This window comes from Perissodus microlepis, chromosome 1 (genome assembly GCF_051167445.1).
Source record: "Perissodus microlepis isolate ML-2025 ecotype Zambia chromosome 1, ASM5116744v1, whole genome shotgun sequence".
In the NCBI taxonomy this organism is placed as follows: Eukaryota; Metazoa; Chordata; class Actinopteri; order Cichliformes; family Cichlidae; genus Perissodus; species Perissodus microlepis.
The window spans coordinates 32087053-32663768 of NC_140461.1; the positions used below are offsets into that span (position 1 = coordinate 32087053).

At 40.5% G+C, this 576716-nt stretch overlaps 3 protein-coding genes, 1 long non-coding RNA gene and 2 other non-coding genes across 8 annotated transcripts; 4 read left to right on the forward strand and 2 right to left on the reverse strand.

Annotated features, from left to right (window-relative positions):
• Nucleotides 1-1815: 1815 nt before the first annotated feature.
• On the forward strand, nt 1816-111046 carry lrp4 (low density lipoprotein receptor-related protein 4). 3 transcript variants are annotated; one of them, XM_084952051.1, is made up of 38 exons: nt 1816-2189; nt 51690-51836; nt 73861-73977; nt 79516-79629; nt 79738-79854; nt 80294-80422; nt 84653-84772; nt 84938-85063; nt 85764-85889; nt 86723-86857; nt 87850-87975; nt 88457-88687; nt 90547-90703; nt 91298-91515; nt 96186-96362; nt 97613-97738; nt 98381-98589; nt 98933-99014; nt 99134-99239; nt 99323-99524; nt 99717-99906; nt 100581-100712; nt 100989-101129; nt 101233-101319; nt 101404-101575; nt 101678-101840; nt 102005-102230; nt 102458-102761; nt 102900-103118; nt 103339-103473; nt 103574-103682; nt 103976-104168; nt 104651-104764; nt 104933-105044; nt 105365-105426; nt 106181-106268; nt 106395-106536; nt 107656-111046. In XM_084952051.1, the coding sequence occupies exons 1-38, from the start codon at nt 2129-2131 to the stop codon at nt 107995-107997; spliced, it is 5757 nt and encodes a 1918-aa protein (XP_084808177.1). In that variant the 5' UTR covers nt 1816-2128; the 3' UTR covers nt 107998-111046. The 3 variants fall into 3 exon arrangements, with proteins under 3 accessions (XP_084808177.1, XP_084808233.1, XP_084808308.1); XM_084952107.1 differs by having other exon boundaries at nt 104024-104168; XM_084952182.1 differs by lacking the exon at nt 1816-2189 and adding an exon at nt 49455-50053.
• Nucleotides 111047-112338: 1292 nt separating this feature from the next.
• LOC146394108 (uncharacterized) lies at nt 112339-116351 on the forward strand. Its single transcript, XR_014802664.1, has 6 exons — nt 112339-112447; nt 112775-112873; nt 113678-113783; nt 114357-114446; nt 115102-115345; nt 115539-116351. It is a non-coding gene; the product is annotated as an uncharacterized LOC146394108 (long non-coding RNA).
• LOC146394109 (small nucleolar RNA SNORD67) lies at nt 112980-113084 on the forward strand. The gene has a single exon (XR_014801131.1). It is a non-coding gene; the product is annotated as a small nucleolar RNA SNORD67 (small nucleolar RNA).
• On the forward strand, nt 114122-114235 carry LOC146394110 (small nucleolar RNA SNORD67). The gene has a single exon (XR_014801132.1). It is a non-coding gene; the product is annotated as a small nucleolar RNA SNORD67 (small nucleolar RNA).
• A 52052-nt stretch (nt 116352-168403) lies between the features above and the next one.
• LOC146394111 (uncharacterized) lies at nt 168404-169985 on the reverse strand. Its single transcript, XM_084924096.1, has 3 exons — nt 169752-169985; nt 168836-169712; nt 168404-168597 (listed from the first exon to the last, which is right to left on the reverse strand). Exons 1-3 carry the CDS (start codon nt 169983-169985, stop codon nt 168404-168406), a joined length of 1305 nt encoding a protein of 434 aa, XP_084780222.1.
• Nucleotides 169986-181127: 11142 nt separating this feature from the next.
• LOC146394112 (protein kinase C-binding protein NELL1-like) lies at nt 181128-473740 on the reverse strand. Its single transcript, XM_084952387.1, has 20 exons — nt 473497-473740; nt 472915-473043; nt 425251-425401; nt 407642-407812; nt 380189-380285; nt 370335-370407; nt 369670-369752; nt 364827-364961; nt 363605-363707; nt 361404-361477; nt 357714-357813; nt 354576-354704; nt 283371-283496; nt 256183-256305; nt 230777-230872; nt 204487-204627; nt 195815-196008; nt 188466-188642; nt 187879-188103; nt 181128-186170 (listed from the first exon to the last, which is right to left on the reverse strand). Exons 1-20 carry the CDS (start codon nt 473543-473545, stop codon nt 186120-186122), a joined length of 2427 nt encoding a protein of 808 aa, XP_084808513.1. The 5' UTR covers nt 473546-473740; the 3' UTR covers nt 181128-186119.
• Between the last annotated feature and the right edge of the window lie 102976 nt (nt 473741-576716).

A 576716-nucleotide genomic window follows, 5' to 3' on the forward strand; every position in this document is an offset into this window, starting at 1 on the left:
AAAGCATTGTTCATTAAAATGCTCTGCATCGAATCAAGAATAAGTGACATTGCAGAGCACTTTTATTGGGATGAAATGTAATACTCTGATGGATACGCCGCAGGAGAGTGGAGGGGATGCGTGTGCTGAATGATGATGTCCTGTTTAGGAAGGCAGGAGCTCACATCCCAACTAAAGCTGCCTCATAATTAGAAAGTGGAGTCTAAAGCCTTGCTTCCAGTCAAAGAGACTGTGGACATGTGAGTGTGCTGGGCGGTATGTTTAAAATTTGATCTTCATATTGTAAATATGCAGTCACACTCTTATAATAAATTCCAACAAAATTCTGAGTATCACAACTCACTGCAGATAACAAGTGCCCAGTGGTTACAGTCATGCTGCAAACCTTGCTTTTTTCATGAGTGTTTTTTAGAGGCTTACTGTAAGCTTTTCACAACTTTTCACTGACACTAAAGCCATGTTCTGCACTGACTCTCTGCACTCTGAGCATCTTCTGTAGAGCTATTTGTCCTTCTTTTCTGCCGCCGCTGGCACCAGCTCTCTCTGCAGTGCAGAAACATAATGAATGTCAGGCTGAAGCAAAATAAAAATAAAAAAAATACACAAAGTTTACAATTAGCCTTGATTTTCAACCACCGCAAATGTAATTTGTATTCAATTTGGGACCCTTTAACAAGGGTGTGATTGGGATATTTACGAAACAGTGATTTTTTTTCTTCTCTTTTTATACATTTCTAACAAAATAGAAGAAAATAGAAGAGAATCACTGCAGAGGGAGGGAAGCTGGTTTTCTTCTACCATCAGCCTTTTTATGAATTTTACATATAAATAAATATTTCCAAAACATGTCACATGTTTCAGATTACAAGCTCATCTGAATGTAATTCAGTGCATGTGCAATTGCTACAATATACTATCTAGTTTTGCAGTCTGAGGTAAAATCGCTTTATTTTGTTTAAAAACTTCTCTGTGCTTGGTGGAATCTCTTTCATGTTACCACAGGGTTGTGCAATGTGTGTCTCCTAATGAGTTTTGTGACCTTTTTTTGGACAGAACTGCATGGTATCAATTTGTGGTGTAACTATGTCATCCCCACTGGAACGTTTTGTAAGCTAATTCAGGGGAAAGAAATAATGCTTCCACAGCGACCTTATTTTGGAATTAATTACCTTTTAATATAGCCATTACTTCCCCCCGGCAACTTTTGCAAATCTGTGGTAGGCCTACTGAATAATGACTGTGTAATGACCTCATCTCATGGTCATTACACCACACTGTAAAAACCACTGCTCTGTCATTTGCCTCCAATGACTGAAGTGACAACAGGGAAGTCCCCCCCTCCCTCCCCCGTGCTGCAATCAAATGTCTAAAGAAAAAAGAGAGAAAAAAGAAAAAAGGAAAGCAAAGTAAGAATGAGGAAACCTAAAGAGAAAAAAGCTGTTCACTCATTGCCCCAAATGCAGGTTGTTGTTCTTTCTTTCTTTCTTTCTTTCGCCTCTGTGGACCACCAGCCTTTTAAAAAGACGCAACTTTACAATGTGACACAGAGAGCAGAGATTTTTCTTTTTTTTTGGTCGATGTGATTTCTTTCGGGATAGGGGAACAGAAAGCGGTATGAAGAAAAATAACACTTAGAAAAGAAAGAACTTGAGGGAGACTATTGCTTTATTCTGTCATAAAACTTATTATACGATAATAATAAATCATTTTCAGCAAATTACCTTTACTTTAATTTAGCGGAACCGAATCATACATACGGAGCACCCCCTTAAACCTTCTCATGGTACAGTCCACAGCTCCTTTTCGTGTCCACAGAGTCGGGAACCACAGCACAACATGTTGGAGACCGTAGCTGAGCCGTTCAGCTCAGAGTTAACTTTTTAATCCCGGTTTTGTCGCGTTATCGCACACAAGAGGAGGAGGCGGAGGAGGTCGCCGAGAGAAAGGGGGATAAAAAGCCAGTCATGCTATGAGGTTAGGGTGAAAGCCGGAGCGTCTTCTTGTAAAAGAAGCCCGTTGATATTTAATTGTACACAGGAGAAGAAGAAGAGGAGAAGAAGAAGAAGAGGAGGAGGAGGGAAGAAGGGGAAGGGAAGCCCAGAGAAGCGACAAAAAAGCGGGGTACACGATGCAGCTGGCAGCGGTGTTGTGGGGCGCCCTCCTAACTTTGCTTCTCAGCCGGAGTCCAGGTAAGAAAATGCACGGACAACAACGGCGCGAACCGGGCTTGAATCTGCATGTCAGTGGGTCCGAGCAAGAGGTGGACGGAGGGTTGTTTTTTTTTTTGCACCGCTGTTATTTGGCACTAGAATTTAGTTTTAGGGTGTTTTTTTTCTGCTTCTCATAAGCGCATTCAAACTACAGCCAAGTTTTCCCTGTAACAGAGAAGGGGCCATGTAGGTGGTTAAAACAGTGGAAAATGTGCTCGAGTGTGTTTTCATTGTTTTCTTAAAGTCTTGTTTGACAAACATGCCTGTGTAGCTCACAGATCTGTAGCAGCAGTCCTTTAGATGGTAATACCTGAAACTTGTGAAAATGTGTATATATATTCATTTTTTAGCACTCATTTCGTTTTGTATATGTGAAGCTTATTATTTTTATTACTTATTTTGGTTTCTTTATTTTTGTTTACCTTCACGTACCCTGTTTATTTTGTGCGCGTGTGTTAAATGTTAGCGTGCCGCTTTGATTTAGGCTTAAATGGGGTTTCATCAGTCTTATTTATTTATTTACTGTTTGGTGTTTTATGGAGGTTGAGGACGTGGGCTGGTACAGTACGGGGTGGGTGAATGGTGGGGATGTTCTGTCAGATCTGACACATTTCTTGGCTGATGTTGGAATAAGCAACCAGATGTTGTTGCTTTTCTAATCTGTCTGTTGTCTTGGATACCTAGAAGCTGAAAGTTGGTCATGTAACTTATGAAAGGGTTTTTATTTTTAAGAGAATATTTGCTTTTTGTCTGGCATATAAGCTGATGCACAGTGGCTTTAAAAAAATCTCCTTTTATTTTGTGCAAATATCCATTTGAGTAATTGCCACGTGACCTTCATGCTCTTATTTGTCTGATAACTTCTGAGAAAGAAGCAAATTTGGATCACACTCCTCTGCGCCCTGATTGCAGGTGAACCATGCTGTTTATATATGATATTTTAGATTCTGTCACACCCCCACTGACACACCATAACCAGCAGTATTTGCTATATTTCCACTACTCTCTTTCTATGTTTCTCTAACACCTTGTATTTACAACATGTTAGAACAGCCGCTGGAATGCAAGGACCCAGCAGAGGCAATGTCTGAACAGACACGTGCACAAGCACACACTGAGCTTAGTGTCATACACACATGGGTGCTGCGCACTCTGACATGCTGTGAAAAGATTTACCTGACAGGAATAGCGAAAATGACATCTGTAATTGGCTGGTCGGACATCAAATGGAGGTTGGTGTAATTGTAACAAGTTCTAAATGTCACCAGAAGACTGTATCTAAAATGTCAACCTGATAAGAGTCAATATCCAATTGAAAACAAAAGTCACCCTGGATGACATCCTATATATAGCGGGTCCTTTCATCCTTCCAGATATGGTTATCAATGCCCCCACCCCCCTCGCACCTTCCCACTTTATCTGCGCTCCTTTGATTATAGTCTTGTTCTGTCATAAAGCAATTAAGCCTGCCGGGCCTGTATCATGTCTTAAACATTTCATTGTGCGCTGGGTATGAATGGAAGCTGCTGCTGTTGGCATTTTCCATTGTGGCGAGTAGCAAACACCACAGCTCCAGTGCTTTGTAATTCTTCTGCTTGATAGTGGTTTTGCATTCCAGTCTTTAATTGAAGATCTTTAAATCTGAGCACTTTCCTTTTGGGAATCCCAAAAATTTAGTATTTATTTCCTCTCTGGTTTATTTTTTTTTCCATTTATTTTTTTGTCAGTGTGGAAAAGGCTCTGAAATAGCTTTCAAACTGTAATTTGACTCGGACAGCTAAGACTTGCACTTAATGAATGATTATTTTAAGACTAGTGGCTCTTTGAGGGCAGGATCTCATACCACAGCCATCCAGTGGTTGGGGAAACTCCAGGATGAATGAAAGCCTGACATCGATAAATGCATCTTTATATGGGGACAGTAAATTCAATTCCAGTGGGTCTAAACCATGAAATGTTCATCATCTTGGCCATAAATATTGTCCAAGTGATGCACCAGTCTATCATTGACATATGAGTTTCTCCCTTTTGACTGTTGTATTTTAAGATATACATTATGGGTTCATGTGGAGATGAATAAAATGGGAAAGGCTATAATTTCTACGCTGTGTACAGTAAATGACATTATGAAGGCCAGCTGCTGGTCCCATTTGACAGAAGATGCCCCAGGGCTATAATTTATCAAACTGAGTGTGTGGGTAACTGAGTCTCAACGTGTTTGAGGTCAAGATGCCTTCTCAGCTAAGTCTAGTGGCTTCACAGTAATAGGCTGTGTTGGACTAATGGTCTGCTGGAGAGAGTGTTACACTCTTTAATTATGTGCTCTGGGACAGTAACCCCCCACACCCCCTCACAAACTCCCACGATCTCCACTGTGCCCTCTCCATTTACTGATCAACTATCAATCAGACTTGCAGTTTGAGTCAGAGGCTGTGGTGTCATTCCACTGAAGATCGGCAAACATTCAATCACTGTTGTGTGGGCAATAAAGCCTCATTAAAATGTAAAATCCATGACCCTTTGGGAATGGGATGAAATGCTCTTCTTACACGATGATCCGTACACTGCAGAAGTGAACAGGACTAAAGTGAGACGGTGCTTCTGTATGAATCTGACAGCTGGGCAGCCATCCAAGAAAAAACCTCCTTCCTTGAGTGTTTTTTTTTGTCTTATTTGCTGCAGCAGCCAAACAAAGAGGATAAAAAAGAAAGGCAACGATGACAGTAAAATACGAGAAAAAGATTTGGTCTGAAAAATTTGATTCCCCTGCCCCTTTTCAAGTCATAAAAATGTACTTTGCAATATCCAGTTAGTCGGGGATTCATCTTCAGTTTGGTTTTGCTGAATGGCTAAAGTTGGTTGGCAGCAGGTTATTATGGCAGGCATGGCACACACAAATTTGGTAATAAAATATGATGTTGTACTGTTCTTTATTCGTGTTTCATCAAACAGCAGATGATTTTGGCACAGATTTTTGAAGCAGGTAGAAGTTTAGAGAAGAAAGTCAAACAATCCTAAGACCAGTGGATGGTGGCAGTTGGAGGAACAGCGGCCTGAAAAGGGAGGTGGGGAGTTTGGCCCCATGCTTGCTTTCGTCTGCCAGCCTCTGTGCCCTTCCCTGCCACCTGTATTGCCTTGTCAGATTGATTAGTCCCTTGACATTGCCGCTCCTCATCCTGGACCAACAAACACACACACATATTTAAATGCAGTCTCACTAGTGGCCTTTTCACACAACCTGCAGGCATGGATTTGCAGCAAAAAATTTATGGCTTTGTCTTGCAAAATGCCTCCAACACCACATTTGATTAAATGTCCTCAGAGTAATTGTGTTGGTATTAATGGTGTTGCAACGTTGATATTTCCAAATAACTCAGCCTAGAGACAGATTGATGGCATGCCATAAGTTGTTTTTGGTACGGATTCCACTCTGTAGACGACTTTTCTCTGACGGGGAATGGTTGATGTGGAGGATGTGGCCGTGGTTTGGGTCAGTAAATTCGACTGCTTTGTCTTTAGCCTTGGCAAGGTTTGATTGTTTTGGCAGAAGCTTTTTGGGGGGCTTCGGGGGAATTGAGAGTTTCATTAATGGATGTGAGACTAGAGCTGCTGTGTTAGATGAGTGCATATGATTTTTGTGGCCTAAGTGAGTGTGTTTGTGTGTGCCCTCCTCTGGTCTAGCTCATTAGGTTGGTGTAGGCCAGCCTTTTGCTTTCACCAGAGGAAGGTAAAGTGGGCCACCTGATACCCCCACTGTGCTTTGTCTATCGCTGCTGAGGGGATGGAATTGCACCTCCAAGGTAGCAGTGGAGGTAACCTGTGATTACTTGATTCCCAGCCCCCCTTCCAACATTCTCGTAAGGATAAATGTCAGACTTCTAACCCCTCTCCTTTTTCTCCTCGTGTCTCTCTGCTTTCCTATAAATCACCGGTTTCTCTCCCTGCAAGACCTGACTCCATTCAGAGAGACCCCTGAGGGTGGCTTTCGTCTTCAGGGCCGTTTCAGATTTCAGAACATGATGCTACTGCCTCTGGGCCCATTTCACTTATGCTCAGCGCACTAATATTCAGTGTTACACATGTCAGGTCTTACAGCACACAAGCAAGCAAACAAACAAAGTCAACTGCTGGCAGCACTCTGGAGATTGGTTCCCAGTCTAACAGCAGAAATTATCCACTGGTGGAACTCTGTGCCAAAGTTGTGACTTGTTCTGCTTTTGCTGCTTCTTTAGCATGCTAAAAAGATCTGTGTGTCTTTGTTTGTGATATTTGTAATGACATTTGGTGGAATTTAAAGTGCAGACTTTGATCTGTCAAAATACATTTTAAGATCTGTCCAGTTTGGACAGATCTTAAAATGTATTTTATTAGCGTTTCATTTGTATCCATGGTGTAATGGTTAACATGTATGCTTAACATGCAAAAGATCCCCAGTTCATCATTGGGAGGAGACACAAATCACTGGAAGGACTGCATCAGGAAGAGCAACTGATATAAAAAGCTGTGTCAGATCAAAATATTCAGCTCCATCCACTGTAGCAAATATGAGATCAGCCGAATTAGGGTTTCTGTGATTTGCATTACATTTCATATAGTTGATTGTCAGCCCTGCGACAGACTGGCACCTGTCCAGGTTGTACCACGCCTCTTGCCCTATGGAATAGGTGTCAATCCTGAACTGGATAAATGGATGGATGATTGACAGCTGTGGGTTGTGCTTTACCCAGTGATTTTAAAGCAGAAAACTCCTTGAATGTTGGTTTGTTGGTTTTCAGTTTTGACATTCAGGCGTTCATTCACCCACCGCGTTCATTTTTGTCAAAGCCAAGTGAATTTCACCAGTTTTGCTATGGAATTAGAATTTTTAACATGTTTTGTTAGCTGTGATTCCACTAGTCTTGAAACACAATGGTTAACCCACCGAGTTTTTTGTTTGTTTGTTTATTTTCTGGTGCTAGGGAACTCTCAGTATAGTTAGTAGATATCTGAGGCACAATTTTCATGTCCTTTCCATTGGAAATGGAAAGATTTCCATTCACTAGCTTATGTTACTCAGCACATTTAGGCAAATATCAGCCCTCCCTTGCTCTCCACCTTCTGTCTGCATCCATGTAACCAAAGCTTGCTCAAACATGATGGCCAGTAGCACTTGGACTACCAGTGAAGTACAAATGGAAACCATAAAGGTTTTAGTACCAAAAGTCTTGCCTCTATCTACATATTAATGTTAGATATGTGTTTGTATAGATTAGGGTTTCACTAAATCAACCATAATACACATTTTCTTTTTTCTGCTTTTTATAAATGAGAATGCATAGCTTTCTGACTGATAAGGTAACACATATGTGAACAGATCAGGCTTACTGTCTGTCCAACAGTCAAGCACATCGCAATCTGTGCTTGACTGTTGAATCCTTGCACTCCAAAACCAAACCCCAAGTGACTCATTTGAGAAATTGGTCATCCATGTGATATAATCGATACATTGACAGCAAAAAAGTTTTAATACAAATGTTAGTTTCATGTTTAAGTGCTAGGAACAAAAAAAGTTCCCATCATTGTTTCTAGGGGTGGGGGGAAAAATCGATACTGTGTAGTATCGTGATATTTTGTTTGCTAATAATGTATCGATACAGGGACAGCAGAAATCGATATTTTGTTACAAAAAAAGTTTTTGTGCTCTGACTTCAGAGCATGTTGATCCTTTTTCTGAGCAAGAATCCTGACATTCCTTCACTGTCCAAATGTGTTTAACTTTTTTTTTTTGGCAGCAATAAACATGACAGTTTACTTATTTTAATTTAAGACATGTTTTATTTTAATTAAGTTTAAAACTTTTTTATTTAATGTAAAATTATATTTTGTTTTAATTTACTTTCAAATTCTTCAGTTGCTGAATGGGCTGCATAGTTCAGAATAGCTATAATTGTACCAGATGGTTGCATTTAGTTAAGTTGGACTAGACTGTAATACAAACCGTTCAGTTTGTCAACAATATAACTGACTGAAATGAGAGAAAGACTGAGTGTGAGACTTTGATATTAGATAAAATGAATATTGATAAAGTTTACCTTTATGTACAGAATCTGAATATCGCAAAATATTTAAAAAAATTGCAATAATATCGTATCGTGCGTTAAGTATTGTGATAATATCGTATCGTGGGATGTATGGTGATTCCCACCTCTAATTGTTTTACAGTGATTCTTTGAATCTGAAAGTAGTGCAAAACTCGTAGCATCTGCTGTCTTTTATAATTCTTCTGGCATAAAATTCATGCCCTGTCACCACACAGGTCTGAAAATGAAAAAATACATTTTTTAGGCCATGTAGTATGAATCTGAGTTCCTTGGGGGTTGCAGATTATTGGGGACTGTAATAAACTCTACTTCTCTGTCTCAGCGGGGGTCTGCTGTAGAGGACAGAAAGATAAGCAGGGCTGGAGACTCACTGTCTGAGCACAACCAGGGGAGGGGGGCAGGGACACAAAGACATTCTGAAGGACACTCACACGTTCGGATCCATAGTAACTTAATTCTCCATCCTTTCTTGCTGTGACATAGGGAAAATGTCCACAGGGACATTAATGACATTCTGTCAAATTTGGTGGAAGACATTAGTGTGAAATGATTGTGGCATCAATGAAAGGCCTCTTGCCATCCCCAAATCTGGTTTTAGCCACGAATTTGAAATAAGCCACTCATTCTTATGCATTATCTGGGTAACCGAGACATCATGGGATGCTCTTTCCAGACAAAAAGAGGACGTTTGTCTGTGGCCAGTGTCTGCATGGTTTCAGTCTTTAGCGGGGGCACGAAGGGAAATTTGTGCAGGCGTATACTCACCGTGTCTAATGGGTTAACTGCAGAGTGCAGGGCCCACACAAACATATGGTTTTGAAATGACTTTTGACTTTTGGGTTGAGAAACGTCTGACAAAGTTTTGAGGACTGGACAATGTCTTTGTTGTGTTGTGTTGTGTTGTGTTGTGTGTGTGTGTGTGTGTGTGTGTGTGTGTGTGTGTTTTTTTTTTTTTTTTTTTTTTTTAAAGATTTACTAGGAATGTACTGTACCTTTTTCCAGTTTCCGTATGATACAGAGACCTCTGCTTGATGTGGCTGCTGATGCCAAGTAAAGATCTGATGATCGATCAATGAGCTGCATTCCACTTTCAGGGAAATGTGTAAGGCAGCGTTGCTTTCCTAACAGATAAATAGACCCACAAATGTATTAGTGCAATAATAACTGTCAACGGGACTGAAGCTAATAATAATAAGAGGTCAACACAGCAGGCTGCCCTGCATATTTTGATGTGGCCGATTTTATGTTGGATGCGTTTCTTGATGCAACCCCCAAGGGATGTTGTTTCTGGTCTAAAATGGGGGATTTAGGTGGTTTATTACTCATTGCTATAGGACATCTTTTACTTAAAAAAAATACATCAGTGAACCACACTGGGGGACATGTTCAGTCAATACTCAGTATGCAGCCACTGTAGTTTATCTTGACTCAATTTCACATACATCGTTATCAATAAATACTATAGTATAGCACTGAATGGATCTGGCCTGGAATATGGTCTCCAACAGGAGCTCAGTGTTTCTCTGTTTGATTAATGTTTGCCAACACTATAGAAGAACCACTTTGTCTTTGTCCTCCTCTCACCATTTAGACAGTAGACAGAAAGCAGACTGGGTGAGAGTTGAAGATATAAATAACTATAAACAGTGAAAGACATGCTTCTTTATTAACTGAATATGACCTCATTCACTACGCTGAGATCATGGACTAAGTTTGTTTGTGTGTGTGCACGTGCACATGTTTTGGCAGCTCACAAACAGCCCGGCATCAATGCGGTTTATGGATTGAGGGAGATTTTTCTCTTAATTGATGTCAAAGCCGTGACTCTGGTTTTTGTTGTACTCCACAAGATTCATCTTTAGCCCACCAAGTTTGTTTGAACACACACCCCCTTAGCTTCCTTTCCATTCGTCTTTGTCATGTCTTCTCCCCTTTTGCAGAGAAGATCTGGATTTGAACATCTCTCTTTGTACGCAGACTCCAAAATACCTTTTTTCTTCTGCTAGAATTTACTTTTAAATGGCTACTACAGCATATCAAGTAACTGTCCTTTTTTAATCCGTAAACTGAAAATTACTGAGGACAGTGTACTGTAAAATTTCCATTGTGCTTTTCTGTTAATACCTATCATATTTTGGACTATTTTATCCTTTGGGTAAGCTGTAAACCTGGTTTGTATTAGACTCTAAAAAGATAGCGTTTTGGCTGAAAAAGCAGCTCAGAGCGTCTTTTGATGTTTTTCAGATCATATCTTCTGTTCCTCTTCTGCTGAGCACCTTATACTCTGAGATTACTCAGTCACCCTCCCTGTTTGCCAGTGGGGCTCCTGCAGATGGGAGACAGCAGCTGTCTCTTAGATTACCTCCAAAAAGGTGCTTTAATGAAGGCTCTTCACCTCACTCAACATGCCTGCATGCACAAACGACCTGTTCAGACATTGCTTTTAGGAACACACACACTCGCAGCTTCCATCTCTAGCTTTAGATAAGATTAGGGTTAGATATGAGTTTACTTAGACCCCACGCACATTCAGTCAATTCTTTAAACATTAAGTCCTACGTTTAAAGCACACGAAAAAAACAAATGACAACAAAAGGCAAATTAAATAAAAGTCACCCAAATTCACTCTATAATTACTTTACAACCATAAGAATAAAGTGAGCTCTATTGATTAGGGATACATGGGAGAGTTTTGAAAGTGAACGCCTTTCCTGTTCTTGTCATCAGGCCAAAAACGGATTTAAAAGACTTCCTGCAAAGATGTACCTGTGGGTGACTCCTTGGTAGTCTTAATTTTGTCACTAGCACAATCCTTGTTACCTCTGTCCTTTGTTTTTACATTTTACCATAACTGAGCAACTGTTATTAATGGCTTATGACTGTAATTACGCTCAGCGATGCCCAGCAGTTTAACCCAAATCGCTGACAGCTGAATGAAGTTGGGTGACTTTTGTGATCACAGTGCGTACAGTATGAGCGCACACACACACACACACACACACACACACACACACACACACATACACATATATATGTCCATCCATTGGCTTGTGCAGCTGCAGTGAAGCACTTGTTACATATCTGATGTCCTCCTAGCTGTTGAAACCAGGAGCAGGCATATGCTGTACCACCTATGGAATTAAATCCAACCACACACACACACACACACACACACACACACACTCCTTTTCATATCTTAGTGAGGACATCTCATTGACTTAAATATGTTTTCCCTAGATGCTTACTCTAACCTTAACCCTAAGCGTCAAAAATGAATGCCTAATCTAACCCTCAGCCTAAACCTAACCATAACCTAACTGTAACACTAAAACCACATTTTGAAACCTACATTAATGGTCTGGAGTTTTCCATAGTTGTTCATGGAAACTGTAAATGTGCGGTCTTGTTTTTTTCTATCAGTGATAGCAGTGTGGATGTAATTGAAGGAGGCTATTATCAGGCTAGAAGACCTATCAGAAAGAGAGCAGAGGCTTTAGGAATGCCCATATCAACTATTTTTTAAATCCTCAAAACAAAGAATGGATTTGAGAGCAAAGCAACACCAACAAGCCTCAAAGGAAATGGCAGGCTACTAAATTGGATGATTGCAGAGTGATCTTTGTGGACTTGGCAAGATGCTGTAAAAAGGAATCCTTTAGAACATCTAGTGAGGTCAAGAACTGTCGAGGAAGTAGACATTTCATTGTCGGAGTCTGCACTCAACACATGCCTTTGAGAGTGTAAATACAGAGGGTCTACACCAAGATGCAAACCAGGAATAAACAGCAAAAAAACATCTAAAAATGCCTGCATTGTTCTGGAAGAAAATTCTTTAGACAGTTGAATGCAAGGTTGACTGAAATAAAGGGGGGAAGAAAAGAGCGTAGAGTAGAAAAGCAAAGCGTACTGTATCATCTGTCAAACATGGCAGAGTCAGTGTTATGGTATGGACATGTAGAGCTCCCAGTGGACCTGGGTCTGTTACGTTTATTACTGATGGTACTTCTGATAGAAGCAGGAGAGTGAACTCTGAGGTTTCTGGAGTGATGGTATTTCACTGTGCAGACATAATTAAATGGTGCAAAGCTGACCGGGCTGTCCCTCATTGTATACATGAATAATGACCAAAAACACAATGCAAAAGAACCCCAAGACCTTCTCAAGATAAAGAAATGTAACATTTTTCAATGTCTGAATCAGTCAACTCAACAGATCCTGTTTTACATTCACTAAAGATAAAACTAAAAGTTTCAGATAGTTTGGAGGTTTTAAAATCATCAAAAATTTTTTATAGTTATGTCAGTTTGTTACTTTCGAGCCACTTAATCTAAATGTTTAAGGAACTATTTTTAGTAAACCCTTTGAATTAAAGCCAAAAGTTTTGTCAAATCACGATTGCTATATTTCTCATTAATTTGCTGATGTACATAAGAACAATTGTATAAGATGTGTGACTGTGCAAACACTGTCTGTCTGTAATAGCTCAGGTATATAGTCACTCCATTTTTACTTCTCCCACAGCAATTATCTCCATGTACACACAGACACACACTCACAGAGAGAAGCTTCCTTGGGGCTCATATGATCTCAGAGTGCTTTTGCCCTTCTAGAGTGACATCTCACACTTTTGTCCCATCGATACTGACGCACAGTGATGTCACCCGAAAGTGCGAAAGCTGAAATCTAATTCTAGACACACACATGCACACACACGCACACACACAAACACACATAACCTGCAAGAGAGTGGTTGCTTTGCCGCTGTGATGAAGGTGAAGCTCGGTATGGGTTCAGGGGAAAAGTGTTTCTCCCTCATTTCCCACCATTGCTATATGTCTTTGCGCTTGTTCTTCACATCCTATCCAACGCTCTTTGTTCTTCGCTATTTTCTGTCAGTGGACCCCTACCCTGCAGGCACCAACTCAGCTAAGCTTGTGATGAGGGAAATGGAGGAGGTAGCTGTGGAGGTGGTAAGGGTCTTTATTAAACAAACAGTGAAGGGCTGTGGAGGCTCCATTGAAACCTGGAGCCGGAATGGGGACGCGACTGAAAGAGCAGCACTTCCTAATGAACTCGAGTGGCCCATAGAAGCAAGGGCCTTTTCACAGAAGCCAAGAAGGACAAAGTGTCAAAACAAGCCCGGCCCCTTTTCGTTCAGAGGGGCTAAACGCCGCCTTTTGACTCTGTGGAGTGTGGGCATCTGAAGCAGAGGCCATGAGGAGAAAGGAGGAGGAGGCAGAATGTACTTGTTAAAACAATGGGCCCTTAAATCAAGCACCCCTCCTTGCCTCTCTTCTTTTCCTCAGCTCCCCTTCTAATATCGCCTCAGCTTCCAATTAGACCTGCTCTTGCACAAGCAATTGAAAGCCCCCATATATCGCAGGGGCCTCAGAGGAGAGGCTTTGCATCTCTGTAGCAGTGTTGCCTCTATGAAAAGTCTTAGTATTCAGAGGAGAGCTCTGTTTGGGCTCCTCAAAGCACTCAATCTGCCACTAGGGACTTGTGTACCATCATGTCCTCTCCGTTCACCGCCTCTACTCTGCTGTCTTCCTTCTTTTCTGTACCTCTCCACCCCCTCTATTCCTCTTCTCTCCCTCTTCTTCCCACTCTCAGCCAAAACTCTTTTCTTCTTCTTGTGACCCCTCCATTCCTCCTCCATGCTTGGCTGCTTGCGGGGCTGGGACAGGAGCCGCGCACTGCCGGGCCCCGAGTTGTTTAGCCATGGATGAAAAGCGGAGACAAATATGTCTGTGGTTCAAAGTCCATCCCGGCAATTACAGTGACTGATTAAAGAGTTGGCCTACACACAGGCAGCTATGTATAATACTACAACTCCCACTCTGTTTCATAACAATGCCATCAGAATAGAGCTGAGCTTAGCAGGGCTTGATAACGGGCCTTGTTTACCGTGGACTGATTGAGAGTCAGTGCCATAAAAGTCTGCTATTGTTTTATGGACACAGTTTATAATAAGTAGCAGACAGTGTTGTATTCATGTTTATTACCTTCACAGACTGGCAAAAAAAATAAACAGGGCTAAAGGACTGTTGAGGCAACGGTGGCTTAACCGTTGCTGAAGCAAACAGTCAAATCACAGCTCAAATGTAAACTCATGCCTGCTTTTTGTGGAAACTGTGAGACATTCGTTGGAATTATATGTGGCACTTGCTATGCTTAAAGTAGCAATACATTATTCAGTAGCAGAGTAATCCTCATTTGACCCACTGTCTGTCGGTAGGCATGCATGATTGTGTTTGCTACACAAAGTGTCAGATGAACATGTTTCTTCTCTCGCCAAACACTGAAAGCTTTCTCACAAATAAAGGCTGTCTACCTCGGTGTTGTCTGCTTGCAAGGTTGCACTTGGATTTCTGATTTAACTTGCACCTCCCTGTCTTAATCACATGCATTGAATGTCTCGAATGAAGCAGTGTGATTACAACAGGGGTCAACAAGAGCTAAAGGAATGTTTGAAAAGTCGAGTCTGTCAAGGCTTTTGAAGCTCAGATCTCTTTATCGAAGTGATATGATACTGATGTATTAAAGTGATTTGGCTCATACTTGTTGGGAATGTTGAATTTCATGTGAATGTCTATCTTGGAGTTCTGGCTTTTTATTTTTATATGTGTTGACTATAATGTTGCTTTCAAAACGAAGGAAAATGTACAGAGATTTTGTGTCGGCTGCCAAACAGTATTGTACTGATGGGTCACATTATTGGAAAATCCTGGAAAAAAAAATCATAAGTAAACAATGGAGTTTTGAAAAACAGAGAATTGCAAATCTTTTTGGTGCCTTGTACTTTTAAATGTATTTTGAAAAGTTCAATAGATGGATCACAGCCCATATATTTTGTCATTTAAAAAGAAAAGAAAAGGCATAGACATACAGGAAGAATAAAAGAGAGCTGAGAGCTACGCTAGCACTCCCAGGGGCCAAAGTTATCCTTTAGGCCATGAGCCAAAATTAATGGAAGAGTATAACAAGAAAAGCAACAACAACAAAACTCCCATCCAGAACCAGGGGAGCCATCTGCCTGAATGGTAGTGAAATGAAGCGGGCCATAACAATATTCTGCTGAGAGTCGACACTAATTGGGTCAGCATGATTTTCCACTTTTGTTGCTAGGTGGTTGATCTATGGGGTTTCTATTCTGAGAATCGCCTACTAAAGTTATTGCATTGGCCATCAAGAGACAAATCAGTCTATGTTGGGCAAAGTCCATCGTCTCACATTGTCCTCATTTTAACTTAGCTCACATTTATTTTAGAGATCTTGTTCCATATCAGTCGTGGCCCAAAAGGGTTCTCTAAAAGACTTGCTTGACTTTGTCTTTCGTAATTTTTGTGTATAAATGGCCTTCAACCCGGGAGGCCTTGGGCTTGTGTGCCTGTGTTCTTTCGACAGAAATGGCAATGACGCTACAAGCCCATATGGGCATAATTGTTGTTTTATATGAGAACTAAGGATTTGATTGCTGGTCCAACTTGATTGTTGCTGGTAACAGTGATGGGTTATGTGGTTTTCTTAAAGCCAATCCTTATCGTATATCTGCATTCAAGACAATGTTTACCAGTAAAGGTTTTTTCATGCCATTTCCTGCATGGACAAAGGAAGACATTATGAGTATCGCTTTGGTGCCAGATTACTAGAGTGTCCATTGTTACTAAGCTATGAAGTCATTGGGAATAGAGCAGATACAATTTTGGGGTCCACATCACAGACTGTTGGTAAAATATGTAGTCATTGTGGCAGCCCTGATTGTTCTGGCCTCCATGTTTTGAAGGCTCGATATTAGCATTTGACTGCCACTATTTTGCTCATTTGGAGCCAGAAGTGACCACATATGGACTAGGAGGTGGAGAGCTAAGTTGTCAGCTAAGGCTAGAATATTGCACCTATAAACTCTGCAACACACAGAAACACGTATCTGCGAATCAGTTCTAAGAAAAAGACTGTCCCTGGGCCTCTTTTTTTGTTCTGTTGTTGCTCCGCCAGCCGAAGAGCCGAAGTGAAACTGAGTGTTAAACAACTGAAAACACTGCAGCCACTGTCTGTACTCTTGATATTGTATTTTTTCTTTTTATCTTTGATGGGTTTTTTTGTTGTTGTTTTGTTCCGTTGTTGTGCCCTTCTGTGTTCTGGCCCACTAGTCAGCAAATCAGTATTCAACTGACGCACATCATCCATGCTGAGCAATGTGAAGTTAGGATTTTGGAGTTTGCGGTGATTGCAAACACCTCTCTGTGGGCAAATGCTTCACAAATGGTCACAATTGCGGTAGCTTCAATTAAGCATAAAGCATAGCCAGGACTGGACTCAGTCCTATTGAATGGAGCAGCATGCAAGACTGTTTTAAGATGATGGTTAGTGTCCAGAGTTGCACATTGATTTTTCAGTCTTTATCCAACTTTGTTAGTCGGATGGCTTCAATCTCACCAAGAGGCACAACTGTTACCATACAGACCACACTGAAATGAATAGCTCACTTTCCAGTGAAAGCCTTACTTTTCATGAATTTTAAATATGCAGAAAACATATAAAAGATTAGATAAGCAAGTAATATATCAAATTTCATCAACAAATCCAAAGAGAAAACGCAAATTGGATTAGAAGCAGGCCTGCTACTGCAGATAGCATTGTTGCCAATCTTGGATTTGTAGTGTCAGAAAATGTAATTTGACATTGATAATGTGAAAGGTTGATTTTGTTGGATTTTGTCGAGTTTGTTGTGCATGCAATATTAAGGTATTTAAATACTGGTTATACATATGACCCAGATCAGCTAAAAGCACACATGTCCATATTACCGTCATATGTAAATTAAGTTACTGCATAATGAGACATATTGTAGCCTTGGTATTAATCTCATCTCTCTTACCTGCTTCTATACTTCAATTGGTAATAAGACTGGAATTGTAGCCCGGGGACTTTAGCCTTCAACCTAAGGACTGTAGTGTACAGTGACTTGTGGAACTTAAATTTCCTGCAGAGTGTGTTCACTTGATATAAACGGCATTTGGACAAAACTTCTGAAGAGCTCCTGACAATATCAGTCAGCGGCCCTTGTGACTGCGTGTCCTCCTGCTGACGACTTTAGATGCTCGACTGATTGCTGTAACCTTGGCAGCTAAACGAAGACAAAAGCACGTTTTAGAGCGGTGTTTAAAAAAAACACACTTGCTTCTGAAAATGCTCATATAATAGGGTTGCTGTATTGGTCCTTTTTCAGTTAGAGCAGTGCAAAAGGCTCAAGGCTTTTTACTCTTTGCAATACTCATAATAACTTTGCATTAACTTTACGCTCAGCTTTAGGTGTATGGGTGGACTCTGAGATGAGCTTAATCCTGTAGCAGAGAAAGAAAGGTCACGACATGTGGCTTTAGAAAATCAGAGGTGTCTCCTTCCTGTACATTTGCATTCATTCATAGCAAATCCTCGACAGGTGCTGCATCTCAAATGTGAGTCTCTCTCATGCCGCTTGCATTTGCCTCTGTTGTGTTCATTTTTATGTTATGGGTGTGTGCGTGTATGTGAGACAGGTGCCAGGGTGCAGTCTTATTGCCCAGCAGTTGCGGGAATAAAAAGGTTCAGCTGGTGCCTGGTGATCGTCGTCCAGCCCTTAGATATGTGCCTCTGGCAGAGTGCCACAAAAACATACTCACACCAGCTAGGAGCCACTCAACTCAGCCTGTTGATTGTAATAAATGCGCATATGTACCCCCAACATCTCCCCCCCTGTTGTTTGCCTTCGTCTCTGGTGCCACAGCTGAAGCTGGCACCCCTCGTACGGCCGTTCCCCTCGGGCGTTAAGGTGGATACTGTCATCAAGCTGAGTGGTGCCAGTTCCTTTTATAATTGGATTTAGTGTTGGCTCTCTTCTGCCACCCCAGCCGGATAGAATTGATTTATGAGTGAGGCCTGCGAGTTTGTATGTGATGGAGTCATACAAGCAGTGCACTGCTCTGACGGCTTTGTTCTCTGCTAGCTTCCCCTCTGACACCAAGCTGTGTGGCGCTGTGACTTCTTCTACTAATTTAGATTAGCAAATGTGATATAATTTTATTACTCACTCTTATCTGATAAGCTGATTAGAAGTCAGTTTTAGTTGTTCTGCTGGCCCTGTTTTTTCAAACTAGCCAAGGAGCAGATGTTTAGATTTTGGGATGAGACTGTTTTTATTTTATTTTTTGAAACAAATGAATCAGAATCTCAAATCCAATTTCAAACCTATTCAAGATTTTCTTTTTAACCACATTTAAAAGGAACTAGCTATTGGAATGAAACCCTTGTGACCATTTTGGTGTCTACTTGAAGGCTTGATGCTACACAGTCTCTCAAATGCCACTTGCATACTGCCCCCACTACCCACTCGGGCTCAGGTGTAGGGTGTCAGCACCCTGCCTCCTCCTCTTCCTGCCTCGGGGATTTTGGGTGAAGGCTATTCTTGACGGAGGAGTGTGCTTGATCATTTCCGCCCCCCCACCCCCACCTTGTGCACAAATGCTCTCTTCCCCCGCATCGAGTGACCTGTCCCCCTTCCAAGGAGGACGCAGAGGTTATGTGCCTCCAGGATGCACAAACACCTGTCTGACCACTTAGGCAGCACAGAAACGGCCCAGGAATGCAAACAAATCCTCCCCCTACCCTTGAACTGCTTCTAACCTCTGCTCGTGTTCAGGAAGGGAGCGGCAGTCAGGATGATGGGTGGATGCTGTACCTGTCATCTACCTTCTGGTGCCTTCTCAGTGGGAGCAACTGGAGTGTGAAATGTCCTTCATGCGGCCCAGTGTAGGTTGGAGTCAATTCTTCCGTATCAATTTGCTTCACAGCTGTTGCTCCAGCACAAAAATACACAGTGGTGTGGTCGGCACCAGCAAGAATTAGGAATGGTGTTTGCAGCATGAAGAGATGAGCCATGGCTTTTGTAGAACTCTCACTTGATATGCGAATAATATCCTGGATGGGCCTCTGCTATTTTGGCCCAGCTACACTTCATCTGATACTCCTTGATCTTTGATCACTAATAAATGGAAAGTTGACCTAAATAACTTCACAGAGAACAAAGGCAGCGAGAACCTGAAATAACCTGTTTTTAATTCAAATAATTAGTTTTTGTGTCTCTTCTCAGCAAAGTTGCCGGTCAGGTCATATGGTATGAGACACAAAAATGGTAGTTTTTCCATTTCCTTAATTCCTTTTTTTACTCGAACGGACTACTGACAGAGCACTGAGATAAAAAGTAAGACTATGTCCAGGGGACATCAAGTGCTGACCTCGTGCTCTTTATCAGTCAGACGGCTCAGGGCTCGCTGCTCTGCAACAGAGCCACCATTCAGTGCAGCGTCAGACTGGCTAACGCCGATGCAACACATGATGCACCACTAATTTGTTCAGATCCACTTGAAACGTGCAACATTGTACCGAGAGTATGAAGGAAGTGCTTCAGACCAAATTAGGACCTAATCCTTTTGTCATTCCATGTTTTCAGCTAGCGGTGATTATTTGTTTTGAAACAAAACTGGTGTATTTATTTAGCAAATGGTAATGTTCAGCAATTGATTTTATGTTCTTTATACCGTTTAGGCTTACAGTTGTCTTAGTTTTCCTCTTGAAGAGAAGGAGCCCAGACATGTTGAATTCAGCAGTGCTTTGTTGTGTTCTTCCTGAGAACAATGCTTGCACTAATTGTGATGAATAGCAGGAGAGAAGTGCTGATGCTTTCTTGTCAAACAACTCTTGATCCAAACACTTTTAGTTAAAATACAACACGTCCTGTTCTGCTGCTGCCCGGTCTATTAAAATGTTCGACAAGTCTATTAAATAGTATTTAAAGTCAAAAAGTAAAAAAAAAAAAAAAAAAAAATCATTCACAACACACATCAGCATCTCTTTACTCGTCTCATTGCTTTAGTGCTTTGAAAGGCTGCTGACCTATCAAGCAGTTTCGTTTTTCTAAAGATCGGCTTAACTTGGATCACTTTGCAGAAAGGCATTATGGGGCAGCGAGACCAAAGAGTAGTGACATGAAAGCAGCTACATCAAATATGCTTCCCATTCTGCACTGAAATTGCTTTATCTTTCCTAAAGACAAGTGTGCCGCTGCTGCTGCTTCTGTTAAAAGCAGCAGCAGCAGCTCAGGATGTCTGTGCCAGCGCTGAGTCACGGACAACTTAATGGTGTTGTGCCCTGTTTACTGTGTTTACAATGTCCTTGCAGATATTTCCATTCCTCTGGGAGAGAAGAAGCGCTTCTTATCTGCAGAGCAATGGCACTAGAAAGGGAGAGAGAGTGCGAAAGCGAGATGCAGGCTGGGGGAGGAGAAGGGGTGAACATCAAAAGGAAGAGATGCTAAATATACTCATCCCTTTTTTTGGCTCTACATGTGCATCTATATCTCAGTGTGTGGGCTTCACGAGAGGAAGCTGAACCATCAACGTGTAACTGATTCACTCCGCTGAGAGGTTCTCGACATAGAAGCGTTTCCGCCGTAAGGTGCCTTTTTGAGTAGGAATTGATTTCTAATTCAGTGTTGGATTCAACCTGCACATAATACAGCTGTGATACTAGCTTCTTACCAGGCTGTGTTGGGCTTTAGTTTACGGTCTTCCATTTACTTTGAAATATAAATAGGTTTATTATTCTTGATAGTTTTTTATAACCACTTCAGATGTGGCTCTGTCAGACAGCAGTGATGATAGATAGTAAACCCCAAAAGAAATCAGAAAAATTGAAGGTGAACGAAGGGTAAGAGTAATAGTGCCTCACCTGTGATTCTTAGCTGTTATTTATTGAGTTTGTTTCTCTTCCCTGTCTCCTATCCAGCCACTTGATTATTTCCTTATCCAACACACACACACACACACACACACACACACACACACACACACACACACACAAACCCATCTCTTCTAACACACAGTTGACTTTGCCAAAGGCTAATCTGAACTATTTCCAAGCACCAGTCTTATATTTGGTAACCCTTGCAGGAACATTGGGACAGCACCACGGGGTGACTTGGGGATGAAGGACAGCAACACTGATAGAGTACCATGAATGCTATCAGCCATACCGGACTTGGGCTTGAACGTAGCTTAGATTTAAGCAGTAGTTGGCACTGAAAAGAAGATTGGAGCTTTGCCAGAGTTTCTCAGTTGAGTCTGACTGTCTGGTCCTTGATGTAACCTTGACTGCTCTGGAGCTTGCTTTACCGGCAGACTTCAAGTTCTAGATCTGTTCCAAGCCAGGACCAACCGCGCCAGACTGTCGTGCCCAGACAAGAGTTTCTGACTCCAGCATGGCCTTACCTCATGGCCCCTGGGGCTGGATGCTGATGTTATGGGACCAAGAAGGCTGATAGCTGAAGTGCAAGAACGAGGAAACATTCCAATGACGGTAGCTGAGGTCGGAGATCTTCTGTTTTTTTTTTTTTTTTGTCTGATACACCAGAATTATCATGCATGATTCTCAAAGCATCAACTCATTCAGTTTGGCTCAGTTTTTAACTCATTGGAAACAAGCGGGTGCCTCTGGCAGTTTTTTCCTTTGTTGTCTGTGAGCAGCCAGCTGTTTATAGACTTTCTTCGCCTCTGTCTGTAGTCTTGTCAGAGGGCTGTTTTTCCCCTTAGTGAAGGCTCAGTGTTGCTTGTGGGACTGTCAGATCTTTAGAGGTTGACCTCTCCAAAACACTGGGTTGGACTCGGACACAGCTACGGTCATTGTGCTGGCAGTTAATGATTTTGCCCCTCCATTTTCACCCCCGGTCTCCTTCAGTTCCGCTTTCTCCTTTATAGACTCAGGAAATGGCTGCCCCAAATGGACGTAACTTCCAGGTCAGTGGACGTGGGGTGAGTGGGTCACGTTTGGGTTGTGGCAGTCATAAAACGAACGACATGGCAACTTTTTTTGTGTTGCTTGAATTTGGGAGCCTTTTGTGGTGAGCGCACACACACACGCAACCACATGGGCAGATGTGCGTGGCACGTGCATAAAAATATAGGAACGTGGGTTTCTTAGGATTCAGAGCTGAGAGAACACGTGCACCCGGCTCCCGACTTATGTTGATCTTTTTTGAGGTTTTCTTTCCACTCAGTCTACTTTTCTGCCCTCTTCTCTTCCTCCTGTTAGTTTTTTGCCCCCGCATACTTCTTTTCTGGATCTATCTCCTTGTCTTCGTCTCATTGCTAAGCAACAATGGCAGCCATGACAGATCTCTGCTTTGGCTCACACAGTGTCACATCTGACTTTAGCCAACCCCCCCTTCTTTCCCTCATAAACACACATATACACCCACATGCTATACAACCTAGTGCCATGCTGGTTTATGATTCTGAAACCCACCCCCACCCACAAAACAGCTCCCTAGTCAGCACCCCCCACACTAAGGTGACAGGAGTGAAGCGTCCAGCTGGATGGAGCTGTTGTGGTGCTCTCCTCAGGGCTTTGATCTTTTGCCCTTCATCCCCCAAAGCATTGCCTGCCCTGCCAGCCTGGAGAGGGGCTGGGTCATTTCTTGATTTAGCACTGCACAGGGGACAGAGGCCTGAGGAGGCAAAAGTGTTGGAGAGATGTGACGCATACTTGTTTTGCGACAGCTGGGACAAGGTGGAGGCCCTTTTTCTAGATCATCCGTCCCCTGTGCCCCACCAGCCAAGGCAGCCAGACCTGCCTTAACGTCCCCCTAGCCAGCACTCACTCTTGGCTCCTCTTAGCTCGACAGCACAGACTCATTGTTTTTAAGCCCCCCTCCGGTCTCTGGGGAGAAGAGGGAGAAGGCTGAGGCTCCCTCTCTCTCCCTTTCCTCAGTACCCCCTGATCCCGGCCCCATTTTTTAAAGCTTTAAGACTGACCTGTCAGCCACTCTCTCTTCCCCAGAGTCAATGTAGGCCGGCCCCCTTAAAGAGCCATCCGCATCGGCCTTCTGTTTGAACAGGCCCCACCAAAAGACCCCTTGTGCTGCCCTTTGTGTGCACATAAATAAGATCAGAGTTAAAGTCCCTGTGCTCTTGTGTGCAGAGACGGATCCTGTGGGCTAGGAGGACTAATGCCGCTTGGCAGGCCCATTGATCCCAAAGCTCCTCCCAGGACGTTGACCAGCTTTGCAAATGCCCTGATGGCTGATATGCTACTTGGAGCTTATGGATGCATACACTTTTAGCTGGTAGCTCTGTGTTAATCTTATGTGGTTTGACAATGTGTATAATGTAACATAAGTGTGTCTTTTTCTCCATTATTTATGTCAGACTGGCTCTGGACAGCGTCAGTGCGAAATGACATTGGTTTTCTAGGATTTCATTGCCTTACAGTTTTTTATAAATAAAATAATGTAAAAAAACCCCTGAATAATACATATAGCCAGGTAGAAGATTTTTTTTTCCCCTGTATCCCACCTAGACACACAAACCGTAACTATATGTGCTTCAACATTGATGCAGTATTTGTATTATTAATGTTATGACTGAAATCCTTACACTAGCTTAAGCTAAATCCCCTGGCAGACCATCAAGCACATCAAATCTCAGTGTATGCCCAAAGCCATGGCCTTCTCCGGGAAGCTGCTGCAGTCTAAATCAGCCCAGATTTATAGCAGGTCTTGGCTGGAACACAGCTCTGCTTAAACAATCGTCTCTCTTGTAACTGAAGAGGCAAATAAAAAAGAGATGGGCTACTCTGCTGGCGTCAGGATGAGATGTCCTAAAGCTGGAGGCCACCGCATGTCTGTTCGATGAGGGGAAAAAAACATAGCCAGTGCTATAAAACTGCGGTCTTTACTCTTTGACGATGCACTAAGGAACAAGTAAGGAATAAATGAGCCAGGGTCAGAGAGGAGGAACTTGAACACTGAAGAGAATAACAAATAAAGCAAGGTTAAAGGTCCAGTTGCTGCAGAAGGCAGAGAAAAACCAACTGAAAAAGAGGAATAGAATAGCCCTTTATTGTCATTGTACATGTACGACGAAATTATGGAAAGGCCAAAGGGCCTGCGAAGAGAGGAAGGGAAAAGGTTATCAAGGCAAACCGTTACGAGGGGATTAGTTGAGGGGAAGTTGAGCTTATACACTATCAGTGGCAGCTTAGTTAACTAAGTTCAAAGATGCTGAGCCGTGAGCTGGTATTTGTAGAGAAGTCTAAAGTACGCACATTGAAGAACAAAAAGAGGCCAAATGATGAAATCCTGGAAGAAGTTGTGTTCTTGTCCAAAGTCGTTCTCGTGTTTTTCGCCCAGTGCTCCTCATTGTAGTGTCTCTACGCTTCCTTGAAAGCACTCAGGGCAGGACTGTGATTGTTTCCTCCGTTGGTGTTGGTGAAGTTTGTATACTGTAGGTAACTGCCAGGCTGTAGGAGTGAAAATGTGACCAAGGAGTTCTTGCAGCATTATTTTTATACTTTCACTTAACAATCACAGGAAATAACGCCAAATATTTGTCATGCATAACACTTCATAATACTGTGTATTGTGAAAATGTGATATAATCAGAGGTTAAAAAATAAAAACAAACTGTTAAAAAACCCTATGTATTTGCAATGCGTGCCCAAGCACAGAAAAACGTGTCATTGTGGAACAGACAATCGTCCAGCATGATGTCAGGGGATATCATGTTTCCTCTGGCGGTCTGCTCCGGGTCCAAATCCCCCTGTCATGATGATTACTTGCGTGTCAATGCGTCTGGAGCCACTGGGCCACCTGTTCTCATTCCTTCATCATCAAAATCGTGGTGGGAGCCTGGCATGGGGACAGGAGGTTGCCACTGTTTGGAGTTTTTTACAGTTTTGAAATTGTTTGAGCTGAAAACAGTAGTAGATTTGGGGTTCACCAAGTGCTCTTGACAAAGACAATGTGGTGTCAGATGTGTCAAATTAGTGTCAGATGTATTAAAAGAGCAGCAATAATAAATGTACTTACAGAAAAAGAGAGAATTATTGCTAAAGTTAGTTTAAATGTGTTTTCATGGTAAGCTCAAAAAGGCAGTGTCCAATCATTTGATGTCTAAGTGGCCAAAAGATCTGAGCCGTGTCGTTTAGCAGTACGCCTTTTATTTTTTTCTAGGTGATAAACTTGGTATCAAAGTTAAGCTTAGTGATTGTCTATAAGAAGAAAGTCTGCCAGATTGAGATTTTGTTTTTTGGAGTCTTTCTAGGAACCCCCCCCCCCCAAAAAAAAAACAAAAAAAACAAAACCCAAACAAACAAAAAAAGCAACTTTCATGCTGACAGAGTGCCTTTAAGAGAAGAAACAATTGTTTTCTATATATCTGTGTGGGAAGGAGGTCTTTGAAAGGTGCTCTTTAATGAGTGTGAATAGAGTCATCTCTGGCTGCTTCTGTGTTTCATGTGCAACTCAACCATTTTTCCTCTCTGCCTCTAATCAATCTTCGAGCCTACCCCCCACCCTCTGTTTTTCTTTCTCCTCTCTCCTCTGTACCTCCTCGTGTGAGAGGAGGTTGGTGGTAGTGATGGTGGGGTGAAGAAAAGAAAGGGGGAGAGTGAGTGAAATACACAGAAATGAGTGCACAAAGAAGAAAAAGAGTTCCTCCACTGTTTCTTTAACATGGTTAACTGTGGTCGAGGCTGCCTGGGGTCCTTTTGTTTGGAACCCCACCAGGCATTGTGGGAACAGCACAGCACTGCAGAGGGAAATTTATATAATCTTTTACAGGCAACATGTATCTGATTGATGTCAGTTTTGGAGATAAAGCAGAATTGTTTTTGTCTGTGGGACACAAGATTTGGTACCACTAGTTGAATGAATTAGCCATAGTTTGTTTTCGTAAAATCTCAGCTAGCTGTTGGGTCTGAGATGTTATCTAGACACAGACAGATGACAGCATCCTTCTCTGTCTGTGTCTCAATGATGGGCAGTTGTAAACAAATACACACGACAGTGGTGCAAACAGCACAGTTCAGCAGTACTTTGATCCAAAGAAGGAATGGTTGCATTTAAGCTGCGTCACAGTAGACCGACCACGAGACCAAAGCAAGCTGAGCAGTTCAGATATCAGTCTGCAAGGAAAGAATGCTGCAGGTGCTACCACTGCTAACTTAGGAGATGATAGCTGAAATTATCTGACACCTGGCTCTTAAAAACACTGTTTTCTGACTATTTTTGTCACTTTCAGGCAGGTCTGTTAGTCTGTGGTGCCATAGTATAGTGGTTAGACAGATTCATCTAACATGGGAAAGATCCCTGGTGACACGAAGAGCCTCTGATGTACAAATCTGCCAAAGCAAATACTTGGATCCATACACTGTGGCGACCCTTTGTGTGGGAGGAGCTGAAATAAGCTTTAGGCTAGTTAATTAGACAATTGTGATGCTGGTTAGGTTGGCGCTCTTTTTAAATCAGTTACCATCTGTGAAGCACAAATATAACCCAACACAGTCCTGCTTCTACAAAAGTAACCTATTGTAGAAAGATGATGTCTGAGTTTTCAGATTTTTTCTTTTGTTATTGTTTATTTATTTATTTACATTCCAGTTTCTGACATATTTTTAAAGATGTGTGATTTATTTAAATTGTGTTTTTTGTTTTTTTTCTTCTTCTGGGATTTACTTACCATTGTGAAAGAAATGTTCTTTACATACTATAGTACTGCATCAGCGTTTAGATCGATTCCTTGTAAGCATTGGGGGAATGGGAGAAATCTCCCATTAAATTTCAGTTATGAAAGAGGAAGAGGATAGCTGTTTTGTTTTCCTGGGGGTTAGCCCAGTTAGCTGCATAGTGGATGGTGGAACAACCACAATAACTGCAGGAACTCTCCATAGAACAATTTCCTATGGAGAGATAAAAAAAAAAATGCAACGAGGGAGAGTTACAGAAAAAGTGAAAGTGAGCAGTTCTAAAGTCTACCACATCCACAGGTTATAAATATTAAGATTTATAATAATATTGTATGTTATTAGCCCTTTAGGAGGTATTCTTGCTGGTTGTTTGGCTGGCACGGATCAATTATGAGGGATGCTGCGCTGAGGAAAAAGTTTAAGCAGCTGCATCTTCCAACCTTTCCAAAACTAAAACTCTCATTAATATGTGAATAAAAAAGTGTCTTTTTGAGACTGTCTTCTTGTTGCTCTTTACACAGGTGTATGAACTGTACAGGTAAAGCAGTGGTGTTGGTGTGATGAGCTGGATGATGTTGGTTTAGTCCCAGCTCGCTGCTCTGTGCCAAGCTGGAATGCTTTGAGGAGGAAAGGAGTATTATGGGGGATGGGAGTTTTGCTGGTGATCTTTCTTACTCCTTTTCTGTCCATATAGCTCTCTCTCTCTCACTCTCTCTCACACACACACACACACACACACACACACACACACACACACACACACACACACACACACACACACACACACACACACCCCGAGAGTGGCTGTGCAGTTAACTGTAGCTCAAGTTCATTGTGGCTGAGTTCCGGGAGGCTGTGGTGTTGGGGAGGGATGGGGGGGTGGTGGCAAGGAGGAGCAGTAATTAAAGAGCTTTGGTCGAGGGGGCCCCTGCGCTCTGTTAGATGCATTTCACCCCCTCTACCCTCCCTCCCCGTAATCCCCACAGGAATAAACAAATTGGGCTTTTCAGCCTGCAAGCTGGGCCTGGGGGCTCATGTAATGGGATAGACCTGAGGTGTATGTGTGCATCGGACAGGGACAGATCGTGAATACAAGATACGGGAGAAAGAACATGTGTTTCTCAGTCAGTCCTGAGTGAATGAGTGAGTGTGTGTGTGTGTGTGTGTGTGTGTGTGTGTGTGTGTTTCACCACAATTGCCGTAAGTGGCTAATTGCTCCCAGCTCAGTGTTGAAGTGTGAAGACGGACAAAGAGGCCTCAGCTTCATTTCCTTAATCTGCGGGTTTGGTTTCTGAACCACATCATTCTGGGACGCCTCTTAAACACCTGAGCATCCTGCTCACGTGTAATAATGAACCGAGTGTGCTGCATGTTAGACCTATAGTCAAACGGACATCCCCAGGCTGTTTTCACAACCTGTGTGTGTGTGTGTGTGTGTTGATTCCTTAGGATTGGGAGATTGTGCAGGCTCAGTGTTTTCACTTTAGTTCTCAGACAGTTCAGAAGAACGTGTGTCTGTTTGCAGCTGTGTAGACTCTGTGGTTTTTCCTGTTCCTTTGGAGTCCATTGCAGGAATGTTTGCTGCACTCCCAAATCTCATTATTTTAGTAGTGCTGAGCTTGTCTTATGTCTTTATCTGATGTGAGATTAGCTGGCACACAACTGCTTCCTCATTTAAAGTGAACTTCTGTTCCCTTCCCCCCCCCCCCCCCAGTCGAGGTCTGATGTATGCTTCCCGACCCGAATCCTCAGCTGCCGCTAATCCAAATCTCATTGCGGCAGCGCTGTACACCTCCAAACATCCTAATCGGATCAGAAGTGCAGGAGCATGATGTCAGGCAGGCAAATGAAACCAAGGAGGGAGAGTGTATCTAAATCCTCGTCTTAAAGCTTAAATGAACATCACACGTCCGTCTGTCTTTCACTTAATGAGAACGACCGATGCAACAGTTTTGTTAAGTTAACGAGAGCTGCGTGCATGCGCGCGTGTCTGTTTTGCCATCAGGACCTAGATGGCCACAGCTGATCGATTGTGAAGCGTTTTTCTTTTTTTTGTGGGTACAGGGAGATTAAATGAATCCAGCGCCTCTCGTCTTAATGAGCCTCAAGCACATATAATTTCACCGGCTGCTGCACTTAAAAAAAGAAAAAGGGAAAAGCTTGCCCTTCTCTTTATCTGTTCCTCCGCCTCCACTTTTACCATTCTTTCAGGAGACTTGAGAGGGTTTTGCAGTGCAAAGCAGGCAATGATTTACTAAAAGGTCCTTTAATCATTACAGGTTTTATTTCTCTGGCCAGTCTGGAGGTCAGTCTCATTGTTGCATTTCTTTTCTATGTTTTTCTCCTTACACAAAAGGAACTCTGTTTGTCATCAGGTTGTTGACAGCTAGGTCAGCTAGACAGAGAGGAGGAGAGTTTAGAACTCTGGGCTCATCTGCCTGCAGGTCCGATGAGGATCAGCAGGTTGTTCATTAAACATCGCTCCCAATCTTAGCTGTTTCGTGTTCCAGCAGAATTTGCCGCTGCAGATGCTGTTCTGTCACTGAAGAAAGGGCAGGAAAGAGATCCACAAAAGAATATTTCATTTATTTATTTATTTGTTTTAGGAAAAAAAACAGCAATGAAGCTGGCATCCTGCTGAAACCTGTCTTCCTCAAAGCCTCATTACTTAAAAAAAGAAAAGAAAAAAAAAAAGTCAGAAAGCAAACGGCATCATCTGTAAAGAGAGAAAGAAAGCAAATTTGTTTACGTCCCCAGCCTCCTCTCCCAGCCGCTTCATCACCATCATCTTCCTTCTGTTTAGCACCCGCAGATGCTGTGAATACAGTGAATACATGATGCTTGCTTTCAGCACACATCTGATCTCCCAGCTCACTGCAGTCATGAAAGGATTGCTTTTTTTTTTTTTTTTTTTTTTGCATCTCTTAACTTGCCTGCTTCCCCACAATCCTCTGCTTCAGTCACTTCTTTGACTTAAAAAAAATCTGGGCTGAGGGATGGCGAGGTCGGAGGCTGGTAGAATAGAAGAAGAAGAACAAAAAGAGAAAGTCTGAGTTTCTCCTTTGATTCCGTCTTTAATCAAAGTCTAGAATATTCCATCAGTAGCGATTGCTGCCAGTGTTCCTCCTCCACATTCCTCTCTTCCAAAGCACAGTGGTTTGTAACTCTCTCTGCACTTATCGTCTTGTTTTTTTCCTCCCTTTCATTTCATCTCTAAAGTGGGCCGCGTTCACGTTGTGTGGAGAATCTTCAAATGCAGCAGAACGAGGAAGAGACACGGCAGTACGAATTGTGACAACGAGGCAGGAGGACGGGGGAAAGTGCAGTAGACAAAATGCAAAAGTGAAAAGAAAATCGCTATTGTCTGTGCTAACACATGCTTTATATGTTAAATTGAATGTGTGTGCGTGTGCGTCTGTGTGTGCGTGTGTGTGTGCATGTGTGTGTGTGCATGTGTGTGTGTGTGTATGAATGGATGGAAGACATTTCAGGCAGCTTCAGAGGGTGCTATTACCAAAATCAAGCCAATGAGTTACCAAAAACTGCTTTAATCATTACGGATTGAATTCTTTAGGCACGTCTGGGGATCACGTTCATTGTCTCTCACTTCCAGACAACAGAAGCTCTGTTTGTCTGCAGCTTTTGCCAGCAGAAGCAGAGGAAGAGCTTTTCAGTTTAGAATTGTTTCTTAAGTAAAAAAACATGACAGCCAGCCAATGAAAATCTGAAGTGGCAAAAAAAAGAGGGAAAAAAAAAGGTTACATTTGAATCTTGAAAGTAACACTGTCAGTTTATAACCCTGATCTGTGTCTTATCTGTGTGTTTTGTAACATACTCTGCAGCGTACTCTATCATTATCACTTTTCCCCAAAACTTTGCTGCTTTGCAACAACAACAGCCAACAATAACAGGCAATTATTACAGTTTCGCTTAACAAATGATTGTTATGCCACATTCAGCTCACTGATGGGAACAGGGGAGGCCGCATGTGTTTCAGAGTGTGTGTTCTCAAGCATGGCGGCCAGCACCCTGCAGGCATCTAAGCTGGCAGGCAGGCCCAAACAGGGCCGGCGCTAAGATCAGACCTCGGGGAGCGTCTCTTTCTTCTGCCGGTCGGGGCCATATCATTCTGCCTGCATGCTGTGTGTGTGAGTCAAAGTGGCCCAGACAGGGCCGCTCTTTTAATCAAGGGTGTCTGAAATCAGTCAGGACCGATAACATACTTGTGGGAAGAGCTTCAGAGGGAGCATAGAGACGGTATAAGAAGGCGGGAGGAAGAATGAAGAGGACTGGAGGGAAGGAGCTGTGGCATGAATAAGGAAATTTAGGACAGTGAGATGGAGGTGTGGCAAGTACAGAGCAGAGCGGATAATTGAGGCATGTATGTGTCGGGAGAACGATCCACTCTGTCCTAAGAATAAAATATTACGCCGTCAGTCCATTTGTCTGAAAGGCAGGCTGTCTCTCAGGTGTTTGTTATGGCTAAGCCCAAAACAAATGGATCTAAAGGGAGACATGTCAAAACCGCAAGACAGACTTGTTGGGCTCACAGTGCAAATACAGTAAAAATAAAATGAGGAAGATTGACCTTTAACTTCTCGTCTTGCAGCTAGGGCTCGTGGGAAAATATTTTGCTTTGCATGAAAATAGCAAAAGATCAGCTGGGACTCAAATCAGTGTTCTGAATTCATTAGCACCTAACAGATTTTTTAGTATTACTTCTATATATATATCCAGTGAAAAATGTGTTAAACCTGTATTTTCTTTCTTATGACCAGTGTGGGGCAGATCCTCTGATTGCTTAATGAAGTTTGGTTAAATAAAAGTGTATGGGACTCGGCTGCCTAAATCTATGACCTTAGTAAACACTTTCCTAATGGCTTTATAGCCTCAGTTTCAGGTGTTTTTGTGTTCAACATGCTCTTCATTTTGTATTTTACGCTTGGCATTAGTGTCCACCAGGATGATAAAGTAGGGTATGATTTAGGGTGGGCCTGTGTTGTCACATTTTAAAACTGTAAAATATTTTTTACCTGGAATTCTATATCCTGGCTTGAGCTGCTGAGAGTGCTCCTTTTCCACCATGTAACCGAACTGGTAACTAGCATCCACTATTTGCTCTTCCTGTCAGATAGAGGGCATCTATCAGGTGCTCCAGATATGTCTGGTCAGGTCATTTGTTTATATTTGGGTCCCACATCACCAGCCGTTGGCATTTCATCCTTCCTCACGTGCCGTCACAGCCTGGTTCTACTCTAGTGTGTTTTTTGTGCCTGGAGGAGTGAAACAAGTTTTGTTGTTTCCATCTTCAGCAGGAACAGCTTTCTTGGATATTTTGGAAAGTATTGTGCTGCGCTGCTGTTGGGGGTTTTTACCTTTTGTTGCCAAATCACTTCCATGTTATTGAAGTATCTCCATCTTTAGGCACTAAATTGTCAGCGGAGGTTTGCACGTGGCTTTTGCTCTCAGGCGTGTTTGGGCTTGTGTCAGTGTTAGGGAATGTAAACACTTTGTGTCACTCTGTCATTGATGTGGTGACATGGCACTTTTTTTCTACATATTAACATGTTTAACATTCGCACTGATGAATACATTGCAGAGCCAATCAGGGTTCAGTATCTTGCTCAAGAATACAGCCAGGGATCAAACCACAAACCCTCTGTAAAGAGCCACAACCACCCAGCTTTAGATCCAGTTACATAAAGTAGGTCTTTATCACTTGGGTTATATCAGGTAAAAAAAGCTTTAGCTATATTTGTCTTATTGTCTTGATTTCCTACTCCAAACAGATTTGCCAAAACCGTTTCTCTGTTTAAAACATTTTGTAAATGTTTCCTTTTTTGCCTCGTTGGATCTGTGTTTAGCGATTTGGCCCGTTCTGACATTTCCGCTTTTCCTGTCATCCTGAAAGATGGATTTAATAAAAGTGTACAGAGGGCCTGGACTTTTAAAACAAGAGTGATGTTGATAAAACTCTCCTCTTGTGTTATTTCCTCTCTCTCGCTTTCATTATACTGCTGCTGTTTTTGGGTCTTTGGGGGTGGTGTGTGTGTGGGGGGGGCTGCTGCATGAAGATTGATGTCTTCATTTTCTGAAATGCCCCGGGCCAAATTAACATTTATTGAGTTACATCCAAATTTTGCTTTTATGAGAGTCTAAAATAGGACCACAGCTTCCAAGGCAGATATTAAATGACGGAGAACGGCTTGGGACACGAAAACCCTTCATTGTTTTAGCTTTTATTGTTGATCAAGGTGGGGAGCCAAAATCGAAAAATAGGATCAGGTTCTAATTTGATGACTGCGGCATCTACAAACCAGGACTCTGATGGGCATTGTTCTTTCGCTTACTGATGGGCGTTGATGCTCTATTGACAGTTGTTATCGTGCAGGTGCGTAATTATTCTCCAACCTCGGGGGATCCATAACTCGCATCTTCACTGCAGTGTGATGTGAAGGCTGTGGCAGGTTAAGTACCGCAGACTGACAAAGCAAATATTTGTGTCGTCTCTTTAAACGGGAGGTTTATTAGGGCAGCGGAGTGGGCTGCTGTCATTTCTCCTTCCAGGCGCGTGAAAAGCTTTCTGTCATGTTCAACTTTCCCTCCCGGAGTTAATCCGAACTGTCGTGCTGTAGAATGCTCTGGTGGCATGAATTAGGACAGACGCTGAATACCTTGTTTCAGAACAACATTATTAAACCTTATTATTAAATAACCTCTGCATCTACTGTTTTTTTTTTTTTCATTACTATTATTTGCATTCAAAGAAAACAAATTCTAGTTTATAGACATCAAGTGCTCTCACATCCCTGCTACGCAGAAAATGGAACATGCACAGCATAGCAACAAAACCAGTTAGAGATGTCTATAATTAGCTTAAGTGAAGCTGTACCTCTCCATCCTACACACACAGTGGAAAATTGGAAAAAAAAAAAAAAAAAAGTATCTTCAGTGGGAGTTTTGCTATCAGTGTTAAATTGAGGGCTGCACATTTACTGAGAAGCTGTGACCAGTGAGGTAAACAAATAACATAACATACAGCTGCCTCAGATGATTTCTTAGATATTAGGGTTCCAATATGTGCATTTGACTATTTGCATTGAAAAGTTGAACAATGTTAAGTGCGTTTGAGTTAAGAAGTTAAAACTCCATAACCATAGTTTTCTCTCTCTGATGATCCCATTTCATGCCCATAGGAGTAATCAGTTTGTTTCGCGCAGGGCAACACCGCCTTTGAATTGGAAGCTGACTGTATCATCGCCACCCTTCGCCTGCAGAGCTGTGTTCTTATGAATTCCGAATGAAGGCTCGAGTAAATGATCGATGCCAACAGTTGCTCTTACTCTCTCTGTCAGACCCTGATATCTTTCTAGTTTAAGATCAGTCAGCTGGACAAGGTTCTGACTCTGCAGATGCCTCTAATTTCCTACAACACAACAACACATTTCTAGCACTGCCCTCTCTTTGCCTTTTTCTATTGTCTCCTTCCTCAAACAGACAATTGGTTTCTATTGATTTCCTGAGCATCATTCCCAAGATGACTCATCCTTTTTTTTTCTCTGAGCGCTGACAGTCTGGCTCCATGAGGAAATGCTTTCTTTAGGTTTCCTGTTCTACTTTAGGTGATGCTTGTCAAGGTGCAAGGTCCCGTCTGGGCCTTGAGGCTCAGAATAGTTGTTCATGATAGTAGGTGGGAAAGATTTATGGTGTATTCTTTCTTTAGGAGAAGTAACAACATCTTTAGTGGGGCTGAGGTTGGCAAGAGGTGCGCTGTAGTGCCCCTGAGGAGAATTTGGCCTTCCTCGACTGTTTTGTAAGCATTTGACAGGTGAAATAGTGTGGGAACTGCGGGGAGTGTTACTTTAAAATGCTTTTTGTTGTGCTTGTCGGGGATGTGGAGGTGCCTGGTGAATGCTCAATAGCTCTGTAGGAGCCGCTGGTGAATGGTTGAGTGCTGGGGAGAAAATGGCTTCCCGCAATAGTTGTGCAGATTGTTTCTGAGGCGCTTTTCTATCGGGAAACTGTCCACATTTCTTTCCCCCAACTGCTGGCTCCCACAGAGGGGTTCAGAAACACTTCTTTTTCTTTTTGATTGATCAGACTGACATGCAGTTTGCCTGTTTCTCAGCCTGGAGCCAGTTGGACAGTCGCCCTATGAAGTGATGAGCCACATGTTCCGCAGAGGCCCAGCTTACTCGCTAACATCCTCGGCCTTGGGGAGAAAGACTTGCTGTGGCGTTTATTGTAATGGCACAAAGCTGCCTCACTGTCCACACTCATTTTCTTTGTTTTCACTATTGGGTTCCATGTGTTGTGGAAATCTCACATGGGGTACAGTAAATCAAAATCAGTTGTAATTTCGTCTCAGGCAAATATGCTTCTGATCAAACCAATAATTGCTTTGTTCACTCGCTCTCTGAGTCAGATCCAAACGCCTTCAGGCTGGAAAGATCCAGCAGGGCTTTATTCAAAGGTGGAAAGATGGTTGGGCTAAGGCACAGCGATGGTGAGCTGCCCACGTTTTGATGATTGGGTTAGTGGGAGGGTCACATGAGGTCCTGAGAACCCCGAAAAATGTGGGGAGCTTCTTGCTCCCTTTCATGTTGATACACAGTGAGATGATAAAGTTTGAGGCAAAGACAAGTGGATGGGATAAATGCAGGCGAGGACTTTCAGGTAACAGGAACCAGCCTCTGATGGACAGTATATTGGATGGATAAAGGAATGTGTGCTCTGAGGGGAATAGCTTGTGGTTGCTTTTAGAGACAGAGAAAGTAAAGCAGAGAGTGAAGCAGAGTGAGGGATTGTTCAGAGCCAGTGCCTGGCGAGGGCCATTGTTCATCCTTCCCTTTTGAGCTGAAGGAGACAGGAGAGTTTCACACGCCACTCGCAGGCATCCTGCTGGGCAGCCCCGGAAGGGGGCTATTGCTGCCGGTAAAGAAGGCCTGGTCATAGGGATAAATTACTGTGAATGGAGGGGTCTGTGTTTGCCGTTTTCTCCTCTTTTCTAAAAGGAGCCAGAGAGGGAAAGAATTCAACCCCAACCACAGGTTGTCCGCTTCGCTTCTGGAAAGCCTCTGCCTTCCAAGTCACCAATTTAACATCCCTCCACCCCCATTGCCCTAAAAAACTCTCCGCTCTCCCACCGCCTCTGGAATGCTTCAGGGGTTTGTTGTCCCGTAGGGTCCAGGGTGGCTGTCCTACAAGGTTTCTTAACATTTAAGATCTGCTTCATTGGAGAAGAGGAGGATAGAAAATGAATCCAAATAGGGCTGTGCGATATGACCAAAATCTCATATCCCGATATAAGACATCTATCGTCCCGATAACGATATAAATCACAAAAATTTAACATTTTCTGTAAATTCTGGGAATCTCGGGCAGCTCGACTTGCGTGAAGTGTTTCCAGCTGGGCGTCATGTACCTGGAGTCGAGTGTTTTAACTGATGCATGAAACTATACATTTTTAGACATAAGTTGTAACGGCCACTGTTTTCTTTGTGAGTATTTATTACACGGCGTGCTGCGGGGAAAAGCCTTTGCCGTCGTTGTTGCTAACAACAACTAGGGCTGCCACGATTAGTCGACTAGTCACGATTACGTCGACTATCAAAATCGTCGACGACTGATTTAATAGTCGACGCGTCGTTTGAAGCTTTGTAAGATCACAAAAGCCGCAGGAATAAGTAGTAGGATTTAAGAGTGTAATAACGGACTGAAACAGAAGATGGCAGCACTGCATGTACAAGGATGTCAGCTGCCGTTAAATCCCGAAGAAGAAGAAGAAGTAGCTCTGTCCCAGAATTCATAGCGCAGCCCAGCTCAGTTTCCAACAATGGCGGCAGCTACTTAGTTTTACTATTACTCTTATTATTCTTTCTGGGTCACAAAATAAACGTTTAACATATTTTCAGGCGAGAATGTAACTGTGTAAATCTCAAATATCTGCTCAGTTTATCAAGACACCACATACTTTCAAAAGCGCTCCGACGTTTTCGGAGACGTCTGTTACCCACTAGCTCGATAGCTAGCCAGGGGCTAGGCTCACTAGAGCCCGTGAGAACACCGGACTCCCGGCAAATCGTTTTCAAACCCACCGCCGTCTTTCGCTACTCAGGTTAAACATATATAAGTCACTTAGATAACTTAAAAATGTTATTGTTTGGCTTTTTTTTTTAGTATTTTATTTGTTCCTGAGTAAATCGGTTTGGCTGAGATTAAAGTTATAGTTTTTACACAGCTGAATAAACGTCAAGCAGACAACTGATTATCAGAAGTGTGAGATGCTCGAGAATATACTCCGATGTCCCGTTATATTTTAGATAGCAAGGAGTTTCTTAAACTTCACCGAAACAATCTGCAAATTTCATTAAAATTTAATAAACTATCATCTTATCTTTATTTTTAGTTAGCACGTACCTTAAACACTTAAAGCTGTAAGCTAATGATAGTTATATAAGAGCAGATGCATGCTGGTGCAATAAGCTGTACGTTTTACGTCCAATGGATGCATGATCTGATTAGTCGACTAATCGCAAAAATAATCGGTGACTAGTCAACTATCAAAATAATCGTTTGTGGCAGCCCTAACGACAACGCATAAAAACAGGCGCTTGTCCGTCCGTAGTGTGGTTATATTAAATATAAGAGAAAGAGAGAGAAATTAATATAGCCACTACAGTGACCATCAAAACGATGAAAAAATATTGCCGTAAACAGTTTATTTTGCGACACCACGAAACAAACGATAGTGTAAAATGAAACGATATATCATCCGATATATATCGTTATATCGAACAGCCCTAAATCCAAATGATATTCAGAGAATCACCGATATTGTCAACAAATGTTTGGCCTACCTAGTGAGAGTATGATTTTTACTTAGTCTGTCTAGTTTACATTAAACTCTTTATTTCACTAATAACTAGAGATTTCATTGGCTGGCACAGACACTGAATGATATCTAGAACCACCACTGGTTAGCCTGCCAGTATGGCAATGTGCAATGGGAAGGGCCTATGTTTACTGAACTAAACTTTCAAAATAAGAGCATTGATTTATTGTGCAATAAAACCATGGATAGTGTTATTTTCTTGGATATGGGGGTCCAGCTGTTTTCAAATCTGTGTTGACTAGTATGACTGGTAATCAGATAGAGATTTAATTGCCAGACTGAGTCTTGCCCAGAAATAAGTGTCTTTTACATGTGTGTCTTTGTTTGAAGCCTCCTAATATGGCAGCTCACTTTAATGGCCGACCACTGGAGTGATGTAGAAAACAAAGAGTTGAATTTACCGAGTCTGGCAAACTCTCACTCAGAGATCTGAAATTTTACAAGCCCAATTTTTAGCCCCAAATCCCAAATGTTAACATCATAGAGGCTCTGGTGCCAGTGTGGGGGAGGTTAGTGGAGCCCTTCATGCTGCGTCAGTTTATAACTGGATATTACAGAGCTGGACCCCAGCGCCTGCTCTCCTCATCCAGTCAAAGCCCATAAAGTGAGTTACAGCTTGCCCACATGGAATAATCTCCTCTTATTACACTTATCCCTTCAGTGTGAGTTCACATTCACAGACATGGACAGAACTGAGCTGCTAATACTGATCTGGCATGAGGCACTGCCTTGAAGTCTGTTCGAGAGAGCGCTGTGCTTGTTTGGTGCGTTACACAGCTCAAATGAATGTTTGTACAGATGACAAAATTAGCTGGCACTGGCTACATGTGTAATTTATTCAGGTGCTCTGATGTGTGCAGCGGCAGAATTAAATGGGGCATGGGTAAAATATGATCTGCGTGTACAGTTTGATGAATTGGGGGTGTTGCAGAGAAGGGTGAAGATCAGGTGTTTTTCTCCAGGCAACTCGTGTAGCGCAAAGAAACTGACTCCACTGGATTGGATGTGATCTCGTTGCATACAAGCAGAAATAAAAATTTGTAAAACTTCTGCTGAGAGTTTTCAGACTTTAGACAGCCATTTTACGTCGTCCGCATATCTGAGTATATTCTGCCTATACTCTGGATTACCTACAACAGTGGGTTCAGCTATTTTGATTTGAGCTAAGTAGGGTCTGCTGCTTCTATCGGCTGGAAACATGGAAAGTGGATCACTTGGTTTAGCTTCAGGGTTTTTTTTTTGTCTTTTTTTTTTTGTTTTGTTTTTTAGATTTGCATACTTTGGTATAGATATATTATTCTGTTAAATTTTGTTTTGAGTAGTAATGTATGCACCATGAACACAGCACTGGCCGGATGTCATTGTGTTCCCCCTCAGGGCCAGACTTTGGCCCTGACGTCCTGTCTTATCTCGTCTTGGCTTCAGTTGTCATTCCGCAAATATTTAGCGAGTTTCACAACTTGGTGTACTGTTTTTCACCTGACAGATGTAATATAGTACTGAAAAATTCCTCACGCTGCCAGAGTCCAATCTTTGAACTTTGTCAGGAGAGCTGTGAAACTGGTACTGAAGAAGGGTTACTATTTTCTTAACCATCAAACCCTAGTTCTTTAGCCAGCCAATGGCTTGAAGGCTACCAGTTTAAAATGCTGTGGGTACTCAGGAGCCATGATCATTAAAATATTTCAGTTGATTAAGTGTTGAATTGACTAATGAACACTGGTAATAATGCCAACTCAGAGGCCTGTAGGGAGGACCTCTACATATAATGATTAGTGGAAAACCACATATATACTGGAATGGCTATTCCAGTTTGAGTAAATCACACAGCACAAGCAAATTAAAAATTGAACCCCGGCTAGAAAATGGAACTCTTCTCAGGAAGGAAAGAGGGGCTCATTTGATGCTGGGACCTGTGAATCACTGGCAGAGGCCCCTGTTGGGGGATTTTGGTGTTTGGAGTGAGTATGGTTTGAATTTTTTTTTTTTGTGTGTGTGTGTGTGTGTGTGTGTGTGTGTGTGTGTGTGTGTGTGTGTAACAATGGGAAGAGGGGGGCATGTCAGTTGGCCAAAGAGTCAATCTGTGGATTAGAGCAGGCTTGGACACCAAGTGCTAGCTCAGCACATTACCCAGCAAGTGCAGCGTTCACAGCCAGAGACAGAGCCCAGAGCTCTGCTGTGTTTACACTGTCGGACTTGACACATGCATGCACACATGCACAGACGCACGCACATTCAAACAGTCCTATCGGTGCTAAAGCCACGACACGATTTTATGCTCTCACTCTAACTGCAGCGATGCTCTTTAATCTGTAGACGCAAGAAACTGCTGAACCTTTTCTTCAAACCTTTCATTTAGTGCCAGAAAATTATTGATTATACTTCCAGGTATATTTAACCTCTCATTAACCCCCCCCCCCTCCATTTTCTGAGAATGAAAACCTGCATGATTGGTCTACTAGTGGATACTGCCTCTTGCTTTTATTTTGAAGGTTCAGTTGCTCCTATGTAGCTAGCCTTGGCCCTTCTCTGTAGTTTCTCTCATCCTCTGACTTGATGTGCTCCACCTGCACCAGCTTGGATTGCAACTGCTGAACGACTTCACGAGGGGTTCCTCAGAGCTGACCCCGGCTGCAGAGGAGAACAAAGACTATTGTCGCTAGCTGCTGGTGGAGATGGCATCCAATGAGAGACAGGCAGCAATTATTGATTGTTATTTCCACAGGAGCATCTTTTTATATGGTTTCAATTATTTGAAAGCACTGCAAGTGCCCTTTCTTTTGTGCAACCTTTTCATCTCAGCGGAATTGTTCACACTGCTGCTTTTAAACAAGCCAACCAGATTTTCACTCTCTCTGTGTCTTTGCCCTCCTCTATGACTCCACACACAACACTGTTGCTTTCTCACCCACTCTTCATAAAAACACCACAGGAGTCCTCCCACACAGGCCTACAACTGTCAGACCTGCAGCTCTTCTTCTGCCTTGCCTGTGTTTCCACCATTCTGTGCAACGGCTTCATTATCACCGTCAACTCCTTTCAGCACACGTGTGTCACCCTTGTGGAGAAACTCTCATCCGGTTTCCCATCAAGCCTCAAAAACATCTTTGTAGTGAAGGAAATGGAGGTTGTCCTGATGGATTTTTCAAGTGTTTTTGCTTTGATTACTGCACTGAATCCTTCTGTCATTCAAATCCTGTATATAACACATACGCATGTACGCATGCACACAGTTATTGGGACCCCGAACCACATAAGTGCAGTGCCGAGCAGCCGGAGTCCTCACAGTAGGGTTTCAGCCTCAGAAAATGAAATGTATAGTACTGCACACACTCCCTGTAAAAGGAAATCTCCTTTTCTCTTGTTCAGTGAAGAAAACAAACTTACATGTATCCTCCCCCACCTCATGTCCACTCACATGCCTGTTCAGCGGCCATCCACTCATCCCTGGCCAAGATAGAGTTATCTTTGAAGTGACTTCAGAGGGAGACTGCCGACTGGCCTTGCATGACATTGTCTGTGTGTGTGTGTGTGTGTGTGTGTGTGTGTGTGTGTGTGTTTGTGGGTGAAAGTACTGTACACAGCTTCCTTCTATAGCCTTTAATTTATAAAACTTCACCGGCAACAGGGTAATGTTCACTGTGTGTGTCATTAAGTTGAATTGGTTCATTTTAAGGGAATGAAGGACCATATCCACCCACATGCTTTTAGGTGACATGTAGTTATTAGGCAATGATTAGCTAAGTGTACACACACACACACACCCTCTTGCTGAGTTATGTTATAAAAAAGTGACTGAGAGCTGCAGTGTGATAAGACTGGTGTTTTTAATGAAAGTCTGAGATGAGCAGGCGCGAAAAGAACCCCGCTGCTGGACCAACTGCCTCGTTTTCAGACAGTCCTGCCTGTCTGTGTGTGTGTGTGTGTGTGCGTGTGTGCGTGTGTGTGTATTCTGTGTGCAAACCAGGAGGATGAGCTGGTGATGACGGAGCTGTCCAGAAAGATTTGACGTCAGCTCTAAGCTTGTTTGTCTGCTACTTTGTTTACATACTCGAGTGCACAAACTGGATGTTGGCAGCATTTTAAGCTTATAAAGCTTTGCATATATACGACTTCTCAAACATGTTGTTCCCCACACTTTTTTTTCTTTTCCCCAGCACGGTTCAACATGTGTTGCTGTGGTTACGGCTTGCCACATCAGGGCGGTCTGACCTACAGTCAGCAAATTAGTAGGTGGAGATGAGCCGATGTTAAGGAGAGGTACTGGCAGGGATGATGAGCTGTTCGGCATCATGAAGCCAGGTCACCATAACCCGGAGCCATGGTGACCACAGAGAATTCAGTGAATGTGTTCCTTGAGTGTTGGTAGCAGCTTTATAGCTTCCATATGCCGTGAAAGAGAGAGATCCAGATCACGAGAAAGGGCTCATAGCCTGAGGTACACAGTTTATATTCATAAATCGATTTCTTTCTATGAGTCTAAAAACTGAAAGGTAATAAATCCTCTGAGAATGATCATCAAGTCTTTATGGACCATTTTGAACTTTTTAAGCGTATTGTTTTGGTTTTACGGGCCATTTAATGTGCGGTTCAGTTTCACCGCTGTCATCGGCCGTGTTTTCAGCAGCGGCCGCAGAAAACAAAAAGTATGAGCCACCTGTCCCAGACCAGACGGCGGAAAGTTACCAGATAGCCAGAAAAGTGGACGAGACCAAAGTGGAGCTGAAAGGGCAGCTGTTATCTGATTTACTATCATCACATGGGCAGGAAGAAGCTGAATTGATTGGTCGAGCTGTTACAGGGTGTCACGCAGACAATCTGTTGTACTGAAGAAGCTTTCCTTTTGCAGAAAGGTGGGAAAAGAAACAATGCTTTCTAGCAGCAAATATTACCGTAATTCCCGGACTACAGAGCGCACCTGATTAAAAGCCGCATGCTCTAATTTTAGAAAGAAAATCAATTTTGTACTTGTACAGGCCGCACCGGATTTTAAGCCGTATACGTTTCACTCGTAATATGAGATATTTACACAGAAATATTACACGTGAGGATTTTTAACATTTAATTTAATCCGTAAGGTAACATAAACATGGTAACATAAACGTTATGGTAACATACAAAAAATGCTTTTTTTCCTCGAACAGCGCCTGTAACACGGCTACCTTTACCGATACATACGTATACTTAACACACAAATTACGTTGCTTATGTTTTTTTTACGGAACAGTGCACAAACAACATTACGTCTCTTAACAACCGGTAAAAATATATACCGTATATATACTACTTATCAATTTTATTGGTCTACTGTTACCAGGCAAAATGTTTTTGGCCGAATGGAAAAAAAAAAAATGCATTAGCCACATGTCAGGATAAGCCGCAGTGTTCACAGTGTGGGGAAAAAGTAGCGGCTTATGACCCGAAAACTACGGTACTTTTCTGCTCTGATCTTGTCTCGTTCACAGATTATCAAATTATAGACATTCAGATTTTTTTTTATTTTTAAAGGTAATAACCATCTGGTTGAATCTGTAGAGCGTGTAAATTTGATTTATGTTCTTTCAGACACTTTTGTATTGGGATATAAAGCCAATTTAGAAGATGGGATTGAAATGGGATGAAATTAAAACTCGGATAAGCTTGTATATGCTGGAAAAAAGATTACGTACTGCAGAAATATTACTGTGTACTAAGGATGGGTCATTTAGGTCTAGGAAAATCCAAATATACTGATAATGAAGTTTGTCTCCCTCAGAAAGCCAAAACAGCATTGCAGCTCTCTTGTTCTCTGTCAGTCATGAATGAGAACCACTGCAGGTGAACAGCTTTTCCGTGTATGCAAGCAGTCAGGCGTCTCATTCTGTCAGCAGTCTCACGCGGCGAGGAGTGACAAATGCTGGACGCTGTTGGCCGACAGCGAGCCAGGACACCAGTTGTGTCCATTCTCAGTATGCAGCGCTGCGCAGTGCTGCATGAATGTGGCCGGTTTTGGATGGTTCGGGCTGAACAGTTGCTGACACGCTGAGTCGCAGCTGTTTCTCTCTTAGGCTGTGCTTTTACAGCTCAGCACCAGCAGCCGAAGGGTGACAGGAAGAACAGAAGACGCACACAAAAGGCCGGACTCCTTCCTTGTGCACTCCCCTCCTATACTCTGCATCAGATGATTCACCCCCACCAACCCCCATCCCTCCGCCCAAACCCAATTTCCTGCTTATCACTTTTTTACAGCCATGCACTCGCGCACTGCAAAAAAGATACCGCGCCGACCCTCCAGGTAGACTCCAGGGAGGTCCACGCCTAATTAACTGGCAGCCTTTTGACATTGTTCAAAGCATGCGGCCACCCGCTCTCCAGGCCAGAGTTACCATTGTGTGTTTTGGCCCAACTGCTCTCTCTTCAACACTTCACACTTGTCATTGAGCTATTTAACAACAGCAAATTGTAAAATGGTGAAACATAGCTTGAATATACCACCTGGTTAGATCTGAGGCTCTCGCGCCACCCCAGCTTCCGGCTCGGTCCTTGCTGTAGGTGGGTCTGGGTTTAAACATGGCATCCACGTTGGTTTGTGGGATTTTGTCTGTGTTTACCTTTTTGGGGACCACCTGTCTTGTTCCATACCAGGCCTGTTTAGACAGTGTAAGGCCATAGTGACCGGCAGTGGAGGATCTTTGGTGGTCTTTGGTTTCTTTTTCTCTGCCTGAGGTTTTTTTTCTTTTCTTTCATGAGTCACAACTCACACACTGGGCTCTACCAGCAGCAGGTGATGGGAGAGATTGATTATCTGCGTCTCTGCTCAAAAATGACTGTCAAACCAATCCACAGAGCGGGATATAGCTTAAAAATATCTACATGTACATTTAGACCAACATCTATCCTTGAGTAACACTAAACAAAGCAAAGCTTCTGCTACACACACACACTCACAATCACCCACACAATCACAGTCACAATCCAGATTCTCTTTGTTGGAAACCTTTTGAAAGTCTACAAGTTTGATAATATCAAGGAATTTCCCTAAAAAAAAAAGTTGATACTGCATTTGGAGCTTTTTGTGTCTGAAACTTGCTGCTATCGGTTTTCCAAACTCACATTTCAGGTGATTATACTGTACGTGCTCCTCAGCCTTTATTCAGATGATGTATTGTTGCTAACCTTGTGCTTACAACTCAAAGTGATCCTCTGTCTTTAGAAAACAGCCCAGCTTATGATCTGCTATCTGTGTGATTCATCAGAGGCTTGTCATGCTGGCGCTCTTGAAAGCACCGGCCTGCTAGGCCTGGCTGCTGAATAGTGTTTGTGTTTGTTTTGTGGCTTTTTTTTGTCTGCAGCCTTACATAACAATCTAGGGGTGATGATTCCCTCTTTATTTTCCTGCTAGGTTCACCCTCTCATTATAGACGGTATAAGTGTCTTTTTGTATGCCCTCTGACCGAGCATTTACCCGTCATCATAAGCCTCATCGAGGAACATCGGCATCTTCTTTGCTTCATACATTTTTGGTTTTAAAGTTGTGATTACTTTCACTGATGGGGTTACACGAAAGTTTGCTGTATTTACTGGCATTTAACCCTTAAGATTTTATTGTTTCTATTTGAACATTAGATGAACATTAGATGACTTGATTTTCTGGTTTGATAACTTTTTGTGTCAAGGGTATTAGTACCATAAAGCACATTTGCTACACCTCAGCAGTGTGATTTTTTTTTTTTTTTTTTTTTTTTGTTCGTGACATACTGTTGGCAACATTGTAATAACAACGGCTCTTATATTACAGGAACATGTGATACAGTCTTTCCTTCACCAGAACTCTTTCAGTCTACAGGCAGCTTTTGTCCAGTTTGACACTGAAATATTGATGATGTTACTGTGTCTGTATCTGTATCTGAACATTTTCTAGACCGCCACACCATCTAAGCCAGGGGTGGGCAATCTCAGTCCACGAGGGCCGGTGTCCCTGCAGGTTTTAGATGTGTCCTCGAACCAACACAGCTGATTTAAATGGCTAAATTAGCTCCTCAACATGTCCTGAAGTTCTCCAGAGGCCTGGTAACGAACTAATCATGTGATTCAGGTGTGTTGACCCAAGGTGAGATCTAAAACCTGCAGGGACACCGGCCTTAGTGGACTGAGATTGCCCACCCCTGATCTAAGCGGTTGGAAATATGTGAGACTGTGTAAGACAGTGTGGTTGATTGCTTCCTGCTATAGTCAATAAGTTTCTTTAGCTGCGGTTGAAGCCAGTGACCTATACTTTTTAAAGTATGTTTGACAAATGTGCTGCCTGTGATGTGGTTTCATGTTGACAAGACTTCTGATCCAGCTCGCACACTTTAATTTAGCTCAGTGCAAGCCCACACTCACATCTGAGTAAAATACGCATAAGCTTAACGCTACAAAGCCAATATAAGCGATCCGTGTCAACCTGAAAAGTTTAACACGGGGAGTTTCAGACCTCAGTCTGTCCAGCAGACAGGTAGTCTGTCTTTGATAGCCCCGGATTTTTTTTTCTGAGAGTAAATGTCCCACTCCCTAGGGTCTGAGGACTGTAGGAATTATAGAGCATTCATGAAAATGAAAACAAATTTAAGGGGATGTAAATGAAGAGTTGTCTAGTAGAGGGTAAGGAAGAGGGGGGGAATAATGGAGGTATCTGAAGGGAAAGTGTGAAGAGGAGATGATGGAAAGACAAGAATGAGGAGAAAGAAAGGGAGAGAGGGAAATGAAAAGAAAGAGGCCATTAATTTAGTGCTGTGGGAGGGATCTGAAGGTTACTGAGCTCTCTCTGCCAGGCCCTCCTGGGTTGACTGATGCCTTTGTGAGGAGGCCAGGAACCACACACACACATACGCACACACATTCGTATGCGTGCTCCAAGAAACTTTGGGTTTGTTGCGGCAGGCCAGCTTCAGCAAAACAGACGTGTACACACACACACACACACACACACACACACACACACACGCACAGATGGCCATTAATGGGCTTCAAAGTGAGAGCAAAACGGGAAACCTTTATTTATTTCCTCCCCTGGTTATGGTTTGCTGTGATGTGTCTGAAGATGTGGTGTCTTTTTTTTCTTCCTTCTTTTCCTTTTTTGTGGTAGTAAATCAGACCCAGTGTTTATTGGTATACAGATGCCCAGTGTATGACATAAAAGGATAGTAACTGATATTTATATTCGATCCATCTAATCAACCGTGTTGCAGCAGAGATAAATTGAAGATGTTTTATGGATCAAAATTTTCTTTGCTTTTTTTTAAGTTCAGTGTAGATTTTATTGGTTATTTTGTAGTTTACTTGTAGATTCTGAGCTTTACAGTATAATACCGTCATCTGCTTACTACTGTATTGTTATTTTAGTATTTCAATGTTATTTGACTCGTAAGCTGGAGAGGAAATGGCGTGTCACAAATTTAGAGGATCATCATTTAGCCTGGAGAAATAGTTTGCTGCTTTATAAGAAAGCCCTCCGCAAAGCCAGAACATCTTACTATTCATCACTGATTGAAGAAAATAAGAACAACCCCAGGTTTCTCTTCAGCACTGTAGCCAGGCTGACAAACAGTCAGAGCTCTGTTGAGCCAACCATCCCTTTAACGTTAACTAGTAATGACTTCATGAACTTCTTCACAAATAAAATTTTTATCATTAGAGAAAAAATTACCAGTAATCATCCCACAGATGTAATATTATCTACAGCTACTCTTAGTACCATTGATGTTAAGTTAGACTCTTTTTCTCCAATTGATCTTTCTGAGTTAACTTCAATAATTACTTCCTCCAAACCATCAACGTGTCTTTTAGACCTCATTCCTACAAAACTGCTCAAAGAAGTCCTGCCATTAATTAATTCTTCAATCTTAAGTATGATCAACCTATCTCTAATAATCGGCTATGTACCACAGGCCTTCAAGCTGGCTGTAGTTAAACCTTTACTCAAAAAGCCATCTCTAGACCCAGCAGTCTTAGCTAATTATAGGCCAATCTCCAACCTTTCTTTCATATCAAAAATCCTTGAAAGAGTAGTTGTCAAACAGCTAACAGATCATCTGCAGAGGAATGGTTTATTTGAAGAGTTTCAGTCAGGTTTCAGAGCTCATCACAGCACAGAAACAGCTTTAGTGAAGGTTACAAATGATCTTCTTATGGCCTCTGACAGTGGACTCATCTCTGTGCTTGTCCTGCTAGACCTCAGTGCAGCGTTCGATACTGTTGACCATAATATCCTATTAGAGCGATTAGAACATGCTGTAGGTATTACAGGTACTGCACTGCAGTGGTTTGTATCATATCTATCTAATAGACTCCAATTTGTGCATGTAAATGGAGAGTCCTCTTCACACACTGAGGTTAATTATGGAGTTCCACAGGGTTCAGTGCTAGGACCAATTCTGTTTACATTATACATGCTTCCCTTAGGCAGCATCATTAGAAGACATAGCATACATTTTCACTGCTATGCAGATGACACCCAGCTCTATCTGTCCATGAAGCCAGATAACACACACCAATTAGTTAAACTGCAGGAATGTCTTAAAGACATAAAGACCTGGATGGCCGCTAACTTTCTGCTTCTTAATTCAGATAAAACTGAGGTTATTGTACTCGGCCCTGAAAATCTTAGAAATATGGTATCTAACCAGATTCATACTCTGGATGGCATTACCTTGGCCTCCAGTAACGCTGTGAGGAACCTTGGAGTCATTTTTGACCAGGACATGTCCTTCAACGCACATATTAAACAAATATGTAAGACTGCTTTCTTCCATTTGCGCAACATCTCTAAAATTAGAAATATCCTGTCTCAGAGTGACGCTGAAAAACTAGTTCATGCATTTATTACTTCCAGGCTGGACTACTGCAATTCATTATTATCAGGATGTCCAAAAAACTCACTGAAAAGCCTTCAGCTAATCCAAAATGCTGCAGCAAGAGTACTGACAGGGACTAGAAAGAGAGAGCATATTTCTCCTGTTTTGGCTTCCCTTCATTGGCTTCCTGTTAAGTCCAGAATTGAATTCAAAATCCTGCTCCTCACATACAAGGTCTTAAATAATCAGGCCCCATCTTATTTTAATGACCTTGTAGTACCATATCACCCTATTAGAGCACTTCGCTCTCGCTCTGCAGGCCTACTTGTTGTTCCTAGAGTATTTAAAAGTAGAATGGGAGGCAGAGCCTTCAGTTTTCAGGCCCCTCTTCTGTGGAACCAGCTTCCAGTTTGGATTCGGGAGACAGACACTATCGCTACTTTTAAGATTAGGCATAAAACTTTCCTTTTTGCTAAAGCATATAGTTAGGGCTGGACCAGGTGACCCTGAATCCTCCCTTAGTTATGCTGCAATAGACGTAGGCTGCCGGGGGATTCCCATGATGCATTGAGTTTTTCCTTTCCAGTCACCTTTCTCACTCACTATGTATTAATAGACCTCTCTGCATTGAATCATATCTGTTATTAACCTCTGTCTCTCTTCCACAGCATGTCTTTTATCCTGTCTTCCTTCTCTCACCCCAACCGGTCGCAGCAGATGGCCGCCCCTCCCTGAGCCTGGTTCTGCCGGAGGTTTCTTCCTGTTAAAAGGGAGTTTTTCCTTCCCACTGTCGCCAAAGTGCTTGCTCATAGGGGGTCATATGATTGTTGGGTTTTTCTCTGTATCTATGAAGCGCCTTGAGGAGACTTTTGTTGTGATTTGGCGCTATATAAATAAAATTGAATTGAATTGAATTATTTTTTCATAAAAATGTTATTACTATTTAATATTTTAATTGCTGTATGCCTATATTAATAAAAACGCCTATTCCCGTGCTTAACAATGTTCTGAATCAGCATGTCTACATTCAGTGTACCGTAAATATAATTCTTTCTCCTTCTTGGACTGCCACAAGATACAAGCTTTGACATTCTCTTTGACTCGTGTGTGGGACCACTGGTGTATTCAACATTGCAGTAACCACTCTAAAAATAAACTGGCTGCTGTGATAAATTGCTGTAGGGGTCACTCTGGCAAATTGCTAACTAAATGTAAGCTAGCTAAATGCCATGTAACTGAAAAAAAATATTGATGAGTAAATTATTTGAAGTATAACTTTTGCACCTTTTTGCAAAAAATATGCAATATTTGCACTCGGCAGTGTGTAAGTTTCCACAATCGAAGCAACCGCCTGCTTGGTTTTCTATAATGTTGTCCCCTGCTCTTTTAAATGTTTTGTGTTTATTTACGCAGGGATATTTGAGGGAATGTATAATTTGAATAATGGGTGCACTGAAGATGGAGACTCAACTCTGACTTGAGAGAAAAGCCACGGTATAATACTGTAATGCTACACATTAGCTTGGTATTACAGTTCAGTGTTCAATTGTGTTCTAAATAGAAATGTAAATTTCACATTTACATTTCTCGTATGTTATTTGTATATTTATTTATTACTCTTTTTACAGCATATGTTTTGTAACAATAAAAGTTTAGCTTGTTACAAGAGATTGGTCATAAACACTGGAAGGCTGTCTCAGTCCACTGAATGGGGATTCAATATTTCAGAACGTGCTCATTTCACTGATAGTCGACCTAAAAACAAAAACCTAAACATAATAAACTTCAGTCTTTAGTCACATCATAGTGATTTCTCTGTCAGATGAGTAAATTGACTAAATTATCAGTTTTTAGCACACAGAACTCATCAATCACTTTGCTAATCATTAGTGTCAGTACAGTCCAACAACAATGCATATTTCACTGTCAGGGGTTTTGTTTTGTTTTTTGAGGAAGAAACTTCAGGGGGAAAATTTACTCAATCAGTCACTTGCTGATGCTTTTAAAAGACACCCATCCTACTTATCACAGAGGATTTCAGTTGGAAACACCACAGGACATGTGTACACATATACATACAGATGTTCTAAACATCATCGCTCTCAGGAGCTAAAATGAGTCAGACTTTCTGTGTATCATAGCTTGTTTTGTTGTTGTTTAACTCACTTTAAACTTAACAGTAGACTTTACTCCCCGAGACTCGCTCCCGCATATTAAGCCCAGTTAAACTGAAAGCAACACGTGGCCTCTGCATCACCACATAGCTTAGATATTTCAGTAAGGCATGTGTGTTGAAAGGAGATGGTCTCAGCTTTTCAAATGCACAATCACACATCCTTGAAAAGTTTAATTACTCTGTCATTTTGGGAGCTGAAAATCTTTGAGATGCTTGGCCTCGCTGACTTGATATAACACGACCCTTTTAGCTTATTTTACTTTACTCTATATCAAAGTGGTTTGTGAGAGGGAGGACTAAAGATTTACACGTGAAACCTTTTCCAAATCAAGGATATTAAAACACTAAAAACAACAAATGCATTCAGTATGTGTTGAATAACTGAGTGACTAACCATTGCAGTGCTGTATGTGTGTACCAAGGCGCTGATGTGCTTCTGTTATTTCTGTAGCTAAGGAGCGTCTTTTTACATGAGCAGCACAGTCTTTCGATCACTCTGTAAAATAGATATGACAGATATCAGAGCAAAAAATTCAGAAGCAAGGTTATACTGAATCTATTCAGAGTCCCAGTTTACTGAGTTTACTGTTAAAGTTTACTGTTGAGAGTTATGAAACAGGAAATTACATTAAAGTGAAAGAAACTGTTTTTGTTTATAACAAAAAACTGCGGCATTCTCAGGCTTTTATCCAACATACTAAGCAGGGAGCAGCTGAGGAGTGTCAAGATTAAAGCGAGAAACAAAGCAGGAGGTCACGGGCAGGGATAAAAGTCCCTGTCTCAATACTTTACAGTTATTATGTATATCTGGCAGAATCATTTTGTGGTAATATGAATTCCAGTGCCTGAGTTAACCTGAGCATGTGCGATAAGCTCTAATCTTCTCTTCCTTGTGTGTGTGTGTGTGTGTGTGTGTGTGTGTGTGTGTGTGTGTGTGTGTGTGTGTGTGTGCAGGAGTTCAGGGCAGCACTGAGTGCTCATGTGGGAGGAACCACTTTACGTGTGCAGTCAGTGCATTCGGGGAGTGTACCTGCATCCCAGCCCAGTGGCAGTGTGACGGAGACAACGATTGCGGGGACCACAGTGACGAGGACGGATGCAGTGAGTCTTTGTTTCTCACTTTACTTTTTTTGCTTTTGGTATCATCCTCGGTTTCTCTTTTCTCTCTCTGCTCATTCATCTACCACGAGGAGGAAAAAGAAACAGATAAATAAAATCGTATAAAGACTCAATGACCGTGTTAAAATCACCTCACTGATGGGCATGTGGATGTTGATGAGGAGGCATTGAAGTCAAAGCATCGCATGTTTAGTAAGTCGCCTGTGACAGTAATCCAAGTGTGTCCCTCTGATTTTTTCATTTGAAAGACACTGTAAAATTTGCCAAAATATATTTTATACAATCCGTCGGTTTTTAATTTAAGCGTTATTTTTTTATACTTACCATAAAATGTTTTTTCCTCAAATGCTTTCCTTAGGTAGCCAAACTTCTGAAATCTTAACAAGCATCTGAAGAAGATTTTTACCTGATTATTAAATTAATTGAAATAAAAAGACATTCTCAATACTTTGAGCACTTGAACATTTTTGATACTTTTCTTAAAACATTTATTTTTTCCATTGTAATGAACTTGTATTTACGTAATTTGTTGTAATGTAATTTCCCTTTTAAAGGTTTAATTTAAATCTAGATCAATTTTCTAAGCTGTTACATCAACCAGCGTGCCAGATGCGGTTCTAAAGAGTAAATCAGCTATTCCCGACTGAATATTATGCATGAGCCCCATGAGCAAGGCATTAAAATCCCATCACTTAACCAAGACTCTGGTTGTTCTTGGCAGGTCTCTGGCACTAATTTCACATAACTGGATGACTTCTGAATTTTGCTATAAATGTAGAAATGTTCTCAGGCAGAGGGTTTTTTTTTCCCTCCATAAAAAGTAAAAAAAAAATCTGTAATTGAACCCATATGGATCCCATCATCACCCGGTGAAACAGTGAATGGGTCACTGGCCAGGTGGGGTAGTACTTGTGAGCCAGACGCTCTGCTTGGTGTATGCCCCGTGCAGAAAAATGCTTGAGTGACTTTTGGCAACAGATGAAGTTTGGCTGGAGGGGAAGTCTTGGCAGCTGAGGCAGACAGGAGTATTCTCTTGTAGAGCATGTCAGTTTGTCAAGTGGAGGAGATCTCCACAGCATTTTTTTTCTTTTTTTTAAACACCGGTGTATCGGTGTGAAATGTCAATGCGAGTCTTCTCTTTTTCTTTCTCCTCGCCTGCTCACAGCGGAAAAAAGCAAGCTGCCCTTTTATTTGACACTTCCCCAACCTCCTTTAGAGCTGCGTGGTTGTGTTTGTGTATGTGCTGATATGCTTTCTCCATCAGTCTTCCTCTGTCATATTAAGCTAGTTGGAGGTTGGGAGAGGGGATGCAAAGCGTTATTGATCTCTGGCCAGTTGAATATTCAGTGTGTCAGATTGCCGTGTATTGATCTGCATCTTGTTACTTATTTAAGGAGACGCATGGAAGCAGCTGACAGATATCAGAGCATCTAGCTGGACCTTTCTAATCCATTAGTACTGTCTGATCGATCCTCTGCTCCACCGCTCTGTAGTTCCACGCTGGTTCTCTTGGATTCTGTCCAGTCAATATCATAATCGCAATTCTCATATCACATAGATTTTGTATTGTTGTAGTAGTCAGCCATTAAAAACCGTAGATACTGTCAAGCAAACGCACCGCTTCTTCTTGCTACTGCATCCACTAGATCAATGATCACATCACATATCAACTTAATGCAGTTCAGTTTTCCAACAGCGAAGACTACAAATCATGAAACAAAGTATCACTTTTTTCCCTTGATATATGCCTGTATTTATAGTTTAGAAATACTGAATACTTTATAATATTTAGAATCTATTTTCTCCTTGGCACTGCAACAAGTCTTAACAATTATTAGACTTTTACTTAAGTCATGTTGTGTTAGCACTGCAACAGATTAGTGACCTGTCCAGGGTGTACCACGCCTACCTATGTCAGCTGGGATAGCCACTAATTTATTTCTATAGCACCAAATGGCAACAACACACTTAACATTGCAAGTTAAAGACCCTACAATAATACTATTTCCTCCTTCTTTGTGTAAGTTCCTCCCTTGTCAGTTTAGGTTTATTTGTAGTTTATTTAGCACCTCTGCTCAGCCTGCTTCAGTTTCTCTAGCAGCTGAAGCCGGTACGACTGGTCCAAACTGCTTGATAACAGGAAGAAACACATACATCCATGGAAAGTTGCCTACTTAAATGAACACTTTGAAATAACACATAGTTGATGAGTTGTGTTAACAAGAATGCGTCCTGATTGGCTGCGTCTCCACTAGCACCGCAAGTCTTACAGCTTTAAGCGATCACAACTCCCAAATTCTGACATTAAATTTATTGTTTCATCTTTATTGAAATCTGATCTGTATTCCAAATATCAGACGAGAGTACATTCATCAAAGACAGGCGCTTACACTCACTCCCTCAGATAAAGAGCATATTTGTCTTAGAGTGTCTTCCAGTTCTTAGATTATTGTTCTGCTAACTAAATTATGCATTTTCTCAAGTAAAGTAAGATTTCAACTACTTTTTGAAATGTAATAACATATTTTTGTGTGGCTGAAAACCCCACAGTGCAGGCCACTTAGAAGCAAGTGTTTGCACGTGTATTTGTGTTCATGTGTCATGTAACGCTGCCTCTATTAGACTGATTGGATTAAGGGAAATGGATCGTAAAACTGAGAAGAGAAATTTTTATGTTATTTAACAACATTTTCCAAGTTGGTTTTCTCGACTGCTCTTTATCTGCAGGTGTGTGTGTGTGTGCGTGTGTGTGTGCGTGTGTGTGTGACCGTGAGAATCCAGAACGACAGTAGCCACACACATAAACACAGAAAGATACATTGTCCTCCCTGCAGAATTGTTGCATTATAGTTTGTGTTGTTTGAACCTTAACTAATTTCTCAGCAATTTCCAGACAAAGCAGAGTTCTCCTGAATCACGCTGGAGGAATCTGTGTGTGTGTGTGTGTGTGTCTGAGAGAAACTCATGAAGATGGGAGTGGAGGCAAAGTGGCCTAGTGGACTGTGCCTATGAAGCTATCTGTGTAAACGTCTGATCTAATTACAATGTGGAGATCATGTGGAAACTGCAGTTCAGCTGTGGCTGTCTGTGTGTGTGTGTGTGTGTGTGTGTGTGTGTGTGTGTGTGTGTGTGTGTGTGTGTGTGTATCTTGCACTTGTGTTCCCCCAGATAAAGTTTCATAGCTGCACAGAGACCAAAGAGAGAGCAGAGGGGAACACAGGGGACTAAGAGGAGCATGTAAAAATCCTTGTTGTGGTTGTATGCGTGCGTGCGTGTGTGTTGGATAAAATATGTGGAGTTGTGAATGTCAGTGCTGTAACTTTAGTCTGAAGGAGCTGCTGTTGCATGAAGGTGAGAAGGAAATTGACTTTACAGCTATGGGTCTTCTCTTCACCTCCCATTACTTTGGCCTGTTTATACTGGACCATACTGGGGAGGGTGTGTTATCATAAATTTCCCCTTTTTTATAAGAACACTTCTCAAGTTGTACCAGTTAGTTTGCAAGATTTGCTGCTTCACTTGCCTTTTATTAGGTTGTAAGTTGGGGCATTACAAGTAAACAAAATGCTTAGTTACAGCCTGGTACAGGAGACGGTTTTGACCTCTATGGATATTTTGCCCCTTTATAACTGCTCTGAGTGGGTGAGTTGTATTACTCATTCACTTGGATACTGGCATTGACTGGCATCTGGATACTTGGAGTCATTAAACAGGATTTGTAACTATTATTAGAAGTACACTAGTCAACCCAGTCAGGTACCAGAAGAATTTAAAAAAAAAAAGCCACTAAAGTAACCTAGACAGCTCCTGCCTCTCATCTTCTCAGCCATGTCCCAGAAGCCTTGTCCCTCATTGTGTTCTCCAAAGACTGTTTCCTGTCTGTTTTTCACAGATGGAAAGGTTGTGTCTATATTTCACATCTGGTCGCATACTGAATTGGTTGCATAATAGCAATAGAGTTCATAGCAGTATCTGAGAATTGGAACATCAGCTGGTAAATCAAGTTGAGGACTTCATCCTCGGTACTTTTTCGCAGTGACAGTCTGGTACAAATGCCCACATTAAAAGAGATACTTTCTCTGAAGTTGTACTGCTTTATTTTACCCACAGTTATTCAGCTGTAAGTTTAACAGGTTTGTAAGTGGCGATCAGTAAATTAAAGTCTGTGCTAGTTTCTCAAACTTCAGATTAAAGACAAAATATCTGCATGGATGATTTTGAGCTATTGTGTAGAAATGATCGTAAAACTAACTAAAGATTTAACTAATAACTGAGCATGATTATGTTACATGTTCAAAGTAGGTGACTATTATGACAGTGTCATCAGAGGTGTTTAGTTGAAGAGCATTTTAGTGGGTCGCACATCTCAATGCCAGGATACTAATTAGCCTTGATGAAGTTTAATGAAGGCATAACTCACAGACGTTTAATCAAATTAATAACACCCCCATTCTTTCATTGACAGAGCTGTCTGAGCTCAGGGGGTGTGCTCGTCTAAATGTGGCAACATAGGCACATTTTACTATGTTTGATTGCAGGGTGTAAGTATGAGCTGTAAGAAGCATGAAGTGCTGCTACATTGGAGGAATGTGTTTGTGTTCTTGGCACTCTTGTTTCACATCCATACAATCACACAAGAGAAGGAAGGGCATACTTTGTGAGTGTGGTTCCTATGGAAATGGCTATAAGGGCTTATTGTGTTGAAGGTTTTCACAGTTAGATGAGGGCAAACTGAAGCAGAAAGTGAATAAAGAGGAAGTACATCATAATATCTGAAAAGAATGACACTTGCCTCGTGTTGAGGTCAGCGCGTTCACCTAACCTTCCTACTGCTCTCTTCATAAATCCACTCACTACCTCACTGAAACTCTTGTGTCAAGAAGTGAGGGGAAGAACCTATTTGATCCTGCTTTAAAAGTTTTCAAACCTTAGTTTAGGAATTCTGAAAAAGATTTAGGAGGAAAAAAATAAAAAAAAAAGATTATGACATTTATGATGAGTTTTAAACTTTGGGCATGCACACAGGCACCATGAGCAATGATTAAGGAGACATTAAAGAGACTGGGTCATATTCTTGAGGGGGACCAGAAAGGTGCAGCCCTGTGGTAGAAAGAAGGATTCAGTGCCCACGGGGGCTACAGAGACGCACGTGTGTGCAGTCCAAAAGCCATCAGCAAATTGCCCATTTAGGATGTCTCCTTGTGTAGCTCAATTGCTGACTGGTTGGAAAGTAGGCTTGAAAACAAAAGGAAATGATGGCAGGAAAAAACAAAACCATCATTGTATATTATCAATTTTTCAGGGGCTAAGCTAAACAGCTAACAACAGCATAAACATAATCAAGGATTGCCCACATTAGTTGTTGTTAATATTTTAGACATTGGCCCTTGGTGACAGTGCACAGCTGTAACATGCAAACATGGGCCTAGAAAGCTCTGCGTAGCACTTTCTGGACTACCAAATCATGTGCCAAGTACCTTGAGTGCACATGACACCAAAAAGCTCCTAAAACTTTCAGAAAAGCTGCCATTCTTTTTATTTTAGTAACCCTGATGTTATCCTTGTAGTTTTGACCTTCTTACAGTTACAGTAGTGTTTTCCCACATTGACTTCTTTGCTGCACTTCATGCTGCAAGCCTGTTAATGTTCAAGTGATCAGGCCTTGCCGGTGGGCCGATGGTAATTTTTTGTTTTTATGGGCCGATGGGTTTTTTTTCGTTTTTTTTTCCCCCCGTAAAGGTTTCACTTCAATCGTGAAACTGATCAATGATCAGCTGATCAGCTTTTCTCTCCTGTTTGTTTATCTCCCACTTTGCGCCAGAAAGAAGAAACCGGCGGATGTCGCGCTAAACAACAGCAGCACGTTTAAGCTTGATCAGCTGTTGTTAGAATTTATTTAATATTAATTTCTAGTATCAGCTGATGTTTGCTGGAGCCAGAGCTGTAAAAAGTGCTGGTCATGATATCGGTTTGGTTATCTGGTGAGAGGGAAACATGAAGATGAAACCAGGAGATGTCCTTACTGAATCATCAGAGCTGAACAGGTGATGGAGAAACAGGTTTACCTTTTAGGTGACATGAATGAGTTGAAGGGAAGTTATGAACTGTTTGTGAGAGACAAATAACACCAGGATCCTTTTCTAAGTAGCTGACAGCTGGTGACTGTGCAGGGGCGGGTCTAGCAAAGTTTTGCCAGGGGGCCAGGTAGGACATTAACAGAGAGAGGAGGGCACAAAGAAATACTTTCTTATTCTCATTTAAAATGTCTCGCTTTTAACAAATAATTATCTGAATCTTACAACAAACATTTTCATCTGATGTAAAATGTATAGAAATCCATTATTGTACATAGTAATTTTTTTAGGGTCCCATCATAATTTCTTCAGAAGTAGCTAAGTACTGTATATGATGCCAGTATTTTCCCACATTTTCTAGATACTGTACCAGTACTGTGTGTAAAATGCCATCAAATAGTCAATTAAGTTTTATTCTTTCTCACCTGTCTTTCTATCTCCTTTCACTTTTTAAAGGTTGCCATGTTAGAAAAAATATTTTGCCCTGCCCTGCCCTTTATTGATGTGGCAAATTAATTGTTTATGAAAATATATCTAAATCTGTCATCAGTAATCTGTAATGATCATGTCTCACCTCTAGTCTTCTCTGTCTTAATTTCAGGTTTTCACCATGTGTTCTAGATAGTTCAGGAGGTTAACTCGACCAAGCAGTCTACTTTCAGGTACTGTTTAGAATACCAGAATAGGAAGGATGGTAGAGGTTTATTAGACTGATACATATATACCAACACGACAGTGTACATCACTGTGACAACAGCGTTTGTTTTCATTCAACGGCTTTATGGTTTTTCCTATAATACTTTGTGGGCCGGTCTCTAGTCAAAATGCCCGGGCCGATTTTTTTTGTCCCAGTCCAGCCCTGGGCCTTGCTGTGACTGTCCTCTCTCACAGTGAATGTGATTGGCATAGAGCCGTGCTCACCTTTTGACTGCGACCGTTCCCTTTGTAAAAACCCCGTCCAACAGCTGCAGTATGACTCATTTTTCTGTCTTCCATCATATCTTATCAGGCTTTCAATTTCTCTGACCTCTTTTCCCAGTTCAAGGCAATACAATTTATTAGCACACAGTAACACTGGATATTCATAACAACAGCAGATAAGACAAGATAACCTGGGACAACTAATACATCATGTGTTATTTCACCATTCATCTCCTCCTACTGCATCATCCTCCCTCACTGTTATAGGTCATCCTTCAAGTTATTTCTCTCTCTGCATTTTACTTACACTGAGCTAGGCGCACCTCTCTCTCACTCACTCACTCACACACACACACACACACACTGATGCGTTGCAACAGTGTTGGAGTCCTGCTGAGTTGAAAGCGGCCGAGGTTGCGCAAGAGTAAATGATTTCAGCTAGTGAGAAGACAGGGGGTGCAAAGGAGATATATATATATATGTGTGTGTGTGTGTGTGTGTGTGTGTGTGTGTGTGTTGACCGTGAATGTAAAATGAAATGGAAGAGGAAAATCTCTGTTGAGTGAGATTGAAAGCGCTGCATGAGACTTGGCTTCCTCTGCTGTCAGCTCACACAAGTGTGTGAGGTTTGGGAAGCGGGTGTGTGTACTAAAAACTCAAACGCACACATTCACAGGTATATGTACACACACACACACACGTTTGGCATTCCAACTTGTGAGGACCCTCCTGTCAGGTATAACTGGGCCTCCAGGTGGTGTAATGTTTACCATATTCATGAGAAGAAATCATTTGAACAACTCACTGACTTGGTATTCACGACTTTGTGAGTGTAAATGTTTTAAAAGACCTCTGGAACTGCCACCAGTAAATGTTTTAATGAAACCTTTTATGCAAGTGTCTTTTAGAGTTTTTAAGTTTAGTTAGAGTTATCAAATATTTGTCATCTAAGTCTTTAAAAATATTAAAATGTCTTAATTTTTGTCTTTTTTTTTTTTGAGCTTCAGTTTGAAGTCTGGTCTTTTTGTATTTTTCAAATGAACTTTTTCCAGTTGAACTTGAAAAAAAGTGCAGACAAGTCTAATCTACACTTTAAAGGGAATTGATAAGGCCTCAGATATGTGCAGGACTTAATGGTCTAATCCTGACCCCAAACTCAAGATCAAATCCTCTCAACAAAAATAAGTGAGGAGTGAACACCGTGTCCTTGCATTAAAGTGATTCTCACAAGGGCATTCATATATAGACGACCCCCCCACCCCCCCGCCACACACACACACACACACACACACACACACACACACACACTCTCACACACACACACACACACACACAAACCACCAAAAACTAAGAAGTACCCCCTTCTGTCCTTTAATCCACCACTCTCTGCAGTCTTAGCCAATCAGAGAGCAGCTGTGACCGCAGGAGCTCAGCTGATCTGAAGGTGGGAGCGAAGAAGATTAGGACCCCATTCCCTCCTTCTCTATGTGTTGATTTTCTCTCTGCGTCCCCCTCATGTTTTTTTCTCTCTGTCTGAACCCCTCTGTCCTTGCAGCCTCCTTAGCCTCCTTGTCTCTGCCCTCTGACCACAGGAATCCTGCACGCCCAACTCCCTTTGCTTTTTTGTTTTTCATCCAAGACTTTCTCATTTATATCTCACTAAGCGGTTGCATTTCTAGCATCGCTCAGTTCATCTCCCTTCCCCTTCCTTTCCCTCGTTGTCTCATCAGTCTCTTTCTTTCTGTCCCGGGATTTGACCGTAGTTGTTTGGACACATTAACATAATCCTCCTCCTCTCTGATTTATCCAACACTCGCTTGGTCCTCTCCTCCACCTCCCTCCTAAATATTTACTCCCTGCTCTGTAAACCAGGCGGGCACACTTGTTCACACAGAAGAGGGCATTATTAGAGGGTGATCGAGGGTAGAGGAAAGTAACAGAAGCAAGAGGGAGAGACAAAGGGGTTATTGGACTGAGGCCAGGCTTTACTTTCTTTTTAAATCTTGTACAAACTTGTCTGAGTAGGTTTTCAATGTTAACTACAGCAGAGGTTGTGGATTTAAGCTTTAAAAGTCTTTAAAAGTGTAATCAGTGCACTATCATATTAGAGGGCTTAACTATGTAAGCCAGCACATTTAAGAATTGATGTTTTGCAGCCCTCGTTAAAAGAAAATACTGCTTATATATTTCTTTTGCATTAACAGTGGTAGTTTTTTTCTTTTTAAAGTATTTATTTGGTTTAGCATATAGTTTATGAATCTTCATTTTGATGCAAAAAAAGTCACAGTACTTGTGATTTGTATGCCTCGAGCTGAAGCTGGGCAGGTGTTACCCCATCACATTTATCTGGATTTCGGTGAGTTTCATATTAACATTGTTTTACATGTCTTAGCCTATGCTGTGTTTTGCCAGCTGATATTGATTTTATTGGCAGAAGAAACTTTTTTTTTTTTTTTTTTGTTCCCTTGCCAACCCTGTGTTGTTTTGTCAGAGATTCTGCCCACGCTTTAGTTTGATGAAAAGAAATAGGAGTGCTGTGTTGATGCAGTCCTAATGTTTAATAAATGCTGCCCAAATCTGCTGGCTTACAACTTAATCTGACACAGTTTCAACTTCTGTACTTTACCCCAGCAAGAGTTTAGCTGGTGTGGTTTACAGTTGGTTTTAAGTCATTTGGAGGAAAACAAAATGTGGGTCTGATTTGTTGATTTTAAAAATCAATAAGAGCTTTTGTGCTGTCCAAAACTGGGGTACACAGGGGTGTTTAAGTGGCGCAATAGTATATTTTTCACATGGCAACTCAAATCAGAGAGATTGAAAAGAGCCGCCTGCTGAAAAGAATATGTTTACTGCAGCGTTTGGGCTTGGTGCCAAACAATAAGGGAATGGCCGCAGATCCCGGCGTTTCGTTTTATGTGAAGAAAATGGCAGCCAGAACTGAAAATAGTTTTACAAACCCAGAGTGCTGTTGCGTCGCTGCACTTAATTAAATTGCATTGATTCATAATGAATTGCACAATTATAGCAGTTCTGCTGAACTTTTTTGACAGCCAGACAAAATAAACATTTTGCAGACATCACCTCAGGCTGTGAGCGCGTGCGGTTTGCACAATTAATAGAATAATTGAAAGTAGGGAATGATAGATTGGTGGGTGCTGGTAAAAAGTAAAGAAACACAAAGGAGGGTTTATAGATCCTATTTAGTTCTTTCCAGGTGGAACGGTATTGTAGTATTTTTTTTTGTTGTTGTTGTTATTTAGCTAACATGTGTGTTTTGGTGCTCACATGTACTTCACCTGGTAGTTGGGCTTCTTGATTTAGGATACATTAGAACTAAAGGTTCTAATGCTCTACATCTTGGAGCGGCTTTTTCATTTTTTTTCTGAATAAATGCCAGAATAATAGTTCATTTTGCTGATGGCTCAAGCACACGTTTGCATTAATCAAATGTGATATAGGTGGAGAGAGAGCAATAAGGGGCTAGCTTACCTAGTATGGGTTCTATGGTGGCATGTGTAAAAAAAAATAAATAAAAATAAAATAAATAAATAAATAAATTTGTTGGCCCATGAACCAGACAGTGGCAGGTTTCCACACTTGTAATATGATGTGAGAATCAGCTGTCACCTCACATGTTATCATTAACAACTTAAACTCTCGAAGTGTCACAGCACTACATTCGTAAAATGATACTGCAAAAGTTTTACCAATCCCACCCCGAAACCCCACCCAAAAAAATAATAATAAAAAAAATGCCTATACCAATTTCTTACAATAGTTTCTGTTATTAGTTTGTTACTTTTCAGTTTGTTTTAAGTCTTAAGTCTCTCCGTTTACCCTCTTCTCTTTTAGTTTCCCCAGGTACGGATGCGTTCCTTCTTTCACTTCTTCTTTGATCCTCCAGGACCTAACACAATTACACTACCCCCCCCACCCCCCACAGTGTGTTTTTGCATCTTTGTAAACCTGTTTCTTTTATTTTAACTTTGTTTATTATCCTTTTATCCTTTTTAGCTCATCCTTCCAGAGAGCTGATAAGCTTATGGCATGATGACGCATCCATCTCTCTATCCACGTTCCTAAGAATTGCTTTAAAGGATCTCTCTAGAATATTTCTCAGATTTTAGTGAAACTTGCACACAGTGATCGCCTAATGGGTCTTCACCCAAATTGTGGTCATGTTTTCACAAGCACTTTCCTGTGTATTGTGAGCTGAATATGATAGTTAAATATAAAATTTCAAGAAAGCTAACATAAGAAAATGGATGCATTCATTCAGCTGGAGACTGACGATCCTAATAGTCATATAATGCTGAATTAGTCTGCACCAGAGTATTTCCTGTCACTCAGTTTCTTAAGAGGAAAATATGTGGGCTGTGAGGATGACAGCGCTTAAGTGTTACTCACTGGTGTCAAGCGCTCCGCAGAGATTTGTCATGGCAACAAGCAAACTGTTCAGCATTAATCTGCCATAATGGACGGTAAAATGTCCTGTCAATGTGCTGTATCGCCACTAATCTTACACACTTGTAGGTCATTCAGGAAAGCCACTCTTGTGATTCATTTGTACTTTGAGTGATTTATTTATTTTAATTTTGTTTAATTTATTTATTTTGTACCTTTAGATACAAAACATGGAAAAATACTTGGAGGATAACGCATCTTTTGTTCAGTATGTTGGCCATTTTCCTATTACATTTGTAACTCATTGTTTTTAGTGGATGCTGCTGATTCTTGACCAAATGAATTGTGACTGTGCTCGATACTCCGAGGAGCTGTACAGGTCGCTTTCATGGACGTCTTGAGTTGAAGTTGGACGATTAAAGTAAGCAACCATTGCATCGTTTGTCTTTGCCTTCATGCAGTCATCATATTGCAGTTTGTGGCGTGTTTTCAGGTGGTTGGATAAGTTGGCTTTGTTTCTTTGCGGCACAGACACGACTCTAAGCACTGTTTGCATGTGTTTATTCTTGGTTAACATCATTTGAAGTAAATCCAAAGTATTTCCATATAACGAACAACGATTTGCTTCAGAGGATGAGCGTCTCCTGCTGGGAATTTTGTTGTATATCTGCCTTTCAACATACTGTATTTTTCATACATAAGGCGCACCAGATTATAAGGCGCATTAAATGAAACAAAACAGTCAGATAAGTCAAACTTTACTCAACTCATTCCTCTTGCTTCCTCCACTTCCGTACCATTGATTCATCATTGATTAATTCTCTAGTAGCTGCTCTATAAACACTGGAACAACAGTATATGTTGTTCCAGTGTTTTTTTTTTTCTAATTTTTGCTATGTAACTTTGCACTGTCCACTTTCTGCTGTAACAAAACAAATTTCCCATGTGTGGGACTAATAAAGGTTATCTTATCTTACATTAATTACTAACCTCATATCGTGGCTGGATTATCTCAGTTGTTCTCCCCTACTGAAGTTTGGTCCGTTTACAGCAATTTTCCATGCGATTGCATTTGTCAAAAAAAAACATCGGGAACTTTTATCAAGAGGAAAAAGGTTAGCTTTCATTCTCCAGGTTCACTGTGTTAGGCTTTGTTATGCTAACATAGCTGTGTTGCTAGCGATCACGAGCACTAGCACACATTATATACCAGTTAGTCCAACTTCAGTAACCCTACAAACGTTACTGCTGTGTAGTTTTCTGTCTTCATTTATGTTGGAAGTGATAGCAGAGCTGTACGTTTTATTTTTGCCCAGAAATCTCTCAGTCAGAACATGTTTAGGTAACTAGCGAAACTAGCGAGCTAACTTTCTGCTAACTTCCTGCTAACTTCTAACTCTGTAAAATTTAATAAATTCTGTTTTCATGGATGCCTGGATGTTAAACTTAATTGTTACACCTGTTAAAGCAGCAACACTGATCATTTTATTAAAGATGAAAGAATTTACACAGTGTTCGTTTGACTTTGGGACCTGACGCAGACGGAGTTTTGGACCCAGATTACTACGAGTCACGAGGCTCCTGACTACGGTAGCCATAATGCTCAGACAGTCCATGAGGCGGTGCAGCTTCGTAGCTTAGCCAAATCCTACTAAAACATTTTTTGACAGATTTTTGAGCGCCGTGTACCACATAAAATTGGTTTGAGGTCAGTAAACACAGCCATAATTCATAGATAAGGCGCATCAGATTATAAGGCACACTGCCAATTTTTGAGAAAATTAAAGGATTTTAAGTGCGCCTTATAGTGCGGAAAATACGGTAGTCTTGCTGGTCCAGACTAGTCCAGGAAAGTTCAGGCAGAATGATGGAGTGAACAGCTGTGGTTGGGAGGGCTGGATTTGCTTCATCCTTTAATTGGTCGAGCATGCGTTTTACTTGATCATGCTCATTCATAATGGAGACTATTATTGTTGGAAGTTTAACATTTTGATCTTGATGTATCAGAGGATATATTTTAGACTCAGCAACATTTAAAATGCCACATAAGCATTAGTCTCTTTGCATTAAGCATAGAAAATCTGAATATGCTGTAGAATGGCTCTTTGAATAGGGGCTTTTTAAATAAGAAATATTTTAGTTTGTTCTGTAACTATATTTGTGATGGATTGCTTTAATACTCCCGGGATGCTGTTTTTGCAGCAAGTATTAGATTCAAATAATTTCTGTGCCACTGCAGTGCATAATTCCCTCGTCTTGCACTTTATTTTGTAGTTTCTACAAAAGAGCCGGTGATAAATAAGGTAATAAAAACAGGAATAAACAGTCGTTGGTGACTGGTTTTGAGGGTTTGCTTTATACAGCAGACTATGATAAACACTGGACAGAGTTGATTATGTTGCCTCAGACAGGTAGTAAACACAATTCTGCTGTGAGTTTTCAGTGGGTTTTATGAATGCAAAGTGGCGTTGTGGACAGGGCGAGGTCTGTTTACTGTATAGGTGGAGGAGGAGGAAAAAGTCCATTACACAAGCAGCCGCCAGACACACTCCTGGAAAAAACTGTGCTGGCAGCACCACTGTGCTCTGACGGGCTCAAATATGCGCTGGATAGCAACCAGAGCTGCCCAGAATCAGATAAGCCACCTCTGTCGGGATCGGCTGTGAGAGGAAAATAAAGAGATGGACAGAGGGGATTAGTCTGGGTTTAAGGAAGGGCGAGGGACGTACTTTTACATTTTGAGACATTTTTGTATTATTTTTCAATGTGTGCTTTCTGCATTTAGATTGGAAATGAATCAGAAGTATGGCAGCTCCAGACTGTCAACGGTTCCTTTTTATGCCACTGATTGTATTAAGGTCTTCATTAAGGAATTTCTACTGAAACAAATGTAAATTGAGTTTGTTCCATTCAGCAGTGAAAGGGCTGAATGTATTTATTTTTTTTATCATAATCATCATCGTCATATAGCCTGCAGAAACACAATTAAAGACAAAAGGTTATGCACAGTTTCACAATTACTTTTGCCGCCATGTCACAAGTCCAGAGTGGGTTAAGCAATGAAAGACGGGACTTTCACACCGTCTGACCATGAATCCGTTTAGAAGAAAAAAGCTGTAGTTCCCAAGTAGACACAGATGCACGCTACATGATTCACAGAGAAAGACAAAGATTTACTGATGTGTGTGCAGCAATTTTAGTTCTCACAAATGCACGTGCCAGTCTACACGCAAAAGCCAAGCAATCTGAACACGTGCAAAACAACTTGGCAAATAAACACGTGTGCAGCTCCACACAGATCTACAAATACATGCTGCCTTTAAGTGCCGGTGGAAACTGGACCATCTCGGCTTTCGGTGGATTCACATGTCATCTGGCGTTGGGAAAGGCATTTTCCAAATGGGACACACGCGCTTTGATTAGAACACAGGTTTACCAGCTAGATGCTGTACAGTAGCCAATAGAAACAAACAAACAGTGTACAGACACGAGTACACCATGGCAGGACATCCCAGTGACTCGTCCTTTGAAGCGACTATATAACACTTTAAAGACTGTCATCAATTTTCACCGTTACACCCTTACATTTGTGACATGCGTGTGCACATCCTTGCACTTTTTAAGCTTGAAAAAAAGCCGTGTCGCTCTCTGGAGTGCACATCTGTTTTTCTGTCTCCCTCTCTCCCTCATGTTTTCATCCTCCCATCCGTCGAGCTGGTGTGATAAGCGGCGCTTAGGCAGATATATTGGTCCCATTAGAGCCACTTGATTCAGCTACTCTACAGTGAGGAGGCAGGCCATTAACTCAAGGCCATTTAAAGACGGCCACATACATCTTCCTAAAGACGCACACACACAAAGACACACATGCATATGCAAGTCAGATGTGCAGTCAGTAAGCGTGCACACTTAACAGAGCTCATTATTATCACTTGTAACATAATGTAACAGCGTACAAGCTCTCTTAGATCATGTGTCTACCAACACAGGCAAAGAAAGAAAGAAAGAGAGGAAAAGGCAAAGCAAAAGGAGGCACAGAAACCCTAAAAGACCAAGAACTGTGTGACAGTTGCATTCTCACACTCTGCTCTGTTGGCTGAAGTCTAATGGAAAAGTTTAGGCCTTCAGAGCTTGTGTGAAAACGGTTCCATTTTCTTGTTATCTCTATGGATATCTAGCCGTGCAAACAGCTTTGGCTGTATTTTAAATGTCTGTTTCTGAGATTTGCGCCTTCACCTTGTTGTAATGAAGGTCACTGAACCCTCGCGGTGCTTACTGCGCTGAAAGTTGCATTGGAAAGCAGAAAAAGAAAAAACTTAACAAGATAATCACTTTTTTTTTTTTTTTAAGAAACTGTTCAGAATTCAGACTTTCCACAAATATTCCATCCTCCCATTCGATTGGGGCTGGAGGCAGAAATCTCACAGCAGGACTGATGTGCCTGCACATCTAACAAGTATAGTTCACCTTTGATTATGTCTGTATTTGTTCCCCTCTCTTTCATCTCAAAACAGGTCATTCCATCTCCATGTTACTATTTTCTCAACAGGAAACATTTACTCACAGTCGAGACCCATGTTTACTTTTTTTAGTCTTTTGGCTCTAGGTTTGACATAAGGAAATGACTGCATGCATTCACACACATTTGTTTGTTAAAAGTTAAAGCAGCGTAATCAAGCAATATCTGTTTGGGTACATGGTTACAGAATACGGAGACTAAAATAATACTGCACATATTCATGGAAAAACAAGGCTTTAAGAATTGACTTAACTTAACTGTAATATTTAATGCAGGTAAACTCTCAGTGTAGCTAAAGAGGTCAACTTTTACACTTACACTCTTGTTTCTTCACTGCGTGTATGTATGTGTGTGTGTGCACCGGAGAATAACTGGGGAAAGGAATGAGGCTGGTGTTGATGATGAGACTTGCAGGTGTGTGTATCTGTGTTTGTGTGGGAATAACACATAGTATGCAAGTGGGAATTCTTTAGCTCGGATGAGAAAAGCTCATTGGTGAAGGTCAGGGTGTGTGTGTGTGTGTGTGTGTGTGTGTGTGTTCTATTACACGTGTGAGGACAGCATCGCACAGAAGAATAAATGGAAAATGTTCAGGAGCAATATTTTTGAAAGGCTTTGAAGCATGACTGAGACAAAAAATTTTGTACTATTGGAACACTTCAAAGTGTAACTATGGGAGGTGAATGAACTGGTCAAACAAGTATATAAATTTCAAAAGGAAAAAAAAGAAGTTTGTGGTTGTGGTGGGGGGTGGGGTGGGGGGGGTAAATGGATATCAGGTGCAACTGTTATCCAACTGCAAATGTGAAGATGCTCATGAGGCCGCTCATGATCACAATGTGTGTGAAGTCAGATGCCATCTTTAACCAGGGTTTCGCTTAACACATCATTCTCTGAGCTGTCTTACTTTATTGTGGGGCTGAGGGAAGCATGTACATCATTGCAGCTATTAATAATATGCGCACAATCCTGGGAAATGTAGGAGTGTAGCAGGTGGAGTTCATATTAGTTGAGTTCATCATAAAGTGATAACTGGAATGCACAAGATGACACAGCGGATGGAGGGTCTTGTGAGTGTTGAAGTGTGTGTGTGTGTGTCTGTGCGCGCACATGCGTGAGTGTCAGCCTCTGAGGAATGCAGCGGTCGAGAGAAGAGCAGCGCCGAGCAGAGCAGAATCCATGTGATAAGAGAGATCAAAGCTCCAGGAGACCTCATCAACTTACCTAGCAAGCTCCCTGTTGATCCACCTGATACCTGGAGCAGGCCACACCTACATACTCTCCCTCTCTCTGTCTCTCTGGTCCTGGACTCTTTATTTGCATGCATTTTGTATATCTCCCAATTCATGTGCTTAAACAATCCTGCACTTTAGCAGAATATGTTTATTTAGCCAGTGCAGTGATGGTTTGCTTATGTCTGCATGTGTGCTTTTTTACGTGCAAGTCTTCAGATAAGCTGAATTATTTATTGAAACATTTCCGACGCAGCATTTTTCCTCCTTTTGTTGTTCGAGGCCATAAATCTGCTGACGCCTGACCAGGAAATGTACGGGAATGCAGCTCGATCACTTTAGTTAACAAAAAAAGAGGTTTTCACAGCTGTCATCAGTCTTCTGATAGGCTCTCAGGATATCACAAGTTTAAATACATTTGTGCCAATGCTGAGTTTCTGCTTGTTTGGGACATTATGAATTAAACTCTTATTTTATCTATGCTGAGATTTTCTTTTAAGAGTGAATCTTGTAAAATTTATTCTAAACGGCACTACTTGACCTGTTTTTTAAATTTTGTACTTGATTTAGCCATCACTCCCTTCAGCCACACCATAGAAGTCTTCACAAAATGTCATTTCCTGTTTACTTTCGCTAGTGGTTTCAACTCCTAACCCTAACTATCAAGAAACACTCAAATACAACAAATAACAGCTTACTAAGCTTTAAAATTGTATACTATTACATTATTATTTAGTTTTACAGTGTTGCTTGCATTCTGAAGGTCTTTCAGTATTTGTTTGGACATTTGCTGCTTTTTCTCTCAATTTCAGTTCAGTTCTTGTAACAGACCATTTCCAGAGGAATCGGTGAGGTTCCTAATTCAAAAAACCAGACTTGTGTCTCACATAACAGATGACTTATTAAAGAACCATATTTAAATTGTATTTTCAGCCACTTTGTTACTAATACCCTGCTGTAAAATCTTTCAATTTAAACCATTTCTTTTAGCTCAATATATGAAAAATACACAATTTGACAGGCATAAAGTAATATTTTTGCACCAACAAAGTAATTCCCAAATTGTTGTTAACCCAAAATTTAACATACTTTGCCATGGTGTGCAGCGAAACTGAACTGGTAGAACATACAAGAATTTGCGGTTTTAAATTTCAGGTGGAGACTGTATCGTGGTTTGGGGCTGCATTTCAGGCAATGGTGTAGGGGATCTTATCAAAAGTGACTTGATTACTAAATCAGATCAGATTTTGAACCGCCCTGCAATACCAACTGGAAAGCATCCAACTGGCAATGGCTTTGGTCCAAAGAATGACACTGAGCTTAGACACACATTCAGGTATGCAGTAAAAGCATACCTGAATTAAAAAAAAAAAAAAAAAACCCACACAATGGTAACTTATCAGTCCACAGAACGTGGATTCAACATTATTAAAGCCGTGTGGGATCATTTTGACAGAGAACAGAACTAAAGGCATCAAACATCCAAAGAAGAGCTTCAGATGTCGTTCAAGAAGCCTGGAGAACTAATAAAGATAATATTGGAATTGTATTAAGTCTAGTGTTGCCTCATAGACTATATTTGCATGTATGTTTGCATGTTTTAGTTGCTAATTATTGCATTTATTTCCCAATTTCCTGGGAAAGTATAAAGAAATTAAGGGTGACTCAATACATTTAAACAAGACTCTTTTGGCTGTACTGTAGTTTTCATAATTCATTGGCTGTATTTCAGTAATGTTGTAAGAGATGTTGCACATGAAACAGATAAACTATTTTACTGTGGTTCATAAAGTGTGGCTCTTAGATCGTGACGGATCATGTCTCCATTTCAGGAATAATTTATTATAATGAAGTAAAAACTGTTGTACTGCCTTTGTAGATTTACAAAGCTTTCTTTGTTAGGAAATGTTTATGGATGCAAGCAACAAGCTAACTTCAGCTCCTGCGAACACTTTGTCAAAATGTAGATTATAGTCATTACTGGTGAACATTATTATTCTGACATGTCACAGACTCTGTCTTCATCACAGTAAAGACTTGTACTTAAAGTCTTTTAAAGACATGTCAGTCTTATAAGACGTGAGATTTTAGATTTCAACATACATGAAAGGAGTTTTGTGGTTTTTGTTGGAAAAGTCAGAAAACATGTGTCTCTGGCCTTTAAAGGCGAGTGTCTTTGGTGTTCTGTGATCTTTATGGACTAGTGTTTTTGTTTTTTTTCCTCCTCAAATTATTCTTGTTTAGAGTATTCTCAAAAACTGTTGTGTGTTTTAGTGTCTAGAGCAACACATTTGGTTTAGATCCATAGGCAGTTGCATTCTCGTGCAAGCGGCATGATTTGACATTCGTACCATGATAAGCGACGGCAAAAAACTGGATCCACCTCAGTAAGATTGCAATCTCAACTTTTACAGAAAAAGTATTCAGTATTGAGCATTCAGACATGAAGCTGATATGTTAAGATGCTGTCAGATTACCTGAAAGGACTGCCTTTATGAAAGGGGCTCACAGATTCTATAAAATATGTTGTTAGCTGACAAAAATGTAAAGTTGCTTAAAATGTCTTCCTGCGATAAAGTGACACATACCAAATTAATGTGATGTCTCTGTAAGGTGATTTTACATCTTATATCGAACTGAATCCAGTGGCTGTCTGAATGGGTGTGTGTGTGTGTGTGTGTGTGTGTGTGTGTGTGTGTGTGACTGTGTGATTTAGACAGAGATCTTCAGAATGTGAAGAGAATGTGAGGTGTAGACCAAGAGGGAGACAGGTTCTCTTTGCTTATGATTCTCTCTCTGAATAATGTAGTATCCATGTTGGGGTATATGGGTCAGTGGGGTTTTACTTCCCCCTGGAGACCAAAGGCACACCCCAACACACACACAGATGCACACTTGCTTAATTCACTCCCCGAGTCCTGGCTTGTCTGCCTGTCTGCCTGGCTGGTTAACTCGCTGCGTGACGTCATACATTTTTCATAAAGTCTGCATTGCTTGGTCAATATTTCATATTTGCTATTGACAGTCGGGTGAGAGTGCATAGTAAGGAGCCGCTGCTCCCTCTTTTCCCTTCGCCTTCTCTCCCTCCTCCTTCCATCCCTCTCTGGCCTGTAATTAAATTAGCTCTGTCTGCAGATGACAAAGGGCCAGTCATTTGGGTGGTGCTTAGATAGCAAGTAGCTGCACTCTGTAGAGCGGATATGAAGTTAAGGAGGAATGCGCTGAGCTGAGCTCAGTACATCTGTTAGGGGAAAAAAGGTGGGGAAGAAGAGGATGCCTGGATCCAGGCCTGCCTCACTCAATGAACTTAGACCAGATACAGAGTGAAGATTTTTTATTTCAGCTGTTTGGCAAACTGACCTTTAGGGCACCTAGTAGCCTCGCAAGAGTGATGACTGCGTTATGTTAGGTTATGATTAATAATTATTTTTAGTTGTGATGAGTACTTGTCCCATCTGTGGCATGGTCAAAATAATGTTGAAAATTGTTTTAAAATGCCTGCTGCAGCATTACACTGTCTAAGTTAGCATATTTGTATGTTTGTTTGTTTTTTTTCATCTGAAGCTGCATACACACTTTGCTATTCGGGGCTGACCCAGATGAAATATGACCAGGGTGGAAGAATGGAGGCTATATCTTTGTGCGTGTCTCCAAAACTGTGGGCCTGTGTCGCACAGTGAGAGCACAAATGTGTTACTACTCGTCAATCATTAGGATTGCAGCATGAAAACATGCTCTTATCAAGCTCCCTCAAACATCTAGATAATTACACAAGCCCAAATGGAACAGACAGAGGTAAAACTTTTTAAATTGCAAATAAAAAATGATCGTTGCTTCTAGACTCTGCATTTTGAAGCCTCAGGATTAGTGTTCAGCCTGCTGCCATATTGGTGTCTTGGAGCCAGAAATTAGCAGCTAACTAGCGAGCATAGTTAGCAAACTGGAATATGGCATACACACGAATCGCATTATAATCAAATACTGGAATTTTACTCACCAAAATCAAAGTATAAACTACTAAAATTGTTTTTACCACATAGCAGACTATGTTATTTGTGAGATATTTCCATTAAAATGCTGCAGTTGATACTAACAGCACAAACATGAAGAGGTCCAGATTAGATGCAGCTAAATGCTGTAGCTGTCCATGCTAGCACACTTGAAGCCTCAACAGTATCTGGCCTACAGTTTAGTAGGTATTTTGAAAGTACTTATAATTAGTTTTCATTTTGACAGATAATTTTTATTTAAATTTAGTCGCAGTCTTTTGAATGAAGTGTCATTTGATTTTCATCATAATCTAAGTTCTTTTAGTTTTATGGAGTAAAAAAAACGTTTTTCGCTGTTGGAGTTGCTCCACACGGTTTACAAAGTGTCATTTGTTGACATCAAATGTGTAATATGTCCATGTGTCTGTTCTTCTCTTCCTCACGAGTGCTGACATTTAGTGTTTTCATGAGAAACGCGGAGCATGGGAGCTAGTTGTACAGTTTCCCAGGGGCAGATCAAATGTCCGTGTCTAACCGTAACGCTCAAGATTACTTCAGAATATTTTCATCTCGTTTTTATTCGTTGACAAAAGTGTGAATACATTTCATCGTAGTTTTTGTCCTCATGCATTAGTTTTTATTTAGTTATTGTCCTGTAGTTGTCAGAAAAAGAGGACGTTGACACAAACTGTCAAAATTTATTGGTCAGCAACACTTCTTATAATATCCTCATAAAGACATTAGCACGTCTCATCCATGTTGTTTGAATTTTTTTCTTTTGTGGTCCTCTTCTCTCAGCTGCTCAGTGTGTTTGTTTGTTTGTTTTCTCTGCTGACAGCCTTGTTGTCTGCTCTCGTTTACTTGCAGTGCTCCCCACCTGCTCACCGCTGGACTTCCACTGTGACAATGGCAAATGTATCCGTCGCTCTTGGGTGTGTGATGGAGACAACGACTGTGAGGATGACTCCGACGAACAAGACTGCCGTAAGTACACTTTGTCTTTCTTGAAAACACAAACAGTAGCAAAGACATACACTCGACCTGCTCCGTTATACACAAGGGGATGACTTATTAAAGTCAACAGATGTTTGAGGCAGCCATGTGCAATGAGGTGTTTGTTTAGAGTCTAAAAGCGTTGCCTGTCTGTTGCACTCACAAACACACGGGCAATCGCACGTGCACACGAAAACATTGTGGCAAAAGGTCAGCTCTCCCACGGTCACAGCACAAAACTTTGTTTGACCTTTGACTTGACTTTATTTTGCTCCTCTTTTGTTTTGAGGAGTTATCTGTGTTCTAAGTCATGTGTTCTTGCTGAAGTATCCTCAGCTTCCTACCAGGCAGAATCGTGACAACACTTAAACTAAAAGGAAAAACCTGAAGCTTTGACCGCTACAGTGAGGGTATCTGTGGTCTCTGTGTTGCTATGTGAGACATTTTGCTGACAAGGTTTGTGTCCAGTCGCCCCCTTAAAGTGAAAGTGTTGATACAAATCAGTAAGTTTTTCTGAGCGATCACCTTTAACCTCTGGTTTCCAGCTTGATTTTGAGGACATTCTTGAGAGAGGAGGGTAATTTCTCTGTTCTCACTTCCGTCTTTTTTTTTTTTTAATGGGTTAATGCAGCCTTCAGAAAATTGTCAGATAAACATGATAAGGAAACCATCCTATTTTACTAACTCAACAATGTGCTTGCCCTTTTAACGAAGGGCAGTTTTAGATTCATTTGAGGTTAAGAATAGGAGTTGTGATCTTTAAAAGAGGTCATCAGAAGTAGAGGAGTACAACTGCTTGTCTGTGTGTTTTTTTTCTTTATTTGAGGTGTGGCCAGTGGTCAGATTCTGAATCCACATTTAGTCTCTATATTTACCCATGACAACTCAGAAGGCTCTGTGTGTGCAATCTGATCGGGGTGGATGCATGCTGCAGGCCGGACATTCTATCACAGCATCAGAAGCAAGTTCGGCGATTCAGTTCGATCAACTTTAACACTCTGTGCGGAGGACTGGAATAGTTACAAGCAGTGACATGTCCTTGATGGAGTCGACACATGGCAGTTAGGCAGTGTCCTTCAAGTAACTCACTTCTAGATCTGTGAAGGATCTTCAACCAACAACATGTTGCTTAAATTATACAGTTTATATCAATTATTGGCGATTGTATTGCATGGCTTTATTTTTTACTTTGGCCCCAATAAAAGTGGTATTAAGGTGACAATACCGAGAACTTGACATAGACCTCTTATGCTTCTTTGCAACCATAAACCTTCTTTCTTGGACTCAGCTACAGTAACTTTGATTGATTCACAGTTCATAATAATCCTGGTTGTTGTATATTTTGTTATTATGCCGCCCCTAAACCAGTTCTGAACAAGCCATTTAAAGAACTCTTCTTTTAAAATTGATCACCTAGGGGTGATCAATTTCAGCTTTTCTTCTGATTGGCTGCCCCTCACAAACAGAACGTTAGGTGGGTGGGGCCCGGACAGATATTTCCTGCCAGAGCTGCAAGTATTTGAACTCACATTTATGCTGGGCTCATTATTTGAAACTTTATGATCATTCACCATTGTGGTAGAACTAGAAAAGTAGAAAAAACAAAATAAGGGCAAAAGTAACTCCACTTGATAATTCTGTACATCAGATCGGGAACAACTCGTCTTTCAGCATATTTTGGCTAATGTGGAATTAAGAGTAGATCACAAAATCTGTATTGTGATTCTGGCTCTGCAGAGGAGTGGTAGCTGGGTTGGGTAGGCTTTTGATGGAAGGTAGCTATTAATCAAAAGAAGGAACGTTTTTGTTTTTGGCTGGCTTAGTAAGCTTCTGACTCAGCAGGTTGGTAACTATAGACCAGAGTGACAGTCCTATTGGTAGCTCCTGGTCTTGGTAGCAGTAGCTTGAAACTGTGCGTCTTTAGTTTATACACATCAAAGGTTTTAACAGTATTTTAGTTCCATATATATTGGATATCAAAGATGACCATGACCTCATGTCTTGATTGGGAACTGCTATTATAAATTCTGTATGGTAGAAATCTGGCCTTCCCATTTTGTTTTTATTGTAATGCAAGCGAGGCATGTTTTAGTAAGAAAAAGTGATATATGACTAATGCTAGTGTTGGCTGGATAGCTTGATAACATGACGCATAGGGTCACGGTGATAGTAAATGAGGTATGAATATTTTTGCTCAGTTTGGTGTGTTTTCTTTTCATGTTGATTAAAAAATAAACTGGAACCATCTTCTTATGCTTTTGAAGCCTATAAAATGAATATGTAACTCCCCACCAAACCACTAGCATTAAATCTGTAGAGCTAATCTGTTGATTATAGCACTGAGTCTTGTGAAGCATTTGGTCACTCTAGCCAATTAAATGTTGGACATGTGCATAGGATTACAGGGAGCATCTTGCTCTAACTGTATTTAAATACAGTAGAATCTGTTTAATGGCCTATGCACAGACGCCACTTTCACTGTTTTCTCAAAATTCAAGTAGTTTATAGGTGCAGCAGGTAGAGGATAGCTTGCGAATGATTTTTCTGTCACCTGGTGATTTCTCCTCCTCCTGTGCTGACCCACATATAGCATGAGCAGCCAGACACTGAATCACTTACTGATGGGGGTGGGGGGTGTCTGTCTGCAATGAGGGTGCTATGAATTTTTCATCTTCATGCCCAGTAAATTTTCCTCCCTCCTCTGTTTCCCATACTTATTATTTCATGCTTCTTTCTTTCTCCATTTCTTTCCCCCTACCTGGTTTGGCTCTCCGTTCCCAATATGTGCTGGCCAGTATAGGTTTCTCCCTAAGATGAGGTGGTTTCATTGCATTATTTAGGCCTGGGGAGACAATCCTCCACGCTTGGCTGGAACCGAAGTAGCTGTCAAGATTTCAGACAAACATGGAGAGTGAGGTGTGGCTCGGTGCAGAGCAGTGTGTGCGTGTGTGCGTGTGTGTGTGTGTGTGTGTGTTAAAAAAGGGGTTGTTTTAAATCTTGACGTTCAAAAGATATTTTAATCTGGCAAATAAATATTTCGACACCTGTCTCAGCTCATACGCACATGTAGAGAGCGTGGTATCGACTCCCAGTGCTCTTTGCCCTTTGACTTTTGGCTGCTGTGTGAATGATGAGTTTCTTGAGGGCTTGTTGACCTCTGACCTTACTCTGTTTACTTCGCTTATGGGAAGGGAGCTAGAGCATGGGAGAGGCAGAGAATAGGGGGCAAATCAATTATTTTCTTGCAACCTGAATAATGGAACGAGTTTGATTGTCAATTGTCCAGGTAAAATTAAATTTTCATTGGAACCCACCACTTTTTTTTTAAAGGGGGAGGGCGAACTGGCTGAGAAGAGACTGGTGGGGGCGAGGTCAGCGGAAATTTAGCAGTTGAATGAATAGCATGCTCATGAATGTTTAGTCTTAGATATTTATTTTAATACACTTGGCTCTGTATGATGTCACTGAGAGTAGATGGTCATTTAAGGCACACAGCCCTAAGCTTTGAGCATAAAAGCTCCACCCACCTGTTATGCGAATCTTCTGTTTGCGAAGGGCAGCCAATCAGAAGAGGATTGGCTTAAAGGGAGGGAGAAGGGAGCTAAAACAACTAATTTTAGAAAGTGGATGATTTTGTAGTCTAAAACAAGTTCCATTATAAAATAAATGAGGATGAATTTGACCTGTAGGTCATTCAGATGTATGCTAGTAGAATCCAGTGAAATTATGAGATGGAAATGAGTGTAATAATTCCCAAATGTAGAGGATCCCTGTCAGAACTTTCTAAATATGTCATGTTTTTATATGGAAAACATTCTAGAAAGATGCTTCCTTTTTGGATCTTTGTTAAACATTAATTTGGACTCAGATCATATATACATGCAGTGGCTCTGGGTTCTTATGTCACTCATCTGAGAAGTGAAGTGTGGTTCTCAGGTGTGTTTGTGTGGTGCTGTAATACTCTTGAGAAAAGATGAAAGCTTTCAGTGGAAAAAAGACGAGCGTTACCCTTTTCCTTTTTGTCGGGTCGTCTCTTCTGTGGGCGTCCTTCTGTTTTTGTCTCTTCTTATCTCTCTTGCTTTGTCGTAGCTGTCTAACACTCACACACAGCAGTGATAAATTATAGATTGCCTACTGCCAGGTGCCAGACATCACTGGTTTTCTTTGACGAACCTGTTTGCTCGGCTCCAGCCGTGCTTTGCCATCGACTGCAGCGGTAACGGTAGAAGGCGGCGCTTTGGAAGTGTGATTAAAGAAGCAAGGCGAACCAGTTGTTGCGATAAATGAAAGGGTATGAAAGTAAAACACTGTCACAGGGCTGAACTCTCACAAGAGGGAGTGACTTTGTCTCTCTGTTGTGTCAACTGTTTGTACGAATGACTAATGTTCCTTTTATCTCCAGTCTAAAGGTTAACTGCATAATGAAACACTTCCTAATGTACAGCCAGCACTATGTGTAATTAAGATATAAAGCACGCTGCTAGAGCTTGGTAAAAGAAATCAATCCAAAATTTGAGCTGGACTAGAAGAATATGCTACGCATTAAAGCAACTTTACAGCAGTGTGCCCACAACCATAATGCCTCAGAATCTGCCTCTAAGTCAGATAAAAGTGGGTTAAATCAGTAAAGTGTTCAGTTCTAACACACAGACAAACATACTTTAAATTATATTAGTAACAGACTATAAAATACCAAAACTTGACTGAAACACAAACTTCTTGGATGCTCTGTAATACAGAACAAGCCAGATTATCAAAACTATTTTTTAGTACCAGGCTGTAAATATGTTGTAGTTCTGTAAAGTTGTACGGGAGTGTTTGGGGGCCGTCTCGTTTTTGGAGCCCGTCCCAAGTAGTTGGTTGAGAAATGGCAGCTTTTGGCACATTCACGCTGGCTTCTTTTTCTGGTTCCTGCTTGACATAACACATCCAGTCCTGGATTTTTAGACAAAAAAAAAAGTTCTTCAGTTGCAGCTTCACAGCCTCTCTGAATGTTTCCTAACAAATAAGAAAGTAGCCTTTTTGTTAGCTTGGTATTTTTAGGTTGAAATGCAACGATCATTTTAAGGCTTTTATGCGGTTTGAGTAATAAATCAAACATTTGACTTTTTTCTTCCATGAAAGCTCGTCTCTATTAACATCCACTTTAACCATCATGTATTCAGCTAGAGCCAATTTTGTTTTTTTTGTTTTTTTTAAGGTTTTATTTTGTGCCTTTTGTGAGGTGTAGCTGTAACACAGACCACTTTATACAACCTTATCGCTTACTGTGTTGCAGTGGCTGTAAATTAGAGATTTTCATATGGAGCAACAAGACATTCAGCCTGAAAGCTTCGCAGTCACAGACCTGCAGTGTTCTGAAAGATCCGCCTGTTTATCGAGGGCATTTTTTTTGTCTGCACAGCTTTTCGCTCTTAGTTTGACTCAAAGAATTAGAGTTGCCCAGATTTCGGGGTAGCTTTAGTGTGTTTTCATTGTGTCTGTGTTATATGGTGTTCTGAAATCTGTCACTTTTTTCTGTCTGCATAGCTCCCAGGGAGTGTGAGGAGGACGAGTTTCACTGTCAAAACGGCTACTGTATTCGCAGCCTCTGGCACTGTGATGGTGACAACGACTGTGGGGACAACAGTGATGAACAGTGTGGTGGGTACACACACGAAGAGGCTCACCTAAGCCCGAGCGTGCAAGGCCTTTATTCCTTCCGACAGTATTTGTAGTAGTATATGAGCCTGTGTGTTCTTTCCATGGCAGACATGCGTAAATGCTCAGACAAGGAGTTCCGCTGCACGGACGGGAGTTGCATTGCTGAGCACTGGTACTGTGATGGAGACACGGACTGTAAAGATGGATCAGATGAGGAAAATTGCCGTAAGTTACTGAGAGAGTATGCACAAGCTTTTTAAAATATAGACAGTAAAGCTTGGCCGTTAGACTTTGAGTACAGTACTTTGTTTTGTAGACACATTGACAGGCCAGCTTATATTTGTAGGGCATCATCCACGATAACTCAACTCAGGTCAGAGTGATGGTACACTGCAGCATGTAAGGTCAAAATTGTGGCCTCAGAAAGGGGCAAATATGCTTACCAGTAAAGCTGTATGTAAACCAAGATCTCACAGTAACAAGTTTACTCCAGACCATGTAAATGTGTTCACTGTCTCAATGTAGAGATGAGCTTCTGCTTCATTTCATGTATAGTTTCTGACAGACTCAGCAAAGTAGCATCAAAACTTCAAAGTGCCTCCGACAGCCAACTGCTGCACCATCTTTTCCAGCATCTGTTTAACATGTCTGCGTGTCTGTGCAGCTTCAGATGTGATGACAGCCACCTGCAGCGTGGAGGAGTTCCAGTGCGCATATGGCCGCTGTATCCTGGACATCTACCACTGCGACGGAGACGATGACTGCGGAGACTGGTCAGATGAATCGGACTGCTGTGAGTTCCCCGTCGCATAGCTAGAAACACACCTGCAACATTGAAGACGTCAGGGTCTAGTCTCAAACCTCCAGGGGGAAAAAAGTGTACTTCTTAGACACCAATCCAAGTTTTGGGCAGAAGTAAAGATTTGACAAGAAACACACTCAGTGTATAGCTAGGTAATCCAGACCCATCGAGCCTCTCCGGCTGGTGTAAAGAATTGCTGTCATCTGATTACACACACAGGCACAGATAAACATTTCTTAGGATCCCTGCCAGTGATCGTGACTCTCACTAGACTGTGTTGTGTGTGGTGGATAAAGACAAAGCTCTTTTGGGAGATTAGCTCTGTTACGTTAGATGAGAGTTACGTTTTCTCTTGCCTCTCCTTCCCTTTATTCTCCGCTTTTCCTCTGAGTGCAACTCAGATTCATATGTTACAGCTTCCTGCACTAGTTCAGCTGGAGTTTAAAAGTACATTAAAGGCTCATCTGAACAGGAAGTTTAACATCCATCATTTTTAGTGGTTACACCGACCGAGTCTGTTCCAAACTGGGCTCAGATACTGAACGCTGACAGTTAAAGCATGGTGCAGTAAAACATCTGTAAAAGAGCTGCAGCATGTAACTGATGTTGCTTCAACTACTGGTTATTTTGATAATTTGACTTGAGTATTATTTGTTTTTGTCCATTAATACTAATAACAGAAAATGATGGCTGTCTAAGAATCAAATGATTTCCCATTTATAAGTGAGAATATGCCAGGATAGGCTATATATAAAAGATAGCAGTATGCTATCTTTTATATATAGCAGAGTGCTAAGTAATAACACACCGCTTTGACTTGGGCTGTTTGTACAATGAACTGCCCAGCAAGCCATCTTATTGCCATCTTGTGTAATTGCACTGAAGTTGTCCCAGAAGGCACTGAAACCACAAACAGCCATAAAGTTTCAGTCCATTTAACTCAAATTGGTCAAGGTGACGCCTTTCACACCGCCAGCAGCTACCACTGCTCTACCTGCACCTGTTGCTCAAAGCAGCCAACTATATGGTGGCCCTGAGAGGTCACATGGGCCGCAACTTAAGAAAACACCAACAAATATAAAAAAAAAAAAAAAGAGGGAAAAAAAATCACAAAACAAAATTTAAGTGTTTGTGGGGACACATGAATGTGACGGACCATCTGCAGAAGTGACAGAAACCAAAGCATGTGAAGGATTGCGCTGAGACGCTTAAAAGAAGCGCAGGGTTATCAAATGTATGTTTTAATCACATGAGTCACATAGTACTGTAGATACACTGTTAGCTTGTCACTTCCATGATGTTATTGTGTCCCCAGAAACACTAAAGAGTTGTTAGGAAGTGGCATTTTTGCTATAGTTGAGGTTGATAAGGTGGGTATTTTACCATTGGATTTGATGCAAAGTGACTCTACAGAAGAAGAAAAAAATGTGAATTGCTGATTCACTGTCTGTAATCTTGAACGCTGATTCATTGATAATAGTGTTTATGTGTTGTAAGAAAGGCCCTCTGGTAGCTGCACGAAAATTGAGCTTCATTGTAAAACACTGAGTGCTGATTTCACGTCCCGACGTTCTGTTGATGGCATGTTGGGCTCAGGAACAGCTGTTGCTCGACAGCGTGTGTCATAACTGGAAAGCACTCTGTTAGATCTGTGCTGTCACTGTATCTCTCTCTCTTTCTCTCTCTCACATGCACCCACACACACACACACACACACACACGCAGAGTGAAGCCACAGTCCTGACATAGACTATCATGTTTCGTTCGCCTCGCTCCAGAGACGCTGCCTGCTGCTGACTAATCTCTCGGCTTCTCCCCTCCCTGTTCCCTTGTCTCCGATTTCTCACGTTCATTTGCTCATCAGCTTTTAACTGCCCACCACATCCATCTCTTTCACAGACACATGCGCTCGAGCCCAGTGGTTTCCCCCCACTTTGATGTGTTTATCTGCAGCGCAATAAGCATGGCTTCAAAGTTTTGCAACATCGTTTGATCATCTGTAAGGTCAAATTATTCAACTGAGCAGCTCTGTTTTTTCCTCTCATCTCCTCCCACATCCAGGTTTTTTAATTGCTGCCTCACTTTTGAAGTGTTGAACTTTTTTCGAAAGTTGAGCTGGCATCAAAGCGTATTTGAAAGTGGGGGGAAAAAGCACAAAAGGGGCAGCAGAAAGACCTTAAGAAATACTTGAGATAACTGTGTGTAGGAAATACAGAGGCACATAACAGATCTAAATGAACAAAGTGTTGTTCAAGGTTTGTTTCAGGTCCTCGCTGATGATTGCGTGTCCCCTGTGGCTGTCCTTCACTCTCACACTGCCTGTTATTCTTCCTGTTATATTTATTTATTTCTGACTCAGAATGGTTCAGGGCGAGAGCGTTCTTTTTTTCTTTTTAGTAATTTAAGTCCTAGTAAATTCTGTTTTATGCTGTAGTTTGTACACAAACACACACACACACACTTAGACAGAGAAGGCATTCCTGAGAGGCATAAGACAGCCCATCCTCAGACAGCATTCCTTGGCACGGACTCTCCAGACACATGAAGGGCGCTTTGTTAGAGAAGTCGACACTCTCTCTCACTCCCTCTCTCCCCCTTATGTGAATACACACACACACACACACACACCCAAAAGAGATCACACTTGCAAGCCTCGTTACCACTGATGCCGCTTTGGGCTGCGTGGCTGAGCAGATGAAAGAGCTCAGTTGCTGTTTTTGTGTGCGTGTGTGCGCGATGGAGAGAATAAGAGATAGACAAGAAAAGGGGGGATGAATCATTTGGGTGTGTGCGCGGGTGTCCCACACTAATTCCCTTGACCAATAAGTCTCTCTCTCTCTGCTTCTCTCTTGTGGGAAAGCCACCTGCTGTTTTGATCGTTTCTTGCCCAGCTGACAGGCCTGCACAGCGTTGCTAGAAACTGTCTTCCCTCACATACCCTCGCTTCCTCCCTCATCTCGTGCCTGCTGTAGCTTCAATGGGAGCCGACTCGTCCTGTCATGAGGAAACGCGTCGAAGAAATACACACACGCTCACACACGGATGAAGGGTTTAAGATGCTTATGTCTGATTCAGCTTTAATCTTCTCATCCACCTCCGTCGTCATCTGCTGCCAGTTTGAGCTTCACTTTGATCTGATCACATGTAGCGATGATGGTGGGTGATTTAAAGGTGGGACATTTATGATCTCCGCTTAGAGATGATCATGCAGCAGCTTAAGTAAGCAGATCTAATTACTATATGTGGGAAAAGTAATATATGTTTAGGTATGTGGAATGCGCTCAGAGAAGATAGAGTAAAAATGTTTATTCTGTGATCTTGTGACAAAACTTTCACTCTTCATAGGTTCATAAGTGGGATCAGACATGGTGCAAACTTGTAGATGACTTACTTTTCCAAAATAAACAAAAGGGTACCAAAAGAGACCTGATCTGAATAGACTAAAAGGTAATGGGATCGAAATTTGGTCAACCTGAACACACCACAATGCTTGTTAGTATGTGTCATTATTTGTCGATGAACCTGTGATTGCTGATATATTTGCAGAGTTGTGGTTGCAGAACGACCTCTCGGAAGTATGGAGAAACAATAAGAGGGCTACTTTAGCCAGAAAAGGGGCTCTGACAGTGAACTAGTGCTTTGTTATGCAGTACTTGACAGCATTTGTACAATGTCAGGTCTGCGTGGCACTGCATTTGTGGCAGAACAAATTTCCATCAGTGTCTTTGTATGACTGTAGCTGAACACAGCAGGAATGAAGAAAGCACCACCTTGAGGCGCTACTGAGCATTTGTGGCGTGCAAGTAAAGTACAAATACGCAAAAAAAGAACTCCGCTGACAGCTAAGGTGACCTATCCGGTGTCGCTAGTCTCACTTTGTGTCGTCACTATGCACAATTTTTAGAACTTTATCCCACATGTTGAGACAGCATCTTACATGTTTCTTGGCCCTCATCAAATTAAAACATGTAAGTCTCACACGAAAGGCATGACTCAAAAAGGTGATTATTTAATAAGAAATTAAACAGGTGGACTTAACAGTGGTTATAATACAGGGGTGTTCAAAGACTGTCATACCATTAAAAATGAGCTTCCTTTTCATACTTGCTATAGCAAGGAAGTTGACCTGTAACCTGCACAGTTTGTGTATATATTTATATATTTTTTAGATTTATATATAACTCCTGGCTAAATCAGTTATATATATGTGTGTCTATTTAGCTTCACATCAGCCATGCAGATCAGTGGAATTCATGTGCAGCAGCGGGATGTGCATCAATGCTGCATGGAGGTGTGATGGCGAGCACGACTGTGACGACCGTTCAGATGAGAAGAACTGCAGTGAGTAGCTGGTGTCCAGAATTAATGAACAAATCAGTTAAAAATTAATCATTTCTTCTTTTTCCGTCATTATTTAAAAAAAGCATTCACCCATAATGACTAAAGTCCTAATGACTGATCTAAGACTGTAAGAGTAAAATGTACGTTTATGTGCGTCTCCTGCAGCCACGTCCATGTGCACAGCCGACCAGTTCCGCTGCGGAACTGGACGCTGTGTCCGGTTGTCATGGAGATGCGATGGCGAGGACGACTGCTCGGATCGCAGCGATGAAGAGGGCTGTGAAAAAACTGGTAAGGCTCTGGTTGTTATCTTGTTTTCAGGCACTAAAAATAGTACAAGCTTCAACAGTAACCATGACAACAGCTCTGAACAGCCCTCTGCTGAGAAACTTCTCTGTTGGGAGACACAGTTGCATTTCAAAAAAAGGAAAAAAGTTCAGATTTTTTTTTCTTTTTTGGTCTGTTCCTTCACTGTGCTGTGGAAAGACGAACCGCAGAGACAGGCCTGTGTATTGTGATTAAAATAACAGTGAACAGGCAGCGAGGGAAAAAAGCTCGATGGAAACTTTTTATTCTGTTTTTGGATACTATCCACCAATAAAAGGAAGCATGGCGATAAAGAAGTTCAGCTTTGCAGGAAACCTGTGAATACCTGAAATGTTTATATTATTGCTCATCACACCATTTTATTCATATTTAATGATCTATTCAAATCCATTGTGTTATTTTTAAACCTGCTTATGTGCATCAAAATCCATGCACAGTCACCTGTTGTTCACGCTTGCATGTTACATAGGGTACACACGCACACACAACATTAAATACGTACATACATGGGACTTAAACCACAACAGGGAATTAAAGACATGCCAGGCAACCGAATGTCACAACCATAGCACATACTATTTAGATATTTAAGGGAGAACTACTTGGATAAATATGGCGTAGAAAAGTGTTTCACTTATCAGATCTGTGTTGTATCTTTTCACAGACAGTCCTCCATGTGCTCCTGATCAGTTCCAGTGTGGGAATGGCCGTTGTATAGGTCTGCGGAAGGTTTGCAATGAGGTCAATGATTGCGGTGACGGGACTGATGAACACCCACACCATGACTGCCGTAAGTGTAAGAATGGTGACATAGGCATCTGGACACCAATATGACGATTACATAATAGTTTGTAGAGCGTTTAAAGGCAGATAGCAATGATGACATTTGGTATCCAGTGCATTAGTCGATATTTTTTTTCTTTAGACACAAGAATGATAAACAGATTTACCTAACATTTGTTATGTGAAGTTATATATGAGTCCTTACTAAGATAATATTAAATTGTAGAAATGATCTTATTTTATTGTCACAATAAATTATTGAACACTGATAACATGTTTGAAGGATGTTTCCGTGTCTTCTCTTTACTTTTTACATTTATTGGTCTGCCATTATAAATACAAATACCGATATATTGACAAATGACTGATATCAGCTGATATGTAGGCCTTAGTTCCTCAATTTTAAAACCTTTTCTCCCTTAAAATACACTGAATATTAAGTACCCACTTACTCTGAAGAGATTATTGCTGTTACATATTCTTATGTTGTCTTAATTGGACCCTTAGAAAAAGGATTTTATAAGCTCCAGGTTTCATCAAGGTAAAATGTAGTCCTAATGCTGACTCGGTGAGATGACGCTGTCAACAGAAACCATTGGAACAGCTGAGGGTGTATAATAAATGCTCACATAAATTTTAACAGCAGTTTATACTGTATATGTTGACATTTTAACCTGGGCCAGCCTGATTGCCATCACCATCCACGAGCCTAGCTGCTTGTGTGTCTAAAATATTTTAAGGCCCAACAGTAGATGACAACTTTTTACAGTGTGTGGCTGTATTTATACTGAGCTAGGATGCTGTGTTTATGTTCCTGTAATGTTTCTGTGTTGTGCGCAGGGCCACGCTCCAACGAGGGCAACTGTAACCAGAATAACGGAGGCTGCTCCCAGAAGTGTCAGATGGTGAGAGGACTGGTCCAGTGCACCTGTCACACTGGATACCGACTGATGGACGACGGCAAAACCTGCCAGGGTAACACTGGCTTGCTTGCGTGTGTGTGTGTGTTGGAGAGAGAGACAGCAGAGTGAAAGTGAGTGAGCAGGCTGTAGCGAGTGTTAATATTCATGACCTCCGCAGAGTTTGACAATTGGCCAGTTGCTACTTTGTGTTAAACATCTGATAGCTTCACTGACTTCCTACATGTGACAGTGCTTTAAGAATTGTTCTCAGTTTGCTACAACGCTACTCCCTCACTCCACTCATTCAACGTGCACTTCTTTTATAGCCTGAAGATGGTCTTTTGGAAATTGGTAATATAATTTACACATTAGGAACTAAACCAGTCATATAATTTGGTTAAGTTAAGCCTTTTCTTTTGCCAAGAATAGATTATTAAATTGTACAGAGAGACTCCCAAGCTATCAACTGAATTAGAGGTGTCTGGGGAAAACGAATCAACAAATAAGCAACCAACCCAAAATTGAAAGTAGAATACAGATCCTGACTGAGTGAATTAAGCAAACCTATAAAAACTACAACTTTGCTCTACTTGTCCTGCCTTTAACTTCCTAAATACGGCCAGGGATTGAAGTTCATTAGTCCAGTCAGTCAGTTTTGCAATTTGTTAGCAGGGTTGTTTTCCAAAAGTATGAAGAAATTTCACTGGAATTTCACAAGAATTTTCTCTTTGGGCTGGAAAGTTATTGATGACTGTTTGGTCTTCTTCTAATCTTGGATTTCTGCCACTAGCTAAACATTTTATTTGCCAGAACTTCCAAAAGATGAAGATACATTCAAATCTACTTGATGTATTTTTTCCAGCTTCCAACAGTTAGTGTGCATGCATGTTGTGAAACTGATTTAGATAAAGGCTTGAAAACTAAAATGATGTACATATGCTCCAAAAGCATCAATGAATTTTCCCTTTCTGCACAATGTGTGTCATTGTTAATACTGTGGGAGATAAGACACCAACATCTATATGTCCCTCCCCTCCCTTCTTCTGTCTCTGTGGTCTGTTCCAGATGTGGATGAGTGTGCTGAAGAAGGCTACTGCAGTCAGGGCTGTACCAACACAGAGGGGGGCTTCCAGTGCTGGTGCGTTCAGGGCTACGAGCTCCGACCTGACAAGCGCAGCTGCAAAGCTCTGGGTACGAATGACTGGACTGTGTTTCATCCCTGACATGTGATCGCAGAGAGCTGTCGTGGTTTGACTTCTAATAAAAGTACAGTTGCATAGTGTTTGTACGTGTTTCAGCAGTAACTATATCCGCTGCTCTGTTGCCGGGTCTTGGACTTGCATTGAGGTCACCTCATTCGGAGGGTCTGGACTCGATTTAGATATGCAGCATAGGTAGAGGGCAGGCCTGGTGCAGCAGCACATCAATCTGCTGCAGTCCAGAGTTAAATGCAGGTCAGACATGTCTGTCACACAGCTGCTGCAACCCAGACCTTTATATCCAGTCAGATTAATGCTTTGTCTCATTTAAAGTGACCTTTTGTCCTAACTGAATTTTCTTTATCTCTCTTGTGTGTAGTTACTTGCGAATTTTAACCTGCTAACCTTTGCTTCTCCTTTTCACTTTAACACACGTCAACTCCATTCACGTCCCTCTTTCTTCCTCTCTTTAGGTCCCGAGCCAGTGCTGCTGTTTGCCAACCGCATCGATATCCGTCAGGTTTTGCCACATCGCTCCGAGTACACCTTGCTGCTCAACAACCTGGAAAACGCCATCGCTCTGGACTTCCATCACAGTCTTGAACTAGTCTTCTGGTCAGATGTGACTCTGGACCGCATCATGAAAGCTAACCTCAACGGCTCCAATGTGGAGGAGGTCGTCTCCACCGGTCTGGAGAGCCCAGGTGGGTACAACAGCTAATGGGATGCAGGTTCAGATGTAGGACAACAGACTCATTTATCATGTTTCCAATTTATTGGACTCTGCTGTTTTCTGTCCAACTATACTCTGCCCCACTCCACTTCATTCATCACCTTATTCATAAATGAGTTAAGCAACATAACATCAATACTGGTGAAACTTGAAAGTCTTTGGTGCTTTCTTCTTGTCTTTTTAATTTATAGTTTCTCTCTGGTTCCTTTTATTTCTAACCCTGACCCTCCTTTTCTATTTCAATCTGTGTTTTTTGTATACATATTTGTCGTCGTTACATTTTGTCTTATTCTGTCATATTTAATCTCTTTCACCACTAAATTTTCTAAAAAATATATTATTTGCTTTCTTTAAAGTTAAAAGGATCATCATCTAGCACACATGTTGTGCATGTAGCTAGAGTCATATTAGATTTAGGTTAGCCTACCATAATCGCTTAAAATAGAGAGAAAAAGCTAGCCTGACAGGCTTACAGCTCACCAGCTAACACACTGTATCTTATGTATTTAACTTGTCCTAGTAGTATCAGTTATGCAGTTTTTATTTCATAATTATGATTTATTCTTTCTACTAATACAGTAGTATCGTGATTCTCGCTGTACCAGAGGTTAGCTGTGATTACAGTCAGGCTACAAAGGCAAATCTGCTGCTACATCCTTTCTTAATTTTTTTGCTACATCATGACATTGATTTAGCTGGTTTTAAAGCTGCACTAGTGACACTACAATGTCTTGCTAGCTAAAGCGTTTGCACCTGAGAGGCAGATGATGTCTGTACAGGTTGTATGAGTCGGTTTTAGAGAAAGAAAAAAAAAAAACATGGAAAGGAGTAATTTGCCTAATAGTTTTGTTTAATTGGCTTAAAAAGTCCCCATCTATATTAGTTTTTAATTGTTATGAATTCAGTTTATTTACACAGCAATTCAATTAAATTCAGTTTTATTTATACTGTGCCAAATCACAGCAACACTTGCCTCAAGGTGCTCAAGGTGTAAGGTAGTAATACATAAAGAGAAAAAAACAACAATCATATGACCCCCTATGAGTAAGCACTTTGGTAACATTGGGAAGGAAAAAATCCCTTTTAACAGGAAGAAACCTCCGGCCGTCCATCTGCCGCGACTGGTATGATATGCAAATTGGCTCAAGAGTTGGCAGTTTGTCTTGTAATCGGAAGGTTGCCGGTTCGAGTCCCGGCTCGGACAGTCTCTGTCGTTGTGTCCTTGGGCAAGACCCTTCACCTACCGCCTACTGGTGATGGCCAGAGGGGCCGATGGCGCGATATGGCAGCCTCGCTTCTGTCTGTCTGCCCCAGGGCAGCTGTGGCTACAACTGTAGCTTGCCTCCACCAGTGTGTGAATGTGAGAGTGAATGAATAGTGGAATTGTAAAGCGCTTTGAGGGTCTCAAAAAGCGCTATATAAATGCAATCCATTATTATTATTATTGTTATTATTATTTTTCACACCATTTGGCTTCAGTCCAACACAGGTCCTTCAACCCACTCATCAAGAAATAGTTCTGCACCTTGATCCCAGTAAATCCACAACTTTGACTTTGTTCACTGGAGTTTTTTTTTTGAGATTTAAAAAAAGAGACATTATAATAGGTGATGAAGGTTTATTAGGTTAACTATTACTAGCAAGATGATAGATGTTCTACCAGCAGAACACTTTCAAAAATAAGAACTAACAGCTACACAAATAATTATCAGACAAAGCAAATTGAAAAAGCTAAAGAGTATGCATTGCTTGTGTCTACTTGTAACATTAGTAACAAAATATTGGTTCATACTTAAACCAAACTCAGAATGTTCTTCTCTCCTTTTAAAGGTGGACTGGCCATAGACTGGATCCATGACAAGTTATACTGGACAGATTCTGGGACGTCCCGTATTGAGGTGGCAAACCTGGATGGGACACACCGCAAAGTACTGATCTGGCAGAACATGGAGAAGCCCAGAGCCATTGCACTGCACCCCATAGAGGGGTACGAGTCCAAACACACGCACGCACATGCAGTCTATAATTCACCACAGATGGCTCCAAATGTACACACACTCATATATACATATCCCCTCTGGATGTGTCCCAGTTGTAGTGTAGCAGCAGAGCAGGGATTAACGTTTGGCGGCACAGCCATACCCACAGGCAAGCATCTGTGTGGAACAAGTCTTTCATGAAAGGGGCAGCAGCTAAGTGTGTTTTCTTCCTAGCTTTCATGAGCTGCAGTGGCAAGAGAGAGTTTTGGATGAACCCCCAGAGAAATTTAAAGCTAGAAAACTCATTCAGCTTATTAGGTTGCTCATTTGCATGGGATAATTGAAAATTATATTTTAAAAAAGAGTGTATCCTCCCTCTGAGGCCGGACAGAACAGATGAATGCTGATGGGGAGGACATGAATGATGAGGACAGAGGAGACTTTTCTTGTTAAATCAGGCATCTGTTGTGTCTAGAATCCTGACAGCCGTCTGCTTGCCTCTTGTCTTTAATGGACACCATGACTATCAACTAATTTACACCCATCTAGTCTGCCGCTGTGAACAAACAAACTGAGCGTGATTGCCCCATTTTTCTTTTCAGTAAGATCTACTGGACCGACTGGGGTAACACACCTCGCATCGAGTACTCCAACATGGACGGCTCAAACCGTCGTGTCATAGCAGACACACACCTGTTCTGGCCCAACGGCCTCACCATAGACTACGCTGGCCGCCGCATGTACTGGGTGGATGCCAAGCACCATGTCATTGAGAGAGCTGACCTGGACGGACGCAACCGCAAGGCCGTCATCAGCCAAGGTACACTCCTAGTCTTGACTGTTACACACGTTTGCTGGAGCTAGCTTAGTTGCCTAAAGAGTGGGGCTGCAAAGTCAAAAGCTTTACCCAAAAATGATGGGCCTCTTGAGCAGCCTTGCTTTCAGCTCCTTACCTGTTTATTCCTGCTGTGGCTGTTTCTTCTTCCTCTGTAAGTGACCAGGTTTAAGGATGGCAACGTTTTACATTTAAGCACTTTCGAGTGACTAATTTCAGAAGTTAAGACAACATAACTGCCAAGTGTAAGTACATGTGAAATGAAAAACACACAAATTATGTTTGGATCAGAAGCTCAACAGTAGATTCAAGCTTCAACAGATTCAAAAAGTTTTCATTTTTGCCACCAGAGTGAATAGGATCGATAATGCACAACTCTTTAAAGGAGTTCTTCAAACTGGAATGACTCACATACTGCTCGTAATTCATGTGACCTCACAAGCTGCTGAAGGATTCTTTTTTCTTTTTTTTATTAAAAGCTCTGAGAGAGGCTGGAGAAACAGAAGAGATGCTGTATGTGGTGCGCAGAGGTCTGGCTGGAGTTCAGGCTCTCATTCTCAATTTTCATTAATTATCACACTCACGCTAAGAAACACGCATGCGGTAAACAAAGGGATGGATGTCGGATGTAGCACGCTGATGCCTCATTACTCCATTATGCCATGTGGCGTTAATCAAAAACATATTTCCATTAAAGAGCACATGTGGTTACCGCTGAAGTGTAGACACACACACACACACACAATCTATAAATGACGACGTAAAGCCAAATGTGTGGCTCTGTTTATGTTCTTGGTTCCAACTGAGAAGTGCATATGCACACTAAAAGTGGAGCTCTTGCAGTGTAAGCAGGCAGGGTACTCTCTCTCTCTCTCTCTCTCTCTCTCTCTCTCTTACTCACACACACACACACTCTCACACACACACAGACACACACACACACACACACACGCACACACACACCAGCTTCTAAGACCTCGTGTTTGTTTTCTCAGGTTCTAGATGATGGTTTCTGTTGCTTTCTTGCTGCATTTGTAATTTTTATGTCAGCAAACAAGTAGCCAGTACCCTGGTACACTGCAGGTTTGTGGTTTGATGTTAAACTCGTGCCAGGAGTGGCAAATGAAAGCACTGGTACCATATCAGGTTTTGGTGGGGGTCGGTAAATAAAGGGTGACAGAAACACTTTAAGGCAGGATGAGAGCTGTCAGTTATTTTGACTCCCATGTTCTTTTTTGTATTTGCAAAATGATCCTTTCATTCAAGCAAATCTGCGCTTGCAGATTTCTGTAAAGCTTGGTGGAAAAAAAAAACCAAGAAATTATTAGATTTATGGGTGGGACTCTAAAGTCCGCAAGCATTTGGACAGTCACAGTTTTATAGGACATGAGATTCAAAATTTGCTGTTTTTTTTAATATAAAGGTTAGGCAATTTGCAGCGATTACACAACACAAGTTGAATCAGGATGAGTGCAGGTCTCAGCTGACAGTCACTTTCAATTTGGGGATTTTTTTTCCGCTAATGAACTAAAAAGTGTGTGGAAGCACATCAGTGATGATGAAGAGGGTTTAAGAGTTTGAAAAGAGAGAGAGAGAGTGGCAGGGGGACTGTTTGATGAGTGTGTGTGTGTATATGTGTATATGTGTGTATGTGCACACCATCAGCCCTTTGAGCTCTCCTTAATGATGTGTGCTCTCAGGATAAAAGGCTGTAATTGGCCCTGTCCTTCCTCCTCAGCCTCTGTTTGCTCAGACAACACACAGGACAAAATAGGACATTTGTGTGTGTCTTTGAGTGTGTGCATGGTTACATTCTGAGCCACTACGTCAAGGAATGTTAACAAGCATTTATCTCTCTGAACCTATAGTTCTGTGTGTGTGTGTGTGTGTGTGTGTGTGTGTGTGTGTGTGTGTGTGTGTGTGTGTGTGTGTGAGCACAGGCGGTTGTCACGGTAATCACCACTATCCTGTCTGCACACCTGTACACCACGAGGTAGGGAACAGGAAGAGATAGGGTATTGCATACTTGTGTGCTGGTGGGGGAGTGTTTATATTTTTTGTCTGGACTCGACAAATGCACAATGCTGTATGGCAGAAGACTGGACATTTAATATACCCAATAGGGTATATGTAGGTAGACTTAAATGAAACTATGAAATAATGGCCCCTGTGGACAGCACTTTAGTTCACAGGTATGAATTAAATTTAATATCTATAGCACTATATCACAACTACAGTAACTTCAGGGTGCTTTAAATTGTAAGGTAAAGACCCATCAGTAATGCAGAGAAAACCCCAACAGTTACCTATGAGCAACCACTTAGGGACAATGGGAAGGAATGGTCAAGAAGAAAACTCGGGCAGAACCAGGCTCGGGAAGTCGAGCACTTCTGATTTGAAGCTTTCTTTTTCAGAGGAGGCACAGTATCCACAGTCATACACAGTTGTGATATAACACAACAAGATAATCGGCCTTCAGGTAGCTGCTCTACAGTGTGTTGACACATGGTATTGAAGACGATAACAGTGGAAGAATTGTATCATTCAATTTAGTTGCAGCACTTTCAGTATCTACTGTAAGGAAATGTATTTCCTACTTTGTGTAATCCATCTGTGTTGATATGCATTAGTGCACATGGCAATATATGTTGCTGTCCAAGTGATGTCTTTTTAACCAATGGCCCTACTTGTTTCAGCAAGACAAACCAGATTCTGCTATAATATGGTTCAGCTTTACAGATAAAATGCATTAAAGTGGTATTCTTAATATCACTATAGATTTTTTTGTTTGTTTGGAAAAACCTAACCCTGAAACTTCCCATCACACTATGGAGCAGCGTTCTGTCCAGCCGGAGGCCTTGCTGTGTTGCTGGTGACCTATAACAGGAAGTGTGACAGATTCAGGCAAGCTGTGAGAGGACTATGAGGTGCCACGTGTAGGTTAAAGAGGACATAGCTGTGAAGGCTTGGTGGGATGTTTGATGCCCTGTCCTCCTGCAGCTGCTCCTGCAGCTGTCCCAGGGAGAACAAAAAAGGAGCAGGAGCAGAGATGACAAGGAATAAGCTGATCATATCAAAACCATCATTGAGATGTTGGTGACTAAGAGGAGGGAACTGGGTGTACTATTGTCTCCCTCATGTTGAGATAAGATCAGAAAACACACGTTGAGCCACTATCATTTCACACACACACACCTGGACCTGTTTGAAAAGAAGAGACGAGGGCAAATGTAGAGGTGCTGTTTTATTTTATTTCATTTCATTTCTTTTGTTCAGTTTTCTTGAATAAACCTCATCGAACAGTCACACAAAACGCACCCAGATACTCTGATCCTTGTGGCTTATTATCGCTGTGATCTCCCTCCAGTTTTTGACGTTTACCACTTGACATTTCTGCTGTGACATACAACACTGTCATTAAACTAGCAGCGCTGTTTTTAAAAGCTGTGCGCCAGCACACTCGCCACACCACTGCGGCTCTGTGTGGCAACAGAAATCACTTTTTCCATCCGTTCGGCGTGCCCATCCGACTGGGCTGTGCGGCTTCTGCGCTGGAGGAAGATTAAGGCTGGTGAAAGAAAAAGAACATTGATTTGGACAAGTGTGGAGGAGTCACCCTGGGGTGATGTTCCCACAGGAGACATATCTGCACAGGTTCCCCTGGTGTGGACTGTGACAGTCCACAACACAAATCAACTATTCGTGTAAGGAACAGAAATAGCCACAGAATTAAAGCCTTGGAGCAAATTTTTCCAATCTTAATAAAAGCAGTTAGCTTTCACGTGTAAACATTAATATCAAGGAGTACTGGAACAACAAATGACACGACTGATTATCCCATTTGCATTTTCTCTTTGTTCTTTTCTCTGCTTTGACGAACTTTGAAGAGGCTTTTCTCAAACAAAGAGATGAAGCCTCGTCAAACAGCTATGCTTGAACTTTGAGTTTTAAATATTCAGCCGCAGATGTTCAAGGAAAATCTTCCATTTAAGCAGTGAATCTGAGTGGTTAGTTAAAAAAAAAGTAAGCTTTTTGTCTTATTGCCAGAGTACTTCTGTTAATACAAAAACAATGTTAAAGATGTTAAACAGCATTTAGACATCGAGCAGGCATCGATCTCTCCTTCAGAAATCTCACACATATCCTGTCCTGGTTCAATTTTCACTTTAAAATCTGTGAGTAAAGTTTTATTGTGGACACATGAGCAAAACTAGTCTGCATCAGTCTGATCCGGTTTAAGCGTGTTCTCTTACATTTAGTTTCCGGATGGAAAAGTCACATTATGTATGGAAAACCTACGAAGCGCCTCTGGTTTTGGACACTCTTGCCACAACTTAACCAACTACAGAGTGGTTTGAGGCGGTGTAATTGAAAACAGTTCTAAAATGGGGATGATATGACATCAGCCAAGCCCACAGCTCTGAATGGAAGGATGTTTGGAGGGTTAGTGGAACAGGCCAAATGTAGCATGTGCTCTTTCCATTCTTCGTGTTAGGACTGAAACTTCATTGAATCATTACTTTGCTTATTATAAATGTGACAAACTCAGCTTCTGTGTTGGGGGGGGGGTGTCTTTTTTCTCTCCTGTTTTTTTGTTTGCATAAATGTCATTTTGGACTGTCGCCTTGCTAAACTCTGTTCTTGTCTCTCTTTAGGCCTTCCCCACCCGTTTGCCATCACAGTGTTTGAGGATAGCCTCTACTGGACTGACTGGCACACCAAAAGCATCAACAGCGCTAACAAATTCACAGGAAAGAACCAAGAGATAATCCGCAACAAGCTGCACTTTCCCATGGACATCCACACACTGCACCCACAGAGGCAGCCTGCAGGTCAGTATCGGGCTGGGTCAACAGCTGGATACTCAGACTGATGTTTGTTACATATGTACAAAACTTGAAAATGATATTTTTGTTCTCAATAAGGTTTTTGTCTGGTTAAATAAAGGCCTTATCTGGGGATGGGTTGCAGATACACAAACTAAATAGACTATTTTTCACATTTTTCTCTCTGAATTATTCATTTTTCAGCAGACAGCTGTTTGCAACTTTCTGCAAGGTCACAAAGCAGCAGCTTGAATCAGAACAATCAATAGCATCACAGTGAAACAGCAGAAAACATTGCATTGATCTTGTCTAAACAAAGAAAAGTAAAGTGTCTGTATTGATTATGTTGCATTTTACCTGTGTAGGTTTTTCTCAGTTGAGACTGTTACTGCAGTTTTGGGTTCATGGATTGGACAGTAACACACAGCAGCAACAGGAAGCTGTGCTAGCTCTATTGTACATAACTTCAGCTTGAGTTAAAAGCAAAAGGAAGGAGTCTAGTCTAATCTCATTATATTTGGATATGATTACTTCCCATTATTTCAGATCTGCCAGTGACTGGCTGGCAGCAATGACTCTCTTTTTAAAGTATCCAAGTTTGCAGCTTGTAGCAGTAGATGATGTGCTAAATGGTGAGCAACAAAACATCAAACACAATATCAGCATTAGAGGAAGGAAGATGAGCTAGTTGAAGGCAGAAATGGGAGACTTATCTGAGGATATCATTGCAGGCAGAAATGAAAAATTTGCCTCACACAGTGGCGAACCCCACCATAGAATGATTTGTTGCACCAGTGTCAAGACCCTGCTGTGAACCGGCCAGTTGATGTGTGTTTTTCATCAGCATGATAGCAAAGACTTGTGTTCTTTGCTAACAAACCGTGTTGAACTTGACTTCCGGCCAAGAGAAAGTTTTTCTTAACGTGCTGATAAAATACTGCAGCAGCCCCGACACTAACATGAACTGTGAGCTGCCTCCGTGTTGGCAGGGGGAGGTCAGGCACTTTTAGACAAGATTTAGTCAAGTCATGTGAGTTCATGTCTGATTAGAACAAAAGAAAAGCCGACTCAGAACCTAAGTGAACAGAGCCCACACGCTGTGACCTTTTAGTGAAAGAGGAGGCAGACATTTTTGGAAGTGTGACTATTTGTTTTGGTGCCCTGGGTTTGAGGAGAAAGTGGATTTGAGGGGTTTTTATTTTTTGAACCACTTTACATGTGATATACTGAGTTGTGTCTGCCTGTCTCTTCTCTAGGTGGCAGGAACCGCTGTGGCACCAACAATGGAGGCTGCAGCCACCTGTGTCTCCCCAGCAACAAGACGTACACCTGTGCTTGTCCCACCGGCTTCAAGAAGGTGGACAGTTACAGCTGTGCCACTGGTGAGTTCCTCCACTGTTTGTTGTGGAAAGTACAGAAATACTGCTAATATTATATTATATTATAATTAATATTATAGTAGTTTTTAGTGGCATCTATTCATACCAAAGTCATTTTTAATAGCCAATAAATTGGAATCTTAAATTTAAAAAAAACCCCAAAAAGCTCTGTCTTCTGTTTTGACTAATGAACCGTGTGTTCACACTAATGAAGAGAAAATAATCCTGTAACACATGGTTAATCTGATCAGCACCACGATTAAGGTGTAGGCTGTCAGAGGAATCAAAATTTCAGATGAAAAATGCCTGTGCAGACAATTATAAGACACCTACTTCATGTAAAGTGAGATCTCATTTAGGGAACATTTAAAGTGAGTTCAAGTGCATGTTACGGTTGAGCAGCTGAAGAAAATTTGAGCTAAAATGCAGCGTTTTCATTTTTTTTCCCCACTGTAAAGTCATGCTGCCTGAAATTGAATAAAAAGTATTCTCATGACTCTGTTTAATTATGTTAATGCAGAGGGTGTGATTTGTGATATTAATCAGTGGTTACATGTCTTTGTGGTAGAGCTGTTTTACTGTGTTTAATGCTGACCCCACTGTTAAACCTAGAAGACTGACAGAAGACCTTTGGTCTTTAATCAGGTCTTGACAAGTTCCTGCTTTTTGCCCGAAGGACGGACATCCGACGAATCAGCTTCGACACCGAGGACATGTCCGATGATGTCATTCCTCTGGCTGACGTGCGCAATGCCGTGGCGCTGGACTGGGACTCCAAAGACGGCTACATCTACTGGACAGACGTCACCACCGACTCCATCAACAGAGCACTGTGGAACGGCACCAAGCAGGAGGTCAGTGATACCTGCAGGTTGCCTGAACTCAGTACTGCAGTCTCGTCATTTCTCATCTGTCCCATACTTAAAAAAGGAGCAGAGGAGGACGGCAGCAGAAGGCTGCAGATTTAGGTTTATACATTACTGCCATCTACTGGGGCTGAGGTGAAAGAGCAACAGCTGGTAGTCCTCTGTATAAGAGAATGTAGCAGCCTTCAGCACATTCATAACTCACTGCTGCAGGTTTACTACAGAATAGCATAAAAATGACATGAAAATATTGCTATCAAAGCAGTAAACAGTAACTGTCAGCATGGATCTGAGCTGATCTTTTTCTTTTTTCCTTTTTTTTTTCAAACAGGTGGTGGTGGAAACCAGTCTGGAAAGTCCAGCAGGTTTAGCAATTGACTGGGTGACCAACAAGCTCTACTGGACTGATGCTGGTAAAAAGTCTCATTTCATGTATTCTGACGTAAAATATCATTTTATATCAATTTTCTTCATTGACCAGCTCAGCAGGGAGTGCTCCTCAATTTAACCTGCTCGTGTTTTTGGGTGTCAGGTACTGATCGTATCGAGGTTTCTAATGCCAATGGGAGCATGCGGACTGTCCTGATATGGGAGAACCTGGACCGACCGCGGGACATTGTAGTTGATCCAATCGGAGGGTAAGATGATGACATTTAAACAGAAACAGCTTGTGAACCTGGACAACACATGCAGTTCTAACTTGTTCCTTCTTTCTCCTCAGCTTCATGTACTGGACTGACTGGGGGGCCAACCCAAAGATCGAGCGTGCGGGAATGGACGCCTCCAACCGAATTGTCATCATTTCATCCAATCTGACATGGCCCAATGGGCTCGCCATTGACTATGAGACCAAACGCCTGTACTGGGCCGATGCTGGCATGAAAACTATTGAATATGGCAACTTTGATGGTTCTGACAGACAGGTAAGGTGTTAGGTTTTTTCTGAGAAAACATTTGAAGTACGAAAATGAAGAAGTGTCAAGTATTTATTTTGTTATCATTCACACTGTCTTGTTTGTTTGTTTGTGTGTGTGTGTGTGTGTGTTTGGGATTATGCCTGTTCAGACATGTTCTAAAAGAGCTCATCAGACCTCTGCTGTTGTTTTTGCACACAGGTTTTGATTGGGACTCAGCTGCCTCACCCCTTTGGCTTAACTGTACATGAGGACAAGCTGTACTGGACAGACTGGCAATCCAAGAGCATTCAAAGCGCTGACAAGCTCACCGGGTTGGGGCGCCACACACTGGCTGAAAACCTAGAGAATCTAATGGACATCCATATGTTCCATCGACACCGTGAGACAGGTGTGTGTCTATCCACTAAAGCATAGAGTTTTGTGTGTGTGAAGGAGAATTGGACTTGCAGCTTTAAACAGATATTTACAACCACAGTGTTGAATACTGTTAAACCTCTAGCTAATTGATGGAATTTGTAGGAAGTGAAATGGGACTGCAGGGTGCCGACTTGTGAGCCAGCCTTGTTCTTTTAGCGTTAGCTAAAGCAGCCAAAGTGCAAAGCAGGGCGAGCCAGTCAGATGTCAAAAGCCACATCACGTTTTTCAAGTGTAAATCATCTTTTCATTATAAAGGCACAAAGGTATAAAGGCTGCAGTGTGTACACAGCAAAAATACAAATAAAAATATGTATCTTACACAAAGGAAGCTCTTCTCTCTGATGTGTGCTGGCTTATCTCTGAGCTCACATCCAATATATCTACTGACACTAGGGAATTACAGGTAAACTGAACCCAGATCATTGGCTGAGAGAACAGAGCCTGTGAAGCCTGTCTGATCTCGGTGATGTATTTGGCTCTGTTGGGTGGCTAGAAGGGTTTTTGCTGTTTGTTTCCCCAATGTTGTTGTGGGTTTCTTTTTTTCCCCCCTCAATTTCTTTCATGCATCTCCCATTCATTGCTTTCAAGCTGACTTAGAAAGTAGGACAGGAAGTGACCCGAGTCTGTTTTCCCCGCCACCTGTAGTGCATAACCCGTGTGCGGTGAATAATGGAGGCTGCAGCCACCTCTGTCTCCTGGCGCCTGCTCCCAAAGCCTCCAGCTGTGCCTGCCCCACTGGCATCAACCTGCAGACGGATGGAAAGACCTGCACACATGGTATAAAACAAACTCTGTTTACATCTCAGTAACATTTAGTAAAAGACAAAACAAAAAAAAGAACGGCACTTCACAGTTTAAAAGTTTAACACGTACAAGCGTGTGTTAAGATCTTACAATGTGTTCTGTCAGAAACAAATGCTTTAAACAACATGTCCATCTCAAAGGGAAATCTGATAAGGAAAATCAATTTTTAAAGGACCGAGAAGATAAAAGTATGTCATGTTCTGTGTTGCGACAGGAAGACGCTGTAATGTGTGATCCTTTTGTGTGCAGGCATGAGCAGCTTCCTGATATTTGCACGTAGGACCGACATCAGGATGGTTTCTCTGGACATCCCCTACTATGCCGATGTGGTTTTGGCCATCAATAGCACCATGAAAAATACTATTGCCATTGGTGTTGACCCCAAAGAAGGTTTGTATGTCTTCCTAATTTTTTTTGTTTCATAAATATAACCGATGTAGGAATAAAGTCCTCAGCTGTGTGTATGTGTTTGCATGTGTGGCACCTCATGCAGGAAAAGTCTACTGGTCTGACAGTACGCTGAAGAAAATCAGCAGAGCCAACATCAATGGGATAGCACACGAAGACATCGTATCTACAGGTGAAGGATGGCTTACATGTATAAAGTCTTGTGACTCCGCCTCGTCAGAGTGTCATGACTTCATCTCTCACTGTCTCACTGTAGGGCTGATGACGACTGATGGTTTAGCAGTGGATGCTGTTGGCAGGAAGATCTACTGGACGGATACAGGAACCAACCGCATCGAGGTAGCCAACCTGGACGGCTCCATGAGGAAGGTTCTGGTCTGGCAAAATCTTGACAGCCCTCGAGCAATCGCCCTCTACCACGAGATGGGGTGAGCCTGATAGTTTGACGGCCTTGTATAGTCAATTAAAGCAAATCTCTGGTTGTTCTATGTTACTTCATCTTCTGTGTGCTTTATCTTCCCGTCCTTCAGATATATGTACTGGACAGACTGGGGAGAGCATGCTAAGCTGGAGCGCTCAGCGATGGATGGGTCAGACCGTGTGGTGCTCATCAGTAACAACTTGGGCTGGCCTAATGGCCTGGCCATTGATATGGCTGGCTCTCAATTACTGTGGGCTGATGCACACACTGAGGTGATTAAATGCTTCCAAGAATAAAATAAAGTGGATACAAGTCACAGTTAAAGATTTAAAAGCTAATAATGCTGTTTTCTAAGATGTAAAAGCTTTGAGCATGAAAGCGTCAGATGTTATGAAGTCATGGTGGTGATCCCACATGTGGTACTGGTCCTCTGCAGCGTATCGAGGCGTCTGACCTCAATGGGCAGAACCGCCGCACCCTTGTGACTCCAGTCCAACACCCGTACGGTTTAACCCTGCTGGGGTCCCACATCTACTGGACCGACTGGCAGAGCCGAAGCATCCAGCGAGCCGACAAGAACTCCGGGGCCAACACCATCACAGTGCGAGCCAACCTGCCAGGCCTGATGGACATCCAGGCTGTAGACAGGGAGAAGCCACTCGGTGAGTCTGGAGGACGGGAAGTGGATTTAATTTTGCCCAATCAAACTAAAACCAAGTGGAGGTCACATTAAAGATCTTTATGATTCCTTGACTTCTGACTTTTTGAATTTTTCTCAACTCACATGGTGATTGAACAATGTCAACATACAAAGTGTGCATGTGTGTCTTCCTGTTTTAAGTGCGCTCCTGTCTCTTTGCATTAATTCTTCACCCTGCGTCCTTTTAAGGCTTTAATAAGTGCGGCAGAAGGAACGGAGGTTGCACACACCTGTGCCTTCCTCGTCCCAACGGCACTTCCTGCGCCTGTCCCACTGGGATTCTGCTCAAGGGAGATGGTAGGTCATGTGACGATTCCCCGGAGACATACCTGCTCTTCTCCAACCGCGTGAGCGTGCGCAGAATCTCTCTGGACACCAATGACCACACTGACGTACACGTCCCGGTGCTCGAGCTGCACAACGTCATCTCGTTAGACTATGACAGCGTTGATGGGAAACTTTACTACACCGATGTCACCCTGGATGTTATAAGGTGCAAATGCTAATTTTTGAGATATTAATTTTGTAAAGCACACATTTTGAATAAAGTTTGCCACTGTGGTAGGGTTGTGCACAATAAAGTTGAAGTAGCCCCTTATCATACAACGTCCAACATTAACTTGTTTTTCAGGCGCGCTAACCTGGATGGCAGTGGCATGGACACGGTGATCAGCCAGGGCCTGAAGACTACAGATGGACTCGCTGTGGACTGGGTTGCCAGAAACATGTACTGGACCGACACCGGGCGCAACACCATTGAGGTGGCCCGCCTGGATGGAACTAGCCGCAAAGTCCTAGTCAACAACAGCTTGGATGAACCCCGAGCTATTGCAGTGTTTCCAAGCAAAGGGTAAGAGAGAGGAGTGCACTGGGCTTCACTGACAAACAAAAGGTTATGTTTGGTCTCCGTAGCTCTTAAAGTCAGAAATAGACTGCACTGAAATAGGCAGACAAACAGGCTGACTGTCAGCACGAGGTTTTCATTGTTGTACACTGAAGAATCACATAGTTGCAGAATTGTTTGTACCATAGAAAGACATGAGCTTATCAGGCTCACCTCGCCTCTGCAGGTTTCTGTTCTGGACTGACTGGGGCCACATCGCGAAGATTGAGCGATCTCACCTGGACGGCTCAGACCGGAAGGTTCTGATCAATACAGACCTGGGTTGGCCCAACGGCCTAACACTAGACTACGACACACGAAGGTTAGCTGAAGCATGACTGAGATACCTGTATGTCCTGTAAATGACTTTAAAGTTTATCATTGTGTAAGAATTCTGCAATAACTTGTAATGAATCCTGCAGGATTTTCTGGGTAGATGCCCACTTGGACAGAATTGAGAGTTCTGACCTGAATGGGAAGCTGCGTCAGGTCCTCGTCAGCCCGGTGTCCCACCCGTTCGCCCTCACACAGGTACCCCCAGCCCCCCCCCTCTCCTCTTCACCCTCAGCTGTTATATGCTAGGCTGACCCTTTTCTTCCCTGGCTGCTTCTTCCAATCACCCGCTCTTTCACTCATCAGCTCACCGTGTGATTCTCTCCATCTTTCAGCTCATACTGAACCCATTCGACGTAACCATTTCTTCTACTTCGCTTTCACTCTGACCCTCATTTTTCTTCTTCCCCCCTTCCCTTTCTTCCTCTCGCCCCCTTCTCCTTGTCCGTGTATTTTTCCTCCCCCTCTCTTCTTCTCCCTCGTTTCCCCAGTCGAAGCCGGTGTCCTCCCCTCTAACTCCTTTCTCCCGACTCTCGCAGCAAGACCGCTGGATCTACTGGACGGACTGGCAGACTAAGTCCATCCAGCGGGTGGACAAACACACCGGCCGTAACAAGGAAACCGTGCTGGCCAATGTGGAGGGCCTCATGGACATTATAGTGGTATCTCCTAACAGACAGACAGGTAAGGAGGATTTTTCTCCTGACAACTCCATCTGACGGGGAAGAGGCCAAAGGTGTCTCTGTTTATTACCTTTTGCTGAAGGAGCCAAAGCTACTGTGGATTTATGAAATATTGTCAGTGCTAGATAATTGGTCTGTCAATATGACGTTCACATGGTTTGCTTGTGCGAGTAAGATAATCCTTTCTCCAGCATGGCAAGAAATCTGATTCTTGTTGATAAGGCTGATGGATTTCTTTCAGCGCGTTTAGTATAATCAGATAAAACAGATAAATTATTTTACTTGACACAGATTCTGGTAATTGGGTTGGATTGCATTTTAATTTCATCACTGTGCTGTTACTTGATGCCATCGTAACTAAAAGCTCTCAGTTCTAACCTGATAAATGGACCAAAGTAACGAAGGAAACGCTCATTATTTTCAATTATGTTCAGTTAGTTTGAGCTGAACATAAATGTGAAAGTCCCCTCTCCTTCCCTTTAGGTACTAACCTCTGTGGGATCAATAACGGCGGTTGCACTCACCTTTGCTTTGCCAAGACCAACAGTTTTGTGTGCGCCTGCCCTGATGAACCAGACGGGCGACCGTGCTCCACAAGTAAGTGTTCTCTGTAATTTATCAGCCTGTACCAGTTAAAAAGTTTTAACTGAACTTTTTAACTGAAAAAGGTAAAAAGTCACAAATAGGTTTTATATAGCAGAAGAACACTAAAATGACAAACCAAGAAATGCCCACTCAGGCCCTTGTTCCTCGTGCTTTGATCAGTTTCAGGTTACATCCCCACCTCTCCTGCCAGAGGGCCCAGCAGCACTCCTGTCCCTAACAAGATCCCTAAAGCTCCCACAGACATCCCACAGAGAGGACCCTCACTGGTCAAGTAAGTCTGTTGTGTTCATTAAATGGTTCACATTCCCAGCTCCAAACTGTGTTTGATCTAAATGAAATTGTCCCATTGTCCCACTAATGAACACAGTTGTAGACTTGTCGATCTGCCATGTTGGCATTTTAACTTTGGAATACAATGGATCTGTTTTGTGTACTTGTTTCTGCCTTACACATTTTTAGAATCCACAGAATCTGAAAGATTTCATGTTAATACACAGTTGTAAATATAGCAAAGTTGTTACAAATCATATGAAGTCCTCTGTGTTGCAGTCTATGGTAAATTAATATTTATTTTCCTCCTTATCGTTACAGCTGCACTGACAAGAACCTAAACATAGAGGGGTGTATGAACACTGTGGTGACAGCTCCTCACGGTCAGTACACCGAGACATTGACAAAGTCTGCCTACAGGGAAAAGAGAAAAGCTAGGCATCCCTCTTTCTGCGAGATACAGTACATCCAGGTTGAGTTTACGCTTGAACTTGGTTCAAAGACTGGCAGCTCACAAAGACTGCTAGCATAGCTGTGCGACTAGTATAAAGTACACCTCTGAACAGGATCTTGACACAGAATATTGTTTAAGGACTCAGAACAGAAATGTAAATGTAATGTGTTTGTAGACAAAGACGATTGTAGCTGTTGGTTACCAGCCAGCTAGCTAATGTTAAAACAGCTCTGAAGCTAGGCTAATAGTTTCTCCCCCTACTCAGAGTTGGACATCAGTAATGTTTGAATGTGGGACTTAAATAATATATCATTCGCATCAACCAAAGACCAGTTATGACTGTGAAGGTGAATAAAAATGTAAGATATAAGATAGTAATATGTCGTATATCAAAACAAAAAACAGCAATAGAAAGCTACTTTTGCTTTAAAGCTATTCAGTGATAAGCGTTGGCTATTTTTACTAAACGAAATTACTTCTCAAGACAAACATCGCAGACATACAGCTATGTCTGAAAGACTTAAAATAATATTCAATAACCATCTCAAGCTCGTTTCTCACTGGGTATTATGGGGTTAGCTGGGTTAATGACTGACCTGCAATGTTTGTGTAAAACTTTCTAGCAAATCAGTTTAAGCAAAGCATGTTAACCACCCCTGTAACATGTGTCCTGTCTGTTGTAGGAGAGGGACTTCATGTCAGCTATGTTATCGGTGGGGTTCTGACCATTCTGGCGATTCTGATCCTCATTGCCGCTTTGATCATTTACAGGTCAGTGTCCTGCACGACATTGCTTTAAAAGAATGTTTAATTACCTACATTTGACACAAAGGATAGGTAAACCTGTAAATTAAATTAAATTGTAATTGCTCTTATTGTCTTATTTTTGATCAACAGACACAAAAAGTCAAAGTTTGCTGACCCAGGAGTGAGCAATCTGACCTACAGTAACCCCTCGTACCGGACGTCCACACAAGAGGTCAAGATCGAGGCATCTCAGAAGCCTCCAATATACAACCAGCTTCGATATAAGAAAGAGGTGACGAACGGTCCGCAATCTGTGAGAAGTTGAAAAGGACACATAATGGATTTAACATGAATCCATGATATTTGCATAGGATGATCACAGACTGTATTGTGTCTAAGCATAGAGACAAATCCCTTTACTGTTTGTCTCTGTGAATAGAATAATTGTAACATGTGACACGAGTAGGTCACAGACACCAGCGCTCATCTTCTCCTCCCCTCCTTTCTCTCCCTCACCGCAGCTCTCTCACCCCTACAACTCCCTCTCTCCCTTTATCTTTTGACCCACTTGTCCTGTGGAGAGGTAGTTACACAGCATGAAGGAGTCGTGTAATTCTAAACCGTCTCTTTGTTTTACTTCTGCCTTTCACAGCATGTCGCCTGAAAAATCTTAATGAATAACCTCCTTCTTTGGATGTAGTTTCAGAGCTCTGTGATCAGCAGCATGATGATTTTTATCCCACTGAGTGACTGTGTTGTGAAATTGACACTGAAACTGGCAACAAAGCCAAATGTGTGGGTGGATTTTGTTAAAGGTGCTACATGTATCAATAGTAACATTAAGTACACAGTGTGTCAAGCTGACGGCAGTTGTTCGGCTCCTATTGTATTTCCCATAGAGCCTGCTGGTAATTTACAAGTAAAAAGGTTATTTCTTAGTAAAAAATAAATCTAAAACTAGCAGCAGCTTCCAGTATTCATCAATCTTTTTGCTTTGGAAAAATATGCACCAACTTCCTGTTTTTATTCTGTAAAACAGTCCAGATTTTTGTTTCTTCTAATTACGTACTTGTAGCACCTTATTCTAAAAATGTATGTAGAAATGTGTAAAAAAACAAAACAAAAAAAAGCTAACTCCAGGAGAAAGCGGAGCTCCTGCAGCATGAGTTTTGTGGGTCTGAACGTGACACTTTGTTCTGGAGTGTTCTCTGACTTATCCCTGAGGTTTGTCCACCTTTTAACAGGCTGAGAGCTTTCTGCCTGATGTTAATACATTTTAATTAAAAAGAAAAAGAGCAAAGCGTTAGCATTAAAGATGAAAGAAAGAAGCATGACTTGACACATCAAAGGTGGATGATCTCTCTGAACTGCCGACGCAGAGTCAATCACTAACAGTGTTGTTGTTGTCCAGGGGGGAGTGGACGGAGGCTACACCAAGGAGAAGATCCGCATCGTGGAGGGCGTGTGCCTCCTGTCCAATGATGAGCTTTACTGGGACGACCTGAAACAGATCAAGCCGTCCCGAGGCGGCCTGCACACCTGCATGCGCACAGACACCGTGTCCCTGCAGGCCAGCAGCGCTTCGCTAGACGACGGCGAGACGGAGCAGCTCCTCCAGGAGGAGGCGTCTGAATGCTCGTCCATAACCACCCTGACCCCTTCTGCCATCACCCCGCAGCGTCATGCCCAGCACAGCCTGCCCGACACCGGCTGGGTCTCCGTACGCAAGCCCTCCACCGAGAGCGAAGTGTGAAGGAGGCCCCCCGCCCTCTGTGCTTTATCTCAACCATCATTACCTAATATACACATGCAGTCACCTGTATTTAGAGCTGGTACAAACACACAAAGATGAATAGGTACAGAACACAGTAACAGCTGCATATGTAAACTAATGGTACATATCAACCTGGTTAGACACAACTAAGCTACAAAACACACATGTCCTGTCTTTAAAATTGGGGCTCCGTCCTACTTGTCCACACGTGCAGTGCAGTATCCTCAGTGCTGCTGCCTCGAGGCAAAAATGGAGCGTGCTGGAATAAGAAAAACAAAGGACTCTGGGGAGGAAGTGAACAGAGAGACACAAGCGTTAACATGGAACCTTTTTTTTTTTTTTTTTTTTTAAGGATAGAGACTCTCAGTGCGACGCTTCTCTGTATACGACTTCACCTTTCTTTTTCTTTGTTTTTCATCCTGGACGGAGCTAAAGCAACATACCCCCCGGACGACGTAACCACAGAGTTTCCTCTAATGCCACTCATGTCTTTATGAACTATATTTATGAACATGTTTGTGGGGTTTTTTTGTTTTTTTTTTAATTTGTAGAGTGGGTTTGCTGACTTTCAGAGAATGATGAGTGCGCTAAGCTAGAAGTTTTATTTTTGTGCAGCAGCACCTGTTTTTTTTTTTTTTTTTAATTAATTTTATTTTTCAAGAGTTGTATTTATGACAGTGCCAAAGGGTGGGGCTTCAGAGTCTCCATGCTTCTTTCTCCATTTCACACTTCAACAGAGATTTATTCTCATTCTGGGATGTTTGTTTCCTCTGACTTGCCCCCCCTCAACCTCACCAGTGTGGGAGACCTCAGTGTTGGCATCTGCTTCTTTACAGCCTCCAAGGGATTAAACTAGAAATGACTGTAGCAGGTTCTCTCAGTTGGCTGCAGGAGGCCCTCCATTTTCTGTTTAAAGTTATACTTCAGTTATCGCTGATCCTCGGGCAGAGCGGAAGTCACCTCGATGAAGTAACAGCCTAAGTGCCAAATGTTGAATTCTTTTTCCCACTTCAGCTGTATATTTATTTCTCCTCAGATGCACATGCACATGGCATTTTCTCACTTATATACTCCACAGATAAAGCTGGTGAGCGATGCAGATACTTGTAAGGTTGTATGAATCCAGGTATTAAACGTATGTCTCAGTTTTTTTCTGTCCAAAAACCCCGGGGGTTTCTCTGAAACCACTTTATTTCGTCGGTCTTTCCAAAAGAAAAGAGTTTACTTTCTAAATAGGTGATTAGTTTTTTGTGTTTTTATTTTTGTTTTTTTCCCCCATTGCTGATGTGCTTGCGAAACACATTTTTGTAACCAGTGTGTGTAATATCCACTCACCTTCTCCACTAATATAAGATTCATTCTTAGTCTGCTTGATAACTGATAGCAGGTAACAATAACAGAAATATTAGATGAACAAGTCATGAGTAACAAACTTTTTAGATATTTAGATCACCACAAATAACAGTGTGAAGCAAGTCCTCTCAGCAGCCATCTTTGAACATTTATTTTGAAGATTCTATGTAAATGTATCTGGAGAAACCCTCGTCCTTAACTTCTATGTTCATATGGCCATAAAAAGCCATGTGAACAGATTTTTGATGAAGATCTGACTGGAAAAACGTTGGTTAACTTTGTTCTGTTATCTGCTTCTGACTGCTGACACGATCAGCGTGTCTGCTGCTGTTGCTGCTCGTTCAGATTATGAATACAGTAAGCCCAATAAAAGATTTTTAACAAGGTATCTTACCCACACCTTATACGCCTGTGGGGGCGTGCGCCTTTACCATGTTCATGGGTCAGTGCTTACAAGATGATTGGCTAAGTTTGGCTCTTTGGGGGCAGACGCAGCACTGCTGCCATCTTTAGCATTTCAAAATTGGCCCATAGATTTGTGGCCAGTGTTATATAACGTTTCTAGTTTGAATTAAGTTTTCTTACTTCCTCAAAGTTCCACTTTTCACTTTCTATTAGCAGCCAAGCTTCAGAGGCAAAGATATATTTAAAAAAAAAAATTATAAAATTTTGGCACATACAACCAAAATCTTGGCACATACAACCAGAAGTATCTGCTCGGCCAGAAACACTTGGAAGTAAATGAGAAAATTTGTGCTTTTGGTCGTTTGAGTTTAACTCCATCATATCGGATTCTGTGAGGTGCGCTCACAGTGTCTGCCACAGCACAGTGCAACAAAAGGGGTAACTCTGTGCACGCTGTGTGTTGAAAAATTTATCAGACAGCTTACTGAGAAGTGAATTTAATGGCTATCTCGCATTGCTTTATTTTTAGCGCCCCATTCTGCCTGTCGATTGTGGCGCAAATGAAAATACTATATTGCTATATGGACAAATATATCTTTGACACATTATAGAATCGTGTATTTTGAAGTATCTGCTACAAGCTCAGCAACATGCTGATCTGCTGCTAGACGAAGCACTGAGGCCAATGAGAGAGGGGCTTGGCAGCTACATGACTACAGTCTCTGATGGTTGGTCGAAGGCAGGCCTACAGAGCATCATAGCGACCCAGGATCCAGTAATCCACACTCACAGTCCCTCCAACTCTGCTGCAGGAATGCTAAAACTGTACAGATTTTATCACGCGGATGTAAGCAAACATTTTTGTTGATACTGGGTTGAGTTGTATAGTCTTTTGTACAAAGGGATTTCATGACTGTTTTTAGACTTGTATTAATTTTACTCACTGGAAAAGAACAATGTTTTTGGGTTTTTTTGTTTTGTTTTGTTTTTGCTGGATTATTTTAACCACTGTGTTCCCAAGCCTTGTAAATGATAGGGAAGATGCCAGTTATTTAATAGTGCTCTTTTATCTTATGAAATACTGGTCACGTATAGCTGTTGTAAAGTTAACAAAAAGAGATATTTATGATTTTCGTTTTCGTTGTCACTTGATGTGTAAATATGAAAAGACTGTATATGTATGGCAGTACTAACAAGCTGTGTTGTGTGATATAGTGAATTATCCCTTTGCTATCTTTTAATATAAAATTGCATTTGCATTTCAATGAAACCTTCGTCTCACTCGTCTGTGCGCTCGTTGCTTTTAGACAAACGTGTTTCCTCGTCTGACATGTAGCAATGAAAGGGGATGCTAAAATCTTCAGGTGCTAATTCAGATATTGTTGTTACAATAGGAGGGGAGATTTAATCATGTGGTTTGGGGGGATCTTGTCAAAACAGATTTGTGAGAAGAAGTTGGGTCAGAATTCGATCTGCCATGAGTCTGATTGGCAGCAGCTTCACATTTCAGTATGACAATGATTCCAAACACACTGCCAATGCAGTAAAAGCATAATTGATAATAATACACACAGTGGACTGGTAAATAGTGTTTTTTCTAATCTAATTGAGCACAAATGCTTTCAAAGCATGCAGGATCATGTTGACAGAGAGCGGAACAAGGTACAGCCAACATATAACGAAAAGGTTTTAAAGTCCTTCAAGAAGCCAGGCAATCCTAAAGAAATGAGAAGTAAGCTTGCCTAAGAGAGTTCAGGCTGTGATGAAGCAAAGGTGGACATACTGGCTTTCAAACTGGTTAGAATTGTTTCACCTCTGGTTTCCATGCATGTTTGCAGACATATCATCCATCCATTCTGTCCCACTTATCCATTTCAGGGTCAGTGGGGCCTGGAGCCTGGACAGGCTGTCAGTCCACTGCAGGGCTAACACAGAGAGACATACAACATTCACACCTATGGGCAATTTAGAATCCCCAGTTAATCTAACCCCACTAACTTCATGTCTTTGGACTGTGGGAAACCCTATGTTCAAACCCAGGACTTTCTTACAGTGAGGCAACAGTGCTAACTGTTATTTATATAATTCATTGGGCATTTTTGTAACAACATATAAATAAATAGCAGTCATCTTATACAACACCATCATGCTTTCAAGCCTATAATTTTATCAGGTATCAGTATGGTGGATGTAGATCTTCTTCACCCATTCTTGAGCTTTCATTACATTAGTATTCAGTATAAAAGATGCAGGATGTATAAATGTTACAAATTACAACCAATGTGCAGTATCACTGAGGATCAATGGCGTTTTTGCACTTGTTTTGCAGAGGAGCATGCAGCAAACTCATATATGTAACCATTCAGTAAACATTTATGTAGAAGACATACGCACAAAACTTTAGAGCCATTTAGTGCTCAAGTTTTTCTTGCGCTTTTTTTCATCGACGTTGTCTGGGCTTCTTCTTCTTCTTTTTAGTTTAACAGCGGTTGGTAAACCAGCTTAGTGGTGCATTACCGCCACCTGCTGCACTGGAGTGTGGCTCCTCCAATAAATGCCCACACCTTTTCCGGCTTTTAGGCCAATCCGCGACGTCCCCTGTGTGAACACGGGGTTTGAAATATGCAGAGACTCGGCTAAGCTAGATGAGAAAGAGAGTTCATCTGATTTTGTAAGTTTTACTCGGGTGCTTTTGTGACATTTTTTGTAGTTTGATGGGAGGCACAGTGATAAATTACTTTTTTTGATTTGAAATGTTTCATTTATGACAGTCACTTAGGTTTTAACCGAATGCTAGACGCTAACGTTGCTAAACAGCTAGTGGTAAAGCTAACTCTGCTTAAAAGAATTAGATTTATTTAACCTTACGTTAACCAGCGTTACTGTTTGTAACATAATCCACCATCCGGGCTTGAATCCAAGTTAACTTGCATTTTGAACCTTTTCCATTCTCTATCATCTAAATGATTGACCATTTTTTGTGCCTGCTAAACTCAAGGTTCTGCACTACTTCCTGTCACACACACAAGACCCATGCCAGCGGCTATGGCGAATGATACCGCGTGGATGACGACGTGGAATATGGACACAAATCCCAGTAAGATGACTGTGCCGATTATCTAGTGGTTGGGTTGCTGGGTCCCCAGTTCGATTGTGTGCTGCACAAAACAAACACTGCATGTTAAAGTGGAAGCGGTGCTGGGTGTGGGAGTGATGAGTTGCACTAATCAGCTGGGGTGTCGAGTTGATTGCTTCAGTCTGATCCAACTTGAGGACACGCAATGTGCACAGGGGCCATCTGACCCAACCCTGCTCCTCTATACACATGTGTTGTATGCTTCTTTCAAGTTAAAACACACACACACACACACACATAGAAACAACTGGCCACATAGCAAAAAGCTTACAGCTCTCTGCAGGTTGTCCCAGGCATCCTGGAGCACTTATTGCCATTGTGTGAATTCTGTCTCTTCATGTAATGACTCATTTCGAGGTCAGACCCCAGTCCTGCTTTAATAATTCCACATTTGACTGTCTGTGTTTATTTTCCCATGTGCTGGATAATGAAATCTATTGGTTTTGTATGGAGCCACAGTCATGTAGCATTTGGCATGCACTGTAAACCCTGACAGAAGACTGTAGGGCTAGGTGATGAGAATTCATGCAGTACTACATTAAATATACTCTTTAATTTACAAATGTCATTGTTTATTAGCAGGTGTGATTACCCTAGAAAGCATTATGTAAACTTGATATCCATTTACATAATGCTGATGATGCCATACTCTAAAAAAGTCGCATTTTCAGAACAAAATCATGGTTTAATAAAGTCCGTATTAATGTCACCTGTCGTATTAACTCAATTATTTTTATTTTATTTTATTTTATTTTTTTTGACAAGGCAACAGATGCTGTGGTGTAGATGTCATGGAAGGTCCTCTTCCCCCTCTCCAAGGCAGAACTTCGAGCTCCATGACCTGATGACATGAGCTCCTTCATTCTTTAAGGTCTGTGTCTGAATGTCATCTGTTTGCTGAGCTATTGGAATGATTTTCTCTTGTTTCCAAAGGGCATGCTGTCATTTTAGTCAACTGCGCAGTTTCTTTAAATCAGTCATGTTTTATGAGAAACATGGCATCTGTTATAACATTTTAAAAAAGTATTAGCCCTGTACTCTGGTTTGTCATAGATTACTTGTTTGTTTTGGCTTTATTTGCTTTTACAAATTTCTTTCATCATACTTGTCCTATGGTCAGCTGAGCTTTTTTAGTGATGACAGTTAATACAGCTGTTCACCATGAGATGAACCAGGTAAACTCACTTTTTATTTTTTCTCACGTGGGGTTGTGACAGTGATGAGTTGCACTATTAGTCAGGCTGGTGATTGCAGTGGCACAGCCAGCCTGTCCTGACAAGCTGTGGTGACACCTCAAGGTGCACAGGGGCCATCTGAGTCATTTCCCCACCTGACAGGAAAAAAATAGTGGCTGGCTCCTTAAGGTATTTTCTCACTTCATTTTTTTCAACTGCAATTCTTTTTCTCCTTGTTTGTTTGTTTGTTTGTTTCCTTATTTTCTCAGTCTTAAAATTGGACAGCTTATGCTTACATGGGATGACCCAAATATATCCTGCCAGCAAAAGTAGGTGGAGGAAGAAGGACCCCAAAACTGGTGAGCACAAACGGCATAAATCATACATCTTTTATAGATGTGAAATTTACAGTGGATTATCATATTTTAAAAACGTGCATGTGTTGTTATTTAACAAATGTAATCAAAAAGACAAATGGTGATTCAGTCTTGCTGCAATAAAAGTGTGTACAGTTGTGGTCACACATTTACAGAATGGGGTTGTTTTTGGCCATTTTTCAGAGAATATGAAACAATTTTCACTCATGGTCAGTGGTTGGATGAAGCCATTTATTAAATGATTGTTTGCCCTTTTAAAATCATAACTACCCAAATAACCCTGATCAGGTTTACATACTGTAGTTCTTAATACCATGTATCGCCTCCTTTCCTTTTATCACTTTTGCCTACAGAAGTGATAACCATGCTCTAGTTTACTTCATTTTAACTTCATTCCAGCTTCAGCACCGTCACCCCTTTAAGTTTTTCTTCATATGAGCACCTATTGGAAAGCTGTCCTGATTCCTGCCATAATGTCATCATGTGTTGTGTTATACGTAGTGCCGACGTAGGACAGTTTTCCAATCTCATTGTACTATTGTACTATGTATGACTGTGCAATGACAATAAAGAGTTATCTTATCATTGGTTCTACTATTAAAGTTTTCTGTCCTTTCTCCTTTCCTCGTCTCTGCAGGCAGCTTAATATCAGAACACTCTGTCAGCCCTACAGCAGCAGACACTGCAGTCACTGGTACAGCTCTTTGTGGACCTTCACTAGTTGTGCACATCAACAGTCACTGAGCTGCTGCAGAATGACCTACATTGACCCGATGTTACCCAATGCTGGAAAACAATTTCCAGTAGTGAATTCTCTAAGGATCCAAACCTCTTCCTTCTTATTTGATGATTGAAACATCAGCTTGCAGCCTCGTGCACAGGTGAAATATTATTATTATTATTATTATAATTTTTTTTTTTTTTTTTTTTTAAATGTATCATGACTGATGAACAGGAAAACTTAAGTAGTTCTCTACTTGTTGTCTTGCTATTGTCTCATCTGTTAGGCTTTGCCAATACGTTGCTCTACAGAGGCCAGTTTTTTACTTACTAAAGTGTTTTCCTTTCTGTTAGCGAGGAATCGGACAAGATTTTGAATCAGAAGAAATATCCAAAGTGGTGGGGAGCATCATGACCAACCTTGGAAGATCTGTGTTATTGGCTTAAATTGAACATTTTCCTTCACTCTTACCACAGCAACAACCATCCAGGCAAATACTGTAATAAAATGGCACAAACTTGTATCATATTTCTCACAGTTCTGATTTTGGGGTCGTAACATCCAGCTCTCAAATAGCTGAATTAAAGCAGCAGAGGGTTCATTAATCACTTTTGCTGAAAGTGTTTTGCAGAGGTGACAGCAACTGGACTCCTAAGAACGATTACAGTTTCAGTGAATGCCTTGCATCATCAGAGGCTTCAGCTCATTTTAAATATCTGCTTGTTCTATTGTTTTGTCATCCAGCAGGGTTAGAAGCTTGTTTGCCTGGCACTATGATGTGTATGTATTATTGTAGGGTCTACCTTACAATATAAAGTGGCTTGAGGTGACTGTTGTTGTGATTTGGTGCTAGATAAATAACTTTGAATTGAATTAATCTGTATTCAGATATTTATGTACCCAGAAAACCGAGAAAGTAACTGTATAGTTGTAACATTGAAGATTCTCTGCAACATCTGTGCAGGAAGAAAACTTGAGATGGTTGGTGTTAAACTTAACAATATCCTGCTGTTCACCCGGTTAGCTGTAACTATACTGATAATGAAATCACTGGTGTATTTTTACACCTTTAGATACTGATTTACACTGGCTCTGCAGGTTTGGTGTATCTGTAGAGTATCAGTGGTTTACACATGGGTTTCTTTTGAATAAACGGTAATTGCTAACCGACATATGTAATGTAGGTATTTGGCACCAGTACAGATCATCTTACTGTGGTATCGGCCAGATATGAATAGACTATAGAGAACTGGCTTCTTTATTTACACGGAATTGAAAAAGGGGGGGGAGTGAAGATGGGACCACATTCAGGTTGGCTCAATCTTCACTTTAAGAAAAAGGGGGAAAAAAAAAAAGAATATAAATATATAAAAAAAGATGTGCTCTTGGTATTAAATTAAAGTACATCCTCTCAGTATCACATTCCTATCTGTTGTTTTTGTTTGGTTTTCAGTCAATACAGAAGAATGAAATGACAACATGACCTAAATAAACTAAATTCAGACATGTGACAAGTTGCTGTTCTCCATGGTTGCCCATCTCTGCTGTATAGTAGAATTTTAACCACCAGGTGGCAGTTGAATATCAGTGATCACCTCCAGTCTGTTGCCTATAATGAGGTAACACATTTTACTGGACTAATTAGTGCCTCAAAACTGCACACACTGATAACTCCGGCAGCATCATTTTTCATCCGTATCCTGATGGCCATGTAGGATTCTGTGGAAATGAACTTCACAATTGCTCTCGCACAAACGTGTTTTAACATTGTTTTAATGTAAATGTGTAAGACTGCCATTACCTCAACTGTATTGCTACACTTTAAACACGTCTAGATTTTAAAGTAAAAAGTTTAACAATTTAAAGTGCAAAACAGATGAATTCAAATGTTTTGGGGGATGCATATGTAATCAAATATATTTTGAACATACTGATCTGGTATTTGCTCAGTTTGAACACAAATGATTTTAAGTGTTTGGATGTTGCACTACATGTCATCCATTCATTTTTAAAACAAAAAAATATTGTAACTTTGAAGCTATTGAAATGATTGGCTCAACCTTCCACTATGCTACAGTCACATTAAGAAAAACAGTGGTCAGGATTACTGAAAAAGAAAATGTATCAATTTGTGATTGAATGGGTTTAAACTGGCAGTTACATGGAATTTAATAAATCTGTTGCTGTCTGCATACACAGAATTTCACATTGGCTACTTACAAATTCCTACCACTCAAATTCCTCTTTGTGACATGGTTGCTGAAGGGCAGTGATTTAACTGCAATATTACACAGGTACTCTGCAACTTGTTTTCAGAATACAACCAGCTGGCATCCTCTATTCTATTCTACTCCTCTATTGCAAAGAGATTGCAGATTGATTGATTGCAAAATCTGTATCCATAAATTAGATGGCAATTATTTGTAAACCTTCACCAATCGGAGAGCGACTGAGTCAGCCCAAGTCAGGCTGTGATTGTTTGGAAGCAGATTGCCTCCGACACGGTGATCTGTGTAATTGTCATGTATTTAAATGTGCAAGCATGGAATTCCTTGTAACTGGTCACTAATTCCAATCATTGGAATCTCCTTGCAGCCACCTCCTTCCTAGTTGCAAGGAAGTTGTCTTATATTTGCTGTAGTGTGACTGAGCCATTAGTTATGATGCCTTGAGGCCGGGGCTGCTGAGAGATCTCCTTTGATGTACTGAGCTCTTCTCCTTCACACCTGTCTTTTTCATTCCTGCTCACTCTTCATCCCTCTCTTCTTCCTCATCTACTAAGTGGATGTGGTAAATGGCTGCTATCCCTGACCCTGGCTCTGCAAGAAGTTTCTTCCTGTTAAAGCGACCATTTTTCTCCCCACTTTCACCTCATATAGGCTAATTGAATGGCTGGGGTCTGTACAGTACAATATATAAAGTACCTTTAGATGACTATTCAGGGGAATCAGCAGTACATAAACTGAATAAGATTAAATTGGATTTTTATCATTTTAAGCAAATCAGACTAATGGGTCAGTTTATAACCCTTCTATGCCACCCACTGAGAAATCTCAAAGGACAGATATTTAGGTTGCTTTAGCCTGACAGTTGCTTTGCAACCAACGTCCACCCCAGCACCTTTCCATGCTATGCATGACTTGATTGATATCATGAATGTTGTCATTGCCAAGGTCTGTTTTGTATGAGGTACGGAATTTTTAATACTCTCACTGCCAATGAGTTTCTGTGCATGAACAGGGAGCTCTCAGAACAGAGCTGGCAAATATAAACCACTGCAGCTGAGGAACAGACAATCTGTGTTCTTACTGACAGATTTATTGTTGAGATTCACATTGCCTGTTTCACTGCATATGTATATTTAAAATCAAAAAAAGAATCAGTGCTTTCACACATTCCCACGGGGGTTTAAAATATTATTTTTTCCTCCTGCTATCTCGCATCACCTTTCCCTGTGACTCAGAGCGGTGATTGACAGCAGCGAGGGGAGCGATCATAGATGGCTGAATGACTAGACTGTGGTACCAGAGGCAGGGCTTGTTTTGCTTTTAACTGTACCCACAGGGGAGTTGAGGAACATCCAGCTTCTCACAGATGTTTCCAGAGTTTTGGTTAGAGGGAGAAGTCCAAGACTTCAGAGGGAGAGGGGTACAACTCATAAGAGATAAACAGGTTTGTGTAGCCTGAGGAGGCCATCCTGTGAGTGCGGAGGTCCGGAGGGAACTAACTCTGTCACAGTCCTCAGAGGACATTTTTACAGGATGCTTTGTAGATGTGAGATAAAAGGAAGGAATTATATTGTAAGTTAAAATCATTTTTTGCTAATGATGCCATAATCTTTTGTTCAGGCACTGATAATCTCAGATCCCAGGCTTCAGTGTGCACATAAATATGTACACATTGTTGTCACATGCTACACCAACACATGTTTATTAGTAGGAGGTAGTTTTTTCTTCCCCCTCAGTGAGTCACGGTGCACTCATACTCCCTGGTAATGAAAAGCCAATTAACATTTCTTGTCTGAAGTGGTTGAATGCACGAAAATGTTTGTTTAGTGCCTTAAAAGATCGTACCAATGCAGGAAGAACATTTTGTGTAATGGCTGCATTGCAGATTTTCTCATTTTTCTCATTTAAACATTTTTGGCTCATGTAGACAGCACCATAGCAACAGCAGGTTGTTAACTACCAGCCAAAAGAGACGTTTAACCCCAATACTAACATGCTAACTGAAAAATCTTGCTTTATGAGACAGAGCTCAGGTTTTGATGTCTGAACAGGAACTACGTACAACAGGCAAACATTTACCTGAATCACAGGAGAAACTACAATAAAGCTAGCATATTCACAATTTTTCACACTGCAGTCAAAAACAAAAGACAAAATGCCACATCATCGTGGGCGTGATTTAAAATGCTCATATTGAAATGTTTCCCTGAAAAAGCCCACCACATGCCAAGAGTTCATTGAAGTGTACGGCACAAAAGGCAGACTGACGAAGACAAAAAACAGTTACTGCAAAGCTCAAAATCTGAAGCTTTCTGATTTAATTAAGTTCATTTGTAGTGTTCCTCAACCGCAGACACTCAAACTGAACGTTGATATTTTTGTACATATACTTAATAGCATAATTATAAGAACACATATTTGTGTGTTAAATTTAAGGGTGAAGCTTTTCACAGTGATTTCAATCAGGGTCACCACAGTGGGTAGCTTTGCATATTCAGTTTGGTAGATTTTTATCCTCACATGCCTTTATGATGGGATTTGTGTCTGCATCTTTGGAAACTACACTATAGAGTCACCTGCAAATATTACTTGATTTGAATTTGAATAATTCTGGTAACATTCAAATAAAAAAAAAAAGAATCCAGTGGTTTAGGGATAAATGACTATTGTGAAATAAAGGAAGTCAGTGTGCATCTTATTGCAGTTCTTCATCTAATGCTAACCTCAAATTTATCAATGTCCTCTCCATGAAGAAGAAATTAAACAATGTATATGTTCTTGTCTCATTTTAACTGAGTGTGTGCATCTTCATTTTCAGTAATGCTACCTTCTCTCCACTGTTTCACCCTGAGTATCAATTATAAAGAGGACCTTAAAGAACACCTCCAAAATGATGCCAGCAGCTTGCAACAGGAGCAACAGTTTCAATATGTGAAACTAAACTAAAGCATATAGCCAAGACAAAGCTGCAGTGGCTTCAGGATAAGTCTGACTGTGTCTTTGAGTGGGACCCATGTAACCTCTGGGGAGAGACCTGAGTATGTCAGATCAGAGATGCCACCCCTCTAATCTGACAACGCTCAGCAGAACCTCACCTGAAGAATGAGGTTGCCAGGTTTGTTTTAGAAGTCACTGCAATGATTGCCAAAAACAAAAACACTTCTACACAGTCTCACATTAATGGTCTGATGTAGTAAATCACATATCAGTGGGGTTTTTTTTTTCTATATATGGGTCATAAAAAATGGTGGATGCTCATATTAATCATGGCTAAGGTTTCAAATGTATGGGCAAGTACAACTGTGCCTGATATGTTTACCCGAGGCACAGCTTTGGCTATGAGCACAGAAGCCCCACCCACCTGCTGTTCGTCCGTTTGTGAGGAGAAGCCAATCAAAGGAAAGTTGGCTGATAGAGAGGGGGAAGGGAGATAAAACAGCTTATTAGGATAAATTTCCACTGACATCAGAAAAGAGCAGCTAATAAGAACATCAAATATCTGTTATTTAAAACAAACAAACAGACATATCAACAACAACATGCTTTCATTATTGCCATTAAGGATTGTATCAACACAATTAAATTGTTCCGATATATTTTACAGTGGTTTTAATGACACCTGCCTGGAAAATTCAGGGGTTTTTTGGTCCAAAATCAAATTTCAACTTGCGCTTCATTGATTCATGTCTACACAGGTTTGAGGAGCTCTTTCTCACTATGGTAAATGGACTGGACTGCTTCTTACATAGCACTTTTCTACTGTACTCGAGCACTCAAGGTACTTAATATGACATGTCTCATTCAGCAAAGCACTTTTTTTTCAATGTCTCAGTGCTTTCTATCTAACACACCCACTCTGATAAAAGCATTGGGAGCAACTCAAGTTTCAGGATTTTGCCCAAGGATACTTTGGGATGCAGACCTGAGGAGTCAGGGATGAAACCACCATGCGTCTGATTAGTAGATGACCTGCTCTACCCCCTGAACCACAGCCACCCTGCTATGGTAAAATGAATAGGGATTTTTCAGCTGGAGCCTTCACAAAGACCCTGTAAGTGACAGTAAAGTAGCCGTTGAAGAGTTGTGTAATCTAAAATACTTGTTAATTAAGAGTTCATTACACTGCTGTTTGCATCAACAGCATGTTTGCGTTATCAGTTATTCAAAGGTGGAGATTTTCCATTAAAGCCTGAACACACCAGCAGGCCCCCCACCCCTCTGTATCATACTTGTTCAGTGTATTTGATAAGAGTTTCAAAATTCAATTTGCAGCCAATCCATTTTTAAGCTATGCTGCTGCCTCGTGTAACGCTGCGGCTTCTGATAAGGTGGTTTTTCAGATACCTGGAAGGTTCTTAGTAAAGTGTATATCCTCGAGCATTTCTCCATATACATGGAAATATCTAAATAATACAGACAGCAACAGATTGAAATGCTAATGTGGTTGCATGTTTTCCTGTGTGCTTTATTTGTATCTGCTCAGCAACAATGACACGCAAAAAAAGAATGCAGCACATGTACTTAATTGGAAACTTCTTTTTGTACTCACAGAAACGTGTGACATGTGCAGATGAGTCATTGCTTTGCATTTTTTCTTTATCCTCCCACATTGGTAGTTTATTCTTTTCTGTAATTGAAAAACAGAGCGGGATATTATTTTGGGACCCACATGTACAGGGCAAGACCACAGGCTGGATACTTTTTTATCTGAATATGAAGCATCAAAAGCCTAAGTGGAAAGTGGTAAAAAAAAATGTTAATAATAATTAGGAACAGCTAACGCCTTCAGCTCAAGTTCTGCTGGTTTAATAAAAGCAGCATGCAGCAGATTTGTATTAAGCACCGTGCCGGTGTAGCTGCTCTAAAAACCACAAGGGAGCACACAAATGAATAGCGTGTTTGTTTATACCACCTCAGGAAAATGCAACTAAAATAGGCTGATATTTAGCAGGCTGTGTTCTGCCATGATTCCTGCTCACAGACACGCCATTTATTTTCATAAAGCTTATGCCTTTTGGCAAACTAAAACCATGAGAGCATGCTCTGAGATCATAAAGAGGCTTTCAGAAACACTGCAGCATGTCGCTGCCTGTGAACCGTGTCGTGTCGGTTGTAGTTTTATGGCGAGATCTGCTAAAAGAAAGCTTGTGCACACATGACTTTCTGTGCATCACGTGCCGTGGTGAAGGCAGACAGGTGATGGGGGAGTTTGGAGGTGTTAAGTTACATGTTTGCTGCCAGAAAAGGATTTCTTCTTCTTTTTTTTAAACAAATGTGTTCCAGCATAGATGCACTGAAAAATGTGTAGTGTAAACAGAGTATGGAGGCAAATTTATACACACTCAAAGTGAACAGGTAGATTAAAACAGCAGGGCGGACATGGAGAAGACACACGGCTGAGATTTCTTACAGGTATAAGGATGTCTGTTTATAAACTGACTGGTCCATAGCTCAGCAGAGAGGATGATGAGACAAAGGAGTTTAGAAATCTGTGAAATCTACACCTATCAAATGCAGGTAGCGGTTTGTTGAGATGGCCAGCTCCAGATAAGTTTTTATCTTATCTGTTTTTAGGCCAGAGATGTGAAGCAGTAACAGCAAGTGGGCAGTTGAGGGAGCCTGGGAAACTCGAGTATTCCCAGGAAATTCTGAATTTGAGAGCAGCCAAATTGAAAGGAACTGACTGAAAGTATCTTAAATAGCACAAGAGGTCAGAATGGACCCAGAAGTGAAGAAATACTGGGACACAGTATTTTGTAGCACTCAATGCTTTCTGTACCTCTTAATGAGATTTCGAAGCTAATCTGGTTCACACTCAAGCAAACTGGTCCAGTTCTCTCAGGTTTAATGGTTGTCTTTTTGTATTGTTTTTTAATAGATGTTCCAGTGAACTAAGATCAGGAGTTTTCAAATCCTGCCTTGACTGCTTTTATATGCACAGCTGGAACAAAATCTTTATGAACTCAGTGGAATGACCTGGATTTCTGATTTGTCACAGAATGTGGTCAGATGTGAGCTTTTAGACAAATACAGTGATGGCATCACTGTATTTGTCTAAAAGCCCACCAACACATGTTCTTTTCATATCTTTGTTGAAAAAAAATTTGAGAACTAGTAGTTTTAGCTGAATTTCTTCCTTCCTAATTTTGTCCTCTCATCTATTTTCTTACCACTTTTATATCACCTTCCTCCACCTTTCCTACTCTCTTACTGGGGCTTCTCCAAGGTTAATGCTAGCAACAGTAGCTCCTGTGATTGCAAGGCGTAGTTATTAATTGTTTCTGGTACAACTGTTCACGGTGCAGCAGCAGCAGCTCCGACTGCTAACTTGACGGTTAATTTGACACATTTTGCCGCAGTTATTTATCTATTTTTATTTTGCTTTCTAAACTTTTCAGCTGCACGAGCGTGCAGCGAAAGGACAGCGCCCGGTTGTGTTAAGAGATTTGATTGGGCAATCCAGTGCTAGTTATGAAAATGAACCAATGGGCTGCTGTCAGTGCTTGTAGGGCCGGTGCGCTGGGGCCTGCTTGGGAGCAATTTCAAACTGGATTTCTATCATGACCGTGGCTGACCTTCAGTACCTTTACGGCCCACCAGGGGGCCCTGTCCGACACTTAGTGAGTCAGTGATCTACAGCAGCGGTCCCCAACCCCCGGGCCTCGGACCGGTACCGGTCCGTGAGTCGTTTGGTACCGGGCCGCGAGAGTTGAGGCTCAGGTGTGAAATGTATAGTTTTTCAGCGTTATTTTGTTATTGTTTTTATCGTTTACTCGGTTTTCCTGGGTCTTTTCACGTGTGTAATGAATAAATTTTCTTTTTTTCGGTACCGGTACTAGTTTTATTTTGTTGTATTTATCCGCGACACCTTAAAGGCCGGTCCATGAAAATATTGTCGGGCATAAACCGGTCCGTGGCGCAAAAAAGGTTGGGGACCGCTGATCTACAGTATTAAAACACACATTAACTGTATCCTTTTGTCCCTAACAACACTGATGAACTTTATGATTTTTCTAAATGTGGCTGACTGCAGTTCTTTGGAGTGTTTTGGTTTCCGTCACATTTTTGACTCCCTAAAAGCACTTGCACTTTTGTTTTTTCACTATTTATGTTATATTTGTTTCTATTTATTCAACTTCTGTTTTGTTTTTTTAAATCAGTTTCTCTTTTGTTTTGTGTGTTTTTGCAGCATTTCTGTCTTTGCTGGTGTTTTGCATTTGACCTCTCGGGGTTACTGTAGCGAACACTCATGTGGCATGGTGAAAAAGAAAAGAAAGTTTAACCTTGAATTTAGTGGAACTTCTTGGCAGCGTTAACCTCCATCTGGCGTTTCATGCAGCTGCTCGTGAGTCTTGCACAATAATGAAAAGCGTTTTTGGAGCATTCCTCTGTTTCACATGGTTTCATTGATCAATATTACTGGGAGAGTCTTGAATGACCAGCACTTGTCAGGTGATGTCACAGCATCTCAACTGGGTTAAGATCAGGACCTTAAAAGTAGGAGCACAATGATTTTCTTTATGCTGTCCTTTCAATAACACTATTCTCAATTTTTTCCTATGGTGGATACAAAAACAAAGATTTAGGCAGTTTGAGGAGATTTCTGTAGGTGTGTTGCTGTTGGATTCATCAACTCTTTTATTGATTTCCAAAGAGCCACAAATTGCATTTGTAACCTTTACTAGCTTCGAGACATAGCTCACTGTGGCTTGTCTTTCTTGAGCAGAGCTGACTTTGTCAGTAACCTGACTTTGTAGGATTTTATTTATAGACACACCTCTACAAACCAGAGAATAAATACTTAACTGGAAGAGTAGCTTAAACAGCAGTCATTAGAGTAAAGGTTTTTTACATCCTGTGAGTGTTTACTAAGTGTGTTTAAAGGAACAATAAGGAACAGAGCTCAGACCTTTATGTGTCACTCCAGACTTCCTTGATAAACTTTATTGTGTCCGGCACAGATTAGAGGGAATCTTTGTCAGACGCACAAAGAAACCCTACAAATTAACTGAGTTTCCTTCATAGAGGTGCTTTGTTTTTTTCTTTTAAAAACATTTTTTCCCCTTCTGTGAGCAAATACCAGCGCCTTACCAGAAACGCTGAAGTTTTGTTTCATTTGTATAAAAGACATTTTCCCGAAGCATTGTGACTTGTCACAAGGCATTGTAGTAAACTTCTTTTGCACTGTTCGCTTTCAAAGTCGGGTGTTACTGAGTGACTTTGATTCAGAACGCAGCTCATGATGCTGCACAACTTGATCTTGGAGTTCAGTTTGTATCTATTTCAATTTTTCTTTGCAGTCCTCTACCATTCAGACTACCCCTGATTCAGTCTGGGGTCAGATTGCTTTACTCCAAGTAAAGTGGTGAAGATCCTACAGTAACCTACAGGAAATGACCTAACAATGTTAGGTAACAGGAACATAAGGAGATGGAGATGCCCTTCTGCCCTTTATCTTGACCACACTTGCCAAGTGTTTTTTTCTATTCTGATTCCCTTGCTCATGTTCAACGTAGCACACACAACAAGCTGCTTTCACTATTTATCTAAAGGCGATAGAATTTCTCTTGTTTTACAGCATCTATGGTTTACTCTGCATGATTGAAAATAAAGGGGTTTTTAAATTCAGCTCATTTGTAGAAAGAACAATGGATTGTTGCGGTGAGGTATAAAGATGGCAACAGTTTTTGGTTATACCTGTATCTATCACAGAAATCCACATAAGGAGGAGAAGCAGTCAGTGAAACCGCTCAGCGACGTCGCTGGAGATTTGAATGTTGTATAGATGTAAGCTTCAGTCAGATCCGGGCTGACATTAACCTTCCCAGCTGTCCCCTTTCCCGCTCAGAGGTCTGTCCATGATGGATGACCTCTCCTTCACACACAACACACGGATTTCTCACAGCTCATGCCCATTAAGAGCATATCCTTATAACAGGATTAAGGGGCCAGTAATGGAAACTCAGGGAACCCGGTCCCGTAATCTCCTCCTTGATACGTTTTGCTCTGATCAATCTTTGTTTGGGTGCCTGGGAGGTAGTTGAGAAATGTCATTGGCTGCAGTTTGAGAGGTGAGGGCGTGTGCAAGCGTGTGGTTGTGGATATTCAGTGTCACATGTCAGATTCATTTGTCTAACTTGTTGGGCGTAGATTCATATTGTGCTCTGGCTTGGGGTGTCGAGAGGAGTCATTAGTTATTATCTGTGAAGGGTGTTGCATCCATGATTTATTCGGTGCCGCAGCAGAGATTGCGCAGGTGCATTATGCCATCATTATAGCTTCAAGCGTGACCCAAATTTCCTCTGCCCCTCTCGCTTTGCCCTCCTCTCCTCCTTCTTGTGCCCCCACCCTCCTTCAGTGGTGCCTTCTGAATCCAGATGGGGAGCAGACTGTGACTGCAGCTTGTTATGAGCCGCGCTTTGAGACCAGACCAGGCGGAGGGAAGGCAAGACAGAACAAGAGAGGAGTAACTGGGAGAAAAGCAAGTGGATCTGCACAGCACCAAATCTCAGAACATGCATGAGTCCAATATTGTTTACTGCTGTGAATGTAAGGAAATAGCAGAATTTTAACAAATCACACTGGAACAGTTTAGCAGACACATAATATGTACAGCTGTATGTACACACACAAAGACACACACAGTTGCTGCACATGATATGAATCTCCTGTTCCACCAGGAGCTTTGTGACATAGTGTGTGGCATGCAGGCAACAGAAGATGAGCACATTGTGGTTATAAAGGGATGGGCATGGTCAGCAACAATATTCAGGCAGGCTTTGTCATTTAAATGATGCTGAGTCAGTACTAAGTGGTCTAAAGTTTTCCCCACACTATTACAGCATCACCAGCCCAACCCTACTGTCTGAATGTCGCAGGAGAAATGGAGACACATCAGACCAGAAAACAATTTTCCAGTCTCTTATTGTCTGATTTTGGTGAGACCACACAAATTGTAGACTCGGTTCTTAGGTGACAGAAGTGGCATCTGGTTAAGTCCATTTGTTGGGCAGGGGTAGTCTTTTGCCACTTTAGCCCGTCTGCTTTGATGTTTGATGTGTTGAGCACACTTACTGGACAGTTTTTCTTTTTCAGACCGTTCTCTGAAAACCCCGGGGATGGCTTAGTGGGGAAATCCCAGTAGATCAGCAATCTCTGAAATACTCAAACCAGTCCATTTGGCTGCTCCCTTACTCACAAGGAGTGATTCACAGTCAGTCTGCATGATTGATTTGTCAGAGTTTTACACAGAATACAATTCCTGTCACAATCCTGAAGGATTTGTGCCTCTTCCTAAGATCGAGCTGGGGATCTTTAAGAGGTACATGTGTAAACCACTATGCTACAGAGCCACTGGAAACAGCCGTGCAACACTCAAAGTCACTGAAATCACCTTTTCTCCCCATTTTGATGCTCGTTTTGAACCTCAGCAGATGTCCTTGACCACGTCCACATACCTAAATGCATTGAGTTTCTACCATTTGATTGGCTGAATAGATATTTGTGTTAACAAGCAGCTGTAATGTAAAATTTTTTAAAACAAGACAGTTCAACAACAACAAAAAAATTGCTCAACAAACAGACCTAACTAAATGCAAGAGCAATGAAGCTATATCAAAGACGCTATAATTAAAGTCAATACAACCAATGGGTCGGTCCATTGTTAGGTGACTTTACTTCAACTAGCTTCCCTTGCTCTCTCTTTTGCTTAAGCTAACAAGAAAATGCAACAATTTAAGCAACTTGTCTAAATCAGTGTCACAACAACAGTATCATAATGTGACAAATGAACTAAACCAAACGAATTGTATACTTTCATAGGTCAGTGACTTCAGCAAAAAAAATCTCTCAAATGTGATAATGAGATTATGGTATGAAGCAAGAAACCTGCAGTATGTATTAGTGTAATGCTGTATTTTTTGCATGTAATATTTAATTTAACTGTGTGACTGTGAATGAGGCTTTCACAGTGAAAAGGGATGAAAAGTTATACAGGGGAATCTGACCCTTACTGACTTATTCAACTACCTGCACCATCTTACCACCAATCACACACACACACACACACACACACACACACACACATACACACACACACACACACACACACTGCGTCATGTGGTCAGATCGCTGCACTACCTATTGTTACACAGCACCACAGTCCTGCTGTGCTGCTGCCTACCTGATATTCTAACATAGTCTCTTGGTATTTTTTCTTTCTTTGACTCCCTGCTCTGTGTCCTAAGCTTTTTCACGTCCTTGGTTTCTCAAGGTCAGTCCCCGGCACAAACAGCAGCGGCGGGAGCCCTCAGCTCAGTCTGGTTGCCATCTCGCAGCACATTCATGCCCTGCTGGTGACCTGGGAAACATCCAGCCAGGCACGTCTGACTCAAACAAAGACTTTGCAGTCAGGATCAAGGTTGTGGGCTCTAACGAACTCTGCTTTACTGTGAAAGTGTGTTGGTACTTCAAAAGATGTTACCACTTTGGTGTTTTGATGATGGTGACAATGCGCTCTCTGAAACAGTGAAAATCTTACATAGGTGTTCAACTGTGTTGAGATCAGGCCACTTTGGCAGGTTTCATATGAGTTTCATGGCTTCCTTTTTGCCCCATGGATGCAGGCAGTGTCACTGGGACTGAAATCTTTTATTATGTGATAACGGTGACCCTGAAGAACTTGTGTTGATTTAAAATGACCCTTCACTCTACAGGCCAACTGGACCATAATCATGTTAGTGAAATGCTCCTCACAGCGTAACAGTCATCAGATTCACTCACTGCAGGTTCAGGCTTTCCTTTTAGTTTGTCACATATGTGTACTGACCACAGTTTATTTACAATAAAAACGCATTAAATTCCCCTCTTGGCAATGTAGACAGAACTGTATCATGAAAAAAAAAAAAACACCAATGAAGGTGGCTCGGTTAGATGTATATCATTCAGTCATCGGTCTCTTGAGCTGCACGGTATGCATCAGAGAGCCTCTATAGAGTGAGGCTTGTTATGGGAAAGGTTCAGAGAAAGCGCTGTGACTCTGATTCATCTACTCATCATGGGTCGATCCCTAATTCCTCTGGACTATGTGCTGAATTGTCTTTGAGCAAGATACTGAGTTTGAATGTAGGTTGAAATGTTAGAATGCACGTACGCATAGATAAAGGCGCTGTGTGATCAGGTGAATGAGACTATTTACCATTTATCCAAGAAGCACTCATATATTTAGAATCCGCATATATAGGTACCCATCCATCCATTCGCTTCCGATTATCCTTTTCAGGGTCGCGGCTGTCATAGGGCGAGAGGCAGGGTACACCCTGGACAGGTCGGCAGTCTGTCACAGGGCTAACACACAGAGACAGACAACCATTCGTGCTCACATTCACTCCCGCATTCACACCTATGGGTAATTTGGATTAATCAATCAATTAACCTATCCCCAAAAACTGCATGTCTTTGGACGGTGGGAGGAAGCCAGAGTACCCAGAGGGAACCTACACAAACACGGGGAGAACATGCAAACTCCATGCAAACCTTCTTGCTGTGCGGCAACAGTGCTAACCACCGTGCCACCGTGCTGCCTATATACAGGTACCATTGCCTAAATGCTCCCAATACAAACAAAGACAGCCGAATTTTCATTATATTTTGAAAGATAAGAGGAAAGTTTGACCTTATTTGACCTTGAAGAAGAGGTCAGAGGTCTAAAGTAATGCGATATTTAGAATCCCCATATATCGTTTCTTATAAGTCATTGTTTTCAGTACAAACAATGGCAGTAAGAAACATGGTTTTAAATAGCTCTGTATAGAAATATTATCACTTTGACTTTTAGATCAATGTATTGACCTTGAAGGAGAGGTCAGAGGTCAGATGTGACATGATACTTGAAATCTTTACACATCTTTCAGCATGTTGACAATACATACACAGGTGTGAGAATCAAGGTCTAAGGCCTGCTGTCAATTTTGGACCAATACATCTTTGAGCTGACCTTGAAGACCTTTGTGGATGTAAGCCAAACTTTAATGGATCGTTAACATGAGTCCACTCTACACCATTACAAAGTTTTTATCAGAATTCATTCTACAGACTGTCGTGTTTACAGACAGAATGACACACATGCTTGCAAATGTTACCAAAATCATAACCTCTGTGGTGGAGATATAATAGTGTAACACTGACTACCTCTTATACTGACAATAAATCACAGATTCATTATATCACCTGACAATACTGGCCTCCTATAGCAAGGTTAGTTTATTGTCTGAACAAAAAATGACAATGAGTGACAATCTTTATTTGTGGGCCTCGCTGAAGCTGTAAACACAGAGCTCTATTCCATCCTGTGTCCATGCAAAAGATCCCCAGTTTGAGACCAGGAGGAGACGTGAATCCCTGGGAGTGTTCAGGAAGGGCAACCTAGTAAGAATCGTCTAGATTAGAATATACACACTGATTAGCTGTGATGATCTCTTGCAAGTGAGGGAGAAGCCAACAGAAGGTAATGAACCTGTAAACATGCCATTATTTCTATCACCCAAGGTAATATGGCTGATAACACAGGGGTGTTTTTTTTAATATAATTTAAGCCCAAAGAGTCATGCTCATTAAATAAAACTAAGTTTCTTTCTTATGTAGTAAAACTGAGACGTCACATGCTGTTGAAATTGCACTTGGTTTCTCCCACTGATCTATTGCAGGGATTAAATGTGGAGATAAACTTCTTTACATTGACAGAAATTGGATTTTTACTGGTCCGGCCTGCTCATAGACCAAAGTGCGTTGCATGTAGCCCATTGTATGTAAACTGAGTTTGACATCCCGTCACTACCACATCCCTCAAATACTAAACCAAATCATCATTAATATGAAACGATTGTATTTAACATTTTGTCTTATTTTCAGAGCAGTTTTCTTCTAGTTTCAGTTAACGCTCCTCTTTACTCACTAGCTAGTTGCTTATGTTGCTGTTTTGCCTTAGGTTTGATTGGGTAATTATGCAGGAACTGGAACTAGGTAAACCAAAGCAGTAAATAACGATAAAAACAATAAACTGAAAGAGCCTGCAGTACTCTATGGAGCTGAATGAACTATAAAGCCAGGTGATGGTTTCATTACTTTCACTACTTGTAATTAGAGGGTATTAATCTTTTTGGAATCCACCCTCAGACATGATATATACTCTAAATTATTATAATCACAGTCCGATAATGCAGGTGACCCACCTTAGCATTTTCATTGGACCACTGTATTGTCTGTTTCTTTAGAGCTTTTAAGTAGATTGGATTGGAGATCTTATGGAGGGAAGGTCATAGACACGGGGAATTAAAATAGATTTGCCCACTGCAGTGATAATTTAAAGAGGCAGGCTGAAATTACCAGCCACAATATCCATTTAAATACATTATATATCTTTTTTCTTCTGTTTAAAAATGGATTTGTTTGGGAAGATAGCTCTCAGTCTGGGATAGGCAAGAGCTGGTCAGCCTTACGAGTTTTCATGACGTAGCGATCACAGAGCTGTCGAAGAGGCCAGGTGAAAAACAGGCAAGGATATTGAGATTCCTAAAATGTGCCAGTGTGAAATGCATATTACACAAAGGATTTCATTTTAGTTTTCAATCTCTTGGTTCAATTGCGTTCTTTCATTCTGAGTTTCCAGGTGCAGACGCTGAGTGATTAGAAGGAAGTGAAGTCAAACTGCAGGTGTGTTTGGTCTCTTTTCCTACATCTTCTTTTTAAACCCTGCGGGGACACTCCAACACTCTCGCTCCCTCTTTCTTTAAGCCCCCCACATCCAGATGAATCATCACTTCAGAGAGAGGATTATCTCTCTGAGTCACACACGCTGCTAATATCACACCTTCATGAGGCTGCAGTGCGTCTTACAAGGCATTGTAAGAAAGTGCACGCCGCATTTTTCCGTGAACAAAAGAGCTGCCATGAAGTTCAAGGTCAAAACAAGCTGAAGTATTTTGAAAGAATGGAAAAGTGTTTTTCTAAGAATTAGAATCCAAGGTTGTGGATTTTTTTTTCTTTTTCATACAAGCTGAAGTCTTTAACTACTAGAGAATAAAGATGGACTAAGTACTGTATTTGAACAAGACAAAAAGTTGGGAAGACCTTTCTCTAAAAAAAAACAAACATTGTGTATCTCCAAAGGGGCACAACAGCTTTTAGTGGGCAACTGGTTATTTCTGCTGACCATATATCGGGCAAACATGCAGAATTGCCTGCTAGAAAGTCGACTGTTCTTTGTTCGGTTTGGAGGTGAGCGTTCCTGTCCTTCGGCCTTGGTTGAGAATACAGAGCAGGTTGTTGTGAGTCAGTGGGGAAACACAGGTAACTTTTTTAGTGTCCAGAATAAGACAGAGAGAAGGAGCCTTCCCCCAGCCAGGCAGCTACAACATTAAAGTGAATGATGACTTTAAGCAGTATATTTGATGCCATCTGGGCTGAACTGCTGAGCTTGGCAGTGCGATGTGCTCAAATGAAGCTGCCCTGACTGTCAATAAGAATGAGCTCTCCAGCTTGAGATGCCAGACCTTTACAGAAGAATTAAACTGCTCTGACAGAGGGAAACATGGCGAAAGCCGATACACGCAATTCACTCAGATGCTGTATATCGCATTGTGTGGCCTTCTTACTGATGATTTATTTATTTATTGTACTGCGATTGTGCAAATGCATATACAATGGCATATGACTGGTGGAATGACTCGCCATTGTTTTTCCAGTGACAATATTAAGTACTCTAAATAGTACAAAATGACTGTGCCTGTGTGGTGGTTGTACTTTTCAAACACAGCGAGGAAGCATCCCTATCCTGCCACAACAGCCTGCATTCCTCTGAAAAGGCTTTCTGAAGGATTTTTGATCTTGGCGGTAGGGATTTACTCCCAGTCGGTCCCAGAAGCATTAGTTAGGGTGGACAGTGATGTTGCACATTAAAGCCAGCCTCACAGTTGGCGTTCTAGTTCATCCTAAAGGAGCTGGATCGTGTTTGGAGCAGGGCTCTGTGCAGGCTGTTTGAATGCTTCCACACCAGAGTGGGAGTACAATTTCTTTTTGGACCTGGTTCTGTGCATGGCTGGGATGTTAAACAAGAAAACAGGCAAATAAGGTGAATAAATTAACCATTTTATGAAGTAAGTGAAAGAAAGACTGTGGCATAACAGAAGAACGCCATTTCTTTTTTTGTCTCCTTATTAAGTCAGAGTAAAATTACTGAGACAGGAAGTGACCCTCATGTGTTGTTTCGTGTTGTTTTGTTGAGGGATGCTGGCGTTTATTAACAGGATTGTCTAAAAGGCATACATTTCAAAATTTTGTATAATTTCATAAGGATTTGATCCAGCATAGACATGTTTAACCCATGTTATCCTTAAAAATGACCCTAAGAAGTCTGAGGACAATGCTCTGTCAAACTCTATTCTGTCGTTATCACTTTCTTGCCAGCCCTCTGCCAGTCAGCCTCTGTCCTGTGTGCTTTAAATATTAGCTCTTCTGTCATTCGTCCAAACCCACCTCTTCTCCATCTTCATCTCATTCTGGCCAGAGCGAGGTCCTTGTCCAAGTCTCCACCTGCTTCATCTCTGCCACCACTGGCATCTAAACTCCAGGGGGGGTCCAATCTGACAATAAGTGAGCTACTGGAACAAGGATTAGGCATAAGCGGACAAAACATGAGCTACCAAGTGATAGAAACTTCAGGATCAAGGAACACAAGAAGATTGAGAATATATTTATATGCATTCTCTGAGCATTTTCCTTTGTTCTTAGGTCATTTTGATTATTTTCAGTTCTGCAGATGAAAACTAGATTATCATCTACTGAACTCCATATCAACAGCCCGGGCAAACATCAAGGAACATAAGACTGCAAAATGAGAAACAATGGAATTTCTTTAACTTTTAGTTTGTCTTGTGATCCCTTTCTTCGTGTCTTGTACTAATACTGTACTGCTACAAGTAGCAGCCTCTTTGTCCTCTGCCTCCACCTTCATCTCCACTCTTTATAGCTGTCTGTCCACGTTTTGTCACTTATATTTCTTTCCATGTCAGCCCTTCAGCTAAGTATCTTTAGACATCCAGTTGGGCTCTTTGAGTGCTCAGTGGATCTTCAGGCGTGTCTCATTGGCTTTGTATACAGTTGTGGTTCCATTTTATACACGCACCATGTAACTGTAGCACCTGGGGTTTGACTGCATATTTTATAAAAACCTTTTGTTACTCCCGTGGCTCTGGCAAATGGGGCCAACAATTATGCATTTTTTCTATGGTTATGCTAAAACAATTCATCCAGGTTACAATCAGCGCATTAAGGCATCACTGGATGCTAGGAGTGTACAACTGGCCATTGTTTTATATGAAAACAAGAGCCTGATGCTGGCAGTGTGTTTAGCTTTTATTCCCAGTATTCAGGTTTGTAAAAGTGAGTTTCTTTCCTCAGCATTAAACTTTCCATGCCAATTAACCCCTAAGCCCTAAGTAGAAGATGCAAAATCAAAACCCCAAATTAAAAGTCCTGATTACAGGCTCTGATAACAGGTCCATAAAAGTCCAAGGTCATCTTCTCAGGAATGTTTAGACAACTTCCAGCACAGCTGCTATTTTGAGATAAGAGATATTTCCTTCAAGTACTGCTCTGATTGCCTCAAATACGTGCAGAGTAAACATCAACTTGTCTTTTAAACCAAAATTCCACGTGAACAATCATCGGTGGTGATGATAGCTTGGTCTCTGCCTACAGCTGAGCAACGAAGACAGTGTGACAGCTGTGGCAGAATGCTTGTCATCTTTCCTTCAATATCCATGCTTGGTTCGAAATGCCATTTGTCAGCGACTTCACCTAGGCGGTGTGAGCAGCTGCATTAAAAATACGTGAGTCTAAAAAATGTTTTTAATGGGCAAAACATTCTCACAGATTTGCTCACAGAGCTGCTTAGAGTGTCCCTAATGTTTACTGTGTTATCTCAAAGGGGTTTATTTTTTATTAAAGAATAAATGAAAAAAAAAAAAATATAATGGCAAAGACGTATGACCCAACAGCTGCTTTCTAACTAGCAACTAGCCAAAAGTGCTCTAAGGCGTGGAGGGCTATGGCTAGCTGTAACTTAGCTTAACCACTAATATTACCCTCAACTTTGTTGCCATTATATAAATAACATAGTAAAACATTTTTAAACACATGGGGAAGATGTCGGCTACGGTATAAACAAAAAACTACAGCTCTGAGTGTTTTTTAAAGAAATAATTTTAATAATAATTAAATTTTTAAAATATATATCTACCTACTCAACCCTCGAAGCATAGGTCTCATATTGAATATGTCTGACATAGAAAACCTCATATCACCTTATGGCAACTGGTTCAAGGCCTCTGTGATAATTATGACAGCTGACAGCTGTGATAGCTGTGACAGTTAACGTGAAGAGGATATTTTTCCCAACTGAGCTTTCTCAGCGCCCGAATGCTTCTTTCATCTGGGTCTCAGACCGAAGGGCAACGTCACCTTCATCTTTAAAGACAGTAAGGTTGGCTGCAGGCCATGGCTTAGCTTCTCCTCTATCATCCTCCTCCTTTAAAGTTTAGTTTAGTTCAGAGTCCCGACATTTTTCTTTTTTCTTCCTCGACATGGTCGTCATTTCCATGGTTTACATATTTCATAACAGTCTGAGCTCACCTGAATCCACATGCATCATATACAGCTGACAACTAATGATGCATCCTTTATTTTTTTGTTTGTTTGATTTTTTTTTTTTTTTTGCACTGACATTGTTTCTAACCTGCAGCAGAATTTACAATATTACAGTTGCTTTCATTTTTGGTCGTGTTTTCCCCCCCTTTGCAGGAAATATCTGGCTTTTCCATTCTCTTTGCCAGCTGGTTGCCTCTTTTATTACAGGCTGTTACTCAAAATGAGTCTGTTTTGAATGAACAAAAACAGTAGAGTTAAAGACTTTTCACATAATCCTTGACTGTCTGTCACGCACCTCTCTGCCTTTCACGTAAAATGGCAGCAGAAATATCTTGACTCCTGGAGGTGAGACTAAGCAACAGCACAGCAAACAACCCACGTCTGAACAAATGCACGCTCCATTCTTTTCAAAGTCAAGTCAAAAAACGTTATTTATCCCCAAGGGGCAATTAAGATAGATGATACCTTGCCGACCATACATACAATACGCAAACCTCACATTGGGGAGACAGGACAGGCTAGGTAGCACTGGACGGTCGACCACACTAGTAGATGATGGTGAAAACAGACTGTAAAAATGAATGATTTGTGTTCCTGTGAACTGTTTGTGTGGGCCCGAGTGCTGCCACTCTTTCCAAATGTGTAAACTTAACGTTACAGAATATATTCTCAAACAAAATCTCTGCACAAATAAATCAGCTATAGCTTATGTCCCTTAAATGTTAATATGTACATTATGAAGCTGTGACGTATATAACCTCCGAAACTCAGTTTTGACTTTGACTTTTTTTACTCAGTGCTAAATGAACAGAAAAAATGTAGCTCTGGCTCTTAAAATCTACATTTTACTTGCCCCACTGGGTCCTTGCAAATTTAAATTACTTGGCATGAAATTCCAGTCGAGAACTAAGACAGTTGTTTGTCTTGATAATCTCAGAGAGAAACAAGAATATTGTAAAAACTTTGTGGAGAGTAGCCAATGGTCTCATCTGTTATTCTCCCTTTGTCTCGCCATGATAAAACATGAATTATTCTGACCTGCTGTCAGATGTGCGCCGTCTTTCAAACTGCCACAGTAGTGTGCAGTTTGCTTCACATATTTCCCTTCATCTTGTCTAAGCTCTCCTCAGGGACAGCGAGACAGATTTCATGTGTTGGACATGATTCACTGTACATCTCCCTTCTTTGGCTGCGGAGATTCTCTCGGGGTGAAAAATTGTTGAAGTGACAGCACTTCTTCTCACAGCTGGAGCTGACAGAAAACACTTAGCCGTACTCTAAGTTATCAAGTAATAGATTTTTCTTGTGTATTAATATCTGGTAGCTGATAATATAGTAATAAGGTGTATAAGATAGAAAGTATTTTTAATCTGTCTCTCATTTGTAATAATAATTTTTAACTGCACCCACAAGTACAGTGTGAACAAATCAGTACAAATCCTTCAAAATTAAAGCAAGTCACAGACCACCCCTACCTTCATCTTAATTCTCCCTTTTTCTTTGTAGAAAGTTAATTCCCCTGTGTGCACTGTGTTTTTAGAATGGTGGACAATGTATTATAATGTGCGTGATATGCAGTTTTTCCATCATTTTTAAATGAATGCGGTACAAACTGTCGAGAAATCGCAAGTGACACATATACAACTGAAGGCAGATATAGCCTTAGGCAGATCTAAGTCTACAAAAATACAAAAGACTTTTTGATTTGATTTGAACTCGAACTTTGCAAGACAGTTGATCCCGTTTCCAAATCCAAAGGGGAAGGATATTGCCTGGAAGAGCAGCTATTGCAGACACAGAGTGAAAGTTTTACACCAGTGTTCAAATTGTTGAACTTCTTGCAGCTTGGCTGCCCTGCCCTTGTTTTGACATTCTGTTGAATGAATTACTCTTGCTAAACAATTGGTGCCATGTCTGCAGTGATGAATGTGGTATACCAAAGTGTGTTTGTGAGTGGAGAGCTCAAGTGGAGAGTCTCAATTTATCAGTATCTGTTCTGCACTGACTCTGGCTTCAAACAAACAGAGTGAAATTGTAAAATGTAAAAGGCCAAAACTTGTTTGAGTTGTAGATTATGTGCTCTCATCCATGGGGAGCTCAGAGTATCCGTGCAGCTTATCTAAACTTGAATGTGGTGGTTTGGTATCTAGTAGGAGACAAGTGGATGGAACTGAAAACAGCGGGATAATAGAATAGAATAGAATAGAATAGAATAGAATAGAATTCAACTTTATTGTCATTGCACATGCACAGGTACAGGGCAACAAAATGCAGTATATAATGTATGAAAATCCAGGGATGGGGGATCTTGGGATTTCCTGAGGGATCCTGGAGGTTGCAGCTTAAATAAAGGACATTTGGACAAGCTGTTGCCAAACCATCTATGTATGGTGTCATACAATGGATGGATGAATTGTAACTGAATAGGAACTCAGTTGACCTGAATATGACCTTCCATGAACAAGAGAGGGTAGACACGAGTTAGAGCAAAATGAGAGCTTACACTGATATCCTTTACCTGACAGCACACTTACGGTTTGCAGTCTCGTTGCATTGTTAGAGTTATAATGGGATTTGGGGCAGAAAAAGTTCAATGCAAACAGTATGAACTTAAACAGGACTTCCTTTTCAATCCACCTGACAGGTTCCTGTCACCTCATTGATTACAAAGAGTACGTGAACTAATAACTCCACCAGTGGCTTTTCCTAAATGCAAGCAGGTGGGGTTTGATGACTGCACACAGTCTGTGTGTCAGAGCTGCCAGTCTGATTCTACCACCAGCCTCATTTTTGCAGAAAAAAAAATGGTAACAGTCATCAGTGCTGTGACCTCCTGTCACCAACAAGGTAATAACGGTACATGAGTGTATTATTTGTAAGGAGCTTATGTATATATTTGACATTACCGCAGTCTGAGACACTATAGATCACAATTTCTTCTTAGAGTCTGCAAACTCCCAGAAAAGCTTTATTAAAAGGAGTGATTTATCTAATCTGGAGGAAGGAGTGATGATGTGTGAAACCATGAGAGATGATTAAACCTCTCTAGTGTCAGGGAGATGGTGCCTGTCATATTCTGTTCCTCGTCAGAATTTAAGACACCGCTGCAGTGACATGTCGTCCTCTAAACCCCGCACTCGCTTTCCTTTATTCCACCCTTTGTTCTTTAATCCCCAGTTGATGTGGCAGAAACACAGATCCATGAAATTAATTGCTGTAACGATTCACCTCGCAATGGGCTAAAGTGTCAGTTGTGGGTAACTTTTCCCCCCAAACTTTTCCATCAGTGGTACTTATTAGAAATGGTGCTCATTCAAGGAGAACAAATTAGCTGACCGATTATTAACTAGCTTTTATGTGCCAGTTGACTAAATATCAGGCCTGGGAGGCAGCAAACAAAGATTCTGCTGAACGAATGAGCCAAACTGACCTTCAAGGGGTCGATTCATCCAAATAACACATTTTCTTACTTACCTATTGATTCCCGTTAAAGTTCGTGATAGGACTTTTCTGAGGACTGTTTTTGTATTAGCTCACCAAGTTTTGTAAAGTTTTTTAAATTTGTCAGACACAAGTCTGCACTAAAGGAGATAGTTCACTGGTTCTTTCACCAATGTCTGACAAGTTAAACTATAGATTAGACATGGACTTCAGCCTTGGGATGACATAACAGTGAGATAATGACTATAGCCATGGCTGGGGTTTTGCTGTAATTCTAGCTGTGACACATTCAGCATTTTACATAAGTCGACTGGCTAAATGTCCTTTCAAACTCCTATATTTCAGAACCTCTGCAGTGTCTTAGTAACAGTAGGTCATGATGACAGCTGGAAACATCTGGGTAAAAAAAAAAGAAAAAAGAATTTAAAAGTATTTCAGGCCAAATGGAGACATGTTGGTATTAAATGCAGTTTAGCGATGACATGGAATTATATAGACCACCAAACAATATGATTTGTGGAAACAGCTTAAAAATACTATTAGAATAACCATGCGCTGAACTAGCCAACGTTGTGTTAGCATTTTAAAATGAGTAAGGACTAGAGTTGTCACACTACCTGAATATTAATTTCAGATTTGATACTGTTACACAGGAATGTACTTGACACCGAGGGTTGAAAACAGAGGAAGAGTGGCATTAAGCTACATTTGGCTGCTCCCTTGCCAAAAGGGGTCACCACAGCAGGTATCTCCATGTGTTTGTTTTACGCCCAATGCCCTTGACATAACCCAAAACAGATTTGTGTTGTCAGCTGGAATCAAACCAGTGACCTTCTGCTTGCCAAGTGAATGCATTGACCTCTAAGAAGCCATTAAATAAAATAAATATTAGAACAATACAAAGACTAACATCAGCGACAGAACTGCTTTTAGGTTGTCTGTCATAGTAAAAGAAAAATACAGTAACATAAAGTATTTTTCATCATTTGTGAAGTGATTGAGAAGTTTGTCTAAAGGGTACAGGTTACTATGCGATAGCAGTATCTTCAAGTTATATTGTGAGATTTTATTCTCATTACTGACGGCAAAACATTTCATATTTATTTGTTTTTCCATCTGTATTTTTTTATTTTTACTGAATAATCAATTTTAATTCTAAAAGAATGACAGAGAAGGTGATGAGTAGGTCTTGGACTGCTCACAGGTAAGCAACAATATTTTAGAGAAAAACAAAAATAAAAGGGTGCCAGGGTATCTTATCTGACATCATATCCATACAAAATATGTTTCTTTGTCTTAGCATGTGTGCGTGCATAATCAGGGCAAAATGCTGATCCCAGCATGAAGAAAGCAGGATTCTTTGTATAAATAATACAGCCCAGTGAGATTTCCATTTTCTCCCTGATTGACTCTGAATTGGAAAACGCTTTCTTTGAACACTGCTGAGGTGTGACATCACACTGGAAAGCAGATTGCACAATGAGAAGATATATTGAAGAGATCCGGCTATCCATCCATTTCTCAGACTGCTTGTATTACTCAGAGCTGGAAGCCACTGAAGTCTACTGCGACAAGCATTGGATGAGAGGTGGGGATACTCTTCTAGCAAATCAAGTACAGTCGACAGTAGAGGTATACGTTTACGGTGCTCACACTCACTCCTATGGGCAGTGAAATTGGCTCCAAAAACTGGTCACAGTTGAGCTGGAATATATTTAATCAGCGATGGGAATTGCTGCATTCTTATCAAGAGAACTAGAGACCATATTACTCATCCATAATGTATGAATAAACAATGACATTTAAACCCAACTTTAATGATTGTGGCATTTAAATTGCTGTGACTTATTTTTCTAGGGTAATCAGAGATGACAGATTGAGTGATTAAAAATAAGACACAGTCAACCTGTGAGTGTTTCTAAGGTCAAACTGGAGGTTTAGATAGGTTTCCTGTGGGTCATTTGAACATTATACAAACCTTTAGGCCAAATTACACTTGTGAACTTCTCTGAAAAGACAATAGTGTAATCACTTATCACACACTGGAGCAAATGTGAAAGCAGGCCAGCTTTAAGAGACTTGTCTAGTATTTTATCTTAAATTGCCTAACTTTGCAATGTGAAACCTCAAAGTGATCCATGATGTCCATAAATCATGGAAATAAAGATAGAAAAAAGTTCTTTGTGGCTGTACCCCAGAACATGAATGTCCTCGATTTGGGACATTTTAAATATATCGACTCTTAAATATTTGGTGAGTCTGAGCTCCCAGATTAGTCGTTTGTTCAGTGCAATTAAAGTCTGAGGCAAGATCAGTGACAACACTGCTTTGGTCAAGTCTGAAATATCTGAAGAGCTGACTGAAACAAATGGCTCCCAGAAGAGAATTTTTAAAAAAGAAGCAACCCCCCCCCAAAGAACAAAAAACTAAACTGAACTGGAGACATCTGTTAGACTGATTGGAACTGGGGCCTTTCTGTTTGGCTTTTGCATGTTCTCACTGTTCATCTCTGATCACAGATGTGATGGTTTATTATATATTTAAATAAATGGAAGTAAGAAAAGTGACTTTTGAGCAAGACCTTATATAAACATTAGAAACAATAGCCTTTTTCTTACCACTGCATGTGAGATATCCTGCAAGGGATGCATGTACTTTCTTTGTGTGTTCATGAGTGTGTAGTCTCGGTTATAACATATTGGCCCATGGAGTGAGTCAGAGGACTGAAACCAGCAGGAACGTAGCCTCCAGTCTTAACCAACAACAACCTGCACTTATAGTTGCTTCTTTACTGGAGAGTCTCTGTGCTTCACATAGTGGGTAAAAACAGGAGCAGGTGAAACAACAACATGATAGAGTGAAATTTATATTAATACATTGAAAGTGAAAGATGTGAGATATTAAGAGAGTTTCCAGAAATGCATCAAATGAAATTACACTACAATTAATCTGTGTCTACAGAAATAAAATAAATGAGTTTAATTTTCGAACTCCAGTCCAGCTTTGGAGCCCTGCACTGGCTGCATATCCTATTTAATCAGATCAGTAATGAAGCCAGTTGCGATCGTTTTAAATTTATTTTCTAATGAATTCAGAATACTCATCTCCTGACTGTCTATAAAAATGGCTAGTTTGAGCATTTCTTGCCTCTTCTTGCCATTTATTTTATTTTTTTTTTTACAGTGGGCTGGCTTTATATATTTAATTGATTTCTCATTCATAGGCTCCACCAACTATCAACTCTGCACGTTTTAGGTTAGGTAAGATAATATTCTGTCCACTGATGACTCTGGCAGACCCAGAAGTCTTCAGTGTAATTGGCCAAAACCCTGTTGTTGAATAATGTAAGTTACATTTGAAACTAATACACAATGATTTCATTAATAAGGTTCCTCAGGGTGATACAGTTTCTCACCTGAGGTACTGAAAGACTCAGTTATGGGCACTAAATGCTTAATGGAAGGTGTTTGGATGGATATGTGTACTTACACATCATATGTATATACATCTAGTAGACACAGATCCACATTAACATTCATTAAGTAAGACTGCTTTCTTCCATTTGCGCAACATCTCTAAAATTAGAAATATCCTGTCTCAGAGTGACGCTGAAAAACTAGTTCATGCATTTATTACTTCCAGGCTGGACTACTGTAATTCATTATTATCAGGATGTCCAAAAAACTCACTGAAAAGCCTTCAGCTAATCCAAAATGCTGCAGCAAGAGTCCTGACAGGGACTAGAAGGAGAGAGCATATTTCTCCTGTTTTGGCTTCCCTTCATTGGCTTCCTGTTAAGTCCAGAATTGAATTCAAAATCCTGCTCCTCACATACAAGGTCTTAAATAATCAGGCCCCATCTTATCTTAATGACCTTGTAGTACCATATCACCCTATTAGAGCACTTCGCTCTCGCTCTGCAGGCCTACTTGTTGTTCCTAGAGTATTTAAAAGTAGAATGGGAGGCAGAGCCTTCAGTTTTCAGGCCCCTCTTCTGTGGAACCAGCTTCCAGTTTGGATTCGGGAGACAGAAACTATCTCTACTTTTAAGATTAGGCTTAAAACTTTCCTTTTTGCTAAAGCATATAGTTAGGGCTGGACCAGGTGACCCTGAATCCTCCCTTAGTTATGCTGCAATAGACGTAGGCTGCCGGGGGATTCCCATGATGCATTGAGTTTTTCCTTTCCAGTCACCTTTCTCACTCACTATGTATTAATAGACCTCTCTGCATTGAATCATATCTGTTATTAACCTCTGTCTCTCTTCCACAGCATGTCTTTTATCCTGTCTTCCTTCTCTCACCCCAACCGGTCGCAGCAGATGGCCGCCCCTCCCTGAGCCTGGTTCTGCCAGAGGTTTCTTCCTGTTAAAAGGGAGTTTTTCCTTCCCACTGTCGCCAAAGTGCTTGCTCATAGGGGGTCATATGATTGTTGGGTTTTTCTCTGTATCTATGAAGCGCCTTGAGGCGACTTTTGTTGTGATTTGGCGCTATATAAATAAAATTGAATTGAAAAATTGAATTGAATTTAAAGCCACATTTATGGTCACTTCAGAAGTGCCACTCCAAATTCACTCGCCTTATAGTGCTGTTTCAGAGGAAATTCTGTTCATGTGCTTCTTGATGCTTCTCTGTGTTCACCCTCATGTTTAGCTTTGCCATTTGGTGATGGGAAGTTAGTGTACAGCCGAGTTAGTGTACAAAAGAAATGTGTAAAAAATATGGTACTATGTACTGTTTTAAAATGGGGGGATTTTCTCTATAAATTCTCTATAAATACCATTTACGCTTTACCATTTACAGAAACCTCAGTTAAATTGATAATGTACTGGCAGGAAATTACCAAACATGTTCTCCTCTTTTTTTTTTTTTTAACACAGTTGTTTTTTTTTGTTTTTTTGTTTTTTTTACAGTGCTGTTTAACTGAAACTAGCTGGCTTTTGCTTTAGGTAACATTTCTGATGAATAATCAGAATGATTCCAAACCATGGAGGCTTAAAACCCAAATGCTTCAGCTCAAAAATGCAAAAATATGTCATAAAGCTGAACTGCAGAGACAAAACAGAGATTATCTGTGGTTCTATAAGAACAACCGCTTTCACACTGTCATCTAACTGTTTGTTAGTGTATATAAATGACATGCTGAAGCATTTGCTCACTCAGCATTCTCTTCACTTACTGCTGGTTTACAAAGGGATCTTACTGGTTTTAAAACTGTCTCACTTATTTGAGACAAACAAAGTTACAAGTGCACAACAAGTGTTTGGTGCTTTGCCAGTTACTGAAGGAGTTTCTTAAGTTTTTGGATAACCTCGTTTGGTTTCGAATTTTGCCTCTCTACATCACCACACTGGATTTTAAAACAATCAAAGGCTACCCTCTTAGTGAATGTTGCTGTGTGTGTGAAGATTACTGTCCTCTGACTGCATCAGGATCTCTGAAACGCACACAGAGAGAATACTATTGTCATATCTGATATCCGAGGTGAGTGACCCCAGTGATAATCCTGGTGGTATCCCACTTGTTGCAAGCCTTTATAGTGACATGTCATTGTCCCAAACTCAATTTGACAAACAGGATTTCACCCAGTTGAATGCTCTAAGTGGTAATTTGAATGTTTATTGCGTGATTGACTGTATCAGAGATCTTACTTGGTTGTTTATCTAAATTGGGCCTTAAAATTTGGGTGAGCTAGCCTGGTGCCGTTTTAATAGTATCTTAAGAAGTAAAACTTGATCCTTAACATTTGTAGAACCCTTGTAGAAATGGTATTTTCCACAATGTCAATTCATGTGCTCAACAAAATATTGTAGTTAGTAAAATAATTTGCAGTCAAAATGCCTTAATTTTAAAACATACCATTTTTCTCACGTTCTATTGCTCCATATAGAGGGATTTTTTTGCCAGGTAATTTGGGAATGGTTTTCCAAAGGTGGTTGGTGTCTCGTTTTTTAAGGCCCTTATATACTAGTTGATCTATTACAGCCTTGACATTAAAGGCTTTTTTAAATGTTTTGAGATTAAAGTCAAAATCTCGAGATTTAACTCGAGATTCCTGTTTTATCGAGCACTGATCAGCTGATCTTATCGAGATTACATTTGTGTTAAACTGTAAACGCCACATTTTGACTTTATTGTTAATAGTATTTCAAGTTTAATTTCAAATTTTCAACTGTATTTTCAGAAGGGAAAATATTTTATTTTCTTAATGTGGCCCTACTACTCTTCCATACTGTACAACACAATCATACCAAAGGACATTTTGGAAGAAAGCATGAAAATACTGCCAACACATTCCAACATCTTTCCAGGATGTTGAATGCTTTCTTTAATGCAGGTCATAACCTGTGTATAACCTTGTATATTAAGGACTTGGGGGAGTTTTCAGAGTAAACAATGTTTCAGAGAGGCACAAATCCACATAAGAATTTAAAAACTGTTCAGATTGTTTAGTCTTTGATACAACCCTCCTCGTTTTTAAATGTCAACAAAGGTTTTGCTTTGGTTATACTTTTGGGTCCCAGAGTACTCTTGTTTACATGCCACTGTTGCATGTCATTAACCTTTGTCTTCTCTCTTCCAAAGTTTGTGTTTTGTCCCATCTCTCTATGCTCTCCTTTTTCTTGTTTTCTTTTTCCTTACCTCCTAACCATCGTGGAAGATAGCTGCTCAGCTTTGAGCCTGGTTCTACTGGAGGTCTGTCACTTGGTCATTAAAGTTTTGTCGTATATTGATACCTTGGGATCACTTTGGGATCACTGTTGTTGTTGGTGCTATGTAAATTAAACTGAATTGAATTTGGGTGGGATGATTTGGAGGTTTAAGTTGTTTAGTTTTCTGTTGTTAAATGTTGCATAACAGGCATTGAAATAGTCGAGCTCATTTAAAGAGGGACTGCAAGAACTTCTAACCCACAATCAGAATAGAAACCACAGTAAATAATGCCATGTACAGCTAAATGTGGTTCAGTTTAACTGCCTTCAAACAACTCTCGCCAACAAGGAAGTGTAATCGTTACACTCCACCAGACTCTGCTAGTAATTTCACCTTGCAAAACACAGGACTTTTCATGTACTGCTTGTATTGATTGCTTAGTCCTTTTATTGTGGCATTTTATTGGGTGTGTTTGGATCCAAATTAACTCTTAAAACACAAATGTCACACAAGGCGACCAGCGATTTACTTTTAGATTTACCTTCTTGTTGCCACGCATGCAGTTTTAGCATTAATAGCTTTCTTTCAAACTTGAAGGAACTATTTGTGTCTCTCTTTATTGCAGGAGTGTGGGCGGGGCTGCATGAGTCAGAGAGTACAGTAACAGGAGGGCTTTAAACACTCGCACAGCTTTACTGAAGCTTTATTCCATGTAATAATATTTCTTGATCTCTTGGAAATATATTGATATATTTAAAAGAAATAAACAAACACCAACCTGGTGGCCCTGGTGACTGTTCTAGTAACAGAACTCTCACTATTGTTTTCATCTTTTCCACCTGATGATATTCATGTTTAGTAATTATATATCTAGACTGTTGAAAATAACATGTTTATGCTACTGTTTGTTTTGTGTGTCTCTTGAGGTCCAGTTCTACATGTTTACTAGTGCTGTCTTTGCATTAATCAGATTTTAACGTGAGTTATAAGAAGACATGTGGAGGGATTGCACTAGGTGCATTCAAAAGACTGTAATCCTTCAGATGTTACTGCAGAAGAACCTTCTTGTATCCTGAAATATTGAACTCAAAATTGTTCTGTTCATATTATTTACCATTACCAGACTGTGTGCTTTCTTCTGGTTCCTAGTGTATCTAAAAATAGAATGGGGGTCAGAGCCTTCTTTCAGGTCCCTCTGCTGTGGAACCAACTCCAGTTTGGATTCAGGAGACAAACACTCTTGCTACTTTTAAGATTAAGCTTAAGCCTTTCTTTTTCCGTAAAGCATTTAGTTAAAGCTGGATCAGGTGACCCCGAAGCCTCCCTTGGTTATGCTACAATAGGCCCTGGCTCCTGATACTTCCTGTGATGCACTAAACATTTCTTATCACTCACCTCTCTGTGTTTTTACACCACTCTGCATAAATCAGTAGTTATTATTAATCTCTTGCTGATTCTACTGCCTGTCTTTTGTCCATATAGTTGTCCCTCCCTGAGCCTGGTTTTGCTAGAGGTTTTGTCCTGTTAAAAGGGAGTTTTTCGTTCCCATTGTTACCAAGTGGGTCATCTGAATGTTCGGGTTTTCTCTGTATTACTTTAGGGTCTGTCACTGTGATTTGGTGCTATATACTATAAATGACATTGAATTGAAAATTGAATTGCTGTTCCTGTTTTGATCAAATTCGAGTCAAAACACTGTTTGGATTCGTCCAGTCCAGCTGTATTTTCCAGTAAGTGGTCAACTGTTTCAGCTCTGCTGCCACAGTGTAGGCACAGATACCTGCATTCATTTTAGATTTAAGCTCCTTATTGTATTATATCAGATTCAGATTTATCGAGCTCTTAACTTTTTAGTATTTTCTATTTAACTCAGGTCCTTTTTTGGTGTATTTTTTTCTAATAATTCTCAGCTGTTTTGTTCTGTGTGTGTATATTTGTTTCAGTGAGCTAAGTTCTTGCTGTAACACATTAATTTCCCAGCTTTCCCAAGATAAATAAAAGATTTCTCATCATCTTGTCTAAATACATGTTTGAGTTAAGCTAACAGAAAAGCTGATGAATCTTTTTACGACAGACTTTTTTACTCTGCCCACTGCACCAAATGAGGAGACACTGGCTTGCTACCCGATTTCCTGCATGGGATATTTCTACACAGCATTCTGGAAATACTCACTGTTTCTGCTTTACTGATTTCATATTTCATTTTAGATACAAAACAGCGTGTCACCCAGTTACAAATATGAGCTGCAGCAAATGTTTCCCCGTAAATATACAACAGCCTGTATGCCAGGCTTGCCCATATTTGTCATTGCTGAATTGGCAGTCTCATTGTTTTTAGCTGCTGGTAACGTATGCACCTCTCACTTTCGAGCTGGTAATGATCATGAACTCCTCTGCAAAATCGCATCATTAAACAGTGAGGTATTTATCAAGAGAAGAGTGCCCATGTGGAGAGGGCAGACAACTTTTCATGGGGTGGCTGTTTTTTAAAACACTGGTTGTCAACTTGTCTTTGTCCAGTTCAATGGAGTCATTTGACCTGAGCTGTTGAGCAAACAGCCTTGAGGTAATGGATAGGTCAGAGACTGAGAGCAAGGAGGAAGAAGAAAAAGTGTGAGATGAAGAGATCATTAATGCATGCATGCGTCTTGGATTAGAAAGCATTGATCTGAAAAGAAGATGTTGGCTTTGGCTGCCTCTATTGTTCTTGTCTTGGTGTGAAAGGGCTTTGGATGCTTTACCTTCAGTGTCCTGTTAGACACCCTGCAGAGTGATCACTTAGTGTTAACCATTAGTTCTGTCTTGTTTCTCTCTGCTTCTGCTTCTTTTTTCCATGTCTTAGCAGCACAGCAGGGCAGTTTGTTATTTTGCTTAGTTATTTATCTCAGGCAAGTACTCTCGACTTTAAAAGGGCCGGTCACATCGCACTCGTGTTCAGAAAACACGGTTTACTCGGGCAGGCTATGACCTATGCCTCTAGCAAAGAAATGCATGCTGGGTGCAGTTTTTGTGTGGGAGATATAGATCCAACTGGGTGCAAGTTGGCTCTAGGTGTATGTCCCAGTCGCACATCATTCACACTACTTTTTTGCATGAAGGATCTGCATTTTATAATGTATAACATCCGTTAATGCCATACATATGTGTATTTGTGTCTTGCATAAGTTCTGTGCAGAGTGCTGACCAGGATCTAGCCATGAATGTGCTGCAGCGGAATTGATAGTCCTACATGAATGTCTCTGGCTTTCTAAGGAGCATAACAAATTGTGTTTATTCTTGCTTTTCCTATTTTACTGCTGGAACCGTTCAACTTGGCATTGAGTTCTGACCTCCAGCTTCCGAGGTAACTGGAACCTCGGCAGGATAACTTCAGTTGTAATCCAGTACCTTCGATTCAGGTTCGATGAAGGGAACATTTCCTCCCTTACTGCAGCTCTGGCCCAGCAGGGTTCATCTGTATATTTTCTTAGTTTTTACAGATCTTGTGGTAACTTTCAGAGTTTAGAAATGTGTTGATCTGTTTTTAAAGCCCTTTGTAGTAAAGTATTACTACAAATTTTAAAGAGTTCTAAAGTTTTGAATTTACTCCACCTCTCTGGGAACATCTCAGGCTCTCCAAAGTACGGAGGCCCATCTCCCCTCACCACACTCCCTGCCAGTGGCTGATGCCCTCAGACGTTGGTGTGTTGGTGGTTCTTGCTGTCTGGGGCTGGGCGCTCATGTATGTACTGACTCACTCCTGGTGGCTGATTGGCGGGGCCTGGTGCCTGTGGCCCGGCTGGGCCCCTTCCGGGGGGTGGGGTGCCCTCAGGCCTCTGGGCCTGAGGCCCGGTCCTCTCTGGCACAGCTGGCTGCCGGCAGAGCCCGCGGGCACGTCACTGCAACCCCCTCTGGCCTCTGCTCCGTGGCTGCTGGGTGACCTCTCCTTTGGGGCTCTCCTCAGCTCTTCCCAGGAGGGTGGCACGGTTGCCCCCCTGGTGGTCCTCCTTGGGTCCTCATATTCTGGGGCCTCTGGATGTCTGGGGCCTGGATCTCCTCCATACCTGCTTCATGCCCTGAGGGACGGGGCAATGGCTCCCCACACTCCCTAGCAGATTGTTACATGAAGAAACCTTTTGAATACAAGCCTGCTGATCCACACATGTGTGCACACGGGTGTTCACAGACACAAACTACACCTTTCTTGGCTGCTACATCAAAGCACATTGTGCACTGTCGATCTTGCGTACTGCACAATAACATGTAATATTTAGTATCTACTGTTATCTACTGTTAGCTAGTTTATTATGATGGTGTTGTATTTATTATGTTGCCTTTTTTGTTTGTTTTCTCTTCTGTTTTTTCTTATCTCCATTCAGGTGATCCAGGTGTTTTGTTTGTTTTTCTTTTTTCTTTCTCTTCCCCCCTTTCTCACCATCTCTTCTCCCCACTATTTTTCTTTCTCTTCCTCTCTTTCTTTCATTCTTTCTCCCTGTCCTATCCCCCAGTCATGTCTGTCCCGTCTGGAACAACCGAAAATCAAATCAAATAAATACATAATTATAATAAAGGTAAGTTTTGAAATTACTTTCAGCTCACAGTTCCTCATAACGATGCTTGATCTAGAGCAGGGACATCAAACTCATTTTACATTGTGGCCGACATGCAACCCACTTTGATCTTAAGTGGGCCGGACCAGTGAAACCCTTTTATGTCAGTGTAAAGATATTTAATTACATCTAGAATCCCAGAGACAGATACAAAAGTACAGTTAAAAGTTTAAAATCTATACCCCCTTTTAAATGTTTTCAAAGCCATCCAGTGGGCCAGGTTGGAGTCTTTGTCAGGCTAATACTTCCTTTTAAAAATGTACAAATGGACCAGCCTGTTTGCTCAGACCGGGTAGTGTGCTCAGCCTGCAGACACTAGGATAAGTGATGTTACCTTCATTAAAGGAAACCACACGACAGTGTGGAGCACTATCAGGCACAGAAAGGCACGCCTGTTGTTCTGTAATTATGCAAAGCTCTGCACTCGAGCAGAAAGCCGTGGTAGTGTCCAAGGCTGCACTGCCCTCTGTATGTCTGCATGAATCCTCCCTCCTGGTGATGGCTGAAATGTCACACTTGTATCAGGAGGAGAGTCATATCGCATGTCTTGCACACACTGTTGCACACAGTCAGACAACCTTTTTTCTCCCATTATGAATATGGATATTTTCCAGATTTCACACAAATGGGTTGGATTTGTTTCATGCCCTCACCCTCAGGCAGATTTAGCAATGACTTGTCGGTGCGCAGGCCATTTTCAGTTTTTCATGAGATTGCCTCTCCCCCTGCCTCATTTCCTGCTCCCTCCTACTTTGTGTTTTGTACCATATGCCCTCACCAATCACAGAGCCAAAACCTCTCTCTGGAAGTTATTTCCTTCTCCCTTTCTGTTCTTCCCACTGTAAATCAAAAGTGACGTGCATCATCATTACATTCGCGTTACAACGTCTGACAAAGGATGTGGCCGATGAGCGCTGTCATTCGATACATTATGAGATGTATGACAAAGTGAAAATATGGTTGAAAACATAATTTTGAAGTGATGGGGTTGGAGGAAGCAATCTTTTATAAATTTTAAACCCTTTTTTTTTTCTAGCCCCAGGGCGTTGGCTGTTTGTAGCCATTTTAATTAATGCATACAGCCCAGTTCTGAAACTAATGAACGCTCCAAATGTGAGCGATGTGAGCCATCTCAAGGAAACAACATGTGTCACTTTTTCCGCATTCAGACTTTGTTTTTGGTGTTACTGGTACAAAATACATTGGAAAAAATATTTCTTTGTTCTGGGCAGCTTTGAGGGTCCACGTCTGCTGGCTGTGGGGCTGTAGGTTTCACATCCATGTTGCAGCCTCTTAAAAAGGCTGACAAAGCTGGATCAATAGTGTTGATTTCATATTAGTCAGTTATTTTCTTTTTGTTTCTGATGAGTTCAGGTTACAGCTGCCAAAAACAGCTCAAGTGAGCATTTATTTAATGTATGAGCCCTACTTAGCACTTCTTAAACTACTTACTACATAAAAACATGCTAGAGTAAAAAAAAGAAGAAAAAAAAAGCAATAAGTACTGTTTAATCAAGCGTCATTAGTGCTTGTTTTCATTTATGCACAGTAGCTGGCTGCTCTAATCTACCCTTTAAATAGGCAGTAAAGAAACCCATAATTATAATGTCAGACATCACTAACTGGAACCCCTCTGTGAGAAACTGCTAGGTGTACATGTCATGGTTCTTTCACTGTTGCTGCAACACATTTCTTTTTCTATTGTAGGGTTAAAACAAAGGGTAGAACGGAAAGTTCTGGAGGTTAACTGTGAGGATAAGGAGATTTACAAAGTATTTTAGGGCAAGAGTCAGCTTCTGCGGCTTTTATCTTTATTTGGTAAAGGTGTCTCAACTGATTGTTGTTACACTTCTATTCAATTCAATTCAATTCAATTTTATTTATATAGCGCCAAATCACAACAAAAGTCGCCTCAAGGCGCTTCATAGATACATCTGTATTAATATGTCTTTTTTCCCTGTAATCATGATATAAAGTCACAGAAATGGAAATGAAAATAAAGACCGATGTATTCACTGACTCTGTATAAAGCCGTCTGTGTTGACGCTGACCAGCAAGGCCTGCCTGTCCAAGATAAAGACTTTTCACTAAAAGTGTTGTTTGAATATTTAAAAAAGTAGAAGTGCGCGAACAAAGTGAGAATTTTGGGTCATTTCACAGAAAGAAATTATTATTGCATCTGTTCTGTTTGATTTGTCTGTGGATTTTAAGTGACATATTCACTTTTTATATTACATCCCTGTGCAGCTTTCTTTCATTACTCGCTAACACATTGCAAAAATTCTTCACTCTGTGGTCATATCGCCATCGCTTTTTCATTTTAATATAAAGTATTTTTCTTCCATTTCATTTGGCCAGATAATACATATTTTTGAATACCCTGTTATTGTTTCCATTATGTTACCTAGATAAGTGAACACTGAGTCCGATTAACAAAGAGCAGTGGCACATTTTGTATTAGACGTGGGCTGAATCCCAACATATTGTATTATCTTCTGTTGTGATGCATTTGTAGTCCTGTTTTTGACTTTGCTGGTGCCTTCAATACCATCAGGTCAGCTCTAATGGGAGACAACCTGACAGCGATGCAGGTGGATACCTCCCTAGTAACTTGAAAAGCTAACTACCTGATTGGCAGATCACAATATGTGTGTCTGCACCTCTGTGTATTGGACAGCATGGTCAGCAACAATGGAGCCCTGCAGGAGACTGTCCTTTTTCTTTTCTTTTCACACTCTACACCATGGGCCTCAACTATCGCTCAGAGACCGCCCACCTTCAGATGTTTTCTGATGACTCTGCAGTAGTCGGATGTATCAGAGGAGAGAGATGAGGAAGGCGGTGGTAATATGAGTAAAAGCCTGCGGTGGTAAACTTTAATACGTGGTGCTTGCAAGACCACGTAGTGTGGCAAAGACTAAGGAACCACCTGTGAACATGAAACGGAGCAGAACTGTTTCCATTCATGGGGTCTATGTGAAGACAGTGGAGGGTTACGAAAACCTTGACACGGAACAATAAAGTGGACTTCAAGAAAGACTATGCTATGAACACCAACAGAGCCAAAAAACCCAGTAAAGTTGTGGTTGTTGAGATTGACTATGTGATGGAGGTGTCAGAAGGGAACATGCTGTCCGTACACACCCTCTCCATGACATGCTGATGACTCGATGACGATGCACCACACAACACCACAGGAAGTCACCTGATTATCAAGGCTTACAACTTGTGTCTATGACACCTGGATGTTTTTTCACTTAAAATATCTTCTTGATATTGTACGTAGGACTGTTTACTTTAACATATTGCAGCTTGATTGGAGCATCTTATTTTTATATTTTTACAAATCAAAATATATCAAAATATTTTTTTATTTTGATATGCTGGCATGTAATGTTGATATTTTTATTCTCTCTCTGTACTTAACACATGTGGCAGTCACATCACTATTTCTCTGAATTTTTGATATGCCAACATAATCTAAAGCTGCTCTGGCACCCCATGAAGCTTCATTTCCTTCCAAATAGAAGGTCAGTCTTCTCTCTGTGCTGGTTCACTGTCCAGCGCTGTTAAGGATTGCAGGGTATTAAGAGGGATTCAGCCCACAGAAGGGGCCATGGTATTTACTAAGTGAGCGCAGAGGGCAAAGATGGACATACGGTAGCTCAAAATCTGAACCACACACCAACAGGGCACAGCAGCCAGTGCCTTAAAGAGGGGTATAATGTGTGTCTTTGTGCGCATGTAGAACAAATTGCCCAAATCCCAGTGGGTCGCATACATCGTCCAGTTCCACAAAAGAATAAAATATTTTATTGTTTTATGGAACTGTTATATATATTAAGTAGTGAAGCAGTCCTGCACACTCGCACCTGCAAAGAAAGTGGTTAGTAAGTTTGTATCAATGCAGACTCACGGTTTGGAGGGCTTCATAACCCCCTGACACTTAAGATTGTTTCAGTTGTGCTGCTGCAAAAATACTGAAAAGTGTCTTTGTGGTAGGTTCTGCTTTATAACTGGTGTCTCATTTTTGTCATGCTCTCTCACATACATTTTCAGGATAAAAAAAATACACTACCATTTTAAATTTGCATAAAAACACATGCTAATATTTGATTTGTATTCAAAATTATACAACTGAAATTAATAAATTCCTGTAACCAGCCCACTAACATTAATATTGTGTACTGAATGCTCAAAATGAAAGTGGCCCAGAACAGAAAGCGGAGACTAAAGCAAAAAAAATGGTAGAAACCATGAATGTTTAGAGAGCGTTTTCATTTGAAACTACAGGGTGGGCCATTTATATGAATACACCGTAATAACATGGGAATGGTTGGTGATATTAAAGTCCTGTTTGTGGCACATTAGTATATGTGAGGGGGCAAACTCCTCAAGATGGGTGGTGACCATGGTGGCCATTTAGAAGTCGGCCATCTTGGATACAACTTTTGTTTTTTCAATAGGAAGAGGGCCATGTGACACATCAAACTTATTGGTAATGTCACAAGAAAAACAATGGGGTGCTTGGTTTCAACGTAACTTTATTCTTTCATGAGTTATTTACGTTTAAGTTTCTGACCACTTATAAAATGTGTTCAATGTGCTGCCCATTGTGTTGGATTGTCAATGCAACCCTCTTCTCCCACTCTTCACACACTGATAGCAACACCGCAGGTAAAATGCCAGCACAGGCATCCAGTATCCGTAGTTTCAGGTACTGCACATCTCGTATCTTCACACCATAGACAATTGCCTTCAGATGACCCTAAAGATAAAAGTCTAAGGGGGTCAGATCGGGAGACCTTGGGGGCCATTCAACTGGCCCACGACGACCAATCCACTTTCCAGGAAACTGTTCATCTAGGAGTGCTCGGACCTGGCACCCATAATGCGGTGGTACACCATCTTCCTGGAAAAACTCAGGGAACGTGCCAGCTTCAGTGCATAAAGAGGGAAACACATCATCATGTAGCAATTTCAAATATCCAGTGGCCTTGAGGTTTCCATTGATGAAGAATGGACCCACTATTGTTGTGCCCCATATACCACACCAAACCATCACTTTTGTTGGTCCAACAGTCTTGGAGGGATCCATCCAATGTGGGTTAGTGTCAGACCAATAGCGGTGGTTTTGTTTGTTAACTTCGCCATTCACATAAAAGTTTGCCTCATCACTGAACAAAATCTTCTGCGTGAACTGAGGGTCCTGTTCCAATTTTTTTTTTGCCCATTCTGCAAATTCTCTGCGCCGATCTGGGTCATCCACGTTGAGATGCTGCAGTAGCTGGAGATTATAAGGGTGCCATTTGTGAGTAGCTAATATCCGCTGAAGGGATGTTCGACTAATGCCACTCTCCAGTGACATGTGGCGAGTGCTATGCTGTGGGCTCTTGCTGAATGAAGCTAGGACAGCCACTGATGTTTCTTCATTAGTGACAGTTTTCTTACGTCCACATTTTGGCAAATGCAACACTGAACCAGTTTCATGAAACTTAGCAAGCAGTTTGCTAACTGTAGCATGGGAGATGGGTGGTCTCGTAGGGTGTCTTGCATTGAAATCTGCTGCAATGATCCGGTTACTGCGTTCACCAGATATCAACACAATTTCGATCCGCTCCTCACGTGTTAACCTCTTCGACATGTCAATGGCTGTGAACAAAGAGAAACTTGTAAATAACTCATGAAAGAATAAAGTCACGTTGAAACCAAGCACACCATTGTTTTTCTTGTGACATTACCAATAAGTTTGATGTGTCACATGGCCCTCTTCCTATTGAAATATACTAATGTGCCACAAACAGGACTTTAATATCACCAAACATTCCCATTTTATTACGGTGTATCCATATAAATGGCCCACCCTGTAGCTGACAAGCTATTTTCAAACATGGAGCCCTGAACTTTTCTATCTGAAGCATATTAGAATGCAAATGTCCGAATCATTGGACATTACCCTGTTTATAACCTGCCAGCTCCGTACAACAAAGTCCATATGGTGTGGGATTGTGCCGATGTGCTAATAGCGAGTCGTTAGCTAGCGAGTGGTCATGTGCTGCCTCCAGGCAGCTACTTCAGCTAAACCACATTAAGTAGTGAAAAACACCCTGGACAAAGACAATTTCCTGGTGTGTGCATGTGAAAAAGAATAACTGTGGAAAATATGCCCACTTGATTTCCTCGAAATTGTAGCCTTGGGGCTATGCTAACCAGTGAGTAGAGGGCAACACGAGGTCACTTTCTTTGCTAACTGCTTTGACAAATTTTTAACTGCAACATGGGGACACGTAACAAAATTTTATTTTGGAGATGTATTTGAATAATTTGGTGTAGATATAAAATTCTATTTTCTACTACTTTCTTTTTGGTGTGTTCTTTTTAATGGAGAAATATAATGCAGAATGTTGTATGTCTACCACATGTTGAGCCTCAACTCAAGTGTAAGAAAATGCTCTTTTAAATGTGTGTGTGGGATTTCTGGCAGGTTCTTTCTTCAGTGGTCTCTCCTGCAGAGTGCCTGATAATGCAGCCAAAGGCCAGTAAATGTCAAATACTGTGGTCTCACTCCCTCTTCTCTTTCTTCCCATATCTTTCACTGCTGCACTGGCCTCTCTGAAGGTTTTATACTGACTGAAGTCGTGCACTCATCCTGCTACATCCAACCAGTGTTACAGAGTGATAGGGTAAAACAATCTTTAGGTAAACACACGAAACCCAGAGTGGGACAAAATACTGAGCAGCAACAGTGTCTTAGCCCTTCTCGCTTCTGTAGATGGAGATTTCGGCTTACATCTACCCAGGTTTATCGAGACAACATTTCATGGATTTGGTGGTAGGCAGTATTTTTCTTTTCTTTTTTTTTTTACAGGGAAATATCGGAGTAAATAAAGGACAGAATACCATCAAATTTGGTTATATGAGAGGATGAATCCTGATGATTATTGATTTTAGTCTGGCACCATCAGTAGATTAAACTGACTCTTGGAAAACAAGTCTTACCCCACTTTTTCTAACTGCGACAGCCATGTATGATATGAGAGTGGACTAGAAGTCAGTCTAAAGAGTGAAGAAAGTTAGTTCCCCGTATGTGAGCCTCTGAGGGATTCTGCCGGGCTCTTTACACTGTCTCCTGCTGGGCATTAGATTGTCTGTGAACCAGGCCACGGCATTTGCCATGGGCTTGAGGGGGGCACTCACAGGCTGTGATGGGTTTGCACGATTGATGCCAGAAATATCGATGCAGATGGGTTGCTGAACAGTGTGGGGCTGACTGAAAAGATTCAAGTATCGAGTTACATGTCTCATTAGGAATAGAAGACAGCTGGGAAACAGGAAGAATAACATGACACAAAGGTGAGTCCTGCATAGTTTGTGAGAAACAACGCAGGCATGAGTTTGAGCTGAAGAGTCTCTTTCAAATGGAACAGGTTATTTGTTGAGGGTAAAGCTGTCAGCTGTAAATAGGCTGAAATGCATCATGCATGTGCTATTCTTTTCCTCCTGCTGTATTTACCCGTCCATATCCAGGACACATTTTTAATTTAAAATATTCATGCTTGTTTCATATAATTGAAATTATCTCGGGGAAAATGGATTCCAACCTTTTTATAATGGAAAGCCGACATTATTCCTCAGGCTTCCCTTGCATGAGATCCAAAATTCAAGACCAGTTGATGTCTGGAAGCAAGTGCATTGCAGCCCTCATCTATACAAGGTTAATTGACTCTTAGAATCCATTTTCAGTATTCGAATTTCTCTGTTGCCTGAGCCGTATAAATATCATTTCATTATTCCAGCAAACAAAACAGCCGTTCCAACATAACAAACCGTATAATAATTTTTGAACTCTCGCTGCTTGCAAAAACTTTGTCAAGACTGCATTGAGGTGTCATCGAGTGTACGGCATGTGTTCATTCAGATAAAGTATTCACTTTCATTTGTTTTGCAAGTAACACTTCCATCTTGCAATTCTGATATAATCTAAAGAAAAGGAAAGGAAAGGAAAGAAAAGGAAAGACTAGGTTGTTGGAAACAAAAGTCCAAGGACAGTTTCACCAGTCAGCCTTTGCTAAACCACTTGCATCTAGTGCATCTCTGCATAGAGGTAAAATGATTGCACTCTGGCATATATTCATGAGGGGGTTGTTAATCTTTCAGCAAACAAAAGTCAGATTAGAGGATAATGAAAAGGAAGAGAAATCACTCAGGCCTCTCAGCATTTCTGCCATGGGAGCTTTTATAAGCTACCATAACTTTCTTTCTAGAAGCCATCCATATGTTGGAGCTCCCACTGTGGTATGCTGGCTCTCCTTTTATGAAAATGTGTCTTTTAATTAAAGTGGCTAGTGGAACAAATTGGAATCAGGGGTTAATGCTGGCGATGATCAATGTTGGCCAAGAAGTAGAGCTAAGCCACAACGAGGAGTAGCAGAGTGTTATTTTCAGACCTTTTTTCCACTTCCTGAGTCCTTGTTATCTATCCTCCTGATTATCAGGTACATCTATCTATCGTTGTGTGTGTGTGAGTGTGTTTGTTGGGAAGATGATGGTACAGTTGGGTGCAGACAGGGTGGTTCCATTTCTACGGCCCATTGTCCTCCATCAGGCACGACGGGATGTTATCAGCCTCAGCCAGGCTCATGCTCCTACAATGCTTCATTACCTGTGTGTGCACAAATGCATTTTCATCCTGCAAACAATGCTTCATTACATGTCTCTCTCAGGGCTCCCTGAACATTTCTTCCTGTCTCATTACCCAGTGTGAGCCACGTTATCTGTTCCAGTCATATTTACAGAGCAGACCTTTGCCTTCTAAGAAAGCGTTGCACACAAAGCTGTCGTGTTTGTTAGCAACATAATTGTGAAATACTTGTTTAGTTCTGTGTGCAACATGAGACAATATAGAAATACAGCACTAAGAAAAGGTTATTCACTAAATTTAAACTGAAGATCTGGACAGAGGTACTGGGCAGCCAACACATTACACCAACAGAAGCTGATCTGCCACAGTAACCCATTTTTGAAGCTCCCAGTGCAGTTTTTCAGCTGATGTTAATGCCAGAGGAGGTTTGGAAAGCTGCAGTTTGTGAGTCAACAGCACATTGGCTCACTTCAGCACTATGTGTGACAGGTTGAAGGACTACTGCATATAAAACTGTTCAGTTAATACTAATTCATATCAGTTGATATAAGGATGAAAATAATGTAAATATGGTAAGAAAATGGTTAAGAGTTTATTATTTTTCATGTTATATTAATGGCTTTCATGTTATTTAAGAGAACTGCAATCTATACATCAGTGATCGGCTAGTAAGCCTTTTCTGGGATTGATTAGTAGTGTCTCTATTCTCCACTAGGGGGCTTTCGCGCGTTCTCCTCACTGCAATAAACTACTGCATGAGAGACGCAAGTCATAATCACTCTCGTGATTCTTTTCCCCCTGTTTTCAGGTAAAAGTGTTTAAAAGTTGATATATTTCCAATGTGTACACTGTTAAGATATTTAAGAGATAATCCTTCATTGTTTTGTAAGCGTTAGAAGCATTATATTACAGTTTTGTGCACATATACGTGGCGGTTTTGAGCCTCAGTTTTGTACTGTGTAATGGCCATTAAGATAACGGCAGGAGCTAAAAACGCTGCGATTGTCAGCCATTTTGTCAGGAAACCTGCTCAAGTATATGTATAGAAAGCACTTTAGTATTTCGGTTTATTATTTAGTGTTTTTCTTCCACCATGTGACATTTAGCAGTACAGAATGTGAAACGTTTCTGCTCATTTTCACTGCAATAAACTACTGCATGAGAGACGCAAGTCATAATCACTCTCGTGATTCTTTTCCCCCTGTTTTCAGGGGTGTAACATATGCACCTCAGCACTTGGTGATCCTGCTCTTACAGTTACAGTACCATGCTCCTTTGACCATTCTGTCAGAAACATTTGTAAAGTTTTCAAGGGACTTAGGTACATAGTAATTAGAAAGGGTTAGTACCCAAGTGCTCCTAATCAAATGCACTTGATTTACTGATCATCTATAAGTGTAACTGCTTCTATAAAAGCAGATATTTTGAGAGTTTCTTGGTCTGGAGCATTCAGGTGTCTGGTAACGCAATAGTGCTACATTTTCCCAGTAGTGGACATCCCAGCAAATTCACTCCAAAGTCAGGCCATGCAATGCTCATAGAAATTGCAAAACCCCTCCAAGAACTAGTTACTACTACACTAGAGGTTAGCATGCTAAATATTCATTTTTATGGCAGTAAATGCAGAAAAAGTCTAAAGAAGCAGGGCTTGTTTGGAAAGGTTGCCAGGTTTATGTTTGCAAAGTTGCCTATGAACAAACTGCAAGACTTCTGGCCAGTATCACATTAGCCAAAATCAAACATAGCATATCAACACAAAACCCCCACACCAACTGCCAAGCACGGTAGTGGTGTGATTATTGGACCTATTTTGCAGCATTGTGAAAGAAAATCATGAAATTCCAAATTTTTTGGATCCACACTTGTTGCATTTTGTGACAAATTTATCATCAACAAACGCATTGTGGAAAAAAAAAAAGAGCATCATGAATGTCAACATCAAACAATTATGAGCTGCTCCTGATGTCTGTAAACAAGAGAACTAAGAAACTGACATTCTGGGTTCATCCAATTCTGATGAAAAAGCAGCAGCAGGGCGGATTTCATGGTTTGATCCAGGAGTTGAAGCTGTGTCAGGATACAGGATGTATCCTGACACTCTTTGTGGAGTTGGAATCACATCCAAAGTGGCAGCGAAATAATTTCAGAGCTGATTGACCCGAGTCAAAGTTTCCTAGTTACTTTGTTAAGTATTATGTCAGCTTCCTGTTGCAGGTAGTGTCAAAATGCCTAAATATACAGTACCTTAAAGTTTTCGCAATACTCTTGATATTTATAATTATAATTTACATATAGTTGTGGTCAGAAGTTTACATGGGGGTGGCTGTAGCTCAGGCGGTAGAGCAGGTCATCTACTGATCGGAAGGTTGGTGGTTCGATTCCTGGCTTCCTGTGGTCTGCATGCCAAATATCCTTGGGCACCCCAAATTGCTCTCCGATGCATCCATCGGAGTGTGAATGTTACTTAGAACAATGTGCTGGTGTGAATGGGTGAATGCACAAGTTGTGTAAAGCGCTTTGAGTGCTCAGAAGAGTAGCAAAGCGCTATATAAGAACCAGTCCATTTACCATGTCATGGTAATTTTCATGATCTCTATCAAATGTTTTCCTAGATGGAACGGTGTTACAGTATATGTTACCCCCTGGTGTGACAGGTGCCTGGGATGGGTGCGATCCTAGATCCTGCAGCTGTGTATTGAAATAAAGAGGCACAGATCATGAACTTGTTTACGATTCCACTGCAGGATTTATTGTGCAGATTTGCCTCCCAGGGGGGGGTTTACGCTCCTCCTGAGTGCTATGCGCCACCTAGTGGTATTTTTTTAAATAATGGCATGGAAGATGTAAAGTGTAATTAGAAAATACTGAATCAACACTTAAAGATATAACAAAGACCAAAATATAACTGGGGTGTTCCCTTTTTTCTTGTATGAAGACATAAACTGAACTAACATCCCCATAAGTCTTTTTATCTCTTAACTTTTTAACTATTAGTTTAATCCAGATTTATCAGCCACACATTTCAACTTAAACACATATGTTAACCTTTTACATATACATCTTTTATAGAAAACAACAACAACAACAACAATTGGGCACAAAAGTGTGAAGAGACAGATATATCCATATCAGCTATATCTGCCTTTAAAGTGATTTAAATACCCCGGCGCAATGGGAAAATGGAATTTTCTCAAGGAAAGCAGGCCATTGTGAGCTGTAAGCGCCACAAATGACATGTTATCCACCCTCTACATCTAGCTGGTGGTTGGAGTGAATATGCTGCAGTGACATATCCAAGCCTACATCCTTCTACCGTATGTGGAACTACAAATGCATCTGGTCTCAGTATCACTCGATGCATTTAATAGAAGTTACTCTTACCACTACTGACACATTCAGGAAATGAAGATTTCAGCAGAAAGGTGGTTTAGCCTGGATTCTATCACAGTCTGCTTTCTTCAAACACAAATATTCAAAGTAAGTCAAAGCGAGCGCAGATGAATATGAAGGCAGGCCTGGAGGCTACATCCCATCATGTCTAATAAGACTCAGTCAGGTTATCATAGAAGGTGTATTGATCATCCATATTTGGCCCAGTTTCTCGCTTCAACCCACATTAAGGAATTCACTGCACACTCGATGGAAGACGAACAAAAACACAGAGAAATGGTGGGATGCAGAGAGTTGGGGGAACGTATAATTAGATGTAAATATTCAGCCTTATGTAATCAGGGTTTTTTTGGGTCATTTCAAGGAGCTGTGTGTCATGCTGGTGTAAAATACGCTTAATGTTTAAACGAGAAACAGCATCAGTTTAGCATCATTATGCAATTATATAATGCTGAATATTTTAACTGTTGATTTTCACTCAGATATGAACTTCAGGTCAGTATCCAGAAATGTAAACATTCCTACTTTCTACACAGTAAATATGGTGGATGTGCTGTTACCCACAGTAACTGGTATTGTTTCCACCTTTCGACTCTGTGTGTACGTGTGTGTGTGTCTGTGCGTGTGTGTGTGTGGCTTTATGGTAAAATGTAGTCCTGGAGAAACCTACTGTAGTGGGAAGTATCACACAATTCTGAGTCAGAGGATCACTATGAGTGTTCAAGTTATTTCTCTTTTTGTTTTGGGCCTATATGTAACGTCATGTTAATGTTAAGGTGAATGACAACTTGTCTATTTAAATCAAACTATTTGGCCACTATTTTTCTTATTTACTTTCAAACATCATGTAAATATTGAACAAATAAAACAGTGAAAGACTTTCACACTATCTCTCAACTCTGAGGGACTTCTGGTTGGGCAACCAGGGAGGAAAGTCTGATGGTCTTGCACTACCAGAGCAAGACCATGGTAGTTCCTTAGGGATGAGGAATTAAGGCCCAGGGGTCTTAATTATTCATTTCCTGTTTTCAGAATAGCTTTCAAGGCTTTTGTTCTCCTCTTCTTCCTCATTGTAATCCAATTCACCGATCAGACTGTGATCCTCTCCACTCTCACAGCTAGTCTCAATACAGGGAGTGCAGAATTATTAGGCAAATGAGTATTTTGTCCACATCATCCTCTTCATGCATGTTGTCTTACTCCAAGCTGTATAGGCTCGAAAGCCTACTACCAATTAAGCATATTAGGTGATGTGCATCTCTGTAATGAGAAGGGGTGTGGTCTAATGACATCAACACCCTATATCAGGTGTGCATAATTATTAGGCAACGTCCTTTCCTTTGGCAAAATGGGTCAAAAGAAGGACTTGACAGGCTCAGAAAAGTCAAAAATAGTGAGATATCTTGCAGAGGGATGCAGCAGTCTCAAAATTGCAAAGCTTCTGAAGCGTGATCATCGAACAATCAAGCGTTTCATTCAAAATAGTCAACAGGGTCGCAAGAAGCGTGTGGAAAAACCAAGGCGCAAAATAACTGCCCATGAACTGAGAAAAGTCAAGCGTGCAGCTGCCAAGATGCCACTTGCCACCAGTTTGGCCATATTTCAGAGCTGCAACATCACTGGAGTGCCCAAAAGCACAAGGTGTGCAATACTCAGAGACATGGCCAAGGTAAGAAAGGCTGAAAGACGACCACCACTGAACAAGACACACAAGCTGAAACGTCAAGACTGGGCCAAGAAATATCTCAAGACTGATTTTTCTAAGGTTTTATGGACTGATGAAATGAGAGTGAGTCTTGATGGGCCAGATGGATGGGCCCGTGGCTGGATTGGTAAAGGGCAGAGAGCTCCAGTCCGACTCAGACGCCAGCAAGGTGGAGGTGGAGTACTGGTTTGGGCTGGTATCATCAAAGATGAGCTTGTGGGGCCTTTTCGGGTTGAGGATGGAGTCAAGCTCAACTCCCAGTCCTACTGCCAGTTTCTGGTAGACACCTTCTTCAAGCAGTGGTACAGGAAGAAGTCTGCATCCTTCAAGAAAAACATGATTTTCATGCAGGACAATGCTCCATCACACTGGCAAGAAAGGGTATAAAAGAAGAAAAACTAATGACATGGCCACCTTGTTCACCTGATCTGAACCCCATTGAGAACCTGTGGTCCATCATCAAATGTGAGATTTACAAGGAGGGAAAACAGTACACCTCTCTGAACAGTGTCTGGGAGGCTGTGGTTGCTGCTGCATGCAATGTTGATGGTGAACAGATCAAAACACTGACAGAATCCATGGATGGCAGGCTTTTGAGTGTCCTTGCAAAGAAAGGTGGCTATATTGGTCGCTGATTTGTTTTTGTTTTGTTTTTGAATGTCAGAAATGTATATTTGTGAATGTGGAGATGTTATATTGGTGTCACTGGTAAAAATAAATAATTGAAATGGGTATATATTTGTTTTTTGTTAAGTTGCCTAATAATTATGCACAGTAATAGTCACCTGCACACACAGATATCCCCCTAAAATAGCTAAAACTAAAAACTACTTCCAAAAACATTCAGCTTTGATATTAATGAGTTTTTTGGGTTCATTGAGAACATGGTTGTTGTTCAATAATAAAATTATTCCTCAAAAATACAACTTGCCTAATAATTCTGCACTCCCTGTATTTATGCAGCTTGTCCAAGAATACTCCTGCCCTTGCCGTGTAGTTCACCAGAACACAGTTGATCCCAGTCTCTTGCCACCATATTTATTATGGGCCATACTTTTTACAGTGCTACTTATCAGAGTGGTCACCAGCCCCTCTGTCCATACTTCCAAGACTGTGGTCCACGACTTTATCCACCGTTAAATACCACTTTTACTCTACACCACTGTTGGACTCGCCAGCCCTCCCTTGAGGGTGTCCTTGGAGCAATATATTTGGCCATTTCCAATTACATCAGTCACCTCATCCCTGTGGTGACCTTAATCCTTCCCTGGACTGACCTGTAGGAGATGATTAAAAAAAATTGCTGCCGTGCCTTTAACACTGTGGTTTGTTAGCTTTACTTTTCAGACCAACTCTGCAGCGATGAATGCACTATCACAGTGAACCAGTCTTTCATTTATTTCCTAACGGGATAGTATACAAAAGATTTCTCCCTTGAAAGGGAAATCTTATTCTCAAGAGACTTCATGGTTAGAAAGACATCTATACTAGCCCCAGGCCCAGGGCACTATTTTACATTCTTCATCCTGTATTTAGTGGTGAGTCAAACAAAATTCCTTTGAGGATACAAATTTTGTGACTCTTAAGAACATGACATGTGAAATCAGCGTACCGGTAAGAGAATGTAACAATGCATTCACAGGGGGCATGTGTACGCATAATGCTTCAATCATTTATTTACTGGTGTCTTTTTGATATTAAAATGAAGACCAAGTTTGAAGGTGATGTTACTCACGAGCCCCAAGGGGCCATAATTATGATACCGCAACTGGTATTATATTCAGCTTGTCTGTTTTTGTGTTCCTCAAGACGCACGCTGTTGTGGAAAGCACCACTGAGTTGGTTGTTGTGTCCAGTGGTAGGTTTATATATCTGGAAAGATATGCCAACACAGTATCACAGCCATGCAAAAATCAGTCAGCTTTACAGGTGTGTAGTAGATGTTATGAAAGTAAAGGCCAAACTGGAACATACATGTGGTATATAAGTATTCCTGTAGGTAATGGATTGGAGCAATGAGGCAACTCTTTCTGTTTGCTTGTGATAAAGTACAACGAGACCGACTGAGGGGGTACTTCTCTCTTGGAATCAGTCTTTTCTCAAAACCTGCCACTGAGCGGTTAATGGAGCGGTTGAACAGCTGATTGTGAATTCATGTTTTTTTTTAATAAGGACCAGCTGCTTGCTCGACATATTATCTGCATTTTCTAAACACAGTGATAAACAAGCGCATTAGAGACGAGCACATCTGCTGTCACCTCCTGATATACAAGGTCTTTTCAAGAAATCGTTTATGTTGAGTTTTTTTCTAAACAGACTTGGCACATTTAGACGGCGGTGCTTCTGGGCTCTGTGCCCTCTCCGATTTAAATTTGTTTGCGTAATTGATGAATGTTATCACTTAATAAATTGTGACAGAAAATTAATGTGGCTGGTTGGGGCAGGTGTGTGAAGGTCGTAGTGAAAGCTGACGGTTGATGGTTTAATTGGGTTTTACTCAGCTCTCAAGTTGTTTCTAGTCACACATTGACCCTGCAGTCAGTACGCGGACAATTTTTTATGGTTTCAATGGACCAAATTAGTCAACAGACTGATGTGACTTCAGATTTACTTTGTTAAAAGGGAAAGCCTTCCCTGGATGTTCTTGTAGTGTAATACAGGATCAGTAATCTGATGTGTTGGTCACGTTTTTGTTGATATAAAGTGCTGCAATTTCAATATTACACATGTCTTTTAGCTAAAGGTAGATAAGAGCATTGAATTCTTATTTTTGACATGTAGAGGGCACACAGGGAGAGTGAAAGCAATGTTGTGGCAAACATGAGACACATGTAACCACCAGAAGAAAGATTTAGCAGCTGAACAATCAGATACTTGAATTAGTCAGCAGTCAGGGATGAAATGCAAACTATAAAGGGACTGAGGGAAACTGAGGAAAAACTTGTCAAGTGAACCTTGAACCTAAATACTAATGCTGCTGTGTAAGGGGCCAACTCTTTGGTGACATGGCCAACAATAACAATTGCATTCTCATATCCTGTTAACCAGTAAGCTTACTTAAACTTACTTCAAGTACTCTATTATTATCACAGAAATATTCCATCCATCCATCTTCTTCTTATCCAATTCAGGGTCACGGGGCTGGATCTTATCCCAGCTGCCAAAGATCGAGAGGCAGGGAACATCCTGAACAGGTTGCCAGACAAAACAACCATTCACATTCACATTGACCCAAATAACTGAATTACTTCATCTTTTAATAATCATATTGGCATTTGTTGTGAAAGACCTAAATTCTTCAGTATAATCAATTAGTTAAAGCATTTAACTGGAGATCATTCATCTGATTTCAAGTGCAGGACCGCACCTGCATACAGTCTACACTTGATCTCTGCCTATAGAGTATATAACCCCCTGATACTACAAGCTGTTTGTTCTCATTTCCACCCCACCCTCCTTCCCTTTTTTCATTCATTCACTTCTCATTAGTACATGGGGATTGTTACGACCCGGCTCTGCTAGGCGACAGCGGATGTAACATAAATGAGCCCAGAGACCAGGGGGTTAGATAAGAAGAAAAACATAAGGTTTATTAACACAACTGAAAACAGTTAGTGAAACAACTCACTAGGCAATAGAGTGATTTTAAACAAACATAACAAACAACTCAAGTAACACTATGGACACCAGTAGAACACTACTCCTCTAAACATCTCACAGGAGGCAACTCAAAACAAAGGCAAAAGGCAAAAGGCAAAAGGCAAAAGGCAAAAGGCAAAAGGCAAAAGGCAAAAGGCAAAAGGCTCTACACAGTCTGTTCGAATCAACAAGTCCCTCGACGAATGAAGAATCCTCAGCCTTTTATACTCTCAGGTAATTGCAGGCAGCTGCGTCATTGGTCTGTCGTACTCAAGGCTCCTGCAGCAGCCAATGGTGTGAGTGGTCTGACACGCTCTGATCTGCATGAAGTTGGGGCGGGCATAGGTCCGGGCATTCACATTCACTTTCAGCAGAAAACGGTAAAACACTTGCGAGGATGACAGTTTGAGAACCTCCAGTGTCCCTTAAAATACGCACAGGTTTTAACTCAGATGGATTGTCAGTTAGAGATACTGAGCCATCAAAAATGAATGGTTCGAAACAGGGGTCTGGCACCCTACCACCACAACCATGGACCTCATGACGGGCCTCAGCTTTTACAAAACCCACCCCTTTGGGTTGCTGAGCATTTGATGTTTTGCGTTTTAAGGCTAAACAATCAGCAATCACATGTCCAGTTTTATGACAGTAAAAACATTCACGGGTTTCCCTGGACCCAGACACTTTAGCTGTTTGTGGCTGTTGCACAGGGCTAACCCGTGGCTTCTCACTGCCAGTAAACGAGGCTTTATGAGTGAGCACGAACTCATCAGCAAGAACAGCAGCAGATGCGAGTGACGTCATTTTCTGTTCATTTAAATATAGCACAATACGCTCAGGAATGCATTTCTTAAAATCCTCTAACAAAACTAATTCGCGCAGAGCGTCATAGTCACTCGCTTTTGAAGCAACACACCACTTATCAAAGAGAATCCCCTTTTCTCTAGCAAACTCCACATAAGTTTGGGTTGGCATCTTCTTTTGCTGGCGAAACCTCTGCCTATAGGCCTCGGGGACTAGCTCATATGCCTGCAAAACAGCTGTTTTAACGCACGAGTAATCTAAACTGTCCTTTAAAGAAAGCGCAGCCACCACCTCTTGGGCTTTGCCGGGCAGTTTGCACTGTAGCAAAAGAGGCCAAATCTCACTAGGCCACTGCAATGCGCCAGCGATACGTTCAAATGCTGCAAAGTATGTATCAACCTCAGTTTCTCTAAAAGTGGGCACTAGAGAAATGCACTTATTGATTTTAAAAGCAGAAGTGGACGAGGAGGCGGGACCGGAATTGTCAGCAGAGACAGATGAGGCTTGAGACTGAGACTCCAGCTCAAGCTTTCGGAGCCTAACGGCTTTGTCTGCCTCTATCTCCAGCCTTCTTATTTCGAGCTGAACCCGCCTGTTCTGAGCCTTCTCCTCAGCCTCCAATTGGAGACGTGCCAGCCGCACCTTCAGTCGAGCTCCTTCTCTGCCTTCTGAACTCCCAGAAGAGAGCGGATCATAGCGAGGAAGCGTGCGCGGCGTTTTTCCCCGCTCATCCCCCTCACCATCCCCACAAGAACCATTTTGGCCCTCTTCAACTACGGCAGCTTGGCTTGGCACACCAGAGACCACAGGCGAAACAGGCGCTTGAAGCACACCAGCTCCCACCAACTTGTCCACCACTAAAGCCTTTAAATCACACTTACGGAGGGTTTTTGAAACCTGCAGCTGAAAGTGATCCACAATCTGCAGCAAATCATTTTTGCGACAGCTATTGATAATCTCAAGAGATGGGGCAGCTATAAAGTGCTGTAAACAAAACGCAGCCGACATAGTGCATAATCCCTAGTGGCAAGGCTACCCTAAAACAAACACCCCTCCTTTCTTTTTTCTTTTTTTTTTTTCTTTTTTTTTTTTTTTTCTTTTAACCCCCCTCCCAGGAACAAAGACCCCCCTATGAGGGATCCCGGACGAGCCGCCACTTATGTTACGACCCGGCTCTGCTAGGCGACAGCGGACGTAACATAAATGAGCCCAGAGACCAGGGGGTTAGATAAGAAGAAAAACATAATGTCATGGTCCTGGGTCATGTTGACCCAGCGTTTTGTGTTTTATGATTGTGTCCCTCTGTTCTAGTTATTCGGTGTCCTCCCCCCTTGTGTCCGGTTCAGGTTCTAGATTTCCTGTTTTGTTCTGAAGGTCTGTGTCTGTTGTCATTGTGTTCAGCTTGTGTCCTCCAGTCATCATGTTTATTCAGATCAGCTGTTCTCCCTCCTGTGTGCGATTACCCGATTACCGTGTGTGTGTGTGTGTGTATATATAGTGGGTGTCGGTCTGTGTTCGTTGTCGGCTCGTCTGCGTTCTATGGTGTTCCTGTTCCTTAGTCTGCGTCTCTCTGCTCTGCTCCCCGTTTCGTTAAGATTTCAGGTTTGCTCTTTAGTTTCTCCCAGTTTAGGTTTCCGTTTGTAATTACTCACGCTTCGTTGCCTGTTTCTGCCACTGCCACCTTGTAAATAAACATCACTCGAAACATCAGTCACTGCCGCATTTTGGGTCCTCTTTTTCCTCCACACCACACGGCTCAACCCGCCAGCCGTGACAGTACGAGCCGACCAAACATGGACCCAGCAGCATCCGCACCTTCCCAGGAGTTTCGGGAGGAAGTAATCGACTCTGTTTCAAGGTTGGTTAACCTGTGGCTTGAACGTGAGGGAGAGGAATTTCACCGCGCTGTAGAAGCCAGGCTACAGCAGCTAATTTCTGCTCACCCCTGGCTACTGGACTCTCTTCACCCGCTCGCACAGGACTTCATTCTGAATGAACTGCACCTTCACCCTCAAGCGGTAGCTTCCCGACCCAGCCCGGTGGTGAATGTTTTGCATTGCCCGCCGGGCAATCTGCGGCCCGGCCCGCCGGATGTGGAATTACCCGGCCGGTCGGAGCTATCCCCGAGAAGGAAGCGACGTTCACGCCGCCGACGCCCATCGCTACAGCCGGGTCCCGAGACTTCTGAGTTGCCGGCTGTGGTGAGTGGAAAAGACACTTTTTCGGTTTCGCCAGACCGTTTGACTGTTTATACCGGGGCTGTGTTGTTTTGAGCCAGCTGCCCAGCCGGTAGCTCAGTTAGCTGCCCAGCAGCCGCTAGCTCAGTTAGCCGCTCAGTCGTCACCTCCATCACATTCAGCCTCACGACCCATAGCCCAGTTACAGTCACAGCCAGACTTATTGGACACTATGTTACAATCCATAGCCCAGTCAATAGCTCAGTTGGTAGAAGACTCATCAGCCTTATTATCAGCTCAGCTGCCTATTCAGCCATTATCTTCACCAACTCCTCCTGTACAACAAGTTAAGTCAGTCCAACCCGAAAAGAACTATTTTTCATCTGTCCATTCCAAGCAGAGAGACAAACCGCACAATATTGTAATCAGTCCTCAAAAGCTGGCCAGTTCAGAGACTGTGACGCACTCCAGGGCCTCCCCAGAGGCTGGGTTTCAGTCCCCAGCCGACTCTGGACCCCTGGAGGTTAAGAAGCCAGCTGAGGACCGCACCCGGCTGTCGCTGCCTGAGCTGAGTCAATGCTCTGTGCAGCTGCAGTCTGCTTTGTGTTTGCCAGAGGCCACCGTGCCTGCTGGTTCTGATCTGTTCCTGCCAGAGGCCTGTGCGCCTGCTGGTTCTGCTCTGTCCCTGCCAGAGGCCCGTGCGCCTGCTGGTTCTGTTCTGTCCCTGCCAGAAGCCCGTGCGCCTGCTGGTTCTGATCCGTTCCTGCCAGAGGCCCGTGTGCCTGTTGGTTCAGCCCTGCGTGTGCCAGGGGCCCCTGTGCCCCCTGGTTCAGTGACTATTTCCGCTGGGGGTTCTGGAGAGCCCGGCCAGCACTTTCCTGTCTCCGCTGGAGGGTCCGAGGGGCCCGTTCAGCCGCCTGTCTCCGCTGGAGGGTCCGAGGGGCCCGTCCAGCCTCCTGCTTCGCCAGCTGGAGGGCCCGAGGAGCCCGTCCAGCTTCTTGCCTCGTCAGCTGGAGGGCCCGAGGAGCCCGTCCAGCCCCGAGACTCGTCAGCTGGAGGTTCAGGGGAACCTAGCCAGCTTCCTGCCTCGTCAGCTGGAGGGCCCGAGGAGCCCGTCCAGCCCCAAGACTCGTCAGCTGGAGGTTCAGGGGAACCTAGCCAGCTTCCTGCCTCGTCAGCTGGAGGGCCCGAGGAGCCCGTCCAGCCGCCAGCTGCAGCCTCATCATCCTCACCGGCTGCAGCTTCAACCACGCCGCCGGCAGCAGCAGCTTCGGCTTCATCCTCGCCTGCTGCGGCTTCATCCTCGCCTGCTGCGGCTTCATTCTCGCCTGCTGCGGCTTCATCCTCGCCTGCTGCGGCTTCATCCTCGCCTGCTGCGGCTTCATCCTCGCCTGCTGCGGCTTCGGCATCCTCATCTTCGCCTGCTGCGGCTTCGGCATCCTCAGCTTCGCCTGGTCCGGCTTCGGCTTCATCTTCGCCTGGTCCGGCTTCGGCTTCATCTTCGCCTGCTGCAGCCTCGGCTTCATCTTCGCCTGCTGCGGCTTCGGCTTCATCTTCGCCTGGTCCGGCTTCGGCATCCTCAGCGTCGCCTGGTCCAGCCTCCGTCTCACCTGGTGCTGCGGGGGCCACGCAGCCTTCAGGTCCCAAACTGCCCCCTCGACATCGGCGGTCATCTGCCAGGCCGCTTGTTGGGCGTCATCGTCGTTATGGACGACCTCCCAAACGCCGCCGCTGCCTTCCGCACGGCCGGCCTTGTGTCGCCGCCGCCATTGCTGTCCGCACGGTCGGCCGCCTGAACTGTTTCCCCGCCGCCATTGCTGTCCGCACGGTCGGCCGCCTGAACTGTTTCCCCGCCGCCATTGCTGTCCGCACGGTCGGCCGCCTGAACTGTTTCCCCGTCGCCGCCGTTGCTGTCCGCACGGTCGGCCCCCTGAACTGTTTCCACTTCGCCACCGCAGCCATCCGTGCGGTCAGCTTTTGGATCTGTGTCGCCAACGTGGCCGGCCTCAGAAGATGCATTGTCCTGGACTTCTGAGTTGTCAGCCTCCGGGCCGGCCTCCTGAACTATGTTTTGGGACCCTGTTCAGGGACTCCAGTGTGTGTTGTGTTTTGGACAATTCTTTTGGATCACTGGAGCTTGTTTTTTGTTTGGTTTTGGTCCCTCCGTCCTGGGCCCCCCGCCGCCCGCCCTGGGTTGGTCGTCTGTTTTTGTTTTGGGCTGTCTGGAGCCAGCCCTTGGAGGGGGGGTACTGTCATGGTCCTGGGTCATGTTCACCCAGCGTTTTGTGTTTTATGATTGTGTCCCTCTGTTCTAGTTATTCGGTGTCCTCCCCCCTTGTGTCCGGTTCAGGTTCTAGATTTCCTGTTTTGTTCTGAAGGTCTGTGTCTGTTGTCATTGTGTTCAGCTTGTGTCCTCCAGTCATCATGTTTATTCAGATCAGCTGTTCTCCCTCCTGTGTGCGATTACCGTGTGTGTGTGTGTGTGTGTGTGTGTGTGTGTGTATATAGTGGCTGTCGGTCTGTGTTCGTTGTCGGCTCGTCTGCGTTCTATGGTGTTCCTGTTCCTTAGTCTGCGTCTCTCTGCTCTGCTCCCCGTTTCGTTAAGATTTCAGGTTTGCTCTTTAGTTTTTCCCAGTTTAGGTTTCCGTTTGTAATTACTCACGCTTCGTTGCCTGTTTCTGCCACTGCCACCTTGTAAATAAACATCACTCGAAACATCAGTCACTGCCGCATTTTGGGTCCTCCTTTTCCTCCACACCACACGGCTCAACCCGCCAGCCGTGACACATAAAGTTTATTAACACAACTGAAAACAGTTAGTGAAACAACTCACTAGGCAATAGAGTGATTTTAAACAAACATAACAAACAACTCAAGTAACACTATGGACACCAGTAGAACACTACTCCTCTAAACATCTCACAGGAGAAAAGGCAAAAGGCAAAACACTCTACACAGTCTGTTCAAATCAACAAGTCCCTCAACGAATGACGAATCCTCAGCCTTTTATACTCTCAGGTAATTGCAGGCAGCTGTGTCATTGGTCTGTCGTACTCAAGGCTCCTGCAGCAGCCAATGGTGTGAGTGGTCTGACACGCTCTGATCTGCATGAAGTTGGGGCGGGCATAGGTCCGGGCCAGCCAATCCCCCGTGAGTCCTGGAGCACTTTGATTTCCATAGAGGAAGGCGGGGCCACCTGAGGCCAGAGGCCGTAACAGGGATCTGCCTGGCCTCGGAGCTATCTCCAGATCCCTCTGAGGCCTTCCTCAAATTGCATCCTTGTGCCGTTATCTGCTAGAAGTGCTGTCAAACCTAAACGAGGATGTGGTCCCAGCTAGTGAAAGGAGCAGTTAAATGTTTAGCTGCACATGGTTCTCTATTTATAATCACCAAATTTTAACAAGTTGAATATAAAAAAAGCTCTAGTAACTTGTTATAATATTTATATTTTGTTTTATTTGCAGAAGAAGCTATGTGTAAAAAACAAAACAAAACACCTCTACTGTAGGTGAGTTGCCAGGTAGCAAGTAAGTGGGAAGGTATGTGAAAACCCCCAGAGACCAGAAACAGTCTGTGCAGAGTGTATCTTAACAATAAGCAGCAACACACTTAAATAATGTGCATCCATCATGCTAAACATAACCTCTCAAAACACATTGCAATGTAAATGTGTATGTATGTTTCCTTGCGATATCATCATTTTGTGCTTTTACATTTAAGTCCATAACTTTTTGAGGCAATGACTGATTTTAAATAATTTGTCTCTATACACCGACACCATCGGAGTGGATTTAAATCAGGCAATCATGATGTAGCTGAAGCTCAGACTTTCAGCTTTACCTCAAGAGTTTGAAAAAAGAATTGCATTAATTGCTATGTTTCTATACACAGCCCCCTGTCACTGACATACACACAAACAAGCAGGACTGAATATCCATCTCATACAAGACAGACGAACAAAGAGGTGATGCATGACGCGCTCAAGACGTCCTCACAGCCTCTGCTTTACAATTCTCCGTATCTTTATTAGATCTTTCGCAGCTCCGTCTCATTTTTCCCCAACTTATTCATCCTTTCAGAAGCACTATGAAAAATTCATACTTGGGGATGGTGAACTGCCCGCTCTTATTTAAAAGAAACGATTCATTTTCACATCTGTTGGTATACTCAGGCTACCTCTTTAGATCAAAATCTGCACTGCATAAAGAGGAGAAAAAGTTCTCTCAGTGAGGGAATAAATGACTCAAGGAGGCATTTCATTTGTATGCCGGTGCAGGCGTCTCCTACAACGGGCTGTGGATGCTAATACATTTGAAGCTCTTCGTTATGCTAACGAGCCTCTTGCTACAAGTAGAAAAAACTTCTGGTTTCTAAAGATCACTCTGGCTTGGACACAGAAAATTTGTATTTCTAATAGGGCTGCCACGATTAGTCGACTAGTCACGATTACGTCGACTATTAAAATCGTCGACGACTAATTTAATAGTCGACTCGTCGTTTGAAGCTTTGTTAGTCCCAAAAGACGCAGGAATGAGTAGTAGGATTTAAGAGTGTAATAACGGACTGAAACAGAAGATGGCAGCACTGCATGTACAAGGATGCCAGCTGCCGTTAAACCCCGAAGAAGAAGCTGTGTCCCAGAATTCATAGCGCGGCCCAGAACAGTTTCCAACAATGGCGGCAGCTAGTTAGTTTTAATATTACTCTTATTATTCTTTCTGGGTCACAAAATAAACGTTTAACATATTTTCAGGTGAGAATGTAGCTGTGTAAACCTCAAATATCTGCTCAGTTTATCAAGACACCACATATTTTCAAAAGCGCTCCCACGTTTTCGGAGACGTCTGTTACCCACTAGCTCGATAGCTAGCAGGGGGCAAGGCTCATTAAAGCCCGTGAGAGCACCGGACTCCTGGCAAATCGTTTTCAAACCCACCGCCGTCTTTCGCTAGTCAGGTTAAATATATATAAGTCACTTAGATAACTTAAAAATGTTATTGTTTGTCTTTTTTTAGTATTTTATTTGTTCCTGAGTAAATCGGTTTGGCTGAGATTAAAGTTATAGTTTTTACACAGCTGAATAAACATCAAGCAGACAGCTGATTATCAGAAGTGTGAGATGCTCCCGTTATATTTTAGATAGCAAGGAGCAGACAGTTGAGTTTATTAAACTCAGCTGTCTGCAAATGTTATTAACATTTAATAAACTATCATCTTGTCTTTATTTTTAGTTAGCACATACCTTAAACACTTAAAGCTGTAAGCTAATGATAGTTATATAAGAGCAGATGGATGCTGGTGCAATAAGCTGTACGTTTTACGTCCAATGGATGATGATCTGATTAGTCGACTAATCGCAAAAATAATCGGTGACTAGTCGACTATCAAAATAATCGTTTGTGGCAGCCCTAATTTCTAATAATTAATATTGATCCCGTGCTGTGTTGTTGCGCTCTAAAAAAATTTATGCATGGATTTTGTAAAACTGCAAAACAGACGAGCAGGTAGGGTCAACAGGTCCTATACATAATACATTACATATGCAAACACATATGCGCCTTGACGGTGGTTTAAATAAACACTTAACTCTAGATCCATGCATGAGTCAGTAGTGACAGTGTGGCTCCACTTGTCACTAGCCCACCTTCACTCTTTAATTATACACACATTGATTGGTCGGGATGTCGATAAGGCATTTAAGCGGCTTAATCCTCGTTGTTGTATCAACATGAGCAACATGCACATAGTTTATGTATTAATTCTCAGCCTGAGGTGGTGTACTTGTATTTTTTCTTCTTCTTTTTTGCCTCTTGCATTACAATTCAGCTGCCCCAGGTTTTCGTGAAATGTCAATAGAAAGAAGAGAAACTCATCGATTTGACTGCCGGTGGCAGGAGGGGGAGGGGGAGGCGGTGGCGGTGGTGTTGGCGTGGCTGCTGAAGTTGCTAAACTGAAGCCAAACTCCGATTTTGTTCTCTCATGCTTAAAACCAACAAATCTATCAGAAAGAGCAACACATTAAAGACTTAGAGTTAGATTAGAGCCTATTGAAAAAGCAATTTTCAGTTCTGCACTATTAAGTCAGTCCATTCATGGGTAAATACCTGCTCTAGCTATACAGTAGATTGTTGCAGCCCTCATGTACTGTATAGGCCCTCCATCCTCTCTGTGGTTACTTCCAGGTCTATTAACAGTAAATCCCTTTGGGTGGAGCTGTCCTCTGCCGAGGTGACCCGGGGCTGGGACAGATAGGCCCACCATTGTTACCACTCACACTCGGCACAACACATAACATAGAAAACAAAGAGCTTACTTTAGTGCTGACAGACAGCGGGCTAATTCACTGAATCTGCTCTAGTTCCCCACCAAGAGGCAACATGTAATATAAAGATGCTCAGACTGAACAGAGGCAAATGGAAATGTGCAGGGACTAATGATGGGATATTACTTTATTATATTAAGAGTGTCTATGTGATAAGATTCTTTTCATTATCTCAGTGACAACCAACCTGTAGCAGACATGCTAGTCGCTTCTGTCGTATGTTATATATTTTAGGAACAACTTTGTTGGTCTAACGCACCCTCCTTTATCCACACATACACACACACAGTCACAGTCCTGGGTTTGAATCCACCAGCCAGCTGGCTTTTTATGTGCAGTTTGCGTATTCTCCCCGTGTCTGTTTGAGTTCTCTCTGGGTTTCGGCCTCCTCCCACATGCCAAATATGGAAGTGTTCAATATATTTTGCTTCCAAAGAGCCAGAATTTCTTGTAACTTTTTGAACCAGTCCTGAGTAACACTTCTTTAGGCTTTCTGAAAGTCTTTCAAACGTTTTCTTTGGGGCCATCGTGGCTCAAGAGTTGGGTGTTCGCCTTGTAATCGGAAGGTTGCCGGTTCGAGCCCCGGCTCGGACAGTCTCGGTCGTTGTGTCCTTGGACAAGACACTTCACCTACTGGTGTTGGCCAGAAGGGCCGATGGTGCGATATGGCAGCCTCGCTTCTGTCAGTCTGCCCCAGGGCAGCTGTGGCTACAACTGTAGCTTGCCTCCACCAGTGTGTGGATGACTGGGTGTGTAAAGCGCTTTGGGGGGACTAGTAAAAGCGCTATACAGGGAGTGCAGAATTATTAGGCAAATGAGTATTTTGTCCACATCATCCTCTTCATGCATGTTGTCTTACTCCAAGCTGTATAGGCTCGAAAGCCTACTACCAATTAAGCATATTAGGTGATGTGCATCTCTGTAATGAGAAGGGGTGTGGTCTAATGACATCAACACCCTATATCAGGTGTGCATAATTATTAGGCAACTTCCTTTCCTTTGGCAAAATGGGTCAAAAGAAGGACTTGACAGGCTCAGAAAAGTCAAAAATAGTGACATATCTTGCAGAGGGATGCAGCAATCTCAAAATTGCAAAGCTTCTGAAGTGTGATCATCGAACAATCAAGCGTTTCATTCAAAATAGTCAACAGGGTCGCAAGAAGCGTGTGGAAAAACCAAGGCGCAAAATAACTGCCCATGAACTGAGAAAAGTCAAGCGTGCAGCTGCCAAGATGCCACTTGCCACCAGTTTGGCCATATTTCAGAGCTGCAACATCACTGGAGTGCCCAAAAGCACAAGGTGTGCAATACTCAGAGACATGGCCAAGGTAAGAAAGGCTGAAAGACGACCACCACTGAACAAGACACACAAGCTGAAACGTCAAGACTGGGCCAAGAAATATCTCAAGACTGATTTTTCTAAGGTTTTATGGACTGATGAAATGAGAGTGAGTCTTGATGGGCCAGATGGATGGGCCCGTGGCTGGATTGGTAAAGGGCAGAGAGCTCCAGTCCGACTCAGACGCCAGCAAGGTGGAGGTGGAGTACTGGTTTGGGCTGGTATCATCAAAGATGAGCTTGTGGGGCCTTTTCGGGTTGAGGATGGAGTCAAGCTCAACTCCCAGTCCTACTGCCAGTTTCTGGAAGACACCTTCTTCAAGCAGTGGTACAGGAAGAAGTCTGCATCCTTCAAGAAAAACATGATTTCCATGCAGGACAATGCTCCATCACACGTGTCCAAGTACTCCACAGCGTGGCTGGCAAGAAAGGGTATAAAAGAAGAAAAACTAATGACATGGCCACCTTGTTCACCTGATCTGAACCCCAATGAGAACCTGTGGTCCATCATCAAATGTGAGATTTACAAGGAGGGAAAACAGTACACCTCTCTGAACAGTGTCTGGGAGGCTGTGGTTGCTGCTGCATGCAATGTTGATGGTGAACAGATCAAAACACTGACAGAATCCATGGATGGCAGGCTTTTGAGTGTCCTTGCAAAGAAAGGTGGCTATATTGGTCGCTGATTTGTTTTTGTTTTGTTTTTGAATGTCAGAAATGTATATTTGTGAATGTGGAGATGTTATATTGGTTTCACTGGTAAAAATAAATAATTGAAATGGGTATATATTTGTTTTTTGTTAAGTTGCCTAATAATTATGCACAGTAATAGTCACCTGCACACACAGATATCCCCCTAAAATAGCTAAAACTAAAAACAAACTAAAAACTACTTCCAAAAACATTCAGCTTTGATATTAATGAGTTTTTTGGGTTCATTGAGAACATGGTTGTTGTTCAATAATAAAATTATTCCTCAAAAATACAACTTGCCTAATAATTCTGCACTCCCTGTACAAATACAGGCCATTTACATTAACTGCTTTTTCACTCATTTTCAGTGCAATCTTTGTACTCAACCATTACTGGAGAAACCATTTTTTTTATTTGTTAAGCCACTTAACACTGACCTATGAACTATCCAAGCATAAAAAAGACACAGGAAAAAACCCCAGCAAAGGACCTGGATTTTAGAGACACAGGATCTGGGAGAAGCATTTGTCTTAATTTCTCAATTGGATAAATGGAAGAAACTGAATAGAAAATACTGTCAGAAATATTTCCTTTGTACACACACAGGAGAACGGAATTTTCAGCCATGCTATAGAAACACATAATCGACACTCTGTTGTAAAGTTGACACAGAAAGAAATGGAATTTTTCAGTGGTGTTCCCATTCATGTAAATGGTGTTTTGAAAGTGTACAAGATGGATTGCCCACAAAACATCCTGTTGCTAGCAGTGAATGCACTAGACAGTTAGCAGCTCTGTGTCCACATAGTGAATTTCAGCGACACCTGGACTTTGCAGTTGGGAATTGGCAGGTTACAGAACCAAATCAGACATTAATATTCTCCTAAGCACCTCTGTTGAATGATGTCTAAGTCTAGGGCTCTGTAAAAACAGCATATGGTGGCAAATCCTCAAATGTTAAGACGGAGCAAAGGTGGCTTTAAAAGAAGGATAATAATCAGGTTCTTTCTAAAACTGGCAGAGTAACCAAAATGTGGCAGAAAACCGTATTTTATGTTGAAAGAAATGTGTTTGGGGAATAGTTGCCTTTGAGGGACTTTGTGAATTTTGTACACTTTGTATACCTTGTGCCTGTGTTCTGTATTGATTGTGGTGTTGTAGCAAAAATATAAAACATTAGGTACGTTGTTCAACTTTAAGACTTTTTTTTCCCCCCACAGCGTTGCTTCAAAAGCATCGCTGTACCGGCTCCTAGTGGCACAGCAGCGCTCCATTAAAGCATCAAAAGGATGTACTTATCTTTACTGCCACGCAGCCTTTCATACCTTTCCTGAAGGAAATAGAAAACAGCAGTGCTGATAAAAGTAGAAACATGAAAGACTTTTACAGGACTGTATCCTGATGCTGGGTTTGCTTTCATTTTTGAAAGCTCTGAAATCTTGCTTTCATTTACAGCGCCGGTGAATGACGTGGCGGGTGAGCTGTTTGGCCATCTGTCGCGATTGCCCCAAATATGAAATATATATTTATTTTTTAAAAACTTGACTCATCTACCTGAGATTGTAACGGTCGGCCATCATCACACTTTAAATAATGTAATAAGCAAATACTCAGAAGTAATAATGTAAACAACTAAAATGTTTATTAACCGAACTGAATTTTTTTTTCTTTTACAGCAAATTCTTATCACAACACAGTCTTCAAATGACACTTAACCCTTTGAGTACAGTTAGGTTGGCCACTCTGATCTGAAGAGTAAGCAGTGAACAGACCAGGGGATTCCTCTGCCATAGTCCACTATAAAACATGAAGTGGCACATCAGGAGCTCGAAAGTCCTAAACTTGTGTTATTTTTTTAAAAAGTCAGACATAAAAGGATAAAACACAATGCCCCCCCCCACATTCCTTCCTTCCTTCTTTCTTTCTTTCTTTTTTTTAGCAGAAACTGAAACAAGAACATTTTCTAGATTTTCGATTTTCTTTACATGTGTACATAGTTCTATGTTGTCTGATTCCCATGAAGTCATGTTTCACTTCAGATCATACAAACATGTTGGAGAAAAAAAAAAGCTCATGAATGCAGTGAGCAGCCTGTCCTGGCGCCTAGAAAAGACGCTTATCTCTGCAGGTTCTGATTTCCGAGTCTGATTTCCACCTCTGCCGACTCTTAGTAAGGGACACCGATTAGAGATCAGAATATATACACACAGGCTAACCAAACTCTGTTATCCTAAAACAGTGAAAAGACATGAATCTATGACGGATACAATACTAAACAGGTTAGAGCAAGAATAGAAAAATAAATAGTAAAAACAATAGAAATGTTGCTTCTCTCATATTCAGCTTGCAACGCTCAGTTCCAAAGAAGCTGTGGTAGTGAAAATTATCCTCATAGTCTTACTCTCTTTACATTGACCTTCCCCTTTACACAGTATTTACAAGCAAAAACAGAGCCTATCCCACAAGATAAGAAACGTAGTCCACTAAAATGAATACATTTTTCATGAACACAATGGGAATTTTTAAAAAACTGCAGAGTTGTATCACATTGTCAGTATGTAAAAGCGCTTACACACAGTTTGCAAACAGTGGTTTTTAGTAGACGTAGTTCATATCAAATCAGTCAACAGAGCAATCTGAACCTTTGTACAATTATCTGCTTTTGTTTCCTTTGATTTTTTTTTTTTTGATGTGTACAGAAAACATTTACATCATCTTTTTTCCCCCTTCTGTATGTGTACTTTGTCCACAGTTGACAATTTCGGTATTAGAGTGTTTAGAGTGTAAGGAGAGGTGATACAAGGACATCGTGGCTAAGGAGGACATGCTGTAATAATTGCTCTCAACTCCAAAAAGCGAGGTCATACCTAAAACTGTTTTAAATACCAGTTAAATTACATAAAATGTTTTTTTTAATATATATATATTAAAGCCAGTGCAGACTATAACAATTGTAACATGTCCCAATTTTACCATGAGTTGTCCTATTGCTATGCAAATGGGTTGCAGCTTCTGCATTCTTTTTTTAATGGCAAACAAGGGGTGGGTCATCTTGTTGCAACACGCCTGATGGTTGTACAGAAATCTCTTTGAAAACAGCCTTCAGCTCAGTGAACATTTTATTGATGAGTTCATGGTTTTAATTGCTGGGTTTTGGTACAATACCTTGTCACTGAAAAGATTCCATATGAACTTATTGTATAGTATCTTTCGATTACAGGCAGATCCACTCCTCACTGATAGTTTAAAGAGAGCCAAGATGGCAAAGGTGGAAGAACTCACCAACAAAACTAATGACCTAGACCCTGAACCATCCCTTAGTTATGCTGCAGTAGGTTTAGACTTCTGGGGGTCAGGGCAGATGGCTGCCTCTCCCTGAGCCTGGTTCTTCTCGAGGTTTATTGCTGTTATGGGTGTTTTTCCTTCCCACTGTTGCCAAGTGTTTGCTCATTGGGGGTCACCTGATTGTTGGGGTTTCTCTGCATTATTGTAGGGTCTTTATCTTATAGTATAAAGTGCCTTGTTGTGACTTGGAGCAATATAAATAAAACTGAATCCCTCTGGTATTCTTTATAGTCTAGGATTTCTACAGAAAAATACTTTTTTTTTTTTTTTTTTAACTTGCCTAGATCCTATGGATTGCAATGAAGCCTTTTCCAGGATCTCTTGCATTTGCAGCACTTGCAGTCATTTGCTCTTATCCTAAAGTTGTACAAATGAAAATGACAAGGCTGTTTTCTTTGGGTACAAGAGCCAATTTCATTATTATAGACTATGTACCTCTCCAATTTCTTACCTTGGTGCCCTGTAGCCTCATTGGATTTTGTTCATCTCAGTCTCAGACCTGTTTACAAGCTGCTCCTCGATACCATCTTGTTTGCCGCTATGACAGAAATATGGTACAGCAAGCGGATTACTCATGACGATGGATTATTGTCTTGATAAGACAACTGCAGTAAAAGTTATGTATTTTGGACTAGGCTTTACACCTCCAACTTGGCAAATACAAGTAGATTTTTTGCAGCTCACCAACTGATTTCCATGTCTTCACATTTAAAAAAAATGAAAGTTTCATTTCCACTGTGAAGGATTATCTCAACCTGAAAGCTGTTTTTCATCCTGACACGACGAATGGATTCTTCTGAAGGAGGAAAATGAGTCCTGATATCTGCACTGACTGAGTGCAGAAGATTCAAACACGAAGGAGAAATCGAGAGAGAAGGCCCTAACTGTCGAAACTTTGAAAAGAAACCCCAGTTATTATTACAGCTGCCAAAAATTAACTGAGTGGTAAGTTGATGCGCAACAAAGGATTACCTAATAACAATTTTTTTGCTTATTTGATCAGAGGGTGAACATGTCACATTAGATTTCTGCAGTTATATAACAATCATGTTATATAACTGCAGCATAAGTCGTGGCCTTGAAACCTAATTTGCTTTTAGTACTCATTTAAAGAAAAAAGAAAAGAAAATAGTGTTGAAAATTTCCTCGGGGGGGAGGATACTGACCGACATAGGCTGATGACAGTGACACTCGAGGGTCAACATTAACATTCTTGAGAAAAGCTTAAGGACAGTGCAGACAAATGTGGATGAGGGCTGAGGGACAGGGTAGGGGAACAGGAGACTAGAGCATCCTCGTAACTATGAACGTGTGAACTGTAGCAGTAAAGACTCTCCTGCCTTAATAATCCTGGCTGTCTGTAAACAGATTCAACACTTGGTGACCTTCTGGCATAATCAAATCCAGGGCTGCGTGACAATGCTTTAATTATCCGCATCCCTCTCCAGCGCTCACTTTTTGTGTCCCTGCCACCCTGGGTGTGCCATATGGTGCAGAGCCGAGGAGCCCGGAGAGACGCTGCAGAAGTCCAACCCTCCACGAGCTCAGATTTAATCAATGACTATGGCTGGCACTCATTCTGGCCTGCAGGAATCCACTGTGCATCGCCACACACCTTTCAGATGCTTTTCATACCCTGACTGCCGTTGTTAAGTGTAGGCATCTGGCAGTCATCCTCATTTGAAGACGAGATGCTGTGGTTGAGGGAGTGTTAGAAAACTGAAGTGGCTCAGAAGGACAGACATGTTGTCTGTCCCAGTTCAGATCCTCAGGGATGCGGTTTAATATAGATGTGGCATTTATAGGGTTTGATGACTGAAAGCAGGACTGTTTTCCAGCTACATCTACCAGCAGTAATAAATACCTGTTCCAAGCAGCCACGCTCAAAAGCGAGTCAACGTTATTGTGGTACACTGCATGTCATGGCTATTTCTGGAAAATCCTTTAAAATGGGACTGATGGTGTCAGAGAATAATAAATTAATACATAATCTCTGTAAACAGATACCTGCCTATCAGAGTCCATAGGCAAGGAACAGTTTTTCTGGCTTCAGCTTGTAGTAGGTTGTACTTGCATCTGAGTTAAGAATCAGAATTACTGGCTATCATCTGAAAATTTATTTATTGATTTTTTTAACGTATTTTAAGTATTCATAAATGATGTCTGGCAAATAGGCACAGGAAGTTTTATCTGTTGGGTGTTACGCCCCAAATCTACGTCAGCTGATTAGCTGACAGGTTTCTAGATTGTCAAATTATCAGTCTGCTCTAGACTCTCAAATATTGCAGATTTCAGTTTCTGGGTCCAGGGCCAGCTAGATGTTTTGATGAAACATTAACGATGTATGCAAAGCTAATGTGCACCACTGACATGGTTTATACTTCTACCTGTTTTGCCAGAGAACCACTCAAAAAATGTAAAGATGGAAGTTCGTATATTACGATGTGTTCAAGATGTGACTCTTGTAATGTCAAAGAAGAATGTAGTCCACAACTATTTGGGAAATATCAGTGATGGAAATCATGCTGACACCCGGACGTGAGGTCAACATGTTGTAAATTCATTTGGATTTCACACAAATCAGGACATCCAAAAGCTATTGCTAAGTTTTTAGCACAATATGGACAATATCAGTGACAGAAAAAAAACGCTACCCACAAAAAATCTGGTACTGAAATGAAAACTGACCCCACTTCATCATAACATTATAACATGACACTGAACTACCTCCTGATTCAGTAACACAAAACACAGTAAAGTGGATGCATTCCTTTTGGTTACCAAAGTAATGGATGTTTAGTTTCCTGTAGGCGACCAAGCATTAAAGAGCCCGTGTTTAGGCAAATGTAGACAGACGGAGCCCCTCAGCATCCGTCTGGCTGTCTGTCTCTGGTTTCGGTTTTGACACATTTAAAAAGGTTTCAAGACGTTTCGTGAAAGGATGGAATTGAACACAGAGACACAAACACAACACAGCGACTGTGGTGAGAGCAACTCGGGCCTCTGTCTCCTCCTGAGTCACGCACGCACACTCAGTCGCTGTTTGTCGACAGAGGTACAGCATAAAAGCACAGCCGTGACACCCCAGTCTGTCCAGTGTGTGTTTGCAAATTTTCTTTTTTGTGCACACACTGGCATGCACATGTGCATGCGAGAGTCTGTCTGTCTGTCTGAGGGGAAGGGTCGTCAGATGGTTGAGGGGATGTGGCAGTCCCATAGTGAAAGGAGAAGAAGAGGACGGCACGTGGAGGAGGAGGAGGGAGGGCTTTAGTTGTTCTGAAGGCAGTCGAGATCCACCGAGCAGCAAACGCTTCCATTCTGAACAGAGAGGCATGACAAGATAGGAAAGAAGAGAGAGCATTAAATAAGGTGAAATGTAATATACAGTTCCACACTGTGCATGGTAAAGCTAATAACTCACTTCACAGCATAAATCACTTTTATCCACCTGACTTACAGAAGGATTTGGGGTGGTTAACCTCATGTCTCTAGTGTCACTACAGTGGTACCTAGTTATACAGTTTCAGCACTATCCCACTATACGTTTGAGATATCAGACTGATATCATGAGATTTATTCTTTCACTCTAGTACATAGGGATTATGAATTTGTGGTGGTAAGCAGTGGCACATCTGAGAAACTGAAGCACAATATATCTTTCCCAAAAGAAGTTTCCAGTTCCGCTCGATAGTCAGCAGCTCTCACTGTCATACAGACTGTGATCTGGAGTGAACAGTCGCTATGAAAAGGTTTTTCTGAGGTTAATATCTCAAAAATATTTATCAAGGGTAACGGGCCCTCTGTATTTATGGCCGTGAAGAACACGAGGTCCTGTCTGGTCAGACGTAAAAACTGTCTCCAACAGTGGCACATTGTCTCAGATTGTGTCACGGAGCTGCAGAGTGAAACTAGGTTGGTGATTCAAGAAAGCACAGGCACGATGTGGCCACGTCCAAAAATCGCATCAACGCAAAGACTGCTGCAAATATGTATCTAGTCTACTGATTCAGTTTATGTAACAACTATGGAAAAGTACAATGTAGATTAAGTTTTAGGTCTATGTATTTGATGTGCTCATTTCGCTCTTTTATGTATTCTGACTGCAAAGAAAACAAGCAAAACAAAAAAAAGCTAAAGTGAGGGGGCAGCAGCCTATCTTCACCTAATGAGTGGATCTGACGCGTTCCTGCCACAGTCATCTGCATGTTCACTTCTTTTAAGGTGAAAATGCTCCTTACATCATCTCTGACAGTCATTTTTCTTTTATGCATTCATCTTAGAACACATATAAATAGACACTGTGTGCCCTCTAGCACACATTAGCTAAATTGATTATGCCACATTTTCAGTCTCAAAAATTTTCTGCTAACAGCCTGTAATGGCTGTCATTACTGGTAAAATTATGATCTTTTGGAACAGTCTGACATTTTTACATCTAAAACCCACAAGTCATATCCCATTTGCAGACCCCGGAAGAATATCAAACAGAGGTTTAGGGAAAGTGTTTTCAAGTTAGCGATCTCCTGTAACTTCAGCCTAGCATGTTTGCCATTATGGCGGCTCTGCTACGATCACACTGGTTTATGTTGTGTCCAGCTGGCATACGTTTGTGCCTTGCAGAGCCGCCCCTAACCCTGCCAATCAGAACAACCCCTCTGGTTAGTTACTTTTTTACTCATTGTAATGGCTTTTTATTACAACACAGAGAACTGACTGTTGGTCTTGGAGTTGGGGAAATTGGCTCATTTCTGTGTTTTCTCTCAGTCAGATGTGAAAACAATGATTTATGTCAGATCTTTTCCTAGACAGCAACACCGTGCTTGGGCTTCTTGCCCTGATGTACACTGTTTTTGTGGAACTCTGCCATAGAAAGTTAGCAGTCCCCATCACCCCTCAATAGCCTTAATAATAGCAATGCTGACAGGTTGAAATAAATTGAAATATTCTCTTTACAAACTGGCAATTTGAAGCTCAAAAAGAGTTAAAAAATCCACACAATTAGTTTGTTCATGCTGCATTGACCTACCTTGCACTTGCAAGTGGTGCAGGGTGATTTGGGCATATGCCATGTGTCTCCGCTGAGGCGGGCGATGCCTGCGGGGTCCTTGCATGTTTGCCGAATGTCATACGACAGGTTGTCAGCCAGGCAGGGGTCTGTGACGCAGCGTGGGCAACATTCGCCCTCTGCCACTGCCGTGTACTTGCACATCAACGTGGGGCAAACTAGAGGCCAGCAGTCGACCTCCCCTTCCTGCAGAGACACAGGCAGTGATGAAAAAAAGCACCAGAATTGCTATAGCATGTGTGAATTTTCTTTTCTTTTTTTTAGTGTGTGTTTGTGTGTGAGACAGAGAGAGAATCCAGTTACAGATCTCACGCTGGTCTGTTGCCACATCTCTAATTAGAGAGGTGGTAATTTTCTAAGCCCTCATACATACACAGTTAACCAGCAGATCAGGGAGTGGTATAAATTAAAGCCCTGCTCTGACCTTCATGTTGGAGAGGAGGGTTTTGTCTTTTTGATGTGATCTGTGTCTTCCAACAAAGCTCTTGCCTGCTTTTATTTAAAATGGACAATAGCTTCTGTGTGAATGTGTGTGTGTGTGTACAAACCATGCAGCGGCACTGCTGGCAGCCGTACAGCCAAGATGCTCCGCTGCGGTAAAGTGTGCGTCCGCTCTGATCCAGACACTGGCTGCTGGGCCTGTTGTCACATCCAGGACAGCAGAACAGATCCTCTTCTGGGTCTCCACAGTCACAAGGTCTCCGCCTGCAGTACGTCTGCCCATCCTAAACAACAAACGTCACACACATCGGGGTGCAAACTGGCATAAATAATGTACGTAGCTTATCATCTCTGTATATTCTGGGTAGTAAAATACAATACCCAATACACAATAAAGGTGTCCCTCAGTAAAACAAAGGGCTTCCAACTCACTGTGATTTATATAAAAATGAAATAATGGGTCTATAAACATGAAATATTACTGTGAACAAACACAGTTTGAGCACTTTCCTGAGGCAGATTTTTACTTTTGTGTAAATGATCCGTCATTGTCTTTGACAAATGGGAACACCCTGAAGTCGCCATACCAAGGCACAGCCTTACAAACAATGCATTTTCTGACTTTCTCCTTTTCATATGTCTCCCACTCTCTCTCATCAATTTGCAAAACAATAACATGAACACCAAGCAGGCTTTTAAAGCACGTTGTTTATTTTTTCTAAATTAAAATTTAATATCTGATTTATATAAATATGTCTGGCCTAAAATTAGTAACTTATTAAGCACAACAAGTCTTGCTGACAGTCAACCAAACTGGGTGGGGGGCATTCTCTACTGAGAGCAGGTCTGGACCATGGATGATATAAAGCAGGTTTGAAAAGTGAGGATAATGCAAAAGTGCCTTGAACCTGCATTCTCTCTGAAGGCCACCGGATGGTAAAGCTGCAGTTGTAAAGACTTCTATGGGAAAGTCTATGGAAAAATTGCTACAGTATCTGTCTTGATCTCTGTAAAGAATTTCCTGCTAGCTTCATGGCTCAGTCACTTGTTTCGGGTTCTATTTAATAAAGAATGACTTCTTTTTTATAGATCATGGTGAAACTCTGTTAAAAAATTAGGACTCGTCAGTCACAAGTTTCTAATGGGTTTCACAGTCAGACAAGCTCCAGTTTGTTGAAACCAGAATGGTGATGGTGAAAATGCTAATCTTGAGGCTTGAGTTCGAGACTTTAGAAATCAGTGGTTGATGTCATGGTAGATAAGCTCACCTTTTATACCGTCCATGGTCTACATCTGCATCTCTTTAACTTATCTTATTACCCATCTCAGCAAAGCCTCGCAAGAGCATGGTGCTTCCACCATCATCATCATCATGTTTGATTGAAGGGATGCTATTGATTGGATGTTGATCAGTGTCTGGATTGCTCCATTCCAGGTGTTGGGAATTGTCGCCACACTGTCCTTCTTTAACGTTCTCCCGCATTCACAAAGGAACTCTGGCTCTCAGTCAAAGTCACCAGTGGGTTCTTGGTTGCCTGTCTGTTATACAGAGTGGGCCATTTATATGGATATACCGTAATAAAATGGGAATGGTTGGTGATATTAAAGTCCTGTTTGTGGCACATTAGTATATGTGAGGGGGCAAACTCCTCAAGATGGGTGGTGACCATGGTGGCCATTTAGAAGTCGGCCATCTTGGATACAACTTTTGTTTTTTCAATAGGAAGAGGGCCATGTGACACATCAAACTTATTGGTAATGTCACAAGAAAAACAATATACTAATGTGCCACAAACAGGACTTTAATATCATCAACCATTCCCATTTTATTACAGTGTATCCATATAAATGGCCCACCCTGTAGGTGGACAGGTCTAGAAAGTCTGTTGGTGGCTGTCGAAAATATTAAATCTTTCATCATCTCAGTAGATGATTCACTCGACATATGGCTTGAGGTTCATACTGACTTAAACTGACAAAAACTTTGTAACTTCACTGACAGGGATTTACATTTCCTATTTATGTCCAGTTATTTCAGTTAGACACAGATGTGTTCTAGTCAAGATATAAAAGCATCTCAAGTGTCATTGATAGAAGTGGGACGCACCAGAGCTCAATAGTGTGTGTCATAACAAAGAGCCTGAAGAACAAAGAGCATAACAAAGAGCCTTTTTAACACTTTGATTAATAATTGAAAACATCTATAATAAAATCCTCTGGTGATGTTTGTCTTTCTTTTTCTTAAACTAAGTTTTTTTAATCTAATATAAGCATCAAGAGAACACTAAATGGCTAAAAGACACTAAAGATGTAGAAACATACCTATGGGTGATTTCATTTTCTTGTAACAAATTTTACATTTTCCCATTTTAAAAAAGCAATTTAATAGCACTCTAAATGAGACTAGAAGGGGTTGGGTGGCAAAGTGAAATGCAGAAGAATCCGACTGATCTGCCTTTCCAGCCGCTGTGTCATTGGCTCCCTGTCTGTACCTGGAGAAAACTTTATGGTCCATTTTACTCAGCACAGCCAGCACTGTCTGGCCCCAGGACGGCAGTGTAATGGAGATGTAAAAATGTTACATAAAAAGGCTGTTAGAAAATGTATGAGGGCCATAAAGTCATTCTGCATACCATTAAAAGGGCAATACAGAGCCAATGTTTTATCGATGCATATTGTCCTGCTACAGTAACTTGTGAGTCCCGGGGTGCCGGTACTGATGGCCTTGGTCTTTACAGTTACAACCCTGGACTTGCTGGGGAAATTACTGCCAATTGTATCACGCTGGCAGAAAATATGAATGCAGGCTGCTCTTTTTAGTACAAGGAATACGACCACGTCTGAATGCCAATGACATGCATTTGTGCCAATCAAAACAACTTTACTGCTTTTTTCAATAATAACTGTTTGATAAATTTGATGACTGCAGACAGCAGTCTTTCTTTTAAGGAGGTATGATATGTACAACATAGTCGTACAGAATATTGTTTGAATTTTCTCAAATTAATTCACTTAGGGAGCTTGTTGATCTTTGTAGAACTTTTATAGAACTCTAAAATGTTATTTATTTTTTTACTTAACTTGATTTTCTGTTTCATTTTTTCATTTTGGTTTTTCAATCTGGATGACGCTGAATAAGGAAGATCTTTGATTTTAAGTCTCACTTTCATTTCACATGGCAGTGTGTTTGCACAAATGTATTCCTTGCTGCCATCTTTGGCTGTCGCTCAGGCGGAAGAGCAGGTCATCTACTGATTAGAAGGTTGGTGGTTCGATTCCTGGCTTCCCCTAGTCTGCATGCCAAATATTCTTGGGCAAGATACTAACCTCAAATTGCTCTCCGATGCATCCATCGGAGTATGAATGTGGGTGCAAATGTTAGTTAGAAAGCACTAAGAAAATGTGCTTGCGTGAATGGGTGTGAATGCACAAGTTGTGTAAAGCGCTTTGAGTGCTCAGAAGAGTGGAAAAGCACTATAAAAGAACCAGTCCATTTACCATCTTTCTAATTTGTGGCTTTTTCAGTCTGTTATTTCTGATATGTTCATCTTTAATTTCCCTCTCTTTTCACCGACTACACTAACTTTGTGGCTCCCCTACAGTCACAAGCAATTTTCATTGCTGGTCCCAAGACACCAGATCACTGCTTGCTTACATTCAGTGAGCATCCCATATCAAACTTCCCTTCAACACCCCTTCAACAGCTGGAATAAAAACCAACGTACCTGTGGCGTTGAATTCTTTCACATTTGCAGCTGCTGATTGCACAATTGCAAGCATTTGGTTTTGGTTTGGTTTTCTGGCTCTGAATGTAAGATTTGTTAATTTGATGGTTTATCACAGTTAATCGCTACCAGACAAAGAGACTTCAAAATGATCACCAGAGTGATTTCATTTCAGAAACATAAACAGGTAAAAACAGAGGCTTCAGTCCTGACAGTTCATCACTGCTTTTGCTACTTGTTGAAGTTCAGGTTCTGGCCGCTGGGCTGGGGTTGGCATGCACTCTGGGTTCTTGGCTAGCTTTCTGTTAGCATGCTGTCTGTGCAGATACTTGCAAAGACCTGCAGTTGTGTTAGCATTAATCAGGTAGTTCTCTTTCAAACATTCGTTAGCTGTCTCACCATTCCAAGCCAGCTATACCAAGCTTCCCTAACATGGCAGACTGCTGCCCAGCTGCCCAGCATTCCACCCCTGCGGTAGAAAAATCTCAGGTTCAGATACACATGACGCTTGTGTGATGTGCAACACGCCTAAGCGGCTATTTCCACACCGGGTTCATGCGAACACTGCGCTCGCTTTACCCTGAAAAGCCTTTGTCAAAGGCTAGCCCACCAGGCTAGCCTGTCGAAGAAGAACTCAATGCTGTCTCCAGTCGTTGCACCAATGGAGCACATTGAGTTGGCCACGCAAGGCACCAGGACATTGTCCTCCTGCTGGTGGACGATGCCGAGGTCAGCTGCGAAAGCTATGTTGTCCTTTTCCCCCAAGGCTAACAATGAGCCACACCGTGAATTCTCTGAGGGAGCATCAGAACATCTCATTTCGGACAAGGATGACAACATTTTCTTTGGCCCCTCTGGTTGGAATTCTGCAACACAAGGGGCCGATTGTGAGAACCTTGGCACACAGTCCCGTGGCATGGAGCTATTTAATGTTGTAAAACTGGCAGCTGAAAAGCTGGCAATCCCATGGCCCACTCAACCATTTTCTTCCTCCAAACACGAACTGAAATCAGTTGATTGCAACAGAAGGAAAAAAAAACATATTTGCCTGATGTTTAATTTTCTTTCTATCCCCTGCGTGTGCACATAACTGAAGAACCCTTGCAATGCAAATTATAATGTGATTACAGTAACGTAATCCCTTGTAACGCATTAATCCCAACACTGGCTGCATTATCACAAACATTTAGCTAATTTCCAACTTGACGCTAATTTGAAACGTAATGAAACATCATAACTTATAAGTACCAGAGAAAGTTTACCCAAAGTTTTTAACGGGGCAGAAATTTGATATCCTAGTGGCAAACTTTAAAATATATAAGCCGATAAAGCATCGTTGAAACAACTGCTCTTAGCTGGTATTTCAGGCCAAATAACTCTCTGTCTGATTTAGATTAATCTCACACTCCGATGCTTTCTTCAAAAAGAAACATCTGATCAATATCCCACTTTCCTGCTGCAACAGTGCACCATCTCATTCTGGCTCCTGAGCACATAAAAGAGTCATTAAGATGCCAAAAATATTTGTCACACTGTAATGCAGGCCAATCATAAACAGATGGGAGAAGAGCGTGGGGATTTTTTTTGTATGAACGGTCAGAAATGTTTCATACTTTGTGTTTGTGTCATAACTTGGCATATATTAGCCAAATTAATCTACACACTTAATTGCTATGTGTGCTAAATACTACTACTAAAAGGTTTTGAGATGTGTAGAAGGCACAATGTGTGGATGTTAAAGAGAATTTTTAAGTCTTATTTTTATAGTTTTGCCCATCCTTCTTATCAGTTGTTATAACACTGTAGCCACTAAGTTTATTGCTGATATCTCCACCTTTACAGCTTTGCTAATCTTTGATATGATTCCAATGGAGTTGTTTTGGGGATTTCGACAAACTGCCGGTAACAATGTAGCTTTGTTCCCAGATCTCAGCTTTTACTTAAGTATATTGTTGTTTTGTTACAAATAAAGGTTCTTTCAGACAGTGAATGATTACTGCTGGAATCAGCAGGATGCAACTTTGGCACAGGAACTCCTGGCTACTTCCTGTCCTACAAGCCTATAAAACACAGACTGCTGCTGTCAAACTACTGCTCTGCATGCTGTTAAACAGAGCAGGTTATAGTGTGGAATAGAGGAATTAAGCATAGAGATATAATTAATATATGCCTTGCCTACTGTTGTAAAATAATGAACCTTGTTTATAGATCCAGATGAGTAACAGTAACAGACTTGATCCTGATATTGCAAGCCTCTGTTATTGATCTGTCTGGCCTCTGCTGGCAAAGTTTTTATCATTCATTGAACCTCAGATACAGTAAAATTTCTCCAGGAGGTCAGAGACAAGATTATGGATCTCCAGCTGCATTGTTGTAAAGAGTGAGAGAGAGAAGCTGAAAAAGTTTAGCTGTCATGTCTGAATGCAGAGACAAAGCCAGCATGCATTAATGAGACTGGCTTCTGCTCTTCTCTTTGTTAACTCTCACCTGAGGAGCACAGTTGTGGTAGAAATATTCAGAGTAAAAACAATGGAAGCACAGGAAACTGTGCGATAGGATCAGGCCAGCAAAAATTGCAAAACTAATTCACTGAAATTAAGAAAGAGGTTAAACTAATGGAAGAGGAGATTTTTCTGCGTTCCCTACTAACCCAACTCCACTTTCAGCGTTTACTGTTCGAGTTCACTGAACAGCCAGTGCACATGTTACTCATGTTGTGACTGTATTTTCAGTATTGTATTGCTCCCACGTTTATAAAGCCAGCTGCATTTCCAGTGCTCCTGTATTTTCTGGAATATCAAATGTATTTTATAGAATTACAATTTATTAAATTGATGAAATTTCATGTAAAATGACTGTCATGTCAATGATTTGATAAGTATCTGATGATAAGTGTAATTTTGTATTAATCGATTAGTAATTGTGGAATTCCACAGGGTGGTGCTGGGACCAATAATATTTACATTATACATGTTTCCCTAGGCAGTATTACTGAAAGGCACAGCATACATTTTCACTGGCATGCAGATGATACCCAGCTTTATCTATCCATGAATCCAGATGACACACACCAATTAGCTAAACAGAAGGAATGTCTTATATACATAAAAACATAAAAAAATTAGAAACATCCTGTCTCAGAGTGATGCTGAAAACTAGTTCATGCATTTATCACATCTAGGCTGAACTGCTGTAATTCATTATTATTATTATTATTATTATTATTATCTTTAAAGTGTCCTATAAAGCCTTCAGTTCCAAACTGCAGCAGTGAGAGTACTGACAGGGACTAGAAAGAGAGGGCATATTTCTCCCATATTAGCCTCTCTTCATCAGCTACCTATTAAATCCAGAATCAAATTTAAAATCAATCTAGTCTGGGAGTCCTTTCTCTATTATTATAGGGTTTTTACCTTCCAATATAAAGCTCCTTGAGGTGTAAGGATTTGGCACTGTATAAATAAAAATTGAACTGCATTGAATTGAATGTCAAACTATTGACTGGTGCTCACATGGTTTTATATATATTTTTTTACTGTCCTTGGATGACCAAAAAGCTATGATCCACCCAAAATGCACCTGGTCATAATAAAAACTCATTCATGGGAGGTCAGAGACAAGATTATGGATCACTTTCAGTTCCTGGTTGAAGTTCAAAAAAAAAAAATCCACTGTTAACAACAGTATCGCTTATTGCTATACATGTGTATGCACGTGATCATGTTCTATACCTTGCAGGAGCATACAGCACAGCGATCAAAGCTGGGTTTCCAATCGTCTCCATTGCGCCTCATTCCTTCTTCCTGTGGGCAGTCACCACTGCAGCCTGGACCAGATGTGCACACACAGTCATAGCCTCCTGGGAGGTTCACACACACACTGTCATTCCAGCAGGTGTGTGTCTGCAAACTGCACTCGTCAATGTCTGGAAAACAGAGAGTAATCCATAGTAAATAAATGCCGGTCTTCTGTTTAAAGTTAGTTCTGTAAATGTAATTGTGTGACTAACAGTACGGGTCAATAAAAGATCAATGGAAGAGAAAGAAACTGAGATCATAAAGTCATAAAACCAGTTAGGGACGGGGTGTGTTTGACTGAATTTACCAACTTCAGACGTTTTTGTTCGTGTTTCACTTTGCAAGGATGGACCTCATCACACCACAGATCTAAATATGACGATGTTTGTGAGAAGGCGCAACAGTTTGGGTAATGAAACCAGTGAAGTTCCCAATACACAAATGCCACCACCTCATTCATTTATTATATTTATTTCTCTGAAAGTGCAATTAAAGGCAGTTCTCTGTCTGAACTCTCAACGGTAATGATAATGAGGTAAACTTGGTCTAAAATCACAGGGATTATCTTGTTGATAAATCTGATTTCAAAGTATGCTAGCGAATATCCAAGTTTTTTTCCCCCCTCACACATTAATCTTTATAATTCTGATTCTCTTTATTTTAGACTATCACACTCCTCTCGTGGGATGGTGTAATATTCCTTTTTCTTTGACTTTTCTAACAGGACCATCTGCATACAAAAACAATATTACTTTGCTCTCTAATTATTTTTAAGATACATGACAAAGGGCATATTTTGCTTCTAATCAAAATGCACTGTGCAAACTCTACTACTTTGCTTGTCTAAATTATAAATTTGCAGCCTTTCTTCGTGCCTGACACCTGTTAGTAGAAGCACAAGTACAAATTAATTACAATGAATGGATTATGTTCAAGATTAACCTTTTTTCCCCCCCGAAGAACAATCGTGTTCTTTTATCCGGTCCTTGATACCAAATGAAGCACATGTATTACAACACAAAATGCACTATTTTGCACATCTACACATGGGAATGTTTACCGTGTGGGGGATGTGGTGTACATGCACGTTCGATTTTTTTCCCCGCACATTATTGTGGATTCTGGAAAATATCTAATGTGACATTTATGATGTTTACAAATCTTTATTTTAACTCCCAAGTGCAGTCACTCCGTCAAATTACAGCATTTAGTTATTTTAGTGGCAGCAACTGAATTGACAAGTTGTTGTGGTCAGTTAGGGAGGAGCAGCCAGAGTGCTGGCATCAGGCAGATTATACTTTGCATACATACTGGAATCATAGCTTTAGCCACTTCGTTTATATTCTCTTAGCCGAATTGGCCGAATCATCAAAGGATCTGCTCAGTCAGCTTCTTTCCCACTTTTACCCACTAGAGATCAAACAAACTAATCATAACAGAGAGAGCGGATGGCATTTTTCTCTGCTTTTCTTTATCAGCATGGCACAGGAAGGAAAGTGTCAAATGTCTGTCCATAACTATTACCAAGCCCTATAATTTAACTCTATCCCCACTAAATGTGAAGTAATCGGAGAAAAAAGGAAAAAAACAATTTTCTTTTAACAGCAGTTTGTTTTTTTCCTCTTCCCTGCTAGCGCCTGCTGCCTGAAGTCATCAATCACATTCATTCGGTACTGGCCGCATGCTAGCAGTGTTACATGAACAAATTGCAAAAGCAGAAAAATTGAAACTACATTATAAATAGTTAAATTCCTGATTTACTGTATACTGAAGCATTGTACTCCCACTGGGAGGAAAATAGTCAACAGGTCAATTTACATTCGACTCAAGGTGAGTGATGACCGTCAGCACGGTTAAGAAGACTGATTTCCACATCACCATGTTTCCTTGCTGATTCTTACTGTCCACATTTCCATCAGATAATTTTTGGACATGCCAGACTGAGCTCTGCATGATAACACTACCTCAGCTTTGTTTTTTAATTTGTATACAGTACTGTGAAAAGTACTTGCCCCTTTGCTGATCTTATTTTTTTTATTGTTTTGTTATCTTTTGTCACCTGTGTATGTTTCAGATCATCAAACGTATTGTAATATTAGACAAAGATAACACAGGTAAACACAAAAAACAGTTTTTAAATGATTATTTTCTTTTTTGAGAGAAAAAAGCTATCCAAACACACCTGGAACCTATCTGAAAAAAAAAAAAAGCCACAAGAAAGAGACTGGGCAAAAACGGCACCCCTGGGAGAGTAAAAACCCCTGCTGACCAAAAAGAGCACAAAAGCTTGTCTCCTATTTGCTAAAAAAAAACACACCTTGATTCCCAAATACTAGTTCCAAATAAAGGTTTTTGGAACTTTTTGTAAAGTTTGGCTCCTGTCACATCTGGCATAAAACTAACAACTAACACATCTTTAGAGTGGGGTACTCTGGCCTCAAATCCAATTGACGCATCAGTGGTGTTATCATACACAACATCCAACATTTCACTATGTGATGGCTGTGGCTCAGAAGGTAGAGCAGGCTGTCTACCAATTGGAAGGGCAGCAATTTGAACTTCAGTGTCCTTGAGTGAGATCCCAAACCCCAAATTGTGCCTGAGTGTGATAATCAGAAAATACTTAAAAGCCTAGACCAAAGTACTGTATGAATGCGGCTTGTAGTAAAAAAGTGGTTTAAATGCTCAACTACAGTAGAACAAACATTTCTATAAGTACCAGTCCACTTAATGTACAAATTCTTACATCTTACTTGCTTTACTTTAACTATTTTCTGGTCTATAAAACCATTTTTTTTGTTCTGTCTCGATAGTAACCCTCTGACTATGACTTTTCCTCACAAAAAGAAAGGTGGTTTCTATTCCATATCCAGAACTGTGTGCTTGAGATGACCATCATAGCAATATTTGCCCCCACTGACATCACAAGAGTAGAAAAAACTGTGTAAAACTAAGCATTTAGAAAATCTCAAGTTTTTCTTTTGCTTCATAGGAATTACATGTACAGAAAATGTAAGAAAGAAAATGTCGCCACGTGAATATTTCACGTGGCTCACTAGAGCCATGTCTTAATGAGGCCTTTAACTATTCCCATTTTCCCCAAATCAATAACAGACATGGTTCAAACAAGAAGGCATGTGCACAGTTTTAGACATGCCTTTGATAACACCAAGACACAGATGAATGGGGAGTTTTTAAAGCACAGATATTAAGAAGCTGACTACAGTAAAGATCCCTTTATTGAGCTATAGCTTTGTGCATACTCACAAAAGTACAGTTAGATGGTAAAGTGTCTCTCTCTCTCCTTGCCTACAAATGGTCCTAAGCGAGGTTCTGCCAGAGGTTTCTTCCTGTTAAAAGGGAGTTTTTCCTTCCCACTGTTTGCAAGGGCTTGCTCATAGGGGATTTTCTGATTGTTGGGGTTTTTCTGTATTATTGTAGGGTCTTTACAGTATAATGCACCTTGAGGCAACTGTTGCTGTAATTTGGCATTCTATGAATAAAATTACATTGAATTGAATTGAAAAGGTGTTTGTAGTGAGTGCCAGAGTGCATCTTAAATAACACAGCTGATCAGGGGCAGCTGCAAAGTTTGTACTGCTTTATGAATTGTGAGTGAAAAACACAGCCAAACAAATGTAAGGCGATTTATTGCTACCTCAATCAGTGCTTACAAGCTAATATTAACTTGCTATAAGAGTGTAATGTTATCAAAGGACACACTAAAGCAACAAAAACACATGACTTGTACCTTTGGAGTGTTACACTGACATTTTTAGCACCTCTGGCACAAGTTGCTCAGACTGTTAACACCATGCAACATATATTTATGTTACTGCTGGTGGAAAATGATGAGTGGTACCCAGCGGGCAGACCTGCTTTGTGTGGATACATGAATCTTGGCCAGTGCCTGTTGCCAAATCATCCCCAACAGTGGTGACACTGCTTAATGTATAGCGCTCTAATTGGTTGCAGTATCAAGTTTGCACGATACAGAGAGATAGAGATCAGAAAGCGGCGCAGTCGGGAATTTATTGTGCCAGCAACAGACTATTTGCATACGCTAAATGAAATCCCCATCAGCCAGTCAGACACACTGTACCTCTGCTGGTGGAGGATTAATGCTCTTCATGCTACATTCGCCACATTCAGCCACAAGCTGCTGCTCACAGATGAAGCCTGCTCTCACATGTGGCCTACGAAAGACAACTAAATACAAAAAGCCCTTTAGAGTAACCATCTGAGCACAGCCAATCACATGTAGAACTTACACTCGCAGTTAAATGTGCTGTTACACATGAAAGCACTAATCCTGCGTATGTACATGATAACACACATTTACAACAAGCGCACAAATTACTAAATCCCTCTGACAGATGCTGGTAATTATAGAGCATCAGAAAGCTTGGGTATTTTAGTATTTACACTATTTTTCTTTGGTATGTCTCCAGGCAGTCCACATGGAAAAGGTCACGTACACCACAGAGAGAGGGAAAATGATGCAGAAACCCTGTCTTGCAGGGAGACAGTGCGAGTTTATGCGGTATTATCCTCATCTTTATTCACAATCTGTTTATTAAAGCCACCTGTCTCCCCCTAAAGCATTAGGCGTAATGAACGACTGTCAAAACGCAGCCCATGCAGCTTTCAGTCACAGCCTCACCACAGCAGAGTTGCGTGGCACAATGCAACACTATACAGTGTTTTGCCTGGGGCATCGCGACGTGGTGTAGCCAAGCCAACACACAGAACTAAGAATGCAGTGAAATCTATCGTGAGAAAACACAATATGACACAGAGAGCGGATGTGTTTGAAGCGCCTGTGTGACAGCTGATTAATGGCCCTCTCACGCCCAAACTGAGGCAGAGTGCACTTAGTGGCTTCACAAATAAAACACTCTTGTAGATCCATGTGTCACACAGCAGGATGCCCTCAGAGCAGCTGAGTCATTTGCTCTACGTTCAAAAACAGAAATTAATGCCAATGTTACAAAAAAACACTTATTTATAAAAATAAAAAAAGTGACACGTCCTTTTCATACAAGCCATTTTCACAGGGCACACATCCACCAACACTGTATAATTCCCTAATTTCCTTTTTTGCCAAAACACAGAATATTTCTGACTGATTACCACTTGAGTTATTTTTGCCACCACATAACCGTAGAATATCAGAATTAGCACAGGTCCACCGCTGGCGACCTGTGTTTCTCACAGATGAGAGCAGGTTCACCCTGAGCACATGTGACAGACATGAAAGGGTTGCACCATTTTTTCATTTTGATTTTTGGGGTGTCTTTGAATTCCACCCTCTGTTGATCATTTCCATTTCCATCAAACAATGTAGCATCCTTTTGTTCCTATCACATTACTCAATCCATGTCAGTTTAGATATCATGAGTGTTTGTTCCCCCCATTGAGCTCTGAAGTGTTTTCCAAGTGTTCCTTTTTTCTGAGTCCTACTCCCACCTCCTTAACCCAATATCAGTAAAAGGACGGGATTTGGCATTTTATGCATAGATCTCAGTGGCTAGTGAAAAGAAAAACAAAAAACAAGTGAATGTGAAGCTATCCACATAAAAGCAGTTCTGTGTACGAAAATATGAGAGCAATCATATCTCATAGATTTTCATTTAGGGAGGGTGCTGGTTCATCAAAAGTCTTTGAAGTTTTCCATCTCCACACTTTTGCTCCCACAAACCTTTATTGATAATCTGTTGGATATTCTGTAAAAAAAATAATGACGAGGAGTAACTTGCACAGGGTGAAACACCCTGTGCGGTGGTGACACGCTCTTGGCAAACACAGAGCCAACGACATGGTTAACTGACTAGTACTGCTGCTCCCTGCTTCGAGCTGGCTTTCTTATTACAAAATGCTACTTTATGTTCGGTTGACTCATGAAGGGCTGTTGGAGGGATATTGTGGAAGGGGGAAAATCCTGTTAAAATGTCATTTGTACTTATTTCCCCTGCCGGCTTCCAGCCTAATACTGTAAATTGGGCGGAGAAAAGGTGGTGGATATACTATCTCTCCAACATGCACTCAAATGCATCCAACATGTACCATCCACATTTATGAAGCCTAGAAAGCAACACAAGTGCTTTCACTAATCACACCACTGCATACACCAAATTCCCAGTCATAAAGCCTCAGAACACAAGAAAGTTAACATCCAGTTAGACTTGCTTGAAGACTCATGACTGAATGTGCACATCAGAGTAACTAAAGACCATTAGATGAAGGTAATCAACCATATTTATGCATCTTATTATCATAAAGACATCTCATTACGCAGTGTTTTCTTGTTGTGCCACTAGACACTTGATCAAATAAGTACTACTTACAAGAAAGTACAAGAAGTACAAGAAAAATTATGACACCAAAAAAAGCAGTGCACTTAGGGAAGGAGCTTTGTGGAATGTGTTGAAATTAAAAACCAGAGTGGAGAAGTGGATTATATTGCAAGAAGGATTTTCTACAGCAGTTCCTGATGCTTTATTCACAACAACCATCACGATCCACAGCAGCTGATGTAAGCTCTCTGCAGCTGCCAATATCCACGTAGAACCAAGCCACCATCATTTCAGAGCTGCAAGATTATATGGGCTGTATTTTTGATACCAAGCAGATAGCTGTAGTCATTTTTTCCTTTAACATTACCACTGAGGGAAATAACACTTTCACTCCACTGTCTAAATACCTGGCAAAAGTATACAAAACTGCAAAAACCTGAAAAACTGGATTTGAGATATTTCAAGTTTTTATTTGTATTTTGGAGACCAGCATGAATTATATTTGCAGTAGGTGGTTGTGCTGACCTGTAAGTCACTGTGCATGAAAAGATTTAATCACTAATTGAATGAGCAAATATGACATCATAATGGCAAAACATTTGTAGTGTGGCAATATGAGGTGGGTGTTCAGTCTGTGTGTTAATGTGATGCAAAGCTGTTGTTGGTTAAAGTCTGACATTTCTGGTACATCTCTCTTATCGCTTTCCTTCAGAACTGAGTTGAAGTGAAACCACTCTCTTGGAAGGGAATCTACTGAAATCGTGCCTCTCTTCTTCAAGTAAATAACTCAAACCAGACTGCTGATGTTGCAATATGATTTAAAGGTTAAATCAAGGCAAAAGCATTTCACTCAGCCAAGCGATCCTGTTCGCTACACCTATTACACTCTGCAATGGTGCATGGGCAAAAAAAAAAAAGCAAAGCAATGGCTTGAATTTTTTGAGAAATTTTTATCTGAGCTTCATAAAACATAAAATGAGGCACTGATGTCACAGGATCGGGAATCAGCGAGCGGCTACTGTTTACTCAAGTTCTGTTGCTATTAACAAATGTGATCTTAATCAAATTAAACATTAGCTACATTATATTGCCAAAAGTCTTCAGTCAGCCATCCAAATCATTGAATTTATGTGTTCCAGTCACTTCCATGGGCACAGGTGTATAAAATTAAGCAACTAGGCATGCAGACTGCTTCTAAAAACATGTGTGAAAGAATTGGTCCCTCTCAATTCCAGTGCGGTATTGTGATAGGATGCCTCATCTGATAGATGAGGTACTTATCTGACTGCACTGTGTAAAATCTAAAGTTTGGTGATTGGGGGGGGGTTGTGGTAGGTTTCTTTTTTAAGTAGTTGTTCTCAGCCCCTCCCAGTGAAAAGAACTCTTAATGCTTCAGCATACCAAGATATTTTTGACAATTTCATGCTCCCCACTTTGTGGGAACAGTTTGGGGATGGCCCTGTCCTGTTCTAACATGTGCACAAAGCAAGCTCCATAAAGACACAGATGACCAAGTTTGGTGTGGAAGAACTTGACTGGCCTGCACAGAGTCCTGTCCTCAACCCAACAGAAAACCTTTGGGATAAATTAAAGCAGAGACTGTGAGCCAGGCTTTCTCATCCAACATCAGTGACTGACCTCATAAATCTGCTTCTGGAAGAACGGTCAAAAATTCCCATAAAGACACTCCTAAACCTCCTAAACCCTATGGATTAAGAATGGAATGTCAGTCAAGTCATATACATATGAAGGCAGATGAGCAAATACTTTTGGCAATGTAGTGTAAATCTGCTAAACACTAGCTCAAAGCAACCTTCTACATGAAATAGCCTCACAGTAACCTATGTAACCAAAGTGTGAGTCACACCCGACCACTCAAAATTTAGGAAAAATAAACTTTTGTTTTTGTTCAGCCATGGGAAAAGCAAATAGCACAAAAAAATGCCAATAATGTTCCTTGTTATTGGCTGGCGAAATTCCCCCAACACAAAAACTATAACAATGGCACAAGGCCGACATGTGTTCCTATGAATAGCTTACACCAAGCGGTCGGATCTCGAGCTCTAAAGGTGACAAGACCTTTAATTAGACTGGTTGTCCCATAGAGGACATGTTAAATCAAACACAAATGTGCTAAACCAATACACAACATCGCATTCTGTGCTTAGGTTTAGAGATGGAAGATAGACAGTAACAGTATAATTAGACAGAGAAAAAGAGACGAGTCTACAGCTGCTAGGTGGCAGGCACACAGAAGCTGAGGAGGTGATGTTTCCAGTAGTGATAAGTTTCAATTCAGTGTATGCTCACCGATGCAGGAGCTCCCGTCGAGCAGGTAGGATCCATTGTCATGGAAACCACTTCTGCATTCACAGTGGTACCAGCCAGGCAGGTTGACACAGCGGGAGTGGTTGTGGCACTCAATCAGGCCCTCTGCACACTCGTCAATATCTGAGGACACGAACACATGCAGCAACATCACTGTCAGTCAAAACATTTTCCTGGCAACAAGCGCGAACCTGAAACTTCAGCTCATTTTGTGTCATTTGATGTTCTGCCTGTTCTTTGATCTGCAGCGGTTCAGCCAATCAGAACAAAACCACTGCCGCGACAGCAGAGCTGGGTCAGCGGATGCCCACATTAGACAGCCAAACACATCTCCAGCTTGTCTGCCGCAGCAGGGATCAAAGTCTCTTAGAAATCACACCATTTGGCTGCAGAGTTGTTTCCAGTAGCGCACTTTTTTTTTTTGCCCCCTTTCTATTTCTTCTCCTTGCTCATTCACACTTTGTCTCTCGTGTGCAGCATGCATACAGAGGCTCACCCCAGAGGTGTTAGGTCTTTGCACCTTCCTGGGAGAGTACATCTCTCTGATCCATTATTTATGGTGTGAGCACTGCACTGTAAAAATTAACAACCTAAATATCTTCCCAAGTCCAGCAGTGATATACAGTTGACTCGAGGAGGTACACACTATGTGACAACTCAAATGATTTACCAGTACATGACGATAATTACAGTTGGCAATATTTCTTGAAAAAAGAGAAACATATCTTTAGAAAAGAACCTGAGGCCCTGCGTGTGGGGGAGCCGGGGACTGAGCAGCAGCTCTACTTCCTTAGCAACCGCTGCGTCACCTATATGTGCAAGTAATCTGAGTGAAAATGCTGGGGATCCAAAACTAACTTGCCTGTGTAGTGCATGTGTCAGAAAAGTGGCTTGTAATAGAAGTAAGTGGCAAATATACAGTGCTTCATCTTGCAGCTCTTGCTTGACTATAAACTTGGATTTTGTTTCTTGCATGTCAATGTATCAGTGCAGCTCCATGCATGACTTGTTGGTGTAGGGTAATATGATCAAAATAAGTCAATATCCACACTTTCTGAAATCTGCTGGGCTTTGTCTTGTTCAGCCTGATAGTGTTGCAGATTAAGCCTGTGATTAAGGGGAAGCGCAAAGTGCAAACAGTTTTGCTCCATATAAGAGTGCCAGTGACAGGGCAGGGCAATCCACTGTTCATGTATGTACTAAAACCGAGATACAGCAATTTTGTCATATTTTAAGCTTCTATAGAAATCATATTAACAAAGGCGTGTGAACCTTTTTAGCAGGATGGCTTGGATGAAGAAATATCATGAAAAATATTGTGTTCAATTTGTTAGGCCTCCAGATCGTTCCATAATACATTACACCAATCAGGCATACCGTTAGGACCACTGACGGGAACTGAATAACTAATTATCTCTTGGCTCCTTTTAGTGGGTGGGATATTTTAGGAATCACGTGAACATTTAGTCCTCAGAGTTGATGTGTTAGAACCAGGAAAAATGGGCATGTGTAAGGATTCGAGTGAGTTTGACTAGGGAAAAATTGTAATGTTTAGCCAAATTGTAGATGGCTAAACTGCAGCTCTTGTCGGGGTGTTGCCATCTGCAGTGGATCTATCTGCCTGACACAGTTACACTGTGAAGTGACATCTTGCCTATGATGATTTTTTTATAGCATTGTTGACTTCAGTATGCTGAAATGCCACTAATCCCACCGTGCTTAAGGTTAATAGTTAACATGCTGTAACAAGAAAAACGGTATTAAAAAAAATTTATTTAGTATTTGAACAACGGTCATGTTTGCACTGCTCCAGCCCTGTTGTGAAAGTACACACCTTGCCCAGGACTTTAAACCACACACATATTTACTGGTGTATAAACACAAGGAGAGCTCAACACTATAGCCTGGTGCGCTGTAGGTAATAAGACGTGACAGCTGCTGGGAGGGTTGCCCTCTGCCCGCCTCTCAGGTTAAAGATCTGGTCAAAGTTACACCAAAAGATTCCCTCTCTGACATCTCACTTAAACAACCCAATATTAGAAGTGACTGGTGGCTGAGAGAAGCAGACTCCTCCAAAAAAAGAGCAGCACTGTGCAAGTACACGAGGGGGCATATGCTCAACGACTGTGTGTTGTCAAAACTAGGTAACTGCTTCATAATTATGCACATTGTTTTTGGATCCAGAGGGGAATTTTTAAAAGAATGTCATATTTTTATTTACTGTAGACAGATATAGTTTAAGACCTGGCTTTGGTTAGTCAGAGTATAATCATTTGTCCAGATTTGTATTGTTTCCATTTTCCATTTTTCACTGAAAGCCATAAAAAACAAAGTCCACACTCATATCATTTGCTTATACACACGCACAGCCACACTGATTAAAACAGACAGTTAATTTTCAAATTAAAGGCCCTTGGAAAAACACTGGAAAGAAAGTGTGAATTAGCATCACAGAAAGATTACTATTTGAAATCCATTTATGCTAAATACTCACATATATAATTTAGAACTCAGTATTCTGTATCATTAATACTGGAACTCATGGAATAGCCTTTTTTGTTTTGCATCAGTAAACATGCCTATCTTCGTAATGGAAAAGGATTTGAAAAGATTATACCCTCTATGAAAAATCTAGAGTATACAAATAACAGGCAAGAGTGCTGTCTGCTTTCTTAATAACAGTAATCCAGCATTGCTTACCAACATATTGCTCCATAATTGATGACAAAGGACGTATTCCAAAATGTCTTTCCACGCAACAAAAAATACTTCCAGTTACACTGTGAGTCATGTGAAGTCTTTTTTATTCCATCTTTGGCTAGAAATGTTCCCAATTCCCATAGTTATTGTCTATTTAAATTTAAAAATGCATTTGAATAACAAAAAGCTCATTTTCTTCACAAGGTTACAAAAAAATATGATACCTAACTGTATTTTTTCATCTTGTTTTGGAAACGGAGCATAGAAACATGTCAGTCTCAAACAGTATTATGCCACCTAGTTTGAGTTTCTCTGCAGGGTAAGTATTTATACAGATATTGATTGTATGGTTTAAGAATGATGTATTTTAGGACAGCACAGCAACAACACAAACATGGTAACTGGGGGCCAGTCAGTTGAATTTTCATGACATTAGTCATCTTGTCCAATACAAGCAATAAAGTCCTACATAGACATAGACAGAAAGAAAGTCCATATGGTGCAAGAAAAGTAGTTTGTACATAGTTATGACATAGTTTGTACTTGAAATTTGGTAATGCAATGAATACTTGTGAGTTACACATCAACAGTGACAGAAACTGCTTTAGTGGATGTTGTGGTTTGCTCTGTTCCCTTGAAGAGCTGCACTTGATTTTATAATAAACACACTGTTTAGGTTATGTAATTATCATGGTTAAAAGAAACACCTTGAATCAGTGAATGCATCGCTGTCCAAAGTTGTTGACCTTCCCATCAACCCTCACCTCCTCCCGACATGGATTTTGTAAAGTATCATCTGTGACGTTCACTGGCTATGGCTATAAAGTTTAAATTTAACTCAGTGTTTCATTTGGAATCCAAAGGATGCAGCACACAGGGAGCACAGTCAGAAGTGACACAGAAGAAAGTGTCACTTCTGACTGTGCTGCATCAGTGAGCTATGCACTGAATAGGTCAGTGATTTTCAATGGGCAGACCACAATCTGGTAGTGGTCGTTGCAGGCTACAGGGCAAAGATGTTATTTGACAAAAGCTGACATCCGTTGCTAGAAGAGGAAGAAAAGTCTGAAAAAGTTTCTTAAATATTCTGCACTGATAGCAATGTTGCTAGGAGAACTGATGGTATGCAAAAGAGTGCAAATAAACAGATTCTTTAAAGGCTGACTGATTGCTTTGGTACAGTATGCAGTGTAGTTTGGACACTAAAGCAATACTCGTCATCCATCTACTCTATTCGCAGATCAGCCACAACAACAAACCACCTGCACTGTATAGTGGAGCAATCCCATTTATGTCATCAAAGCAGCCCAGATACATTGGATTGTCTTGTAGTTTCTAGCACTGGATCACTGGGAGAGAATCCATCAGGTCATGTGGGTTGACTTATAATTGCAATGTGTCAGGGTGCAATATCCTGCTTCTTGGTAAGTTGGAAAATATGCATATCAATGTCAAGACCCAAGGTTTTCCAGTAGAATAAAATACAGAAAAAATAAAAGAAGATGACAAAAACCTCACATTGTTACCAGTAGGGACAAATATTTCTAGTTTTAAAAGTCTCTTTGAGAGGTTATCTACACTGGGCTTTCTCTCTGAGAAGAGCAGAGTCAGATTTCGTATTACATGCACAGCAGTGCTGATTTGATCAAGGTCAAATCACATGCTCTCAACTCCTAATTGAGGTATTGTGCAAGAACAAAGGCACTGATCACAATCTGCTTCAGTTACATGACAAAGTCAGAGTTGGGATAAATGGCCATTGCATCAAGCTCGGTGACAATATGATTGGTTTTAATTAAAAAAAACAAAAAAAAAAAAAACATACTATGAGCTAGGAGGAAGCAGGTTATATCTGAGGTTTCCTAGTTTATCACCCATAGTTGGGAGAAAGGATGGTAGTTTCATCACCGTTTGTTTGTAGACATAAAACCTGGGAAAAGGGTAATCAGGTATGATTGAGTGTTTAATATGTTTTAAACTTGTGTTTTTTTTGGCTGAGCAATGAAGCATAGTGCCCCAACCTCTCTGCTCAGGCCTCACTACACTTGCCGAACACATTTCTTGGTGAGGCTCGTTCCTACAATGACCTTGCTACGATAACAGAGTCAGGCGGCGTGTAAAACCCACTGCCTGTCACTCACAGCCGATCACGTATTCTGCGAAATAACAAATGTTTGAGACTGAACGTGTCTCCACATGTCTCACTGTCGCCAAGTTGAATATTTTATATGTTGTTTCTCCTTCTCTCTGTAATGTTTCAGTTTTCTCCTGTCACTGTGTCTTTCAGCAGCCCAACTTGAATTCGCTGATGTGACTAAGGAACAAGTTTATTTTCAATTAAATGAAGGAATAAGCTTTGTCTTTCATTTCCTGTTATCTACAAAGCTCGGCCTGTATTTTAACGTCTTTAGTGTAGGCATCATATCCTGGCAAATTACTATGAGGCTTGTCAAAAAAGAACAAGTACCTCTAATTCAATTCATGCCACCCAACAAACGCAAACTCCTCAAATGTGTAGGGCTTTGGTTTTTAAAGATATGCACTAAGCTCATTATTTCCATATTTGACATTGTTGTCGTAAACAGACTCTCAACATCAAGGTGTGAAGAATGAGGAGGACACAAGAAGAACAGCAACAATGGGATAAAAGCTTTACTGCCATCATCACATTTTCAAAAGCATGTGTGTTAGGACACTATTATTGTGTGTGTGTGTTTTTAATTCCAGGAAACAGGAAGAAAGAACAAAATGATCACCAACTGACCACTACCCATCTAGACTGCATATTTTTTTGGTCATCTCTGTTATATATATTGTCATGTGGAATGATTTAATTATTATTAGATTGGATTATGAAATTATTCCAAATGAAAAAATACGATATCAACACTTGGTAAGTACAATTATCAAATTCAGACACTAGAGTACAGGCAAGGTCAATTTGAAATGTACTTTATTTTTTATTTTGTTATCAGATTTGTAATTTCACTGTTTTCAACATCTTCACATTTAAAAATGACTGTAAAAATGATTTTCCCCTTGTTGCAGCATGGGAGAAATGTGAGTGTTATTTTTACATGGCAACGTCACATTTGGGTGTGGACACCGGAGTTTCTGAATACGACAACTCAAAAACAGGATTTTGAAATCGATATCCGAGGTGCAGCTGATAGGTGGCTGAGGGGCAGCATAGGCAGCCTCCAATATTTTTATTATTGTCAGTGACAAATGTACAATTTTGGCTGGATGAGGACAGGCTATACTAATAATCAATAATGAAAAGTCAAGTTTATGGCTATGTTGTCTTTTGTAAATTTGTATTTGGTTCTCTTGAGGACAAAATCTCCTTAAGCTGTTCCATCCATTTATCCATCCATCCATCTTCCGTTTATCTGGGTCCGGGTTGTGGGGGCAGCAGCCTAAGCAGAGAAACCTAGACCTCCCTGTCCCCGGCCACCTCCCCAGCTTGTTCGAGAGAACACCAAGGCGTTCCAAGCGTGTCCTGGGTTTGCCCCTGGGCCTTTTGTCCTGCTAAGAATATTTCATCATGTGGCTTTCTGGTTTTTTTCTACGTTGTTGTTCTTTTTTGTTTTTAACTTCCCTGTGTTCCCTTTCCCACCTATGTGATTGTTTTTACTCAGTTCACTCATGTCTCATTATCCCCCTCCCTGGTGTGTATATGTAGTCTGTGTTTCTTCATTCCCCTGGCTGCCCTGCCTTTGGTTTTCTCTTACTGTTTTGTTTTTGCTAGTTTTTGGATCATTCTTTGTGATCTATTTTACTCCCTAGTTTGTTTATATGGCAAATACAAAAGAAGCCCTCACAGGCAGCACAAAGAGGCAGCTTTGAAATGAACTCTGCCAAAGTGGCTGAAGGACTTTCCTGAAAACTTTAAGGCCCAGCAAGTGTTAACCTCTGTGTGATAGCTTCTGTCTCTTTAAATGTATGTTCTAGAGCAGGTCCAAATTTTGGTAAGAGCCTCTTTCTTCAGCAACTGGATCTATATCTGTGAGTGAAAAGACAGCATCACCTCAAAGTTGGCTGGCTTTGCTTGAGAGTTCCTTGAGTGGTTTACTGGCAATAAATAAATAAATAAATAAATAAATAAAATCCCATAGAAAACAAACGTTTGACTTAAGACAAACACACAATCTGTAATAGATAATATTTTACCAAATATCTCCAGCTCATCATATTTGTCTCCATGGCATTCACAGACATATTACCCCTGTGTGAACTGTCGCCCTGGGGAATTGCCCAAATCCTTTGCTATTTCTAGTCAGTGCAGGTTTAGATTTTAGACAGTAAGCAGGGAAGGTAACTTATCCCCTTTAGCAGGTTTTAACCAGAACCTTTTAAACTATGTAATCCTAGCCATAGCTCAAAATTAGCCTGTCCTACAGTTTAGGACCTTTGCTCCATTCCCAAGAAATTTCAACTCTTTTCTCCCTCACAGAAGCAATTGTAAACAAAGAAAAATCAGGTCTCTGTGGTTGTTTTTATGGGAAGCACACATTATTTAACATGCCATCCATCACCTGCCTAACAAGTTTTTTTTATTTAACTATAATAAAACCTGATTTCATTTGCGCACACTCAATATTTCCTGATGCTCAGTATACTAGTTTACAAAGCTATATTGAAGCTGTTGTGTGTCTACAAGTATGCTTTAGTGTGGGAAGCCTTCCATTCTCTTTGTCTGTGGAAGTGAAGTGGACAGATGACCTTGTATGAGTTGCAATATGCTGGAGTACACACATAAATATACCCCATAAATCTTTGTTATAGCCACAAAAAGGAAAAGAGAGCAGACTGCATTTCATGTTTCCTTCTGTTTCCTTCTGTTACAATACAAACAAGTTCACTTCTGCCCAGTGTGGATGTTCCCCGTGAGTAATGAGAACTTTATGACAACACAGATTGTGAAGAGCTGTGCACTTTAGCTCAGATAGAAAACTTGGAATTAACCCAAACATACTGTAGTTAAAATAATCCCAAAGCACTTGAGAGAATCCTCTGGCCTCTTGAGCTTTCCATAATTACAGCTATTCCAGCCCTACTAACCTACTAACACAACATCATGGAAAATGTCACATGGCGCATTAACATTAATGTGTCCTTAGACAGAGACGGCAACCATAGTTTGTGTTCATTGCTGCCTGATGGTCCGTGACCAGTAACGGTGCTTAAAGCTAACAGCATGTTGGATTAAGGGAGCAGTGGCCTGACCACACAAGAGCTTAGCCTGTCACTTAAAGAACTGCTGTGTTGTAGTTTATATTCTGCAAGCCCGCGGGTTTGAGTAATATAAATTATGTGAACGTAGTGTGACTGCAAGGCTCAATGTAATCCCCGTTCATGCAGACACCACGCTACAATGGCATCAACTATACATCTGCTCTCCAGGGGAACTCCAGGTGAGGCAGGAAATAGCATAATAACAACAACTACTCATCCTTGGTGCTCACAGCTGTCCATGTGTGCACTTCTAAACAAGTTCATGTTCAGGTTACTTTATTTGTACCCGGTGGTAATTAGTTCTGTAGTCATGAGTCAGCCAACCTAACATGCATAAATCACAACAGATGATAAACAAGCATAGCACAAAATACCGAAAACAAGCACTAATAATGATCATGATTTTGAGCATGATGTCACCCATGAAGGCACAAAGTTATAATTTGCTCATCTGAGTGATGGCTGCTGGAATGAGGCTGTTTTTAAACCTTGTTGTTCTACAATTTGTGACCAGAAACCTTCACCCAAAGGAACTAAAAGTCACTATGTAAAGGGTGCGAGGCGCTAAGGAAAAATCGAACCTGTCAACCGCTGGAACTGTCTGGGTGCAAGGTTCACCAGTGGTCCACCAGTCAGCATACTCATCCAATTAAACTGTTAAGTGGTTTAACTTGCTAACTTTGCATTGTCCTGTACTGCTACTAATACTGATACTTCTTAACTGTCAGGCGTCAGCAATTTGGAAATGGTGGCATTTATTGTAGTTTTTACTTCTTTTTTCCTGACTTCATTACAGCACATCCAGAAGCCACATTTAAATAAAATCACTGTAGTTATATATTACCTGCATGTCTACAGACTTGTCTTACTTAGATGCCAGCATCTTTTGACCTTAAATGTACCGAAGGCAAAATGTGTTTGCTCAGCAATGTCTGAGCATTCACATGAAGCATTCATTGCCAAAGTTGTTTCCTAAATAACATTTAAGTCTGAATCAATAATTTTGTGAAAACACTCCAGAAAAAGTCCTCATCATGTAATCATTACAGTGATTTATTCAAAATGAGGCTTCAGTATGAATGGTGGGGGTTCAGTTCTAGCTAATTTAACCTAATCTTCATGTGTTGTTTAGAGGTTAATGTAACATTTAGGAGATATTGGACCATAAACCTTGAATAGTGACACTGGCATGGTTGGTTTTCACCCACAGCTGTTTCTGCTGCTTCTCTTATAAAGTCACACTGGTGACAACAGAAGTTGTCAGGTCTGTTCCAGCAGAACATACTCTAGTACATTACATACTCAAACTATGCTATTTTTGACAATGAAGTTGAATATATATGAAGCGTGAGTTCATTCCTAGGTCGGCTGTTACGTTTTTGACTCCTTTGGTGTAAAGACTTTCAGAAAGGAAAATCAGAGAGGTCCAAATGTGGATCAGTGGCAGCTATGTAAGCCCACTGGAGAAAGACAGGCAGCCCCGAAGAACACATCAACGTGGGAGAAGATGAAAAGATCAGCAGTAAGATCATCTCTTTTCCCGCTGGCTTTATATTTAGATGTTTTCAACCTCTCATTGAGCTACAGTATACAGACGAGTGTCAGTGGAGCAGCGTTATTGCACAGAAGGGGAGGGCAACAGAGAGCGAGATAGGAGTGGAGTCAGAAGATAGAGACAGATGTACATGAGAAACAGAGACAGATACTAAGAGAGTTCAACAGATGGGTAGACAGATTGAGAATGAAATGCAGTGACAGAGAATATGTCATGCACAGAGGTAAAACAAGAACCCTCTGCACTCCTCTTACACGTTGCCTATGGCAAGTCTTCTAGGGGAAACTCCAGCAACCCAGACAGCACTGTAAGGACATGAAAGTATTTTATCTCCATCTTTCCTCCCTACAGCCACTGTTTCCATCTTTAAAAAAAATCATTTACAATAGCATATACTTAGTTTTGAGGCTGTGAAACTGTCACAGAGGTGAATGGGGTTAAAGGAACAAACAGAACTGAAATAACAATATGATGTTGGAGATCAGAAAATACTTCACTCATTCTGAACGGCGAGATTGCAGCCGACACTTCTCACTCCTCTTGTCATTTACATTTAAGGTGTCTTCACATGGAAGATTAATTTCACAGCCTTTCAGCACTTAGACTTTAAGAGCTTCTTCAAATGTTTACCGATTCAACTTCAGCCGGAGTTTCAACTCAGAATATTTCTCTTATAAAAAATGCATTCAGAGATAATAATGAGCCTCAGACGCTGCAAACACTGCTTCACAAAAGGAGATTTTTCAAGTAAGATGTAGTTCTTGAAAGCTGAATACTGGAAAGGCAGACAGCCTTTGCACAAACGTGCTCCAATGTTAATATTAAATGTTAATTGCAAGTTCTGTATCATGTTTTAAAAAAGTAACTAAGCAACTAAGTAATAAAGTAACTAATTACCCTTTTCAAGTAACTTGACCAACACTGTCTGTGACATTCTGAAGAAACTGGGCCAAAGGACAGTACTCCAACATGATAACAACCCCAAACCTCCAAAAAGACCAGTGCCTTGCTAAATAAACTGAAGGTAAAGGTACTTGACTGGCCAAGCATGCCTCCAGACTTAAACCCTATTGAGCATCTGTGGGGCATCCTCAAATGGAAGGTGGAGGAGTGCAAGGGCTCTAACATCCACCAGCTCCATGATGTCATCATGGAGGAGTGGAAGAGGATTGCAGTGTCACCCTGTGAAGCTCTAGTGAACTCCATGGCCAACAAAGTTAAGGCAGTGTTGGAAAATAATTGTTGCCAAACATTATTGTAGGGTCTACCTTACAATATAAAGTGCCTTGAGGCGACTGTTGTTGTGATTTGGCGCAATATAAATAAAACTGAATTGAATTGAATTAAAAAAAAATTGACACTTTGGGCACAATTTGGACATTTTCACTTAGGGGGGGTACTCACTTTTGTTTCCAACGGTTTACACAGTAATGCCTGTGTGTTGAGTTATTTTAAGGTGACAGCAAATTTACACTGTTATACAAGCTGTATACTAACTACATTGTATCAAAGTGTCATATCTTCAGTGTTGTCCCATGAAAAGATACAACAAAATATTTTTAAAAATGTGAGGGGTGTACTCATTTTGTGAGATACTATTGCATATAATATTGCATTCTTGGAGAACACGGCTGTGAAGCTTCACTGCCACGTTAATTAACTGATAGATATTTGATGCTGTTAATAGGGAAGTTAATTAGTTTCTGCCTGATTGCCTTTCAAAACATGTCCTGGATGCTAATGACTGCCGATTATCAAATCAATGATTCAAATCTTCAGAGCCAAGAATTACAGGAAATCGTATGATTTTTTTTCCTCCTTAGCTACAAATTTAAGGGGTTGGAAAATAAGTTAATAATTTAAATGAGACAGGTGGTGACTTTCTTTGCCGTTAACTCACTGAAGATGAAGATCTGAAGCTGAAGATTTGGCTGTGAGAGGAGTAAATTATAAGAAAAAATGTGACTAAAAATGCGATAAAATCTGGAATATATCTCCAGATGCAAAAGCAGCAAGGGTTAATATAATAATTGTAATCAAACGAATTCCAGAAGAAGGAGCAGTGAATCAAAACTACACTGACTTCAGTCTTCGGCTCTATAAAGGAGAGAAATTTGGGCATAGACGAAGGTATTTTATTTCAAAATGCATTTGTAAAAATTTAAGGATGAATGACATGAACACAAAGTCAAAAAATTCAAGTTAAAGATGGACTGACTCTTTAAGCTCACAGAACAACACAGGCCAGTGCCAGTGATGGAAAATGACAAATATGTAGCACAAAGCTAGAGACTCAAAAGGCCGAAACTGGGACGAAACTTTACACCCACACAGCTGAGGCTGGTGACAAAAAAAACAAAACATAAAAAACATTCAAAAGACTGCCAGGTAGAGAACTGTCCTTATTATACAAAGATGAGTCTTTCTTCCCAAACCTTTTAGATAGAACAAACATTGTTATGCACTCAATTCTAAAGTCACACAATCCAGCAACCACCTTAGTCAATAAAAGCAAGAAGAATTTGTTCCAAACGAGAGCAAAGGTTTTCCTTTTTTTTTCTACCGCTTCCTGTTCGGGTACAGTATGTACATGAAATCTAAGATTATTTCATACTGTCTTTATATATTGCACATGGAGTGCAAGGATCTTCAGGGATAGTACTTTCAATGGACTTTGCATTTGTTCATGTTTTCTTAATATGAATACTATACACAGAATCAACTAAAACTTAAAGGACGACCACTGGCGAGCTGCAAATTACCTGCACTGTTTTCACACAGGCACAAATCAGCACTGTTAGACATCACACAGACTTTGTCCTGGGGAGCTGGCAGGTTAAAGAGCGTTAAACACTTTCCCCCTTGGACGCCTATTAGCATTGTTATCAAATGTCTTTATGGGGCAAAGAGTTAAACAGTCTTTAACCTGCCAGCCCCCCAGTACAACGTCTGTGTGATGTCTAATTGTGTTGATTTGTGCCTATTTGAGAACACTGCAAGTAATTTGCATCTCACGAGTGGTCGTCCTATGTCCTACCTCCTGCATGCTATCCCCCCCAAAAAGAAAATGTTAAGTCTAATTGTTGAATGTTGCCATTGTGTTTCTTAAATTTGTACAGTCTTAGTTCAAGCAGTAGGATCAAAGCCATTCCTTTGATCCTGACCACCTCTCCAACCACTCTGTGCTGGGGGAGGTTTTATTGTAGATACATCCTATCGGAAAGATCTGTTTCTTGTGTTGTAAGCTTCCTGCTTTTATGACCCTTTTGGTCAGCGGGAGGTCACACAAACGCACCCCCATGACACACACACACACACACACATTCTTACAGAAGTTCACACATATACATACAATGCCTTGTCTTAGAACCACGTGGGCGTTGATTTGCTGTGATGTGTTTTGTGTGAACTGTTTCTCAATAAAAGGCAGCGAGAGGAGGCCGGATTTGGGGTCATTTCGTGGTAGACATCAACGAGACCTCCCTTGCAAGTGAAACGATCGATCGCTGTTGCCTTGTTTTTCTTTCACGGAAATAAGTCCTGGATACAGCGGGGTCTGAGTTTAGACCCACATTTATTTGGTCCTTCGGAGCCGGAACCTAACACATTGCATCCACCGAGGAGAGGGAGATGACGCCACCGCAGTCTGCTAGCAGCCAGCGTTTGGGACGCTTGAGTCTGAACTCCCCTCGGGATGGATGGCGATTGACGGGATCCAGAGATTCTTCCCATGAATGGAAACAACACGAACAGTGAGTAGAAAAGGCCTTATGCGTCACTGAGACTGCGCGTGCAGACGCGGGTCCAGGGGAGCGCTGGTTGCGCGGTTTCACGCGAACCTAAAACAATAGAGAGCGGCTACGTGACCGTGCGGTTTTTCGCAGGTACGGGAGTGCGTCAGCCGTGCAGGAAGGTCGCAGGCTACTAAAGAAACGGCTCCGTAGCTGCGTCCTAAACTGTGCGTTTAGGACGCAGGTCCATGAGAGCTGTGCATGCAGACGCAAGCAATAGGCCTATGTTGTGTGTGTGCGGGCAAGACGTGGTCTGTGTGAGTGAGTCTGATTGTTGTCTTGTAATGGAGAATAAACTGAGTAAGTCTGCCTTGAAAGTGGATGAAATACACTGCAAAGTATTTATTGGGCAGCACGTGGTGTGTAGATCGTTGACGAATGAAGTGAAATTGTGCGCTAAGCAGAAGCGAGTGTGAGCGTGTCTGACGCCACGGTGTGTGTGAAAAGGTATCCAGCTGGGGCAGACATGATTCTGCAGGTCACCTGCCCAGTGGACAAAAAGAAATAAAATAGTTGTGTTGATGAATGATAACATGAAGAGTGTTTGGTGTTTCTCAGCCTGAAACAACTGTAAAGCTACTTTCTGTTTTGGAGAAAAGTACAGTTTAAAAAAAAAACAGAGAGATGTGTGTTGTTTTAAGCAGTGATGAAAATGTGATGAGAGAGGAACACAAAAACATACAGAAAATGTATTAACCATACTAACCCTACATGCATACACAATAAATGATGCTCATGAAGACCAGACAGCATCTTAAGCATGAGATTCTGTTTGTCATCTTGTCCAAGTCACTAGTAAGATGAAAGTGATACATAGACTAGTGGATTGAATATTATAGGAGGACAGATGGTTGCATCATAGAGGAGAAAACAGAATGCTGATGAGAGGTTTTAAATGAGTGAGCTGAGTGAGCTGATTTTGAGTTTCTGGCGTGTGAAGAAGTTTTACCATGGCACACATTTAGTTACATGAGAAGAAACTTATTATGTGCTAAGACAACAGGGTTATGCTGTATGTTGTGTGTATGGCTGATTTGGATGAATGTTTGAGATTAAACTGGCTGTTGATTTGTCTTTTGTTACTAAGTTGAGCCTGCCAATTGGGTTGTTACGATTTATCCCCCTGGCATGAAGAACACGTGTTATGACTTAACAAGGCCTTTCTTTCCTTTGCTTTCCCTTATTTTCTTTCTTTCCTTTTATTTTGTTACTTTCATGGTGCACTGAAAGTTTTGTTTGATGATCTCTGTTTGAGCAGATCTGCACGATTAGAACAGAAGCACTATACGACTCGCCGCCGAGAAAACTGTTGCAAAGTGAGCTTCTCCAAAATTAAAATGGGCTCAGGAGAAAGCCACTTATTGGGACAATTAGGAAACAAGTTCCTGTCCAAAAGGATTCAACGAGGAAATCCAGTCTAAATTCTTTTTCTTTTTGAAATGACGTCATTTTGCTGAGCGTGGAAACAAAATGCGACGATAATTTCCACAATCAGCAAAAGAAAGAATCACTGAGTGAATGAGTGAGAATTTTAAAATAAATGGGGAACTAACTGACTGACGAAAGCTGACAAGACTGACTGACTTAACACCATTGTGTGAAGTTAACCCCCACCTGACAAAGGTGTGGATGTATCTCTGTGTGTGTCTTCTGTTGCAGGAGCAGAAGGAGACCACAGGAGGAAACTTGGGTCACATGACTATGTGAACTCTGCAAATTTAACCTTTTTAGTTTAAAATTTTCTGTGTCTGTGAATTTACCATGGGTGTGTTATTCACCACCTTGTGTTGCTCACAGAGATTACTGTGAGAAAGAGTGTATACACCTGCGCAGCGCTAACATTTACATTTCTTTTTACAGCAGATGGTTGAAGAAGAAAACTGTAGTTACAGGCTATATGTTGATGATGAAATTACACTGTATTGTTGAGAAAATGTTGGAGAAAATGTGAATGTTACAGGGGAGAAATTAATACAGTTTGAGACATACTGTGATGAGACTGTTGTTACTTTTTCCCAGCAGAGTGTTAACTTTATGACCTTTTACAGCACCTCTGGAATCTGGATGGCCGACACCTGACAACCAGGATGATCCGTGTGTTTGGCTAATGTTTGTTTTTCTTTAAGAGTGCTTGTAAAGGATTCAGCACAGACAGACAAGCGACAATTGAACAAATGTGCAGTGGTTACAAAATAGTTACATGGGGCTCATTATCTGACCACTATTGGGCTCATGGTGAGTGACAAACTTAAGTAAAATCACTGATTACAATGTGGAATGACGTTGAGATGTTAAATGATTTGGAGCAAATTATGGAAAAAAGTAGGAGTTTAATGAGTTTAGAATAAACCTGCAATGATACTTGTCTCTGTGATGCTGAATACTTTATTACACTTATGAGCTGCAATTGGTTGCAAATGTGAAGTTGTTTTAACTTCAACACTTTGTCTTCTAGGATACAGGAGCTGGGAGTTAAACAAGCTAAACATTTAACTGCTCACTAATGTTTTTACACAGGGTTACAGGTTGGAGTGAAGCTGCTCCAAGGGACAAACCCTGGAGATTGTTTTAGGGAGACTGTGCAACATTCTTGTACATGTCTCATTGGGGAGTTGACACATGGTGAAAGCCGTGTGGCGAGAAGAGTGTCATTTTTTTAATTTGTAGATGTCATGAGGTGCCATGATGAGAAGGAGTGGCTGAGGGGATCGTCCACAAGATGGAAGCTGAGGCCTGGAGAGAGTCTTCAGGAGGATCAGAGATCACCTTCAGCACAGAAGACATCGCACAGAGAGCTGTGCTACTGGGCTTCCAAAAGATTGTCACGAGGAGACTTTGCACAGCAAAATCTTGAATACAATGAAAAAGTTTCGATGTTGACGTTGAGGAAGACAGCTAAGGTGTACGACGTGCTCTGCCTTAAAAATCTTCAGCAGCGTTGGAACATGAGAACCTGAGGGAGCGTGCCAAGCTCCAAAAGTGACAGCGCAGAGGAGGTCCAGCGATGGACTTGTGGTTCTGTGAACAGCACAAATGCCAGGTGACTGTGAAATAACTAACAGCACTTTTTCCACAAGTGAAGCCTGTAACTTACTATCCTAAAAGATTGGCTCTAGTTGCTTGTGTTTTACCTCCATGCGTGAGATCAGTATGTGCAGCAGCTTAAGCTGTACAATGTTTCAGGAAATAGTTTATTTCAACTTTTTGACATTGTTAGTTCCACACGAGGTAGATGTTTACTACTGCAGACTAAACTTGCATTTCTGTCACCTACAAGACACTTGTCTTTAATGTTAGTGTTACTCTCACAACCACACATATTACCATAAAGTGGTGCACAATTCTGAATTTGTCAACCCTTTTTGCCAACGAAAGAAGAGGGCACTTCTCATGAGTGTAGAGAGCACGTGGAGAAGGAGTGTAAACCGAGGGATGACTTAACAGATGTGCCACTCATTGAGGGAAAGGTTTGGTTTCTTGATGGTTTGAGTTTTACAACAGCACAGGGACAGACTAAAACAGGTTTTACTGTAGAAGATAGTGAGAAAGTTATCTGTGCAGGACAACTAGCAAGTTTCATATTTGCTTGAGGAGCAGAGATGCTAGCTTTAACGGAAGCGTGTAAAGCTGCAGAGAGACAATATACACTGATAGCCAGTGTGCATTTGCTACATTACATTTCTTTGTAGTGCAGTGGATGAGGTGTGACAACCTCTACAGGGAAACCTGTAGAACACGCCAAACTCTTGCAAAATCTGCTGGAGGCAGTGTTATTACCCAGTAGAATTGCCATTTGTAAATGTGCAGCACACATGTGAGGGAAAGATCCAGTTGCATTAGGGAATGCTTTTGCAGATAAGATCGCAAAAGAGGCAGCTTTAGGTGAACATGGTGTTAACATTTTAACAGTGCAACACCAGCAGACGTTATATGAGATGTATTGGCAGACATGCAGGCCCACTCACCTACTGCAGGAAAACAGTTGTGACTTACAGAAGGAGCGAGCTTGCAGGATGGTGTTTATTATCTGTGTGATGAACCAATACTGCCTAAGAATTTGTATAAGACTGCTGCTATTTTGCCATGTCTCAACAGGAGGGAGAAGATGATGGCAGAAGTAGTTTATACTCTAGGATTAAATACCATCCATCCATCCATCTTCATCCGCTTTATCCGAGGCCGGGTCGCGGGGTCAGCAGCCTAAGCAGAGAGGCCCAGACCTCCCTCTCCCCAGCCACCTCCTCCAGCTTATCCGGGGGAACACCAAGGCGTTCCCAGGCCAGCCGAGAGATATAATCTCTCCAGCGTGTCCTGGGTCTGCCCCGGGGCCTCCTCCCGGTGGGACATGCCCGGAACACCTCACCTAGGAGGCGCCCAGGAGGCATCCTTGTCAGATGCCCGAACCACCTCAGCTGGCTCCTTTCGATGTGGAGCAGCAGCGGCTCTACTCTGAGCCCCTCCTGGATGGCCGAACTTCTCACCCTATCTCTAAGGGAGAGGCCAGCCACCCTTCGGAGGAAGCTCATTTCCGCCGCTTGTATCCGCGATCTCGTTCTTTCGGTCACTACCCACAGCTCGTGGCCATAGGTGAGGGTAGGGACGTAGATCGACCGGTAAATGGAGAGCTTCGCTTTTACACTCAGCTCCCTCTTCACCACGACGGACCGGTGCAGCGTCCGCATTACTGCAGCTGCAGCCCCAATCCGTCTGTCGATCTCCGGCTCCCTTCTCCCATCACTCGCGAACAAGACCCCGAGATACTTGAACTCCTCCACTTGGGGCAGGAACTCATCCCCGACCCGGAGTGGGCACTCCACCCTTTTCCGGCTGAGAACCATGGCCTCAGATTTGGAGGTGCTGATCCTCATTCCCGCTGCTTCACACTCGGCTGCGAACTGTTCCAGTGCAAGCTGGAGGCCCTCACCCGATGAAGCCAACAGAACCACATCATCCGCAAAAAGCAGAGATGAGATTCTGAGGCCACCAAAGTGAAAGCTTTCCACCACTTGGCTGCGCCTAGAAATCCTGTCCATAAAAATTATGAACAGAACCGGTGACAAAGGGCAGCCCTGGCGGAGCCCATCACCCACCGGGAACGAGTCCGACTTATTGCTGGCAATGCGAACCAAGCTCTTGCAACGGTTGTATAGGGATCGAATGGCCCGTAGCAATGGGCCAGACACCCCATACTCCCGCAACACCTCCCACAGGACACCCCGAGGGACACAGTCGAATGCCTTCTCCAAGTCCACAAAACACATGTAGACTGGTTGGGCAAACTCCCATGCACCCTCAAGTATCCTTGAGAGGATAAAGAGCTGGTCCAGTGTTCCGCGACCAGGACGAAAACCGCATTGTTCCTCCTGTATCCGAGGTTTGACTAGCGGACGAACTCTCCTTTCCAGCACCCTGGCATAGACTTTCCCAGGGAGGCTGAGGAGTGTGATCCCCCTGTAGTTGGAACACACCCTCCGTCTCCCTTTTTAAAGATGGGGACCACCACCCCGGTCTGCCAGTCCAGGGGTACTGCCCCTGATCTCCACGCAACATTGTAGAGGCGTGTCAACCAGGACAGCCCTACAACGTCCAGAGCCTTCAGGAACTCGGGGCGGACCTCATCAACACCAGGGGCTCTGCCACCAAGGAGTTGTTTAACTGCCTCAGTGACCTCGTCCCCGGAAATTGGCGGGTCATTCCCCTCATCCCCAGACTCTGCTTCCTCCTCGGAAGACGTGTCAGTGGGATTAAGGAGGTCCTCAAAGTATTCCTTCCACCGCCTGACAATTTTCTCAGTCGACGTCAGCAGCGCTCCGCCAGCACTATACACAGTGCAGGTAGAGCACCGCTTTCCCCTCCTGAGACGCCTGACGGTTTGCCAGAATCTCTTCGAGGCAGTCCGAAAGTCTTTTTCCATGGCCTCTCCGAACTCCTCCCACACCCGAGTTTTTGCTTCAGCCACTGCCCGAGCCGCATTCCGCTTGGCCTGTCGATACCTGTCGGCTGCCTCCGGAGTCCCACAGGCTAACCAAGCCCGATAGGCCTCCTTCTTTAGCCTGGTGGCTCCCTTCACCCCTGGTGTCCACCATTTGGTTCGGGGATTACCACCACGGCAGGCACCAACCACCTTGCGGCCGCAGCTCAATGCAGCATCTTCGGCAATGGAGATGCTGAACATGGTCCATTCGGACTCAATGTCCCCAGTCTCCCTCGGAATGCTGTTGAAGCTCTGCCGGAGGTGTGCGTTGAAGATCTCCCGGACTGGGGCCTCTGCTAGACGTTCCCAGCACACCCTCACTACGCGTTTAGGTGCACCGGGTCTGTCCAGCGTCCTCCCCCGCCACCTGATCCAACTCACCACCAGGTGGTGATCAGTTGACAGCTCAGCCCCTCTCTTTACCCGAGTGTCCAGAACATATGGTCACAGGTCTGGTGATACGATTACAAAATCGATCATCGACCTACGGCCTAGAGCGTCCTAGTGCCACGTGCACTTATGGACACTCTTATGTTCGAACAAGGTGTTCGTTATGGCCAAACTGTGATTTGCACAGAAGTCCAATAACAAAACACCGCTCGGGTTCAGATCAGGGAGGCCGTTCCTCCCAATCACGCCCCTCCAGGTCTCGCTGTCGTTACCCACGTGAGCATTGAAGTCTCCCAGCAGGACAACAGAGTCTCCAGGTGGAGCACCTTCCAGCACCCCCCAGGGACTCTAAGAAGGCTGGGTACTCTGAACTGCCATTCGGCGCATAAGCGCAGATGACAGTCAGGACCTGTTCCCCGACCCTAAGGCGCAGGGAACAAACCCTCTCATCCACCGGGAAAAACCCCAACGTACCGGCAGCAAGCCGAGGGGATATTAGAATACCCACCCCAGCCTGCCGCCTCTCACCAGGGGCAACTCCAGACTGAGACAGAGTCCAGCCCCTCTCCAGGAGACTGGTTCCAGAGCTCAAGCCATGGGTAGAGGTGAGCCCGACTATATCTAGCCGGTACCTCTCAACCTCACGCACTAACTCAGGCTCCTTCCCCACCAGAGAGGTGACATTCCATGTCCCTATTGCTAGTCTTGGCAGCCGGGGATCAGTTTGCCAGGGCCTCCGCTCCTGGCCGCCACCCGGCAAAAAATGCACCCGACCGCTATGGTGCCTCCTGCGGGTGGTGGGCCTGCGGGAGGATGGGCCCATGTCTCCTCTTCGGGCTGTGCCCGGCCGGGCCCCATGGACTAAGGCCCGGCCACCAGACGCTCGCCCTCGGGCACCCTCCCCGGGCCTGGCTCCAGGGCAGGGCCCCGGTAACCCTATCCCGGGCAGGGTAAACTGTTCCCTCGATGTTCTCTTCATAAGGGTCTTCTGAATCGCTCTTTGTCTGGTCCCTCACCCAGGACCAATTTGCCATGGGAGACCCTACCAGGGGGCAAAAGCCCCCAGACAACATAGCCCCTGGGATCCCAGGGACACACAAACCCCTCCACCACGATAAGGTAGCGATTCACGGAGATAAATACCTTTAAAAAAAAATTTTTGCAGGTAGAGAGAACTAATGGAACAGTAAAGTTAAGACTTAGGGAGACGCAGGACATGGTTAGACTGTATAGAATTTGTTAAGATGTACATGAGGATTCCTCCAACAGAGAATGGTCTGACTCTTTGAGATTATATATGTTAGAGCATTTAGAGTTCTAATCTTCTGTAGTGATGATAGAAGAGCAGAAGAGAGAGCATATTAGCAGATTAGATGCTTTAAAATGTTTAAAAGTAAAGAAGTCTTGAGAACAAATGATCTGCCAGACGATTCTGTTTCTCCGCAGGAGCAGAGTCTGAAGTCTGGAGATTGGATGTTGATAAGGCCATGGAGAGGAAGTGCTGGTCCAGTCCACGGTGGGAAGGTCCCTATCGGGTGCTGCTGACGACAACCACAGCAGTGAAGATTGCTGAAAGAAACACTTGGATACATCAAGCGCACTGCAAGAAGGTGACACACATCCAGGCCAGCTCGGAGTAAGTGGCAGGAAGACCGGGTACAAAGGGGGGGAAAGCCTCCAGGGCCCCTCGTCTCAATCCGGTGAAGAAACCAACTGAGCCACAGGTACTCATCAGAATGGCTGGGAATGTGCTGTGCACCTTCTTGAGCCTGTGGACCCAGAGTGGGATGACAGGGAGCGCACTGGAACAGAGCAAACCACACCCAGTACCCGCATGGGATTTCAACAACTACTGATAAGAAGATAAGATAAAACTTTATTAATCCCTCGGGTGGGTTCCTCTGGGAAATTCGGTTTCCAAAAGCACAGCACCGACCAAAGTTACAGAGTTACAGAATATTATATATATATATATATATATATATATATATATATATATATATATATATACACACATATATAAATAAAATATACAAAGGGGATAAATAGAATAAATAGGAATAAAGATAAAAATACAAGTGAATTGCACATTTCAAGTATTGAAGTCTATTGCACCGTTGACTATTAACAAAAAGTATTGCACAAAAGGTAATTGCACAGTGAAGTGAAGAGGCACTACAGCTTAGTTGTTCCCCCCTCCTTTGTCCTGCTGTTTCCCCTCCCTCTCCCCTCCAGAGAGGAGTTAAACAGTCTGATGGCATGTGGGACAAAGGAGTTTTTAAGTCTATTGGTTCTTGTCTTTGGGAGAAGCAACCTGTCACTGAACAGACTCTTCTGGTTGTTTATGGCCATGTGCAGATACTCCACTCCACAGTACAGTCCACTGTACTGGTGGCAGTTTATGAACACAACCGCTCACATAAACAATGAGACCAATGGTTATGCTTGTGATGCCACTGGCTACACATTCTTCTGGACTGCGGCCATATAGCATCACTGAGAGCGAGACAGTTTGTTTGGTTCCCTTAGCAACACATCCAGGAGTAAACGTACTTGGAACATGCCAACTTTTCAACTCCTCTGAACCTGAATGGAAGGTTGATTCACCAGTAGCTGGGAAGGTGAACTGCTCTGGTAAGACAGACCTGCTAGCCTGACTCCAAGTATCTAACTCGCTGCAGGACATTGAACAGCTAAACGAACTGGAAACAGGCCAGTTACCTATGTATATGAAGGGCAATGGTTTAGTCCAAGTTGGAGATTTACCATGGAATTTGTGCAACATCACCTATTCTTTTGTCTTCTGCAAGAAGGATGTAAACAGAGAAGCCTTTTGTCTACATTTACATCATGAACACTTGAGGTTTTGAGCCAAGAAGATCAAAACAGCTTGATCCAATTTCCTTTACAAATCGTTTTCTGTGGTGACAACAGGACAGGAGAATGCAGATAATTCACTCTAACCCGCACAGGATGCCTACAGTGAGAAGATATGGGGGGTTGGTAGGAGTCATAAAGAAGGGTGTTGACCAGGCTACAGCTTTGAAGTTAGCTGAGAGCCACATGGACAAACAATAAAGTCAACTGATGTGTTTGAATGCTTATGTCTGTATACAGTTAGATTGTAGTGACATATGATTTTTGCAAGGCCTCCCTGGCAAGTGAAACGATCGATCGCTGTTGCCTTGTTTTTCTTTCACGGGAATAAGTCCTGGATACAGCGGGGTCTGAGTTTAGACCCAACAGAAAAGCCTTCTCATGTGCACCTCCAATAGAACATTTAAATGACTCTACATAGAAAAATTGTTTCAAACAATTCATCATGATATACATTAACAATCAAACTGTTTTCTTCATACCACTGATGAATGAAACTAAATTAAAAACACTGTCCAAAGAGAAACTGAGTAAAGTTCAGTATTATAGAGACAAAATTATTCATGGTCAATACACTAAAATGTAGTGAAAATAAATCATGTTTCGGCATTTCGGACCTGCAAGACCTTTCATCCCATTAACCAGCTGTCCATTTCTGCATATCATCGAATGTGTGCCCAGCTACTTCCATATGCTCTTAAAGCCATTCTGTACTCTTATAGCAGACGATGGATTAAATGTGGAAATTTATATTTCAGTAATTTTATGTAACATCGAAATCAGAGCTGATAAAAAACATGTTGCAGGCAATATTATTTGAATTTCAGTTTACATTCCTTTTCAGATCTGTGGTGAAGTCATAGAGATGAAGTAGGAAGTTATTCTTTTAGTAGATTCATGATTGTTATGAATTTGAGAGAAAAAAGTGGAGGATCAGTCTGTGTCACGCAGTGATGTCTCTCTTTTGTGTAACTTACCTTCCGGTGTGTTTGCAACCCGAGTATCTGATCCTGCATGTAGAAATTTAAGCCTGCCTTACATGTTTAATGAGGTCCAGACTGTAAGCTGTGGTACAGCGTATAGATGTATGACACAGCACAGTCCCCTTTCTCTCTAAACCCGGAAACACGTCTTGCCTCCTCTTGTTTGAACAAATGATTGGATGCTACACAGGTGTGTACTGAGACATTTGGCTCATAAAGTGTATGTTTTTGTTTTTTTTTCATTTGATTCACAATCTTCAGGGAGTATCTGAGAATGATGTTGTGACCAAACAGTAAGGGTATACTCTGGATCAGAGCGTCGCAGGGAGAGACGTGTCCTAAAAGAACATGGGATCGATTTTTAAGCTGGAAACAGCAGACCGGTCGTCACCAGGGGAGACCCAGTGCAGGAAACAAATTAAGCCTTTTTTCAATAGATAAAATGAACATTTGAAATCAAACCAATAGTGTCTCTGTCTTTGACGATTTCAAGCACGATACCTTTCTTTCTTGTCTGGTCTTGAAACTTTTATTTTTAATTGATTGGTTACAGTGTTGGGAAGGTTACTTTTAAAATGTATTCCATTACAGATTACAGAATACATGCCCCAAAATGTATTCTGTAACGTATTCCGTTACGTTACTCGATGAGAGTAACGTATTCTGAATACTTTGGATTACTTAATATATTATCATGCTGTTTACAACTACGTGAATGTACTATTGCTGTGATTTATTACTGTTACTGAAGGTTCGCGGCTCCGAACCGTAGTAAAGGGACCTCTGACTAATACGGTGGGTTCGTGTCAGGCTCGTAGCCAAAAAATAGCTTTACTTTGTTGTCTGGGTCAACTTTTCTTGCTAGAGACAGAGAGAGGCGTTGAAAGGCTGCTCCAACGGAACTTATTGTTTCGGAGGAAAACACGAACACAGCGTACAGTCGAGTCTTAATAGCTTACTTACAACTGGGCTCGTCAGGCACTCTTCTTGGCTGCAGTGGTTATTATTATATTTACATGCTTCCAGCTCCCGTTTTTGCTCGATGACAACTCGTACTTTTCCTTTTTCTCCCTCCCTCGCTCACAGACACATAACGGGTATGGCAGTCCATTCTCCCTGCAGCACGGACTACACTGCCTATGATGCTACATTCTTTAGAGCTATGCTTGTAGCATTCTGCCTGTTAGCTTAGCACAACAACAACAAAAAGGCGCTCTCTCACCCAGGAAACACAGAGAGAGAGAGAGCGTCACCCTGTAACCATGGCAACCGTAACGCTGCCGCCTGGAACAACAGAACATCATAGCTGTCAAACAAAACCCAAACAGTCCTGACCCGCCACAATATGAAACAGGGAAGTACCGCCGTGTAATCCATTTATTTCAACAAAGTAACTGTATTCTAAATACCACCTTTTTAAACGGTAACTGTAACGGAATACAGTTACTCATATTTTGTATTTTAAATACATAACGGCGGTACATGTATTCCGTTACTCCCCAACACTGATTGGTTATCCTCGTGAGTAGCTGACCACAGTTTGGAGCCTGCAGAGTTAGGCTGCTTTCTGAGATTAGACTTGGAATGAGTTAAATTATCATGCCCATACATTTTTCCTTCCTAATGAAGATGTGCTATACAGCCTAATTAAGTCTGATCAGTTCAATATGCACAGTGAGGATTTAATTTCAAGACACTGGTGCTGGTCTAAAATTCGTGATGAAGATAAGACACACACAAAATAAAACAGCAAAGAGAATCTTCCTCTGCATTACACTTACATATTAGGAGGCTGACTGACAGCAGCACGAATGATGTATTCAATTTGTAAAAATATGAAGGTTTTGTCTGACCTATCTAAAGAGAAACCATGGCAACATGCTACAAATAGCTGACCCGTGACTCCTGTGCTCCATGTGAGCAGGTTGATCACTTCAGCGAAATTAGACCACAGAGACGGGAGGTTTAATGGCATAGGGGAGGATGGGACAGGAGCGAGAGGAAGACAGAGGTTGTGTAAGTAGAGATAGATGGATAAGAGAGGTGAAGGAGTAAGTTGTGCTCAGAAGCTAATAGGAATAAAAAGAACAAGGGGAAAGCAAGAACAGAATCTGAGGAGAAAATGGAAGAGGGGGTAAAAAGAAAGACAAGGACAAGGGTGAAGGAGGAAAGGAGAAAATGAGCAAGCAGAGGAGAGCCAAGAAGAGGTCAGGGAAGGAGGGCAGAGGATGAAAGGAAGAAAAAGAGGTAAAGAGAAGTAGCTTATAAAACTGGAAAAAGACATAGGGAAGGAGAAACGAGAGAAGTTAGAAGACAAAGGAAGAGAAAATGAAAAGAAAGAAAAGAAAGGAGGAAGGACAACTGGGGGAAATGATGGGGAGAGTGAAAAAGGAGAGGGAGAAAGGAAGAGGGAGGAAGGAAGGAGAGGAGGAGGGTAGGGAACAATTAGCTGACTCTTTCTATGACTCTCTTGGGAGCTTCAATCTCTGCAGTGTCCAATTTAAACAACACTTTAAAGCCAGAGCATGAAAGTGTGTGTGTGTGTGTGTGTGTGTGTGTGTGTGTGTGTGTGTGTGTGTGTGTGTGTGTGTGTGTGTATAGAGTGAAGTAGGAAAAGAAAACATCTAATGACCATCCTGCCGATGTCATTCCTGAAAGTCAATAAAAACAATGTGATGCTTGTGTCGGATTTTAATTGGGACAGACAGCTGAACAAACTGGACAGATGAGAGGTGAGGGGTCAGGTGATGTCCTCAGGTCTTACCTGTCTCACAGCGGTGTCCCGTGAATCCCGAGGGACAGACACACGTGTTGGGAGACACACAGGTCCCGCCGCTTCGGCATCCCTCCTCACAGAAGGCTAGAAAGAGAAACCAAAAATGTATTAGTTTAGTTTTTTGTGTTTTTCCCCCTCAATGGCCCGAATAGCACAGCCACAGAAAAGCCTTTGAAATCCTGCGGTTTGTGATGTTGTAAAAGCATTACACGCTACAAAAAGCTCCCCTGACTATTTTTACAAGATGCGTTAACAGTTCTGGGAGGGACTACTCACGCTCACCATTCACACGGGCTTAGAAATGGTGGTTTTTATGCTGAAGTGTGTGTTCATTATAAAAAAGACAAAAAAAGACAGATCAAAACTGTAACCTTGCCTCCGATTTATATCTGATAGAAAAGTGTTCTTTCAAGTGGTCATGTAAAAGGCAGCTAATTTATAAAGCTGTAAAACAATCAAATTTCTGGGAGGATGGCTGAACATTGTGTTGCCTTTTTAAGGAGAAAGTTGCATTTTTTTGCAATTTGTTACAAGCAACGGATAAATGACTGTCTTTTGCTTTTTAAGCTTTACAGCACATTTACTGTACAGTTCAGAAAATCAGACCAAGTTAGTGACTGAGGAAAGTGAAACACGTTTAAAGAACCAGTAACCAGATGGCACTAAAAATTCTACTGTATCCTTCAGTGGATGCATGCACTTTTACTGACTATTGGACAGCAAAGGGACAAAATGCAGCAAGGCAAATATGTGTTCTTATCATGTGCGACTAGCAAATGGGGCCGATTTCACGTTAGCACATCTATCCACATAACAGCAGGAACACTTTACAGGTTCAACCACTCACACACACGGCAACTGTGCAAGGAGCTGACCTGCACATCAGGATGAGATCTGTGTCAAGGACAACCTGCAGCACCACCTGAGCTGCTGTTGTTCCCTACTTGAAAGAAATGTGATAAAATCCTAGCACGTACTGAATTTCTGCCTCACTTCTTTTTTTTTTTGTGCTTGGTCATTATGATAAATTTTTCACCACAGTGCCAAGCAAGAATATAACACAAGTGCTTACATGAAAACTCTGATCATTTGCCAGTGCCTTCTTTAGATGTATAACACATTTTGGGGTCAACTTGAAAGAAAAGCAGACGTGAAATAGGAAAGTGAAGTCAGAGGCTAAACATGACATGATATTTGGCAGCAAACTATAATGCTATGTTTATAATCCCCATATATCAGTATCATAAAACAAAGGCAGTAGGAATTTAAGTATAGTTTTAAAGATAAAAGACATTTTATGAGAATTTTAACCTCGTTTGACCTTGGACAAGACATAGAGGTCCAAAGTAACGTGACATTTATTATCCCCATAAATCATTCCCTATATGCCTATATGTTATCAAAACCAAAGAAGATTATATATAAGATTATTATTATATTATTGTTGGCCTTCAGATCATGTATTTACCTTGAAGGAAAGGTCAGAGGTCAAATTTGACATCATATTTAAAATCTTTACATTGGTTCTTTCTATATGTTGGCAACACATACAAGTTATAAGGCTTTTTAAGTTGACCCTGAAGACCTTGATGGATGCAAGTCAAATTTTAATAGATTTACTAATATGACCCCACTCTACACCCCTACAAAGTTTCATCAGAATTTCCTTTAAAACTTTTTGAGCTATTGCATTTACAGATAGACCAGTGACACGCAAAGACTACAAAAACACAACCTCCTTGACAGACGTCATTTAAGTTTGCGTCAGTTTAGGCAGCTTGTTCATTGTGAGGTCACAGCACTTTGAATGACTTGATTTTTCAGAGCGAGTCATACTAAATGAATTTGTTAATTATGCCATAAACGCCAGTTGAACTAATTCATTTAGTACTGCTTACTGGCACTCACAATGAACAGGTTGCCTGATTTAGCTATCTGAAGTAAACTGTTGTTAGTTCTTCTAATGTAGTGAGGTTGCATTTGTTTTAGATACTGGTAGCTTATTAGATTTTACAGTTCTTACTGGCCTATACTGATAATATGGCGTTGTTTTCCATGAAAGGTCAGTACTGATGAGATGGCCTACTGTGGTCTGGGGTTACGTGGCGAGGCAATGTGAGAATTCATTGGTGTTCATCTGGTGTAGCTGATTCAGTTCAAATGAATTGAGTTTGGTCCAGGATGCTATTTGCTGGAATGCAATCACAGCTATCATCAGATGTTTTAGCCTTTTATTAGATTTTTTTTTTAAATAATAAACCACCAGCATTTGTAAACAGTGATCAGTGGATTGAAAATTAATTCTTGGCCTAATTAATTCTTGGCCTAATTAGTTCTTGGTATATATCAGGGTAAATTCCTGATTGATATTAGTATAACACTATCACACAGTTTAAAAGAGAATCATTTTTTCACTAACACTAGAGGTCATCGGTCTGCAAACCATGTCCGCAAGGAAGAATCTAAGATAAAGTAACTGCTCCTCATTTGGCAGTGATTTGGAAATCTCTCATGTGAGCGCATGTGATCCCAACATTCTTACAGCCTTTTCCTAGAAGCAGGCTAGCAGCGGAAATGGCTGTATTTTGTTCAACGAGTGTACACACTGTGAAGCACCAACACAAAGGAGAAGAGGATGTCTGAGGAGCGCTGGCAGAGAAATATCCTCCACAAAACAGATGTAAAGGGTGGGTGCAGGGAGAGAGGACAGTCAGTCAGTGCTTAAAGCGAGGATTAAACCAAAAAAGAGGGCAGACTTAATTGAGCAAGTTCATTAAGTATTTCTAAGCTTAATTAATGACACGATTAAAAAGATGAGCCTTAATGGGCAGAAAAAAAAATCTATTTAAAGTCACAGACATAGGGTATGTGAGTGTAATATCTGTGTGTAATCTGTGCAGCAGCTTGTCTCCATTTGGTTTATGAATACACAGAAAGCTCATTTGTCAGCACAAATGATCAACCCAGTGTTGGCCTAAATATACAAACAAATGCAGCAAATAAATGAAAGTAGATTCTACTGCCAGAAGCTATTAGAGCTATTAATCTGGTTGCACTATTTAAGAAGTTCTATCAGGCCCTCATTAGTGGCCTGATCGCCTCTGTACTAATAAACCTCACACTTAAAAATTAATTACACTTATATTGACTCAATCTATCTCCAACTCTAATTATCATTTCACCGCCATCAGCATAATGCTGCCTGCCTGTCGAACTAATGACTTCCAAAGATGAGGGGGCTTCACTGGGAGTGGGCGTGCTGTATGACTGAAGGCAGTAGTTTTCTTTCCAAAACACAAGCCTCGGTTTCAAGTTGCCTCCAGTATTTTAATTCCTGTCAAGAAATAGCTGGATGAATTAAGCCAACACTAAAACTTTTAATCCAGAACTTTTGCTCATGCTTACTGGTAATACTGTGTTAATGAGTAAATGCGTGGAATCCAGTCCAACAGCTGAATGAAAATATGAAAAAAACCTATTGGACTTTTTTTTTTAAAAAAAAAGCCTTTAAGCAGGACTGATAAAGTTAAATATACTGTAATAAACCGATATTATAACAAGAATAAGATTAGTGTAAGACTTTGCTGTCTTGAGTGAAACACAGTACCAGCCCCCAAAATTAAAGCAATACCTGTCAGTGATTCCCATTTAAAAAAAATGCAGTATAATAAAATGAGAAACCTCTGAGGCTGAAAAATTAAGTTGCTATGCAATTGCTGAAAACTACACTTCATCAAGTGACTACTTGAGGCACTAAATGTGACTCAATTACCATAAAGTACGTGTTAGAACAGCCACTTTTAGAGCACATGTTTATAGCCTATTATTAAAAAAAAACTGTTACAGTCTCTACAGCTAATTATTTGCCTATTCATGGAAGCTGTATGGAAAGTGAACATTTACACAATTCACCCCTTTTAATTATATTGAGGCTTAATGTTATGTATAATTAAGAACACAGCAGCTTTTCAGTGACAGGTGGGTGTGGTTTCATCTTCGGTATACTGGAGTGCTAAAAGACAGTAAGGACTTGGCTGTATACTTTTCTTTGGAGGTACATCTTGCTCTAGGCCAGTGGTTCCCAAACTTTTTTTGCTGGGCCCCCCTTTGTTTTACAAGAAAAATGTCTGTTAATCTGACTATCTGCAGGTTTTACATGCAGTTACTGTCCCTCCATTTACAAAGGCAGAGGCGTCACGGTGTGATTATTTTACGTGTAGTTGTTTTTTTTCCTGTGTAATAATATTCAACATTGATATCAATACATTTTTCAAAAAATGCCTCTCTGTGCAAAATGGGTTTAAAAACATAAACAGCTGTGGGATCCTGTTTGTCCGTGATTTGAACCGGGGGAACAAATCGTGGCAGGATCCGCCTGATATTATTTGTATCCTGCTGTAACTTTACTGTATAAAGAGCAAACATCTCCAAAATGTCAGGAGTAGTTAGTCATTATAAGAAGTGTGAACTAAAAATCAAGAATGTGGGATACTGTTTGTCCGTGATTTGAAGACCCCAGCACTGCTCCCAACGAAGGGAAAATCAATTCTGCAGGGCGACCTACCTCGGCACTTGTGCAGGTGAAACCAAAGGGAAGATATGCTTCATCATATTTTCTAGTCTTTGGCTTAGAATGAAGTTGGTTTGGAAACATATTCAGCGATGCTTCCTCTCCTGCTTTGCGTTTCTGTGGGCGCCCCGTGCTAGCAATGTCCAAGCGTTTTGTTTTTTCCTTTTCATACCGCGCCCCCCCCTGCCATGGCTCTGCGCCCCCTTGGGGGGCGGGCCCCACATTTTGGGAAGGTCTGCTCTAGGCCTTTTTTTTTTTCATTTGCCCTGATAGATCTTGTGGTGTGGAGGCGTTCTTTGAGATGAGAAGCCAGTTGTTTACAGCTCTTGTTGTTTTTCTACATGCACCATGCATATAATGTATGGTACTGATGGTTTTCCATTTCCGAATAAGATTGAGAAAAGAATAGCAATGTGTCGCTCTTGTTCAACAAACAGCAGGGAACATCCCATTTCAATGGAATGGCACCATATAGAAGACAAAGAAGAGCAGTAGAATTGTACTGTACCCTGTGCCACCTCCTTAGATTGTGGTTGTAGAAAGTGATTCCCCTTTCCTCCCTTCTGACACCAAAACCTTATATTTACTGTTTGAAGGTTCAGTTCTCAAGCCTCTAAAACTGTAATCTCACTGCTGGCTTATACAAAGTATCTCACCAACACTTCACCTCTTTCCATAATCTTTCTTCCCCCCGCTTCCTTTTTTTTTTAAAACATTCAATAAATTCCTCTTTTTTTTCCACTTTTCCACCTCTCCAGCTCTTCCCTTAATTGCCTCCTCTACATTTCATTATGAGAACCCACCACAACGACAAATAGACTGACCCAGAGCTCCAAGAAAGAAAGTGCCCTCCTTTAATTGTAAGTCTCTTGACCTCCTGCTAAACTATCTCATTGCTTAACTGAGCCTGTTGCTGACTCGTGACTTCTCAAGACATGCTTATACCCACAGATTTGCTATTTGAGTTTTCCATTACAGGCCTAGATTGCTTTCCAGTGGGTGGCAAGAATGAAATCATTCCACTCTGTGCCGTGGCTAACAGTCATATTCACGGTCGTTGGGTGTCCAAGGTTCCATCTCTGAATTAGGAGCAGGAATATCGTTGAGAAAGATGAATGCTCGACAAATTCAAGTAGGAGTGAAAGGGGAAAGGCGAGCTTTGGAATTCTATGATAGAAAAATTAAAACTGAAAAGAACATTGTTAGCCTTTTGATAATGAAGTCATAGTAAGAAATTGCTAAATAATTATCAAATTTGAAATATCTAATTTTCAGTACTTTTAATTTTGCATGCTGCAATGCCGCATGTAAAGAGAAAGAGAAAATAATTCTATATGCATGCAACACAGGGCCTATGATCTGTGCCTGTGCCTCTTCAGATCCCTGAAGATGAGTTGGACTTTGCGCCAATCATTCATTGCCCTCTGTCAGAGGGGTGGGCATGGGTGGGTATACTTGTATCCCCTTAGTTTGCTGCCTATATTTTGGGGGTGTTCCCCACTGGATGGGAGGGTTGCTTCCCTACACCTTTAGGTGGGGTGATTGGCTCTGGCTCTTGTTCTGTCATTTACGCTTATGTGGAGAATGACAGTTCAGAGAACCCTGCCTTCTTGGATTTACCGAGTAGGGCACTGGAGAGTGCTCCACCGGGAGACTTGTGTTGGAGACACACACACAGGGCATAATATCGAGACCTGGAAGAGGGCAATTGAGAAAAACAGCCTGTTTGATGTAGTCTCCAGTGTTGTTTTATTATTGTGCCTTTGTGCCAATCACAGTTTGTCCATAAGGGACACCTGATCAAGCATTAGGGTGTTTGTAAGTGCATTTGAGACCAGGACACCTTAGTTCACAGGTCAATCACTAATTTTGCATTTTCCCCCAGAGAACTGCCACTCACTGGATATTCTTCAGATTTGCGGCCACAAGCTTTGGACATTCGGGTGAAGTGAGGAAATGAGCTACCAACTGATCACCTGAGTTGGATATCAACTGAGTTATATCAGTTGGTGGGGAAGGATACTGGACTTGGTGCAGGTCCTGGTGAGCACTTCAATTCCCACCTCCAGCAGTAGTTCAATAAAATTTCAAGTGAGGCTGGGGCTATTGAGACTCAATGGACAATGTTCTAGATCTCCATATTAACCAAAGGGTGGTTGATGCTTGTTATGGTGATAATCACCAAACCTGATGGTGGGCACCATAGCTGATGGGAGCCGTTAGCCTAAGAGAGTCTTATTGGGCTTGGTAAGTATTTGGGACTATGAAAGTGGGTTTAGGATGGAACAAGACTTTCAGCTGGCCACTAAGTGATTCTGGCAAATCATCAGGTGACTCAGGAAAGTGGTGCTCTGTTCAAATGGTGTGCAGTGGGAGTTGGGTGCTACTGACTTCAGCTGAGGATAAAGTTGGGTGGTAGACGAAATGCTACGAGGATCTTGTTAACCTCATTTACGTACCTTCCTTGGAGGAAGCATCTTCAGAGACTGTTGTGCATTAAGAGCTGTTCTTCTGCACACCTTGATTGTAAGGAGAGGTCATTTGTAGTCTTCCTATCACCTCAAAGCAGCATGGCTTTTCTCCTCTGACTTCTGACATTAACAAAGAATTTTCTACTAGACATTATTTTTGGCCCATTCTCTGTAAACCCCAGACATTTTCCTGCTTGTGCAGGTAAATCCCTGGAGATTAGTACGTTGTGTAGTACTCACACCAACCTATCTGGCTCCAAGAATCATGCTACCTGCACAGAAGTCATTTAAAATCACCTTTCTTTCTCATTCTGATGCTCAGTTTGAGCAGTTTGTATTGCACTGATCGTCTGCCATGTGATTGCCATATAAGGTGTTTGCACTGTAAAGCAGTTCAGTAGATGTTTCCAATGAAGTGGCCGGTGAGTGTGTTTAAAATGTTGAGTGGTCACTTAGAATAAGAAAACACTATATAAAAGTCATAATGTTCTCATGCTGCCAGAACTGAACTGTTATTGTTTCTTAACAGCTGTGACACAATACATGATGCAACATATCACTCATCAAGTTTAAGGAATAATGACATCACATACATTATTGATTATTAAAGACTATTAATTATATTTTAAGTTTTTAAGGGTAATTAAACTACTAAAGATGCATTAATTATAAATTAACATTTTTTTTTCAAGATCGTTACCAAAAAAGGGCCTTATAAGTAAAATCTTTCTTTTTACAGTTGGTTCAGTTAGCCACAGTTTCCAATCCACCTTATTCCTAGCATCCTCTTCAAAGATGTTGAACAGCTCTGGTCTGCAGCAATCAATCTATGCCCTGAAAGTTTTAAATGTAAACCTTAGCCTCCACTCTCAGATCCTTTCATATCTTCCAACAGGTGCTGATATCACAGAGGGAAAGAGATTATGCACAATATAAAGGAGCCTTCCTGAAAACAACATCTATTAGGTCTGACAGAGGAACGCAGGGGTATCCAGATAATGGAGGCTCAACATCTTCTTCTATATTCTCTCTCTTCAACATCCTTCATCTCATAGGAAGAAAAATGCCTCCTCCCTCTTTCTCCTGCTGCAGTGTGTGTGTGTGTGTGTGTGTGTGTCTGTCTTGCTTCCATTTATATGAATGCACAGCAGCAGGCTTAAATGCAGAGTTAGAAGTCCACTGGCAGCCTGCAAGGAAGTGCTGAGCAGGCCAAAAATGCAGCTAAGAAGGAATTAATGCCAATCCATTTACTCATACAAATGCCTCACTTTACTATGCATCAGAGTAACAGTAGTTCACCCTTGGCTGTACTCTCTGTTGGGCATTTACTGAACATCACAGATAATGACTGCACTTACAAGACAATAAGGACTTGCGCCAGGCAGTCGGCATGGATTAAAGACACATTAAGGGAGATTTTTACTGCCATAATGTATCTGCAGAGGGTTGAAGGGGTGGTTGATCAATACTGCTGACACAACACTTAATTCTGCCAGGTGGTTCAGGAGATTCCACGCTCTGGAACGAGCCTCCTCACATTTCAGAATGCTCAGGGCTGGAGGAGTGTGAAAGATGCAGGTAAGTGACCAGCGATTTTAGGGAAACTTACAAAGCAGTTTTGGGGAAGGCAGGGGGACCTGCTACTATCTCACCGTGGATGTTGGGATGGTGAAAAGAAAGTCAGATACTTTCATTCACAATCATCATTACAGGCACGGCCTGATTAACCTTTCATTTCAGGCATGTTATAACTTGTCAGTCCTTACCTATCATTCTTGTGCATACCTAAGTGCACCTGTGAACACATGGCTAAAGTGTTTGAGCAAAGACAGTTTGAAAGGTTGCCTGCAGAAGCAGATGGCAGCAGAGGACTGAGCTAACGCAGAGGTGCCATTTGTTTATTCATCAGACAAGCAAAGAAAAAAAAACAAAACAAAAACCAAAAAACCAAACCTCAAGCAAACTGACAAAGTTTTTTTTTTTTGCCACATTTTCTAGATGTAAAACAGCTGTCAGCGCTTAAATGCTCCCCTGGGATTCTTGGTTTTCACTTTAAAAGCATTCAACGCACTGTGTTCTCTCTCCAGGCATTACACTTCAGGTGCAGAAATACAACTCCATTTTCTTGTGTACACAGATATCCATTACCGCACGAGTCTGCTTGATGCCACTATAAAATGAGCGGGTCCTTTACCCAAGATGCACGTCCGCTTCCAGTCAACCCTAATCCAGAGTCACACTTTTATAATATCCAAAAGTAAGAGAGTGCTGTGAAAATATTTGCATTTGCTTTACCTCACACTCAGCTTTATACATGTACCTTATGAGCTGCTGGGTTATGTACTCAGATTGAATAAGTATAAAAATGATATGCTCTTGTAATGGGTTTAAGTATGGATATAACTAATTATAGTACTTCTAAATGGGAAGAGTCAATTGAAATGAGAAAAAAAGCTACAGGATATGAGATCTGAAAGTTAATCCCACAAAAGTGCTTATTTGAGACTAGAACAGACTAAGACGGTCGGGTATAATGCGAATAGTTTGTCAGGCGAGTGCAGACACATCTCCAGATGGATGTTAGCGTCGCTGTGTCTCTGCCAGATTTTTAAATGAGCCAACGTTTGCTAAGAAATTAACAGGTGACGCTGTGTTGTTGTTGTCTTTTTAGCTCATTTCCACTTCTTACGAGTGGCTCGGAAACACATGTTTAAAGAAAGCTTTAAGCTTTTATTTAAAGCTGGGTTTTTAACATCCTTTTTTGCGTGGGTGAATACATTTATTAGGTACTGGCATAAAATTATGAAACTTATGTGCGATTCTTTAGGGTGACAACAAAGCCGGCAATTAGTATCAGTAATATTTTTTTTCTGCTTAGATGCTAGTGTGGGCGTAGTGATGACTGTATATTTACTTTATTTTTAAGTAGAAGCAAAGTCCAATATGAAGTTTGGGGAATACAAATAATAAGCATGGTAAGGGAATTATCTCTGTTGTGTGAGTTTTGTCTGTTATACAGCTTCCTAAGTATTAAAAAAATGCTATTGCTGAATACTGAATAAGTGAATAAGAAGCAAATAAAAATAGAAATATATTCAACTCACTGTCTGTGTTTCAACTGAATCAGTGTGTGGCAAACATTAACTGTCAGTTCACGCCATGTCTGGATGATTTTATCTATTTTCATCTGCTGAAGAGTCGTGGGGGCATGAACCTATCAGCACAGTGAGGGCGAGGGGAGGGGTGAGGAGCAGGGACGCCCTTGGCAGCTGGATGTGAGGAGCTTTCATAACAGAGGGCGGCACAGGATGTGCGACTCCCTGTATCTGAATCCATTACTGACACACACAGGTAGGCAGCTGACACCACTGTTTTCTCCAACCTCTGCTGCTGCCTCTGCCTCGCTGATAACATGACGCTTACTGCTGAGAGGCGAGATGTAGTGGCGGAATTACCCATGACCCATGCTGCTGGAAGCTGGAGGAGGGATGCATATCATATAGTGACGAATTTGGTTTCACACCAAGGGTTATGTTTAAAAAATTTCACTTATTTCAAACATGGCATTTTTTTTCTCTCCTTTTTGTTTACATAACAATAAAAACGGACACTTTGCACTATAAGATCATTTCTTTTTTAAGTCCCACTCTTTCACAACACCAGAAACATCAAACACACACAAACTGATCAGTTCGAGATATGAGTCTTCATCCTCCACCTCACTGAAATCCTGAGGTAGTATCCACTGTAGACTACGATCATTGGTTTTAAAAAGGTATATACATGAGAAAATTATGCTGTCCCTAAACAAGAGAAATGAGATGAAATCCTGTACTTAGAATACTGTGCAAAACTCTAGAGCCACTCCTCATTTCTTAACATTTCGTAGGAAAATAGGTAATAGCTGCAGTGGTTTATTGAAAAGTGCAAAATGAATGGAAGTGCATTATATATAATTCAGCAGTGGATCAAATAATTATTTTCTCTCTTCTTTGGATTATGGGTGCCTTCTTTACTATTCTTTGTCAAGATGAGCACACATGGCTTGAGGTCTGGGTTTTGGGGAAGCCAATCCGTGACTGCTATTATTCCACTGTATTCCTTACATCCTGGTGTGCTTTTACTGCATTGGCAATGTATTTATGATCACTGTCATGCTGAAAAATGAAACTGTTGCCAATCATGGTGGTTTAAATGGATGGTGGATGGTTTTCACATGGTGCGGCATGGTCAGTCTGATGGTACTTTTCCCAACGTGAGTGGCTGAAATGGAACCCCAAACCATGATAGAGCCTCCACTCTGTTTTATGGCTCAAGGCATTCACTGCTGTGTGTCTGTCTGGATGCCTTCTGTACATAATGAAAATGATTTGAACCAAAAATTTCCAATTGATTCTATTTTCACACCAACTGGAAACAGTGAGCTATGAGGACTGGACTGAAAGCGAGTGAAAAAGCAGCAGAAGTCCAACGAAAAACTCTGAAAGAGCTTAAGAAAGCCTGGAGAAATACTGCTAAAGACCACTTAACAAAAATGACAGGCAAGTCTGACTGCTTCAAAGGAAGATATTAAGAAAGAATTTGAGGCTTAAAATTTCTGCACAGTAGTGGTAGTTATGAGGATTTAAAAAAAAAAAAAAAAAAAAAAAAAAAAAAAAAAAAAAAAGGTGGGAAAAATAAGACCTCGCAAAAAAATAAATAATCAAATTTCAACCTAGGCGTTTGTACTTCAGGGACAGCTTATTGCAAAATCTTGACACTATGAAGGTTTGCATGGCATCATTACTTTACAGTTGTACAAAAAAGGTTTTAAAATCGAAATCTGTGAATTGTGAGGGGGCCAGGAGGGACTCACTTTGTCACGGTTTGCGGGGCAAGCCTGATGAGAGTGAGCTTTATTGAGGAGGATAGCATTCAACAAAAGGCGAGGGCGGCGAGAACGGAACTGACAAAACCTAAACTGGGGAAACTAAGAATAAAGCTAACCTGAAACCTTGAGACACAAACGGAGGCGCAGGGAGCCGTCGATAGATGCAGGGGACCCATAGAGGGAGATAACGCACACCAGAAACCACCAAATAACGCAGACAAACCAGCAATGCACATGAGAAAACACAGGGCTTAAATATACACAGGGCAATCAGGGAATGGGAAACAGGAGGGAGACACGGCTGGGAGTAATTGGACATAACGAGACAAGGGGAAGCGAAACCAGAAATACTGACGGGAGACGCAGACCTACAAAATAAAACAGGAACTCACACATGCAAAGACACAGACTAAGAAACACGGACTTTACACAGAGGAAAACACAGACAGAAATGACTAAACATTAAACTGAGGAAGAACAGAACCAAAAACCAAAATATATCACAACAATAGAAAACACAAAACGCTGGGTTGAAGACCCAGGATCATGACACACTTGCTGATTTTCATTGACTGACCCATATGGAAGTAAAATCAAGGGAAACTTTAGTTATTAAACTGTCAGTTGTAACTTTGTAGCACTGCTGAGCCATTTCCAACTCCATCCTACTGTACTCACTCGTGAAGTAAAATCAGTTTCAGTACGTGTGGGACTTTTCTGTACTTCCGGGATCTTTATCGTCACTCCCCAAAAACTGGTTTGGAAAACTTGAATAAGCTGTAGTTCTGTAGACAGAACAGTGTATCTGTATCTCTGTGCTGACTCACCACGAATACGCTGAAAATGATAACAAGCAAAAAGTCTTACTGAGTAGTAGGCCTATCATCCTGACAGCACGTGGAATAGACAGATGATGGATTAGCAATGGGAAACAGATGATAAGACAAGAACGAGGAGAAATAAGATGATTGAAGCGACAGCTTAGAAATCTGCACTGAAACAGACTGTGAATGAGACACTGATTTGGATGTGTGTGTGTGTGTGTGTGTGTGTGTGTGTGTGTGTGTGTGTGAGCCCCACAATGGTGAAAGACACATCAGGTAGAAGAGCAGCTGCTATTAAAAGCGAGTGAGGAGAACAGAAACGATCATATCATCCTCTCAGGAGATGGCTGCTGCTTTATTTCTTTCAGTTTGTCAAAAACAATGAGGTCTCAACTACATATCCATTCACTCAAGGTTTACCCCGTTTTTAATATGCTATCATAGCAGCATTGTATAGTGGGCCTGCATGTTGTTCGTGACTGAAGTATCTCTTCTTATAATGAATATCGTAGTCCAAAAAACTCAAACAAACTTTTACACTTTGGGTTTATAACTCTTTTTTCCTTGTGTCCTGGGGATTCTGTCTGTAGAAAACACCCAATAATCAGTTTCTAAATCCAAGGCAAATTTTCTTTGAAGCAACCCAGGGTATGCTATTTACCACGTCCAATATCATATGAATAAGAAAAAGACTGCTTTATTCTTGCCAAATTTCCTGTTTGGCAAAAACACTGAATTAATTAGCTGAAGAAACATGGAAAAACACACACACACACACACACACACACACACCACATGTTGTCATAAATCTATACACGGTGAATCCTGTCATGTGGACTGATGAACTATTGTCTGATTGTATCTTTTACAAGTGCGCTTTTTTTCTCTGAAAGCAGCAATAATTAGAACATACATGTGGTGTATAACATAAACAAATAACTAGTAGCAGGAATATAATTCATGGCTCCTTTTTCAGTAAATACATTTCCCTTATCGTAGGGACTGAAGCAGCGTTTGGCTTATTGACTTTGTTTTCAGAATGCACCAGTGCACAATTAAAAGTGCACAGAACTAACACTTCTCAACAAGTAATTACAACTGAAGTACCTGTTTAAAGTAAAATCCACAGTAATAGCTGTGAGTAAGAGAAACAGCTACAGTCACACAGTATTCTCCCATTCAAATGCTTCCTCTACTTGTCTATTTGTTATTTGAGTGTGTGTGTGTGTTTGTGTGTGTACAAGTGAAGCCTGCAGTCTGCCATAAATCAGCCATGGCCTGCAGATTTGAACTAAAGTGTTTTGGAGCCTAGAGCCTCCGAGCTTTGTGCTTTTCAGTCCCAGATGAAATACTCTCTGTTTTAAAACAGCCTCTATTTTATGTACGTATTTATTTATTTAAAATGTCAAAGCCACATACCCAGTAAATTTCTTAAGGCTACTAGAGCAGGTAGTAAAAAGTAACATACATACCTGCTTCCTTGGAGCGAACTTCAGATATGGTAGTTTGCGTCTTAACAATAATGTGGGACAGGGTCTGGCTGAGAGTAAGCAACACAGCAGGTGTAAAGCTACAAAGGTGATCAAAGCTTCCCTATTAAAGACTGACTGACAATAACACAGTCATGCTGTTTTGAAGCAGAACTCAGTGGCTATAAAATGTATATGCATAGTGGATCTCAAGTTATTAATATAATATAATCAATCAAAAAAATATATAAAGAATTAAATTAATTAAAATTAAAAAATTAAATTAAATTAGTATTTTTCTATTGGGCCAGTAGGTGTGCTTAAGGAATGCTAAGTGATGGTAAATTTTGCAACAGAAACCACAGTTGTCTCTTTCCTTCTCCCAGGTGTATTGGTATGCATTTTCCATATACAAATCTTTTACCTGGTGAAAATACAACTGCAAGCAGAAAATGTACCCAACATAAATTTTTTACTGTCTCTGAGCCACGGGGTTATTCTTTATTATGAACCTTAATTAGCTGAAATCTAAATGGAGACTTCAACAGCTTCAGAGCTACAGCTCACTGCAGTTTACAGAAAAACTAAAACATAATGTCTATAAATTCAATCTGCACTTTGTGAGTAATTCAATTTCTCTCTACATGTTCTGCTGTTGCTTTCCCACGGTTTGATTATTGGTGCTAAATGGCACTTTTAGAAAGACATCCATGTTGATTGATGGATTTGATTCTGACGCTGACGTTGTGCCATTTCAGGTTGTGTTGATCAGACAAAGATCAACACTAGAAACAGGAAAAATATATAGTTCTCTTTTTCTAATGTCAGCGCTCTCTCAGACACATCTCCGAAAATGTGGACAGGTTTTTAGACAAACTGGTGGCATAGTTATCAACACGGCATCAACCAGCACAGGATGAAGTCTGTTTGGGGTTTTTCATGCCCTTCATGAAAAACACTTCCTGCAGAGAAATTCTAATAAATGGTGTTACGGGATGTCCAGTCTGCCCAATCTTTAGTGGCTTAAGGCAGTAACCCTGATGGTTGTAGCCTTGTAAGTCTAGGCAAGTGAGGTAATAAGTAAGCGGGCTAATAAGTCCTCTACAGTGGCTTGCAAAAGTATTCGGCCCCCTTGAACTTTCCCACATTTTGTCACATTACAGCCACAAACATGAATCAATTTTATTGGAATTCCACGTGAAAGACCAACACAAAGTGGTGTACACGTGAGAAGTGGAACAAAAATCATACATGATTCCAAACATTTTTTACAAATAAATAACTGCAAAGTGGGGTGTGCGTAATTATTCAGCCCCCTTTGGTCTGAGTGCAGTCAGTTGCCCATAGACATTGCCTGATGAGTGCTAATGACTAAATAGAGTGCACCTGTGTGTAATCTAATGTCAGTACAAATACAGCTGCTCTGTGACGGCCACAGAGGTTGTCTAAGAGAATATTGGGAGCAACAACACCATGAAGTCCAAAGAACACACCAGACAGGTCAGGGATAAAGTTATTGAGAAATTTAAAGCTACAAAAAGGTTCACCTTCCAGCTGGACAACGACCCTAAACATAAAGCCAGGGCAACAATGGAATGGTTTAAAACAAAACATATCCATGTGTTAGAATGGCTCAGTCAAAGTCCAGATCTAAATCCAATCGAGAATCTGTGGCAAGATCTGAAAACTGCTGTTCACAAACGCTGTCCATCTAATCTGACTGAGCTGGAGCTGTTTTGCAAAGAAGAATGGGCAAGGATTTCAGTCTCTAGATGTGCAAAGCTGGTAGAGATGTACCCTAAAAGACTGGCAGCTGTAATTGCAGCAAAAGGTGGTTCTACAAAGTATTGACTCAGGGGGCTGAATAATTACGCACACCCCACTTTGCAGTTATTTATTTGTAAAAAATGTTTGGAATCATGTATGATTTTCGTTCCACTTCTCAAGTGTACACCACTTTGTATTGGTCTTTCACGTGGAATTTCAATAAAATTGATTTATGTTTGTGGCTGTAATGTGACAAAATGTGGAAAAGTTCAAGGGGGCCGAAAACAATTTTTAATCTTTGCTGTAAATATTGTTCATTCTGTTGGTTTAACATGGGACTTCACAGGCTTTGACTCGCTGTTGGAGACGCCCTCTGCAAGCATTCATTAGAAAAACTGCACTTCCACAAGTACTTCATTTGGGTTGCATGCCCCAAAACATACCCAATATCCACTTGCATGGGCTTGACTTGAGCAGATTGCTACCACAGTGAACCTGATAGTTTTCCCTTATAGCTTCGTGTAACAGATGTGTAATATGAAGCGCCTTGAGGCGACTTTTGTTGTGATTTGGCGCTATATAAATAAAATTGAATTGAATTGAATTGAAATTGAATTGTGGCATCGGTGGGACTCTGACTGGATCTTTGCCTCGGTGATCTCAGGGGAGCTCGACTAGGCCAGGCACATTCACCACAATCACTCAGTCTACCACAGCTGACCTACTTCTGCTCTCTCACTGACTGAGTAGTGATTATACCTCACATCTTGCTTCTATTACAGGAGAGTAATTATGGCTAATATTGTTGCTACAGCAATGCTATGCCTCTTCGGGTGACTGTTAACGACACAATAGATTTGGCTGCTGCTGATATTATGAAAACACACAATAGATGGAGAAGCACAGCTATTGCTCCTATTTGTAGGTGCTGATTCTACTCAGTCTTGCTGTATTTACGGTTCAAAAACACAATTTAAGAATGCAGCTCAGGTGTTGATTTTGAAATGATTGTGTTCACTGTGGCTTGAAAGATTTTCTCACCTAAAATGCTACCTGCTACTACACTGGAAAACATTTGTGAAGCATACTTGCTATTTACATGCGAACATTTATTCTCAACTTTATACCTGATGAGACCTACAGCCTACCTGCAGCCACCCACCTTCCTGCCTAGTGCTACTGGGATGATTGCTGGAAACATACAAAAAGGCCTCCATCCCACAGGCTCTATTTCAGTTCAACCAATTGCACAAACTGACTGTAAGAAAGAAGAAATGAAGGGTTAAGACTCCTTTTACCGTTACTTACTTTCGTTCCTCCACCGATTGCTCTGGTATTGCGGCTCTCTTGGGTTGACAAAGGGCTACCATTATGTCATCTCCCTTAGAGTCTAATAAATGGGCCACAATAGTTCAATCGAAGCACGGCAAAAGATTATAGATCAGCATTGTTCCCACTGCCAGCCTAATGATCAGCAGCCTATTGCACAGCCTTTGTCAGCAGTAGAATGAGTGAGCTAATCTTGTTAATGGTCCGTTTCATTCCCTAGGACTGGTTTGTATAGACAAAGGGGCTTTAAATAGAGAGGATTTGAGTAGTGAGTCTAAACAGTGGCGCAGAGGACAAAGGCACTGACTTGTGCTTTTCTCATTTTGCTATCGGACCTAATCGCAGAGGAACCATGTTGCAAGCAGCTAACAGCGAGCTGTAAACCCATGCTAATGTATTCTGGGAAATAGAGAATGGGGATGAGAGGGGGGATGAGAGGAAAAGAGAAATTGGGAGGGAGGGAGGGGGAAGGAGTGTAATTCAGTCTTCATTTCCTCTACAAGTATGAAGCATTTAATTTTCTGTTTACATAATTATTGCTCCCCGTCATCCTTTTTTGATAGGAACAACACATTTAGCAGTTTCTGCTGTGTAGTTGTGTGCTAGAGGGCACAGTGTTTTACAACATTTAATTGGCTGAAAACCACAGTATCTGAAGCTATGATTAATTGCAAATGTGGAAAAGAAAATTGTAACAAGGAAAAGAAAAAAAACCTCGCTACTTGTTTTTGAAGCTTTGTAGCAATTATCATTTGAGGCAATTATTTTTAGTCTGTTCCCCACTGTTAGATGTAGCAGCAAAGAGAGACCCCCCCTTGTGTTCAGCTCTATCACATCCACTCTTGTAATATAATTTAATGCACCAAGCGAAAATCCAGCATGCTGTCCTCATTCTATCATCTCTGTGATGTTTTTTTTTGTCTTCAATCAGTCTTGTGCCGGTGATACTCAACTATATTAAATCTGTGAAAAGTACTGTATACGCTTTGTTTAACAGATACTCTTGCTGGTAGCGCAGAGTGCTATGCAGTAGAGCACAAAGATATGAACACGGACAAACGATGCTGATGCAGTTCTTTAATGTAAACTCTTTAATCTTTCCACCTCCCTGCTCCGGCAAGTGTAATTTTATTATGTAATATTATTGTGTGAGAATATAATATCTGCTTAACAGATATTATACACTGAACATACTTTCTCCTCTCAGCTCCCAGGCACAAAGCCCATGTACTGTCTAATTGCACCTATGTTAGAATATAGCAGGTAATTATCCAGTGAATTCACAGTGAGCAAATGGGAAGCATGTATAGTCTCCTGTGGTGTGCTGCAAGGAAGCAAGGGGACAGTCAGGTAATGGGCTAACTTTTCTGACTCTTCCCAACATTGTCCAGAGTTCCATCCATCCATCCATCCATTTTCTTCCGCTTATCCGGGGCCGGGTCGCGGGGGCAGCAGCCTAAGCAAAGAGGCCCAGACCTCCCTCTCCCCAGCCACCTCCTCCAGCTTATCCGGGGGAACACCAAGGCGTTCCCAGGCCAGCCGAGAGATATAATCTCTCCAGCGTGTCCTGGGTCTGCCCCGGGGCCTCCTCCCGGTGGGACATGCCTGGAACACCTCACCCAGGAGGCGCCCAGGGGGCATCCTTGTCAGATGCCCGAACCACCTCAGCTGGCTCCTTTCGATGTGGAGCAGCAGCGGCTCTACTCTGAGCCCCTCCCGGATGGCCGAACTTCTCACCCTATCTCTAAGGGAGAGGCCAGCCACCCTTCGGAGGAAGCTCATTTCTGCCGCTTGTATCCGCGATCTCGTTCTTTCGGTCACTACCCACAGCTCGTGGCCATAGGTGAGGGTAGGGACGTAGATCGACCGGTAAATTGAGAGCTTCGCTTTCACACTCAGCTCCCTCTTCACCACGACGGACCGGTGCAGCGTCTGCATTACTGCAGCTGCAGCCCCAATCCGTCTGTCGATCTCCGGCTCCCTTCTCCCATCACTCGCGAACAAGACCCCGAGATACTTGAACTCCTCCACTGTCCATTGTCCAGAGTTTATGTGTGAAAACTCTTGGTCTCAGAAACCTACAGTCTTTAATGGGCATCTTGATTTTTGTCTATCTGTTAAGATTTATCCTCTGAAGAGATTTACTCAGATAAACGTAACCAGAAAATATACTCACTCTAGTTCTTAAGATGCAAAAACAAGTCTCAGTACATTTCCTCTTTTCAATTCAACATAGCAGAAAGCTTGCAATTAGGGTCCATTAGACAAACGGCCTATTGAATCACTTTCACACTGACTTTAACCTCCTAAGACCCAAACTCATTCACGGCATGCATTTTTAATTTCTCCTTGATATTTGGGCATTTTGGGACCTGATGAATGTAAAAACAAAGAATTACCAGATTTTTTTTTTTTACCTAATTTTTGTTTCTAAGAAAAATGAGAGCCACATAAGAGGATATTTGTTTAAAATTTTGATAGAACAGTAACAATATAATGTCCTCGTAAGTGGATATCAGGCCCTTGTAGAGCAAAACTGAGTATTTTGGTCTAAATAACCCAAAATGTGGTGTCCACATATGTGGATGCCAGGTCCTAGGAGGTTAATGCATCACCTGAAATAGCTCTTTTCCACAGAGTTTAATCCTTTAACCCTTTAATGATTCACACCCATTGAAATATTATCCTGTAAATATATCAAAAACCTTGTTTCACATATACAAGCTATGCAGTCAAGTCCATAAGTATTTGACAACAGCACAATTTTTGTAATTTTGCCTCTGTACATCACCATGGTGCATTTTAAACCAAACAAGCAAGATATGATTGAGGTGCTGGCTTTCAGCTTTAATTCGAGGACTTTAACAAAAGTACTGAGTTAACTGGAGAATTACAGTCATCTGAATTCACAGTCCCCCATTTTTTCACATGCAAGGCGTGCAATTTTAAATTAAGGAAGCCATTATTAGGCTGAAACCAAAAATATCAAAGGACTATCAAAAGCTTTAGGATTTGCCAAATCAAAAAAACTGGTATATTCCCAAATGTACCAGTGGCCAGCTCAGAAACACCAAAAGGCCTAAAAAAGAAAATTAAAAGAATTTAAAAAATTGCAAACACTTCTCATGGGCATGAATGTTGTGGTAATTTTCCAGGGTGGAATGATTGTACACCATCTCCAATGACTTCAAAAAGAAAAAAAAGAGTTGTTTTCAAGACTGAATTTATTTTGGATTTTCTCCAATCCAATGGAGTTGAAAGTACACATACAGGATCAAATATATACAGAAATTCTGGGGATTCTACAATGTTTTTTAACCTGACAAAATCCAAGGCCTATTAACTTGAAGAGAAGTATAGATTTGGATAAGTTGGGATAGTCTCTTGGAGCCATTTCTAAACAATCACCCATTCCAAGACCATCAGTTGAAAAAAACAACCAAAAACCCCAGAAAAAAAACAAATACTGAACTGAGAGGGTGTCGACTGAGAGTCAGTCCCCACTCCAAAATGACACTTTCAACATCGACTGAAATTTACAGCTACCCACACGGACAAGCCAATTACCTTTTAGACGATAGTTTTACGGTCAGATGAGACAAAGACTGAGCTATCAGGCCACAAAGAGATATGTTTGGAGGGGTAAAACTAATGTTTTTTAGCAGCTCTCTGCTTGTTGGCAGTAGAATCATCCTCTGGCACTGTTTGTCTGTCAGTGATACTGGTAGACTGCACATAATGGATGGAATAATGAATGAGGACGACTACTTCCAAATGTTTCAACTTCACAAATTAATATCTAGATGACTGAAACTTGGACAAAATTGTGTGTTCTAACAGGACAATGGAGGCTTACATTTAGCCTCTGGCATCACCTTCCCAAAGCCCTGACCTCAACTCTACTGAACATTTGTGGACTACACTTAAAAGCCGGTTCTGTGGCAATAAACCAACCAATTTAAATGAACTCAACCAATTCTGCAAAGAAGAGTGATCAAATATCCAGCCAGAATTATGCCAGAAGGTTGTTGACAGCTACCAAAAGCATCTGGTCAAGGTGCAGTTTGCTAAGGGACATTTAGCCAACCAGTGTGGATTAGAAAAAATCCGAAATATATTCAAACTTGTGTACCCAATTCTTGCTTTATAAAGTCATTAAAGATGTATGTCGTACAATCATTCCACCCTGGGAAAACAACAGTTCAAAGCAATCATTACAAGCCCAGAATGACCATGATATTCATGAGTGTGCGTAAACATCTGACCACCACTGTATAGAGATTTAATTGGCTGAAAACTAAGGTATTCACAAAAGTCTTGCCAATCTAATAATTAATGAAACATCACTTCATGACATCAAATGGGGTAAAAGAGGAGCTTTAATCTAAAGTCTAACAAAATGTGTGAGATTTTCAGTTCGGAAGTCACTGAGCATATAAACCTATACCTATAGCAGGTTTTACCATCCTCCAAGCCCTAACAAATAGTAAACGCCAAATTACACCTTTGCAAAAGAAAATGCTACCTCCTTGACAACAAATCCAAGTGAAGTTGCATTGTATATGTAAAAAGACATTAAATGTTGATGGGTACTTGTTGGCCGTTCCACCCCTCAGTCACCCATACATTTTCTGTCTCTGAAATGCAGTTTTGCACAGTCGGGTATGAGCTAAAGCTAAACTCACCTTTTTGCCTTATTAACATTACCAGGGACAGGCTGAGGAGCTGCAGTCACACTCAGACTAATTCCCCTATTCCTAAGAGGGCAGTAGTGATGTATGAGGGGAATGAGATGGGAGGCACAGGTCGATTGGCCAACACTGTCACCATCACACAGTAATGAGATCTCAGGGGGAGGGGGAAAATAGAGAGAGATTCCTCAAACTCCCCTCTCACATAATATACTAATTGGCCTGCACAATATAGGTAAAATGCAGGAAGTTTTAATGACATTATTAAAACGAATTTCCCTACATGCCTCTGACAAATGTCATTAGTCAGCTGGATTGAGTGTCATGCATGGCCTCAGCATAATGACTGATCATGTATTAGCTACACAATGTGGGGTCTGGGTTAATTTCCCAGACTAGGAATATCTAGGCACTACATGAACTAGGTTTTTATTCTAGTTTGGTGAAGGAGTATTTGACCAGTTTGTTCAGAATCCTGATTTTAAACCTTTCCAGCAACTTTGGGGCAAATTTTAAAAAAAGAAATCATCCTTTAACAATAATGCCACACCTTCCTGTTGCAGCTAAAGTGGGGTTTTCCTTGCAGGAAATCTTTTGAAAGGATATTAGAGGAGTGCAGAATAAAGTCCACGGATGGAATTACATGTTCAGGAGCTAGATGCACATTTTTCATGTGCCTAAAAGTACCCATTTTTTAATAAAGTGCATTTCTAATTCCAACATGAAAAAACAAAACAAAACCCACTATGTTAACTAATGTTTTCATATTTCATCATTTATATTCTAAACATTGTTTGATATATTCACCTCTCTGTTATATAAATTGCACACTGACCGTGACTTCTGGAGTGACAAATATGTAGGCTGTAGTTTAATTTTTATATTGTCCTCAAGCATTGTGTGCCTCTGTGTGTGTGTGTGTGTGTGTGTGTGTGTGTGTGTGTGTGTGTGCGTGTGTGTGTGTGTGCGTGTGTGTGTGTGTCATGAGTCTGGAGACAATCCAGAGGCTAAAACTATGTGGAAGGCACTTTGCAAGTTACATTGATCTCTCCCTGCACCTGCCTCCTACCTGCTGCTCATCCTAATGCCTGTTTTACAGATGGCTGGGTGAGTGGGGGGTGGGTGACAACGACTTCTTTACTTTTTTTTTATGTCTCCTGTTACTTTCTGGTTCTGTCACTGCATTTACCTCCTCTTTCACTCTCCTGCATTTGCTGCTTTTTGTTTCATCATTCACTTTCCCTACTTCTTGTCCATCACATACATGCAGATGTCAACCCACAGCACCATATGATACACTTACCCTCCCACTAATCATTTGTATTACTGACATGCTTTCCTCTGTCCTGTCCTAATTACAACATTATTAAGTTTCACGGTGAGGAGCAGCAAGGCCGACGCAAAGTGTGGCTTCACTATGGAACACGGTGGGAAGGTCAAAATAAAGCATGGTTTTTAACCCTGAAAAATGATAGAGTAGATAGTAGTCCTGACATTCCCTTTTGATATTCGGCACTTTCAAGGAAATTACAGGAAAGCAAATAAAAGCCCACATCCTCACAGGCGGCATATATTGCCTTTTGGGGGGGGATGTCAGCTTGTGCAGCAACAAATACATCCAACTGCAGCACATTTGCCGGAATTTTGTTGAGATCATGTTTAGGTAGGTTAGAATATCAAAGCCTAATTAGGCTTAATGACTCTCCCATCTCTTGGACAGCAGCCAAGCATATGCACACAGTCTAAAAAATTACACGAAAGTGCTCCATGCAAGCCCATGGGGTCTCTTTATTTACAAATCAAGCTGTAGACATGAGCAGGGCTGGGAGTTGAGCTGTATTTTAAGACTTGAGTTCAGAAGTACAGTATATTATGAGTAGGCAGCACCAACTCTGAGCAACAAAACACATTTTGAGAAATAAACCTCAAACCCTCAAACGCTTTGTAATATAGAGCTTGTTATCTCCTACACATACACACAAAAAATTTTCAACCTGAGTGTTTTGCTCTTTGCTGATAAAAAAGGGACACATTGAGCAATTAACTCTATTTTACCAAATCGAAAAATACCCATAAAATGTAACAGGCAAAGTGCAACCTTAACACCCAGGCAAGATATACCTGCCATGTCTTTGTGTGTGACTAAACATCTCTTATCAAACAGATACCGTAAATAAAAAACTTCCTGATTCCTCAGATTCTGAAATGTAGTATGTTTTCTTTCTCATTGACTGGTTGGCTAAAGTGAAAATCTGATGTTTCTGCAGCTCTGTTGGTGGATCCTAGCAATGTTTGTGGTATTTTGGTGACCTCAAGCCACAGCACTCCTCTGGACTGTAAACGCTCTCAATCCTCTAACGAGCCTCTGCTGCTACGATTGCCCTGCATGGCCTAGAAATGGCTGCCCCGTTTCATCAGCCCTGAAAATATGCATTTCAGCAGAATTCATACTGCGCCTTGCTGATTGGATGCATGAACACGTCATCTACCTGTGAATAGGAGATTGATTTGACATAACAAAAAAAGCACAAAGTGACTCTATTTGACCCACCACCGACTTCTGTTTTATACAATAAAATACGCAATATTCAAAATGTACACTGACTCTGAAAACTTACTAAAATTAAGCATCTTATTAAGGTTAGACTGTTGGCAGGATCCTCCAAACTTAACATGTCTTAATACCTCTTTTTAAGACAAATGAGTCACAGTATATTTATAGTTAAAGTATACAGACCATATTTAAATATGGAGGTATCAATACCAAAGTGTCCTAACCACAGAACCTTTTTAAGAGCCAACAGGGAGAAACTCCAGCAGCTGGATTGTAATCTCTCATCTGATTTAAGGAATACTTTCCTAATGCGCTTATTATCTTAACTTCTAGTTTCAGTTGCTATGATTGTGCAAGGTCCATTTTCTTTTTAGCAATATCCATGCCTGACCAAGACGTTAAACTCAAGACAACAAAACATAACTTCCCACAGTTTTTGTAAAATGTGTTTTGCTTTGCTGACAAACATGTGCTACTGCAGACCAAGTAGTGCTGCAACTTGAGTCTTCGGTCTAATCTCTAGCAGGCAAACAACCATATCTTTAACATGCTTGCTGAAGTGAATGATCAACACTTCTAAGGTCTATGTGTAGATTTAATGGAGTCTGTTACAAAGAATTGTAATTTTCATAGCTATAGATATGCAAAGGTTCTGATATTTTTTCAAATGTTAATTTTTTGTGAACCTGAAAACAAAGTGTTTTCCTCTGTATGCTGTATGCTGTAGGAGGAGCGAACCACATGAACCGTGTTGTAATGAAGCATGCAACCTATCTTCAGAGGATGTGGCAAGGTTTTTTGTTTCTGTGTCTGTGTGTCAGGTGGGATATTCCAGGGTTAGGAACTTACCTCTGCAGATGGTGCCATTTCCCACGTAGCCTGGCTTGCAGGTACACAGATGTCCCCTAATGGTGTTGGTGCAGATGGCGTTCTCATCACACAAATCCTGGCCGCTGGCGCACTCGTCATGCTCTGAGGGAGAAACCGACAGAGAGGAACTTCACATAGAGAATAGAGTGTGTGTGTGTGTGTTTGTGACTTTGCTGTGTGTGAAAGATGGAGGGGTCATTTCTTTTTGAGCCGAGAGGCCACCCAATCGCTACGCTCTGAGAGGACAGTCAACCGGCTGCTTGGCTCAGAATGAGAAGCCATAGCTGAGTGTTTCTTCTGTCAACAGCCACCTCTCTGAGCAACCATGTTTTCAAACACCAGTTATGCTTGGCATGCTCAAAATGGACTTGAAGTGGATTCTCGAAGGTGACTTCAAACAAACACACAAGCTCGCTTTCGTTCCAAGCCCGCTTTTACTTAAAAACTACCGCCCATGGTGGAGAGGCAACAGCTGACACATGGCAGGTGTGCTGACTAATTACTGAGCATCAGAATTAATTAGCCTAATGATGTTGGCTTGGACACTGATGACTTGCTAGACACAATATCGAAAATATACCATCTCTTTACTTTAACATGTGAACATGTTGAGTTTTCCAGAAAGAGAATCCTTGACTCTACTAGTTGAAAACAGTTGCTTAAAGTGTTGCAGCATTTGTACGCCAACATGGGACAGAGTGATTAGACAGTAGGCTAACAGCATGGGCTGCTTCTGTTTTGTTCTCTTTCCCACTGCCAGAAGAGATTTTTTTTATTATGAAGACAAAGCAGAAAGAAAAAAAGAAAAACAGTTTCCTTTCCCACCCGTAAAAACTCTGCCAAAATCCTGCTCACTGCAATCAACGCTCTGCATCCCGGCAATGAGACAAGGTGAATGTCCCTACCGCTGAGTATGTGACAAATTCAGTACAAGAACATTATCACAGATAATGCGGGGAATATAATTAAAGCATGATATGGCCAGAACATATATAAGCTGTCTCGAGCAGGGCTGTCAGACTCATTGTAGTTCAAACAGAGCTCGGTTTGATCTTAAATGGGCTGTCAGATTAAAACCGGGACAAAGCAGCATGTTTTAAAAGTGTGCAGGAGCACAAGTACATTCTGAGAATGAACCAATTTAATCACTTTGTCTAAGTCTTGATTTTGATCTTATTTTTACTGCTGTTATTGCTTTATTGTTTTCATATTTATTAGTGGAGTTTGGAGGCATAATAGGATGTACCCCACCTCTTGTCCTATGACAGCTGGGATAAGCTTCAGCCTGCCCATAACTCTGAATTGGATTAGTGGAAGAAAATTCAATGGATGGCTGGATGTATAGTTGAGTTTAGAGTTACAGTAGCCCTGCTTTGCAGAGAAACGTGAACCCTATGGCTCTCTAGGAGGTTTGGTTTGTGCACCTTTTCCACATTTTGTTCGACATGTTACTCTCCTCTTCACAAAGCCATCCTGTGCATGGGATTGGGCTGTTTAGTGGGCTGTTTATGGCTTGAGGGCCAAATGTTTGACACTTGGATCTAGTACTTACAGTTGGGGTGACAAATCTAGTCCCTGATTGCGTTCAATATATCAGTTTAGAACAATATGAAGATATATTCATGATTGCATTTTTTTTGTGATGTGCTCTAATTTGTCAAAACTATTTAACAATATGATGATCAAAACAATTGTCAGCTTAAATGTGTAGCTCTGAATGAACGAGTGGAGGTGCACTGATCCAATCACAACACAGAAAGTGGCCTTACAGCAGCTGATGATAATGACAGCAAGCATGACTTCTGTCATGTCAAACCCTTGAAAGAGAAATTATTGCCTTATTCACTCATTCTTTGACTCAAATAAAGGGGCAAACAATATTCTATGACCGCAAAACTGAGACAATTTTTTGTAATAGAAAACTTGCAAGGTCAGCATTATGAAAATATGGACAGTTTTGTTAGAATCGTGAAATGCTGACTTACTAATAAAATAGTAAGTGCTGTGAGTAACGTACAATCTCAGGGTCGGTGTTTTATAGTCTGCTGGGTACCATGAACTGCTCTCTTGACTTTTATATGTTTGCTCTTAGATAGAGGCCTGGGGGAAAAGGAAAGGGATTTAGTACTGCAGGCAGTGCATGATTAACCACCACTAAGAGACCTTCCACTAAACAGGAATTCCATTTCACTTCTCTGGCAGCGTAGTTCAAATGTAACTGCATAGCCAAAGTTTAACTTTGGACTTTTCACATCTTTGATGGCATTTGCTAAACATAAAAAATATTTTTATATGATACAAAGTAACACAGGTAGCTTAGCAAATTATGAATGCACCATATTTTATTGTAAAAAATTTACAGTAGGGGGTAGGTGAAGTGTCTTGCACAAGGACACAACGACCGAGACTGTCCCAGCTATTTTTTGGATCTGACTGAGCTACTATGGTAGTGATTTCTGTATTACAATGTAGGCTTTTCTGGTTTGTCGTCCTTTTTGACCAGAGTGACTAAAATGTAAGAAAAACAGAGCCCCGTGGTATATTAAAGGCATGTGAAACTAGCTATTGCAACCTTAAACTCAACACCATGAGTTTACTTAGAGCGTAGTTCTCATCGGCCAAAAAGACAAAGACTTCACCAATGAACAACAGCGAATTTGATTATGACACTATTAGTGGTTTTAAAACATTTACATTTGTTATTTTATGATCTGATGCACTGATCTTGGCAAGTCAGCCCCCTGGCAGTTTCTGTGCTTACTATGCATTTCCCTCTGGGATCAATACAATCTTCTCTTATTCTTATTCTTATTATTTTTTTAACAACAGCTCAGCTGTAGTCCTCCAAAAGTAGGCTAACTTAAGCACGTGCAGGATATTTTCAAACTTAAGCTGTATGCTAAGGAGAGATCATTTTTTTTTCAATTTGAAACAGAGAATTTCTCCTTCTTTGTAATGTGTTTCATAGTAACCTGTGTGGCTCAGAGACCTGACAGGTTACCTCCATGATACTTGGAGACTAGAGCTTCTCTCAAATCCTAATAAAAAGAAGCATAATGAGGGAATACTTCCCAGTTTTCCCCCTGTTCCATTCACGACAGAGCTGACACCAGACCTGCTGGACTCACCAGTGTGCTGATGTATAACTGCCCATCGTTGCAAGTGGTCTTAGTTGGAAATCACAGCTAAGGCTGTTGTTTGCAGCAAATCAAATTGCAACGTTTATTAGGACCTTTCACCCATATCTATTCTCCACAAATTAATAAACCTTGTGCGTAGCACACATAGAATATATTATTTAGGTTTATTTAAATTGCTGATGTAACATTTATGCACACCGATGTGCTCAAAAATTCTAAAACTGAACCTAAAGTCACAGCACAGTTTTTTTTTTTTCAAAACACTATAGAAGATTTTTGTGTTCAGTTCTAAAGGTGCCAAAGGTGACACTTGTAACATTAAAAAAATGTTCAGGTGTCACAGTTAAGGCATTGCGTTATGATATTGAGGCAGCATAGACAGGAGAAAATGCACTAGAAAGCAGAAGCTTCTTACTTACTATGAAATGTCAAAAGACCTACCGTGAAAAAAGGCATATATTTTTATCTCTGCTACTGAGGTGACAGATACATTTCTGCAACAGGAAAAAAATGTCTGATTGTCGTGTCACACTGTTAAAAGCAAATGAGCAACTGCTTGGCTGAGCTCCTGTTTCTTTAAAGCGCACCGGCATGCTGCAGCATTTTAAACGCCACAGAATTAACATGTTACACACATGTTACACTAACGAGACCCTCTCTGACAGGCCTGTGTTACGGTTGATCTTGGGGCATCATAACCCGGTGGTTGCTGTATAGTTGAAAAGAACTAAATTATAACAACATGAAATGATAATCACAGGTGTCAAGTCAAAAATCACACCAAAGTTCCTAAAACTGGGTGAAAGTAAGAAGCTCAAAGACCATGGTCACTGTCATACCCATGTAGAAGGTTGGGTTGCCCAAATAAAATAACTTCTTCATTTATGATCATGTATCTCTGAGAGTGTTCACCAGAAAACAGAAATAAAAACACTGATATTGATTTGTACTGGCAGATATATCTGGAGATTACCTGGAACGCAGTGAAGTAGATGTGCTTTTTAAAAGTAAGTGCAGAAGGAAGTGTGGTGGCAGATTTCTTTTCTCATGTATTAATCACATATTTAATCATATCACATTAGTTAGTAATATCACTTTCTCACTGTACTATAGTAAGAGCACTCCTGTCACTAGTTTACATGCATGTGGAATGTTAACACAGTGAGGCCATTGTAATCGGAGACGTTAAACAGATAGTGGGACTCCTTCTGCTTATCAGGGATGTAAATCTGTAGGTGACGGCCAAGCAGAAAACAAGGTCATAATTCTTTCTGTGAGGGAGGAGGTATAGCCCCCCCCCCCCCCCCCCCCCCGTGAGAGGGGCCAACATGTAAGAGTTTGTGGAATGTTCTTTGTCTGTGTCTCTGTATATAAGATGTAAGGGCGGTGGCCAAAATTCAGAGATGGTCCTGGTGTTTCACTGGGATGCTCTCTCCACATTGCAATGTGTTTATTAAACCCATTTCAAATCAAGCTTGCTGGGTGTGTTGCAGGTTATTGTTAAATTTTCCACAACAGAAGCATAGGCTGATGAGGACAAATTTTTAACCCCTGTATGAAATCTAAAGTTTTTGTCAGAATTCCTAAGCATTTTTTAAACAGTGAGGCAGCATAGACAGGAGAATTTTCAACGCAGCATTTCTGGACATAGTCATTTTGTATGAAAAGCATAAATTATATATATATATCTATTTGCACATGATAATTTCCGAGAAAAAAAAACAAACAAAAATTACCAGCTTCATATTATTAGCCACCTGAAAAACTGACCTTTTTATTGAACCTTAACACAAACCACTGCTGTGCAATGATTTAACTTCAACTGCGTAATCTCAAAGTTTCATCAAGTTAAAAATGAGGGTTATCTTCTGATTTACACACAGTATCTCTGTGAAGGTTCTCAGTCATCCAGGTCATCGTAGTCAAAGGAGCTTCTTCAGTTCTCAGAACTGAAGAAGCTTCTCGGATGAGAGGTGAAACGTCTTCAAGTAACTTAAAGAAGTCCAGACGCTTTTCTTTGCAAGCTCCTTTGACTACACACAGTATCATAACTTCAGCACGGGTTTGAGCTGTCACTTGAGAAAGCATCATACCAAAAACAAAACCAGTTTAGACTTAAGAAAAAAGAATTGTTGATGCTTACAAAGAGGGAGATACGCAAAGTTATCACAGTGTTTCCAAGTACCAAGAACTAGAGTGAGAAATTCAGAGAAAGCCAGACAGAACAAACCTGGCAGAGGTAGGAAGCAAAAGATTTCAAAGGCTCTGGAAAGGAAACTAGTGAGAGATGTGTCTAAAGACAATCACTACTACGAGGTCGCAGACCAAAAAACCTCCACTTCTGCATAAGAGACATCTTTAAGCCAGACTGCAGTATGTTTAACATAACCTGGAGAAAGGTCATCCATACGGGAAGAGGAAACCAGAGCTGTTTGCCCACAAGAAAGCAAAAAGTAGGGAGAGGCATATAAAAGACATATAATAATCCATACAGTGAAACATGGTGGTGGGATTATTATTATTATTATTATGTGGGGATGGTTCAGTGCATCTTTAAACGAGAATCTCATCAAGCTCTTCTAGCACGACAACAACCCAAAAAGTACATCGATCCAAGGGAAGAACCCTGATTTTGTGACATTACTTTAGATTCTGTGAAGTAAAAGTAAAATAATGTAAGCATCTAAAATAAAAGTTGTGTTTAAAATTCCTTGCTCTATTTAAAAGCACTTGGGAGAGAAAGAAGAGGACCCAATATATAACCTAAAGGTACTCCACAACTAACTGGGTACATAGATGCCAAATACTGTCCAAAATGGAAAGAGAAACTCTTAACTGAGAAATATGACTGGAGCCATTTAAGGGCTTTCTCTCTAATGCCTACAACACAATACAAAATGTGTCAGGACAACGCCATGATCTACGTCATCAAAAAGCATGATGGCAACAGAACTACTAGCATCAACAGTTAAAAGTGGGCCATTAAAAAAAGTCATAAAAGGGTGATTTCTGTGCTGCGTTATGAATTGTCGGAATGATGTCTGTCATTTATAAATGTGAGATTAATTAATCTTTGGCAACATGTTATTGATTTATGTCCTACTGCTGAGTTTATCACACTGATTAAGCTTTAGTGAATACATATTCAATTAGAATCTAACATGATTTAAGATGATTATAAACAATACATTAAAGAGCAGTCTGTGACGGTGCTGTGGTGGGAATTTACAGCCCAGCTGCACTGCGAAAATATCTTTTTATATCAACTGTGTCTTTAAGTGCCAGTCAGTGCCCGGGGCTCACAGCACTCAAAAGATGCACACTCCCTCAAACGCACTCCTCATTAATATGCAAACGCTTTGGTGGGAGTCATGACTAATACATTCCCCTTAATTAATGAGTGGTGCTCATAAAGCCCCGAAGCAAGTCGGCAAAATTATTTTGCTTTTCTCTTCCCAAGGATTTCCTCCTTAGGTTGAGCTATAAAGTGGAGGTGAGTGTTAACAGTGCTTGTGGTATGTGTTAGAGTTTATGTGAAGGGATATGAAAAGTAGTCGACATTGATGGCAGGAAGAGTCGTGTGATTAAAAATTCAGGGTTCTAATAGCTGTGAGCTAATGGCGGTGAGAGCAACACAATCCACACTGATGGACACAGCTGCTTATTAAAGCTGTTTAATGTCTGCTGGCCAGTTTAAAATTATAAAGTGAAAGCCAACACTGACAGATAATGAGTAAGTGAAGAACTGACAAGCTGTAATAAATCCTAAAACACACTTAAAGGCTCTATTTTTGTGGCATTGGGATGGCGAGTTCGAGAAACCCTTCGACCTTTTGGGGGTTTTGTGGTCCTTAAATTTCACTTTGCCTGTCTGTGCAGTGTTTTTGTTCGACTCGAACAATGCTACAGGTAGGAAGGGAAGCCAAACAGATGGGAGGTTCATTCAAATGAAGCTGCGGAAAGCTAACTGTTGGTGGAAATCATGCCAGAAATTGTGCTGAGAAAAGAAGCATGTCCCCTGGTGCGAATTCAATTTGCTGCCAATCTGATGATTGTATCAACAACAGCCAACAATAAATTGTGTATCAAAAGTATTTACATTTACAGCAAGAGTTGGACTCATTGTTGCACTTCCCTGCAAATCAAAAAAGTGATCACAGTTACCTGTTATTGACAGCATTTTTCGTTTAAAATTCTAATTTAATTATTTAATATCTCATCTGTGCTGGTTATGACGACTTTGTATTTATTCAACAATAAAACCCTGCGATCCTTTTCAACGTAACTCCTTCTGTTGCAGTCTGTGTCTAAAACAGCTGCTTCAGAAAGCCTACACAATCTGTGCTTTGCACTTGTCGTTGCACTTACTGAAATAGAGCCTTTGCTCTTTAGATTTATTGTGCTTTTTTATCCCCAAAACCTCGGGGACTTCTTTGTACAAGCGTACAGAGAGTAATGTCATATAAATTTCTAGTGCCATTACACTGGAAAAATGTGGATGTGGACCTTTGACTACCTTCTACTGCTATGGACTGGTACTTAAATAGTGATTTTCTAGTCTTCCCACTCAAAGTGCTTTTATACTACATTCACACAGTTTTGTTTTTTTTAAATTCTAGTCACTTCTGTGCTTTAACCCATCGTGCACACTTATACACAATCATATACATCAGGGGCAATTCTGGGGTTCAGTGTCTCACCCAAGTACACTTTAGCACGCAGACCTGGGGAGACGGGGGCTCAAACCACTGCTGCCCTCTAGCTGGGTGTGTGAACGAGCATAAACAATTTTTGTTGTACATGAAAACAACATTCCCGCATCCCAGATGGTCCAATTCGTTATACAGTTGGCAATGTTTTTCGCTTTTCTGTTTCCAAAATTTCTGGCAAGGTGACCATGCTTATACCATATACAGTTAACAAGAGAACACTTGCAGTGTGTTGCTCATACCTGAGACATTTTACTGTAGTCAGAAGCAGCTCTAGTGTGGAAATAAAACCAGCAGGCAGTGGAAGCTGCTTATTTGCTGGGTCTTTTTGTCAGCAGGGGGATGAGCATGCACTGTTTTGAGGTCACAAGAGGCTATAAACATGAACGGCTCACTCTGATCTCTGCTTTCTGAGTTATGGAGAAAGGACAGAAATGTGACCCTTTTGTGGGAAAACATTATTGTGTATAGTGTCCCCTTTTTAGAGACTCGGTATAGGGTTTTGATGGCTAATTTTCTGAGTTCAAGAGTTCATGAAGAAATAAATGGTGATTTGTGCAAGGTTTGGAGTCTATTTGGGGTTTCAACAATTTTAAAGTGGAAAAATGTAGAAGGGTGCCATTCAAAAAAATAGACAGCCAAAGGGATTTCAGCTCTCAGGTAACTTTTACCAAAGTCACAGACATTTAATAGGTTTGGACTTGGTGATTACAACTCCTATTAAACACTCCTCAAACCTTCTCTCAACAATCAGCAGCCACTTTATGCTCTGAAATTTGTAATTGTTGATGCCAACAAAGCAAAAGACCATAAAAAAGCAAGCACTTGGCAACAGTGGGAAGGAAAAACTCCATTTTAACAGGAAGAAACTTCTGACAGAACCAGTCTCATCATCTGCCGCGACCGGCTGGAGGTGAAGGAGGAACCAGCAAGAGTAACAATAACTGTGGGAAGTTTTGAACAAGACTGCTACAACTTTTGCATGGAAAGGCTCATACGTGCCGAGGTGTCAGTACCAGTTGTGTCTTACATTCCTCGAATGTTCTGTATATGCTTTGAATTTTATCATTGCACAGCTAGCCTATGTATCAGTCTTCACCAGCTTCTTCTATGTTTATTTATTTATTTTTTTTAATTGCAGGTATATCCTGCATGCCTCTTCACAAGTCAAGTCTATTTTCTTGTGACTCATGCATGTAACTACATGAATTGCATACTGAGCTATGAGTGCTGCCAAAAAGTGCTCGAGTGCACAGCAGGCCTCTGGATGAATGTTCTGTGTCAGATGCATGAATGACTTTTAACTGATGCTACTTTTGCTGCTGATGCTGCTTTCACTATGCAGCTGGTGTGGAGGTTTGAACCTTCTGTCTCGGCACTGCTACTTTTTTCTTGTGTCTGCCATCAAAAAGGAAAAAGTTAAAGTAGTAGATAAAAGTTTTTGGCAGCAGTTCATGACTTCATAAATACACCTTGCATTGAATTACTACACAATAGAGTTCTTTAGACATCACTAACAAATATCACTGATTAGAAAGACGCTAAAATCCTTCACGCACAATGGAGGGATCAAATAACAGAAAAAAGGATAACTTGAATTACTTTGGTAAAATTGCGTTCCATGTGCTCAATAAATCAACACCAAACAGTAAATGAACAACCGAATCTTGACTATCACACAGCACTCAAAATGGACATCCAAGGAAATACTTTTCATACTGGTTGTAATCAGCCTGGAAGCTCATAGTAGGCTGTTTTCTCCTGGGAAATTGTTTTGTGCATCTACTTCTAAACCCTACCCTTTTGGACAGATTTTTGCATTGCAGAAAAAGAATCCTGACAAAAAGAAAACACAAATGAATCCACAATGTATGAGAGTTCATATGATCTCCAAAGCATTGACTACTCTGCTACTGACTTAGAATTTTTTTAACTATTTATTAGCGATTAATTTAACTGCATTTTAATATAATTTCCAATGCTCCTATTTTGTTAAGCTAACACTGGCTAATATGGGAACTGTATTTTAATGCATTTACATCTAGCAGCTGTGGCAACTCTTATTCACTGATAACCATCAGTGGTCAGTTATAGTATCAGTTACAATATACAGTATCTGTATATAGTATTTGTTATAAAAGAGTTTATTCAGTACAAGAATCTGTTCACTAATAAATGTTTCACTGGAACATCATAACACTGGTGTAGATACTTCAGTGATTCTCCAGGAGACAGCAGCTTAATATGAGCATGCTGCCCATCTATATCAGATGAATCTAATTAGTGATGATTATAGAGTGATGTGGTGTCAGATCTGGACATGCTGAGGTGAAATCCCAAAGCACTGGGCTAATGATGCATAATGGCTGATCATCAGAGCCACGGACAGTGGCCGCAGCACTCACGGAGACTTCTGCACTGTCAACAGATGCTAATAGGCAGATCAGAGGCAGAGGTTATTTTCTCATTTTGATAAGAAAATAACATGTTTTTCATCAAAACTAGAGTTATTTGAACAAAAAAGTGAATGAGTCACAATGGCATGAACACTAAACATTTGCATTATTTTAAAAATCCACATGTAGAGTATTTCCTCTTACAAAGAAACAAATCTTCAGGGAGGCCTTTTTGAAAATGGAGACTGCCAAGTTAGAAACTTGGTGCAATAAACCTGAATACATCCATGATCTAAACGTTATCAGGCTCCACATAAAAAAAAATCAGAAATTATTTATAATATGATTGTGTGACTTTAAAAAGATGGAAAAGACTAAGAGCAACTGAAAATCAGTGGATGCACAGCTGCAATGGTGATCAGGTAGAACAAGTTACAGGACTACAAATCACAGTTGCTGTCTGAAGGTGCTCTTTAGCACAAACTGCATGATGAAACTTTAAAAGGCCTGATGAATAAATACTGGGGGCAGATTCTTTAGTCAGTTGAGACCATGACACATTTGCTCAGCTAGGATCCATCCTGCTTACTGTCACTCTGGCCAGCACTCCAGTGAATGCATAGTCCTGACAGTGCAGGTGGGAGTATGATGAAATGGGGCAGCATAAGTACAAAAGGTGCTGGAGCAATGACATTTACAGATGGCATCATGAATGCCTGTTGGATGTACCAAAATGCTGGCTGACAAGTTGAGTCCCAATTTCGCCTTCGCAGAGGAAGAACATTCAAGCACGATAATGATCCAAAGCACACTGTCAAAATCACACAACAGTTTCTGAAAATGAAAAAAGGGAAACTATGACATGGGCAGGTCTCATGACATAAATCCAGCACAATACCTTTGTGGTATTTTAGACACCTCTGGCAAAAATGTCTGTGAATAATAGCAGAACATACTTCTGAAATGTATGCAGTGTTTATACAGAAGAAGGACTCACATACAGGAGACCTGGACAAGGCCGTAGATTGTTCCCAACCCATCAGCAGGACTGCGAGGAGGAACAGCATGAGCGCTGCCAGAGATACAGAATGACCTCCCACAGGCCACTGGTGTAACCCAACTAATCAAGCGTTCATAAACATGAGATGTCCTTTAGCAGGCTCTGTGCTTGTTCTCTGCTCACCATGCCGCCTGATTGGCATTTCCAAAAGAATACCTGAACTGGCAGGAACACCAGTGGCTCTCTGTGCTTTTCAAAGATGAGAGCAGGTTCACCCTGATTACGTGACAGACATGAAAGGGTCTGGAGAAGCTGTTAAGAACGTTGCGCTGCCTATAACATCTTTCAGCAGTGGGTCCTAGGTTCATCCTGGGGCATGACATGGCTTTCAACACCACAAGGTTGCACCTGAGACTGCCTGGGTGCTCAGTGATGGTATGGTTCAGCTCTGATAGGAGATCCCCCAGGACACCATCCATTGTCTCGTTAGGAGCTTTACAAACTACCGATTCGCATTTTAAGTTGCTACAATGAAATTTCGGTAACATGGCCTAGCCTGCAGAATCATTTTTTCACTTTGATTTTTGGGGTGTCTTTAAACTTCGCTCACTGTAGGTTGATAACTTTCATTTCCATCAGACAATGTGGCATCTTTTCATTCCTAAAAATCATTACCCAGTTCACATCAGGATAGATATTCAGCATGATCTTTTCCCCCCTTATTGTGATCTCATTGTGTTTTCTAAGTGTTCCAATACTTTCTTTTTTTCTTAGCAGTTTATATACACGATGAGCCATGTTCTTTCTTCAAGACTGAGTGGGCACTGTTCTGCTGCTATGATCTCCAGCATCAAAGACCTTAGACACACTCAGTTGTAATTAGTGTTCACGGTGAAGTGAAAGCCCACAGGCCCTGCTCAAAAAGCTCAACAAACTGACTAAAATTAAGGCTGGCAAACTGTAAGCAAACTAGATCAGGCATAATGTCATTGGGGATATAGTGTGCAGCACAGTTTTACCATATTTTCAAGATTTGAAGATGATTTTGTCACTTTGATAATCAGGTGAGAAGTTTTTCAAATTGTTTTTCTTTTTTGCATTTTATATATTTAGTCTTCATCCTTCAAGCTCGGGTCCTGCGCCAAACCCTTGCTGCTCCTCGGACTGCATGCTTCTGCACAGAGATCTCGGATGCTGTTCCTGGGATCTGCTGGAGACACTCACCTACCTTGGACCACTGTCCTAGTGTCCTATCTAAAAGTGTGCCTTCACCCTCCACATCTTCTCAAGCCCTCAATTCAATTCAATTCAATTCAATTCAATTCAATTTTATTTATACAAATCACAACAGTTCCCTCAATGTGCTTTATATTGTAAGGTAGACCCTACAATAATACATACAGAGAAAAACCCAACCCAATCATATGACCCCCTATGAGCAAGCACTTTGGTGACAGTGGGAAGGCAAAAACTTCCTTTTAACTGGAAGAAACCTCCGGCAGAACCAGGCTCAGGGAGGGGCGGCCATCTGCAGCGACTGGTTGGGGTGAGAGAAGGAACAACAGACATGGTGTGGAAGAGAGCCCTTGATAGTTCTCGATCTTCTCATGTGCCTTCTTCCTGATGTTGCTATCACTTGTAAATCTACATCTGTCATTTTCCTCTGCTTGTACGCCACTACTATGTCCGGTTGGTTAGCCATCACCAGTTTGCTCGTCTATATCTGGAAGTCCGACAGAATCTTAGCTTGGTCATTATCAACCACCTGAGGGGGCGTGTTTAGGATACCAGCCACTTCTTCTCTCCGGCAGACAATGTCAATAGCAGCTGGATGGTGTAGTGGTAACACTACCCTTTGGTGGTGACCAGGGTGTCTGTATCCAGAAAGGGTGCCTAGGCTAGTAAAACTAACACCTCGTGATTCACTTTTACTTTACATAATAAATTTCTAAAACATGTCCTCATCTCTTAAGCTTCAATCGACACCTCGTTCAGTAATGTCACGCTGAACACTTCAGTAATGTGAAATTTAATGACCAGTGACAGGCCCATAAAACAGACCAGAGCATGGCAGAAATTTCAAGGGTTTTTTCATCTTTTTTTTTGCTGGCAACACAAAGTCATCAAGCTCACTTTCCGCCTCAGCCTTGCTGCTCACCTTGACAAGATTCGAACTCAGCAGAGATCTGTTCCATGTCACAGGGGGAGAAATATTGACTGCCTGTCATAGCATTTAGCTTCGAAGGACATGGATTCCCTAAAATATGTTGCAGAAACTTCCTCACTTGTCTGTGGTATTCTACCTAGAGTTCAAGAGGCAGTTTACTTTTTAATTACAACTTTTGTTTTGACACTGCATGCAAGTCATATATTTTTTTTAAATGATTTCTTGGACTATTACTATTGTTATATTAAATGAAGCAGTTTGTGCACCGTTCCCCTGCTTGGCCTTCAACAGGTTGGGAAATGATGCACAAATAATATTCTTTTTCCATAACTTTTTTTTTTTAAATCTTTTTTTTTCCATTTCCATTATGCATTACATTCCAGTATAAGACCGGTAATGCATTAGTAGTCCCGATCACTTATGTATTGCAGTATATTACAGTAATGGAAGTTGTACAACCTCCATCCCATTTTCTTTTCTGTCTGTCCTTGTTTCTTTCTCTTGTCTCTTTTCTTATTTTCTCTTGAGGCCAGGTCACTGTTTCCATGCTCTCAAACACAATCAGTATCAAAGTCACTAGACCATTGACCCCCTCTAATAAACAGGCACCCTCCTTAGGGTCTAAGAGCTGTTTTTCCTTTAGAGGAGGCATGCAGTGGATCAGTTCCCCGTGTGTCTGGTCTAAAGTCATTAAAAACTGCACAACTGTTCTAAAAATCTAGAAAGAAATCATAGTATATATTATAGTACACACTACACTGGAAACAAATGGTACACCTAAAACACAGCTGCGCAGCCATGGAAACGCCACGAAGCTCCTGGCATACAGTTTTTGTGCAGATGTTAATTTCAGAGGTCGTTTGGAACTTTGACTTTTATCCATTATGCAATGGGACTGAAAAGACTGAATTTAAAGATCAAGAGGTCTGTCCCAGTACTCCCACGTCCATATAGTGTGTCTTGCCCCCCCCTCCCCCCACACCACCACCACTGGTACTTCACTATAATTAATGGGGCTTTAATTTTATTTTCACATCAAATAATGTGTTATGCACCTAAGTTGCATTTGCGTGCAATTATTGACCTCTTACTTTAAAACATAAGTGCCTCACATCATGCTGGATATAGTATGTTTGTGTACACAATGCACCTGACCACACAGTTTAAATCCTTTCTGTGCAATAGCAGCAGCTCATAATTGAAATACAACTCCTTTGATACCCAATGAATTACACAGCTAAAGGCAATAAAGTCATTCAGGTTGCAATTCACATTAATGAAAGCATGTTCCATTAACGTGCTCTGTCGGTAAACATCCCTCCCATGCATAGTCACAGTCACATATTATTTTACGCAGCTCGGTCTGTATTCAGCCAAGGGAACAGGAAGACAATGCATCAAAGAAGAAGAGACAGTCTTGGAGAAAAGGAGCATAACATGATTACAGACATCACTTTGGATGGTTGTACAGTCTGGTGATGAGCAAGAAGAAACGCTCCTTACATTGAACCTTCACAGCGAAGCTAAATATAAACACCAGCTTTCTCAGAGGGAATTACAAATGGATGAAAGTGAGGAGTAAGGGAAACTTTTCTGGCCCCTTCCCTGCTTTCCCAAACTGCGTTTGATGGGCTTATTAAATTGGCTGGTGCCTGGCCAGTTTAACAGCATGACCCCTATTTTTGAACGTTTAATATATACAGGGAGAGTTGCCAAGGTTTTCAGGCTCGTCACACCTGGGCTGCACAATCATTAGATGTATAATTGGAATTCGATTTGATTAAATTTTCATTAAACATGTAATGCATCTTGGGGTGGGGGAGGGGGGGATGCAGCCTTTTCCATTGCTGGTTTTAGAAGAATATATGTGGCAACTGATGCATGAAATTAATGGCAGCTTCTTTTGGTCAGCCATACAGCAACAACTGCGCAGATTATGAACAGCAGGATTTTTTTTTTTTTTTTTAAAAAAACAAGTATTGATTATTAGAGTGCAGATGAGGACAGAAGAGAAATATACATGTCTTCATCAGCATGCTACTTAGCTGATGAAGCTTTTTTTTAAATGTTATTTAAGTTAATAATGTAAAAATAGCACCACTTTTTATAAGATGAAGGAACAATAGGCAGACTAATGATATTGGTGTGATTTTTTAAAAACATACTTATATTAAAAAAAACTGATAAAAATGTAACAATTTCAAGCTTGAAATCTTTCAAGACTGGAGATTTCTGTAACATGGAAATATTATAGTGCTTGCAAGGTCTGCTCTGATTGTTTTAATGTCATTCCAGGCACAGCTTATGCTTCTCAGAGCTGTCATTAGTGGAGATAAATGTTTTCAGATGAGAACAAACAACAAAAATTCATTTAATTTAAACAACAATATAATTTTTAACATAAAAAACATTGTTGCAGCTGAATTTTACTTGTAGTCCTTTTTTAAAAAAACAAAACAAACAAAACCCTTGAGTTATTGGATCTGCTATTATTTACCTCACAGAAGCTAATGTAAATCAATTGATCGCAACTAACACACTAACCAACCAACCTGATGACATCAAGTTCTCTACTGGCATAAGAGCGCACTCTTCTAAAAACTTTAACTTAAATCCAGCTTCACAGAAACTTTTAAATCTTTGTCAGTTTTTGAGAGCAGGACTCAATGGTGTACATTGGCCTTTATACATGTACTGTTTCATGTCCACTGCGAGCTGAGCAGTGGCGGTCCTAGCCTGTTTGGCGCCTCGGGCGAGCACTCCCTCTGCTGCAGCCCCCCCCCACCCACACACACATAAAACATATTAAGGATTGTACATTAACATAAAACTGTTGTCGAAATTCACCAGAGAAACACATACACACACACACACACACACACACGAAGAGAGGGAGAGTATGCATTGTATGCAAACGGCTACCAAACAGCCATCATAATTCGTCATACAATGAGAACAGGACAAATCAACAATTGACAATGACTAATTAACATTAAAATCTGTAACATAATGTTTGGAGTTTAGTCTGTTACTGTTACTATTTTCACCATTTCTTTTTGGAGCAACTGTAACCCACATAATTTCCTTAGGGATAAATAAAGTATTCTGATTCTGATTGTTTCAAGATGACCTGCCATTATCCAATGACACATCTGCTTACCTGTATCTTTTGCTCGTTCCTCCTTCTCTTCTTTTCTATTTTTTCTAAACTGAGCACCTGATGGCTTTGAACTTTTCTTGTCCATCTTCCATTGGTTTTAATTTTGCACTCCAATATGAACACAAATCCCCCCAACTCGAGGATCACCACAACATAACCTACTAGACCTACACCTTAGTTCACAGATTCACTTTGTCTAAGGTGCATTTCTGGGATTTCACACAACCCAGGATTCAAATCATGAATACATAATGGGCTTGGATTTATATCATTATGAACCCCTTTCCACGGGTTGTGTGTGAGACATTAAATCATCAAAATATAAAATATAAATTTTAAATTGTTATTGATCCCTTTACCCCGAGTCTTTAAGTGTATATTTATTTTCTTAGTCTTCTTATATTTATTGTTTGTTTACTTGCACTGCTGTAACTGGAGCCTCGTCGTCTCTCTATATACTTGACAATAAAGTTTACTTTGACTTCAGCAGCAAGCAGGCGCACCTTTCATGTATAGAATGTATAGAATTTCGAAAAAACATCGGTGCAAATTATAAGTCTGTATTATAATGTCTGGTGTTTTCGTGTTTGTTGTTTTGTTTTTATTTGTTTTTATTTTGCGAGTTGGTTATTAGATGCTGCTCCAGCCAGCCAGAGAATCCCCCGCCGCCCCGCCCTCTCCTCCCTGCGCCGCAAGCAGCAGGCGCACCTCGCAAACGGAGGGCGCCCTTACTCCCAGGAAATGGGCGATAGAAAACCGATCGGTGCCTATGCCATTACCACTATGCGCTGGCTGATGTCGGGGCAGCTTGAGTACGAGCAATTTCTTTTTTTGCCGATGCCCGTGATGCCGCCCCCCACCACAATGCCGCCCCGGGCAACCGCCCGTGTCGCCCGTATCAAAAACCGCTACTGACTGCGAGCCTTATCAGCACCTGCTTAATGCAGAAAGCAAATCATCTAACACCCAGAGATTATAAGTGCAAGTACAACATAATTATAAAGTGGTAAATCATAACATCCTTGTACTAGCAAAACATTTGAGCTCTTGTTCACTTGTGAAGTTCAAACAAATTACCATAACTATACTCGGTTTTGTTGTTGTGTTTGATTCCATTAGTGCAGCTGGGGTAACAAAGGGATTAGCAGTCATCCATGTTACCAGGACAGAAACAAACCATAAGGACTATAATAACCAAAGCAGCCAATCTGTAGCCTAGAAGTGTCACTAGGAACATTTTGTTTGACTGCAATTAGCATGTTTGTGCTCACATTAACCAGCATACAAAAGCAAGGAATGAACGTGCTGAGAGCTCACAATCAGAGGTGCCCTGAGGGAAAAAAAAAAGACACCACACTCACTTTCTAACTACCTCTTTGGTGTTCTAATTACAGCAGGAAAGCCCCTGTTAGCTTAGCACTGAAAGAACATGAAAGTTACTAAAAAGCATAACAGAGACTACAAACAAGGCAACACAGGGACATGGTCAAAGGAATGCCTAGGGTCAGTGATGTTTGTTTATTCATTTTTTTGCAAACTGAAAACTTGTGTGGTGATATAATACATGGCGGACACAAGTTAAGACTTTGTGTGTATTTGTGTGTGTAAATATATGCTCACTGGCCACAGTTGAACAGGTACACCCGTTTAACTGACTGTTAATGCAAATATCTAAAGAGCCAGTCATAGAAAGTTCAAGGTGAGCATCATAATGGAGAAGGAAGGTCATTAAAGTGATTTTTATTGTGGCATGGTTGTTAGTGCCAGATGGGTTGGACTCACATACTGATCTATTGGAACTTTCTCACATTACCATCTCTGGGGTTTACAGAGAATGGTACGAAAAAAAAATACATCATCCTCTGCGGACCTGCTCTCTCAGTAAAAATGTTTGTTCATGTAAGAGGTCAGGTCAAGCTGGGAATAGGAAGGCACAGGTAACAACCACTCATTATGACTAAAGTATACACAAGAACATCTCTGAATGCACAACACTGGACAACAGGATTGGAAAAAACATAGTCTGGTCTGATGAGAATTTCTGCTGTGTCATTTGGATGCCAGGGGCAGAATTTGACATAACGACAAAGCACGAATAGTTCAGGCGGCTGATGGTGCAGTGGTGTGGGGAATATTCTCTTGACGCACTGAGCACACCACAGTCTACCTGAGATCATATCCATCCCATGGCCTTAATGTACCCGTCTTCCGATGACTGCGTTCACGAGTATAACACACCATGTCTTTAAGCTCACATCCTCTCAAACTGGTCTCCTGAACATGGGAATGGGTTCACTGTACTCAAACGACATCCAAAGTCACCAGATATCAATCCAATAGAGCATCTTTAGGAACTGGAAGTTCACAGCATGGATGTGCAGCCAAGAAATCTGAAGCAAATCCATGATGCTATGCCGTGTCAAGTCAATACTGAAAAAAATCTGTGACGAATGTTTCCAGCACCTTGTTGACAGGAAAAATTAAAGCAGTTTTTTAGGCAAACTTAGTATGTAGGGGCTGGTGAGTGTAAGTACCATGTTACAGCACAGAAACACTGCATACGATCCATGCAAGCAGGTGGGTTAGTGCGGGTACAGCACCTTTTTTAAAACATATGGTTTGACTGACAAGTGATCCCTAAGGTGGGGAGTGTGAACACCAGTGATAATGACAACATTATTTTACAAATCATGCACATATAATCCCTCCTACATCAAATGCCCTTTAAATAGGGACACCAGATGTTATTTTGAACATTCAGGCAGCAGGTAAACATCCCAGACTGCTTTAGGCTGAATACAAACTTCGAGAGGGGAAAGTACAGAAGCCTTACACTTTCTGCCACCTCTCTTTCTCCCTCCATTCTTCCAGTGTTTCTGCAGAGCTGCTTGCTTACTTCTATAGAGGTGAAATCAAGTGGAACCACAATTACCTTGGCCTCCTATTGTTTATATGGTGCTGTTTTCACAAAGGACAATCCCCTCCACCAAGCAGGAGAGAGACAGTCGAGACAAACTAAAGCAAAAGGTTATACATGTTGTGTAAGGGAACTATAGCCAGTGTTCCTCCAAGGAAGGAGCTGCTCATATTGTAATACTAAGGGTGGGGCCTGGAATAAAGTAAGCTTGTGGTCTGTGTGTGGAAGAAGTTGATAGATGCATCATGTCTGTTGAGACACATGTGATACATCCATGAACTCTGTCCAGAAGCAATGGCAAGAAGAAGCAAACAAACAAACATGCAAGAGTGAAGGACAATTTTCATTTGCAGTCCCTCTCTGCCTCATTTCTCCTTGGAAAGTATATCTGGTAATTCCTTTTAGCATTTGTTTATTTTTTAATTCTTTCAACTTCCTGAGAGCTTGACAGCATCTGTAATTAACAGCTCAGTCACACTAGAGTAAAACCAGCAATGCAATCTCATTGTAACTACAAAAAAAATTCATGGATGCAACAACCGCTGGGCAACCACTTGCAACTGTGAGGTGACTGCATGACCTGCATGACTGGTGACTTGCATGACTCGTGTTTCCAAACTTGGACTGGAATCACTTTCAGACAGATTGGAGAAGAACCACGGTTCCCAAGTAGCTAAACTGCCATCCTGCATCAACTACGCCATTACTTAAGGGCGATTGTGGCTCAAGAGTTGGGAGGTTGCCTTGTAATTGGAAGGTTGCCGGTTCAAGCCCTGGCTCGGACAGTCTCAGTCGTTGTGTCCTTGGGCAAGACACTTCACCCGTTGCCTACTGGTGGTAGTCAGAGGGCCCGGTGGCACCAGTGTCCGGCAGCCTCACCTCTGTCAGTGCGCCCCAGGGTGGCTGTGGCTACGATGTAGCTTGCCATCACCAATGGGTGGATGACTGGATGTGTAAAGCGCTTAGGGGTCCTTAGGGACTAGTAAAGTGCTATACAAATACAGGCCATTTACCACTTTTACTTGCAGAGGGATTTTCCTGAGCGACTTCCTCACTAGCCAGACTGTATTCATGGTGGTCCTCAATATAATTCAGCTGCTTCTTAAAAAGGAACACATCCACAAACTCTACCAAGCAACTGGTTAAAGCATTTGGCGATTTATTTATCTGCAAATATTTGAAATAATATTTGAAAAGGAGAAACGTATAAATGGCGAAACACTGCTTCCATTATATTTAATAATTAAAGTTCCACAACTGCAAAGATTGAAGCTAATTTGCAGTTTAAAAGCTTGAAAAGCTTGGGTTCACTTTCTCCATGCTAATTGCCCGATAGAATAAGAGACAAGAAAAAAACTGGTTTCCAGTTTTGTGTCTCCTCCTCAATGCAGTTGCAGCAATATCATTACCAAAAACCTTTTAAGATCTAGATACAATGCAGAATAACAATACAGATTCCAGCACAAGCAACCAATTACACAAGCTAAAGTGCAATCACATTAACATTGTGAAATATGAGCAGTCACCACCTTAAGCTGTGAACGCTAACTCTGTTTTACATCCATGCACAAGATCTGACACCCTCGGGGAGAAGCTGAAGGAAAAGCAGGAAGGTTGAAAAGGGAGACAGCGAGACGATTTATCTCTCCCAGCAGATGCAGAGAGTGCTCCTTGGGCTCCCAGTCAGCTGCCAGGACAGTTTACAAGCTGCAAAATGGATTGATTGTCCATGGATCCTTGTCCCTGCGTTGCTGCCAACTGTGAGCTAATTAAAGAACACTTTCTCTGGAGGAACACTGAGCAGCAACCAAGCACATTCTATTTACTCTTAAGAAAACATGCTGACCTAAACAAAAGGATCAATCTGTAGCCTGAAAGACACAAGTTACTACAATGATTTCTTTTTTACTTTGAAATCATGAATAAATATACATCTTTAAAACACATAGCAATAGGAAAAACATTCGAGCAAACAGGGATGACACCCATTACCTCGGTATTGTCAGTCTGCCTTTGCAGGTGCATGCAAAATGCACAGGGCAATCTGTAACCTACCTAATGGAAAGAGAGGAACGTTTTAAGCAAGCTATGCTAGACCAGTAGTCAGTGCAATGTATACTGTAAAACAGCTTTAAATCTACAGATCTACATTTAAACGGAGCATTTGTGCTGTTAAAAGTGGGCATATATTTTGCTGAAGCTGCTTCTGTACTTTGTCCTGACATATACCTCTGAGAAGGTCGGGGAACAATGCTGTTATACGTTTGTTCTTTTTAATCAAAAATATCTAGGGTAGAAAAGCCATTAAATGAACAAATGGCAGCAATCAGCTATTCTTATTCCATCACACGCTGAGCTTTAAAGCTTTAAAAAGACAACTGCTGAGGCATTTATCAGTTTGCATTCACTTCTGTGTATGCTTTAATTTCAGATAATGAAGTAAAAGTTTCAGCAGGACAGTTGCAAAGCAGCAGTGCCTGGTGGCTGATGGACACCAACATGCTTTTTTTTTTTAAAATGCATGTGAATCATTGGACCAGCAGCATGAGTCAGTGTGAAAGCTGCAGCAAATATTAAGAGCTACTGACACACATGGGAATCATAGTATTATCTGGACCCAATTACGAGAATCACTCATTCATTTTTATTGTGTACTCTCCTCAAGAGCAAAATGTAAACAAGCGCCTTCACTAGGAGAGAGAGAAATCGAGCTGTGTCAATGTCCATGTCCAACTGGTAGATGGACATTGTCCTTTTCATTATATATATTTACCTGACAGCTACAGACCATTCCATTTTAGTCCTGCTTGACTTATCTGCAGCCTTCGATACTAATGATCATGCTACTTGTATTAACAAACAAAACTGGGTTGGCATCACTGGTAGTGCTCACAAATGATTTTCTTCTACTTATCAAACAGATACTTCAGAATTCATATTAATCAGCGTATGTCCTCATCTGCACTGCTAGTATGTGGAGTCCCCCAGGGCTCAGTCCTTGGACCAATTCCGTTTTCTTTATATGCACCTATGGAATCTCCTACCATTGCTATGCAGATGATAAACATTTATAGTTTGGCAGCCTCTCCTGCCTCAAAGAATGTATTCAAAATGCATTCATCTCAATTCCTGTTAAACTGAGGTTCTAGTGCTTGGCCCAGACAATTTCTCTAAGGAGGTTAGTGATGTAATCATCACTCCCCTGACCAATAACATGAACCTTGGTATCTGTTAAAAACCTTGGCATCATCTTTGACCAACATCTGAATTTTGAAAACCAAAGGTCACACAGTCTTGTTTCCTTCATCTCAGAAATATTGTAAAAGTCAAACCTTCATTCAATCACCTTGAACTTTTTGTTCACACTTTAATTTTCTCCTTGATTATAATAATTCAATTTTCACGTGTGTCTCTCAGTCCTCCATAGCTCGTCTCCAATTAGCAGCCTTGCTGCTGCATTCTGCACTAACAAAAACTAGCAGGCGGTCACATATTATACCTATCCTTGCAATCCTTCACTGGCTTGCAGTGAAATTTAGGATCCACTTTAAAATTCTGCTATTAACATATAAAGCTCTACATGGACAGGCCCCTGCTTATATAACAGAGATTCTAAGACCTTTTCAGGGTAGCCGGCCTTTCCCATCGTCTAAACAGTGTCTCCTAAATGTCATTCGCTTTGATTTTAAAACCAGAGATCATGCTTTTGAGGTTGTTGCGCCCAAACTGCGGAACAGCTTTCCTCAGTGAATCGGTTTGGCTCACTCTGTTATTTCTTTTAAATGACAGCAGAAAACTCATTTTTATAGGTTAGCATTTCCTTAATCTTTCCCCCTTCATTTTTGGCCATAGTTTGCAACAACTTGTTGGAATTCGTGTCTGCCAGTATGGCTGATTATGTGTCTGTTTATGTGCCTGTATGTTTGAACATATACACTTATCTCAAATGTGTGGCTTTTATTTGAACTGTGAAGCACTGAACTCTGTTTTGAAAAGTGCTTTACAAATAAAACTATAAAATAAAGTAATACAATTATAGTTATTATCTGTTGTAGATTTATATTTCATGATTTCATGATTTTTCTGTTTATGGTTGGGAAAGAAGCTTTAACCTTTTTAACCGTTATGCATAAAATAACATTATATGAATAATCTGGGACATTTTAATTCGTGGATCTCTTTCCGGGAGAACCAAATTCAACAGATGTTACAGAGTCACGAGTACAGTCTGAGTCACCGTCATTTATTTTTGTGTGTTGCTCTGTACTGTATCTTTGCAGCAGACAGACCTGAAAAGGTGGTGAAACAGCAGATCAGACAGCTAGCTGCTTAGTTCAATATCCAGATTGGCAGCATAAACCCCTTGAAATATGGTATGTATTTTAACCATAGTCTATATACTAAATATAGACTGTGACAGCGACTGTGACATCAACCCATTTTTTTGAACTTGACATTGTGAAGCCTCAGCATTAATCTCACCACCACGTTAGTCTTTTGGATCCTGAGGCATGAAATTTAGATGAACAGGTGGATTTCTAAATTATCAGCTAATACTAACAAGCTTGGTTTGTAAGCGGCATTCTGCATGGTTCCAATGACACACTCATATCGGTTATTTAGTGGAAGCTGTGGAAGACCTCCTGTGTGGTACCGGTACCAAAGACCTCCCATCCCAAGGACCTCAGCAGCTACAGGCCGGTAGCCCTGACATCGCATCTGATGAAGACCCTCGAGAGGTTGGTTCTAAACCATCTGCGCCCGCTGGTGAGGTCTTCATTGGATCCGCTGCAGTTTGCTTACCAGCCTGGCATTGGGGTGGAGGACGCCATCATCTACCTCCTGCACCGAGTTCTGACTCACCTGGAGAAGCCTGGAAGCACTGTGAGGATCATGTTCTTTTCTCCAGTGCTTTCAACACCATCCAGCCACAACTTCTGAGAGACAAGCTGGAGCTATCGGGAGTGGACCACCACATGTCCCAGTGGATACTGGACTACCTCACAGAACACAGTATGTGAGGTCACAGGGCTGTGTCTCTGATACGCTGGTCTGCAGTATGGGGGCCCCACAGGGAACTATCCTGGCACCGTTCCTCTTCACCCTCTACACTGCAGACTTCTCCATCAACTCCCCACGCTGCCACCTACAGAAGTTCTCTGACGACTCTGCCATAGTCGGCCTCATCACAGGTGAGGACGACTCAGAGTACAGACAGTGGACTCTGGACTTTGTTGACTGGTGTCAGCAGAACCACCTGCTGATCAACGCCGGGAAAACGAAGGAGTTGGTGGTGGACCTCCGGAGACGCAGACCCACCACACTGACACCGGTGAACATCCATGGAGTGGACATTGAGATAGTGGACTCTTATAGGTACCTGGGTGTTCACCTGAATAATAAGCTAGACTGGAGCCACAACACTGATGCTCTGTACAGGAAGGGCCAGAGCAGACTCTACCTGCTGAGGCAGCTGAGGTCATTTGGAGTACAGGGAGCACTTTTAAAGACCTTCTATGACTCTGTGGTGGCCAGTAGCGGTTTTAGATACGGGCGACACGGGCGGTTGCCCGGGGGGGCATCGTGGTGGGGGGCGGCATCACGGGCATCGGCAAAACAAAAAAAAAATGCTCGTACTCATGCTGCCCCGACGTCAACCAGCACATATTAGGAATGGCATAGGCTCCGATCGGTTTTCTATCGCCCATTTGCTGGGAGTAAGGGCGCCCTTTGTTTGCGAGGTGCGCCTGCTGCTTGCGGCGCAGAGAGGAGAGGGCGGGGCGGCGGGGGATTCTCTGACCGGCTGGAGCAGCATCTAATAACCAACTCGCAAAGTAAAACAAAATAAAAACAAACCAACAAACACGAAAACACGAGACATTATAATAGAGGGAGTGGCGCCAGACAGGCTAGGACCGCCACTGGTGGTGGCATCTGTCATTTTTTACAGTGTGGTATGTTGGAACAGCAGTTTATCGGCAGCTGAGAGGAAGAGGTTGGACAAACTCATTAGGAAGGCCAGCTCTGTTCTGGGATCCCTGGACCCAGTGCAGGTGGTGGGAGACAGAAGGACTCTGGCCAAAATAACATCTCTGATGGACACAGTCTCCCACCCCATGCATGTAAATGTTGCTGAACTGCAGAGCTCCTTCAGTGGCAGACTGCTGCATCCTAGATGCACGAAGGAGCGTTTCCGCAGGTCCTTCTTCCCTGCAGCTGTCAAACTGTACAATCAGAACTGCTCCCAACAAACATAGATGTTTACATCTGCGCTGTAACTGCAATAAGTTAATTAACCGATTCGCACTACAGCCTGGTTTGCCTCTTATCTGTAGTTATTTTTATTTAATTTAATAACTGTACAGTACTCTGTATATAGTAACCATTGTCCTTAATGTAAATATGTAAGAAAAATTGTGTATGTTTCTGTTCTGTGTCCTGTGTACGCTTTGTTTGTATATGTGTCTTTTTGGCTGCTGTTACAACCAAATTTCCCCTTGTGGGACAATTAAAGGATTAAAGGATTATTCTTAGTCCAGAGTAACATGGTAGTTAAATGCCAGAATTTCCATCACTTTTTGGGATTGGCCAAATTAAACAGCAGGTCATATTATTAGTCATATAATTTAACTTCCCAGAAAGGAACACACAGCACAGACACAGAATAGATGCAGTTCAGTGAGTCCAATTAGCGGAGGTGAGGCCTAGCAGACAACACTCAGCTGTCTGTGTCGGGACATCTGCCAATCAAAGTGACATCCAAGTAGATGGTGAGGAATTTATGGATGAATTAGAAAAACAAAACAAAACAACTAAACATCCCCACTGTTGTTGTTATAAACTGGGAAACTATCCACAGAGGATAGTCTGTACTGGGCTGTAAACATTCTTTTTATAATGGTGCATTTTAGCACAGGAGTGTATGGGACTCTACTCATTAGGTAAACCTAGCATACCACAAGTCAGCCAGTATTACAGCCAGGGGTAGGTACTGGGGTAGGTGGAAATGATTAGCACTGAGTGTATTAGCATACATACGGATTTGCATTAAATACAATATCTAGTTAAGACTGAAAGTAAGGCGTATCTTGAGAGATATATATTTGCATATATCTGGTCGTAAAGAACTGCACTGAATACTCTCAGGATGATCAGTTATCCATAAGTTGCTGACACTGTAAACCAAAATGGCTGCCTGCTTGTGGTGCTAAGAGAAAGTTGCATGATTAGGGGAATTTCCTGGCTTCATCCTCTGGTTACTTAGAATCCCTGTGCAAACTTTTAGGGCAATCTATCCAAATTTTCAATTAACAAAGCCAACAGACCACACAACATTGCCACAGATCCCATTGGCAAGACTGCAATAAATGAAAGAAAGTAGTCATAACCACTTACAACTTGCTATTCGCTACAGGTCAGGTGATTTTTTTTCTTTTGTCTCACAAGCCAAAGGAAAACTGTCAGCTAGCTCCAGTGCCATCGCACATTACACCCTGGATAACTCTTGTTTGATCCGTGCTCAACAAGTCAATTGCAAAGATGCTTTAATTTCTAAAACAAAAAACTTTCCTTATAACTCAGAAATTATGAAGTCATTAAACACCGGTACACTACTGGTCAGTTTTGATGACAGTCCTTAATGTGAGTCAGTGACATATTTCCATGCATGCAGACGCACCGGTGCAAGAGTACTCGTCCACTCTGGTGAAGCCTGGTAGACAGTCACAGCGATGGCTGCCGGGCAGGTTGACGCACACCGTGTTGGACTGGCAGTAGTGCATCTGCGTTGCGCACTCATCAATATCTGAGGACAAAGAGAGAATATGCAGTGGGTTAATAATTCTTTAGGCTTCTTTAAAGACACACCTACTCCTTTTGGAACTAACAAGTAAATTGCTTTTAATCACCTCCCAAAGGAAAGGTGTCTGAGCCCCATCTTGATGCACAAGTTATTAATTAGAGTTTTGCACAACCAAAACTGCACCCACCGAAAAACCTCAGACAAACAAAGACGCTTAAATTTAAGTATTGCTTGTATGGTTTAAATGGAACGGTCATGCCCAGTACAATGGAGAGAGAGAGAACGTGACAACTGACTGTGAATCGAGCACACCAGAAGCAATCTCAACAAGGAGGAGAAAGGAAAGGAAAAGGTTGATGAGATAAGGACATATCAACTGAAGAGGACAGAGGAGAGCAGGGAGTACAGCATCTTTGCTGACATCTATTATGTGAAGTTAATATCATGATATATTACGTCTTCTCTTCATACACACAGGCTCTCTCCTCCTAATGTAGCTTGAAAGACATCGTATGAGCACTAAAACATGGAGCTCAGGGAAGCATTAGCAGAGCTGGATGACTGCTGATGAAATGGGATTGGAAACACACAAGGGAGGCGTTATGCAGAAGGGAGCCCTAAATTTGCGCGCGTGCGTTTGTACAGTGCCGAGTATTTATGCGGATGTGAGCAGAAGAGAACCGGTTTCCCGAGGCTAACAGGCCTTTCCACCACTTAAGGGAAGGAGAGCGTGAGGACAGCATTTCCATATCCTCTCCTTGGATAAATACATTCCAGCCTCGAGGTGTTCAGCTCACTCTTTCCCCTTACAATAGAATGAATGCGTATGAAGTATGTAATTGCCTTACATGCAACACCCATAAGGTTTTTTTCTCGGTGAGTTTCATCCTTGGAGAGTGCACAGTAGGAGTGTTAAATTCCACAAAGAGAGGCCGATCATGTATTCAGGCATACAAAGGCTCGCCGGCCTTCGGTGTTAAAAAAAGCATTGATCTCCTGCATCAAAAACATGGAACTTATTTGAGCGACAGCACCCGAATCTAATTTTCATCTTGTCCTGAAGCACTGCTCCGCATAAAAAGCTTACTCATTTGATTAACCTTTATTGGCAAAAGGTGCCAAACTGTTGTTCAAAGGTTGATGACAGCCGACACGGAGACTCAATAACTCAAAGTCGAGCACTCGCTGCTTTTGTTTCGCTTTCACTTAAAGCAAGACGACCCTCTGGTGTCAAGCCTGAGGCAAGACTTTTCTGTTGTTTTAAGGCCCTGCATCCCCTGTGTTTGGAAAAGTCTGTGTGTGTATTCGCCCTCTGCTGCCTCCTCTGGGAGCATTGTTGCAGGTGAGGTCTGCTGACAGAACTGAAACTGTCATTTCACGGCGGGGGGATGGAGGAGAAGCAGTTCGTTTTTTGCCAGAGTGTATGTGTGTGTGTGTGTTTCTCTTTGCCTCTCTTCTCCCTCCCCACACCCCCATCTCTCTGCCCCAGACACCACACCCCACCTCCACCCTTCCCCTTCCCAATATGAGCTCACTTTCTTCATCTCTCTGCTGCTTTATTCATGCTGTGATGTAGGTCAGGGCTGGGTAGGGGAACAGCTAAAAATAAGGCGGGATAGGACTCTGTGCATGCATGAGTGTGCGCGTGCTTGTTTACGTTAGCTCATTTCTTTTTTGTGTACTTGTGTGTGTCTGGGAGAGAGATGGGTAAAAATGAGGGTGCTGTGTGCTTGGATGCTGTGAGACAGAAAGAGAGAAGAACCTTGTTCTTTTGCTGTCGTCTGTATATGTGTGCGCACTAGTACATTCATCACCTCTTACTGTAGGGGTCAATGGAAACAGCTTTCTATGTTACAACAATATTGTTTCTTCTTGATGGAAACTCCTTTATTTCCTTTGCCCAGATACTCACAGATTGTGTGAATGCATTACTGAAGGTGTCTGTAAATGCAAGCTTATAGGACTCAGCCACTGCAGCTGATCAGTCACTTTTATTTTCTCTGTTTGAAGTCCATGAGATGAAGCTGCTGCTACAGCCTCTGAATGAAACAGAGATGGAAATAAATTTTGAGATAAGTCCCTTTGACTTCAAAAGTGACTGTCAGCAAATGTGAGACTTGCTTGGTGCTTGGTGGAGAAAGTGCCCTTGTGTGTGCCTTCACCAGTGAATGTTTTTTCAATGTTTTACATCCAGCAAACTTTGAATTGTTACTCAATTTAATTTTCAGGTTTGCACACTGACTATCACTCAGCACTAGGCCTTACATTTTTAAAGAGGGATAGAGTTCAGTGAAATGGGTTGCAAAGGATGAAAGGCCTTCTCAGGTGTTGTTCTTTTAATCCAGATCACTGTTTAGCTAAGCAGTAATACAGCTTTTATGGAAAAACTCTTTATATCAAACAATTCACAACCTAAGTTCAACTTATAAATGGGGTATTTGGGTGAAAAACACTGTATTAGACAGTGTCATGTGGTTCATCTCACATTTGAACCTTGCCCTATTACAGTCGTGTGAAAAATAATGTTTTCAAAGAAGTCTATAAACTCGTGTGAAAAATGAAGCATACCCCATGATTCATTAACTTGTAGCAATAGAAGGAAGTAATCGTTTTCAGTATGACTATCAGTCTCTCACATCATTGTGATGCAGTTTTGGCCCACTCTTTTTGACAACGTTGCTTCAGTTCATTGAGGTTTGGGGGCATTGATTTATGCACAGCTCACTCGAAGGTTCAGTTGTATCATTTCAGTTGGGTTGAGCCTGGACTTTGGGCCATTGCAGCACATCCTTGTCTTTTTCAGCCCTTCTTTTGCAGAGTTGCTTCCATGTTTGTGATCATTATGCTGTCATGTGACCGAGTTTCAACCAAGCATTAGCCGTCGGAAAAAAATCACCTCACATTCAACTCTAGGATCTAAAGGAGCTCATTAAGTCAACTCAACGACTGCAAAGTGTCTAGGTCCCAAATCATCACCCCTCTGCCACCATGATATAAGGTGTATAGAGAGCTTTAACATTTAACATGCTAACTGAGGTCTGTAGAGTCTGAGATGTAGTTTGTGTTTTGTTGTGTTTTTTGCAGTTTATGTGAACATTGCACAGTCTGACCTTGGGGTGAATGTGCACTTCTGATTGTGGCATTATTACACACACACCCTCCAAACTGCCAAAATATCTCTTTCTTTAAAAGGTGGCAACGCTGATTATCAGCGCCTGGTTGCTACTTACTGTCTTACTCTTCCTGCAGAAGAAGAAAGGGTGCTCTCAGTTCTCATTCAAAAAGTATGTTTTCAAAGGCAGACACCACTATATGTATATGTTTTGTATTTGAATCTGTACGTTGTTTACACTGTGTCCTTTATGTCATGTAGCTCAGCTCACATATGAACTTTGTGCTATTACAGTCGTGTGAAAAAGAAGTCTATGTATCATTTCATTTGTATTTCCTACTTTCCTGTCTTTTGATGCGAATGGAGGGTTAACCGTTCCTATTGTGAGCAGTTGTTTTGTGTTTATGCTTTATTTCAGATGGCACTAGCTAGCGTGAAACAGAATGACAAATGGAACAATGTTGTCATGTTTTGTGTTGAAGATTTGCCAGAGAAAATCTAGAGAATTTTCTCCAACCCTTTCATCCCGGTGTACTTTATACCCAACCAAATAGATTAAAAAAAAGTAGTGGTGAGGTGGCTAGTGTAGTGAGGAGTGCTTGGATCTCTACAGAGGAGAAACCAAACACACTCCACAAAATAGAGCCAATGCAACAGGACAAGACTCAGCTGCACACCTGCACTCTTAAGGATGTCAATGTTCACATTTTGCCCTGAGAAGACTTGAAAGGGTTGAAAGAGGACTAAAAGAGGCCATCTATGTCCACTGCGAACGACCATCTTTGAACAGACGTGGTGGCTTACATGACCAGCTATCAGACATCTTGAGAACCTTTCTTGGGTATTTCAGCCTCACATTCACACTTTTCGCTTTGTTGATCTTCTGTTGAATAGGCCACATTATAAGCTCTGGGGAGGCCTCACAGTGGCTTCAACCCTTAAGCCTGGGTAATAGTGATGAGCAACGTGTTTTTTCACACCTTGGCTCATTTAATGACTCGCACTATCAGGTCATTGACCAACTCCAAAGGGGACAACCTCCGCTAAGGTCAAACACCTGGGTCTCTCAACCTTTTGTATTCCAAAACTGAAAAAGCCTCTTGAATAAGAGGTTACCCTTTTTCCAGCTCTTACAGCTTTATTCCAGTTTTTTTACTGTTGTTTTTGAGGTTTTTTGTCTTAAAAGAAAATCAAAAAATATTGAAGAGTCCAAAAAGAAGAAATTAATAATAAACATTTTACCACAGAAACAGAATTTAAGAGCAAATATAGCAAAAGGAAAAATCGTATCAGTAACTCAATAAGTAAATAATAAAGTGTATAAATGTAACTTAGAAAATTATAATAAAATTATATTATTGTGTTTTGACACATGCCATTTTATCTCAGTTTTGCCAGTTTAGCTCTATAGATCAGCAACAATCATCTCCAGACATGGTTAGCAGTGTAATATCGACATGAATATATCCACAGATCCAAGTTACAGTTCAGATTATTCATGTCACCACTAATTCATGTGATCAACTTAAGAGCAAGAGCTGAGAGCTCTTTTTTAAATAACTTAATAAGAACTGTTTCCTTCCTTCCTTGAAATCATCATCCTTCTAGATAAACTCTCATCACTGTCTCAGCAGGTTGCCTTCTTACACAATAACACACCTACATCTGCAATCCCCCGTTCTTTGACCTTTCTCTCATCCTCAATCTATTCTCTTCCACACCGAACTGAATCTCAGTCTGCAATTACACACCATGATAATTGAGACTTGCACGGGGCTTTGCTTTCCGCACACAGACATGTGCTCAAACATTAAATGGGATGTTTTGTTTATTTTTTCTATGATGCACTTGGTGTAAACAGCTAAGCATTTTTCTTGTTTATTTTCACAGTGAGAAAATAAGGGTTTCCAATAATAGGCACTTTTACAGAAATTATTATGCTTGTATGCAAGTGTCAGTCACTGCACAGCACGTAGCTGCAATCAATTGAATGCATGAAATGACATCAAAATCACAGCAACAGTTTCCAGCTTAAGCAAATACAAGAGTGCAAACAGTACCACCTGTATTCATATAGCAGCAAGGTGATGACTTTTCTCAGTCATGCATAGCGTAAATCAGGACTAAGATTAAAACTCTCAAGTTATGCCAACAGTTTGGAGGCCAGCTCACTTGCTTGCTCGCTTGTTACTCACAGTTGGATGAGAGGATCATCATCCGTTTTGCCTCTGTGCAGGTCCAGATCAAGATCTGCTTGTTGTGCCATAAGAAAGAAAATTGCCCTCAACTCAGACAATAATTCCACAGAAAAGCTAGTGTTACCTTAGACAGGTTGAGCACTTGACACATGTAAAGCAATTTGCCATGTTAAATACTGTTAAGACAGACATGGCTTCATTGTGTTACAATAAACATGAAGTTTTTAATATGAATAGTCCCTGCAGCCCACCAGGAAGTTCCCCATCTCCTGGAGTGTGACCCCTGTTCCCATGACCATTCACTTTCTTTAACACTAATCTTTGTTGCTGTTGCTGGAGCCTGGTAACACATGGCCAGTGACCAGACTCTTTAGTGTCTTACCTTTTTGTGCTTTATAATTATGAAATAATTATCAACCAATCCACCAATCTCAGTTACTCCTGCTTGTAATCTCCTGCATAAATAGCATTCTTGTAGATGTCTCTGGGTTGGTTCATCTACTTACACCCACTCTTCTGTGACTGGAAACCCACCTAACATCAGGATACTTAATAAATACACCACCACAGCAAACTGAGAGACAGGCCTTGGAGTCATTTCTTCAACAGCTGCCAATCTCTTCCTGTGTGCATGCCCATTTGTACTTTAAATAAAAGCCGTTTCATGTTACAGATTAAGTTCTGTCCCTCGTTTAAGCAGAAACATCATTCTGAATCAGACTTTACCATTCAACTGTTGTGTAGCTTACAAATACAAGTTGTTGCACCCACATACAGTATGTGCAGCAGACTGCAGAGCATCAGCAGTTATTGACACAAATTTGCAAATGCAGAGAAACGAGTCTCTCCTGTATTGCAGCACTTTGAATAATGTGCTTCTGAACCTCAAGAAAAGTTTAGTTTACTCAGAACCTTCATTTTTGCTGCTTTGTTAGTCTATCGCGCAATAATCTGAATATTTATGAGCTGGGGTCATGTCTACATGGTGCCAACACAGACTCCATTACATTGCTCACAGATTTAGATACGCTCAGCTTGAGTGATGGCATGTCGTTGTTCAGCTTTAGTTGATGCTGTCTGAAATGTAACTTTCTTTTTCTCTACTTTTTCCCGGGGACATTTACTTTTTATTGTGTGTCAAGTGACAGACGGGTAGCAGAGAATAATGTAATGCATTTCGGATATGAAAACTCAGCACAAGAATATAAGGATAAGAAAAAAGCCTTCTCTTTCATTCCCGTGATGGACATTTATCCCTGTGTGAGCAATATATTTCACACTGTAAGTATAAATGGCACTAAAATGGGCTCCTCTGAAGAAAAAAACAGAATCTCAGCCAGCAATTATGCACTACGATAATTGAGTCTTATGCGCAGTATTGCTTTCCACAACTTCAACTTGTGAAGGAGGAAAGCGAGCCTGAATATCTCCCAATATGCTCCATTTTTCCCTTCTGCAGCAGGAACTTAGACCAGTGGCACAAACTTGAAAAGACCTGCATTGTCATCTTTCACCATGGACTGAAATTATTTTCCTCAAAGGGGGCATGCAGAGACCTCAGGTGGCTGAATTCAATGACTAAAACCTGTTATCTCTTTGTGGCGCAAACAAACCAAACACACAAAACAACAATCAACATGCAGCGCAGGACTGCACCTTTCTGATGCTGCCCGTCTCCTGTGGGTGTCAAAACTACCGGTGCATTTAATTAGAGCACCTTTAGAGAGCAGCAGCCCTTATCACAGAAGCCCTTGTCCTTCTAGAAGACGCACAGAGCAGGAAGCGCTCTGGCTGAGCAGATTAGAGCTTGTCCAGGAACATGCTGTTTGCATTGTCTGGCAGGGAACAGCTCGTGAGAAGGAGAACTGAATGGAAAGGTTCTCTATCAAAAGAAGGAAATGGTGTGAGAAAGGTGCTTTCATCTGTCTGTCATTCTGCAGCACCAACAAGAAGCTGCCACTCATTGAGCTGCACAGTGACAAACTTTTAGACAGACACAGTGAAAACTGAAACTGTGACAGAGTCCTTCTCTTCTGTCAGACAGAGCAGAACAGTTTACCTAGATGACAGGTGCTGTGTGTGCGTGTGCAGGATGTTCTCACAGGTACACTTACTGCAAAGCTCAGAAAAGTACACCTGGGTGCCCGCTAACTGATATAAATCCATATCTCCATCAGTAGGAGGCAGCACAGTGTGTGCCTTCCCTCACAGTTTAACAGATTACCGCACAGTTGAAGTCTTTTTTATTGCAAGTCAAATCAAAAAAGGAACACAGAATTTACTTTGTTGAAGCAGAGAGTTGTGCTGTATATATCACAGGGGACAAACAATCCACTGTGGTAGCCTTTTGATGTTTTATGATGACAGATTGGGTCCATCCAGCAATCAAACAATGCTCACCCAGTAAGTGCATCTGTAACAGGAAAACATTCTTTACTATTAACTATTAGTTTACTGAATATAAAAAAACATGTATTTTTTAATCTAGCATTTAATTAAGTAAAACATACAGTTTACAGTCTTTATAATCTGCACAAAACTGCACATCCAGGTCAAAGACTTCCTTCAACTACTACGAACAAGAAAAAGTCACAATATAAGTTCCCCAACCACTCTAAACATCCTATTTTTTTGGACAAAATAGAGTTTCCTCTCTTGGAACCCCCATCCAGAAGAGATCCAAATTCAATCGCACATGCTGGGGAAAAAAGAAAAGATCCACTGAACTGTCCATGGACTCTATCTCAGTTCCGAGGAGGAAGTCAGTCACATAAAACATAAAACTCACTTTTGGCTTTTTCTCAAACACCTCCCACCAACTGATGCAGATATCATATTGAGCATGTTAGATATTGAATCTTTGTTTACTAATATTACCCAGGAGCAAGGCCTTGAGTCTGTGGGACATTTTCTTGACACTAAACCTACAAAATTACCATCTACCTCTTTCTTTATAACCTGGCTACATTTGTTCTAAAGAGGAATTGTTTCTTTTTTAACAACATACCATATCTCCAAATTTCTGGCACTGCAATGGGAAAAAATGGCACCAGTATGACCAGCAAAATAACCCTTTTCTATATATATATATATATTGGAAAATATATAGATGATGTATTTTTACTCTGGAAGGGATCAGTTGCTACGTTACTGGAGTTTATTTTGTAGGCTTATGTTTTATCCTTAATTACAGCACTAAAGACATTAACTTCCTTGACATAAAAGTAACAAAAAAAGACAAATATCTGTCCTCTGTACTCCAAACCTGCTGATCGGAATACATTTCTTCGTGCTGGAAGTTTTCATTCTAGCCACCTCAAGAAAAGCTTACCTGTAAGCCAATTGATTAGACTTAAATGTATCAGTGAAATTCCAGAACAATACAATAAGAGCAAAGAAGAGATGCTGAAAAAATTATAAAGAGGACTGCCTAAGATCTGCAGAAAGGAAGCTATAGTCAAAAAGTAGGAATTCATACTGACGTGTTGCCACCTAATAAAGCTGTTCCCTAATACTTTCTCTTCACGTTATCAAGTCATCAACTACACACATAACATACCGACAAAAAATGCAATCATAGCCAAGTGAGCATTATACACATATGCTCTAAATAATGCATTCATATAACTACAAATATTTTCTCATAATCATAGGTCTTATATTTTATGTAAGAAAAAAACAAAAAAAACAAAAAAACAAAAAGCCTATAACAACATTTAAAAAATAAACAGATATTTGTGGATTCGTAGAAAAAATAGCTGCAAAGCAGGTAAAAAACGCTTGCTTGCACACTCCAGTCTGTAGAAAGTAGAAAGTAGTAGAAGTAGAAATAGAAATATCTATAATATTAACTTTTTGTTATCTTTTTAGGACATATAAACTGAAAAAGCTTGAAAAACGCAGCATTTAAATGATAATTTTTCATATGATAAAGAAACAAAATTCTACATTTGATGATTCCAACCCAAATCTCTGTAAACTTCATATCATCATCACCAACTCATATCAAACAATTTTTACTTGAAAATATTATTTTGTTATGCAGGTAAACCCACTTGATTGTGGCTGACCTCTGATGCACCAAATCAGTAGCTGGGTAGGATTCGTCAGTTTGGTAAAACAGAAAATGAAGGACAAACTTCTCATGAGGTTAAGATTAGGAAATCATGTATTTCAGCCAAAATGATGATCTTTTCCAAAAACTAACCAAGTTGCTTGGTTATCTAAACCTAACCAAACACTGAGTTGAAATGAAATGTGAAAACATCAAAAACAGCATGAAAGTGGAAAAACAAAAATAATAATGATTTCTTGTTGGCATCACTTGTTGCAATTTTGTGCCATGACTTCCCAAGTCAACCTACTGAGAGGGAATTTGTCAGTCTTTTGAATTGTTAGGTCTTTTGTATTGAGGGAAATAGATTTTCCTCACAAAAAAAAAAAATACAATCCAGTTTATCGGTGTGTATTGAAAGCTGTTTTGTTGTACAGGAAATATGTTTCCCTCAAAATATAATGCTCTTGAGAATAAAAATGCACTTTAGTTATATGGAAACATCATTTTGTTGAGCAGGCACATATCTGAACGGACACACACAAAATTTAGTCCTAGTGATACAATCATTAGTGGGGAGTGGTGCAGATGCTGCTGTGTATGGAGATGGTATTAGAAGGTAAGAGGTAAACACAGAAAATTGTGACAAAAGCTGCGTGTAGTATATGTTCATGGCGTTACATTTATTTATTTGTATTTATTTATTTGGTCCTGTAGACCAATGCAATGCATGTAAAGTTGTCTGGTGTTTTTAAATTGGCCATGGGTACTTGTGTTTCCTCTAACGCCCAATATTTTTATATGTAATAAATGTGCCATAATAAAAACCAGCATACAAGTCAAAACTATGTCTTGCAACCTAAAGCAATAATTTATAGGTTTTTCATCAGCGCTTCCTAAAACAATCGGTTAAAAAAAGCAATGCAATGGTTTTCTGAGCTACCACGTGTGTAAACCAATCTGAAAATGTTGCTCCTAAGACAAAGCAAGCACTACTGTCAAGTGATGTCTATTTAATGTGCAAAGATCATCTAAATGAGATCAATGTTCCTGGTTAGATAACCATCTCATTAGCACATATGCATGAGTACAGCATACTGATTCAGCAAGTAAAGTGACTACTAACAACTACTAAGTGGAAAAAATCATGCTTAGGTTTAACCAGAGATATGTATAACCAGTATATGCACACAGAGCATATATACCACACAACAACTTGGATTGCTATGGTTTCATGCTTTAAACAAGGGACAAAGTAAAGCAATGACATATAACACACCTACCATTGTGGGATGCTTTACAGCAGCATTGGCTATAATATTACTATACTATACATTACCTGCAGCCAATTTGGGAATATTGCAAAATGATACACTTTATCCTACTTTTTAAAACTTACAGAACATTGCTAGATAGGCACAAGGAGGCCAAATAGAAATTACCATAGTTAGATCAAACTGGTTTTACACTAACTATGCCTAATACTTGGTGGAGACATGGACAGCATTTTTTCTTATAAGGACAGCATGTTTTTTCATAAGTACACACAGAATGTGCCCCAGCTACAATAAGATAAGGTAAATATTTACAAATTCAGTCAGTACAAAAATGTAACAACTATTGTACCAGGTAAACTGCAAAGTGCATTGTAGTAGACTTGGTTGATCAAAGGAATAATTGATTTACTCCCTATTCACCAGTGAAGTTTCAAGATGGCAAGCAAGGACGGTAGTGCTTGCAGTATAATATAAAAATGCATTAGTTAAAACATACTAAAAGGAAAGCACTCTCTCTTTCCTACATTTCAAACTGTTGCCTTCCCATGTTGTGGTTGCAACCTATAATTTCATTTTCATGGACATGTCCATCTCCCCTCTGGCGTTGGATAATCTGACCATATGAGCAAATTGCTCTGTAATATGTATTGTTTATTGATGGATTTGTCTTAGTTGATAACCCTGGCAAGCATGTATGCTGTAGAGGAATTATAGTGTAGTGTGAAGATGACTTTAAGAACTCCTTTAGCATGTTAACACGAAAAGTCTTGATGATGGAGAGGAGACATCTATTCCTGCCATGTCCAGATAATTTAAACAGGCAGGTTGAAGAGGTGCAGACTGGAGGAAGCAAGTGCAGAAAGGTGATAATGTAGATGACGAGGTGAGCATTAAATAATTTCCCCTAGGGATCAATAAAGTATTCTGATTCTGATTCTGCGGCATAAATAAAAGAATGGTCATCGGCTCTGCTTGCCCTTCTATAAAACACTGCTTGCAACTGCTGTTCACCTTATAAGTGATAGAAAAACAAAGCACAAAGGGATCAAGAATCAACAAAAACACTCACAAACAGCTTCTTCCCTTTGGCCATTCGCACTGTCAATAAACATTATCACCCCACCCCTGCCCACTCACCTCACTAACCTGGTCTGAGTGACAATAGGTCACTTGCATACGGACTCTATTCATACCAAGCCTTTTCTTTGCATTACTTCCAAGCACTTTCCCACTTGTTCTTTAATGTGTGCCTTTCTCTTATTTTTGCATACATTTTTCTTGTTTTTGTATATATCCTTCTTGTTTGTATATATTTCTCCTGTTTGCTACTTATTCCTGCTGTCTACCATTTATATGCTATTCCGGTACAGCTGGTGTGGAGCACCCACTATTTCGTTGTACATGTACAATGACAATAAAGGGATATTCTATTCTATTCTATTGAGAGTTTCTGCATTTCATGAAAAATGACAAAGAAGTTGCAGAGCGACAGAATGACGCATCCAAACAGGAATAAAAGCAGACACACAAGTGCAAGTGAAAATATAGACAAAAACCTGGACAAGAAAAAAATACGTAGATGAAAAAAGATACAGGAAGACACTGTGAGACTGTGAGACACTGAAGATAAAACACTGCACTTGTTGTGCCTTCACCAGTGACAGGCAGTAATCATTTGACAGGCGAGCTGATATCGGGGTATAAATATTTGACAATGCAGTGTGGGAGAGCTTAATTAGCGTCACTGCTATTCTCATCCAGAGGCTGCTGCTACATGGAGCCACCGCTGATATAATACACATAACACGGGTGCAAGTATACGCAGACATTAAATTAAGTTTATTTTCATATTATTTTTAATCTCAAGTTCACTTTTAATTTGATGAAAGTGGTGGTAGGTGTTAGAAAATTACTTATGTGATTAGTTGTCTGTGAAGGTTCTCAGTCATCCAGGTCATCGTAGTCAAAGGAGCTTGCAAAGAAAAGCGTCTGGACTTCTTTAAGTTACTTGAAGACGTTTCACCTCTCATCCGAGAAGCTTCTTCAGTTCTAAGGTCAAATGGTGGAGAGTCCCAGATATAAACCTAGTGGGAGTATCCCCCCACAGAGGGACAAAAGGACAAAAGGTTTCACAATGAACACACCCGAAACTCTGGCTGATTGGGACCCACACCCAGTTTCACACCTTGGCTCAGGCGATTAGAGGATCATCAGGGGGTCCTTTTGTCCCTCTGTGGGGGGATACTCCCACTAGGTTTATATCTGGGACTCTCCACCATTTGACCTTAGAACTGAAGAAGCTTCTCGGATGAGAGGTGAAACGTCTTCAAGTAACTTAAAGAAGTCCAGACGCTTTTCTTTGCAAGCTCCTTTGACTATGTGATTAGTTGATGTTATTTACAAGTTAGTTTGAACTTGTGTGGGCGATCTGAGCAAGAAGGAAAAGAACTAATTTACTGCAAAAGTGATCACAGACTACATCACAAGTTACCGTGATGAGATATTGATGAATTCCACAGTCCATTTTAGATCAAATGCAATCATGTGAAGAGTTAAGATTAAATAAGATCAAATATTTCACATTAAAATGGAAAAATCTGTCTTGTCTTACTTATACGATTCTTGCTTAGGTGGTGATCAGATTGATTTATTAAACTTGGTGAATTTAAAGTACAAAAGTAAAAATTACTTGCATCCACCAGTGCTACCCCTTCAGCCTCCTAGTAGATCTAGCATCTTTTTTGATTCATCGCGTTCATAAGACTTTCAGAAAACTTGACCTCTGAACTTGAAAAAGTGAACATGATATTAAAAGCACTGCCTATTATGCAGCAGCCTGTTAGGCTGGTCAGTGGAACTGTCACGTGAGGAAAAATAAAGCAGCAAAATTTGAATAAAATTGGACCAAATTGGCATTTCGGCCAAATTTTTTCCAATTTTTTTTAGCTAGTCTAGAGACCAGCAAACTTGCAAACATTTCCTTAATATTAATTACAAGGCACGGTATGCATAACACTATGATTGGGAGCTGAGCCACTTTCAACCTAGAATCTCCTCTGACTCCCAGTAACTCACCATGTTTGCAATGGATAAAGTTAACAGTCACTGAAGCAAAATGCGATGCCTTCACTAAACATGTCAGCCTGAAGTTTACATTTAAATATCTCTTCAGCAGAAAAATAACGGCATTCATTAGAGCTTATTTTCACATTGTTATGCACTCCTTCTATAAAAGTATACAAGGATATTATAATCGGCAGTGGTAAGCTCACAACATTAAACATGTTAGCTTAATCCAAGGTGACTGATGGCACAAAAACTGTTACAACAGGCGAATACAGGAATTTTCTTTTTATTACACAATATGAAAATAGCATAAACAACACACTGGCTCCTCTGCAGGTCAGATCCGATTATTAGATCTGACCTGTAGATGAGTCAGTATGTAAAGCACATGCACAGTGGGGCCATGTGTGTGCTATATTTGCTGCCTTGTGCCAGGTTCATAATTGAACTAGTCTGCAAGCCCCAGCACACTCTGTGGTCTGCTTCTGAGGTGTATTTGTACCTTTGATCACATTAAGAGGCTGTGCAGTGGGGGAACCTGGGGGTAAGCTGTAGGACGCTTTCCCAGTCTGAAGTTAGAAACGACACTGGTATTTTCTGTGACATTTTTTAATTGGCTTAAATGGCTGTTGAGAAAAAAAACTAAAAGCTTTTAGGTTTCCCTTCTTTCTAAACTAGTTAAAAGTCAAATAGCTATCTAACATTGCACAGTTTATCCAGAGTGGTTAAATAAAGCCACAGTTACAAGTGTGACACCATTAGCTGCAATAGATCAAGGACCAGCATCGCCCATTACCTGCCAACCTTTGTTTGCCTCACAAGATCACATGGCTAAACCTGCTCCATCCACTCTGGAAATACCTGCTAATATGACTACTTTAGCCACCATGAAGAGTGTTTTCTGAGACAGCAGTGTGATGCAAGTCCACGGCACAGCAGAAAAAATCTGCTACTTGACCACAAATCAGAAGGCAAACAAACTTAAATTTAGCTGCCTTATGATCAACGTTAATTCAATTCAATCTATTTATACACACCAAATCCCAAATAGAGAGATATTAGATCATAGATGGAGAGAAAACCCCAGCAGATGACCCCCTATGAGTAAGCACTTGGTGACAGTGGGAAGGGGAAAAAAACTGCCTTTTAGCAGGAAGAAACCTCCAGAAGAACAAGGCTCAGGGAGGGGCGGCCATCTGCCACATCCAGTTGAGGGAAGGGGGAGGGAGGCAGGACAAACGACACACTGTTGAAGAAAGCCAGAGATCAATAATAATGATGTTGTTGGTTTTTTGTTAGTATGATTTTTTGTAAAATACTTTTTTCTTCTTGCTCGTTATTCACAGTCACACACATCAAACCTTGTTCTTGGTGTATGGAGACCTTTATAGATATAATAATACTTTGGGGTCTTGAGTGTGTTGCTTGCATGCAGGCGTCAATAAACCCCAAAATCATGTTATTTCAAGTTGTATGAGTTTGAATACACTGTATTAAATATAGACGTATTAACACTTCATGCTAACTCATCAAAATATTTTTTAAGGTCCCTGGAACTGATTGACAATAATGACAAAGACTAGTCTGATGATTTTGTCTGTCTTATACGTGTCTGTCACAAAACTGCAAACACACTGAGGTAGTGACTAGCTGATGAAGCGTTCTCTCTGTATCTGCCAAATTTGCTTTTACAAGGGATTCCACTAACGAATACCACAGCAGAGCCACAGAACGACTGAATACTGAATGACAATTCACCACAGACACAAATGAAATCTACTGTAACTCTTTGTGTTCTTGATATGTAAATAGGCAACAGTTTACAGGCAAGTTGAGCATATTAATAAGTGGTTAATTACGGCCTGTTTTAATGCAGTTCCATCCATGCTGCTGCTCAACACAAAAAAAAAATAAACGATTTTTACTTCACGCCTGCAGGATGCCAGCAAAGCCACAAAAAAGCCTCAGGGGGATAAACTTGGGAAAGTGAATATTTTTGCTTGAACGATTAGGCTCTTTCGTTCTTAGCATGAAATTGTACATAATTGAATCAAGATGTGGATGGAATAAGAGTTTATAATAAGTGTGTTTTAATATTTTAATTTATTATTTGGAGAAAGAGTTTTAATTTAAAGAAATACAGATTCAGCCAGTCGACCTCAAATGGGAATGAGAGCATGAACACTGAGTTGCTATATTAAGCAGACAACAATCATGTCATGATAGAACCCCCACCCTCTTCCACCAAGTACAACAAATACATTTTAGAAATTGAGGTGTTTTTTTCAGAGGATTCTTCACAGACTCCTGCAATTTTAATTGAGTTTGTAAATGTTTTTACATTCCCCGCTGCCGCTGTGCCCCATTTTCCTCAAAGGTAGATGTGTCAGCATGTGGGCCCCAGCGGGAGAAATATTAAAGTGACGGTAGAGCAGCAGAGGAGGAGGTCGGAAGAAGCAGCTTTCACACACACGCACACTCAGGACTACTTGTCCATGTGCCCAGGACTGTTGGGAGGGCAATGGCAGCAGATGGTTTGCAATAGCTCTCATTGTCTCAGGATGTGGCAACAGGGACTGAGGCATGTCCTGTTCGGTCCTGGCCTTGGAGACGCTATTGCCACGTCCTGCATCAGTGTCACATTCAACCTCTTCCCCATAATTAAGGCCAGCCCCTCTGGTTCCACCTGACAGCAGAGAGCAGCTGGAGGACAGAGGAAGAGGAGGAGAGGTCAAATCCTCCAGATAAACCACTTTACGTTCCAAGCACACACGCATGTCCCTCAGGGCGCATGAATAAGTCTTTGTTTCGCTTCACTCGTCTGAAACTTCACAGCCTATATGTTCAGGACATGACCCACAAATCTGAATCAAGTTCACATCCATAACCTTAAAATGTTCATCTTCACCCTAACCAGCACCAAACATGACTCCAGGCTTGTACAAAAAATGTTTTTAATCTTTACAGTTACAATTTCAAAATAACTGTAAAGTGGATGTTTTTGTTATAGCTCACTGGATTTTAGCAGCCAAAATGCTAATCTTTTATATACAGTATTTGATTATCACATGGTTATATACACTACCTCCACCACTGGTGCTGACATCAAACAAATTGGTTTATACAGAAAACACAGTGCATACATCTAAACAACTTCAGAATGTTAATGTGTGGTCTCTTAATTCATTATGTTCATGGTGGCTCTAATTCCTGAGAAGCAACGTTGGCCTCTTTCTTCTTATTGAAGTCATTTAATTGCAACCTCAAGAAACAAATAAAACAAACACTGTCCAAGCATAAAGAATCTTCAACAGAAATAATTAAAACAACATAAGCTGTAATAGAACAGGTTACATTTATAAATCTTAGTTACACAGGCCACAGATCATTAGCTAATGAAGCTCCATTACATTGACCATAGACATAGCTTCTGGGTTGGAAAAACAACGACAGTGCAAAAGTGCCTTAAACCTGTTCTCCATCTGCTGGCGACCAGATGGCGATCGCTATAGAAGTCTGACTTGACCTTGTTTGTAAATGCTGTCTTATTGAGTTTGTTGTCAAAATAGAGGATTGTCTGTGGTATGAAAATGTACACTAATTGTCTGTCAAACTGTCAATCACAAGTCTTTAGCCAATGAGCATGAAGTTTCACTGTCAGATTCAACCTTCTTTGTCACATCCGTATTTTTACAACCAAGAGGATGATGGTAGAAATGCTAATCTCAGTGTGACTTTAGTAACCAGTTGGTATCGTCACACTAATAACGTCCATCTTTACCATCTATGTCTTTGACTGAGCACACCAATTCATACATACAGAGGTGATGGCTCAAGCTTTATGAGTGGTTGTGTAATTAGTTTATTTTTGTATTTTCTCAGCAATCTCTCTGTTTTACTGAATGTTTAAACCAGTTACCCAATACTTCTCCATAAATGATCATTTTTTTGGCATCTGTTGAAAAAAAAGTTAAGAGCTGGTTAAGTTTTGAGAAATTTACCATTTTGAAAAAACATCTTAACTGCAACAGCTGTGACTAGATCACCAACACAAACTAAACCATGTGACAAATAAGAGGCGCTCCTGTCCTCATGACAGCTCAATCTAATGGATATTTTCCTTCTGTACACTGCAGGGCTTCTTTTAAGACAAGATGCTGACAACCAACTTTAGGAACACATCATCCACACAGGAGACAACAAATCTGTTTCTGACAACATCCACGCCTGTCATGCGCTCTACCAGTTGCAGCACGGCCCGCTTTCAAAACTATACAGCAAAAGATGCATCATAAGCAGTCCTGTGCAGTTGGAGCATCAAAACCCACTAGTGACCCATGCATGTGAATAATATGTTGCAGATGCTCACACAACTCTGTGAGCAACTGCAACATATTATAAGAATTACGCTTGATAGGGGGAAAAACGTATTCATACACAATACAGAAGCTAATATATAAACATTTATCTCTTCATAAAAGCTAACTTCTGAAAGCTAATCTTAGCCTAGCAGCAGCATCTGGATTTTTCCTCACTTTATGTTACAGTCACACTAAATAGTGGCCAAGACTGTGATATGATCAAAATTATTGCCATGTGTGCAATGAATTTGTAATTGTTGCCTCTGAAATGGTTGCTTCAAAGACAGGGACCAGGTCTGTGTCCACTCACAGTCAGTTCCCATCTTTGATCCGACTTCACTGTGGCAAAACAGCAACTGACTTCATTCAGTTTGCAACCAAATGAGGTCCAGTTAGTAATTACATGCAGTGTCTTTGTGATATTCTGGTGATTCAAGGTGATATGCTGTCCTATCGGACAGTGATCGCAGGTTTCTGAGCAGGACTGCATTTGCTTGGAAAACGACTGCCTTCCACCAGGCGACCTGTGTTTTGCAGTCAAAACTGGTTGCCACAACAACTGGTTGCCGACTGTGACAAAATTCAGTGCAACATTTCTAGCCGCAAGAAGGTTGCAATCGTATTTGTACTGTATTTGACTGAGTTATTATTGAAACTAATCCAATAATGTCTGCGTGAAGGGCAGGACTGTAATCTAAAATGGTTAGCAGTGATGTCAATTACTACAGAGGTAAATTATGGGCTAAAAATTATGAGCACCAATTTCGTGCTTGATATAGGCTATGTAGAGATGAATAATAAATTTACAACTTATGTCAGTACACAGTAACCACCTCTTCTATTTTCTGCATCATATTTCTCATTAACGCCTCTCCCCACGTCCACAGTATCTGTTCTCGTTTATCTGGAGGTGAGTGCAGTCTGTCTTTGCTCACCCACCTGTGAGCTTGCCCTCCTTCCCAACCCAATCTGCCATGATGCTATCAGCTCCTGATTCACTGTAGCCAACTCAAAACTTATAATTGATACAGAATGCTGATGCCCCGAGCAGCTGACATTCAACACAATCTGAAGGGCAGCTAGGGAAATGAGGAGCGTATAATGGAATATGCCGCCAGCACAGGAGGAGGAAGAGCCACTTGTAATGTGATCTGCTCCAGCGCTTAAATATCAAGTGCAATTAAATGCCAGTGTTGGCGGCAGAGACGCAAGCTGCATGTGTGTGTCTGGAAACAAATTTGCTCTCAATTGGTGGCGACATCCTTTATACAGTCAGCTATCATTTACTGCGTGCAAGTGAAACAGCAGGACTGTTGCCGTCACTGTGGCAGTAGGAAAACATGAGGCCAAACTCAGAAAAAACACAACTATATCCTCTTTTTTTTGCCCAGACAGGTGACATTACTCTACCTGTACTGCATCAAGCATTAGGTGCAGCTGAAATCGCCTAACCTTGAAGAGTCTTTAGGTGTAGCGAAGTTGAGGTTTTCATTATAAACTTCATCAGCCTTGCTACAATAAATCTTACATCCTAATCATGAAGTACAAACTTGCCCATACATGTGATTGAATATTCTTTCCATGTTGTATGTGTTTGGAGCATTCCATCAAATCCAAGGTTATTTACAGGATATATGAAAGTGACCAACAGCCTGGCTTTAACACGTTGCTGTGAAACACTCGAGCTATGCACAATGTGGTCACCAATTGCATTGACTTTCCAAGCAAAAATAAATTAAAATATAGATATATAAATAAACATACCCAATTTAAATGTGAAGGATCTATCTTTCTCCTTTTCCTGCCCTTGTGCATATCTGGATAGTTCGAATCTGAGCAGTGACATTGAACACAATGCATCCATTGTGTCATTCTCATAATACTAACTGTGGTGGAAGTGGTCCAGAGATGCACAAGGACACAATCTCAGTGAGAAGATTGCCAACACACTTTGTAAATAAAGACTGTAGTTTTTGCTACTATTAATCAATTAATTTACAGAGTCAAATTTTTAATATCTGCCTGATTTTAAGAAAAACCCTGAACATCTAATGTAGAACGTAAATAGGCTCTAGGACAGTTCAGGAGATTAAGATGCTATATTCCCGCAATTAAACATTATTTCCAATGTTGTGAAATATTAAAGTTAGTGCTACCCTGCTTTTGTCCTGTAGCTTTTATTTTTCTTACTCTCTAGCTGTAAACTCTGTACTTTTACTCGATTTTGTCCTTTCCTGTCCCCTGTCCTCAGCCCCACCAGCGAACTCTTGTCAGCCCCAGCGGGAGAGGTTGTCTCTGGGCAGGGCAGGGTAACACAGGGAGGGTACACTCAGCCGAGCACTAGGTCAGCCATTTCATACTCATCTATTTTTCATGTTCCAGAAGTTGTATGCTATAGGACCTTACCTGTGTGCGAGGGAGGTTTGAAGAAGTGTGCGCGCGTGGGTGCATGAGAGTGTGTCTTCGCATGCGTGAGATCTTTTGACAAGGGCACAAAGCTCAGGAGGGTAGACAGAGATTAATGATAGGAGGTGACAACTCTTTCAATATTAAAGGGGAGGAAGTTGTGTCAATGTGTGGACAGGAGAGGAGGACATAGAGAGAGCCCTGCAGAAGCAGAATTCACTCTTTACAGTTTTACACGCAACGGTACAGGAAGAGTGCAAACTCCACACCGAAGCTCATCAGAAGTGTAAAACCTCAAATCTTTTTGCTGTGATATGACAGTGTTTATAATTATGACTCCTAAACTATGATCAGTATTAAAAAACAAAACAGAACTACAATTCCCATGAAATGACATAATTGAACATGCTGCAAGTACAGAAGCGCATCAGTCATGTGGAAAGTAATGGAAAAGACTTTACAACTTGTGTGAGACTTTTACTGTTCGTTAGCAAATTAATTTGGGGAGTTTGTGTCCCTCTGAAATATCAAGATTCAGCATGCAAGATTCATTTCACCATGCAACACAAGGCTTTCATTTTGCATCTTAGGAAATGGAAAGTAGCAAGCACCCTTCTGGATTCTTTTGGCAAATAATATGGCTGACATCAAAACATTTAAAAACCTAGGTAAACAAAGCTCTTCACTTTCAGTTTGAGCATCAAGTGTGAGTTTGTCAGTGCAAAAAACAACAGCAACAGCTCGAATTTTTATTTACTGTAACACTTTCCACTGATCAATATGTCGTTATCACATTTGGAATGATTTCCTTATACTGCGCAAAAGTCTTGAGTCGGGGCCGTTTATATTTTGCTAAGAACATAGTGCAGTGATTTTTGAAAACATGTGCAAACACTGACGGTACTTTTTTTTAAATTCATAATTCCATCAGTTTGACAAACCATGAAAGAGCCTCCACCATGCTGTAGGCACTCACTGATGTATCCTTCCATGAAATTTACTTCATAAGACCTTTTGCCACAGATATTCAGTCCAGTTTTTGTGTAATATGGCATACCTTAGCCTTTACCTGCATTTTCCTTCATTAAGATCATGCATTAGGTCTTTGCTGGATTTATTTTCTGTTTTTTTTAAGCACATATCCATATTTTTTTAAGACTAGCCACTTCTTTTGTCCTTCACTGATCCAGTTTCCTCAGATTTTTTAATCTGAGGAAACTGCACACTATACTAAGATATTTTCAACTGTGAATAATGTATTTTTTCTGGTTGGCTGCTAGTAACAATGTGCCTCAATATAAAATATAAAGTGGTGCTTTGCAAATTGGTCTGTATTGTGTAGACACAACATTGAGTTAGGTTCCTTTTTGTGCTTAATTTGATTCATAGGTTGTGTTCAGTTGCTTAAAAAAATGAAAATGTCAGGTACATAGACTGGACTGAAAATGAGTGAAAACGCAGCCGAAGTCCAAAGAAAAACTGAAAGTCCATTTTAAAGAATTACAAGAAAGTCCAGCTCCTTGGAGGAAAAATATAAAGAAATAAGAGGCTCAAGCCTTTTACACATTACCGTATGTGCTGCTACAACTTAGAATGTGTTTCAGTAATTTAGATGCAGTTAAAAAAAAAGTGGAAGAGATGTTACTCACAGAGTTGGCTTTTTTTTTTTTAAGTTGCAGTTTGTTCTCACTTTTCCATCATCGGTCCATGCAATCCACTTACACTCCCCTCTAAAGCCATCTTTCCATCGTTTTGGCTCCTCTGTGTACATGAAATCATTTATAATAGTTTACATCCACATCACTTGACAGATTTCATGTTTCTTATTTCTGAAACTGAATGATGATGGTCTCAATTCAATTCAGTTTGATCCAAGAACTCTGAGTAATCTTCCCAGAGGAAAGGAGTAACGCTATAGGCTGAATATGTTGCTCGTCATGCAGCGCAGCAGGAGAAAAGCATCACTCCGTTGTTAAATATTCATATTAATGATCCCTTTGGGTCAAATAACTTTCAGGTAAAACCCAAGCTGTTAAATGAAAAACTTTCTGCATGACGCAAGCACTTTCTTCCCAAGTTGTGCTCGATTGTGAAAAGGATGGGATAGCGTTTTGACATCCATCACCATGAACCTGCCAGATGCTTCTAATCACAGCCAGTATTGCTTGTCAGAAAAGACTTCCAGTGCAAATGACTAAAGTCTCCGGTATCCCCATAAGTAACATGTTTTTTTTTTCACATAATTCACACAGTTTTTCTCTTTTAAGTACTGCTACTTGGATGCATTCAGTAAAAAAGTAAAAACAGCACAAAATTACAAATCTGCATTGAACGCCACATTTTATAGCATACAGAATTGCTAATACTACCAAAAGTGGATCACCAGTGAAGACAATTTGTACTGAAAGAGTTTTCTCTTTGAAATTTTTATGTAAATGAGGTGGTTAGACTAGGATTCCAGCTGAACTGCAATTTAGTCCATATGCAGTCAGATCGAGGGCTGTATCAGCACTGGAAATCCAAATCATCACAGGTATTGTTTGCCAGGCTACAGGGGGTAAAATTATGAATATTTAATGCAAAGAATATGTTTTTCCTGGTAGGGTAGTCCATGGGGGCTCTGATGTTTGAGTTATTTGTGGCTCACATGGGAGGCTGTGCTCCCTTCAGTTGTAATCATGTGGAGCAGCCTGGTCGTACATTGTTCTGTCTTTTTCCTGAATGCATTAATCTGGGTGCCAAAATTGTTTCCTGGCAACAGGGGTAAACAGCTGCCTTCACTGACAAAAGGATGCAGTGGCCTCTTGTATTCAACAGTAGTAATAAGGACCTTTTCAAGCTGACTGCGCTGGGGGTAGAGGGGGGGTCCAGTGGCGTGGATACACAATCAACCTCTGATTTATGCTCTAACAAAACAAAACAAGACTGGAAACTTATCCAGCAAAGAGCTCTAGTCTCCGAAATCTAGAATCCAAGTTTTAGATACATAAAACAGCACACTAATGATACTGGTAATATTATTCTAAGAACCCTGTTGCTACTGCAGGTGAGTGAATCTCAGTTTGGAGCAACATGGTACTTGCATGCATTGGCAGTCATCTTTTATGACGGCCTGACCAGGACGCATACACTCAAAAAATATTTCTGCCCAAAATGTTGATTTTAATTAAAATGATTACATGTAATCCAATGAAATTTTACACTGAAATGTTACATTTCCAGGAATCTTGTCAAATGAAATGTGCTTTATTTGTATACATTCAATTCATACCAACCATGTTTTCCTTAATGATCAATTATCTGAATAAATACACTTTGATTTTCTATATGTTAGTTGCTTTACTCAAAGTGATTGCTTCATATTTATTAGGACAAAGAATCCTTTTTTGAGGTTCACAACAGAAAATGAGCCTACACATGTTATCATAGGCAAGACTTTATTTACCTAATGTACACTTACCACGAATTAGCACTGCATTTATTCAAGAACACTGGATGGAAGCTAATCTGAATCAATATGGGTAACCTCCTGGAGAAAATAAAAGTAAGGTTTTCATCAGTTTTAATCATTTAAATAATTTTGTTGTAACTTTAGCTATCAATATCATTTTTTCAATCAACTGAATAACTTATTGAATTGATCTGCACCATGAGTCCACAGACTGCAAGACTGTGTTTTGAAATTGCTTCTTTTGTCTGATCAGTGGCACAAAGTGGCTCCATTCCCAATGGCATAAAGCAAACAAACAAAAACATAATATAAATTTTTAAAAAAGCAAATCAAGCAGGGAGCCAGAATGAATGAGTCATCCCTGATGGTTAAATCAAATTATCAATCCATTTTATTCAAATAGCTGATTTTTCTGACAGTTATTCAATTAACTAATGGGTGATATGAGCCTTTAAATAAGAGCAGCAAATTTGAGTCTTATGAAGACATGAAGACAGTTAAAAGATCACCACCATCAGAAGGGAATATTATTTATAAAATAAAAATAAGCAAATCTTTGCATTTGAAAAAAACTACATAATTCATTTACAGATGACAGATTTGGTGTGATAGTTGTATGGCTCAAGGGTGAAAGCAAAACTAAACAAGAAAACAGCGAGTCATCTTCTGAGCTCTATCGGCTGCAGTGGGTTTTTTTTTAACAATCTGGTACAATTTTTGTGAGGCAGTATTTATGGCCAGTAGTCATAAAGATAACCTAAGTGTTGTTCATAGTGATCAACCCACTCACAGAAAGGTCTTCTGCCTTTCACACAGAAGGGCAAAATACTTTTATATGGGTACTGTAAATTCACATTAGGGCTCCTGCCATTGCCCTTGCACCTGCCCTTGTCCAAGAAATAATTCCTGGCAGACTTATTTCAATCCCGAGGAGCTCAGAGCCCACTCTTATCCATACTCGGTACAAAGAGTTGTTGCTGAACACTCGACAGAGACATCACCTTCTCCACTTCAAGGTCATCCGCGGGTGGGATTCAGTATCAGGCAGATTTCAGCATTAAACCTCAACCTGCTTTTCCCTGGATGATTTCAGTTCAGCAGTCCATTCACACTCCATGTGTGTGTGTGTGGTCTCCATCACTGTGATGTCATGATGAATGGGTGGCCAACAAAGCGGAGAAGAGATGGGGAGAGGGAAAGTGATCTGTCCTCTGTCTTTTTATCGCTCTATTTCATCATGGAAATCACCTCATTTACTTTGAGCACTTCTCCATTCATCTCTTATTGTCACGGGCAAAACCCATTTTGTATGTGCTCCAACGGGGTGTATATGCAGAAGTGTGTGTGTGTGTGTGTGTGTGTGTGTGTCTGTCTGAGAGACAGAACAGGGGATAAAAACAGCAAGCTTAATACACGCGGCTGGGTTTGTATGTGAACGGCTGCATTAATGGACTGCACAATCGCCTGTTCCCATTAAGAACTTCAAACTTAAGTTTTTCAAGAGTGAATGTTCCTTTCAATCCAATGCTGTATAGTGAAATATCACATGTAGTCCATCTAGGATACTGACAAAAAACAAAGAAAAAAGATCAGTTATTAAATAACTAATTAAAAATAAAGCTATTATTTGTGATGAAGTGTGGGCGGTGAAGTCAGTAATCTCCTAATGGAGGAAACTACTTTCAAATCTAGTGATATGGAAGGGGATACATTGCTTTTGAGATGTCATTAGGGAGAAGAGGCTGAGGCCGGGGTTGGTTTTATAATTTGCTGTCCTTTGGGCTTGTAAGACGATACTTCCTAAGTTTCCTTTTCTCAGCTTTCTTTACCGTGGTGGGGGGATGTGATGACCATGACTGGTTCTCCATCAAAATTATTAACAGAAACCTTAAACCTTCTCCACCTTAGGTCAACTTATGTAAACACACACAGTTTTTTCACCAGCTTCTTAGTTTTTTTTTTGATGCTTAGCAGCAAGTTGACCTCTGTCCATTATGAGCGCCCATCATCATAACCCTGCCAGTGACAGCGGAGTCATCTGCAAAACTCACAATAGAGTCTTCTCTGCATATGGCAATGCAGTCATTGGTGTACAGGGTGAAAAGGAGGGGGCTGAGCACACAACCCTGGGGAACTCAAGTGCTGAGCACAGTGGAGGAGATGTGACTGCCAATCTGAACTGAAAGGGTATGTGTGTGACAAAGCCCAATTTCCAAATGCAGAGTGTAGTACTCAAGCCCAGAGTGCTATGTTTGCCAATCAGTTTCATGGGGGGACATTGAACTGAATGATGAGCTGAAATCAGCCAGGCTTTTGGCATGGCATGGCATGCCAAAACTCCAGACTAAATTTGCTCTCTTCCAGTCTCGGTGTGATGGTAATGGCAGTCAAGAACTACATCAAAAAGCATGTGGATACTTACTATCTAAACAAATCACTGCCAGTTCCTAGCAATTATGAAAATGTGTTTACTTTTTACAACTGAAACTAGGACCATAAATGTGAGCTAGAGGTGAAAAAAGGACAAAACCATCTGAAAGAAACAGTTGTTTTTAAATGTTCTTCCCTTTCTCTAGCAGTTTTACCACTTTACTGTATATTTTGCCTTAACCACTCATTCAACATTTTCTTGGAAAATTGCAGGGTTAATTAACCTCCTGCATCTGATAACGTGACTCTAATCATAGCCTACTCATTATCTAGTGTTTTTTCCTCAGAGGGTCAGCATCTGCTCATTTTCAACCATCAAAAAATGAAACTGTATTTCACTGGCAAAGTGTGTAGTAGTTGGTCTCCACAGACCTTTGCAATCTTATTGTAATGTCTGCCTCTACTTCATAAACTGTGCTTTCAGATCAGTTTGACCACAGATGCTAAAGTTTGCACAAAGGCAAGCACCAAATTACTAAAAATGTAAGTGTTAACAGACACTGAAACACAGCAACAATGTAAACTTGGATACTGTTGCAACTCAGGTTGCTATGGATACAGCTATGCAGCATTGTAAGTGGGGATGCTATATATGGCTGCAGATAAGATGTCTGAAGCTGATCTTCGAGAGGATGAATTAAGACCCTTATGTAAATCTCTGAGCTTGATGAATGGGCCTGCATATATTACATATTCTGAATAATGTTCTTTCAGACAAAAAAAAAGAAGGACAACGACAGACACACTGACGTTGTGTTAGGCTGTGTTTTGAAAGGTGCCATAAAAATACGGCAGAAGGTTGGAGCTTCGTATGCTGAGAATCTAATCAGTGCCTTGCTGTTTCCATTCCAAGTCAAGCTAGGGGTCCTGTTCTAGGGAAGCTATGTGAGCTGGTTAATGACATGAATACAATTAATAATTCAAAACAAACCCTATGTGGGTCTAAACAGAAATGTTCCAGTGTGCTGGTACCTTCAGTGAATAGCAGGAGAGCAGCAGCATAGTTTATAGAGTAATCCAACATGACAGCATTCACCTCGGATGACAGAGAGTGGAAGACAACTATCAAAACGCTTATAAATATCTCATATAGCCACTGAGGAGCACAGGAGCAGTGGAGGAGGCAGGACTGGTGAGAAGGCTTTCAGATGTGTTGCAGCTCCTGCTGCAAAAGCAAATATCACGGTACACCCAAGGAAGACTGCATTTATCAGTGTTGACTCTGTGTGCAATTATGTGTGTATGTAGCATAGCACAGTGAGCGATGTAAGCGGTGGATTCAGGAAAGCAGCTGGTAGAGGAAAAGTGTCTGTGCCTTGACAGCGGCACGGGCTCACAAATAGAAATAAAAAATTTCAACGCCTGGCTTTGTGTTAGTCCGCATATATTAGTGTGTATAAGTGACCACGCTCTACACTGCAGGAGGATATGAGCTGTAGACAATAAGAAAATAATAAAACCTGAAAGTAGCAGTAGAGCTCCACAGCTAAATCTTTTTACCTCCTGGCATGAAAAAGTAACACAGCTAAATTCTTTTTTTTTCCCTATGAGTTGTAACATGGTCTCCCACAAAGAAAGCCCCAGGTCAGATATTATGAGAATACACAGGACTGCTCGGATATGAACACTTCACCCTCGAGTGTTGTACAACAAAAACCTGGAGCAAAACAACGGTTTCAGCCTCTGGTTGTGGGAGGTGGAAGAAAGGAGGTAATAAGGGTGAAGCATCAGAGGATAAGAGTAAAACTCTTGAGGGACCCACTCCCCCTCCCTTTCCTTTCTTTCTTTTTCTGTGTCTCAGTGTGTTTAGTAAAAGAAAACAAGTGGTTCAGGACAGAGCTACAGCTTTCTTTTCCCTTTTTTGTACTGTAGCTGTGATCACTTGGGTTAGTCAAACAAAACTGGGCAACTGATCATCACAGAAATCATCACAGCCTTATTCCGTAATGGGTTTGAATTAATTTGTCAACTAAAAATCCTATATACAATACCCCATAATTACATAATATATGAGAAATAATATGAATAATGACAAAATTAAACATGTACACAGCCTTTGCCATGGGAGACAAAATTGAGCTCAGGTGCATCCTGTTTCTACTGATCACCTGTCAGATGGTTCTGCATGTGACTAGAGTCCAGCTATAGTGAATTCAGTTGACTGGGCATGACTTGGAAAGGCAAACATTTGTTTATATATAGCCCTACAGTTGACAGTGCATATCAGTGTACACACCAAGCCATAAAATCCAAGGAACTGTCTGTCCTCCGAGACAAGATTGTATCGAGGCATGGATTTGGAAAGGTCCCAGTGAGCACAGCGGCCTCCATCATCCATAACTGGAAGAACTTAGGAACCAGAAGGACTCTCCCTAGAGCCAACTAAAGCCCTTCTACCCCAAACAATTGGGGTAGAAGGGCCTTAATAAGGCACATGACAAGGAACCAGATGGTCACACTGACACCAGTGTTGCTCTGTGAAGAGAGGATAACCTTCCAGAAGAACAACCATTTCTGCAGCACTCCACCAATTGGGTACGGTAGAGTGGCCAGACAGAATCCACTCCTAAGTAAAAAGCACGTGACAGCCGATCCGAAGTTCGTCAAAACTCACCTGAAGGACTCTCAGACCATGAGAAACAAAATTCTCTGGTCTAATGAAGCAAAGATTGAATTCTTTGGCCTGAATGCCAAATATCATTTCAGGAAGAAACCCGGTGCTGCTCATCACCTGGTCAATACCATCCCTATAGTGAAGCATGGTGGTGACAGCATTATGCTGTGGAGAAATTTTTGGGGCACATGAAATGGCAGACTAGTAAGGGTCCAGGGAAAGATGAATGCAGCAATGCAGACATCCTTCATGTCCATCCTTGATTCTCCAGAGCACTCTGGACGTTGGACTGGAGCAAAGGTTTTTCTTCCAACAGAACAACCCCAAACACACAGCCAACATAAGCTTTGGGACCACTCTGCGAATGTGCTGTGAGTGAGCTCAGACTTGAACCTGACATGACAAAATGTGGAACAAGTGAAGTGCTGTGAATACTGTTTATATGTATCAACTGTTGGCAACTATCCTTTCAAAATTCTCTCTGATGAATAATTGGCATTATTTTGGTATTTTTGATCTACTCCCACCCTGTTATTTCATTAGTGCATTGCCACTGTTCATACAAACTCAACACTTCCTTTATCTGTTTCAAATGTCAAAGCCCTATAGTGTTTCAGTGTACAGAAACAAGGCAGGGTAAGGAATTTATTATAAACTGTGTGCAGGAACATGCTGTGGAAAATGTTAAACATTAAGATTATCAGGCTAACAGGCTACAGCATTTACTCTTTGATAACTGCTTAATATTTGCATGTTAGTCTACCACACAAGAGAGTAAGTGAGGGAGAGAAAAAATATCTAGGGAATAGCAGCAAGATGTGAGAGACAAGCTACTCGCTGATCCAGGCTGTCAGACCGGCAGAGATGGAAAGGATGCTGGAGGGACAGATGAACTTTCCATAAATTCAATCTAAAATTTCACTGTGTGGGCAGTTGTACTTGCCTAATATATGTAAACTTGCCACTGCTGGAAGAGTGGTTACATAACCTTTGTAAAGGCGTTATGAGACAAATGTGTGATCTCAAGCTTGTGTGCATGTGCACATCTTTTGCCCCAGCCGCAAACGTCCTGGAAGCCTCAGCAGAATGTATAGAGGAAGTCTAAACTTAATTTAAAACCATCACAGCTCACTCTGTTTGCAGCCAATTGTTATGGCTTTTTTTGGTTTGCCATAGATAAATGTAATATAACTATGACTCCTCCTGAGCACTAATCCTGGTTTCTCTCGTGTCTTTTCCTAAACTAGGTTAGGCCTCTACAATCTAGGCACGTGTGTTTACCATAATAGAATGGCCTTTCAGACTTTGATGCTACATCTCAGGATCAATCACCGACAAGCAGTGAGGGGATATGGCTCCTTTCTGTGTAAATCTCTCGTCTGCCAGATTTAAAGAGAAAGGCATAATGTGTCCGGACCAACCAGGCACATTATTGATCACAGGAGGTTCCCCCGCTCAGGCTAGAGCTTCATTTAAACTAGCTTCATTGTTTCCAGATAACACCCCTCGCAACAGCCTCCCGCTGACTGAATTTAATGCAAGCTGCTACTTTCAAAGCCCATGACTCTTGCTTCTGTCAATCCCTTGCACTTAGAAGCCTTTCTTCGTCTCTCACCAGTCGCCAAAGAAACCTGCAAATCAATCAGGTTCCCTCTCCTTCTCCCCTCTGCGTGAGAATTCCCAAACTTAATAGAACTAGATGAAAACCCTGAAAAGAGCGAGCACGCTATTGATGCACTCAAATCTCATCTGTTCAAATCTCAGATGTCATATGCATGCTGACAGAATCAGATTAGGTGAAGGGTTACAGCAGGACAGAGTGCACTCTAAGTATGATTAATGCAAAAAAAAATGTTAAAACTCATATTCTGTGTAATATAATAAACAAAATGTAATCATTCGTAGACAGGATGGTTCTTAAATATCTACTAAACCAATGTGGACAAAACTGTTTTGGCCATATTTCATTGGAGCCTAAAGAGTAGAATCTTTCCAGCCACAAGATGCAATGTTACCATCGCAATTTTAAGTAGGTTGCTATTTAAAATAGTGACATTATCTGTCCCACCACTGCCAAACACTGACTGTTCCCTCCATAACCATCTATATTCTACCCACACGATGATACCACGAGTCTTTACTGGGTCATGAAACTGTCATCTGTCCCCCGTCGACCTCCAAGTGAGTCAGAGCACCGGAACATAAAGGGATCAAAGAGGAATGCATTTCAAACACACACCACCGCCTGTATCCACCACCCTGCTTTCTCAAGCCTTCTGCTTGATTAAAAGAAGCACAGCTTCCTTTCTGCTGTCAAGTGACAGTGCTTCATATTGTGATTGCCATCTAATCAGAAAGTGTGTCGACATGTCTGAGCAATGAAAACAACAACAGAGGTAACATGGTTGGGAAAAAAACAACAACACAAAAAAATCCTTTATGAGAACGACGGAGCGGTGCGAAGAGCAAGAATCCAAACAAGCATGTGGAAACACAGGAATAGGTGATGAATAAATAACAAGGACAGACTACTTACAATTATGTCTTTAAAATGAAGACAAAGGCAGCGAAGGAGAATTACAAATGCATTACCGAAACGGCGACATACAGTAGGAACAGCAGCAAAGCTGTTTGCCATTTTGCCGGATATAAAGGGCCATTTCAGTGTGGCTCACATGCCTGGGGCGATGTGAATTATACACAGTAATGTGCCTCTCACATTACTCTAAATGTACATTTCTACACTGGCTGATTGTTAGGTGCTATAGAGACTGACAAATCCATTTAGCATTGTTGGATAATTAGGGCCGAACGGAGCAATTACCTCAGATGCTCTCCAGGACAGCAGAGTGTGTGCAGCAGTGCACGAACATTACATGCTATTTCCTTCTGTGGCTTGGAGAGGTCAAATCAAAGGGGAGCCATCTGTTTCTTCAAACAATGGCACTCGATTTATGCTCTGAAAAAGGATGCAATTTTCATACGATTGCTTTAGCGCTGATTTAATTTGGACTAATCCAATTGAACTATAGCATTATACATACATTTCTGATTAACTTATAACACAGGCTATATCGTGTGTTCAAGGCAATGAAGACAACGAAGACCACATCTGAAAATGCAAGAAGTACGTAGGTGGAATATTAACATGTTGACAAGTGTTGAGGCTGTGATCCCATCGCGTCTATTTTGTCTGTGATCCACACTTAAACCTGTAGTCATTTGAAGCACGTGTCTCTCTCGCGAATCAGGCAACTTGAACGTATCACATACTTGAATGTGTGTAAAAAGTATTTACAGTGATAAACGTTTCAGGAAATGTTAAAAAGGTATAAAAGCTTTTCGCTTGAGACATTTACTTTACCATGTGCAGAACATGTACCCTGTGATAACAGCAGTTAAAGTTGAACTGAAACAGCTTTCTCATTATGTAGTGAATCCACGTCTCATCACAGCACAAACAGTGGCTGTTTAAAAAAAAAAAAAAAAATGCAAATACTTTTCCTTTTTTGGTTGCTGTCAAAAAAGCTCAAGGTGCATGTGTCTTGATTTGCAAATGTAAGACTCAGCAAGAGAAGATAAAATATGAAGCCAAGTGTATACATCACATTCTCTGTAAGACCAACAGAGCTAGTGCTTTAAAAAATAATCCATAAGCAAAGTTTCATTCCAGTGTTTTTGTATCTTTTGGAATATAGAAGTCATTGAGGGAGTTTTGAATGGTGCTTTTGTACTTTGCTTGAGCACTGAAAGTATTACTACAAGTCTCATTCATCCAAGCACTTTTTTGTATTTTGTATTGTATAAAAAAAAAAGCATTCACACTAAGAGCAATTTAATGTTTAGTACTCCATTTAAGTTGGTGGTTTGTGGTTTTTATCCACAAACCAACTTACCAGGCAACTGGCTCTAAGTGCTGAGCCACAGCCACCCTGGTCATGGGTAAAAGTAACTGGTTCAAGATGTCTTAAACTTCTCCAGTTTACAATTCCAATGACGTTTTAAGCCAGTCCGCTTGTTCCTCAAGAAGAAAAAGAAGAAAGAATAAAATCCAACAAAGCTGATTTTATAGAATTGAGCAAACAACTTGTGAACCGTCTCACTGGGATAACCATCTCCATACCATGTGTGATTGCTGCATTTTTCCACAATGCACTAATGATGCCCTGGGGCTAAAAATATGGCTGTAAATGGAGCATTCATTGAGCAGTCTTGCAGTGAACAAAATTCTTGTTCAATGAACTTTAAGTCCTTCCTATAGAAAATGATATTCACAGACAATTAGGCAATAACATCTTGACATGATGCATTCATACATTCACTACATAGAACAAGGAATATGCGCTGAACAGGCAAACATGCAATATATTGCATAACCACTGGATAAATAACAAGTGCTATAATTTATTCATATTTGTTCATATCTGGCATGAATTAAAAAAACGAAACAACAAAATGGTGCATCTTTTTTCAATATCCAGGCTTTTCTAAAAATGCAAACAAATGGGACGGCAGCACTTCTGTTAACTAATTCATGTTCACCACACAGACAGTACTCTAAGTACTCTAAAGTGTACCTAACCTTTTTTGTATCTTTTAGCTTTTAAAGGACATTAAGATACATCGTGTGATAATTAAACTGTGAAGTTGTAAAGAAACAGCTAAATATAAAACAGAGTGTAATTAGAACTGAAGTTGTGCTTACATCCAAAATTTACATTATCAATCCTAATGACCCTCATTTGGTTCTCTTCATAGATATATGTTCCTGTCTATGTTTGTTCAAACAGAACAGGCAGGTTTAAGAAGAAAAGGTAAAAGTGCACCACTTCAGATCTGGTTGTTGCGCACACAGTCAGCTTAAAGCATGAACTGAATCGCCATTTGAGCCTTAGGGTTTCGCTCCAAGGGAGAAAACTGATAAGAGAAGTGGCCAGCTTGAACATTTAATGAGGTCCATGGCTGTTACCTTTGGAAGTGCTTTTATCTTCTATCGTGCTTTCTGTCAAACTGCAATGTGACATTTTTCCAAATTGCTCTATTCATGGTGAATCAAATACTGGTTGATCTTGCCAGTGAAGCAGGAGGAAATTCACTACATGCTGATAACAACCCACAGATCAAGTAAGGTCAGAAACTGGATGCCTCTCCACAAAATATTGGTTTAATATGATTTTTCTGATAAGACCCTGCAGACTAAATGTAAATCAGTTTTTGTTTACTTATGACTAAAGGTGAAATGTGATCATCCATCCATCTTTAGTTATTTTAAAAGATAAAATTTTGAGTTCAATTCAATTTTGTTCAGTTAGTGCCCAATGGATTCTAAATCACCTCACAGTACTTTATATTATAAGGTAAATTTCCTACAATAATGCAGAGAAAACCCCAACAATCAGACTAGCCTCTCTGAGCAAATACTTGAAGACAGTGGGAAAGAAAAACTCCCTCCTAACCGGAAGAATTTTCAGGCAGAACCAGGCTCAGGGAGGGGCACCCATTTCTGAAGTACTGTTTTAAAGCACTGAGAATAGCAATTTCACCATTGCTGTCAAGTGGTGTCTGAGAAACTGCTTGCTTATTGGCTGACAACAACAATCCAACCACAGATAAGCCTCCTTAAGCCCATAAAAACACCAGGAAAGTTTTTACAGAGGTCAAAACAGAAAGCAACTTTCTCATAAACTTTTATTGGAATGGAAACCTTTTTGTATCTAAAGCTATTGCCATTTGGCAGCCTCAAGAAAGAATACAAGTTCAAGGCACTTCTGCACTGGCTTCATTTTTCTAAGCTGAAAGCTGTCTTTTTCATGTTCATGCCTACATATGTTTCATACCATTAGTTCTGGCAGGAAATGACGTGAAGCTCTACAGGGGTATCAAACACTAGGCAATTTTGGCCCTCTCACATTGGGAGGCTGCTTTCCTAACTGAAGATAGAAAATAATCTTCTATTGACAACAGTGATTCTGACAGACCTATACTTCTGAAAACAGATTAGTAATGAAACAGAAGAATAATGAGATCACAGTACATGGAAACCATTGATTTAAACAACACTTGAGAGTACAAACCCTTCATCTGCAAGAAAATTGAGGCTAACTTGTTGAACACAGACTATGGAGCTGGCTGATATAATAGCAAGCCCGAGGTGTGCTACACAAGACAAGTGTGATCAGAAAGCGTTGAGAGCGGGATGCACGGAGAGCAAATGAGAAAATAGGGTAGAATAAAATAAAGATTGGTGTATGGATGAGCAGAAGGCTATGCAGCAGTGAGAGCACAAATCCTTGGAAGCCCAGAGTGCAGCAGATGTTGCCGACTTTGTCACAGTAGTCTGAATCATTCATTCTGCTTTAGTTTTTATGGAAATCACAGTAAACATCGGCCTTGTGGTGTGTCAAAGGAGTTGTTTTCTCCCACCACTTGTGAGTGCCGCTAAGAGATGATGGATGGTAAAGAACACTCCTTATCTGTGCTGCTGTGATCCTTCTGGATTTCTTTTAACCCTTTATCTCTTCGTCTTAGGCACGCCACCTCACTGTGGATCATGAAAGTTTTAGAGACTTGTCAGGAAGGGATCATCATCATGAAACTCAGTCAAGCCTGTGTCTGCCAGCAGCTGAAAACAAGGGAAGGCTTCCAAATTGATGCAATATGCATTGCAGTATGTCCTAAATATACATTTCCTCTGAGGAAACAGCTATCAAGCCTGCACACACGTTACTTTTAGTTGTTCTACGCGACTTGACAAAAGTACAAAGACAGCACAATTACTCTGATCCCTTTCTTTTCTTTTACTCCTTTAAAAAGAAAAAAAAAAGTACCGCAGTCTGGGTTTCTCAAGGTCAACACCACAACACCAGTGATAGTGCAAATGATCCCCCTTTTTTATCCCCCAGTCTTAATACAATGTAGGCCTTTCTGTGATGACCCAGATGTAATCTACCCTAACAATATTGCTTTCATTTCTTTAAATTTTTATTTATGTGTATCGATATACGATAAATGTGTGTTTTTATACACGCATACAGATGAATATACCTCTTAATTGCTAATAAAATTCAAGGTCACAGGAAGGCTGGAGCCTATCCCAGCTGACATAAGGTGAAAGGTGGCGTACACCCTGCACAAGTCACCAGTGTATCACAGGCTAACAGAGAGAGAGAGACAACCGTTAACACTCATATTCACACCTACCCACACATTAACCAAACATGGAGGTCTTTGGACTGTGAGAGGAAGTCTGCACCTGGAGAGAACCCAAGCATGCCCAGGGAAAAACACAATATCCAAACAGAAAGGCCCCATTCAACCAGGTTGGAACCAAAACTCCTTTACCCTTTTCCTCCTTCACTCAATTAAACATGGATGGAGGTTGTATCGTCACCTCAAACACCCCCTAAAACTCCCACAGAGGATTTGTGACATGTGTCATCGCCATCATTAACTCCTCCCAGACAGACACACACACCAACATCACCTCCTGTCAGCGGGGCTTAGAGAGCAGCACACAGAAGTGACATCTATAATGTGTATCACTTGGAGGCCCACATTGTGGCTGCATCCATGTTTTATCCTGCAGCAGAGAGCACTGTTTTACATTTTTAAAAGCATGCAACATTAACACAATACATGCTGAATCTGGGTCCTGAAGTTGTGCATTCATCTCTCTCTGTTGGAAAATGACAGAATTTGTTATATACTCCATAATTATCCATCTCTAAGCACTCTACAGCAAACCTGATTGCAGCCTTTGTCATTTTCTCATAATGCTTCCTCCAAGTTGCAGATTTTGCCTGATTAACCATCATCTGCTGGGATTTCTGAGAACAATGTTATAACATAGCCACAATGTGTAAGAAAAGGTGAAAATCAAATGCACTGCCATGAGAAATTCTAAGAGGATCTGCGTTTGCTGAATGCTTGATTATTTCAAAACAATTAAGAAACATAGTGTTAGGGCCGTTTTATACATTTCAACCAGTGAAGCATGGTGGCACAATTGTTAGCACTGTTGTCTTGAGCAAGAAGGTCCTGGGTTTGAATCCACCACCAGGGCCTTTCTGTGGGGTGTTTGGATGTTCTCCCCGTATCTGTGTCGGTTTCCTCTGGGTGCCTTGGCTTCTCCCACAGTCCGAAAACATGCATTTAGTAGGTTTAGGTTAATTGCTGATTTTAAATTGGCCATAGTTGTGAATGGTGGTCTGTCTCTTTATGTTAGCCATTCGACAGACTGACAATCTGTCCAGGATGTACTCCATCTCTTGCCCTAATGCAACAGAGATGGAGTCCACCCACCCACGATGCTGAAGCAGAAGTAAATGGATGAATACTTCCATCCAAATTCTATTCAAACTGGTTTAGATTAGTTTATGCTACAGGTGTTTCTGGAAAGAACTGGGCCTCCTGCTAACCCTCTGCATGGCAGAAATTCCACGTAGTTGATATAAATAAATAACGATGCACAACTTATAGTATCTTGGGACATGAAATGAAAAACAAATTCACAGAAGGCATAAATGTGAGTAAAATGGGACCTTTGAACAGAATCTGAACTCACAGCTATGACAGACTAAATAATTCAGGACCTGTTCATGACTCTGGCTGTAAACAGAACGCCCGAGTAGGTTTTACAAGCATTTGCCACTTGCACATTTTTGTGTTTGCCGTGTGATGAGAAACGTGGCAAAACCTTTATCAAACATGAAACTTTCAGGTCATATATTGTACAAACTATGATATTAAAAACTAAAACACCCTGCTCAAAAATACTTTAGTGCTTCTTTTGTTGGAAAAACGTTTGCAAAGGAAGCAGCCAAACCGTTTGAGAATGACCTTCTAAACCTCATCACTTGGGCTTCCTCATTCAGTCCTTCAACACTGTCGAGAGAACCTGGATTTTAAGAGTGAGTGGGAGTTTATTCAGTCTCCTCACCGAGGCTAACACCACTGTCTTTGAGTTTTAATGGGGAAGGTGAAGCAAGGTCACTCAGTAGTTGGCTGGTCAGACTCACAGCAAATAACAGAGATGATTATGAGATCCCTGCACTTCCAAACACATTAGTGTAAGCTGCCTTGCCCACGCAGCTGACAAATCTGCTGTCTTAGATAATAGTAAGGCTACTAAACTCACATATTAAATACTTACCCACCATGCTTTGCACTTTGCAAGGTAATAAAAAAAGCAACTACTCACTAGCACGAGAATGGAATACATTCTGATAGATGATGATTGTACCACACAAGATTAAAGTAATGTGGGCTGCTGAATGATGATATTTTCTATGTGTGGCTTATGGTCAACAAATTAATTGAGATCAACAGCATGCCTCACTTAGAATGATAATAACGTTAACAGGAACAAAGAGCAGATTTTCATTTCTTCACAACATTGCATTTAGAAGAAAGCCTAATCATAACGAGTGATGAATGAATACAGGAAAGCTACTTAAGCGCACTAGCAGAGACTATAGATGTCTGTGCAAAGCTGATAAACATTCTCATCCTGTGGCTGAAGAGATGAGGGATCCCGGGGATGCTAGATCCACATTTATGCCACAGTGCAACCATGAAGTCTATAGCAGTGCCATCAGAAGTTACACTGCATTCAATTTGTGATCGGTTTTCATGCCATCAGTGACACTTTTTTTTAGTCAGAGAAAACAACAAAAGATGAGTTTAATCAAACCTTCAGATAGCCAGTACTAAATACGCCTAACACCAACACCTGGGAATATCAGGAAAAGTTCCCATGATTAATCTTAAAATGACAGTGTTAAATAGCTCTATATAGCATTATTATTGAACTTCAGATCAATCTATTGGCTTTGAAGGAGGGATAAGAGGCCAAATGTGACAATATTTTAAATCCACCACATTTGTGAGGATCACAGTTTAAACAATAAATGATTAAGATGACCTTCAGTGCCTTGGTGTGTATAAGCCAGATTGTTATGGATTGTTAACATGTCCCTGATGTACACCACCAAAAAGTTTTATCAGAATTAATTCAAAACATTTTGATTTACAGTGGTCTCTCATTTATCGCGGGAGTTACGTTCAAAAATTGACCCGTGATAGGTGATATTCGCGAAGTAGCCAATTTTATTTTTTACAATTATTATAGATGTTTTAAGGTTGTAAAACCCCTCAATACACGCTTTATGCACTCAGGCAGGCATGAACATTTTCACACTTTTCTCTCGTTTAAACACCCTCGAAGTTCAAACTTTCGTAGTAAAATAAATCCAGTATTATAGACTGAAACAAAAGGCACCCACAGGTGCCTTTGACGGTGCAAAACGTTTCGTCGACATTGTTGTGTTTGTTGGGGAGAAAACTTACAAACTTACAGTACTGTAAGTCACACTGCTAGCGATCGAAGATTTATGTAAATTTGACATTCTGTACTGTACAGGAGACGCGGCACGATATTGATTGACAATGGTCTACAGCCAATCAGGACGCAGAACACAATGCGCCGTAAAAACAACAACAACAACAAAACAAAACAAAAAACATGCAAAATTGCCCACAAAAACAGCGAGGCCGCGAAAGGTAAACGGCGGACCACTGTATTGTATTTATAGACAGAATGTAGACATGCAAACGCGACCTAAAACATAACCTCCTATGGTGGAGGTGATTATTTTCTTTTAAAAAGAGCACATCGTACTCAAAGTATGGGTCACGTTAATATAGTTCTTCCTCACTCTTGCATCTCCAACTCTATCTCTGGGATAATGGACAAGGGGGAGTAGAGGTGTAATGTGGTATTACTAACATTAAATATGGTAGTAGGTCATTTTTGAAAAACAAATCATGGCTTGTTTGTGTGGATTTAAAAATGCATTTTGTTAGTTTGATAAAAATAAATAAATAAATACATATATATACACACCAAAACGTGTTTTGCTTTGTTTTTTAATAAACACTAGCCTACACATATTCAATCAAACAGGAACTGAATACAAGTGTTTGTTCCTGAATTGATCCCACACTTTGCCGCGCTATAAACTGATTATCTTCGTCATAAACCAATTCAAATGATGTCATTTATTTATTTATTTGCTAAACAAAGGGTAAGAGTCGCAGGGACTTGCAGTTCATTAAGTTTATCAACCAATCCCAGCAGCGTGTCATTACGCGAGCCAATCGAACTGTGTTTTCTTTTAACTATACGGTAAAAAGTAGGTGGGACATCTTGAGAGAGTGACCCCCGGGTAAAGAACGGGGTGTTTTTGTGTGTATGTGTGTCTGCTGAGTTGGGCGTCAGTTGAGTGTAAGGAACCTCTGGGGAAGGTAACAGCGCTCAGACTTTCTTCCAGAGGGAGAATACTCCAAAGCGATGTTTCTTTCAGACTCTGACAATGAATTGGCACCACTCTCCTCAGAGCTGGACTCTGAGAGCGAGTATAGCGACTGCAGTCTCGACGAGGACTACATTCCAAGTGGTCATGCCCGGGGATCAAATAAGTGAGTACCAACACTCCGAGCTGGCTTCAGTCCAACAAATTGCCCCTGCTTACGCTATATGTGACGCGTCGGGCACACATACTGTAGAGGTCACGGGCATCCCAAAGTGATAAGCAGAACAGGTACACCAGTACACTGCAGTGCTGTGCTCGTATGTACAGGCTGCCCTTTTGTCCCTGCTTTAAGCCGACACCGGTTGGCCAATCTGCAGCAATCAGGCAGAGGCCACGTAGATATCACCCATTGTGCCTGCACATTGTTCGATATGAAGGTGTCTTTCATGCACCGCTCGCGCCGTAATAAGCGCGTGCAGCCAAGGCACGGGGCGCGTGCACAACGCCACGCCATACAACTCTAACCACATATAGCTGCCATGAGAACAGATTGTCTTTGTATGACTCCCAGTGAGCAGCCATCTCTGAGGCTAAAACCGCAGTTGTTTATCGTTTCGTGCCATATAGCATGGGCGGCCATAGGTTTTACAGTGCACCAGAGAAGGTCGGGGTGGGGTTTTTTGCTGCAAATTTACATATATTGGCTATATTTAATCAGTAAAGATGATAAAATGCTTGTAAGATGAAAATACTGACTAACAAGGCACATGGAAGCCTGTTTCTGCCACTGAAGAAAAAAAAAAATCAAAATTTCAAGTTAGAATCAGATCAGAATCAGAGAGACTTTATTTATCCCCAAGGGGCAATTAAGATACAACAGAGCAGCATGACGTTAAAAATAAGGACAGGGCACAAACAGGCAATAAGAATGGGATACAGAATACTTAAAATATACAGTATATACACAGTTTTAAACTTAAAGTGACTGACTAAGTGAATAACTGTAAGTGAATAAAGTGTCGGCAGTATAAAAAGAGTGTAGAGTAGTTTATGCTTATGGGTGTGGGAAATGGTCTTATGGCTGGAGTTAAAAAGCAGAGTGGCTTTGGGGACAAAGGTGGCTCTCCTCCTCTTACAAGTTCAGTTGAAATTCTCACGCAATAGTAATATGAAATTTTGATAAACTAATAATTCTGACTTATTTCCTCGAAATTTCAATTAATATGTTGAAATTTTGAGTTAGCTCCACCAGTCAGGAAGCTCAGTGAAGGGCATCATTTCCTTGTTAACTGGAAGCAGATGGTGCAGACACATGCGCACTCAAAATCATGTAGTGACAGCATCAGTGAGCCACCAACATATATCAAACATGAATAAAGTGGTGCCAGGTTTTTCAGCCTTGAATCCCTTTTAGTGAATGATAACAGCACAAAAGGTATAGAATCAGTGTGTTTATGTTGAACTGTTGGACAGCTGATGCCTTCGCTTCTGGGTAAGAAGTTTTTGTGTTCGCTGTGTGCCAGCAGTTTTTAACCAGCAGGTGTACTGGGGCCTTAACAGAGCTTCCTGGTCGGCAGATCTAATTAGAAATTTTTACTTATTAACTTGAAATTTTGACATATCTGACTCGAAATTTCAAGTTTTTTTCCCGAAATGAGCTTCCATACTAAGCCACTAGTAATGTCAGGGCAACAAGTTCTAATGGGATTATTATGATTACATTGTTACAACTTTTATAATATAATTATTGAAGTGGCAGCACTTCAATGAATAGCAGTATTATTATTTTATTCTGAATAATAACCATTTTATTCACTGTTTGTTTCTCTCTGACTTGCTAGAAGAGTAGGGTTGCAAGTCATAATTATAGTAGGAGAAAAAGCATCACCTCCAATTTTACTAACCATTATCCATCTGCTTTATGTTTAGGGAAGACATCACTGACGAATCCAGTTCGGATGACGACTTGTATGTAAGGCCAAAGAAGCGAAGGGCGTCAAAGAGGCGATGCTCCTCTGTATCAACAGTATCATCACCGCTGAAATCTGCATCTAACAAATGGGAGCAGAGTCCCCTTCGTAAGAGGCTCCGCTATGCATCTACGCCCAAAAAAGACTCCTCCTCCTCCGGACCCAAGACTCGCAAGACACCTTCCACACCACATAAGAATACTCCAAAAAGAAAGCAGCAAGCAGAAAGTCAGCAAGTGGAAGCAAATGGGGGTGAAGCAGACGATGGAGAAAAGTGGCGCAGTGTTGAAGAAGAAGACATTGAGCCTCCTCAGCCGCGGTTCAGACCCGGGAGATGCGCTGGGCCGCAGCTGAACAGAACAGCGCATTACACACCACTTGAACTGTTCCAGTTGTTCTTTTCTGCCACCGTCATTGATACCCTGGTGAAAAACACAAACGCCTATGGAAAAATCAAACACCAAGCCCAAAAGGAAAAGTGGGTTCCAGTCACAGCAGCAGACATGTACTCCTTCATCTGCCTTGTCCTCTACATGGGTCTTGTACCGCTGAAAACTCTGAAGGAGTTCTGGAGAGGATCTGAGCTCTTCCGCCTGCCATTTCCTGCCTCTGTTATGCCTTGCAGACGCTTCCTAGCCATTTCCCGCAGTCTACACATGAATGACCCTGCTGTGGAAGCGGCCAATGACCAGAAGAAGGGGACCCCCGGGTTTGACAAACTGTGCAAGATAAAGCCACTATATGAGCAGATTTTGGAGGCCTGCTGCACATTCTTTCACCCCCACCAGCATATCTCTATAGATGAACGGATGGTGGCGAGCAAAGCGAGGATCGGGTTAAAGCAGTACATCAGAAACAAGCCAACCAAATGGGGCTTTAAGCTTTTTGTGCTGGCAGACTCAGTGTGCGGCTACACCATTAAGTTTTTTGTGTATGGTGGAAGAGAGAGTGAACCAACTGGGAAGGGTGCAGGCTACGACGCTGTTATGAGACTCCTGGACATCCCATTTCTTGGTAAAGGTTACAAGCTCTACGTGGATAACTATTACACTAGTCCTACTTTATTCCTTGATCTCCTCAAGAGAAAAATCTGGGCGTGTGGCACAGTTCGTTCAAATGTCAACGGTTTTCCCAAAACCAAGCAGGATAACGTGCCAGAGAAAACACCAAGGGGAACAATTAAATGGATCAGAAAGGGAGAGTTGTTGTTTGTTAGGTGGTTTGACACCCGGGAGGTATCGATGTGTTCCTCTATACATAAAGCGTACAACCACGACGTAGCAAAGCGCAAAGTGAAAAACTCAGATGGACAGTGGACTGTGAAGCACGTGCCTATTCCGGGCTGCATCAAAGATTACAATCGTTACATGGGGGGTGTTGACTTGTCAGATGCACTGATCGGCTACTACAACGTCCTTCATAAAACCCACAAGTGGTACAAGACTCTGTTTTACCACTTTGTGGACATAGCCACAGTGAACGCCTTCATCCTTCACAAGGAAATGTGCAAGCTGCAGAGCCGGCCTATGCTCACGCAGAAAAGGTTCCGGGAGCAGCTCATTTTGTTACTGGCTGAGATCGGTTCTGGACCAAACCGCGCGCCTCCTCACAATTACATGTTGCCTCCCTCTCCTTTTAAACTGACTGCTATTTCTCCACATAAAGTCCCCCCTGCTTCACCAACACCAGTGCCTCCTGTCTCCCCATCCAAAGTGGGCCAGTGCTCCTCAACCGATGCGCCGTTTACCTCCTGCCCTCCTGCACCCTGCGTTAACTCATCCCCTGGCTCATCTGCTCCTCTGTCTGCCGACACCCCACCTGCTAAAACCTCGTATTCTCTGGGGTTAGGTCATCTGCCCGCGTACTTTGTTGCGAAAATGAGCAACGTGGCTTCGAGGTATCGAGCCACTATTGGCAGGAGAGTGTGCGTGGTCTGCAAAAAGAAGTCTCCAATCTATTGCAGCACCTGCCACAAAACACTGTGCATCACTTCTTTAAGAAATTGCTATTCCGAGTGGCACCGGAGCAATAACATCTGTGTGTGAGTGACTAGAATTACTGTGAAATACTCTGTCAACTGCATGTGCCTTTAATTGTCAATAGTGAAAGAAATGGCAATTTACATTTAGTTCAGGGGGTCTCGAACTCCGGTCCTTGAGGGCTGGTGTCCTGAAACACACCTGAATACAATTAGTAGGTCATTAGCAAGACTGTATAGAACTTGACTGCCTGCTGAGGTGGCAAATTCAGCCATTTGATTCATGTTACAGCAGCTCATGAGTGAATGAACATGGTGCAATAAAAGTACTTTTTAAAGTACATTTTTTCAAACACTTACATTTACTTAAATTTACTTGAGTAGGGTTAGGGTTGCCACTTCAGCATGTAGTCAAGTTCTGTACTCTTGCTAATGACCTACTAATTTTATTCAGGTGTATTTCAACATGGACAGATGGAAAAGTATAAGGACACCGGCCCTCGAGGACTGGAGTTCGAGACCCCTGATTTAGTTCCTTTGACAAACTACCTAGGTAGTCAGTTTTTTATAATATTAAACAGAGTATTTTACAGTTTTGCTAAAACGGTTTCTGAGTTGCATAAGCTCAAATAGAATAGCATGTAGACTGAAAGATAAACTTGAAAGCCTGTGGTTCTATCTAGAAGAAGATGTAGATAAAGGTTATCTTGATGGGGAGTATTAACCCTCAAATGAAGGTATTGTCCTAAGTGCCACCTGCTAACAAGACTTTAGCAGGTGGCACCTTTGCAGTCAACACCCAGATACCTCAATCTGTGGTTTACAGCAGCGGTCCCCAACACCCGGGCCACGGACCGGTACCGAACCATGAGTCGTTTGGTACCAGGCCGCAAGAGTTGAGGCTCGGGTCTGAAATTTATGGTTTTCTGGATTTTTATCGGTTTTATCATTAACTCAGTTTCCCTGGGTCTTTTCCCGTGTGTTATGAATAAATCTTCCTTTTTTTGGTACTGGTACTGGTTTTACATGTTGTATTTATCTGCAACACTCTGAAGGCCGCTCCGTGAAAATATTGTCGGACATAAACCGGTCAGTGGTGCAAAAAAGGTTGGAGACCGCTGGTTTACAGTTTAAAACACCTGTGTTTGCCTCATGCTGGAACTTGTCACAGTACTACTGTGTTAACTTGAATTAGAGCCCATCATCAACTTTACTCCAGCCAAGCAGAGGAGGAGATTTTGAACACTTCCACTTACCAGCTAGAGTAAGTTTTCTGCAGCACAGTGACACTAAGTAAAATTGAACATAGTACTCTTCAGGAGTAGGTGCTGGACAATTTTATCCACAAATCTTATCCCAAAAATCACGTCTGTTCACACAAATTACCGTCCACAGAACTTTTTGGACTGAAAAGCGGACTGTCATCTGAACCACTATGAGATGATGTCTCGCACCCAGACTTAGTTGGGAATGAGTAGGTCTCATTTCTGTCTAGCTCTACCTCAAAAATGGATACAGCTTCTCATTTCATTTTTTAAAAATACAAGATCTTTTCCTAAAAGCCACTTGAAATGACTTTGCTACCATCCCAGATTTCAGGAATGTCCTTTGTGTGATTTACAGCAGAGGAAGCTCTACATCAAAGGAGAAACGGGACTGACACTTGAATATAACATATGATTCAGAAGAGTTTACTTAGTCTGCCAATGAATGTGTTTAAATCAGTTTTGATATTTAGAAGATAACTGAAAGTTCAATTTGTTGTTGTTGTTGATGTTGTTGTTGTTGTTTGCGTGGTAGATGCTTTTTTTTTACCATTTCAGTTATTTTGGCTGGATTCTGTTCTTCAGCTTGAGCTCCAGCATAACGTGGACCAACTTGATACACCAGCATAAACTACGTGCAGGCAGCTATAAGAAATCCATATTAACAAAGCACTTGTCCTTTCCTTCACTATGTACCAACTTGCATTATTGCAAACTTTGTACATTAACAGCACACTGAAGACATTCATGGACTAGTTTCCTACTTGATCTAGAATTTACAATTGTTTATGCATATGTAAGAAGATCTGTTTCCTGAATTATTGAAGCTTTATGTGTCGCAAGATGAAAAGAAGCGACCTTAGAGTCTCATTTTAATGTCCTTATTTTTGGAAAAGATATTGCACGCTGTCATCTGTGCCTTATATGAAGTCATTTCTAGTGTTAGTATCTAAACTGGTACAGACTACGTATGTAATTTCCACGTTGTCTTATTGTTAACTGGACCTGTTTTGTCTTTTAAGAGTGCACTCTATTTGCATGTGGGATGTAGTAGGAATTTAGATGTGTTTTTCTACTTGTCTTTTTTAAAATAAAAGTGACCAATTATTTTAAATATGTGGTTATTGTTTTGGAGTATAATTTGTGTTTGGGTAAGGGCCCATTATGTGATTCGATATTTATAAAGGTCATCTATAGTGCTGATTTTGGCATATTGGATGAATAACAGGATCCCATGCATGGGTCATTTTGGCACTTGCGAACAGATGTTTGAGAGACGAAGTGATCCTCATCCTCTGTTACAAAGCCAGCACTTTTTCATTACCATAAAAGCTTTTTTTGGATAGATTTGGACCTTTTCAAGATATTTGGCATAGCCTTTAGTGGAAAAATTACAACTCAAAGCCAGCATAAATTTCTAGATGTAACATTTTCAGGATGGAATGATGTAAATACAACCATTATGATACCAATATGACTAATTAATGAATTTCCATATACGTACACACATATATGTGTGTGTGTGTGTGTGTGGAAAGAGAGCGAGAGAGATTGCCTTAATTGATTATTTGTGCCAAAAAAATCCATAGCAATGTCACATACATTTACCTGGTCTGGTGAGTCAAGACTTGCGTGACATTCAGGTGGTAGGGTTAGAATTCATCATGTATAACATGAAAGCTTTTATCCATCATGCCTTGAATGAACTGGTTGCGGTGGTGGTGTAATGCTGTGGAATATTTTTTCTGTGCACACTTTGGGTACCAGCTGAGCATTGTTCAAGCACTACAGTATTACCGAATACTGTTGTTGATCAGTGTTCCTGGCTTTTTGTATAGTATCTTGCTATTTGCCCAAGTTACAAACCCCAAAGTTGATCTCCGATGCATCCATCGTTATGTGGATGTTAGACAGAAAGCACTTAAGCATAGGAAAAAATGCTTATATTGATTGGTGTGAAAGGATGAATGAGGCCTGTTGTGTAAAGCGCATTGAGTGCTCAGGTAGAATACAAAAGCACTATATAACAGGCATTAGGGCTGGGCTATATCATACCTTTCACGGTAATACCGGTGTAATTTTGGGCAACGATAGGAAAATGACATATCGCGATAGAATATGGGTAAAACGCGCATGCGCAGTGCCAATGTTTACATACGCACATGGCGGCGACGCAGAATGAGAAGAGCGAAAGCGGATTGTTAAATGAAACCGATGAACCAGAATTGGTTTGTAAAAATGCTGCAACTTCAGTGGTGTGGAACTGGTTTAGCTTTCGTCCGTCAGATACACAGCAAAGCACTATTTTTGGTAGAGCATGCTAGCGGGCCGTCGTTATTACCGTGTTGTTTGGAAAATACGGCACACTTAAAATCAATCCTTTGATTTTTCTGAAAATCGACAGTGCCCCTTATAATCCCGTGTGCCTTATGTATGAATTCTGGTTGTGTTTACTGACCTCAAAACGATTTTATGTGGTACACGGCGCTCGAAAATCTGTCAAATGTTTTAGTGCGACTTTGCCAAGCTACGAAGCCGCACCGCTTGATGGATTGTCGGAACATTACGGGTATCGTAGGCAGGAGCCTCGCGGAGTGATACGTACTGTGCTTCAACATAATATTACCATATTGTGTGTGTAATACCTCTTTTTAAGTTTTGTGGATATTATACATGGTTATGCTGAGGATATGTCGGCCAATTTCCACTGGAAATGCCTTTTGGTTAAACTGTCAGCAAGGAATTTGCATTTGCACTGTTACATTTTTATATAACTTTAATGCGCATAACAAAAACAGCTGCTTGTTTAAGTGAAAATACATTGATGGGGTTTTTTGCACTAATAAAGTTGTGGAGTTGTAAAGTATTTTGTCTAGTGTCAATTATATCGTCAGTTATATCGTTATCGCAAATTTTCAAATGTATATCGTGATAAATATTTTTGGTCATATCGCCCTGCTCTAACAGGCATTCCATTTACTATTGCCACCCCTTTATGACCAAAGTGTATCCTTCTGCTCCAAAGTCACCAGATCTCAGTCCAACTTAGATGTGCAGCTGACAAATCTGCAACAAGTGTATGATGCTATCATGTCAGTATGGACCAAATATTTGAGAAGTGTTCAAGCACCCTGTTGAATCTATGCCTTGAGGAATTAAGGCAGTTCTGAAGAACAAAAAGATTCCAGCCAGTACTAGCAAGGTGTACCCATTGAAGTGTACCCATGTCATTGCTGCTGTTCTAAAATTACAGGTTGGTGGAATCAGTCATCAGCAAAACATCTTGGCAATGACCTTTAAGAAACAAGGTAACCAGAGTCATTGAGTGTGTCCAATATTCCAGCAGGCTTTTGACCTGGAAGTTGGGAGGCAAGGCTTTTCAAAACTTTCCACCATTGCTGTTGTGATTGAAAAAGGCTTAAACCTGACACAGTTTTAAAGTAAAAATCACAAAACCAGTGGATTACTGTAATGAAGACCTCTCAATATTATACCAAACGCCTTTTGAACCTGACTGAGAGGTAGGGGTGTAGAGGTTTGGGGTTGTTCGTTTCCAATGAAGATATGAAACACTGAGATTGACCACTGGTAGCAAGAGCTGCATAATTTAAATGGCAGGAAGGTTAATGTACTGTAATAACTACAGATCACACTGCACTGGTGATGCAAATAGTCGTGAGCTTTATAGAAAATCATTGACTCAAAAACCCAATTACTGTTAAACAACAGAATGGCCTGCATATGCAAATGTTGCCCCTGGCATTTTGCCCACAAATAAGATAAAGTGTGCATGTTCTCTTTAATAATAGCCAGGTGAAAAGAATAGAGAGATAGAAGGGGGGGTGAAAGCTGGGTTAAGCAATGCGAGTGAACCTTGAACTGATCCAGCTCTGCTGTTGATGGAAGCCGTTAGTGAACACATGCATTAACAGCCAGGTGGCAGCTACAGCACTGTGATTAATAGCCTGATAGCTACCCTTGCAGAAGGCCTCTGCAGACAGAGCATCCTCTCAGGCGGGGCGGGGCGGTGCGGCGCGAGCGTCACTGTGTGATTATATACCCTGCGTCTGCAGATAAGAGCCTGTTTAACCTCCTGCCAATCACAACCCTGGACATTATTTGGTTTTCTCCTGAACGTTAAATTGGGAGCAATTCTACAGCCGCTGCACTGAACTGCATATCTCAGTCTATAAAGCAGAGACTTCAGGCAGGCAAACTTTTGTTTCCATTTCACAGAAGATTAAAAATGTTCGGCAAGGTAAAGCGAGCCCTGTCTGTGCCAAAATTTAATGTCTGCAGACAAAATAGACTCTGAGCATTAATAACGCACACTGCATATTCAATCCTTTTGCTGTAGTTTGGTAATGGCTGTGAATATTTAGCGGTGGCACTGAAGCCGAGTACAGTAGTTATCGGCTATTGTGCACTCTGGGATGCGCTCCGAAATCCAGTAACCGCCTGTTGTGATGACCCCTAAACTTAACGACAGCCTCCACCTTGGGGAGCTTATTTGAGATGCATGCCTGCGTGCAACAAAAACAAAAACAAGAACAGAGGGTCAGTGTGTTGCATTTATTACTGTTTCATTGAATGAGGAAGAACAAAAGTAAACAAAGGAGATTTAAGAAGAAGCGACGCAACATATCTCCAAAAATTTCAGTTCTCGGTTGTTACGCTGACATTATCCAGCGTTGTTTACAGTCAGCCTTAATGAGCGAGGCCCGTTTGGACCAAGTGGATTCTGGGCAGTGTGTTACAGTAGCCATGGAGGACTTTGGGATATTTGCAGCCATGAAGAAACTATGCCCTTGGAAAGGTGGAGAGGGTCAAAAGTGGAAACCCGCACCTTGTCCGTTGGATGCTATGATATAGTGTTATCCTCACATGACCTTGAAAGACAAAGGCTGTGGCAGAACTTGAATGAACGGAGCTTACTGTAGATGGACACCATACACCCTTACAATATACTGTGCCCTCTCATTATGTTAATGGTGGAAGGCATCAATGTCCTGCTGCTGGATTCTGACGGGAAAAGGCATTATCACATCATTGCATACCATTACTGTTTGTAATGAAGTAACAACTCCAAGCACAGGACACCCTGTCCACTGTGGGACTCATTAAATAAGCTCAAATGTGACTCACCCAGAAATCAATTATCCACTCATTCGACTGCCCTCACACCTGATCCAAGTTTTCTGTTAGATATTTTCCATTTGGCATTACAGTAATTCATCTCTGCCAGTGTAAGCGAGGCACTCCAGGGGGAAAATAAACAACCCTGTCTCTAAAAACAAAAAGAAAGAAAAACTTGTTTCTGAACTCCTCAGTTATGAATTAGACTACAAACCTATCATGAATAGATAGGTCACGGCTCTGTCATAAATGGAAAAGGTAAAAAAAGATGAGCTGATAATGGGAAAAAAGAAGTTTCCCCTCTGAATGCTGGAGGATGAAGTTTGGTTGCATGGAAACGTAATTTCTCAATTTTTAGAAATGTGGTTCAAATAAATAATATCATGGTTTGCTATACGCTGAAAAACATTTCAGTTGAAGACACTCAGTACATAGGCTTAGCCAGACATCCTTATTTGTCCTCATTCATTTCTGTTTATTGCTGCCATTTACTCTTTGGGCAGAATCAGAATATAGAGCTCATGCAGTGGCCAGTCACAAAGCTGGTTTATCACTGTTGACTCAGACCCAAGACTGCAGTCTTATTTTTAAGACTGCAAAATTCGTTACATCCAATTCATATGCTTCATTTTATTAGATTCATCCACCCAACCAAATTTCATCAGGTCAGCTACCTGATTTAGTATCTCTAACTTTGTGTGAAAGGGTCAATATGGGTCGCTAAGTCTGCTACAGTGGACATCCGACAAACCTGTTTACAATGAAAGGATAACTCACTGTGTATGTGTATGTGTGTGTCAAAAAAATGCAGCGTAGCAGGACAGGCAACTTCCACTCATGAATGTCTTTCAATGCAGAGTGACGGAGTGGACGCTTGCTTGGAGAAGGATTCCGTACTTTATAATGACCAAACTTGTACAGAAACACTCTACCAATGTGCGTGCGTGTCTGTTCAGTAGCTGAGTGTGCATGTCATCCATCAGAGGAGTTACACACTTGTCATTAGGGGACTTCTTCTCTGCTCACACAGGACGTTCGTCAGATGAAGGTCACAGCGAAACTCCACCAGCGGCTCTTTATTTGCTCTCTATCTTTCAGTGCAGTCACCTCATGGCTATACAAATTTGAACACTTACCTTGACACCTGGTCTTTCACACACAATTTTTTTTGAATAGTGTCACTCCTGTAATTAGCCAGAAGGACTTGTGGGGATTTTTAATACACTCATATGTTCTGTTAGATAATCTGAAACTGCAGATACACGTGATCATGGTCACACAACAGCTTCCAAGAACCGAAGCCCAAAGTTAGATGCATAAAGACCACGAACAATATTAATTGATTACATTAAATTTAATTAACTAATTAAAGAAAAAAGATACATATCCAAATATTTTTACATTGACATATTAATAGCTTCAGAAGTTCAGAGATGAAATTTTCTAATTAAGGGTCACACATTTAAAGTTTAAAGCCACATATTTTAAAAAATTCCAGTTAATGTGTATCATATTCATTAAAGGATTTTTCTACATATGTGAACAATCTGTTTATAAATGACTCAAAGCAGGGGACCACCAGGCACAGCTTTGGCAACCCAAAGATTAATGTTCAAAACTGATAACAAAGCACTGGAATGTAATCTACCTGTTAAACAAATAAAGGCAGACTGAACAGAGAGCAGTACAGTACACACACCCCTACATTACCAGAATCACTCTGTAGCTCTGAGATTCAAACCTATAATCTAACATGCGATATTCTGGGCCAACAGCGGTAACTGTGAGCCAACAAAAACTGTCAAATTTGTTTCAACTTGCAAATAGCAAATGATTATCTCTCCTCCCCTACACCTGTTTCTTTCTGGACTCCATTAGTTGGCGAAGCTTGTGCTACACAACAGAAGAAAACCAAGATTTGCCTGAATTATAAATGATAACCCTGCCTCAGCTTTGATCATGGAAACATTAAATAAATCGATGAACTCTTTCCTCGTTGTGTCAGCAGCCTGAACTGCTGCACTTCAGCTAAACTACACTCCTCAAAGAAAGCCTGAGTTGACATGCTTTGGGTTTCAGGTGCTGAGAGCTGAGGCCCTTTGTACTTTGAGCATTTGTATTATAGCTTGGAGCGCCTGGCAGATATTTTTGGGGAACCACTAGATGAGGCTCCCTCTGTTGAAAACCTCTTTGAAGCTTGGCACAGTTGAGTGTCACACAGTTTCTTGCGCTTGGCGCTGTTGACACCAAAAATCATTCCAAGCATTTAGAACAGATCCAGCACACAATGCTGTGTGCTCATACCATCAACATATCATGTAACATATCAACACAGAGACCTCAACAACAATGTTGCTAAAAAAATGAGAAGAGGCATATGAAACACATAAACAAGCAGGAGAAAAAAGGATTACGTGAGAACTTTTATTTCATCCAACAAGTACTAGTGCAAAAATAATTCCTGCTATTTGTTCCTACAATCTTAAATGACCAATGTATCAATGCATTGCTGAAATGATATAGGAGTGTTACCAGTTCAAACAAACAGGAAGTCAACATTATGAGTCTACACCAGGGGTCCCCAATCCCAGTCCACGAGAGCCGGTGTCCCTGCAGGTTTTAGATGTGTCCTTGATCCATCACAGCTGAGTTAAATGGATAAATTACCTCCTCAACATGTCTTGAAGTTCTCCAGAGGCCTGGTAATGAACTAATTATGTGATTCAGATGTGTTGACCCAGGGTGAGATCTAAAACCTGCAGGGACACCGGCCCTCGTGGACTGGGATTGGGGACCCCTGGTCTACACCATACTTTATACCAGGATTACAAATTAGATTCTAAGTATGACCATTTATTTGGTTTTTACTCACATAAATTCGATGATCAGTGAAACACTAGAGCATCCAGCTCCAGTCCATGACAATTTGTAGGATTTTGTTTAAAACTATGCAAAAAACATAAATTGGGGTTTAAACAGATACTTTTAAGCCATTGAACGAATGCCTGATCATCTGGACAGAGAATGAAACAAAGAGAAACCAACGTGGACTTTCAAACTGATTAGAAGTCATTCTGCTTTTGCCTGTACATGTATTTCCAGATATGTTTGCACATGTTTCAATAAATCACTGAATCTATTTTCCTGGAAAAAAAAAAGGATGAAATGGATGGCTCAAGACTTTTGTATAGTACTTTATGGGTCTGGGTTCATCGGAATTTCTATGACTAAAGATAGACTAAAAGATAAAGATATCATGCAAGTAGTTTATAAAAATCAGACCAATATCAAATCTATTAATCTGTCATTGACATATGTTTGCTCGATTGACAGTTAGCATCGTTAGCCATGCCCCAATTCCCTCAGGCAAGTCCCTAAAAAAAGTAACATTATGATTCTCCAGATACTGTCGATATTAGATATCAAATGGAAGCTTTTAAAAAAAATCCCCTTTAAAGACTCACAGGTTGATTTTTTCTCGCTGTTTACAACTGTTGTTAACTTCAGGAAGAGCTCAATGGCCCACACCCTACTGCACATCAACGGAACTGCTGTTAAGATGGTCAACAGTGTGAAGTTTCTGGGTGTGTACATTTCAGATGACCTCTCCTGGAACCAGAACACCACCACCATCATGAAGAAAGCACTTTCTTAGGAAACTGAAGAAGGCCAGTCTCCCTCCTCCCATCCTCACATCATTTTACCAGGAAACCACTGAGAGCGTCCTCTGCTGCTACATCACCATCTGCTACGGGAACTGCACCTTCGAAAAGAAATCTCTGCAGCAGATAGTGAGGACAGCAGAGAGGATCATTGGAGGCCCTCTCCAACCTATCTCCCAACTCTATGACAAACACATCATCCGACGTGCAAACAGCATAGTGAAGGACACTTTCCACCCCTCACATGCACTGTTCTCTGTCCTTCCATCTGGCAGACGGTTTCGCAGCATCAAAATCGCAACAGACAGACACTGCAAGAGCTTTTCCCCCCAAGCAGTCAGAGCTCTCAACTCATTACCACCAAAGGACTAATAAACACAAAATCTTTTACAAACACCTTACAATACTCACCAAAAGACTCAAAAACAACACAACAATATGCTTATTTGCACACCTCAGTCACATGGTTACAAAATTATACTATATTTGCACATTTTGCATCTTGCACATGTCTTCGTCCTGTCTTGTCTACGATGTCCTGACTCATAACTTGACCCTGGTATTCGATACCTACTACACAATCATCTCACTTTACTGTAATTGCACATGACCACTTCATATTGTCTCTGTCCTGTCTTTGTTTATTGTACATAGATATAGTTAGTAATAGTACATTTTTATCTCTTAACTTTACCCAAGTTTAGTGAGTTATTATTTATTTGTAATTTCTAGTCTCATATCTCTTGGAGATATATCTTTTATATTGTTAAAAATGCACCTTGGGGGGCTTGTGGTGAAAAGGCATTTTGGTATGCTGTATACTGTGTATATTGTTGTACTGACAATAAAGACCTTGAATATTGAATCCTGAATCTTGAACACAACTTCAGAAATCACCTTTTGTGTGATTCCAACGGGTCTGAAGCAACTTTCAGTGTTATCAGCTGCCCTTCATCCTTGTGTACGCCTTTGCTCAACAGAAATGATGTGTGTGTGGCATCATCCTCACTTCCATATACTGTCACAGCTCATCTTGGCAGCACTGGAGCATTAAATTAGTGCTGTGACAGTTACAACGAAAGGTTGTTGGCGGGTTTAATTGTCAGCCGTTAAATATGGTGTGAATGTAAGGCAGCCTGGCAGAACATTCGGGTCATAAACCACTCTGAGGTGTCGCGCTTTGTGGAGCCGAGCAGAAAATCACTACTCCAAGGGAAAATCCTTGATGCCTAGTGTACTCTGGCAGATAAAATCAATTCGTGAACAAAGCTAAACTTCAGGATGAAATTTAGAGACTTGGCACACAACCTATCTTATCTTATCTTAAGAAAAAAAGACTGAGCATAAGTATACATCACTCATTCATGACTTGATATGATGTTCTGATTTTCTGGAGTTTTTTTTAATCAAAATTCCAGTATCCAGTACTGCATTCATAGGATGCAGCACTGAATACTACATTTCATCTTTCAAAAAAGCCCTGTCAGTTAAGGAACTTTGTGCAAGATGGTGATTTAGTTCAGTGACATTATGTCATTTGAGTTTTTGTCTTATTCAGTAGTCTCTGTGTGTGTATGTGTGTGTCTGAAAGGCCAAGGACACTGAATGAGCTAATTGGAGATGACTGATATCCTCGGAGTTATAATTGTGTCATTACCACCCTGTGGAACATGATCATTAGTCCCTGCGGCCACTGTTGTAATTAACGGATTGGCAATGGCTAAAGGGAAGACTGAGGAGGAGTGACTGTCCATGTCCAGACTTGACTGAAGTCATGTCTTCACCTTCTGGCCAAAATATGTAGGAGATGTCTTTTTGTATTTCTAATTATCTGTATTCATATGACAGCTATGTGCTATTTCAAGAGCTGACCCCAAGCAGCCTGGCTACGTTATCCACTACTCCATTTGACAATAACAGGTTATTGTAACGTTTTCATAATCGTGATTAACTGGGCATACTACCAGTACCGGCCACATCAGACTCAACAGAGTTGATAAAAGTTGCAGATGTTTGCACAGGGTGTCTTTAGGCTTGAGTACCTTGATGAGTACCTTGACACACATTTTAAGAGGTTGAAATTCCCATTTGGTGGTTAGAGTGGTGAGTAACTCAGGATTTTGTAAGCCAGGAGTGTGGTAGGTGGATTGCTCTTAGACAGGCAGAAATAAATTAAAAGCAAGATTTTTTTGCTGGTTATTCTTGAATGTAGAATATCCAGGAAAAAAAACAGGCAGCAAACCCAAGAATCCAAAACTCACAGTACAGGGAATCCAAGCTCAGAAAATACACAGCAACGCAGACAACACAACAAAAGACAAAGAAAGATGGAGACACAAGATACACAAGAGGTGAAGAGGGAAGAGGAAACAGGTGGTAACACAGCACAGGATGGTTAAGAGAGCAGAGACAGGAAGTAAAACTATTCAAGAAAAACAGAACCTGTAACATTAAAGACAGGAAGTAACTAAAGGGAACAAACACAGACCAGAACACACACACACACAAACTCAAACTAAACAAAAGAAAAGACTGAACATGACACAATGAGACTACATGCTGAAGACAAGGGAACACTGCAAGACAAAGATAAGTAGAGATGAGCCATGAGAAACAAAAGGGAACAAACTAAATGAACCCTCAAAGTCACCGGTGACTAAATCTAAGAAACAAGGACCCAGTAAACATAAATATCCCACACAAGGCATCAGATAATAAGACTTGACCACATCTAAAATATATGCATATGCTATAAATATCTAATCCACAGATTTATCTATTATCATTATCCAAAAATAATGCTTTTTGTAAAGTTTTTAATGCGCAAAAGTGTTTTTTATAAGTTTTTTTTTGTTTTTGTTTTTTTTTTACAATTTACAGGTGTAATGATGTAACAAGTTAAGAATGAGAGACACGCCTCACTAGTTGCCATAACTCCGGGCTTCACATTGCTGACAACAAAGGACACATTGTACATATCTGTGAGCCTGTAGTTTTGGCAGTATTTAGTGCCCGAGGGAAAGAAAAAAAATCACTTCTTAAAGAGAATCCTAAAGATACAGTGATTCGGGTTTTGGTGAGGCTACATTTTCACTTTTTTATTAGAGGAAGCAGTAGCAGATTTAGGACAAAGACAGTGTTGCAAAGCACTGAGAGCTAGTTTGTAGTGAGCATGTTCTGACTACCTCTCTGCATTCATGCCTGCAGCACATTTGGCAACAGGTTTAGCAAAGAATAACGCCAAAACGAACGTACGCCAGTTTTCTCCACACTCAAGCTGCATCTGCAGTTAGAGTTCACTAATGTTTAGTTCTGCTTTTGCTTTAAGGATGTCCATACACCTGAAAGCACTGTAACATTTATTTAACCAAAAAAAAAAAAAAGTTTGAGTCCTACATCTTGCTGCAGAGCCAATTGCCTGCCACGGCTCACTATAGTTGAAGATGATTTTTAAATTGAGTCGGCCTAATCTGCAACTGAGAGATAAGTTAAGATGTAAATGGCCTCAGCTTTAAAAGAAACTTGACACTTAAATTGAGAAATTCTTAGTAGAAGTTTTACAGTATTCCATTGTAACTCTTGTTGTAATATAGCACAGTATAGATGTGACTTTTGGCTTGAAAAGAAAAGACTGCTCTCAACAGAGGAATAAGAATTGGAGAATACTGAGAGAAATAAAAGTATTGTACCCTCCCTTGTCTGAAGGCTGAGTAATTATGAGGTATTGATGTGACTTTGGCAGATGGTTTATTACACTGAGGGAAATGTGAAAATTCTGATCAATACATAAATAACTTCAAAAGGTAATTTAAGGCAAGTCCCCCAAACAAGGCAGACTTCATGTAAGAGCTAAAAGACAGACACACACACACATGCACACACACGCTGAGACATGCCAATGAAAAAACAGACCTTTAGGTAATTTGAATTCGCTCCCATTAGAGTGCTTAGAGAAAATAAGTTTTCAGGCTTGCACTGCAGCTTTCAGGCTCAATTCCAGCAGAAATTTGATCACTTTAGTCCACAGACCATACAGAGCAAGCAAGCCAGGAAACCCTTTGGCTCGAGGATTACCAACAGCCCGATCCCCAGCAGCTCAGAAACGGTCAGAAAATGGAACAGAAATAAGTGAGGGCTGACTACGGTGTTAGGAATGAGGCGACCAAAACTAGCCAAGGAGCCGAGGACGACGCTGCGGTCGGTGAAGTGCAGATGGCAGAGATGGATGCTACCCAGAAGAGAGTTTGAGAAGTGGGACGGGGAGCGAGGGGAGGGATTCAGGAGCAGCAGTACACTGACTTGCTGTAGACTGTTGTTGAGTGAAATAACTATAATTCATTACAGGTCTTTCACTGACCTTTTAGCAGAGTGCTCACCCACTGTGCCTCCAGCAGAGCTCTGACAGCGCTACATGGTAGCCTGAGTCAATCCACTCGCTCGCACACAGACAAGCTCTCCTCACAGTCTCAGACTTTAAGTGTTATGGACAGAGCTTGGCAAGCAGTCCTGCTTTCACTTTCCAAGACTGTCCTCTCTTAGTCATTATCTCTGTCTCAGCAGCGAAAAAGAGCTTGAATCTTACCTCTCATTTCCTGTCTGTCTCTTTGACTGTCAGCAAAAAGATGCCTTCCTCTAACCTTTATTTTAAAGGCTATCTGCATAATAACACTGTACACACCAAGTTAAGTGCAAAATTGGGCACCGATTTCCTCAAAAGGAAGGAAATCGGTGACCATTTGCTGAATGTCGAGGTTGACCTACCTGTGTGCCTCTCCTTTGGTTTCTAAATACATTTTAGAGATCTTTCTGAAACTCACCACTGCCTCTCTGTTTGAGGGGTTTTTTGGGGGGGGGTTTTGGCACAGCTGGACTTCTCAGATCTCTGCAATTAATTTGCCGAACAAAATGTTGTGACGGAAGATTTAAGCGGCAATAAAATTATTCTCTGCAAGCAATAGCAGCGTTCTTTTGTTCAATAAGTTCACACTGACACATTTGCATAAAATCATACTTGGAAGCTGCCAGGCGTGTCTGCAGTCTTATTTGTAGGACACTGGCTGACTCTGTAGATCAGTTGTGAGTCAAGGGCACTTCAGCAGTGACAGCGAGGGTGGAACAAGTGCCACTTCCTCTTTTTTTTCCAATTTATCCCACGAGTTAGGGGGGAGAACTAGCCCCATTCTGGATAGATTGGCAGACAAATGTCTCTTGACCCCCGGTTCAGCTGGTGAGACAAAAACGGTAGGATGATCAACGGTTGATGTTGTGCTTCTGAAGTTGAAAGAAAAATGTGAAAACACTGAGTGAATGGCAGTTCTTTGTAGGCACAAAGATGTTGTTCTAGATTCATCACTGAAACATTCTGTACAGGACGACAACTACTACTACTTTTCTGTCCTGGATGGATGACAGCATCCGAAGAAATCTGACATCATCCTGCCTGCTAGCAGAAACGTCTACTATGTTTGTTGACCACATGGTTTTCTGGGGAAAGGAAGCACAGCAAAGTTTTACGAAGGCCACGGCTTCCATTAGTCTGCACTGCCGCCTTTTAGCTCATCCTTGTCTTTATAAACCCAACCTGCTGTCTGTTTGTCTTTCCGTTTGCATTTTCTCCACTAATTCCACGTCAACTCTCTCTTTATACAACGTGCAAAAACAGAGGACGAGCAGACACAACTGCTCATTCATTCTCTTGCATTACACCCTTGTTTTAACACGGCCGAGGCAGCGTTCCCACAGAAAAACCTGACTGATTCGCTCAAGTACAAACTCAGCCAATTACTCTTTAATGCCGCTGAGTGAGAGCCAATTCAGCCGGCAGCCCTCACCAGTGCCACGAGAGACAAACGCATGCCGCTGCTTCCATCGTCGCAGCCTGAATAAGAACAAGTAAGGATTATCTGAACAGCTTCGAATCGATAAGTCACTTTCTTTTGCATTACGCATGTCAGCACACATCATAGAACAGCATTACACACCAGTGCAGTATAGCTTTAATGTCACCTTACAGTTATACCATTACTTCTAAGTTGAACAGTAATTTATTTGTTCATTTAAGTTTTAAAAGGTTAAAAATACAAGGTCCACAGTAAGAACTCAGTGCAACACAGGCCAGAATGCCTCCTAATACGGAGACTGGTTTTCTTCTTCAGTACTTTGTAAGGTGACCTTCATAGAACACTGTCTCTTAATAAAGGGGTTCTGATTCCCTTTAAAACTCCAAAGCTAAGATTCAAGTCTGGAGAGTTGACCATTACGTGGTTTCCCTTTTTCCATCTTTGGTTCACACTACAATACTCATCTTCTGCAAAGCTTATGGAGACTAGGATATATCCTGTCAGCTAGTATTTTGGTGAATCCACAGGAATTCCTGGTGCGATCTGTAAATGTCATATCTCCAACACTTCTTGAACTAATGCATCTCCACTTCATCATACTCCCACTACTGCTGTTAGAGTATTTGCTGATGCAGGCCTAGTCAGCTTGCAGCAAACATGCTGGAACGCATCTCAGGTATTTTTACTATTTAGCTCATGATCTCACCTGACTGAAGAATGTGCTCTCGGTGTGCATTCATCAGGTTTCTTGTTGTGTTCTTAAAGGGGACATAACATGCCAATTTCCAATGCCACATTCTTCTTCTTCTTCTTATATTATTATTCACTAGCTGGGCCCACGCCCTCATTTTAAGTTTGACAGCGTTTTAGTAGGTAAAAGTGAATGCTTTGACATGAATTGAGCTGCGGTTTGGGGAAGGCCTTGAAAGGGACTGGCGATGGCTCCCGGGCCTGGCAAATCCCCATGCACTAAATAGAAATGAAGACGTTAAAGAATTGAAAACAGAATGAACAGCTTGCAGAACAGCGGGAACCAATGTGGATGACAACCGGAAGGAGCCTGTTTGGAGGCGTGGTCCTGCTCCTGAAATTCCGATACATAATCTCCAATTCTCAGGCTCTACTGGAGTGGATATGCATAATTTGGCAGTTTACACTATACTGGGCCTTGATGCAGACCGTCATTTCACACTTTTCTGAAACAAGCCACTTTAGCCCCTTTCCCCGCAAAATATTAGCTCATTTTAAACGGGGAAAGGCTGGAAAAATAAGTGGTATCAAAATCAAACAACCAAAGGAATGTTTTGTAACTAATTACTTTAATTGGAAACAGGTCAGTGACAGGATTGGGTATAAGAAGAGCATCTCAAAGAGGCAGTTTCTCAGAAGTAGAAATTGGCAGAGGTTCATCAGTCTGTGAAAAAAAACAAAAAACAAAAGGCTACATCGATAATTTGTGGAACAACTTTAAACTTTAAATGTTCCTTAACATGAAATGAATGTCTCATTGGTTACAGTACATAATATCATCAAAAGATTTTAGTAATCTTTTGATGATATTATGTCCGATACTGGTAAAAATACTGATAAAAATATTCAGTACTGGTGGCATTGCATTAAAAACAGTCATGATTCCGTTTTGGAAATCACTGCATGGGCTCACAAACACTTCGAGAAATTGCCACACAGTTCACTGTGTCACCCATAAATGAAGCTTAAAGCACTATCACGCAAACAATAAGTCATAAGTAAACATGATGCAGAAACACTGTCGTCTCCTCTGGGAAGTGAAATTCGAAATTCTTTTTGGCAAAACATGGATGCCACATCCTTCAGACTAAAGAGGGACCATCTGCCTTGTTATCAGCACTCAGTTCAAAAGACTACATCTCTGATGTCATTAGTATATTAGTGACTATGGAATTGGTAGGATGCATATCTGGAAAAACACCATCAATCCTGACAGGTAAATATAGTATACAGATATGCTCCCATCCAGGAGACTCTTTTTTAAAGAAGATCTTGGACATTTAACTAATATAATGCTAAACCACTTACTGCATTGATTACAACAGCATGACTTCATAATAAAAGAGCTGAAGTATGGAACTGATCTGCAGTCCAAAACATTTTTATCAACGTAAAACATTTGTCATTGTCAGCAGACAAAGTCTGGGACAACATTCCCCTCCCAGAAGTCCAGAAACTGGCCTTATCAACTCCCAGATATTTGGACTTGTGTGTCAGACATTTGTTGCATTGTGTTTTTAATTTTGGATTTGTGTTTGTAACAAAGTCTTTTGCATGAGTGTTAGGAAATGCTCTACTTTGAAGTAACAGACTTACTGAGAATTTATTTATATTTATAAATCATTTGACATGTAAGAGAAACTGATTTAGGATGCACTTGGATGAAGTTCTCTATACTGTATCAGCTCATCAGTGCTACACTGAGAACAAGAAATGATCTGTAATACAAAATGGGAAAAACTTTTCAGGTAACGCACGTGCATATTGCCATATTTCCTGGGGCTGGGAAGTTGTTATGTGTGGTCATGCTCAGCGGGAAAAAGTAAACAAACTGTCAGGTTTTCAGTGGATTAGCTGTAGCACGGGGCAGGTACTGCACTCTGGGTGGAGACGCACCGTGTTTTTCTGAGCTTATCTGAAAACCCAGGACAGCTTCACACACCACACACACACAAGCAGACCTGCACTCACACAGTCATGCACACACAAACACCTTTATTCCTACTGTGCAGCTCTGCAGGCAGCTGCTACCCTTCACTGGCTCATTTTCAGCTCTGAGGTTATGGTTCCTGCGGGTTTGAACTCCCAGTGATCTTTCTGTAGTGCTGTTTGTAGCTGCAATTTCCCATACTACCATACAGCTCTTCCTCAATCTGTCTGCCCCGTCCAAGCCAAATGCCCATCTCATCCCAGTTTTTCTGCAAAAACACGATAACGGCGGCTCAGCAATGCAGAGAGACAAGATGGGTAAAGTCCAGCACAAATAACTTCCTAAATCCTAATTCATCTGTCCCCCTGGTGTAGTACACAGATACAACTCGATGGTATGTGAACATCTCAGCAAGTAGGAGTCAAGACACGAAGCCATGCTATGTTCAAACCACATTTCTTTAGACTTCGGCCACCGCGTCAAAAACCAGAGGCGAGACGATGAATTGTGGCCCCAACAGCGAGAATGCTAAAAGTCACCATGAACTATTCTCACATGAATTATTGCTACAAAGGAAATGATCTCTAAGGCAGTGATCCACTGCAGGGTCCACAGTGTATTAGTAAGAGTGCAACGCTGTGTGTGTGTAAATATGTGATTCTCTTCACATTCTCGATTTATTTCAAGTTTCACAGGTATCCGGGCAAAAATCTATTCACAGAAAACTCAAAAAGTTGTAGCTGTGAGCGAAAAAGGCAATTATTTCTGGCTATTATTCCATAGTTCAAGCTTTAAAGGGCTAATCTGGATACCTTCTTCTTTCAGAGATTGTGACACAGGGGCAAATAACGCCTACTTTCTGTTTCATTTTGTTAAACTGGAAAAGGTAGATTTAATTTCACGATCTTCAAATCTAAGCAAAAACATTTCACATGGTGGAATTTTCTTAAAAAAGATTAATCTCAGGCAGATCAGCTACATTCACTGGTAGCAGTGATGTTTAGCCTCATTTGAAATGAGTCATCACCTAAGATGACGAATCAATATTATCGCAGCAATACCATTACCATAAGAATGACACAGATTTTCTTTTCATATGTGCAGTGAGGCCTTCCCCCCCTCCCCCCGTGCTCTTTATCAAAAGATTGCCTCTTTTTATAATAAAGTTCTTCATGATGCATGAAATGGGTAATACTAACACTTAGGCTGATGTATCGCCTTTTTATACCAGCCAGAATCTGTCAAGAAATATGGCAACGCATCAGCCGAAATGGTTGCAGCAACTCCGGTGGCAGTAACTGTGACGCTATTAGCACCAAAGTCACACCATATTATCAGTAAGAGGTAAGAGCTAAGAGGTGAGAGATAAAGCAAAGGAAAAGATGAAGAGAGAAATGTGCTGTGGTGTCAGTGGAGATTGACTGGAGATCGGGGACATCATAAAAAATAGCTCCCAGGAGCCTGTTAGCTTAGGGGACACATCAGAGAGCAAGTCAGTGAGCCCGGGGAGTTTGGCTGTTCCAGTGCTAAATGAAAGCGAGCAGAACAAACAGAAATAGCCCTGTTAGGTTTGATGTGCCGGCCCCACACTAATCTTATTACCCACAGCAGGAAGAAAAAAAACTGCACTAAAGAAAAACAAAATAAGCGAGCCAGTGACTGACAGCCTTAAAAAGCCATAAAAAGCTCGATCGAGCGCTTGTTAATTACCCTAAACTGAACTTAGCAACTGAACTCTGACCACAAACGCCCAGCTGATGAGGTGGTGGAACAAATCCACCTGTGTAAAGCAAGGAGCGAGTCGGTGTTTGAGTTGCACATAAGAGCCAGAGAAGAGTTACAGGGCACAGCAGGAGCTAATGCTGCCATTAATGTGGGCAGAGTGACCCACGAGGGCTCTTGACAGCAGGAGAATTCTCTACAACAACCTCCTGAGACCATTTCTATGGAAATAAGCTCCAGCTCCGCATATGTGAAAATCCTCAACTTCAATCGAGCGTCTTGCTAACTGCTCTGACTTTTCCCTGATGTGCTCACCCATAAACATTTCCAAGGACGCAGCGTGGTGATAGCGCCTTTAATTTGAAACATGAAAGAGGAAAGAAGTGCACAGAAAGGGCACTTGAGAGGCTGTAAAAAAATGAAAGAAATATATCCACTATCTAGGATGCACTTTGGTTCAGTATTGGGCGTATGCTGGGATTTCTTCTACCACACATACAGAGCAGACTCCTGGGGTAACAACAGGCCATTTGGGAGGAGGGTCCCTGCAGCACTCAGCCAGGAGAATGGGGAATCAAATTGTTTGTCCTTCAATGATGCAACTGCATTTCCACATCAGCATGTCTGCTTTATTTAGAGCGGATTCAAGCCAAAGTGTGTCAACAACACAGGAGATTTTTTAGGCTGTGATTAACAAGCTGTCAGCAAAACAACGGCAGCGGCGGCGTTAATGTTTGTATCCTCGGGAGCCGAGCAAGGATACAGTAGATCTACTGGGACTGTAAGAATATCACTGACAGCGTAAACAAGAGCTGATGAGGATAATAAGCCTTTGATAAGCCCATTAGCACAAACGTTAAAACACACAGTGCGCTGAATGGAGGGGCATCATATGGTGTGACACGCCAAGCAGCTAACAAAGCATGTGTAACGCAAAACGTAAGTCGTAGTTAGCATTTCTTATAAATGCAATTAGCATTTAAGCATCAGATTGAATTTATCTGACTATACCCTCGCCAATAACATCCCACTTCTGACTGAATGTATGTGAATGAGACATGCTGTGTAAAGCACTTTCAGTGCTCGGGTAGAAAAGCGTTACATAAAAACCTGTTCACATATTGCCACATTTGGACCAGCAAATGGAAATTTCAGTCATAATGGACTTAGATGCAAAGCTAGGAGATACATATGTTGTTACACAGGAAGAGGGAATCCTCAGTGCTCTTTATTTTCCTATTTTTCAGTGGCTTATGTCACACATTTCTGAGTTTTAAGCTAAATCAATTAAATTAAGCCACATGTAACAATCATGAAGCCAGTGTCAAACAGCAACAGTGCCTCTAGCCAGCTTACCAGTTTATTTCTTATTCATTTTTTGTGTAACTCCTGTCCTGTCTCATAGCTTTTGCAGTCACATTTATGATATGAATGCACAGTTGTGCCAAACACATTTTGCTTTTCCAAGATCAGCTCTATAAATTCTCTTCAGTTTATAATTTTTACCTGTTGAGACAATCATTTAAAGGCCTGGTTGTTTTAGGTGGCCACTGGACACTGAGGTGACCTTAAAAATGGCCTTATCAAAAGAGATGTCACTCATCATCATTTCAACATTGTTTCTTTTATTTGCTTTATTACTAATTTTAGTCATTTGTTTTGTTGTCAGGTTACTTTGCTGTTTTCCAGCATGGTGTTCCCTCTGAATCACACATGATGAATGATGATGAATGAGTTTCATGTATATATATATATATATATATATCTCCTACATATAGAGTATTCATATTTTTGGACATTTTTACAGTTTTAAATCCTGTTTATTTACACTGGACCTTGGCCTTCAGTGCATCCAGTGTTTGTTACAAGCTGTTTTACCTGCCCTCCACCTGTTAAACAGATGGCTGCAGCAGCAGGTGGGTGGGGCTTCTGTTCTATAACGATCCACTCTTAATGACATGCAGAGCCAAGAAGAGAAAAAACATGTGCTTTTGCCTCTACAGGGATTACTTGTACATATAGTCAAAGAATGTCCTAAAGGCTTTCTGTAAGTCATCTGATTACATGTAAATGTTCCATGTATTTCGCTACATGAGTAAAATGTGAAGCATTAAACTTCATGGAATCTGGTCAAATGAAATATACTTGATTTGTGTATTTTTTGCTTAATGATTCATTATTTAAATATAAAAATCTTTGATTTTATATTTTTTCAGTTTACTCCAAATTCTTGCTTCATATTTAAGATGGCAAAGAATCAGTTGTTTGAGTGTATGCTGAACTCATTATCGGAAGGTTTGGTAATGTTTACTATGAGACTCTACCATTTTAACATTATGTATACAACAGAAAATAAAGACGAACACAGTAAATATACTGTAAGGTCAGAAAGCAACAATGCTTTGAGCAATTCTGGTTAAAATAAAAACAAAAACTGGAGAACAGCGGTGTCGTGTGTAATGTTGTCATACCGGTCAGAGCTTGATGATGGAGGTAATGAAGGAAAACGTAAAGGTTTTTTAAGATAACAATGAGCAGACCCAGAGCAACATTTTCAAGTAGACCTGGATCTTTAATGCAGAAAGATATCAGTTCGAATGCAGTAATACATTTTAAAATAAACAGCCACACAGGGACAGACCATCATCAGGGTGTGCCCATGTTTGCATTTCTACATATGTTCATAATGTGCCAAGTAGGTGCCTTCCTGTTTTTGCTTAGATTCTCGCTGGGTTTAGAAATCAGGTCTGTGTCACACATGCTTAAGGAGACACACAAAATATGCTCCAACTTCTTTGACTTCTATGCCTGAAAAAAGCATTTTCATTCAAAGAGATCCCCCTTTCTTCTCAGGACAGAACTTAATTTATTCTTTTTTTTTTAGTGAACTGCCCCTTCTCAGTTCAGATCTAACTTTTTTTTTCTTTCTCAGAAGAAAGCAGCAGCTAACTTGCTGACCTCAAAAAGCAGCTTTAAACTGGATTCTTGCATTGCCCAGAAATGGATGAGAAATGCGTTGAAACTCAAAAACTCATCTTCACAATTAGACATTCAAACAATAGCCTTTCATTGAATGCTAAGACAAAAAGAGGAGTGCTTTGCCTTTGTCTGATCTTAGTGATCTCCAAAATCAAAAAGCTTGGGTCTTTCTTGTTATATTTAGCCTGCAAGTCTAAAAACAAGTAATTCTAACTTTTTATAGTTGTACAAAAGAAAATAGATTAGTTCAGTAACAAATTAACACTTTCCTGGGCAAGGAAGCATATTTGGTAACATGAACATGAAAAGAGTCCTCCACAGCCAATCAGCAAACATCAGGTTTTGTGATAGTCGGTGACATAACCTATTCTAACCAATCAGTAATGGTCTGGAGCATGTCAAATTTCAGTGTTATTCCTAAATCTGGGAAATTGGGTTTTTCACCCCTTCCTACTCCAACGCTTGTGGTCATAACATCAAAACTAACTGGGGTAGGTTGATTAAACCCATACAGCACATAGTTCAAAAGTGTTGTGAAAGCAACACGTTCTGATCCTAAAACGTAACATACCAACGCTACGTGACAAATCGTTGGTATGTTACGCTTTCGGAAAAAAGAGAACCGTTTGGAATGAATCTAGACATTATTTTACTTTCTCATCATGAATTGCTTTGGAAAACACTATCTAATATGGTTAAGGTTGTGGTCAAGGTTAGGGATAAGGTTAATGTTAGAGTTAGGATTAAGGTCAGGGTTAGGGCTGGAATCACCGCTGGGCACGTCATTCTATTGAATTCCATCCACAATCCGGCGCATGTCATAGGGATACGGAAGGTTACCTTTTGCGTTACTATGAGACGCCTCGGGACGTGACAAATCGTCGGTATGATACACGTTGGGAATGAGAACGGTCTGTGTGAAAGGTGGCGATTGTGTTGACAGCTTCTAGACATTTGATCATACGCCCTACTCTCCTAAAGCGCAAGGGATAATAAATTCATTTTTAGGCATGCACCAGATGCACCTAAGTGAGCCATACTTGTGTTTAAAGAACCCTATTGTAAATGTAGAGCAGTGGTAAATAGGGTACTGGATGTTGCCACACCTTTGTATATCACGAAACAGTGATGCAGTGAGAAATTGATCCCATTTATAGAAATAGTGAAATATGATGTTTTGTTTGTTTTACAACTTAATTAATACTTAATTTGCATCTGCTGGTGTTTATTTTGACTGTAATTCCTAGTGCTAAAATTTATTTAGTAATCCAGTACTTTTAATTTATTTACTTTTGATTGAAATGCATATAAGAAATAAACAAAAGTCTCACCAGTAGTTATTATTCATAGAATGCTATTTTTTGTGTCTTGTTATAAATTTAAATCATTTATATCAATACATTTATTTTCAGTAGCTCTACATTACACTGTTGTTGACACTGTTATTTTCACTGGATAGTGACTTTTAAATGTATACTGTTTTTAGTTGTTTTTAGACACTTTTTGGAAAAATGAACACCCCCTAAACCACAGGTGTTGAACTCCAGGCCTCGAGAGCTGGTGTCCTGCAGGTTTTAGATGTGTCCTTGATCCAACACAGCTGATTTAAATGGCTAAATGACCTCCTCAACATGTCTTGAAGTTCTCCAGAGGCCTGGTAATGAACTAATCATCTGATTCAGGTGTGTTCTAAAACCTGCAGGACACCGGCCATCAAAGCCTGGAGTTTCGACACCCCTGCCCTAAACGATCGAGGAACCGTGGACGGTCACTTCATTGACCTTTATGTGCACCATAAAAATGAAAACATTTGAAAAAAGTCACACAAGTTAAAAAAAACCAAAACGTCCTGTAATAGTCTCCAATAACACTTGTTATTAATAAAAAATTAACATCCATTTTAACAAGTGCCCCCTAAAGGGTTAAGTTATAGATTAATCAGTCATTACTCTGAGGCTACAAAATATTTATTGACTGTTTCAGTCAGAGTTTATCCGAAGTTGTGAACCAAATATCAACAATTTCAGCTAAAAAAAAAAAAAGGACACGATAGGTGACTGAATGCAAGCCAGAAGGCTCAAAAGCAGCTCTGCTTAAATCCTCTCATCCTTGCTCAAATAGCCCTCTGTTTGCAAGTAAATAATCTCATCTTCACTTATTCAGTGGCACATTAAATCATTTATGAGGACGTAACGGTCACATTTAATGACAGCTTAGTGCCACAGCTAGACACAATCTCATGTTTATAAAATATAAGTGGAGAAATTAATATGCTCTATAAAACAACCATTAGGATGTGAGGACACACCATCACACTGTTGTGCTTTGATTATAACCCACATATAAAGATTCAATTACTCCAGTCTGCTCGGAAAAGGCATAAATCTAAGCCAGTTTAAGTTGGGAGGTGATATTGAAGCCAAATCAAATATTACCGTGATGTACGTCTGGATCCCCGTTAATCCAGCAACAACAGAAATTTGCGATGCCTTCAGGGTATCGCAGGGATAATGCCAAGAGCCACGGCTCCACGATTTACATAGTTGATCTAACAATCAGCGTTTCCCAGTCTTTCCTCATATGGTGTGGGACTGTTTGTGGACTGAGTGGTGCTCTGGGTAAACCTCTTTACCATGCAGATCAAACAAAAGCAGACAGACTGGAGGGCTTGTGGCTACACAGCTCTCAGCACATTTAGTGGATTTAGTCTGTTGTGGCGGCGACCCAATGACAACTTCACCGAGCGCTGAGCAAATCCTTCAATCCACAGATTGACGCTCCCAAGCCTCTCAGTCAAATAAGGCCATTAGTGCCATCGCAAGTAATCTGGGCCTCCAGCACCCACAGTTTGAGCCTTTTGCTCCACCGAAAAAACCCACGCGGTGGAAGCGCCCCGATGACCGACTTTTTCCAGACGGGCTGGAAACCCCTGAAAATGAGCGAAGCGATGGCTCCAGACTCAGATGCCATGATTCACAGGGAAAGCCCAGCATGCAGCGTAAGGCGGAAAAATCCTTCCAACAGCAAGCTAAGTTTACCAAAAAAGTTTGGTTTTAGCAAAAGCTTGAAACTATCCTGAAAGGCTGTGTCAAAACTTCCTGTAAGTACATATTCCACCACTGTTGGCACATGGCTATCTTATTGTGTTTGTTATTGCCACCCTCTAATCATACTGACTGTATCACAATAAGCTCAAAACAGGAGTGCCAGAGCTCTATTGTCAAACTCCTATGAAAGAAGCAAATTGCTTATAAGTTTAAAAAGAAAATCTATTTTAACAACAGCCCCAATAGCATAATCAAAGTCCCGAGCCTGGTTCATAGCTGCTCTTTAACCGAACAATCCTTGTTCTCTTTACAGCCAGTCATCATCATGTCATACCTAGAGCTCATAACAAATCTCAGTCTGCAGCCCACGGCCTTCATAAACACCCTCCTAAAACAGAACAATGAATTTAACGCTTCAACGCGCTGCCACCCATTCTGCTTTTAACATCCTGTGCTAATAGACATTATGAGACAGCCACGCTGGCCCTGGCTCACCTGAGCTGGGGAAAAATATGGTCCTACCTTCACAGTAAGTAGAATCCCCGTGGATGGAGGCATAGCCACTCTTGCATTCACACTCTGCTTTAGTATTCCTGTTTTTACACTCTGAGTTTTCCCCACAAATGAGTCCCTCTGCGCAGAAGTCATAACCTAAAAGAAAAGAGCAAAGGAAACCTTTGAAATCTGCTCACTCAAGGCTATAAAAAGTTGTGTACAGACACACAAACACACACACATGCATGCCCGTAACACAGAGATAAAAGCAGATAAATGCACAAAGGAGCAACCTTGTTGCTGTCACCTACAACACTGTGGATAACAGGGTGCCTTAAGCGTACGGTGAGTTTACAACTTTGAATAAATCTGGTGTATTAATGAAAGTTCTCATGTAAAAGTGCACGTGCTAACGAGACAAAACATGCAAATGCAAGCACACACGCACACACACACACTCTGCTGATGTAGGAAGATCTCCAAGTCATCAATTCACTCGACTGAGTGAGCAACGTTGCTCTTACAGTATTTGAAGACATCCTTTTAATGAAATTTCAATTTCTGAAAAACCACAACTACCACAACAGGTGGAGCACTGCATCAGTTATACAGAATGGACAACTTTCAAAATTCAAAACACAAATACACACACATACACAAAACTGCAGTATAACAAGCTTTGCCATGTAATTAAAATACTGTAGAGTGTATTCTGTGTGTGCAGCTAAGATGCTATCTCAAGGCAACATGGAATAATTACAGCCGTGTTTACAGAAGAGTAGCAATGAGTGAAAACTTCCAATTGCTGACTTCCCCAATGACCAGCTGTGTTTCAGTCCTGGAGGAAATTGTGCCCAGTAGTTTAACTCTTCTCCCCCTATCGCTGCTCCACCCAAGCAGCCACTGCCAGGGCTGAAAAATGAAGCCAAACGATGAAGTGCCAGTTCCTCAAATGGCCACTTGAGACTATCTACAAAAGCCAGTTAATCTCCACTGGGTACACATCAAAGTGCCCAACTTGCTAGGAGGAATAAACATGTTCATGCCTAGTACAAAAGAAGAAAAAGGTTCTGGTCATGGTAACAGGTGAATTTCTATGTAAGTCGCCCATTTAAATATTGAAGTCCTGCATGATAAAGGGGCCTCTTGGTTACAAGTAGATGCTGGCACAGGTGGCTGGAGCCACTAGCTGCCTGCTAGACATTACCTCAGCTAACTGGAGTAGCTGAGCTGGACCTCTTGACTGTCCTTTTGTGGTGCTGGTGCTGTTTGGAGTGTTGATGTGATTATCTGACAAATAACAGAGCTTGCTGTGAGGTTAATTGCACTGACGATATTGATGCTTTTTTATTAATTTTTTCCCCTTTGGCAATAATTAACAAGTACCTAGTTGTAGCTAGTAGCTAGTTAGATGATAACTTCGAACTCTGGTCTCCTGCCTGCCTGTGTGTGATCATTTCTGCCTACGTAGATAGAGAACAGCTACATCTATCATTCATCTGTGCTCTGTGATCTGAACCAAGCCAGAGTGAGACTCATGCACATGCACAAAAATGTGACCCGACAGAGAGACAGACAGACAAAGAGACAGACAGACAGACATAGATGATTGTCTCCTGCTCACTAGGTACGAGTTGATATAGCCCATCATGTCCTGTAATGAGTGACAGACTGGCTGCACATAAAAGCCCTGCGAGGCAGGGAGCCCAGGGAGCTATTACCGAAAAAAGACTTGTGCCTGCATTATTCTCCCTCTCAGTCCTTACATCATCTGCAGCGGGTCCTCACAGGATCATGTGTACATGTTACAGAGAGACCAACTGTGATAGTGTGTTTATGTAAAAGGGGAGTTGTTGCTGGATTTTGATTTGCACTGCACTGCGCGCTTGCACGAGCCCCTCACACTGTGCAATTCTTTGTTTTCTTTCCCCGGTGAAATTCTACCTGGTATGAAGACTATGTGACAATTGTGTAATTACCAATTTAACAAAGCCAGCGTGACTCCGAGGACTTTAACAGCGAGGTACAATTACATCTCAGAGTGGTGGTAAAGGACCAAGTCACGACGCGGTAAAAAGAGGCCTGGAGATGATTTGGAAACAATGATAATGAATAATGACCGACTTGGCTTTTTAGCAAGTGTGTGTGTGTGTGTGTGTGTGTGTGTGTGTGTGTGTGTGTGTGTTGGAGAGGTAAGAAAAGGTTTGGAGAGAAGAGGCACTGAGACTTTAATCTTTAATTGCTGCTCCTTACTGTATTAAATCTACTTTTCTGTTCTTCCTTCCTCAGCTATATTTCCCTTAATACTGCATAGCTTTCTTTTCTCTCCTTACTCTTTTCTCTTACTTTCCAACAAAAGGAGTTCAAGTCCTTTCCTTCCTTTACTCTTAAGTTCTCTCCTGCTTTCTCTTTACTCTCTCTCCTCATTCTTTACCTAACACTCTCAGTATTATCAGTATATCAGTTTGTAGTCGTCATCTCTTTTCCTTTCTTTTGCTGGCATGTGCGTTTTACCTTATTTACCTCCCATCTGCCCCCTTCCTTCTCTTCATCACAGCAAGTCTAAGACTTAATTTTACCTTCCCTTACCTTTCTGCTTTTTGCTGTCTTATGCTATACTCATTTATCTTTTCGCCTCCCTCTCTTTCCTATTCCCAAACATGTATTTTCCTTTCCATTTCATCCCCGTCCTGTGTGAATACAGTGAGTCTAAGAAATGCTAGCTTACCTAAACAAGAGTGCAATTTCCTTCACTCAGAACCTGCCCCGGGATTCTTTCATTATGTCTCTATAGATGGCAGCCTCCTGTAGTTTGTTTATTCAATGTATTTACTGAATTACCAGTGGCTATTTACCCCGTAGCACTTCCCTGCCAAAGCAGTGGGGTTCAGGTAAATAGGCATAGCAGGTGCTCTATGGCAGAAAGACCAATCTGCTCTGAAAGGTACACGGGCCAAAAAGCATTCACAGTGGATGACAAGGGAGAGAGACTAAATTATTGCAGAGGCACAGCCTGAATCAGCACTGGGAAGACGGCTGTGTTTACTCCTCACAGCGACACAGTACCGGTGTGTGTACATGCAAAAAAAAGAAAAAAGAAGAAGAAAAAAAAAGTAATTCGTGCAACTGAGAAAAGTGCAGTGGGAAGTGGAAAGAAACATGTACCTCTGCAAACATTGCAGCATCTGCCGTCTGGTAAGATCTGTTCACTGAGGGTGCAGTTCAGATCTGGACAGGTCTCTGTGACTTTCACCATCAGGCCATTCTGGAAGGACAGGACACAGGCAAGACATCGTGATTTCAGAGATGGGGTCAGATGTGTGAAGGGCTATGCATTAAGAGAGAATCAGTTTTCCACCAGTTATACAATCTGATCTCTTAGAATATTTAAAACTGCAACCTCTCATCCACAGGACTGCTTCTTCAACCTTTAGGCCAATTTTTTTCTTATCAGTCCCATTTCCTGACTTTAAACACTTAAATCAGCTGTTTTTGAAAGGCCATACTGGGTATTGAGTAAATTATATATATTAATATTTCACATCTTTCCTCAATGTCGTCCCTATCTAGGAACCATTTTAACTGCTTTCTCATGTCATCTGTAAATAGCCCAGTTTCTTGGTGAACCTCTCATCCTCTGTCTCACCATCTGATCGTGCTATTTTTCTAAAAATGTATTCTGTATTTCAGTTAATTTATTAAAGCTGCACTATTTCTGCACTACTGACTCAAACAGTAGACACATAAAAACATTTGAATGAGGAAAAGCCTAAATGAGCCAAATAGATCATTTGTCTCTGAAGGAGCCAAAGGAACCATGGAAATAAAATGAATATTAGACTTTAAAACTTGAAAATTAATAATAATGTTGCTCTGTGTGTGACCAGGGTGGAAATAAATATATATATGGTAATATTTTAGCAAGCTTCATAAAACGATTACATATCTAACTGTTACAGCGTTGCCATCTGTCAAATAAATAAATAAAACTACCAGTTTGGCTTAAGCTTAGTCTGTTCGCCCAATCTGCAAAATCTCAGAAAATACCAATAAATGCCGAAAACCTTAAAACCACGTACTTTATTTTTGAAAAGCACTTTTTACTCTATTATTTTTAACATGCAACTATATGTTAATGGTTGTCAAATCAATTCTTTGAATACTGGCATTGTTTGGTGCCATCGACAGCTATGATGAGCTCAGCAACACCAAGCCTGTGCACAGTGCAGTATAATTCATCAGTCAGTATTAGTCTTCACAGTATTTACTCAATACTTTGTTGAAGCACCTTTGGCAGGAATACAGCCTGGAATATTTTTGTGTATGATGCTACAAGCTTTGCACATATATTTTTGGCATTTTCTCAAAAAATTCTTTGCAGAACTTCTCAGCCTCCATCAGGTTGGATGGAGAATAATTTTAAGCCATTTTCAGATCTCTCCAAAGATGTTCAATCATATTGAAGTCTGGGTTCTGGCTTGATCACTCAAGGACATTCACAGAGTGGTCCTGAAGAACCTCCTTTATTATGTTGGCTGTGTGTTTGGGGTTGTTGTTTTGTTGGAAGATGAACCTTCACCCCAGTCCGAGGTCTAGAGTGCTCTGGAGCACCAAGGATGAACATCAAGGATATCTCTTTACATTGCTGCATTCATCTTACCCACAACCCTGACTAGTCTCCAAGTTCCTGCATCCCAAAAAACATCTCCACAGCATAATCCTGCCACCAACATGCTTCACTGTATGGGTTTGCCCGCTCTACCATACAGGCCAAGCTGGTGGAGTGCTGCCGAAATAGTTGTCCTTCTGGAAGGTTCTCTTTTCAAAGAGCAAAGCTGGAGCTCTGTCAAAGTGACCATCAGGTTCTTGGTCGCCTCCCTGAGTAAGGCCCTTCTACCCTAATCAATCGGATTAGCTTGACTGCAAGCTCTAGGAAGAGTCCTGGTGGTTCCAAACTTCTTCCATTTAGAGATGATAGAGGCCACTCTGCTCATTGGGACTTACAATGCTGCAGAAATGTTTCTGTACCGTGCCCCAGATCTGTACCTCAATACAATCCTTCTTTAGAGGTCTACAGTTAAATCTTTAGACATCATGGCTGTCACGCACTGTCAACTTTGGGACCATACATAAACAGGTGTGTGCCTTCCAAATCATGTCCAGTCAACTGAATTTGCCACAGCTGGACTCCAGTCACGTGCAGAAACATCTAACAGATGATCAGTGGAAACAGGACGCACCTGAGCTCAATTTTGTGTGTACATGTTTTATTATCGTCATTATTTTATTCAGTTGTTTCACTTTGTCATTGTGCGGTATTATGTGTAGAATTTTGAGGTGAAAAAATAATTTTTAAAAATGTATTTAATACATTTTGGAATAAAATAACACAAAAACACAAAATGTAGACTGTGAATACTTTCCGGACACACCGTTTTTAAGACTGTAGAGGCTGGAGGAGTGACAGGTTGTGTAGGGCAAGTAACTCGGATCCTGAATGCTGGTGTTTTGGATCTACATTGTGTAAAAAAATAAAAATAAAATAAAGTTGAGGTAAACTAAAATGATCAGTACTGAAATAAGCCAGAAGTAATATAAAGAGATTAAAAAAAAGTTACTTATATTGAACGTATGATTTTCAAGTTAAAGGCTTCCTTATAGGAATGGCACTGCTGTATGCTGGATCAGTGAATACTAAAGAAATGGAAAATATCTGTTTTTGTCAGTGACAATTTTATTTAGAGTCCCTAAGAGTTAATCACCCCTAGAGGTGACCTAGCTTTCAGTTGAAAGCAGTGGCTGGCTCAGAGGTCGTTAATCAAAGTAAAAAGTGATGACATGCTTTTGGCAAGTGATCAAACACACAGGATTTGTAGTCAGTGGACTTAAACATGTGAACAAACACTAACAGAGTTTTAAATGAACACTAATGGTTTGAAGCTGCCGAGCAGAATGACTAATGTCACGCATCATAATACTTCATAATTTGGCCTAGAGTGGTCCTCTCTTTCCTTCTTTTCTCTTTCTTTTTGTGTTTGTGCCTCATGTTGTATGACACACATACAGATATGTCATTGCTTTTCCCCATTCTCCCCCTCCCAGAGTGAGAGGCCAGAGCAAAAATCTGAAGAAGGATCAGATCAGATCAATGCTTCTAAATCTGACATGTCACCACAAAAGAAAAAAAAAACATGCACATATTGACTTACACACATTAAAACTATCAGGCTGTCTTTGTGCCAAGAGGGCTAAAAAAACAACACATTTTTAACCCCCTTTTAAATATAATATGCCCAAATTGGACTTTTAGCAGATCTTACGTCCAGGAGTAAATGTGATTGTAATTGCTTGAAACAAACATTTGTTGTTTAATGATGTTTCAGGGTCTCTAAGGGCTAATAAAGAGTCCAGGAATCTAAATGTCTGGGTCTTTATAAGCAATTAAATGCATAAAACGCTAATTTTCTCCTTAAAATAGTGCCTTTAAAGATAAATGGCTTCTCAGTGGAGAAAGCCCACCTCTGTTCTGTGCTGAACTGGAATAATGAGTTCAATTATAATCTACGCAATGATGAAGCTCTGATTCAAATCAGGCCTTTGTGTTGCCGTGTTCATAAGTTATTCTAATTACCTGGCTATCTCGCCATTAGAGCGGTGGGGGGAAAAAAAGGCAGATTGAACAGATTGCAGGAGGGTGGGAAAACTAATAAGGCCTGCTGGTTAATTGAATAACCCACAAGCAGTCCACCGCACACATGAGCACTGCATGTTCAAGTTCCAAAGAAGCGCTGTTTGGTGGTTGCACGATAAAGACTAAACGCTGCGGAGAGGATGGAAAAATAAAAGACGAGTTACCTTGCATTCCCGGCAGCTCCTGGACAAAAACCGCTGTCCCTCAGAAAATGTCTGTTCCATGTAGGTACATTTTGCTGCAGGCAAAAAAAATAAATAAATGAACAAAAAGACAAGACAATTTCTATATCACTTTGTTTGGGTAAGCACAAAAACTATGAAATACCAGAAATTGAATAAATTCTTCAGCTAACACTGAGAATTGGAGGTTGCCTACAAAAAAAAAAAGTTTCCAGGCTGAAGTTTTGCATAGTTAATTCCATCTGAAACAAAGTTGTTCTTGGCTAGTGTGCACAAGCGGAAAGGAACTGTAACAGCGCATTAAGAATACAACAGAGGAAGGCTCTTCTGCATATTCCTCTGGTGATAAAGCAGAAATAGAAAGTGAAGCATATGATATGAAGTCCTGCTTTTTCTCCTCTCCGGGGTGCAGGACTGTGGAGCACTCAGTCGCAGCTCTGGAGCGCCGCTCCATCATTCGTTTGTGCCAGAGCTCTGATGTTCACAGGGGAGGAAGACGAGGAAGGAGTGAATGGAGGGAGAGGCAGAGGAGGCTGAAATTATTCAAAGGCTGTCTGTACTTTGGGGATTCAGTGTTTTTGCAGTATAGTGAGAAGACACAGTTGTCTCTGAGCAGTAACCAGACCCCTGTGTGCTTTTTACAGTGATTCCATTTCAGCTTCCACAAAAATCAGATGACTGTGATCTTCGCTCTCGGCCCATAGCTTACTCTGATTTCACTGTGTCAGAAGAACATTGCCCAGAAACAACAGCCCAGCCCAACACATTAAAAAAACAAAAGTTGCACCTATCTATCTGGTTAGATCTGGGGTAGGGAACTCCAGGCCTCGAGAGCCGGTGTCCTGCAGGTTTTAGATGTGTCCTTGATCCAACAAAGCTGATTTAAATGGCTAAATCACCTGCTCAACATGTCTTGAACTTCTCCAGAGGCCTGGTAATGAACTAATCATTTGATTTAGGTGTGTTGACCCAGAGTGATATCTAAAACCTGCAGGACACCGGCTCTCGAGGCCTGGAGTTCCCTACCCCTGGTTTAGATGTACAAAGTTCCTGCTTTGCTTTAGCTGATTTTGCTAATTTCGAGGTTTGTGTTGTTGGTTGGACCAAGTAAACACTGTGAATGCATCATATTTTCAAACAGACCTGCAGTAATCCTTGCTGCTTTCAATCATGGCTACAAAATTGCTTATTAGAAGCAAGCACCAAAGCTTTTGGTAAAAAAACAAAAAAAGCATGAAAAAGCAACTTAACCAAGTCCATAGCTACAAGTGCATCAACATCACAGCCTGATACTGAAGCGACCAGTAGGCAACAATTGGTTTTCAAATTTAGCCTCTTATTACTGAGTCAGTCTTTAGCTATCCATTACAGTGAATAGTGAGTCAATAAGGGTTTTTTTTTAAGGCACAACACTAGTTTATCTAACCTAAAAGCTATATTTTGTGGCTGTGCCAATTGCTGTCTCTCTCTAGCAAAGAACAGGAAGCAATGTGACATTGTTACACTGCTGCAAAAAGGCAACACCAGAAATCTTCTCTTGCTTTGGCACTTCAAAAGTAATGGTGTAGATGGTGTCGAAAGCATAAGATAGCAAGCTAAGAAGAGCTCATTCCAAAAAGTGACAAATGAACAAAGCAAATCAGGCACTTCTCAGCCACTTATAGCCTAAAAGAGGTGGCAGATACAGGGCACCACGCCAAGTTTTTCCTAATTTTGAACCCAATTAACATACAGTCTTTGACTTCATAGATTTATAGGTGTTTTCTAATATCGAACATTACTGAAAATAATGAATGCTGCATGTAGACTCAGCAGCAGCTATTGCAAGTAGTTGAGATGCAATGGTAGACTGGATTTGAACCACTACTTAAATCTGCCAATTTAAAATAATAAATAGCTGAAAAAAATTCTATATGTCGAAGAAGGATGTAGCTTCCTGGTTGGAAAAATGAAACTAATTCAGAACTGCTTTAAACCAGCGCTCTATCCACCAGAGGGCGATAGCTGTGGATACAAAAAGACTTCCAGTCCTATAGAAGTCTATGTAAAAATGGCTCTTTTCTTGACCTCTGTAAACACTCTGTTCCTGAGTCATAGACACTCATTTTGGGTCATAATGACTACAAAATGAACAGAAAAATTAACTTCTGTTCACGGGCTTGGTTCTTACTCATTATACTTACGTCTGCATGTCTTGCAGCAATTTCCATCCACATGTACAGGCAACAAGTCTTCTGAGCAGTTTGCCAGAGGACAGAAAATCCTGCGACACTCGACCACACCGTTCTGTAAGAGCAGGTGATATTCTTTTGTTTTAAATGAATAAAAACAAACATTACAAGGAAAAGTCCAAAGCTCGGTGTGAACATAAGGGTCTTTCCTATGGCACTGCTGTAAAATTCACTTTGAATGTATGTCTCCTCCCTTCTGTGTCTCAGTATAGGATACATTTGCTTAAGTATTTATGTCATTTTAAATCTTTAGCTTGGGGGTTGGGGACTTTTTTTTACCACTAAATCTGTAACACATATAGTGTGATATATGTTTTTATCCACTAAGGTTTGCAGTAGTTGATTACACCTTATTTGCACCTATAGAGGACTTTTTTTAACCTTAGCTAAAGTTTAAAGAGCTCTTCGCAACGTGTTCATACACACAGCAAAAGCAGCAAAGTTTTCATTCCAAGTGTCATATAAACCAGCTAAACTATTCATAACCTTATATTTAGAACTACTCTTAAACTGACAGCTGTGCTATTTAAGAATAATGAACAAACGATGATGCCATGTAATCTGAAAACAGATTATTCACACAGTAGAGACTGAATGAGGGTAGCCTGATGACAGTCGAGGTCCTGAAGGACTGTCTTAATTTTTGAGACTGATACCTCTCTCTCTGCCATCGCCTCTTCATTTCAAGAGTCATCTGAAATGATTCCCTGGGACACCCTGGTTATCAGTTAATGGCATGTCCATGGGAGGAAACCAGACTGACTAAACTTCACCCTGTGCTTGATGTGCAATGATGCAGCAAGTCTAATTCTCCCAGGCCAGCGATGGCCTGATTCACTGCATTTTAAAATCTGGCTCCTATGTATGAGTGCAGGCAGTCAGGCTGATTAGGGGGCACTTATTAGGAGGCGGGCAGGAGGCAGAGAGAGATGATGCTTGGGCTGGGTGAATAGGAGGTCTGATGGGAAGGCAAGTTAAGAGAGCTAAGTGGCAGGTATGGTGGCTGGAAAGACTGCATTAAAGAGAGAAAAAGGACCCTAAGATGCTGCTGCACTATTATGTGTCACCAGTGTGAGATTAAAGTGCTTGATAAGGAGGTTTTTAGGATGTGATAATTGAAAGTAGATAACCAAAAGCCAAGGTCTCACTCTTTGAGGATGAGGTTGGCACTCACCTTGCATGCGCAGTTCCTGCAGTTCTCAGGTTCTACCCACAGCTCCTTATCCCGGTAGACCAGACCGTTGGCACTGCAGGTCCTCTCGCAATGACATCCTTCCAGCTGGGTCAGCCTAGACTCAGCATAGTTCAGCTGTACACAGAATCGCCAGAGTCACAAAATGAAATCAGAAGTCTAAGTGCGCGTGCTGGTTTTACCCCTCATCCCCTCCCCATAATCCCCCTGGCATGCCCTGGATGGTTTTCACCGAGAGGTGCTCCGCCGGGAGCCACTCATTAGTAGGGCACATAGAATAATAAGTCATCATCATTCAGCTCATGCTTGAGACCTTAGGCTATAATCTACTGAGAAATGACAGGACTAACAGCTTCGATCCCACCTCACCCTTCTTATATTCCTACACACTGATCAGCCCCTTCTTCCTCAGCTTATTTCATGCTTGACACTCCTCACAGCTGTCTCTCAACACTAGTGAAGCATCTTTGACTGACAACTGTGTGGTGTCCCAGAGACAGGCACACGGGTTGGAGTAGACCAAAATTATATTTCTTTTCTCTTTGAGATATTTTATTCCACTCAGTTAGCCTAGATTTTTGATTTTTTGGTTTGGGATTACCTGTACATTAACCCACTATCCTCAAGTCATTATTTGAAAATTTGTTGGGTTTATGTGTATATTACATGTGCCTAAAAATACAAAATATACACACGCACACACACAATATCTGAGTTCTGTTTCATAGATGGGAAGCTGGAGAAATCTGAAAACTCCAACTGATCTGAGCACTCAGAAATTGTAAGGTCTACTTAGACGGTTTGCAACCCTGCCTTTCCACCACTTCGCTCCTCTGAGAGCTGCCCAGGTCTCAGTGTCAAAAAGACAGGAGTAGCTGGGAAATGATAGACGCTTTTCAGGAAAAAAGAAAAAATGCTGGATGTCACAGAGGCTTTTTACTTCATTTAGAGAAGTCTCGGCTGGCTGCTGGAATGCTGTGCGAGTTATGAATAGTAGAGATATGTCCTGTCAAAGCCCAAAAACAAAATGTTTGAAAAGCAATTTCAAAGGCTCGGAGGCTGCCTTGAGGCACCACAGAGGAATACCTTTCCTGTACAGTGTGAGCATCAAATGGCGCCGTGACGATGCATAAAGAAGTCACAGGTTAACAGGCATGGATCTCCTATGGTGGATACAAAAGCCTGAGAGAGGTGTGAAATAAGGAAAAGTCCCAGCTAAACACAAAGTCGACACACCGGAAGCCTCACATTATGATATTTACGTCATTTATCACTTGTTGCCGTTCCTGCTTGTCTGAAAGATATGTCAAGCACGTAAAAGTTCAATCTTATCATATTCTGGGGACCAGTGAGTCTTGGGCCAATGAACATTTAATTAAATTTTGTTTGTAATCAAGATCTGAATTGTCTGTCATTAAGCGCTTATCATATTTTAGTTGGAACAATGAAACAAACACACATTGGGATTTGGTTTGAAACTCAATGCATCAGTGCATCTATAATTCAAGTGATGGTAATGCTTTAGCACTTGGGATTACAGTAGTGACAGAAAAAAACCACTTTGCAGAGGTTAATATAGAAGATTTTCACCACATTAAGCTGGTATTTAATTTGCAAAAGGGCTCATCTGCACATTTTAGTGAATTAGGAAGGAATTAATGAATTGTATTTTGGGTTTCCATAGATCATTATTCATATTAATAGTAAAGCCATTCTATTCTGCCAATTAACCTAACCCCATAGATGTCTTTGGACTGTGGGAGGAAGCCGAAGTAAACAGAGAGAACACTGAGAGAACATGTATATATTATAGAAATTTATATTCAAAAATACTTATCCTTTGGATTTAACCTTCTAAAACTGCAGGATCAGACCACTGGGTTACGCTTACTAATAACAATATTAGTAGTGATATTTATAGCAATAGTTATTATTTAATGGTACTTATACACTAATTAAATTAACTTACAATGTAATTATTTCTTCTTTCCTGTAAAATACATTACGTATGCACAACTTAAAGTTACTTAGATAGTACTTACAACAAAGTACCTACTTACAGAATAATTTGTGTCTCCTTTTCTTTAAAATACCTGATGTTATGCAATACTTAAATTTACTCATCCACTATGTAAAATTACTTACATATACTTCAGTTTACTTACAGTATAAATATATCTGTTCCCAGTAAAAACCTGACTCAATACTCCTTATTCTAGTATGCTTACCTTTAAGTATTTGTAGATATATAAATAAACATATTCAAATAGATTTGTATTATGAAAGTATAACTACATTGTAATTTCAATAAAAATGTACTTACATTTATTTTAATTACAGGGCATTTGCTCCCTTAGTCACGGCCCATATTATAAAATGTTACCTATTAATATTATTATCATCATTTGGTTTTTTTTAGTTGCCTCTGTGAAGCTTTGAAGCTGGCCCTGCGGTAATGTCCAAGCAACTTCAAGCAGTCAACTTTTCACTATTTCTATGTGAGCAAATGTTTTAAAGGGAATATTTATCTTAGCTTGAATGGTTCATTCATGATGCTTTATGATAAATAAAATAAAGAACATATATATGCTGCTCCAGAAAATAAGAAATATCTTTGAAAACTCAACCCAAAATTCAGAGATGTCTAATATCTGCCGACTGAAATGACATACATGGGTGAATACCAAATGGTACTTTGGATGTATCCGAGAAAACATCATGTTTTTTTTCTTGCTTTTTAGTAACTGGAGCGAATCAAAATTTTAAATATGGGGAAACAAAACTGGATCATTACTGATACTGCATGCTGTGGTATCATGAAACAAAGGTCCTGAGCTTTGTCTAGTATACTTTTTGGCACAAAGACATCCTCAGGCTCCATCTCAGGTGTAATGCATGCAAATGCGTTGTCATCTCACCCCACCTTGACACTCCACATCACATGCTCAGGACCAAGCAATTATTCACCTCATGCTGAATTCCTCTATTTTCTACATCACAGAGGCAGACAGCCATTTAGCTGTGGAGATGACTGCATTGTCCCTGCTGCGACTTGTACGTGCAGTGAGGTCACGTGGCAATAGGTTAGGCTGCGCTCATGTGAAGTAGGAGGTACCGACGCAGCGGTGGGGTAATGTTCTTCATCTCATTCTTATTTACGCCGAAAATGACTCTACAGCTCAACCACCCACCAAGATGTCTTTGTTTCATCCACTCTCACCTTTTATCACTCACTCATGCAGTGCGCACGCACACACAAGCACACATTCATACGCATTAGTTTATGCAGATGTTCAGTCTTAGAAATGGGTCATGCTTTGGCTCTAAGCTTGAATGCATGCTGCCTGGTAACCTCTGATTGTACCAGTGCAGTCATCATTTCATGACACCTTTATGAACCCTGGTTTGCATGTCCGTTATGTGCGTGAAAAACCTATCAAACATGCTATAATGATGTAGAAAGCCTTTATACTGCTTAAACAGTTAGCTACTACTGAAAACAGTAACGGTGTGGCATAGTGTGAGGCCTTTGTCCAGGGCGTAAAACACCAAGAAAAAGAACAGTACATTGGAAAGCAATAAATAAAGATCATTATCGAAATCATAATCTCATAGCTTTCAATAAATGCTACTGGTCAAAGAACACTGCCAGTGCTGCTGCCCTCAGCCTCCAAGCAGATTCACCTGTGGTATTATTTGATAATACTAGGTGATTTTCAGAAAAGTTGACCTCTGATGATTTTGAGACTGAAACTCGTATGGTATAAATTTGAAAATCCTAGGTGACATCTTTCTCGATTTATCGTGTTCATAAGATTTTCAAAAAACGTGACCGACATTTGAACATGTCAGAGATTTTAGGAGATGCACTAATGGCATCAGTTTGAAAATCCTACAGCACCTTGTTCTCAAGATATTGTATTCATAAACTTGGTGGCATGGTGATGTGGTGCTAAGCAATGTCATATAACAAGAAAGATCTGGGTTAGGTATTTGATGCATTTGCTGGTTTCTCTTTTAAAGGTGCACATTTTATAGACAGCTCACTTTCATTTTTTGACCAAATCTAAATTTTGTTTAGACGCTGAACATTTGCTAAGTGGGATTAACTTTGTCCCTATGAGGTTTACCATCAACGTTTTTACTCTATAAACAGGTAATTTGCATGACCAAGGAGTTTTAACAAAGTGGGTGCATTCACATTTATTTCTATTGTTGTGGAGTAATTGTATTCAAAGTGAAAACTGTAGAAACAGAACGACCATTTGGGACAAAGTAACTGTCTGTTTTCTGTTTCTTTTCCCGTGCACGTTATTATCTTTTGTATTTTTCTTTTTAAAAACTGCTTTGATTCATGCTCACAATAATAACAGGCGGAATAATCATATTTTCTAAAGACAGATTATGGTTTCTTTTTTGTTTCCCTAACAATAACTTATGTCTTTACTGGGCACCGCGTTGTTGAAATTAAACAAAAACGAGACGCTGACTTCAGAAGAGACAGAACAATGTGCTTCAGTGAAAGCGGCAACAAAATCAAAGGGGCTGGATTTCTCCAGCTGCACTGAAGAAGGAAGCTATTTATTCATTTTCATTTATTTTTTATTTACATGTCAGATTGCAACTTGAAAAAGGTATTAGTTGGTACCTTATTTAAGCCTTTAAGACATGGTTGCCAGCATTTTGCAAATTGGCTGTTTCTTTTATCTGAAAAACCTCTCTTTACTGCGGTGGTACACCATACTGTACATTCTCCTAGGGTTCTAATTCTCTTGTGACTCAGTTATAGCAGTTTTCTGTGTGGGAGGTTATTCTTTGCTCGTACCTTCAAGGTCATCTTAGCCAGTAGTTCCTGAAGGTCCATGATGCCTTGCACCAGGCTCAGGAAATCACTGCAGGTGGGACAGGCTCAAGGGATGAACAGCAAGCACCAAAACAAAGAAGAGACAAAGAAAAGCAAAGCAACAGGAAAGCATTTAAATAGGAGATCAACAGAGGAGAAGACAGAAATCATTAGAATGACTACATTTATTTGGCCACAGCTCACCCAACAGTAAACAAAAGGGAAGCTTTACATAGCTGTAGACTCTTTGTCTTAGGATTGAGCCTGTTGTTAGTATCAGCAATAAAGCACCCAGGTGTGATTGCCTTATTGATCAAGTGACAGAGACAGTAGTGCAGCGGTGGCCCTGTATCTTAATCTGTTTTTTGACAGTAAACAGATGGAGGAGCCAAAGAGAGAGGAGGCTGCACTGAATCTGAAATACAGCACAATAAAGCCACGTTGCCAGAGCAGAGGAAGGAGACAAAAATGGAGAGAGGTTTTACCCGAGACGGAGCCTTTCAAAGCTTTTCATAGAGGTGACCACCAGCTGACACACAGCCCATTACAGTTTGTTTTTTTTAATAGCACACACTAATGGGAAAAAGTTTTTTTTAATCATGTTGTTAATACTCAATACTATGCATGAATTTAATCACGGTACTTACTACGGTTAAGGTTTGGACACTGCGTGATGTAGCCGTTGGGAGCAAAAATCAGCTTCACATCCTGAATGATGCCCTGGCAACAGAGAGGGAGGGTGGAGTGAAAAGAGAAAAGGAGACAATATAAATAAAGACATATTCATTTCTATCGCCACAATCACACTCTTGGGCTTGACTAGTGTAGCTTTCACGATTTAGACTTGGAAATAACCTCTAGTTATCTTACACTGGGCCTTAAGGCAAACCCCGTCACTCCACCCACTGTATGAAACATGCCCCTATAGCCCTCTTCCCCTCCCAGCTATCTTCTGGTTAGCTGCCAGTGTTGTGTCAAAATTAATGTTTCTGTGTGTTTTTTTATGTGAAATGTTTTTATATTGGTAAACAGAGTCATTCTACCCTTGTGACAGGAATGTTGATTGTGGCTTAGAATGACTTTTCATCATTCAAGGGAGATGGGTTTGACATATGTTTCACAGATTACAGGCCAACAAGTCATTTACAACAGTTTAAACACAGCCTTTGGCAAATCCTGTGACAGGAGATTTAAACAGCAGGTGGATGTGGCTTCTTTGCTCATGGCTAGAGCGGCGTGCCTGAGACGACCATATAAGGACACTACTGACACCATACAGACCCAAGAGTTGAAAAAATGGTCTGAAACAGAGCACCTAAAGCAGAAAAACGCTTCAGCTTCTTACTCCTAGATAGCTTGCTCATACACTGACTTCATCATTTCAAACATCATTCACCATTATGATGACACATGTGCGATAGAAAATGAGGAAGACCATAATGGATCCCATTTGAGCACATTAATGTGCTCACAAAGAAAAAAAAGTACTTCTGTTTAGCAGGTACATGTTTGATATTCACTATTGTCAATTACTACTAAAAACAAACAAAAAGAAAAAAAAGTTAATTTGGTCAATAAATAAAATAAATCCATTTAAAACTGTCAGTTATTTAGACTTTTCACTCAAAGCTCACACATGCGGCTCATGAACATCAGTTGGCTAGGCAGAGAAATTGAGCTGGAAAGGATGTGCACCAGATTAAGATGATTAAGGACAGAGATGAAGAGATGATGTGTTAATAAGTGAAGAGAGTGTGCTGAGAAGATGGAAGGACTACTTTGAGGACCTGATGAAGGATCAGTAATCAGGACATAAGGGCTATGATCAGGATGAAGATGTCTAGGAAAGAGGGCGATGGAGTTTTTGACAAGATTGTTTAATATAATTTTGAAAAGTGAGACTATACCTGAGAAATGAGAGATGATCTGCTGCAAACTCACGAATACTCTTTACAGATTCACCAACATTGCGACTCAGAGTCTAATAAACGTTGAACTAGGGCTACGTCCACAATGAGACAGCGTTTTCCCTGAGGAAAAAAGCTGCGTTTTGAAAACGCTCTCGCAAACCCATACATTTCAAAACAGAGCTGTCCCATAGCAGTGTGGACACTCGAAAACGCAGACTTTCTAAAACGATGATGCATTTTAGTCATGTGATGCAGTCATGTGACCAATTAAACAAAGATAGCGGAGGGCATTATACAGCAGTTGTTTTGATTGCTCTCAATTTTGACAGCCCTAAAAAAGATTAATATCTGTTTGTACATGCTTCAGATAGCTTTTCTTCAAATTCTTAAGTCTCGCTCGCTTTTGCGCATGTGCAGAACTGGAACGTGAGTGTTTTCAGCCGTTTTGTGGGCGCACAACTCTGTGAAAAAGACTGAAAATGCTCGTGTGGATGCGGAGCGTTTTCAGACGAAAACGCCATTTTCAAATCTATCCAGGCTAGTGTGGACGTAGCCTAGGTTTCACAATGGTTCACCTGAAACCTTGGCTGATTGTGACCTACACCCATTTTCACACCTTTGCTCATGTGATTAGGCTCAATAGGATCAATAGGGGGTCCATGACCCTCTTGGGGACACTCCCACAGGGCTTAAAATCTGGGACTCTCCACCAATTACTCTTAGAACTGAAGAAGCTTCTCAGATGAGAGGTGAAACATTTTCAAGAAACCTAGAGAAGTCCAGATGCTTTTCTTTCCAAGCTCTTTAGAATACCAAGGAAGAATTTCTACTTTATAGGAAAGGAAAGATATCTGCTTACTAATAACAAAAGGGTCTGTATTCATCATAAAGCATTCTCATTCTATTGTTTCCAAGTGGAGTGTTTTCATTCCACACCTGAATCAAAGAGGACAGAGAGCTTCCTTGTTTGAAAGTGCAATGTTAGAAACTATGTAGAATTAGCATTCAACTGCAGACAGCAATTTAAAAACAAGTTTGGAACTGACTGCTGAAGAACCAGTGTCTATTTCAGAAATGGTCAGAATTCACAAGCGCAGCAGTTTAAAAACTAACTCTTGTACTTTACTTACAGCATCAGTTTTAACTGAACTCGAGTAAAAGCCACACACAGGCAGTAGTATATGGCTTATGACTGAAAGTTCTCTCTTTTAAAAGACTGGCTGTCAATCACTCTGAATGAAAGGCTATCTCTAGAGGTGGACGACTGGTAAATAGAGGCTTCATGATGACCACAAGGAACAATCTTGGAAAAAAGGCACCATCTCTAATGGAAAACCGAACTAGTGACACGCAGGTTTGCCCACACATACACGCACCACAGGGGGTAATATACTCTCTCCATTCCTTCGAAGCAGTGCCTGATAACACATGCTGGAAGGACATTAGAATTCTATACCGCAAGCACAATCTGCATCGTCCTCTCTGCTATTTGTGTGTGTCAAATCTATTTACAGTGCATTTGGTCTGGCCTTGTGATGCAAGCAACACCTGCCTTTATTTCACAGAAAGAGAGGGAGCCTCTAGGCAAACAGGATTGCAGCACAGACTGAGGATACACACACACGCGCGCACACACACACACACTTTCTCTCACACATACGGGCGGTGTGAGCAGTGGATGGTGAAGAAAAGATTGTCAGTGTCACATCGAATGGAAATGAAGGTGTAGATCACAGATGCCTGTCCCAGTGGTGTAATACAGCAGCTCTGACCGCACATCACTGTCAGTGATCAGTGAGCAATTTGAACAGAGGTCATAAAAACTCCCCTCTCTCTCTAAAACATACACGTATACAGTACATATGTTGCACTGTCAAACTTTGTCTCTGTGAACCACACTCTCAGTGTTGCAGTATGAGAGCATCACACAGCTGTATTTTAAGCTGCATACAGCATAGGACAGTGACACCTTTCTCTGTTTTTTATCTATGCACATTGGATTTGAAATGAATAAGAGGGGCAACTTAGCGGTGCAGCGGTTGACCTCTTGTCCGGGCATAATTCCCCGTGTTTTCAGGCGTGCTAGCAATAACTAATGACTGCAACCTGATTCACGCAAGTGAGCGCATGAGTGTTTGTGTCTCAGCCCTTGATGGACTTTCACCCAGTGTCAGTTGGGATGTCCTAGGCTTCTGAACGGCCTGCTGGTCACTGATTACAAATGCAGACATATTGAAAAGAGCTACAGTAATTAAACACTGATGGTAATTTTTTCCACTTCACTAAATGGCTAAGTTAACAGTTTGTTAGGACTAGATTACCTTCATGATTTATCAGGACAGACAAACGCTATTAATATTTCGATTCAAAACTGAGGTAAAGACGAGTGCACATCAGACTGTGTGCTTTCAGCTTGAAAACATTGTCAACATCACATCAACAATGTTAATGAACAAGACGATACCACTGAGATATAGATATTTGCAGTGGAGTTTTCTTTGATACAATGTAATATTGAGAATAAAAGATTTCAATAAACAGAAAATAGAAAAGAAAATACTCTCTCGAAAAATTTTTCAGCCTGTGACCTGCTTTAAATGTGTGAAGACTGGCCTGAGCCGACTCCAGACTGTAGGACTTAATTAGTATTTCAGCCTGGCCCTGAGTACAGACTAGAGTTCCTACGCTGTTCATCTGATGTGAATATTAACATCTTTCGAATAAAGCTGAAAATTGTCAGTTCAGCCGCATTGAAGTCAGTGTGCTTCACTATATAGAGAAAGCAATTAAAAATACAGTTAAGTTTGGTAATTTTTCTAAAGTATCACCTGTTCAATTATATTTGGTCCCTTGAATTAAAAAAGGGGTAATTCCTCAATTTGGGTATAAAACTGTCCTCTAAAATACTGTTAAACCAAGGCAGGGAGTCCCCAGGTCAAGCTCATACTCGTTCTGTGCCTGTAACTTAAATATTTTTGCAAATAATTTCAAATGTAAAAATGTACAAATGTACTAAAAACATGCACAAACAAAAAAGGCCAGTTTCTAGAAGTATATGGCTCAATCAGCATGCACACATAGACTGTGTGTGTGTGAGTTTTCTGCATTCCTGAGAAACCAGTGGCTTTCCTCAAAGTGATGCAACCTTGGCTTTCTGGGCACCTTCAAGCTTTGGTTGGCCTTTGGGATTTGGATTTAAGGGAAGGATTGATTTAAAGTTCGGTTCTGACTAAGGATGGGGAAAAGGAATGAATATGGCTGATGAAAGTGGTGCTCATCCAGGTATGGAAGTATTTGTGTCTATGTGTCCGTTCAACAATTACTGCTATGAAATTACAGTGGAGAAAATAATTATTTGATCCCCTGCTCAATTTGTAAGTTTGTTCAATTCCAAAGAAATGAACAGTCTCTAATTTTTATAGTACTTTTATTTTAACAGAAAGAGCCAGTATATCAACCAAAAAGTCCAGAAAAAAACACATTACATAAAAGTGATGAACTGATTTGCATGTCATTGAGTGAAATAACTATTTTATATGCAAGCAAAATATGACTTAGTTCTTGGCAAGCACAGCGGTAAGATGGTTTTTGTAGTTGGTCATGAGGTTTGCACACATCTTATGAGGGATTTTTGGCCCACTCCTTTTTACTAAAACTCTCTAAATCCTTTAGGTTTACTGGCTGCTGCTTGTCATTCATGTCATTCATGACCCATCTTCAGTGTGCTGGCTGAGGGAAGGAGGTTGTCTTCAAAGATTTTACAGTACATGGCCGCTGTCCACTTGCTCCTCAATTAGAAGTCATTCTGTAGCAGAAAAACAGCCCCAAAGTACAATATTTCCACCTCCATGCTTGACTGTGTGGTTTGTGTTCTTTGGGTAATACCCAGCATTTATCTTCCTCCAAACATGGCGTTCTTGGGGACTGTGGTCCGAACTGCCTTCAGATCATTAACAAGCTCCTCCTGTATAGTTTTGTCCTGTATTGTAATGCAAAATCTTTCATGGAGCTGTAGACTGAGGGCAATTGGTGGCCATTTCTTGCATCCCTGGATAATCCCTCTGACAGCTGTCACTTTCTCCCCAAGCTTCTTGCTGATGGTCTTGCAGCCATTCCAGCCTGGTGTAGCGCTACAATCTTGTCCCTGACTACCTTTCATAGCTCTTTGGTCTTGCCTACAGTAGTGAAGATGTGGCAATGGAAGAAATTGATCCTGTAGACATGTGTGCTTTATATAGGAGTTGAGATCCAGAGTATCTGCAATTGACTGTCATTGATTGAGATTACAATCAGTCAGTCAAACAATCTGTGGGAGCCAAAATTCTAGCTGGGTTATAGAGTATCAAATACTTATTTCACTCAGTGACGCCCTAAAGGCCAGGTTGGCCAAAGCTTTGCCTTGAGGCAGCACTGACAGACGTTTATTATCCTGGAAGAGATTTTATTCAGCAGTACTTTTTCCTCCATTTGATCATGCACAACATGACATTTCCGTGTTCTAGCGGGGTCTGAAGGTCATCAAATGTTATTAACTGTGTTTGTATCGACCTATCAAAAGGGCATAAAGGAACAGTAAAAACTTTGACCCCCATATGCAGACTTGAGAGACAGCTCATTACACCCTGCTGTAATGCCACGCATAGGTAAGTAAACAGTGGATTGTTCTGTTTTCGAGCTAAAAAACCCCGACAACCCACATACACACACATGAACCTCTTATGCTGTGAGCACACACAATTTCTTCAGCTTCAGTTTCAAACAATGATGTTTGAAAAGTTTACTTAGCTGTAAAAGTCGTCCAATTGCATGGAAAATTATTTTGCACTAGAACCTAATGGGAGCCCTCCTGATATACACACTCTGTGACATAACAAGGACATTAACCTAAATTTAAGCACATAGAATCGTGTTTTAAGAGTTGAGAATTTATTTTATGCGCTTATGGTAAGGAAACTTAAGAAATGAATAATGGCAGAGTCTTATTTATCTGTCCAGCAACTAGTACTTTTGAAAAAATACAAATGATTCATACACTGATATAAAAATCTGTAAGCCCTAAACCCTACTCTTAAACTATGAACAAGGGCATGCAGAGCAACTACAAGGAAAACATAGAGGATTTTTTAAAGTTCAGCTCTTCAAAAAATTCAAATTTATTCCAAAATGTGCAAATTTCCCATTCATCCCAAGAGTTTCTTTTCCATTTTACTTTATAAAGTAGGCTGAATTAACCCCAGCCTGTATTGTATTATTACTGTATTACCACTGATACTGGGTTGAAGAGAGCGAACATATCAAAGGATAAAATGGTAATGTTTGAGTGATGCACTGAAAAAGATGAGAAAGTAATTTAAACAACCGGGCAACAGAGGACAAAGTGAGACGCAGGTAAGGTAAAGGAGACGTTGACTCCTGAAACTTCACACTGCCTTATGTAATGCATTCAGGCTTTCCATCATTGTCCATACTAGATTCATTATTGTCCTGTAGTGCATGAAACATAGAGCGTTTCACAAAAGCAGCGGTTCCAAACGAGCTTGCGGAGTCCCTGAGGAGTCAGCATCCTTGGCACAATGGATTCTAGATAAAGATAATTTATTACAGTTGCTCCCTCAGATGGAGAGGTTCCCTGGAGGAGGAGTGTTGAGAGGATGAAGAGCATCCCAAGCTACTGCAAGGGCTCAATATGCTTTATTTAAAGGCCTAGTTAGCCCGTCTTATCATTATCCCATTCCCGCACACTGAATGCGATAGATTACAGCTGCTGCTTTATTTCACCCCCTATCTCTATCTGCAGTGTTACTTCTATAGCTCTTGGCTATTTTTCTCTTCCCTTCACCTCGCCTCTTTATTTATTTTTTTTCCTCTCCCGTTTCCCAACAAGCCCTTCTCAGCTTTAGACATGAGGAGACCTAAGTTTATCCTCTCGTCTTTAGCAGATTAAAGGAAGGAGCAATAGGGAGTGTGTGAGGAGAATAGCAAAGAAGTTGGACAATGCCACATTTTCAAACTTTCTACATTCTCTTTGTGCACAGATTAAACTAATGACTTAGAGGTACCAATAGTGTATTGTTGGAGGCATGCTGTGTCCCTGTGCTTTAAATACAGGTATATCAATATTAACCCTTTAAGACCTACCATAGAACCAAGTCCGCCAGAGCTTATATTATATTTTTACATGCTGTAGTGCCATTTTTGGGAGCATTTCAAGTTGCTATACATCAATACAACCATTATAGCCCAAATCTTTAATAATATGTATGCATTAAGTGCATAGTAATTACATAAACTGCAAAAAAAGTGCAATAAACTACACAAAAATTGAAAATCGTTTTTGTTTTTTTAACATATATTTCTAGTTAGAGAAATTTAAGAGGCTTATCCCTCAAAACTGTAAATACAAAAAAGTTGCACAAAATAGTTTCCCACCACAGGATCTTTATTTTGAGTGTCTTCATAGTTTTATTTTTGAAATACACCAATTGTTATATACTGCAGGAGAAACGAAAATAAATATTATAATGCAAATTTGCAAAATAACAGCATATGCATCAAAATAAACTATTTCCAGCAGTGCAATATGAGTCCTAAGCATCCCAGAAACGACACAGAAAGTCATAAAGTCAAACATAACTTTTAAAAACACCAGTATAGGCTCATAAGGTCCTGATGGTAAAAAACTACGTTTCCGCAAAATGACGTCACTTCCGGTTTCGGCCAGGTCATGGCGGACATGTGATAGTTCACGCTGATGGACGTAGGAAGTGTTACAAACAGCTGATCGGATCGGCAAAGCGTGTTTCTGGAATATTATGTTTTTGTTGCTGCAAGTGCTTTTTATGCAGTTTTTGCAAAGCTATACGTGGAAGGAAACTATGACCTAGGCATAAGATGTAAGTACAACTCCGGTTTCATATGCAAAAAAAATTATTGCGCTAGCTTACATGGTTGTAGTGCTACCGGGATTTAAAAATAGTTACGCAAAACGGAGCGTGCAGGACCTTGGATGCTAATTGGAACACAAACCATTGTTACGATTTCAGAGGTTGCTTTATGAGCAACATGTGACCTGTATGCATGCAGGCAGCGAAAAATATACAAGTGCGTCTAACAGACCGGATCCAAATTCTCCTACATTTCTATGTAAGCCTGGAAGTAATCATACAGCTGGACATCTATAAGTAATAACAGTAAAATAAAGAACGCATCTCTGCATTATTTCAAAACCGCAAAACGCATTTGCAGCAATGACCGTGTTAATTCTCTCAGACTAAAGGACACTTTTGAGCTGGATCCCTCACAGGAATTGCCTTCCGTTGACATGGATTTGACCTACCCGGCTTGTACAAAACTACATAAACTATTGTTCATCTGCTAAAAATATGGCTGCACCTCAAGTTTCCAGCTAAAACGCTGCATACTAAGTAGCACTGTGATAGTGGGAAAGATAGCAAAAGAATTCAGGGGAAGTGTCATCAGTCGAGAGGGGTTTTCTAAGCGTGAAATTGTGGCTACACTGAAGTGTTCAAAGAGAGCAGCACAGGAAGCTAAGGATTCTTGACTTCATAAGAAGCTCTTTGGAACAGTTGTAGCAGTATGAGTTTGTGTGAATTCCATGCAATCAAAAAAGAAAACAGGGTTTTGAATTGTTCATCTAATATTATCAACTGCAATGTAAAAAATAACAGCACTACATTTTCAAGAAAAGGTGAATCTGGAGGTCTCAGACATCTGGACGTCACTTTTCCTGTAACAACTAATGATGTGAACAGGAGGGGAAACGCGCAGCTCTAAATAACCTTTATCATGCACAAAGCAGCAGGTCACTGATACAATGAGCTACTGCACTTGTCAGACACGATCTCTCATCTTAACTTTGCGTCAATCTGAAGGGAGAACTTCCTCATTCCCTCAGTCTCTTCACACAAGCTTTCGCTCTTCCACACTGTCTGTCTTGGCTGCTGACAAACACTTTTTAGTGCTTCCTGCACATGGAAGGCACCGAGCTGACTGCAGGTAGGGAACTGCCTGATGGGGCTCTGTCTTTCAAGACCAGAGTCTTTGACTAAAAGAAGGAGTTCCTTGAAGTGTCGATGCAAGAAGGGATGAAGGAGGAGGTAAACGGAGAAGGAATGGTGCTCATGTGCAGCAGCGATAGTGTCAAAGCATGAAGAGGAGACATAAATCACACCACAAAAGGGCCTATTGGCTAATCAGTGTTACAAAGACAAAAAAGGCCCATTGATTGCATGACGGGTGGGCAGTAGAGGTAGGAATATCAAGGGAATGTGCATGTCCTTGTGATTCCCTGCCATATCTGCTCCCTGCTGCGAATGCATGCAGAAGCTGGAGAAAACAAGCACCGATTAAAAATCGACATCATTGTGATGGGCTTGGAAACAAGGGAGGAAAAGCTCAAGCTGCGCTTTTTGCAGCTCCTCTGTAAGCCCTCCATACTTTACTCTTGCATCTTACAGCTGGCGTTCTTCCCCCACACAACCTACTGTAAATCTGCCCAATTACACCTGGCAATGTTGAATGTGAAACATGCTAAGGTGCATAAAGTGCGCATATTATCTGTGGAGTCTTACCTTAAACAGACCATGTCTGTGGCTATGCTGGCCAAGCCACACTCCACTGCCTGGGGTGAGCTCCATCTGGGGAGGGTCTATCACCCGCTCATAAATTCTGCAAAAAAACAGGAAAAAAAAAAGAAGAAAAAAGCAATTATGATTTGATAACAACACAGATACAGAAAGGTTTCTCTTTTTGTGCTGGCCTGGAACGAGGTACTGATCCAACGCAACTGAATAGAAAAGTAAATCCGACAGAATATGTGTCCCTGCTCCTTCCCATACACCCCCTTCCTTTCATAGAAAGCAGACAGTGTAAAGCAACGGCTGCTCTCCTCAAGCATGACAGCCAGTCTCGCCCAACGGTTCTCAAACACGGCATTGATATCAGGACCTGGAATGTAGGCTGGATTAACCGCCCGACTCCTGACACAGACACAAACAGGCTTTGGCATTATCAAAGCAAACATCCTCAGTGTCATTTGGCACCATTTATTCCTTCCAGTAAGGTGGGCTTACAGATGCCAGTGGGCTGCAATGGGCCTCTTTGAGGATGTCAGAGAATAATTTGACAGCTTTTCCTTCCTCTTTCTCACAACAGGAGCCAATATGAGTAGAAAGCTGATTTCTTTATTGTGTTCTGTCTCAAATCTCATACTTCCATACTTAGACTTGCAATTATGACTTCATACTTCAGTTCACATAGACAAGTGTGGGTGGCTACATGTAGCAATGGTTCCAGTTAATTTTTTTAGTGGGCAATGGAGTATCAGTCAAATTTTAAAACAACAAACATCAGCATTGATGGCGACGCTAACGCTAGCTAGCTGTCTAACAGGAAAAACTAGGACTTTAAAATTAGATGTGGACAAAGGCCTGCCTAGTTATAATTGTTCACTACCCTACCGAAAACAGTGGCAGTACACCAGCACTACTTACTAAGTATCCAAACTGACGCACCTTTGAACTTTCCTGGATGTTAGCCCACAGAGTTTACTGAAAGTAGTAACAATTTTGCTTTCTTTTAGGACCATATATTACAAAACAACACTTCTGTTTAGCACAATGCTAGCAAATCGTGGCTACGACAGCTTCTTGTGAAAAAAATAAAATAAAACATAAAATAAAATAAAAACCTAACATAGTGGGTAGATTAGCATTCATTGATTTTGTTAAATATATGTTGTGACATGAACACATATTTTGTTTTTTCCATGCTGGGGTAAAAGTGGTGCAGTATCTCAAGGCTATTTATACCATAAGTGTTTGATTTCCCACCTGCAGGGCAAGATGTTGCCGCAATACAGAATGTAGAGGTTATGTGATCATACCTTTTTTTTTCCTCTACCCAGCCTTTTCCCAACCTCCAACTTTGCTGTTTTTGTCTTCCCTCACCTTTTCCTATCAACAGCTCAGCAGCGATCAACACTGGGAGTTTCACACAAGGAACACTGGAGAACAGCAATGCCAATTAGAACAGTGATGTGCTTCCGGGTGTATTAGCAGTCTGGCTGCTGATTCTCACAGGACATACATTAGTTAGCATAGGGTAAAGTGTGATTAATGGTGCACGTCTCTCGCCAGGATTTCATGAAAACGGGTAAAGTTTTGTAGTCAAGCGCACAAAACACTTTATCAGTGAATAATTGCAGTGACTGTGTTTCTATATATTTATATATATTTACCATGGTGCAGGGCTTGCAAAATTTCAAAATCCCTGGTAGCCCTTCGGGCAGGGACTCTTCAGTTTTTGGTAGCCCAAAATAAATTTAAGTAGCCCAAATAAAAAAGAGAGCATTTTTTTGATTGATGTTTTGTTTCCTGTTTTGTTTCCTTTACAATATTATACATTAAAGTATAATATTGTAACGGAAACAAAACATTAATCAAAAAATTGTTGAAACACAAATTACAACATTGTATAAAAATTACAATCATCAACTCAAATACTTGGTTCTAATTGAACAGAAATTTCTATGAACTTGTAAGAACTATGTAGAACATGAATCAGTCTGTGTCAGATCCTGAATTTGAAATTTCCACTGTAGTCATGGGTAAGAGGCAAGTGGAACCAAGATCTAGGCCATCTGCTTTTTGAAGTTTGCAAAGACTGCTAAATTGTGCCAGTGGTAGTTCACTCTTTGCAACATAGTACGCTGTTCTAAACAGATTTTTCAGGTTTATTTTTAGTATGTTATTTGCAATTGGTGTTTGTTCTGGGAAAGATATTGCAGACTGAGCAATAATGCATTTCTTGCATTTCTCATGGGTTCAACACACCCGGCAGAACATTATGTTATTTACACGGGTGCACAAAAGTGGTCCGCATGTGCGCATTCGCTGTCAAAATAAAAGACGCGCACCAGATAAGAAGTTGCAACGCGTGTTTGCGTCCATTTAAAAGGCACTGTTTTTGTCCGCTAGAGTGGGATTTTCACGGCACATTCTGCACCAAATCTCTGTGCGTTCATCATTTGTTTGAAGCCAGCTCACCTCCTGCAACCACTTTTCCGAGAATACGCGCTTCTTTTGTGGTTCGGACTCCTTCTGACATTTCTTTGGAGGTGGAGGAACACCACAGTAATTGCTTAAAGGAGCTTGCTTCTTCGACATCTTTAAGAGTTCTAAACAAATGTCTGTCCTCCTCCAGAAAATCTTATGTACGCAAACACGCGTTGCAACTTCTTATCTTGTGCGCATTTTTTATTTTGACAGCGAATGCGCACCTGCGGACCACTTATGTGCACCCCTGGTTTTTTAGCTTGTCATATTGCAGCCACAGAAATTCTTTTGTCCATGAAACCATAAAGCTGTACTTTCTTTTTGCCTTATAGTCTGATTTGTCATAACTTTTCCGTTTTGTGGTCATTTCTTCACCCTGAACTGTCTTATTTGGCTGAGCAGAACTAAAATATATATCCTGCTGCTTTTACACACGCACTCACATAACGCTCAGCGATTCTCTGCGCGATCAACCTCTCACATGTTTAAGCTTGCTGCAGGAGATTTCACTTGTCATGTTTGCATAGTAAACTATCGATTGATGAGACGATGTCAGAGGAATTGGTGTGCAAATGATCATCACTCACCAATCAGTACTGTCGCTCTCTATACACAGTTCGCGCGATTGCAAAGTGAAAGCAGAAAAAAAAAGCGCAAATTCTGGCTCACCGATGCCAATGACATAATTACCCAGCTACATTTCCGAAAGAATGCAAAAGCATTGACATATATTTTTCCTTCCTATGATAGCCCGAAGGGCAGGGCAGGGCTAGCGATTTTGCGAGCCCTGTGGTGGTACCCAGCCATACAGATGACTGTGGTTTAATTTGATCTAGAAATCTTGATCATAAAAGGAAAGGTAAATGGAGGAAGAAAGGAATTTAGTATCCAAAAGTGTGAATTTTTTTAGTATGTTGTTTCTTCCGTCTTTGATAACTGTAGCCCTTTGGGCACCAGTTTAGTTCACCAGATTCAGCAGACAACTCATATGCTTTAAAGCTATTGCGATGGCCTGGGTCTGAATCTGTGCTGAGCCATTTGCTCAAGGCTAAAAAAATACTCTAAAAAAACTCGGCATCGGTAGCATTATCAGAACTACATTCTGCAAGTGCATACTGAAAAAAATCCTGCAGCTTCTTACAGTTTACATTTTACAGTAGAAGTTTTCAGTGGGGTACATTCAGAACGCTTTTACTGTGAAACAGTCACATGAGATTACCACTGAGACTGGCAAAAATGTATAGGAAAATAAAACGAATCCTTAAACAGTCACTAGGACATGTTTTTTTAATGATTAGCTACAAGTATTGCAGGAAATATGTGAACACAAAAGGGCAAGGGTAAGCATATGAAGAGCTGCAGGCAACTCATCTTCAGCAGTGTAGCCAACTTCAGGCTATTCTGTCACGTACAAAACTACTTGCTATGTATGCTACATGTAATGTAGTTTTAGTTGTATATGGCATGATGGAAAGAGGTTAATTATAACCCGAGGCCTTCATTTGCACAACACCAATCATCCATTCTCTACACAGATGTATTCTGAGAAAGTAGTTGAACTTAACACAGCTACTAAACTCTAGTAGAGTAGCTTTTTATGATTCGATTCAAAGCGATCCTTAGTTATTTCATGAACTGTGTGACTTTATGCAGTCCCTCATCCTTTGGCTGAAACATTTTAGCTCCCTACCCTTCTCATCAACTTTCCTCAGAGTGCCTTCCCTCCTGCAAATAAAACATTTGAGCAGAAGGTGGGCGAGGCTTCTGCACTCAAAGTCAGAGCTGTTTCCCTGACATGACCATGTGAATAATATCCACTCTCAGTGGCATTATGCACAGCCAAGTGTGAAGAGAAACCCCACCCAGAAAATCAGACAAAGTTTAGCAATAAATGGAAAAGGTCTTACATAGTGCTTTTCTACTTTACTTGAGCACTTTATACACTTTATACAAAGTGCCTCATTTCCCCATTTACCTTTTCTCTACATCTAAGTCATTTCTATCTAGCATTCACACTCCACTGGATGCACCAGAAAGCAATTTGGGGTTCAATAGCTTGCCCAAGGATACTTGCACACTGGAGCAGTCAGTAAGATTAGCAGATGAGCTGCTATACCTCCTAAGCCACAGCCATAACAGGACCCCCTTCTAATTGTAGTTGCTGCTATGAGTCGTAACAGGTCTCCATTGGAGCCATCTCACCACTTAATCCATAACCAGTAAAAATGTAACATAGCTCCAGTTAACCTTTATCATTGTCTGTCTATACATCACCAAGAGTTAAAATAAGAAAGAGTCACATATAGACATAGAAGAAAGAGTCAGGCAGCTGTGGAATCACTCGGTATCATTCATGGTAATGGAGTGGCTGAGGTGAAGAGAAAATTCTGAAATGTGGAAAGTACCACCTTATGGCCTGCTGGAAGTGTGGAAGCACCGTATGGCAGGCTGTATATATCTACGTCGTACCGCAAAGCACATATTTTGTTGACAGTCAATTTCAATAAGCTGCCAGACCGCCTCATTTTCAACGATTTACTGACTGAACTGAATAAAGTACATGTAATCTTGGGCAGTCAGGATTTCAGCAATACTGGTTTACTGCATCCAAAGTTCGTATTCAATACTGATAAAAGTAAATATAAAGAAATATTAAGCCACAAAGGCTAAGAAAAAGCCACGTCTGTCTGCCTTCACAATCTCAATAAAGCAAAAAAAAAAAAGAAAAAAATCCAAAAAAGATATTTTCTTTCTTCAAAATTTAGACAATCTATTTAGGTCTGACAGCCTTCGTAGCTTTACTTCAAAAGAACAGTCTCAATCACAGCCATCACTTTTGCTTCGCCAATATCTGCCGACCACACTAAACTCCAGACCACTTTCAATTTTCCACTATTTGAGCCTGAGACATTTTCTGTCATGATTGTGTCTTTCTTCTGGCAGAGAGATGAAGTCCGAAATTGGGAGTTAATGTCCCTTTTGAATCACTTGACTCACCATGGGACATAATTCTCAAAGCTCTCAGTTTATCCCCTGCCAAAAGCACAAGCTGGGAAATGCCAAGTCACTGAAGGCGGGTGGCAGATTACTGGTGACTGTTGCAGGCAACTAAAAAAGAAAAAAAAAACTGCAAAATGTTCCCAGTGTGTATGCGTAACCTAGATTGGGTTTCAGGGTGCTTATCATATTATAGTCCAGTGTATAGTCCAGTGAGCTCACGAAATCTGATTTTTCTTTTTAAAACAACCAAGAGAAAACAGCTTTCATAACAAACGTGTTCAGACTGAAAATGTGTTTTCTAGGTGATCATATATCTACATATTTGTTTTGTACTTCCAATTGTACCCATAAATGAGTCTACTGCTGCTGCGAATAGATTTTCACTTTTGTTGGAATCTCAACCATTTCATGTTGTACTTTTTACCTGATTTTTTTTTTTCAAAGAATAGAGCCAGAATCCATTGATCAGCCAGAATCTTTTGATCAAGCTGCATTCCTGATGGTTGTAGATGGTGTTTGTAGCACCAGTCACACCAGGAGAATCTTTATAAATTTAGGCACTGTAAGACTTTGTTGAGTCTTTGTTCATAAAACTGTTTCAGTGGGCAAGCTGTGACACCCTTTCACATTCCAACGAACGACTGTTTTGGAATCACAACCAAATACATTCAGTATATACAATATACACAAATGATGACCAACATTACAGTCTACACCCAATCTAAGAAGTCCTTGAGACACTTTCTGTATGCTGCTGCTCAGAACGAATTGTCTATAATGTGCAATGTTCTGTGTGAGCCAAGCCTACACTTTCATCCTGCTATCATGCTAGACTACAGGTGTATTACACAATCCACATCACAGTCTATGTGGACTGGGAAAAGGGGATATATTGTGAGCAAAATGTACAAGAATTAACACGAGACAACCCTTCCTTTGTGAATACAAATTATGCCCTACTAACTGCAATGTGCTCATAATAATTGGGATGATTCTCAGTTACAGTCCATTTACTCTGATTGGATATGAATTCCAGCTCATTTACATGTGGATTTCTACTGTTCTGTGCAAGAAGAGTTCTGCGATCAGCACTTTTCTTCATGCCAGTGTACTGTATGTTCCATAGATATGCTTGTACCTGTGTGTAAAATTACAATAACTGTAGCTGAACCCCCTAAAATTTGCATTACAGTTCACATAAACCATTTCCTTTAGCTATAGGCAAAAAAAACTGTTGTGTTCCTCCTTTATATACAGTGCTTAGGATGCTTCAGAACAGAGAGCCTGGCATCACAAGGGAATGATTATGTGACTTCATCTCTCAGTAGCACCTCTGTGACAGCAGTGATTCTAGGTGCTAAGCTGTATTGACTGTCTCACACAGCATATCATTGTCTCTACTATACATACACATAAAGTGAGAAAGTGACAACATTTGCATGTCTGTCCCTTTGGAGGCATTACTTTGAAAAACCTCTGTAGGAAATTTCTTTTCAAAATTTCAAAATTTTCCAATTTGGGAAACAATACATACACATATACTTGTAAATAATTTTCCTGTAATTTGAAGTAATCTGCCACTCAACTGCCCACTGTCACGCTCACCCACTTCTCCTCTTCTAGAGGTTATGTCTGAAAAAACAGATGCTTGAATCTCATCTGGTTTGTTGTAGCAGAACTGCTGTCAACCAACATAGGAAGCATTAAAAAAGCATGCACACACACACACACCAAAAACATACACACAGGTCATGAAGCTGCTATATTGTCAATATGCCTTCCACACAATGACAAATTCTGGTCATGCTGAGGAATTGCACTGATCTGATGGCACAGCAGCTGTAATTTATTCATGCAGACACATGGACATGTGAGATACTCCTATAAAGACATAAAAATAATGGAAGTAAAATTCTTTCATGCATGGTGCTTTCATTCATTTAGGTACCAACCTGAGTGAAGGTGTTTGGTTGTTTGTTTCGACATAAATACTGTATCCCTACGCTTCTCTGCCTGTGTACTGTCAGTTTGATATTTCTGGCATTTTATTTTTAATTCTGTGTACTTTTTTTTAAAGTGTAAAGATTTTTTTAAACGGTACACCATTACCTGTCCACCTTTCTTTCAGTTTCTCAAACGTTTATGTCCAGAGTACACCCTACTGTCTTTTTTTTTAATATTTAAAAATATATCAACATATATTTGTTTTTTTATGTTTGTGGACTACAGGCTAAATGTCTGGATTAGTTTGACATGTGCAATTTTGGGGGGAAATTTCATTGAATTGGCATCTACACACAGTCAAACATTATTCTGCATTTTTTATTAATATTTTAACCACACCAGGAGTCTAAGTTAAGGTAAATGATCAACTAAATGACCCCAAAATATTCAGGAATATTCAGAAAATATTTTCCTTTAATTTGTAATTTTTTTATGGTGCTGTTTTTTCATGTATTTAATAGAGTTTGAGAACCGAACTGACCAATACATTGACTACATGTAATACAGGGTGTTCAGGATGCAAAAATATTTCTTTTAAATGTCATTAATATGAAATTCAAGTGCTACAAAAAGAAAATATAAATACAGGCTCTATCAAAAACAGTCATCTGACTTTAAAAAGGCTATTTAAAAAAAACATTGGACATAGAAACTTACAGTAAATTTTAAAATACATGGCTGAAAATCGTTTTTTACACACAAAATGTCCAATGTTCACATGTGACATGTCCATATGATAGTGAAAGTCATCTCATACTTTTGTAAACACATCTGGAGTCACTGCAGCCACTGGTGTTGTTATGCTACCTACCAGCACCCATGTGAAAGTCACAAATCTGCTCTTTCTAATAGTAGTTTACTGCTACAACTACACATGTTTCTTTTTCAGCTATTTATTAATAATTGACTTTATGTATATGTATATATTGTACTATTCTTAGTTAGCGTATTGTCTGTCTTGTTAATGTTTGTTTATAATGGAGCACTGTAACAAAAAAATAATTTCCCCCAGGGATCAATAAAGTATTCTGATTCTGATTCTGATAATAGACTGTTTTAATCATTACCAGTGGGCAACTGTGGAATTACAGCATTTTGAAATACTTTTTGATACACCCAATATATCATATCCTCTGCATCACTGGTCCGCGGTGGTGTGAGGGCTGTGAAATAATGTGCTGGTTTTCTTTCTTGTTTCCCAGGTTTTTTTTTTACTTCAGTGAAAGTACTGCTGCAAATTTGGGCAGCTGTCATTGCAGCCTCTACTTCTAAAAGGGCATCTGTAAGTTTCTCTCATGCCTCTTAAGTGCTGAAAATGAACTGAACTTTACCAGCTCAGACTGGAGCTCTGCCACCCACAGTGGTTGAAAGATGCTGCCATTATGCTCTGTGATGGCAGACATGTGATTTGAATCGATATTCCCATTCGCTTTTAAATCCAGGCCAAGTAATCACAAAGAGTCAGAAAACCTTAAGGGAAGAAAGGATTCTTTTAACAGTGCTTTTGATTTTTGTTTTTATTTAACGTGTACAAAAAAAAAAGAGAAAAAAGGGAGAAGTGGAGAGGGTAAAACTAAATGAAAGGGACTGGAGCATCTTCCCTGAAAAAGGAAACTGCTACCATGAAACTAGAACATATCCTCACAAGATGGCAGATGTATCATGTTTAATGGATAAAACGACCCAAATTCTTTTACCTCCCTGTTGGTGTGGGGGGGGGTATGACTGGTTTTACCTACAAGTATGTATATGAAGATAGAGTCTAATCTAGCATTGTCACCCAGTTCCCGGAGGAAACGCATGCCTGCTACCATGCTGTCAGATATCTATAATTACTTCACCTCAACAATGACCTTATCTGGTGATAGAACCTTGTGTCCTTTTCTGATAAGGCACTACTACTGTACTGTATCTGCAGATATACTTAAAAAAAAGAAAGAAACTAAGATGGCGAGGATGGTAAGATGTGGATGTATGGCTGTGTGCGTGTCCCCTGGGTCTCATTGGAGTACAAAGCTCCTCTTCTCTTCCTCGTCCTCACCACCAGGGGCCTGAGCCTGACCACCTGCCTGAAGGAGGTGTGTTGGACCCTGCTGAGCTCAACAGAGGAAGGCTGCGGTAATGACACACTCCATCACACTGGACACAAAACAACGGTGAACCTCAAACAAGAAAACTACTGGGAGAACTAAGAGCCTCATATCTGTCCCTGAAAACAAAGCCAAATGTTTGAGTGACAACACTTTTCATTGCACAGGCCATGACGGCTGCATGTAGATATCCATCATATAAAAGCAGACAAAAATATGGCATCAGCAGCTTCGAATATTAAGCAGGAGTGCAAAGAAATAACGAAACAAGGAGAAAGCTTCCAGTGTCCTGATGATTTCCTTTTAGCATAGTTTACATTGGCTCACACTTTACAAAAAGAAAAGGAGTTAATGATCCGTAGTAGCCCTGTGAGCTGTGTCAGTCCTGTGATAAACTAGCGATCTGTCCAGATTGTACTCTCACCCTATGTCAGCAAGGATAGGCTCTGGCCCGTCCGCGACCCTGAATTGGAAAAGCAGTTAAGAAAATGGATGGCTGGAAAGAGATAATGATGTTCAGAGGATTAAAGTGGCATGCTATCTTGTTCTAGGCAAAAACAAATGATTAATATGAGGGTCAACATGTAAACTCGCAAGGGGTAACACATTAGTGAAGAGTGGGTCATACCAGGGGCCTGATGAAGATACAAAACAGCATTGCTTTACTGCAGGCATTAGCTGTTTGTAATTTTGCAGGGTATACAGTATATGTTTTTGCATTGAGCTTCAAATGTATTGTTTTAAACAGGACTCACTTTAATGTGAAAACAATGTCAACAGAAGCAATATCATGTTCCTACTAATCAATGAACTTTCTTTCTTTGTTGTTAGAGTAGATATCAGATTAGCCTGCACACCACATTGTTACTGTGCACAGTGAACTTGCTACTTTGTTGCCTTTGAAATGGTTGCTTTGGAGATGGGAATCAGGTCTGCGACTACTCGCTGTCAGTTGCTGTTTTAAAACCCACTTTGGTCAAGATGGCAATGAAAGACAGTAAGATGGAGTCAGTCTGCTATCAGTTTGCTAGAATGAGGTCAACTTGAGAACTACAGTGCATGCAATCTGTTGATAATATAGTGATAACTTGACAAAAAAAATCTGTAGGTGTCGACATAGACAGAAATTCACATTAAAAATAAATTCATATGAACTATTGATATCCACATTCCAGCCCAAACCAATTTGAAACAACATTTCCTCCACAAATACTGTAGTGATGGAATTGCTGCAGGACAGAGATTTAGCTGTAAAATGATGTAGCTGCTCATCAACCTCTATATAAACTCAATACAACCAGCGGAGTGCGCTCATCTGTGCAGACTGACTCAGATTGGTTGCAATTTGTTGTCTTTCGTTTTTAGCCACCACCAAGGGCAGGACCAAAGAGCTGACAGTGGATGCCAGGGACAAGACTGTAGACCTGACCAAGGTTGGAATGGCCTACAAAACCATTAGCATGAAGCTTAGTGAGAAGGTAACAACTGCTGGAGTGATTATTAGAAAAGGGAATGACCACTGATGTCCCTTGGTCTGGAGCTTCATGCGTGATCTTGCCTCGTGGGGGTGAGGATGATCATGAGAAAGGCAGTTGGGACCAACATTAGTAACAATGGGTTTCCCCTGCTCAAGTGTGCAAACCTGGTTACCAACTACAAAAAAATACCTTACAACTTTTCATCTGGATTTTTCATTGATATTCTGTCTCTCTCATTAAAATAAAATCAGAGACTGTTAATTTCTTTGGAAGCGAGCAAACTTACAAATTCAGCAGGGGATCAAATAATTGTACCAACACCGACACATACGATTAAAGGATTTTTCTGATTAAAAATTTAGATCAGAGGGAAATAGCACCACAAAAAAGTTGATCAGCACCAGATGCATTCACATCACGACTGCTAGTTTACCAGTTCACGCCTTAAATTAATCTCAGGTGATAAGTGCGCCCAGAGGGAAAATAATTCGCTTTTAACAGTTGTGTCATTCGAATGGCTGGATTGCAACACTGATTGTAAATCCCAGTCGGATGTTAGAGATGGCTCTGTGTAGCCTGACTCACATGGAGAGCACACTGCAGAAAATCAAATGAAGAAAAGGCTTTACAAGCACCACCACCACTTCATTGACATTTAAAAATTTCCTTCATTAGCTTGCCAAGTGCAGGAGGAGTAATTACTCAGAGGTTTGTACGAGCTGCTGCCCTGGAAGAACAGCCACCCATGATCTAAGCGCATTTTATTTTGCTGGAGATACCCTGTTGATTAAAGACCCAAAGGCCACATATAATTTCCTATCTGCTTTCACTGTGTGTCCTATGAAGCTGGGACAATACACCAGCGCAGTCAAACAAAAGAGCTTTCCTGTCAGAGATGCTGTGTCTCCAGCAGAAACCTTGCCAACAACAAGGTCATCAGTGCCAAGGTTACAGGTTACAGACAGCGTCATGTAGCATTATTAACCTGATTTTAACTCATTATTATTCTTGGCAGAGTACCCTCCTCTTAGCTGGGGCGTCAATGATCAGGTAATAAAGTAATGAATGGTTGCTGCTCTGCTGAGCGGCACTGCCCTTCACAGGAAATTAAAAAGGTATACCTGAATTCCTCATTTGGAGTAACATTTATATTCTTTCTCACTTTTAATATAAGAAGGGCTTGGCTATCATTTAAAACCTGTATAATTTATATAGAAACATCACACTGCAATATTTGGGAAATACAAAAGGAAACAAAACCATATTTTCATAAGAACTTAGCTTCCTTGCACCTCTGTCATTAACCTAATGTCCCATTCCACTCTAACGGATTTTTTTCCCGCCCTTATCCTAATGATAGTTTTGGCTGGGCAGATGAACTGCTTAACAGGTAAGAAAAAAAACCCTTCCAGCTCACTGGCTTCTTTAATGAGCAAAGCAGAGTGTCATTTTCTGGCTGCTGGACAAAAAAATATCATATTATTATGAGATCTTTAAGGGGGAGAGCTCCAAGTGTCCGTCTTCCTTCATTAGCTAAGTGTGTAGTGAAATGGCCAATATATATTTTATTTTGAAACTGTATAGATGTGAAGTAGATCACGATGGCTTCAGAAAAGCAAAAAAGTATTAAAGGTTTTCCTCCTCTCGATTGTAAGGAACAGTGTACTTCTCAGACCCACTGCACATATTTGAAGCACTGGAGAAGCTGTAACTTCACTACAATGGAAAGATAAATGAGATAAACAAGGAAACAAAAAAGGTTCCACTCAAAGGAGAAGAAAGAGCAGACATCACAACACATTTCCAAATCAAATATTTATCCTGATTATTTAAATATAAACCAGGAAGCAAGTCCAAATTCTAAGTTCTTAATTTGTCATCTCTAAATTGCTAAACCAACAGGCAACTTTACAAATTGGATGTTTTCTGTAATGTGACACAAAACAGAGAAAAAGCTTCAATCTGTGGTTCCATTTGGGATGCTACAATCAGAGAATTTTTGGTAATTTGCCTGTAAATTATATGAGCAATTGTTCTGATCAAAATGATATTATGTGTTTACAAACAAATCAATTAGAGAACTAAACATTGCAGCATTTCTTCCATGCAAGCTCTATCTGACCTTCCCATGTGTCAGCCAGGTTAGAAAGTCAGTTTTATATTATTTGCATAATCTTCTATTTTGTACGAATTTTCCGACAGTTAATCAGACTCTGTGTTGCAACTAGCAATCAGCCCTGATATTCAGCTGTTTTGAAAGCATAATTAGAACATCACTCAACACAACCATCACAAGTCAGACAGAGAAAAAGAAGCATGACGCAACTGGCAATAAACTTTGGGCCAGAAAAAACATTTTTTTAAAGCAACTTTTCACTTAGCCTCTGGTTAATTCAGGCCACATACTGTAAATGCTTTTCCATTGCCATGTTCCCACATGCTGTTCATGCATCTGCTCCTTTAAGTCTGTCTTGACCCACTATCCATTGGCTTCTATGATAATTGTACAGCAGGGAATTTCAAAAAGAAATACGATTGCTCAAAGACACAATCAACCGTGTGCTAATAATCCCAACCACTATATGTAGGGAGAACCTTGGGAAGCTGATGTAACATGCAGTCTTTATCAGCTCACAGCTGGCCCAGTTAGACATTACAAATTTGTTGCTATTTGGAACAAAGGGGCCAAATTTTCATCTCGTGCTGTGCAGCTGTACTTCACTGAATAACAAAGTATACCTTTCAATTCAAAGGTTTTACATATCAGGAGGTAAAATAAATTAATCTGGCCCTTACCATGTTCTAAAATTATTTAAATACCACCTCACATAACATCAACACAAGACACATTATACCACAATACTATTTAACAAAAACTAAGCCATATTATGACAGTTTATGTGTGTGAAATACACCCCATGTTTCCACAGTTTGTAGAGCTACCACAGCAATAAGTTCATGTAATCATTTTCTGCATGACTTTATTGGTCTCTGGCAATGCTGTGGAGGAATTTTAGCCGACTCTTACTTACAGCATTGTTTTAGTTCATTGAGGTTTGTGGTCTCACCACAGCTTTTCAGTTATGCTGAGGCCTGAATTTTGATTGGGCCATTACAACACCTTGATTCTGTACTTTTTCAACCATTCTTTTGGTAGATTTGCTGATGCATGACCGAATTTTGGCCAAGCTTTAGCTTGTGGACAGATGGCCTTTTATTTGACTCTATAACACTTTTGGTCTACATAGGCGGTCATGACTGTTCTTGTGGTTTTAAAGTAATCCCAAACCAAATAATCTCAAATAACTACCCCACCACTACCATGCTTGACAGTGTTTGTGCAGATATGCTGTATTTGGGTGTCACCAAACGTGGTGCTGTACATTATGGCCCTTTGGCACTTTAATCTTGTCTGTCCAAAGGAAATTGTTTCAGAAGCTGCTCAGATGCAGTTTTGCAAACCTAAGCCTTGCTTCCATATTCTTTTTTTAAAGAGAAGAGGCTTTCTTCAGGCAACTCTTCCAAACAAGCCAAATTTGTTCAGTCTTTTTCTAAGGCCTGTAGGGTCTAAGATGTAGCTCTTGGATTTTTTTTTTTTGCAATATCTCTGACCACTGCATGCTCTGACGCTGGACTGAATTTGCTAGGACATGCACTCGTGGGTAGATTGGGAACTGTTTTAAATTCTTTCAGTTTTGTATCCTTCTCACTGTAGAAAAATGGACTTGACACTGTTTGTAAATGGACTTATAACTCGTCCCAGTTTGATCAACATCAACAATTGCTTCTCTGTCATTGCTGATGTCTTTCCTCCTTGGCATTGTGTTAACACACACCTGAATGTTCCAGAGCAGCAAACTGCCAAATCACATTGCTGATGAGCAATTAATCTAGTGCATTTGATCCACTGAACCTGGCTGCTATTGACCCTCTTTATTCCTATGGACATAGTAAGGGTGTACAGTACTTTGGTTTTGTTGATGTCTAATCATTGTATTTACCTAACAGTAAGACCTGCTAATGAACAGATTCATGGGGAGAAAGTTAGTGGCACACTAAGGAAAAGTAGGAAGTATCATCAGGGAAAACCTATAGGAAGTCTATAGATAAAACATACATAATTCCCAGGTCTCTGGACTGAGGATAGATACCAGAGCAACCCAAGATCAACCATACAAACACAGGAAAACATCAGATAGTTGTCAAGAAACTTAAACCTCCTGGCTTTAATATTGCTGTAGCACAGCTTCCATATTTATTGCGTATGATAAATACATTTAAACACATCAAACAGTTAAAAAAACAGTTTCCATTTAAGTAAGAAAAAACAAAACAGCCTGATGTGAGTGCTAAAGTAAAGGGATCACCAAAAATTGTTCAATCATCTCACAGATCTCTGAAGCTACTCTATACCCTCTACAGTCTCACATCATTGTCTCTGGTGTTGTCATTACAGTATAGTTGAATCCAGAGCAGTTTTTGTAATACTTCACTCTTAAGATATTTATATTTTATGCAGTACAGGCAGTTGCCTCATTCCCCAGCTAAATAAAGCTGTGCTCCCTAACAGTCAATGAAGTCATTCAACCACTCACTGCAGCTAATGGAGCAGTATCAATAAATCTATGTATTCAAATCCTTGACCTTATATTACAAGGGAATAAATAATCCTGTCAGAATTCATACTACCTGTATAGTGAAGTATGACTAACACAAAGCCTCACTGAACTTCTCACTCCACAGTGAACTTGAAAAATTCTAAATCAGGTCCAATTGTTATTCAGTTATTCAGCTTATCCGTAAGTAAAGTTTTTCAGTGATGAGTGTTCAAAGTCTGTTGCTGTGACACCCACACACTCTACAACAAAAACCTCTAGGAGAGAGAGTACAAAAAGTAAGCACACATAATGATACACCCCTTTACATAACAGTTTAAATGTAAAATGATCTGTAGCCTCAGATACAAAAACACAGAGACAAAAAAAACCAAAGCATTCATTTTTGACTGTAAAATAGCTAAACTACCAAAATGTAAAATACAGCACAGTTTAGATAGCGAGGCCATATTTCATCTTTGACCATAGTTGTGTCCAAACTTCTGACTTCTATATATCACATTAACTTTAATTATATATTATTTCTGATTTGCACTGGATTATAAGCCACACTGTAAGAGCACTTACTTTCAGTTTTGTAGTAGAGATGTGACTCTGCAATTTTTTAGGAGTGATAAAAGTCATGTACAAAAATAAGAATGTGTCCATCCATCCATCCTCTTCCGCTTATCCAGGGCCAGGTCATGGGGCCAGACCTCCCTCTCCCCAGCCACCTCCTCCAGCTTGTCCATGGGGAGAGATATAATCTCTTTAGGGAGTCCTGGGTCTGCCCTAGGGTGAGGTGTTCCCAGGAGGTGAGGTGTTCCAGGCACAGAATATCTTTTTACATTTTTTAATTTTCCTTTGCTGTGTTTCGTTTTGTTGTGTGCATCTCTTTAACAGGGATTCACAACTAAAACAGTGTGACAAAACTACATGTACCATCTACACTGTGAACACAACTCAGATCTGACAAAAGTATGCACTGCGTATTGATACAAAGTGCAGCCAAAAAAAGAAAGAAAATATTTTCACTCTCATCCACAAAGAAGAACTCAACTGAGCTGTCTATTTTTTTCCATGTCATTGGTGTCTCAGATCTTTACTTTAATATGTGTCTTTTTTCCAATGATGCTGTACCAATACAACAAGAAATAGAAATTAATCTGCATTTGTGTAAATAGCATTACTTACAATGCTATTTACACAAATGTATAGACAACTTATGATGTTGTTCTTGTTCTGACAGAAAGACCATCAAAACAAGACAAATGGACCATTTTAAAAATGCTTTCTTTGGTTCTTTTGTAATACAGGAATTATGTTAAAAACACATATATTATATTTTGTGTTTATGAAAGTATCATCTTTGCTGGAGGGGTTTTCCTCTGAGAATATTGCTGTGCACTAATTATGGCAAAAGCATGACCAAATAACAGGATGCAAGTTTTGCCCAGGCCTGTTTCCATGACAACCAAAGAACAAAACCCACTAATGAAGACTTAAATGCAATTATGAGCTCAGGATAAAGCTACTAACCTTGTATTAAGACAGACCCGCGCATTGCACTGCCCCAGGCCACATCCGGTCAGTTTGCCATCCCTGACCATCCCATGTGAGGTCAACAGGAAATTAAGATTCAAATATAATTAAATACAAATCATGCACTTTATTCCATTTTGGCCACCAAATATCATCATCAGAGAATGGCTTATTGTAGTTTGCAGTTTTTTTGGAAATCAAAATAAACTTTAATGTTTTTATTTTGAAGGTGATCTTTTTTTCTTTTTTTTTTCTTTTTTTACAATTTACATTTTGCAAATGTGTGCAAGCAAATACAGCTTCACCTTAGAACAGCCCTTTGCTTGCTAACATCAAACAAACAGATGTCAGCTTACATTGAAAAAGAAACATTGATGCAATTTAGAGTTTTTAGCAAAACATGAGTTTCTAAGTAGTTAGAGGTAGCTAGAGGTAAAGCCATCTGTTTAGCTTGTGGAGAGAAGATTGCTATGTTTAAGGATTAAAGTATAAAGCGCCACTAGGAGACTAAATACGCAGAGAATTTCAAGAACTCGACTCATGTAGAATAGGAATGGACATCTAAACCTTTGTCAGACTCAGGACATTATGGCAAATCTGGATCTTCAGTCAGTAGACAATTTTGTCTTTTTTTACCATAGTACTGCACAAGAGCTGTGATGGTTGGATTCTGGAGACAGACACTCGCTCTACTTTTAAGATTATTATGAAACTTTTCATGTTCCTGTGTATATTAAAGTGTATATTAAAGCTTAATTAGGTGACCCTAAAACATCCCTTGGTTATGCTGCAATAAGATTAGGCTGCTGAAGGGGAAATATGTTGAACCTCTATGTAAAGTCAAGTGATAGAACTGAATCCAGAACTGAAATTGGGTATTTTTACATTGTATTATTCACTACGAGGTGTTGTGTAAGTCATTGCTAAAAACTAACCATGCTGTTGATGGTGTAAGTAAAATACTTCACTTGATCAGGGCATGAGCACTGAATCACAGATAGTTTGTTGCACTTTTGGAGCAGCAGAATACTGGACATGGTGACAGAGGCTACCACACATCTGTCGGGTGGATCAGCCTCGGCAAAGAATATGAAACCTGAGCGCAGAAATTAAAATAGTTTTCACTGAAATAAAGACAATAATATACTAGAGTGCTCAGAATGAAAGGCATCTGGCATTTGCTGTTGATGTGATTGTCCTTTGATTTTCCACATAAGATACTACACCTGAGTTTAATGCACTTATTCAAGTACAAAACAGATTAGTTATCTCACTGTACAAAAAACAAAACAAAGTTGAAAAACATCAACAAAGTGATGATGAGTTTATGTTTGCAGTGGTAACTGAGATCAGAAAACAAATGAGGCACTCCTAAACAATCAAATCAACCAGTAGTCACCCCTTTTAACCACTGTGAGGCATACATTTTAATGTTATTTGGCTCCACCCTGAAGGCGGCAGTGGAAGAGAACCCAGTTAGTTTCCAGGTTGACTTTCATTTCACATCTAAAGATCATACATGCAGCAGAGCCTTGGCTATGAGAGTCAAAGAATAAAAAGAAAAAGAAAACAGATCCAGGAGTAAGAACGAAAATACTGAAAAGAGGAAAGAGCCCCTGGGAAGAACAAGCCAGTCTGTGCACGACATGACCTTCTGCAAGTAGGGGACAACCACCTGGTAGTTGTCATTACTGCAATTAGGTCCAAACACAAAAAGCTTACCAAGTGTGTAGAAAGGGTGTATGTGCTGGATGTCTGCCTATAATTCAATTAGGAAAAATTAGAAATCACAATTACTGCACCTGACCTTGTCTAGACTCTGCAGTGGCACTAATGCAAGTATTACAAATCAAGGTGTGGGAAAAACAAATACCTAAAATAACACACTGGTCTCACAAAACGCATTTGATAATAAAATGATAGGTGGAAGCAAGGGCAACCAGGCAAAAAAAATGTGGCTGAAGAAGTTGAGGGGGTTGTCCACCAATCAAAAAGAGCTGCAAGTTTGATGCGCAGCGCTTTCATGTGCATGTCGTGGTGTCCTTGACCAAGAAACCAAACCCCATCAACTGGAGTTCAAGTGTGCATGTGATAGCAAGAGAGAAAGAAATAGTTTAAGGTGCATAATAAAAACTTTATGATTATGTGTGTGAATGGGTGAATGTGGCTTCTAGTAAAAAATTCTTTGAGTGTTGCGTTAGAGTAAAAACCAGTGTATGTAGGCACTAGATAACTGACCAAAATCATTGACTTTGTTTAAGGGAACATATTGCAGCTATCTTTTCCCTCCACACATCTGAGTGCAACATGTTGTTATTTACAAATGTCTGAGCTGTTCACTGAAATGCTCCTAAAATGCTTCAGAAAATTCATTTTTCATCCTGACAGGTAAGCTATACCAAGTTTTGTTCACAAAGCAGCCGACAGACAGAACAGCACATCTTAGACTAAATGTCTGTGACTTTGACTTTTAGTGAGACTATCATTGTAAGTTATGATAATGAACTAAAAGTAGAATGGCAATGACATCATAGTGATTGGAGGATTCAGTTGTGCGTCTACGTAGTGATGAGGTTTTGTGTGGTGTACAACTCTGATGAATGTGACCCTGAGAGAAGGCAAAAAACAAACAAACAAAAAAAACTGTTGACATGCAGTCCGGGGTGTACTGCTATTTTTTAAAGCACCGATACACAAATGATATTTACATACGTAAGAGTTGTGGCTTGTTTCTAAGGTAATTGCTGATCCTTGAGACAACTTTAAATACTTTCTTCAAGAATAACTGATCACACCAAAGATAGTCTTTGAACAGTTCATTAAGTCATTGCTCTCTCTGAAGCCTCGTCTTCTTCTTGGGTTGTCTGACCCTTTCGTTGGCTACGACAGACCACATTCTGCTCCTCTCCCCACATTTACCTTATTCTGTCTCATCCTTATTCTTTCCATTTCAGAAGGTTATAGCCTCATTACTATTTGGTATGGTGGAATAACAACTATATAATTAAGCAGCTGTTTAAGGGTAACCATACTACCTGAAGATAATTTATATTCATTTACATATTTACATGTATTACAAGTAAAGCTTTTTTCACAGCATGTTCTCAGTCTTTCAGAATAAAAGTCTTATTGTGAAATTAAATGAAATCAAACTGAAAAGCTTTTCCTTTTAAAGGGCTACGCAAAGTGTCAATGGCAGCAGCCTTGTGCGAACTATATTTAGCAGTTGAGCACTATTAGAGGAAATGTCATGTTAAAGTAAATGAATGGAAAAAAGGAACAACAAAAGACTCACAACATTACTGTTTTTTTATATTGTTATTTCTTTTTTTGGATATACATCAGAAGTATAGTGGTGATAGAGCCTTGTGGTGTCATAGAGTACTCCTTCTGCCAGGCCCAACCCAGATAAATGAAAGAGTTCCTACACGGAAGTTCATATAGTATAAAATCTGAGCCAAATCAAATATGTGGATTCATTCGATGTGATGACCCCAAATGAAAAAAAGTAGCTGCCAAAAGTACCTTTAGGTTAGAAAAATACAGGTAAGTTGTCTTTTTCCCCTTTTCAGTATCTCGTTTTTGTCAGTTTTAACAACAACACAAGTCTCACTCTCATGTATCTTTCATATATAACCGTTTCCTTTGGCTCATGATCCTTTCAAGGTTATTCTCTATCTTTTATCTGGTGTTCACAGATGTATCTAAGAATCAAGAGACAAGTGAAATTGTTCAGATTCACTTAATGTTTATAAGAAGGAGTGTAGCTTTGCCAGACTTGTAAAATAAATCTCCATGCAACAGATTGGGAGCATTTATTAGGTTGTTATTGAAAGAAAAAAAAGATGTGAACAAACTGTGCTGAGCCAAGCTGATAAGCCTTGAGGCAAGCTACATTAATCAATGCACAGAAGAAGCATAATTACTGACAGAGACTGAGTATTGTCAGATAAGATGAGGATGAGTCCACAGAAAGAGTTCACAGCAGTACACATGTGGAGAAAGAGAAAACACTGAGGTCAAGCACTTCTAACCCTGGATTAATCTGGATTTATTAGTGTAGACACTGTTAGGTCAACACCAAACAATTGTGAGGTGGTGATCAGAGCAGAGCAAACATTTAAAGTGACACAGTGTTGGGTCTTTAGAAGACCTCAAGAATTAAGCTTTTTTTTTTATTATGTCTGATCATAGTCCAGACGAGAGCTTGGACACTAAATTTCAGAGCTAAATTTATATTTCAGTCATTTGAGCCAAAGTGATAAATCTAACAAACTAAATTCAGACAAATATGGGTTCATCTGGGTGTCATTTAGAATAAGCTACATATTTTCTAAAGAACAACCAGCCATAACACACAAATGAAATGGAGGCAAGAATGGATTGATTTTGTTGTTAAAAGGATTGGCTGGACGGTTGTCTGCTGTAACTTAATGGATACACTGTGTGGCAGAAAGCCTATTTCCAAAATCTCTGCATTGGAGCAACTAAGATATATATTTTGTGTGTTTGAATGACATAATATCATCGCGCTGTCCTGACTGAACAATAATAATGAGGGTGAAAAATCCTTATATTTACCTCCAGCTCCAGTAACCTGACACCTTCAGAAGTATTAGCATTTTTTAATTTAACATTTAGTTATCGTGGTTTATTAACCAAGTGTTATTAATTAGCTATAAAAAGGGCAATTCCCTCTTAGAGCTGTCTGTCAGGAAACATATAAAAGAGGTATATAAAATAGGTAGGACCTACATTAAAACATGGTCTATGTCTATCTGATGTCCCCTACTAAGTAGTACATACGAGTTCAACATCTATACTTTGATATCAATGTTTTCCTTAAAATTACTAATATTAAGTTTCACTATTTTTTTTTATCTTTGTGATTGTCAAATCAGTCTGAAATCTCAACAGTAATTACACTGGAATCATTTCAATTATTATGTCATCAAGGTGTTTTATGGTTAACATTATCATAACCATTAGAATTCATTTAAGTATCATATAAGTATCCCGGACGAGCCCCCACTTATGTTACGACCCGGCTCTGCTAGGTGACAAGGGATGTAACATAAATGAGTCCACAGGCAGGAGGGTTAAATAAAAAAAAGAAAATAGAAAGTTTATTACCACAACTGAACACCGTTCAGTGATCGAAACAAACAAACAAACAAATTGAAACAAACACAACAAATAACTCATATATTCAAAAAACACTAATAAAACGCTAATCATCTAAACACCTCACAGGCAGCTACTCAAAAACAAAGGTTCAAAGGCAGCAGTATAAAGGCAAAGGCAGGAGGGACAGTCTACACAGTCTGTTCACATCAACAAGTGCCCCATGAATGAAGAATCCTCAGCCTTTTATGCTTCCCAGTAAATGCAGGCAGGCGCGTCATTGGTCCGTCGTGTTCAAGGCTCCTGCAGCAGCCAATGGTGTGTGTGGACTGGCACACTCTGATCTGCATGAAGTTGGGCGGGCATAGGTCCCTGGCCAGCCAATCACCCGTGAGTCCTAGAACGCTTCGATTTCCATAGAGCAGTGGTTCCCAAACTTTTTTTGCTGGGCCCCCCTTTGTTTTACAAGAAAAATGTTTGCGCCCCCCCCGCGTGCACGCGCGCACGCACACACACATCCTCCAACCACACACACCCATATTTTGCTCCATTGTGGTTTATTTCACACCTCAAACATTTAGTAAACAATTAAGCAAATACAAGTAATCAGCAATAAATTACAGGTAGTAAGAAAATAAACTACTAACTCTTTTACGCTACGTCCACACCTACACGAGTATTTTTGAAAATGCAGCTGTTTCGTCCACACGTAAACGGCGTTTTGAATCACTGAAAATGGAGATTTTTTTAAAACTCCTTTTTTTGCGTTTACGTGTGGACGAGGAATACGGAGTTTGTCACGCAACGTCAAAGGTATGTGCCTTTTTTCACGTCACACTGTGCGCCACGTTATTGTTTACATGAGATGAATTGCAGAATGGCAGATAGTCAGATTAACAGTATTTTGTCTCTATCTTCAGGTTTTACACGCTTACATATACACACGCAGTTACTGTCCCTCCATTTACAAAGGCAGAGGCGTCACGATGTGATTATTTTACGTGTAGTTGTTTTTTTTCCTGTGTAATAATATTCAACATTGCTATCAATACATTTTTCAAAAAATGTCTCTCTGTGCAAAATAGGTTTAAAAACATAAACAACTGTGGGATACTGTTTGTCCGTGATTTGAACCGGGGGAACAAATCGTGGCAGGATCAGCCTGATATTATTTATATCCCGCTGTAACTTTACTGTATAAAGAGCTAACATCTCCATAATGTCAGCAGTAGTTAGTCATTATGAGAAGTGTTTGTGAACTAAAAATCACGAATGTGGGATACTGTTTGTCCGTGATTTAAACAGCCCAGCGCTGCTTCTGACGAAGGAAAAAGCAATTCTGCAGGGGAGACCTACCTTGGTCCTTGTGCAGGTGAAACCAAAGGGCAGATATGCTTCACCATATTTTCTAGTCTTTGGCTTAGAATGAAGTTGGTTTGGAAACATATTCAGCGATGCTTCATCTCCTGCTTTGCGTTTCTGTAGGCGCCCGTGCTAGCAGTGTCCAAGCGTTTTGTTTTGTTCCCCCCTTTTCATCCCGCGCCCCCCCTGCCATGGCTCTGCGCCCCCCCTAGGGGGCGGGCCCCACACTTTGGGAAGGTCTGCCATAGAGGAAGGCGGGGCCACCTGAGGCCAGAGGCCATAACACAGCTATACCGTTTAATAACTTCAAATGTGGCATAATATATAATCAGAACTTTATTATGCAGCACTTTTCCTGGTAAACGTCTTATGTTTATTGACAGGCTTCATCCCACTTTGTATAGTCCACATGTTCTTCAAATAATATTTTCCTCTTTTTCAATCAATCTTACACAAGGACAGCAGAGGAAGAAAGGAAAATTCCATGAATTTTCAGGACTCTGAACCACCATCAGAGTAATTCCAAATCCTAACCCAAGGTAAGAGCCCTCCGTTTGGGCATAGGGACCTGCACAAGGAAGTCAAATAAGATGACATGTAAATGCTGAAGCTGCTACCCTCCACAATACCAGAGGAATTATAAGTATAAGATATGGAAATGAGTTCAGAAACACATAAAAAATATTGTTCACATGGATCTGTCAAACTTCATGAAGGGACAGCAGTATCTAGAGAACAGGGCAGTTATGAACAAGTCTTGTTTCCCAACTTGAACAATGTCCAAAATATGCGTAGGGGAACATTCGGTTCATTTAAAAAATTATTATGGTGATGAGCGATGTGGGTCAAAGACATTTAAACTGTGTCTGAATACATTACTGCAACTGAAATTATTATTTTAAAGCCATTCATCGGAGCAAAAGCAGGAGAATGAAACGTAACACTGGGGAGGGTGATATTAATTTCCTAGAATGTCCTTTGGTAACCTCCAAAGAGAAGGTACATCAAGTCTTCTCCTTCATATTCAACCGGCAGACATGAAGGTGATATTAATTTTTTTTTTGTCTAATGCTTGCCAATAAAGCAAATCAGCATATTTCCCCCCAAATAAAACGATGTCTTTAATATTTCATTTATAATTTCTTTTATATCATTACTCTTTGTACTGTAACTCTGAGCCTTATTGCCTTACTGATTTTGCAGTTAAACATGAGTCTATGAGACCCAACAACATCTTGTGTTTGGCTGTAAAATAGACATCAGTAAAGAAAAAGCCAAAGGAACACTACAAGTTTAAGTCCACCCGAGGATATGACAATAAATTGCTCCATCTCCCATTTACAGACACTTAAAAGCATTTAATGAGCCTTGAAATCAATAGAGTGTGGTTTAGTGCAGAAATTATACTCTTAAAAATTCAAGGCTAATGGGTCTGCTAGTTTGAATAAGTAAATATTCTTAACACGAAGAATATGAAAGGCTCAGTTTGGATGGATATGAATATGCAATTTTTATTTCTCTTGTTTTGTCAACGCAGATTTACTTCCTGACTATTATTCTTTGTCTAAGTTTGTGTGGCATTGAGTTAATTTGTATTATTATTCTAAACAAACATGAAATATAACTGTACCTTTGTGATGAAAACTATCCTGCATATAAATCAATACAGTGTTTTTCTGATTGGTCATTCATTGATACTAAAGTTTTTATCAAAAAAAAACAACATACAATTTCAAGCTTTATCAATGCACACTTACAGATAAAAATATCTAATAATGTTACAGATAAAAGTCAGTGACATGAAAGTAGATGTACAGTAGATTTTGAGGGTTATCATTAGTTTTTTTGTTTTTGGTTAGACTGTTTATTGCATAAACCTTTTGGTTTCTTGTATTTACCCAGCACTGGTGATTTAAAATTATCTGCCCCAAAGATGCACAGGCAATTGCACTTGTAGATGAAAGTCAAATTTAGCGTATTGTAAAAAAGGCCGAATTAACAGTTGTTCTGTTTTTGTTGTTTGACACTTTGACAGAGCCACAACTAGGTTTCACCGTGTATTCTGAGATTATGGTGGGAGAGGAGCTGATGGTGACACCTGGGGCAGCTGGGAAAAACATCCCCTTGTTAGAGCATCACAACGGACTAAAGTGCGGTGTTGTTGCTCAGATGAAAGACATCATGAGCTGTGATTGCTACTTTAAAGACATTCTGAAAACTGAGCGGCAGGTGGCTTTAGCTGGCATTGCTGCAGATGACAGTGAATTCAGATGAGCAAACAAAGGTAAGAGCTGAAAGTGTCTGCTGATGAGGTGGTTAACCTGACCCAGACACATGGAGTAAGTGGCTTGGTAAGCATGTTGACATTCACACTCTTTCTTGCCTTGACATTACAGTTCTAAATATAGGCCTTCAAATTCCTTGCATGTCTTGGTAAATGAGAAAAAGGGGATCAGTGCAAAGTTAATGTTTGTATTGCTGAATGACCTGATTAAGTACATACATACATATACATACATATATATATGTGTATATATATATATATATACATACATATATATATGTGTGTATATATATATATATATATATATATATATATATATATATATATATAGATAGATATATCAGATTTTCAGAAAACTTGATCTCTGGCCTTGACCTTGAGGTCGGGATCACTGAAATTTTTACTCATTTAAGATGTTTGGCAGATGCACCTGTGCTATGAATTTCAGTATCCTACATCACCTTGTTCTCGAGTTATCACATTCACAAACTTGGGTGTCCACACTGCCCACCCGCCTCCCCGGCAGGATGCCCATCAGCCTTTCACAGCTGAGGGGGTAAAAAAGCATTAGTGACTAGACTCTGTAAAAATGAGCAGGATTTAGACACAGTCACAGGCACTTGCTCAGACAGTTACACTAAGTATCAGGCTTCACTTTTATACCACACGCAGCCACAGCTAATGACTAATAGCACCAAACCAACCCATTCAATTTCACTGTATTAATTACATCAGCCCTGCTCAAAATAACAGCATAAGCAAAACGTTTTGATTCAAATTATGTTTTGATCTTTTTCCATCCAATAACACTCTGATGCCCTCCTTCATCTTCACCAGACTATCATCAGAGAGACAGCCACTGCAGTGATAATTAATTGACAAACCACCAGCCTGATGGGTATAATAGGCATCTGGGAAAAATCAATATTAGAGCGCAATCCTCGCGTGCATCGTACCGTCTTTCATCCTCAAGTGGTGACAGAGCATTACCTCCACTCAAATTTAGCCTGCTTGTTCTGTCTAGCAACTGTATTTAAAAAAAGGACAAGTGATGCCTTCATGGGTCTCAGGAGAGAATGTGAGGCCTGAGAAAGACTGTCACAACTGAAGTGCGTGTTTACAGATCAGCCTCGAGTGTTCTCTTTAGATAAGGGTATTCACTGGCCAATCAATGCGGCGATTATATCATTGGTACCTTCCACTTCATTAAACAACGGTGTGAGCTGAAGACACATCCTATACAGAGACACACAGGATGTTATATCAGTATACAGCCTTTCTCTTCGTGAGTCTGTCCTTGAATGTTTTACTGTCAGCCATGCTAACACCCTGCTCTCCACAAGGAGAATGCACTGAACAAATATTTACCCTGATAAACACAGGCAGCTCATTAGACATGTCACTTAAAAGGAGCATGGGAAAAATTACTCAGCACAGTCTCTTGTGACAGAGATGTGAAGGTGCTCGAGAGCGGTATGTGTGTGTGTTACCTGTTACAGTCAACGTGCAGAAGCAGGTGGGAGGCACTGATGGTAAGGGCGATCTTGTGCCACTGGCCATCAGCTAGGCGGTAGGGGAAGGATTCAGAACGTGGCTTGCCTTTGAAGCGGTAGTGATAGCGGATCTCCTCTCTCACCCCGCTGCTTTCCAGCTCAAAGTAGCTGCAGGGGGAGAAGTCACAGGTCACAGATGCTCAGTTTCCTGAACAAAGGAAGGGGAAACTCAAAGAAAACACATTATGTGTACGAGGTTTTATCCAAAAGCAGGTTGGAAGATTTTTCTAAACTTTTGTTTAACGATAAGGATGAAAATGATAAGAATGATATTTCCTTTTTGGTTTTGGAGAAAGTGTTATGGTAAGACTTGAGAAGACATAGCAACAGAAAAGGTAGATGGAGAGTGGCTCCAACGCAAATATGGCTGGATCACTATCTATTCCACGGAAATGAGTATGCGACCCAAATATGGCTCTATCAGGCACCAGAACACAGGTGTCTGTGTCGCCCTATCTGAAAGTCTCAGAACTTTCTGAACTGTAGAGAAGGAAATTTATCCATCACCCTGCTCAGTACATAGCAACTCACAACTCACAGCAAAAATACCCCCAAGAGAGTAATTGTGCACTGTAAAAGTCTCAGTTTTCTCTTGCCCAGACCATAACACATACCCAGAGTTTAAAACTAAAACTGGGTCAGCAAGAAATTCTAAATTTTGGTGTTTCTGAAATGGCAGAGGAGAGTGGACCTTGGGCTGAAATGCGGCTGAAAGATGGACAGATTGCTCGGTGTAACCTTAAAGCACAAAGTTCATCTAACAAACAAAGATTGTGGGGGGGGAGGGGGGGGCTTTCTCTCTCAGTTTTACCTACTACCCTCACTTTGCAGTGTGACTGCAGGCATTTAACTTTAGCTCTTCTCTGCACCATGTGTGCTCTACTCTCCACCCTCATCAGGCACGCTAAATTAAGAGCCAACCAGGCACAAACAGCAGCAGCAGCCCAAGAGCCGCAGGCAACAAGTCGTGACATTTCAGCTTCCCTGCGGCTGAAAGTGACCCCAGCTCTGGAACCTCTGGCCTTAAGCACACATACCCATTCACACACAGAAAGTACACCACATCTGGCAAACACAGCTCTCTAATATATAACCAAACATAGCCCAGAATGTCACCTATCCCAATATATTCAGAAGCAAAAAAACCAACCCAAAAAACACAGACTCACACAGGGATCAAGCCAATCCAATACCAAAGCTCGACAGCTCTCATGCATATTTATGAAAAGGGAGAGTGGACCTACTCCACAGAATATCAATCGGAATTATGGGGCAGGAAGAGCTCAGAAGAACTTGACAAAAAAAAGAAAAAGTGTGCACACATACTGTAACTATGTAGGCGCAGTGGGTCAAAGTTGAACTGAGAAGTCAATCTATAAACTGAAGAACGCTTAAAGGATTACACTCCTGTATGCTGTAGCTTTAAGGAAGACTGACGCTGCCACCCACATGCAAAGGAGCTTCATGAATGTGTTTTTCTTTTAATGATGTCATTTTGAATCCAAATGACATGCATTTATTTGGTATTAACCAAGGCAACATTATCATATCATAAACAAAGTTATGAGAGTTTACACAGGGTTTCAGATTGGCTGTTGCGTGAGTATTGTAATTAAGTCATGAATTGCTTGGCATCAAAAACCCTAATCTTTCTCCCAACACCAACCAAAACCTCAGGTTAATGAAAATGGACTGGCTCTTATATAGTGCTTTTCTGCTATACAACATGTCTCATTCACCAGTGCATTTATATAAGCACGTTTTTCTATGTCTGAGTGCTACCTAACATTTACACACCTTCACACTCTGTTGAATGCATCGGCAGCAACTTTGGGTTCAGTATCTTGCCAAAGGACAACTCAGACCTGCCAAAGATCAAACCAACAATCTTTTATTAGCCGATGACCTGCTTCACCTCCTGAGCCGAAGCCACCCTATAATGTTAGGTTGTAATAACAAATGCATCTCAATAAATGTACAAATAAATGAACTAAGTCACTGAAACTTGGTGAAAATAGACACTAAAATTTATTTATTTAGACTCCATCCCACATAGCAAGCAGGTCTGGCCCAGATCTGGTATCAAGCCGGCACTGCTGGTTGACTTCTGGTATGATAAGACATATGTCATCCAGATATGGGCCAGGCCTGGGATAGATGGCACTGTCTACGTGATGGCATGCAATATCTGGCTCGATTGTGGTCTGGTTTATGTGGCCAAGGCCCATAGAAAACAGGTCCGGCCCGGATCTGGCATCAAGCTGGCACTTCTGACTGACCGGTATCATGGCAGAGTGTATGTCAACCAGATGTGGGCTAGGTCTGGCAATGATGGCACTATTTATGTTCCTATTTTTCTATTTTAGTTAGATGACCCAAATGCCATTTGCAATACTATACTGCTATGGTAGCCAACATTTCAAATGCAGGTTTGACAGGTTTGTGAGTGTACACTTTAACCAAAACCTAGTGACGGTTTACTCCTCTTTGCTGGTGGGCGGCTGTAGCTCAGGCGGTAGAGCAGGTCACCTACTGATCGGAAGGTTGGAGGTTCAATCCCTGGCTTCTCCTGCATGTCAAGAGTGTGAATGTAGTCAGGAAGCACTCAGTTTAGAGAAAGTGTGTGATTGGGTGAATATGGCATGTTGTATAGAGCTCTTTGAGTAATAAGGGGGAAAGGAAGTGCGCTATATAAGAATCAGTCCATTCACTATCCGAACAGCATTCTGTCATCTTACTTTTGCACTATTATGTTCCGGCACATGTTGCTATTACATGGCTTGATTAAGGTACACATTAGGCTGACATCTGGGCCAGCACAGGGCCAGCAGTGTGTTTGCAACTGGTCCGTGGCTGCACACAACTTACACATGGCCCACATACTGCAAAGAATGACGCCCTTTTGGTTCAAATTATTTAAATGTCTTATCTTAGAAGTTCCAAACAAATAGAGTACCTTTGTTAAGTTGAATGAAACATTTGAACTGCTGCAACAAAACAAGAAGACAAAGGAAAGGAGATGGTGATGATCAGTACATGCTATCTTAGGGTTCAGCTCAAACCTCTTCCACACGGCTAATGATGGCCCATCAACCCCCCACACAGCAGGCTGAGTTAGTGCTAAAACAATTATCATGCAGTAATTTAACAGGCATCATGAGGAAATGTTTTTCTACAACATTAAATTGCATTTCCACACTTCAAGTAGAGACGGCTTCATTACAAACATGTGTGCATGTGTAAGAGAAAGGGTAGGGTGGGACTGGAAGGTTGACTTTGTACAGCGTGTCACCTTTTGTGGAATTAAATGAATACATCACTCTAGGCCTACGACGGGCACCAGCCTGACAGCCCGACTCCATCATGCTGCAGGACACGGAGCCACTGATACTTGTCAGCTGGAGAAGAATCATTTGCATTGAACGAGGTGCAAAAAGAGAATGAGAGTGCTCCAGCTTCGCCTCTTCCACTGATGGAAGCCTCGTCTGGGCTTCAAGAGGCCTGAAATCTCTGAACGAGCAGAAATCCTGATTTGACTCATGAAATAATCATCAAAGGCATTAACTCCACTTCACAGCGAGCATTTATTTTGTGAAGTATTTAGTTGTAGCTATTGTATTCTCGCATTACAGCATATTTAATGAAGGGGAATAATCTATTGGCAGGCAGTCCATTTGTTATGAGCAGCGCAGGCTGACAGCTAATAAAAATGACATATCTGTTTTGGTGCTCTCTGTACAAAATATAAAAAATGAGCCTTATCACCATTTAAATGCTTTCTTTTCGTTGCTGATCCCTTAATAACCACCATTGTACAAAGCCACTTTTTTTTTTAAATAATAGAAACTGCCGTGCTCAAACAGACGCCTAATGTCAGTATACATAGCTTTCAGGGGGAAAAAGTGTTTGCATATCAAACAAAAGTGAAATCTCGTTGGCAGGAATAGAGGGAGGCTTGTTTTTATTAGAATAAGTTTAGAGTTGATAGTAAAATATTAGACATTACAGATCCTCCATTTTCTGAACCTAAATAAGTTGCAGGGAAAAATTAACTTCATGAAACAATTAAAATTTGTTAAGATATTAAAGGGCAAGGCTTAAAACAATCCCAAACTTTGCTTTATAAATTAAAAAAAACAAGTACATGCCATGATTGAATAGCTAATAGAGGTACTTTTAGCAGTACTAGCTCAAGTCATTGTTTTCTATATTAGTTTATCAGTTTCTCACATCATTCTGGAGGATTTTTTTGTATAGCAATGCTTCTGTTATTTAAATCAGGTTAAACTCTGAATTTTGAGGGCTATCGCAATACCTCGATTATTTTCTTTTTCAGCAGTTGTGTTTTAGATACAGAAGAGTTCCTGATTGACACAATGAATTAAACCTGAAACCTCAAATTGTTAGCCCACCACCACTGTGCTTTACAGTTGGTATGAGGTGTTTGTGATGATATGCTGTGGATTATGGCCAAAATCACCACTTAAGTCCTGGCAACCCTTCCAAAGAACTCATGCGTTTTCAGTGTTTATCTAAATGCACTGTCGTGAACCTTTAACATTAGACACACGAGCTGAGGCTCGCAGAGTCTGTCAAGAAGTGTCTTATCTCCCGAGACGTTCAGCCCTGGGAAAATTGTGTATTAACACAAGACAAGCTCCAACTTCTGCTTTTATAGTGGTGTTCATTTCTAATAATTACACTGTAATTCCATAGAAAAAGCTGGAAATTTACCTATTTACAAATCTGTAGAGACATAGAGCAAAATGAACATATTTACCCTGGTAAATATGGGACCGTACACTGATTGACTGCTGAAGCCAAAAACTACACTGCTGAGAGAAAAAGAGACTCAAACAAAGTATTACATTTGCAGACTACAGAGATAAGGTGGAACAGCCTAGTGTGTGAGATATTTCTCCCTGGGTTTGCAAAAAAAACAAAGAGTCCAGTGATCCATTATTAATTTTGAAAAGAAAAATGCTTTGAACCATATACACTACTGCACAGTGAGAATACTATTTTGTTGGGCTCGCATCTCACTGTCAAGAAAGAAGATCCAGTTATCATTCATATATTCTGATGCCCTGGATGTTGAAGGTAGTGTGAAGAGACACACAGATAACATAAATAAATTATTCTGCACACTGACACATGGCACAAACACTCAGTGATTGAAAGTACTCTGATATATTTTTCTCTAGAAATTTCTCATGTGCCTTAAGGACTGTAAGTTCAGTCCTTGTACAAGGTCTTGGTCATCGTATCTTAAACCTAACACACGACTTGAATTATATCATATAGAGCATATACTGTAAGAGTTTCCTAGTTCTTGTTTGTGGGATCCTGAATTATAATCAGATTTCTTCAACTTCTAAATGTGCAAATTTTCCTTTGCCATGAGCATCACAAACAAAATTCGATTTGCCTCCACTGTGCTACAAAATCCAATCGATTTGATTTTCATATTTATCTGTTAAATGTTGTACCACTCAAAAGTTTGTGGTCACGTAAAAACGTGCTCACATTTGTTGTTTTATACAATTTAACACACTACGTTGTCAATAATAAAGAATAATTATTCGAATCATTAATCATTTATTATCTACACAAGTGTACAGCGGCTACAGTGTTCTAATGGCAAGTTGTATTATGTTGAAAGGAAACGTTTGGGAAAACATTTTTTGTGTGTTGGCAGAGTTAGCACGACTCTGGTTCTGATTAAAGAAATTCAAATTCTGCTTTTCAGAATTTGACATTAATGCCAGAATCTGAGACTTATCTGCTGCGTCAGTCTCTGTGGGCACTGTGCATACTGCCCTTTTCATGTAGTATTACCAACTGCCTCTGACCAGAATCAAAAGAGAAGCTGGAAACATTGGTGACTAAAAGAGCAAGAAGACAACTACATCAGTTTGAATTATATAGTATCATATATCATATGCCCCACTGCTCATCATCTAGCACCTTTATTATATGGTACTCATAAGAGACAAGAAAGTAAGCAGAGTCAGAATCAGAATACTTTAATAATCCCTAAGGAAATTATGTGGTTACAGTTGCTCCAAGATAAATAATATAATATATTACAAAGTTTACAAAATATAAAAAAAATAGCTCTATACAAATAGCTCAAGGTGGTGAGAGGTGAAATCTATATGACTAGCATTTTATTCTAACTTGTAAAACTTTGTTATTTGTTATTTTTACTGTAGAGCAGCGGTCCCCAACCTTTTTTGCGCCACGGACCGGTTTCTGCCCGAGAGTATTTTCAAGGACCGGCCTTTAAGGTGTCGCGGATAAATACAACAAAATAAAACTAGTACCGGTACAGAAAAAAGAAGATTTATTCATAACACACGTGAAAAGACCCAGGAAAACCGAGTTAATGATAAAAACGATAACAAAATAACACTGAAAACCGATAAAAACCCTGAAAACCATACATTTCACACCTGAGCCTCAACTCTCGCGGCCCGGTACCAAACGACTCACAGACCGGTACCGGTCCGAGGCCCGGGGGTTGGGGACCGCTGCTGTAGAGCATGTGCAAAAGGATGTAACTATTGCAGTGCGTGCAGTGTACTACATGGAGGAGTTATACAGACAGGAATGATTTCCTGTGTCGTTCAGTGGTGCATTTGGGTAATCTCAGTCTCTCACTGAGAGTGCTCCTGTGACCGGCCAGCATGTCATGGAGTAGGTGGGAGGTATTATCCAGCATTGTCCTTATCTTGGACAACATCTGCCTGCCCAACACCACCTTAAAGGAGTCTAGCTCCATCCGCACCACATTGCTGCCCTTGCGGATCAGTTTGTGATTGCGACCCTCAACCTTGCTGCCCCAGCATACAACAGCATAGAAGATGGCACTGGCCACAACAGACTCGTAAAAAATCCTGAGCATTGGCCGACAGATGTTTAAAGACCTCAGCCACCTCAGAAAATAGAGACGACTCTGGCCCTTCCCGTAAAGGGCAGTGGTGTTTTTAACCCAGTCCAGGTTATTGTCTATGTGTAATCCAAGGTATTTGTAGTATTCAAAACAGGGGTCACAGATTTCCTGGTCCTCCTAAAGTCTATATATATACTGCTGGATGAAAACTTTGTTGTTTCTATTTTGATTATTAAGCTTAGAAGTATCAGAATAAAGGATTTCTTTTTGTCGATTTTTTTTGTTTGATGTAGATTTGTTTTAAGTTTTTACACTACAAGCAAACCCTCAATGATTTATGCTCCAGATATGTAATTAACCAAAATGTATTGATTCTTCAGTGCATACATTATTAGCATGACAGTTTTCAGTTGTGCTAACATTATCAACGAGTCTTAACGCGATAACATTGCATTAGGTAACAAAATGTGCTACTTGAACACAGGATTCTAAATTTATATCACAATAAAAATCATCAAAGATTAATGATTTCAACAGTCACTAACAGGATTTATTATTAATGCAATCAGAATTAGTTAGATTTTTATTTATTTTTTAAAAACTTACTTTCAAGAATGAGTACTCTCCTAAACATTTGACTGGTATGATTTGGCACAGCCATTTAATAATAATATGATTACGCACATTACTACAGCAAAATAATTAGCAAGCTACGTCAATCTAATTTTTTCAAATGCATGAAAAAAAGGTGAAAAAATGTAAATGTGGGTGTGGTTGTTCTCCAGACTATGTTTGGTTGTTAGCAGCTGCCAGACAACCAGCAGAAACTCCAGGATGTCAACGGTTGCAACAATCATAAACCGTCATATCAGTTTTCAAACTCTTAGCCTAACAAGGCAGCAAATGGACAAATAATTCCTTATGTGGAAACTGCTGACTTTTGACTGAATAGTCAAAGTGATAAGTGGTGGTATGAGTGTTAATGGGGGATATAACACTTAATACCAGTACAAATTCCTCTAGCATGTTTTTCTATAGTATTATGAGTCTGCTAAGACCAGAGGAGACGGTGGTTCAAACTACTATGTGATAAATAAACAGCCACAGTGGCAGGGTTGCAGGCTGCATCTCCTGAGATGGAGATTGTGGGCTGTAGAAAGTTTCGGAAGTGCTGTGACAGCTGTGGGAGGAAGCTGTTGAGGTGACAAGTGTTCTTTATCAAAATCCAGTGGCATTGTCTGTGGGAGAAAAGTTTTGGAAATGAATGGCTGCCAGAGAGTTCTGGGTTAGCTGTATATCATCCTGCCCTTTTTCTTCACCTCCAGTGTCATGCAGCTATTTCATAGAAGGCAGATGACAGCCAATTATCTGCTATATAGGAAGGTCAGCACTCTGGAGCTTGTCCATAGAACGGGAGGAGAAGGAGGTAAAGCAGATATGACGATGGCAAAGCACGCCGATGCCTTCTCTACTGACCTGTAAAGTATGACCAGGCTTGGTTGCAAGGCGTTGTGCTTCAGTTGCCACAAGAAGGCTATGCTTGATTGGAGATTGTGGATTTAGCAAATGTTGCCATCAGGTCAGAGGGTGGTAGTGGAAAGGTGCACAGCTTGAGGTATATAGATCAATGGGATGTGATGTGAAAGAAGAAATCAATTCTCATTTTCACAGTTTGGAGTGTGTTCAGCATGACATTAATACCAGCCAAGCGCTGTGTGAGGCAGGCCACCTCAGGTTTGTTATAATGAGGGTGACGACGATGTCAGGTCTAAACAGTCAATGAATCGTTTGAGTACAGGATGTAGTGGAGTGAATAAAACATAAACAGAGGGGAGCGTCTGCCAAAAATTTAAATATGCCTCATGAATGGCTTTCCCTGAATTTATTATTAATATTTTGTTTTACTTTGGGCACCAGATTTCTTTCACTCAGCAAATATCGTAGCCCACGATGTGCCTCTTTCCCTTTCATGGCCCCTGGTGGTACTATGCTATATTGATTCCTCCCACCTCCACCCCCCAGTTTTCTAGTAGTGTTGGAGAAATCAATACAACAAAGTATCAAGATATTTTGCATGGCAATATTTTATCGATTCCAATCTTCGTTTGCCACACATGCTTCAAACTTCAAACTAATAGCAACCACAGATGTTTCTGGGAAGTTTGAGAGAGACTCCCAATAAGAATGTCTTTTGCTGCTAGAAAGCAGGCAGAGCCACCGCTGTGCTATGTGAGTAATTTGTTTTCCTGAGGGACTCACGCTATCGAGGCTGCTTCCCTGCAGGCTTCTTAGCCAGACAGGGAGCGGCACTGCCCAATGACATGTTTAGTTTTCAAAGGCGGCATCACAGAAATGAGAGCAGCAGCTGAGAAAACCAAATGTTGATGTCAAAACTATCTTGAGAATATAGGAGCTTTGATGTATGACTTAGTTTTGATGCCTTAATGCTCTGCCTGAAAACCACATCATCCAAGTTGAGCATTATTTTCTGGTAAACCTCAGTCACTGCTGTATGAGTGTGCAGTCCTGCCACTATCAGAAACAACACTTCATGTGTGTGCGTGCGTGTCATCATTCTGTCTGTAAACATAATAGCCCGAAATGATTTTTTATTAATTCTGATGAAACTTTGTAGGGGTTCAGAGTGGGTCATGTTAACAATCCATTCAAATTTGTCTTACGTCCACGAAGGTCTTCAAGGTCAACTTAATGATTTGTTGGTCAAAAATGGACAAAAAGCTTTAGAACTTTGAAACTATGATTATTACAAGTGTGCTCTATATTAAAAATACATATTAAATAATTAAAATACCATTTGACCTCTGGCTTTATTTAAGGTCAATAGATTCATCTGAAGGTTAAAGTGATAATAATCACTTTTAACACTTTTTGGCTCTTTTTAAATGTACTTTAAGTACTTAGTCTTTATTTATTTATTTTTTTTCCCTGTTGGCAGATGTGAAATGCAAAGTGAGGTCAGAAGTCAAGTGTAACATGTAGTGTGATATTTAGAATCCCCGCATATCATTCCTAATATGCTTTCAAGACCTACAATGTCAATAACAAACATAGTTTAAATAGTTTCATACAGCATTATTATCACTTTGACCTACAGCTTAATCTGCTGGCCTTAAAGGAGAGTACAGAGATCAAATGTGTCATTAAGTATCTTTCTACATGTTGACAAAAAACAACCACACTTATGAGAATCATAGTTTTTAAGTTATTAGGCTTATTGTCAATTTTCAACAAATAAAATGACCTTGAAGACCTTGGTGGATGTAAGCCATGATACCATGATCCCACTACAAAATTTATGAGAAAAACTTTTCAAACTATCATGTTTACAAACTTAATGGCATGCACACACAAACAAATATTTATATTTTAATTATATATTTAAAATGGCTTTCAACAGGGCAAATAACAAAAGCCTCCAGTTCAGTGGCATCAACGTGTCTTGTAGAGCAGCGGTCTCCAACCCCCGGGCCACGGCCGGTACCAGTCCGTGAGTCGTTTGGTACCAAACCACGAGTGTTGAGGCTCGGGTGTGAAATTTGTGGTTTTCAGGGTTTTTATCGTAATTTTTTTTTTTTTCGTTTTTAATGTTAACTCGGTTTCCCTGGGTCTTTTCTCGTGTATTATCTTTTTTTTGGTACCGGTACTGGTTTTATTTTGTTGTATTTATCCACAACACCTTAAAGGCTGGTCCGTGAAAATATTGTCAGACATAAACCGGTCCATGGCGCAAAAAAGGTTGGAGACTGCTGCTGTGGAGAATCACTCAGCTTACAATGCTGCCAGGATGAAAGCTTTCAAAGTACAGAGAGCTCCATGTATTTTTGATGTAGCTCTAGAAGAATTTACTCATCATTAAAGCAAAAGTAACTTCTACATAGCTAGCCTAAACAAACTATCCCACGTAAATCTGGCATTTTGGTGACTCTCTCTGACCTTTACAGTTTACAGCCAGAAAAGTTCTGGTAGTATTATTTTTTATTTTTATTTTTATTTTTTTTCTTTCTTTGGTAATATTATTTTTTTTACATTAATGTCATGGCATAACAGTAAAGTTGACCGAGTATTTTTCTGATGTCAGGTAAATCATTCCTACAGTTTAAATGAGTCACTGCTGACAGCCTGTATTGCAGTGGAGAAGAATGCATTGGTGGAATTTGAGATGTAAGGCAGTGTTAAGACAGGTGTGCTCACATGTTGGTGTCACATTTTACACAAAGGAAAATTCAAAAGAAGGCTGGAGGGCAAAGGACCGCAGTACTGTTTTTGCCCACCAGGTAGGCGTGTCCCAGTAGCACTGACGTCAGGCAAAAACTATGGATTGAACATGTACAGAACGCCAAATAACTGCCACTTTGAAAATGTTTGCGACAGGAACTTTGTAGGCCCTTCTGATGCACTTTAAGGTGTAAAAATAGTATTCCAGTAGGTTCCAGTACTGTTCACATAATAAGCACACTGTTCCACATTTGATATCAAGATGGGTTGAATACATGTGTAAAATGGAAACAGTAACTGTAGAACAAACTGTAATTCTGGGAAAGTATCTATTAAGTCCAGACAAAGCCAAATACAGCATTTGTACTGTATTGCACACCTTTAAAGCAAACCCTGCAAGGGAGTGCACTTTCTAGAATAATCTAGGGAGTTCATTGAGGAAACTGGTATCTGTCGGAGGTGAGAGGCCATGGCTCATCCTCAGCGCTGCTCCACTGGGGAGATCAGGAGTTCAGGATCGCAGCCAGCAGGTTATTCTTCTTCAACATTCAAACGCAAATCCCATTTCATGGCAAAACAAGCTTCTGTGGATCAACCTATAGCATGAACTAAACAGGCTGGAGGTGGACGCAGGAATTTTCTATGGCAACACTTAGTTTTAGGATCATTTTAGGATCATCTGGCAGGGAAAGACAAAACCAAATTGTCAGTGGCAGTTTTACCAAGTAATGATGATTAATCATTTTGTTTTGTCAATATGCCATTAGACCTGCTTTTCAAATGTGTATAAGTTATAGAGAATCAGATGCTATGAATTAATTTTCTTAAGCTAAAATTTATTTTAACACAACGTACGAAAACAAAATGAACAACATTAACATTTTTCTTCCAATAATAGAGATTGAAGTCATGAGGTGGATAACAGTCAATGTGGGTATTGGTACAACTGTCTTATAAAATAAATCTTCCATTGCCTTTGGGTTTAGGCAGGGTTTTTCTATTCTACACATGACCTGTACTTTTACTAAGGCACGGGAGACTGAAATGTTCACCTTTACACTTGTGCAAAGGAACTTTGTAAGCAAGGAATTTTAAAATATCCATAAATATGCTGACTTCTGTTAAAACGTTTGACAGACGTCAGCATCTAAAAATCGTGGAGAGCCAATTTATCGCTCCCGTGTTCAAGTAACTGCTGATATAAACAGAATTCAGCAGTGGGCCAGGCATTTTCTGCATCCAGCATCCCTGCACTCACCAACATTCACAAACTTTTACCAGGAAGCCAAGCTTAACAAGTCCCTCTTCTTCCCCAGCATGTTTCTTAAAAGAGAAGAACCTGTGAGTGCTTATGAAGTGAGGCGCTGAGGGAGAGGCAGACCTGTAGAGTGACAAAAGGGCAGGCAGATGAACAGAGCAGCTGGAGGAGAATGGCTGAGCATCTTTGAGTGCACAGGTGGGAAGAGCAGTGGAGAGACCAGGCTTTGAGTTACTTCATCACAGAGCTATTGCCACTTGCTGACAATAAGAGCGTTACTGGTACCCAGAAAACTGCTGTCTAGGCAAAAATGGGATTCTTTTGTTCTATTCAGTCTAGTGGAGCAGCAATAAACCTTTCTCCCCATTCCCCAGTGCTGGGTGCAAGAAGAAAAAAAAAACTTTTTCTGCTTCAACACAGGCCACCGAGAAATACTTGCATTCAGAAGACGTTTTCACTTTGAGGATGAGGACAGCAGAGGAGGAGAGGAGGGGCGAGAGAAAGGATATTATCATATCAGGAAAGCAGAGTTAGCAGAGTCAGTGGGAGGGAGGAAAGACAGGACCGTTTGATTGTGCAGGGAGAAAGATGAAGAAGGAAAGGAAAGACAGAGCGATAGAGAAGGAATGTCTGATTGGATTTGGCTGAGCCGTAGAGCTACAGTGGCTGTGTGTTAGGTGGCTGAATGGGAGACTTGTGTTATAATGGGAAAGAATGGCCATCGGCGGAGGGCTAATAGGGCCTTCAGAGAGGATTCAGAGGTTCAGAACAAATCCTCAGTCACAATGGAGCACAGGTCTGCACCAAGCCAGTCAAGGCTGCGCCCATCTCACCAAATTTAATTACGCTCACAGTGTGGCGGTCTCTCTCCGAAAACAACTCGTCTCAAAATAACTTCATCCTGCTGTGGCTTAGCTGGGCTAGATTTGCATCTAAATCTCTCTCTTGCAATGCCTCACAATGCACAATGTATGAAGAAAAATGACTGAAAGTCAGTTAAACGGTTTGGTGGTAGTGGTGAAGAAACATTTATAATTATACTATGTCTGAATGTTACATAATGAGTTTCATCCAAAATTACAGGAATGAAAGTCTTGCTAATGTTAGCTGTATGGTAATACTATCTAGCTACATAGACATGCTTTAAAGGCATAAAGCCCTGGATGGCCTTAAATTTTCTTCTTTTAAATTTGAACAAAACTGGAGTTATTGTAATTTAAGTCCCTAAAAACCTCAGAAACACGGTGTTTAACCAGGCACTTTCTCTGAATGGCATTACCTCGTCTTCCTTGGAGTCATTTTTGACCAGGATATGCCCTTCAACATGCAAATGAAACAAATATGTAGGACTGCTTTCTTTCATCTGTGCAAAATTGCCAAAATTACAAAATCTCTCTAGCGTGCTGAAAAGTCACTCCATGTTATTTTATCTTCATTGTATCACCGTGTATAGTCAGATTGCAAAAAGGCTGTTGATAACCATCAAACAAATGAATAATAAATTATTTTTTTAAGTAATGTAATGCAGGAACTATTGGCACTGTTTGATGAACACTGAACACATTCCAGTGACCCCAAAGACTTTGATAATCCTGGTACCAGGATTGGTACCAGGATTATCAAAGTCTCATCCAGATTGATTAAGGAGGAGTTAGGAAGCAGACATATACTACAATCACAGTAAGGTATTCTAAAAAGCCTTCAGTTGACCTAATATGCTGCATTCAGAGTTCTGACAGGGACTAGAAACAGAGCTTAACTCTCCCATATTGGCCTCTCTCTTCATTGGTTCCCTATTCTATCCAGAATCAAATGTAAAATCTATGGAAGCCCGTTTCCGCCACTAAAAAAAAAAAAAAGGATCCATAACTCAAAATTTCGAGTTATTTTCTCGAAATTCCGAGTTATTTTCTCAAAATTCCGAGTTATTTTCTCAAAATTTCGAGTTACTTTCTCGAAATTTCGATTTATTAACTCAAAATTTTGAGAAAAGCAACTCGAAATTTCGAGTTAGCGCTGCCAATCAGTAATCTACGTGAATGACGTCATTTCCTTGTTACCCGGAAGCTGAAGCCCTCAGCTACAAATGCTACAGCTAAGCTACCGGTATTACATCCAGTCGTGAATGCACAGATTGCTGAGTGTTTTCAGCCTGGCTTCACAAATGATGAAATCCCTGTGTTATTAGCTGAATCACATGGTGTTACTATCAGCAAACGTACTCGCGAAAGCGCCAATTTGTTGGGATCCTTTTTTGAGTGCGCGGTCCTCTGCGCCATATGCTTCCGGGTAACAAGAAAGCGACCTCATTCACGTATATTTTTGATTGGCAGAGCTAACTCGAAATTTTGAGAAAAGTAACTCGAAATTTTGAATTATATATTTCTCGAAATTTTGACTTATTAACTCGAAATTTCGAGAAAAGTAAGTCAAAATTTCGAGAAAATAACTCGAAATTTCGAGTTATGGATACTAGCTGTTTTGTTTTTATTTAGTGGCGGAAACGGGCTTCCATAAAAATCCTTTTTCTAACATACAAGGTCTTAAATAATCAGGACCCATCTTATTTTATAGACACGATAGTATCATATCATCCTAGTAGAGCTATTTGTTCTCAGACTGCAGGCTTACTTGTGGTTCCTAGGGTATTTAAAAGTAGAATGGGAGGCACCTCTTCTGTGGAACCAGCTCCCAGTTTGGATTCAGGAAAAATACACCCTCTCTACTTTTAATATTAGGCTCAAAACCTTCTTTTTTTGATCAAGCTTATAGTTAGGGCTGGATCAAGGGACCCCTAAGCATCTCTTAGTTTTACTGTTATATGCTTAGGCTGCTGGGGGCCTTCCCATGATGCATTGAGCACTTCTGTTCCACTCCCATCCTTTCACTCCCCGCATGTTTATACACTACTACTGTATGGCATTAAATTTCTCCCATAGTTCGTGTTTTGTCCTGTCTCCCTATGGTCTCTTCTCTCATCTGTTTTCCCCTTAACTCCCACCCGGCAGATAGCTGCCCCCTTCCTGGTTCTGCTGGAGCTCTTTCTAACACTGCAGGTACTGTACCTAAGGTGCTATTCAATATAACACACTTTAAGCAACTACTGTTATGACTTGGCACTAAATAAAACTGAATTGAACTGAACTGAAATTTTTAAGAAATCTGTATAATGCCTGCCTGATCTGTTTCTGTCCAGAAGCAGTATCTTCATTACTACGTAATAAAGTGTGTTCATGGATCTCACTGTGAACAGACAATTCAAAACCCGACAAAGACATAGAGTTGACGCACAATGAAACACATCTGACTTAAAGTCAGGTTTTGACTAAATCCAACTAAACCTTAAACACAGCACTAGAAGACATGGAATAGTAAAAAAGTCATGAATAAGTTGAAATGGATGTGGAAGAAACAGTGAAAGCTAGTGTTGAAATAGAGGTTTGGGAATACAGACCAACTGGCAACTTTTGATGCCGATAATAAATTATGTACTTTAGTGTTTGGGTTGGAAGACTGTTCTAAATCTGGTAAAACAACACATATGTGTAAATGCAGTTACAACATTAGTTCTTGGTGGGACAGCCCTATCCTGAACATTTTTAGTGCAATATACACTATAAGTGGCTTAGCAATTAGTATATCTAACTGGGTGTGTTTGAGTGTGGCTGAGGGCTTTTAATGCAACATTTGCTTAGTCCCAGCACTCCTCAGGGCTACATATGTTGCACAGAGCATGTCATTGTGCCTGAAGGAGGAGGGCAGTACAGTCATCTGGCCCCATTTAGCTTTGCTTGCTGTTGTTCGGCCAACCTGCTGTGCAGCAATTATGCCTGAAGGTAATGTGAGAAAAAAAGTGAGAAAGAGAGAGAAGAAGAGGGACTAAAAAGGAACTCTAAGGATCACCTTTAAAGCACAGTAAGGGGCAGCGCATTTCTCTTCAAGTGTGGATCATATACAGTACTACGTACAACTTCTGTTTTCCCCTGTATACTGTATTTTCATGTATGTTTATGCATATTTTTACAAAAATCACTACATCAATGTGGGACAGCTGTGGATCATCTGGAAGAGTGGGTCGTCTACCAGTTGCAGGATGAATCCCCAGCTCATGTCATAATTTCCCTAGGCAAGATACTGATCCTATGTTTTTTTTAACAAATATCTTGAGGATCACACATACACTGCTTTTTTGAAAAGATTAGAACTGGGTAAATGAGACTTTCACTAGAGCTTAAAACTAAAAAGAAAGCCACTATATAAGTACCAGTCAATTTTCCTAGCAAAATATAAAGAAACGGGACACGGCTCAAGACCTTTGCATAGCGCTGTACATCTATTAAAACTTTTCAGCAACTGTATGTCTTGTTTCCCTTGCTTTAGAGGACCAGCTCAACTTCACTCTCCCATTGTGTGCAATTTTGCCCTCGTATTGATCCTCAGCAAGAAATTATAATCTCTACCTCGCATGCTCACTTGGACGACATGTTTTACAGAACTTTAAGGCTTTTACCTTTAGAGCACAGGAGGAAAATCATTGTCGCCTGCCCTTTACAAACAACTCATCGCTTCTCTGGGGGCCACAGGGTGATCTCACTGCTGCCACTCACTGATATCTTACATCGCCTTCAGGGACAAACCTTACAATCCACTGCCAGGAATTCATTAACAACTAAGAAGCCATTAGAAATATTCCCACATTTTGTCAAGAAAAACAATCAGCTTTTTCCCATACTGGTAGTTCACAGCAGCTCAATTACAAGGCCATATGTTCCACGTTTGTATATGGTTGTTTATACAGCATTGTGTGAAAGAAGGGGTTTGGGGATTTTTTTTGCATTTTTCTATTTCTTTATACCTCACAGTGATCTTATGAACACTGAACACGGAACGTTATCTTTCTGCCCATAGTGTACTGGTTGAAGGGCTCTATTATTCCAGTGACTGGCCTCCCATCATGCTCTGGCTTACACTGGTAATGCTGTAATAGTACACTGCTCTTTAATTTACTCATCAACAGCCTTCTGCAAACAGCTAAGAGTAAGATGATAAATCCAGTCTAGGTTTAATTTAAAACGAGCACGCTCTGTATTCCATGGAAGAAAAGTTATACAGAAAAGCAGCCATGGGCCAAAATGAAGAGGATTACAGCTGGATTACCTGTGTTCTGACTCGTGGATGGAGAATATGACTCCTGACGTGGAGGACTTCTGCTGGATGGAGGCCAAGAAGGTAAACTCACTTTTACTCCTGAACAGCTGTACCACTTTTTCTGTGATGTGTGCTGGGGCGTGAACTGCTCTCCCAACATCTGAAGGAATAAAATGAAATGGAAAGAAATCATGAGCTTGTGTCAACTCTTTTCACATGCGATGTGCCGTCTGCCTCCTCCGTGCACACTTGGCAAAAGCGCAAGCAACATATTAAGTGAGCTAATCACACATGGCGAAACACAAAGTAACACCTTTACACTTTGAAATATCTCTGAAACTTCTTTGGCAGTTCTGTCTGGCAAAAAAAAAAAAAAAATCTGTTGATGCCAGCAGGCTTCACCCACAGCTTCATACGCATGCTTAGACAGCAAAGTTTGCATAGATGTGTGTGTGCGTCTGTGATATAAAAGAACCTTATGTTCCCTTAAAGACAGAACGATAAAGGAGAACCAGCAAAAATCAAGATTTTCCCTTGGCATATCCACTTGCATTCGGGTAGCTCTCTTCCCTACAAGTTCATAGTTTGAATAAATATAACTATACTAATTTCTAATCTCGGTCTCATAGTAATAGTCTATTTTATCCCTAAATAACAGCTGTACCGAAGGGGAGAAAACCTAAGTGAAAAAACATGACCAGTTACAAAAAAGTCAAGAACATGTCAGCACGCCTTAAACTCTTCAATAGACTCTTATTGCTATCGTACATCAAGGATTTCACATATTAGCACTGTTAGTGTGGGGATATAGTCACTGACCTACCAACATTTTAAATACTGCATTTGCAAAAAGGACTGAACTCTCTGTTTTATCATTAACACCATGTTGGTAGATTTCAAACACTGAGTTATTTGCAGCTTTATACTGTTTGAAGCAGCAGTACATTTTATTGTATGTAAAATTATTGGAACTCTAAACAACACTGGGTTTAGAGACACTAAGCTACTAGCAGCTATAGCTTATTGTAGAATTAGCAAGTCTGAACCTGTAATAAAAATCAAAAACATCAAAATGGGACACTGCCAGGATCCAAATCATTTTTATTCGGCAGAGTCAGGCACACTGGTCTTCACACTTTAGACACTGTATTCCACCTGGAAAAGCAAACAGAGTCCAATTTTAAGAAAGCTGTTGTGTGTTCACATCTTAGTGTGCAGCATCTGGCTTTGTCCTTGCTTGTAGTTTTGTATTTGTTGTTTATAGAAATAAACCTAAATGTACATGTCTAATGAGGTTCACTATAGTCAAAAGAAGATTCATATTCTGTCTGCAGTCATTCACCTTTAGTGGCACAGCTTTGTGCCACCAAAGATAAATGACAGACCCCCTTTCTTTTTAGAACAAAACATGAAGCAGCAGCAACACAGTAACAACAGCAAGAAGGGGTGGGTTGCAAAGCAGCTTGTAGAAATACAATATCTGAGGCACACTACAACAGCTTCAACACCTAGTCCTATTTGCTATCTGGATGTGTAGAAGGGTTGGTTCTGAGAATTTCTTAAATTTCTGGTCTCCCTGAACTAATACTAGGCATATTCTCAATGTGCCTGCTGATATGTTCACATTTCAGTCACATGCTTTTCATTGTTATCTCCCTTAAAAGTCAGCTTTGAAACTCTTCTGGTGTGGCATTAGGATGCACTTCCTTAAAGTTAATTACTAGCTATGTAAATCTATTTTGGTGGTCAAATAGTTAAGCTATGTTGTTTAAAAACGGAGCATTAAAATTGTGAATTAAGTATCACATATTATATTCCTCTGCTCCAATGTTCCCACGTTCAATATTCTGTTAGTAAAAAATGTATCCTTTCATCATTTCCAGGCCAACATTGCAAGTCAAAACAATAGCTAAATCCCTTAGTGGCCAGCTTCACTGACCTCTCAAGCTAAAACAAGCCCATATATTACCCACAACTTAAAGGACTTCTTAAAGGACTCCCTGACTGGTCTTTGGTGCGGCTTCAGAGCGTAGTGGAATGGTGATGTCACGACTCATTGTGAATGAAGGAGCAGCCGAAAGCAGCTTTACTTTACTTTGGCATCAGATATCTGTGTTTTGATGCTTTTTACGGGCATAATTCCGAGGATCAACACCACATTAGGCAGGGCAGGCTGTAATATTTTGCTCAGTATATCTGAATACAGGTAAGAAACCCAAAAAGAAGATAATCACAGTGATAAATCTGAATGAGAGATTGCCATGGTTCCACATTCCCAGTTGTAGTCAGCTGACAGACAGTCCAGTGGGGAGGAGCACATGGTTGTCTCAGCACATGGCTTTTAAACCTCCCCAGGGTGACAGTGGCCTCCCTGACCTCGCACTTAGCCTCCTCACCATCACAGCCCTGTTAAGAGAGAGCTACCCGCACCCCTCCGGTTCGATATGCAGGCTCCCTGAACAGATTCAGTCATTAGATCACCACTTCAAATCTATGGAGATACAGCACTGTTTTTAAGATGTGAAGATACCGTTAGATTTCATGTTTTTCTTTCCTTCACTTGACAGACAAGTAAAATCCTAACTCATACAGAAAGCAGCTGTAGTAAGTCACGTTCGCGCTCCTCACAGCTATGATCAATACCAGCAAATTGTCGTAATGAGCGCCACTCAATACAAACAGCAAACAAACCAAAGCAGACACTTTTTCTATGCAATAGAAGCTTACGCTACGTATCTAACCAGATTCATACTCTGGATGGCATTACCTTGGCCAACAGTAACGCTGTGAGGAACCTTGGAGTCATTTTTGACCAGGACATGTCCTTCAACGCACATATTAAACAAATATGTAAGACTGCTTTCTTCCATTTGCGCAACATCTCTAAAATTAGAAATATCCTGTCTCAGAGTGACGCTGAAAAACTAGTTCATGCATTTATTACTTCCAGGCTGGACTACTGTAATTCATTATTATTAGGATGTCCAAAAAACTCACTGAAAAGCCTTCAGCTAATCCAAAATGCTGCAGCAAGAGTACTGACAGGGACTAGAAGGAGAGAGCATATTTCTCCTGTTTTGGCTTCCCTTCATTGGCTTCCTGTTAAATCCAGAATTGAATTCAAAATCCTGCTCCTCACATACAAGGTCTTAAATAATCAGGCCCCATCTTATCTTAATGACCTTGTAGTACCATATCACCCTATTAGAGCACTTCGCTCTCGCTCTGCAGGCCTACTTGTTGTTCCTAGAGTATTTAAAAGTAGAATGGGAGGCAGAGCCTTCAGTTTTCAGGCCCCTCTTCTGTGGAACCAGCTTCCAGTTTGGATTCGGGAGACAGAAACTATCTCTACTTTTAAGATTAGGCTTAAAACTTTCCTTTTTGCTAAAGCATATAGTTAGGGCTGGACCAGGTGACCCTGAATCCTCCCTTAGTTATGATGCAATAGACGTAGGCTGCCGGGGGATTCCCATGATGCATTGAGTTTTTCCTTTCCAGTCACCTTTCTCACTCACTATGTATTAATAGACCTCTCTGCATTGAATCATATCTGTTATTAACCTCTGTCTCTCTCCCACAGCATGTCTTTATCCTGTCTTCCTTCTCTCACCCCAACCGGTCGCAGCAGATGGCCGCCCCTCCCTGAGCCTGGTTCTGCCGGAGGTTTCTTCCTGTTAAAAGGGAGTTTTTCCTTCCCACTGTCGCCAAAGTGCTTGCTCATAGGGGGTCATATGATTGTTGGGTTTTTCTCTGTATCTATGAAGCGCCTTGAGGCAACTTTTGTTGTGATTTGGCGCTATATAAATAAAATTGAATTGAATTGAATTGAATTGAACTTTTTCTTGTGCAAATGAGTTTGACTGCAAATGAGAATGAGAGTTAACAGTAGTTTATCTTCAGTGATGAACACTTTCTCCAAAGCAGTAACAGTGGACATGCTTCAGCTTGCATGTTAAGCAGCAGGCACAGTTTTAGCATTAATATAGCAGGCATGGAACACATATTCGGTAGCTACAGCTACAATAATGATGAAATCATGAAATGTAAGTTGTTATGACATTTTGCTTCAACTCTTTTAGCTTGTTCTCTTAATCTCCAGTCTTCATTACTTACTTTCTTACCTGACAGTCTTTCGACTTTCTTCTGTCAGGTTGGAGGCCTGGTCTCTTTCTTCTCTTTAGCTTTTTAGCTAAACCTTTCCCTAAAAGTTAGGACGCTACGTAATCAAATATTACTGTATTTTGACATGTCAAGAAAGATCTTCACAGACTTTTTAAACACAAGTTACTTTTCACAAAAACATAACCTAAGCTGTGTTTTTCTCAAATTTAAAAAGATTTTTCACAACATAAAATTTCTATGCACTTTAAAAATATGTTAATAAAATAATTTATGAGACAGTATACTTAGCGTGCTCCTTCCAGTGTAGCAGGAAAACTGCTCTGAATATAAACACTATTAATTATTAAGCATTTAGCATTTTTTCACCTTAGCTAGTTTGTAGCTAAAGATCAGTTTGATTCTTGAAATTTTCTCAAATTAAATGAGGGGATTCAAGTGTGACAACCATTCAACATCTTTTTTGTTTTGTGTTTTTTGTAGACTGAATTTATTTTTAAGGGAAAAGGCCAGCTACATTACAAAACAAGTTTAATGATTTAATGCAAATGTTGACTGATAGCAGTAGAGAAGATTTTGTCATTCAGGAAGAAAAGATATTCTGACTTCTATTAGCTTTGTGACGCTTTGCTCATATGAGTAGGCCTGCTTTGCAAATTGCCATCTCAGTCATCACATTATCATACCAAGTCTTCACTCATGCATTTCCACTGAGCACACAGTTGACAGCAGTTAAATACTGCCATCACCACATTTGCTTTCAAATCCTGGTTTACAGTTTCAATAGATTTTTATGACACACTGACGCTTTAAAGGCTGAAAAGGTATAATTTGCATTCAGCATTTCTGCAATACAATGCTTTTAAAATTTAAATGAATTAAATATAGTGTACGTTTGCAAATATTCAACATTTAAATGCATGTTAAACATTGAATTATAACAATTTTATAATTTGCTTTAAATCCCAGCTGCTTACATGTAGAGATGCCTGTGTAAAGACTGAACCACAAAATGCTAACTTTCACATTTAAAGGTTTGACGTACCCTTCCCACACACACAGTCCAAAGATTTTAGCAAACGTCTCTCACTTAAAATGACAGTGAAAACCACAATTACAAAGAGTATCCAAACAATAAAAGCTGTCAGTGTTATAACGACTCGACAGTCGACTAATTATGATGGATCAATAGTATGCAAGGAGCAGAACTGAAGCGAGGAATTCTAGCAGTCTACCATATAGCAGTCTTGACATTGTAGACATAAACAAACCCATTTACAGTGACAGGGGGAGCAGGTAGACCAGGAAGGTTCGTCTCCCAGCAGACAAGATGAAGCTCAGTGTAGCAGGCAGGAGCCAGCTGTCACCCCCCCTTCCCTTTCAATTTTACAGCTCATCGCTTTAATCAGGAGCCTGGCGGGTCCTCCCCCAGCTTGGCTAAATCTTACAGATGGCCTCTTTAAGTGTCAGTGAGGAACAGGAGTTCAGGTGCAGCCCAGAGAGACTGTACACACCAAAGACACAGCCAGTCATGTCCATGTAGATTCCTGGCTGGCCAGATATGGAAAACCCATGTCACAGCCAGATAAGCACGTTACTGTACTATGTTCAACTCTTTGCCAAAGGCACAAAGTAGATCAGAGCAGAGTCCAAGAGGCCAGCAACAAGCAAGAAAGTCACACTTTGCTGTTCAGTGGGAGAAACATGAATATGCATCTGCATGTCAGCATGCTAGCGCTGCCTCCTAAACATTCTGCGTTCTCATACAAATACATTATCAGTTACATCTAGAGGGAAAAATACCTTAAATTTAAAAGACAATTAACTTCTATCCAAGTGGCTAGCGCTGACTCCAATCAGGGACCATTTTTAAAATCCGTTGGATCCAAGTATACTTGACAGGGATGAGTATCACAAAAATATGCAGGCAGAAATAGAAAGTTCTGGAGGTCAGTTATTAACAATGTGTTCATTAATAAACAAAGACACAGCTAAATCATGAAGGCAAGGCAATTTTATTTGTATAGCACACTTTCAGCACAAGGCAATTCAAGGTGCTTTACATGATTTAAATTAAAACACAGAAAAAAGAACATAAATCACTTTAAAGGTTAAAATACAAAAAAAACATTTACAAGAAAGCATTTACAATAAAACAATAATCAACAAGCAAGTAAAAAGCCATAATAAGATCAGTTACTCATAAGCAAGTCTAAATAAGTAAGTTTTAATTTTAAACTTAAAAGACTTCAGTGTCTCTGCAGCTTTGCATTCTCCCGATAGTGTGTTCCAGATGTGAGGAGCATAGAAACTAAAAGCTGCTTCTCCATGTTTAGTTCTGGTTCTAGGGACAGTCAGTAAACTAGAACTGGAGGACCTGACCAGTGTAATGACTTTAGAACTGGGGTAATGTGCTCTGTTTTCTTGGTTCTAGTGAGAACACGAGCAGCAGCGTTCTGGATCAGCTGCAGTTGTCTGATTGATTTTTTAGGTAAACCTGTGAAGATACTGTTGAAGTAATCAAGGCGACTGGAGATAAATACACGGATGAGATTTTCTAGGTCAGTCCTTTAATCCTAGAAATGTTCCTCAGGTGATAAAAGGCTGACCTTGTTATTACTTTTATGTGGCCCTGGAGGTTCAGGTCTGGATCCATTATTACACCTAGATTTCTGGCCCGGTCAGCAGTCTCTAGTTGGACCAGTTTAAGCTGATTACTGATATTTAGTCAATCTTTTTTGGGTCCAAAGATAAGTACTTCAGCTTTGTTTTTGTTCAGTTGAAGAAAATTATGAGACATCCAGTTGTTAATTTGCTCAATGCATTTATTAAGAGTTTGGATAGGTTCAACATCACCTGGTGACATTGAGATATAAAGTTGAGTATCATCTGCATAATTGTGGTAGTTAATATTATTGGTGGTTATAATCTGGCTTAATGGGAGCATGTTAATGCTAAATAAGAGGGGCCCTAGGATGGAGCCCTGGGGACCCCGCATGTGATTTCTATATTTTGTGATGAGAATTGGCTAATTGACACATAGAAGTTCCTGTTCTTAAGGTAGGATTTGAACCAATCGAGTGCCATACCAGAGAGTCCGACCCAGTTCTCTCGACGTTCCAGTAATATATCACGATCAATGGTGTCAAACACCGCGCTAAGGTCCAGTAGTACCAATACTGTGGATTTACCACGGTCAGTATTTATACGGATGTCGTTGAACACTTTGATGAGGGCTGTCTCGATGCTGTGGTGCCTACGAAAACCAGATTGATAAATATCAAAGCGGTTGTTCATTGTGAGAAAGCTGTTTAACTGCTGGAAAACAGCTTTTTCAATAATTTTACAGATAAATGGGAGATTGGAAATTGGTCTGTAGTTTTGCATTAGCGTGCTGTCTGGGTTCTTCTTCTTTAATATTGGTTTGATAACTACTGTTTTAAGGCTTTGGGAAAGACACCTGATAGGAGGGATGTGTTAACTATTTGAATCAGATCCTCCCTGATGGCTGGGAGGACCTTTTTAAGAAAACCTGTTGGTAAGATATCCAAGCAGCAGGTGGCAGAGCTTAGTTTCTCAATAATTTTATCAAGACTTGATTGATTTATTGTTTGGAAATTTTCTCTGCATGGGTGTTGATTGGGCTTAACGTCAATAATGACTAGCATTCTACAACGAAATTAGCAGGTCTAAAAAGGACCAGACCCTAACGAGGGTTCATAAGCACAGGTTGTAGTTCTCTCCAGATACAGTGCAGTGGATAATTAGAGCAAGTAAGAGGAAGTTGATATCGTCTCGATCAAAGAATTTGACAAGGACTGTGTCCTTGTAGGCTGAAACAGTTATTCACAGAGCACACGATTTATCCAGAGGTTGGATTGCAAACTATGCCATACTAAAAACCTGAAATCTACATGTAATAGTTTACCTGATGTGTAGAGGGAGATCATTTACAGTGAGGTCCCGACACATACATGTATTAATTAAGTTGCCATTGCACATACATAAACGTCTGCACTGCCCCCCCCAATGCCATGTCAGATTGATGTCTGATCTGATGTCGTCAGCCGTTTCCAGGTCCAAACTCCTCTTCAGGTCAAGTCAAACAAACACTGCAGCATTACAGAGAGTTAAAAACTGTCTAAATTCTTTCATCTTTAATAAAATGATCAGTGTGGCTGCTGTATCAGGTGTAACAATACAGTTTAACATCCAGACATCCATGACAACAGGGTTTATGAAGTTTAACAGAGTTAGAAGTTTGTAGAGGGGTAATTCATCCACAATATGAGGTTAGTTATTAATATACTGTTGCAATGGTTTGGATTACTTGCTATGAAAAATTCCTGATTCTCCACTTGATGTACCCATTCAAATCTTTGTTAGCCTCAGAGTGATTATTTTCTGACCTGATCAAGTATTTGGTGGCTGCCAAAAGCTGAGCCACTTGGATGTAGTTACATCCTAAGGTTTAAAATTGACCTTTAAAACGTGCTGCAGATGAATAGTGGTAATAAAAACCCGGAGAGGCTGACAGTGACTACTGACTATTTTTATGGGCTTGTTCAGATTAAATAGAACAAGATAAAAAGCATTAAAACATGTTGAAAAGAAAACAGCCTTAAAGAACCCAGTGTAGTTTGGACCCAGGCGCAAGGTTCATTCGTCATCACTAAACAACTGGCTAACTGTACAGAAAAAAAAAAACCTCCTACTCCCTATAATGACAAATGCAACACACATCTGACTTGCATCTTGCATTGGGATTCTTGCCTCTTCCTCTGCCGCTTCATGTCCAGTTTGCTCTGTTTTATCAAATTACCAGTATTACTGAGAGTCACTGAAGGTGACACAACCCTGATAAGGATAAGTGAAAGAGGATAGATAGTCTACAGTAAGCCTGCCAGATACCTTAGTAAATCATGTTTGAATGATTACTTTAAATACTCTTGCATTCTGAAAAGGAAACCTAATGCATGTAATTTTGAGATGAAACTAAACAATCTGATGAGACAGTCAGAATTCTAAGAGGGAACATCCTGACAAGAAAGTGATCATTCGAAGACAACGTCCAGAATTTTAAGAACCAGGTGAGAATTCTGAGATGAAAATATGAATCTTGACATAACAGGGAGAATTCTGTGTATTATTACTCCAAATATAACATGAGAATTTTCAGACAAAAATTAGTATTCTAATAAGACAATCAGAATTCTAAGAGGCAGCATTCTGAGAAGGAAGTGAAAATTCTGAGGAAAAGCCCAGAATAGAATTCTGAGGACAAAGTGAGAAATCTGATATAAAAATCAGAATTTTGAAGTAAAAGTCAGAATTCTATGTGCCAATATTCCAAGGATTCTGAGATCCGGGTAAGAATTCTGAGAAAAAAAGAGAATTTTTTGTGTCAATATTCCAAGAATAACATGACAATTCTGAAAAGATAGAATTCTGAGGCAAAAGTTAGTCTTCCGATGAGACAGTTAGAATTCTAAGAGACGTAATTCCAACAAGAAAGTGAAAATGAGGTTTACCTTTACCTGAGGTAAAGTCTAGAACTGGGTGAGAATTCTGAGATAAAAATCAGAATTCTGAGTTAATTCTGTGTCAACAAGAATAACGTGAGAATTGCATATGCAATAAGACCAGCCATAAAAATATCTATGTCCTCATCTTAGAGGTGCAAAACTGAAACTGCATCTCTTCAGTGATTTCCAGCAGTAGCTTTTTAACTCCTAAAGAGGGTTTTGCACTAACACAAACAGCAAGAAAATGTGGCTCTCAGTTTTATATTAATTTTTAATTTTCACTCCTGGTTTGGTTCAAGCACAGAAGCACTGTGTGAATAAAGTGGAAAAAGACCAGAATTTGGTCTTTGGCTGATCCTTGTTCTTTGGCTATATAGTCGAAAGTCTGTCTTTTTCTCTTTTTTGGGGGGGGTGGGGTAATCACTGAGACATAAGTCCATTACAATTTTTCATACTAGCCTAAAACTCATAGCAAAGCTTTAGTCCTGAATAATAACTAATGTTTATCTGGACAAAGTGAATGATAAATCTATTTATGCAGATATACAAACAGACCATCTGTACTCAAGCATCAGATCAAAGAGCATCTTTGGCTGTCTTAGGCTTGCAATCCTAACATCAACATATTTGCCATTACTGACAGCTGCTCAGAGCTCTGTTACAGTAAGAAACAACATTAAAAGTGCAAGAGAGATAATAAGAGAAGAACAACACATCAAAGTTTCCTGGCATGAGTTAAAGCCAATTAACTGAACCCACGAAGGATAGAGTGATGTTTGTAAGTAACATTAAAAAAAGCAAAAGTGAAAAATATTTTTCACTGACCATCAAAGCACTATCAGTCATTCTTAAGGCAAAATGCAGTTGACAGAACCCAAATTTGTGTCAGTTATCCAGCAAAGTACTCACCAACTCAGCACTTTGGATCATGTTAATCCTAATAACATTGCAAATATTGCAAGACCCACAACATTTGACAGCTATGGATTATACTGAAAATGTATGAAAAACAGAATTAACAAATGGGAGGTTCCCTAGCATGGGCAATCGAAACAAATGAAAAAAAATACAGTATAAAAAGATTACCTAGAAAGAAATAACTACATTTGACAAAAATGAACTAATGGCGTCTTTTGTGTCAAACGACCTGAATCTTTAAAGGCTATATGATAAAAAAAAGAGTATAAAGCTATGACAGATTCAGAAGTCCCGAACTCTATGAAGGCCCAAAAGGCGAGGAAGCATGACATCTGTCCACCCCTGCACTGCAATCCCATAATTTTCCAAATTTTCTTTTAAATTCATTCTTAAATTTCTTTCAAAAGCATTGCATGTTGTTCCTTCAATATAGTATCTATTCACATTTTTTAGCATGTATGTTAGAAGCTGCTGGAACAGTCCGCTGCTGGACCTATGAACAGCTGTAAACGCTGAAATCTTTAAAACATTAATTCCACACCTACCTATCTACCCAACTGATAAACTATGGTTAAATGAATAAATTTACTTTATTTTTTATTTAATTGTTTTATTTTTCTTATATTCTTTCCTTAATTTTTAAATTCTGTGTCATTCTCATTCTTGTCTTGTCTTGAACTCTTTGACTCACTGCCAGATGATTTTATCGTAAAACTCCTGATTTCAATTCTTAATACAAGCTATTACGTATTAGTTATGATGTAATGGCACATTTGGCTGCGTTTTGGCACTGGAGAACCAAATGTGAGATGATTTTGGCTTAGAGATGCCTGCCACATTTGGCCTGGTTTTCAAATCTGTGAACTTGGGCCAATAGTGACGTCCAATTAGCAGAACTCAGGGCAGCGGTGGGCCAATAGAATGGATCTTTGTAGGCTGCGAGTTCACTCACTCATCCTCATAATTGACTGGCTAGCCACCTGTTTTAGTGTCTTTACAGCAAATAAATTATACAGAGTGCTGAAATAAAAAGCCCCAAACCAAAGCTCATGGAGCATCAAGATTAATTATACACTGAATAATTAAACACATCTGCTTTGCATATTAGTATTCAAAGCCTATATGCATGCATATCATTTATCTCGAGTCAAACTAGTATCAGTCCTGTCAGAAGACTTATCGTGTGCACGCCATTTATCTTTCTTGCTCTGTTGTTGGCGTTTTTTACCCTGACACATTTTAAAGTTGCACATCTGCTTCTGCTGCTTCAGACTTTTATCTTTCAAGCAGTTTGACTGGCTAACAGCAGTAACACAAAATTGTGAGATTTGTAACTGAGTTGACTTAAATCAGTTTTGTAAGGTGGTCACTTTTACGTTAAAGTTTTTACATGGATTAATGTTTTTCACAGCTGAGTGACAACTAATGTTCTTCCCGCAATTGAGAGACAGTGGGATGTGGGAATGACTTACTAACACATTGTTATATATTACATTTGACAGTACATCCCATGGCATACTTTGCATGTTATCACTTAGTGGCTAGTGACTAATAGTTGCATTTGTAATTGGAGAAACTACGTCCTATATTCCCTAATCATCGCCTAACTTATAGGCAAATGTCAGTGACATGGTGACCAAAGAGAATGCAGTGTTGGTGCCGTTCAGCGACTTCAAGTGATAAAGATTAAAATAGCAACTGGCAGCATAAAGTATTCTCAGCATCGATGCAAGAAAGGTTTGGGTAGGATCAGGTGACCCTCCCGTGATGCACCAAGCATTTTTTCTTCACTCACCTCTTTTCACTCTCCTTGTCTTCATACACCACTTTGCATTTATTCATTAATTGTTACTCTCTGGCTCTCTTCCACAGTGTGTCTTTTGTGCTGTCTCCCTCCCCTGTCACAGTAGATGGCTGCTCCTCCCTGAGGCTGGTTCTCCTGGAGGTTTCTTCCTGTTAAAAATTATTTTTTCCTTCCTACTGTCGCCAAGTGCTTGCTCATAAGGGGCCATTTCATTGTTGGGGTTTTCAGTCTATTATTGTACGGTCTTTACCTCACAATATAAATCACTTTGAGGAAACTATTGTTGTTATTTTGTGCTATATAGATAAAGTTACATTGAATTTGTCCACTGGAAATCAACCATAAACAACAAAATGATGCACAACGCGTGAAAGGCTTCCAATGCGGATGCCCCTTAATTCATAAGCTCCCAGTTCTGTATGACAGCTCACCTTCCTGAAGTGAACTACACCATGTCATTGTTTGTTAGCTTCTGATCTCCATGTCAGGGATAATTTATATAACTAATTAATTACGTTATGGTGTTGTGCAACTGTGCACTCAACTTGCTCGCTTTGATGGATGAATTCTGCTGCAGTCTGATCCTGCAGGTATGTAATAAATTCAGGGGGAAACCCGAGTCATGCTATAAAGCTGCAACTTCCTAAAATGGCTGGAAGCAACCAACCAATTTCAGATCCTGTACTAGCGAATCTCGTTAATCTGACCTGTCACACCTCCAACGTGGTAAAGACATAACTCTGAAGTTGTAGTTTGCAGCTATTCTAATCTTAAATAGACATAAATTCATGGAGCAATGTGAATGAAGGAAACCAGCACACATGAAAAAAGTTAAAAGCGGTTTATTTGCACCCCTGGCAACTGAAGACTGCATGCTTTGCACCCTTTATGGATGACTCTTAGTGCTGAAATGTGGAGAAAAAAAAAACCTGATGGCTTCCTCAAAGCACCAGACTGCAAGACCGAAAGCAGCCAAAAGCATGAGATTTGGGAACCCTGTTTTTTTTTTCTGTTACTGCTGTGTCATTTAGCTAGCTGAGCAACTCACAAGAGGCAAGACAGACATTCACATTGTAATCTAGTGCGTGCATATCTGTCAGTGTGATGCACACATTCCGACTTGTGCTAAACTGACAGTAATTTGCATATGTTGAGGATGCTATGTTGGCATTTATTGAAAAGTGCAGTCTGACATGTTCAGATGCCATCAGATTAACAGAAAGGGGAGGTTTAAAGGGGGTTAAGTCAACTACCAAATTACTTAAAAATGTTGCAAAAAAATAAATAGTAATAAAAAAAAAAGCTGACATACACAACAAGTCTGCCATTTACATTCCCTCAACTGTGAAGCTTTACATACAGGGAGTGCAGAATTATTAGGCAAGTTGTATTTTTGAGGAATAATTTTATTATTGAACAACAACCATGTTCTCAATGAACCCAAAAAACTCATTAATATCAAAGCTGAATGTTTTTGGAAGTAGTTTTTAGTTTGTTTTTAGTTTTAGCTATTTTAGGGGGATATCTGTGTGTGCAGGTGACTATTACTGTGCATAATTATTAGGCAACTTAACAAAAAACAAATATATACCCATTTCAATTATTTATTTTTACCAGTGAAACCAATATAACATCTCCACATTCACAAATATACATTTCTGACATTCAAAAACAAAACAAAAACAAATCAGCGACCAATATAGCCACCTTTCTTTGCAAGGACACTCAAAAGCCTGCCATCCATGGATTCTGTCAGTGTTTTGATCTGTTCACCATCAACATTGCGTGCAGCAGCAACCACAGCCTCCCAGACACTGTTCAGAGAGGTGTACTGTTTTCCCTCCTTGTAAATCTCACATTTGATGATGGACCACAGGTTCTCAATGGGGTTCAGATCAGGTGAACAAGGAGGCCATGTCATTAGTTTTTCTTCTTTTATACCCTTTCTTGCCAGCCACGCTGTGGAGTACTTGGACGCGTGTGATGGAGCATTGTCCTGCATGAAAATCATGTTTTTCTTGAAGGATGCAGACTTCTTCCTGTACCACTGCTTGAAGAAGGTGTCTTCCAGAAACTGGCAGTAGGACTGGGAGTTGAGCTTGACTCCATCCTCAACCCGAAAAGGCCCCACAAGCTCATCTTTGATGATACCAGCCCAAACCAGTACTCCACCTCCACCTTGCTGGCGTCTGAGTCGGACTGGAGCTCTCTGCCCTTTACCAATCCAGCCACGGGCCCATCCATCTGGCCCATCAAGACTCACTCTCATTTCATCAGTCCATAAAACCTTAGAAAAATCAGTCTTGAGATATTTCTTGGACCAGTCTTGACGTTTCAGCTTGTGTGTCTTGTTCAGTGGTGGTCATCTTTCAGCCTTTCTTACCTTGGCCATGTCTCTGAGTATTGCACACCTTGTGCTTTTGGGCACTCCAGTGATGTTGCAGCTCTGAAATATGGCCAAACTGGTGGCAAGTGGCATCTTGGCAGTTGCACGCTTGACTTTTGTCAGTTCATGGGCAGTTATTTTGCGCCTTGGTTTTTCCACACGCTTCTTGCGACCCTGTTGACTATTTTGAATGAAACGCTTGATTGTTCGATGATCACGCTTCAGAAGCTTTGCAATTTTGAGACTGCTGCATCCCTCTGCAAGATATCTCACTATTTTTGACTTTTCTGAGCCTGTCAAGTCCTTCTTTTGACCCATTTTGCCAAAGGAAAGGACGTTGCCTAATAATTATGCACACCTGATATAGGGTGTTGATGTCATTAGACCACACCCCTTCTCATTACAGAGATGTACATCACCTAATATGCTTAATTGGTAGTAGGCTTTCGAGCCTATACAGCTTGGAGTAAGACAACATGCATGAAGAGGATGATGTGGACAAAATACTCATTTGCCTAATAATTCTGCACTCCCTGTATGCGAGCAAAAATGTATGTGTCACTTGTAAACTTTCAAAGGGGGTTATTCCCACTCTCTCTGATCCTGAAAGAATGTAGTCATCTTTATTTCCTAACTTGAAGCTCTCCAGTCTGTACTTCCACACATGAAGCTAGCCAGCCAGTCATCCATCCAGTACACAGCAGACCGTCCCTGAGGAGCTAGCCTGTTTTCAGCTGCTCAAGGCAGGTCTGCAGTAGAGAGTAAAAAGCAGAGAGAAACCCGATTGCAGAAGAAGGGCTGGGCTAGAAGTCAAGATAAAGGACTGAGGCATGACTAGAAATGGAAATAAAAGAAACACACACACATGCACACACACAAAGCTGTCAAAGACTCAAGTTTAAAACAAAAAAAAACTGTACATCAACAGCAAGCACTGATGGCACTTTGCTTTTCTTACAGTTGAAGCAAAGCTGCACCAAATTCAGTGCATAGTTTCTCATCTGAAGCAGAATGCAGAAAGAAATGGAAAAAAAGACACATTGAGACACTACAAAGGTCAAATGAATAACTCGACAAGTGGCTAAGTTACTATAAATGTAAGGAATATTCAGTTATAGTACAAACTGGCATGCTGTTTGCAGAAAAAAACAAAAACAAAGGAAAAGTACACTTTGATGCACATGACAGAGACTGTGAGTGCATGTCAAACACCCTACAAGCAGAGCTCTCAGCAAGCTTCTCCTAAGTCAACTTGGCTTGCATTTCAAGAACTCCCCAGCTGCTGAAAAATTCATACGCACGAATCGATAAAACATTGATGATTCAGTTCAAGCTTTCCTTCCCTTTGCAAGAAAATAACCTGACTGTAAACATGCAAGTTCTAACTGGTAGGTTATTGGTGTGATACCATGTGTCACGTATCCAACAAGACAGCCCACCGAAAAGATCCACCCCGTGTGGCCTCTGCTCTGACCAAGCTGACAGTTCTTTATCACGAGCCACAAGATTGAGGGCAGCTTGATTACCATAAATAAGGATGAAACTCAGATAAATAAAGGCCATTTGTCTGAGGGCGAGTCACCGACTTGTCACTTAAAGAAAAATAATGCTAAACACTGGCGCATAATCCAGCAAGGGGGATATTAGATAGTGGTTTAGAATAATGGACTTCCACTTTGATTTCCTCCAGGGGCAACAACATTTGCACGTTGTATCTCAAACACGTGTGCTGTAAGCCGGTGAACCCGGTGATGAACTGTTTGTAGCGTTAAAATATGTGTGCAGATGCATGTGCCAAGAACTGAGATTATTGCCAGAGGAGATGGCTCTTGAACAGAATGAATTTAAATTCATCATGCTCACATTAGGTTCCCGAGTAAAACAAAAGAGTTTTATGAAATAACATGAAATGACTCATGAATACGAAAATGTCTTTAAAGTTAGTTTAGTGATCACATTCAACATTCAGTTTCCTGAACCAATAATGTACATTTTTAGATGTTAGCAATAGATTTCAGTCACCACTGTGCCTAATTGCAAAATTAAAGACTTTTCTTTGTATTTAAGCAGTGTTCGCCATATATTTAAAGTTTATTGAGATTTTTTTAAAATCCTTTGTAGGATTTTCTTTTTCTCAGAAACATCTTGCAGGATGCTGTCTTTTTACTTTCTTCCCATCATCAAGATGCGAAGGTAACCTCCCACACACACACACAAAAAAAACATGTTCTCATTGTAGTCACTTAAATGTAAAAATACTGTAGATTTTTTAAAAACTCAAGATATTCGCATTTATGCTGCTCGAGTACAGCCCCACTGGGGACTAATCTCTCTCTATATTGTAAGCATTTGTGTGTCTGTGTGTATGTGCACATGTGTTTTGTTAACAACTCTCTAGGCTTAGATCCTATCCATAATCAGCTCCACCCCCCCTACAGCTTTACACAATCCTCCTCTGCTGTGGGCAGGTTTTAACACCAGAGCTGGCACTCCAGGCTTTAAACTGCTCACACTGTACACATCCAGCATCGAGACACACACACATACACACATAAAGAACACAAATTCACACAGGGGAAATAGGTGGAATTGAGATGTGAGCTAATTTAGCAGACCATAGAGAGTGTTGAGGTGCTGTATCAGTATCCGCCAGGCCTCCAGTAGATCCACTGCTGGGAGTGTTGCTAACTCTAAGGGTATGCACAGCTGTATAGCCAGGGGCCCTGCGGAGATTCAGGGGAGCTTGAACAGCAAGTTCCACACATTCACAACACAGCCAAGCTTAATTACCTCTTCATACTGCTCCACATGACAAACAGCCATCCACTGGATCCGAGAGCGGGACAACACCAGCCAGCAGGCTTGCCAACCAGACAGCCTCCATCCTATCATCAGCACTGCTTGCACAGCTATTTGTCTCAATTAGCCATGCTCTGCATACTTGAAAAATATGATGTCAGGATATGGCTTGACTAACAGCGTCCATAAGTACTGTACCCTTATATTCATGATAAATCATTCTCTAAGAGCTCTCAGCCACTGTGTCGTTAAATGTCGAATAACGCAACAAATCGGCAAAAAACCTCATCATCACACAATCATGTGTATGGCAGGTTCCTTAATCATTTGTTCATATGGACAAGCTGACAGCGACAGCCAGATTGTTTACCTCTGCATGAATCCTCCTGCATTCCTTTAATATGAGCAAAGGTGGATGACCAAAAAAAAAAAAAGAAAAAACCAACAAAACAATGGGGGTAGTGCAAACAAGTCGTGCAGCGTGGACAGCAAGCAGAGCAGAGGTGGGAGATAGAATCAGATCAGGACATACATGAAGGTGACACACGGGCAGATAATACAGCCAAAGGCCGCCCAAGGGCACCTGGCTACTTTCCCAGGAACCATCTCTTAAGAGCCCAGCAGCACTACAGCAAACACCTGCAGCAACCACATATATCATAATTTACACGTGTCAAATCTGACATTAAACACTGGGCTGTGATATGAGAACGGCCAGTTTAGCTTTTTTAATCCTGTTCTATATTGTGAGCAATGGCATTTCTTTTAATGTTTCAGTCATCCATCTGCTTCCCAGTTTGGCAAATAAGAACTCTTATGTGAAAACATGACAGGGCACATTGCTTGAAAGCTTTCATTTTATAGCAGCTGCCATCACAGAATGTAGCCGCTCTGAATACAATGTGGTGCTGGGCATTAAATGATTAAGCAACTTTTTGTTATCAAACCAGAGTAGATTGCTGTTTCCATAATCCATGCCAACTTAAAAACAAGTTTCATCTTAAATATATGAAAAATAAAAGAAACATTTTTAAAAATACGTCTACAAGAAGGCAAACTACGGCCTATTCTTAAGTCACCAATCACTTGGCAACTACAGGTCGTTAGGGAAAAATGTGCATTCCCTGACATGCCGGTCCACTATGTTCATTGCCTCTGCAAAGCATGAAATGGACACGCAAGCAGAGTTAGTTTGGTTATCATTAAACTAAATCGTAAATGTTTATATTTTAAATTAAAATTATCAGAGAATACATCAGCTTGTCTAGTTTTGTGCTTACATTTGACTCATGTTGTGTCACTGGATATAATTGTTTGCTACTACTCTTGAAGCAATAGATTCACACCTTGAATTAGATAGACTGTCATCAACGACAGTAGCACATTGGAAGAGAAGGATGAAAAATTTATAAATGCTGCAGCCTGTATGCTGCAATCACTGATAAAACATTGTTCAGTACTTTTTTTCTATATTGTCAAAAATATCATTATCATAAATTTCCTTGAACTACCATGATCTAATTTTGAGGCTATATTACCCTGCCCTATTCAGTGAATAAACAACTTTGATACAATGACCGAGCAAAAGACATACTGTTTTCAAAGGTTTAGGCAAGCATAAGCATGGCGACTAAAGAAACCACATACAAAACTCTTCAGCAGCTATGGCAGTATCTGAAAACATTACAACCCTGCCAGAGAGCACACAGACTAATACTTCTCTAAAAAAAGAAAGATGCAGCAAGACAAACAACACAAACCGTTCCCTCCCTCTCTTATCTGAGCAAATGGAGCATCAATTCACACACAGGCAAAAAAAAAAAAGGGGAAGGAAGGCGCTAGCTCATCAAATACAGACGACTGGAAATGTAAACTAGTTGATGCGTGTGGAGCAATATCTGTATGTGTACTCTCAACATGTATCAGCAGCAGATTATTCACATGGGACTCCATTTGGAGAGGAAGCTACCAGGTTTAGTGACTCCCAACTGTGTCGGGGTTGATTATGAAGTCAGAAACAGTGAATTATTAAAACAAATGGCACTCCAGATTTTTCCTCTGTCTTCATGACAAACGCTATCTCCTCTCAAGCGTGGAGAAGCGAGCCGTGTATAACACGAGCCTGAAAAATCTCCACGGCCTTCCTCCCCCTGTGTGTGTGTGTGAGAGCGAGTGTGAGGCGATGCTTGGTGCGCCTTCCCTTCTCTAGAGGTAATGACATTGTGATACATTACCTGGCCTTTAGTTTTCATAAACATCTGGTATAAGGCTGGCAGGTAGTACGCATCCTGCTTATGGTAAAGTTGCTGTAATATTCTGACTTTCACTCAGCGAGGAGTAATAAAAAGAAGAGGTGGTGAGCTAAGTAACACTTGTCCTAGTAATGACAGATTGACTGATCAGTTAGCTGATTAGGGGCAATAAAATAGTCACGAATACTAACAAATACAGGTATCCACTTCCATAATGACTCAAATATTTATGTAAATGGAAGGAAGAGCAGTATTCTTACAATAAATGCTTTCTACCTTATTATTTTGTTTCTTTTATTTTTTATGTTTTATTTTAATTTCGTTGTTCTCGTGACAATGACAATAAAGTTTCTGATTCTGATTTCTGATTCTGATGTGTTACCTTACATAACTGCAAGCAACTGCAAACAAATAAACGTCACCATTATATATTTTTTCAATCTCCTGACAGCCAAAAAAATTTGTTAACAGACAAATGTGATCAAGAGATATAAAGAACAAAGAATGCAACATCTGCAACTAATCAGTAACTGAGTGGGTAGATCACTATTATGGGAAAATGTAGAATTATACTTGCAAATGAGCACTGATATAAGTTTCATGTCCAAAAGTCAAGATGGGTTTTTTTTTTATTTGAACTGTAGAACCTTTCTGGATAGTTGTCTTTGTATTATGAGCATAGCTAAATAGCAAATGCATTCATCTAGAGCTTATTTTTAACCATTTCTATGGTGCATAAATGTGTCCAGCTACATAACTCGCTATCATTTTTTTTTAGAAATTACATAATTTATAGTGTAAATGAATTTAATATGACTGATTTAATATGATTGTTAACTGTCTAATTTTTGGGCAGTTAACAAACTGCCCAAAAATTGTTGGTTTTTACATTAAGGGGACTATTGCCCATGAAATGGAGGATTAAACCTCAGTTAGGAGAGCTTATAAATGTGTGTTCTTCAAATTAGCCAAACCTCTGTGTCATCCATTGTAAAAGTACACATATGTAGAGCTGTGTAACTGTGTAACTGCCAACAAATGCACTGAAACCCATTGCAATAGAAAAAAAATACAATACAATACAAATGTAGACGAAGAAAAAAATCCTTTCATCTGTGGTCAGTAAAACTGTTAAAACCACATGCAATATTAAGATGAGCCTTAAAATAAGCCCTGCATGAATCTGAGTTTGTAGTCCACAAAGGGCACTTCGTTGTGTGGTGAAAATTCTCTTCTAAATGCAGTGCTTTCAAAACTGAATTGTAGAGAAGTTTTCTATGAGTTTAGATTATAGATGGAGCTCAGGAATCTCCACAAGCCAACTTATCTGTTAGTTAACTGAAATACATCAAACTGGAAAACCAGGCCCATGTTACCAGTGTTTTTCCAAAAAGTAATTGTCTGGCAGAAAGTGATTTCTGGTAATTGCCAAAATCATCCCCCACGTTTAAACTGTTGTAAATATTGACCTATAATCTTTCAAACATGTGTCAATGATATCAATGAATGATATAAGAAAAAAAAAAACCTAAAAAACAAAGCTCTAATCATTTTTTGGCAAATCTCACTGATATTAAAAATGTTGCTTTCAAGAGGGCTCTACCCAACAGGGCAGCAGAAATTACAACAATTATCACAGTTCTATCGGGATATTTTAAGTGGCAAAAAGGACTGGAATGATTACAGTGCAGGTACAATAACAGAGTCATAGTCATAAAGACACAAAGCAGATCATTTCTTTAACTTGTCTACAGTCTATTTAGCAGTATAAGTGAAGGTGTTATACACAGGAAACACAGAAACAGAAATCACTTTTTGGCACAACACTGGCCGTGCTGACCAGTCCAGCGGATCAGCCTCAGAAATACTTGATCCTCTGGTGATCAATTATGGTCAGATAGTTTGTTATCCAGAAAATTAACTACATGTCAATGTAATGCATACCACAATTGGTAACAACATGTAAATGCCTAAATTAGTATAAAAACACTGTGCAAATATATTTATTCTGCATCCTTATAAGACTAATGCACTAACGCAGTAGCATTAGTAGCATTAGCATAGTAAAGGGAATGCCACCAAAGCACTGCAGACATATCCTCTTGAGGACCAGCCTATTCATTTATGTCCTCTATAATGGACTTTTGTTTTTGGTCTATATCTTTTGACTTATTTGAGCTACTGTACTAAGTCCTGATGTACTAAATAGAGGATATCCTGGGCTTTCTATTGATATCTCATGTGTTTGGGTGGCCACTATTAGCTCCAAAGAGGCAGGAAATCACAAAAAGAAGTTGAATGGGAAGATAATTTTTTCCTCAGGAGGATATAAAGCATGTTAAACACACGCAATTAGTTTCAGCTGGATTTTATTTTTACCATAAGCTCTGTTCAGCAGTCTGCATTTTGATATTTATCAGTGTTAGATTGGCACAAGGTTGAGGTGAGAAACTCAGTTTCACTATTGGTATAACCCAGGGGTCGGCAACCTGCGGCTCCGGAGTCCTTATAGTGCGGCTCTGCGTGGTTTGGGAAAATAAATTAGAAGTATTTAGCTGAAGTGTAATTTATTTATGTTAGTTCTTTTTTAACTTGTAGTTCTAAATTGGAAGATTATTGTGATTATTTATTATAATTATATTATTATTATTGAAATATGAAAATACAATTATATTCTATTATTTTTTCATCGCTCAAAATTATTGGTATAACCCAGTACATTATGGCACTGATATTAAAGGGCATACTGTGCATGTGACAACAGGCTGAGAGAAGACAGTACAACCTACTTCCTGTTTAATGCTAGATATTCAAGTTAAAATTGTCTGTTGAGATGCAGCATGCAGTGCACAGCGCAAAATTATAAATTCAGAAGCTATGGAATAAAAAATCTGAAGTCACATGGTACACGATAAATCATGTTTTCTTTTGCTTACAAATTGTCTTAAAAATACATATTTATCCCTCAGTTTCATATTCATGTTGCGATGCCTGCTGAAGAAGCAAATAACAAGCTCATTTTATTGAGCTGCTGAATACGCCTCTTCAGCCTCCATCAAAGCAACTTGCCTCAGAGACACAACTGTACGACATGAAAAGCTTGCAGTCAAGAAGAGCAGCAGCATTTCTAACTGCATTTTGGTATCCTTGTTCCTCCTTTAACCCGACATAAAACAAAATGACAGGTTGCACTCACATGTTTTTTGGGTTTTTTTTAATTCCAGCGTACTTTGATCATTTACTGGAGAAGTTTGTGTTCGGCCCTTCCTCGTGCTCAAGCTATAAATCACTGCGAAAGGTATAGTACATGTCTTTGCTATATAAAAATATCAATAAATAAATAGCACTGCTACTACTAACCAAAGATACCTCAGATCTTTTTAAGAATTTTGTTTATTTTTTGCCTTTTTTTCTATTTAAGCAGGAGATGACTTAAAAGAAAAAGGGAGGAGAGTGAGAGTGGCGGGAGGTGGCAGTCTGTGGCAGCACAGACTTTAAGCCTTTGTGCTCGTGCTCTGCCATGTGAGGTACTGGTGCCCTCCTTCAGTAATGAAAGAAGGCCTGATAACAAATTAGGACCCACAAATGTTGTTCTTCTCAGTCTGACCAGTGGGGGAAGACCTTTCTATTATGTCTGTGAAGGTTCTCAGTCATCCAGGTCATTGTAGTCAAAGGAGCTTGCAAAGCAAAGCGTCTGGACTTCTTTAAGTTACTTGAAGACGTTTCACCTCTCATCCGAGAAGCTTCTTCAGTTCTAAGGTCAAATGGTGGAGAGTCCCAGATTTAAACCTAGTGGGAGTATCCCCCCATAGAGGGACAAAAGGACCCCCTGATGATCCTCTAATCGCCTGAGCCAAGGTGTGAAACTGGGTGTGGGTCCCAATCAGCCAGAGTTTCGGGTGTGTTCATTGTGAAACCTGGCCCCACCTTATCCTTTCTATTATATATTTCTATTATATTCTACAGCCTATATTTTGTAATAAAATTACAGTTACTGTGCCAAAATGTACCACTCATCCAACTTCCATTAAAGTTTCACCAATCATGTCACAGATTTTTTTGCAATACAAAGTTGCAATGTGTCCCTTTTCTGTTTCTATAGCTGCAATTAAAGCCACAGTATCTTTCACATTCTGAAATATAAAAAGAGACTCTCAATGATGTTTAACTACCAACTACCAATTTCCTTCTTGAAAATCAAATATACTTCTAGTGCATTAATTTATCTGTGACAAGAAAATTTACAGATGTTTCCACGATATACAGATGTTTATACAGATGTATGCCCATATTTATGTTTAGCCACATGAATGATCATAACCAACCCTGGTTCATCCAATCTGTTGGACAGACTGGATGAACCATGTTCTCATTTGTTCAGCATTTGACATTTCTTGATATTTACATTACCTTAGAGGAGAATAGGAATGGACACAAGACACAAGACTATCAGAATACCTAAAGTTAAATGACTAACAACAGCTCCGCAACATAGGAAAACTTTCTGAATCAATGCTTTCAGTGGCTGGAAATGCATATGATTGCAAATGCATGAAAGTAAAGAGAAAAAAATTTATATATAACCGACACAAATTTAATTTAAAAAATGAGTGATATCAACAGAAATATTGGAACATTTCATTTTATGATGCATTGACACATGTCTGGTAAATCTAGGGAGATACAGAATAAAAAAGTTCCCAATTATAACTTATTGTGATCCAACAGAAGAGTAAGATTTGGGTATAAACATTGGCTCCGAAGCTTTGTGCATAACAAATGAAAGAGGAACAGTGTTATCTATGTGTATTTTGAGCACTATTTGTAACAGTCTTGGAAGAGGCTGCAAGATTATTTGAATTTTTTCTATGAATAAATTTTCTCTTTTTACTCTCCTGTGAAAAACGATCACAGTTTGAATCCATTGTTAACCGCCATTAACTCAAGCTGACCACAGCCTCCTAATTACCCTTTGAAGAGCTGAATACAAAAAACCTCCTGAAATAAGGATGCAAATTTCATAAAAACACACAACTTCTCTGAAAACAGTACGAGTCATGCTGCACTTCAGAGGAAATATTAAACTCAATGAAGTTATTATGACACTTTTAGGGGACACTTATGATTGTTCCTTGCTGTGTTGTGTTCTGCCTCGTCATCTTGCTCCAGTTGGGAATATTACACCCTAGCGTTTTTTATTTTAAGGGACCTGTAATGCCACCTTTTGGGTGTGTTTTTGCTTGCTTTGCCCATCTAGGATGTAACTTTCTTCCATCGCCTTATCAGGTTGCTTCACACAGTCCCACTGTGGTCTCTCTCAGAGATGTTTGGTTTCCAAGTACAGTAGTACCTTGACTTTTGAGTGGCCCAACTAACGAATTTTTCGAGATACTTGGCCAATTCTTTGCTTTGAGTTGAGAGCTAAAATTTGGGTTGCGAGCCAGCTTCACACACCCCTCTGCTAATTGGTGCAGCGAACTCTGCAGCATCTACCAAGCATATTATGCCTCACTCACTTTAACCGGTTAGCTAGCAGTGGAAGCATCAATGCTGTGCTTGCATTTGTGCTTGCAGTTACTTTGCAAAACTTAATTTTTCCAACCATGGGTGTGAACAAAATTGGATGCAAACAACAGTGGTGAGAAGAAATGGTGGATGATGTGCATTGAATTAAAGAAATAACTTATCAAAAAACATAACTAAGGTGTGTTTGTAGTCACCTGTGTGAAACAGTACGAGTGTAGCACTTCTACATGTATTTACATGTACAAAAATGCTGTGTTTTAGGAGGGTCCGGAACAGATTAATAACATTTCAATTAATTTTAATTGGAAAAATTGATTTTGCATACGAGTAATTTGATTTACCAGCTCCGTCACGGAACAATTTAAACTTGTAAGTCAAGGCACCACTGTCCATTTTCAGCTACTTGGAACCACGGTAGCCTCAACCAACTTATGCTGAGACATGATTCACTGAGGCTGAAGCCGGCTGACATCCCTGATTCAGCTGAAGTCATAACTGAGGTATCTTTGGCTATAAATTTTAACTCTTTTTTTGTTGTTGCTTCCCCATCCTGTGTCCATCTTCCAAATGTTATTATCCTTTTTCCAATCAGCCTTTGATAAAACTGGGTGAATGAACTTCCCTTTGACTAGAAAATTAAAAGCCAATAATGTGATCAACAAAAATTAAATTGATAGCAATACAAATGGTTAAAACAGAACCATATAGCACATCTAGACTTAACTGAAGGCAATCAATTTGGGAACCACTGCTCTAGAGGAGGGATTTGTTCCTCGTGTATTCCGCTTCAAACTTTCGTCATCTCAGTTTCAATGCAATCTAAACCTGTGTGGACATGAATCAATATTGCTGCCCTATTGCACCAGCCTTCTGAGCTTTTTTTAAATGTTGCATTACATCTCGCTACAGTAGCAGCTGAATTTACAAGCTGCCCCTAAATATCAGCCCTGGCATTCTCAGAATGTCATCCTGGGTTACAATATCAAAGATTAAGTAATCACTGGTAAATCAGAGGAGCGCCACAGATGTCATCAACAATCAGCAGAACTGCGACACTTAACCAACAGAATTTATGTTGGTTCATCAAAGTGATCGCATACACACACACACACACAACAGCATAAAAACATTTAATATACTAGACTGCTGTAACATTCACTACACTGACTAGTAAACTGACAATCAACCATCATTACACCACTATTAAAAGCCAAACATGTAATAACATTACAGTTTATTCAGTCCAGGTTAAATACATAACAGCAATCAAATTCAATCATAACTAATGTGTATGTTACTCACGTATATAGATTTATGCATACAATATCAATGTCTCAGTTTTCATATAAGCATATTGAAAAGGTTTGACAGTCACCAAAGGTCAAACTATGTCTTCCACATCCATGCTCCATAGCTTCAATGTTATAGAGATGAAAAGAGGCGAGAGTTGTAAGCATCCTATCTGAAAAGAATTTATAAGATAGAGCAGTGATGAAGAAGTTGTCTAAAGGCACTGAGAAACTTCTTCATCTTCAGTGAGGAAAATCATCCAGACTGTGCTGGCAAGGTGTTCACATGGCAACAGCGATAGGATCAGCATTCGCTCTGGCAAGTTAGGGGCCTCAGCTTGAGTTTAAAGGCTGTCAGTAACACTTTTTGCCTTGAAGCTGCCATGGTTGCATCTTGCAGTACGGTAAATTACCAGCAATGCGAAGCTGTAATGGTGTCAGTGTTGTCTTGGTAACCACCACATTGGTGTTGACAGCTAATCCATGACCAAATCATGGCAGATGAGCCCAGTGGATGCCATCTCCCAATATACTTTACTTCGGTACCATCACTAAAGATCACTTTCTTTATGTTTTGGTTGGATTTGGGAAACGGGTGCAGCAATGTATTAAAACATGTGCAAACATACATGGAAAAAACTTGCATATAAGAAAAATTACATTAGCTTGTACAATTCTAACAAGCCAAAAATGAAGTATTTGGTGTTCCCTTAGTTTCTCACAGTCCAAATTTGTAATTTCTTCTCCAGGCTTCTTGAAAGACAGTCCAAATCTTTTCTTTAGATGTTGGCTGCCTTTTGTTCCAGTCTCTATGACGATGATCCTACACCACTTCAATAATATTTTTATTATTTTACTGCATTATTAGCGTGTTGTTACTTTTTTCAAATTTGGATTTATTATACTCCATAAGGCATATTGTCATGTCTATTTCTTGTGTAAACTGGCATATCTGTCTCTTTTCTTCTTGTTTACCTAATTCCTAACGGCCATACTTTCTGCTACAATTCCTGGTGACACTTCAGCAAAAAGTAGATGGATCAACTTCAGTAACACTGGCAGCATTACAGGATCACTTAGTTTTGGTGTCACAAACAAACAAACAAACGAACAAAACTCACAACAACACCAACAACAAAAATCTATTTCTTAAGGACATCTCTTTCAAATACTGTTCATCTGCTGTAGATAGTTTTTAGGCCTGCCACTTCTTTTGTCCTGTAACTTGTCCAGTTCCCTCAATTTTTTTAGGGGACAAACTGCACACGATAACAAGGTGCCCGTTATCATTGCCAGTACATAAAATACTAATAAATTTGTCATGCCCCTAGGCATCTCATAGTGAAGCAAAAGGTACCCTTCCTTGAAATGCTCACGGCATTAAGACACGCTTAGAGCAGAGACTCCAGCCGTCCATTCCAACAGAAACACATCAAAGTATCGCTGATAATTCAACAATAAAATAGCCTTAATAGCTTTGTGGCCATCACAGAGTGTTTTCCAAACCGATTCAGGATCTGAAAGTGAACAGATTTAACGCACACAATGCTTTGTTACGTTTATTATTTTCATTTCACACATAAAACACATTTATAGATTCATTCCGACCTGCTCTCATTCCCAACACGTAAAATACCAACGACTTGTGACAACAGTTGGTATTTTACACGTTGGGATGAGAACATGTTGATACCAAGATATGCGAAATAATGAAAGTTAAATAACGTATTATTTTCATTGACATTATTATTAAAATAATGGGGTGCCTATAGCTCAGGAGGTGGAGCAGGTCATCTACCAATCAGAAGGTTGGTGGTTTGATCCCTGGCTGCTCCAGTCACATGCCAAAATATCGTTTGGCAAGATACTGAACCATGAGTTCATCTCTGATCCATCCTGATTCATCGGAGTGTTAATATGTGTGAATGTTTGAGGGAAAACAAGCATAGAAAAAAGTTATTGTGTAAATATATGTGAATGGGTGAATGAGACTTGTAGTATAAAGCGCATTTTTTCTATATGCCTCTATAGGCTCAAGTAGAGTAGAAAAGCACTATTATTTTTTTATTTTTTATTTTAAATATTTAAAAAAAATTATATTCTTTAAATTTTAATGAACGTGTAATGGAAACAATTTTATTTGTTTCCAATCATTCCTCTGGTACCCCAGATGTTGACTTCACTGCTCGAACCCGCACCTGAAGAGTTTGGTTACTAATCTTGGGGTAAAAATCAACCTTGCACTTAGTTCTGATGACCATTTAAATGGGGTCTTGAAATCTTCATTCTATCACCTCAGATGTCTGTCAAAGGTTAAGCCTTATCTTGGGCTTGGAAACCGTCATCCATGCTTGGATTACTGCAACTCCCTTTTAATAGGAGTTGGCCAGGGCACTCTGTCACACCTGCAACTGGTGCAAAATGCTGCGGCACGTTTTTTAACTGGTAAAAGAACATTTGAGCATATTACTTCGGTTCTAGCCTCCTTACACTGGCTTCCAATTAAATTTAGGATCTATTTTAAAATCCTTTTACTGGTTTTTAAATCCTGTAATGGTCTGGTGCCTGTATATTTGTCCAATCTGCTGAAGCCCGATGTCCCCCCTCGTTCACTCCGGTCAGCTGAGCAGTTGTTGCTCTCAGTTCCTAAATAGCGGCTGAAACTTAGAGAAGACTGAGCATTCTCAATTGTGACCCCAAAACTTTGGAATGATCTTCTTCTTCACATTAGGCAATCTACTTCAGCGGTGGTCTTTAAATCCAGGTTAAAAACTCTTTTTGATTCGCTTTCTTTTGACTGACACTGTTATTTTATTGTTATTTATTTACTGTATTTATAGTTGTTATTGTACTTTTATATTTCAGCTGTGTGGCACTTTGGTCGGCCATGTGTTGTTTTTAAAGTGCCATAAAAATAAATTATGGTATGGTATTAGTATTATTATATCCTTCTTCTTTGGTGCTTTTTGGGTTTGTGTGTGTTTAGGTGTTTAGGCGCTACCAAAAGGTCATTAGCTGTAATTAGCCATAGCACAACAAATTCTAGATCCAATCTGTTATGGGTTACAAAGCCACCAGGGTGAAAGTGAATGCAATTACAATGTGAGTGTGATACCATCAAAAGAAAGACAATGGCCCCAGGCACAACAAAGCAGGGCTAATTATATCAGGATTCTGATAGAGATTGGAAGGTGCTGAAGGCTCATTCTTACACCTTCCATGAACAGTTTGAGACAGCGATAAATAGACAGGGTTTAATTGCTCCATGCTGAGGTTACTCTGCTACTTTCCAGTCATGCAGCTGTGGAATTAAGCATGAGCATGTTGTATTGTAGATGACATTTCCCTGTGTGCGATAATTAACCAGACTTTTAGGACCTTTTAAGGTATAAGGTATGATAATGCAACATCAACAGTCAGTTTCATACTTGCATTGTTCATAAAAGAAAAATCTAAGGGCTCCATATAGACAAAGAAACGCTGTTGACTACTGTCTGAATCATAAAAATAGACTACATGATTCGTTAAAGGAGAAAACAATCCAGCCTCCTTCTGTGCAGTGAACTCTGTAGGGATGCTGCAGTGCGTGGTGGTATTACTAAAGAAGTAACTATCTACCGTGTATGTGTATATATGTGTTAGTGTATACGGTGCACAAGAATAAGCTAGATGAGCCAGGCTGTGATTACATGTCCTGCAGAGATTAGAACCAACTTTCGAGCGAAGACGATCTTTAAAAACATTTCTGGAACATTACATATGCAAGCAGCATATGTATAGAGGATACAGTTATTCCAAAACTAACAGGGGCAGTATACTTATATACAAGTGTTCTAGTCTATTGTTACATGGTAAAGAAGGACAAAAATGGTACCCTCAAGCACAGCAAAAACTGCACATGGAAGAGTGTGACTTGTAGAGTTATGGTGATCGTTCTGTCCACACTTACTGGTAAGAAAACCACTAAGATTTGGATAACAGCTGATTCACAAAAGACAATATAAATTCAGTGTGGTCATGGTTTTTAGACCAAGAGAGGAAATATGTTCCTTTTAGTGAAGTACCTAAAAGACCACTGAGATATGTTCAATGAATTTAAGGTGAGATTCAATTCAACAACATCCACAGTATTATCGTTTTTATGTTATCATGAAAGACCTTGAAATTCGACCTTGAGACAGCTGGTATGTAAAATCTCCTGTTCCGTAGACTTAATTGTTTGCAATGGCTAATGTTAAATAAATGCTTAAGCTTATGTAATGTAATTAACATTACATAAGCTTAAAACTCATAGTAACATTAGTAAGCTACTCAGCAATTCTTCTAACATTTCAGTGATTTCATAAAAATATAACACTGACACAAATATAACACTGACCCACACTCGTTTTCAGACCTTGGCTCATGTGATTAGGTAGAGGATCATCAGAGCGTCCTTTTGTCCCTCTTTGGGGGGATACTTCCACTGGGTTTAAATCTGGGACTCTCCACCAAACTCTACAGAACAGCTTTACTATTAACCACAAAGTGACTTCAGAGTAATTTCTGATTATTGATCCTGATCCTAGAAGACAATGATGCTGTGGATTTCATGTGTGCCAGATAAGATCACGTTTCTCACATTAAATGAAAATGGCACATTCAAAAGTAAATGGCACTTGTACCTAAAAATAGATCGACCTATACTGGTTTTAATTTTTTTTTTTTTTTTTGGGGGGGGGGGGGGGGGTGTCTGTCCCTTTAAAAGATATCGCACTCATGTACAATGAATTATTCAGATGGAATAATTCCATGGAGGTTCCTCTGAGGTGGCACCAGTGTCTCGCCTCCTCTAGCAGTAGGACAGCCAGGAAACTCATACATAAAAGATGAAAGGTTTGATAGCCTCCATTGGATTCAGCGGCTAGAATTGTGCACTGTAGACTTTAGAGTTGTAGCCTGCCTTAGCTGCTCATAGCCTGTGAACTGCCCACAGCCTCTCGGGCCTGGCAGCATGGGGCTCCTTCTGTAATATGTGTGCCATATGCAGCCCAGCTCTGCTCTGCAGTTAGAAGAGGGGGGGGGGGGGGGGTATAAATAGCAACACCATGGATGCAGAAGAGAATGAGACCTCACTGAAATCTCCCAGTTTCTAGCCATCATGCTATAAACCTGCAGAATTAGTACAGAAAACAACCTGTGACAAAAATAGAACAGCATATTGTGCCTCTGGTGTGTTTGTATTTATCAAGATTTGTAAAATGTTTCATCACCTATTTCTCCTCCTTATACCACCTACTGTCTAATTTCAGTACAGGATCTGTAATTATGAGCTAAATCTGGCTCTTTAATTTGCCATTTTTCCTTTTCTGTTTTGTTATATGCAGCTTAGTCTTCTATCCGCCATGAGAGAACAGACAGATCCGTTCGAGTGGAGCCAAGCCTTCTGCCTGCCCAATTGCCTGACACAAGCATGATAACATTTCACCAGAGCACATCAAAGATTGGCATATTTTCACTTTCTAAAACAGGAGTAACATGCACAGTGCTGATATGCTCAGAAGAAAGGAAACCTGCAGGGTGGGATGTGAATGTCTTGTTAACCTTCCACCCTCTACAGTTACCTGGGGGTAAACCTGCAATAGTAAAAAAAATGTAAAGAACAAACATTTTAGGTTCAAGGCATTTCTGTTTTTGTTGTGGTTCAACAAGCTATCTGTAAAGAGACAGATAAAACTGGCCATCAGTTCAATCACGAACTCTGTTACTTACGCAGAGTTGATGGATTTAGTCACTGTTGATACTAAATGAGCCATCGGGTGATCACATTAAATTATTTACAGACACCTGTCACCAGAAGTTATGACAGCAGTTGAAGCACTGCTTAATATATTAAAAGACAATTGGTAATTAAATGAGGCTCTGCAGGAGAATTAGTAGCACAGAAAATGCAAAGAATTAGGAGAAACTATGCACAAAGGCAGCCTCTGTGCTTATTATTTGGCTCTCTTGAAGGTCAACCCCAATCGTTTTTAGGGACTAAAATTAATTCTACTCTGGGTTGTTTAAGAAAAACAAAAGATACTCGGATACTAAATCGATACTAAAATTATTATAGGATTAGCTACTCATTTGCAACAGTATCGAGACCAACAGCTTTGTCTTCGCCTCCTCACTGCATAAGTGATGGAGTGCACGACCCCACGTTGCCTCATAAATGCAGGCAGACCGGCGCAATCCCTCCTTCTTTAGCAGCTAAAGTAGCTGATGTTCACAACACTGGACAACATTTTATGAGGAATTTCAAGAGGTCAGTAGTTCTTCAATAATATCGACATATTAAACACTTAAAAATTTTAATCCGGCTAGTACACACACTAACATTAGCTGTATAATTGTTAGCAAATACTTGATAGGCCAGTTAGCCGTCTGGTATCATTAGCTAGCGGCTATGATAAAACGATAGGCTAGGTAGCAAATGTTATCAGTCCAGCACCTCTGTAACATTAGACAGTAGTAACCTAAGATGATACAAATTCTTTGTGTCTAATATATGTGTTAAGTTTCTTGAGAAGTCCCAGATTGAAGCTGACAAATATTATGCCAGCAAGTTACAAGAGACAATGGCAGCCTAGCCAAATAGCTCTGTTTGGTTACCAATAAAATAAGTTATGTTAAAAATAAAGCTAAAATATATTATTCGGGGGGGGGTTTAAGCTTGCTAAGTACCAAATAGAATCTTAAAATATGTATCCCCTACAGTTACTAGATGTTTTAAAAGTTATTATATACAAAAAGGTTCTTATTTTTTTGTCATTCCCCTTTCATGTTGAAATTTTAGTATCGTGACAATCCTACACAGCAAAATCTCCAGTGTTAAATTAACACTAGAGAGTGTCTATATGGGTCCACACCTCTGAGTGTTAAATACAACACTGTTGAGTGTTAAATTAACACTTTTGACAGTGTTATATGTTTAAAAGTAACCTAGTCAGTTTTGAAGATTAACAATGGCTAACACTGAGCAGTGCTGATTTTCTAACACTGGAAAATAACTCAAAATATTAGAAATATTCCAGTGTTAGAAAATCAGCACTGCTCAGTGTTAGCCATTGTTAATCTTCAAAACTGACTAGGTTATCCAGGCTCTGAATACTGATGATCTCACAGCTTTTACTTCATTTAAACCCAATATATAAAGACATTTGTGCTCCAATAGTTCTCATGGAGTAAAGTTGGTCTTGTTTCTGTACTACCACACATCTTTCTAATAATAAAATCCTAGTTGAAGCTGTGGATTCCAGTAGTATTTCTCTGCAAAGTAAATTTGCTTTCTTAAAAGGTTTCTCTTAATGTTAGCCTGAATGTAGAAACCCGGATAATTTAGGAGTATTATGTTATGTCTAGCTTTCATAATAACTTCCAACTGTGGTTCAAATAAGCCGCTCTAATTCCGGTTCCTCTTTCTTTTTCTTTGACGCTTGAAATTTCATCCCGACTTAACTGCAGTGAGTCGGGAGAGGAGCTGTTCACTCTACTATGGTGCTGATTACCATTTTACACATAGCTGCTCATTTTCTTTGACTTCCATGGCTGAAGCACAATACGCAGTGCCAACCGAGGATTATGTCTGTGACACTAGTTCTTAAAGCATGATGGAAACATTGCTATGTTTAATGTTAATGAAAGACTGCAGTTATGCAAAATAAACTATCCTAAGATGTGGTTACTGTTCCCTCTAGTTCTTCCTTCTTTCCTCTATGGGTGAATGTCTACCTTTCTCTCGCTTTCAATTTTCTTTACCAGTTCTAGTTTAACAAGATGAGAAATCCTACACATTCACATTTCAGACCTCACTATATAGAACCAATTATATGACAGCCCGGTCAGTCCCTTGATGCTCTTTAAATATACACTCTAATAAATAAAACATTGGTTCAAATAAAAAAAACATGTTAACGTTTTCCACTAGAATTTTTGAGTTAAGCCAACTTCTGGCAGAATAACATTAATTCAAAGCAATATTTTTGAGTATGGTGAAGTAGCTTTTTTGGCCACAATTAAACACATTCTTAAGTAAAATTAACTTAATAATTTTCCACTAGAACACAAAAATTTAAGTTCATCCAACGTGAATTTTATGTATAGTGAAGTTACTTTTTGGCCACAAAAAAAAACACATTCTGAGTAACATGAACTTAATAATTGTCAACAAATACACAGGAATTTAAGTTGATCCAAGATTATATTTATGTATGGTGAAGTAACTTTTTGATCAAAATAAAACACATTTATAATTAAAATGAACTTAACTGTCGGCATAAATAGTATTTATGTTGGTCAAATATGATATTTTGGTTACAGTGTAGTAATTTTTTGGTCCTACGGGAGATTCTATAAGGGCATTTACCTGTTTCCCAGCAGGCTAAGTTGCTCCAAAATACAACCTTGATCATTTGGCTGTGTCTTATAACCATGACTACCGCGTGGGCAGGCTCATGCATGGTGGTGCCTGCCCACAAAGAAGTCAAGGTTCTAAGACCTTAGAAACTTGTCGATCACTTTTTTCCCCAAACGAAGGTCAGCCTTAACATGCGCTGTGTGTGCTCTTGTGTCATGACCTTCAGAAAAAGAAATGGATGTTGTGTGTATTTGTTTGAATGCAGCAGATGTGATGCCAAATACCTGGACATCAGCTAAGGGACTCGTACCTGGTGCTCAGAAAGAATAGAAATTCAGACAGATGTATTCAAATGAGTTAGACCCATTTAATTACAATAACAAACATCACAATTCTTTAACGTGTGTGCGAAGTGCAAGATTTGTGGGCTTCAGTTTCCTAGAACACAAATTGTCCGCTGAAACTTAAGGAACTGTGTATTAAAATTGTAATACAACCTACTACTTGAATCCTCTTTTTTTTACTTTAACATGTGACAGTGAATCAAAACAAAAGATGACAGGCTGCTATACATTAAATGCACTAATTTAAACATAAAATGAGCAAAGCTTCTTTCATTCAACTTTGTCAGCACTCTTACAAAGTATTCTTGATTCTCTTCTATATTTGACTTTTCACCCTCAAGATTAAGGCCAGCTAAAGAGGGCATTACACAAACTTTAAAACACACCAGTACCCTCAGAACACAGGTCATGGGAGAAATTAAACGCATTCCTTAAAAATGTGCAAATAACAGCATTTAAGACACGGCAAAACATTAACTCAGAAGACTTAAGAACAGCGCTTTAAAATTTAGTAAAACACAATGAAGTAGTGCCAGAAATGCAGGAATAAGGTTTTTGTGAAACTCACTCACGAATGGTCTATCAAGTCTGCTCTAGAAAATACCAAACTTAAGATTCATTACTTTAGAGCTGGCTTTTTGTCCATCAAGCTCACGGCATAGCTTTTGAAATACCTCAAAGGTAAATTTCAGCTGCTTGGGATAGGTAAGGTTCAGAGCGTAGATTACTCCCATCATCAAAGCACAGGATCTGGCAACATCAATCCTCTCCAGGATCTTGGATCCCTCAACGATGATGGTTGCAGGCCCATCACCAATGATAGCAATCTTCATGATTTGCATTGCAAGGTCTGCGTTGAGCTCCTCCTCATCCTTGTAGGAGAAATTAAATGTTAGGATGTATAAAATACATAGCTCAAGCACTTCAGGATGACGTGCATAAGGGAATGAACTACTACGGGTAGGAAAATAAGCTAAAACAGGTTGTCTTTTGTGTTGTTCAGTGATTTTACTTTGTCATTCTGTAATTTTTAAAAGCTAAATTAAACCATAATCCAACGTTTAAAATAAAAAATGTCTTGTTTTTCACAGTTTTGTTTTTCCACTTTGAAAAGAAAATCTAATAAATCATTTTTAAGGGTTATTCCACTTCTAAGTGAAATTTTATCTATTGCCATATTGCCACAGTTAGAAAGTGAGAAACAAGCCTTTTGTAAACAGCACACTAATTCTCCTGATCCGGAAGCAATCCATTTGCTTTAGCAGAGCATAAACAATGGAAGTGAATAGCAGGTGCTAGCATGTTGTGTGCAAAAGTGATTAAAATGACTCAGTAATGAAAACAAATATTTCTTGGGAGCTCAGTAATCATGTTCACGGCAAATGAAAAGTGCAAAAGTAACACGGAAGATTTGCAGAAGCTGATTTAGACTTGAGACTACATTGCAGTGACGACAAACACCGCTGTAAACATCCACTGCATGGTGCATGGATATAACGCAACAGTTGAAAAAGCTTCCAGCTTCCATAAACAAACACACACAGCCACTACTATATAAGCATAGTAAGCTGCAGTAACAATGAATGGGTCTTTGATTTGTTGAAGAAATATTGCACAAATAGCATGTTGGTTTATAGACACTGGTCGGCAGTGGCTTCAACTGCTGTGTTATAACCATGTGGAGGCTTACAGCAGTGCTTTGTCATAATGTAGTCCCAAGTCTAAATCGGCTCCTGAAAATCCTTCATGTCAATTCATACTTTTCATTTGCAGTCAGCATGATTGTTGAGCTCCCTAGGAATACTTGGTATCGTTATTGAGTGATTTTAATCACTTTTGCACACAAAATGCTAGTACCTGCCATTCACTTCCATTGTTTATGCTCTGCTAAAGCTGCTGCCAGATCAGGAAAATGACTGCGCTGGCTACAAAAATTTTTATCCTGTGTGTTTATGTTGCACCGACTGTCACGCTGGTGGGATTTTATCCATGTAATCAACTCCACCACCTTCTCAATTCAATAAAAAGCTCAAGAGGCGTCTATGGCACTGAGCGTTCGGATTCATTTTGACGTCTAAAGACGTCTATGGCACTGAATGACTTAAATACTCAACCCTGAACAGAAAATCCAATGAACAAAACACAAAGACCCTACAGAGACATGCATTCAAAACTAAACAAAAAATTAAAAACCAACTCAAATACTTACACTGTATTGTTTGAAAAGATCCTCCTCCTTCTCTCCAAGATAGACTATGAGGCAGCGAATAGCAATTTCTCTGCGCTTTTCAACTGTGTTGTCCTGATTGATAGAAAAAAATAGATGTGTTAAAAAAAATCAACTCATTGGTTTTGTAAAAGGTGCCGTCATGAAATGAGTTGTACACAGTTCTCTGCGCCTCTGCTTCACTCAAGATCAGGTCTAGTATATCTTTCCTGCTAAGAACCTGAAGTAAAGACTTTAGAATGGGAACATACTGGAAGCTACTCTCTCCAGTAAGAATATACTCAATCGGCTCCACGACAGAAAAGTGTTCATTAAAATACTTTCTTCTTTTGAAGGCAGAAGAGAGAGGACCACCATCACAAAGGGCAGCGCTAACAGGGTTAGCAACACATATGTTGTTCACCATTTCAGACACAATGGCTTCATCAACTTCACAGTTGTGTCTCTTCAAGCAGGACTGTAAAATGTCTTTCATGATGGGAGCGGAAGCTGAATGACAAATAAAATGCAACGACTCTACAAGCTCATCAATGCATTGGTTGGGAACATGAAATGAACTCTCTAATTTCAACATCAAGATTGTTCAGATTGTCAGATTGTTCACCCTCCTGATTAACTACATCGCTGCACTGATCTGTTTGTAAAGGCTTTTCAAACCTCTTTAAAACGTCTTCTTTAAACTCATCTAAAGAGTGGGGAGTGTGCTTGCGATGTTTATGTGACGCAAATGTTCCATAAATGTTCGTTTTGAAACTACAATTTTTGAAAACACAGGACACAGTTTCTTGCTTTTTCAAATGTTGACGAAGGTGTTCAAAATACTCTTTTTCAGTGGAAAATGTGCCCACATTACAGAACTGGCAACAGAAACTGAGTATTTCAGAGGTTCTCACTGTTGAGTGAGTTGAGTGTTTCCTTGATATGTGTGATTTTAGGCTACCCCATGACTTAAATGAACAAAAACAATCTAGGTAAGGACATGGCAGAGGCTGTACACTGGGGATATGGCGTAACCTATAATGTTTCATCAGCTCTTCCTTAGTGGAGGTTGCAAATTTACAGATTTTGCAAGGCCAATCCATACTTCATGATTCTGAATTACTCAATTCAAGCTTACTTGTTAAAGCTTACTTCAGAAGGTCCCTTGGTATTCGATACCAGGAGAAGATGATGGTTTGAGCCTTTGTCCTGGCAAGAAACACAGCAAAGTAACTGAATATTTCGGTGAGATTCCCACTTTCTTTAGAAGGCTGACCACGTCTTAACTGGAACCCCTAGATCTGCAACGCCAGGACAGTGTATAACACCAGAAAGTCGTGCCTGCACAAAAATACAAAAGATGGTATTTTCAACTTCAATACAGTGAATAAGTTTCACCTGTCAAAGCTGTGTGAGCTAGAACCAAACATTCAAAACTACATAGACCTGAATACACTGGGTGCTGGAAAGCCTAACGTGGCTTTCCATAGATCAAATATACATAGAGGTGACATGGACTGGGCCAGTCTGTTGGAGCGTGTATCCCCACCGACCGCGATCTTGGAGGGGTCTCCACTCGCCCCCAGTGCATGTATTTCTACTGAGGAATGTGTTAACTCAAAAAATAAATAAATAAATAAATATATATATATATATATATATATATATATATATATATATATATATATATATATATATATATAGATATATATATATATATAGTTTTTTTATCAACAAAAGCAAACATAAGGTGTGGCATGACAGGACAGAATCATTTCTGACAGTAAATACGAAAAAAAACCCAAACTTTTTTATACACAAGCTACAATGTCAATAATCCCACTTGATCTGTTTTCATTTCATTCTCCAAAACCAAATTGGAATCAATGCTGAGTCAGCAGCTATGGTCATTTTTGTGCACCCTAGTGTTGCAAAAACTGGCATACTACTGAAACCATATGTGGGATTATTGACCTTTCTTGCCTTATCTGTTTGGAAAAATATTTAAACATTTTCCTTATTTACCATGGGTGAATACATTCCTCAGTAGAAAAAATGCACTGGCGGCGAATGGGGACCCAACCAAGATGGCGGCCCGCTATTGATTTTTTCTTACTTTCAAACTTTATTGAGGCATATCAATGTTACAGCCAGTGCCAATGCACGTCGCCTCTACGTCTCTACAAAACACAGAAAGTCCCCAAAAATTAGGGACAGCTAACTACCCTACCATATGCGGCACAGTGCACTTAAGTCTGGTCTTTTACCTGTGAAAATAGGCCGAGAACCGCTCTTAGCGGTCAACAGACACACCGGACTAATGGCGACCGCACTTCCTGCGCAGAAGCCAATGGGGTTGAACTTCACCCCGTAACGTTACGAAAATTTAGAAGCGTTTCTTAACAATTACTAACATAAAATGCTTCCCTTCAAAAAATAAATTTCACATTTCAAAAATAAAATCACAGTGAACACAACTTAGCTTGGCTAGCTACGTTAGCATAGTAGCTTGCGCCGGGGCTAACAACGTCCGCTATCTTTTAAAAATTATAAGACAATTACAGTGGTCTGCATTAGAGTAACGTCAGTGTTAAATTTTCCAAAAAGAGCCCAACGATTTATGCTATCGCGGAATTAGCTGCTGTGTGTATACACACACAGCAGCACACACAAACGCGGGGGCAAGCTAAGATGTATGTTATGTATGTTACGTCGTTGTTTTAAAGTAAACTAACAAAATCCAGAGCGACTGCAAATATGTGTAATTAAGCATAAAATTACTCACCGTTCGCGACGAACACAGCTCTTGATAAACCTTGAACACGTGCTGTTGAATATGTCCACTTGAGTAGAAGAAGGGAACTGTGAGCTGTTTACACGTCATCAAGTTGTATTTTACATCGACAGAACTTAAAATTATATTGTTTTTTGATTAAAAGAAGATTTTAAATTCAGACAAATCACGATTATATATTGAGTAAAGAGGCATAATTTATGTGTCACCCGAACTCAATAAAATAAAAATTTTAATTAGGAAGTCTAACAGTATTTATGAACTTGATTTTTCATTTCACAACAACATATATATGTAAGTAATGACTAAAGGTCCCATTAATTACTTTTTAGAGTGTACCTGAAATTCTGTCATTTTGTCCTCTGTTACACAATCTACCAACCCCCCATCACCATGATCTCCAGGGTGTCTAAGGATGTTCGAATTTTCATGAACCACCTGCTGACTTTACTAGGGGGATCCTGGCTTCCTATCTTCACGTGGATATATGAGGAAAGAATATACATGAAGAAAAAGCATGTAACTCTAGTAACTCTGGCTAACCTTAAATATTTTCATGTAATTCCAGTTGGTGTCTTCTTTTTATTGAACTACATTCACTGCAGATTCATAAATATGTTTTAACATAGCAAAAACAAAATCTGTTTTTGTTAATCTTTTTTTTTTAAAATCAAAAACTCAACTAGTGCTTAATTGAAAGGAATGAAATACAGACACAAGTTGAGTAACAACATCTTGCTTCCCAATGTTATTAGCAACCTCAGCTGTATGAATTTTCATACAGCTTACCAGTTTGTAGTAAAGGTAGCAACTGTTTTCTGTCTTTCTAGATAGTTTAAATAGTTTAACATTTAGTCAGTCAGACCTATACCACATCCAAACAAGGAATACATGAGCAGTTTTACACACAGCATCTGATGGGGTGTCAGATCAGAGTTGTAACTTTCTTCTTTCTAATTATTGTGAGATGCCGTTAAAGAAAGCGTACACTACTAGAGATGATTAGGAAGCCTTCTAATCCACGGGTTCGGAGAAACTATCATTGTATTCCACAGGAATTGTCATGCCCTGCCTTAAGGCAGGCATAAAAACTACAGGGAATCACTTTCCCAACTGCACTCAGAGAGCATTATTATTAAAATTCTGACCACTGTAATCTAGAGTGAAGCACATAAAAGTCTATGTTTTTCTTTTACCAAAGCTAGACGGAAAAAAGTCTGTGGTTCCACCGTGCACAGACATCCTCAGGAAAAGAGCTACAGTTGCCACATTCCTGATATCAAGTCATACCCGAACCAGAGATGTCAGAGGCAGTGTTAATTTTGAACGCAGTTTTAGAGTTGACTGAGTTTTAGTCATCAGACATGAAGTGTTAAAAGTGTTCATGTGTCTGCTCTTCTTTTCCTCCCAAAATGATTTTGTCACATTTTCATGAGAAACAGGGAGCATGGTAGCTCTGCTATCCCCCTTTATTTAATTTCCTTTTCCAGCAGGTATTAGCACCTGTCCACTGCGTCAAAACTAATACCAAATGATTTAATGATAATGTTATTAATGTGCAGGACTGGCAGGCCAACTCGTCTGACCTGAACTCCACAGAGACTCTAAGATTTCAGGCCAGGTGACCTATGCCTGCTGTGCCTTTGTATTTCTAGATTTTCTTGTTTTGACTTAATTTTTTGTCTGTTTTTTTTCCTTTCTTTTTTTTTTTTTTTTTTTGCTTGTCTACTTTTCAAATTTACTCTCACATCATTTGCAACAAATTTTGCATGTACAGAAGCCAAAGAAGCTTTGAACTAATTTGTAAAATTAGAGCCCTTGGAGAGATGGTTACATGGTTTTAGGCTTCAGCTGGGATTTTTTACTAAGACAAAAAAGAAAAAACATTCATATTCGCTAACCTTAAAGTATAAGCAAATAGGTTAAATCATGTCTATTGTAAACCCAGTCTCATTCAAGATATAAAGCAGTTAGCAGTTTGAGGATTTATGGCCATATGTATGTAATATTCTTAAAAAAACTCCACTTAATTTGATGCTCCTGCAGTTTGACCTCCCTTTATTTGGTCTCCTTGTAACTACATTAGTTGAACAAAATATATGAATAAAATGAGAAGTTGTGATTAATAGAATTAGCTGAGGCTGATTCACATTAACCTTGATACCTTTCTGTGCTGGTATTGAAATTCAAACCTGTCCCATCGTGCCCTCCCGGTTGTTTGAGAGGGCACAGAGGAAACACAGAAGTTTGTTACTATTGGTGCTGTTAATAAAATGCTGTTACTTACATATTTATACACCTATCTTGGATTCACAAAGTTTTCCTTCCAAAAAGCAGTGTTCCAGAACAGTGCAACAGAAGCAGCAGGTGCAGCTTCTTGCAAAGTGATCTAGTAAAGAAGCTGGACGTTTAACTTTATTTTTTTTCACTTCACAATTTTGTATTCATTGAATCAGTGCAAAAACTGATAAGTGACAAATAAGTCTTGATGAAACAGCAACTTGTGATTTATAAACTTTATTTGTTGTACAGATCAAACACAAGAGGTGGAGGACATTAATGGGAGCAGATGAGTCAATGAGAGTCAATGAGAGTCCATATGAGCGATGTGACAATAAACCAACTAAATGCATTTGTTGACTTATTTTTCCCACAACCTGCTCATCATGATCCTCTGCATTACTAAAAGGCTTCTTATATTTTCTGGGGTAGAAAAAAAAGCAATTTTCTATGATTTGTTTGCAAACGACACCAGGCTCAGACTAGAGGAGTTTTGGCCCAACTTCTTCTTAATTGTCCCACCTCCACTCTGCACCAAAACTCTGACTGAATGAAAGCTCAAGAAAGCAGACTGAAGGGTGGAGCTGCAGCTGATGTTTTTAACTGCAGAATTTTCCTGCAACTACAATTCAGTGTAATGTGTTTTCCATGCTTCATTTACCAGTTATTTACAGAGATAAAAACAAGCAGTAATTCAAATAATAAAATGGTAATACAAGTGAAATAAGCATAAGCCACAGATTTTTAAAGAAAGTATCGAACAGTGCCGAGGTGCTGCAGTGTCAATTTCTATTATAGAAAAGACTGTAGGGAAAAAATGTTTTGAATTGACAGAAAGGTCGATTAAACATTAATTACAAGCTGTCTATGGTCCCAACTATTGGACTGTAGATTTGCTATAAGTTAAGGATAATTGGCTTAAAAGGTTGAAAAAGGGCGTGTTGCTAGGTCTCAGGTATATTGGAATCAAAGCTTAATTCGTTGTTACCATTTAACTATTTAACATTAATGATTCTAAGCAGAGCAGTCAACGAAGAAACACGGGTTTAAAATGACAAGAGATATTCAGACAATGCCAAGTTCACCGCAAGATATAAAGCAGAATGTTAAACGTGTAACCAGGAGATATTGTAATATTGCACGAAAGTGTATTTCTCTTTAGCTTAGCTTCCTAAGACCCAAACTCTTTCATAGCATGCATTTTTAATTTCTCTTTGCTATTTGGGCTGATTGGGACCTGATGAATGTAATGATTTTGGTTTCAAAAATGGGATCCACATATGAGGACATTCGTTTTAAAATTTTGATAGAACAGTGGCAATATAATGTTCCCGTAAGTGGATATCAGGCCCTTGTAGAGCAGAATTTAGTATTTTGGTCTAGACAACCCAAAATGTGATGTCCACATATGTGGACGCCAGGTCCTAGGAGGTTAAACAATTAAATAAGGATTTTCTCGTTCTAAGAATACTGCATAAAAAAAGAAAAAAAAACAATTCAACTGAATGCAAAATATAAAAGAAAATAGGTTCTAATTTCTAATTACTTGAAAGTGTATAAAATACAAATTTGGTTCTGATTCATGCAATTAAATAAGCACACGCTCAACCAAAATTAAAATTATGCATGGCAAATTCCCTCCATCGTGTGACTAAAAGACATGTTTCTGGCCCTGTGAAGATACCAAAGAAAACGGCTGGGTGGATAAAAAATTAAAATAATATTTGCTTCAGAGCCTTGTTATTACAAGGTAAAAAATAAATGCTTTGGATAACAGTGATGATGTATCCGCTTGTATTTAGGGGTTTGATTTAACTTTAACTTAAACGATATGGTTTCCATAACTCCTTAGCCACACTGACCTAGCGACTAGCTGCCAGTCTTGATAGACCAAAATATCCATTCCCTGACCAACTGGTGAGTGGTTGCTAGATGCTGGGCAAAACAGGTCGCAACTGCGCCAAAAACCTCCTGGCAATTGCTTTGTTCCTATCAGACTGCATCCAGACAATCAGTCACCGACTGGTCTCTAGGCCTGGGCAATATAGGCTTAGCAACTGATATCACAGCAATTGCCACCACCACTCAACAACCAACCCTCATGTTTTCCTCACAACCGGTGGTTCCCAGGCAGTTACGAACCAGTCTCTAGGCCTGTATAACTGGGACTTAAAAAGATAACTTACCCCAATAGTGACCAAAAGACTGTCCAGAGAGCATAAACAACTACTGCATCCAGTCCAGTTCAGCCCAAAAAGAGATCAACACTGCACCAGCATGATGTGGCACCAATTAATGAGCAATCACATTTGATAGTACTATAAGAATATAAATGCCTTTTCCCTTACAATTCACAGATCACAAAAAACTCTTCTTCATCTAGCAGTAATGATGTACTCATGATCAAAGCTGCCTATAAAGTATGGTTGGCTCCACATGAAATATTGAAAAATCAACAGCAATACACCTCGAACCGACCTATTTAGGCCAGACATTATTTGGATATGGCTTAATTTGAGTCTAGAGACAGACTCATGAAGACTAGGCTTTAGTTTTGAACAGCTATACTTATGCAGGTTTAAACTAAATGCTTTGAGCTGAGCTTCAGAAAAATATCAGGGTCTGTTCACTGGGAAGTAAGAATGTCTTGTAATGTACTCAACTGTCACTCAGGTGTTTTACAGAACATTCATACTGTATTTTCAAGCTCTGAGTGCACTTCTATCAGACTCACAGGGATGGTCTTATGCGATGAGATATTTCAGTCTAGACAAAAGTGACAAACCAACAGAGGCAAACTATACCCACAGGGAATACAAGAATACAAACTAATAATCACCATTACTTTAAATGTAAACCAACACTGGGACAGAGGGGGGTCTGAGTAATGAGGCTGACAATCTGGGTTCCAATGTAGGATGAGAAACTAGGTCAACACTTGTCTGGGCAAACTAACTTTATTCAATACATCAGAGACATTCCAGCAATGTAAACAGTCCTGTTCATAAAAGGTGCAAAATTAAAAAAAAGAAAATATGCAGAGATCTTAGAAATTAGTTGAGTTTTGTTCCCTGCTCTCAGCGCACAGTGGAGAGCATTATTAGCATCTGTGTTTCTTTTCATCACAGCATCAAGTCTCAAATTCAACTAAGAACCTTTTAGCAGTGGCTGCACCTGCTTGCCTCTCAGAAACTGGATTTCAGTGTGTGGTGGTACGTTAATATTATAATAACAGAGAAGTGATATTGAAACCTATTTTCTCATGAAAACCATCTGTTTTGTTTTTTGTTTTTAAATCAACTGCCAACTGAAAGATGCTGAGACTGGTACCAGCCAAAGACACTCCCCTCAGCATTATCCACATTAACTGGAACGCTGCTTTGCCCCAGTTTTCCAGCCATTTACCCAACATTTCAATTTCACGTTAGTCTACAACTTATGCAATCTAACAAATGAAATAGATTCAGACCAGAGCACAATATGATTGCTCAAAATGTAAATAGGTCATTTCGAATAATCACTGACCCAATCAGCTACAGTGGCTCAAGAACCAACTTTTTTTTTCTTTTATTTCACAAGAGACCCAGTAATTGCTACATCTTTGGCTGCAGCCATCTGGGTTACAGGGCCATGAAAGTAGTGGGAGTTTAGGCAAAGTGTTATATAGGTCTCAACACAAGCATCCTCTCCAGCAGTCACAGGTCCAGTTTTCCCCATTGGATCGACCTCCTGTTTTCCTATCTGGCTTCTGCACCTCGACCCTGGAAGCCTAGAAACTGTGGGGAGAACAGCTTGGAGTAGGATTGCGGTGTAGGCCTGTGTGGGTCGTGTAAAAAGTAAGGTTCCCATATGCCCGCCAGCCCTGAATCTTGGATAGCTTCAACTTGAAAGACTTGGCCAAGCTGCTCTGCACTCATTCATACAGGGCCAGTTGCTCATCCAGCCAAACCCTCTAGAAAATAAAACTACTTGCACACACGCACACACACAGATACACACAAAACACTGCCACTCTGCTTTATATGAGTATCAACACCCAGAGCTACCAAATTTGAATTCAAGCTGCTGGTGTTTGTGCCCATATCTTTAAATTTGAATAGTAATGCAAGAAAAAAAACCTTACTAGTTTACCTCCAACAAACCCGTGCACGCACACACACACACACACACGCACACACACAAGACTTGAAGCCTCTTTGAATATCGGGAAAGTAAAACATGAACAAAGACTGATTTCCACTCTATAGCTGTTAACTTTTCTTGCAGAAGATGGAATCAAAGCACGCAAACACATATAGAGCAACTCATCACCCAAAAAAACCCTCCTGTAACTTTCTTAGTAATCTTGACTCTCTTTCTCTCTTCTATCAGTGCTGTGCATCACACTCTCTCCTCTGTGCCACAACTCTAACAATTCCGCCTCTGCAAAGCTGACAGCACTACAGGAAGACGGTACAAGTTGTGCCAAACAGTCTTTATTTTTTTGTAGTGCAGAGAAGCAAGCCAGCAAAGCATAGGAAAACAATTTGGTGACACCGGTAAGCCCTCTCAAACCACAACAAAGCTCAAATTTAATTTAAACTGGTTGATCATACTGCCATTTGAGTTTGGCATTTTTCTCCTTTTAGGCTTTAAACGCTGTAGTCATGCTGTGCGTCCTTCAGGATCCTCACAGTGAAAGCAGCCTGGTTTCCATTAACCACCAGTTGTTGGCATTAGGCAGTGGATATCACTGGGAGCAATCAAAGTGCTGGAGATATCTAACACAGACTAAGCGCATCAGCGTGCCTGAAAGAGTCTGAGCATCTGCTGCATGGGACAAAATGAGAGTGGAGTAATTATGAGAGAGGCTCCCCGGAGCGTTCTCTCTCAGCATCCCCGCTAATCCGGTGACACCAAAAGGTGTGGCGCCGTGTGGCTTTCCTCACACTTACTAATAAACAAAGAGCGTGCGCGAGTGAGTGCGCGTAATCATAAAGAGAGAAGACAAAGCCATTTCTTGAACTTGAGCAGCGCGACTGATGGAGAAAACATCAGAGTGCATGCATTACCTCGGAAAAGGAAGGCTTTGCTGCTGTTGTGAAGACCCGCCACTTGGGTAATTCCATAGGTGGCATTTGCCAGGTCAAGTTCATTGATGATATCAAGCTGGTAGTCTTGATCTGAACCGAAAGCCAAAGCTGTGGAAGAGAATTTGGAGGTGAGAGGACAATCTGCTGACAGAAGTGAAGCTGACAGTGTTTTAACAACAGTGTTGATTCACTTTAAACACAGACCCGGTCACTGTTTTCTGCATTTATCCACTTAAAATGGCTGGTTGTGGAAGAAGTCACGCAGTTTTTATTTTTCACGAAAGATGCTGCTAAGGCTGCCCACTAAAAGAAAGGGGGGGAAAGCGCTGTATGTGTCCACGACCATCACCTGTCTTCTAACTCTGCAAACTGTAGGTGATTGAAAATAAAAATAAATGAGATAATACTGAAAAATTAAAGGCACTGCCACAATTCTGGAATCCTTGCCCTCAATGTGCAAACTGGGAAGCGTAAAGAAAAAGAAATTTATATATATATAAAGGAAAAAAAGCTTCTGCTACAATAAGATGCTACAAGAGTGAACACCGGCTTTGTGCTTACCTGGTGTGGTAAAAAAGAAAAGGGATAACAGAGCCACGTAAATATCCATTTGTGTTGGAGTTGCGATGTACAGAGTCCGTGAGTGTGACGCGCCTCCGTGTACCCACACTAACCCGCTCCGGTCCGTCTGGTGCTCTGCGCCGCTCTCACCTCGCCTGGATGTGGAGGAACGGAGGAATGGTCCACAATCCGTGAGCAGGGGTTCTCTAATTACAACACCGGGAGAGTTAATGGGCTTTAAACGTATCCAGTCAGTTGGTGGACGGCATTAAAAGTGACCCACATCCGCGTTCACGTGCGACTCCTATTAAACTGAGCTGCCGATATGAAATTCGAGGATATTCTCATCAATCGAACTGCGAAGTTCCCCTCCGCTCAGACAACAGAAACTTCCAGTTTTTTGGAGGTGAGAAAAGGGTTTTCAAAGGGAACTTTGTGAGTGGAGGACATGGGGAATGTCTGTAGAAGGCTGCTGTTATTTGTCACAACAGAGAAAAGATTTTTTACAGCCTCAAGCGGCAATTTGACACAGCAGTTCACAAAGTAGAGCCCATTATATTAGCCACATGAACATACCGTAGCTCAGGGAGTCTTCTCTAAATGATAAGTTTGTATAACAAAAATTTGCGTCACAACTCTCCGAACTCATCCCTGCTGCTCCAGTGCTCTTTCCTCTGGGGCCTGTCCTTATTAAGGTCCATTCCCCTGCCTGCCTTCACTTTGTCTACATTGTCAGGTTGTCTGGGTTACCTGCGTCAACTCAAACTAGGGAGGGCAAGAACAGAGGTATCTGCTCAGAGACTGCAGCAGCATGCAACGCCTGCTCCAACAGTGCTTGCCTTTTCCACACCGGGGACGGTGCTTTGGGATGCAGGTCACTCCTCCACCTATTCAAATTAGACTGTAAACAACACTGCCTATCCACTGATCCAGAACCCGAAAAAATTGAAGGGTAAAACAACATGTAATTTGAAATTACAGGTTGCAGAGCAGCCAGCAGAAAAGGGAGGGAAAGAGAATTTAAATTGTTTTTAGACAGGCGGTGGTGTTTACAGGCTACAAAATTCCTGCCTCTCAGAATATTAAGTGTAGGGAAAAGAAAGACAATTAAAATGCACAGTGTTGTCCACTTCATTTATTTATCCGTCTGTTGTTTCTTTATAAATATCAGGATCATGTGTGGAATTATCTACTGAAGCACAGCAAATTTATGTAGGGGTTCCTATTCCCACCCACAGGCAGCCGAGGAAAATTTAGAAAAAGAATGTGTCTGTGTGAGATTACAGATTTTTGTTAATTCACTTACATTTCTTTTTCATGTGAAATGCCTCTGTCGATTGCCAATAGTTAACAACATAGTGAGCTCAGAGGTGCTAGTAGGCAGATTGTATTACCTGTGGACAAAGTCAGGTCAGTTGATTCTCCCTGTACTCAGTTACTCTTTGTATCTATTGTAGCTTGATAGTTACACTGGCAGTCTGTTTATCTAAATCTAGAAGTCTATGCTCCCTATAGGTTATGACATATAGTTCTATTTTAACAATTAAACTCTCATGTGAAATAAGGATAAGGATAAGCTTTATTTGTCAGTTGCAGTTGCCTGCAGCTGAAATGACAGACCTAGTCGACCATACAGGCAATACATACAATATACAAACTTACATTGGGGAGACAGGCAGCAAAAAAAAGGGATCGATAGTGAAATATGTAACATATAGGGGCAAAGTCAGGAGAAAAAAAAGGGTTTCTGTCCATGATGACTTCCAACAAGTGATTCATCGTGAGGAGAAAACACAAAAAATTCCATAGCACATAAAGAAGCACAGATATCATCACACTATATGCCATGAAATACAGACAAGCAACGTAAGGGCGAGGGTACGCCGATGTACACAGTGGTCACCGTAAACATGCACCTGTGTCATGAAATTGGGCAGAATTACTCAAATGAGCATACTAAGTTATGTTTAATGTTGGAAAATGATCACTTTTAACCCAAATCACGAATGTTTCCTAATTGCAACTGAGTAGCAAATTTAAAAAAAATTTAAAAAATAGTGCCAGATAATCTTAGACTCAATTCAGTTTGATTTATATAGCACCAAAGCACACCAAAAGTCACCTCAAGACACTCCATATTGTAAGGTAAAGATCGTCATACAGGGAAAATCCCAACAATCAGACACCCTCTATGAGCAAACACTTGGTGACAGTGGGAAGGAAAAAGTCCCTTTTAACAGGAAGAAACCTCTGGCAGAACCAGGCTCAGGGCGGCCATCTCCCATGACTGACTGGGGGTGAGGGGAGAGAGATGCAACAAAAAAAAGTCAAACACAATCTCTTGCTCATTATGTGTCTTTGCCTCAGACTTTATTCTTTAATTGATTTAAAATGCAAATACTACGTGATCTGCTTTTAGGAATGCTTAGATTATTTTTTTAATGGTAAATAACTAAATGACTATTTCATTTTCTCAACCAAAAGAGCTTTTAGATGAAAATAATATGCTTGTTTAAGTTTAAATCTACGGGGCATCAAAAAGAGGTTTGCAAGCAGGTGGGTAGACAAATGAACCTAAAGGGTGACAGTGAGATTGTGGGAAAATGGTAAAAAAAAAAATTGTTTTTCAGACAAAAAAAACACCCTGGAGCTAGAAGAGTGCTTCAGTCAATGTGACAGTGTTAGAAAGCATGGTGTAGTTCTTTCAAATATAAGTGGAGGAATTACTCAGAATGTGCAGTGTTCTCAGAGTGTTTACAGTAGCAACAGGCAGATGATCCTGTAACATCTGTGAAGACTATTCACTCTGTTCCTTTTTCACACATTTGCAGCACATTAAATGTTCTGAGATATATTACAGAACTATTAGCTTCTTCTCATATATAAAGTGTTATGATTCAGTGTTATGGATATTTTTTGTACTGTGTTTTTTGTCTGCCACACCAGAGGGGGGCATAGTTTGTGTCCTGTGTTATTGCCGCTATGTGAGTTCCAGGTGGAGGCTGACCATTGGTGGAGGACTGGGAGAGGCCGGCTATAAATGAGGACCCTTCTCAACCGGCACGCACCCGCCTACTTCCTGTTCCCAACGAACTGTGCATGTGGCTGCATGTGAATTTGTATTCTGGAAGCTTTTGCTGTGTTGTAAATAGTTTGTTGTAAATAGTTGTCAATATTTTTTTTACTCGGTAGCTGTAGGGGTGAGAAGCCATTTTTCTTTGGAAACCTTTTTTCCTGTTTTTGGTTAGGGAGGCAAGTAAGACACCTGTAATTTTCTTTTGGGGTTTTCTGTGTAGGTAAGCCAGCTGCATTTCATTTCTAGAGTTTTTGTTTGTTGTTTTGGCCATGCTCACCCTGATGCCCGCTACTTTTTGGGACTTAATAAACTGATTAGCTGTTGCAAAATCCGGGGCAGTTGTCTTTTTGGTTTGTCTTTCTTGAGAGCAGGGAGTGTGGGGGTATTTTCCTTTTTTTAAATTTTCCTTACGTTGCACGCCGGTTTTCCTTGGGCTGGCGTGTAACAAAAGTAATGTCCATTAGTTATTGGACAATGACATAATTTTTGTAATTTTATATCTGTGTACCACGGGGGATTTTTCAATCAGAGAATCAAGATGCAATTCAAATGCAAACTTTTCAATTCACGGTGATATACAAAAATAATAATGATTACAATAAATGTAATAACAGCTATTTTTATACACAGCACTCTCATTTTCAGGGGCTCAAGTTAACTGGACAAACTAATGCAAGTTTACATCTAATGATTGTATTTATTGCTTGGATGAAAATCATTCGAGCAAACTTTCTAAATCATAGAACATGGATATCATCTGTGTTACCTTGACATACAGCGCTCTGCTAGGCCTTTACTGCAGCCCTTCCATTGCTGTCTGTATTCAGGTCTTTGCCTTTAATAACTGAAAAGTATATATTTTGCAGAATGCTCTGGGTCATTATCCTTTTGCACTGTGAAGTATCCGGTTATGAAGCATTTGGCTGAATCTGAGGAGAGAGCCCTCTACACTTAACCATTCATCCTCCTGCTTCTATCAAAAGTCACCAAAAGTCACATCGTCAATAAACACTGGCAACCCAGTTCCAGTAGTGTTTACTGCCACCATCTACTGAACATGTTCATGTCATCACATCGTCTTCACCATGTTTGACAGATAATGTGATATGCGTCAGCTCAAGCTGTTCCTTTCCTTTTCCACATCTTTCTTTTTCCATCATTCTGATTCAAGTTTATCTTGTTTTCATCTGTCCAAAGTTTTATCTCTTTTTTGTTTCAAAAACGGTGCAGATCCTTTTAGATATTTGCAGGAAATTTTTTTTTTTTAGTGTAACCGGCAGTTTGTACCCTGCTGTATAACCTGCAATATAAAATTTAGTTAAGTAAAATCTACAACCATTTCCAATAAATGTCATTGCATATCAGCTTGGAGAGATTTTAAACAATTCCAGGTCTTAGCAGGCAACTCACAACTCTCCAACATTGGTGGGTATTCTCAAAATGAACTGCTAGAGTCCGGCCGTTCCACATCATGGGTGGTAACGCAGGTGTTTCAAAGCATTAACTTTTCTTTTTTTAGCTACTTTCTGGTGTGACAACTTGTGGTCTAGTGGAAAACACATTTGCTTGGCAAGCTGGAGATGCAAGTCCCCTTTGGGGAAGTGTCAGGAAGGGCATCCAGTGTAAAACCATGCTAAATTAAACATGTAGAGCTATGTGTTGAAAGTGGAAGGTAGCTTTTTTTTATGGGTTTTATGTTTTGTTTTGTTTTTGGGTTTTTTTTTTGGGGGGGGGGGGTAAAAAGCTGGGGATTGTTGTTTTGTATTAGATTTGTTTTTGTATTTCTGAATGAAAAATGAACAATCATGACTGAAAACTGCTGGCACACAGCAGGTGATATAAACATCTGTTCAAGAAAATGACACAAGCACAAGGAGTCCTCATTTGCAGCTCCTGACACCAGAAGCTAAATCCAAGTTTTACTCTAGTTAGTCAGTTTGTGCTGTTAAATCCACAGACAGCTTTTATGTCACATATTTTGACTGTCTTTTTCAGCAGATTAAATCTTCTTGTATGTGATAACCCTGGCAGACATGAAAAGAAATATAGTGTACATTGTGTAATGAAGAACTAAGCTCCTGATGAGCCGCATTTGTTGAATGACTGCCTGAATATTACAGCCCAGGGAATAAAGCCATGCAGCAGTGTCCCGCTGTGCCTGCTGAAAGCCCATCATTACCCATTAATCACAGAGTTAAAGTACTCCCTATGCAATGCCCAAATCTGTAGCTCTATACCAGACTGGCGGATGTGCCTTCATGAGTGCCACTGCTCTGCATGCCGGGCTTGGCACCCTGATTTCTTTCCCATGCTTGACAGCCTTCATCTAGGACTCAGTCAGTCAGGGGCAACCTTGGCTATTTAAAAATACTTGTGTTTTGTACTTGTGCTGTAATTTGGCAGAGGAAACAAATATATACACCAGTGGCAAAACTTCACTACAAGAACTAGAAAAGGCCGGAGGTGACTTCGAATTAGCTAAAATGAGAGAGGGGCTTAGTATTTCTTTTTGTCCTTTCCTATTTTCTCTTGCTGTGCTAGCGTTAACACAAAAAAGAGCACATCAACTCAAACACGATTTCAGATATCCTTGGTCCAATTAGAAACCCGTCTTTCTGTGCCCTAATGACTTGGGCATCACCCAAAGTTTCAGTGTGTTGTATGTAGCCAGAAGACAATGGATAACTCTAATCAAGGCCAAGAATTCCTGTTCCATTCATTTAGAGTCACACCATGAGCTGATTAGCTAACAAAAAGTTTACCCTTGGTGGGCCATTGTTATGCTTGCACTGGTTATTGCACAAACTATAATGTAAACAGAGCCATAAGTTTTTATTGTTCATATTTTTATACGTGAGATGTGCATTATACACTTAAATAATTGATGTTGCTGCTGAAAGGAAAACATATATATATATATATTTCTTTTCAACTACAACAGCAGAGGTTACAGAGGTGAAGTAGTAAAACAGACAAGTTTTGCAGAAAATCTCTTGCTTTCCAGTTGTTGCATCAATCTCCCTCCACGAGTCCGGGCCTTCTGGGAAACTCTCCCATATTTAGAGATGCATGCAGACGCTGACCTGCTCAAAGACTTGCACCTCGAGCTCATTCATTTTGCATATGAGCCAAAGCTGGGAGTTAAGAAACTGGTCAAAATAACACCAAAGTGTAACATGCTAGCATAAACTAATCACAGTGTTAACTTCTACTGTGGCCTTCTATCTATCTTAAAAGACTCAGTTATTGATGAGGGAGAACACATGGTAAAGGTTTCAGGGTGATCCAGATTAGTGTAGACCTGACCTCTGCTTTATCACAGTTCAGGTCTTATTTTCTGCCCTGTGAAAGGAAAGGGATTGACAGTTCATGGCCTGGTTTCTACAGTATTTGTACCTTTTCAGGTGGTAGAGTTTTGGCTCTTATGTGGCTTTAACAGGCCTAGTTAACGGCAGACAGGTTGGAAACAGTGAGAAGGTTATGAGTTGGCGATATCAGGTGATATTTTAAACCCATGTCAGCTCCAGAGGGACACCTTAATGGCACTCAGGGGAATCAATGCTTTAACGTCATTTTTGTTGGCCAGAGTGAGAGACTAGTAGACTGTCACTTCTCCAAGAATGTGATTTGTTTCTCACAGGTCTTTAAAAAAGAAAGACAAATTTAGCTTCTAAACCGCTAAGTTGTATATTCTATTTAATATGACAGCAAATGAGCTGCAGTTGTTTAAAAAAATATATATATTTTTTATGGCACACAAGTACTTCTTTAGCACCACAGTCTTAAAAACATGTGTCTTCATTCAATAACAGAGCAGGAAATGTTGGAAATTGCTATTTTTTCCTCCACGCTAACCTGCTGCGAGGGCAGAATAAGTTAAGGACCAAATCGCTAACACTGGCTTCTGTATTGTTCACAAAATCTGTGGCTGGAAGGCAATTATGGGGTCACACAGAAACTGTCAGTAGTGGACGTGATGGACAATTGTCCCTGCAAGTTTTTGTGGTTTGATTTCTTTGACAAATATAGCAACACTTATCCCAAGCATGACCCACTTTTGCGCTCAACTTTCTTCAGAAAGCGGTAAACACATTGCTACAATGAAACATACGCACAAACAAACACACACAGTGCCTCTCTTGCAGAGGGCAACAACAACGTGATTGGAATGATAACTTACTGCTGTGTCATTGAGATCAGATCTCTCAAAAATGTAACAGAAGTCAGACAAACTGCAGACAAACATCCTCTAATAGCAGTGAAAAGGTATGCTCAAAGACGTGACAAACACTCTTCTAAACACTATTCTTTTTCATTGTGCAAACAAATACTAACAATATGTTACTCCTACCTGCAAATATTTCCATTAAACTGTATGGCTTTTCTTTTTCCCAAGGTCTGGCGCCATTCATCATTTTGACTTCATACTCACTAGAAGTGCTGTCACTATGCTGAAAGTGGCCATCAGTGGAGATGTCTTGCAGTATGATCTAGGATCACTGTTTTGAGCTACATTTCTTTCACCGTATTCAAAATGTACTGCGTGACAATCACTTAATAATCTTGGACAAATATCTTGGACAAATGGAAATTAAGATGATTCTTCAGCTAAATATTATTGTTTCAGTTCAGTTCCTATAGCCATTACGATGTGTCATCAGGCAGCCGTGAATTTTTTGGTAAAAAGTTTGGTGCATGGTCACCAAGGAGATTGACCCTGAGCTTTGATGCTGTGGGGAAGGACAGAGACTGACCGATGTTGTTAGGATTCTTCATCTGAACCAAGGTTATTGTAGTTAACTAAAACTAAATTAAAAACAAAAATTATATGAAAAAAACATTGTAGTTAAATAAAATAAAAATATAAAGTAGACTTTTGAAAAAAAATCAAACTAACAATTTTACATGTTTCCAAATGTAATGTTTCCATAAATGTAACCATTTTTAAAGATTAAAAGCCAAAATGAAACAAGAAAACACAATCTGGAAACTAATTGAAACTAAACCAAATTAAATAATAAGTATAATCATTTTATATCTGTGTCCTGATTGAGGGCGTTGGGCTAAAGGTCAGTAAAAGTCAAATTAAACTAAGACAGACTAACCCTCTGATGGTTTTAGTGTTTTTGATGGAATTTGTTGACAGCAAGAAAGCTGTCAAATCATTTCGACATTATTTGCTTTTTTCAATTTTTATCATGACATAAAATGTTGATTTGTTTTGTTTTGTTTTTTCAAATGTATGATATGTAGTAGAAGAATTCTGGATGTGATTTTTCCCATTTCACCTTGTTCATGTTGCCCACATACATACACTGAAATTCATCTCCCAAAAACTCAGTAGCACTGAAATGTTTCCTTTTTGTCTTTTCAGTAACTTGAAGAAACTCTATTTCAGTGTCAGAGCACTAATTTTATTCTTTTTTAACTTTTCACTGTGATGAATAATACAGTCCAAGCAAGTGGAGATTCTGCTGATTTTCATACAGAAAGGAAATACAGAGCAAATAGTGAGTTCCAGTGTGTAGAGCTGTCTGAACACCGAGCTTTTGCCTCGGTGTTCAGACCTGGGCAAAAGCTCGTTTAAACATAATACTGGATTCAATTCCTGTTGTCCTGCAGAGGTTGTTCTCAGTGCTTCTTCTCTGACACATTGCTTATGAATGTGTGATGTAGATGATTTTAAAATAGAGCTTCTTAAAAAAAAAGAGCTCTTGTTTACCAGTTTTCCAGTAAAATGTGCTAATTTGTGTACTTTGTAGCGATACTGAAAGGAACACACAGAACAGCACATCTTCACTGAGACACACAAAGAAAAAAAAAACTTGACATGAAGAAAAGTGTATCACTAGGTGTGATGAAAACTGCTTCTCTCCTTTTCTTCATAAGCAAAGGCTTACCTCTCTACTCACTGTACCATATTATGTTAGAGGTAAACTTCACTTGAGAAAGATTAAGCTGTTTTTTCTACAGTGCAAAGGCTAGACAGAGACATTGGCTTTATTGCTTGATCTCTGAACTGTTATTTAGATTGCTGCCTCCTGGCTGGTATGCATTTACTTAGTTTGCCAGATACTGTCAGGAAAATGCGGCACTATTGTATGGATCCTCTGAAAGATGTGTCTGTTTTAAGGCAGTGAATGAGTTGAAAGCTTTTGATTTTCTCTTGAAACAACACGACAGCTCACTTTTTGCTTTGTCGCTTGCTACGTCCTGTAAATGTCATTAAAGCCTGTGGTCATAATGAAACTATAATCTGCACAAATTAGTTTGAAAATAGAAAAAAAAGGATGTGCTTTCATCTGGCATAATTACAGTTTCAGCTCGTACGGGGTATGAAATGAGATTGAACATTTAGGTAAATACCCTTTTTACTGCCTCTCACGATAAGACTTGTACATCTCTGGTGTCTTTACAGACACACAAACTCCTGCAGAAATCATCCAAAGTTGCCTCTGCCAGATATCATCTAAACTTTTTAAGACTCTGGAAGCCATCTGTTCCATAGATTCCTGCAGCGTTAGCGTTCACATCAGAGTTATATCCTCCACATTAACATTTAAAGCCAATCTTGTGCATTGTCTGTTCAACAACACGTATAATGGAAACAGGAAACAAGGAATTGAAGTTGCTGTTTGAAATACTACAAGGACTGAAAACCTTTTAAATGTTAAATACTTCAACAGCCAAAGCACAGTGCATTAATAAACCATTAACTGGATAATGCTGTTCTGATGCATTAACTTGCTTCCTAAATTTGCACAGTTAATCAGCTGCTGCAAATCATGAATTCTGGAATGCAAGGACTCATCTTCACACATTATAGCTAGCTAACACCAGTGTGGAAGATGGCAGCGTGTTCAGTGTGTGATATTTGTCATCTCTGGCACCATGGCCCACTGAACCAACTCATTAAACACCCCCCACCCCACCGAATTTAATGCCGTTTGAAACATTTAATTCCAACTTGATATTCTTTCTTTCAAAATTTGAAATACTTTTATAACTTCATAACATGCAATCTACAGAAATGGAGCTTTGATTATTAGCTGTTGAGAGCAGAGCTATTAAAGCTGATTGACCCTTGAATGTGTTTCTCTGGTTGCAGTTATTATTACGGTACAAATGGAGGAGTGTCTTACAGTAAATACAGAGTGTGGACATTTCATTTCCATACACCCAAATTAGCTACTTAGAGGCAGCGGGGTGCCGTATGCTAAAATAGCGCTCAGCAGATCTGCTGAGGAGCATTAAGGGCCATATGGACCATGCAATTTAGAGACTTCACACCCTGCACAGGCCGCTGAGGTGTGGAAAGGACCATATCGCATACAGATAATAAACCTTATAGACAGCAGTGTTGGGGGAGTCTGGCTTTATAACCTTCAAATATTGTCACTAATGATGTTAAATAATTACAAGCTTGATCAGGAAGAGGATGGGTGTCAATTCAAGAGCTCTGTATTAATTTTTCATAGTATCCAAAAGGTTGATTCTGATGTCTTGTATGAGCCGGCCCAGTAAATTAAACTATGAAACGTCTCGATGCATGCGCAAACAGGTTCACTCTGTTCATCTGGGCACGCTGAAAACGCTATGTCCAGATCAACAGAATCAAACTTTTTGGATTTACTTACCTGGAAGATTGCGCATGTATCAAGACGTTTCATAGTTCAATTTACTGGGTCAGCTCATACAAGACATCAGTGCAGACTGTTTATTCAGAGTACAAATAAATTGTTTTCTAAGTTTTGTTTTCCAACCACAGTTCAAGTCTGAGATTTCAGAATTTGTTGTTTACAACACAGAGACCAAAAGAATGACTCTTGCTGAGTTTTCTTTACAGAGTGTTATACCATCATGTGATCTGTAGTACTGATTGCTGCAATATGAAGGATGAAGAGTTAAAATCAATGCAGATAGACAATCTAGAGTTTGTCAAGCTCCTCAAGCTTCTAGTGATGAGCTGCCTGTTGCTTTTCCTGTTTTCTCCACTCCCTTTGTCTCTTGTCTCTGTGAGGATTTGTCTGTGAGGATTCCTGGGCATGTCTGTCCTCCAGCTGGATCCTCAGCCGGCACACCTGATCTGCGTCAACCTCTCTGCTGGATTGTTCTGTCACCAGTCGTGGCAGCGTGGCAAGCTCCTCACGTTTGCTTGTCCTTATGTTAACCAAGCCTCATTTACTGTGCTGCAGATCCTCCTGGTGTGCCAAACAGTTTTGTGTAAAATCCTGGCAAGTCAGTCTCTCTCTGTTCTGACAATGACCCACAACTGCCAGACCAGCCTTTCCAGCTAAACTGGGCAGCAGCTTTGCTCATGCCATCTCATCATCCATGCAGCATCTCATTGACATAAACAATGGAAAGAGTGAGGAATCCAAGATTTATCAGCTGTGAGTGGGCACAAAAAAGACCTACCGTGCATTAGTTTAGTTAAGAGCAGAGTCAAATGTAGGATACAGAGACAAACAAATAAGTAAATAACAAAAATTAGCTTGTGCTGGACACTGCAAAAATAAAAAGTTTAAAGGAGCAAATCTAAACAGTAATTCAACATCAAAGTGCAAACTGGCAAAGCTGAGGACAGGAATGCATGTACATATATACACAGGGGTGACAGGTGGGAGGGAAACAGGTGAAGATAATCCAACATGGCTGTCGGTGAAAAGCTAAAGGCAGACACTCAGAAAGGAGGGAAAGCAACAAAAGCAGGAAGCAAAAAGTGGGCAGGCTACAAGAGAGAATCTTCAAAATTAAAACAGGATATAATGAAAAGGATGTAATTAACAGGACAATTATAATGGCCACAAAAACAGTAAAAACACATGACTGTAGTGTTTCCCACATGTGGACGTGGTCAAAGACTAAAAACTTTTCAAATGCAGATCTTCATTGAACTGTTCTTTTAGTTGGAGACTGAACTTAATCCCTGTCTAGGAAATTGGCTGAAAATATCTTAGTAAGGTATTGGGCAACTGCCAGAAAGGCTTCAACGTGCCTCGGCATTGATTTTCCATATTTCTTAACTCTGCTGAATGATGGTGGTGTAGAGTGGTGTCTAAAGTGTTGGTGAAAAATCTCCTGATGGTTTTCAGCTGGTATCTGGTGAAAACAGAAAAGCTCAGTTATCCAATTTAGGGGAAAGAGAGCACTTTAGCCTTCTAATAGTGCGATTGCATCGTAAATGGTAAATGGACTGATTCTTATATAACGCTTTTGTACTCTCCTGGAGCACTCAAAGCACTTTATACAACATGCTTCATTCACTTTGTATCTACCAGTTACACAAATTCCTACTCCGATGGATCCATCGGAGAGTATTTGGCATGCAGACTGGAGCAGCCAAGGATCTACCAACCTTCTGATGAGGAGATACCTCTTGAACTACAGCCACCCCACCTCATAGAATATGACTACAGCTATCATTAAATCATTCAACCAATTCAGTTTTATTTATAAAGCGCCAAATCACAACAACAATCATTGCTGGAAAAGGAGCTACATATTGAAAGGTAAAGACGACACAGTAATACAGAGAAACCCCAAAAATCACGCTACCACCTATGAGTAAGTACTTTGTGAAAGTGGGAAGGAAAAACTCCCTTTTAACAGGAAGTAGCCTCCAACAAAACCAGGCTTAGAGAGGGAGAGCCATCTGCTTCGAACATTAATGGGTGAGGGGGAAAAAAATCAGTGATTACCTGTACTATTTGTAGTCACTATTATTTTAAGAGAGACTCCTCCCATATCAGGATAGAAGTATTTCAGCACAGGATAAAGATGAATTACTGAGAAACACACTATAGTGACCTGCAATAACTCGTCTTCCCTCTCTAGGTGCTAAAGGGACAGTTTGTTGATTTATTTTAGTAGAATTTGGGAGACTTAAAAAAGTCAGTCTCTGTCCAGAGTATTTTCAAAGCAAGGCATTCATATCTGAACCATCTGAATAGAATTGAATGCAGCAGCCACTGTACAGAGCCAGGCTGACAGGAATGCTTTTTTGATATTCTGAGGGGTACCACCCATTCAGTGTTGACACATCTTTTTTTCTCCAGTGTAGCTTCTGGCAGTGTGAGTGGTCTTGACTACCAATGTGCACATAAATGACACTGACGGGACTTCCTGAATAATTGTGCCTCAGATCAACTTCTCTCCTCAGTGAAGTTCCGTTGTGAGGCAATGAATATGCTATAAGCCCTGTTCTATTGAATTCAAACCTTTGTAAACGTTACACTTCTTATTTTAAGTGACCATTACTTAAGTCTTTCAGTAACGAAAACAAATTACAACCTAAGTGACACTGAATGCACAGCAGCAATCCTAGGGTAAGCAGTAAGTGCTTTTTTCCCCCGGTAGAATGACATGCTTTTATATTATTCGGACAAAAGGGCCTTGCATAAAGCAGCAAGTGGCAGAGACCTCTGTTAGAGTGGAAGATTAATGGATGATTCAGGTAGATAGTCCCTGGGGCTAGAGGGCCACTCTGAAACAAAATGACCTCAGATGGCACAATGAAGCCAGACTGCTTTTTCATATAAGCAGCCATACTGAGATAAATTGCTTTCCCCCTCTTCATCTAATTATAAGTTCTTCTGGAATTAGTGCAAGTTCCTGGGTTTGAAAAATATCCAGAGGAAAAGAAGGAAAAAATATCAAACTCCATTTCCCTAGGACTTTGTATAATAATACATATTATTTCAAGAAATTTGATGTAATCTCTATCTTTGAAATAGGCAGGTTAGATTTCCAGTAATCTCCTAACTTAAATGGCTTTTCTTTGCTGACCTGTGTTTTCTTTTTTTTTAAAGTTCCCTCAACACAGCAATTTTTTTGACAATAGATGAAGGGATGTGGCTCACAAAGGACTGAGAGGAACATTTCTGGCACACAGACACACGCACATCTATTCCCTTTGAAACACTTAGTTTGTCCCACATTTTGCCAACACTTCCAGTTGACAGTTTTGTTATTAAAAATTAGAAAGCTATAGGAAATAAATGATGTGATTCACCCAGCTCTACATGTAGGAGAAATTTAGCGACACTGCAACTATACACTGACTTTAAAAAAAACCAAAAAAACCCAAAAGAATACATGTTCATAAAAATACAGAGCCTTATCACACGTGCCTCGAGTAAGAAAATACATGTTTGGAAATGTTGTTTAATGTAACTGAGAAAAGAACTGCATCAGCTTATAATGCTTTTAGCTGATGGAGGTTTGATTATGTGCAAAGTCAATTATTCTGTACTGGCAATGTTAATTATAAAAGAAAGTGTTCACTGCAGTCTCACTCCACTTGCTATTATTGTAGTAATTGCATTGATTGTATTTCTGACTAAATATAGACGGGCTCAGTGCTTTGCTAGTAGAAAAAAGATCTTCCTAAAATCTGTTGCTCATTTTGTTTTTCCTCATTTAATAAAACTCATTTAATAAAACTGGAAATAATGAACCTTTTTGGCAATCTGCACTTATCCATGTAGTATACCAACAAAGATCTTTCCTAACACTTTGCTACCCCTCCTCCAGCTTTATGAGAGGTACTTCATTACACATACACTCAGCTGCTTTGCATCAGCCATCCAGACATTGTGTATATAATCAAATCAAACTGTTTATTGTCTTGTCATTTATTCTGGCAAACTATAGTCTGGTTGAAAATAGGAAGTTTGTTAGAAACTACACTCAAAAGAATGATTCTTCACCCAAAACAAACATGATGCAATGATTTTGAGTAAAAATCAAAAGTTGTTTTATTCAAATACTTAATCTTTAAGGAAAATGTGCTTGGCATGAACTGAATGTGTACCAATAAACAAAATTTAATCTTTACCAGATTCCATTGAATGTAACATCTTACATGTAACAAATTATAAGGAAAAGTTAAAGGTAATAAGATTAGTTAAAGTCAGCATTTTGGGTAGAAACTTTTTTGTATGTAAGTGTAAGCTACCAAAGTTCACCTGTCATAACACATATGTTTACTTTTCATGTCTGATCTGCAAATATCCATTAAGGTTTTTTTGGTTTTTTTGGTTTTAGCATTTTACTACTTAGAACTTGTGAAACTACTGAGGTTTTTTGTATCTTCAAGTTTAAGCTTGCAAGCTTTGGCTTACTTCTTGGACATCAGTATATACGTTGACTTCATGCAATGTCCTTTTCACCGCATCACTAGCTTTTTAATATCTGTTTGTACAATAACATAAAAAACAATCAGTGAAGGGAGATCAACCCCACACAATTTGGTAATCGTTCCGCCTGTCTGCCTGTTTGTCTGTTGGCAGTCTAGCTTTCGCAGTTTTCAAGATATCATTTTCAAACTTTGTGTCGGTAGATACCAATAACAGCTCGAGCTGACTTCATTTTGAAAAAAATTGGTTCTTGGTCAAGGTCACACAAATGTGAAAATCATTCTAGGCAGTGGAGGACATGAGTACCTAAGTTGGCTAAGCATTTGTCCTTGACTTTCGTTATTAGCACCCAAGGTCAAAGCTGACCTTAAACGTTTTCAAGAGTAATATATTATATGAAATGACAACACAATTTTCAATACTCTGTTTTTACCGTACAATGTCACTAAGATGTCATAATGCTTTGCAAAAATCACACATTGCATGAATATATCTTAAAATGTCACGTTTTTCCAGCTTATAGAAGCCAAAGATTTCAGCTAATTCTTCTCAAAGGTCAGGGTCGACTGAATTATAAAAAATTATAAAAAAAAAAATTGGTTTCCAGTGGCTTATCTCCATACTTTAAAGCAAATGTTACTCACTGGGAGACATTTGCAGTGTATACATACATATATACATATATATACATACATATATATATATATATATATAGCTACTGATGAATTTTAAATTAAACTCAAATTGGTAATCTTCTTTTATCTTAGAGTTTATACTTTGCTTATTAATGCATAGAGCCGCCGGACTATAGTGACCTAGGTTAATTAGGGAGAGATAACTGCAAAAATGATGTTGCTTTACTTAAGCAATTGCTGAGTCAGTTCTGAAAAAAATGCCTGAAAAAAGAAAATGCTTTTGGTGATGATAATAATATATTACTGTGTAACATCAAGAAGAACAGAACAGCAAGACCTCTTACCTTTAGCTAATTATAACCTAGATACACTTCCATTTCCTCATCAGGAAAACAGATTAAAATAATCATGACACTTTGGCATAAAAAAGGGTTAAAAACATAAACAAGATGTACAATGCTTTATAATATTCATTTAACCTATTTTATTATGTTAAATCAATCAGTGGCTGGCATTACTGGTCACAGTAACTGAGTGTGATGTTTACATCCTCTCCTCATGCCTGTGTTGGTTTTCTATGGGAGCTCTGGTTTCCCCTGCTATCGTCAAACATTTATATATAAAAACAGTTTTAGGGACCGTGGGGAGCTGAAGCTTCTCATAGTGTGGGAGGCAAGGTGCATCCTGGACAGAGAGACAGACGACCATTCTCACTCGCATTCACATCTATGGCACTTTTAACAAAACTGATCCAGTGATCTAGGGCTGCACCCAAATTTAATGGTTACTTTCCATTTTATCCACTGAGTTTCATGAATTTTGCGCAGGGAGGCGTTATTCTGAAAAAAACATGACAAAAAGACACAGAAAACTTTCCTAACTTTAAATAAATAAAAGGTTTCCATGCCTGAGAATTCTTGTTGCTTGCACTGTTAGGGTCAGACTCAGCTAATTCTGCCTTAACTTATAGTTTAAATGTACCAAATTATATGTCCGCCCATTCTGTCTGTTTAATGGTTAAACTATTAAACAGACAGAATCACTGTCAGTGATTGTCAGTAACAGTGTTGGGGAGTAACAGAATACATGTACCGCCGTTACGTATTTAAAATACAAAATAGTGTAACTGTATTCCGTTACAGTTACCGTTTAAAAAGGTGGTATTTAGAATACAGTTACTTTGTTGAAATAAATGGATTACATGGCGGTATTTTCCTGTTTCATATTGTCGCGGGTCTGGTTTTGTTTGACATCTATGTGCTGTTGTTCCAGGCGGCAGCTTACGGTTGCCATGGTTACAGGGTGACGCTCTCTCTGCGACTGTGTGTTTCCTGGGTGAGAGAGAGCGCCTTTTTGTTGTTGTTGTGCTAAGCTAATAGGCAGAATGCTACAGGCTAGTGATGTGTCGGTCGCGAACGAATTGGCTCTTAGAGCCGAATCTTTGACATGAACGACGCGAACCGGCTCCTTATCGCGAGCCGTGGGTTGTTTTTTTTTTTTCTTTCTCTCACCCTCTCTCTCACCCAGTGCTTTGCACTGGGAAGAGGGGGGAGGGGCGGTAGTTACACTCAGTAGCACAGAAACAGAGTGGGAGGGAGAGAGAGAAAGAGAGCCAGGGACAACAATGTCACATTAGAAAGGTATAGTAATCATCCACAACTATTTTCAGTTGAGGATGATAAAGGATTCAGAAAGTTTATTCATGCAGGCCCATATGACAGAGAATATGCATGTTCTTTTTGTTTTCATATTTTAATTTATATATTAATTGTGTTGTGGTTTGCAGTGTTTTGTGTTGTTACACTTTAAATATGTTTAAAAGGAAAAAGCTGAAAATTTAAATAGTTAAAAGTTGAACTGTGAATAGTTGGTTTTTGTATTATATGATTTATTTATTACATTTTATGTGGAGTGAATAAATAAAAGTATATTTACGGTGACCCCTAGAGACAAAGCACGTACAAACTTCAAAACACGTACAAACCCCGAAGCACATACAAACTCCAAAACACGTAAAAACTCAGAAGGACGTAAAAACTCCAAAACACGTACAAAACACAACATAAGTGCTCCAGGATGCTAGGCGCAGTGTTGAGCTTTTGTTACTTAGCTGCTACACAAGCCAGCAAGTACCAACGACCGGATTTGGTGTGTGGTAGTAACAGGTAAATGAACATTTTTTTTAATTATTTGAATATATATGACTGCTTGTGTGTGAATACACAAACCATACACATATGCTTTCAATTGTGTAATTTAAGTGATCTAGGTAGCTCTGTTTTGGAAGTTCAGTTAACGCTAGAAATGTGTTTTGGAGTTTGTACGTGTTATGTCTCTAGGGGCCACCGCATATATTTATATATAAAAATATATAAATAGAAAACCACTTTTTTTACATTAGTAATTTTGTGCATAATTTTATATTATTGTTAATAATAAATTAATTAAAGCAACAAAACAGCCTGAAGAGCCGGCTCTTTTTAGTGAGTCGAGCCGAAAGAGACGGTTCTCTAAAAAGAGCCGGAAATCCCATCACTACTACAGGCATAACCCTAAAGAATGTAGCCTCATGGGCAGTGCAGTCCGTGCTGCAGGGAGAATGGACTGCCATACCCGTTATGTGTCTGTGAGCGCGAGGAGGGAGAAAAAGGAGAGTGGAAAAGTACGAGTTATCATCGAGCAGAAACGCGAGCTGGAAGCATGTAAATATAATAATAACCACTGCAGCCAAGAAGAGTGCCTGACGAGCCCAGTTGTAAGTAAGCCATTAAAACTAGACCGTACACCGTGTTCGTGTTTTCCTCCGAAACAACAAGTTCCGTTGGAGCAGCCTTTCAACGCCTCTCTCTGTCTCAAACTTGACCCAGACAACAAAGTAAAGCTATTTTTCGGCTACGAGCCCGACACAGAACCCGACGTATTAGCCAGAGGTCCCTTTACTACGGTTCGGAGCCGCGGACCTTCAGTAATAGTAATAAATCACATTCATGTAGTTGTAAAAAGCATGATAATATATTAAGTAATCCAAAGTATTCAGAATACGTTACTCAATGAGAGTAACGTATTCTAAACATGTTACAAAATACATTTTGGGGCATGTATTCTGTAATCTTTAGTGGAATACATTTTAAAAGTAACCTTCCCAACACTGCTGTTTAATGAACAACTATCAATGTTTGAGTAAAAAAATACTTTTGAAAGGAGGCATTTTACCTAAGAAGTACTTCCATATTCAAAAATCGAGTGTCAAAATACATGAAACGCTGAAAGGTATGTTTTGTTGTGTTAACTAATCATTGTGGAAAATAAAAATCTCAGTGATTTAGTGGTCATTAAAAATTGATGGTGATTCATCTCATAAACCATGGCACACTGCTCTCCCCTAAGCTCCTTTTATAAGTTAAAGGTATCAGTGTAGGCACTGGTATCAGTAACACTGGCCCTGTATTTACAGCACGGTTTTTTCAACCACAATTACTTTGTGATCTTTATTTGTGGAAAAAATACTCTACAATTTCTAGGAGTTTCAGTATCTTCTGGTAGGCTTGGAACTTTTATTTTATTTTTCCTGCAATGCAAAATTGCCCTCAGCATGCAGCAATCACTACACTCACACTGTATAAGTTTAAAAGAGATAAGCTTTTAGAACATCACTTTGCTCATAATGTTACCTGTCTCCCACTGACCAGCAAAATCAGGAAAGTATGGGATTTACAATACAAAAAAGAAAAATAATTAACAAATGTGTGACAGAATTGCTCTAAAAATTAGGTCATAGGTCTCTTCTAGTGCGAAACAAAAACGACTAACTGTACATAACCAAAGAAACAATTAATATATAATCTTTGCATTATTGATGCATTATTGATATTTTATTTTTAAACATTATGTTAGTGCAATGATTATCCTGATCCAGTGTACACACAGCCTACTGACAAGCAGTGTTGCCAACTCCTCAGTAAGGAAAATCGCTATTGGTTGTCCTAAAAGTCGCTAGAAGTCGCTAAATGACGTCATTGCCTAATTTGCATAATTGGTCACGCTAACCTATGTTGTTGGAGAGAGAAATAACATCGTGGAAGAGACATAAGAGTAAAAAACGCCCTAAATGCATTTAGAGTTTATTTAGAACTACAAATTAAATTTCTTTTAGCAGTTATTGTTTTTTTTAATGTCACAATTCCAACCCTGCTCCTTTACCCGGGCTTGGACCGGCAAAAGTGACCCGAAATAGGCACTCTGGTGGAGTTACTTTGTGTGTGTGTTTATAAGTAGTTTTAAACCTTGTGATCCACAAAACAGCATAAGAGTAAAAGAAGAACTGACTGCGTTACAGCACCCGCTGCTTGTTGAGAGTAAAAGCGATACGCGCTTTCACGTCTTTTTTTAGCGACTTTTTTTTTTTAGAAAAAAAGTCCCTAAGGGGTCTGAAAACTCGCTAAATATAGCGACAAAGTTGCTAAGTTGGCAACACTGCTGACAAGTATGGACACAATCATTTATATGTTGTAGCCATTTACTGTCACCAGGGGGAGTGTCACAAACAACTGATCTATGGGCTACTCTTGCTTGTGCTATTGATGATTGTAGACTGAAATAATAACACGCAGCAAGCTAAAGTGAAGCCGAGTGTTAAACAAATTTTTAAAAAGTGTCCACAGCCACCATCTGAGCTCCTCATGCTGAACTTTTGATCTTTGATATTTTTCCATGTTTCTCCCATTTGTAGTGAAAGCTGCTGTCGCTCCCTGCCCTGTCCGACCAATCATCTTTCAGTGTGCTTTTCTGTAGTCTCTGCAGAGTCAAATACATATGCTAACAGACACAAACACTGTACTATGAATTTAGCATTAGTCATTAGCTGCAGAACAGCACATCCATCATAACTGCTGAGCCCCCATGTTTAAATAACTTACATGAATACTGCAAAATTCATGTAGTAGGCTTGACTGCAACAGAGTTATAAGAGTTTATGAACTTGGAAAAACTGGTCAGGTAAATATTTTACTGGGACAGCAGGAGTAGAAGAGAAGTGTAGCATGATGAAGGAAACAAAACATTATACACTTGGGTTCTTCTCCTGTCAAGGGGCAACCTGAGGTGATAGACTGATGAAAATCTGTGACCAAAAGGCAAAGCAGCAACTAAATGACCAGTATTTCCCAGCAGTATTGTGTTGCTGTAATATTGCACAGACTCAAAAAAACCCCAACTATTTAAATGAACATAAAAAAAATCATGGAAATAATTTCCGTGTGATTAAATTGCTTTATTTTAGCATTATGCAATTCTGTTATTCCAAGTTAATGTACTCAAGTTGGACCAACTTGATTAATGAATCAAGTTATTTACTACATTTGAATCCAATATAATTTAATAGTGTTGATCCACCTTAAAGGTTTTTGTTTTCTCCAACTAATTTGCTAAATTTGGTTCCAACCTAAGTTAATTGAGTTGAACCAACTCATACAAATTACGTTAGTCCAACACAAGTGTTTAATGCTAATAGAAAGCCATTTAATAATGTGGAAGTTCTTCCCATGATTATTTTAAGTTCATTTAAAGAGTATTTTTTTGGAATGCTTAAACTCTAGAGTCTGGTTAGCATGGATACACTATTGCTAAGTCTAAAACTTAAAAATGTGTCATACAGATCTTTTTTTTTTCCTCCAATTTATTGGATTTATAACAAATTTCACATAACGTGTGAAGCACACAAAATGCAAGTGCAAGTTACATCATAGAAAAACAGTAGTGGACATAGTGGTAACTTAACCTGTTAAAACCATAATGAATGGCTGAATCAGGTGATTTTCTGATTATTAATACAACTGCTTTGAAGGTCAAACAGATGCACATTCAAAAAACAAAGAGCACCAATTTTTTTTTTCTGAAAATGTATTGAAAAATGCATGGTATCATCTTGCTGCAGTTGTTTCAGGTTCATGGTCCAGATACATGGTGTAGCTGTTGTAATGGCAACATTTCTCAACGGGAAAGTTGTCACGGCTGCGGTAGCAATCGTGTGTTCTTTGGAAAAGAAGAACCCAAGGAAATGACACGCAGCTGAACCTAATGACAGGGAGACAAGCTGAATAAATAATACACAGAAGTCACACATGGATCACAAAGTAAAAAAGGAAGTTCAGAGTATTTAATAGTATACAAAATCAGAATAAACTAGAAAATGATAATAAACTCAAAACGCTGCAGGATCAGCGACCCATGACCATGACAAAAGTAGTGTTTTGAGAACCTGTACTTTGTTGGATAGTTTGTGTATATCCAATTCCATAAGAATCTTCTGCAAAACCTGAGTTCCGGATGGTAGCTCAGGTTTAGTGAATAGATAAGTCCAAGCAACATTGCCACTACAAAAGCTACAGTGCCCAACTCATCCTGAGGGTCATTGCCAGGCTCCACACCTTCTGATCAAATGACACAGACTGCAAAGACTGTCTCTGCCATGGCAGTGGCGGTGCTTTTATCAACGTCCTGTGACAAAAAAAAAAAAAAAAAAAAAAAGATAGATAATGACTTTTCACTTATGTCCATTGCATACAGTTTTAAAAGCACACATTTGCTTTTACATTAATGTAAAAGACCTAAAAGCGTTATTCATTCAAGCTTTACAATAATGTAAATGTAATCAAAAATGACTGCCTGATATTTTTCCTGACTCAAGACAACCTAATTCAATACCTCAACAAGTCTTTTAAAATTTGGAGTTGTGATAGGGGTGGCTGTGGCTCAAGAGTTAGAGCAAGTCCTGGCTTCTCCAGTCTGAATACCAAAACTACCCATGGGTAAGATGCTCAACCCCAAGTTGCTCCTGATGCATTGATAGGAGCATTTATACTATTTGTATCTGTTCTAGTTCTATTTGTACATATTAACCGGCATCTGTGTGTGGACGGCAGAGAAAGAATTTCATTGCACAGAGAAATGCTTTTCTTTGTACACACCAGTGTTGCCAACTCCTCAGTAAGGAAAATCGCTATTGGCTGTCCTAAAAGTCGCTAAATGACGTCATTGCCTAATTTGCATAATTGGTCATGCTAATCTAATTGTAACCTATGTTGTTGGAGAGAGAAATAACATCGTGGAAGAGACATAAGAGTAAAAAACGCCCTAAATGCATTTAGAGTTTATTTAGAACTACAAATTAAATTTCTTTTAGCAGTTATTGTTTTTTTTAATGTCACAATTCCAACCCTGCTCCTTTACCCGGGCTTGGACTGGCAAAAGTGACCCGAAATAGGCACTCTGGTGGAGTTACTTTGTGTGTGTGTTTATAAGTAGTTTTAAACCTTGTGATCCACAAAACAGCATAAGAGTAAAAGAAGAACTGACTGCGTTACAGCACCCGCTGCTTGTTGAGAGTAAAAGCGATACGCGCTTTCACGTCTTTTTTTAGCGACTTTTTTTAGAAAAAAAGTCGCTAAGGGGTCTGAAAACTCGCTAAATATAGCAACAAAGTCGCTAAGTTGGCAACACTGGTACACACGACAATAAACACTTTGAATTTGAACCTAGGATTTCCCCTGCTCGTTCGCATGAAAGGGGTGTTAGCAGTATCTAACCAGTTTAGAAGGAGGGCTATAAGTACTCTGGAGCCATTATTAGATGGTGATTAAAAATCTATAAAGAAGATTAAAATATAACAGCAAAAAGCACCCATGCTGTTTATGAACAAGAGATGTTTGGTGCAGCAAGTGTTGAATCTAATGATTTAATGAACAAAGCAGTAAAATAAACGTAGTTCTAGTAGATTGTATCATGTCATATCAACAAGAATAAATTTAAGAGGTACTAAGTTGGTGAACTTCATGCAAATCGTATATGATTTTATTACGTTCACCTTAGAAACATACATTTATTTTGTTCCGATTTTTCAAAATCACCTTGAGTGTCGTTAAATTCCATGAAGTGACCTAGTCTGCCAAAAAAAAACAAAAAAAAAAACAGCATCTCCCTTAAATTATTTGTACCTGTTGATTGATAATTCAACATATCTGCCACTGAAAAAGGTGTGTAGAAATAGATTTTTCTTCAATTTTTCCAAAGACATTTTATGAGGATAAGCAAAAAAAATTGCAATGCATTGAGGGGGTTCCCATTCTCTAACATCCAGCATGATTTCTACCAGCTTCCACTGGCTTAGGCAGAGGTGAAGGATGGGCTTTTTGTCACTTCTCAAGCTTCCACTGATTCAAGACGAGTAGCTAATTGGACTGTAGCTTATAGGAAAAGACAAAACAAAACAAACGAACAAATAAGCAAAGAAAGAGGAGAAGACAGGTCCCCAGACGAGCTCCTGCTCTGTAGGACGTAACAAAGCACTTTACCATATACAGATGAAATACACATTTATATAACCAAGCATGAGTGAGAGCAAAGTGACATATGAAAACACTACTTAAGGAGAAAACAATCAAAAATGCAAAAATTAAATAATAATGTAAAAAAAAAAAAAATTACACGTGTTTTAGCAATTTAAATCCACTACTTAAAAATGATTATGTTTTTAAATTAAAGATTATTTAATTTAATAATTATGTTCTGGACAGATCTATCTAATTAAAATTAAATTGAAATGAATATCATTTGTATGAGACACTGTCAGGGTGCTGTTACATAACATATAATCAGGTAAGGTATAAGGCCTGACTTGTGGCATTGATGCCCATTGCTTTACTGTCCTGTTGGATGTGTATATAGGCTATCCCTTGTATCTGAGATTTGATTAGGGATCACTGTGTTGCTATGGCATGATCCTGGTAGTTATTGTTATTAAAACAATAACAAATTCAAAGAGTGCAGGATTTTCCTGCATTCTTCTATCACTGACAATTCCAAACCTACACTCAGTCTCCTCATTACACTGGTACTGAACAGACACAACATTGGAGCTCTTGCAAACTTCATTCAAAAACTGTGACTATTTGACACAAGTCTGCGACCGACAGCAAGCACAGAGACTTCAAACAAGTCACTGAAGTAAGGACTGAAAGATTTACTTTTAAACAATAATGATTACGACCTTTTTGGTAAGGTTGTTTTACCTTGATTGTCACGGCTGTGGGGGCAGACGTGTGATGAGTGTGAGACAGGATCCAGACACAGGCACTGGCTTGGAAGTGAGCGAGCTTTTATTTACACAGGTGGTACAAACAGTCACAAACCATTATGAAATCAAAAGTAAAAGTACAAAAACCAAAAACACTGGGTCACTGACCCATGGCCATAACATTGATTGCCAGCTGTTACTGTTTTTTATCTTCATTTCTTTCATATTTATCCACCTAAACAATGCTTTAATGATACAGTTTGATTGGATATGCATTGTTGAAATTGATTTGAAAATGTATGACAACTGTCCTGTAATGTTACACAGAGAAACCAAATTCTGCGTGGATCTTTGCCTTGACAGACGCCTAAAATGGCTCGTGCTGTGGTAAATTACCCTTCACTGTTTCTAAACATTAAATCATATAAATTCTTAAAGAAAAATACAACAACCATAATAATATGTAACGTTTTTAGGAAAATCAACATCTTAAGATGTTTGACTCAGAAACCAACATGTCAGCACTGACAGGTATGTTGCTATTCAATTTTTTTTTTTAAAATAAGGACATTAAAACATCTGTTTGCATCATATGTTGCAAAAATAATCAGCTGCTGATTTTTCTCGTTTTGTGTGCAGCAAGTACTTCTTCCAAGATGTGGGGATCTTACTGCCACCACCAAGGGAATACTATTGTGTGCCCTTTGTTTGCGAGGTTTTTTTGGAACCAGAGAGCAAAACGACAAATGACCTGAATGATCCTCTGCAACACAAGATCCCTTTGGCTCAAAGTCTGCGTCGTCCACAGACAAAGGAGAAGCACCAAATGAAGACCTTTGTGCTCTGGACAATGAAGTTCCCTCCTTCATGTTTAGACCTATCAGCGTACCTGCATGTGAGGTCCCAAGTCCTCCACCTACTGATGCCTGGTTTCATTCAAAGGACACTCATAAGGTCATGCATCCAGATTTTAAATATGATTTTTCTTCCCTGGATGATGAAGTGGCCTTTTTCATGTCTTCTTGTGGGGTTCCTCTGCCTTCAAGACCACCACCTGTTAAAGCTTTTGGTCACTGTGGAAAACACCGAAGTTCAACAGTGTTGTCTTTGGATGATAAAGAGGAACATTTGATGCCTAAACGCACTAGGCTGATGCCTTGTGATGTTCCACTGCCTCCAAGTCCTCCAGCTGCTGAAAAGAGGTATGCTTGCCTTGGTTTTCCTGAACACGAGAGATCTGAGTTGATGCCTCTCAACGTCCTGGCTAATATTCCACTGCCTCCAAGTCCTCCACCATCACCTGTGAATGCTGATGACATAGATCTAAAGTGTACCAGCCCACTGCCTCATGAGATTCCACTGCCTCCAAGTCCTCCAACATCACCTGTGAATGCTGATGACACTTATCTAAAGTGTACCAGCCCACTGCCTCATGAGATTCCACTGCCTCCAAGTCCTCCACCATCACCTGTGACTGCTGATGACACAGATCTAAAGTGTATCAGCCCACTGCCTCATCAGGTTCCACTGCCTCCAAGTCCTCCACCATTACCTGTGACTGCTGGTGACACTTATCTAAAGTGCACTAGGCCACTGCCCACTAGAAAGCATGGATATTCAAGCATTTCTTCTGTGGATGATGTAGAGCAGAGCTTCCCAAAGTGTGGGGGCCACTGCTAGCTAGATGTTAGCTCTTTATACAGTAAAGTTAGCGAACATTTTTCTTGTGAAACAAAGGGGGGCCTAGCGAAAAAAGTTTGGGAACCACTGATGTAGAGGAACATTTGATGCCTAAACACATTAGGCTGATGACTTGTGATGTTCCACTGAAATCCCATACATGATGGAGATACCTCCATTTATCTACTGTTTCCTTGCCTTGATAAATATGTGTTTATAGTAATAAATACATTTTTGAGCAAATACATGTTGAGATGATTTGGTTGCTTATGATGGTTATAATTATTCAAACAGCATTATTGCTAATAAGATCTTTACTTATTTTCTCCATGAACTATTTTGATGTCTATTTTGAAGATCCACTCACATTAATACAATATGCTTATTCTCAGTAGAGTGTATAGCCACATCTGAACAAAGAATAAATTAAATTCTACCAGACACTCATTAACAAGTTACCACATAAACCAGAGCTGAATTCAAGATGTAAGCAGATGTTTCACAGATATCTTTGTTGTCTTTCCATTTCCTACACTAACAGTATACTGAGAATTGTCTTTGACTAGCCCATATACAGCCGATATAAAGGTGAAATTTGGTTACTTAATCTAAGCAACATCAGCTTAAATGCAAATTAATCCACTATACTTGAGGTAACCTAACACTGACCATGAACACCACAATCACTGTGCACCAGTCCAACACACTGCTTTACTGTGAACTCACCACAGTACTGCAAACTAAAGTGTTTATCTTCCAATCCACCCAATCCATCTTTATTTATAAAGATCTTTAAAATACCCAGGACAAGACCAAAGGGCTGTACAGTAAATGAGTTAGGAACAATAGAATAAAACAAAACAATAAAAAAATAAAACACATAATACATAAGAATTAAAACAGACCTAAATTTAAAAACAAGATAAAACAGCATAGAATCAACTAAAAAACTAAAACTAAAAACCAACATCTTACAAGGAGTCAAAGGCCAGGGTGAAGAGATGAGTTTTCAGCAGTGATTTAAAACAGGCAGAGAAGAGGCAGATCGTTCCACAGTTTTGGAGATGCTACATCAAAAGCACGATCTCGTCTAAGTTTATGCTCAGTCATGGGTACATTCAGGAACAGCTGTTCAGCTGACCTGAAAGAGCAGGTGGGTATATAAGGCTGTAGCAGCCTTATTGGTGAATTTCATGCAGATCGTATATGATTTTATTACGTTCACCTTAGAAACATAAATTTATCTTGTTCAAATTTTTCAAAATCACTTTTTTGAGTGTAGTAGGTTTGTGTTTTGATTTCCCTGAACAATTTTCTGTGGTACTTTTGCTCTGTGCAGTGTTTTTTTTCTGTTACTTTAACTGCTACACACTGAAAATCTAAACATGCACATTTTCAGACAATAGAAGATACTACAAAGACAAAAGTTTACCATAAAACATTTTGGTGACAGTGACCATCTTGGGAAATGTGTCTTCACCAAGGAGAATTTGTATGTTTGTATAGAAATGTGCCAAAGCAACTGAGGACTCTTCAATTTAGGATTCACTGAGTGCCATATCTGTCTCATATAGTGTCTCTGATTTAATGAAATCCACTGTATCACTTCAAGCCTAGTAATGCTAATTCATTCTACACCAGAACCTGAAAATACAGGCATCTAACTTGCTCACATTACCCACGAGACAAGAAGGATTAAAAATTCATTATGTTTAGTATTCATTTGTTTCCACAAAGCCTCAGATATGAATAAGTTTCACACCATTTCACACACTGTAACTCTGACACAAGAGTTGTTCTCTCCAATCAACACTTTTTAAATCAGAAGATGATACGTCCAGCTCTTAGTTAGTGAACAACAAACACACTGTATAAACTATTTCCACTTATAAAATAATGTTCTTTTCTGGAGTCCGCATTACTTGAAGCTCGACACATTGTGGCTCATTGACTCTGTCACGAGCTACTTTTTTCATTCACACGTCTGAGGCTTTGAAAGGGCCAGCTGAGATCAGTATATTTTCTCAGCCTCAACAGCACAACCGAGGCACTCGGGACTGTGTTTTGCTCTTTGACTCAAATGGGGTTTTTTTCTCAGAGCAGTCACAGTCTGCTGATGGTCTGCTAATAATCAGATATATGACCCAAAGCAAAATCTGCACTGCAAAGTGAGCATTATCTAATGAGAACTTAACAGCCACCAGGTTCATACTGTAAAAATATCGCATTAGCAACCAGAGCTCTTTGAGTTCCATTGATGTGATCTCATTTGCACCCAGAGGGCTGATAAGACCAAGATTGCATTGCAAATTAAGTAATTTATATGTATTTTTTTTTAGCCATGTGCTTCCATCACCTTACACTTTTTGCTTCAGCATTAGAAATTTTGGACAACTATATGGATACCATAATATTTTTCTACAAATATTCATGATCCCCAGTCCTGAAATCTGTAGCGGTGTTTCCATGTTTCATGTTACCACATCAGCAGGTCAACATTTTCTCTGTCTGAGTTAAGTCTATAGTCAATATAAGCAAAGTTTGAACAGAAAACATCCTAGCATGCAGCCAAGAATAGAACAAAAATTCCAGATGCATTTTTTTTGGGGGGGGGATGGGACATTTACTATCATGCTAATGCTTTGTTTCATTGCTCACTTAAAATATAATTGTAGAAAATGTATTGCCTCCTGAGGTTTAAGGCAACACAACCATGCAATTTTCTTAGCTGTCTCCCCTGCAAAGATGTATGGTGATTAAAATCTATAAAAACCTGTGTAAGAAATAAACTCGACCAAAACCTCTTAAAGTACTGAATCACCTGAAATGTCCTCTTCTCTGTGCAGTATATTTGCTTTAGTGCACACATAAGGTGTTCTCTGCCTCTCTGTGGGCCATACCAGCAAAATGGAGGATGGCCTACATTTTACAGCTAATCCTAATGACATTCTCATAGCTGCCAGTCATGCACCTCTTTCTTTGCCCCTCAGCCAATGTAGTGAGTTACACATCAGTAGGAATAAGATTCTGCTCAGTTACAAAGCCCAAGATCTCTACACCACATTTTCTCTAGCCTTGAAAGTATGGAATTGGGGGGAAATAAGGCAGCCTTGTTTCATTTTTTATTTTTGTTAATAATGGATGTGTTAGAATTCTAGGCTTTATATTAAGATCTGGTATCTAGTATAGACTGAAGTATCTCAACAACTGAATGGATCTCCATTAGTGTTTTTACATAGAGTTGTGAAAAAGAAAGGTTTAAAAATCATTATGCGGGTCTGTCGTGCATCTCAGTACACTCCACGATTCAATAGCTTGAAGAAACACCTGCAGCAACAATAATTTGACATAATTGTTTTCTGTGTGACTTTATCAGTTTGAAGATAAATTTAGGCCCACTCTTCTTACCAGTGCTGTTTTTGCAATTTCAGTGACCTGGGATGTCCATTCCTGGAAAGGCTTTGTGCTAATACAGAAGATTACACTAGACTTGGTTAATATTAGACATTTAATGATTAACAATTACCCAATTTCCACATTAGCTATCACCAACTAGTAAGTATAGCTAAAACTATAAAATTATCATGTCAGTGTTTTAGCAGTGCGTCATTATTAGTCCTACCCATCTGTACTGTTATTAGACAGTGTTAATTTAACAGGAGAGCACAAGTCTATAAAGTGTGATTCTACAAGCAACCACACAGAAACAGTGGCACACGTTACCTTAATAACTCTACAACGAAAATATGCTGCCTAGTTGCCAAAAGCACAAAAAATAAACAGGGCTGTAGCTGAATACATTAACGTGAATTAGCATCGTTCCAGGCTTCCCTTTTCACATGTGTAGCATTTTTCCACTGCTGAAGCAATAAAGCATAGGCACATATAAAATAATAATTTAAAAAGTGATGCCTTTTACAGTGAGCACCAGAATAACTTGTTTGTTTTTTTTAAATGATTATTGTTATTCTTAATTACTGCATGACACAGACTTACAGTGGGGTCTATGATGTCTAAGAGCACTACAGTATAACCAGCAATACAGTAAGTGGTGCTCATGCTGCTGGTGCAAGCACTGCTGACATTTGCCACATACACTATTATGCATATGGCAAAGTGGCACACGTCGACATTTAAAACTGTGTTGACATGTCTGATGTCAGATTTCGTGACAATACAATTAGAAAAAGAGTGAAATAACATGGCTTTTTGGGAAGCATTGGAGGAGAAAGCTTGGTCAAAACTAGGTCATGCAACAGGACATCAATTCCAAGCACACCAACTGTGTCAAATGGCTCTTAAAAACACAGTATTGGATCTTTTGTGTTCAATTGTGTTTAGTTGTTGACTATTTTCTGAGGGTTTTATTACTTTTCAACTGGTTAGACTGTTTCCTCCCACTCCTGACAACTGGAGCCAGGGACATCCCCGCTGTAAAGAGTGATCTAATCCAGTTTTGGAAGTGAAAAGTATGGCAATTACTTTCAACTGGTGACCTAGGTTGTACATAGTTTACTTATCATCCTTTGTTACTGTTGGGAGGTTACTTTCTATCTGCAACAAGCACGCCCTCCATTTTCTTGGCAAATAGGGGGATGGGATGAGAGTGATGATGTCATCACATCCGTGTAAACAGAATTCATCTTTAAGTCCTTTAAAAAATGATCACTGTTGTGTTTTTTGTGTGTTTGAACCAGAATCAAAATGACTATTACTACACGATTAACTTTCCTTTGTGTTTGCTCCATCCCTGACCACAAATCAAACTTTAAGCAACAATGTTTGTTTGTTTTTTTTTCAACAGAAAGAATTGCTTTTAGATGGCACTTTTGCAGTCTTATCGACCACTCAAAGCACTTTAACCACAGCTTATATTCACCTCTTTACACACACACACACACACACACACACACACACACACACACAGGGCAGCTTCGTTTCAGGACCAGTACCTGGTGGGGAAAAACTCTCGCAAAAGATTAAAGAGATTCAAATTAGAACAGATGTCTGATGTCTCATGTACCATCACTAACGCAGACGTAAGAAATCTTTATGTCTTGGTGTGCAGTTAATTTTCAGCTGAAATGTAGAACATGAAATATAATTATTTGAATGCATATGACTGTGTTAAAACATTTTCTGGATCCTGAGGTTCCTAAACAGCAGTGAGAACAGTGTCAGTCTACTGACTTTGAATTAAACTTTTAGGACAGTCAGTGGCCTCTCTTTCTGTTAAATGTTGGCAGTGAGCTGTAGGATGCTGTACATGTGCTACAGAGTTTTCCCGTGAACAGTTCTGGTAGTCTTTCTTCACAAGGTGAAAAGACTCAGCACTCCATCTCTGACAAACAACCCATTTTGCTGTTTCTCACTCAGAATCTTAATCTTACCAAGTACTATCACTTGCAGCTATTACTGTTGCAGAGGGTCGGGCTAAGAATAGGGCTCAGAGCACCATCTACATGATTTTTTGGTGGAGGTGGTAGTGGTTATTTGTTGTTTTTTCTGCGTGAGAAGATGAAATCAATCTTTCTACCCTCAAACTGAAAGTTTCAGTGTGACCTCTGTTCACTCAGCATCCAAAAGGTTTTCTGTTAAGTAAAAATATCCCAACAAAAAAAAAAATGTTGCTACAGACACTTGATGGTTTCTCATTTATATACACTAATCTAGTGTCTATGCATTAAATTAACAGTCTCTAGATAGTACTTCTAAAATACACACCAGCGCTTCAATTCAAAATATAATTATTACTATATAAACTGTATTATGGATAAAGTCATTTTAATCAGCCAGCTGAAAACATTGGGATCAATTATATGGCTTTAAAGCTGTTGGCATCTTACCTATAATATTTGATGTCTCTTTTCTCGTCTTTGTAAAGACTTATTTTGGGGATTTTTGCCTTCATTTGACAGTTTAGAAGAAATGAGAGCCGGGAAAGACATGCAGTAAAGGGCTGTGGGTCAGACTCAAACCTGGGCCATTGCATTACAGCCAATCACCCTTCCATCTCTCTGTAGGGTTCTCCAAGGGTCTGTCTTGGGTCCTCTGTTTCTGGCTATGTGCATATTACCCAAGTACACAGTCATCTGATTTCAGTTGCTGCAGAGATGAACACCTGTACTTTGCACTGTGTCCTGTTACATTAGAATAAAAGTTGGATGTCCAAAAAAAGATTCTTTAGCTATACAACTTAAAAGCAAAGGCGATTATAACTACCCTTTGTGCCATATCCATCGATATGTTTGGGTTTTTTTTTAAGTCCCTTGGTGGCCAGGTGATAAAAGCAGTGCAGTCTTGCTTTGTCAAACTGAGCTGATTCAAAAATGCTGCTTACAGGTTTTTACCACCGTTAACAAACTTCCTGTGAGGTTTAGAATTGACTTTACAGCTTTGCTGCATGTTTTAAAAGCTTTAAATGCTCTGACTCCTGGTTATGTGCAACCTTTTTAACTTTCAATGAACCTGAGCGCTACTGCTCAGCCCGAGGCAGTGCTTTGCTAATTATTCTCAAGTCTGTTTTTGTTTCAGTTTTGCAAAACAGTTTTATTTGTTTTTCAGTTTTCCAGTGGACTGCAGCATATCTTTGATTTTTACTTTCAGGGAATTGGTTTATATCCTACTTTGCTTTTTAAACTTCACGATATAAACTGAAAGGAAACTTTTTAAATTTAAATTAATGAAAGATTGATATAAATGCATAGAAAAATGGTGGCATATGAACAGATATGAACATCTGCTATCTTGTTGAATGATGGTAAACTGTGTTTCTGTTGCAGAAGCCCACTGGGTCTCTGTTAATTGTTTCTCACTGGGAGATGAAATGCTGCAGGTAAAAAAAATGAAGGTTTTTTGACTGCAGTACTTAAACTCCTAAGAAAGCTATATAGCAGCAGCTGTCAGAGCCTCTTCAGTGGCCACAGGCCAAAACCAAGAGTCGTTCTTCTTCAGAAGTCCACCTCAAATCTAGGAGGAGATTATCACACAAGCATGTGATTTAAGGCTGGTGAGTTCAGGGAGTAGGAAAGCAGCTCTCTTCAGTCTCACTCTGATACAGCTACAGACATTTTGCACTTGCCTGCAAGTATGTCTTTAAGTGTAAAGCTTAACCATAAAATAGTACTATCAAATAGTACAATCACAAGGTTGGACACACTCCCCCATTCATATAAATTTAAAATGCTGATGCTTCACTTCAACTAACACAGATTCCTTGTATTGGAGCAACTGTAAACACATAATGTCTTTGGGGATTAATCAAGTATTCTGATTTAAGAATGTACATTTCAGTTATTTAAATGAGTTATATTTTGATATTCTTCTGTGTGTTCACTGTAGATCTGATTGTAGATCATATAACATGTGCAAAAACTGTGAGAAGTTTTTACAAAATAAATAATTAAAAAATAAATTAGTATCTGAACTTGAACGTGACAGTTTTGTCATAATGGAAGCAATAAACAGAAAATTACTCACAAACTGTAAAGTGTATTCCTGAATGCTTTCAGAAGTGACAGTGACACAGTGATGGTGAGAAATGGAAAATAAATAATTTTTTTTTTAACCAGGTGCTGGAGGTAGGCTTGTGGATGTGTTTATATGCCTTTCACTGATCGTTGTTCAGTGTATGAGTGAGCTAAAGTAGGCCAGCTGAGGAAGAGTCATTGATTTGCCGAGTACATCAGACTTATTTTAGAGTCCTTCTGTAGCTTCTGTCCCTGGAGAACGATAAGGCAAAGATCCAGCTACAGACTTTGAAAAGGGAGGCCCAAATGGCTTCTGTCCTTGACCTGAAAATATCTCATAGTTCAGTATGTCTATCAGATTTGGGACTTGGCTGTTTTTGTCCATTTTTGGCACTAAAAGATGGACAAAAACCGAATTTGTAGCACTGTTTAAAATGAGAAAAACAAGCCACTTAAAACTAGAGATCGTGTGATTATAATGGACATAAGCATTGTGACATCATCTATTGGGATTGGAATACACACTTTGAAGTGTCAAAATTAGCATTTTGACTGCAGCCATGTTGTATTTATAGAAACTGAAGATGCTCTTTATAGAATGTCCTGAATAGTGCTAATTTCACATCACATCATAATGTTAATGAGAAAGTTCAGAGGTCCAGTTAAGTCAGCAGAAGTGAGGCCTTGTGAATCAGCTCTCTCTGGTTGCCTGTGTCTATCAAAAGAGCCACACAATTGCACCTAACTGGACACGCTACCTCCAATGTCAAGGTAGAAAAATTCACCATCTAGAGTTGTTATGAATGGAAATACCATTTTTGGCATTTGCATTGGCTTACTTTTCCAGCTATGGGGGATGCCACTTTCTTTAAACTAATCCAAAAACATTCTTAAAGCAATTCCACGAATGGATCCACATTTATGAATTGTTTTAGGTCTACGAGATATTCAAACTAGTGAACTCCTATTGCTATCATGTCAGGGACCATATCCTACCTGTGTTGAGGTTTGGTTGCAGAGGAACTTGAAACTGTAACCAAATGCTGTCAGTGCCAATAATCCTACAGCCACTATAGAAAACTGCTCTACAACACAATGAATATAATACTGATTAATATTGACATGTTTGTGACATTCCAAATACATTAATTAGAAGCAATTCTGTCATTTAATGTATATATATATATATATATATATATATTAAGCAGCAAGCAAATGAATTAGCTTCACAACATTTTTGGTGTTATAATTTACGTGTACAGAAACATATTTTCTGTCATGGTTGTTAGCGGCAGACTGCAATCCCTCCAGGAGAAACATTTCATTTATGTATATAAAAAAAGCATAAACCTAATCTGACAGTGAGTCTGTTTTGTCTTTGGTGTGAAATGTTTTTTTCCCCATTGTACAAGCAAAATAGGGATGAGGGAAATAGACCTAAGAGTGACAACTACATTAATTTAAAGTCAGACAAGCAGAATCAATGGATGCTTGCGCTACGAGATAACAACATCACAGAGCTATCCAAAAGGATTTAGCCTCATGCCAAGTGCGAGGCTGAGGTAAAGACTCACCACCAGCGAAATAACATTTTCCAAGAAAGATAAGGTGGGGCCAGGTTGTGAAACCTAGCCCCACCTTATCATGCGAATTCGCATGATAAGGTGGGGCCAGGTTTCACAATGAACACACCCGAAACTCTGGCTGATTGGGACCCACACCCAGTTTCACACCTTGGCTCAGGCGATTAGAGGATCATCAGGGGGTCCTTTTGTCCCTCTGTGGGGGGATACTCCCACTAGGTTTATATCTGGGACTCTCCACCATTTGACCTTAGAACTGAAGAAGCTTCTCAGATGAGAGGTGAAACGTCTTCAAGTAACTTAAAGAAGTCCAGACGCTTTTCTTTGCAAGCTCCTTTGACTACGATGACCTGGATGACTGAGAACCTTCACAGACATTTTCCAAGAAAATAATGATCATTAATGTAACATAAGGAAGTGCCTAAATGTAAATTAACCTTTAATTACCAGTGAACCTGAAGGCAATTCTCAATTAAGAGTCAAAAAATAGAATTGGATGAGGATGATGCTCCAAAAATGGTTGCAGATAATTTCTCGTGCCCTACAGCTCAGGAGACAAAGTAAGATATAAAAAAGATTTACTCTGGAGTGCAGAGCAGAGTGGAGCATTAATTTAAAGCTGGAAGTAGAAAAGACGACAAAAGCGATAGTATCAAAAGTGCTGTAGCAGAATATATTGATGGCCACCCTAAGTATTATTAGGAATTGTATAGAGCAGGCAGGTAGGCAGGAGATGCAGGATGCACGGCTTAATTTGCTTTCTGTTAGCTCATGTCACTGGCGGTGAGGCCATGGAGTTTTGCCACGTTAAGTTGAGTCATGACTTTTATCCTTCGCTATGTATCTTCCAGTCTTCCTGCTGGAAATGATCCAGCGCTGAAATTGTGTGGAAGGCACTTTGCAAATTGCATTGATCTTTCCCTGGACCTGCCTCCCACCTGCCGCCCATCTTAATGCCTTGCTCATTTTCTACCGGCATTGCATGGAGAAAGGCAATGACAGCTCGAGATACATACACCAAAAAAAAACTCGATCTAAATTGCTCATGAATGCAAAACTATTGTACAATCTTTGCAGAAATGCACAGTGTGCCCTGCATCTGATGATCAATAATGTCTTTTTTTTTTTTGTATTTATGTTACAAGTCATAATTGTAGTGTGCTGAAAGACATTACCCAGTATATTACAATTAAAATGGCTTCACTGCTAAAACTTTCTGTGTTAGAAAACTACAGTTACAAGAATTGATGTCCAGGATCATGCTGCCTTTTTGAATTTGGCAACCTCACCTTAATGACACATAGTGCATTTTCTCATTATCTTTGCAATGCCTAAAATTGTGAACTTTAATAAAATTGTGTAACATAATCATATCTCCGATTGATCTGGTGTGTATTTATTCTTCAAGCTAAGTGCATTCACTAGAAACTCTTTCTGGCATATACAAAGGTATGTAGTCCATAGCCATGCTTGTACATGCATGAATACTGTGGCAGCTATTATTATCATATATTTATTAATTTCAAGTTTAATTCGATAAAAGTGGTGTGCACTACTTCAAATTTTAGTAGTGGTCCGATACCAAGTCAATACAGAGCCAGTATTACCGATATCGATAACCTATAAAGGCAGCTTCTGTAGGGGAGGAGCAGTGTGTCATGGTTTATAAGATAAATTATCAGCTATTACTGAACATATTTTAATGACCACTAAATAAGTGTGATATTTACTTCCCACACTAATTAGTCAATATAACAAAACACTCCCTGCTACTGCAGATAAGGAGGTGGTCCGCTTGCCTCCACCCCAGAGAGAAGGGTTACATCTCCTGGGTCTAGGTGCGGCTTGCCCCTCTGGGGGCGGGGGTACCTGGACCTGGGATATAGAGTATGTTTGGGGAGTGCGACTGTCTGTGCAGTGTCTATTTGTGTCTGTCTACACGTTGGGTGAGTGCCGAGTATTTGGTTGTGCATATGGGGGTGGGAATGCACGTCTGTGTCCGCGTGTGCCTGTTTGTCTGTGTCTATATGTCAGGTTGGGTCTTAGACTCAACCTCTCTGGGTACATCTCAGGCCCTCTAAAGTACGGAGGCCTATCTCCCCTCACCACACTCCCTGCCGGTGGCTGATGCCCTTAGACGTTGGTGTGTTGGTGGTCCTTGTCATCTGGGGCTGGGCGCTCATGCATGTACCGGCTCACTCCTGGTGGCCGATTGGCGGGGCCGGGCGCCTGTGGCCCGGCTGGGCTCCTTCCGGGGGGTGGGATGCCCTCAGGCCTCTGGCCTCTGGGCCTGAAGCTCGGTCCTCTCTGGCACAGCTGGCTGCCGGCGGAGCCCGCGGGCACGCCACTGCAACCCCCTCTGGCCTCTGCTCCGTAGCTGCTGGGTGACCTCTCGTTTGGGGCTCTACTCAGCTCTTCCCAGGAGGGTGGCACGGTTCCCCCCCCTTTGGTGGTCCTCCTCGGGTCCTTGTACTCTGGGGCCTCTGGATATCTGGGGCCTGGATCTCCTCCATACCTGCTTCATACCCTGGTGGACGGGGCTATGGCTCCCCACACTCCCTAGCAGATCGTTACATGGAGAAACCTTTGGAATACAAGCATGCTGATCCACACAGGTATGCACACAGGTGTACACACGGGTGTTCACAGACGCGGACTACACCTTTCTTGGCTGCTGCCTCAAAGCACATTGTGCGCTGTCTATCTTGCGTGCTGCACAATATCGTTTATTATTTAGTATCTACTGTTATCTACTGCTAGCTAGTTTATTGTGATGGTGCTGTTTTTATTATGTTGCTCTTTGTTGTTTGCTTTCTCTTCTGTTTTTTTTCTCCATACAGGTGATCCAGGCGTTTTGTTTGTTTGTTTGTTTGTTTTTTCCTTTCTTCCCCCCTTCTCACCGTCTCTTCTCCCCTTTGGTTTTCTTTCTCTCCCTCTCTTTCTTTCATTCTTTCTCCCTGTCCTATCCCCCAGTCACGTCTGTCCCGTTTGTAGCAACCGAAAATAAAATAAATACATAATTATAATAAAGGTCAATCAAATGGACCAATATGGCAAGGCCATGATGATCCACTTGGTAAAAGAAATCCGCTTGGCATCTTTCTTGGCCTTAAGACAACAATTCTGATGGCTAAAGATCCAAACGGGACACAAAAAAAAAAACAAAAAAAAACAAAAAAAAAACCCTTAATTAGATCAGCAGCTTATCTGCAGCTGTTAGTGTTTTGAAGTGTTATTAGTAGCGAGAGGTGCACAGAGAGCTCATGAAGACGAAAGAGATATGCTTTGGCTTTATCTGCTCTATACACTGTGTCAGGCCATGCGATAATGTTTTCAGCAGATTACAAATAGACAAGGTCTTTAAATTGGGCCCGACTACTCACCAAAGACCAATCACCGTGAGCCGACACCGGAGCCGGCTGTAATATGTGTGTGAAATGAGAACCATCACAGTAACGCTGTGCACGGCTTCCCTGATGAACGAGACCCCCTTTAAACTAATGTTAAATGGAAAAAAAAAAAAAAAAAAAAAAACACATTAACTTTTGATGTATTTTGAAACAGTCTTTTGAAGACCTAGAATGTAAACATGCCGCTAAAGCACTTTGGGTAATCTTCTGTTGTTTAACTGTGCTATAGGCCAGTGTTTCCCAACCACATAGGTTTGCCGTGAGAAATGATCAGGTGTGCCGTGGAAGATTATCTGGTTCCACCTGATTAGTAAGCAATCGGCATGAGTAACGGGCAGAACAATTATATTCTCTTCCACTAGAGGGCAGTAAAACTACCTGCTCTAATTAAATGGATTGCCAACTGCCAGTAAAACAGAATAAAGCAAAAAAGGTATATTGGGGACAAACCGAGCCAATTCCGCTATACCTGGTCCACAGAGAAAAATTATCAATATACTTTTTGTGACATTTTTGTTTGATGGTGTGCCGTGTGATTTTTCTAATGTGAAATATGTGCCATGGCTCCAAAAGGTTGGGAAACACTGCTATAGGCTATTAATAAAATAGATGTGATAGTCAGCACAACACGTTTCAGGCATTTTTTGTAGCGCATTTTTTAGGTATATTTTTTCATTTCCAAAAGCAACATTTATTTAACACAATGGGCTTAGAGAACTTAGAGAATAGAATCAAAATATCAGTTCTACTGTTCTATTATAGATCTGATACCAGTACCAGCATTGGTATTGATACTATCAATGTCTAATTAAAAGCCTTTTTTCTTTCAGTGTGCAGAGCAACAGAGTGGAAGACACGGGGCAGACTGCTTGCCTGTAAAATTTTGTTTTCAGCAAAATTCTGCATGTTGCCATGTTTAGCTTTACCTACCACATAATAATGGTTGTTGGTAACTCAGACAAGCACAGACTCTTTCACTGGGCTTTTACAAAATCCCAATAAAGTGGAGTAAGGTATTTGAAGTTAATTGGCAGGGGAACCACACTACCACTCAGTGTACCTGGCTCCTAATGAGTCTCCTCAGGCTGCACGAGGCCCCTAACATGAAGATCCCGTGGCACTCATTGAGGGTTATTGACCACCTTGCTTTCTTCAGCTCGAATCACCAATGGCAGTCCCACTGCAGCAGCAGCAGCACTCAGCACTGTCATTCGCCTCTCCCCACCACCCTCCCTTCAGATATACAGAGCCTCGAGCCTGAATGCACAATGACAAAGTACGCACTGATGCCTTACACACTACAGCACATGCAACAGAATTAATGCTGCTCTCAGTGTATTTTCTCTACAGCCTTTCATTTACAATAACGTATCTCCTTGACACTTGCAGAAAAAAAAATGTTGCAAGTGCCAAAAGCCTCTAGAATGGCACAAGGATGGTGAGCAGAGGCAGAGGAGTTTGGAAGAAAACACAGGGGGTGGTGAAGTGATGAAGGGTAAAAGAGGCCTAAATAAAATCAATTACCATCTTTGCCATGTGCCAGGAAGTGATAAATAAGCAGGGCATGGTGTGGACAGCCGCCAGGGTGGATCTGATGGTGTGACTACAGATGGCATTCTCGCACCAGCCCTGCCCACTGGCGTACCGCAGATTGAGTGTGTGTGGCTCAGATACAAAGGAGAAAGCACACAGATGGACTGAACAGCTGAGGTGGATGCTAACATGGTTTCTGGTGCTCCATGCAGGCTGACAGTGCATTGTCCCTTTGTTCCAAATGGAAAGAATGATTGTGCAGGTTTTCCAGGAGAAGAGGACGAAGGAATCGTCACCCTCCACTCTCATCAGTATTCAGGCTTCATATTAATCAGCACTAATGCATTTCCCTCCTAATGAGATGAGTTTATTGAGTCCTAAAGCAATCTTTGCACTAATAAGCTGTTTACAAGCAGATTATTTATGGAAGAAAAGGACATGCATAGTCAATATGCAAAAGACACTATCAAATCATAGGAGATGACTGTGAACATTTGAATAATCATCTGACTCTGCAGTGATTTTTTTCAAGGGTGTATTTGTTGCAATAATTAACTCAGTCAAGCTCAATGAGCAAAAGGTTAGAGGTTTTATAAGATAAATTAAAAGTTCGAATCCTTATTTAAATGCTGAATATTTTTTTCTGCGGTCCCTGCATGGAGAAAAGGGCACTGAATGGTGGATGAATTAATTAACACCATGTTTTTAAAGCGGCTCCAGAAGAAGGCGATTCTACTCTGCTGCTCACATTGAATGCATTCTCAATGACAGGGCAATTAATGCAATGAAGTTTGGCAATTCTTTCGATAAACTTCTTCCTCCTGTGGCACTTATAGACCAAACAATCGAAAAATGCTTGCAGAGTTTGTTCTGCTCTCTCACTGCTGCAGACCTCCCAGTGTCAGGCTCATTATATTAAACTCGGATGCAGATACAGGCTCGCTGATCAATTGTGATCAGCTCTGCAGAAATCTACCTGTGCCATATGAAAAAACTGGCGCTGACTGCTATTGACCGAATGTCACTGCACTTAGGTCGGGGATAATAGATTCACATCAGATCCATATATTCCTTCTCCCTGCAAAATAATCCATCCAGAGTTCAAGAAGCAGGTTTTTGGTAGCTCCAAGGTTCATTGATTTCATTCAATCAATGAACATTCAATCATTTATTGAGTTCATTTAGGGTGTGCCTGTGTGTTTGCATGCTATAATATAGAGAAAAGAAAAGGATTAGGGAGAGGATGAGATGACGCTGCTTTTATTCATGCATGCAAAGACAAAATTAATCTTGTGATTCAAATTAAGGAAAAGTAGTTCAACAAAACTGGAGGGGGTTTGGGGAGCTGACAGGTTCATTATGTAAGTGTTGTTTTGGAAAGAAAAATACTATAGATTCTAATATTACTGCATGACGAACAAGACATTCAAGGTTTTAAAGGAGCTAATGTGAAGTTATAATTCAGTTCATGAGATAATTGGGTTTGAGTTGTTTTCTCTACGAGGATTTAATCAAAAAATATCTACAATAGGTTTAATGTGGCTAATTCATAAAAGTTTAGTGCTACGTTTTAAAATTACAGAGCGGAGATTTTTATTGTTAAACACAAGAAGTGCTAATCAGGAAGGACTAGATAAAATGGAAAAAATTAACAGTTCATAGCAATCTGCCAGAGGTGGCAAAAGTACAGACAGTCTGTACTTAAGCAGAAGTACAGTAACTAGCATTACTCCAGTAAAAGCTGTAGTACTGATTCAACTTCTTTACTCAAATAAAAGTAAAAAAGTACCAGCTCTAAAATGTACTCAAAGTAAGAAAATAATAATGAACTCTCTGGAGCATGTTTCTACCAGATATTTTTGTGCAAAGCTACCTGAACCTTGTGTTATATTAATATAAAAATAAAATAACATAGGAATACATCTTTCAGTCTAAACTTTTAAACTCTATTCAGATAAATAGAACATGAGCAGAGAAAAAGAAGGAATATAATAAATTGCTGAAAATGTTTTCTGCTCCCTCCACTGTAGAGGAAAACTAGAAGGGAAGAGGCCAAAATGGGATTCAGCTGATTTAAAAACATGGGGACTAACATGTGAGCTTTACGTTTATAGTTTATCAAATGCCACTGAGCAGTCCTTACCATTAAATCTAACCTCTCTTCTTCCTCCTGTCTATCTTATCTTTCTCCATCTCTGAGTGAAGTTAGCTTTTTCTTTTCTCTCCCTTTGAAATACAGCAGCTGGACCTTTAGCTAGCAACACACTGTGTGACAAACTGCACACAAAGAGTTTGTGTGTTTGCTGATATTTGTTGAGCTGATAGAAACGTATTTTAAATTACCTACCACTCTTTTGTATCATTAGCTTGATCATGAAGTACTGCAACTACAACTTATGGACAACTGCAGTTGTTAAATATTGATAAATAAAAACACCAGCCCACTTTAACCCCTGACTTTGGTACATGGTTTTGCCTCTTTCATCTCTTTTTACCTGGTGATTAGTACACAGACAGGATTGCTTTCATGTCTTACTGTACTCAGATTGGTTTGATGTTTGAAGGCCCACAGTGACGTGAAATAATAACTCCCCTCAAATGCTTTAAACCAAAAGTAACAAGTCTGTTTTGAAATGTAAGAAGTAGAAAATACAGATATTTGTTTAAAAATGTAGGGAATGAAAGTGAAAAGTTAGAAAAAAACTACTCAAGTAAAGTACAAATACCTGAAAATCCTACAATACTTCGTCACTTCCCACCTCTGCAACCTGCCCACTCAGTTTGAATATCTTTAATGTTTACCTTTCTAATTCCAAGTCTGAAATCTTCTCAATCGCTTGTGGCAGATGGCCGCCCCTCCCCGAGCCTGGTTTTACTGGAGGTTTCTTCCTGTTAAAAGGAAGTTTTTCCTTCCCACTGTCACCAAGTGCTTTATGATAATGCTCATATGGGTTCCAATTTGTTATTTTACAGTAATAGCAAAACTTGATATGTGACACAGTAGTTAGGGAAATTTATAATAAATAGTAACACAGGCATACATACAGATTAGAGTTTAAATGCTTTTGGCAAGCTGTGTTCTTGTCACCAGCAGTCAGATAACTACACCAAAGCTCTGACCAGTGGACACATGGGTCAAAGTTTTGGTAATGGACACATTACCCATGCGAGTGTCTCCATGGCTCCACAGTGTAATAGTTAGCACATATGTGCTGCATGTAAAAGATCCTGTGTTTGAGGCCTCCAGCTTCAGGAGGTAATGAGCTAGTTTACTCTAGTGCTGGTCCCAAGCCTGGACAAATGGGAGGACTGTGTCAGGAAGGGCATCTGGTGTAAAATCTGTGCCAAATCAAACGTGTGGATCTATCCACTATGGGGACCCCGTGGGACATAAGGGAGCAGCTGAAAGTGTCAGGGTGGGTGTCCTGTGGTGCTGGCAGTAGCTCATTTGGGTCCTATGGGGTTCTCTGTGGCTTTTTCTAACTTAATCACAAGGATCCTAATGATGCTCCATAATACTGGGATCTATTTTTAAGGCAACATTTTGGGCTCTCTGACATGTTCCCAGTACATTTGTAAGTTGTGTTTGTGGCTTGGTAGGGTGCAAACTGCTCTTGGGCAATTGTAGCTGAGACAGGCTAGGCCAAACTCATCTTTTACTCGGATATGGCATTTTTTTAAGTAGGCCAAATAGTTGGTTTTATTGTGGAAATAAACTTGCCAACCTCCAACTAATTAAAAATATGGATCATTTGCTTACATTGTTGTGTTATGAATGTTGATAACATTCACAATTACTGTTTGAATGGGTGAAAATGTATAAAAAGCTTGTGTCTAATCAGTTTTTGTTGAAGGCTGCTTAATTTTTTTTTTTTTTTGCCTGTCCCGTTTGGCTCTTTTACCATCAGAATTGTTGTCTAAAGGCAAAGAAAGATGTCCAACGGATTTATTTTACCAAATGGACCATCCCAGCCTTACCGTATTGGTCTATTTGATTCACCTTTGCTTTATTGTTTATTTTATTTTCATTTGCTGAACACGGGACAGACTTGCCTGGGGAAAAGAAAACAGAGAAAAAGGGAAAGAAAAAGAGCGGGGAAGAGTGACGGTGATAAGGGGCAAAAACCAACAAAACAAACAGACAAAAAATACATATATCAATCACCTGGATCACCTGTTGAGAAAGAAAAAAGAGAAAACAAGCAAAGAAAAAGAGCAATATAATAAACAACATCATCGCGATGATCTATGTACTAAATACTAAATATTAAATATTATTGTGCAGCACATAAGATCGACAGCGCACAGTGTGCTTTGAGGTAGCAGCCAAAGTTTGTGTGTGTGAGCACCCGTGTGTACACCTGTGAGCATGAGCGCGCTTGTATTTAAAAGGTTCCTTCATGTAATGATCTGCTAGAGGATGTGAGGAGCCATAGCCCCGTCCTCCTGGGCATGGAGGAGATCAAGGCTACAGACATTCAGAGGCCCCAAGAGCAAAGGAGACCACGGAAGACCAACGGAGGGGCAACCGTGCCACTATCCCAGAAAGAGCTGAGGAGAGCCCCAGATGAAGGGTCGTTCAGCAGCCGTGGAGCAGAAGCCAGTGACGTGCCCGTGAGCTCCGCCGGTAGCCAGCTGTGCCAGAGTGACCAAGCCCCAGGCCCAGAGGCCGAGGGCACCCCACCCCCGAAGGAGCCCAAGCGAGCCCCAGGCTCCAGGCCCCGACAAGCAGCCACCAGGAGTGAGCCGGTGGGTACCTGGACGCCCATCCCCGGACACAAAGAACCACTAATGCACCGATGTCTGAGGGCGTCTGCCACTGGCAGGGGGAGTGGTGGGGGAGATAGGCCTCCATACCTTGGAGGACCTGAGATGTCCCTAGAGAGGTGGCGTCTGATACCCAACCTGACACAGAAACACAAACCAACAGGCACACACAGATACAGACATCCATTCCCACCCTCATGCTCTCATATGCAATTACTCAGAAATCACCCTGGGGTGGAGAGAAGCAGACCGCCCCGACTCCGCAGCAGCAGGGAGTCCCCACATTCCAGACCCCAATCGGATGGCCAACTCCTCGTCCCAGCTCCCCCGCCCCAACAGGCAACAGAGAACGGGGGTGTGTGAAGACTCCAAACCTCCCTCCGCCCGCTCATATGTAGTGTTGATGCATGTGTGTTCTAAGGTTCATTTAAAACCCAGGGGGGTATGAAGCTACCTGCCAAAGAGCAGCAGGTAAGTGCATAGCCCCTCCTGATAGCCCTCAATGTCTACATGTATTTAAAATTGAGAGGTGGGCAACGACGCCAGGGGTGAGGTTGTACACCCTGATGGTCTTCTGGATGACGTGTAGCGTGCCCACCCCCAAGGTCCTATATGTATGTGTTATGAGAGTGTGAGTAATGTGAATGTCTAAGTTGTGGGATAAAATTGAGGCACAGGCAGCCAGAAGGGGACAGAGGGGGGGATGCCTCCCCTGCACCCTGGGGACACACCTGCACCCCAAGGCCCTGCATGTGTGGGTGATTGTGGTGGAGCGGGAAGAGGGAGGCAGCTGGAGATGGGGAGGGAAGGAAGGAAGGGAGGGGCAAGTGGCCCCTCCCTGGGGCCAGCTGCCCCGCTGACCCTAGTAGGCACCCCCACACTCTGCAACCCACCAGGGAAAGGGGGCACAGGCCCATCCGGACTGGGGCCCAGTTCAGCAGCGCCGCCGGCCCCACAGAGCCCGGGGCAGCCCACCTGACCCCACCACAGAGAAAACTGCACCCACCCCGTCATCCACTTATCTTCCAGACTACACAAGGCAATAGACACCCTGGCTGAGTTCTTCCTTCACCTCTCCTATATCTCTCCCCACCTGCAGAGTCACTTCCTGGAGAGAGGAGACCTCCTGCAAGATGTAACAGCCTCCCTCACCAGTTGAGGAGCCCCCCAGGTGGCTCGATTCACCGGCAGCACCCTGCGCCAGGACTGAGCCCCCATACACCCACCCGCCCACAACCCCGGCGACACACCAACCAGGACCCAAGCCCCAGCCCGGAGATGGAGCACCCCCAGAACCCCCCGCCTGCCCCAGACCCACCCAGGCTCCCAGGTCAGTAACCCACATCCGTCAGCACAGAGAGGCTGCTTAATTTAACAAACAAACAAAATCATAAGCAGTTTGTGGTCAAATATGTTATCTCTGTTATTTGACTTTATTTCATTACACATCAGTTATTGAATATAAAACAAGACTTTTGAAGTGGATTTCCTTAAGTAGCTATCCATGCAGCCAGACAGCCCTGAAATAGTATTACTACTTGAGGGTGCTGGGTACACCCTGGTCAGGTTGCCAGGCTGTCCCATTGAAATATATTGAAATTTAACAATCAAACAAAAAGAAATTAAGTCAAATATGATGTGAGGGTGGATTTAGAGCTTCTATCACTTAGAAGCTCTGATAATGGAGCATTTTTGACGATAACACTGGGGCCTGTGATCACTGAGGGATATCTGCAAGTTTAGACATACTGTAGGTCAGTGGTTCCCAAACTTTTTTCGCTGGGCCCCCCTTTGTTTTACAGAAAAATGTTCGCCCCCCCCCTCGCGTGCACGCACACACACACGCACGCACTAACACATCCTCCAACCACACACACCCATATTTTGCTCAATTGCGGTTTATTTCACACCTCAAACATTTAGTAAACAATTAAGCAAATACAAGTAATCTGCAGGTAGTAATAAAATAAACTACTAACTCTTTTACGCTACGTCCGCACCTACACGGGTATTTTTGAAAACGCAGCTGTTTCGTCCACACGTAAACGGCGTTTCGAATCACCGAAAACGGAGATTTTTTAAAACTGAGATTTTTTAAAATTCATTTTTTGCGTTTACATGTGGACGAGGAATACAGAGTTTGTCATGCAACGTTAAAGGTATGTGCCTTTTTTCACGTCAGCTGTGTGCCACGTTATTGCTTACATGAGAGGAATTTCAGAATGGCAGAAAGTCAGATTAACAGTATTTTGTCTCTATCTTCAGGTTTTACACGCTTACATACACACGCAGTTACTGTCCCTCTATTTAGAAAGGCAGAGGCGTCACGGTGTAATTATTTTACGTTTAGTTGTTTTTTTTTTCCTGTGTAATAATATTCAACATTGCTACCAGGGGACCTCTGGTGCATCGGCCCAACTAGGGGGCTCTCTAACTGGTGGGGAGGTTGTTATATCTTTGCAGATGGTCTCCTCACTACAGGAGCTCACTCTGCAGGTGGGGGGAGAGATATAGGAGAGGGGGAGAATGAACTCAACCTGGGTGTCTATTGTCTTGTGTAGTTTGGGAGATGATTGGATGATGGGGTGGGTGCAGTTTTCTCTGGGGTGGAGTCGGGTGGGCTGCCCCGGACTCTGTGGGGCTGGGCGGTGCTGCTGCTGCAGGCCCCAGTCCGGATGGGCCTTGGCCCCCTTGCCCTGGTGGGTTCCAGAGCGTGGGGGTGCCTACTGGGGTCAGCGGGTGAGCTGGCCCCAGGGAGGGGCCGCTTGCCCCTCCCTTTCTTCCCTCCCCATCCTCAGCTGCCTCCCTATTCCCGCTCTACCACACCCACCCACACACGCAGGGCTTGGGGTGCAGGTATGTCACCAGGGTGCAGGGGAGGCACTCCCCCTCTGTCCCCTTCTGGCCACCTGTGCCTCAATTTTATTCTGCAACCTAGACATCCACATTACTCACACTCTCACATAACACATACATATAGGGCCTTGGGGGTGGGCACGTTTTACAGCATCCAGAGGATGGTCGTTGTACTCCAACCCACCTCTGGCGCTGGTGCCCTACCCTCAATTTTAAATGCATTTAGACACTAAGGGTTTTCGGGAGGAGCCGTGCTGCTCTCTGAGAGGAAGCTGGTACCATGCTCTCCTGAGTTTTAAATGCACTTTAGAACAGCACACAGCAACACTACATATGAGCGGGCGTAGGGAGGTTTGAGGTCTTCGCTCACCCCGGTTCTGTTAGCCGTCAGGGCTGGGGGGCTGGGAGGAGGTGCTGGCCGTCAGACTGGGGTCTGGGATGCGGGGCCTCCCTGCTACTGCAGATAAGGAGGTGGTCCGCTTGCCTCCACCCCAGAGAGAAGGGTTACATCTCCTGGGTCTAGGTGCGGCTTGCCCCTCTGGGGGCGGGGGTACCTGGACCTGGGATATAGAGTATGTTTGGGGAGTGCGACTGTCTGTGCAGTGTCTATTTGTGTCTGTCTACACGTTGGGTGAGTGCCGAGTATTTGGTTGTGCATATGGGGGTGGGAATGCACGTCTGTGTCCGCGTGTGCCTGTTTGTCTGTGTCTATATGTCAGGTTGGGTCTTAGACTCAACCTCTCTGGGTACATCTCAGGCCCTCTAAAGTACGGAGGCCTATCTCCCCTCACCACACTCCCTGCCGGTGGCTGATGCCCTCAGACGTTGGTGTGTTGGTGGTCCTTGTCGTCTGGGGCTGGGCGCTCATGCATGTACCGGCTCACTCCTGGTGGCCGATTGGCGGAGCTGGGGGCTCCTTCCGGGGGGTGGGATGCCCTCAGGCCTCTGGCCTCTGGGCCTGAAGCTCGGTCCTCTCTGGCACAGCTGGCTGCCGGCAGAGCCCGCGGGCACGCCACTGCAACCCCCTCTGGCCTCTGCTCCGTAGCTGCGGGGTGACCTCTCCTTTGGGGCTCTACTCAGCTCTTCCCAGGAGGGTGGCACGGTTCCCCCCCCTTTGGTGGTCCTCCTCGGGTCCTTGTACTCTGGGGCCTCTGGATATCTGGGGCCTGGATCTCCTCCATACCTGCTTCATACCCTGGTGGACGGGGCTATGGCTCCACACACTCCCTAGCAGATCGTTACATGGAGAAACCTTTGGAATACAAGCATGCTGATCCACACAGGTATGCACACAGGTGTACACACGGGTGTTCACAGACGCGGACTACACCTTTCTTGGCTGCTGCCTCAAAGCACATTGTGCGCTGTCTATCTTGCGTGCTGCACAATATCGTTTATTATTTAGTATCTACTGTTATCTACTGCTAGCTAGTTTATTGTGATGGTGCTGTTTTTATTATGTTGCTCTTTGTTGTTTGCTTTCTCTTCTGTTTTTTTTTCTCCATACAGGTGATCCAGGTGTTTTGTTTGTTTGTTTGTTTGTTTTCTCCTTTCTTCCCCCCCTTCTCACCGTCTCTTCTCCCCTTTGGTTTTCTTTCTCTCCCTCTCTTTCTTTCATTCTTTCTCCCTGTCCTATCCCCCAGTCATGTCTGTCCCGTTTGTAGCAACCGAAAATAAAATAAATTCATAATTATAATAAAGGTCAATCAAATGGACCAATATGGCAAGGCCATGATGATCCACTTGGTAAAAGAAATCCGCTTGGCATCTTTCTTGGCCTTAAGACAACAATTCTGATGGCTAAAGATCCAAACGGGACACAAAAAAAACAAAAACAAAAAAACAAAAAAAAAAACCATTGCTATCAATACATTTTTCAAAAAATGCCTCTCTGTGCAAAATGGGTTTAAAAACATTAACAGCTGTGGGATACTGTTAGTCTGTGATTTGAACTGGGGGAACAAATCGTGGCATGATCAGCCTGATATTATTTTTATCCCACTGTAACTTTACTGTGTAAAGAGCTAACATCTCCAAAATGTCAGGAGTAGTTAGTCATTACAACAAGTGTTTGTGAACTAAAAATCAAGAATGTGGGATACTATTTCCGGGGGCGAGGTCACTGAGGCAGTTAAACAACTCCTTGGTGGCAGAGCCCCTGGTGTTGATGAGGTCCGCCCCGAGTTCCTGAAGGCTCTGGACGTTGTAGGGCTGTCCTGGTTGACACGCCTCTGCAATGTTGCGTGCAGATCAGGGGCAGTGGAGACCCGTGGACTGGCACACCGGGGTGGTGGTCCCCATCTTTAAGAAGGGGGACCGGAGGGTGTGTTCCTACTACAGGGGGATCACACTCCTCAGCCTCCCTGGGAAAGTCTATGCCAGGGTGCTGGAAAGGAGAGTTCGTCCGCTAGTCGAACCTCGGATACAGGAGGAACAATGCGGTTTTCGTCCTGGTCGTGGAACACTGGACCAGCTCTTTATCCTCTCGAGGATACTTGAGGGTGCATGGGAGTTTGCCCAACCAGTCTACATGTGTTTTGTGGACTTGGAGAAGGCATTCGACCGTGTCCCTCGGGGTGTCCTGTGGGAGGTGTTGCGGGAGTATGGGGTGTCTGGCCCATTGCTACGGGCCATTCGATCCCTATACAACCGTTGCAAGAGCTTGGTTCGCATTGCCGGCAATAAGTCGGACTCGTTCCCGGTGGGTGATGGGCTCCGCCAGGGCTGCCCTTTGTCTCCGGTTCTGTTCATAATTTTTATGGACAGGATTTCTAGGCGCAGCCAAGTGGCGGAGGGCTTTCGCTTTGGTGGCCTCAGAATCTCATCTCTGATTTTTGCGGATGATGTGGTTCTGTTGGCTTCATCGGGTGAGGGCCTCCAGCTCGCACTGGAACGGTTCGCAGCCGAGTGTGAAGCAGCGGGAATGAGGATCAGCACCTCCAAATCTGAGGCCATGGTTCTCAGCCGGAAAAGGGTGGAGTGCCCACTCCGGGTCGGGGATGAGTTCCTGCCCCAAGTGGAGGAGTTCAAGTATCTCGGGGTCTTGTTCGCGAGTGATGGGAGAAGGGAGCCGGAGATCGACAGACGGATTGGGGCTGCAGCTGCAGTAATGCAGACGCTGCACCGGTCCGTCGTGGTGAAGAGGGAGCTGAGTGTAAAAGCGAAGCTCTCAATTTACCGGTCGATCTACGTCCCTACCCTCACCTATGGCCACGAGCTGTGGGTAGTGACCGAAAGAACGAGATCGCGGATACAAGCGGCAGAAATGAGCTTCCTCCGAAGGGTGGCTGGCCTCTCCCTTAGAGATAGGGTGAGAAGTTCGGCCATCCGGGAGGGGCTCAGAGTAGAGCCGCTGCTGCTCCACATCGAAAGGAGCCAGCTGAGGTGGTTCGGGCATCTGACAAGGATGCCCCCTGGGCGCCTCCTGGGTGAGGTGTTCCAGGCATGTCCCACTGGGAGGAGGCCCCGGGGCAGACCCAGGACACGCTGGAGAGATTATATCTCTCGGCTGGCCTGGGAATGCCTTGGTGTTCCCCCGGATAAGCTGGAGGAGGTGGCTGGGGAGAGGGAGGTCTGGGCCTCTTTGCTTAGGCTGCTGCCCCCGCGACCCGGCCTCGGATAAAGCGGATGAAGATGGATGGATGGATGGATGGATGGAGATTTTCCGTTTTCATTTTAAAAAATAATCCCGTCCACACGTAAACGCAGAAATGAAGGAAAACGCTGCTAGGAACATGCCAAAGCAACAGGTGGCGATATATTCCTAACCGTGTAGAAATGTTTGGCCAATCAGAAGTCTAGAAGCCTCGGCGGGAAATAGTAAACAAAGATGGGGCACAGAAGCAGAACCGAGTCGTATGTGTGGAGGGACAGTAACTGTGTGTGTATATGTAAGCATTTAAACACTGCAGAGAGTACAATTAACAGTAACAGTATTGTAGAAATTAATTTCCCACACTTTGGGAAGGTCTGCTGTAGGTGAAGAGAGGCCCTGGCATCAGAGGACTTATGTGTGGGAGACTTGTAAAATAGCTTCAGGATGTGGGACACAGAGTTGAAGCAGAGTGACCCTAGGAATAGTTTAGAAGACTCTGCGCCATTCCTGTCCTCTGCATCTGCTCTGTGCAAAATGATGAATTGATTGAAATTGGGTCTTCTTTGGGTTGTTCTGTGTGTGTGTGTGTGTGTGTGTAAGTAATATGGCCACTGCTGGGAGGAACGTTTGATGGAATTAAAATCACTGGCTTGAGTGGCCACGTCTGTGCCGGAATGTGATGCAGCTGCAGCTGGTGTATTCCCTTGGTGAAAGACACTGAATGATCTAGAGACCAAGGCAGCCAATAATGATTGTTCCACAAGTCCACCTAAAGAAACCTTTTGGGTTTTACTTCCTTTAGATAGATCTTTTTTCAATTCTCTCTTTTAGCCATTCTGTCTGCAGTTAAACTAACCTGGCATTGCAATGGGGTGTGTAGGGAGGGGCAAAAGCACACTGCAGTAAAAGAAAGAAGCATGAGGAAAAAAATGACTGTAGAAGAGTAATTTTGCTTTCATAATTGTTGGAAGGCAAATTCATAACTGAAATTAAAATTGGACTCATTGCCCAGCCTTGCCTTATGTTAGCTTATCTTCATGGTAGTCCACCCAGGAGTAGTTCATCCAAACCAATACGTTTCACAGAATGTACCAACATTAAAGTACGAGTAATCACGCCTACATTTTAAACTAACCATAAATTATGATACTACCATTAAAGTAGCAATGTTGTTAGTATACCATCATTGATTTTGGATTGTTTTGTTACTTCTGCTCTGCCTGCGGCCCCTATTTTTTCTAACGAGGACTGTGAAAATTTTCTCTCTTTTCTGCTTGCAAAAATTCATAACGTGAGAATGAGTTTTACACACTCACCTGTTATCTCGATCTCTACCCCATCCCGGCCCATTATCTTGGATACTTTCTCTCCGGTTTCACTACCTGAGCTAGTGAAATTAGTGAATTCAGTGAAAGCATCCTCCTGTTCACTTGACATTATACCGGCATCATTATTCAAAAATGTCTTCCAGTCTATTGGCCCATGTGTGCTCACTTTAATCAAGTCTTCACTGGCATCTGGTATAGTTGGTACACTTTTTAAAAAACCTCAGCTTGACTCCTCTCTTTGTAGCAGCTACAGACCTATCTCTAAGTTACCGTTAATCGCTAAGCTTCTAGAAAAGGTTGTGGCTAAGCAGCTTATGGCAGCTCTGGACAAACATGGCATTTACGATAAGTTTCAGTCCGGTTTTCGTCAATTTCACTCCACGGAGACAGCTCTTCTTAGGGTCTCAAGTGATATCTTGAGGAATAATGATGCAGGAAAATGCTCTGTTCTACTCATGTTGGACCTCACACCAGCTTTCGACACAGTTGACCATCACATCCTCATTGAAAGGCTGAAAAAATGGGTTGGTGTATCTGGAACTGCTTTAGAGTGGTTCTCCTCTTATCTCCATCACCGATCCTTTTCTGTGGCAGTCTCCGATTTTAGGTCGGTGTCCCTCAAGGGTCAGTTTTGGGGCCTTTATTGTTTTTAATTTATCTTCTCCCCCTCCAGCATATAATGGGCTCTTTTGAGGACATTTCTTATCATTGTTATGCTGATGATATTCAGTTGTACGTTTCTTTTATGCCCGAGGATTTATCTAAGCTTCAGCGTCTGAATGATTGCTTAGATTTGATCAAACGTTGGATGGCTGCAAATTTCCTCCAACTCAACGAGGGGAAAACCGAAGTCCTCGTATGCGCCCCTGATAGGTTTCTATCGCAGATAGTGAAAGCCCTTGGTCCTCTCTCACTTTATGTTAAATCCTCTATCAGGAATTTAGGTGTCACCTTTGACTCGAGTCTCACATTGGATGGGCATGTGAAATCTCTGGTTCGGTCTTGTTTTTATCATTTAAGAAATGTGGCTAGGCTAAGCCCGGTTTTATCTCGCTCTGAACTCGAGATTGCTATACATGCATTTATTTCGTCACGCTTAAGTTATTGTAATTCACTGTTTATGTGTCTAAGCAAAGGTTCTCTGGATCGTCTGCAGGTTGTGCAAAACGCTGCAGCGAGGCTTTTGACAAAATCCTCCAAGTACTCACATGTGACACCGTTATTATCTCAGTTACACTGGCTTCCTGTTAAATTTAGAGTCGATTTTAAGATCCTGGTCTTGACCTACAGAGCTGTGCACGGACTGGCACCTGCCTACATCTTTGATCTGCCCTATGTCCCTAGCAGGTCTTTGAGGTCATCTGATCAGGGCTTACTTGCTATAAAAAATACTAAGAGGAGGACTAAGGGTGACAGAGCTTTTGCCACTGTGGCCCCTATACTGTGGAACTCTCTCCCCCAAGCATTAAGAACTGTGGACTCAGTAGCTGTTTTTAAAAAAACAACTCAAAACTTACCTTTTTAAAACTGCTTTTGGTTAATTTTTTGCCTGTTTTATTTTCTCTTTTTAAATCTTTTTATGACTTGTAATCTTATGTGCAGCACTTTGTGATTCTGTCTTGAAAGGTGCTATATAAATAAAAATTTATTTATTTATTTATTTATTTATTTTGCATTCAAATGCCCAATGCATTAGGTGCTGTCTTTCTTAGCTATCAATATCCTGTCGTGTCTAAAGATGTTCAAGTAGATTTAGCAGAAATGTGGCTCATTTCAGCTTCCTTTTCTCCATTTCATTGCTGACCCATGCAGTTTTGTGTGCGTCACCACCATGCGTTATTGAGAGTGAAAATGTGAAGATTAGTTGAAGGCATCTTTTCCTCTTTTTGCTAGTTCCCAAAAAATATTCTGTTCCACAATCTCCAAGATCCAATGGAGCTCCAATTGAATAATGTTACTAAACAAGATAATAAATGCATTTTAATCATCTTCACCTACAGAATATAACTTTGTACTTTGCATTCTGACTTTGATTGATTTCTTCATGTTTGGTTTTGCTTTAAAACAATTAACTTTTGAATTATATTCATAAAATGTTTGACTAGCTTTCTTGGCAAATATAAAAATTAAAAACAAAACCCTGCTACATATAACTTTGTGTTCAGCGAGTTCTGTATTCAGACAGAACACAAGCTGATACCAATCTGTGATTCATAAAGGGGCACATTGATCAAAGAGCTGAGAAGTCTGTGTTTTCCTGCACAAAGGAATATAAAGTGAATACAAAGTAGTCACGCAGGGAATTGGTTTTACACAACATAATAAATTAGTGTAACAGAAAGAAGATTAAATCTATAGAAGGAAGTGCAGACCTAGAGCCTTTAGAGGCCACTAAGGTGATGTTGTGACTGTAGTCTGAGGTGTAATTGTAAAAGGGAGGATGGGGCAAGATTGTCCTCATCTGTTCCCAGAAGCAGTTAATGTTGCTTGATGGTTTGGTGAGAACCACTGGGAAAATTTAGAAGAGGAAAAATGGATCTTTTGTCCAAAGGCTGGACAGTCCACAACCCAATTTTACTGCCAGCTATGACCTAATTAAACAGTTCTTCCTCAAATCAACAAAAAACAGGCCAATTCTTCCTTACGTCCATTCCATTTCTGGATATGCTGCATAGCTCCAAAGACAGAAACCATGGTGGGCACACCAGAGGGGTTTTCAGTGATGGCTAATTGTCTGCTTCCCCTCAGTGATTCCCAAGCCCAGCATTGATATTTCCTTGGCTGAGCTGAGAGGTCGAGCAATGCAATTACCTCCTGCCTTGTAAACAAATTGTCCTCCAAGACTGTCTCCTGCCAGGAGCCATAGAGCAGAGAAGAATTAACTGCTCTATGCTCATTATATTAAAAAAAAAAAAGAAAAGAAAAGAAAAAGCCCTGCCTTTAGAGCCAGAGAAATCAGCACCACTTTAGAATAGAAATGGAAAGATGCACATTTAACTTGATTTCAAGCTAAAACTGCTTCTTGTCGAGAAATATACCACTAAAGCACACTTTTACACTGATTGTCCTCACTAATAGACCATTAAAGTGAGACTTTAGTACCACAGTTTAGAGATCATAATTTATCTAAGCGTTTTTTGATGAAAACCGATACATAAGTGGAAGAAACAGACATGTGCACATCCAGCGTGTCAGTGAGTGTTTCCAACTGCACTAAAGTTGTTTGTTCAAGGCTTAGTCAAATGGATGCACAAAATAAGCAGACAGCAAGATAGGAAAATGTTTCCAAACAATTATAGCATTAGCAGTGACACATGTTCTCAATGTAAATGGTTCTGTCATGATGGAAAAGTAGCGTTATACCCTTTAAGCCACCAAAAGTTGTCATTTAATTACAAAATAGGGGTCTGCTGCAGCTTTGTATCAAAGGAGTAACACTTACTGCAACATTAACCAACAATAAAAAAAATTTTTAAAAATTGTGGAAAAATCCAGAGAACTCCTGTTTTGAAGCTTTGCTGTCCCAGAAACGTTGTGGGCTTCATAGATAATTGGCAAACCTTCTGGAGGAAACCTGGTCTTGTTGGGAGAGACGGCATCCATCCCACTTTGGATGGAGTAGCTCTCATTTCTAGAAATATGGACAAATTTATTAAACCCCCCAAAATATGACTATCCAGAGTTGGGACCAGGAAGCAGAGTTGCAGTCTTACACGCCTCTCTGCAGCTTCTCTCCTCCTGCTACCCCCCCAAAAACCCATCTCCATAGAGACTGTGTCAGCTCCCAAAAAGACAAAAAACAAACTAAAAACCAGCAATAAACAATTTAAACATAAAAAATCAAAAAGAAAACAATACAGTATCCACATCTGAACCAAAGAATAAAACAGTGAAATGTGGATTATTAAATATTAGGTCTCTCTCCTCCAAGTCTCTGTTAGTACATGACTTAATAATTGATCAACAAATCGATTTACTCTGCCTTGCAGAAACCTGGTTGCAGCAGGATGATTATGTTAGTTTAAATGAATCAACACCCCCGAGTCATTCTAACTACCAGAAACCTCGAAGCACAGGCCGAGGGGGCGGTGTGGCAGCAATTTTTCACACCAGCCTATTAATTAATGAAAGACCAAGACAGACTTTTAATTCATTTGAAAGCCTGATGCTTAGCCTTGTCCACCCCAGCTGTAAAACTCAGAAACCAGTCTTACTTGTTATCATCTATCGTCCACCTGGGCCTTACACAGAGTTTCTCTCTGATTTCTCAGACTTTTTATCTGATTTAGTGCTCAGCTCAGATAAAATAATTATTGTGGGTGATTTTAACATCCATGTAGATGCTAAGAATGACAGTCTCAACATGGCATTTAATCTGTTATTAGACTCAATTGGCTTCTCTCAAAATGTAAAAGAACCCACCCACCACTTAAATCACACTCTAGATCTTGTTTTAACATATGGCATAGAAACTGAACATTTAACAGTGTTTCCTGAAAACCCTCTCCTGTCTGATCATTTCCTGATAACATTTACATTCACAATAATTGATTACACAGCAGTGGAGAGTAGACTTTATCAAAGTAGATGTCTTTCTGAAAGCGCTGTAACTAAGTTTAAGAATATAATCCACCCACTGTTATCATCTTCAGGCCAACCAACAGCAGGGGAGCTGAGGGAGGTGAGAATAGAGCTAACGAGTTGAATCTGTTTTTCAATAGATTCAACACCACAGTGTCTGCTCACACCCCCACAACCTCACCTGTAGTCAGCCTGGAATCCAGAGCCACACCACTGTGCCAGCCTCTCTCTTCACATGGCGCTGTTGCCTCCTGTGAGATTCCTGACACCCCTCCCCCACCCATCACCTTCACTCAATACCAGGTTGAGATGCAAATGAGGAGACTTCACTCAGGCAAGTCTGCTGGACCAGACGGAGTGAGTCCCCTCGTCCTCAAGACCTGTGCCCCCCAGCTGTGTGGAGTCTTTCATAAACTGTTTATGCTGAGTCTGAGTCTGCAGAGGGTCCCAGTGATGTGGAAGATATCATGCCTCATCCCTGTACCAAAGACGCCACGTCCCAGTGGCCCCCAGGATTACAGGCCCGTGGCACTGACCTCCCACATCATGAAGACCCTGGAAAGGCTCATCCTGGACCAGCTGCGACCCATAGGAAGACCACATCTGGATCCCCTTCAGTTCGCTAATCAGCCTCGTCTCGGAACTGAGGACGCCATCATCTACCTGCTACACCCATCTGGACCAGCCGGCGAGCACTGTGAGGGTCATGTTTTTTGACTTTTCTAGTGCTTTCAATACCATCAGGCCGACCCTCCTGGGTGATAAGTTAGCAGCGATGCAGGTGGATGCTTCTCTGGTGTCCTGGATTGTTGATTACCTGACAGGAAGACCACAATATGTACGTCTCCCACAGTGTGTGTCTGACAAGGTGATCAGCAACACAGGGGCACCACAGGGGACTGTCCTCTCCCCCTTCCTCTTCACCCTCTACACCACAGACTTCAGCCACTGCACAGAGACCTGCCATCTTCAGAAGTTTTCTGATGACTCTGCGGTGGTTGGATGCATCAGCAGGGATGATGAGACAGAGTACCGGGCTGTGGTCGACTCCTTTGTCACGTGGTGTGAGCAGAATCATCTGCAGCTCAACGTGGCAAAGACCAAGGAACTGATCGTGGACTTCAGGAAGACCAGGAAACACTTGACCCCTGTTTCAATCCAGGGGGTCAGTGTTGACATTGTGGAGGACTATAAATACCTTGGAGTTCACATTGACAATAAACTGGACTGGGCTAAAAACACCACAGCACTTTACAGGAAGGGCCAGAGTCGTCTTTATTTTTTGAGGCGACTGAGGTCCTTCAACATATGCCAGAAAATGCTCAGGATTTTCTATGAGTCTGTTGTGGCCAGTGCGATCCTCTATGCTGTTGCATGCTGGGGGAGCAGGCTGAGGGTCGCAGATGCCAACAGACTTAATAAACTAATCCGTAAGGCCAGTAATGTTGTGGGGATGGAGCTGGACTCCCTCAAGGTGGTGTCGGAGAGGCGGATGCTGTCCAAGATAAAGACAATGTTGGATAACACCTCCCACCCACTCCATGACATGCTGGTCAGTCACAGGAGCACGTTCAGTGGGAGACTGAGATTACCGAAAAGCACCACTGAACGACACAGGAAATCTTTCCTGCCTGTGGCTATCTCCCTGTACAACGCATCCACTTAACACACTGGTTACTGCTACAACTACACGTTTCTTTCCAGCTATTTATTTATGAGTGACTTATGTATATATATATGTATATATTGTACTATTCTTAGTTAGCGTATTGTCTGTCTTGTCTTAATGTTGGTTTATGTTGGTTTATAATGGAGCACTGTAACAAAAAATAATTTCCCCCAGGGATCAATAAAGTATTCTGATTCTGATTCTGATTCAATGACCTGTACCAACATAGAGCAGAGCAGCTATCTGAACGCTAGTCCAACAGAGGTCGATTATCTTGTTAATAATTTTACCTCCTCACTACGTACGACTCTGGATACTGTAGCTCCTGTGAAAACTAAGACCTCAAATCAGAAGTACCTGACTCCGTGGTATAATTCTCAAACACGTAGCCTAAAGCAGATGACTCGTAAGCTGGAGAGGAAATGGCGTGTCACAAATTTAGAGGATCATCATTTAGCCTGGAGAAATAGTTTGTTGCTTTATAAGAAAGCCCTCCGCAAAGCCAGAGCATCTTACTATTGGTCACTGATTGAAGAAAATAAGAACAACCCCAGGTTTCTCTTCAGCACTGTAGCCAGGCTGACAAAAAGTGAGAACTCTACTGAGCCAACCATCCCTTTAACGTTAACTAGTAATGACTTCATGAACTTCTTCACAAATAAAATTTTTATCATTAGAGAAAAAATTACCAATAATCATCCCACAGATGTAATATTATCTACAGCTACTCTTAGTACCATTGATGTTAAGTTAGACTCTTTTTCTCCAATTGATCTTTCTGAGTTAACTTCAATAATTATTTCCTCCAAACCATCAACGTGTCTTTTAGACCCCATTCCTACAAAACTGCTCAAAGAAGTCCTGCCATTAATTAATTCTTCAATCTTAAATATGATCAACCTAGCTCTAATAATCGGCTATGTACCACAGGCCTTCAAGCTGGCTGTAGTTAAACCTTTACTCAAAAAGCCATCTCTAGACCCAACAGTCTTAGCTAATTATAGGCCAATCTCCAACCTTCCTTTCATATCAAAAATCCTTGAAAGAGTAGTTGTCAAACAGCTAACAGATCATCTGCAGAGGAATGGCTTATTTGAAGAGTTTCAGTCAGGTTTCAGAGCTCATCACAGCACAGAAACAGCTTTAGTGAAGGTTACAAATGATCTTCTTATGGCCTCTGACAGTGGACTCATCTCTGTGCTTGTCCTGCTAGACCTTAGTGCTGCGTTCGATACTGTTGACCATAATATCCTATTAGAGCGATTAGAACATGCTGTAGGTATTACAGGTACTGTGCTGCAGTGGTTTGTATCATATCTATCTGATAGACTCCAATATGTACATGTAAATGGAGAGTCCTCTTCACACACTGAGGTTAATTATGGAGTTCCACAGGGTTCAGTGCTAGGACCAATTCTGTTTACATTATACATGCTTCCCCTAGGCAGTATCATTAGAAGACATAGCATACATTTTCACTGCTATGCAGATGACACCCAGCTCTATCTATCTATGAAGCCAGATAACACACACACCAATTAGTTAAACTGCAGGAATGTCTTAAAGACAGGACCTGGATGGCTGCTAACTTTCTGCTTCTTAATTCAGATAAAACTGAGGTTATTGTACTCGGCCCTGAAAATCTTAGAAATATGGTATCTAACCAGATTCTTACTCTGGATGGCATTACCTTGGCCTCCAGTAACGCTGTGAGGAACCTTGGAGTCATTTTTGACCAGGATATGTCCTTCAACGCACATATTAAACAAATATGTAAGACTGCTTTCTTCCATTTGTGCAACATCTCTAAAATTAGAAATATTCTGTCTCAGAGTGATGCTGAAAACCTAGTTCATGCATTCATTACTTCCAGGCTGGACTACTGTAATTCATTATTATCAGGATGTCCTAAAAACTCGCTGAAAAGCCTTCAGCTAATCCAAAATGCTGCAGCAAGAGTACTGTCAGGGAGTAGAGAGAGAGCATATTTCTCCTGTTTTGGCTTCCCTTCATTGGCTTCCTGTTAAATCCAGAATTGAATTCAAAATCCTGCTCCTCACATACAAGGTCTTAAATAATCAGGCCCCATCTTATCTTAATGACCTTGTAGTGCCATATCACCCTATTAGAGCACTTCACTCTCGCACTGCAGGCCTACTTGTTGTTCCTAGAGTATTTAAAAGTAGAATGGGAGGGAGAGCCTTCAGTTTTCAGGCCCCTCTTCTGTGGAACCAGCTTCCAGTTTGGATTCGGGAGACAGACACTATCTCTACTTTCAAGATTAGGCTTAAAGCTTTCCTTTTTGCTAAAGCATATAGTTAGGGCTGGACCAGGTGACCCTGAATCCTCCCTTAGTTATGCTGCAATAGACGTAGGCTGCCGGGGATTCCCATGATGCATTGAGTTTTTCCTTTCCAGTCACCTTTCTCACTCACTATGTGTTGATAGACCTCTCTGCATCGAATCATATCTGTTATTAATCTCTGTCTCTCTTCCACAGCATGTCTTTATCCTGTTTTCCTTCTCTCACAGATGGCCCCGCCCCTCCCTGAGCCTGGTTCTGCCGGAGGTTTCTTCCTGTTAAAAGGGAGTTTTTCCTTCTCACTGTCGCCAAAGTGCTTGCTCATAGGGGGTCATATGATTGTTGGGTTTTTCTCTGTATCTATTATTGTACGATCTACTGTACAATATAAAGCGCCTTGAGGCGCCTTTTGTTGTGATTTGGCGCTATATAAATAAAATTGAATTGAATTGAATTACACAGTATCAAAAAGGCGAAAAAAGAAGAAAGAAAATGAGTTATAACAATGTAGCATTACAATGTGAGCCAAACTCAAACACCAAGAAGGACTTTATCATCTTTCACTATATGGTCAAATTAACTCAACTGACTCCTTTCTAAAATTTTCCAAATTGTGAAGTCTATTCATTACTGGTTTTCCTGGTTGTAAGAATCATTGTTTCTAAGTTACGTAAGGCTTTATGTCCATTTTTGAACAATAAATCATTAAGTTGATCTTGAAAAGCTTTTGTGGATGCAAGCCAAATTTGAGTGGATTGTTAACATGACTCCAGTCTACACCGCCAAAAAATGTTATCAGAATTCATTGAAAACTTTTTGAGCTATCATGCTTACAGACAGAATGAGATGCACGCGAATGCCACCAAAACATAACCCCTTGGCAGACCTAATGAATACCACAGATGATCACCTAAATTGGAACAGTGAGGCTTTCTAATCGTCCAAGCAATCAGGACTAGTACTCACATGCTGGAAAGCTACGGAACCAAGTGCACCATCTAGGTGACATTATTCTCTCATATAGACATAAGTGATTTTTATTTTCTTATATTTGACATACCCACAGCATTGTCAGAATGAGACATGGGCAATATGACGTGCAGGAGATTTGAAAGTAATTGATAAAATAATATAATCTTATTCATATTCTCATATTTCTTTTACCTTCATAGCTGTGTTGTGATTCTTATGTCCTATATGCAGTTTTGGGAACACAGCCCATGCACAGTTTAGCAAACGAAAGGGACAGTTAAATTAAAGTGTAGCTTATAACTTGCCATCCTGCATGACAACACAGCTGTCAGAAGTGAGGGGAAATCATCTGATTTGCTGGTAGCTCCCAAATGATTGTGTTTGATTGTCAGGTTAATGAGTTAACACTGGTGTGCCACGTGCATTCACTCATGGTTCAAAGTTTTGGCAGCAGCACACGTTTTGTGTTTCATATACTTTAACACTTAGATTTTTATGATATAGTGAAAAGTAATCACAAGAATTTCACAAGTTTCAAAGACTCTGGAAAATAAATCAAATTTGAATAAACAGTCAGTATTTACAGCATTGATCACAGTCTGCTACGCTATTTCCTTTTTAAGGATTGACACACTACATAAAGCATATCCTCAAATGCCAACTTTTGGCAGTGATCCAGGAGTGATTATGTCCATTTTACAGCATGATGAAGCAGTATATTACAAGGCAAAAGGGATAGTTAAGTGGTCCAGAAATCCTCAAAGGAACATTTTGAATCCACAGTCACAAGACCAGGAGGTCTTTGCTTTGAAACCGGTAAGCCTTTCTATGTGAAGTTTGCACATTATCCCGATGTCTGTGTTGGTATTCCCAGTCCAATAACATGCACAGAGTTAGTCACATTTTTGATTCTAAATAGATCATAGGTGTGAATGTGAGTGGATGTCTGCCTGTATCTGTTGGCCCTGCGACAGATTGGTGACCTGTCCAGGGTGTACCCCGCATATGATAGCTGGGATAGGCTCCAGCTAATCTCCCGCAACCCTGAATTGAATAAGCGGAAAAAAATGGATGGATGGATGCATCCATGGGCAGGAAACTCCTCAGATCTTAATCTGATTGAGAGTCTAAGGTCAATCCTTAAAAGTGGGTGGACAAGCAGAAGCCCATAAACTGTTTCACTTGGAGCACTGTTAAAGCTCCAAGAATGGATAGCACTCCGTCAGGAGTGGAACAGATATCCAGCATGCCAGAGACACATGGAGACATTTTATAGAAGAATCAACAATGTAAATTTTGACTCTTTGCATTAGTTTGATTTTTTGCTGATACAAATCTTTGAAACTCATGAAAAGCTAATGATTGTCTTTCACTATATCATTCGTATGAACTGCAAAATCTGTCCCACTGCCAAAAGTTTCGGCCACGACTATAAAGGGATGCAGCTGACTGGACTTTGCTCATGGATACTGATGGATACAGTCTGATGCTGCAGGTACATGAAACTAAAGAGAAAGGCTCCTAGTAACAACTGGGAGCTAACTTACAAAATTTTCCTGTTTATGTTGCTTTTGGGCCTTCTCATGTGTGATTGGGGCTTGGACTCAAATGTGGACTTAAATGCATAATTTAACAAAAGAGAAATGCTATTACTGAGCTGAATGCAAAATGCAGCTTGAGAACACAAGAGAAATCCAGAAATAAACACAGGTAGTACCCAGGGACATGCACTTTGATAAATGAAAGATAGCTTTCTATTATCTGGCTTCACTTATTCTAACATCTGTGATTGGATTTCCCAGGTTTTTCTAATCCAGCTATGAGCACGTCCACATGAAAGGGGTGCTGTATGTAGCGTATGACAGGCATAAACATTGATACTGGCAGCAGAGTGGCTGACTTTACAAAAACTGAGAACACTAATCACATGGGGAAGATACACACAAAAAAATTAAACACATAACCGAGACTGAGACCAACACAGCTGCACAGCAAAGAAAGCAGCAGAGCGACTGTGTATATGAGGAAAAGCACTGTACAGTAGTATAGTATTGAAGGCTCTATGAAAATGTACTTTGGTCAGGAAGACTGGACCAAGCCTGGAACAAGTTTAGCTTGTCTGGAATTAAAGCTGGCAAAAATGCAGACTGTAAGTTAATTGTTATTTTATCACATTAATATTTAAATGTGTGAAAGACAGTTTTAGTTTTTATTCTTTTATTTTCAACTGTGGTCTCAATGATGAGAGCATGGAAATGAAATGAAACCAGAAACCAAACACAAGCTTAGCAAGCGTGAAAACTGGATATATGGTCATAAATTACAAACAAGAGTTCCAATATAGCCACTGGGTTGAGCAGGTGGCCCATATGCCAGCCCATCTGCTGTACGACTATTGAAACCTGAGGTTCAACTCTTCTCTTTACTGACAACAATAAAGGCCAAAAGCCTTAAAATATTGATTTAAGAGATAAATTACAAATAGGTGACCTGTTTTAGGATCGCACATAAATGCTCATACAATGATTAAATTGTGGTGTAAATCTGGGGGGAGGGGAATTAAGGACTAAAGTTGCACCTTATGCATGTATGAATATGTCACAACTGATAGTAGGGACTCAAGAGCAGAGCAGGTTGACATCTCCAAACACAGTTTATTTACAACACCAGTGCACAATATATACAGTGAGGGGAAAATCCAGGCTCCAAAGGACCAAGGGGAAGCTCTCTCACACTCGCTCTCATCTTCACGCCCAGCCTCACACACGCTCACACTGCAGGAAGGTCACAGGTCCGGGAAGGAAAACTGTGGCACAGGAAAAAGAAGTCACTCACGAATCACAAAAACACTAAAGTACAGATTCACGGGAGCTGGGAGAATCACTAACGTCTGTAGTACAATCATCCAGCAACGAGAAGGTCTGTGTCCCAGCCTCAAATAGTGGACAGGTAATGACAGCTGATCACGCCCGCAGTGAGCTCCGCCCAAGCAGAGAGAAGGGAGAGAGAGAGAGAACAAAACAAACACATGTAGCCTTGCTGGGCCGGCTGGGCAGGCACGGAGACCATGACAATATATACATTTATATTATTTATATTTAATTGTTCAGGAAAGGACAAAGACTTGCTCATCTCTAAACTTGACCATTGGTCTGCAGACACTACATTGATGTAAGGTGAAAAGAAGCTAACTGGCAACTGCAAACCCAGAGTTAACGCTAAAGTTTCCTGGATAATTCTGCTTCATAGTACAGGCCTCTGGGAAAACAAGGGGAAACCAGAGGAGCAATAATAGACTTTTTGTCAGAGGGGTGATGAGTCTATGAATAGACTGAGGACAAAGTGAGAATGACCAAGAGTAGGGGAATATATTATCTTTAACTATAAGTAGTTAAAGAATAATGATTTTACAGCTATTCCTTTTTCAATTAATATAAATATCATAGACCGCGGTCAGTCTATAAACCCAATATGGTACATTAGCATATTGGGTTCACTATTTCATACGCAGTGTGCAGAAAATTTCTGGGAGCTTGTCATGAACTGGCAACATTTTACATTTGCTTGTGACATTTACCTAGCTAGAAAGGGCACACATGCACTAGTACATGACAGTTAGTAGGAGTGCATGCTATATAAACTGTGAGGCGCATGCCTGGGTGGACATGTAAAATTCCAGTCATTTTAATAAAAACTGTTGTCTTTCCAAAAATAAACCTAGATTTGACCATCTTTTTACTCCTATTCAGAAAAAAATAGGCCCATGTGTGTGAGAGAGATTTGGTGGTAGGTTGGTAATAGAGCTCCAGCTCACAAGGCAAATTCATTTCACTAGATCACCCTCCCTCTATCCACCTTCCCTCCCTTTCTGCCCATCTGTCTCTGTTATTGTCTGCCCTCTGCTGCTTTCTACCTCTCCCTTCTAACTATTTTTGTCATTACTTCCAACTCTCTAATATTTCTTTACCCTCATTCTTACCTTGTCTCTTACCCCTTTCTAGTAAAGATATAAGGTCACCTGAATGATACTAAAGGTGATCACAGTGTATGTAGTTTTATTGCAGCCTGTGTAAAGATCAGCAAAGGATTTCATCTTATTGATAGGGGCACACTACAAGCAGATACCACATTTATATTTCTGGTCTTGAGGACAGCGGTTATCTTAGGATGAACCAGGGATTTATATTAGAAAAGCAGAACACACACATTCATGGCCACACACAAGCACAGCTAGTGATTCCAAAGTCTTCTTTGAATTGCATAAGCTGCACATGTGATTCTGGTCGTCGCCTATTAGCAGATCAAAGTCTTTCAGCTGCAGGAGCACGTTAGCAGATTTGGAGTATGAACCCAACCCAGACTGGCAGGCAGACATAGTGACAGTCAGAACACTAAATTAAATGGGTGAGTGTTTGGGAAAGGGGCAGGTCACACACTGCTCTATCTGCGTTGCCATGGCACCCACAGGCAGAAGAGCAAAGCCCCTCATGTCATGCTCTGCGATGAAGGCATTCATCACTACACTGACATCTGTCAAGGCACTGATTTACCACCACCCAAATTCACACATCTGCAGATGCTGTTATTTCAGGATGAAATAAAAATACAACCAACAACAAACCCTAAGAAATGTGACTATTTCTATTCCCAGTTTAAACAACAGAAATTTTGGAGTGTCAAGGATTCAAATCAGACCCCCTTTTTTTCCTTGCTAAAGACTCTAAAGACTGAGATATAGAGCTTTCCGAAAGGCTGTGCATAATTCATTCAGCACTATCTTCTTGCTACAAGGCAAGGGCTTGGCCAATACAGGTCAAGACTAACTTTGAGCAAAGTGACTGAGCAGATCCTTCTGAATAAAAACAGCTCTCTGTTTCACATGTTGAGCATACAGTGATTGGGGAAAACCTCTGACAGCATGAAATACAACCTACATGACAGCACTGGAATAAATTCATCCCCCAGTTGATTGATTTGTTTGTTTGCCTCCTTGCTCATTTAAATTTGAGTATGTCAGTGTTGCTCCTATATGCATTTTATAGTGAGAGCAATGGTGTCATCACGACCAGTCAGTCTTAAAACTTTGTGCTGTATTTTTCTCCTACCTAAAGTGAAGATTCAGCTGCATCTGTGCTGTGATAAACAGTGATGCTATGTTTCTCCAACTCCAGAAACTCACCTCAATAATTCAGTCCGACTGAGTGTTTGAAAAGTAATGACACCACAGGTCAAGTGAAACTGATGCTAACAAAATCTGGTCTTGTCCACTCTCATCTAAAGTCAAGATGATGAATAATGTGAAGGTTGAGGTGTAGAAAACACTTGCTTTGAGCCCACTGAAAGAATTTATTTCATTGATTTTTGGAATGATAACACCAGTGTTTGGGTTCAGTCTCTAGCCAAAAGGTCCTTGCGAATGAATTAAAAACCTCAGAAAGCTGTTCACGTAGTCTTTGAATGTTGCATTTTCAAATAAGTGAATACTGTTTTTGTAAAAACCCATAGATGTTAAGGTGATGATAACTGTACTTTAGAAATAACTAATATAACATTTGTAAATTAGGCTCAGTCATGTGTATATCAGTATGATAATAGCATAATAATTTTTATAAAGGTTAATTGTTGAGATCTGTTTATGTGGAACACAACTCAAAGCTCCATGGCCATAGATACAGTGTCGTCTGAAGTCACCCCACATTTCTTAATATTTTGTACATAAATGACCTTTTTTTGTTTGTCTGTTTATTCATTTAACACTGACCAATGAGTCACTCAAACATAAAAAGCACCTAATCAAGGCATGAACCAGACAACTTAGAGAAGAACCAGTTTTAAATTGCATCTTCAGCCATTTTATACCTGCAGCCTGCCACAAAAACACACCATTGTGTTCCTGTATCATTAACTGAATCTTGAATTGCATAAAATATCTTGCATAAAATAGTATTTTTGCACCAATGAGGTTAGTTTCCAAAAGCCAACGACTTGGTGTATCTCAGCACTGAGTGCAGTGTGTCCTCAAAGAAATTTGAAGAAACTGAACAAGTGGAGGATGAAAGAAGTAATGGTAGACCTAAATATTCTCCAGTAGATAAACTGTGTTGAAGTCACATCTTAAAAAACGGTTAAAAAAAAAAAAAAGTCCAGCAGAGACCTGACACAGTACCTGAGGGACACATCTGGCCCTTCAGTTGATCCATGTACTGTTTAATGAAGACCATCAAAAATGGTCTCAGTACAAATTTAAAGTTTGTTAGAATTGTATATATACACACTGTATTAACATGTATGCCTGCACGTTTGAATAAATTAATGACTTCAATTTTCCAAGCAAAAAATAAATAAATGGGGGATAACACAAGAGTTTTGCACAGTACTGTATTAGTGTATTTACCTTTTGGAGTAACTCATAATCCTGTTTCGAAACTGTATTAATGTAGTTAAAAGGAGTACGTTTGGTTTGTTTGTCAGTCTATTTTCAGAAACAATTTTTTAAAATCTATAATCATCACATTTCATATCTAATATATGCTTGCCGAACTCATTATTATGTACAAGTTGTTGGTGCCAGGTTGAACTTATTCTACTTTCAGGACTGCCTTAATTCTTGGAGTCATAGATCCAACAAGGTTCTGGAAACATCTCCAAGAGATTTTGGTCCATACTGACACTATAGATTTTCAACTGCACATCCATAATATGAATCTCCCATTCCACCACAACTCAGTGATACCATATTGGATTGAGAGCTGGTTACTGTGGAGGCCATTTGAGTACAGTGAAGTCATTGTCCTGTTCATGAAACCAGGCAATAATCCTCAGGTAGATGGTGACATTTAAAAAATGCTCACAAAATACTGAGGCTCAGTTTCCTTACTCTTAGATGACAGAGGTGGCACCTGGAGTTGTTTTGCTTCATGGTTCAAAGTGTTTTGCATTCAGAGATGGTCTTCTACATTCCTTGGTTATAATGGGTGGATATTTGAGTTGCTGTTTCCTACCTATCAGCTCGAAGCACTCAGGCCATTCTCGTCTGACCTCTGGCATCAACAAGGCATTTTCACCCAGAGAGCTGTTTCTCTCTGGATATTTTCTCTTTTTCAGACCATTCTCTGTAAACCACAGACTTGGTTGTGTGGAAAAATCCCAGCAGATCAGTAGTTTCTGAAATGCTCAGACCAGCCTGTCTGGCACCAACAAACATGCCATGTTTAAAAGTAGCCAGTAAATAGAGTTTCCCTATGCAAATGAAGGACTCCAAAAATAGGGGTGGGCGGTACAAACGGTATACGGTAGAAACGATATAAATTTGGCCAACGGTAGAGATTTTGAGTATACCGCTCTACCACGATAGCGCATGTTGATGGTGTCATCAAGCTGCTCCTGTTTTGGTCGAAAGCATTGCAGCAGCTGCAAACAACATCATCTGCAAATTATGCCGGGCGACAGTAATAGCAAAGAGACGAAGCACTTTTGGAAGATGGGGAAAGCCAAAAACTTTGCTTCCTCCACTTCCGTACCATTGATTCATTAATGCTGAATTCTCTCGCAGCTGCTCTATTCCCATGTTATTGCAGTATATTAATGACTAACCTTGTATGTTGGATGTTGTTCTCCTGACTGAAGTTTGGTCCGTTTATAGCATCCTGCCATGCAATTCCATTTGTTCCTAACCACCAGAAACCCTCACGTTAACTTTTATTGAGTGGAAAAAGGTTAGCGGCATCCTTCAGCTTCACTGTGCTAATGTTATGCTAACGTATCTGTTTTGCTAGCAATCACGTATCACATCATTATATACCAGCTAGCTCAACTTCAGTAACCCTACAAACGTCACTGCTGTTTAGTTTTCCGTCTTCATTTATGTTGGAAGTGATAGCAGAGCTGTACGTTTTAATTTTTTCTGAAATCTCTCGGTCAGAACATGCTATATCATGTTTAGGTGGAAACTAGCAAGCTAACTTCCGGCTAACTTCTAACTCCGTTGAATTTAATAAATTCTGTTTTCATGGATGCTTGGATGTTAAACTTAATTGTTACACCTGGTAAAGCAGCAACGCTGATCATTTTATTAAAGATGAAAGAATGTAGACAGTTTTTAACTCTCAGTGATGCCGCAGTGTTCGTTTGACTTTGGGACCTGAAGCAGACAGAGTTTTGGACCCAGATTACTCCGCGAGGCTCCTGACTACAGCAGCTGTAATGCTCCGGCAATCCAACAAGCGTTGCGCCTTCATAGCTTACCAAAGTCGTACTAAAACATTTTTGACAGATTTCTGCACGCCGTGTACCACATAAAATCGTTTTTTTAGGCCATATCGACCAGCCCTACTACAAACATTCAGATACATTTGAGTTTCCCTCAAAACAAAGCAGTTTAGACAATCTGGCCTTCTGGCTGGATGCTTGTAACCTGTTATGATTATCTGAATACTTCTCCAAACCCAAGATTCAAGATGTCATAACGCAGATCTATGTTTCTTTCTGGGACATCCATTTATATACCCATCACTGTTGTTTGACTTGAATTCCAAGATCTTTTTTGGGTTGGGTTTTTTTTCCCATAAGTTCCTCATAAAGTGTCATGGCACTGAGTTATGTCATGTCCCTACCATTAAACACTCAATGATGCCTCTCTCTCATTCCTGCAAATGTGCCTACACCTTGTTCAAAGATAAATTTGCCTTTCCGCTTTTATGTACACTCACCCTTTCCCTATCGTTCTACCTAAAAATGTGTGGTGGGGTCCCTCTCTCCATCCTCAGACTGTGATAAAGAGGATGACAGTGGCAGGGTTCATACGCCTTTTTCAGGGTCAAATTCAAGCACTTTTTAAACACTTTCAAGGTCCCTTTTCAAGCTTTTCCAGCACACACACACACACACACACACACACACACACACACACACACACACACACACACACACACACCCCCGGCCAAAAAAACAGAATGCATGTTTCAATTCGCATCACCTCAGTAAGACCATGTGAAAAGACACCTTTGCTCCCCTTTTGTTAAGACATAGAAAAACGCACCACACAAAAACACTGCAAAAGGAAACTTGCCTTATATACATAGTGTATAAACTCAAAATGCACATTTCACTTAAAAATTAAGATGTGAAAATGTGAACAAATCAACTTGTTAGAGATATTCTTCTCCTGTTGAAAAAAAAAACAAAAAAGAAATAAATAAGTCTTCTCATCAGATATTGATGCTTCTTTCCTGGGTAACAAAAAATAGGAGACAGATGTTTGTTTGTTGTTTGTTTGTTTTTTAAGTTAATTCCCAATAAAACTGTTTTATTGCTAACTACATTGCTGTCTGTATTATTGCTGAAGTCCTAAATGATCACCTTTAAAGTGTTTGTGCTAATAACATCATGTCAGACAGGCATAGAGAACAGCACTGACTGTTTAAGTAGTTTAATGTGCAGGTGCTGACGATAAACACATTTTGAATGAAAGCCGGGGAACTTTGGTAGCACAGAAACAAGTGGCTATTCTTTGTGACCATATGGATCAGTCCCTCATATTACCATTATTTCACCCAAAGGCACCAAGTTAATACTTAAAAAAGCTGCAGCAATACACACAAATATAAACAGTACTTGGTGACAACTTTGCTTTTAGCATTTAACCCTCTGGGGTCCAGGGTGTAATTGGCCGTTTTTGACTACTTTTGATTTGGCCTCTATATTTCACCTTTAAAAACTGTTAATCTTGCCAATCTGTTATTTACTCATTTTGACAAACTGTATCAGCACAATTTATCTAAATTCAGACAAAATTTAAAATACGAGTAGAAAGTGATATTTTTGACTGTAAAAACCACAAGCATGTTTAAGGAATCATTTTCATAACTTGAAATACAAATAGAAATTGTACATTTTTTAAAAAATATGCACAAGTTTTGCAAACAACAAAGTTATATGGTACTACTTACCTACAAATGCAGCCAAGGCTCAGACGTTTTTTATATAACCATTTAAAACTATTTACAGAACAATCAGGTGCTCTGCGTCAAATAAGAAGGCACACAAATTATTTAAGCAACTCCAAAAAATAGTTTGCGTCCACTATAACACAGATGAGAACAGCACAGGGATAAACCTGCAGGTCTGACAGCAGGTGTGTCACTCAGCGTTTACACTGCAATCTGCCTTTGGTGGCTTTTTTGCAGCAACTGTAACATTCACTAGTAGAACTGACATACAAAACAAAACAACAACTACACACTAACTACACAAGACAACACACTAACTTGAGACTCCAAACACGGTAAACGTCACAAATCTCTCACGTATCAAAACTCTCTCTCTCTCTCTTTCACCAGTCACTCCTAAAACTTCCCCCTCTTCCCAAACAACCAAATGGCACATGTTGCCATATAATTTTTTGATTGGTCGACATGGTACATTTTTCCACAAATAGGGAAGGAGTGTTTTTTCTTTTTCCTTTTTCACTCACTAGCAAAGCGTTTGCTAGCGCTCTCCTTAGAAAACACAGTTTTTACCGTTTCTTCCCGGAGTAAACGCCACTGTTTTATTCAGGAAAAAACAAAAAAAAACATCGGTTTTACGTGGCCTATCAACACAATTTTAAAACTGGTATATAGTTTGAAGTCCGCACGTTCGACCCAAGTTGAAATGGAGACTCTGGGTCCATCGACCCCAGAGGGTTAATCAGAAAGCCTTAAGTTGGCTAGTTATGTATCGGGCTAGTGTTTAAAGCTTTCACTTGAGTAAATTAGCTAACATTACTTAGCAGTGATATGAGTTAAGTTCACAGCATATTCCATAATAGCGCTGCCATACTGCATCACACTCAGTGCATTTCAATCATTTCTCCAGCGAGTTTGATAGCAAAATAATAATCATAATTTTAAAAAATAGCACATGTAACGTATGGGTACTGGAAAATTATTTACTAGGACTCACCTATCATGCGACTGGAGCGCAAACTCTGCCATTGCCGTTTTCCATCAACACTCATTAAAACAGCAACCTACAGGTATGTTAGCGCACTCATCCCCGACTGTCCGAGGGAGGGGCGGGGTCACACGTTGAAACAGACAGAGGCGCAAGGTGCTTTTACATTTTGCGACTCATTTTATTTCTCTATCTGATAAGAAAACTATTCAATCAGATAGTTATTTATTGTGAATGAAATACAGTTACATTTTCAAGCACTTTTAAGCACCACGTCTGAAATTTCTTTTTTTTTTTTTGCCTGTCCCGTTTGGATCTTTAGCCATCAGAATTGTTGTCTGAAGGCCAAGAAAGATGCCAAGTGGATTTACTTTACCAAGTGGATCATCAAGGCCTTGCCATATTGGTCCATTTGATTGACCTTTATTATAATTATGTATTTATTTTATTTTCGTTTTTTAAAGACGGGACAGACATGACTGGGGGATGGGACAGGGAGAAAGAATGAAAGAAAGAGAGGGCGAGAAAGAAAAATAGAGGGGAGAAGAGATGGTGAGAAAGGGGGGAAGAAAAAAAAGAAAAACAAACAAAACACCTGGATCACCTGTATGGAGATAAAAAAAAAAAAAAAACCAGAAGAGAAAACAAACAACAAGGATTTTCAAGGATTTCAAGCACCCATACAAACCCTGCAGTGGGGAGATTTAAAAAGAAACACACCCATCACAAGTGAGGTCTGACAAACACATTTGGTTGCCCAGTGTGACAGTGTGATTGGCTACATTTTCCCTGGATTATTTGTAATTAAAGGAGCACTGCTTCTTATTGTGAATGGCAGCATCCTGATAAGACCCTGCCATCCCACAGATCACACCAGGCAATCAACTGTCACTCATGGCTGGCATGCCCTGCCTTGTTATCTGAAATGACTTCTTTATTTGATTCAGATTGATTGAGGTTTTTTTCCACAGAAGCAAAAACTGTTGCATCACTGTTACTTCTAACATGCATATTTGGAGAGCTATAGTAAAGAAAACCCAAAATACATTATTCTGCCTATACTGAGTCTTGTACTGGCTTTTTTTTTTTTTTTTTTTTTTTTTTCAGAGGAGGAACAGAGAATTACTCATTCACGATTTGAAAAGCTACTGTCAGACGCATCTCTCTTCTCTGGGGATCCCAGGTGAACAGACGTTTTACCTTGGGTAGATTAAAAAGCCAGAGCTGCTGTGATTAACAGCTCATTATCTGTTAGATTAATTTTCAGCTGCTGAATATTTCAAAATGCTAGCGTGAGAGGACCTATAGCAGAATTCAAATTCATCCTCATTATCGCCCTCCTTGGACAATGTGTGAAAACTGTCCAGAAGATGGTGAGAATAGAATGTCTACACATCAAGCTCAGCAGTTTCTGCCAAAGAATTGAACTAATTAAATGCAAAAATGCTCTACAAGGAAATGTAAAAGCTGCCTCTGCATTTACTTTGCCAGCAACATTTATCTGAACCTTGTCTGCATTTTAACTGCAGGTACTCCAAAGCTTTGCTTTCCTGGACAAAAGGATCTGATGCCCACAACATTACTTCTCCAGAAGTAATAGCTTCTCATGTCAGAATAACAGGATGTGCAACAGTACATAGCTGTATACACACAGTCACAAAGGTTAACATTTGCTTACGTTCAAGTTTTATTATGCAAACATTTGTGTCATTGCGTTCTGCCAATAACTTGGGGATAGAATTTGTTTATTTCAACTTCTCATTTCTTGAATACTTTCACAAACACCTGCTGGAGCATGTCAACTGCCCTTGGATCCATTTGCAAGTAGTGGAAGTTTCAGTTTATATGGTCAAAATATTACAACGTATTACAAGGTCATTACAAATTGTCAAGGACATCGCAATTTGGCCAAATTTAATCCTGGTAGGATTGATTTGTTGTGTCTTTTTTCAACAGTTTCAACCTACATTACTGTCTATTTACCATAAATTTGCATCTCATTTTGTTATTTTACCTCCTAGCACCTGGCGTCCATATTTGGGGACATCACATTTTGGGTTGTCTCGACCACAATACTAAATTTTTTTCTTTCAAATGGCTTTCAAATGAGCCATATTGCTCAAAGGGGCAGAACTGTTGTTTCTCATTTTGTTTTTGTACTCAGGAAAAATGCTGCTGTGTTCAGACACCAAATAAAGAGTTTTGCACATCATTACTCAATTGTGACTTTATAGAAAAATAGCAAAGAGAAATTAAAAATGCATACCATGAAGGAGTTCAGGTCTTAGAAGGTTAAGATTAAGTGTTCAGAATCGAAACCATAACTGGGACAATGATCAACTAAGTGTGAATGAAATAAGTTCAGGGTTAGGCCTTGAAAGGTTTTTCAACATTGGCTTCAAGTAATCTAATTTTATTCAAAAGAACTTGAAAAGAAATCCCCACTGCTTCCAACTGGGCAGCTTGTGGCTCAGGTGGTAAAACAGGTTGTCTACCATTTGGAAGGTCAGTGGATCAATCCCTAGCTCTTTCAGTCCAAGTTTTAAAGCATCCTTAGGCAATATACTGAAACCTGAGACCCCAGATCCTCTCTGTGTGCATGTTAGATAATATGTGCCTAAGTTCTATGTGATTGAGTGGTGAGACATGTAGTAAAGAGTGCTCAAATTGTGTGTGATAATACTACATTCATATAAGAGTGAAGTGCGGCATCTTTTTTCCCCCCATCCATCCATTCTCTTCCACTTATCCAATTCAGGGTCACAGGAGGCTGGAGCCTATCCCACCTGTCTTAGGTTGAGGTGCCAGTCTGTCGCAGAGCTAACACATAGAGATAGACAACCAGTCACACTCACATTCACACACTCATGGGGAATTTAGAATGATCAGTTAACCTAACCCCCCTCTTACCTGGAGTACCTCTAGAGAACCCACACAAACACAGGGAGAACAAACATGGTGGAATTGAACTCAGGACCTTCTTGTTGTGCGAGAGCAGTGCTAACCACTGCATCACTGTGCTGCATGTTTGTTTCTTTGTTTGTTTAATGAAAGTCCAGACTGTCTATAACCGAGAAAGAATACACAACTGAACAAGGGACTGGGATACCTGGAACAGTCTGCCCCTTCAAAGTAGGACCTCACAAAGACTCAAGATCTTCAAAACCCGTTTGAAAAGTAATTTTTATTTCCTGGTGTAAAGACGGACCCAACACACTGTCACAATTATGAGCTTTTATTAGCACTTTCTCAAGTGGGATCTCTCTGTTTGCAGCCGGTCTTGGCACACACACTCTTCAGATGTCTCATTAACCAGATCGTCACTACCTGTGGCCTCACCTACCTCACTGGCACCACCCCCTTGAGCTCACTGCACCACCCTTCCCCTGCAGCTGAGCCAGAGACCACACCTCTGCCACACCTGGCATTTAAACCTGACTGAATCTTGAGACTTTCTTTTTTTTTTTTTTTTTTAATTTGTCTGTTTTTTCCATTATGTTGTTTTATTGCTTCTTTTTAAAATTATTTTTAGTTTGACAGTACTTTGGTCAATGCTTGCATATAGATAGTAAATAGACTTGTCGTGACCTTAAAGACCAAAATTCCAACCACAAAATCAACAGCTTGAAATAAACTGTTTCAGCCCCTCTCCCATCATGGCTGACCTCCCTCACTTCTTTAAGCCAACTTTCCTCTGATTGGCTAGTGAGTCGAACTTTTGTGCTCAGAATTACTGAGACCTCAGAGTGGATAAAATTGTTGAAAATATTCAGATCAATCAGAAGACTGAGCTTTTAGCTCACTGAGCTTTCTTGCCCATAGTCCATATTCATTATTTAAAATGATTCAGTGCTTAACAAATTTATAAAACCATCATCCAATGTACGGTATATGCCCTAAACCAGGGGTAGGGAACTCCAGGCCTCGAGAGCCGGTGTCCTGCAGGTTTTAGATGTGTCCTTGATCCAACACAGCTGATTTAAATGGCTAAATTACCTCCTCAACATGTCTTGAAGTTCTCCAGAGGCCTGGTAATGACCTAATCATTTGATTCAGGTGTGTTGACCCAGGGTGAGATCTAAAAGCTGCAGGACACTGGCTCTCGAGGCCTGGAGTTCCCTACCCCTGCCCTAAACTATCAATATTAGTAGTTATCAAAGTCATTTTTTATGTTTCTTTAATGGTTAGTCCATCACTATGCACAGGCTCTTTTCTCAAATTATATTTTTAAGGCTAAAATATAATTATTGTTGTCATCTTCTTCCAGTTCATGTTGAATGTTGTTGAGGTTATGCCACCATGCAGTTCAACCAAGATCAACCAAACAAAACTTGCTTTGCACATATGCCATGGTTATGTTAAAATATGAAAGTTTTTTTTTTTTTTACTGTTTACTGTTAAGACATTGTTCATTTTTTCAGTTACAAATTAAATTAAAAAAAACAGCCTCGTCCTAACTGAAAGTAGCACAAACATTTTCACAAGCATGTTTTCAATATTTTTTTTTCCAGAAGCATAAAACATGGACATCAGCAGAACACAAAAATGATAACAACAAAGAACATTTGTCTCCATAGACTAGAGATGACCTTAAGGAAATAATTTGTGTCAACACTTTTGAGGAGATGGACTTTATCTTATCAGATTGCTCCTGCTGAGGACAATAAAAAGAAAAGATGAAGAGGAAAGAAGGAAACAGATAAAATCGCTGCTATTATTGATGGCATAGTCCTCTCTTGTTTTGTCAGCATTTTGTGGTAGGCAGCCTGCGGGATTCAGACTGTTTGCTAAAAAAGCAAAAAAGGCGCACCCTGATCATGACCACAAAACAAAGGTGTGGGGTGAAAGTCAAAGTTTGTCCTTTTAGTAGCAATTACATAACTGTACTAAAGTCAAAAACGCTGTAGTTTAAGCTCATCACACACCACAGTCAGGGAAATAATAAAATAATGGTTACTATTATTTTTATTAACCATAGGAGCAGAAAAGCTTAACTGATTGCAATACTGATCGAGTACTCTACCCACCCAAAGTGGAACCGGCACTCTACGTACGCAAAACCATAACATAACCTCCAAATTACATGCTTTAATAGATGCTAAAGTTGGGTTTAGATTTTTATGGTAAATAGATGCCACAAAATTAGTGAATGTAGTGTCAGTAATTAGCATACTGGAGATTTGTTAATTAGGAGTCTGAACTATCTATCAACTGCTTTTAGAACTGTGGATTCAGAAGTGTATATACAATTGAACTAATTAATGTTGTCTAAGAGCTTTGATTAAAAAAGAGGGCTTGAGTGGTATCGTTCATTCTCATGAATTTTACCCAAACAAGATGGATAATTTGGTAAACTTACTTTTTATAGTACAACTTCGATGCAAATTAACACAGTTCAAAGTGTTTTAAAGTTGTCTTACAAGTTGATAATGAGATAGACCAAAATTTAATGAAACTAAACTAAATGCAATTATAAGCTGCTTAAGATAACATCAGAGATGGTAACACTGTTTAAAAGAAAAAAAACTAGAATAATAGAATAGTCAGTCAGTAAAATACTGGAATCATGCTGGAAGCAAAGACTTAGGGCCAGATTTACTAATGCGCTGCACCAGTGCAAACTGAGTTGGCATAAAAAAAGTACTGATCGGTATTTCCAAAGAGAGTGCAGCGACAAGATTGAGTGTTGGAGGTTTTTCTGACTGACCCTGTTGCATATGTATTTATGGGAGTTCCTTTCTCACGGCACAAAATATAGGGAGGAAAATCAGGCTAATAATTGCAACATGCACTTTACTGCTAATTTAACCCTGAATAACAGCAAGTTATTTTTTCATTTGATATTGAAATGAACTGACTGCACCTATATTAAGGACACTTTTTCGAGGATGCCAATGTTCACATTTTGGACAGAGAGGACAGATGGTTTGAAAGAGGAGTGAAAGAAGCCATCTATGTCCACTGTGAGCGACCATCTTTGAACAGAGGTGGGGGTTTACGACACCAACTCTCTGCCATCTATAATCCAGTTTTGAGATCCCTTCCCAGACGCCTTAACGCCCACTCACATCCTGGGCCATCAGACCTCAGGAATTCGCATGATAAGGTGGGGCCAGGTTTCACAATGAACACACCCGAAACTGGCTGATTGGGACCCACACCCAGTTTCACACCTTGGCTCAGGCGATTAGAGGATCATCAGGGGGTCCTTTTGTCCCTCTGTGGGGGGATACTCCCACTAGGTTTATATCTGGGACTCTCCACCATTTGACCTTAGAACTGAAGAAGCTTCTCGGATGAGAGGTGAAACGTCTTCAAGTAACTTAAAGAAGTCCAGACACTTTTCTTTGCAAGCTCCTTTGACTATATTTAGAAAACAGTGCAACTTTTGTGAACCACCCATTAAACTATTGACCACATCTATGAGGGTCCAATGAGGGGCTATTTGGAGATTGCACTCACACATTACTTGAAGTAAATGAAGTAAATGGAGTTGCCAATGAAGTAAATAAAAAAGTAAGTCGTGTGTTTATTACTTGACAGAAATCATGCATTACATCTGCTTATCATATGCAATATAGCTCTATTAGGACATGTCTAAAAGAATATTTACCACTAATCAATAGCACAGTGATGCGAATAAATCACAGAAGTGTCCTTCAGACAGGCTTTACTTTCAGAGATGAAGTAATCAACACTGCTAAAAGAAAATCCCAGCCTTTAAACTGCTTCTCTAACCTTTCATTGAACTAAATTGGAGACTTCAACTATTTGATAACAATTCATACTGATTACACTGAATACACTCAATGATTCGCTCTGAGTCAGCGCTATGAGTTGCAGTGGTGCATATTCACTTTTATTTTGCCTGAATAGAATCACCTAGTTTTTGTTTTTTGTACTTTTCGGAGAAATCTGAAGAAGAAGAAAAAGAAGATGAAAAGTAGACATGAACGAGAATAAAATCAAGTTTTACTTTATATTCTTGGATACACAGCATGAGTTATAGCAGTCTGTTTGCAAATGATTGTAGCAACAAATTTAGGGTCTGTGTGACCCTTTATCTCTGTACGGGTTTGTTTTTATGAAAGGTTTTAGTGTTGTTTTTTAATTGTTCAATCAAAGCATTTTAGACAGAAAAGAAAACAAATAAGAATGCCTAGCCTGAAAGGAAGTAACCCTTGACTCACTAGGGACTGATCAAAAATCCTTTCAACTCCTGCTGATGTATTGTAGTAATCTTGTTGTACAGATCAATAGAAAAAAAAAACCCATCCACATTGCCAAGGGTTACATTGGGATTTGTTATTTGGGGGAGCTTGCCCTAATTCATGGAGCATGGCAGTTGCTGCAGGGCAGCAGCAAGGGTGTGGCAGAAAACAAAAAAGACTTTATGTGAATACTTGATAAGCTAGAGTGTATTTTGTATGCTTACACAAACAACAATTTTACTTTGAAACAACTCATTGTTTTTCTGTAAATTCCACACTTTACTGATCATAAATTTCAAAATGAAAACTATAGTGTAATTTCAAAGACAATGGTCTGCTAGTTTAAAATAATCTGAATATCAGCCTGCAGCATGCAGGTTAGAGCATAAATGAAGTTCTGGACAAACAATTAAGAGGGCAGTTTCTGATGTTTATCCTCTCTGTCTATTGTTCCAGCTCAGGGAAATCTCTGTTCGAGATGAACAATTACACTTGCATACACAAGAGGCTTTATGTTTACATTCTGTGGCTAAAGCTTTGCTCTCTGTTCAACTGCGGCTAGCTGTGTGATTGAGACTTGAAGCATAACAAGCAGAGGCGATAATTATACATACAGGGAAAAGTTGGGTTTCAAACGCAGCACCCTCAAGAGCAACATACAGAACGTCTGCAATAGCGATGAACAAAATCAGAGCAAAACTAGGTGCAATGTGGTGCAACAAGTATGCATCTACAGTTATGACCTCGTGAAATTCTTCATAAAGACCAGGTTACTTTTTAAGATGCTTTGCGAAGTTTGTTGCATTACCGCTCATGTGTTTAGCTGCTAATGAGGGGAGAGTCCATATGGAGGTCTACAGATGCTGTGTGAAGTTATGTGTCAACTGTAGGGGTATGAGAGGGTACTCCTGGCATCTATACGGTTGCAGATAAGTATCTAATTTGATAGTCTTTTTTAGTAACCGAGTATTAGGTTTTTTGACAACCCTACTTATTACATATGCCGCCAACAGTACTGAAACAATAACGACATCAGAAATGAACCACTGCCACATAGACGGAATTTTGAATGTTGGCATCGAAAGGTACCAAATGTGTCAGATCTGGTGACATCACTACGGGGGTGTTGTTTTGTTTTTTAACTGAAAACAATAAAAAATTGAAACATGCTCATTTTTAATGCAATGACAGTAACTGTGTTCGAAAACATTTGATCACAGACAACAAAAAACATTATTTTAATCTTAAAAAAAGCACCAGGTGGAACGTTTCACAATTAATCAGGTTAATTGAGAACGTGAATAGCCTGAGACCACCACGCGCCACTGCCACTGATTCACTGTGGACAAGTGGCTGGCTGACTGACTGCCAGTCATAGACAACTTCTGCCAACAATGTTGATGGCTGACCACAGATGCTCAACAACTGCTGTCTGTCAGCATCGAGTGCCAAGGCCCTCACAGCCACTCTGGTATCTGTCTTTTGGCTTGTTTGTGCTTGTTAGTCATGTGCATCAGAAAATCCAAATGAGACTCGTTATAATGTGCTAACAATATGTACCAGATTTATGCTGTCAAATTACAGTTGTCTATAATCTGTCTGATTTAAATTTAAATTCATCATCTGTAATTGTTTTGTTTAAAGAAATATATATATTCTTAAATATATACTGGTGATGTACACTGTTAACCAATTTTAGTTAAAAGATGTTCAAAGCTCCATATTGAATAGGGGAACTCCTGAGTCAGGTGATTTTCTTTGCATTCATCCCATTCGCACTGTTGCCCATTGATCCATTGTTGACATAAAAATCATTAGAGTAGTTTCTCTATTGTTCTTGACTTTTCTCTGACTTAGTTCCACTTCTAAAGAAACCCTTGTTATCATCAATACTCTATCCAAGCCCAGATTTGCTGATTGACAAGAAATCTCAAGGTCTGGGAGCTAACACCAGAGAAAAACAGAGTGCTTCATATCAAAGATGGAGACATGCTAAACAGAACCAAAACTTCTTCCAGTATAGCTTTGAGGGAAGAAAATAATACTGACAAAATAACTTCATCAAAATAGGCCAAAGCAGACGACTCATATTTATGCCCATATTATATTGTTCTAATAATAACTCTGATCTTTTTGCAATTTGTGCCAGTAATGAGAGCAGGAGTTTATTACAGATGCAGAAAGTAAAGCGAGAAGGTTCCTGAGGTACTGACATTGTGCTGTCTGGGGCAATGTACAGAGACAGTGCTGCTGTGTGGAAATCAATATAAATCATTACCATTGCTGTAATGAGAGCTTGAAATGATGCAGCTACTTGGCATTTTATTAGCCACAAACGGTGAAAAAATGTTTTCTGAGAAAAAAACCCACCTATGATATTATATGATTTCCTAAAATTAAAGTGTAATTGAATTACCCCAAATTTATACATTGTGTGTGTGTGTGTGTGTGTGTGTGTGTGTGTGTGTGTGTGTGTGTGTGTGTGTGTGTGTGTGTGTGTGTGAGAGAGAGAGAGAGAGAGAGAGAGAGCGCAACATTATTATTCTTTTGCTTTTACAAGCCAAACTCATCTAATCCTAATTAAGGTTTCAGAGAACCAATGTCTTAAAGCACACTCGGTTCCACACAACATGCCTTACAATTTCCAGTTCTGTGCACAGAGCATGTTGTGCTTATCCAAGCAGAAAAGGAAAATGGCATCAGCCTGGCTTTGGTGGCAAACTGCAGAGGTTGGTTAGATGGCAGTTCAGGTCTACCAGGTTCATTCTTCACAACTTCTCTAATGAAACCTCTCAAGATAACCTTAGAAACCTGTGGTTCGCTAGTTAAGATGACCGTTTAAGTGTCCCTGTTTGAAAAGTCAGAAAGAGATGAAAGGGAACAGAGATTAAAGAATAGTATTTCTCCTTAGCAGACACAAAAGAGGCATTAAAAACAGTGAGACGACAGCTAGTAATGGCCTATAGGGCCAGCCATTTCCTTCAAATGGACCTTGAAGGACGTCTTTATACTTTAAAAGTTCATTGCTGAAAAGGCCACAGGGATTGCCATTTCCTATTTTAGCCACCAACAAGAGCCTTACAGATAAGCAGTGGGGATCTGATTTGGTCAGGTCGGATCTTGCGGCAGAATTCAATCAAATCTCAGTAGTAAACATCTTGGTACAACTCTACAGTGGGATATTAGCATTTGTATTGTACAGCTCTGTTGTTGATCAAAGCGCTCTGGCTTATCTGTCAACGCAGGCTTGTCAGGTCTGCACCACACAGAGAGACGCTGCTGGTGCTCCCCATTCAAGGCTGCAGCACTGGGAGCACACACTGGCCTGGTTTGGAGCTCCAGTCTAACAGCAAAAAAGAAGAACAGCATCCAGTCACAGCACACACACAAATACACAGATTCTCCTCCAGATGCTGCCAGAAATACACTTCCCTTCAGGCTTGTTAACTTCAGCACTAAACAAACATTTCTACACCCTTCAGCTAAGAGGCCATCCAGCTCCACTGCAAGGCTGTTCATCGATCTTTAGTGCAGTGGATATTTTAATGGTGTAAAGTTTTAATGTGTGACGTGCACGTTTTTGAAACTCATTTTGTTGGATGATGAGCAAATACTAACATAAATTTGTTTTCTTCTAATTACATTTTCTTGTAGTTATAGGATAATTATTATTAATTTTTTTTGTATCTTATAAAATTTCTAAATTTTTATTACATCTTAATAATGGAAATCCACATGACTGAAGCCACTTGCAGTCAAGTTTTTCCTTTGTAAAGACTGATCAAAACACACTTGGGCTGTTTTTGTCATTCCTACTTATAAGTGGATAACTGCCTGCAAGAAGTGTCTTGCTAAGAGCTATTTGAGGTTTTGAGCTATGGTGGATTAATAAGGTTTCATTTAGAAGAATTGGACTGGGCATTGTATTTTTGCCAGGGGTTTAGAACAAGCAGGAAGCGATGCTATAGGAGGACATAACACCGATACGTAAAGTGTCTCCAGCTATGCTTGGTATAATAACTGTTAATTGAATAGCACGACTTCCAGACAATGTGCATGACCCTCAGAATTTATCATTTGAAGTTAGATTATTACCATAGTTGTCTTGAAGGAGTTCTGACTGCTGTCACTTCTTCCTGTTTGGAGAGTTTGGTTCATTAGCCAGTCTGACAGGAGAGTTATATCAGCAGCAATAAAGGGCTGCAAGTTACATTTAATTACACTCTGAAATTTCAAGGGTTCTGAGGCATGATTGGTTTATCTCGTCAGCTTATGCACAGACAAATAGGAGGCAAAGCACTTTGTGACTGTGTGGTTAATGCTGTCTCTAAGGAATCACACCAGAACAGCTATAAACAGCTAATTTTCAATTCCTTTAATACGTGCCTTGGTAGTGATTATGAAGATTATTGTTTCATTCAGAAGTAAAAGTGCTTTCATAAAGGTGCTTTTTGGGATTAGCTTGAATGACAGGTGTGTCTGATGAAAGTTTTAAAATAGCCACTTATGGCACAATGATCCAGCTTTGCAGCTAAATTACCCTAGTGGCCAAACACACCAATAAATGTTTTAAGGAGATACATTAATGCACACGTTATCATGGTCCTAGCAGGCCAGAGGTTCTTCCTTCTTTTCCTCTCTCCTTTCTCTCTCAGTTGTTAGTCAGACTCTTTCCAAAGGCATGCCTGCAGGCAGAGTTTCCTGTTTCCCCAGGTTTCAGCCGTCTGACCTGTTCCACATTCCGCTCATCACCTTGCTTGTATTGAAGAACTCATTTGTGCCCTCACTCTCCACCAGATTGCTGGTGCCTCTATGGTGGGCTTGGGCAATTAATTTTCTCAAGGGACTACATAAAAAATGGGGATTGATGTGGAGGGCAGTTACCACCATGACTACATCTGTCCCTGTCATAGTCCCTTTCATTGAGTCATTGCTGCCAGCTCATCCTTAATCTGAAGCTCTTCTCGTTATCCTACGTACAAAAATGAACAACTAGGCTGTGTCACGGACAACACTGGCATCACAGCTCCCATCCAGAGGCAAGAAGAAAAAGTTAAAATTGTCCACTTTTCAACTGAAGCTCCAGATTTCCCACATTCACCTCCATCCATCTTGCTACTATTTGCCTGCACAGGGGTACATTCTCAAATGCTAAGCTGTTCTTTGATGGCGAGTTTGTCAAAGAGTCTGGTGGCTAAAATGGGACAAACTGCATTATGTGTATTTACATTTGAATCCTAATTTCATATTGGCCTCAATTTCCTAATATTTTTTTTTGACTGGTTAGTGACACCAAAAAAACAGATGTGGACCAGGTCTCCTCGATGGCTTAAATTGGTGTCACTATTACTGTAAAAAATCCCTCAAACATCTGCAAGCCTGTAGAAATCCTAATTGCGTCTTCTCATCCAACCTCTCAAATTGGTCACCTCCTCCTGCAAAGGAAGGGTGTTTTGTTAGGCCAATATGAGCAGGTGCTCTACTTGCTTGTAGAGCAACAGCGGTTCACTCACCAGCATTTAGATCAAATTTCCAGTATGATCCAAACCATCGATTCAAAACTGCCCCAATCTTGTTCTACCAGAGCTTCAGTTCTTGTCCCAGCCAGCCAAGGCAGAACACCTGGTTGCACTTTTTCCAACCTTCACCAACACAACCTCGGTCCCTTCATAGCCATTTGGACACAATTTAAAGTTTTTGCTGCAATGCTCTTGTGTGCTTAGTCTCTCATCTGATTCCTTTCCATATGACTTCAAAAATCTCTTATCTACTGAGGGTGTTCCCGTATATATGTTGTATAGAGGGTGTTCCCGATGTTTAACCCCACTGATTCCATCACCTGTCGAGTAAAGTAATGTAAAGTTTGTTGAGAAATTTGAGGTTTTTGACTATCTTCTAAGTGAGATTTTTCTTCAGCAAGGGTTATTACCTTGAGGCTAAAATCCCTATAGATTTTTTATTCCTTTCAGCAGAAACTGGTTAGGATGTGACACTAAAAGGGTTTTTTCAGTACTCACTAAATGGCCAACTTAAAGATGATGACCTAATCCCACTGGCTATTGATAATTGATAACCACTTTAGTGACAGAGTCCGGTAATTAAGCTAAAATTCCCGGGGACCTGTCGTGGTTCCATTACAATATGTTTTCCAGTGTCGGTGCCCCCCCTCAAGGGGCCACCAGCAGGTACTCGAGAGCCCTGGAGGTACAGAACGGACATCACGACGTAGGCCAACCAACCCCACGAGGTCGAGCGGCAAAGTGGGCACAGACCACTCCCTTGAAAGGAGGGAACTAACCAGAAAATGGGCAGTTCACCCTCACACCGGATTATTAGCTGAGTGGTAAACGGGCTGGTTCAGGTTTTGCGCTTGTTAACGATGTCACGTGTGTAATTCTGTTTTTTTTTCTCCCTCCTCCAGTAACCCAGCCAACCCTGGATTGCTTCCAGAAACTCACATTTTCATGAACGCCATTTTCTCTGCTGCTGCTCCGGTTCAAATTCACTCACTGGATCGCCACCACCACTCCCCCAGCCTGCCCACCCTTTCTTCGGTAACTCAAGGATTCAAGGTCTCTCCTCTGACACCCTCCCCGTTTCTTACTCACCTGGATTCCAAATAAGGCGTCTCACAATAACACTCTGGATAACATTGCCCAACTCTTTCCTTGGATTCTCTGCTCCTCCTGATCTGTCCTCTCCTTCTCTAGATCTGTCTGCCTCCACTCCACATGCCTGTTTCTTTATGCTCACATGTTTAAGAAATTGCTGCTTGCCTCAGTTATGTGTTTAATTGAATAAAGTACTTCTAAGCATATCCCACATCTCACTGTCTTGCCTGGGTCCTGCACTTTAGTCCAACTAAGTAGTTAATAAACACAACATCGACCTTGAATAACAAGACCTTTTATTCCCTTTTCGTGCTATGGTGGAAAGTTTTGTATCTTCTTAATCTGGCATATATCTGTATTGTTTCAAATGGGTGTTAGTTTAAATGGAACAAGTGGAGATTTAGTTATTTTTAAAATTCCCACCAGGCTGTTAGAGAAGTGTTGATGCTTTTAAAGGAGTTATGATTATTAATGCTGAAGCTTATGAAAAGCATATTAGAGATTTTTACTTTATCACAGAATGCTTGTTCTAGGTCCAGCCATGGGCTGTCTAGGGAGCTTGATTTGATCAATTTTGAAACAAATAGCAATCTATCGGATAAGAAATCATTAAAAAAAAAAAAAAAGGTAGTTTTAGACCACCATTGTGTTTTGACTTTTGGAGCGTTTCCAAACTTATTTGTGATGACTTGTTTTTTCCATAAACATTTCAAGATGTTTAAGTATAGTGACTAAAAAGGTCTTTTCACATAGGACATGACACGCACAGCACTGTGCTTTAAAAACCATTCATTTCTATTGCTTGCTCCGAGCAATAATGGTTTCAAGCAGCGACCCACATAGCAGACAGGTCTGGCCCGGATCTGGTGTAAAGCTGGCACTGCTGGCTGACTTCTGGCATAGTAAGTGGTATGTCATGCAGATATGGGCCAGGTCTGGCATAGATGGCACTGTTTATGTGATAGCGTGTCACATCTGGCCCGATTATGGTTTGGTTTATGTGGCCCAGGCTCATAGAAAACAGGTCCGGCCCAGATCTGGCATCAAGCTGGCACTTCTGACTGACTGGTGTCATGGCAGGGTGTATGTCAACCAGATGTGGGCCAGGTCTGGCAATGGTGGCACTATTTATGTTCCTATTTTCCTATTTTAGTTAGAAGACCCAAATGCCATGTTGCAATACTATACTGCTATGGTAGCTAATGTTTCAAATGCAGGTTTGACAGGTTTGTGAGTGTACACTTTATCCAAAACCTAGTGAGGATTTACTAATGTTTACCACTGGGTGGCTGTAGCTCAGGAGGTAGCGCAGGTCACCTACTGATTGGAAGGGTAGTGGTCAAGAGTGTCAATGTGTATGAAATGAAATGTATGAAAGTGTGTGCATGTTGTATAGAGTACTTTGAGTAATCCAAGAGAGTAGAAAAGCGCTATATAAGAATCAGTCCATTCACTGTCTGAACAGAGTTTCGTCATGTTACTTTTGCACTATCATGTTCCGGCACATGTTGTTATTACATGGCTTGATTAAGGTACACATTAGGCTAACATCTGGGGCCAGAGTTGAAACTGTTCTGGGGCAGCACAGGGCCAGCAGTGTGTCTGCAACTGGCCCGTGGCTGCACACAACTTACACATGGCCCACATACTGCAAAGAATGACGGCCCTTTGGCGACCCAGATAGGTTTTGCCACAGGTGGCCCACACATGGGCCAGCACAAGGCCAGTTGCAGACACACTGGTGGTCCTGTGCTGGCTGATGTGTGGATTACCTCTGGCAAACCTGATCTGGGCCACCAAAGGGCTGTCATTCTTTGCGGTATGTGGGCCATGTGTAAGTGAAGTGTATTCTTCTGTTAGTTAATATGGCTACACCTCTTTGTTTGGAGTTGTGACAGGCCGAGTATGTGTGAGGGAACTGTGGAGAAGTGAGTGTGTGTGCAGATGTTTTGGACATGAAAAGTGACAAGTGAAATAAAACATGCAGCCACCAAATAACCATTCTAGAGTGACCTTAAAATAAAATGAAAAAAAAGAAAAGAAAAGAAACAGGCTATGCTGATCAGAGCAGCATTAATTCTTCCATGTAGACATTTCTATTATGGGAAAGGATAGTAAAAAAAGAGAATCAAAAATAATTGTTTGTGTAGATACAGATCACCTGACTCTGTACAGCCAAGGCATGATGTTTTCGTCATGATAACGCTGCCAGGTGACGTACAGCTTATATACTGCAATGACAGCTCGGGAGCCAGAATGAACTTTTGCATGGCATTGCATCGCTACAGGATCTCTTTTGGGAAACTTATTGTTCACACCAAAGTCCCGACCACAGAACCTTTTGTTTGTGTGTGTTCAAATTTGGCCACTATCATTCTGGATCTGCATGCATCTGGACATTTGCCTCCCAGACGGTGAGCCAGATGAAAAAACATGGTTTTAACTACATCCCCAAGAGTTTTAAGTGGGTTTGGATGAATTCTTTCATCACTGTTTCTGGATCTTCTGGTTTAAGTTTAATTCAATTTCAGATGCAACAATGAAAAAGCATTTCTCTATAAACTCTGATTCAAAACATGTCTCTTGAAAGAATGCTATTGTGTTTAATATTATTCACTGAATGAAATATCTGAGAATAATCTTCACTCAAGTTATTGTTTTAATGTCTTTCCACTTGAGGGCAATTTCATAAAGTATGCAAAAGGCCACTATTCAGCTTGAAAGTACTTAAAATGTCAGAAGAACCTGTGTAATGACAGTACAAATCAGGTTCAGCATAACCTTGAGTGATAAAACAAGCCATTTAGAAGGTCCAGCTGAAAAGGTAATACTCTCACACATCCTAGCAGTTGGGGATTCTGATTAAAAGCAACATCCACAGATGTACAGATAATCTGCTCCAGGTTATGATGGTGATGTGAGTGAAAGTCTGTCTCTGAACTTTTTTTTTTTCCATTTAAGGCTGAACCTAAAAGATGCAAGAAAGAAATAACCTGAAGGCTGAGTGTAAGTAGTAACCAGCCTTTCAGACAACAGACTGCATTGTGATGCAAACTGCACGGGTACTTTTCACACAAACATTTGCTGCAATTATCTCAAAATTAGTTTAATGTATATTATAAAAACCCTAAGCACAAACCACTAATTAATAATCTGTTTTATTAAATCAATGTATTCAAGTCAGGTCAAAAAACTACATGCAATTAAAAAACAAACAAACAACAACAACAAAATCCTACAATAGCACACTAATATATTAGACCTCCCACTGGGCTTTGTTGCACATTGGAGAATCTAAAGATAGAATGATTACAAATTACAGTAATCAGCATTTTTAAATAAATTAATTTAACTGAAAGTCAGATAGTGAGCAATAACTTGAAAAATAAATGATCACAGCAAAAACTTCAGGGCTTCCAGACTCCAGCTGAAGGTGTATGGTAGCAGCTACCTGTCATGTATGAGTCATGGCAGGTAATTCCACCGGGCCTTTGTTTGTTTGACAGCAGCACACTGCTGACTGCACCTCCAACTGCTCCTCTGATAATGGTGTTTATGTACTTTGGCTCCACAAGGCAAGGCAAAATGGCCACACTAACAAGAAAGGCAGTGGACAGAGGCAGGCAGAAATGGCACTGATTCATCTCCTCAAAAGAATTCAACGCATTGTAGTTGACGAACACTGATTTTTTTTCTGTTAAACACTTGTATACATTTTATTTTCTTAGTTTGCACTTGTAGTAGCAGAGGGCTAGTTCTTGGTACTGAAAATTTCTGCAGCCAACTGAAGTGGCACCAAAGAGGAGGGGCAATCATTTTGCTCCCAGTAGACTCTTAAAATTCAGCACTCCATACATTGTTAAAACTACTGCTCACATGGCAGTAAACAGCAGACCATTCTGTGACTGTTATGCAGAGGATTTCCTGCGTGTGTCTGACTTCATAATCAACACTGCTGAGCAGGAATGCCCCTAAAATTTCTTTGTATTAGGAGAAAGACTCCCCTACACACAATATGTGTGCAGGTGACCTCACCTTCAGTCATACAGAAGTCACTGAGCCACTGTCAAAATATGTAACGGTGTCGTACAACCTGAAATTAATGTCACTGATGTTTTAATATTAATTGTACACTGAGCTCAAAGACACTGCTTAAGTGCTTAAAATGCTGAGGGCGCACAGACCTGCCTGTAACAGGTTATTAATGAAACTCAGAAGAATGTGATCAGGGTTTCATAATATATTAGCAAAAACTGGCAGTTAAATTATTTGACCCTTAATCATAGATGTTGGACATGTGATTTTACTGTTACCCCTGCTAATTTTTATTTTTTTCGGCAGCACAAAGTTGTCTCACTAATTAGGTAATTAAATAACTAATTTACTAATTAAGTAGTTAGAGTTAGCTCTGTTAGGGGATCTTTGCAAGAAATTGACTATTGATTAGTTCTCCCTGTTTGCATACAGACATCAGTTTTATTAAACTAATAACAATGTTTCAGTTTTTGTAATTATAAGTTATCTAAAAAAAAAACCCAGCCATGGTACATTCTTATGTGTAAGCATGAATACACCTCAGGCCAGTAACTAAAGTCTTGCATACAATAGATTATTGGTTTCCAAATCATGTCCCATGGCATACCGGTTTGTTGGTTTGCCTTGAGGCAAGTCCAAGTATGATGTGGGATTTTGTGGAAACCATATGTAATTATCTCCAATAAATAAATAAATAAATAATGACAGAAACTACCTGTCTTATACTTTAGTTGAATTGGACCTTAGCCCACGTGTGTCATCTGGTGGGAGAAAGCGGCTAATAACATAGTGCCAAGCACACTAAAAGGGAACTTGAAAATCAAAGATTTCCTGTAAGAGAAACCTGACCAGGTATATCCCTGCACTTTATAGACTATGGTGGTTCTGTTTATTAGGACAGATTAGGCCTCTGTTCAGTTGAGTGAACTTTTGCCAGAAGTTAAATGGGATAACTAAAATATGTTTTAATGATTAATTGACAAATTCGTCCAAAGGCAAATGCCATTTTAGGTCAGTGGAAATGTACCTTTTAGATGATTTGAGGGCAGTATTAGACAGATAACCAGAGTAAATACACAATGCAATGGAAGAAGCTATCCAACATTAGCTATCCAACCAACTTTAACATCATTCAAAAGTGTATTTTGTTCACGGATACTTTTCATTATTGTTTGACGGATTCAGGGTTTGACACTATGGCAGCCATTTTGAAAACAGCCATACTGTTTTCAGTATGACCTGATAGACATTGTCACTATTAAGACTGTTTTCTCTTCCCATCTAATTTTGCAAAAGGATGCCTTGTGCATGTTTCTGTGACATCAGTGGCATCTGTCAGAATTTGACACCCTGGAATGAAAAGCCGTGGGAGTGTGGTATATAAGCACAGTTCTCCACGTCCAGTCACACTGTTAGCTTTTATGCTTACGAACAAATATTATAATGATTCGTATTTATTTTCTACATACCAGATCTCCATCCAATAGATTGAACATTTGGCATCTGATGAAATGGGAGATTGGTATCGTGGATATGCTGCTGACAAATTTGCAGCAACTGCATGTCAATATGAACCAAAATGTCAGTTTCCAATCCATTGCAGTGAAACGGTGTTACAAGAAGTACGGCCGACTGCAAAGGCAAAAGGGGTCCAACCTGGTACTAGCAAGGTGCAACTATGGAAGTAGCTTGTGAGTGTGTATGCACTATTACTCACTACAGTGTTCAAAAAGATGCCAACTCCAGTTAGTTCAGCAAAATAACAAAGTTACATTTTGTAAATCAAAGGGAATGAAGATAAGCAGCAAAAATTCATATTTAGGAACTCGTCAATCACAATTTGAGAAATTTTCTGAATTTAAAGCTTCAATAAAGTAGGATAAGGAAACACTAGAGTTTTTGGTGACTTTTCTACAAGTTGTTGCGAAGGCCACAGCACAATTAACATGTATTAAAAATTCACAATTTCACTTCCCCACAGAATTAATATGACATTTGGCGGTGCCACAAATTCTGATATATTAAAGACAATTATCTCGAGGTCAAGCAGTACAAGGTCTGTGCTCAATGAGGACATGACTGTCTGAAAGTTCCAAATAAGTTTTCACGTAAGAGATAAATTAGAAGGATTATTGCCTGAGCCCTTGGGCACTATTTTAAAGACAGGCTTCTCTTTCATCTCCTCCATATGGATAAGGCTGAAATCCTTCAGCCTTTCAGTATTCTTTGTGACAGCGCCACTTTCATAACATGCACTTAGAATAAAAGGTGCTCTTAAGATTCATAAATGTGCACTCACAGTGGACAATCCATCATAATCATGGTTGCATACTGTACATAGCTCAGTGGGCACAGCAGTCTCTTTCTATCTCAGCTGCTGACATTCAAACAAAGCACTGGCTCCTCCACTCCTCTGCAGGATCCCAATGAAAAACAACAACAAATGAATCAGAGGCAACAGCAGCCCACTTTGCTCCCTTCACAGCATATAAAATGTCAACGCGCACAACAATCCCTTACAGTGATGGATGGGTTAGAGTCACTGCTCTGTTCGAAACACAAAGCACCAACTACACCTCAGACTACCTACACATTTCACACTTCTTTGTAAATGCCACACAGAGGATTCATGAACAGATGTCATTTTATTGTTTAAAAGATGACCTGATGCTAGAGGTGTAGCACTGCTGACACGCCCAAATCAGCGTCCCCTCTGCGTGTGATCCACAGTTATTTTTCAGACAGAATTTCAAATGCACCTGCCTCTCCATTTCCATGTGTGATTTTTCTTTCTGGCATACCATAGTGTCAAACAAGGACACCCTAGTCATGACCCGGTATCATTGCTGTATGTCTGTGCTGAGAGTACTTAGCTCTTTTTACAGCTAGCTGAAAACCAAGTTGATGATGTGTAATGTAGTGCACACAGACATTGGCAAGGTGACTCCCAAATCTGATATTAACCTTGATTGTACAACACTAATGTACAATCAATCAATCTTTTTGATAGCAGATAAGGTCCTGTGGTGTCAGTAGGGATGGGTACCGGTATCCGGTGCCATGATGGCACCGGTTCTGACATAAACTGTAGTAACCAGACTGAAAAGCAGCGCACATTTCGGTGCTTTATTTCGGTGCTTTTTTTTCCTGAGCTGTGATACACTTTGGATTCTAGCCAATCATTTTACGTTTCGAGGATAGTAGGCGGGTCCAGGTACGTACGTTCTTTGAGAGCAGAGCTACAGATTAAAAATGCCCAAGGCAAAGCGGTCAAAAGTCTGGCTGTACTTCACAGCAAAATATGCAAACTCAGCAGCCTGCAACAAGTGCTTTAAGGTGATACTGTCAAAGGAGGTAACACCTCAAATCCGATGAAACACCTGGCGACGCATAGCGTTTTTTTTAAAAGCCGAGAAATGTGCCGTATTTGATAGCTTGCTGCGAGACCGAGCACATCTACTGCGGGTGTGGTGCCTGTTATCGGACCTGGAGTTAGCAACATCCCCCAAGAATCCGAAGAGTAGAGTCCTGGCCCCTAGCCCTGCCAGTGTAGCAGAAATGATGACGGATGATGATGGCAGCAGCAGCCGTTCTTCTCTGCGTGAGTAGCTTAATGTTGTTCGTGTGTAATTTATGCTGAGTAGGCTAACCACGTTATTACATTAATGTATGTAAGGTGAATTAGCAAACATCATCATAGCTACATGCGGCTGTCTTCTTGTTTGATGGCAGATACTCCCTTCACCCTGGCCAAAAAGGCTAAAATGACCAAAGAAAAAGTGGAAAACAGTTAAACATGAGAGGTTTTTGGATAAAGTTGGTGTTTTTTCCATTGTTTAAGCACTGCTTCCAGCCAAGAGTGATGCCATAAATCCCCTATAGCTGCAGAAAAGGCTAACATTGTTATCTTTTTACAAAAAAACAGCTGAACATGAGAGGTTTTTGGACCAATTTTGTGTTCTCCATTCTTTAAGCACCGGTTTGAGCACCGTTTAAGCACCGGCACTGCTTCAAAAGTACCGGTTTGGCACCGGTATCGGATAAAACCTAAACGATACCCATCCCTAGGTGTCAGTTTTGTAGAATTAAAGTCTACTTTGACTAATCTGTGGGGCTTCTTCAGGAGGTTAGCGAGCTATATAGAACTCTTTCGCAAAGAGAAAATCTGGCATACGTTTTACTTTCTTCTTCACTGCATATTATTAGAGAAATCAGGGTCAGTCTGCCCTATTTGCCTTATAAAGATATAATGTTGCTCAGATAGGTAGAAGAAAAAAGCAGTAAAAGGACAGGGGAACATCAAAAATACTCACAGAGCTTGTTTCCTGTCCTTGAGATTTTAATTTTAATTTAGAAACTATGTGAAAATCCTTGTCTCTGTGCTGCAGGGTGTAAACTGGGTACGGTTTGACCTGGAGGACCTTATTTCTCACCTTTTCTTTTAATAAAAGTAGAGGAGATATCTTCTTGATTTCCATTATTGATTTACCTCTTCAAGGCCAGTGCGGAAAAATAGACCTGACAGGTGTGTGTGTGTGTGTGTGTGTGTGTGTGTGTGTGTGTGTATATATATATATATATATATATATATATATATATATATATATATATATATATATATATATATACACATGTGATTGGTCTAATGAGCCACATAAATAAGTATTTTATGGCATATTCATAGCTTTTTTTTGTCTTTGCTTTACAGCTGGCACTGTTGTGTGACAGAGGAGCACTCCAGGCAGCTAAGTAAATCTGCTTTAAGTGGTCACACTGCGACCTTACTAAGATGCTCATTACTCATTACTGTCTTGCCTCCCTTCCTTTTGTCTCTCTTTCAAATATGACAGTTTCTCTAGACGAAAAAATTAATTAATAAATATGTTTGTCATTACTTTCAAATTATGACAGATGAAAAAATTTTTTTGTCTGTCACCCTATTCAGTAAGAAAGCACTATTATCAGCTTTGTGCAAATGACAGTCACAGAAAACAGTTTTTTGACTAACTGCCACTAAGGTTATAATTTCCCTGAGATTTTACACAAAAGCCATTTTCTTAAGGTTAGGAAATTAGATTACATTTTTAAGTCCATGAATTCTTATGGATTAAAGATGGTACCTTGGTAATATAGTCTCAGCTCGTTGTGTTTGGTGCTCTAATTTATGCCATGTTCTAAGCTGGAGTCTTGTTTGAGAGCAGCGAGAGCATTCTGGCCTGGCTGGCCAGAAAATGACTTGTCTTTACTGAACCCTAATCAAAAATTAATTAAATAAGCAATCATAACTAAAGGGTATGCAGCATCCAGAACAATATATCTTATATTTTAACACCACAGTATGTGTGTGTATGATTAAGAAGTATTTTGGGGGCAGTGTTTACCACATGAATGACTGTGGCTACTGTATAAAATCACCTCAAAAGTTCCTGGAGCCAAGTTAACAGGTAAACAAATATACCTGTCCACAGACTGATAGTAGTAACAGGATGACTCTGCAAATGGGCCAGACACGGTTGCGGCTAGCCATCGACAATGGCAAGACTGAAACTTTTACAAAATTTTACTGTTGTGTGTTTTATCAACAGGAAATTAGGAGGCATGTAGTGGGGCAACAGGACATCGTCCATCATTTGGCAGGAAATTACACAAAAAAATAATACACCGAAAGCCCTTGTAAGTTTGTAAAACTCATTTGCACAAAACAGGAACTGACTGCGAGCATGTGACAGAAAAAAATGGAGAATCTTGTATTGGGCACATACAGTTGTTGTAGTCTAGAATGAATTGTGACCTGAGGTTATTCTCTCACATTGATAGTCTGAGCAGTAATACTTAGCTTCACAAAATGCTGTTGGGTTTCTAAAGTTTTGAAAAGAAGAAAAAGCATGCACAAACACAGACAAACATCCAGCACTGCCTATTATGTTTGAGATGTAGTCGACCCGAAAGGCACACAAAGGTAAGAGTCGGTGACATCTCTACACTTCCAACAACTCCTCTGCAAATGTGTGATGAATTAAAATAAGGAAAGCCAGAGGTGGTCCTGACCTTTAGGAAATGTATGGGCACACTACTAAGGCATTTATCATTTTCTAATTAAGTTATGTGGCAAAAGCATATCTGTGTGCCCAAAGTCTGTGGTAAAATGGGTCTCTATCAGTATGAAATTATTACAAAGCCATGTTTAATTAATGAAATATGACCCAGTGTCAGAGCTAATATATCAAAAAGAGTTACTATAGTCTCAGACTATTTTGTGGCAAAGGACAAAGAGGAATGAAAGGAGGAAAGAGTGAATTCTTTAATTCTGACATATGCTAATTTGACCCGATACATTTTATGTGTTTCAGATTTTATATTTTGAAAGCACTCCGTATCTTTTTTAATAAAAGAAATGTGGAAAATGGGGCAAACAATGACTGAAAGTAATCCAGCAAGCTGAAAGAACTTTAAATTCCCAAATCAACTGGATTTTTTTTTCTTGTATGCAGAGTTAGATAACTATGGAGCATGCTTTGATTAAGAATGTGGAGAATAGAAATATTATTGATATAAAGAATAAACTTGTTTGTGTCAGTGTTGCACATTTCCCTTTATTCTCTACAGGACTATGCGCCTGTTCACACTTGTCACAGGGTGATGCGCTACAAATCAAAGTTGAGCTGGCCTCATCTTGTTGGGTGCTGCAGTGATGGATAAACAATCAACCATCCTATGTAGTAGCCTGCCACCCATTATCATTTTGTAAACATGGCTCAGTGCGAACAAATGACGGGGAAGAACACAGGAGCTGGTTATAATCACCTTTATACGTGATATGAAATGATGATGGTATTTATTGGTATACTGTCACTGGAGGTGTTGCGACTGGTTATGTGTGCTGTTAACATCTTTTTATTTCACCATCTGCCAATAAATAATGATAATATCACATATAACTCACAATGCCAATGAATCTGTGCTTTTAGTGCATACATCACTCATTGTTGTTTAGCAAACAACTTAATAACCTGTGTAACTTAGTCACAGTTAAACTACACTTTGTTACTGAATATTAGCTGTGTGTGAAACTATATTTTGTATTTATATGCAGATGATGACTAAAACAAAAAATAGAGCCAGACGTTTTCTCAAACAGCTTTCAGCTACTAGGTTGTTTTGATTTGGCTGTGATTGCTATTTTTATATGTTGGGCTGTTTCCGCGCTATGATTACGATTCATTCTTGGATTCCCACTGGAAATGTCCCTGACCATCTTTGGTGAATATAAAAAGCATTCGCAGGCATTATTGGCAGCACACCTACATTATGTATATATATATATATATATATATATATATATATATATATATATATATATATATATATATATACACATATATATCTCAAAAAGAGTCCATATAACAGGGTGAGAATTAATACAAGCTAGGATATGGCTTTGTTCTATTTTCAAAAATCCAGGTGTGCGCTGTGGCAATCTAAAGAGCTGCTGCAATGCAGATAATCTGTAAGGCATTTTAAGACCTAGAGACTCACAGCCACTGTTCAAGCTCCAGATTGGTTGTAATGCACAATATACTGCACAGATTGCTTTATGTTTGCTACAATTTCTCACCAAATTCACACCACAATAACTGTTTGAGTATATATGAAATTATTTAGATGACATCTGATTGTTACTGCCAACAAGAAACTTCAGGTTGTGGAAAGGAAACTTATCTGGTACCACACTAAAACCAGGTTGAGACACGAAGAGTAAGAATCCAAAATTAAGGCATAGCAATTCTTACCAATTCTGTTGGTGTCACTGTGGAATGAATAGGGACTGTATGGTCTGTTGTTCCACCAATTTGATCTATTTGAACAACCTTTACCATTGGCTTTTATGTTCCCAAAATATATTGTGATGGTTTTGGAGTCCTCCTGACTTGGTTACTATGAGATTAGATACAGACATTCATGGTGTCCTTTTAATAAATCCTGACCACATTGTTTAGACCCTGTCTTTTCTACTATTAGTAGCCTTACTGTGAACTTTCCATTTATCTATTTCTGTCAACATATCTATTGACTGGAAAAGCAGGTCAATTTCAACTCCATTACATTTGTTTGAACTTAATTTTGTTTAAACAAACAAATCATTTCATCAGTTAGAACTTTATTAAGTGTTGAGCAATACTTGGCTAATAGTAGCTTGCTAACAAGACAAACTACACTATAAACATTCAACTTGCTAATCATCAATACCTTAGCAATATTAGCATGCTAATGTAATGCTCAGGTCTCAGATTGTCTGATATGTGAACTCAAAGTTTTGTAAATGTTTCATAACTAATTTGTAATTACTTTTTTTTTAACATTAAGAGATGTAATTTTACTGTGATGTTTAAGTTGTTTCATTGTTGTTTGTTTGTGCTAATGTGTAAGCCAGAACCAGATATATGCCTGACCATTTAAAAAGAACAAACTAAACTTAGTATCTTACATTACATAATCCATGTCAACACGCATCTGTGGGTTCAGAAAAAGAAATCAGTTCAAATAAGAGCCACGACTTCATAACACTCATGATTACAGCAAACTGGTAATCAACCCCAATCAGATGAACAAGGGGCTTAAGGCTGAAACGGGTCTGTTGTGGCCACAATGAAACTTGTAATTATGCCAACATAGAGTTCAAGGTCTTTGACCTGTTTCCTACACTAACACCCAGTACAAGTGGCTGTTAATGGAGAGTTACATATCTTCGATACAGCAGTCTGTGATCAGTTTTTACATTAACTAGTTGACTATTGTTAAGTACTTAAGCAAAACAACAACAACACAGTGAATAAAACCACTTGATTTACAAGGGATATTTTTTACTTACATTTAAATGTATTTAGTACACAAAAATTCAAGCTGCAACTGCCCATACTATTTGTTTAGCTTAGTATGACAAGTTTATTCCATTAGTGCAGAGCTTCCCAAAGTGTGGGGCCCGCCCCCTAGGGGGGGCGCAGAGCCATTTCCTGAAAAGGAAAAAAAAAAAACTTGGACACTGCTAGCATAATGGACAGATTTTTTGGGCGCCCACACAAATGCAAAGCAGGATATGAAGCATCGCTGAATATGTTTCCAAACCAACTTCATTCTAAGCCCCTGCACAAGTGCCAAGGTAGGTCTCCCCTGCAGAATTGGTTTTCCCTTCGTCGGGAGCATGCGCTGGGCTCTCCAAATCACTGACAAACAGTATCCCACATTCTTGAAAACAAGGGGAGCACAGCAAAAACAGTTTGGAAACCACTGCATTAGTGTATCCACTAATCCACTTTGATAACATTTAGCACTTTAACACAAGACACATATATGGAGGGCCATGAGTGCCAAAATGAATTAAATAAATATATCAGTTAACAAGTAATTAAATTTGTCATTAATTAATTAAAATAAGAAATAATTAATTTTATATATAAATGATTAATTCAAATGCAATGAAATTGTTTGTTATATTTTCATTCATTTTATTTTACTTTTTAATTTAATTTAATTTTAAAATGTTTTAATTTAATTTATTGCATGTACTAAATGATCTATTTTTTGTTATGTTATATGAGCTATGACGGTTTTTTACCATCAAGTAACTATTGAGCTGTTTGGTGTTTTGATGGCCACAGACAGTGCCTTTAGACAAGAAATGGGCTTATGTAACATTTCATCAGTCTGTTACATTGAGAACCTTCGTCACACAGTTCATCTTTCTTACGGCTTCAATCAGACATTCGCACAACATTAATGAAATGAGGTATCGTTCCTGAGTGAAATTATTTAATATATAGAGAGAATCCCAGTTTGGATCTGGGAGACAGACAAGTGCTCTACTCTAAAATTAGGCCTAAAACCTTCCTTTTTTTCACTCACCTCTTTTTTTACTCTCTTTGTTTATAAAGCACTTTACATTCAATCATTAGTTATTATTAAACTCCGCTTCTCTTTCACTGCCTTTTCCCCTATCTCCCTCCCCTTATGCCTATCATGACAGATGGATCCCTCCCCTTATGCCTATCATGACAGATGGCTGCCCCCCCTCTGAGCCTGGTTTTGACTTTTTCTTTCCCACTGTCGCCAGCTGTAGGTCTGTTTGTTGTTACAATTTCGTGCTATATAAATTAAACTGAACAGAACAGAACATGCAAGATCTGGCTGTGCATCATTACATGTAATGCATAGTATGAGCTATCTTAGCATGGCACAATTTTGATTTATTTTAATAATTACAGGAAACCTCATATAAGAAGTTATTGGAATGCTTCCATACACACTTTAGAAAACCATATTAATCCCATCAGGCAATTATTAAATTGCATCTTATTAAGTGTGACTCTGATAGCTAGCTAGTCTGAAATGAAATAAGCAATTTGCTATAACAAGCTCTAAAGAAAGGCTTATTAAAACAGCAGGATACAATAATCTTCAGAACTTGGATTATAGTCATTACCGGCGAGTGTAGTTAATCTGGCCTGTCACATACTCTGTCCCCATCATGGTAACCATCTAATTTTATTAAGAAAAAAAAAACATCCGGAAAATGTTTTACGTGTTACAGCTGTGAAACTGTAGAGGATGGTAAATGAAGAAAAATCCAAATACGTGAAATGAGTGTTAGGTTTTTGGAGAGGTCTGTGGACAGTGTTCCGCAGGCAACTAAAGCCACCCAAATTGTGAATTTTGTGTTTTAGGCCCATGTCATTTTTGTGGTCCAGCATTGGTGCTTGAAAGAAAAACAATGTAACATTTCAGACATGATTTGAAAAGCAGAAAATAACCTATTTGCCATATAACCCTTTTTTTTCATTACAAAGCTGCTCTGATAATTCTTAGAAAATGGTTAGGGCAAACACTTAAGCATGGTGTCCCCACCAAAAGGTAATTTTCTCATTTTACTCGTGTTTGGAAAATTCTCCAAAACACTCATTTTTATTACATATATAAACTAATTTTTCATAGAAATGGGTGCTTATTAATAGAAATGATTCATAGAAATGTCTGTAAGGCGCTTTATTGTATCATCTTTAAATCTTCCATAGGTATTCATCCAGTTTGGGATTGGTGAAGTGTTAGCATAAGTACGCTATCAATGATTTTTTTAACTAATCAATAATCTCTTTTGCCTGGTTGTGAAAGCATTTGCATTTGTTGTGTTCTCTTTAATTAACTTGTCACCAATCATGGATTGCATTACTTTTTTTCATTTTTTTGTAATCCAAATAAAAGCAAGTCATCTGTGATGTAGGGCTCGTCTTTTTCAGTAATTACAAACTTACAGCAAACAGAAAATTTCTCAGATTCAGTTTACCTGCCTCAATTCCTGATTGATTTGTGGCAAAATAAGTAAAACAATCAGCACAACAAGACTTTCAGCTAAATTTAATGTCCATACAGCTGCTCATAATTCATACTTACTGATGTCACACAAGGCTGTCATCTGCCTATGAATTTAAATCAGTTCTGTCATAGACATTCAAAGAATGGCCTGTAAATGGCCTGTATTTGTATAGCGTTTTACTTATTCCCTAAGGACCCCAAAGTGCTTTACACTACAATCAGACATTCACCCATTCACACACACATTCACACACTGGTGATGGCAAGCTACATTGTAGTCACAGCTGCCCTGGGGCGCACTGACAGAGGCGAGGCTGCCAGACACTGGCGCCACTGGGCCCTCTGACCACAACCAGTAGGCAACGGGTGAAGTGACTTGCCCAAGGACACAACAACCGAGA

Coding starts and splice junctions, on each gene's coding strand:
- lrp4 (XM_084952051.1), top strand. CDS start 2,129: ATGCAGCTGGCAGCGGTGTTGTGGGGCGCCCTCCTAACTTTGCTTCTC. Junction 79,855..80,293: donor ATCAGATGAGGAAAATTGCC/GTAAGTTACTGA, acceptor GTGTCTGTGCAG/CTTCAGATGTGATGACAGCC. Junction 87,976..88,456: donor GCGCAGCTGCAAAGCTCTGG/GTACGAATGACT, acceptor TCCTCTCTTTAG/GTCCCGAGCCAGTGCTGCTG.
- LOC146394111 (XM_084924096.1), bottom strand. CDS start 169,985: ATGTCGGCTGCGTTTTGTTTACAGCACTTTATAGCTGCCCCATCTCTT. Junction 169,713..169,751: donor TGCCAAGCCAAGCTGCCGTA/GTTGAAGAGGGC, acceptor GGGGATGGTGAG/GGGGATGAGCGGGGAAAAAC. Junction 168,598..168,835: donor GTCTGGGTCCAGGGAAACCC/GTGAATGTTTTT, acceptor GCGTATTTTAAG/GGACACTGGAGGTTCTCAAA.
- LOC146394112 (XM_084952387.1), bottom strand. CDS start 473,545: ATGGATATTTACGTGGCTCTGTTATCCCTTTTCTTTTTTACCACACCA. Junction 256,306..283,370: donor GGACGAGTACTCTTGCACCG/GTGCGTCTGCAT, acceptor TTTCTCCCTCAG/AGCATGACGAGTGCGCCAGC. Junction 186,171..187,878: donor GCACCACTTGCAAGTGCAAG/GTAGGTCAATGC, acceptor CTCTCTGTTCAG/AATGGAAGCGTTTGCTGCTC.